A 460,317-nucleotide genomic window follows, 5' to 3' on the forward strand; every position below is an offset into this window, starting at 1 on the left:
AGGAGTGTTGGTGCACGCCTGTAATTCCAGCTACTCGGGAGGCTGAGGCATGAGAATTGCTTGAACCTGGGAGGCAGAGGTTGCAGTGAGCTGTTATCACGCCACTGCACTCCAGCCTGGGTGACAGAGTGAGACTCTGTCACAAAAAAAAAATAACAACAAATAAATAAATAAACAAACAAACTATGAAGATCTGTCTCTAGTGATGACCAAGTAAGCTCCTATCAAACCAATCCTCTTACAGAAAGTACTATAAACTCAAGACGAAGTCTTTTTAAAAAAGAAATTAACTGGCCAGGCGCAGTGGCTCACACCTACAATCCCAGCACTTTGGGAGGTTGAGACTGGGGGATTGTTTGAGCTCAGGAGTTCGAGACCAGCCTGGGCAACATGACAAGACCCCCGTCTCCACCAAAACTTAAAGATTAGCCAGGCATGGTGGCACGAGCCTGTGGTTCCAGTTACTTAGGAGGCTGAGGTGGGAGGATCGCTTGAGCCTGGGAAACAGAAGTTGCAGTGAGCCGAGACTATACCAGTGCACTCCAACTTGGGTGGTAGAGCAGGACCCTGTCTCAAGAAAAAAAGAAATAAAAATTCAACTACCTGAAGAATGACTCAAAAGAAGACAAATTCTAGAGGGAAATTGACACAGAAAAAGGAAACAGCTTCCCAGTATGTTAGTTTGCCAGGGCTTCCATAACAAAGCACCATGGGCTGTGTGGCTTAAACAACAGATATTTACTTTCTCACAGTTCTAGAGCCTGGAAGTCCAAGGACAAGGTGCCAGCAGGACTGGTTCCTTCTGAGGCCTCTCCCCTTGGTTTGTAGACAGCTGTCTTCTCCCTGCGTCCTCACCCTGTCTTTCCTCTGTACATGATATAGTGAGGAACCATTACTCAAAGAACAGCTAACTGCTCATGAGAAACAAGGCCAGAGGAGAGTGGAACAGTATCTTTTTTTTTTTTTTTTTTTTTTTTTGAGACAGAATTTCGCTTTGTTGCCCACGCTGGAGTGCATTGGCGCCATCTCAGGTCTCTGTCTCCCGGGTTCAAGTGATTCTCCTGCCTCAGCCTCCCGAGTAGCTGGGACTACAGGTGCCCACCACTACGTCTGGCTAATTTTTGTACTTTTAGTAGAGATGGAATTTGCACCATGTTGGCCAGGCTGGTCTTGAACTCCTGATCTCAGGTAATCTGCCCACCTCGGCCTCCCAAAGTGCAGGGATTACAAGCGTGAGCCACCGTGCCTGGCCTTAAGTATTAATTAACACTTTAATTAAAAGGCAAACATTATCAGTGTGGATTTCAGAACGCAAATCCCACTGTATGCTGTCCTCAGGAGTTCCCCTTCAGATGTAAAGACACAAGTGGGCTAAGGACCAGCAATGACGAAGGACACGAGTGGGCTAAGGACCAGCGGTGACAAAGGACACAAGTGGGCTAAGGACCAGCAGTGACGAAGGACACGAGTGGGCTAAGGACCAGCGGTGACGAAGGATACGAGTGGGCTAAGGACCAGTGGTGACGAAGGATACGCCATACAAATAATTAGCTTGAGACCGCTGGACTATCGGCTGTCCTAATCTTAGCAGACTTCAAGGCAGAGAATTAAGAGAAACAAAGACACATTTCATAATGTCTGAGGAAAAAACATCTGTTTTTCTCTACTCTTACAGAATGGTATGGAAACCAAACGGGGAGATTTCCCCCCACACCAACCAACCTCCAATGCTCCAGACACCAATGCAACGTCCTAAAACTCAGTCATGGCATTACTTGGAGCTAGTGGGACCCCATAGGTTGAGGGCTCAGTCCTGCAAGACTGCCCTCACTTCAGACACCAGTTTCAAGCAGTGGGTCCCCAAAGGAGTCCCACTTCTGTCCAGTGTAGCTACATATCAGGGATTCCCACGGACCCCTCTTCAGGTTTCATAGTTGGCCGACAGCTCACAGCACTCAGGGAAACACTTATGTTCACTGATTGATTATAAAGACTATGGATGAACTCTCAGAAATTTGCCGGTGCAGGAGTGCACCCCCACCAGCCCCACCCCCAGCATGTCGGGGTGCTCACCAGACCGGAAGCTCTCCAAACCTCCTAGTTGAGGATTTCACAGAGGTCTCGTCACGTGGGCGTCATCCGTGATGAGCTCCATCTCCAGCTCCCCCGGGGGATTGGAGCTGAGAGTTCCAGACTTCTCATGGCGGCTCCGTCTTTCCGGTGACCAGCCCCCCTCCCAGGGGCCACCAAGAGTCACCTCATTAGAACAAAAGGTGCTCTTATCACCCCAGAAATTCCAAGGAATTAGGGGTTCTGTGCCAGGAACTGGGGACAAAGACCAAATATATATTTCTTGTTATTTCACAATATTACATCTCAAATTAACTTGGCAAATGAGGCAGCACCGTGAAAACCCATGCCTTGGTCACTAGAAATGGAACCTGAAGGAAACCATGAGAGAGAAAGTGCAACTGTGTGTCTCCTAGACGGAGGTTGCTCCCTGATACAGTACAATTCAGCCCAGAGCCTTGAAACTTCTTGCTGGGAAACTTGCAACCTTATAGAAGATTTGCAAGAAAAGTACTAAGAATATCCAATCCTTTCCCGGATTCATCTAGTGCTAACATTTTGCCCTGTTTGCTTCAGCATTTATTTTGCTCTCCCATCTGATATATATATATATATAAAATGTGTAAATATCACATACATACAAAAGAATAAAATATCGTATATAAATATATATTTTCCCCTAAGTTATATATTTGAGCATAAATTGCATACATTGTGGCCTCTAAATACTTTTTTTAGCCTCTAAACATTTATCTTCTAAATATTTCAGTGTCTTTCCTAAAACCAAAGATATTCTCTAACATAACCACAGCACAGCTATCAATTTCAGTAAATTTAACATTGATAAAATATTTTTATTTTATCAGCCTGTGTTCCAGGTTCACCACAGACCCGTAATGTCCTTCAGTGTCCTCTTTCCCCAGCACAGGATCTATTCTAGGATCATAGATGGCTTTTAATTTTCTTGTTTTTTAATGCTCAGCCTTTCCGCCTTTGATGGCATCAATGCGGTGTTTGCTTTAATGATAATACAGGATGAGTTTATGGCACTGGAGCTATTCCTCTGGTGAGAAGAGAGCCAGAGTTAGGGGCTTCTAGGGTGCGGCAGGCACCCCCCCCACCAACTCTCTCCAACCCAGCAGAACACCAACCATCAACAGCTCCCACCTGTTATCCCTCCCCTAACTCTTTCTTGAATCCATTACAGGACCCTCAGGGCATACGGCCTGCAGTCACAAGGCGTGTATCTCGTCTCATGTGGGACAGCCTGTCCCTTGCTCCCACTTTCTGCCCACAGGTGTCAGAGGAAGGGAGAAAAAGAAAGAGGACTTTTGGGACCTCAAGACCTCCACCCCAGGCTTAGAGGAGGCAGGACTCAGCAATGCCATTCTTGATAGCCAAGGTATCCTGGATGTCAAAGCAAACAGAAAAATGGGCTCTGAGAACAGGAGACTCCTTCATGTTCTCCCGTCCTACAGCCACGTGTGCTCCCACCCTGACAAAGATTCGAGGAGTTCAGACTCCAATCCTCGGCTTATCTGAAACAGGCAGAGAGAACTGTGGGCGATCTGCCCGAGGAAAACATTCAAAGCCAGTTTTTAGGTGGTATTTAAGTTATTTCAGGCTATCTGAACTCTGGGCTAAACCCAGTTATTTCAGAATTTGAAAATCTTGAAAGGAACAATAGAAAGCCCTAGAGGCATTATAGATAATGGTAATAAAACATGAGTGACATTTTTAATTGCAAATTGCTCAAGATATAGCATCTTCAAAATGGGAATTGATCTAGCTGATACTATTTGCTTATGGTTGGTTCCAAATTGTATTCTGCCCCTGATGTTTTTCTGATGGAAAAATCAACATCTCTTTCAAAGATCGAATCTTGTGTTTTCCTTAATTCAGCATCTAAATGATTTGCCCCTTCCAGTGGGTGCTCTTCCTGTCTTTGTTCTCCAGCAGGCTTCCCTTTCTCTTCTGCAGCGCTGCTCGCGAGCAGTTTCTGTCAAGCCAGTGTTCAACGTTTGTCAATTACTCATGCAAATGAGCTCGGCTGCCAATCCAGAATTAGAAGAACTGGGTTTCCCTTTTTATTTTAAGATAGTGCTAGAATGCAGGGAAAACCAGCCGTGTCCATCAGAATGCTTTCAGCTGCAAGGGACAGAGAACCTCATGAGGGGAGCTGGGCCAGTCGGGAGAACAGGTCGCCTCGAGTCACAAGTCTGGGGGGAGTGCAGGTCTGGGGACCCCGAGGAATTCAGGGGCCACAGACACCACAATTCTTCCCTGTCTCTGCTGTAGAATCCAGCTCCCTCCCCGAAGGGGTGCGGCTGAGGAACTCAGACAGCAGATCAGCCCCACCACTCCCAGCTGCAGGACGAGCAAGGGCTTCATCTGCAGGTCCCGTCCCCTCCAGGGAGGATGGGGGATGACAGCCAATGCCCTCGGGTGTGCACCATGGCCAAGACACTGTCCCAACGCAGGCCGTTCTTTTGACGACCCTGCGAGTGTGCCCGATGACTGACTCCCGAGTTACAGAGGAAGAGCCAGGAGCACAGAGACGTCAGGAGCCGCCCAAGACCACGCAGCCCAGCAGCCAGGATCTGCTCTGCCTGGGCTTTGCACCGACAGCCTTCACCGTGCACCTCCTGGGCTTTGCACCGACACCAACAGCCTTCACCGTGCACCTCCTGGGCTTTGCACCGACAGCGTTCACTGTGCACCGGCTGGGCTTTGCACCGACAGCGTTCACTGTGCACCGGCTGGGCTTTGCACCGACAGCCTTCACTGTGCACCTCACGGGGTTGTCTGGGTCCCGGGGTTTGTATGAGTAACACGCAGGGCAGGCCCATGGCTATGCTATCCACTGCCAGCTACCAGTTTTCTGAGCACTATCCCACTTCTCTCCCGGTTCCCAGCTTGCCCCCATGTGACACCTGGAGGCCAAAGGCAAATCTGAGGCTGTGCATGACAAGGGCTCGAGTGGGACCTCCGCCCGCAGACAACCCCACCCTCCTGAGGCCCACGTCTGCTGCAGGGCAAGGCCCTGGCTTCCATCAGGTCCACGACAGGTAGGGCTCGCCGGGTCATTATTTCACCCCACAGCCCGACATGCTTCTGTCAGTGGATGGTATTTACTGCAGCGGGCAGCATCACCCTTACAAAGGTGGCAGAAACATGGGAGACGGGTGGGAGGAGGGCAGCAGAGCCACTGTCTGCTGCCATCGCCCGTGCGTGGCGGCTCTGCCACCTGGCAGCCAAAGCCATGCAAGATTCTTCAGGAAGAGCCCTTGGCCAAGGGGAGGAGTGGGCGCGGGAGCCCACAGAAGAGGCCAGGCAGGAGGGAAAGAGGAGGGCGAGGCCCGGGCCGTTCTCCTTCCCACTTTGGCGTTGGCAGACAGATCCGAGGACCTGCCGCCGGAGCAGCCTCCAGACCCCCGAGAAGAATTCCTCGGAGATTTTGCAAAACCAGAGTTTCCTTCACGCAGTGCCACTGTCAGAGGCGTTGGAACCAGGGCAACTCCATCTTGAGTGAGGGGTGGAAAATGAGGCTGGGCCTTGCTGGGCTGCATTCTTAGAAAGTCAGGCATTCCGAGCCTCTAGACGTTTACAGTTCAGGGAACAAATTAACAATGTTTACTAAACAGACCCAGACTTGGGAGTGTCCAGATATCCCCATATCTGGACCTGGAGAACAAAGGCATTCCTAATTTTGCTTTAAAATGAATAATATCTATTTTTGTAATTAAGAAAGTTAATCCCTTATCACAAACCCTTGTAGCACAGCACATCACATATACACAAGCATTTTCCCAGAGTGGACGCATTTCTCCTCTTACTTTCTGGAACATCCTTCTCTGTCTATGGAGCAGCTGCACTTTCACCACTTTGCTTTCTTAATAAACTTACTTTTACTTTGCCCTGTGGACTCGCCCTGAATTCTTTCTCGCACAAGGTCCGAGAACCCCTCTCTTGGGGTCTGGATCAGGACCCCTGTCCTGTAACATATTTCTGGCAACCACAGAAGGAACGATAGTGCAGAATCCCTGACCTGACGGCCACCTTCGGGTAGGTGGTGGGTCCTGTAACCCCCTGCCTGGCCCACTGGCCACCTCTACTGCAGGAGGCTTCAGCTGCCACCTCACAGCAGAAAACGTCTCGCTGTGGAAACGAGGCGGGTTCTGCAGGACCCAGGAAGATTTAATTTGATTGCAGGGGTGAAGAGAGAAAAGGCCAAAGCTGACTCTCTGGCACAGGACAGGCTTGGAGGGTGCCGAGGATGAGGTCGAACAGACGATCGCGTGTGCGCCTTGACCTTCCCTGTGCCCTTGCCCTGCCCTGCCCAGCACGGTCTGGCTGACACTCCGCGTAGACAGCAAATGAGGGTCTGAGTCTTCATGTCTTTCCCCTGGAGCTACGCGTCGCACCTAGGAAGCTTTCAAAGCAAACTGGCCGGGACCCCACCCCCCCGTTTCTGATTCCATCACCTGGGGTGTGGCCCTGTCATGGTGTTTCCGACAAGTTCCCAGGTGACGCCACGAAGCTGGCTGCAAAGCTCTGCTCTCGGCCTTTGTTTCACAGTTTGGAGTAGAAGCATCTCTGTGACTCAGTTAAGCACCGATTCAATGGCCCCCTATTTAGTACTTGGCATATTTTGTACTGGGCATGGGACTTGGTTATTGCGCCCCAGGTGATTACAGGGTACAGTCCGGGCTGAGAGCCACTGTTCCCGGGGGATACACACATCCAGCCCCTGCCAAGCAGGTGTTCCTGGTGGATCCGCCTCTTCCATTAAGTGTACTGTTAAAGGGAGGGATGATTTTTATAGAGAAAGGAGAATTTTGGAATTGCCAAGTCTCTTAGCTCAGTGTTCATGCCAGACCCTGCCCTGCTTTGACAGCCCTAGAGGGCCCCTCTTTCCTGTTCCCTTCGGCCTCTGTCCTTGTTTTGTTGCTGAATCAGCACAGCACGAAAGTGCTGTCAGATCAACTAGCATCTCCTCAATGCCATGGCCGTGTAAGTAGGCAGTGCTTCTGTCCCACCAGCCGCACGGCCACAGTAATCCAGTCACCCAGGACGGGAAGGGTGAGCGTAGCGTTGCTGCTGCCACCCTCAGTGGCCTCTCACGCCACATCCTGTGACTCGGCCCCCATAGTCCTCCCCTCCCAGTGCCCCATCTCGAAACGTAACTCATCTGCCTCTCAAGGGGCTAAAAATCTGATAAATTAATTTCCTTTAAGACATAATTGGATTGATAAAGCTCAATACAGTTACCATCTTAGAGATACCTCTATTCTGCTGGCCGTAGTACCTCCATGTTGAAAGCGTGAAGATTCTGTAGTGTACGTTGGGAGAGAATTCCCCACTGGTCTCTCACGTCACTGCGTGTCTGGCAGGCAAGGCACTAACTGCTTTTGTCCAAGGCTGTCTTTTCCGGAATGACTATATAGCAAACAGCCTTGAAAGATACAGATAGTTTATCTCTGGAGCAAAAGGGTGAGCATGTTTCCTGCCTATGATAAAAGATTTGTATCCTCTGAGCTCGCAGTTTCTCTCTGTAATGCACCTGCTCTATGTGGGGGCACCCACCTGTGCCCATCCACTCACCCCATGGCACTGGAAGACAAGAGGAACCACCATAAAGATGCAGATGCCCATGCTGCCTGCGCCAGGAATGACAGGCTTTTGTCTCTGACCTCGGAATCTCATGCCTCCTACAGCATCCGTGAAACTGGCAGGCTGATGTGTTAGCTCACAAGTGGTGAAATCTCAGTCTTTCACAGTTCCTGGCACTATGTTCATATGGTGGATGATTACACAGCTGTCAAAATGAATGCACTGCAGTGAGACACAACATGGTAAAACTTAGCAATGTAATAATTAGGCAAAAAGTAAGTCTAAAACCACTACAGAAAGCACAATACCACATCGGTAAAGTTAAGCACATCTATACTCACACACACTTTCTAGGAATACATATGAGTACAAAATTATTTTTTAAAAAGTGAAAGTAGGGGAGCAGGGACATGGGATTTAGGATGATGGCTACCTGGGGGTGAAGAGCCAGGGGACGGTGCGGGAGCATGGGATGAGGTGGAGTCGTGCGGTTTAAGGTAGGTTACGGCCAAAATCCTGGCTTTTGTTTGGGGTGGTGGGTTATAGATGCTCCGTCTACATTATCAAAATAAAACTAACAGCTCACTGTATTGGCCAATGATGAAACTGTGCTATGTGAAGCAAGGATTATTATTAATTTAGTTTGTTTACCTGAAAATAGTTAGATAGGGATGGGCAGATAAATAGATTAAATAAATAAATGCATGGATGAATAGACAGACGGATGGATACATAAACAACAGACAAAAAGCTTGGCCAAAAACCTCCTTCTTGAGGAAGTTTCTTACTCGGGAACTCTTATCCCTTCTTACCCTTCCTTAATCTAAAGATGAAATGAGACATCTCGTCGGGAATATTGGTTTAGAGGACTGAGTACCAATGCCACGTGGCAGCACTTTTTTTTTTTTTTTTTTGCATAAACACCTGTGATAGCAATTTCTTACATAGCAGAGCCCAGGGACATCCTTCCAGGCCACCAGTCCGGGCGTGGTGAACTTCGCTACATGTTCAGGGAGACCCAGCCCAGCATTGATGGAATTTCTAGAAAAACTCATCAGCTGACCTTTTGCCTGGCTCCCTGAAGTCCCAAAGAGGCTGAGGGACCCTGAGAACAACCGGAATTGTGGGTTTCTCCCTTTGGGTGCTCACGGGCCTGGCACAGCACGATAGGGAACGCAGGTGCCCGCCCACCCAGGCAGCAGTTCCAGGCCTGCACAGCCGTGCGCTCTGCACCCAGGGGATGCTCTTGGGATCTGGCCCGCATGGCGGGGTCCTCTGGCTCAGCTTGTTCCATGCCCCCAGAGCATGCGCTGCCTGTGCCAATGTCCCCTTAAAAGGGATGCCAGTTTACAGACTTTTCTAGGCCTCTAGTCTTGAGGTAAATCTTACAAGTCGATTTCCTTGAAAGACAGAATTGCTGTGGGTGAAGAAAGGCTTGTATGGCCTGAGCAAGGAATGAGGTGTGTAATTTAAAATTACTTCATGGCTGGCCAATGATGGCTCACGCCTGTAATCCCAACACTTCGGGAGCCTGAGGCAGGCAGATCACCTGAGGTCAGGAATTCAAGACCAGCCTGGGCAACATGGTGAATGAAGCCCCATCTGTACTAAAAATACAAAAATTAGCCAGGCAGGGTGGCCCATGCCTGTAATCCCAGCTACTCAGGAGGCTGAGGCAGAAGAATTGCTTAAACCCGGAATATGGAGGTTGCAGTGAGCCAAGATTGCACAACTGCACTCCAGCCTGGGTGACAGAGGAAGACTCTATTAAAAAATAAAATAAAATAAAATGAAATAAAATAAAATAAAATAAAATCAGTTCCTAGAAAATGAAATGTCAACCATTGAAATGTGGAGTTTGTGAGGCTACGCAGCCCAGTCCCTGGCTGGAGATTTGTGCTAATAAGCCTTGTGACCTCGGGCACAGCCCAGCTTTATCCCCTTCCCTGTCAGCCAGATGCAGAGGCGGCAGCCAGTCTCCCAGGCTGCTTCCAGTGCTGAGATGTCGTCATTCCTGCTTCCACACCACACCCTGGTCCTCACTGCAGGGGTCCGTTTCCCAGCCCCCCGAAAGAGGAATCGGAAGATAAAGATTCTATTTCAGGCGCGATGACTGCTCTCTGATCCCTTCTCCTACACAGCAATTGCACACAACTCCTTTGAGGTTGTTGTTTTTCATCCGTGGCCTTCAGTTCACGATGCCCATCACGCCCCCAGTCCAGGAGGATTCATTAGACACTGTCTGTGAGGGCTGACCTCATCAAAGGAAAGTGCTATACGAATCCGAGGCATAAAAAATAGAAGTGAAGCCAGAAGATGTTTAATCTCCAGGGTAAACGTTTCCTGTGCTGCTCAATAAACCGCATGTGTTCCAAGAGGAGCAGGCAACATAATGCAAAGAGGAGGACGGCGTCTACATGGGAATGAAAGCAGGCCAGCCCACCGGGTACTAGAAGAAAAGGCATCCCTGTGCTTAGAGGCCCACTGTTGACGAGAGGGCCTGTCCTGGGGCCCACCTACGCAGGAGGTGAGCAGCATCCCAGCGCATTGCTCGGCTTTTCCACGAGGTGTCAAGGCAACCCTCAGCAGGGGGCGCGCCCCACAATGGGAAGGCGGGCATGGGGCCCGAACATTTCCCTGGACCTTGGGCCAGCACTTCCTGCTGCCGAGTCCTGTCTTGGAGAGGAGGGCTGGCCGTGCACCTTTCAGTTCGCACGAAGGCCTGTGACGCCTTTGCCGCGTGAATTCCACCGAACCCCTCCCTGCCTGAGAGGTGTCGGAGCACCGTGGCCGAGAACCCAGATCCTGGAGCCTGGGTTCAAATCTCAGTTCTGTCACTTAATATTTCCCCCAATAGTTTGTTACGAAAAAATTTAAACACAGAAAAGCTTCCAGAATGGCTCAGTGAGCACCTCCGTGCCCACCGCCTGCCCACCACCCACTCCTACATGCTAGTAATGGACATTTTATCACATCTGCCCCATGTCCAATGCTCTGTCCATCAATCCATCTTGCTTTCATGTATTTCAAAGAAACTTTAGGCCAGGCAACCTTCCTATAAGGAAGGCCGAGGTGTTGGCCTCCCATGGCTGCTCCAGCAACGTCTCCAAACCAACTCTGCCCAAGAGCAACCAGTCGTGTGGATTCACTTTACAAGTAAGATGCCAGATTAAGGAGAAGGATTACAAATGGGGAGGAAAGTCAGGGATGGTCCCCGTGTGCCCGAGTGCTGTCACCGAACAGCAGCTGGCATCCATCATTCCGACGGCCACATCAGGGCCCTTCTGAGCACCAGGCAGGCGGCGTGTCCAGCACTCCCACACCCACCAACAGATGACTTGGAAAGCCTGAGCTTTTACTGAAACATCTGTACCAAGAAGCCATCCGCTAATAGTTTTCTTTGTCAGACTCTGTTTTCAATGTTTCATCATGAGCAACCTCAGCTTTAGACGAAATGTGGAGAAAAATAAGCCACTGCCCATACTTAACTATTTATTTATTTTTTATTTTATTTTACTTTTGCTGGGCCACTTCATGAGACCTCATGTGGTTCACCCTCAGCAACCTCAACATGTTTCTGAAAAACAAGGATGTTCTCCTGCACAAAGTACCATTCTTACACCTAAGAAAGTTAGTAACGATGCCTTAATACCATCTCCTACTGTGTCCAAATTCAGAACGTCCCCATTGTCCCCACGTGCCTCGTATCATAGAACCAGTCAAAGTTCATGCATTGTATTTTGTTTTTCTGTCTCTCTCACCTCTTTTTATTTTATTTTTTGAGACGTAGTCATACTCCGTTGCCCAGACTGGAGTGCAGTGGTGTGATCTTGGCTCACTGCAACCTCCGCCTCCTGGGTTCAAGCGATTCTCCTGCCTCAGCCTCCTGAGTAGCTGGGACTACAGGTGCCTGCCACCATGCTCAGCTAATTTTTTGTATTTTTAGTAGAGATGAAGTTTCACCATGTTGGCCGGGATGGTCTCGAACTCCTGACCTCAAGTGATCCGCCCACCTCAGCCCCCCAAAGTGCTGGGATTACAGGCATGAGCCGCTGAGCCTGGCCTCTGTTGCCTCTTTTAGTCTAGAATATCCTCCCAGATCCTTCTCTGCCTTTCTTTTCACAGTGCTGGCTTTCTGCAGAGGCCAGGCCAGTCTTCTTGTAGAAGGTCCAGTGTTCCAGGTCTATCTGATTTCTTCCTTGTTAGCCTTTATCTCATACCCTGTATTTCCTAGGTACTGAAAATCATCTGCTGGTTTTAATTCCTAGGGTTGGATACAAAAGCATGTTTTTCTTTTTATTTTTTAATATTTGAAAGTTTTTCTCTTTCCCGTTCAGGAGGAAATTCAGGTAAGGTTAGACAAGGAAAAAGAGCAGATAAATAGAAACATGGTTTATGAGGTAATTTGTCTGTTTTCAGAAGCTGAGACTCAAATTATCCCTCTAGTTTTCTTTAGGGTGTGCTTTCCCCTTATGGAAACAAGTGTGATCTCAGTTATCCCACCAAAAAGTATATTAAGGTTTAACTCAGGGCACAGACTGTGCGTTTCCCTCTGTGCAAATCAGCTGCTGGTTCTGGAGGAACAACAAGAAGAGTGATAAGCTCAACGCTGATTCCTGTAACTTTTCTACCTCACACAGGAGAGACTCATTGTTGTTCTTTTTTTTGAGATGGAGTCTCACTCTATCACCCAGGCTGGAGTGCGGTGGCGTGATCTCGGTTCACTGCGACCTCCGCCTCCCGGATTCAAGCGATTCTTCTGCCTCAACCTCCGGAGTAGCTGGGATTATGGCACCCACCACCACACCTGGCTAATTTTTGCATTTTCAGTAGAGACGGGGTTTCACCATGTTGACCAGGCTGGTCTCGAACTCCTGACCTTGTGATCCGCCTGCCTCAGCCTTCAAAGTGCTGGGACTACAGGTGTGAGCCACTGTACCTGGCCTGTTGTTCTTCTAGAATGATTCTGCTTTCTCGCTATTTTTTGACTTCTGGACCCTTAACACAACTGGAAAAGAACACGATCGGTAGGAGCTGAACATCTCCAGGGCTGAGAGGGCAGAGTGCAGTCATTTCCCAGGTCAGAGATTTTCCCTCACTGGGTTCCCATCAGTGAGAAAAATCGTTTATTTTATTTTATTTTATTTTATTTTATTTTATTTATTTATTTATTTGAGATGGAGTCTTGCTCTGTCACCCAGGCTGGAGTGCAGAGGTGCGATCTCAGCTCACTGCGACCTCCACCTCCCGGGTTCAAGCGATTCTCCTGCCCCAGCCTCTGGATAGCTGGGATTACAGGCGCCGCCACCACACTCGGCTAATTTTTGTATTTTTAGTAGAGATGGGGTTTCACCATGTTGGCCAGGCTGGTCTCGAACTCCTGACCTCAGGTGATCCACCCACCTCAGGTGATCCTCCCAAACTGTTGGTGGCGTGAGCCACCATACCTGGCCTAGAAAAATAATTTACTCTTTAAATTTGATTGGATTTTAACAAAAGTATGTTCATGCCTCCTGAATACATCTTCTATGAGAGCTGCATACAGACGTTTACCTGTTCATGAGAAACTTCAGTAAATTATTTAAATGTTGCTGTGCCCTCCCTGGATTGGACTCTGGAATTTGCCTTTCATTAACACACTACAGTCTGACGTGGGGCTAGAATGTAAACACTGTCTCTGCTTTAAAATAAGTGATCCTGCTTAAAATTAGCAAAATGGAACCCTGTTAGGCTGTGAAATTGAAGTGCCCAGCTGGACGTCAGGCAAGTACGGTCTCCCCGTTGCCTGACCGTCCACCAGTCTTCCTGGAGTGGTGGCCGCTGCGTCTGACCCTGACTCGGATGTGAGTTGACTCCGGAGCGTCCTGAGTTTGCCGGCTTCCTGTGCAGCACTAGCGTGAGACGGGCAAGCCGCCAGGGATGCGCCTGCAACAGATGCCCATTGGATGGAGTTTGTCTCCCAGCTTCCCTGCCCTGCTCCCAGAGTCTCCCGGACCCTAGGCCCTCACTGCCTGCGGCCACAGCCCTGAGCATGCATCAGCTTTTCCTCCCTGAGCTGTGCCAGGGCCCTGAGCCCACCTCGTACCCCTAGGATCCCATCCCTGTCCTCTGGCTTCAGGCTGGAAAGATGGCAGTGTCAGTGGCCCCCAAAAAGGCCATGTCCACTAGAAGCTGTGAATGTGACTTTATTTGGAAATAGGATCTTTGTGGGCCGGGCACGGTGGCTCACGCCTGTAATCCCAGCACTTTGGGAGGCCAAGGCAGGCGGATCACAAGATCAAGGGATCGAGACCATCCTGGCCAACATGGTGAAACCCCATCTCTACTAAAAATACAAAAATTAGCCAGGTGTGGTGGCGCGTGCCTGTAGTCCCAGCTACTTGGGAGGCTGAGGCAGGAGGATCACTTAAACCCGGGAGGTGGAGATTGCAGTGAGACGAGATCGTGCCACTGCACTCTAGCCTGGTGACAGAGCAAGACTCTGTCTCAAAAAAAAAAAAAAAAAAAAAAAAGGAAATAGAGTCTTTGTGGATGGAATCAAGTTAAAGTCACACTGTAGTAGAGTGAGCTCGGATGCAACCACTAGGGTCCTTAAAAGAAGGAAATTGGGCCAGGTGCAGTGCCTGTAATCCCAGCACTTTGGGAGGCCGATGCAGGTGGATCACCTCAGGTCAGGAGTTCAAGACCAGCCTGGCCAATGTGGTGAAACCCCGTCTCTACTAAAAATACAAAAATTAGCCTGGTGTGGTGGCAGGTGCCTGTGACCCCAGCTGCTGAGGAGGCTGAGGCACAAGAATGGCTCAAACCCAGGAAGCGGAGGTTGCAGTGAGCAGAGATGGAGCCACTGTACTCCAGCCTGGGCGACAGAGCAAGACTCCATATCAAAAAAGAAGAAGGAATTCTGAACACAGACACACACACACAGGGGAGACCAGCAAGTGATGATCAAGGCAGAGGCTGGAGCGATGTGTCCACCGGCCAGAGGACACCGAGGATGGCGAGGATGGCTGGCAGTCAGCAGGGGCTGGGAGAGGGGTGAAGGCTCTTCCCCAGAGCCTGCCAAGGGGGAATGGTTCTGCCCACACCTTGACCTTGGGCTTTCAGTCCCCAGAATGGTGAGAGAACGCACTTTTGTTGTGTACACTATACAGTGTGTGACACTTTGTTGTGGCAGTCCTAGGACACGAACACAGGAGGCGTCAGTGACTGGCCAGGGTGTCCTTTCGAAGAAGGTTTTAAAGCAGGGCAGTGTCTCAGCTCAGGAGGACACATCTAAAATAGTGAAGGCGTCGGACCAGCTACTCAGCAGGAAGAAATCGTATCTCAGAATGGAAGAGGAGAATTTGAGAAAACTGCTTTGATCTGCAGGTTTTGAAGGAACCTTGGGCATTTTGATGTCACTTTTCTGGGCAATTGTGCTCAAGGCGGCCATGTAGACATGGGAAGGCATAACTCTCTGTTTTTAAGCACTGCTGGTAACAGACACCCCTGATCAGACAACCTGATCGTTCCTCATCCCAGGCCTTGCCCTTTTCCCTGCTGAGGAGATGCTGGCCAGGGAAGAGGCGAATTCACTCAGTAATTCAGCAAAATAACTCGATGACTTTTTTTTTTTTTTTTTTTTTGAGATGGAGTCTCACTCTGTCACCCAGGCTGGAGTGCAATGGTGCCATCTCGACTCAATGCAACCTCCGCCACCTCCCAGGTTCAAGGGATTCTCTTGCCTCAGCCTCCTGAGTAGCTGGGACTACAGGAGCCCATCACCACACCTGGCTAATTTTTGTATTTTTAGTAGACACAGGGTTTCACCATGTTGGTCAGGCTAGTCTCAAACTCCTGACCTCAGGTGATCTGCCCACCTCGGCCTCCCAAAGTGCTTTAAAAAGGAAACATTCCCCTCTCCCCACTTTCATCTGGTTGTTCACATATTAATTCTGAGAAACACAGCCATTGCACTTTGATACTAGTTATTCCATTTCTTACAATCTTTAACCAATACTCTGACGAAGTGTTAATTTAAGAAGAATTTGCAAAGGAAGTAACCCTACTATGTTTTTTAAAAGGCAAACAAGAAAAGAGTGTGTGAAAGTGCCTCTTACTGTAACCTTCCCTGTAAGGGTAAGCCTTTGAAAATCACAGCCTAACAAACCTGAATTCTGCATCCGGAACTTCAGCTTTCTGTGGTGTGTGACCGTATAACACAAGCTGCATATTGTGGCGACCTACCAGTTTGAGTTGAATTAAATATTGAAAGCAAACTCCAGAAATATCTAAAAGGAAACACACCAGCAATATTGTATTGATTGTGCTAGGCTGCTTAATAATTAATTCCCTCACCTCGGTTTTTGAATGTCGTTCTGTTTATGCCTCAGTACCAAAAACAACTGAGAAAGGGGCCTTCATCTGCTATTGCAAAATCGGAGCAGGGTTCTGGTGGAGGGTGGGGGAGTAAAGAGAACGGGCCCTTTTTCGTGTGTCCACTTCGTAGGAACCCAGGCAAGAGCACCCAAGCAGACCTCTGCTTAAAGCAAAAACAGACCGAAGTTGTTTTCCCTTCAATAAACCTGCCAAATAGTCTAAATGGGTTTGTAAAGCAAGGGTGATGGTGAGGAGACGTGAACACATGGAGTCCAGGGCGGGCCAGGCAGGAGAAAGAGGGCCTCCTTCTGTTTTTCTAACCTTTGTTAGTTTCAGGTTTTAAGTACTGTAAGTATTCAAATTTGGGCTCCTTGTATGACCTGGTTTATGCAAGTAGAATGTAGAATACTATGTATCAGGCCAAAAGACCATGAAAGCAACATTTCCTTCATTCATTCTTGTTTTGTTTTGTTTTGAGACAGTCTCGCTCTGGCTCTGTCGCTCAGGCGGGAGTGCAGTGGCATGATCTCCGCTCACTGCAACCTCTGTCTCCCGGGTTCAAGCAATTCTCCCCTCTCAGCCTCCTGAGTAGCTGGGATTACAGGCATGCGCCACCACGCCTGGCTAATTTTTGTATTTTTAGTAGAGATAGGGTTTCACCATGTTAGACAGGCTGGTCTCGAACTCCTGACCTCACGTGATCCACCCGCCTGGGCCTCACAAAGTGCTGGGATTACAGGCGTGAGCCACCACGCCTGGCCCCATCCATTCATTCCTTCGTCCATTCAATCCATATTTCTCAAGCACCATCTCAGAGCCGAGCCCTGCACTGGGCCCTGGTGTGTGGGAAGTTCCGCACAGAGCTGCGCTGAGTCCGGTCCTTCCCGGGGCCGCCTCCCAGGCGATGCTGTCTCATCGGCGCACCTCGGAGGACACACTGGGTTCTCTTGGCTTCGTGCTGGGAGCCCCGTGATCTGATAACGGACATTGATAACTGGCGTAGGCACCCGAGACCCTACTTCACTAGCTGACATCGCTGGTCTAAAATTGGGCGCGTGCCCACTCACCCCGAGACCGCCCAGTTCCTGCATCTTGCTGCCATTCCACGAGAGGCCATTTGGTCTGGGGCAAGGCGGCCTCTGGGTAGCCAGCCTCCCCTTCAGCACAGCGTCTGCAAGCTGCAGAGATGCTCACTTCTCTCCCAAGGCAGGGTGGGGCCCTTGCCACGGTGGGACCCCTCCCATCTGACACTAAGAACTGCGGCGCTGGCTTGTTTCTCCTCTTGGCCCTTAACGTGCTGCGTCCCCATGGGCCTTCGGTTTGCCACCCAGGCACTAGACAGAGCCTGCCTTCGTTCTCCTTCCTCCACACCTGGAGGCCATACCCAGCCCTGGCCCCGGCCCAGCCCCCAGAAGCAGATCCAGTATCACACTCAGGACTGAGAAATGTTTACGGAAGAGTTAAGGGGCAGGGAACTCACTTGCTCTTCACGCAGCAGAAGGTAACCTGATTTCTCCTGGGCAGGTGTGTTCTCTCCTTTTGCTCGTCCCCACAGTCTCTATGTAAAGCACTGACCTCTCTCTCCCTCCTTGTGAACCATTCACCTCTGAGCTCAGCTTCCGGGCTCCATTCAGCCAAACAAAAGTCACGCTGACACTCAGGCCATCTGTGGTACTTCAAGGGTGCCCCTCAGTGGCCTCAGCCTCCGCACCCCTTCCCATCACAGGATGATGGAAATACTTTTTCAACTAGCAAAATATAAGCAAAAAGCCCAGGTGTGGTGGCTCTCGCCTGTAATCCCAGCACTTTGGGAGGGCAAGGCAGGCAGATCACGTGAGGTCAGGAGTTCGAGACCAGCCTGGCCAACATGGTGAAACCTTATCTCTATTAAAAATACAAAAATTAGCCAGGCATGGTGGCAGGTGCCTGTAATCCTAATTACCCTGGAGGCTGAGGCAGGAGAATGGCTTGAACCCGGGAGGTGGAGGTTGTAGTGAGCCAAGATTGGGCCACTACACTCCAGCCTGGGCAACAGAGAGGCTCCATCTCAATAATAATAATAATAATAATAATAATAAGAAGAAGAAGAAGAAGAAGAAGAAGAAGCAGCAGCAGCAAACAAAAATGTCCTGGCTGGAATGCTATTGCGAAGGAAACATGTTCTCCTTGACATGGCCAGGTGAGGCTTGTCCTATGATCTAGCCTTGTGACCTCGGGTCACTCAGTTTCCCCATCTATAAAAGGAAGGGGTTGGGCTCATAGTCTCGAGTTCTAACTGGATCTGGAGCAACCGGCAACCACGGTGGGGGAAGCGTCACTTACACAGAGAGATGCAATGGCTACCTCTTCCCAAACGGAGTCATGCAACCATCTTCGGACCTGTTAGCCGAACAGTCCTCATTCTCTGCACCGTCTGGTTGGAGATGTCTGGAAAGAGACTGAATTTCAGTTGTGTGCAGGTGCCATAAAGGGGCTCCTGCGCAGGTGGCTGCGGGGTTGCCATTCCGTCTCCATGCAGAGCACTGACTTTCACACTAACGATGTCAACTCACCGACAACCCTAGGTGATTCTCCAGAAGTTCACAGCCAGCTCTCTGTTCTCACCTCACGGAACCAATGCCCGTTCCCTTTTCCTCTAGCTCTGCCATTGTTCCTACCTAAGTGACCTGCTGGTCCATTGAGCTCCCTGCATTTTAATGGTGGTTTTTCTGTTTGCTTGAGAGTGGAGGTTGCAAGAGAAGGCTGGTGTACAGCTTAGCGGGAGACAAGACCAAGCCCGAATGCCACTGCTGTGCTAAAGCTTCCACACAGATCTTCTCTGGGCAAAGCCAAAACCTCATGCCTATCAAATAAGTCAAAAGAGGGTTCTCTACAAGCTTTGAAATGCAAGACTGATTCAAGGTGGAACTCAAAATTAACAATGACAACAGCTCCCCAAAGGACCCAGAGTCTCTATCTAAAGCCCTGGTGAGCTTGTCCAGTGCTCCAGAGCGTGAAAGCATGCAAAGCACTGCAGCGTGATCCCAGGCCCTATAAGCAAGAAAGGCGCTACCCTGGAGGGAGGAGCCGTGTGTTCATTCCCATTTTAAAGCAAGTAGAAGCCCAGGAAGGTAGAGTGATGTGCAGAAGAGAATCCTGTAGGTCAGAGAATGGAGGTGCTGGGTCACACGACAAACCCAGGCTTTACCCTGTGCTCTGCCCACTCCAAGGCCGGGGACTCAAACGTCATAAAACACGCATGCACTTCCCAGGGGCTCAGGGTAAACTGCGCACTCTTAGCAAACCTGATTTTAACACTTGTCAAGCAAATAAGGCCTTGAGAAAATTTAGAAGAGCAATGATTGGCATTTTGCCACTTAAAACCTTAAATGAACTCCCACTTTAAGATGTCAGCCTTTGAGGTTTATTATCATGCCGCCTCCTCCACGGGAAAGCTTCCCTGTTGCACTGAGGTCTCGGGCTTCACGTGCTGTACAAGAAAAGCACAGCTATTGTGCAAGGAGAATGAGAGGAGCAAAAACGAATATGAATCTGCTGCAAAATGCCCTCCTGATACTCATGTCTTATTCATGAATGTGCCTCATCAACATTGAGGCCACAAGGAAATGTGTACTATAAGTAGAAATTCTAGAGAAAGTGGTTAACTTAAATTTTCTTACTTTAACCAGCTCTTGTTGAATAATGCATAATATACTATACAAGATGCGTATCAAGTTTGACTTAGAAAATGAGAAAGTAAATTTACTGAAATAAGAAGGAGAGAAAAAAACTCCAAATTATTCAAGAACTTAAGATCTATAATAACAACAAAATATTACAAGTACAAAAAAAAAAAAAAAACTGACCAAGAGAAATTCCTCTCCTTAGTCATTTAGTCTACATGGAAAAAATCGTCGTCATTTATGGAGAACTTTATTTAATAAAATAGGCTTGCTGGGTGTAAAACACCCTCTTGTCCTTGGTTCCTGTCAACAAAACAAAAATCTAACTTCTGCCTAACACCAGATGCCTGGATCGCCTGCAGTTTCCCTTCCAGCTGTCTGATAACATTGAACAGATAAAATCCTTCTTTAAGAAACAGAGAACTTTTAAGAGTCTGGCAGGCCAAAGAAGTTCTGGTTCAAAAATTAAAGATCTGCAATTCTATTAGGACAAAAGGGAGCTTGGGAGCTCCCATGGGAAAGATTCCATGTCTAGTCTGCAGAGTATCAGGCCTTTGATGGGAAACTGGAACACTCAGCTCCATCTCCCCCGCCGGGAGACAGCCACGGACCGAGGTCACCTGCTTCTGCAGCTGTCATGGCCACTGGCAGGTCTCAGCAGCTCTCATGGCCCCTCCGTCCTGGGGTACCTGGGCATGAGAGGACAGGGACTCAGACTGGAAGAGATAGACGCCAATAGAAAAGAGTGTCAGATCCAAGTGACAGAGAGAGAGAGAGAAAAGAGCGCGACTCGCCAACACCAGCATACTGTGGGCCCTTTGTTGAACCCCAGATATCTGAGACAGACAGCTCTCAGTTAATTTAGAAAGTTCATTTTGCCAAAGTTAAGGATGAGTGCCTGTGACTCAGTCTCAGGAAGGCCTGAGATGTTCCCAAGGTGGTTGGGGGCACAGCTTGGTTTTATACATTTTAGGGAGACATAAGACATGAACCAACATGTGTGAGATATATGTTGGTTCTGTCCAGAAAGGCGATACAACTCGAAGCAGGCAGGGTCTTCCAGGTCATAGGCAGGTAAGAAACAAAAGGTTGCATTCTTTTGAGGCACTGATTAGCCTTTCCAAAGGAGGCGATCAGATGTGCATCTATCTCAGTGAGCGGAGGGCGGCTTTGAGTTCTGTCTGTCCTTTGTCCACAGGGAAACTCCTTATGACGGACGTATGTCACTTTTTTTTTTTTTTTAATCTTAGTAGCTTCCTTTTTAAGGAACAGATTGGGATGCAGCTTTGCCCTAAGCAGTTCCCAGCTTGACTCTTCCCTTTGGCTTTTGGGATGCCAAGATTTATTTTCTTTTCACACCTTTCAAGGCAATCCTGCTCTGTCTGCAGAGATGATAGAAAGCTGCACTCAAGCAGGACCCAGCCCCTTTCCATTACGGATGCAGAGAACTGAGACCCAACACAGTCCTGGACCCAGCCCCCTTGCATTACGAATTCAGAGAACTGAGGCCCAAGACAGTCTGTTGGCTGCAGAAGAGAAAGAAAACAAGAAAACCAGGAAGAGCAAGAAAAGGAGGAACAGGAAAGGGAGTTTATCAGTTTCAAATAACACTGTTTAAGAAGCAATTTTTAGCTCATTTTTATTTTATTAAGTTGAATGTTTTATGCTGAACCATATGAAATAGCCATTTTTGCTGGTAAAACTGGAGAATTTCAGTAGTTCCACTTGATATATCGTTGCTGGAAGTCAGTTCTGACTTGATGTATCGTTGGTGGGGGTCAGTTCTGACTTGATATATCGTTGGTGGGGGTCAGTTCCGACTTGATGTATCGTTGGTGGGGGTCAGTTCTGACTTGATATATCGTTGGTGGAAGTCAGTTCTGACTTGGACCCACATATTTAGACCTTCTGGGTCAGGAATTCACAGACGTTTTCAAATTACCAAATTCAGGAATGAAAGAGTGGAAGTGGATGGGCCGGGCGCGGTGGCTCACGCCTATAATCCCAGCACTTTGGGAGGCTGAGGCGGGCGGATCATGAGGTCAGGAGATCAAGACCATCCTGGCTAACATGGTGAAACCCTGCCTCTACTAAACACACACACACACACACACACACACACACACACACACAAATTAGCCGTGCGTGGTGGCGGGTGCCTGTAGTCCCAGCTACTAGAGAGGCTGAGGCAGGAGAATTACTTGAACCCGGGAGGCAGAGTTTCCCTCTGGGAACCGAGTGCAGGGAGCTGAGATTGTGTCACTGCACTCCAGCCAGGGCGACAGAGTGAGACTCCGTCTCAGAAAAGAAAAGAAAGAGTGGATGACACCATTGACCGACCAACAGAAACAGAAACAGAAAGGGATGATGAGGATTGCAAGGAGAACTGTGTGCCAGTAAAGTAGGTAACTAAGAGGAAAAGGAAATTTTTATAATAATGAAAGCTACTGAAACTAAGTCAAGAGAAATAGAAAATCTGAATACACCTATAACAAGTAAAGAGATGTAATTAGTAATTTTAAATTTTCCTACAAAGAAAAGCCCAGGTCCAGATAGAAGTAATACCAAAACTTCACAAACTCTTCCAAAAAATAGAACACTTCTAAGGAACACCTCCTAATTCATTGCATGAGGTCAGTATTACCCCGATACCAAAAGCAGGCTAAGACTGTGATCACAAGAAAACTACCTCAATGAATATAAATGCAGTTGGGCTTGGTGGCTCACGCCTGTAATCCCAGTACTTTGTGAGGCCGAGGTGAGTGGATTTTCTAAGGTCAGGAGTTCAAGACCAGCTTGGCCAACATGGTGAAACCCCGTCTCTACAAAAAATTGCACCACCTTATGAGAGAAGGATCACACCACTCAAAAGGGAGGACATAAGTGCCACAATACGATTCTTTATCTTTGACTCTACATTGCTTTAGTTCACCTTCATTATGACTTAAAACATATGTTAAGGGTTAGAGTTGATGGTATCTTTTTAGTTGTGTGTATTATTTATTGACCAGAGGTCTTCAGACATGGCTGAATCAAGATGTCCCCCTTGGGCTCTCTACTTGGGGATGCAGAGCAAGAATAATTTGGATTTTGGGAAAGGTAGGACTCAATCACAGACCCAGGATTCGTTTCTCCAAGATGTTTAGGTTATTAAAAAAGTGATTTGCAGGCCAAGTGCGGTGGCTAATGCCTGTAATCCCAGCACTTTGGGAGGCTGAGGTGAGCAGATTTCCTCAGGTCAGGAGTTTAAGACCAACCTAGCCAACATGGCAAAACCCCGTCTCTACTAAAAATACAAGAATTAGCCGGGTATTGTGGCAACACCTGTAATCCTAGCTACTGAGGAGGCTGAGGCAGAATAATCGCTTGAATCCAGGAGACAGAAGTTGCAATGAGCCAAGATGGCACCATTGCACTCTAGCCTGGGCGACAGAGTGAGACTCCATCTCAAAATAATAATAATAATAATAATGATAATGCGATTTGCTTTGCTTTTTCTTTTACACTGGCTAATTACAAGACACATTAAGAAGGCACTTGAGCACAATTTACTGGGGAATGAAGGAGAGGGAAGGCCGGAGGCAGACAGAGCTCTAGTGATGATCCTGTGGGTTGAGCCATGCAGTCTAGAGTGGCACGAGGGCGTGCACACGGGTGTCCTCTCCTGGCTTGCAATTCCACTGGCCTCGCACCCCTGCAAGGTGCTGTCCTCAAGATTATTAAAAATAGCAGTGCTGGGGGGCTGCAGGACCAAGGACCTGGATGTACTCATCATTCTGAATGGATTCTATATCCACTCTCTTCTCTGATTCATCCCCTTAGGAATGCCCTCAGCAAGTCAGGTGACTGAACTAGCTATCAAAGCACCTGTTAGTATAATTCTGACAGGAAATCTCTACAAAGATACAAACCCCTTTATAGCAATACAGGAGTCAGTGACAGCTACCACCTAGTAGTCTGTTAAGAAGACAGGGCTCTGCAAACTCAAGTTATCAAAACATAGGCTAAAATCACAGTAATCAAAACAGTCTGGTGTGGGTGTAGGAATAGGCAGACAGTCACTGGAATGGAATACAGTTTTAAAGTAAACCCAAAATACACATGTTCATTTAGTGTATGGCAGAAACATCATTTCAAATGAATGAAAATGATTTGGGTTGTTCAACAAATGACCTTGGGACAATCAGATCATCCCATATATCCAAATGAATACAAGGTGAAGCAGAATGTTGACATGAAACCATAGAAATGTTAGAAGAAAAGAGTACATCATTTTGAACTGGGGAAGACAAGGATGACTAAAAATCCAAAAATCAAAAAGAAAAAGATTGGTAAATGTGATTACAAAAACTTAATGTTTCAGCCCGGCGTGGTGCCTCACGCCTGTAATCCCAGCACTTTGGGAGGCAAAGGCAGGTGAATCACCTGAGGTTAGGAGTTTGAGACCAGCCTGACCAACATGGTGAAACCCCATCTCTACTAATAATAAAAAATTAACCGGGCATGGGGGCACGTGCCTGTAATCCCAGCTACTTGGGAGGCTGAGGCAGGAGAATCACTGGAACCTGGGAGGCGGAGGTTGCAGTGAGTCAAGACTGTGCTACTGCATTCCAGCCTGGGCAACAGAGTGAGACTCCGTCTCAAAAAAAAAAAAAAAAAAAAAAAAATTCTCATCAATTTCCTTGAACATTTCTCACAGTAACCCTATGAATTATTTCCACATTTGCATATTGATATGGGAAAACTCAAGATTTTAAGTGGTTTTACCAAAGTCTATTTATAATTGCAAGCTGGGAGAGGACAGGAAACACTGAGCTTCTGCCCTGGGCCTTAAGTGACTTCGGCCTCAGACCCGCCTGTCAGAGACTGGAGCCACAACAGAGACCGAGGGGAAGGAAGAGAAAAACCGGACCCGCGACATCCACTGCTGGTTGTGCAGCCCTTGTCACACAAACTGCCTTCTCTGAGCCTCACTTCTATCAGATAAAAATGGGAGAGACACTATCAGTCCTGTCTGGTAGGGCTCTTTTGAAATGATGTGCATGAGAGAACTTAATAATGAAAAAGTAAACATGAAGTACTTAAGCATTGTGCAAATGTCAGTTGTGATTCTAACCTTCCAGGTGTGACCTTGAATATATGTTGTGGTATTCAGGGTCACAGTGATGTGGCTCCATCGTCTGGGGTCAATACCTGGGGCTTTTATTTAGGACGTGGGACACACGTGTGGAGTTTAGGAGTGGAGGTTTAATAGGCAAAAGAAAAAGAAAGGAAAACAGTTCTCTCTCTACGGAGAGAGGGGACCTCCGAGAGGAAGAGACCTGCGGATACCCTGGATTTTAGAGTCAGGCTTGAGGAGGTGGTGTCTGATTTACATAGAGCTCACAGATTGGTGCAATCAGGTGTGACCTATACATAACCCTAACCCTAACCCGCCCCATCTTATCATGCAAAGGAACTTTCCCCTTGGCCGGGGCCATCTTGTCTGCTCCTGACTGTATGTGTGGCTGGCAGAGAAGGGAAGAGGGGACCGCCGTCTTGAACATGATTGGCACAACTGCCCTCATCTATCTGCAGCTGGATAGCACAGGCTGCTCTTTGTTAGAAAGGAAAATGATTTGGGGCTGATTTTCTTTTTGTTTTTTGAGACGGAGTCTTGCTCTGTCACCCAGGCTGGAGTGCAGTGGCGCGATCTCGGCTCACTGCAAGCTCCGCCTCCCAGGTTCCCGCCATTCTCCTGCCTCAGCCTCCCGAGTAGCTGGGACTACAGGCGCCGCCACCGCGCCCGGCTAATTTTTTGTATTTTTTAGTAGAGACGGGGTTTCACTGTATTAGCCATGATGGTCTCGAACTCCTGACCTTGTGATCCGCCCGTCTCGGCCTCCCAAAGTGCTGGGATTACAGGATTGAGCCACCGCGCCGGGCCTGATATTCATTAAAAGGAAAACCGTACCAAGGACTTCCATACCCTCACTATCTGCCTAATTTCTTCTTAACTCCTGTATCAACAGTAGACTGTGAAAAAATTAGTTTGTTTGAAACATTTTTCTAAAATCAAACAAAGGTTTTCTATACTAACTATAGTAAATTATTCTCGAAAAGACCCGAAAGCATCAATGTCAGTGGAAATCACTTATTTGTTTTCCTACGACCTACTGTATTTGGGGCTGCAGTGTGGGCTGCTTGATCCATTTAGCCAACAGCAGTTTTCCTTTATCCATCGGCAGTGAAATTATGCAGTTGTACTTTCTGCTTCTACCCACCCTAGCTTTATCTCAGATCCCGAGGTCAGATCGGCCACTGGGCTGGGGGTGTTTAGCAGTGATAAATAAATGCTTAGTAAACAAGGCACCCACACCAGACCCCCTGGCAGCAGGCATCTGTCTCCCAGGTTCTTTGCTTTATTCCACTGCTGTGGGATTCCCCCAAGGAAAAACATTCTCTCAGACGATTCTGACCTTTTCTTGTGGTGGTTCTTCTCCTCTCATCTCCTGTCCACCTAGAGCTAGGAGGGGTTTCAGCTGCAGGGATGTATCAGGTCCTCCTATGCTACTTAAAAAAAAAATAAAACAAAAAAAGCAGACTTTGGGAGACCGAGGTGGGTGGATCACCTGAGGTCTGGAGTTTGAGACCAGCCAGGCCAACATGGTGAAACCCTGTCTGTACTAAAAGTACAAAGAATTAGATTAGTTGGGTGTGGTAGCGGGCACCTGTAATCCCAGCCACTCAGGAGGCTGAGGCAGGAAAATCGCTTGAACCGGGAGGCGGAAGTTGCAGTGAGCCGAGATCGTGCCACTGCACTCCAGCCTGGGCAACAGAGCGAGACTCCGTCTCAAATAAATAAGTAAATAAAGCAGGACTCAGTTACAAATCTGAAAAGTGCTGGTGCTCTCAGACAACAGTGGAGGGAATTATCTCTCAATTCTCCTTTAAGGCAAAACATGTCGTGTCAAGGTGAGGAAGAGCAAATGTGTCTCCACTCAAAGGTGAACTTCAGAGCTGTCGGTGGCTGGGGCCCGGGCTGCTGCCTTCTCTGGACTCCCCTGTGAATGCTGTGAGGATTGTTCAGACAGAGATCACTGAACACCTACTAAGCGTCAGGCATCTTGAGGAGCACTTTCCACACCCGATTTCATCCCTGATAGCAGAGTCGCTGTGGGACTCAAGGTCATCGAATTCTCTTCATCACACAGACAAAGACATGGAGGGTGGAGATGGCCGAGGGTGGCTGTGGGCATCTTATCAGGAAGGAGTCTGCCTGGGACCCCAAGTGGGGCTCACACCCACACACATTTTCCATGCCTGGGACCCACACAAGGCACACAAACACACATATACACACACACACATATACACACACACACACACCCTCCACCCCATTCTTCTGCCTCCAGGATTCTGTCTGGGGCTGAGACCCAGGTCGTGGCCAGCACCAGGCATCCTCCTGAAGCAGCCAGTACAGAGGTCCAAGACAAGGCCCTGGGAACTCCTTCCCCGTGGGGCCTTCTTCCTGATGGAGCCCGTGGGGAGGAGGCCAGGATGGGACTCCCCCGCCTAAGGAGTCTGTCTGCCATGTGCATAGAGAGACCTGACACCAGAGTCACAAAGGACCCACCTTCCCCTTAACCCCAAACTGAGGGGTTCCCAGAAGGATGGGGCTTGTGGTGTTAAAACCAGGAATGTCCCGGGGAGGTGGGAGTGAGCCCAGAGCTCAGGCTTTTGCTGGAGCCCCCGAGTCGCAGGGCAGTGGCCTGGACTGTCTCACCAGCTGGAGGGACACTGCCACCTGCCAATGGCGGCACTGCCAATTTCCAGTCACCACAGTCAGCTAGGATTCATCCCACCCGCCTAGGGACTAGGCCTCAAACCCACATCATCTGGGGCGTCTGCAGCTGTCAGCGTCTCGGAATGTGCACCCGCAGGGCTCACATGCTGAGCGAACTTGGCTGTGTGATTACAGCCCCGGGCTTCTCTGTGAAGATTTAATTTCACTTGTTAAATAATTTACAGCTCTGGCAGGCAGAAGAAACTCTGAAGAAGTTTCGTTTGCAAATGCCAGTGTTTTCAGTTCAGCTTTTTCCCTCAAAACTCTGAGTTTGAAAGGATAAACTTAAAAAGGATACGTTTCCAGGCTTTCTTCTCCCTTCATTGAATGGTGTTTCTTCAGGTAGCTTGAGGAAATGGCTTGGAGTCAGCTGCCATTCACAATAAAGTGAAAATTAGACACAGCCATATTGGCAAGAACGAGAGAGAGACAGACAGAGAGGAAGGCAGGAAGAAAGGAAGGCACATAGAAACCCAAGTTTATTTATATGTGTGCATACACATGTGTAACCCTCTATCTAGTACATAACAGAAATATGGAGGGGACATTAGGACCCCTGTGAGACAGTGCACCAGTTTGAGATGATACACTGTGTACTTGGAAATAAGACAGAACATGCCATGAGTTGTATTTATGTGCCATTTTGTTTATTTGTTGTTGCTGTTTTTCCCTGTCAGCAGCAGAATATGTGATATCTTGTCTAAATGTGATTACGTCCACATGTGACAGGCCTAAGGGGAAATGTGGTGTTTCTAACCTGTCTCTCCCTCTTCGCTCCCCGCCCCACCTCCTGCTCCTCCCTGTCTCCCAGACCCTTCCCAGGCCTCTTAGGCAGGACGTGGTGGCCAGCAGAGGAAAATGGGAAAACAAGATTCCAGAACAGTCACTGCCAACTCTTTCAGACAAACGCATGTTTTCAATACCAGCTTCCCTATCTTGAAATAAATTCATACATATTATTTACCCTCACAGACAGTTTTTGAAAATCTCTGTAGTGCCCAGACTGAAAGAGAAAAGAGAAATCAAGATAAACTAAAGAAGATCAGAGGAATCCCCGAAGCTCTCTGGGGGCAGGGATGATCCTCCCTGGGGTCGGAAATTCCCAGGTAACTTGACTCTCCAAAAACTTAACTACTGGTAGCCTCCTGCTGACGGAAAGTCAATTAACACGTACTTTATATGTTATATGTGCTATATACTGTATCGTTATGATAAAGTAAGCTAGAGAAAAGAAAATGTTATTAAGAAACTCAGAAGAAACAGAAAATACACTCACAGGACTGTGCTGCACTTACGGATGCCGTAAGTTTACTTTCTTTATAAGATGAATCATTCATCTAAAATAGCGGCAACCACCACTGCAGACCTCAATCTATGGTACATACCAAGCATTTCCACTTTTTCCTGTTATGTCGTGACCTTTTTCTGCTTCTTGGGGGCACTTCCAGCATCACTAGTGGCACTTCGTGTGGGTCCTCCTCTCCCATGACTGCTGGCTGTAGGGACCACTGAGACGCTGATAAAGACCACTGAATGAGATGAAAGACAGGGCGGGGCTTTGGGCACCGGATCCACCTCCACATATCCTCACTGTTATTTAGAAGCCTCATGGAAGTATATTTCCCCAAGTAGCCTTGATTGCCATCTGCATTCAACTGTAAAATCAAGAATATCAAGGTAGGAAGGAGCCATAAACATCCTATTACCTGACTCTCCTAGGTTAAGACGCCTTCTGAGACATTCCCGCACAGCCGTCTGCCTGATACTGAATGTCTCTGCAGAAAAGAACTCAAGACCTGCCAGGCAGCCCATTCCATTTAACCTGCTTTGCCTATTAGAAAGTTCCTTCCTTCCTTCCTTGTTCCTTCCTTCCTTCCTTGTTCCTTCCTTCCTTCCTTCCTCCTTCCTTCCTTCCTTCCTTCCTTCCTTCCTTCCTTCCTTCCTTCCTCCCTCCCTCCCTTCCTCCCTCCCTCCCTCCCTCTCTTTCTTTGTAGTGAGAATGGGAAAGAGTAGAACAAGGAGCTGGATCTGTACCTGACTGTGAACAATCGAGATAACTCACCACCTTCAGACCAGCCTGAAAGTTCTTTCCTACAATGAGTCAAAACGTGCTCCAGAGTTCTGCCAATGACCCTCAAGCAAAACTTCTTTCTTTTTTTTTTTTTTTGGACCAGTGGGATGGCAACAGTGAGTTGAACTAATATTAACATGTCAGTTGGTTTCCTTAAAATTGGTTCAGTGTGTTCTCAACTTGGACGTGACAAAATTCCAGCGATGAGGCTCATCAGTGTCTCCAAGCCCTGGCGACGCTACCTAGGACACCCCGAGCCTGATTCTGATTGAGGCTGTGATTTGGCCTCTGCGGTGGGTGCACCATGGGAGAGGAAACCATCCCAACATCTGACTCAGGTCCGCGAGCCCATTCATACCTAGGAGATCACTGAAAGACAAAGTTTCCCAACCTCAACGCTACCCACATTCCAGACCAGATGGTCTCTGTTGTGGGGAACAGTCCTGTGTGTCACGAGACATTCGGCAGCATCCCTGGCCCCTGCCCGCCGGCTTCCAGAGCACACACTCTCTCCTCCCAGGTCACAAAGATCAAAAGTGTCCCAGATATTGCCAATGTCCCCTGGGGGATGAAGTCAGTCCCAGGTGAGAGCCACTGGTGTGGGCTGTGTACACGGCCTCCTTTGGTCTCCGTTTAGTGCCTTTAGTGATCCTTCTTAAAGAGAATATGCTACCTTGGATCTTAGCTGAACTTCTTAGGGGAGAGCCAGATATTGTTACACGGAGACCATGACATTTTTTTCATTACATAAGCAAAACTGACCAAGAAAAAATGCGTATTCTTTTTCGTCTATTTCAGTTAAGATTGCCCGTTGTGTTGTACATGGGCTTAGCTCCTATTTGTTTGGCTATCAGTATAGTAGTTCTACTATTTTTTTGTGATTTTTCTCAACCAACACAAGGACACCTTTGAAGCAGTAATAACGTCACAGTTTCCATTTGAAGCTTGAGGTTAGAGGACACTCAAAATCAGGTTTGATCAATAGCATAATAATGAAGATTAAAAAGTGATTTTTGGTTTCTTAGGAAGCTATTGGAACAATTTATCATAGCCAGTCAGGTAGTCAATACAAACAAGACTTACTGGAGAAAAATAATCACTAGCGTAGGTAATAAAAATTTAATTGATTTACATTTATTATTAAAAAATGAATGTATAATTTGTCAGAGTTAAATATTTATAGCTCCAGTTAAAAAAAATTGATCTGTATGTTTTGTACTTGTCAGCTAAATAGACAGGTATACTCAATGTTGTTTCAAATGATGCCAGAAAAACAGCTGCATGTGAGCTACTCTAATAGGTGATGGTGAAGGTTTTCTATTTTCCTAATTTTATTGTTGTTTTTAAATTTTAAACTTAAGTTGTACCTATATATATTTTCTTTTCATTTTATTTAAAAATAGCTTACTGTAAATTTAATGTGTGAGTGTTAAGTAGAGAGTTTAATTGTGTAGCCTTGGAACTGTGGCATTTCCACATGGAGGGAGAAGTTGGAGAATAACATTCATAATTAAAGAGTATTCCACATGCCAGGGAATTTCCTACAGTCACCTCACTTTCTGTACTATCCCATTTTACCAGAAGGAAACAAAGATTCAAAAAAAGTTAAGTAATTTGCCTTCAAAACCCATAGAGAACATCTACAACAAAACCAAGTGACAAACTATTTCCACAGGCCCCAAAATGTGAGCAGGTGGGGACAGTCACCAACTAAAAAGTCCTCCTAGTATCAGCATCTGTGTCCAAAACCAGGGGGCACCTCGCAGCCTCGAGAGTGGAGGAGGCCTCAGCAGCCGGGGTATGGCCTGAAAGGCAGCGCAGCACATGGAACAGAAGCACAAACCATCATGGGGGCTGCAGATTCTGATTTTACTAAGAGACTGCAGTTGGCCCTTGGTAAACTCTGGAGGGGCAAGGTGCCTGGACCCCATAAACAGTTGAAAGGTTCCTTCCCGAGCGGAGCTCTATTCTGGGGGAAAAGTGCTGAGATTGGAAGCAAATCAAGCAGGATAGAGACACTAAGAGCAAAGGAAAAGAAAGCCCAGACTACAGTGATGGAAAACAGAGGAGGCTCATCTCACAAAGTACGAGGTCATCTTTTCACTCACTTTGTGGACAACAGAAGTAACAGAAGATGGACCTCTCTGACAGCAAGTTAGATTACTTCAGTAAAATGAGCCAGTTCCTAGAAAAACAGAAACTACTAAAAGAGACTAAAAAATAAATGGAAAATCAAGTAGACTTACAACAAATAGAGGTTTAATTGGTAATTAAAACTTTTCTGCAAAGAAAAGCCCAGGCCCACATGGCTTAACTTGTAAATTCTACCAAACATTTGAAGAAGAATACTAAACCTTCACAAATTCTTTCAGAAAGAAAGAGAGAGAGAGAGAGACAGAGAGAGAGAAGGAAAGAAAGAAAGAAAGAAAGAAAGAAAGAAAGAAAGAAAGAAAGAAAGAAAGAAAGAAAGAAAGAAAAGAAAGAGAGAAAGAAAAAAAAAAAGAAGAGGAAGAAACACAATCTAACTCATCCCATGAGGTCAGTATCATCCTGACACCAAAACCAGACTGACTTGTAATCAAAGGAAGAGAAAACTACAGGCCAATATCCTCAATGAATATCATTGCAAAATCATCAAAAAAAATACTAGCAAACCAAATCCAGCAACATCGAAAAAAGATTATACGACACAGCCGAGTGGGATTTATCTCAAGAATGCAAGGGCGGTTCAATACACAAAAATCAATGTAACACAACACTTCCAAAGAGTACAGGACAAAAACCACGTGGTCATCTCAATAGGCACAGAAAAAGCATTTGAGAAAATCCAACACCCCTTCAGAATAAAGCACCTAAAAAGCTGGGAATAGAAGAGAACTTCCTCAGCCTGGCAAGGGGCATCTACAGAAAAGTCACAGTTACAAAGAAGAATCTGTGTGCTTTCCCTGTAGCTCAGGAGCAGAAGGAGGAGGTCTGCTCTCCTGTTTCTATTTAATGTTGTAATGGAGGCTCTAGATAAAAGTTAGTACAGAATAAGAAGAGAATGAAAGACAGAGAGAAAGAAAGGCAAGGTCTCCATGCTGGAAATGAAGAAGTGAAATTATTTCTGTCTGAAATTTCATAAGAACAATGCAGACCGAGGCAGGGTGGGCACAGTGCAAGTGGAGCAGGGTTGGCCAGGAGCTGGTAATGATGGATGCACTTTTCCTCTGATTTTTTATATGCTTAAAATTTTATGAAACCTTTGGCCAGGTTCAGTGGCTCAGACCTGTAATCCCAGCACTTTGGAAGGCCAAGGCAGATTACCTGAGGTCAGGAGTTCGAGATCAGCCTGGCCAACATGGCAAAACCCTGTCTCTACTAAAAACACAAAAATTAGCCCAGCATGGTGGTGCATAACACCTGTAATCCCTGCTACTTGGGAGACTGAGGCAGGAGAATCACTTGAACCTGGGAGGCAGATATTGCAGTGAGCTGAGATCATGCCACTGCACTCCAGTCTGGGTGACAGAGACTCTGTCTCAAAAAACAAAAACAAAATTTTATGTAACTTTTAAATAAAAGTTAATATTGGAAGATGTTTTTAAAGGAATAATACACATTCTCAGAAAACTCAGAGATTTCTAAATCAAAAGAGAAACCATGCCACCTTTTCCTTGGTTTTTTTTTTTTTTTTTTTTTTTTTTTTTGAGGCAGGTTAGCCCCAGTTCATGATTGCGGTCTAAAGCTATTGGCTAATTTTACACAAATCAGAACCCATTAACTTTTCATTTAATCCAAGTCTATCACAAAATATCTAGTCAAATATTTACTGATTTTATTTTATTAATAGGGAAAAACCCAACAGTCCGTGCTCATAACCAACAGGTATGTAGAGATGTAAGCTGTTTCAACTGTTTTCCCCGTCATTCTTCCTTACGGAACATAAATATTTCACAAATCCAGTCCCTCTCCTCTTCCCCTAATTAACCTGTAATTAACCCAATGAATTCTTTAAGAACTCGGTTCGATGTCACTCTCCTGGGGGTTGGCTTCCCAGCGCTTCCTGGCTGGGTCTCAAGCCTCTGCCACACGGAGGAGGCATAGGAAGTTCCGTCACTTTTCCCCAGTGTCTAACTCAGGGGGTTGCCGCATGCTCCTTTGTAAGATCAGGTGGCCGTGGTGGGTCTCCCTCACTGGCCTGTGTCTGTCCTTATTCGGCCAAGGGCTGTTCCTGGCACACACAGGACAGGGGATGAGCCTGGCAGGGCTGAGTGAGAAGATGTGAGAAGGGACAGATAAAGAGACAAACCAACTCAAATTGTTACTCGCCAATGCCTCGCCTGTCGTTATTGTACACCACACAATATACAAAAAGGAAGTTTCCATGTTTTTCAGTATCTTCTTAATACCTTTATAAAGTGCATCAAACTTAGCCATTTATTTATTTGGTTTATGATCCCTCTGTTTTTAATCTTTTAATATTTCTGTATACTTGATAGGATACTTCCCTTCGATCATTTTATACTTTTATCAAAGTAAAATTCTAGGCCAGGCACGATGACTCACACTTGTAATCCCAGCACTTTGGAAGGCTGACGCAGGCAGATCACCTAAGGTCAGGAGTTTGAGACCAGCCTGACCAACATGGTGAAACCCCATCTCTACTAAAAATACAAAAATTAGCCCAGCATGGTTGTGGGCACCTGTAATCCCAGCTACTCAGGAGGCTGAGGCAGGAGAATCTCTTGAACCCAGGAGGCAGAGGTTGAGGTGAGCCGAGATTGTGCCGTTGCACTGCAGCCTGGGTGACAGAGTGAGACTCTGTGTCAAAAAAAAAAAAAAAAAAAAAAAAGTAAAATTCTACTTGGCCAGAACCATTATTAGGTTGTTTTTCTTTTTTTAATGTCATGGTTTAATTAATTAATTTAATTGGCCCCTTCCAAAAGGAAGCTTATTAAAACATTTAATAGAACCTTAAAGAAAATCCTCACTTGTATTTATTTTGATAAATTGGTTCGAATTTAAGAAAGCCTCACTGAAGGTTGACTTTACTTACAGAATGTCAGTAGATTTACCAGGAAAACACTTGTACTGTCATGATGTGAGTGAACCCCAGAAGATGAAGATGCTTCATAATTAATGCCTCCAGCTCTTAACATATGCAGCCATCTGCACTCTCCCCTGAGCAGTCTGCCAGTTTGTTAATAATGCATTCACGTTTGTCTGTAGCCCATACGAGTTGTGTGACAGGAAGGATCAGAAAACACAATCCATTTCACCCAGTCTAAGTTGCCAGTCGGGTGTGGATAACAGGTCAGTTTATTATTAGCTGTAGTTTCAGGTGAGAGTGACATGACTCAAAATAATGTGACCAAACTAAGAGAAGAACATGTAATCATGTTGGCCCTCATACCGACAGTGCAGAGGCCAGCAGCCCAGTCCTGAGGATCCCAGCCTCCGTCCAGCTCCCCTTGCTTTGAAGACAACGCCACCACTTCCCGGCCCCCAGTGACCGGAGAGCGGATGGGGTCACCCTGGCTCCTGCCTGGGCGCCCTCGTTCTACCCCTGGCCTCTGCTGCATTTCCTGGGTAATTCACTCTCCATCTAGGCTGCTGTCAGAGAAGGCCCTGGTGCTGACATTGCCAAGTTTTTTCTTCTTTTCTTTCTTTCTTTTTTTCTGAGGCGGAGTCTCGCTCTGTCACCCAGGCTGGAGTATAGCGGCATGATCTCGGCTCACTGCAACCTCCGCCTCATGGGTTCAAGCGATTCTCCTGCTTCAGCCTCCCAAGTAACTGAGATTACAGGCACGCACCACCATGCCCAGCTAATTTTGTATTTTCAGTAGAGACGTGGTTCACCATGTTGGCCAGGCTGGTCTCGAACTCCTGACCTTAGGTGATCTGCCTGCCTCGGCCTCCCAAAGTGCTGGGATTACAGGTGTGAGCCACCGCGCCCGGCCCCCTCAATGTAGTCTTAGTAGATGAGCAGTCCTAGTTCCCAGATCAGATGGGAGAGCCGTAAGACCGGGTCCAAGTTGCCCTGTACTGTGAGGAAGAGCCGTGATTGTTCCACTGAGGCTTGAGACGACCTTGGAGGGGAGAGGGTTAGAGGGCAGGCCAAGGGTTGTCGGATCACAGTAGGAAGTGAAGTTGGCACAATTCCAGTTGCCATCAACTCCCTGCTGGCATGTGATCTGCATGCAGGTTGGAGCCATCAGAAACCAGAACCTTCTCTGAGAGAAAACAGGGAAAGCACCGAACACCCGTCTTGTTGACAGTGCTGTCCAGGGCTCGCTCCTGAAGAGGCTGTGAGATCCAGGGGTATGTGTGATCTTCTGGCTGGGGAGGTACCAAGGCCACAGACCCCGACCCCTGTGCAGAACCATGTACTCCCCGCCCAGGCTTGGTGCGCTGGAGGGAATGAAAATAAAGAACCTCTTAAAATTTAGTTGGAAAAATAATAAAATATCATTTTCCATAGTCAAACAGAATAGGATGAAATAACAGCAAACACTTCTCTGACACAGTTCCAAGAGCCTTGTGTATATGAATTCGTGCAATCCCATAGTCATCCAATGAGGCGAGGACTGTCATTGTCCCTGTTTCACAGACAATGGGCCGAGGGCTCCTCTAGCTTTCCCATGCCTCACAGCTGGTACGTGCAAACCCAGGGCTTGAGCCCCAGCAGTGTGGCTCGGGTCTGCTGCACTGACCCATGTCCAAGTTGTTATGTGCACAAGGGATGCTACAGACGTTTATGAGACACACACGGCGGTGGCTGTTATACATTATCACTGGGGAGCTGGATCCATCAGGGGTCCCAGTTACAAGCAACTGAAACGAATCATGGTATTGCTATTTTTTTTTTTTTTTTTTTGGAGGCAAGTCTCACTCTGTCTGTCGCACAGGCTGGAGTACAGTGCTGCGATCTCGGCTCACTGCTGCAACCTCCACCTCCTGCGTTAAAGCGATTCTCCTGCCTCAGCCTCCCGAGTAGCTGAGATTACAGGCACCTGCCACCGTGCCAGTCGATTTTTGTATTTTTAGTAGAGACAGGGTTTCATCATGTTGGCCAGGCTGGTCTCAAACTCCTGACCTCAGGTAATCTGCCCATCTTGGCCTCCCAAAGTGCTGGGATTACAGGTGTGAGCTACTGCACCTGGCTGAATCATGCTATCTTAGGAGTCAGAGGTAATTAACTGAAAGGATACAGGTGCTCACAGAATTGAAGGAGGCCAGAAAGCCAGGATTAGAAACGGCTCAGAAAATTACCAAGAGAGGTTGTGGGGCGGGAGCTGCAGCCAAGTCTGGCTGGGTCTGAGCTGCAAACGTTCCTTTGGGTCCCTGGTCCAAGAATAACTAACATCCGTGTGCTTTGGTCCAACACCACACACTGGCTGTCCCAGGGAACAGAAAGAGGAGCCTCTCTCCTCACATTCCTTGTAGTTAAAGACCAAACCTTGCCCGTTCCGCACCAAATGGTCCCCTCCCATATCAGGTGCCAAAGGGGGGTGCATAAGGAATAGCTGCTCACGTGAAGCAGTAAGGGGCGAGTGGCTGTTGGAATGATCCTCCGTCCGAGGCCATGCACAGTGGCACCTCCAGGAGGGAGAGCAAGGATGTAGCGGCAGGCATGGGTGCCTGCTGAGAAAGCTGGGAAAGCTGGAGGCCCAGAAACCATCCCGACATCCTCCAGCAGGCCTCACCAAGAGGAGGAACCTGAGGCCAGCCTCCACAGGTGGAGGGAACATGATACACAGTTGATGTGTTGGGGAAGCAGCTGGGGTGAACAGGGAAGGCATGGAAGACACCAAGAGATGTGTCCCAACGCCCCACAGCCTGGAGGCTCACATCTGCAACAGGGATGACTATCAGGGTCTGTAATCCCAGCACTTTGGGAGGCCAAGTGCTCACGGAACAGAAGCACAAACCAGCATGGGGGCTGCAAAAAACGGTGCTTTGCAAACAATGGTGGCGACGTGAACGTCCCTCCACTGAAGGAATTCACAAAAGCAGTGCAAGAGGCCATCATAGCATCAAAAAATTACAGTTCTACCACTCTCTCTAGCAGAGAAAGTGCTGGAAGACCACACCATGTGCCACAGGATACCTGTCTTTGTTTCTCTTTTTTTTTCAGATGGAGTCTTTCTTTCTCTCTCTCTTTTTTTTTTTTTGAGATGCAGTCTTCTTTCTTTCTTTCTTTCTTTCTTTCTTTCTTTCTTTCTTTCTTTCTTTCTTTCTTTCTCTTTCTTTCCTTTCTCTCTTTTTTCTGAGATGGAGTCTTTCTTCTTTCTTTCTTTCTTCCTTTCTTTCTTTCTCTTTCTCTATTTCCTTTCTCTCTCTCTCTCCTTTTTGAGATGAAGTTTCTTTCCCTTCCTTCCTTCCTCCCTCCCTCCCTCCCTCCCTTCCTTCCTTCCTTCCTCTTTTTTGAGACAGAGTCTTGCTCTGTCGCTCAGGCTGGAGTTCAGTGGCGCGATCTCGGCTCACTGCAACCTCTGCCTCCCAGGTTCAAGAGATTGTCCTGTCTCAGCCTCAGTAGCTGGGATTACAGGCACCCACCACCACGCCCAGCTAATTTTTGTATTTTTAGTAGAGATGAGGTTTCCCCACGTTGCCCAGGCTAGTCTCAAACTCCTGAGCTCCGGTGATCTGCCCACCTTAGCCTCCCAAAGTGCTGGGATTACAGGCATGAGCCATCACGCCCGGCCCCTGTATTAGTTTCTTTTTGCTGTACAGCAAATGATCCCAGGCTTAGGTGCTTAAAACCATACACATTTCTCACTCTTTGTTTCCATGGGTCAAAAGTCTGCATGTGACCAGCTAGGTCCTCTGACTGGGGCCTCACAAGGCTGAAGTCAAGGTGCTGCTGGGCCAGGTGCTCATCTGAAGGTCAAGGTCACCTTCCAAGCTTACTGGCTGTTGGCAGCATTCAGTTCCTCGTGCTTGTGGGACTGAGGCCCCTGTTTCCTGCTGCTGCCCGCTGGGACCTGCTCTCAGTTACTGGAGGCCCCTCTGCTCCCTCTCATGTGGCTCCCCGCAAAGCACGGCAGTTTGCTCCCTCAAGGCCAACAGGAGCACATCTCTGCAGCCTCGAATCTCTCTGACTTTCCCTATCTTGTATCCAGTTCCACCCAAGATAACCTTCCCTTTGACTAGCTCAAAGTTGACTGATTAGGGATCTTAATTCCACTGAAGAATTCCTTCATCTTTACAAGAGAATGTAACCTGATCAAGGGAGGGACATCAGGCTCTGTTCCCATCGAGGACAGGGGATTGCAATGGAGCCCCCCAGCATGGGGTGGGAATGTTGTGAGCCCTATCAGAACTGTGTCTCCTGAAGTCCTGGAGACAGAAGCGGCTCAGGAACGAGGGGAGCACTGTAGCGCTGAGTCTGGTGGATGAGGTGGAAGATGTTCCAGGGGGATGAGACAGCAATGCTGAGAAAGGAAGGAAATCTGGATGAATACGTAGAGGTTGGCCAGATTATGATGACCAGTTGGAGAAGTTTGTATTTCATACTATAAAAAGCAACCAAATCTAGTTAATATACCCTAAGTTGGGTAATAGGATCAGATTCTTTACAGTAAAGCTTACAAAAGTAAAATTATTTTGTAATTGTATTATAGCAAACAACAGGGTTTAAAAATGGTCCCTTAAAAATGAGCCTTAAAAATAAGCAGCCACTTAATACTCATTTGGGTCCAAAAGCCACAAAGCTATTGACATTTTCTTTATGCTGAGGAAGTCTTGGTGGTATCGATTCTCATACAGCAGAGATCAAGACGAACATCTTGTACCTCCTCTTCCCCACCTGCCTCTGAAGCAAACCCTGATCTGATGACATTGTCATGAGGCCTGCTCACCCTCAGCAGCTTCCTAGTGTGCCCTGGGTGTGGGCATCCAGTGCCAATAAATGGAGGAAAATGGGCAGACTGGGAACGGTGGGAGCAGGCGGGAGGAAAGGAAGTGGGGAGGGAGGGAGGGAGGCGGAGAAAGTCAGCTTAAGGGAAAAGTGGGACATCTGGTCACACCAGGGTTCAGGGAGTGGCAAGAGGTTCCGAGCCCTGCCCGCTACTGACCCGAGGCTCACACGGCCTCACCAGCCTCACATCAGTCACGGTTCTGAGTCCTCAGGAATAACAACAACTAAAAGAGTTAATTTTTTAAATTTTTTCCATTGTAATTTATATGGAATTCTGAACAATGGAAAATCAGAGCCCAAACAGGTGATAAAGAGGTTCATTAAGAGCCTTGCGAACCTGAGAGCACATTCAGAATCGCCCTCGCACTTACATCTGTGAAAGACACAAGCTCCGGCCAGTGTCCCGCAGACACTCCCACATCCCCCATCACACAATGTGATGTACTCACGGCGGCCGCAGGCCTGCTCCTCTGCTTCCCATCACTTCACCCATCCCGTTCAGCAGATGCTCCCCTTGAAGAGATGGAAAAAATGGGTGTTTAGGAAAGGCCTTGAAGATAGAAATGAATGCAAGTGCTGTTGTTATTAATAATATTTCAAAGTGGGCACACGGAACTCAATGACATTTTAATTTAATTTGATTAGATTAGTCGGGGGCAAAAGACTTTTTATTTTTATCTTCAAAGGCTGGAGGCACGTCAGGTACACAGACTGCAGCACGGTTTGCTCAGCGTGTTGGCTTCTGGCTGACGATGTGTGCCCAAAACCTTTCTCACGGCTTCTGAAAGTAGATCGAAGGGAGTGGAGCACTGTAGCCTCTCTGGTTGCAGAGACTCTCCAGGCATTTTCTTTTCATGTGAGATGTCACACTAACCCAAGTACGATAATTTTACTACTTCCTGCTAAGCTAGTCCAGAGACTGATCGTTTCTATCCAAAATTGGCAAGTCTCCCTTCCTTTATATTTCAGATTGAAGAACAGGAGAAAATTTTCAGAAAATGGTTTATAGTGGAAAGGTACTGGTTTAAACTTAACCTACTTGCTGTTTGAAACAAGTTATTTTAGTTAAAGTGAAATTCTCTATGTAAAATATCATTTTAAGAAATTTTCATAATGCATTTTGCTGTTTTAAAGTTTTGTATTTAGTAAAATGCAGAAAGTCTAATCCTTCTGAAGACTCCCTTATTACATCTCCTCACACACCCACTTGTACTCACACCCCCAATCCAAAGGTTCATGGGGATACTTTGTTATATAATTTTGTTGTCAATGTGATTCATAGGTTTTTGGTTTTGCTGTCTAGTTGCTCTGTTTTAATTTTGGGATTTAGAAAGATTAAACGCTATGCCACCACCACCTTTCACTTTGAACATTTTGAAGACAAATATTTCCTACTTGTGACTAACATACCCAGCCAAATTATCCATCACTATAAGGTCAGAAAAATATTTTAACTGTTGATGTTTCATGCACCCTTTCCCAGGAAGCTACTACAGAATACATTCTACTAAATTAAACAGATAAATCAAGGAGGAAGGCATCATGGAATGCAGAAAACAAGGGCTTATGAGAGAGGTAGAGGGAATTCCTGACACCTGTGAAGTGCAGCCTGAGTATAGAAGTATGCAGCAAGTTTAGAAAGTCATCATCAGATTGGGGCAGAATGCCAAAGGGTGACAGGAGGGATGTCTCCAGAAAATAAAAAACATATATAGAATGGCACTGACAAACATGAGTGTATGGCTGTGAACTAGTAGAAAGTATACAGAAAGCTAAGAAAATGAGGCTGGGCACAGTGGCTCATGCCTGTAATCCCAGCACTTTGGGAGGCTGAGGCAGGAGGATCACTTGAGGTCAGGAGTTCGAGACCAACCTGGCCAACATGGTGAAACCCCGTCTCTACAAAAAATACAAAAATTAGCTGGGCATGATGGTGGGCCCCTGTAATCCCAGCTACTCAGGAGGCCGAGGCAGGAGAATCACTTGAACCAGGGAGGCAGAGGTTGCAGTGAGCTGAGATGGCGCCACTGCACTCCAGCCTGGGCAACAAAGCGAGACTCTGTCTCAAAAAAGAAAGCTAAGAAAATGAAAGAGGGAGGCGATGATTATCTTCAAGGAAAAAGGGTCGTATAAGAAAGAAGATGCAGTGAAAATGCATGAACACAGGGGCGGCATGTAGCATGTAGCACATGCACTGACATGCAGTCATGTAATCTTGTTACCATCACAGGCAGGGATTGAATGGAGACCCGTGTAGCCTCTGCAGGCACACATGCAGGAGACAGAGTTAGAGGTAGGAGCATGAATGAGCTAAATATTTATCTTCCCATGTAACTGGTGCTGTTGAAATTTTCAAAATTATGCTATAAGCATATGATTTGGAAATATGGACACAATAAAGGTAGAGGAGCAAAGAGCTATGAGTGATTCTCTGCAGGGGATTCCAGAGTGGGCGATGGCAAGGACATCGGGTTATTCTTATGGCTGGGTAGCACTATTTTCTTTTAAAACTATGCAAATGTGGCCGGCCACATGGCTCATGCCTGTAATCCCAGCACTTTGAGAGGCCAAGGCGTGTGGATCACCTGAGGTCAGGAGTTCGAGACCAGCCTGACAACATGGTGAAGCCCTGTCTCTACTGAAAACACAACATTACCGGGTGTGGTGGTGCATGCCTGTAATCCCAGCTACTCGGGAGGCTGAGGCAGGAGAATCACTTAAACCCAGGAAGTAGAGATTGCAGTGAGCCGAGATCATGCCACTGCATTCTAGCCTGAGCGACACGGCAAGACTCCAATTAAAAAAAAAAAAAAGCAAGTGCATTTCTTTGGCTAACATTAAAGTTTTTACAAAGTTTCATTGTAATACAGAAAATAAACTCTTGGTGTACCCCTGTAGGATTACACAGAAGAAAACCAACCATTCAATGCCTTTCTTCTTCCATTCCCAATCAGAAGGTTATTTCTGACCCATTGAAATATTATCTACAAAGAAGATGAGAGCCTCCTGCAGCAGTCTCGAGTGGTCTGAGAGCTGAACCCAGGTTTGAGGCCTATCTCCAGGTGGTCCTGAATATCCGTACATCCCAGGACCTTGTTAGGATGAACTCACCAGAGGCGTCCTGGGTTACTCAATGCAGAGACTCTTACCCAGGGTGTCAGCCTCTGAAAGATACACGTGCCTGGGCCTCTTTCCTGAAGATGGACCCAGCAGGTCTGGAGGGAGGGCCCTGTGATGCACCCTGTGATAAGCCGCTGATCCGCGCTGCGTGGAACCTCAGCGGGGGTGTGAGCTATCAGGAACCTGCCGCTGGACTGCAGCGACCAGGAGAATACGGGTTCTGTGCATCCGACGGCGGGGACCAAGCAGAAAGGAAAAACCCTTGCTGAGCAGACTGTGCACTGGGCAGCCTGCCGGCCACTTTATACAGATTCTGTCATTCAGCTGGGGTCTCTCTGCTCCCTGATACTAACCACGCCCACCAGACCATCTTCCCTCCAGCTGGAGGAAGAGGTGGACCTGGACCCTGGACGAGGCGGGAAAAATCAGGGAGACCCAGCAGGATGGGTGAGAGGAGTGTGCTTGGGGAAGGTGGCCCCTAGTGCCTGGCCTCAGGCAAAGTCGTTTTCTGTGGATCCAAGAAGTAGGTGGCATGATTGTGCCCAGTTTACAGACAGGCAAGCAGGGGCCTCGGCAGGCTAAGGCATTGCTGCAGGATGCACCGTGCCTGCCCCTGACTGCAGAGCCGGTGTTTTCAATTCATTCGTTCCACCTTAGCAAGATGGGCCTTGGAGGGGAAGTGAGGGAGAAGCAGGTGTGTGCCAGAGACCAACGACACCCACTGTGGGTTCCAGCTGTCCTGCGGTGGGTCAGGCCAGCAGACTGCAGGGACGGGGCTGGGAATGGCCGTGATTAGGAGACTGGTGATCCAGCCACAAGCCTGTGGTGGCCTTGGGATCTAGCTGGCCCGGGGATGATTCCTGCCTTCACTGTCTTCAAGTAGTGGAATTTTGGATACTTAGGTTTCCTTATCAGAAAAACTGGAGCAGTGGAGCCCCGCACTCGTGCTGCCGTCTGTTTACAGAAGTACACAGGGGTGAGTGTGAGATTCCTGGCACATGGCCAGGTCTCCAGCCTCAGCTTCCATCTCCTCCTTAAAGTGATCCAAGCTGAAGCATGCACTGGTGCAGCCTGTATGACGACATTCAACGTGGTGAGGTTGTGAGCTGCCAACACAACCACGGCGGCATCAGAGTTTTTCTTCACGTGTGTCACTAAGGCAGAAACTGGTCTCATCGATGTTGTTTTGTTTTTGTTGTTGAGACAGGGTCTTGCTCTGTAGCCCAGGCTGGAGTGCAGTGGCACAATTACAGCTCACTGCAGCCCCAACCTTCTGGGCTCAGGTGATCCTCCCACCTCAGCCTGCTGCGTAGTGGGCACCAGAGGTGTGAGCCAACATGTCCAGCTAATTTTTTATTTTTTGTAGAGACCAGGGTCTTCCTATGCTGCCGAGGCTGGTTTCGAATTCCTGGGCTCAAGTGATCTGCCTGCCTTGGCCTTGCAAAGCACTGGGATTTCAGATGTGAGCTACCGTGCCTGGCTGTGTTTTCTTTTTTTTTTTTTCTTTTGAGATGGAGTCTCGCTCTGTTGCCCAGGCCAGATTGCAGTGGGGCGATCTTGGCTCACTGAAACCTCTGCCTCTCAGGTTCAAGACATTCTCGTGCCTCAGCCTCCTGAGGAACTGGGATTACAGGTACACGCTACCACACCCAGCTAAAATATATATATATTTGTACTTTTAGTAGAGACATGGTTTCACCATGTTGATCAGGCTGGTCTTGAACTCCTGATTGGTTTTCTTTTTTAAGAGCTTTCTTCTTCATGAGCTCTGTCTTCTGAAATGGAACTCAGAATAATTGAATATTAACATAAAAAGTTATCTCTGGTTCTGGAAACACTATTTTTTTCTTTTTCTTTTTTAAATTTTTAACCATTTTAAGTGCACGGTTCAGTGGCATGAAGTATCAGACATTCACACTGTGGTACAAGCACTGCCATCCATTCCAGGACTTTTATATCATCCCAAACTGAAACTCTGTCCCCATTAAATACTTACTGTCCAATCCTCCCTTACCCCAGCCCCTGTCAAGGGGCTTCTAGCCCCATTCTATCATACTTTCTGTCTCTATGGATTTTACCTTTCTGGGGACCTCATATCAGTGGAATCTTACAGTATTTGCCCCTTTAGGCTGGCTTCACTTAGTAGCATACAAAACCATTACATTTTTTACACACTTTTTTGGCTTTTTGAGCAGACTGAGCTAATTTCCAGTTGTCTAAGAATATTTAAGTATTCTTATAAGTTACAATAGCTGAAAAATATTTTAAGAGAAACCATTTTATCTTTCTGTTTGAAAAAGTGAAGGGGTGGCTGGGTGCGGTGCCTCACGCCTGTAATCCCAGCACTTTGGGAGGCTGAGGTGGGCGGATCATGAGGTCAGGAATTCGAGATCAGCCTGGCCAACATGGTGAAACCCTGTCTCTACTAAAAATACAAAAATTTGCCAGGCATGGAGGCGGGCGCCTATAATCCCAGCTACTCAGGAGGCTGAGGCAGGAGAATTGCTTGAACCTGGGAGGCGGAGGTTGCAATGAGCCGAGACCGCATCATTGCCCTCCAGCCTGGGGACACAGCAAGACTAAAGGGGTGAGTTTTCAGTTTTCTAGAAAATAAACAGTTTAGTTTTACCTTTAAAAGTAAAAAGTTTGGTTTTCATAAATTGAACATTCATTAAAGTGATGTTATGTAATATTCAAGCAACTTGCTTGAGCAAAGGTGCAAATTACTTTGACTAATGCTAAATTTCTAATTATCATCCACCTCTTATTTCAGATACCCTATCATCTTTACTTTGTTGGAGAGGAGCTGTAATAGTCTATGTTAAAGTTACTGTTCAGACAAAGGATTCCAACAAATTGCTTTCATTACTTTATTGGTAATTTTAAGCACTACGAGGAACTTAGTTGTTTTTTTCTGGAAGAAAACTGGAATTAAAATCATTGATCCTTTAGAGAAGTAGAACAAAGGAGAAGGGAGTGTATAAAATAAATAAGAAAAGAATTCTTAGCATACTTTCCTTTCCTATATTCTCACTGAGAAATAAAAAGTAAATGGGACATTGAGAAGCAAAATTAATCCTGATTAGGCTCGCTTTGGGACAAGCAATCACTCTGCATGATTACCCATTGTTAGGCGTGAAATGGAGCCGATGATCGCTCATTGCTGAGGAGAAAAGACCCGGAGACCCCGGCTCATCCAGTCTCGCTCCTGACCTGCATCTGAACACCTGAAGGAAGAAACTTTAAGAAAAAGACTTCAAGTGACAGAGGAGACAAAAGTCTCAAAGGTGCAGAATTCAAGAACGCATGGCGTCTCAGGATGGGTGTGAAAGTGACAAATAGGAGATCCCCTGACAGCTAAACCCAGGCACGTCCAGGAATCCCGGGATGCGGTGCAAGTTTTCACGGCAGAGCTCACACCAGCATTGTGTGGAAGATTAAATGTTGTTATGCTTTGAGATTGGCACTCATGCTATTCATTTTTTATTAAGAAGTACAATGAAATTTAATGTATTCCATTTTTGACACCAATGTAATAACCAAATTAAACTAGATTTTCAAAAATAATCAGAGGCCCTGCCCCCCGCAAACTCCTCCTGGGCCCGGGGAGATGTGGGTCCAGTCAGTGGCAACTCCATCTTGGGTGCTGATCCAGCATGCTGACTTCAGACCAGCGCCAGTCTCCTGAGCGCCTCCCAATTCCTATGTGATTTCCTGTCCCTAGTGTGTGACCATGTCAGCCTTGATGTGATTACACAGATTATGGGCCATGACACACCTACCACTCTGCCTGTCTTGCAAAGAGCACTTACACCTCTTCCCTAGGGCACAGAAGCCCTGGGTCTGGGGTGACAGGTACAGAGACCTCCCTATCCTCCAGCCACCCAAGACCATGCTTCTGTCTGTAAATTCCCCCAATAAAACACCCTTTACTAACAAATGGGATTGATCTGGCTTATTCCTTGGTTTCTCAGCTCCTTCGGCATTTGGGGGCCGTGTTGCATATGCGGCCCTTTCCTGGAACAGGAGACAATGTTCTACGTCACGTTCCAGGACAAATGACCTGGCAGAGCATGGCAGATGATCTCGGGGGCTCTTGAGCAGGACCTCACTCTCCACAGCTCTCCTTCACGGTGACAGGAGTCATGCGGGATGGATGGCCTTGCACGGGGCACTTTTCACTCTGCGAGTGCTCATGCCTTACGCTCTTCCTTTATTCTGTTAACGCTCATCAGCTAAAATAGCAGTTTATGTATAACTAATTCTTTTAGCATCTGTTGAGCACCACGCTATGCCTAAGGAGAGAGAGACTGATAACTGATGGTAATTGATCATCCAACCGGTTCACATTCAGGTGGGAGACAGACATTTAGATGAATGAATCTGAAACCTGCTATGCTGGGAGCTTTTTACAAAAGCTTGGATCCCACTCCAAACCAACTGAGTCAAAGTGTCTGGGAGAAATACTGCCTGGGGAAGTACTATTTTATTAGTAGTAGTATTTGAGACAGTCTCACTCTGTCACCCAGGCTGCAGTGCAGTGGCATGATCAGAACTCATTGCAGCCTCAGCCTCTTGGGCTCAAGCAATCCTCCTACCTCAGCTTCCTGAGTAGCTGGGACTACAGGTGTGGGCCACCATACCCAGCTAATTTTATTTTTTGTGTGTTTTTTTGTAGAGATGGGGTCTTGCTAGGTTGCTTAATCGTCCCACCTTGGCCTCTCAAAATGCTGGAAGTACAGTTGTGAGCCACCATGCCCAGCCTGGGGAAGTGCTATTGGTTAAAAAAAATTCCCTAAATGAGTTTAATCTATAACCAGGGTTTAGAAATACTGCTGTGGAAAAATAACTAAGCTTTACTAAGTGGTGCCATTAGGAATGCTAAGGGGGAGTGATTAATGATAACCAAGCCGAAACCCAGGCAGGTGTAGGGAGAGATGGCATCTGAGAGTGACTAAGAGGGGGCCAAACACGGGGTGGGGCAGAAGATTCCAGAACAAGGGACCAGGGAGGTTAGAGAATGGCCCATGAAGGGGCAAAAAGTGAAGTTTCTGCCATTGAAGAACTCTAGGGGCTGGGCGTGGTGGCTCACGCCTATAATCCCAGCACTTTGGGAGGCCGAGGCAGGTGGATCACCTGAGGTCAGGAGTTCAAGATCAGCCTGGGCAACATGGCAAAATCCCATCTCTATCAAAAATACAAAAATTAGCCAGGTGTGGTGGCGGGTGCCTGTAATCCCAGCTACTGGGGAGGCTGAGGCAGTAGAATCGCCTGAACCTGGGGAGCGGAGCTTGCATTGAGCTGAGATTGCACCATTGCTCTCCAGTCTGGGAGACAGAGCGAGACTCTGTCTCAAAAAAAAAAAAAAAAAAAAGAACTTTAGGACCAATCCCTGGGGAGATGGTCACCTACGTAATTCTGGACCTGTGGGGACAGCAACTCAAGAGACGCGTGGACAGCATGGGCCAATAACTTGGAGGAGCAAGGCTGTTTGCCCTCGGAGGCCCAGCTTGAGTCACTACCTTCAGGTAACAGCTCTTTCTAGCACCAAAATGACACTCATTAAAAATTCACACTTCCTGGTTCTGTGTCTACAGCAATAGCTCTGGCTTTAGGTTTGTCATTTTGGGTCTCCGTGCAATAATTCTTTTGAACTGTCTTTACAGGAAGACCTCATTTTTTTTGCCCCCACGCCCTTATTTCCCTCCAGTTTTTTTCACTTAAGGGCCAATGAATCCAAGATTTCTTTGGAAAGAAAGGCGGAGGGAGGAATGGAGGATGGGTGTTTATGAGTCTGTGTGTAGGTGAGGGTGTGGCCAGGGTGTCGCCTGAAGCACCCATTTGCAAACCCACAATTTCAAGTCTTGGGGTTGGCCTCCTAACTGTTACCTCCTCCTCATTCATTCTATCCCTCCAGCACTGTGAAGCAGCTGTGCTGGTAGTGGGTCAGGGGTAGGTCCTGGTTACCTGAGGCTAAGACAATTTCATTCACCTTGGACACTTACCAGTTTGGTGATGTGCACTGACCTCGGGCCTAAGCCCATCATCTCAGGGACTCTGCTATCCGTGCGATGGACTGGCCAGGAGTGGGCACATGACTTAGCTGGTCCATCATTGTGAAGTCTCTCTTGCTTGGATGTGAATGAAGAAACTTGGAGGCCGTAGAATTTTTGGCAGTCATTTCACTTTTGAACTCACTGTGATGGGCACCAACACATGACATTATTGTTTAGTCAGTCTATGGTAGATTATTTCCAAAGATAATCCCCCATAAATTCCCTGTATGATAATCTCTCATAAGGATTAGGAGGAGTTCTCATAATCCCTCATAAGGATCCCTGTCTGTACATGGGATCTTCCCATTAAGAAGTGAAATCTATGTCCTTATCTCTTGAATCTAGTGGCCTTGGAATTTATATTCACCAACAGAACAAGGTAGAAGTCATATTCTCGGACTTCCAAACCCAGGCCTTACAGGCTGTATAGTGTCCACATTGACCCTCCTGGGTTCCCATGTAAACACTCAGGCTAGACGATTGAATGATGAGAAGCCAGAGAGACAGACAGCAAGGCCAGCCTGTCCCCAGTGTTTTATCACCCCAGCTAAGATCCCAGCTATGTGATTAGAGCCACAGGAACCTTCCAGCCCCAGCTGAGCCCCCAGAAGAATGCAGCTGCAGGACAATCCCAGCCAACACCAGGTGGAGCAGAAGCACCATCTCGCCAATTCCACAGGGTCCTGAGAGATGGTAACCCACTCACTGTTGTTTCAGCTCCTGCACTCGCGGTCACTCATGACACAGCCAAAAATAACTGACTCACAGGGTGTCTTAGTCTGCTCAGGCTGCTGTAACAAAATCCTTTAGATGGCTATTCATACACACAGAAGTTTGCTTCCCACAGTTCTGAAGGCTGAGAAATCCAAGATCAAGGTCCCAGCAGATCTGGCATCTAAGAAAAGTTCTCTCCCTCATAGAAGGCCTCTTCTAAGCATCTTCATATGGCAGAAAGGGCAAGCAGCCTCCCAAAAACCTGTTTTAAAGGGCACTAATCCCATTCCTAATCACCTCCCAAGCCCCCCACCTCTTAATATTTGGGATTAGTGATTAGGTATCTGGGATTAGAGTTCCACATGTGAATTTGGGAGGACACTTTCAAACCATCGCATAGGGTGAGTTGGACTTTGTTTTTTAATAGTTCTGATTTTTTTTCCTTAGATTTACCACGAAGATGCTGACATGTGTTAGAAAATCCAGCTCATGTGGTTTAAATGAAGACATCTCTCATAGCAGGAAATTCCAGATGAGGGCAGCAGGATTTTGGTGAATTGTCTGATTGTGCTGAGGACTCCTGCTCTTCTCATCTTCCCAGGCCGCCAGAGTGAAGATGCTCTTCCGGCCACCTTCTCTCGTGGGTGCAAAGGGCTGTGGAGCACCAGGCATTGCATCCAGACAGGGAATGCAACATCCGCCAGGGAAAAAGGAGCATTTCCTGTTTATGTTCCTGTAGGAGTGAGAAAACCTTGGCCAGACAACCCCCAGCAGGCTTCCTGCTGGGACTCATTGACTTGAGCTTGTTTGAAGCCAATCGTTGGAAAGAGAAATGGAGCTACCAAGATTTTCTCAAAAGAGACAGAGTTTACCCTTAGCCACACAGAGGGTGGATACCTGAGCCAGCAAGGATAAAGAGGGCATGGCTGCTGCCCTGTAGTATTCGCTACAGAATGAAAAATAATTCGCATTTACCACTGAATAAAGCAGACACTCCTGACAGGCAGGCAGCCTTGATATAGTGCCTTATACAACCTCCGTTTGGGCCTCGACCCCAACCCCACAGTCAGTTTACAAGGTAGAAGCTTAGTCAAAATCCGGCTCCAGCAGTCAGAGTTCTTGCAGGAAACAAGGTGTTCTTGGGAGGGATTTGGAAGGGAGTTTGATGAAGGGACTGTTTGTTGCGGTGAGGTCATGGTTCAAGGATCCTTCAAAGGATGCTGCCATTTAGGGACCAGAAACAATGGCAGACAGACAACACGTTTCACCCTAAGAGGCTTGGGGGCGGGGATAAGTTCTGTTCGTAGAGCCTGGAGGAGTTATGCAATGGAACGGGCACCCGGGAAGAATCTTGGCCGCAGAGGTAAAGCAACACTGGAGGATGTAGGGGCAGGCGGGAAGGAGAGGGGAGGAGGCCCCTGCCTCTCTCCTACCTGGTCTGCAGCAGGTGCCCCTGTGGGGGAAGATCCACTGAGGGGGACCACCAGCTTCGGGAGCTCAGGGCAGGCTGGAGCAGGACAGGCTGGGATGGAAAATGGAGAATCGGTGATATGGACGACAAGAAATGGGAGCCGTTTACTGTTTAGTCACTACGATTACTGTTCACTAGTACTCATTTCTATTGGTCTAAAAGGAGGCTAACACCATTTCTTTTCCGCAAGCACTTGGGGGAACATTCATATTCAACTGCATTCCTAAGACCCAGACGGGGCAGCGCTCGCCACAGGCCACCAAAAGGTGTTGTCTGTCTGGTTTCATCAGTGATTATCTATGGCAGTAAGACAGGAAGTTGGAAACCAAGTATCTCAATTAAGTCACGGCTGGGTGGATTTAGAGAACAAAGTGCTTGTTACCCGGGCCAGGTCACCCGAGGGAAAACAGAGGCATTCTCTGGGATGGAAATGGTAGTGTTTGTGTGGCAAATACTCCTCAGCCCCGTTCAAAGGCAGCAGCATGAAGGACACGCCACGGGGAGCTGGAGACCAGGCGAAGCTGAACTCCTCGGTGGTTCACCAACCCCTCAGGCCACCTAAGTGTCTTCCGCTGTCGCAGCTTTGGGGCCAGAGGGCCAGAGGCCAGGCCCCGGGAGCCACCGGGTTTCGGAACCGGGGCAGCCACCTGCAGAGCAGGAAAAGCCGGCGGGTCGGCGGCGCCACGTTCCGGGGCGAAACCCAGCATCGGCTCAGATCTCCCACCCGGCCGGACTCCCGCTCTCTCCCCGCGGCCCCCTCCCACACTTCTACCTCGCCCCGCGATCTCACTGCCCCATCGAGGCTTCCGGGAGGAGGAGAAAAGTTTTCCGGCAGGAACCCGGGAAGGAAGCCCTGGGACCCTGGCTGAGACTCTGGGTTCCCCCAGTGCCGAGCCCCTTTCCCGCCGCGCCCCGCGCCTGCGCCCCGGGAGGCGGAAGCAACAGGGGTTCCTGCCCGCGGCCTCTGACCTCTGCCCTCTGCCCCCAGGGTCTGAGGGGCCCGGGCCGAGGCGTGAGGGGGCAGGGCTGGCGCGCGGGTGCGAGCGCGGGTGTGGGCGCGGGGCGGGCGGGGGCTGCGGCCGCGGGGCGCATGCTCACTGGCGCCGGTGACGTGCGCGCCGGGAGCAGGGGCAGGAGCCAGCGGGGCCCGGAGGCTCCAGAGGGCGGCGGGCCGGGGAGGAGGAGACTCGGGAGGAGGAGAGCGCAAGCTCCGCCGGGGCCGGAGTGCCTCAGTCGAGCCCAACCCAGCGGGCGGACAGACGGGGAGAGAGAAGGCGCCAGAGCTCGCGCGCGGCCCCGAGCAGCAGCCTCGCCGCCCGCGGAGCAGCCGCCGACGCGCGGGGCCGCGGACCCAGCATTCGCCGGCCGGGCCGGGCATGAGCGCGGAGGGGCCGCGGCCGCCCCCTGCACCGCCCGGCGCGCCCAGGCCGTGACCGGAGCAGGGGGCGCGGCCGCACTCGGACCCCGGAGCCCATGGGCGCGCCGAGCCGGGCGCGGGGGCGCTGAGCGGCGGAGCGGGAGCGGCCGGAGGAGCCATGGACTGCAGCCTCGTGCGGACGCTCGTGCACAGATACGTGAGTGCTCCCGGCGCGGGCTGGGGGACCCGGGTACCAGACAGACGCGGGGCGGCCCCGCAGCCCCGACCCTGTGGCCGGTCCAGCCCCGGGGTCCTGGGAGGGCTCCCATGCCCATGTCTGGGACGCTGACCGCCCCCGGGGCCAAGCGGGATGCTGGGGAGGGGCCTCGGAGTTGAGACCCTGGGGCTTCCGACGGGGTCTAGGTGGGCACAGCGCACGGCCCCCGCCTGAGGCCGCCACCTGCTCTCCTGCCGCGGCCGCCTCGCGCCCCCTTCCCGCCCGCAGCGCCCTGGGGGTTCCTCGGAGAGACTGGCTGGGGTTCGAGCCGTCCCGGCGGACCGGGCGCCCGGAGGGAGCCAACTTCGACCCCGCCGGGGCCCGGGTCCGGGGAGGAACCTTCAGATGCGGCTTCCGCGCAGCCGTGTCTGCGGGAAGATTAAGAGATTGGGAGGAAGCGTTACACTTCTGCAGAAAAAGCTAGCAACTGTGTTTGTTCTTTAACACCCCGGGGGATTCAGAAGCGGAGTTGGAATCTTTTTATTTTTTACCTTAAAGTAACCGATTAGATCAGAAGTCCAGGTCGTCTTGGGTTCCTCTGGAATCTGCCCCTTCAGTGATAAGCCAGTGAAGAGCTCAGGAGGGAAGACTCGGAAGGAGAAAAGTTGATTTTGTTTTACACCAGAGGAGGGGAAACCGGAATCCCTGGCGTTAGGTGTAAAAAGGGGTGTGTGGCCGGGCGCCGTGGCTCACGCCTGTAATCCCAGCACTTTGGGAGGCCGAGGCGGGCGGATCACGAGGTTAGGAGTTTGAGACCAGCCTGACCAACATGGTGAAACCCTGTCTCTACTAAAAAATACAAAAATTAGCCGGGCGTGGTGGTGGACGCCTGTGATCCCAGCTACTCAGGAGGCTGAGGCAGGAGAATCGCTTGAACCCGGGAGTCGGAGGTTGCAGCAGTGAGCCGAGATGGAGCCACTGCACTCCAACCTGGGTGACAGAGTGAGACTCCGTCTAAAAAAAAAAAAAAAGTGTATGTGTGTGTGTAGAAGAGGAAGAAAACTGTCCCAAGCACAGCGTTTCCTGCCACTGTCTTGCACAAGAGGCTTCATTGTTCCATAGAGGCTGGCGGTCAGTGGTCAGTCACAGGTTCGAGAAGTCGCATGCACCGGGTTTGGTACTAGAGAGGGCAGTATTATGGGAAATTTGTTCTTTCCTGGCATAGGAGTTACCTCAGGCAGCCTTTCATATTTATGAGCTTTCTTTAAATAGGAGACCTTGGCCAAAGATAGGTTTCTTTTCAGTGGAGGATGCCAGATCAATGCTTTCCCCCGGATTTATTCACTAACCAAAAACCTCGGAGAGTCAAGGGGACTTGAGTGCACCTTACATTGTTTCCTGATGCCGGGAAAGCCTTAGGAAGGTCAGCCTGCTTTACTTAAGTGGAGAGAACTCACCCCTGGTGATTCTGATGATTCCGATGCCAGATCTGGAAAGGCTTAGCTGCAGGAACCTTCGTGTTACCCCGTCACTGGTGCTCGAGCCCCCAATTCAAATCCTAATGTGAGTGGTAAACCTGTGTTTCACTGTGGTAAGATTATAGAAGACCCAATCACAGTGACTGTAGGTAACCTGCTGTGTGAGAGATGTGCTTTATTGGGCGGAAGCTTCTGTTCTCAGTTGTGTCGCTTAGAAATGTGGGTCCCTAGACAACTTATTTTCCTGCCTTGTTTCCTCCGAGGGAAATGGAAGAGGGAAGGGACTAACATTCACTTTACCTGTGCCCGCGGTGTTCCCAGTTCATTCCGTTCCCTTCTAACACTCAGTGTTAAAAAGTAGGGTCACGTTGTGGTGCTAATGTGCAGCCTCTTTCCATAGAAATGAGAGATGGATGGGCCAGCTCGGCCCACCCTGTGGAGAATCTCACCTTCCCAGCCAGTTCCTGACCCCTTCATCCTGGGAGGGGGACAGACAGACGTCCAATTTTGATGCTTTGACGCCCTTCCTTTCTCCAGGCCTTCAGCTGTTTTCTGTTATATAGATTTATATAAGTGCGTAGCTTACATTTTTAATTCCCTTTTGTTGGATTATTACGCCAGCGGCATCACATTTTCTCTTAATCTAAGGGGTAAATAATCTTTAGTGAACTTTTCCAGCATGTACGTTATTTGATAACATCTTGGGAATACAAGTTGTGGGATAGTATTATTTCTGTTTTTCTCATTCCGCATGTGTTTTTTGCAGTGTATTCGTCTGGCTACCTCACCCATATTTACACACAAAACCATTCATCTCTATAATTTTAAGTTCCTGTCTATGGTATTAAACTAATTCGACTTTTTCCAGAAACAGTCATGATCTGTTTTCTTGTTATTTCGTTATCATCCACTATGTGGGACTAAATTATATTTCCTCTTGCTACAGAAAAAGGAGTCTGGGATTGAATACTTATATTTCCTCATGGTTTCCTTACGTGACTTACTTTATAAAAAAGGATAGATAAACAGACCCTGCTCCCTCTTGGTGTTCATGTAGTCAATTCCTGGGACTAAGAAAGCTTTCCAGCTCCTTCTCATGTGTGAGGGTGGCTAAAAGATAAAGAAGTCCTTGGAAAACATTGCTGTAGGCATTTTATTGTGGGTTAACTTCAGAGAGAGAGAGCAGAGGCAAATGAGTGAGAGAACAGATGAACGATTAGGCCAGAGTACTCCACCCTGTGGGTTACCAGTTGTTTGGGTGTTTGGATGGACAGGAGCCATGCAGAGATATTTTGTATTTGTAAATGGGGCCATGTTTGTATACTACAAGGAGGTGCTTGTGTGTATGGGGTGCTGTATGCTCCATGGGGTAATGTACGTGCATGGGGGTTGCGGGGGAGAGCATGTGGTGCCGTGGGGTGGTGTATGTGCCGTGGGGTGGTGTATGTGCCGTGGGGGTGGTGTATGCACTATGGGGTGGTGTAGGTGCTGTGGGGGGCGTGGGGGTGGGGAGAGAGCCTGTGTGCCGGGAGTGGTGTATGTGCCATGTGTGCCATGGAGTAGCGTACATATTGTGGGGTAGTGTTTGTGCTGTGGGGTAGTGTATATTCCATGGGGTGGTGTATGTGCTGTGGGAGCCGCAGGGTAATGTGTGTGCCGTGGAGTGGCGTATGTACTGTGGAGTAGTGTATGTGCTGTGGGGTAGCATATGAGTCATGGGGTAGTGCCTGTGCCGTGAGGTAGTTTGACCTCCATGATGTAACACTTTATTTTTTATTATTTATTTATTTTATTTATTTGAGATGGAGTCTCGCTCTCTCCCAGGCTGGAGTGCAGTGGCCCGATCTCAGCTCACTACAACCTCCGCCTTCCAGGTTCAAGCGATTCTCCTGCCTCAGCCTCCGGAGTAGCTGGGACTACAGGCGTCCGCCATCACTCCCGGTTAATTTTTGTATTTTTAGTAGAGAAGGGGTTTCACCATATTGGCCAGGCTGGTCTCGAACTCCTGACCTTGTGATCCGCCCGCCTCAGCCTCCCAGAGTGCTGGGATTACAGGCGTGAGCCACTGTGCCCGGCCGATGTAACTTTAAAAGTACTTTTAGGCCAGGCACAGTGGCTCACACCTGTAATCCTAGCACTTTGGGAGGCCCAGGCGGGTGGATCACCTGATGTCAGGAGTTCAAGACCAACCTGGCCAACATGGTGAAGCCCCGTGTCTACTAAAAATACAGAAAATTAGCCAGGCATGATAGTGGGTGCCTGTAATCCCAGCTACTCAGAAGGCTGAGGCAGGAGAATTGCTTGAGCCCAGAAGGCGGAGGGTGCAGTGAGCTGAGATCACACCATTACACTCCAGCCTGGGTAAGAAGAGCAAATCTCATCTCAAATAAGAGTATTTTTTAACAGCAGGGATGGAGAGCTAGTTCCATTTCCTCTTCAGAGTTGTAAGGTGGGCACCACCAATTCAGGTAGTCTAAGTCCCGAGAGAAACCAGGGCAGCCTCAGCGGGTAGCTGACTTTCCTTAGATACTCTCTGGGCAGTGGCCTGAATGCTGAGTGGGAACCTCCCTGCCCTTCTTAGCCATGTGGCCTTGGGCAAGTGGCTCAATGCCTTCTGCCTCAGTTTTCTCCTCTGAGGGTCAGAGCAGTACTCATTGCATAGCTATTGTGAGGGCTGAGTGAGGTAATCTGGGTGGAGAGCCAAGAATGGGGAAGCGCTCAGTCCATTTCTCATGCCTGGCTGGTAACATAGCTGAGTCCCTGGGTAGGGGTGGCTGGGGAGAGAGCAAACCTATGGCCTGCCAGTTCTGTTGCTCAGCTACCCGTGGGTCCCAGCCTGCTGGCATTGTGGGTCCCAGGAGAGGCAAACCAGCACCCTGACACTGAGCACGGTGAGGAGCTCAGGTGGGATTCGGAAAGCTTTACAACGCTGTTGTAAAACGGCCCTGGATCTCTGTAAGACTGAGCATCCCGGCCTGGGCAGAACGCTTCACTCCCTTTTCGCTTCCATGTCTCCATGTAGGTAGAGCATTTGATTTTTCTTCAGAGTTTTGTGGGTCAAGAACTCAGTCTTGTTATGGTCTTACAATCTTTTTTCAATGATTCGGCCCAGATATTCCTTGTTAGTTTTGTTCTTTTGCCTGTCGAAGCTTCTGCATGTTTCTACCTTACCGTTCTTGCTGCTTAACATATTTCTAACTTTCCAAGATAGAAAACATTGAAAGATCTGAAGGCTTTCCTTGCTGACAGTAGATAATTACTTTCAACACAAACAGTTACAAGTTTTTTCTAAGAGAAAAATAAACATTTTTGCTTCCCAAGAACTTCAAGCAGTGCTATATTAGAGTGTGTTAAACCTTCTAGAAAGTCCAGCTGTTTATATGCATGCATACATGTCTGCTTCTTTATTTATTACCGAATGGTGTGTAATGTGAACATCAGTGTTCAACTGTGAGGTTGCCCCTTCTGAAAGACGGACTTATTTATTTAATTCAGTTATGCCAGCCCCTGTTTTAAAACTTCAGAAATGCCACATAATTTTGGAGTTTCTTTTCCTAATCCAGGATTAGATGATCCAGTGGGGCCTTGCTGTTGTCAGCTGCTGGAGTCTACACCACAGGAGCACTGAGTTAAGCTGCTTTAGCTGCCAAGGTCTTCAGGTATTTGAAATAAGTGAATCCTGAGGCATAGAATCCAAGACTAATAATCTGTCTCCAGCCGCGTGGTGGCAAAGCCTGTAGCACAGACTCATAAAGTGTTCATAATTAACAAATGTTGAACCAGGCAACTCATCCCATGAGTTCACCAAGCACCCTTCTTGTCTTCAGGGCCTCGTGTCTTCCACCTGGACGTTCTAAAGCCGTCTGCCTAGGTGCATAACTTCACCTTTGTGTCTACACAAAGGTTGAATCATTTCCATCGCTTTTTGGAGCCTTATTGAATATCTGCTTATTAGGAACAAGTGTCTTGAGGTGCTTTTATTTCTTGGCAGGGAGTGTATTTAATAACCTAGGGGAAAAATTATTAGGTTTGGCTATAGTCAGTTAAATTTCTAGGGATGAGAACACTGTACTCAGTTTACAATTGGTTAAAATTGCGTTGAATCCATGAACAAAAATACATAGTTGCTTAACTACACATGAAATCCTCTATTTACAGATGTATTAAACCTTGAAACCCACAATACAAATTGTTCTTTGGTGCTTGGAGCATATATTCAACAGAGACAAGGTTAATAAAAGATTCTCAAGTCCCAGACTTATAAATGTTTTTTTAACCAAGTTAAATGCCAGTAAAAGTGCTATTTATTTGCAATGAAAATCAATAGCAAGCAAGTTTTACAGCAATAGAAATTCAAGAAGATCAGATAATGGATGATTTTCTCTTTCACTTGGATATTATTATCTGAGAAAAACAAAATAGTACATCCCAGAGGCGAGGGGGTTAGGCGTGGGAGTCTGACAGACCCACATTCAAGTTCCGTCTGGGCTGCTGGCTGTGTGGCCTTGGCAAGTTGGTTGCCCGCTGTACGCTTGACGCCCCATCTGCCAGGTGGGGACTATGATGGTGCCCACCTGGTGGGTCTGTGCAGTGACGGACAAGTCACGGCGCTGGTGCGTGCTGGGTACTCAGTGCACCGGGCGTCTTTGTTGCGTGCGTGGATCTGCGGCTGCGTCGCGGTCCATGCTTCTGGGCTTCCTGAGGAGACTGCGTCTCACGTTGGGCTTTCCGGAACCCTCTCCCCACCCTCCTCTGCACGTGCAGAGTTGGTGACCTTGTCCTGCTCTCCCAGGGAGAGCGGTGGTCACTGGCGGGAACGCCCCCTGCCACGCCCAGGAGCCTTTCTGCCTCTGCCCTTGCCTCCTCCGCTGGGGTGAGTGACCCGTTCTGCCGAAGGCCAGTCCCGCGTGTGCTCAGACCCCATCTCGCTCCCTCTCTGAGTGACACCGTCTGCCCTGCTGCTCGCTGTCCTGCTGTTGGCACCATTTTAGACCCCACATTTCCCACCTGTCACCCTGCTCATTTTTTGACTTCCAGCTACCGTTTTTTTGTTTGTTTGTTTTGTTTTGTTTGTTTTTTGAGACGGAGTCTCGCTCTGTCTTCCAGGCTGGAGTGCAGTGGCGCGATCTCGGCTCACTACAAGCTCCGCCTCCCGGGTTTACGCCATTCTCCTGCCTCAGCCTCCCGAGTAGCTGGGACTACAGGCGCCGCCACCAGGCCCAGCTAATTGTTTTGTATTTTTAGTAGAGACGGGGTTTCACCGTGTTAGCCAGGATGGTCTCAATCTCCTGACCTCGTGATCCGCCCGTCGCCCACCTCAGTCTCCCAAAGTGCTGGGATTACAGGCATGAGCCACCGCACCCGGCCCCAGCTACCGTTTTTTTTAGCAGGTTGCCCCGTGTAGCTGACCAGTCCTTCTCCTGTCTCTTCTGTCTGCTGCCGGGGGTTCCCTTACCAAGGTCTCCATCATCCCCAGGCCCACCTCCCTCGGGCCCCTCTCTGCTCTTGCCCTCAACCTCAGCGACTCCGTGGGGCTTATGTGATCCCAGCTGCAGTTAGTGAGTGCCCCTGTGTGCTCAGAGACATGCCAGTGAGCCAGGCAGGACAGAGACCCAAGTCCCATCCCTCTGGGGCTCCGTTGGAATCTGGGGAGGCGAACAGGAAACCACCGCAGTCAGTGTTGGGGTGCAGCGCAGGCAAGGGTGCTGAGAAAAAGAGAGTGGGGTTGGGGGTAGTGCACGCGCAGGGTGGCGGGTGGATGAGGCGTGGGGGACTGTGTGTGTGCAGGGGGTGGCGGGGTGGACGACGTGAGGGCCTGGCCAGGTGGGTGCTTGCGTGTCCAGCCTGAGTGGCGGCCCGTGCCGCAGCCTCTGGGAGCCCTGGGGCCTTCCCTGGGCTGCTTCCTGGGGCCTCCTGCGGGCTGGCTGCCCCTCGGCCTTCCCCAGGGCCACACTGGGCTCCTGGTGGCCTGTGTTCCCTCTCCATCAACACCCTCGTCCCAGAAAGAGGCGTCCACTGCCTGCTACATGCCGCGCAGCCATGTTCATGTCCGTGTTCCAGCGTCTCCCGTGTGCCTGGAACATTCCTGGCACGGAAAAGCCACGCAGAAAACAGCTGCTGGGCCAACATGGAAGCCCCAGGTCATTAGTGTTAATCACAATGGTGAAGAGGTTGCCCTTGGCGATTCGGAAGGGAATTCAGGGAGAGCAGCCGCAGCACCCTGTCCCCGGAGCCTGGTGTCCAGAGCCAGAGTTCTCAGGGCCTCCTCATGGTTTTAAAACTATTTATATTTTATTTTTTATTTTTGAGAAAGAGTCTCGCTCCATTGCTCAGGCTGGAGTGCAGTGGCTTGATCTCGCCTCACTGCAACCTCTGCCTCCCAGGTGCAACCAATTCTTCTGCCTCAGACTCCTGAGTAGCTGGGATTTGTGCCACCATGCCCAGCTAATTTTGTGTGTGTGTGTGTGTGTGTGTGTGTATATATATATATATATATATATTTTTTTTTTTTGGTAGAGATGGGGTTTCACCATGTTGGCCAGGCTGGTCTTGAACTCGTGACCTCAGATGATCCGCCCACCTCCGCCCCCCAAATTGCTGGGATTGCAGACATGAGTCACTGGACCTGGCCCTAAAACTACTTTCATTTTAAAACTATGAGTTCTTAAGAACTAGACTCTGATCCCTGGAAACAATATACCAATCTCTGGTGTGCATGACGTTTGCTTTCCAGGCAGGTGTGTCCCAATTTTGTTAGATTCTCAAGGAGGCCCCTGCTCCTGCTAAAGTTAAGACTTCTGCCCTGGGACAGGCAGGTGACTGCTCCTCTGATGTGGCTGCATGGGCGCACTCAGCGGCCTCAACACAATTTGAGCTTCTTGCTAACATTTGAACACAGAGGACCACACATACATCCCCACATTTCCCCACGTTTTTGGAAGTCTCGTGACTCCTGGCCTGCTGGTTCCCTGAGGACCACTTCTGCTGGAGCGACAGCCACTTGGGGAGGGTCTGTACTCTCCACTGGCCTGAGTTGCTGGGCCCATCACTGCTGCATCAAAGCCTGAGACCACCCCACCGCACCCCGTCCCAAGGAGGACACAGACTTTTCTGGTTTGGTTGAGACTTGCAGAGCCTAAAGAAAACTGCTGGGTTGTTTTTGCAAGTTACCTAATGGTGCCTTACCTGCCACGTGCTTTTGTCCCGTGGCATATTTGTTTGTAATTCCCCATGGCTGTAATAGCAACAGAGCCGCAGAACTTTCTCCGTATTACATATCCTGAGAAGGAAGCCTTGGCAGCCGGACCTACAAGAGGGTTCTGTGGCTCACTCATGCAGGGATGCTGGGATATTAGGCTGGGAGTCCGGAGATGGAATTTTAGACTTTCTCTGCCACCTTTTACCTTGGTAACCAGGGCTGATGTGTGAACCCGTTGGGCAGATAAATCATTAGTTACCTCTTTAAAACCAATCTTTTTTTTTTTTTTTTTTTTCCTGAGACGGAGTCTCACTCTGTCGCACAGGCTGGAGTGCAGTGGCCGGATCTCAGCTCACTGCAAGCTCCACCTCCTGGGTTTACGCCATTCTCCTGCCTCAGCCTCCCAAGTAGCTGGGACTACAGGCACCCGCCACCTCGCACAGCTAGTTTTTTGTATTTTTAATTTTAATTTTTATTTATTTATTTATTTTTTTTGAGACGGAGTCTTGCTCTGTCGCCCGGGCTGGAGTGCAGTGACCGGATCTTGGCTCACTGCAAGCTCCGCCTCCCGGGTTCACGCCATTCTCCTGCCTCAGCCTCCTGAGTAGCTGGGATTACAGGCGCCCGCCACCTCGCCCGGCTAGTTTTTTGTATTTTTTAGTAGAGACGGGGTTTCACCGTGTTAGCCAGGATGGTCTCGAGCTTCTGACCTCGTGATCCTTCCGCCTCAGCCTCCCGAAGTGCTGGGATTACAGGCTTGAGCCACTGCGCCCGGCTAAACCAATCTTTTATTATATTTATTTGTTTATTTTTGAGACAAGGTCTCACCCTGTCACCCAGGCTGGAGTACAGTGGCACTATCTCGACTCAGTGCAACCTCCACCTCTTGGGTTCAAATAATTCTCGTGCCTCAGCCTCCCAAGTAGCTTGGATTACAGGCGCCTGCCACCACTCCTGGCTCATTTTCTTTTTTTTTTTTTTTTTTTTTTTTTGAGACGGAGTCTCGCTGTATCGCCCAGGCTGGAGTGCAGTGGCCGGATCTCAGCTCACTGCAAGCTCCGCCTCCCGGGTTTTTACGCCATTCTCCTGCCTCAGCCTCCCGAGTAGCTGGGACTACAGGCACCCGCCACCTCGCCCGGCTAGTTTTTTGTATTTTTTAGTAGAGACGGGGTTTCACCGTGTTAGCCAGGATGGTCTCGAACTCCTGACCTCGTGATCCGCCCGTCTCGGCCTCCCAAAGTGCTGGGATTACAGGCTTGAGCCACCGCGCCCGGCCCTGGCTCATTTTCTTAATTTGTATTTTTAGTAGAGACAGGGCTTTGCCATGTTGGCCAGGCTGGTCTCAAACTCCTGACCTCAAATGATCCACCCGCCTTGGCCTTCCAAAGTGCTGAGCCACCACACCTGATCTTTAAACCAGTCCTTTAAATATTGTTCTCCATTTTCAAAGCAGAGTGGGAAGAAACTGATTTTTCTATGAATAAAGATTGTGTAAGTCTTTCAAATGTGATTTGTGTTCCCATTCAGAAATTTGTTAGTGACATATTTTCACTTATTTTCAAGTGCCTTTCCTTATAGTTTTTCTGTCACTCAACTCAGATGAGTTAGTCATTCTCAAGGATAAAGACCACTTAGATGAATATACTTTCAAATTCTTACTCTGAATGTGTTTAAGTAACCACCCTCTACTCCTGTTTGGCAAAATGTTTCCCATTTTTCTGTGGTTTTTATTTTCTATTTTGTGGCTTTCAGAACCAGATGACTTCTTGGAAGGCATATTAAAAGTTTACAATTGAGACAATAAAATAAGTCACTTTTTCCTGGGAGATAGTATTATGTCACACATCATTTGGTATCAGAATTTCCCATGGCTGTGGCTGCAGAGTTGAAGGACATCGCTGGCTGCCCTTGGGGTTGGTGGTCCGTTGTGAACTCTGCACAGTACGGTGTGTGTGCCTTAAGTGCAAACATTTTAACAAAGACAGGTTGCCGCAGGCAAGAAGGGTTTTAACTACTTTAAGTTCATGTTACTGCTGCTGAGTTGAAAGCAGCACATTTCACAGATGGTGTCATTGGTGGAGGCCGAGCCTGCCAGCACCTGATCCGCGTGTGCTTTGGCCGGACGATGGTCTACACCGGGCCCCTGTGCAGCCTCCTGCCGGGGAGCCTGTGTCCCACCCGGCTCTGCTCTGAGCCATTCGTGTCGCCTCCAGAGGCAGCTGTGAAGTGGAACTCACGGCCTTTACTGTCTCTCCTGTCCTGGGTGGTGAGGATCAAATGAACCTTTATTAATGGACATGAAAATAACCTTGTCACTTCATACAGTGAAATTATACTTTGCATATGCTTTTCAATGGGATACATCGTGAAGTGCTGTAAAAATAGCTCAGGAAAGGGCTGCCAACTTTTGTCACATCTGATGTGACAAAGGTAATTTTTTTTTTTTTTGGCTTGGAAAGGGAACAAAAATAAGATCATTTTTCCTGGTTGGAAGATAAAAGATTTTAAAGAGAAGATTTGTTACATGTGAAAAAAACGATTTGATCAAAGGCATAATTTGATTTATGCCTTCGACAAGTTTGGAAATTACACGTTCAATAAAGATGTGAAGAGTGTGCAGCCTGGCAAGGCATCTCTGTCCTTAGTGTGCCCACATCCGATACAGGAAGGGCAGGAGAGGCTGGCATGAGAGGCACCCATGGTCCGTGCTGCGGGCACCTTCGGGAGGCAGCCTGGGACAGGCGGGGCCTGCTCCAGAGAGAGAAGGGGCTGCCGTCCAGCTTGTCTAGGGGGCCAGGTCCTTCCTGCCCCGAGGGTTGTATCCACAGCCCCTCTCCATCTTCACGGCAGCCCTGTGAAGAACCGTGCCATCCCGTGACAGGGCAGCCAGGTCTCATTGGCACTGGGTACTGAGGGTGGCGGGTGGGCGCAGGCCTTTCTGCCTGACTCTGACCTTGTTCTCCCTGGCATGATCTGCACCCTGTGAAGGGTGAGTGAACACCCTCCTGGCCCAGTTCAGCCCCAGGGTGTGCCTGTTGTCCTCACATCGTTAATTATCCATAGTGTCCCAGCTTAGACAGCAAGTTCCACGGCCACTCCACCCCGGGGTCGCGAACCCTGGGGTGGACTCTCGCCATGTGCCCCGTTCTGCTTGTCATGCGCCTCGCCCTGAGGAGCCTCCGGCTGCTTCAGGACTTGTCCCCATGCCACATGTCCAGGGCAGTTCTTCACTAGCATCCCCACTACCCCTGAATCTATCCCCACGTGTGTGGGCTTGGACCTACTTCTCCCACCCACGTATCTCTATCTCTGAGTAGTGAGACTTCGACGTTAGTGCTGTGGGGAGGAGGCTGGGCTTGGCTCAGCTGCTGAGGGATCAGCCGACCCACAAGTCGCTGCAGCCCTTTCAGGAGAATGTTGAGGGGCAGGAGTGGCCGGTGGCCACCTGAGAATGGGAGTGGCACCCGAATATGTGGAATACACAGAAATTTGAATCTACCTGTGGCCGTCTCCTTGGTCCTTTCTACCATGATTTCTCCGTGTCCCCTGCAACAGCGACCCATCCCAGCCAGGAGAGGAGAACTCTGGGAGGTTGTCTGGAAGTTATAGGTGCATTAAGTTTTGCTGCATGCTCATCGGTAAGACTCAGGCACAGCTGGTAACTTCCAGGCATCTCGGCAGTGTCTGGCGTTTGGCAGTCAAGCTGTGTTTAGTTTTGACTTAAAGAATAAAGGTTACAGAATACAGGAACAATCTTCTACCCTTTGAGGGAAAACTTCCCTAGTTCGCCTGACCTTTGAAATGCCGAGAATCCCAGAGATGATGAAGGAAGTGCCCAGAGGAAGATCTGGTCCACAGATCACTGAATATTCAGCACAGTGATTTTTTTTTCCTATAAAAAATTATCTGTCAGGGCCAGGCACGGTGGGCCACGCCTGTAATCGCAGCACTTTGGGAGGCTGAGGTGGGCAGGTCACGAGGTCAGGAGATAGAGACCATCCTGGCTAACATGGTGAAACCCTGGCTCTACTAAAAATACAATAAATTAGCCGGGCGCTGTGGCGGGCGCCTGTAGTCCCAGCTACTCAGGAGGCTGAGGCAGGAGAATGGCATGAACTGGGGAGGTGGAGCTTGCCGTGAGTGGAGATCACACCATTGCACTCCAGGCTGGGTGACAGAGCTGGACTTCGTCTCAAAAAAAAAAACACATTATCTGTCAACACATTTATAACCCCAGCAGTGGACCCAGGTGTGAGTCGGCTCCGCGTCACCCTTCTCGTCCGAGTGTTACCCCTGGCATTGTGCTTGTGTCTCGGCGTCCTGTGGACGGGGCCCATGGTCATCCAGCTGGTGGTTCATGAGTGCACACGTTCCTGAGGAGATAGATGGAGACAGGCGTTGCTAGTAGCAGTTCCTCCTCTTGTCACAGAGTGTACCAAAACTCTACAGCCTGGCGCAGTGGCTCACGCCTGTAATCCCAGCACTTTGGGAGGCCGAGGTGGGTGGATCACCTGAGGACAGGAGTTCAAGACCAGCCAACGTGGAGAAACCCTGTCTCTACTACAAATACAAAAATTAGCTGGGCGTTGTGTCAGGCACCTGTAATCCCAGCTACTCGGGAGGCTGAGGCAGGAGAATCATTTGAACCCGGGAGGCAGAGGTTGCAGTGAGCCGAGATCACGTCTTTGCATTCCAGCCTGGGCGACAGAGCGAGACTACATCTCAAAAAAAGAAAAAAAAGAAACCACTGTATGTACAGACACGGTAGCAACCACATGGAGGCCCCCTGCCCTGTCCCCGGCGTGTTCCAGTGGGAAGCAGAGCCTCGGAAGGCATGCACACGGGGTGTGTGGTGTTGTCTCCCTCTGCCCTCAGGCGGCCGGGCCTCCGGCCCCATGTGCCAGGGAGGGTTCTTGTGTTCTGCAGGCTCCTCGTCCCTTCTCTCTGCTGCGCTGTGCGTGCGTCTCTCTGGGTGGCCTCGGCTGGACCTTCTCTCTCTGTGAGGTGGGCTCATCTCTCAGGTCTTTCTTCGTCCTGCTGATATCTGTCCCCTCTCAGATCCACTCGGGTTCAAAAGCGACAACTAACCTCTTCCAACACGTGTGCATGAGAGCGAGGCGGCCAGAGGCGTGGGTCTGAGGGCTTTGCCTGAAGAACAGGCAGTGTGTGTGTGTGTGTGTGTGTGTGTGTGTGTGTGTGTGTCGCAGCGTCCCCGCCTCGGCGGCTCAGGGCCTTGCCATCTTCCAGCTTTTTCCCGGCGTCTCACCAGCAAAGTGAGTTTATGAAGTGAGAGTCATGTTAGCGTGCAGGCTTGATGATTGAAAAGGTAGATGCTAAGAATGTGACTACAGAATGAATACTTTTCATCATGAAAAACAGATATATTATTTACCACATGATTCTCTGAGATGCTTGTTGCTGAGGTTACAAACTTAAATGGTTTTATTGTTATTTAAGCACCTAGCAACTTAGCGTGGAGCTGAACAGGTACTGCGTGTGTCTCAGAGAGCTCAGCCGCTGTAACAGAATACCACAGGCTGCGTGGTTTACGCAACAGAAATTTATTTCTTGTAGCTCTTGAGGCTGGAAATCAGATCAGATGTCCGTATGATGAGGTCTGGTGAGGGGCCCTCCCTGGGGGGCAGGTGGCTGTGTCCTCCCAGAGGGAGAGAGAGAGCTCTCCCTCTTCCTCCTCTTAATCACACACCAATCCTGTCTGGTTGGGACACAGACCTCATGACCTCGTCTAATCTTGAGTACCTCCTAAAGGCCCAGTCTTCAGGTCCAATCACATTAGGGGTTAGGGCTTCAACAGATTTTCGAGGGGATCACAGTTCAGCCCACAGCAGTGTGCTGGTGACCGAGGCACTACTTAGGTGGCAAATATTCATACAGATGGGAAATGGCAAAGAAAACAGTCAGAAAAACACATTACGCCTTGTCTGTTGCTTTATGAAATAGATGACAGAAGCATGTTCCACGAAGTCTGGAAAGACACAGCATAATTACTTAGTGAGAATGGGTTATTTTTTAAGTTGTGGGACAAACTTAGGTAATTTGACCCTTCTTAGATGTAACAGACCGCAGTTCCCATGGTTGGATTGGATCTAAGGTTCTGTGTATTTGTATCTTCTTGTTGCTTTTTTTTTTTTTGCCCCTTTAGAAGGCTGGTGGTTGGTATTAAAACAATGCTATAACATATTGTTTTGGTTTTTGCATTGCAATCCAAACATGCAGCATCTGGCTTATTGACAAGACAGATGTTAGGGTTTACATCCCAATACGGGATTGGGCCTGTCTGCTCAGTAAACTCGGAGGCTACTGGATCATGATCTAGTTCTTCCAGTAAATGGAATTGCTTTTTGGAGCCCATACTCTGTTCACCTGCGTGTGTGGAGGATGACGTCTTACCTTTGGCAAAATTGGACCTGGCTAGTTGGAAGTTGTACTTGAAATGCAAGTTAGAACAGCAGGACACGTTGGTCCCTGCTCTGCAAGGCAGGGGAATTGCGGGACGGCTCCAGTGCCATGACACCCACACATCAGCCACCATGCGGGTTCCCAAGGCAAGCAGTGAGCTCCCAAGCCAGCTGTCGCCCAGCTTTCTGGGTTAGTGTCTTTTTGAATAATCAAAGGTCTTTAACCTCCATTAAGTACCTGCCCAGTTGTCATATGCACAACTCAGAGATGATCATAGATCGTGACTCCTCTCAGTCGGTAGTTAGGGTGGCCTCTGGTGATTGCTGAAAAAATTCTGGGTACTTTGCGCTCTCTTTGACAGAAAATGCAAGGCCAAGTGACTCCAGCACTCAGCGGAAACCATAAATGGTTTTCATGCTCTTGGGAGCCCAAGGCTGCAGTGGCTGCTCTGCCCCCGCATTGTCTTATCTGTAAATGTCTGTGGGAGACGAGGCTCTGACTGCGGAGCGCGTCTCAGGTTCATATCTGGGGCACGTGAGAGTCTGAGGTGGGCTGGGGGCGCCCCCCACTCTGTGCCTCTCAGTACAGGAGCAGCCCGCCCGAGTCTGAGGTGGGCTGGGGGCGTCCCCCACTCTGTGCCTGCCCAAGTGCAGAAACAGCCCGCCTGAGTCTGAGGTGGGCTGGGGGCGCCCCCACTCTGTGCCTCTCAGTGCAGGAGCAGCTCGCCTGAGTCTGAGGTGGGCTGGGGGCACCCCCCACTCTGTACCTCTCAGTGCAGGAACAGCTCGCCCATTTCCTTCATTCTTTCTGGCTTTGTTGCTCCCCATTGCCTGGGAAGGAAGCGGCTGCCTAAATAATTAAATAATCTCCTGCTTCAGAGAAAAGAGGATTTCCTCCAACCTATTTTCAGCAAAGGATTAGGGACAGTGAAGTCCTGCCAGTAGAATGCCATCTAGATTTTGGTGTGGTTTTCCAAGGTCTCAGACTGCCATGAAGACGTGGAAATGGCTTTCAGACCTCAGCGGGACCCCTGGTGTGGGGGATGGGAGGTTTGCAGGCGAACGGGACCACAGGTTCTCCTTCACTTTCCGAGAAAATGCCTCATACACATGTGGAATAACTGGCACCTCCACTTCTCTTTAGAAAGTGCAGTGAGGTGGCGTGATTTCACTCAGATAAATGGAGTCAAACCGTTAAAATATTAGGTAACCATCAAGTACACACGTGCTTTTTTTTTTCAGTAATAAACGACTTTGGTATAAATCTGAAAGCAACACACGTAAAAAGAAAGCTGGAGTGACTGTCATGGTGGCTGGCGTTTCCTTTTGTCCTCATTTCTGGTGTTATTTAACTCCTTTCACCATTTCTGTGATGTAACGTGGAAATAAAATGTGCAAGCCCTCGGCAGTGAGTGACAGGTAGAGAGGGAATCCCTGGGATTCTCATAGGGAAGGGTGTGTGATGTCCTCAGCACACGTCGGTGCTCAGCAGTTGATGTTCATCCCGCACGCATTGAGCGCCTGCTGTATGCGCTGAAGATTCTGTGGGGAGCAAGAGGCACAGGTGCCCCGGCTCTCCTGGAGACTGGGCAAGGGTGGAAAGCACATGGCATGTAGCACACAGGCTGTGGGGAGGCGCCAGGGAGAAAATGAGAAGGGAAGGGTGTCGGGGAGCGGGCACGGAGGACGGGAAGCTGGCAGAGGACAGTTCTAGGCAGAGGAAGCCCTGGGGCCTACTGACAAGGAGGCCGCCCCCAAAGAGGGATGAGCAGAGGCCTAGTCTGAGACCTAAGCAGGTGTCGACTGCCCCTTTAGTTTTCCTGCTCAAAATACAGAATATATGCGTTGTTTTTCAATAGTGTTTTAAGCTTGTTTAATAATATACGGCCAAAGGAGGAAAATGTTACATAGTAGGTAAATTTTGATGATTTTTAGCATTATAAAGATGTATTGCTTTATTGATTGAATGAATATGCAATAAATTGATTTATAGTTAATTTTTTTATTGTGGCAAAACACATAAACTTTACCATCTTATCCTTTATGAAGCGTACAGTTCCGTGGCGTTAAATGCACTCAGTGCTGTGCAGTCACCACCGCCATGTACTTCCAGATCTTTTTCATCATCCCAAATTGAAACTGATGGGGGCAATTTTAAGTAGTTTCTGCATCTGCTATTGTGTAGCTTGCTTTTTGGGCAACACTTTTTTTTTTCATCGGTGAAAAACATCTTAATGGGTGAAGAGAAGACATTGAAACAAAAGTGCCAGTTACATTTAAATGCGGAATGGACCGAGATAGGAGGATGATTTTTTTCTTTTAAATAATTGGCCATAGTAGGTTTCTTAGAAAGGTAAAAACTTGAATGTGAGGACTCATTTGCACTTGCTGTTTTGCTCAATATGCTGAGAGCGGCAAGAGAGGAGGATCTGGTGTTTCATCTTAGAGCAAATAATACTTGATAGTAAGAGACAGAAAGTCATAAGCGTGATGTTCGGCAGGCAGGACATTTAAATCATACAGCTCATAGTGATGTTCGCTGAACGGTGTTATATAGTTCCATGACTTTTTCCTAAGTGTGTTTGTAAGAAATTGGAACGAGGATATTTTCTGTGGCATTTTCTTCTAGGCGCTCAGTTCTGCTAATTGCTTGGTTTGCATAAGTGCTCTTTCCAGTTGGTCTGTAACATTTCTTTTACTATCTAAGAAATTATGAAGAAATAGATTAATTTGAAAATTACATCTGAGAGTATTTTCCTGTAAAATTGTTGGTTTTGTGAGAAACAATTCCTGTTATTTGTTCTCTGAATATGATATGAGGTTTTCTTATATTGAAATAATTCTTTGATTTCCTTAATTGCTGTGTTGCTTTCTAACAGATGGCATGGTTTCAAAAGCTGTTAGGTTGGTGCACATGTATTTGCGGTTTTTGCATTGTTGAAATTTGCCGTTTGATGTTGGAATATGTTCTTAAACCAATGTGGTTATGCCACACATCATTTTAATGTGCATTTCTCACTTTATTTTTTTGCGACTGACTTATTACTTGCCGTTTATTTTATATTTATTTTAGACTGTGGAAAAGATGTTGGACAAAAAGCAAAATCGAGTGATTTTCTTATTCGAGTTCAGAATGGGTCGTAAAGCGGTGGGGACAACTTGCAACATCAACACCGCATTGGGCCCAGGAGCCACTGGGAACTGCTAAACGAGCACACAGGGCAGTGGTAGGTCAAGAAGTTTTACAGGCCAGGCACAGTGGCTCATGCCTGTAATCCCAGCACTTTGGGAGGCTGAGGCGGGAGGATCACCTGAGATCAGGAGTTTGAGACCAGCCAGGCCAACATGGTGCAACCTCGTCTCTACCAAAAATATATAATTAGCCTGCTGTGGTGGCGCACACCTGTGATCCCAGCTACTTAGGAGGCTGAGACAGGAGACTCGCTTGAACCGGGGAGGCAGAGGTTGCAGTGAGCTGAGATTGCACCATTGCACTCCAGCCTGGGCAATAAGAGTGAAATTCTGTCTCAAAAAAAAAAAAAAAAGTTTTGCCAAGGAGACTAGAGCTTTGAAGATGAGGAGCGTAGTGGCCGCCTTCGGAAGTTGACAGTGACCAACTGAGAGCAGTCATTGAAGCTGATCCCTTTCAATTACACGAGAAGCTGCTGAAGAACTCAGCGTTGACCATTCCACAGTCGATCGGTATTTGACGCAAATTGAAAAGGTGGAAAAGCTCGGTAAGTGGGTGCCTCATGAGCTAAGCAAGAATCAAAAAAATTGTGATTTTGAAGTGTCATCTTCTCTTACTCTACATAAGAAAAACAAACCATTTCTTGATCAGATTGTGACGTGCTCCGAAAAGTGGATCTTATACGACAACTGGTGACAACCAGCTCAGTGGTTGGGCTGAGAAGAAGCTCCAAAGCACTTCCCAAAGCCAAACTTGCACCAAAAAAAAGTCATATCACTGTCTGGTGGTCTGCTGCCAGTCTGATCCACTACAGCTTTCTGAACCCCCAAGAAACCATTCCCTCTGAGAAGTACGCTCAGCAAATTGATGAGATGCTTTGAAAACTGCAACGCCTGCAGCCGGCATTGGTCAGCAGGAAGGGCCCAATTCTTCTCCACCACACCCGATCGCACGTCACACAACGAACGCTTCAAAAGTGGAAACTGGGCTGCGAAGTTTGGCCTCATCCGCCATGTTCACCTGACCTCTCACCAACCGACCACCACTTCTTCAAGCATCCCGACAACTTTTGGCAGGAAAGACGCTTCCACAACCAGCAGGATGCAGAAAATGCTTTCCAAGAGTTTGTCGAATCCCAAAGCATGAATGTTTATGCTACGGGAATAAACAAACTTATTTCTCATTGGCCAAAAAAAAAAAAATTATGTTGATTGTAACAGTTCCTATTTTGGTTAATAAAGACGTGTTTGAGCCTAGTTATAATGATTTAAAATTCACGGTCCGAAACCGCAATTACCTTTGCACCCTAAGTCCCCATATTATTAGTAAGAAACTTAATTGTAAAATGGAGTAATTATGTATTTTAGATCGTTAGACTCATTTAAAAACCACAAGTATAGCATGAAACTGACTAGAAACCCTTTTTGGCAGGCAATCTTTGCAGTTGACAGAAGAATAAAACTTAAAAGGAGTATTAATGGCTTTTCCTTAGCACCCCCACTCATGATTTTAGTTCATTAAAAAATGGGTTGACACTGATTTCTATCAACATGTCACCCTTGCAAACCTCAGAGTGACTGAGTCTGATGGACAGTCTCACGTGGCTTCCCTGGCTGTCACTCAGATGTGGCCCCTCCCTGTGGGCCGCACGTGGGCTGCGTGTGACCCTGTGAGTCTGTCCCGCCCCTGCCTGACAAGCCTGTAGCTTTGGTCGTCTTCCAGCGAGTGGCTCTCCCGCTTGTGTTTTGAACTCATGGAGTGGGGAGAGGGGGTTTGTGCAGAGAATCTAGGATGGTGTGCATCTGATTTTATTTTTTTAATGGGCCTGGCCAAGGAGGAGAGAGTGATTTGGTTCCTGTCTTGACTCGAAGACCCTCTGGGCCAGGCACGTCCTCCAGGGTAGACTCCAGGAGGGATGGGTGTGATGTGTCCATAGGGATCCAGGTGGGAAGGGGAGTGCCGGGAAGCAGGTCTGGGAGGGGGAATTGGGTGTCCCCAGCCAGCTCATCTCAGGGATCCATGTGGGACTCTTGGCCAGGCCTCTGTGCCCCTCCTGGCTGCATCTTCAGGACTAAGCTCTGATTTTTTAACTTACCCAAATTCCTTTCTAATGGGACTGGGGAGTCATGCCCTACAAATCATAAATTCCCATCAGATGGGTTTTATTGAACCCAGTATATCATGACTTACTTTCCAGTCTTGACTCTGGCAGAACAAGGAAGAAAATAAAAATGTTTTATCCCAAAATATATTTCCTCGTCATACTTTGAAATTGCCCTGCGAGGCCTCTTGTGGGAAAAATCCACATTCTATAGAGAATCCTTTTCCTGCTTTGTTTTCCTTCTTTCCTCTCCAGGTCCAGGAAATCATCAACTAAGAGCCAGGCACCCTTTTAAGTCCGATAAAAAACAATTTACAACCTGCCCTCTCTGAAGTCTGCTGAGAGCTTCCTCTGCACAATAAAGCTTGTTCTCCACAGTCCTTTATCTTAACCTGAACATTTCCTTTCTATCATCCCAGGTCTTCAGATAAACTCAACCAGAAGATGTTTAAATTTACCCGTAGCCTGGAAGCCGCTCGCTTTGAGTTGTCCTGCCTTTCTGAACCAAACCAATGTGTTTCTTAAGTGTATTTGATTGACGTCTCATGCCTCCCTAAAATGTGTAAAACCAAGCTACACCCCAACAACACTGGGCACATGTTCTCAGGACCTCCTGAGGGTTGTGTCACTCATATTTGTCTCAGAATAAATCTCTTCAGATATTTTACAGAGTTTGACTCTTGTTGTCAACAGTCTGCAAATAGGAGCTGCCCCCATGAGGGCATAGCCTGGGTGGGCCGTACCGCTCTCTGCTGCTGACCAGCCCCTGTCGGAGCTGATGCCGCCCACAACCCGTGGCTGAGAGCGGGTGTCTCAACAGCACAGGCCCTCTCCCTGCAGTGTGCCCTGGAGCTGGGAATCAGCCATGGTGAGGGCCTGGAAGTGCGTGACACCTGGGTGTCACACAGCCAGCCACTCTCAGCATCCACACTCCCTGAGGGTCCCGGGAGGCCGGCTGTGGTCGGGAATCATGAGTGTCATCACGTCATCCTCTCTTTGCAGACGTGTGTGTGACCGTGGTGTTTAAGTTGTGTCTGCGGCCTCGGGTCCTTTGGAAAGGCTCCTTCTCACAAAGAGTGCAGCGTGTTCGCAAAGCCAGCTCATGCCTCCAAATGTCAACTCAAAACCCAGTCAGCCCCTAAGCAAGTGGCCCTCACTGTGTGTGACTCGCAGAGTCAGCTTTTCCTGACAGGATGTGATGAAGCTCACATAACTAAAGTGTCAGGGCCGAGCCACTCTCCAGGAAACAAGCGCCCCAGGTTGTCCCTTCTCTACCACTGCCCCAGGTTGTCCCTGCTCTACCACTGCCCTGGAAGAGTTCTACCCACGAGGGCCCTCGGAGCCATCTCCATTAGAATTTTAACAGTAAGGAAGGAGCCTGCGGGAGAAGACAGAGCTCCAGAAGGTGGTTGAGGCCTCTGTGGTGGTCGGGCAGGCCCCGCGGGGCTGAGCTGCTGGGTTTTCCTGGGCCTGGGCTGCCCTTTGGTTCCAGGGAATAGTTGGAATACTCCCGGCAGAGCTGCTGTTTCATGGGGAGGGCGTTCACAGGTGGTACGCGTGGACGGTGAGAGGAAGTCCAGTTCCAGTCTTTGGCAAACACTGATGATAATGAAAATCATTTAAAAAATCGTAGCAGCACAGACAAGCCACAGTTCTGGTTGGTCCTCACCTCCTGTCACGGTCTCATCCCTGCAGGGAGAGAAGGTTCTGCTCCCTGGGGCTCTCCCAGCCCCATGTCATGTGATGGGACACTAGTCACAATGCAGGAGGCTTCGGACCAGAGGGCAGGGCCCCTGCCAGCCACCCGGAGCGACCCACCCACCGCTGTTTAAAGGAGAGACTCGGGTCTCAAAGCGCTGGGATCAGAGGTCACCAGAGGCTGCTGAAATCAGATGGGGGTGGAGGGCTGGCATGTTCGCATTTGCGGGGAGGAAGCAGGAGCCGCAGGGGACTCGTCCTGCGTGCTGACACTTTACCACGAGGCAGCCGGGCTGTGTGCGGCTCTTCCGACTTTTCATCATGCTTCCTGAGCCAGAGCCATTTAAAAAAAAATGTGCTGAAATTTTTTTTTTTTTTTTTTTGAGATGGAGTCTCGCTCTGTCGCCCAGGCTGGAGTGCAGTGGCCAGATCTCTGCTCACTGCAAGCTCCGCCTCCCGGGTTTACGCCATTCTCCTGCCTCAGCCTCCTGAGTAGCTGGGACTACAGGCGCCCACCACCTCGCCCGGCTAGTTTTTTGTATTTAGTAGAGACGGGGTTTCACCGTGTTGGCCAGGATGGTCTCGATCTCCTGACCTCGTGATCCGCCCACCTCGACCTCCCAAAGTGCTGGGATTACAGGCTTGAGCCACCACGCCCGGCCAAATGTGCTGAAATTTAAAAGGTAGTATTCACTCTAAAATTTTGTTGCTTAAAAAAGTGACTTGAAGTATTCAGCAGGAAAATTGTCCCAAATTACTTGTTAAAAATAAAAGCTCAGCCAGATGTGGTGATGCACACCTGTGATCCCAGCTACTTGAGAGGCCGAGGTGGGAGGATCAGATCGCTTGAGCCCAGGAGTTCGAAGCCAGCTTGGGCAACATAGCAAGACCCTGTCTCTAATATATACGTAAATAAAATAAAAGTTAAAAACTCAAAGGGGAAGCACCTGAGATCCAATTTTAAATCCACTTGATGAGAAGAAAAAAAAGGAAGCAGCTCAGGGACGTCACCATAAACAGGCACCGCATCCGCCAGGGGTCAGGGGTCAGGGGTCAGGGCTCTGGAACGGGAGGGGCTCTGCAGGGACGTCGCCGTCAACGGGCACCGCGCTGAGCCAGGGGTCAGGGCTTTGGACCGGGCGGGACTCTGTTTTGCTTCCATTTTTGAAGCCACTGGAAGTCCTGGCTGTTCAGAATTCCAGGCTTGAATTTCTAGAGAGTGTTCCCGGGACTGGGAGACAGCCGGGATGTGTGGAGTAAAAGGCAGTTCTTGGATTGCTGTGAACGAAGGGAAGCGAGGCTCCGCGTGCTCTCCCAGCCTCTCCGCCTTCTGAACACAGCCCGGGAGCCTGGATGACTCATTTTCTGGAGCACATAGATGTGGAGGGGGCGGAGGGGAGAGGCCTTAGTTAATTAACACTCCTGGGAATCTGGGGCTCCCTCTCCCAGCCCTGATGTCTGGGGAGCAACGTACTGAACCCAGAGTGAGGACAACTGGCTGCAGTGTCAGGGGCAGGACCTTTTATTGATGAGTTTAAAAAACAAAACAAAAGCTGCCAGGTGCCTCCTTCGCATGTTGGCTCCCACGTGTTTTTCCTGTTCTCCCTCCCCACCCTGAGTGGCACATTCTGCTTGAAAATAGCGCAGATGCAGTTTGCTTCCCGTGAAATGTGGCCAGTAGTTCCCCAGGAGTAAACAGTGTGATCGTGCCCACGGCGGGGGGGAGGAGCAGCTTAGTTAGGCACCCACCCCCACATACAAAGCGCTCCCTCCGTGGTTAGAATTTGCTGGGGCTAAGGGAGTCAGGGCTGGTTTTCTGCAGCCACCTTGGAGCCAGGTAGTGTCATTTAAATGGCTCTCAAAGCTCTACCTGGATCCGCACCGACCTTTATCCGAGCTCACGTGGGCCCCACAGTTTGGCTGATAGTGAGGGGCTGGGGGTGGGGGATAGTGAGGTGAGGGACAGCAACCCCTTCCTGTCCTTGTCTAGGCCTCTGAGCCAGGCTCGCAGGACAGGTTCCTCTCTACTGTGGGTGATGGTCCTGGCTGGTCAGCCAGCGTCCACGGCCCCTCGACTCCCCGCGCAGAGCCCCTCTCACTGGACCGGCGTCAGTGCGCCACGGAGACTGGAAACCTGTTTCCAAGGTGTGGCTCTACGGCTGGAGCAAAATCGGTTAGGTGAGGGCCGGTTCTGGTCAGGTGCCACCTCTGCCTTACGTCCACTGGAGAAAATAAAGGGGTTTGTCATGCCCTGTGGTTTGGGACTCGGGGCTCAGTGCAGGCCCGGGGAGGTGGTGTCTCTAGTGTTTGCTGAGCGCAAAGGGTGTGAAAGTGGGTAACACCTCAGAGGTGAGGGCTTTCTTTTTACAGCAGCCACACTGGAGCTCAGTGTCTGAGGAGACCTAGAGTGTGTGTTTAAATGTTTGAAAGAGACGTATCTGGTTAACGTGAGCAGAGGCTTGGAAATTTAGAGCACTCTCAACTGTATTTCGGTAGACTATGACGGTAGTTACACATCCATCCGTTTTAGCATTCTCAGAGTGTTCTAAAACTTGGAGGCCCGGGCGCGGTGGCTCACACCTGGAATCCCAGCACTTTGGGAGGCCGAGGCAGGCGGATCACAAGGTCAGGAGTTGGAGACCAGCCTGGCCAACATGGTGAAACCCCGTCTCTACTAAAAATACAAAAATTTGCTGGGCATGGTGGTAGGCGCCTGTAATCCCAGCTACTCGGGAGGCCGAGGCAGGAGAATTGCTTGAACCTGGGAGGCAGAGGTTGCAGTGAGCCAAGATTGCATCCTTGCACTTCAGCCTGGGCGACAGAGCAAGACTCCGTCTCTAAAAAAAGTAAATACATGGAGTTCACAAAGTGGCATGAATAATCATGAAACGAAGTGACTTTTCAAAGTCTAATGGTTCTCATACATACAAGAATTCATGTTATTAAACAAGTCTAAATAAAAAAATTGTGTACTGCATAAGTGACAGGTAATTTTGAAGTGTTTGTTAAAGTGCCGTCATAGCCGCCTGTGGAACAGGTCTCGGTGGGTGTCTGGTTCTCGTTTAATGCCACAGCTTCTGAGACTCCATTTATTTCAGGCAGAGTGGACATTTCACTCGCGGTTTAATTGGCAGGAAGATCACATTCTGGCCATTTAATCTTCTGATGACAGATAGCTAACTATTGATAAGGATAAAATGAAACCAGACATCGGTTTGCATGTGTCCAGTTGAGGGGAAAAAGGCCGAGGATGCTGTCAGGACACAGGCAGGCAACCTATGTAGGACAGGGAGGAGAGATTTAGAGGGTGTAGCTTCCATTCCTGGCCCCAGCCTCCCTTCCAATCCTCCCACCCTGGATCCCAGCCTCCCTTCCACTCCTCCCACCCCAGATCCCACGCCTCCCTTCCCACCCAGCTTCTTCTCCTGGCCCCAGCCTCCCTTCCACTCCTCCCACCCCTGATCTCAGCCTCCCTTCCACTCCTCCCACCCCTGATCCCAGCCTCCCTTCCACTCCTCCCATCCCTGATCCCAGCCTCCCTTCCACTCCTCCCACCCCTGATCCCAGCCTCCCTTCCACTCCTCCCACCCCGATCTCAGCCTCCCTTCCACTCCTCCCACCCCTGATCCCAGCCTCCCTTCCACTCCTCCCATCCCTGATCCCAGCCTCCCTTCCACTCCTCCCACCCCTGATCCCAGCCTCCCTTCCACTCCTCCCACCCCTGATCTCAGCCTCCCTTCCACTCCTCCCACCCCGATCTCAGCCTCCCTTCCACTCCTCCCACCCCTGATCCCAGCCTCCCTTCCACTCCTCCCATCCCTGATCCCAGCCTCCCTTCCACTCCTCCCACCCCTGATCCCAGCCTCCCTTCCACTCCTCCCACCCCAGATCCCACGCCTCCCTTCCCACCCAGCTTCCATTCCTTTCCCCAGCCTCCCTTCCACTCCTCCCACCCCTGATCCCAGCCTCCCTTCCACTCCCACCACCCCTGATCCCACACTTCCCTTCCACTCCTCCCACCCCCAATCCCAGCCTCCCTTACACTTCCCCTACCCCTGATCCCCCACCTCCCTTCCACTCCCCTCACCCCTGGTCCCGGCCTCCCTTCTACTCCTCCCACCTGGCTTCCATTCCTAGCCCCACGTTTCGCTTCCACTCCTCCCGGCTATCTTGCACCCCCACACCTGGCCCATCTCCCCATACCTGGCCCATCCCCCCACACCTGGCCGATCCCCCCCCACACCTGGCCGATCCCCCCCACACCTGGCCGATCCCCCCCTTCACCTGGCCGATCCCCCCCCCACCTGGCCGATCCCCCCCCACCTGGCCGATCCTCCCCACACCTGGCCGATTCCCCCCCCACCTGGCCGATCCTCCCTGCCTGGCTGATCCCCCCAACCTGGCCACACTGCCCCTCCTCCCCAAAGAGTTGCCCTTCTGTATTTATAGTTGATTAAAATCTTCCTTTCTCTGGGAATTCTTTACAGATTAATCTTCCAGAGACAACCCTAACCTGTGCCTTTTCAGCAGTTGTGCTGTTTTGCAGGACGAATTTGCACCTGTTTCTGTGTTGCTCTGTGAACATTCCCAAGTGGCTTTGGCTTGGAGCCCTGTTGCTTACACCTCTGGGGGCCGGGGAAGGTGTTTGCCGGAGAGAGACAGAGTGTGTGGCCTTGAGGGCACCTTCTCCTTAGAAATCCCCTTCCTTTCCCCTTCTCCCACTAAGGGCTCTCAGTGGGACGGCAGTGGCTGGGTGTGGAATTGGGTTTTGCTTTGCTTTATCTGCCCCACTCACGGAGAGCCCCCAAGTCCAGGATGGGCCCTGTCACTGGCTGAGACCTCAGAAGGAACCTGCTCTCACACTCTCCCCAGGAGATAAAGCTCTGGGCAGGCTGGCTGTGTGGGGGCCTGGGAGCGGCTCCCGCCTGGACTTTTGAGTATTGCAGAGGCTCGGAGCTCATTCTCAGCAGAGTTCCCTGTGGCCGCTCGTCTTTTGAGCGTGGTCCTCTGGCCTCCTGCAGATGTTAGGAGCCACAGCACCCTGCGGTAGACCTTTTGCCAGAGCTCCCATGAGAAGCCTCCACTGTGGTGGGGCCTGAGCAAGTCCATCGGCCCCAGGCATTCCCCGTCTGGTAGGAAGTGGGGGCTTTAGCAAGTCGCATCTCGTCTCTGCCCCTCCTGGTGAGCTCTGCTCTGACGGCTATGGGAACACCTGGGAAAGCCCATCTAGGTGCATGTGGCCTGGCGTCTCCCCAGATTCACTTCCCAGATTTTCACTTCACGTGGCCCAGATGCTCAGAAGGAACCACCAACCCAGTGGTGTGTGGTGGCTCTGGGGACCTGTGGGGGCCACTACCTTTAGTCTCCTGGCAGGCACCCTCTCTGGGTGTACCTCTGGCATACAGGAGCCAGGATGGAGGGGGCAAGGAGGCCTCTTTGGACTGGGGCGCTCACCACCTTCCACCATGCCGGTCTTCATGCAGGGCCAGAGCCTGGCTCGGGGCTGGGTTTGCACTGAGCCAGGTCCTCACTGCCACCCATGTCCATGGGGCCGGGCTGCTGGGGAGAGTGTGAGAGCAGGTTCCTTCTGAGGGCCCATCCTGGACTTGGGGGCTCTGTGTGAGTGGGGCAGTGGCAGCTCCTGCAGGGCCCAGGTGGGGTGTGGGTAGGTCAGGGAGTGTGCTGGCCTCCCAGCCTCCCTCAATTTCTGTGTTTCAAAGATGGCTATGTGCAAAATAAAGGTGAAATGATGGGGCAGTACTGGATCAGGTGGACACCCGGGAGCTGGAGGCCCGTGCACCTGCACTTTCCCTGGCACGGGCAGAGGCTCATGATGTCCACCCACAGACGCAGACCCACCGGCCTGCAGGGCTCACAGAGGCTGTTGTTGGCCCTGGTGACAAGGGGGGGGACACGAGCATGTTCTGAAAGTGGGGGGGAGGCTTCTGTTGTGACCTTGACTGGGAAGAGAAAGGGAAACCAGGAGGAGAGCAGACACGCTTTCGCCTTGAGGACGGCATTTGTTCAAGTGTAAAGAACCCAAGGATGGGGACAAAATTTAAAATGCAAATACGTTCTCATTTATTTGTAATAAAAGGCCGCTGGAAAGTAGGTGCAGGAGTGGCCCAAGTTAGCATAATACTTTTTCTGCTAATCGCATCCAACTTGTTTTTCTACTTTTATTTCAGAACGTGCCCCCACCCCCACCCCCTGCCAGCCCGGGCGATGCAGCAGCTCTCAGCCTCCTTGGCTGAGCTCCGTTACCTCCGAGCTGAGAGGGTTAGTCAAGAGGGCGTGTTGGAGTCCTTTGAAAACACGTTTTTAGAAAGCACCCTTTTAACAACTGAACATGGTTTGGTTGAAAATAAATATCCCCAGGTACTCTTGTGGTCCATGTTTATGATTTTGATGCTTCTGGTCTGAATGTACAATCTTCACATTGTACATTACAAACACTACTGTCAAGTTGATAGCTTTTCGTATTATTTGCTAATTCGTTGTCCACTTCTCTGCACTGCTTGTTAATCAGGTAAACCTGATAAACTGTCTAAACAGATGATGATATGGAATTGATTAAGTTATGGTGGTAGGTGACAAAACAGTACATGTTGTGTGATGCCATTCTGAAAACATTTCAAACACATACCTGTGCATTAGAAATGATTGCCACGTGGCCGGGTGCGGTGGCTCAGGCCTGTAACCCCAGCACTTTGGGAGACTGAGGCGGGTGGATCACGTGAGGTCAGGAGTTTGAGACCAGCCTGATCAACGTGGTGAAACCCCATCTCTACTAAAAATACAAAAATTAGCTGGGCGTGGTGGTGGCGGGCGCCTGTAATCCCAGCTACTCAGGAGGCCAAGGCAGGAAAAACACTTGAACCCGGGAGGCGGAGGTTGCAGTGAGCCAAGATTGCACCATGCACTCCAGCCTGAGTGACAAGAGGGAAACTCTATCTCAGTAAATAAATAAATGATAGCTACTGCCCCCTGCCCCCACCCCACCAAGATGTGAACAGAATTGTCTCTCCCCCATTGCTAATTTATCTTGCTTTTCCATAAAGAATACTCATTGCTTTTTACCGTTGGATAAAAAGCATAAAAGCTATAAATATTAAAAGCACCTGGATTTTTTTGAAGCTTTAACAATTTTAAATTTCTTTTCGATAACAGTGTTCAACACTGATTTTTGTTTGTGCTCATGAAATTTTGTTAGCCAGCCAAAACCGAGTGTTTCCGGTTAACAAACTTACAACTCTTCTGCCTGTTCCAAACACAGCCTAAGCAAGGAGACAACTGCGCTGCCTGCCGTGAGTTTCATGTGAGACCCCCCAGAGGGCAGCTGCCTCCGCTGGGGGTCCTCCCTCCGAGGGGTGTGCCGTGGGGATGGGAACCCGCAGAGGCGGCACCCAGCTACTTGCCACTTAGGTTCTTATAACTGCCCTCGAGAGATTATCACTGGGTCCTGGATCCCTGGGTTTGGAGTAAACACTTAGCAGTCAGACCAGGGTGGACTTGCAGGCTGCATTTTTTTGTTTTTTGTTTTTTTTTGAGACTGAGTTTCATTCTTGTCCCCCAGGCTGGAGTGCAGTAGCGCAATCTTGGCTCACTGCAACCTCCACCTCCCGGGTTCAAGCGATTCTCTTGCCTCAACTTTCTGAGTAGCTGGGATTACAGTTGCACACCACCACTGCCAGCTAATTTTTTTTTCTTTTGTATTTTTAGTAGAGATGAGGTTTTACCATGTTGGCCAGGCTGGTCTCGAACGTCTGACCTCAGGCTGTCCACCTGCCTTGGCCTCCCAAAGTGCCAGGATTATAGGCATGAGCCACTGCACCCGGCCTGCTTTTAAAATAGGACGTAGGGATTGAGGGAAGGGTTAGGATTTTGATATTGGCTTTAACATGAGAAGAGAAGATGCTGAAAGTCCAGCTTGTTTGAACTGTGTGTGTGACTTTGAATTGCGTCACATGCCTTCTCGGTGAACAGTTTGGGGGGCTCTCAGGACGCCCCGTGATGCCCAGGTGTGACTTTGAATTGCGTCACATGCCTTCTCGGTGAACAGTTTGGGGGGCTCTCAGGACGCCCCGTGATGCCCAGGTGTGACTTTGAATTGCGTCACATGCCTTCTCGGTGAACAGTTTGGGGGGCTCTCAGGACGCCCCGTGACACACAGATGTGACTTTGAATTGCGTCACATGCCTTCTCGGTGAACAGTTTGGGGGGCTCTCAGGACGCCCTGTGACGCGCATGCGGGAAGTTATAATGGTGTGTCTCAGGTGTGCAGAGAGGCAACACAAAAGCAAGTCAATAGAAAAAGACTCATGCCTTGCATGCTTTTTGTTATATTCGTACGTAATCTCTGTTCATGACTTTGTTTTGAAACACTTTTAAAATGTAAGATTAACTGGTAGGCTGTGGGAATAATCCCATTTGCCAAATCAAAATAATGTATCCTTGATTCCAACTGTCAGAAGACAAAATTACAAAACATTTAGTTATAGATCTGATTGGATTTTATTTACAGTTTCTTAACGGGGCAGCCTCCATTCTACATAATGAGAGTTCCCACTGGACAGTGACAGAACAGTAGGTTTTGTAAGGCGGAAGCAAGGAAACAGAGTAAGAAAAAAGCTGATGGTGAACTTCAGGTTACTTTAGGTTACTTCTTTGTAGAGGGTGAAGCAGAGGGGACTTTGTTACTTGCTGACTCGGGTCAGCGGCGTCTCCTGTTTTCGAGAAGAACTGGTCTGTTACTTCTTTAAAGTTCCGTTTTGGTGACGTGGCATTGAGCAGGGGCAACTCCATTCCTCTTTGGTCTGGTCTCTTGGGGCCTGTTGCTGGAGCTCAGTTCAAAACAGCCCCCCATAATTTAAAAAAAGTATTTCATTTCATTTCTGGAAGTTAAGCCTAAGAAAGTCACAGCCCAAGTGCCCACAATCATTTCAGAATGTTCCTTGCAGCAGTATTTGTTGTATCAATGAAAACATCTCAAGTCTGTTGGTAAGGGATTGATTGAATACATTATTGACCATTCTGTTAATGGAAAGACCAAAGTCTGTAAAATATTTTAAAGAGGTTTATTCTGAGCCTGTCTGAGTGACCGTGGGCTGGGGAAACAGAGTCTGAGAAGGTGTGCCTGAGGCTGTCAGGTCACAGTTTGGGTTTATATATTTTAGGGAGACAGGACTTACAGGCAAAGACATGAATCGGTACATGGAAGGTATACATTGGTTTAGCCCAGAAAGGTGGGATTTCTTGAAACAGGTGTCACAGGCCATCGGTGGGGTCGGCGATTCTTCAGTGTGCGATTGGTTAAAGCAGTAAAGCTTTATTTAAAGCCTGGAGCCAGTGGAAGGGAATGTTTCGATGAGGCAGCCCACACTCCATACACAGGGTCAGGGTTACCTGTGGGGTACGTTCACCTTCGTCTGCCGTGGCCCTGGCTCCTGTGAGCCTGGGTTGAGTTAAAGAGGTTGTGGAGACCAGGGCTTTTTCATGCAGATGAAGCCTCTGGGTGGAGTCTGTTTTATTTTTTTGAGACGGAGTCTCGCTCTGTCGCCAGGCTGGAGTGCAATGGCGCGATCTCAGCTCACTGCAACCTCTGCGTCCCAGGTTCAAGCGATTCTCCTGCCTCAGCCTCCTGAGTAGCTGGGACTACAGGCGTGCACCACTATGTCCAGCTAATTTTTGTATTTTTAGTGGAGATGGGGGGGTTTCACTATGTTGGCCAGGCTGGTCTTGATCTCTTAACCTTGTGATCCACCCGCCTTGGCCTCCCAAAGTGCTGGGATTAGTCTTTTGTGATCTCTATTTTGACATCAGTACCTAAACTCCAAATCAGCCTCCCTTGTGTCATGGCTGAGAATTCAGTTTTGAAGGTGCCTCTGGGGTTCCTTTGGCCAAGAGGGGTCTGTTCTGTTAGTGGGGGCCGAGCTGGAATTTGGCTCTTGACGTCAGAAGGGAAACCACAGGCCACAGTCCGCAGCCTCTGGGAGCTGCTGCCGCCAGCTGAGGGCTGCAGTTGCTGATCGGGAAAGGGTGTGTGTGAGGCCAGTCCTGTCGGGTCAGAAGTGGAAGGGTCTGGGTTGTAAATTAGAGTTAGGACAGGTCGGATTGCGCCTCTCATTAGGGAGTTTAGCAAGAGTGTTTTTTTCTTGTAGCCTTAGGAATTTAGGAAGTTGCCAGAACCCTCTGCCCTGTAGGCAACTTTTGTTTCCTTAGTGTTAGGGTCCATCTTAGTGAAGAAAACTGTTTGTTTTGATCTCTTAGATCACAGATGTTACGGAAAGAAGCAGGAAGGAAGGTTGGAAAGAGAAAACGTACCTTTGCTCACTAAGCATACAAGGGGCTTTGTTCTCTTGCCCGTGCATTTGGATATGTTGAGGGAAGCTGGGTGCTCCAGGCGGGGCCCAGAGGTGGTGTCACCCTGGCAGCACACCGCAGCGGTCACTGCTGAAGACACAAGAACAGCTTCCCGTGTTCTTGGACTTGACATCAAAGACAGAACGAGGATGTGGCCTGGGAACAAGGAATGTGGAAGCCAGCAGTGGGGAAGTGGGAGGGTCCCACAAGACAGCAGAAGGGCCTGGGTGAGTCCCGGGGTCAGTCGTGGGACGCTGGTGCTCCGTCTCCTCCACTGCTGGGCTTCCTGGGGTCATGAACCTCTCTCCTGCCCGCCTCTTCTCTTGGCCCCCAGTGAATGACGTTGCATATAATTGCTTTTTTAGAGTGTTAAGAAAAAGGCTGTTTCCCAAATTCAGATTAATATGAGCAAAAAGAAGGAGACCACATAGGAGCCAGGATGTGAGGGTGACCAGGAGGTTCACCAGGCCGTCAGCACCGCAGCTGCTAGAGGTGCAAAGCCCGGGCCGTGGCAGGCGAGGGGAGGCCGTGGCAGGCAAGGGGAGGCTGGCACACTGCCCACCATGGGAGCTGTTTGGGTTATTTTAACGTGGCAGGCGAGGGGAGGCCGTGGCAGGTGAGGGGAGGCCGTGGCAGGCGAGGGGAGGCCGGCACACCACCCACCATGGGAGCTGTTTGGGTTATTTTAACTTAAATATCCTGGGGCCATGTCACCTTGCCATCTGGATGACCCTACAGTTTACAAAAGCCAAACTCTGCATCAATGAAGAGTTAAACTCAGAATATTTGAAGAGATTTATTCTGAGCCAAATATAAGTGACCATGGCCTGTGACACAGCCCTCAGGAGGTCCTGAGAACATATGCCAAGGTGGTCGGGGCGCAGCTTGGTTTTATACATTTTAGGGAGACACGAGACATCAATCAGTGTACATTGGTTTTGCCCAGAAAGGCAGGACAACTCGAAGTGGGCTGGGGGGTGGGGGAGGGAGGAGGAGGAGAGGGGAGGAGGGCTGGGGGAGAGGGGAGGGGGAAAGGGGAGGAGGGCTGGGGGAGAGGGGAAGTGGGCTGGGGAGAGGGTTTCCAGGTTATAGGTAGATTTAAATTTTTTCTAATGGGCTGTTGGTTGAAAGACTTATCAGTAGAAAGAAATGCCTGGGTTGAGGTAAAGAGGTTGTGGAGACCAGGGCTTTATCCCACAGATGAAGCCTTTGGGTAGCAGGTTTCAGAGAGAATGAATAGATTGTAAATGTTTCTGGTCAGACTTAAGGTCTGTGCTGACGTGCATGCTGGTCAGCCTTTCCTGAATTCCAGAAGGGAGGAGGGGATGACGAGGCATCTCATCATCCCATCAGGGCCGGAAGCTGGTTTTCAGGATAACTTTGGAGTGCCCTTGGCGGAGAGGAGGGGTCCATTCAGATGGGTGGGGGCCCTTAGAATTTTATTTTTGGTATACATGTGTAAAATACTTTAGAAAGATTTATTCTGAGACAGTATGAGTGACTGTGGCTTGGGAAAACACAAGCCTGGGAAGCCTTGAGGAACTGGTCCAAGGTGGTCGGGCTAGTTGGATTTTATACATTTCAGGGAGGCAGGAGTTACAGGAAGGACGTAACTCAATGTGTGGGTGGTCGACGTGGCTCAGCCGGAAAGGCGGGATGTCTTGAACTAAAGTAGGCGGATTCAGAAATTCTTTACTTTTTTCTTTTTAAGTATTTTTTTCAGAGATTCTTTAATTAGCATTTGATTAAAGGAGCAAGGTTCTATCTAAAACTTGGAGTCAGCAGAAAGGAATGTTTAAGATAAGGAGGCCCTGTCGGAGTCAGCCACAGGGTCAGAGAGCCCTGTTGAGCAGGACTGACGGCCTGCAGGTGGGACTTAACCCTCATCTGGAATGGCCCTGGGCCCTGTTTATCATTTGGCATCTTAGTGCCGCAGAGTCTGTTTTTCTTCCTTCGGTCCTGTGAGCCTGGGTTGAGGTAAAGAGGTTGTGGAGACCGGGGCTTTATCACGCAGATGAAGCCTCTGGTAGCAGGTTTCTTTGGTGTCTTATTGCCACAGAGGTTCCCCCCCACCACTCTCGTCATTCAGGCTGGAGTGTGGTGGCGTGATCTCTGCTCACTGCAACCTCCGCCTTCCGGATTCAAGCTATTCTCCTGCTTCAGCCTCTTGAGTAGCTGGGATTATAGGCACACACCACCACACCTGACTAATTTTTGTATTTTTAGTAGAGACGGGGTTTCGCAGTGTCGGCCAGGTTGGTCTCAAACTCCTGACCTCAGGTGATCGGCCTGTCTTGTCCTCCCCAAGTGCTGGGATTACAGGCGTGAGCCACCGCGCCTGGCCAGAGTGTATTTTGCTCGTTTTATGATCTCTGTTTTGATGTTAATGCTGGTCAGTTGTGTCTAAACTCCAAAAGGGAGGGGGTAGAAGGAGGTGCCCCCTTCGCCCCCTTTGTCCCCGTCGCCGCCATCGCCCCATTCCGACTCTGCATGCCCTGAGTTCATGTGGACCCCACAGGTTACGGGCTCTGTCCCCCAAGACGGCGTGCTTCAGATGCAGCCATAAGTCTCAGGGGCCACCCACACTTCTGAGCGCCTGCCATAAACGTCAGGAAGGGCCCTGTGAGTCAGGGTTGACGATTTATTGGGAGGACTCGCGGAACTCAGGAGGTCACTGTGCTGAGGACGAGGGGCTTATGATACGTGGGAGCAATGCGAGGGGTCCACTGGTAGCCCCCTATCCCCATGGAGCTGTCATGTGGCCCTCCTCCCTCTTCCCTACTTCGGAACCGTGTGTGTGTGGCAGCCAGGAATCTGGTGCACCAGCGTTTCATCAGAGTCTCATCACTACACCGGGGTCTCACCACTGCACCGGGGTCTCATCACTGCACCGGGGTCTCATCACGCTATTGACCAAGAAATTGAGCTCAGTCTCCAGTGCCTCCCTTCTCCCCACAGGTCAGAGGTCAGGCTGGGGGTGGAAGCTGCAGCCCTGTCCTGGGGTGAGGCCGGCCCCCCCGGGAAGCTGTTTGGGGCCCACCTTGAGGCTCATCATTAGCATAAACTCAGGTGTGGTCCGCAGGGACTCTTGGTGAGCAACAGAAACACTCCTGTCATGTGGGAAGTTCCAAGGGTGCTGAAGCATGCTGGGCACTGGAACAGAGGCCAGGTGTGTTCCTCACTCCACTGCGGAGCCAGGGTCTGAGCTGAGCGTTTCTGTTTCCAGAGGTGATCTGCCTTCCTCTGCTCCAGCCACCCCTGCGGCCACGCCTGTGGTCCCATATGGGCTGGGCTGTAGCCTTGGACCTGGTCCCCAAGTCATTTTCTTCCTCCCTCAGGGTGGATTGTCTGTGGGCCCAGTGTGGGACCAACAGCTGATGGCCGACGCCTCTCTCTATAGGTTGCCGGCCATGTGTACCTGGGGGAAGACTTGAACTCCAGCCCTCCCTCAACCCTGTTCTGAGTCACAAGAGACACTGCACACCCCTCTTGTGGGAGCTGACTGAGGCTCGGGCTGGGCGCGAGGCAGTGGCAGGGGGGACAGACCGGTAAACGTGTGATCATGATATGATGTGGACCTCCCATGGCCAAGGTGAATCCCAAATGCTTTGGGAACAGAGTGACCAAAAGAAGACCCCTGGGGAGCGGATGAGATGCAGGCAGAGGCATCACCCCCTCCACTCCCTCTGTTCTCAGCCCTCACCAGCCCACTGCCCGGGCATGCACCAGCCTCCTTCGCCCCTATCGCCCAGCCCCTGCCACCTGGGTTTGTCACCGCTGCCTTCACTCATCCCTCCCCGCACCAGCCTGGAGTGACAGGCTGCATCTGCACGTGGCTGGCTCTACCTAGGTGCCCAAGAGTGACTGGCACAAGTGTGTGCTCCGTGTGCTTAATGCCTCTAACGACCAAGTGTGGGAAGCTGTTTTCGTGTGTAATAATGAAATAGCTCAGATGTAAGCAGAACGGGTGCAGCAGCCCTCCCATGGCCCAGCCAGTGAGTGTGTGGCTACAGCTGTGCCTGCGAAGTTGCCATCCCTGGAGCTCCTTGGACAGGAGAAGCTTCTATTTGTGGAGGATGATGGGGGACAACGTCCCTGAGGGTGGCCTGTTGGTTACAGGAGGCTGAGGTTTGGAACGGATCCTTGCATTCAGGTGAGGACGATAGAAATGGATGAAGGAGGCCAAGAGAGACTCAGGAACCCCTCCCTGGCAGCTGAGGTGATGAGGGTGCCCCTGAAGGATGCCCTCAGAGCAAGGTGCTGGGGAGGGGGCGGGAAGCCATGGTCCTGGGGCCTGCTCACTGCACCTCTGTGCCAAGCAAGGTTTGTGCTTTTAGTTTTCACTGACTCTGCTTCTGTAAATGCAGCTGGTGTCTAGGGAGTCACAATCGGTCCTTGAAAAGAGAAGGCTTCTCTGAAGGGAACAGTGTGTCCCAGGAGGTGAATGCTGGGGATGGGGCACAGCGTGCAGGGAGGGGGCCGAGGGGCATAGCGCGTGCAGGGAGAGGGGCCAGGGGCACAGTCTGCATGCAGAGAAGGCCTGGGGGGCACTGCTTGCATGCAGGGAGAGGAGCCAGGGGGAACCATGTGCGCACAGGGAGAGAGGCCAGGGGGCACAGTCTGTGTGCAGGGAGAGGGGCCGGAGGGTACAGTGTACATGTGGGGAGAGGGGCTGGGGGCACAGTCCGCGTGCAGGGAGAGGGGCCAGTGGGCACAGTCTGTGTGCAGGGAGAGGGGCCAGGGGCACAGTGTACATGTGGGGAGAGGGGCTGGGGGCACAGTCTGTGTGCAGGGAGAGGGGCCGGGGGCACAGTGTACATGTGGGGAGAGGGGCTGGGGGCACAGTCTGTGTGCAGGGAGAGGGGCCAGGGGCACAGTGTACATGTGGGGAGAGGGGCCGGGAGGCACAGTGTCCATGCGGGGAGAGGGGCTGGGGGCACAGTCTGCGTGCAGGGAGAGGGGCCAGGGGGCACAGTCTGTGTGCAGGGAGAGGGGCCAGGGGGCACAGTCTGTGTGCAGGGAGAGGGGCCGGAGGGCACAGTGTACATGTGGGGAGAGGGGCTGGGGGCACAGTCTACGTGCAGGGAGAGGGGCTGGGGGCACAGTCTGCGTGCAGGGAGAGGGGCCGGGGGGCACAGTGTACATGTGGGGAGAGGGGCTGGGGGCACAGTCTGCGTGCAGGGAGAGGGGCCAGGGGGCACAGTCTGCGTGCAGGGAGAGGGGCCAGGGGGCACAGTCTGCGTGCAGGGATAGGGACCAGTGGGCACAGTCTGTGTGCAGGGAGAGGGGCCGGGGGGGCACAGCATGCATGCAAAGAGAAGGCCCGGGGGGGCACTGCGTGCAGAGAGAGGGGCCATGGGGCACCATCTGTGTGCAGGGAGAAGGGCCGGGGGCAGATGATAGGTGCTGGGGGACAGGCCTAAAGGCAGTTGTACTTCTGAGAGCTTTTCCTGGCGGATTCCCAGATCTGTAAGTGAATGAGGTAAAGGAGCCCAAGGGGGCCATCGGGATGGCAGCTCCTCACCGTCTCCATCTGTGCTGCTGCCATGTCCTTTCTAATGCTGCAGCCAGGGGGTCCTGCAGATGCGGGGGGACAGAAAACAGAGCCAATCAAATGCCTGGCTTTGCAAACTGGAAAAAAAACGTCCATGACTTTTGCAATTTGAAGGGCTCACAGGAAAATTAGTGAAGAGTCTTATAAAATTATTGGATACAGTGCCTTAACCTGTAAACTTGAAGCTGAAGGTGTTTCTGCCATGAGAAAGGTACAAGCAGAATAAAAAATGCACGACTTAATGCTACTGTAGGTCCTCAGAATAAATAATTGTAAAGACATCTTCCTTGGGACATGGCTAAGAGGGAAAAATCTCATAGAAAACTTTGAGGACATTGCAAATTTTTTGTCTAATATGCAACTTTACAATTCTTGCTTAGCTTATGTGAATTTTTTACGATAACTTGGGGTTGTAGGTAATGGTAAATCTGAATGCTGCCTCTTCTTTTTTTTTTTTTTTTTAATTTTTTTTTGAGATAGAGTTTCGCTCTGTCGCCCAGGCTGGAGTGCAGCAGCACAATCTTGGCTCACTGCAGCCTCCACCTCCCAGGGTCAAGCGATTCTTCTGCCTCAGTCTCCCGAGTAGCTGGGATTACAGGCATGTGCCACCATGCCTGGCTAATTTTGTATTTTTAGTAGAGATGGGGTTTCACCATGTTGGCCAGGCTGGTCTCAAACTCCTGACCTCAGGTGATCTGCCTGCCTTGGCCTCACAAAGTGCTGGAATTACCGGCGTGAGCCACCATGCCCTACTGAATGCTGTTTCTAGTGATAACTTGCTGCTCTATTTTTAGCAAGTTTACTATATTTATTTACTTTATTCAACCAATAATTCCTGAGCATGCGCTATATAGGCAGGTTCTGGGAACACAGGAAACAAAGCAAACGACAGAAGAAAGAATTGGTCTTTCCCTGGCAGGAATTTCGCTATAGGCAGGTTCTGGGAACACAGGAAACAAAGCAAACGACAGAAGAAAGAATTGGTCTTTCCCTGGCAGGAATTTTAAATCTAGTGGGAACAGCAGTCTCGTTCCAAAAAAAAAAAAAAAAGCTGATAAGTGCCACAGGTGACCCTAGAAAACACCGCTCTTGTTCTTTGCACAAGAAGGAACCAGGCTGCCCAAGGTGGAGGGGCTTCACACACTGTGCGGGGTCCGCACAGGCCCCTTTTGGCAGGCAGAGGTAGTCCTTGCCCATTTTCTTGAGGGCTGGTGGCTGCCTGAGAAATTCACCTGACACCAGATTGAAATGCAAATCGGCTTTCATCTGTTTCTGGAGCTAAACTCTGGCTGCGTGCAGCCTGCCACGCCGCTCGGGGACTCTGGTGCTGGGCGAGGAACTCGGCTCCAGGTGCATCTTGTTAAAGGCTGACCCCCCCCCGCCCCCGCCACCCCCCACACCCATTTCTCACATGCATTTCGGAAGTGAATTCTCTGTGTAACTCAACTCAGAGTGAATGAGAGAGCGATACATGTAGGGTTCCAGCAAGGGCCATGTCTGGTGAGCAGGGGAAAAACACCCCTTCTTCCTAGACCAGGGCTGGCAACCTTTCTGTGAAAAGGGCAGATAGTGAATGTTGTAGGCTTATGGGTCTGTGAGGTCTGTGAACCTGCCCGCACCTGCCCACACTTGCCATCGTAGCAGGAAAATGGCCACAGAGAAAGTGGAATGAGTGAGTGTGGCTGGTGCCAGTTAACTTTATTTACAAAGCCAGTCACTGACCCTTAGCCAGATAACTGGACTGCTGGACCCAACAGGGAGGGGCCGTGAGACTGTGCAGCCTGCCTCCCTGTGTTACTGTATGTACCGCGTTGTCAGTGTCCATGCGTGGAGGGGCCGTGAGACTGTGCGGCCCACCTCCCTGTGTTACCTGTATGTACCATGTTGTCAGTGTCCATGCATGGAGGGGCCGTGAGACTGTGCGACCCACTTCCCTGTGTTACCTGTATGTACCATGTTGTCAGTGTCCATGCGTGGAGGGGCCGTGAGACTGTGCGGCCCACCTCCCTGGGTTACTGTATGTACTGCGTTGTCAGTGTCGACGTGTGGAGGGGCCGTGAGACTGTGGCCCGCCCTCCCTCTGTTACCTGTATGTACCACGTTGTCAGTGTCCACATGTGGAGGAGCTGTGAGACTGTGTGGCCCGCCTCCCTGTGTTACCTGTATGTACTGCGTTGTCAGTGTCCACGTGTGGAGGAGCTGTGAGACTGTGTGGCCCGCCTCCCTCTGTTACCTGTATGTACCGCGTTGTCAGTGTCCACATGTGGAGGAGCTGTGAGACTGTGTGGCCCGCCTCCCTGTGTTACCTGTATGTACCGCGTTGTCAGTGTCCACGTGTGGAGGAGCTGTGAGACTCTGTGGCCCGCCTACCTGTGTTACCTGTATGTACCACGTTGTCAGTGTCCACGCATGGAGGGGCCGTGAGACTGTGCAGCCCACCTCCTCGTGTTACCTGTATGTACCGCGTTGTCAGTGTCCACGCGTGGAGGGGCTGTGAGACTCTGTGGCCCGCCTCCCTGTGTTACCTGTATGTACCACGTGTCAGTGTCCACGCGTGGAGGGGCTGTGAGGCTCTGTGGCCTGCCTCCTTGTGTTACCTGTATGTACCACCTTATTAGTATCCACAGAGCTTTAACTACAAATATTTCATGGTCGCTTACCTCTGCTGTTCCTCTTCTCCTTGTCTACCTTGATATAGTTGTGGACTGATTGGATTTATTGAATGGATATACAAACAGTTCAAAATTCAAAGCTAAGAGAAGAATACACAGTGGCCGCTGCCCTGTGCTAGCAGCTCCCCTCCTGGGGGTGGCCCACTGCAAACTCCACCACGGCCCGTGGGCATGTGACAAGCAAATGCAGTGACTGGAGGCTTGACTAAAGCAGGTTTTCACATTGGCGACATTTAGGATGCTTGGTTTTTTAACACATTTAAAGAAAAGGCTTTGTTCTCTATTCAGAGTCCAGGATAGGATCCCGACATCTTAAGAATCTGAGTGACAAAATCAGTGAACCTGAGTGAAAATTTAGAATTGGTAGACACCTCTGTTAGCGTATCATCCCGGGTGCTCCTGGACGCAGGACTCCCCACACGTCTGGTTGGTGGTCCGCTCATCTCTGATTGAACCTGACCTTTTGACAGCCCACCCTGTTAATGATTGGATGCCGTTTTAATCACTCTACTACGTTTGCTTTCCTACCCCTGCGGTTTCTGTGGATTTATCCGACTCTGCCCAGGGAGGCAGCACAGTCCCCCGGCATTGTGGCCCGGAATATCTAATGCGTCCGAGTGTGGACGATGTCAGAAGGCACTGAGGCAGCACAGTCCCCCCACCTCGGCATTGTGGGCCCAGAATACCTAACTCATCCGAGTGTGAACAGTGTCAGAAGGCACTGCCGCAGCGCTCCTGCTATTTTTAGTGTCCTGCTATCTTTAGCTGATGGAGTCAGGCCACGGTGAGGCCAGCAGGCCGCTGAATCTCACGGAGGCTTCAGGAAGTTGTGATGCTGGCCCCTCAGCTTGCGGGAAACCTGCAAGGAAAAAACACGCAAACTGTTATTGTTGTCAGTGATGAATCTGGAAGCAAATGGGGAATGGTTGTTACTTTTAAATGGCTCCTGACAATGGTTTGGCCAAGGCTTAGATGTAAAAGTAATACTTACTTCTCCAACATCCAAAGCTTGAACTTCGGAAAATGGACAGCATAATTTTTAGTTATAGATTTGGGAGCTGGGAGGGTGCAGAGTCTCATTCTGTGTCCACGCTAAGTGCAGCTTCTGAAGGTGGTGGAGGGCGAGTTTCTTCATGGGAAATAAAACAGCCCATGGGAACCCTTTGCAGTGCCCCACATAGACCATGGATCGCGTGGGAGCCATGGGGCCAGGGGCCTGGAAGGGGGCACCCCGCAGTCACATGGTAAGTGCAACCTCAGAGGAGTCCAGTCTGCCAGGACACGGGCAGCCACAGAGTTTCTGTACTGGAGGTGATGCTGTTATCTTTATTTGCGTGGATCTGCAGCCTCGTGGAGGCCAGAGGACAGGCATTGATGAGGGAAGGTGAAGATGGCAAATTCCTGGCATGGAACAGTTTGTTCTCAAAGAGCCAGCTGAGCCCACAGCAGTTTTGTAATGTGGAAGCTCGTGGCTGGCGTGTGGTGTGATGATCTCCCCTGCTGATGTGTGAATAACTCCTGACACATCGCTGTTCTCTAGTAACACGGTGCTAGGCATGGGACACACAGCCGCTTCCCAGGAAACCTCGCGGCGTGAGCACCCGGTGCCTGCGCAGGTGCGGGAGGACGGGGCTCGCAGTGCGGGGTCTGTGCAGGGCCTCCTGGTGAAATTGCGCTCTCTGGACACACTGCTGGGTCCATCACGTGAGCCCAGCATGGCAGATCATATGTTTGTAAATGAACCTTAAAAGGTGAGGTTTTTAGGCTTTCAAATATTTGGGGGGAAAGGGTAGAAAACTGCCCCCAGGGGGCTTGAATGAATCAAGTCGCATTGCAGAGCAGGAAGGATTTTCAGAATTAGATGCCGCTGTGACAGCAGCAGGTTAGGGGCGGGGTGGGAGGAAGTGGGTCTTCGGGCAGCACTTTCTCTTGGGACAGGTGTTCTTTCCGTAGACAGTCTATTTATTTATTTTTTGAGACAGACTCTGGCTCAGTTGCCCAGGGTGGAGTGCAGTGGCACGATCCCTGCTCACTTGAACCTCCGCCTCCTGGGCTCACGCGATTCTCCTGCCTTAGCCTCCCGAGTAGCTGGGATTAAGGTGCCTGCCACCACGCCCGGATAATTTTTGTATTTGTAGCAGACACGGGGTTTCACCATGTTGGCCAGGCTGGTCTCGAACTCCTGATCTCCAGTGATCCACCCCCTTCAGCCACCAAAGCACACCAGTGATGCGCCTGCCTTGGCCTCCCAAGGTGCTGGGATTACAGGCGTGAGCTACTGCGCCCGGCCTCATATACAGTCTTTCTCAGATAAAACATGAAGGGTTAGCTTTATTACTAAACAGTTTAGCTTTATTACGGAAGAGAACAGAAATGCCATCTAAGCAGAAATAGAAACTGTCAGAACTCCTGCGATGACTACGCCACACACTTCATTCCCACTCCATTCCCAGCCAGGAGTCCACATTCCAGCCAGCTGAGGTTCTGTAGTTGATAATCAATTGCACAGCACTCACGAGTTTTCTGTTTTATTTATGAGTAAAGTTTTAAGTGTGACGACGTAAGTGAAAATTTGAGAGTGGGAATTGGATGTGCATGAACTCATTGCCTATCGATGGCCCAGCAGGTACTGCTGTCCCCAAGGAAGGTGTGGGAGGAGACAGTAGGTGTCACTCCTGTTCATGGCTGTCCCATGAAGCCTATCACGTCCTACCCTATGAGATCTATCACATCCTATCCTGTGAGACTTACAATGTCCTATGCTACAAACATATCATCCTATCCTTCAAAAAATGTCCCATCTTGCCCTCCAAGACTCTAGGAGCAGGTGCTTAAGTGCAGGTAAGGGCAAAGGCAGGTGAGGAAGGAAGCAGTGGCCCGAGGGGTGCGTGGGACAGTGTGAGTCCCAGGAGTGTGTGTGGGAAACCTACTAGATGGTGGAGAAATGGGGGCGGGTGGGGGCAGGTGGCCCAGGTTCCAGCATGGGAAGGTATGGTGTGCGGACACTGGCCTCCCCAGGTGAGACAGTGGCCTCCAGCGGCGTTCTGCGCACACCTGTATCTACAGTGTTGTGCAGTGAATAAAAGGCTCCGGCAGTGAGTTCGGTCCTGTTGGGAAGTTGGTCGGGGGTTTTAGGGACGTACATGGCAATAATTGCATCCCAAGCAGCTCCTCCATTCAGGGCCCCTGACAGTCTGGAGTCTGAGGAGCCACAGACGACCTTCTGGTTCATCCATTGTGCTCAGAGGTGGGAAACTTTAAACGTTTCTAAATTAAAACAAAGTCTGACTTACTGTAGAATAGAATGAAAACTTTGCACAGAAATGTAAGAATATATACAAAAACAAAAAGAAATAATGTGTTGTAATGGGTGATTAGAGGTCCTGGGCCAGTGAGTCTCTCTCTCCCCATCCTCTTCTTTCCCACTCCCTGCTTCCCCCTCTCTCCAGCTGCATCTCTCTCTCTCTGTCTCTCTCCAGCTCTCTCTCTCTCTCCGTCTGTCTCTCTCCATCTGTCTCTCGCCAGCTCCATCTCTCTCCATCTGTCTCTCTCCGTCTGTCTCTCGCCAGCTCCGTCTCTCTCCAGCTCCATCTCTCTCCAGCTCCGTCTCTCTCCAGCTCCATCTCTCTCCAGCTCCGTCTCTCTCCAGCTCCGTCTCTCTCCAGCTCCATCTCTCTCCTGCTCCGTCTCTCTCCAGCTCCGTCTCTCTCCAGCTCCGTCTCTCTCCAGCTCCATCTCTCTCCAGCTCCATCTCTCTCCTGCTCCATCTCTCTCCAGCTCCACCTCTCTCCAGCTCCATCTCTCTCCTGCTCCATCTCTCTACAGCTCCGTCTCTCTCCATCTGTCTCTCTCCTGCTCCATCTCTCTCCAGCTCCGTCTCTCTCCAGCTCCATCTCTCTCCAGCTCCGTCTCTCTCCAGCTCCGTCTCTCTCCTGCTCCATCTCTCTCCAGCTCCACCTCTCTCCTGCTCCATCTCTCTCCATCTGTCTCTCTCCATCTGTCTCTCTCCTGCTCCATCTCTCTCCAGCTCCGTCTCTCTCCAGCTCCATCTCTCTCCAGCTCCGTCTCTCTCCTGTTCCACCTCTCTCCAGCTCCATCTCTCTCCTGCTCCGTCTCTCTCCATCTGTCTCTCTCCTGCTCCATCTCTCTCCAGCTCCGTCTCTCTCCAGGTCCATCTCTCTCCATCTGTCTCTCTTCTGCTCCATCTCTCTCCAGGTCCATCTCTCTCCAGCTCCGTCTCTCTCCAGCTCCATCTCTCTCCAGCTCCATCTCTCTCCAGCTCCGTCTGTCTCCTGCTCCATCTCTCTCCAGCTCCATCTCTCTCCATCTGTCTCTCTCCTGCTCCATCTCTCTCCAGCTCCGTCTCTCTCCAGCTCCACCTCTCTCCAGCTCTGTCTTTCTACAGCTCCGTCTCTCTCCTGCTCCATCTCTCTCTCTCCAGCTCCATCTCTCTCCTGCTCCATCTCTCTCCAGCTCCGTCTCTCTCCATCTGTCTCTCTCCAGCTCCGTCTCTCTCCAGCTCCGTCTCTCTCCATCTGTCTCTCTCCAGCTCCATCTCTCTCCAGCTCCGTCTCTCTCCTGCTCCGTCTCTCTCCTGCTCCGCCCCTCTCCCCTGCTCCGCCCCTCTCCCCTGCTCCGCCCCTCTCTCCTGCTCCGCCCCTCTCTCCTGCTCCGCCTCTCTCCAGCTGCATCTCTCCCTATTTTCTCTTCTGGCCTTTGTGGTTAAACTTGAGAATAAAAAGCACTTACAAATTTATTTTATGACCATATCTGCCTCTAGTTTGTTCATTTGTTTATTTTGAGACAGAGTCTCGCTCTGTTGCCCAGGCTGGAGTGGAGTGGCGCTATCTCGCCTCACTGCAACCTCTGCCTCCCAGGTTCAAGCGATTCTCATGCCTCAGCCTCCCGAGTATCTGGGACTGCAGATGCACACCACCATGCCTGGCTAGTTTTTGTACTTTTGGTCGAGATGGGGTTTCGCCATGTTGGCCAGGCTGGTCTTGAACTCCTGACCTCAGGTGATCCACCTGCCTCAGCCTCCCAAGGTGCTGTGATTACAGGTGTGAGTCACTGCGCCCAGCCTCTGCCTGTAGTTTAATTAGTGCCTATGTTTTATTAGGTGGCAAGTGTTGAATTACAGTTTTGATTAAAACCCTTCTATTTTAGAGTTGGAGCAATAGACACAGGTTTACACGTTATTTATCTAAAAATTTCTGTACATGCTTTTCTTCTAAACATACATTTCATTGTTAAATTGGACATTAGAAGCATGATACATTTCTTAAAGAGTTAACTATACAGGCAAACACTATTAATGTTTAACAAGGTATCTGTTTTTCTTCTTGTCCATGCTTTTCCCCATAAAAGCAGAGAGGGGAAGTTGAGTATGGCTTGAGGGCACAGGGCGCGGGGTACAGCATCTCCGCTTTACTTAAAAATGAGCAGTGGGTGGAGGATTCAGGCGCAGTGAGCGTGCAGGGCACATACAGGATCCTACTGTGCAGATGCAGGATCTGCAGTGGGGACAGGATGAATCGAACTGTAGAGCTTGTTTGATGCAGAGATTCTTCTAGGCAGGAATGCGAAAGCTTCAGGTGTTAAGTTTCACTGCTCTTACTAATACTGGATATTAACAATTTAAAACACCTTTGACATATTTTCACTTGTATTTCATGTCTTTTGGTTAAGAGTTGAGCTGTTGAGCCTAGTTTTATTGTTGACTAGCTTTTTGCTGAAAAGCTAACAGGTTGAATGGTTTGTTAAATCTAGAATCTTCGAGGTAGGCCCACATTATCACATTAAACTCACAAGTGTGGATCACAAGTGAAGGAGTATTGCACAGAATTTTTTTCCTTTCCTTATAAAACGCATTAGTCTACGCAAAGAGAGACTACTTTAGGGGGAAAAAATCATATATTTAAAATATATTAACTCTACCCTATATTTATATATTTTGGTTTTTGTTTTGTCTAAGAGTTCAAGAAATTCCTTGCTGGCATTGTCCAAGTCGGTGGACAGCTGAATCTCATTTTTCTGACTCACTTCTGCGATTCTTACCTTCAGAACTGCTTGGATTATTTAGCAGTGGTTCTCTCTTTCCTTTTCTTTCCAGTTTTAAATTAGCAGTTCTGTTTCACTGATCGGTCATTTGTCAAGCAAATACTCATTGAGTTTCTATTAATACCATTAAACCAGGCCTTTGTGTCACTTAGTTATTGAGAAAATGATTTCATCTGGGTTAATGAGCTAAAAGGGCATGGGAGACAGTGAGCCACTAGGAGGCGGGAGACGGTGAGCCACCAGGAGACGGGACGTGGTGAGCCACCAGGAGACGGGACATGGTGAGCCACCAGGAGACGGGAGACGGTGAGCCACCAGGAGACGGGAGACGGTGAGCCACCAGGAGACGGGACATGGTGAGCTACCAGGAGACGGGAGACGGTGAGCCACCAGGAGACGGGAGACGGTGAGCCACCAGGAGAGTGGGTGCTCCTGAGCTTCACTAGCTGTGCTGCTTCCAGCTGATAATGAGTTTTTGTTTGAGAAACTAAGCCCTCTGGACGGGGCCTCACAGCAGAATGGACATGCAAGCTCAGCTGTTCCCCCTGCTTGGCTTTTAATTGGTGCTGGGATGAGGCACGTGCAGGGGGCGGTGAGGGGCAGGGAAAGATCCTTAAAATACTTGAGAAAAGGGCCTTTCCTGCAACTTGGTTAAGAAACCATTGCAATCACAATAATATTAGACTGAAAGAGGTTGGTCTTCATGGAATTTTAGTAACCCAGAGTTTAAGACAGGAGTGAAATTTCTTGTCTTTATTTCTAATTTGCAAACTGGAAAAGTGAGTCTGGGCAGAAATTGGGTTTCCAGTGCCTGTCAGTGACCTCAGCCATCAACCGCCATGGAACCACAGGCTGCCCGGACAGTCAAACCCTGACTGTATTGGACTCAAAAAGTAAATATCAGTGACAAATGCAGACTTAGAAAGTGTGACCCAATGCTTTCACACTCCTCTGTACTTTTCTTTTTCATAAATTAGTGGTTTTTAAAGTGAATAGCAATGTGAATATTTTTCTTTTTCAGTGATACAGTTTTCTCATCACCAGAAAGCTATCCTATACCCTGTACTTGGCTCACGTGCCCTCATGGCCGCACGTGGGGGGCATCATTGTGGCACCTGGTGGGGTGGCAGGTGCCTCCTCCCGAGGCAGCAACCCCAAAAGGTAAGCATGGTTCTGCCCATGCCCCCATTTCCAGCAGGCCATATCAGCGGTAGGACCATGGATACCGATTGGCGAGGGGGAGCGCCAGGAGACAGAGAAGACGGCTGCCCGCTGGGGCTTCTAGTCTCCCAGGAAGGGTTTGAAGTAGCTGACACAATTAAACATAAAAGAGGACTTAAAAAAAAGAAAAAAAGCCGAGAAAAATTTTAGCAGACGTCTGGGATGGATTTAGCTGTGCGTTTTCTGGCAGTGAAGGTAAAAAAGGAAACCTCCATCTGGGTCTAATAAAAGGCACTCCATAGATACACTGGGGAAAAGAAATTTTTTCATTCAAGGGAGAATTAATTATAGAAGGACACTGGGAAATCTAAATACCATAAACGGGTTTTGCTGACATTTCAAGAATGTTCAGATTGAGTTTTTATTTTTCCGTTAAATAAAAAGTTGGTTTCTTTGAGTGCCCCGAAAGCCTGGCATTGCATGGCAGCCCAGCAAGGCAGCCTTCTGCACGACTGATGGAGGCTGTTTCCTATTGCCTGAGCTCACACAAGCGCAGGAATTACAGAACCCACAGCAGTGATTTCTATGGGTTTATCAACAGAACTTCTTCTCAAAGCATTTCATTTGTATAAATTTATAAACTCCAAGTAACATTATTTAGTATGAATTCAGTGAAAAAGTAAGACTTTAGTGAACACAAAATCTGAAGCGAGAGGTTGTGATGCTTGCTGGAGTCGATCTGTTCATTTCCAGGCTCCGTTTTGGTTGCATTGCGTAGAAGAAACCTTCACTCGCGCAGGTAAGAAGTCCTAAGTGGTCACAGGGCTTAGAACCCTGCACCGTGCAACCTCAAATAGCTCCAGAACTTTGACAGAGGCATTACGGAGTTGAATTCACCAGCCATTGCGTGATTCGTCTAACATCGCTTACATTTCCAACATAAAGTTAAGCAGCGCACCAAACCTTTCGGCAGTCGCAAAGTGGGGCTCAGCACTAAGGAGCCCCTGAGTTTTCCGAGGTGCAGCCGTGAGCCCAACGGTCCGCGTGCTCCTCCATGCCTGTGTGTGCATGCTCTGGTGCCAGGCCACCTCCCGCACCTCCATCAGCGCATGCCCAGAGCCTGTGCAGGGCCTCCGTGTGCGCGTGCGCGTGCGCATGCCCAGAGCAGGTGCAGGGCCTCCTCCCGCGCCTTTTGTGTGCGCGTGCCCAGAGCAGGTGCAGAGCCCCTTTGACCTTGCTTAAGGGGCGCACTGATGTGGACCATGGTGCCAGGATGTGGGTTGTGAGGGGCAGCATGGACAGAGGGTGAGAACTCGAGCCCTGATCCAACCACAGTGTTTGAACTTGACTTACTTAGCACATGTTTTATCTTTGGTACGTTACCTGTTTTTTCTTAGCTTCAGTTTGCTTGTCTCTAAAACGGGGATTATATGGCACCTTCATGGGAGTTGCATGATAATCAATGAGAAACCCCTGTAGAGCTGCTAAATGGTGCCTGACACATAGGAACACACACACACACACACACCCCTCAGCTAACTTTATAGGAAAAGGTGTTATCACTATGTTTTCTGGGGTGGCCTGGAGCTTTCCTTCTGCGGTAGCATCTCAGCAACAAAGCGTTATCTTACATGTGCTTCACGTTCTAGAATATGAGGGGTCTGAGCCACTGATGCTGTTCAGCCAGGAGCACCGCGCAGGTGAAAGAGGAGAGCTGCTGATGCAGGTGAAAGAGAAGAGAACTGCTGATGAGAAGTCCTGATCTTTCTTCTCCCAGTTAAATTAAAATGTGTGTTTTTCCAGTGTGCCAGAATTATATTTATAATACAATTGTGCAGGTTTTCTATATTGAGTACGTTTTGGAAATCTGTCTGCTAGTGGCATACATCTAATGCACTGTCCATTTTAGGCAGAGATGACAGTAAACAAATATATTACTAAACTTACATTAAGACTAAAAATTAAACTAGATCAAAATTAAAAACTTTTGTGCTTCAAAGGACGCCGTTATGAAATTGAAAAGAAAATCCACAGGATGGGAGAGCGGATTGGCAGAGCACAGGTCTGGTCAGGTATTTGTATCCAGGGCAGCGTTGGAAGGCTGTGGAGCTGTTGGAACCCATATGTGCCTCTGGTGGGAGCATTCAAAACCATTTCAGAAAACTGTTTGGCAGTTTGCAGTAAATATATGCTCCCGGAAACAACCCAAATGTCTGTCAACAGTAGAAAAAGCAAAAATAAATCGTGAAATGTTCACATTAAATAAAATGAACAAACAACATGGGTGACTTTTGACAGCCTAAACAAGGAAAAGAAGCCAGACAGAAAGAGTATATTATAAGATTCATTGATGCGAGGTTCAAAGCTGGGCACTCCTGGGGGATGGAGGCAGAGGTCAAAGTGAATGAGACCTTGGTAGGTGGGAGGGCCTGCAGTCACAGAAGGGGCTTCTCAGATGCTGACGATGTTGTGTTTCTTGGTCCTGATGACACTGGTTACCCAAGTGGAGGCTGAGCCACACACCTAGGGCAGGTTAGGCACTTTGTGAGCAAGTTATCCTTTGGTGAAATATTCATTAAAACAGATCATGAGTCATGTAGCATTAAATATTACAGAGAAATATTTGTAATATATTTATTACAGGAGGGATGGGCTTCCAGGGGGGGTTGGCAAGGGCCAGCCGTGCTGAGCTGTCGTGGGCATAAAGACCTGAAGGAGAGGAGGAAAGGGGCTGGGCTGAGGAACGGCACGGGCAGGACTCACCTTGGCTGTGTCTGAGGAGCCGTGAGACAGGGAGGTCACCGAGGGCCTCGTCTAATTTCTTCTTTCATCTAAGTGGATGGAAACCTTGGAGGGTTTTGGGAAGAGCACGAAATGAGCGCGCTGTAAGGTTACATGGTCACTCTGGTTTGTATTGAGAATAACTGCAGCAGGCTCAGCAGGGGGCTCAGGTGGAAGCCATTCTGTGTCTTGGATTAACAAACACAGGTTTGCTGCCCATGCTACAGTGGTCAGCCTGGTTGTGTGCCTCCATAACTGGCCTCGCTGCTTTTTCATGGTGCAGGGAAATGCTGCTTCTGGAAGCCCATTCATAGTCTCCTTTGTAGCCTGGAATTGACCCTGGAAGAGTTCACAGGTCCTTTCCTTCAGCCGTTTTACTTTTTTCTGAACCCAAGCTGTGGTCTGAAACCCTCAATCCTCCCATTTCTGTTCGGCGCCAGCTTCCCAAAGCTCTGTTCCTTGGGATAAAATAACTCCAACTTGTGCCGGGCGCAGTGGCTCACGCCTGTGATCCTAGCACTTTGGGAGGCTGAGGCAGGCGGATCATTTGAGGTCAGAAGTTTGAGACCAGCCTGGCCAACACGGTGAAACCCTGTCTCTACTAAAAATACAAAAATTAGCCGGGTGTGTTGATGGGTGCCTGTAATCCCACCTACTTGGGAGGCTGAGGCAGGAGAATCACTTGCATCCAGGAAGCGGAGGTTGCAGTGAGTTGAGATCGCGCCACGGCACTCCAGGATGGATGACAAGAGTGAAATACCGTCTCAAACAAACAAACAAAAAAAAGGAAATAGCTTCAACTTAAAGTGTTAGCGACTCAGAAAAGTATGTGGCCCTCTGCTCGTGGAGCATTGAACGAACCTTAGATTATTGCCATAATTTGCAGCAAATAGGAAAAGAAATGTGAGCTGGGGACATTTTGCTTGTTTCTTCTCACCAAGGTAGTGTTTGCAGTTAAGCTGACTGGCTTTATGCAGTGCAGAGCTCCTTTAAATATCGTGGGACAGGTGGGTCTGCCAAGTGGGAGCTTTCTGTGCTGGCCCAAGGCCATGTGGCCCAATTCTAGCCTCTCTGACGCTGTTCTGCTGCCGGCATGCCCCCCACCCACCCGCCTCCACCTCTCCGCCTCCCCCAGGTCCCAGCCATCAGCCGCGTTGTTTCGATGACTGCTCCCACTGAGGCCGTTGGCTCACCGTGGGATGACTGCTCCCATCGAGCCATCGAGACCGTTTGGCTCGCCGTGGGATGATGGCTCCCATGGAGACTGTTTGGCTCACCGTGGGATGACGGCTCCCATCGAGGCCGTTTCTCCTGTCCTGCCCCTACAGAGCCTCCCTTCTTGTGTCCCACTGTGAGTCTAGGGGACCCATGCAGTTTTGGGGCCTGCTTGTATGTCTTCTTCCCCTAGTGAAACAGCAGATTCCTTCAGGTGGGAAGCGGCATCTCACCTGTCTCCCCTACTCCATGGAGCCTAGCAGAGGACTAAGTATACCGCAGATACTTAGAAGTTACTTTATTGAGTTGACTGCAGAAAACACAGGGGCGAGTCATGGTAACCTTGGATTAGGTGATCTTTTCTTAGATATGGTATAAAAAGCATAAGCAACCAAAGGAAAAGATAAATAAATTGGACTAGATCAAAATTAAAAACTTTTGTTCCTCAAAGGACACCATTACAAAAATGAAAAGAAAATTCACAGGATGGGAGAGGTGATTGGCAGAGCGTAGCTCTGGTCAAGCATGTGCATCCAGAAGACACAAAGAACTCTGTCAACTCATAACAAAATGATGCTCTAATCTAACCATGGGCAAAGGATTTTAATTGGTATTTTACCAAGGAATAATACAGAGGGCCAGCCAATGAATGAAAAGATGGTCAACATGGCTGGGCGCATGACCTGTAATCCTAGCACTATGGGAGGCCGAGACGGGCGGATCACGAGGTCAGGAGATCGAGACCATCCTGGCTAACACGGTGAAACCCCGTCTCTACTAAAAAATACAAAAAACTAGCCGGGGGAGGTGGCGGGCGCCTGTAGTCCCAGCTACTCGGGAGGCTGAGGCAGGAGAATGGCGTGAACCCGGGAGGCGGAGCTTGCAGTGAGCTGAGATCCGGCCACTGCACTCCAGCCTGGGCGACAGAGCGAGACTCTGTCTCAAAAAAAAAAAAAATTAAGAAAAAAAAAGATGGTCAACATTATTTGCATTTACTTACATTAGAGAAATACACATAAAAACTTTGTACTTCATACCCACTAAGAGGGGTGTAATAAAAAGGACAGACAATGAAGAGGTGTTGAGGAGGACGTGGAGGAGTTGGAAGTCTCGTGCATTGCTGGCGGGAATGTAAAATGGTGAAGAGACAGACAACGAAGAGGTGTTAAGGAGGATGCGGAGGAGTTGGAAGTCTCGTGCATTGCTGGTGGGAATGTAAAATGGTGAAGAGACAGACAATGAAGAGGTGTTGAGGAGGACGTGGAGGAGTTGGAAGTCTTGTGCGTTGCTGGTGGGAATGTAAAATGGTGAAGAGACCGACAATGAAGAGGTGTTGAGGAGGACGTGGAGGAGTTGGAAGTCTCGTGCATTGCTGGCAGGAATGTAAAATGGTGAAGAGACAGACAATGAAGAGGTGTTGAGGAGGACGTGGAGGAGTTGGAAGTCTCATGCGTTGCTGGTGGGAATGTAAAATGGTGAAGAGACAGACAACGAAGAGGTGTTGAGGAGGACGTGGAGGAGTTGGAAGTCTCATGCGTTGCTGGTGGGAATGTAAAATGGTGAAGAGACAGACAATGAAGAGGTGTTGAGGAGGACGTGGAGGAGTTGGAAGTCTTGTGCGTTGCTGGTGGGAATGTAAAATGGTGAAGAGACCGACAATGAAGAGGTGTTAAGGAGGATGTGGAGGAGTTGGAAGTCTCATGCGTTGCTGGTGGGAATGTAAAATGGTGAAGAGACAGACAACGAAGAGGTGTTAAGGAGGATGCGGAGGAGTTGGAAGTCTCGTGCATTGCTGGTGGGAATGTAAAATGGTGAAGAGACAGACAATGAAGAGGTGTTGAGGAGGACGTGGAGGAGTTGGAAGTCTTGTGCGTTGCTGGTGGGAATGTAAAATGGTGAAGAGACCGACAATGAAGAGGTGTTGAGGAGAACGTGGAGGAGTTGGAAGTCTCGTGCGTTGCTGGTGGAATGTAAAATGGTGAAGAGACAGACAATGAATAGGTGTTAAGGAGGACGTGGAGGAGTTGGAAGTCTCGTGCATTGCTGGCAGGAATGTAAAATGGTGAAGAGACAGACAATGAAGAGGTGTTAAGGAGGATGTGGAGGAGTTGGAAGTCTCATGCGTTGCTGGTGGAATGTAAAATGGTGAAGAGACAGACAATGAAGAGGTGTTGAGGAGGACGTGGAGGAGTTGGAAGTCTTGTGCGTTGCTGGTGGGAATGTAAAATGGTGAAGAGACCGACAATGAAGAGGTGTTAAGGAGGATGTGGAGGAGTTGGAAGTCTCATGCGTTGCTGGTGGGAATGTAAAATGGTGAAGAGACAGACAATGAAGAGGTGTTAAGGAGGATGTGGAGGAGTTGGAAGTCTCGTGCATTGCTGGCAGGAATGTAAAATGGTGAAGAGACAGACAATGAAGAGGTGTTGAGGAGGACGTGGAGGAGTTGGAAGTCTTGTGCGTTGCTGGTGGGAATGTAAAATGGTGAAGAGACAGACAATGAAGAGGTGTTAAGGAGGACGTGGAGGAGTTGGAAATCTCGTGCATTGCTGGTGGAATGTAAAATGGTGAAGCTGCTCTGGAAACACCTTGGCAATTCCTTGATGTACAGGAATATGAAGAGTTACCGATACACCCTGCAATTCCACGCCTCAGTATATCCTCAAAAGCTTTGAAGACATGCGTCCACACAGAAACTTTCACACAAATGTTCTTGTGTTCTTGGCAGCATTATTCATCGTAGCCAAAGAGTGGAAGCCTCTCATGCCCATCAGTAGATGAATGGATAAACAAAATGTGATTTATCCTTACCATGGAGTATTATCCAGCCGCAAAAAGGAACGAACTACTGATTTATGTACACCATGAATGAACTTTGAAAGCACGATGCTAAGTGAAGGAAGCTAGAAATAAAAGGCCACACATTGTATGATTCTATGTATGTGACATGTCCAGAACTGGCAAATTTGTAGGGACAGAAAGTAGATTAATGGTTGGCAGGGGCTGGGGGAGGGGATGTGGGAGTGACTGTGTGTGGGTCTTGTGCCTTCTTGGGGTGATGAAAATGCTCTAGAATTAGATGGTGGTGACGATTGTGCAACTCTGTAAATGAACTAAAAAAACGCTGAATTGTACATTGTAAAGGGTGAATTTTATAGCATGTGAATTCTCTGTGTGTGTGTGTGTGTGTGTGTGTGTATTATTATTATTATTTTTTGAGACAGAGTCTTGCTCTGTTGCCCAGGCTGGGGTGGAATGGTGCCATCTCGGCTTATTGCAACCTCCACCTGCCAGGTTCAAGTGATTCTCCTGCCTCAGCCTCCTGAGTAGCTGGGATTACAGGCATGTGCCACCACAGCTGGCTAATTTTGTATTTTTAGTAGAGATGGGGTTTCACCATGTTAGCCAGGCTGGTCTTGAACTCCTGACCTCAGGTGACCCACCCACTTCAGCCTCCCAAAGTGCTGGGATTCCAGGCGTGAGCCACTGTCCCAGCCTGAATCTTTCTTAAGTTATGTCTGGCCTTCGGCAGAAATAGCCACAAAGCCAAGGTAGGAACGTTTTACTCTTCAAGTGATGATGGCATCTGATAACCTTTTAGAAGGAGCTTTTAAAATGCAACATAGCCCAGGGCTCCAGAAAAAGACTTGCACGGAGAAGAGAGGGCTTTGTAGATCTCAGCAGACAAGGCGTGCTGCCCAGGGAGCTCGGTTTTCACTGTAACTGGGTTGCACTGTCGCCACTGGTCTCCTCCTCCCCACAGATCCCAAGGGAGGACTTCCTGTTGTGTAACATCCAGAGAAGCTTCTGGAAGCCTGGGGAGCTCTGGCTGTGCAGGAAAGATCCAGCCATTTTGTTGCGGGAGGTGCTTGCCATCACGCTCCCGTGTCGTTGACCCACCCACTTCCGCTGCTCACGTCATGCTGTGCTCAGCGCTATTCAGGGCAGAATTTCACTCATCAAAAATGGATTTGGGAGCATTTTAAAATAGTGCGTTTTCAGAATTTTTGTGGTTGAGAACCAAAGAAGGAAGGCATGGCACGGGTTTGAATCACTTACATGGGCTTTGCTTGTTTAGGTCAGTGTTTCTAGTACTTTATATTTCTAATATAAAGCCAAAGAAAGCCACAAAGAGATTTAAGGTGTGGGTGGAAGTGCTCTGTTTGCTATGTCTGTGTTCCTACAGAGCTTTATGTTTTTTGGGGAGGGTGGGGACTGGGGAGGTGAGGGACACGGAGCTCTAGTCAGGAGGGTTGGGCAGCCACACTGGGGGTGGAGAAGGTGGCCCGGTCCCTGTGGGGCTGTGGGGCAGGTGAACTCTCTGGGGGCCCCTGTCATGGTGGAGGGCAGAGAACACTGGTCCAGCACCATTTCCCTGGCCTGGTCTGCTCCAGGCTGCCTGTCACACCAGTGGTGGAGGGTGGAGGCACCAGCCAACTGGGGCAGGCTGTAGCCTCACTGTGGGCTAGAGACTCCGTCCCTGTGCTCATGTGGGACAGATGGGCTGCAGGGAGACCCGGGGCCCCATGCTCCTTAGTCCTTTGTTCCAGCCAAGCCGCCTCTCTCTCTGCCCATGTTCAGTGGATGCTGTTTTTGTTTGTGGCTCTCTCTGGACTGTTTTCCATCCGCCTCTGTGCATCAGGGGCTTTAATGTTTTACCAGGTATTTTGAGCCTCACAGTGACTATTCTGGGCCCAGGGGAGAAAAGGTGAAGTCCCGTTCCCCATAGAGTGCTCCCCTCCCTGTGGAAGTGTACTTCCCTTCCCCCAAAGATTGCTTCCCTCCCCCAGAGTGCTCCCCTTCCCCCATAGACTGCTCCCCTTCCCCATAGAGGAGTGCTCCCCTGCCCCACAGGGAAGTGCTCCCCCTCCCCACAGTGTGCTTTTCTCACGTGTCCTGAGTGTGGGTGGCATGGGGTGGTTTACGCATTGTCTGCAGGGAGCAGCCACCCCGAAGGCAAACGGGAGCACTAATTCCTGATCTAGATGGTGTCAGGTTGAAAGGAAGTTTTTGAAATAAGTGCAGGCTCATTTAGAGATGGCTGCTGCCTGGCCTGATGTTGCATGGGAAACAGCGTCGGAACCCTCGGGGGTCGGGGGGGGACGCCTCCTGTGGAAGGGGGTGCTGTGCTGTCCCCTCCCATGTCGAGTTGCACCTGAGACACTAGCATCTGTGCTGCTCAGCACGTGGGCCCCACGGAGGAGCCTCCGCAGGCGCTGGTCTCTGCGGGAGACTGGGGTGTGAGCACATGGTGTCACATCGTGTGTGGGGGAACTTAGGATAGGTGCTGTCTGATTTCGTAGTCTGGATATTCGAGTAAACTTGACGTTAGCATTAATTTCAGGCACTGGACGACCAAAAGTGAGAAAAGGGAAAACCTGAGAATTTGCTCAACTGTGTAAAAATGATGCCACTTCGGATAATTCTGCAAAGCTACCACTTATGCCAGCTACCCGTGGAGTGTAACATCGGCTTCCTGAGGCGCTCTCAGCCTGCTCCATTTTATTTCACTTAGATGGTATCCCCCGCATGTGATGGCCAGCCGTCGCCCTGTGCCTTCGCCCCGTGCGTCCCTGCAGTGTGGCTGAATCTCAGGGGACTCAGACACATGTGCTCAAACTGAAGGTCAGAAAGAACGTTTTCCATTCTGCCCCCTGATAATGACGAGACTTTCTGCAGATAGACACCTGTTTTTACTTATTGTGTACATGGGCAGGGGAGAGGAGGTCACTCAAGAATTTCCCAGAGGTCTGATAAACAGAACTCACCCCGTGAATCCAGTTAGGTTTTTAGTGTCAGTAGCATAGTGTAGGACAGCACATGTGCCGGCAGACCTGACCTGTGCAGAGGGTTCTATGGAGAGGCGAAGTCAGCAGCCTGCTGTGGCTTCTCTGGGGAAGATTCAGACTGGCAGACAGTTGTTCCAGTGCCCTCATCCTTGGTCTGCTTACTCCCTGTGATGAGCGCATGTGTTTTGTGAGATGTCTGCCACATGGGTGGGAACCGTGTATTTTCACTGTCGTGAAAAAATGTGGCTCTATTCAGTAGCATTGCTGGAAAATAGAATGGCCTGAGGGAGGTTTTTAAGGGTGTGATTATTAGGCAGATGTTGCAGGTTCCTGCTACAGCGTGACGACCCGTGCAAATGTAGGTTCCTGCTAGCATTGACGGCATAGGCAGGTGTTGTAGGTTCTTTCTAGGGTTGATGGCTGAGGCAGATGTAGGTTCCTTTGAGCTTAGGACTGTAACACAGTGGGCCTAAGTTCACCTATACAGCTTCAGGAAAAAAGGGTTGGTTGTTTATTTCCTGTGGTCTCAGCGTGTCCCTCCCTGGAATGTAATATAGACCCATCCACCATGCAGAGCTTCAGTTTGAATTTGGGGAGTTTGCCAAGAACTCTAACCAAGTCTGAAGGAACAAGGGGAGTCGTGCGTTTGTAAAGTATTTGGTTTTGATTGAACCAACAGTGCAAGTTACAGGTTAAGCCAGTTTTCAGGTGAGAATATTTCCTGCTGGTGTGGACGTGGTCATTTTAGTCATAATACTGTGACGGCAGAGCTGTGTCTCCGGCTGCGGTGGTGGCCACTTGCCTCTTTCAAGTAAGGAAGGCTTCCTCTTCGCGCGTTTGTCAGTGGTCAAGAAAGTTAAAACAAGAAGGCAGGAGAGTGTCGCTGTCCTCCCAGCACCCGGCTTGGGACGGTCTGGGAGGGTGTGATTGAGTGCAGTGTTCTGTGTGTTGGTGGATTTCTCTGGGTGGAGATTTCAGGGATGCTTATTTCTGTCCAGTCCATCTCAGACATGGAGAGCCTCCTAATCTCCACATTTGATGACATTTGATGACTCTCCCTGACAGCTTCTCATGTGAAAGCTGATAGCTGCTGGTGCCTCCCTCCCCAGCCCTCTGCTTGCCACCTGCCCTCGCAGGTGAGCCGCTGCGCCTCCCAGGCTCCTTGGCCTGCAGTCAGCTCTCGGTGCTGTGGAGGTGTTTTGCTTTTGCCAGGAAAGTGCATCCTCCACACCTTCCCTCCTGGTCAACTCTTAGTCACCCTGCTGGTGTGTAAATAGCAGAGTGCTCTGAACAGTGTTCCAAGTGTGTCCCAAGTGAAACCACTGTGGTTAGCCAACTCCAGTTCAAATCCCTTCCCTACTTCACGCAAGATATGTGAGCTCTCCAGCCTCAATTTCTTCAACCGGGAAGTGAAAATAACAGGGATATCCATTTCAAACGATGGTGAGTTTTAAATGTGATCATACATCTGGGAGTTTTAAAATAGTACGTGGCACATAGTAATTGATCAGTAAATGTGAGGATTTTACTGATGGGGTAATTGGGCACTGGATAGCTAAGACTTACTAGTTCTGAGATAAGTTAGTAGCGTAGTAATAATAACTATTACTATATTTATTTATTTATTTATTTTGAGACGGAGTCTCGCTCTGTCCCCCAAGCTGGGGTGCAGTGGCGTGATCTCGGCTCACTGCAAGCTCTGCCTCCTGGGTTCACGCCATTCTCCTGCCTCAGCCTCCCGAGTAGCTGGGACTATAGGCGCCCGCCACCTCGCCCGGCTCATTTTTTGTATTTTTAGTAGAGACGGGGTTTCACCGTGATCTCGATCTCCTGACCTTGTGATCCGCCCGCCTTGGCCTCCCAAAGTGCTGGGATTACAGGCGTGAGCCACCGCGCCCCGCCTATTACTGTTATTTGAGACGGAGTCTCATTCTGTTGCCGAGGCTGGAGTGCAGTCGTGTCATCTCGGCTTACTGCAACCTCCACCTCCCGGGTTCAAGCAATTCTCCTGCCACAGCCTCTCAAGTAGCTGGGATTACAGGTGCCTGCTACCACGCCTGGCTAATTTTTGTCTTTTTAGTAGAGACGGTTTCACCGTGTTGGCTAGGTTGATCTTGAACTCCTGACCTCAGATGATCCTCCCACCTTGGTCTCCCAAAGTACTGGGATTACAGGCGTGAGTCACCATGCCCAGCCCATAATTAGAATTAGAATGTAGCTATTTAAAATTTTATCCCAGTGTTTTAAAGTACATTTAGAGTATTATTACCACCCAAATAATCATTCATTCTTTTATTCAATTGATAATAATGGGAATGTTTAATGAGTGCTAAGCACTTACTGTGTACCCTAGTATGAAGAGAATAAAAGGATGCACAATAAATATACATCCCCTAATCAGAGACAGTTTTAAATTTTAGTTTATAATTTGTAGGTGTTCCTACTCACACCTTTATATTAGAATCATATGAGAATGAGTGAGGAAGGCCAAAAAAACAACAGGATCATCGAGAAGCATAAAACAAAAAGGTTAGGAGCTCTGAGAGGCAGGACCCAGGCTTGGTATTGTTCTGTTTTAAGTAATTTTCTAAAGTTTTGAATTGTAAAAAAAAAGCATGGCTGACCATCGCAGCCGTGTTAAGTGTAGAGTTCAGCAGTATTGAGCACTCCACATTGTCAGGCAGCAGAACTCTAGAAATTCTTCGTCTTGCAACGCTCAGCCTCTGTGCCGTTAAACTGGGCATCCCCACCTCCCCTCCCCCAGGCCCTGGTGACCACCGTTCTGCTTTCTCTGTGATTTTGACCCCTTTAGATATGTCATTTCAGTGGACTCATCCGTGTCTTGTCTTTTTGTGGTGGAATCACATTTTGTTGTGTTTATACACCACTTTTTTTTGTCCATTCAGCTGCAGATGGACTCTTGGGCGTCCCCCATAGGTTGTTGTGAATATTGCAGCAATGATCGTGTGCTGACGTCTCTTCCACATACTGAGTTCATTTCTTCTGGATGCGCACCCAGAGGCGGGACTGCAGGATCCCGTGCTGGGTCATACCTGTGTTTAATTCTCTGAGGAACCTCTCTGCTGTCTCCATAGCAGCCACGTCATTTCACACGCGCACCAGCAGTGCACAGGGTTCCAGTTCCCCACGTCCTCACCGGATAGCTGGGGTTCCAGTTCTCCATGTCCTCACCGGCACTTGGCGCTGTCTAGTTTTTTGGTAGCAGCCATCCTGCTCCGTGTAAGTGGTATCTCATTGTGGGGTTTTGTTGTTGTTGTCTTTTAGAGACTGCGTCTTGCTCTGTTACCCAGGCTGGAGTGCAGTGGCACGATCACAGCTCACTGCAGCTTCGACCTCCTGGGCTCAAGTGATCCTCCCACCTCAGTCTCCCCAGTAGCTGGGATCACAGGCATGCACCACCATGCCTGGCTAATTAAAAAAAAAAAAAAGACAACTTTTTTTGGAGGGGCAGGGTCTCATTAGGTTGCTCAGGCTGGTCTTGAACTCAAGTGATCCTCCTACGTTGGCCTCCCAGAGTGCTGGGATTACAGCTGTGAGCTACTGCACTGGCCTCATTGTGGTTTTAATCTGCATTTCTCATGACTAGTGATATGGAGCACTTTTCATCTCCTTATTAGACATTTGTACACCTTCTCGCTACAAATGTCTATTCAGGTTCTTTGCCTGTTTTAAAATTGGGTAATTAATGTTTTTTCTGTCATTGGCTTGCACTGGCATAGTTTTTTTTCCAACTTCCTAAGTGGTACTGATGTGTGGCCGGGGTGAAAACCTGTGGTCTAGGTGTGGAACAGGTAGAGCGACCCCAGGTCTGACCCCAGGTCTGACCGAGATGCTGAGTAGGAGCTGTAACATGCAGAGTGTTCAGAAGGTGGTGGGGATCGCCTGTCTGCTCCGAGGGATCAACTGTGTGAGGAGATGAGATGAGCACTGCACTTTTGAACGTGCAGACATCTCGCAATCAAATGGGGTCAGGATGTAGTGCTCAGGCGCAGCCTCAGGCCAGGGTGGATTCGAGAGCATAAGGGAAGGGACTCTTGCTGGGAAGTAGGTTTTGAAGGAGGTGGAGGCAAAACAGTCCCTGCTCCTCTCCACCTGCAGACTCAGCTTCCGTCACCGCAGCCTCCTGGAGCTCGGTGTCCACGGTAAGGACCTCCCTCAGTGTGTGGGCAACACATCTTCAGCCAGTGTGCCAAGAAACTGCAAAGGCAAAATAGTGTTTTTGGCAGTGTTTCAAAGACACAGAGAGTGCATTGTGTGCACATTCAATAGCCCTACTGTAGCTCTTTAGCAAATTACAAAAAGTGACACAGGGCCTGGTGCAGTGGCTCATGCCTGTAATCCCTGCACTTTGGGAGGCTGAGGCAGGCAGATCACTTGAGGTCAGGAGTTCAAGACCAGCCTGGCCAACATGAGGAAACCCCATCTCTATTAAAAATACAAAAATTAGCCAGGCATTGTGGTGCACACCTGTAATCCCAGCTACTCGGGAGGCTGAGGCAGGAGAATTGCTCGAACCTGGGAGGTGGAGGTTGCAGTGTTTCAAGATCACGCCGTTGTACTCCAGCCTGAGGGACAGAGTAAGACTCCGTCTCAACAAACAAAGTAAAGCAAAGGAACACAGGATTGTATGCAGAAAGGGTAAGGCAAAATTGAAGGGATGGGATGAATTTGAGCATCCCTCATCCCAAAATCCCAAATCCAAAATGCTCCAAAATCTGAAACTTTTCAAGCACCAGCATGATGCCACAAGTGGAAAATTCCATTCATAAGCTGTTGACACGAACTTTCATGCCTAAAATTATTTAAAATATTGTATAAAATTACCATCAGGCTATGTGTGTGAGGTGTGTGTGAAACACAAATGAATTTTGTGTTTAGATTTGGGTCTCATCCCAAGGTGTCTCATTATGCATATGCAAATATTCCAAAATCCAAAGCACATCTGTCCCAAGCATTTTGGATAAGGGCTACTCAAGCTGTATTTATAGATAGAAGCTAGAAGGCATTTATGGAACTCTCAAACCAAAATTATTACCTTCTAACTTTGATGACCGTGTAGTAGACATATTTATTCTGAGAAATGATCATAAATATGAGTGCATTTCTTTCATTTCTTTTTATTGAGATGGGGTCTTGCTCTGTTGTGCAGGCTGGAGAGCAATAGCATGATCTCAGCTTACTGCAGCCTCTGCCTCCTGGGCTCAAGCAATCCTCTTATCTCAGCCTCCAGAGTAGCTGAGACTGAAGGTATGTGCCACCACGCCCAGCCAATTTTTGTATTTTTTGTAGAGACAGGGTTCTGCTCTGTCACCCAGGCTAGTCTCAAACTCCTGGACTCATGTAATCGATTTACCTCAGCCTCCAAAAGTGCTGGGATGACAGGTGTGAGCCACCACGCCCGGCCTGAATGCAATTTTTACGTTATAGTCATTTGTGCTTCTTCCTGGTAATCCGAAATAAGCAATTGTGTTTTTTGCTAGCCAGCTACAGAGATAATGTAAAAAATGTTTTAAAACCATATTATTAAGCAGAAAATGGTGCTTGTAGATCGATATCTTCAATAGTTGCCCATTAAAATTTCAGTATGTGGTCGACTCTAACTACTGGAGGAGCTTCGAGGTCATGCCGACGTCCTTAACGCTCGCGTTTGTTAAAGACAGTCACTGCTGCCCTTTGTGGCCGTGTGCCTCACCTCTTCCACATCACGGAGCACACATGCACTGGGTCACGAGTGGGCCGGGCATCAGGGTGCCCACAGCTGGAGTGACCTACAGAGTCCAGCCCTGCTGGGGCCCCAGGGCTGGTGGCCGCAACGTCCCCAGCGGCCTCCCTGGCATGCCACAGCGTGAGGCCCTCTGCTCTGGTGGATGCCGTGGGCCACGGGTGCGCCTCCACCTCTGCCCAGTGCAGCCGGTCCAGCTCCCTAAGCCACCAGGCTCTGTGCCAAACTCAAGCAGCAGCCGAGTGGAGAGAGCTGCAATTTGTCATCCCTGGCCCCAGCCTTCTATTTCTGATGCCACACTTAAAAGAATAAGGCAAACTTTTATTTTGTAGCCTTCTAACTTTTATTTTAAAAGTCTTTCACTATCGAATGACTTTCCTGAATTAACTACATTCTCAAACATATTCCCAGCGTTGGTCAAAGGCTGAAGGAATTTTTTACGAAAGGTTGCATCTTGTTGAGTATTAAAAGTCCTACAGATAAAAATAACCAAAGGAGATTTACAGAAGTCGAAAAAGAAGAAAAGACTTTGGGGAAAGTACTGAACCTAGATATTAATCAGAGAAAGCTGGGAACATTGATTCCTAGGAAGGTGGATACTGTGTTAGGGAGAGAAAGGGAAGGAGAGTCTCTGTCCTCCCACGTGGGGACACGCGTGCTGAAGGATGTGGGCTTGAATCCCCCTTCAGCCTCGTGAATTTCTCAGTCTTCCAGTCCACTTTGCTCACTGGTGTTTTGTGCACTCGGTTTTCTTCTGGGGGCATGACAAGGCCTCCTTTAAGTTCGGGCAAGGGTGGAAGTGGAAGCTGCCTGGGAGAGATGACTTCCACCCTCTTCTGGGTTCTGTTGCTTCCCCCGGCCTTTTACAATTGTTATTGTAACCGCCGCCATCATGGTATTTTTATTTATCATTATCCTCTCCTTCATCGAACATTTATAGAGCAATTAATTCTGGGCCATTCTAACTTCATCGGTGTAATGTCATGCGGTACGATGGCATTACTGTTATTCCCACTTTATAGATGGGAATCGAGGCATCACACGTAGACAGTTGCCCATTGTGGAGGAGTTGAACCTGGGCGTGGGGCCGCAGGGTCTCTCTGCTGCCTGTGGGACAGCCGTTTTCTCACTGTTGTGAGCAGGCCTGTTCCTTTCCCAGCAAAATGAACACTGGTATAAGTGCGCCTTTGCGTCCTTCCGTGGACGTTTGTAGAGGTGGAGCTGCTGTGTCGAAAGGCATGTGTCTTGGGATTGTTCGTTTACTGCTAAATTGCTACAGTATGTTTTTCTTCCATGAGCAGCCTGCAAACATACCCCACCATTTGTTTATTGGACTGTTCATTTTTTCTCTTCGTTTGTGAGAGCTCTTCTTATATTAAAAAAATCCGCCCTCGCTGGGCGCAGTGTGGCTCACACCGGTATTCCCAGCATTTTGGGAGGCTGAGTCGGGTGGATTGTTTGAGGCCAGGAGTTTGAGACCAGCCTGGCCAACATGGTGAAACCCCATCTCTACTAAAAATACAAAAATTAGTGGATGTCGCTACGTGCACCTGTAATCCCAGCTACTAGGGAGGCTGAGGGGTGAGAATCACTTGAACCCGGAAGGTGTAGGTTGCAGTGAGCCGAGATCGCACCACTGCACTCCAGCCTGGGCGACAGAATAAGACCCTCTCTCAAAAAAAAAAAAAAACACCCAGACATTGGCCCTTTGACTAATACGTATACTGCAGATAATCCCCCCACCTTTTTTGGAGACAGGGTCTTACTCTGTCACCCAGGCTGGAGTGCAGTGCTGTGATCACACCTCACTGCGGCCTGGTTCCAGTGATTCTCTCGCCTCAGAGTGCTGGGACTACAGGCGTCAGCCACTATGCCTGGCCTCCCAAATTTTCATTTGTCTTTTGGCATTATGGCATACACGTATACACACGTGTGTTTGTGTGTGCGCATATGTGTGTAAATACACAAATACATATGTCATTGCATCTTTGTAAATAATGATGTGGCCAAATCGTTCATCTCTTCCTGACCCCTGGAGTGCCATATGCTTTTAAGGGACCACTTCCCTTTCCACAGGTAGAAGCCTTTCAGGAATTGGTCTAGTACTGGTCATTCATTTGTTAGGAAATTTAGGATGTTTCCTTTCTTAGGGCCTCTCACTGTAACCCTGTGTCTGACTATGTCAGAAGTGGTCTGCCTCATTCCAAGGTGGGCGGAAGTCTGGCAGCAGAGAAGCCACAGTAGTGATGGCGGCCGTGTCAGGTGGGGATGTGCATGGAGAAGAAAATGAGGCAGGATAGGGGGGCTCAGGGGGCCAGGAGGAGGGCAGCTGTTTTCTGTGCTGCAGTCAGGGAGGCCTCCTGCGAGGACGTGTTTGAGCACAGGAGTGACACACCACGACCTTACCGAAGCCTCCTGGATTCCCAAGGGTGGGGAGTACAGCTCAGGAGAATCCTCCCAGCGGGCACCCTGTGCCTGGCAAGTGCCCTGTGTGGAGCGGGCACCCCGTGCCTGGTGGGCGCCCCTGTGTGGAGCGGGCATCCCTGTGTGGAGCGGGCACCCCGTGCCTGGTGGGCGCCCCTGTGTGGAACAGGCATCCCTGTGTGGAGCAGGCACCCCGTGCCTGGTGGGCGCCCCTGTGTGGAACAGGCATCCCTGTGTGGAGTGGGCACCCCTGTGCCTGGTGGGCGCCCCTGTGTGGAACAGGCATCCCTGTGTGGAGCGGGCACCCTGTGCCTGGTGGGCGCCCCTGTGTGGAGCGGGCATCCCTGTGTGGAGTGGGCACCCCTGTGCCTGGTGGGCACCCCTGTGCAGAGTGGGCTGTGAGTGATGGGAGCTCCTCTCTGTGTCACCACCCCCAGCCTCCCGCCATCGTCTTCAGCACTGAATACGCCTCCATCTGACGGGTTGTGTATTTCTATGTGAGAAAATTAATGAGGGATTTTACTCAGAGATGTTCTGACCATACAAACTGAATTGCCCTCTCAATGGAACGAACCACACATTTCTACAAAAAAAAAATACCGTAATGTAGTTTAATAGCCTGGAGTAGCAGTAGAATGCCAAGAATTTACTTTCCATCACCGATAACCACAATGTCCTTGCTTGCCATCCTAAAATTGCTACAGAGGATGTAGTTGTTGTCAGTGTAGCATCGGGAATTTCCAGGAATGTCAGCCAGGACGCACCCACCTAGGAGTGGCTTCTGCCAAAGGAGCCGTGTCCTTCGGAGTTTGTGGAAGGACTGGCTGTGTATTTAATCACATGTGCTGCATGGTCTTCACATCCTGCCCACAGGTGAGTTAGCAGGCCGTGTTTTCATCTTTCACTCTACGTCTTGGGGCAGGAGGTAGAAGTCAGTGACATCAGGCCCAGGGTAAATAAGCCAGTGTTCTCAATGACATATACGGTGGCTTACGGTTACCCCGGCACGTACTTTTTTCTCTTACTCTGCCTCACAATCCCATCGTACCTGCGTGTTACGTGGACGGCGTGCACATGTCTGCACAGCTGCGTGATGTTCCCCTGTGGACCCCCCGGCCGCCCCCCATTATGGACAGCTGGTCTCCAGTCTTCTGCTTTTATAAATAGTGCTGCAGACGCCTTGTGAGTACATCAGTTATATTTCTGCGAGGGCGGCTTTGGGATCGCTTAGGAGAAGGGAGATTTCTGAGAGGAGGGGTGCGTTTGCAGTTTGCTGGTCAGTGCCGTAGGAGGGTGTCTGTTCTCTACTTACCTTGCCCGGCTGCCCAGCTTCTGGCCCTTCCTCCCGCTGCTGGATGAGACGCCGTGTCCCATTGTGGTTTATCTTGTGTTTGTCCTGCTAACAGGCAGGTTGAGAATCTTTTTATGTGTTTATTTGCTGTTCTTTTCTCTTTTTTAAAAAAGAACAGCTTGTTTATATCTTTTGCCCGTCTTTCATTTGGATTATATCTTTTTTTTGTCAGTATGAGGAGCTCTTTATATATTTCTTTATTCTTGATATTTTTGTGTGCCTGATGCTTGATATATTTATTATTAATAATAATGGAGCAATGATGTGAGTCACATAAAAAAGGGTAATGGAGACAATGATTCACAAGCCAAGAGACCTATAAATTATTTAACTGCAGTCAAACAGGCTTATGTTAGAGATGCTTTTTCCAAAATCCAATGTAGAGTTACTTAAATTTAAAAACATGCTGAGGAAGTAGAGAAAGAAGCCGTCTGTGTTCTTCCCGGGGCATCAATAGAGCTCATGATGTGGGCACAGCTGCCTCTGAAGCTGGTTCTGCCACACGCCTGGCATGGGCCGATCAAAGCCTTTGGCCAGGCAGCATCCCGGGCGTGGCGCTTTCACCGTGGTCCCCGGTGTTTCGGGATGGAGGTGGGGTCTGGCTTCACCCTCTTCAGCGCCTGGGGCCTTCATCCTGAGCTGCGGTTGGAGCCGTGGTCCCTGCTGCTGAGGTGTGAGAAAGGCCCGCGCTGGGGTCTGGGAAAGTCGTTTTCTCACAGAGGGCAGAGAAGGCCCTGGAATAACAGGGCCGGGTTCTCACTGGCGGGACCGTTCACCTCTGTCATCTGCCCTTCAGTGTCTCAGCCGATTCTTGGTCTTTGGAGACTTGGTCTCCAGTCCCACCTCTGCATGCCCCTGCATAACGCTCGCCATGTGTGGGGTGTATGAGTCTGCTCCTTGCGTTCACTGTAACCCGGGCATCCCTCCCAGTGGCCCTGTGAGGCAGGTGCCACCCCACAGCCGTGCTCTCCCACCGTGGAAACTGAGAACTGGGCTAATGCACCTGCCAAAGCTGCCTGCGTGGGAAGTGGTGCTTAGAGCCAGGCGGGGCTCACTGCAGCCACTGTGCTCCACGCTGCCCCCCGAGAGGCAGAACTTCCAGAGCGGGGCTCTCAGGCCACCTTCAGGGCCTCTTGGAGAGGTGGAGCCCCAGACTCCTGGGAAGCTGTTCCCCCACACTCTGTACTCCACTCACAGGTGGGCCCATCGCCTCCAAAGCCCGTGGGTCTCATTGGCGGGAATGCCTCACACTGCAGGGCACCTGGCCGCCAAGGGGCGTGTCACAAATGTGGGGGTGGGAGGGCTCCACCCTGCAAGCCTGCTCAGGAGTCCTGTCCGTGATCCACAATCCACCACCTGTCCATGGAGCCCCGGGAAGGCTGGCCCGGCCCCCCCGAAGGGCTTCCCCAGCCCTCCTAGGCGCCCTGCACTTGCCCCTCCCCAGCGTGTGTGCCTGACCTGCTGCGAGGTGGGTACAGAGCTCCTGCCTAGGGCTGCATGGCGAGGACCCGGGCTTTTTGGCCTCCGCAGTGCCAGCTGTGCCTTGGTAGCCAGGGCAGCCATTGTCAGTCCATGACTCGGAGGGCCACTGTGGGCCCATGAAAGGTGACCGAGGACGAGGAAATTGTACTTTCCGATCATTTTCACGTGTCCCCAGTTACTTTTCTTTTGATTTTTTTCAACCATTTAAGGACGTAAAAACATTCTCAATTCACGGACTGCACAGACAGGCTGCAGGCTGCACGCGGACTGGGAGCTGGTCTGTGGGCCCCCACTTCACAGGTCAGAGGTCACTAGGTTTTGGCTTCTTCTGCTGTCCATTGCACAGCCCTACCCTCTCTTCAGATCCTGGAACTCTGCCCAGCTTGGACAGTCTTTCTACACCAAGAGACTGGTTTTCGGCTTCTCATCTGCATCCCTTGTAGCAGTCATCCACATGGCGCTTGCCAGAGGATGGCCCCGAACTGCTTATGGAATCACTCCAGGTCCTCTCAGAGCCTCCGTTTCTTGCCTGTAAAACTGACACAAGAAGCACCTTCCCTGCAGGATTATGGCCAAGGTTAGCATTTGCCACTTCTGGCCGCCTCCCAAGCATTCAGAAATGGCAGCCAGGCTGTTACCGTTTTGGATTTTGTTGTTGGTTTTTAAAGCTGGGCTAGAAACGGATAGACTGTCCGTGTGTGCGGCTGCCGTGGGTTCTACGTCAGACACCCCCATGTGAGTGCCTGGAGGTGACCAGAACCATCCCTCGTGTGCAAGGCTGCAGACGTTATATAGTTAGTTTATGATAATAGAGGTCGTTGACTTGTCTCCATGGACTCTTTTCTCAACTTCCTTGTCAGCAAAACAGGTGAATACCTGCAGGGTTCACGTGAGGCTCAGATGTGACTGTCTACCTGAACCCGCTGCCCAGGGACACACGTTGCCTGGCTGTGGTGTGATGTTGACGTCACTCATGAACGCCCCTCATGTAAACCTAGAGTTGATGCCTGCCTTCAAACCCCAAAGCTTGCAAATATTCCATTTCCATCCTGGGAAAATTGTCCAGTATAGCTAAAGTGTTAATTTGCCTCCACCAAGGCGGCAGGCATGTATGTATTCATTCAGAAAACAGCAACTGAGCATCTATGTGTGTCAAGCTTTGTGCTAGAGACCTCACTCACTGAACTCCACCAGGGGCAAGGGATTTAAAAATGGACAAGCTATGGATCCTGCCTTCAAGGCCATTGGTCATGTGCATTGTCCAGAGCCTGGTAATTGTCAGTAACAGCTCCTAGAACCATTTCCAATTATGGAAACACCAATCAGAGCGGCTCCTAGAACCATCTCCAATCACGGATCATCACTCACAGTGGCTCCTAGAACCATCTCTAGTCACGGAAGCATCACTCAGAGCAGCTCCCAGAACCATTTCCAGTCATGGATCATCACTCACAGCAGCTCCTAGAACCATTTCCAATCACGGAAACACCAATCAGAGCAGCTCCCAGAATCATCTCCAATCATGGAACCATCACTCAGAGCGGCTCCCAGAACCATCTCCAGTCATGGAAGCATCACTCAGAGCAGCTCCTAGAACCATCTCCAATCACGGATCATCACTCACAGAGGCTCCTAGAACCATCTCCAATCACAGAATCATCACTCAGAGCAGCTCCCAGAACCATTTCCAGTCATGGAACCATCACTCAGAGTGGCTCCCAGAACCATCTCCAGTCACGGAACCCTCACTCAGAGTGGCTCCCAGAACCATCTCTAATCACGTAAGCATCACTCAGAGTGGCTCCAAGAACCATTTCCAGTCATGGAACCATCACTCAGAGTGGCTCCCAGAACCATCTCTAATCACTTAAGCATCACTCAGAGCGGCTCCTAGAACCATTTCCAGTCATGGAACCATCACTCAGAGTGGCTCCCAGAACCATCTCTAATCACGTAAGCATCACTCAGAGCGGCTCCTAGAACCATTTCCTGTCATGGAACCCTCACTCAGAGTGGCTCCCAGAACCATCTCCAGTCACGGAAGCATCACTCAGAGTGGCTCCAAGAACCATTTCCTGTCATGGAAGCATTACTTAGAGCAGCATAAATTTCTTAGAAACCTTGGTGTTGACATATGTTGATTATAAATGATATCCTTACAACATTAAACTACAAAGCCAAAACCAAAATACAAATTAAAATTTAGCCTATGAAACAGGTTAGAGTGCAGGCAGGGCCTATGATTCTGGCTGGCTGTGCAAATCGACCTCTGACCCCAAATAACTAAGGGTCATGTCTATCGTTGCGGTGCCTTCAGGAGAGGGGCAAGTGTTTTTCCTGGCAGTTCTTTCTCTCTAGACCCCGCAGTCCACCTTTCTCACCTGCGTGTTGGGCTTCAGGATCAGGGTCCCCGCCCGGTCCTGGAGAGGCTTCTGCATCTGCCTTCTGCCCAGAGCGTGTGTGCCTGTTGAGTCTGACCACTCACTGGGGCACTCTCTTGGCAACAGGGTCCCTGTCACCAGACCTTACCTCCCAGAGTCTAGCGGATGGCAGGGCGGGTAGGGGATGGCATGAAAAACAGCAGTCACGATTTCAGACCGGCTGGCGGCGGTTGAGCTCAGGTGGGCCTCACCTGGAGAACCTGGACGGGGTCAGAGGTGCTTCTCGGCTGGTGACCAAGCTTCCCAGACGCCTCTTTGCCTTTCTTCTGGGGCGCGGCCCTCTGCACCCCAGGGCAGCCTGTGTGGTGTCTGATGATTTCCACGGCAGCCAGAGCAGCTTGTGGCAGTTGATGGGGGGCCTGCTCCCAACACATCAGCTACATCTAGTAATTTGCTAGTTGAAATTGTTACATACCAGTTACATCGTTTACAAAATGATCATCTTTTAAGAATTAGGTTTATGTGGATTTATTCCACATCGATGTGAGCACCTACTGTGCATGAGATAGCATACTAAGTGCTTTTTATTTAGGCAAAAGATAGAAAGTTACTGCTGCCACGATCTGAAGTGGAGCTATCCAAGCTCATGGATTTAGGGAGTCCACCCTACAAGAACGGCCGCCTGTGACAGAAAGCAGGGGCGAGGGTCCGGGAACAGAGCCGTGCTCATGGCAAAACAAAGACGTGCTGTTTTTCTGGCTCTTGTGTTCTCTCCAGTGGTGAACAAACATAGGAAGCTTTCATCTTTAGAGTAAACAGAAATTCCAAACCCATTTCACGCAGCTTTTTCTAGAAGGCAATGTGTTTAATCCACTTGTTTTCCGAGTCTCTTACTGTCATCATGACTTCTCTTATGTGTGTGTTAATTACTGTCACAGGTATTTGCGAAAACTGCAAGGTCTATTCAGGTCAAGACTAGCTTCTCTCTTTTTTCACATTTTACTTGGTGTTTCCACAATGGGGCTATTATTTTTAGAGCCTTGCAGAGGAGAACTGATTTGAATCAGGAAAAGCGGGAGGTCCCCTCACGGAGGTGGACAGGACGCCCATTCCCTTCCCAGGCTGGCCTCCTCATCTCACCCCACGAGGGAAGGGCAAGGGGCACGGACCAGCAGGCCAGTTGTTCAGTGTTCAGGAATCTCAGGAGACACTGTTAAACATTAAATTATATAAACAATTAAGTTGTATTAAAAACAGAAGTCTTTAAAAATACCTACTCATAACGTCTTTCTTCCCGATTGCCTTGCTGTGTGTTTCGCCGCAGTCTGTGCTTCCGAGGATCGTGTGTGTGCGGCAGGAAGGCAAGGTTCTGGTGAGGGTGAGTGGCTGCACGTCTGCACGCCATGTTAGGGGAGCCAGGGGCCAGCGTGGTGGGGTTCCCAGAGAGCTGTTTCTGAACTTCCAGAAGCTTCCAGGGAGTCCATGCCACATGCATGAGTGCAGGACATATGCTACTCAGGTTCCATCCAAGTCTCAGCCTTTGTTTTTACACTAAAGACATTGTTGTTGTTGTTTTTGAGACGGAGTCTCGCTCTGTCGCCAGGCTGGAGTGCAGTGGCACGATCTCGGCTCATTGCAACCTCCACTTCCCAGGTTCAAGCAATTCTCCTGCCTCAGCCTCCCAACTAGCTGGGATTACAGGTGCCTGCCACCATGTCTGACTAATTTTTGTATTTTTAGTAGAGACAGGGTTTCACCATGTTGGCCAGGCTGGTCTTGAACTTCTGACCTCAGGTGATCCACCCACCCCTGCCTCCCAAAATGCTGGGATTATAGGCGTGAGCCACCATGCCCGGCCGCTAAAGACATTTGAAATAAGAAGAACGGGTCAGTAAACACTTCACTTTTTTTTTTTGAGACGGAGCCTTGCTCTGTCCCTAGGCTGGAGTGCAGTGGTGCGATCTCGGCTCACTGCAAGCTCCACCTCCCAGGTTCACGTCATTCTCCTGGCTCAACCTCCCAAGTAGCTGGGACTACAGGCACCTGCCACCACCCCCAGCTAATTTTTTTGTATTTTTAGTAGAGACGGGGGTTCATCGTGTTAGCCAGGATGGTCTTGATCTGCTGACCTCGTGATCTGCCTGTCTTGGCCTCCCAAAGTGCTGGGATTAGAGGCGTGAGCCACTGCGCCCGGCCCACATTTCTTAAATCCATCTTGCTAGCTCCTCTCGCACTTAAACACTCCAGCAACTAACATTTGTGAAGCATTTTTCAATTTTCATACACAGTTATATTATCTCAGAACGGTTCATTACCGTGGGGTGTGTGTGCTCTTCATAAATGCAAACTGACTCAGAAACAGCCGTCATCCAAAAAATTGGCTTTGGAATGTACAGTTTTGTATTCTTCATTTTGTACGTTACATTTTCAGTTAAGATTGAAAATCATTGAACCGATTCATTTAATAAAAAGTCGAGTGACATTTAGGTTTTGTTACTTCCATGGGTAAACACAACACCAAATGCTTCTCTTGTAAAAACAGCAGCGTGTGCAGGATATAGAAATTCATCCATTCCCCACGTGGTGTTCCCCTCTTATGCTGGGCGAGGGCTCAGACAGAGCTGAGCATTTGCTGCAGAAACACTGGTACCAGCAGTAAAGGATGGGCTTAGAGCAGGAGGATGCTGTGGGAGCTGGGGGCAACTCTAGGTGGATGAGGCCACATCCTGCAGCCCTCTGGAGAGATTTTCCCTGTTGCGTGCTGGGGTTTAAACCTGGATCTGTGTCACTCTGAAGCAGAGGCTCTCACCTGGGAGCAGTCTTGTTCCAGCCACCCAGAACACACTTGGCAGGGTCCGGAGACTTTTGACTGTCCTGACGGTGGGGGTTGCTCTGAAGACTTCCTGACCTGCGTGCTCTTTCAACAACAATGCGTGGACACATTTTTAACCTGAGCGATGTAACAAAGAAATTCAGTCAGCTGTGACGATGACTTTTCAGTTTTACATTAACAGTTCATTGAACTTTTACACCAATAAAACTTCTCTATCACCATGAAGGGCTTGGCAAATGTACTTTCATTTATTGATGCAGAAATTGGAAGTTGGTACTCTTTATCTTCTGCTCACTGTGTAAAGGATGTTTCTAGGATGATCTGGAAGGTTTTCAGTGCCTGTTTTGTAAACTTTTAATTTTTTTAATAGAAAAATTTTATTTTTTCCTATTTTGCCAAGGAGACAGAATGAAGTCAGTTCTGAAATGGCAAATTCTTCTGTTTACAAAATATTATAAACATTTTATAACCAGATAATCACGTGAAGTTTTGTAAATGCCCCTGGGTAGGTTATTTGCTTGGAGAACTATTGTGTCCTTCTTGGTAACAAGTTATGCATTTTTCATGTGAGTTGCTTTTCACTTTAAAAAAAAAAAGTGCCTACAACGGAAAACACAACCTTGTCCAGTCGATATGCTGAGCTAATTCCTGTCATCATTAACTGGATAGGAACCACAGGAAGCCGTCTGTCAATATGCCTTAGGGTGGCAGATGCAGCTTGAGGCTTAAAGGAGGATAAATAGAAAGACTTGACTGTGTTGGAAGAGTCGTGTGTCATCCCCGAGCCGGATTCCTTTTAACATTTTAAAAACAAAATGTGAGTCCTTTCATTTCTCAGTCTTCATGTAAGCAGTCTAGAAAGTGGGAATAAAAGTGACTTTTCTTGTTTTTCTCTAATTATTCAAAATTCATAGAAGTACAGTTGAGGAGGGGGCACCTCACTGTGAGTTTCATGCTTCCCTTCATCCCGTAGATCCTAACCAGAGGCTGCTGCGTCCTGGGTGCTGTGTGTATAGGGGCCCCTCTGAGTCCAGGGTGGGTGGCAGAGACGCATCCAGAAGCCCCCAGTAAGTTTAGCATCGCCCACTCGGCTGAGGATTCTGGAAGAAGAGTTCCTGGTGATTTCAGTAAAAAAGATGTTTTACATACCAGATAGAAACGTGCTCAAATGATATCCACATGATTTGGGTTGGTTTATTAAGTTGTTCTTTTAATGTTCTTTTTTAAAAAGATTTGATCTCAGTATAAACAAACTTGCCTAATTTTTTTCAGCTAGTTCACACAGACATTCAGTGTGCGTTCATAAGCTGGTCCTGTTCCCCTCTTCTTGCTCGAGGCTGGAAGGACTTCCCACGCACCAGGTCATGTTGGCGTAAATATAGTTACACTGTATTTTGTAAATATAGTTACCAGTGCAGTTGTTAACAGTTCTGCCAATAAATATTTATTGCTTTGATCTGCGTTTGATAATCAAACTGAGATTTAAAACACAGTGGCCCGGAAGGATCAAAGGTAATTGTAATGATGCTTTCCTTATTCCTTCAGCCCACAGGTCTTTTTTGATGTTGTTGGGAGGTGGAGTGGGGATGACGGCCCCTTCGCCACAGTTTCCCTTTCTGTAATTTCAGTTACTCGAGGTAACTGAGGTATGAAAATTTTAACAGGAAAATTCCAGAAATAAACAATTCCCAAGTTTTAACTTGTGCACCCTTCTGCGGAGCGTGGTGAAATCTGGCGCTGCCCGCTCGGTCCCACCTGGACTGAACCCTCCCTTCGTCCAACGTCTCCAGGCTGCGGACACTCCCTGCCCCCTTATGGCCTCTCGGTTGTCACATCCACGGTCCAGGGGTCATGGTGCTTGTGTTCAAGGAACCCTCATTTGACTTCATCATGGCCCCAAAGCACAAGAGCAGTGAGCCTGGTGAGGCGGGTACACATAAGAGAAGCGGGAAGGTGCTCCTTTAAGTTAAAAGTGAAAGTTCTCGACTTAATAAGGAAAAAGAAAATGGTACGCTCAGGTTGCCAAGATCTCCAGTCAGATGGAATGTTCTGTCTGTGAAACTGGGGACAGCATATTATTATAATTGTTCTGTTTTATTATTAGTTATTGCTAATCTCTTACTGTGCCTAAATTATAAATTAAACTTTATCAGGGGTGTGTGTTCATAGGGAAAACATCGTGTACATAGTGTTCGGTACTCTCTTGGTTTCAGGAATCCCCTGGGGTCTTGGAGGTACCCCTGAGGATAAGGGGGACATCATGTACATGGGGTTGGGTACTATCTGTGTCAGGAATCCCTGCAGGTCTTAGAGGTACCCCTGAGGATAAGCGGGATGCTGCACCCTCACCATTACACACCTTAGTCGGCCACTTGTCAGCAGGTGTGGCCCCGGCTGGAACGTTGTGGCTCATTCTAGCTGTGCTTTTAGAAAAGCCTTGAGATGCACCTGCATGGCCAGGTTGCACGGTGAACCTGCCGCAGGGGTGGGGCCTCCCCAGGGACATTTTGGCCAAACTGGCAGCAGCTGCCCCAGGCTTACAGGCTGAGAGAGGCACACTCACCTCCTCCCTGCTGGAGTCACCTTCCTGGCCCTGTAGGTGTTTGAGTTCGTGACCGTGATAGAAGATAGAAAGCAACAGGAAACACAGTCCCTATTATCAAGGCATTTTCACTAAGGTCATGGAGACGCGTGCTTATGAAGTGTATGTGTGTTTTAAGTGTGTGGGAAACCTTCACAGGGCAGCTAACTGCAGACCTCCCAGCGCCCTTCTCCTCTGCCCCAGCGCGGGGTGGGCTTCTGGGCCGGGTCCTGCTGGCCTCCTATCACAGAGAGGTTGGGATCTGTACTGCGGGACTGGCGTTTCTGCATCATTCCTGATGCCTGACGCTGAGATTAGGAAATGGGTCTTTGAAGCTAAGAAGCGGTTTCTGAGAGTATGAGCTGTGACCTGACAGGCCGCTGTTGGAAAGGCAACTGATGGCCAGGCCTTTGTGAGAACTGTCTCTATGGGCCTCCGAGACTGCCGTGCGCCTGATGGAACAAACGCTTGTTGACAGGAAGTGTCTTCAGTCCCAGCCGTGGTTCAGAGGAGACCACGATAAACTTCAGGATACTGCTCCATCATTTTCCTTACCTGAAGATAAAACTGGCTGCAGACGGGGTGTATTGGGTGTGACATAGGCCGGAAATGTGCGGGAGTGGTTCGTTGTTCTTCCCCTTAACTCCTGTGTCCTTGCGGTAAATTACATTGCTGTGAAGTCATGACCTCCAAACCCAGTTATGCTCAGCTAAGTTCCATGGAATAAAGATCATAAAACGTAAAACATCACAAGCAAAAGATGTCTCTTTACAAATGCCCACAGTATGGCGGGCAGCCCTCCAGGAGTGGCGTGGAGGCCGGGGCACTCAGTCACGTGTGTGCCGGGCACACAGCCCTTCCTCGCCGTGTGCGGCTCCTGAGCTCTGAGTGAGGCAGGCAGTGGCAGTGACCCATCCTTTTCTGGTAACTTCTTAGGGGCAAAGAATAAAACCATTCTTCAGTTCGCTCCATTTTATGCCTATAATTTCAAAAAGCATTTGACACACGCAGAAAAGTGCATCCTGGAGCAGCCCTGCATGGTGGCTGAGTGCCTGTGTCTGGGGAGTTGAGTATAAAGGTCTATCTTCGTGAGGATTTCTTTGCCTGCATGTCCTTACCACGCCTGATTATAGCAAATCCCAGGCACACGTTATAACAACAGCTATTACGTTGTAAACTGAAAACAAAATTCTAAGCCCCCAACCAACGGAATGGTCCTGCCTCTTGGCCACAGGGACCCCAAGGAAACGGGAAAGGCGAGTTAAGGCTCTGATGGGAAGAGGGACTCGGGCGGGCCTCATCCCACTCTCCTTTCTTTGGACCAGCAGTGACGTTAAACAGAGACCTGAGACGGACAAAACAAACTCTTTGTACCAGCAAGAGACCAGTTTTCCGCCTGAATCTAGTTACTCTTGCATGACAGATAGCAGACCCTGAGAGACATTATCTCACCTCCAAATACATTTCATTGACATCTTTTGAAATGGCCCCTCACAGCTGCCTCTTGTGGGGGAAATCTGCATTCTATAGAGAATCATCTTCCCTTTCCAGCTCTTTTCTGGAGAATCTGAACCCTTTTAAGCTCTAATAAGAGACACCGTCTCTTCTCTCCGAAGCCTGCTACCTGGAGGTGTCTTCTGCATGGTGGAAACTTGACTTCCACGACCTCCTTATCTTAACTTCGTGCTGACTTCAACTCTTCATGCCGAGTTTCGCTTTTTCAACCAGTCGCCAGTCAGGAAATCTTGGTATCCACCTGTGGTCTGGAGGCCCCACCACCCCCTGCTTGGAGATGCTGCACCTTCCTGGGCCGGACCAACGCCACCTTCCATGTGTTGGTTTAGGTCTTTGCCTGTCGCTTCTGTCTTCCTAAAATGTGTCAAATCAAGCTGTGCCCCAGCCACCTTGGGAACATGTTCTCAGGACCTCCTGGAGCCACGTCACAGGCCACAGTTTTAACTTTGGCAAAATAAACCCCTAAATTGATTGAGACCTGTTTCAGATACTTTTTGGTGTAAGCGTAAGTTGCGGAAAGAGATTACGTCTTTAGTTCGAAGTGTTATCAGGAATTGTTGTGGTCTTGGAAGTCACGGCTTACAGTAGCCCTCTTGCGCTGTCACCCCCCGTAAAAGCAGGAGTATCTGTGTGGGGTAACAGAACCCCAACCCCAGGCGTCCTGGCACAGTGGTGCCTCTGTGTTCACGGCGACATCGCTCCTGGACGCTTCACCTCTGATGTCTTCACCCTCAGTCCTGCCTGAATTATGCCTTCGTGGTCTCGCTGGCACAGCCTCCTCTGGGCAGGCCCCGCCTCTGTTCCCTTCCCTTCACTCCATCCGATTCGGCCCCGTTTCCTTGTCCACTCCACGTTCTTCTGAGCGTGTCTCTGGGACACAGTTAAGATGAAGGAGCGGCCTCTGAGTGAGGGAGAATGTACTGAAATCGCCCAAGTGAACTTCAGACACAGGAAGAAGCGTTCAGTCCATGTTCATGGTGAGAACGAATTATGGGTTTGTGAGAGACGTAAGAACCATTCAATCTGAAAACTAGATTCACTTTCAACAAAGTATCTCGGGTGCTAAATACTCCAGTTAGGTGTCGGGAAACGTCTCTGCGAGTGAAAGCGCCTGACTGACCGGAGCCTGCTCTAGTGGTTCTGAAGGATGTTCATGAACAATTCTCGGTGCGGAGCTTAGCAAACCAACAACACAGACGATTTTATGGAATGAACTCCTGTAAAGCAGCCGCTCCCCTCACGGCACAGAGCAGGCGTGACCGCCAGGGTCCTGCCCGTTCTGAAGCCGCAGCTTCCTTGCAGGCCGGTGTCCAGCACTGATCCTTGAGCTGACCACGGGCAGTTTTAGTTGGTAAGTGTGGATTCTTCGGATATAGTCGGGGTTGGATCCCCGGTCACAGGTTGTAGAAATTGACGCAGCATTTTCCGACATGCCCGCCTGCTTGAGGAAGGAATAGTGGTGGAGACCGGCTTCTTCTTCTTCAGACGAGGTGATCTCTGTCTCTCCGTGCAAGGTCATCCAGCCTGCCCTATTTTGTTGTTGTTTTTCTGTTTCGTCTTGTTTTAGGCTTTTAGCAGCTTGAAGCCATGGTTTTTCGTTTCTGTCTCTAGTAATAAGAGGAAGAGGGATGAGGAAGGGGCTTTACTGGCCCAACCTGAAACAGAAAGTAAGAACCCATAAATGTATTCTCTCCCTTGGACACCCCTGCTGGAGGGAGAAGCTCCTCACCCAGAGGCTGTCACGGGGCATTCCTGGGACCCTCTTTTTACCAGACTCTCCTCCCTGCAGAGCTGCATCCAGAAGGGGCATCCTGGCTGAATCTCTATTGCAGCCTCAGCTCAGCGACTGCCCCGGCAATGTCTTCTGGGGTTAGGGTCCTTGCAGGGCCGCTGTCACATGCTTGCATCCGTCTCCCTGGGCAGCCGGGAAGGGGAAGGGGGAGGGTTTCCCTCACCAGCTTCCGCCCACCCCCCAGGATGGGGCAGAGCACCTGAGGGAGCCCGCCTCTTCCCTCCACGTTCACTGTGCTGAAAGCTGAAGCAGGTGCCCAGTTCTGCAGGAAACAGGCTTTGAACATGGATTCCTGTGAGGAGGATGTGGGGGTGCCTGGGGCCCCTGTGGGAAGGTGAGGAGGGATGTGGGGGTATTAGGGGCCCCTGTGGGAAGGTGAGGAGGATATGGGGGTGTTGGAGGCCCCTGTGGAAAGGTGGGCAGGATGTGGGGGTGTTGGGCGCCCCTGTGGGAAGGTGAGGACGTGGGGATGTTGGGGGCCTCTGTGGGAAGGTGAGGAGGACGTGGGGGTGTTGGGGGGCCCCTGTGGGAAGGTGGGGAGGATGTGGGGGTGTGGGGGGCCCCTGTGGGAAGGTGGGGAGGATGTGAGGGTGTTGGGGGCCCCTGTGGGAAGGTGGGGAGGATGTGGGGTTGTTGGGGGCCCCTGTGGGAAGGTGGGGAGGACGTGGGGGTATTGGGGGCCCCTGTGGGAAGGTGGGGAGGATGTGGGGGTGTTGGGGGCCCCTGTGGGAAGGTGGGGAGGATGTGGGGGTATTAGGGGCCCCTGTGGGAAGGTGGGGAGGATGTGGGGGTGTTGGGGGCCCCTGTGGGAAGGTGGGGAGGATGTGGGGGTGCTGCTGGGAGCCTGGCTTTTTACCTAACCACAGAATATCTGTGACTGATCATCTGCACGTAACTGGCTTTTGAAACATGTGTGTGACTTTTCTCTTACTGTGAAGAGAGGACATTTTTCTGATATCCAGTCTCATAATAAAAAGTTGCCACCTTTACTTTCCCCACTTGGCCAATGAGATCAGTGTTCACACTGCAAACTCTGAAATCTCTCAGAGCGCAGGTCTAGGACTCCAGAGTGTGAGTGTACCTGTGGCAGTGGGTTTGACTTGAGGCTCATCCTTGTCACCTGCTCGGTGGCAGTGCCAGTGTGTGGACCCCCCCGCAGCACTTAGGTGTGGCTTGCGGACTTGTGATTTCGCTGCTGGGTGGGCAGCCCCGTCTGGCTCCTCACTTCCCCACCAAGCACTGGTCACAGAAATGCCCTTCTCTGGTCACTGCTCTCTGGCCTGGCTTGGTGGTGGCTTTGGTGGCAGTCCCGTCACCCCTGGGATCCATGTCCTCCTGTTTCTTTCCTTTCTCCTGAAGGTTTTCCAAGTGCCTGTTTGCTTCTGGGAATTCCCTCTATGCCTCCTCCTCCTTCCTCATAGCCGTCCTTCCTTTTATTCTGGCCTCCCAAGATGGCATGGAGCCTGGTCACTGTGATAAGTTACGCGGGACACAGAGGCAGCCCCAGGCGCCCGCCTCTACCTCCACCAGCAGTGTCTTCACTTCCACTTCTGCCCTCTGCGGCCTTTTCCTCTGTAGAGTTGGCGTCGGCCACTGGCTGTGGGGCAGCCTCAGCCTCTCCAGCAGACGCTGCACTGTCCCTTCGGTGGAGTCTCAGCTTCGGGGATCCAGGGTGCCTGCGGGATTGCAGGCAGCGCATTCGCAGACTGTCTCCAGCTGAACCGCCGTGGTGTCTGGAGTTGTTCTGTGTATGCTGTTATCCAATTTGCCTGTATTTTCACTAAACAGCAGGCTGTAATTACTGATTCGCAGTCCTGCAGTTGTCTTCATTAGATATATATTCAATATTTTGGAAATATGCCTACAATGCATTTGGAAGGTATATAATTTCTGCTTCTTAAAAGGTGACACGTATACTAACATGTTTGTTTGAATTGGAATTGGGATATGCCTGCTTAGTTTTCTGGCTAATTTATCCTTAGAAGGAGGGACTGAGTCGTGGGAAATAAACGTAGTGACCCCTCAGTGTTCCCATTGGGCTCACGGGTGACGCAGTGTTTTCTGGTGGCTTGGGAAGAGTCTGGAGGTCGGGTGCTGAGGCTCGAGCGTTTTTCCTGCCGGTTGGTTTCACCTAGTCCTCAGGGCGGAGTTGCTGCTCATCCTCATGCTGGGCCTGTTTTCTGATTCCTGGCGCTCTCTTGTCTTCACCTGCGGTTCACTTGCGAGGGGCAGTGGAGGCTGCACTGTGACGTTAGTAACGGGATGAGCCAGAGTGTATTGATAGGGAGGTGTTTGTGGTCGGGGGTGGAACTGCTTTGGGGGCAGGTTTGCAAGTCAGGAGACAGGAGCAATGATGGGGCCCCACGGACTGCCCCCCAGCTCCTCCCAGGCTCCTACCCTTCCCCACGCCCCGGCTTCCCCCACTTGCCTTTCTCTTCTTGACTCAGCCCCACTCACACCCCCAAGCGTGTGCCAGGACTGAGCTCCAAACCCGGCACAGGACCTCCCTGCCCTTCTCTCTGAGGCGCAAAGGTACAGCAGGTGCAGCACGGCCTCAGCCCCGGGGCTCCCGGGATGGTTGTCCTGGCCAGTGGCTCGCGACCCTCTGCCTGCTGCGTTTGGAGGTGAACTGAAGGAGCCCGTGACCTGGGTCCCTGGCAGCTGTGGCCTCTTTGCTGCGCTTCCTCTGGCCAGAGCCAAAACCAGGTTCTCTTCTGCACACTGGAGCAGGGACCTTGGCCTCAAGCTGTAATGCTGGAGTTTATAGTTCTCCCGGCTTCCCCAGAGCCGGCCCTTAGCTCAGTCATGTGAACCTCGTCACCACCCTGGTTTTCCAGGTGAGATGAGCCTCAGTTACAGGCAGAAACACGTGGCCGTGAGGAACGCACCGGCCTGAGTCTAAGAGGAAGCTGCTGATTTCTAGCACTGATTTGCAGAGGGATGGGTGAGCCTGCCCGGTGCCCTGTGATGAAGAGGTGTCTCTGTCCCAACAGTAGCACCGTGCAGGCACCGTGCTGAGGCCGGCTTCAGAGCCGCGAGGAAGCCAGGTCTGTCTGATTGCTTCCTTGCACGTTCCATGCCATCCCACGCGGCTGTAAACGGAAGCACACTAACCACAGCTGCTGCGGGTCAGAAACGTATTCCTGTCAAAAATGGAGGGTGAATTGCATGAAATCAGCGTTGTTTTTGCTTTTGCTGCATTTCATGAGTCCTGTGGAGTCCGTTCTAACAGTGCCCTCCTGATCCTTGGACGTGCTGTGGGCTCCAAGCGGTGCTTTGGTCGCTGGCTCTTTTCCTCTGTGTCTCCTGTGTCTGGACTCTTAGGAAGCTGGGTTTCTTCCTACTGCTGCAGACTATCAGAATTAGGCAATCCAGAGTAGGCCAAGAATGATTTGGGGTGAGAATTTATATCGTTATTTCAGTTCTGGACCCAGTAAACTATGGTCTAGGTTTGCTGGCATCCAGCATTTCCCAGGTTGACTGTGTTTCCAGATCAAAGGGATGTGCCTGTGCTTTTGTGGATCATTGTGACCCAAGTGATTTTATGTGAAAAATATTTTCATGGCAGGAAAATGCCATCGAGAGCTTTGAAAATACCTGAGATTTGTTTGGGGGAAAAAGAAGAAAAAAGGAAGGAGAGAAATCCAGTCATTACCGTGAGTGTGATGAGAGTGGAGAGAACCAGGGGCGCTTCTGATCCTGCCCCAGCAGATGCCAGTGGCTCGGACCAAGGAGGACAGAGGGACAGGCACGCCCACATGAAGCCTCACCCCAGACCCCAGACCCTGCTTGCATGCCGGGACAAAGGTGGGAGAGAACTGTGTGTCTCAGCACAGCGGTGGAAACGGGTCCACCTGCCGAGGGCTTGTTCGCAGTTTTTACACCCAAGCAAGCCCCGCATGCCCACCGGGGGTCCAGGGTGCTCCCGGGAGCCGCTGAGAGCCGGGCAGGCACAGGCGCCACGTGCCGCTTCCCTGGACTGCGAGGCGGCAGAGACAGCGAGTCAGGAGGAAGCCTATTTTTAGAAACGCCTAAGTGCCCACGATCTTCTGACCATCAAACAAGGAGCGCTGCTGTTTGAAGCTATAAACAGACAGCAGAACAAGAAGTTGCTGTGTCACTGGATACCTGTACGTTTGAAAACCGGCCATTAGGGGGAATGGCCGCTGTAAACATTGATCCAGTGACTGAGGCTGGCTGGTTTGCTTCTACTCTGCCCCCAGTGTCGTTCAGCTAATAGGTTTTGTTTGTCTCAGCTGAAACGTGAAACTTCCATTAGGGACTAACCCTGGCTAAAAGTGGTTTTCAACCTGTTTTTTAAAAATCTCCTTTGTCCCTGCATGCGTTCTAACCCCATTCTAACCTGACTCTGGCAGCCACAACGCAGACCCTAACAGAGTTGATGGTGAGGTTGGGGAAGGCGTGACCCACCGTGGAAGGTTGGTTATTTCGGGTAATCCGGCGATTTTCTGATTGAACGTTGAATTCGGAAACATCTTGCCCTTACTGAGGCAACAAGGGGAGGAAAGGCGTGCGCCAGACAGAGACACCTTGGAATCCCACCCAGCCTGGATGTGTCTGCTGGGTTCTGGGACGGGCGCAGGCGACTGTATCTGCCCTGGTGGGAGGAGTTGCCCCCTTGGTTAAACCCGGAGGACGCGGCTGCATGGTGCTTGCCCTCAGCTGTTTCTCTCTTCTTACTTTGGGAATAATCTCTTTTATTCTAGTTTCTCTGCTCTTAGGCATACTCCTTTGGAAACTTACTGGGCTCACTTTTACCCCTATGAGATGCTGTTTGTCATGAGTGGTGCAAGGTTAGAGATAACCGGGTCCACTTGCACTTGTGTCTTTCCGTAGTGTGAGGCTTTTGTTGACGTTATTTCAATCACAAAAGCCAGGAACTGCTGGTGCTTCCTGTCACTGGGTAGTCCCAGCAGCGGGCACCCAGGCTGAAGCCACTCCTCACATCGGTCAGTATTGAAAACCATAGTTACAGTATACCTAATCAATACATAAATGTTTTAAATACTCCGCAACAAACAAAGTAACATTTAATATCAAGAGAAAAAGGGAGATAGGAGGAAGGGTTAATGAACCAGTCAAGGGGGAGTGAAGCAGACACCAGGAGCCCTGGGCTGGGCGGGGTGGTCCGTGGTCTTGCGAGGAGGACTCAGATGGCAGAGCCTGCGGGGCAGATGCCAAGTTCTTATCACAAGTGACTGCAAGGCGGCAGCGGCTGAGGCAGAGTCCTCCCATGAGAACTGAGAGCAAGGGTGTGCTTTTTGTGTCCTTACCTGGTTGGATACTGTCTTTATTTTTTTGGTTTGTTTATTAAGCAAATCACCTTCTCTTTGTTGGCAAAATGCACTATGAAATGTAAAACAAAGTCTTTTTCTAAGCTGGAGTTTGTTATGTCAACAGTGATCTATATACTATATAAAAACTAAACTTTAAAAATGTTGCTTACACAAAAATTGAGAGAAGCCTGTTTGTACAGAAGATGAGCAGGTAGAAGGTTCCAGTGGTGAGGGGTGCTGACCTGGAGCGGCCGTGGTGGGGCTGTGTGGCTGGAAGCAGGGCCGTGAGCGGTGCTCAGCCTGTCGCGAGTGTATAGGAAGAGAGCTTTGTTGAAATATCACTTACATATCATAAAATGAGCCACTTAAACAATTTGATGATTTTTATTGTGTTTACCAAGCTACACAACATCACCACAATCTAATTTTAGACATTTTCATCACTCTCCAGTGAAACCCCGTCCCCAGTACCAGGTGCTCCCAAGCTGTGTCCCCAGCTCCCCTCCCCTCCCGCCCCAGCCCAGCCCTGGGCAGTTGCTAATCCATGTTCTGTCGCTGCAGATTTGCCCGTGTGGACACTTCTTGTGGGTGGAGTCAAGCAGCCTGGGGCTTTACGACTGGCTCTGCCGCTCGGCAGGGCTGCCCCGCATCTCCCTGGTGACTGAGGATGCTCTGCGTCCTCTCCTGGGCTTGCTGGTCGTTTGCAGGTCCCTAGAGAAGCTCCGCCTTGTCTTTCTGTTTTTGAGTTTGAATCGTTCTGTATATATTCCAGGTACAATCCCTAATCATATATGATTGGCATCCGATCACAGTGCTCCACGTAGGGAACCCAGGAACCCTGCGTGTGTCCACGTGGGCCGCACAGGGAAGGCCTGGCCCACGGTGGTCTGTGTCTGGGCGGAACTCGGGACCCTCCCAGGAACCCTGCGTGTGTGCACGTGGGCCGCACAGGGAAGGCCTGGCCCACAGTGGTCTGTGTCTGGGCAGAACTCTGGACCCTCCCAGAACCCCGAGGGCTGTGGCCTGTGAGGTGCTGCCCCAGGCTACGGCCTGTCCATCTCCCTCCCCGGAGGGTGCCATCTGGGTTCTGATGAGCTGTGGCACCTCCTGCCCTGCCCCACCATCGCCACCCCTAGAACAGAGTGCAGGCTGTAAACTGCTTAGTGGTGGCCTGGATTGGCCTGCAACAGTTTGCGTGGTGTTACCCAGCCCTTCTGTTTTCATGTATTTTAATTTATTTGCTGCTTAATCTAAGCAAAGGAAACGCCGCCCTCTCTCTGTACCGACCAAACCCACCATGCCTTTCTCTTCCCACGGGAGAATCTTGCTTTCCCGGGCTGTATGGGTCCTGAGCCAATGCCGGGCACTCCGCTGGTGACCAGGAGTCCTTGCCCACTCTCCCTGCCCTCTGAAAGAGCAAACGAAGGGAATCCTTGAACCTCTGGGAAGCTGTAGCCCTCTTGTAAACCTGCTGCCCTGCGGCGGATGGGGGTCCCAGGAAAGGCCCAGGGCTTTGTCTGCAGAAACAGCTTTTTTCCTGTGCTTTTTTGGGTAACTGGTCCTTCCTTAACACTGTCAATAGCAGCTGTGGTGCTGGGCTACATGCAGCCTGCAGCGGAACACGGTGTTTTTAGTTGCGGTGCCCTCTGTGTGGCAGCCACCAACGCTCCGCATGCGTGAGTGGTGATCTGCGTCTGTGGGTGACGTGCGTCACGGGGTGCGGAGAGACGCACCTGTGCAGGATTTCCACGCCACCTCCACCCTCCACCCCACCTCGTGCCTTCCAGGGAAGTCCTGCCTGTGCCTCTGCTGCCTTGGGAAGAGAAGGGGTCCCAGGGGAACTCACAGGGCGATGGAAGGCTGGAAGGCATCAAAGCCAGAGACTGCCTTCATGTGGGGACTAGGGGGTGGGGGCGTGCTTGAGCCCTGGCTGTGTGATTTGGAAGGCCTCCGCCATTCAGCTCGTCTTCCTCATTCTGTGCTAGACCAGCCCAGTGCCTCCAGGTCAGCCCATTTCAGTCCACCTTGCCGTCCCTGAAAAGAGGGAAAGGGACAAGCTACCCCTTCTCCGCCGCAGGCTCTCGATTAAAGTATTTCCCGAATCGCAGGGATCCTTTCCTCCCTCTCCTCCCAAGGGGAGAGAGGGCTGGCTCTGCACTTCCAGTCCCCTGGCCCATGCGACCTCCGCACACCTGGGCATGTGTCGGAGCAACAGGATGGGAAGGATCTGTTAATTTTCTGCCTGGGTTAGGACACCGCTGTGGTTTCTGGTAGTGGATTTGAAATTAGAGGAAGGGCTCTGCTTTTGCATTTCAGGACTCGCAGTGCCCAGGTTCACAGCGTTCATGGCAGCCTTTGGGAAGACCTGACGGGTTTTCTTCATTGCAAGTTAGATAACAGGTGCACCAGGAACCTCAGCTCCTCAAACGCAGTGCCTGCTGCCTCACTGCCTCCTGTCCATCTCTCAAGGAGAACTAGAAATCCCCTCCTGTGTCTGGAGGAGAGAGAACCTGGCTAAGCATTGTGGCCGAAGGAATCCCCTCCTGTGTCTGGAGGAGAGAGAACCTGGCTAAGCACTGCGGCTGAAGGTTGCAGCCTTCTAGGAAATGTCCCAATATAAAGGATAGACTGCAGGCTATTTTGATTTTACTCGTTTTTTAACAGAACTTTTATGAAAGAAAATTACTTGGGTCTAGTCTGGTGCTAGGATTTTTCTTTACTTGTAAAGTCAGCTGACACCTCCCAGGTTTCGTAAGTCATCTGGTCTAAACTGGAAGCCAGGTGTCTTACATCAAAGCTTCCGGTATCTCCAGTGGCAGAAATTAGAAGAGGGTGGTTGGGGACCATGTCTTCCTGGGTGACGCCCTTGAGAAGATGTCAAGCCTGGGCCCTGTTTATTGTGTTTGGAAAAATGGGAGATGATGGTACTTTAGAGGAACATAGATCCCATTCCAGCAACTATTTTAATCGGTACTCTCAGGGGAGGTTGAGATTCCAACTTACAAATTGCAAATGTGTGATGTGCTGCACCCACTCACAGAAGACGCGTACCAGATCACAGTTGCAGCTCATTTCGAGGTAAAGCAGCACTGAAAGACCGCAGAACCAGAGCAGGGGACCAGACAGAGCAGACGGGGAGGCTTCGCCTTCCTGTGTTTGCACGCACAGCCTGGACTACATGGTGACTGACAACGTATTTCTCATCCCAGGTCACAGTCTCAGAGTATGAGAGCCCTGGGTCTCTGGGTCAGGTCTGAATGAACGCTCTTTCCTTTGGGCCTCTTCCTATCACGGCCCTGTGTGTGTCAGACTGACGAAGCAACACACGTCTGCCGGCATCGGTGAAAAGCGTCGTTGGTGAGCGAGGCTGTGTGTGAGCAGCTCCTTCCACCTTCCCCTGTCATGGGAGCTGCAGAGTTGCAAGACCCTAGGGAATGGGGGTGTTGTTGTTTCGTGGGTCAGTGGCAAGGCCAGCAGGCTGCGGTGTGTGCCTCGGATGTGATGTCTGAGGGACTGCCAGTGGGTTGCCTGCAGGGGTCTTGCTTGCACTGGCTTAGAGAGCTAGCAGCGTTTGGTGTGACTCAGTTTATCGGTCTTTCCCTGCTTTGAGGCAGGCCCTTGATGTGCAGGTGAAGTACCCGTGGGCTGGCTGCGTAGCTTCTAGGTGTTTCTTCTTCCAGTGGGGTTGGCAGAGCATGGCATGAAGCCCTGCTGTGAAGATGCTGCCGACAGCGCCCCCTGTCTGCTGAAGGGCTCATCATCCGACTCCGCCTTAGCCCCATCCTCTTCCTTCCTACCACACAGCCAGAGGCATGGGATGCACACAGGCGGGCTTCCATCGGTGGGGGGGTGCTGACAGGAGGAGCCCCTCCCAGCAGCTTCAGGGTGCTTTTGGCTGAGCAGGTTGGGGCCTCGAGGACATCCCTCCTCTAAAGGGGTGTTAGGTAACTGCAGTTTTCTCCTCTCTTACTCACCCATTGCCAGGTTTTTTAAAAAGAATACTTTCAGATGACTTATATAAAACTCTGTATTTTAAGTTTATTTCTGTAAGAAAAAATTTGGTTGGTACAAATATAGCAAAAATGTTAACATTTGTGAAATCTGGGTGATTTATTTCCTTACTCCAGTTTTCTGCGTGTTTGAATTATTTCATAATGCCCCCCTCCACCTGTGAGTGGGCGTATCTGGAGGTGTCATCCTTCCTGAAGAGGGACAGTGGCTGAGCCATTTGTGGCCAGGGAACCCCAGCCCACACCTCCAGAGCCCTGGCGCAGGGCGGGCGCGCGCAACTTAGTTCATGACGACCTAGTTTCTGCCCCCAGTTCCAACTTAGGGCCAGCCAGAGAACAGCAAATACCCCCTCTCCCCTTGCCAGCCCCACAGGATGCCGCGCCTCCCAGGCGTTAGCCCATGCACCCCCCCCCCACCCCACCAGGCCCATGGCTGCCCTCCAAGGCCTCTTCCCTGGACTCCTTCCTGCCTTCCTGGCCTGACTGGAGTCCCTGGGAGCCTGTGGAGGCACCGACCTGCAGCTTGGAGTCCGTGGCCACTGCTGCTTGTTCCGGTGGCCGCCGTTTGTTTCCATGGGGATTCATGTTGACATCTGTTACTCATCCTAAAGTGAGCCTGTCTGCATGAAGGCACACCTCGGGGCTGCTGAGTCGGCCACATCCTTGGCAGTTCCCCACAGACCCTCTCGTGTGTCCTGTGTGTGATTAAAAGTGCAGGGCAGATGCCAGACCCTCCTTCCATCCCCAGACTGGGCACATTGGAGCCAGTTCCTCCATGCTGCCTGCTCCATCCTCTCCCTTGCCCTGTTCACTTCCACACTTCATTAACAGAGAACTGCGGGGAGGGTCACAGGGCCAGCGAGGCCAGTGCCACCCCTGTGCTGTGTGACACTGAACGCTTCCTAAACCATCTGGATAACTGATCGGGGGTGAGTTTGCACACGGCGCTCCGGCCTGTGTGGCGATGGTTCTGGGTTTGTCGTCATGCTCTGTCAAATGGGAAGCAATAGTAAATTCTATTTTATTTATTTATTTTTTTGAGACAGAGTCGCACTCTGTCGTCCAGACAGAAATGCAGTGGCACGATCCTGGCTCACTGCAACCTCCACCTCCCAGGTTCAAGCCATTCTCCCTGCCTCAGCCTCCCAAGTAGCTGGGACTACAGGCATGTGCCACCACTCCTGCCTAATTTTTGTATTTTTAGTAGAGACGAGGTTTCGCCGTATTGGCCAGGCTGGTCTTAAACCCCTGACCTCAGGTGATCCACCCACCTGGGCCTCCCAAAGTGCTGGGATGACAGGCGTGAGCCCCTGCGCCCGGCTGAGATGACCTGTCAGGTGACAGGCTCCAGCTCCTGGCCTGGGATTAATATCTGCCCACATGCTGTGGTGCACACTGAGAGTGTCGCATCGTAGATCTTCTGAAACGCGGCGTCTTGCCCCTGGAGCCTCTGCACTGTGGGTCTAGAGTTCATGCTCCCGTGGCAGTGGCCTCAGGGGCGTTTGCTCCTTGGGGAAATTTTCCTCAGTCACTGAACACAGGTGCTGGGCACCAGTCAGAAAGCCACACTGCCAGGCACTACCAAGCTTGGGCACTGGCACCTGTCAGAAAGCAACACCGCCAGGCACTACCAAGCTTGGGCACTGGCACCTGTCAGAAAGCAACACCGCCAGGCACTACCAAGCTTGGGCACTGGCACCTGTCAGAAAGCAACACTGCCAGGCATGTGCACAAAGACTGTGTGTTTTCAGGCAGCAGTGGATCAATCCCAAATGTCAAAACTATCTTTTAAAAAATAATTAAGATGGCACGGTGGCTGACACCTGTAATCCCAGCACTTTGGGAGGCCAAGGCGAGCGAATTGCCTGAGGCCAGGAGTTCAAGACCAGCCTGGCCAACATGGTGAAACCCCATCTCTACTAAAAATACAGAAATTAGCCAGGTGTGGTGTCTCATGCCTGTCATCCCAGCTACTTGGGAGGCTGAGGCAGGAGAATTGCTTGAACCTGGGAGGCGGAGGTTGCAGTGAGCTGAGATCACACTATTGCACTCCAGCCTGGGGGACAAGAGCGAGACTTTGTCTCAGAAAAAGAAAATAATAATAATAATAATTAAGGGAAGGAGCCCTGGAGGCTGCCCAGGTAGCTGCATTGTTGCGATTTGTGGTGACATTTTCTCTGACACTCCTATGCTACGTAGTTACAGCTGCCCCTCTGCGAAGCCCCCTCCCGCTGGAAGGTGGGTGGGAAGGCGGCCAGGACGCTGCACAGTGCTGTGTCCTGAGCACACATATTAGGAGAAGGGATGTGAGACTTCCTTCACCGTGGGCTCCATGCAGCCGGGAGGCCCTGCCGCCCCCTCCCCACGCGCTGCCCACACGCCGCTCACTGTTTCTTTCTCCTGCAACTCCAGATGTGGAATTCCTCTCGGAGGTCCTCTCATGGCACCCCGCATGGAGAGGCCTGGGCCTGGCCCGGAAGGAAGGCACAGCCCATGTGCGGGCACCTCTGTCTGAAAGGCACGCTGGGGTCCATTTTCCTGTTTTCCCAACCCTGTGGCACTCCTTCCTGTTCCTTCTTCTACAGTCTTCTGTGTGAGTCGTGGAAATGAGACAGATGGTCATGTTTAGCATCATACCACACATACCTTTTACAAAAATGTATTTTTTAGCGGCCAGGTGAGCAGCTGATGTGGTGGACAGAAAGCTCACCGGAGGCCCTGAGAGCCTCGAAGCCTCCACGTGCCTCTCATCAGTGTGTGAGGTGCAGTTGACGGAGGTTTGCTGAGCTGAGCGGCTCTGTGAGAGGAGGTGGTCGGGGCTAGCAGCTTTGAAAGCCCCCACACACTCCAGCTCCCATGCAGTTACGCTGTGTAAGAAATGGCAGCCGGGCCAAAACCTTGTAACTCTTTTCAGAGTTGGTAAAACACTGAGGTAGCTGGAAATACATTCTCATTTTAAGTTGAAGTAATTTGGGGGGCATGGTGGCATGCCTGCAATCTCAGTGCTTTGGGAAGCTGCACAGGGAGCACTGCCTGAGCCCAGGAGTTCAAGGCTACGGTGCACTCTAATTGTCCCTGTGAATGGCCACTGCAGTGAATAGCCACTGTGCTCCAGCCAGGACAGCACAGCAATACCCCATCTCTAAAAAAAAGTAATTATTTTTTAAAAGTAAATTGTTTTCACTTCTTCGGAGATTTTCAGGAAGAGCTTTATATCTAAATTTCTAGAATTTACACGGAAGACTGAAACAGAGAAGCAATTCTGACATCTAGGAATGACTTTTCCTGCTGGGTGCAGTGGCTTACGACTGTCATCCCAGCACTTTGGCAGGCTGAGGCGGGCGGATCACCTGAGGTCAGGAGTTCGAGGCCAGCCTGGCCAACACGGTGAAACACCATTTCTACTAAAAATACAAAATTAGCTGGACGTGGTGGTGCTTGCCTGTAATCCCAGCTACTAGGGAGGCTGAGGCAAGAGTATTGCTTAAACCTGGAAGTGCAGTTTGCAGTGAGCCGAGGTTTTGCCACTGCCCTCCAGCCTGGGTGATGAGAGCAAAACTCTGTCTCGTTAAAAAGAAAATATAACATTTTTACTGAGGTATATTTCACATACCTTAAAATCCTCCCTTTTAAAGCATGCAATCCGTTGGTTCCAACTGGAAAATATTCAGTCATGCACCCACCACCTCCCCCTAACCCAGAAGGTTTTCACCCGCCGGGCAGGGGCCATCAGCAACTACCACCACCCTCCAACCCAGAAGTTTTTCATCCCCTGGGCAGCCATTCGCCCAGCCCCCAACAGCCCCCCCACACCCCCGTCAGCCCCCGTCCCTGCGTTCACCTTTTCTGGGCATTTCATCAGAATGGACTCACAACACGGTGTTGCTTCACACGCGGGATGCTTTCTGGCCCCACGTGTGTTGGTGTGGGTGTCAGCGCTTCCTTCCCTTCCGTGTGTCCCTTCGTCAGTGGACGCGCATTTGGAGGCTGCCACCTTTGTCTTGCTTGAAGAGTGCAGCTGTGAACCTTCTCGCCGAATTTTTTGTGCCCCTCCTGGAGTTGCTCGAGATGTTTCCCTTGGTCAGTTTGTGTCCTCTGGTCAGTCCCATCAGCACAGGGTAGATTTTTACTTCAGCTGGAACTTGATGCCAGCCCTCCAGGGGACATGCCACGTGGCTTTCTGATGCCATTTGGACAATGGGTTGTTAATGAGTCGTTAGGAAACCTGCTACTTGACACAGACAGTTTGATGCCTGGTTTCAACTTTGCTTTGCTGATGGAAGCCTCTGGCTGTGGGGCTGACTGAGCTGTGTGGGAACAGAGAGAGGCTGGGGTCTCCATCCTCTTGCCCTGGAGAGCTTCCTGACTACCTGTGTCTTTACTCTGAATCCTGAAAAAAACCCTGTGTGGTGTGACCCCGTTTTTTGTTTGCTTGTTTGTTTGTTTGAGACGGAGCCTCGCTCTGTCATCCAAGCTGGAGAGCAGTGGAGCCATCTTGTCACTGCAGCCTCCACCTTGGGGTTCGAGCGATTCTCCTGCTTCAGCCTCCCGAGTAGCTAGGACTACAGGCGCCCCCATGCCCAGCTAATTTTTTCTTTTTTTTTTTTTTTTTTTTAAGTAGAGATGGAGTTTTACCATGTTAGCCAGGCTGGTCTTGAACTCCTGGCCTCAAGCGATCTGCCTGCCTCAGCTTCCCAAAGTGCTGGAATTACAGACATGAACCACTGTGCCTGGTGGGGACCCTGTTTTGTCTGTGCCGCCATTTATGCATAGCATGTCTGGCCCTGGGTTCAAGACTGGTGAGGTTCAAAAGTTACATGACTAGGGCTCCTGAATTTGTTTTTGTTGCTAACTGTACAGAGAACCAGAATCTTAGGGCTGGGAGGACCACGAAGGTTGGCCCTCCTAATCCCTTCATGTCGCTGCTGACGACATTTGACAGAGACACGTGGTGTGATGCAGCCACAGCCACAGAGCCAGTGAGCAGCAGGGACCGGGCGCCCCGTCCCCAGGCCGCCGTTTGGGATTGTGTCTACATCCTCTGGGGGTCCAGCATATTTTCGGCTCTGTTCCTTTTGGTCAGTTTAGTCTTCCTAGAATTTGAACATTTGTGGGCTGCTCTGTCTATGGAGTAGCCGTTCTTTTATTCGTTTAGTTTTGTAATAAACTTGCTTTCACTTTGAAAAAAAAAAAATGTGAACATTTGTGGAGAATGTAACACAAAGAGCTCCCTTTGGTTCGAAGTGTGAACCCGAAGAGACACTTAGGTTTCTGACCTTCCTGATGCCCTGGGTGAGGCCATCTAAGTGACCTCATGGCCTCAGGTCCTTTCCTGATCCAGTCTGGTATCTGTTAATGCTGACAAGGCTGTCAGGCAAGCAGCCCACTTGCCAGGCAAGGCCCACTGCATGTTGGCAGCTGATTTTGTGATGTCATGGCACAGACAAAAATAGTCATTCCTACTTGTGTCGGTTTAAACGCCACTACACTGTTGGGCTGTATTTGAGTTGTTTTTGATGTAATTATTTAACGATAAACGTCTGCTCGGCACTGTTGAGAATATGGAGTGGACTTCATGCATCCTGATCGTACCTCCATGAGACAGGGTCCCTTTGTTGCTGCCTGGAAGCGTCCAGGCAGCGTGAGCTCGCCGTGGCGTGGGCGATGCCACACGGCTCCAGGAAAGCGTTCAGCTTTCAGAGCCAGTGTCTGGGCTCATGGCCACTCCTGAAATTCATTTGCTGTCTTTGAAGCTTAGAAGAAAGTTTCTAGGATTTTTACTTTTGTATTAAAAGATACCTGTATGCTCTTCTCTCTTTTTCTGGTTCACTTATATTCTTATTCAGTGCAATTTCCTGATTCCACGAGAATGAGAAGCATCTGTTTGGCTGTGTTCTGAGAAAACAAAGGAGCCAGGGTCTTTTCTTAGCCTTTATAGGCAGCAGTTTATTTATGAAACTCTTAAGATGCTTTTAAAGTCCACATCCCTGCATCCCTTAGGTTTGTTGACTTCACCACAAAATAGAGGCAGCTGGGAAGACCCCCGTCAGGCAGGGAGACCCAGTCCCGAGGAGGAGGGCCTGTCCTTGTGGGGAGGGGCAGCCAGACTGTGGCGTGGTCAGGGCAGTGGGGCTGCGCTGCCCACCTGGCTTTGAGTCTAGGATGACAGTTACTGCATGGCCAGCAGGCTCGCGGGGAGGCCACAACCCAAGGTCGCACGGAGGAAAACTGCCTCTGGCTCATTTGAGGGTGGAGTGCTCCTCACTGGCCTGGTGGCTGCCTTGTGTACGTCTGTCCCCAGAAACGTGGAAGCCTCGGCTCCCCGTGGAAACGCTGGTTCATAGTCTCAGCCGAACATCTCTGAAAACACAGTTGGGGCACACGGGGACTGCTGTGATCTCTTGCCTTTATTTTACTTAGACTGTTCTGCAAAGCTGAGTCCTAATAAAAGAAATTGGAAGTGAATTACCTGCTGATGGACTTTATTACAGCAAATGTGTGGACATTCACACAGCTCCTGTCCGGGACGTCTGGGTGGGACGGTGTGGAAGGGCTTCCTCTGAAAGGACGTTAGAGGAGCAGAGGAGCTGATTACATAAACAAGACCAAAAACAGCCAGCGTGGGGTTTATAAACGAGAGCACCATGCAGACAGGGACTCCAGACTGTTCAGGCCTTGTCTGCCTTTTTTGGCTTTAAAAAACAAGAGTTCCCTGAAGCACCAAGGGGCAGCCCACACAGAGAGGAGTCGCCCCAAGCGTTCATAGGCAGCTGTGCTGGGCCAGACCCCTGGCCATGTTCTGTTCCTGTTGCCTCATTTCATGCTCCAGGACCCTGAGAAAGTGCTGGCATCCCCCTCATGGGTGAGAAGCCCAGTGGGAAACTGTCGCCGTGCCTGCGGCGAGGAGTGGCCCAGCAGCCAACGGTCAGCCCGTCGACGACAGTGCCCACTCGTCCTTCCCGTCACATCGCACCAGCGTTCCCTTCGCGGAGGAGGCTTCCGTCTCCTCTTCAGCTGTGTTTCTCATGCCCCAGAAAGGCTAGTGTCTTGCAGTTCCTTCAGAGAAGTGGGGTGTGGGACGAGAGCCACATGCTAAGGCCATGTATTCTGAGGCGGGCCCGGGGCCATGCACCAGGACCACGTATTCTGAGGCGGGCCCGGGGCCATGTGCCGGGACCACGTATTCTGAGGCGGGCCTGGGACCATGTGCTGGGACCGTGCATTCTGAGGTAGGCTGGGGCCATGGCCAGGGCTGCGTATTCAGATGTGGCATTTGGATTTCTCATTATGAGCTAAGGTATTTTTGTGGTTTTCGTGCTGACATCAAATGGCCCGCCTGAGTGTTGTTGAAATATTTCTTGTCAGAGCTGTTTCCTTGACTCCTCCAAATACAGTGTTCTGAGTAATACAGATGGTCAGGCCCAAGTCATCTTTGCAGGAGAGCCTTCCTGTTCCTGAGCAGACACCCGGAAGGGTTGAGTGACTCTTCTACATGTGCAAATGCAGGGCCGGTGACCCCACAGTGGGGCAAGAACCTGGAGTGTTCTTGGCTTTGCCCAGGAAAGAATTCAAGGGCAAGCAGGAGCAGGAGGGGGAAGAAAACAGCTTTATTGAAGAGGCAGGGCTACAGCTCCCTGACTGCCCTTGCAGAGCGGCACTGCCCTATAGGCAGAGAGGAGTAGCTCAGGGCAAGTTTAATTGCATGCAGATTAAGGGGTGGTTTATGCAGAAATTTCTAGAAGGATGTGACTTCCAGGCAATCAGGTCATTGCCATGGAAAGGGGCGGTGGCTCCTGGCTGTTGCCATGGCAATGCTAAACCGACAGGCACACGGCAGGCATGTCTTATGGAAAACTGCCTCTGCCCCAGCCCTGTTTTCACTAGTCCTCAATCTGGTCTGGTGTCCAAGCCCCACCCCTGGAGTCGAGTCCTGCCTTCTACCCCAATATCCTAGTTTTTCTTTCTTCTGCCATTAAAGACCTTTCCCAGCATCACTGTCTCTTCTGTTTTGGAAGCCTTACGATTTGGCCATGCATTCTGTTCTTATGTGCACGCCCTGAGCCGTTGCCACTGGCAGTCAGCTTTGGAGTTCACTGTGTGGCTCTCACAGGAGCGCACACCCTCCTGGTGCTCACCAGAAGACCTTGGCCCAGGAGGGCTGCGTAAGACAGGGTGGCTCGGTCCCGGGTGCTAGGGCCCAGGTCTCCCCGCAGCCCTGAGCAGTGCTGTCAGCAGCAGGTGCAAGTCTCTGTTCCGACGAACGTGCCTCAAGGCAACACTCTGGGCAAGAGCCTTTGATGCGGGTTCTGAGGCAGCGGCCTAACACCGCTCTCCTTTCTGCAGTGTGCAGGAGAAGAGAATTGGGTGGACAGCAGGACCATCTACGTGGGACACAGGGAGCCACCTCCGGGCGCAGAGGCCTACATCCCACAGAGATACCCAGACAACAGGATCGTCTCGTCCAAGGTAACTCGGGTCTGAGTGTCCACGATGTGTCTAAAAAGCAGTTGCCAGGGGGTGTTAGTGCTTCTCAGTTTCAAAGACCAGCTCTGCTCCTGGCCCTGCTGTCACGGCCACCAGCCACCCCTAGCAAAGGCTTCGGATCAGGACCTCACCAAGGGTGCCGCACTCTCCCTCCCGGTGACCACCCACAGAAGGCTTTCCACCTGGCCAGGGCTCACAGCGCAGTGTCTCCACTCTTGGGCAGCCGTGTCACAGAGGCAGCGCAGTTCTGAAGTCCAGGATCCAAACCCCACCCAGCTCCCACTTCTGAGGCGTCTGGCCATGTGCTTGTCGTGGGCCACCCTGGCCAGAGTCTCAGCACCGGTAAGGTAGAAACGATACCAGCCACCCTGGAGAAAGAGCCAACAAACGCAGGCCAGATGCAGAACCCGGGGAGGTCTTTGAGCTTGTTCAGGAGGTGCAGCCCAGGCAAGCGTAGGAAGCGTGAGCAGAGTGCCGCGGTCTAAACGGAGCATGTTTCTTTCCATGGACGGGAACGTGGAAGTGCACACACATTTCCCACGTTCAGAGAGTGACCTGGAAACGGATCTTAAGAATAGGGTGGAAATTTAGCTGCTGCCGTTAAACACGGGGTAAACTGTGCTTTCCAGATAATGTGGAACGCATGTGCCTGTGTTCAGACTCCATTTTATCTTCATTGTCCTTCAAAATGGATGCGCCAAACACAGGCACACGCATGGCCGAGCTGCACTCGGGGACGCATGTGGTGGCCCACAATTCACACGTGTGTCCTTACATGCAAACACACTTAATTCACCCTGGGCGTCCTGACGTGTAGACCCCTGTGGAGACCTACGTAATTCACACTGGGTGTCCTGACGTGTAAACCCCTGTGTAGACCTACTTAATTCACATCAGGTGTCCTGACGTATAGACTTCTGTGATAGACCTACTTAATCCACACCAGATGTCCTGACTTGTAGACCCCTGTGTAGACCTACTTAATCCACACCAGGTGTCCTGATGTATAGACTCCTGTGTAGACCTACTTAATTGACACCGGGCACCCTGATGTGTAGACTCCCTGTGGAGACCTTCTTAATTCACACCCAGTGTCCTGTCATGTAGACTCTTATGTAGACGCACTTAATTCACACTGGGTGTCCTGATGTGTAAACCCCGTGGAGACCTACTTAATTCACTCTTGGGTGACCGTGTCACAGAGTCCTGGTGTGTAGACTCCTGTGTAGACCTACTTAATTGACACCGGGTGTCCTGATGTATACACCCCTGTGTAGACCTACTTAATCCACACCAGGTTTCCTGATGTATAGATTCCTGTGTAGACCTACTTAATTCACACCAGGTGTCCTGACGTGTAGACTGCTGTGTAGACCTACTTAATTCACACCAGGCATCCTGACGTGTAGACCGCTGTGTAGACCTACTTAATTCACACCAGGTGTCGTGACGTGTAGACTTCTGTGTAGACCTACTTAATCCACACTGGGTGTCCTGATGTACAGACCCCTGTGTAGACCTACTTAAGTGACAACAGGCATCCTGACCTGTAGACCCCTGTGGAGACCTACTTAATTCACACCCAGCATCCTGACGTGTAGGCCCCTATGTAGACCTGCTTAATCCACACTGGTGTCCTGATGTATAGACCCCTGTGGTAGACCTGCTTCATTCACACCTGACGTCCCGACATGTAGACGCCTGTGGTAGACCTACTTAATTCACACCGGGCATCCTGACGTGTAGACCCCTATGTAGAGCTACTTAATTCACACCAGGTGTCCTGATGTATAGACCCCTGCAGTAGACCTACTTAATTCACATTGGGTGTCCTGATGTGTAGGCTCCTGTGTAGACCTACTTAATCTACAGCGGGTGTCCTGATGTGTAGACCCCTGTGGAGATCTGCTTAATCCACACCAGGTGTCCTGGTATGTAGACCCCTGTGGTTCTTAATTATTTACGTGCTCTTGAAGAGTTGCACATTTTTGAAGAATATTTTACAACAGAAAAGTTCACCTTTTTAAAGCATTTTTATGGGATTATTTAATTTGTAACTGTAGGATTACAAAAAAATTTTAATAGCTTTAACCTCTAGAAACAGTACATAGAAATGCTGAAAAACAATGTCCCAACCAGATAAGTGCTGTGGGTGGTTTCCCAGGCATGATTCATGGAAGGAGAAATATACTGATGAGAAATCACATCCAAAATATTGTCTCTGAGTGGTGATGTTCACATCCAAAATATTGTCTCTGAGTGGTGATGTTTATAAAGTTTTAAAGTCGGCGCAGTCTCAGGCGGAGCTCACTGGAGGTAGTTTCCGAGCTAGTGTGTACTTCACCCACCCTCCAGCCCAAAACGAATCCCAGATGTACTTCTTAGAACTCAGCCCACGTGGCCCAGAGGTACAGAGAGGCAGGGGGCACCCAGCTGTCCACATGTGGTGCCACTGTGGACTGGTAGGGCGGGATTCCAGGATCTGGGTGATGGGCGCGTGGAACCGTGGCCCCCCCGCACAGCGGGGCTCATCTGAGCCGGATGGGGGCTGTGAAGGCATCACCCAGCCCACCTCCTGGGAGCTGGCTTCTCCGTTCCTGGGGCAGAGCTCGTCCGACCGCCCGGCATGCCTGGTTCTCCCTGCAGATGAGGTGCCGTGTGGGGCCACAGGGAAGAAACCTGCAGATGAGGTGCGGTGTGGGGCCGCAGGGAAGAAACCTGCAGATGAGGTGCCGTGTGGGGCCGCAGGGAAGAAACCTGCAGATGAGGTGCCGTGTGGGGCCACAGGGAAGAAACCAGCAGCAGCAGCCGAGCTTGATCCAGGCATTGGAGGAGGGTCCTGGTCTCCCTGGCAGGGGCTGGCGGGAAACTGCTTCCTGTGATTGCCCGTGGCGGTTCTGGAGGAGATGACAGAGCACGGCGATTTCTGCCTCCCACTCCTGACGCCTTTGCTGTATCATTCAAGTTTTGTCATTTCCCTACTGTCTGTTTCGAACATCCCTGCAGGCAGTGGCTTCGGTGGCTTCACGCCTCCCGGCCCTGCTCCCAGGCTCTGCGCTACCCTCTCTCCCCCTCGGCTGGGCCCTTCCCCCCGCTCCGCTGCTCCCTGTGGAACTGGAGCCCCTTGAGGCCTCTTCGGTTTCTGATCCGGGAAGCCCTGCGGTGGCTGGGTTGTCAGGATGGGTTTTGTGGGCTTATTGCTGGTTTTCAGGGCCTTTTAGAAGCCGTAAGGCTCCTTCCTACCAGGAAGCCCTCACGCAGGAACACACAGACCGGGGTCAACAGGCTCTCAGCAGCGCCATCTGAGCGCAGGTGGAGGGCGCGGCGGGGCCAGGAGAGCACTTGGGCGCCTTTCATCGCAGCCTCTGAGGACAGAAGGGGGCTGTGCTCTCAAATCCACCCATGCATTGAGATCTTGGCTCTTCACAGAGGTGGGATTAGCAGCTTAGTCTCAGTTTCAAGTGGATGAGGTTGTGTAATTTCAGGGGAAAATTACGTCTGGCATAACCTCTTTTGCTAATAGAACTCAGGAAGGAAAGGCCCTCAGAAAGGCTGGAGTCTGGAATCTAGGCAGGTAGCTGGCCTGACAGTAACCTTGATCCAGATAAACCAAAGTGGAATTCTGGAGCCTGGACTTGAGGACTCATAACTGTTTTAATTTAACAGCTCAGGATGTGTGAAAAAATGCTGTCTAATTTGTAAAACATAAGTTTATGGCTGATTTTGGAGAATACAGTTGTGACAGTGTATCTGTGTTTTCCTGGGCTCGGGGAGGAAATGATTTCTACCTAAAAGAAAGAAATGCTAGTAGTTAAGACTTTTTAAGTACCACAGAAGCTTGCTCTCAGCAAGTTTGCTTTTATGAAATCAAAGGATGAAAGCGTTTGCCATGGAAGAAGTCGTAACGGGATGAAAACGCTGTCGGATTATTTTTAACTTCTCATCTGTTTGACGGAACTGCAGTTACTGGTGATCGGTGATTGATAGAATTCCGTTTCCTCTTGGGGAGAGACTTTGGGCAGTGTCAAAAACCCGCAATGACAGCCCAGCGTGCCCTGTTCCCTGGTTCTTGTGCTGTGCAGAGCTCCCCCAGGCCTGCATGCACTCCCCACGTGGGGAATCCTGAACTCCAGAAAGTGATGGATCACTGCATGCCTCCCTTTCCAGATTTGTACTTCAGGGCACAGAATTCACATGGTTCCCTGCTTTGCCCACAGGAGGCTACAGAATTAAATCTTGGCTTAGCCTATGCTGTCCCTCCATGCCTTCAAGAAAGCTGAATCCACTTCTGGTAATTGGGGAGGAAAACTTCCCTCTGCAATTCGTAGGTATAGCCAGTGTTTTCATGACTTATATTTGTATAAATGATTTCCGTGTTTTATTATATCATGTAACTTCTAAACACCCCTGTGAACCCTGAGGCTTAGAGCTCAGTCGTGCATCTGAGGCCACCGAAGAGGATAGACTAGTCCGTAAACCCTGCAGTCTGGCACTGGGCTTGGACTTCCTTCCGCAGAGCCTGGGACCCTTTTCTTTTTTTGTTTTGTTTTGTTTTTGTTTTTGTTTTTGTTTTGAGACAGTCTCTCTCTGCGCCCAGGCTGGAGTACAGTGCCATGATACTGGCTCACTGCAACCTCCACCTCCTGGTTCAAGTGATTCTCCTGCCTCAGCCTCCCGAGTAGCTGGAACTACGGGCGCCCACCACCACACCCAGCTGATTTTTATATTTTTAGCAGAGATAGGGTTTTGCCATTGTTGGCCAGGCTGGTCTTGAACTCCTGACCTCAGGTGATTTGCCCGCCTTCGCCTCCCGAAGTGCTGGATTTACAGGCGTGAGCCACCGCACCTGTCCAGAGGCACTTTTCTTAACAGCCCCTCTGGGTGCTCACGAATTTCCAGCATCAGTAATCCACCGTCCTGGCATAATTTTCTGTGTTTTGCATCTCTGCCTCCCAAACGAAAGAGTGACCTCATTTCCATGCGAGTGGCTTGTTGTCCCAAGCAGATGGGTGTTCGGTGTCCCCGTCGTTTTCAGGACTGTCAGGTGGGCCCTGCGGTGCTGGGGCCGTGTTCAGGTAAACACTAGCTGAGGCTTCAGACAGCTTTCAGGGGCTCCTGCGGGCGCCCGGGCTGCTGGCAGAGGACAGTGCCCGGGTTTGTCTCGTGGCCAGAGGCCAGAGGCAGGCTAGGTGAGGCCATGCTCTTCCCTGTCTGCACACAACACTGCTGGCGAGTAACACAAAACCAGAGACGGACTTCCCAAGGGACAGGAGGCAGGCAGAAGCGTGAGGCTCAGACATGAGTGAGACGTTCCAGCTCAGAGCCAGAATCAGAGCCAGGGCAGCTGTGGACTCTGGCTGTGGTGTCTGTCGTACAAGTGAGAAATGAAAAGAATGACTGTCCCGTGTCATTCAGCAAAATGCATGGTGTCTTTGGAGGTGAAGAGAGGTGCCGAGGGCCCCTCGGTTTTCCCAGATTTCCTGTAGGAGGAAAACCACTTGGTTTTGTGCTGTGGCTTTTTCATGCCAGGAGTTCCCAGGATTGAGGACATCCACTGATCGTATCACAGTTGAAGGGCCCAGCGTTACATTACATTGTGTTCCCAGGCAAATATTTGTATTTTTACAATTCAGCAACGATGAGCAAAGGATAACTGACCACCCTTGTCAGCTTTCTCGCTCCAATGTGTGGAATAAAATGCTCATTTTAGTTTATTTTATCCAGATGGTACTGCTATATCAGTGTAGTTATGACCATTTAAATGAGTTCATTGGGATTTCACTTTTCTTGTTAGATGTCACCAGGAATTAATAACCCTCCTTTTGACGATAGTAATGGTCAGCAGTAATAACTTACTCTGTGAAACGCAGAGATTACACAGTGTCATGGGGCTCGGCTGCAGCCCTCAGTGCCAGATAAGAATAAAGCAATTGAGGCCAGGTTCAGTGGCTCACACCTGTAATCCCAGGACTTTGGGAGGCCGAGGCGGGTTGATCACAAGGTCAGGAGTTCTAGACCAGCCTGGCCAAAATGGTGAAGCCCTGTCTCTACCAAAAAATACAAAAATTAGCTGGGCGTGGTGGCGGGTACCTGTAGTCTCAGCTACTCGGGAGGTTGAGGCAGGACAATCACTTGAACCTGGGAGGCAGAGGTTGCAGTGAGCTGAGATTGTGCCAACACACCCCAGCCTGGGTGACAGAGTAAGACCCTGTCTCAAGAAAAGAAAAGAATAAAGTAATCGTGCAGGTGGTTTCAAATTCCAAAGCTGTACAGTAACATTCAAATATGGCAAGTCCAGGCCAGGCACGGTGTCTCACGCCTGTAATTCCAGCACTTTGGGAGGCCGAGGCAGGTGGATCACCTGAAGTCAGGAGTTCAAGATCAGCCTGGGCAACATGGTGAAATCCTGTCTCTACTTAAAATACAAAAATTAGCCGGGCATCGTGGGGCACACCTGTAATCCCATCTACTCGGGAGGCTGAGGCATAGGAATCCCTTGAACCTGGGAGGTGGAGGTTGCAGTGAGCCGAGATGGCGCCACTGCACTCCAGCCTGGGTGACAGAGTGAGACTTCATCTCAAAAACAAAAAAAAATTATGGCAAGACCATGAGTTTGCACAGCCTTCCAGGCCTGATGGAAGTTGATCTGCATGTTCGGAAGGATTGCAGATCATATTTTATCTCATAAATATGACCAAAGCTTCCTCGTATAACACGGGAACTTTCAAAACCGTAGAGAGGAGCATTGTGAATCTCTGTGGCTCATCTCCACTGCCACGGTTCCCAGCCTGTGGCCAGCCTGTCGCACCTGCACCGTCACTTGAGTTCCAAGGGTCCTTTGGAAGAGATCCTGGACAGCATGAACTTTTCACCTGAAAGTACTTCAGTAAATGAAAGGTGGAATTTTAAGTAGACTCTTTTTTCATTAATGTGACTTTGTTACTGAGTGATGTATTATAGAAATTTGTGGAAATGTTTAATTATAATAAGTTTGTTGGCTTGGGTGCTGGAAAGTAAGACTGGCCTCACATGGGTGGGCTAAGCTATTTCTTTAATGTGTCCCTTTAAAAGTTAATGGACAGTAACTGACTTTTTCATTATGGCCCATTTGAGAGAAAATATATCTTTCTCAAATATTTAAAAAGACCGATCACATGTATAATGTTTGCCAAGTTGTATACACAAGAAAACTAGAGCTCAGAATCATTAAATAATTTGCTGAAGTTTACGTGGTTTTTAAATGGCAGGGCCAGGATCGAAGGTGGGGACTGACACTGACTCTGAAGTCTGTGTGTTTTGTAGTATGCTAAAGAGTAAATATTTCCAGAATTTCGTAGAGTACCTAAATTATCTTGAGGTGGGGTTAGCAAATTCTCAATTTGTAAAGGAAGAAAGTCCCTATACTTTTATTAGCAATCTGGAGTTTTTTTTGCTTTTTTGCTGAATGAGAAGCAAAAGGAATGAAGAGCCAGCCGTGTGTTCTCTACTCCGCCTCAGTTTGTGTGGCTACTTTTCCGTCCAGAGCTCTTGCCTCTTGGTTCTCGATTTGTTGCATTCACATGAAGAAAACCTAGTGTGGCAGGCAGAAGGATGGCCTCCCACAGAGGTCCACATCCTGATCCCCACAACCTCTGCCTGTGTCAGTGTCCGTGGCCAGGGAATCTCGATTGCCAAACAGCTGACACTAAAATAGGGAAGTGATTATAGAACTACTCACACGGGCCAAAAGTAACCACAGAGGCGCTCGTCAGTGGAAGAGGGAGGCAGAACAGAGACCGTTCGAGCCACAGCTGGCCTCAGAGGTTGAAGGGGACCAACGGATGCAGCCTCTGCAGGAACCAGGAAAAGGCAAGAAAAGTTTCTCCCGGGAGCCTCCAGGAAGGAACCAGCCCTGCTGATACTTCAGTTTTAACCCAGTGAAACACATTGCAAACTTCTGACCTCCAGAACAGTACGATAATACATTTGCATTATTTTAAGTCACAAAGTGGAATTTGTTATAGTAGCATAAGAAACTTATACACCTGGCCTACTTCGGGGATTTATAATACACACTGTACGGAGATTGACGCGGTGTCAAAGGACCCGTGACCTGAGACATGTCCATAGAATCATACACCTGCCCTAGCCACATCGGGGATTTATACAGACTGTACAGAGATTGACGTGGTGTCAAAGCACCTGAGAGCTTGAGACATGCCCACAGAATTATCCCCCTGGGTTAGCCATGTCAGGGATTTATAATACAGGCTGCACAGAGACTGACGTGTTGTGCAAAGGACCCGTGACCTTGAGACATGTCCGCAGAAACTTTCCAAACTGAAGAGCAAAGAGGAAAAAAGAATGAAGAAACAGAACTGTGGACAATTACAAAAGGTGAAGCAGGCCAGGCACGGTGGCCCATGCCTGTAATCCCAGCACTTTGGGAGGCTAAGGTGGGCAGATCACCTGAGGTCAGGAGTTTGAGACAAGCCTGGCCAACATGGTGAAACCTCGTCTTTACTGAAAATACAAAAAAAATTAAAAAAAAAATTAAAAATTAGCCAGGTGTGGTGGTGGGCACCTGTAATCCCAGCTACTTGGGAGACTGAGGCACAAGTATCCCTTGAACCCAGGAGGCAGAGGTTGCAGTGAGCCAAGATTGCACCACTGCACTCCACCCTGGGCAGCAAGAGTGAAAACGCCATCTCAAAAAAAAAAAAAAAAAAGGTGAAACATATATGCATAATGAAAAAAACAAAAGAAGAGAGAAGTATCTTCAGTAAAAGTGGCCAAGATGTTTCCAAAATTACAGATGCCAAACTACAGATAAAGTAAGCTCAGAGATAAATACAAAAGCAGAATAAATTTTTTAAAAAGGGTACACCTAGACATATCACATTTAAATTACAGAAAATTAGACTCAGAAAAAATCTTCGAAGAAGCCAGAGGAAAAGAACATTTTACCTGCTGAGAAACAAGGGTAAGAATTACATCAAACTTTCTTCTAGAACCCATCTAAGGAAGAAAAGAATAATGTAAAATATTTAAAGTGTTGCAAGAAAAAGCCACCAACCCAGAATTCTGTATCTCATAAAATTATCCTTCATACATGAAGGAGAAATAAAGACTTTTTCAGACAAACAAAAATTGAGGAAATTCATTGCCAGTAGACCTCCCTTGCAAGAAATGTTAAAAGAAGTTCTTCAGAAAGAAGGAAAATTATATAGGTCAGAAATTCAGGTCTACTTAGGAAAAGAACAGAGCATTAAAGTGTGAGTTTTTTTGTGCTGTTACAACAGAATACCACAGACTAGGTAATTTATACAGAAGAGACATTGATTTCCCCACAGTTCTAGAGTCTGGGAAGTCCAAGATCAAGACACTGGCAGACCACAGTAGAATTAAACTAGAAATAAATAAATCACAAAGTTAACTGGAAAATCCCAAAGTATTTGGAGATTAAACAAAACACTACTAAATAACACATAAATCAAAGAAGTCTCAAGAGGCATAAAAATATTTTAAGCTAAACAAAAATTAAAATATAACTTACCAAATCTTGTGGGATGCAGGAAAAGTAGTGCTTAGAGGGAAATTTATAGTATTGACTACGCAGATTAGAAAAGAAGAAAGATCCAAAATCAACAAGCTTCAACATTAGGAAACTTAAACTGATAAACATTAGAACAGAAATTAAATTGAAAACAGGAAATCAGAAAAAAACATCAAAAGCTGGTTCTTTGAAAAAAAATCAGTAAAATCGATAAATCTTTAGCCAGGCTAAACAAGGGGAAAAGAAGAGAGACACAAATTCCAAACATCAGAAATGAAAAAGGGGCATCACTACGGGTGACATAGCTAATAAAAAGATTAAAAGGAATATTATGAACAGCCCTACACCCATAAACTTGATAACTTACATAAAATTGACCAGTTTCTTGAAAAACACTGTCTACCAAAACTCAAACAAGGAGAAAGAAAATCTGGGTGGGCCTACATCAATTAAAGAAATGGAATAAATAATTAATAATCTTCTAAAACGGAAAGCACAAGGCTCAGATGTTTTCACTGGTGAATTCTATCAAACATTTCAGGGAAAAAAAAAAATCAATTTTCTACAATATCTTCCAGGTAATAGAAGCAGAAGGAACACTTTCTAATTCATTCTATGAGGCCAGCGTTACCCTAAAACCAAAACCAGAAAAAGATATTACCGGAAAGACGATATCACAGACCAGTATTTCTCATGAACATAGAAGCAGCGATTCTCGATAAAATATTAGCAAATCGAATTCAACAATGTATAAAAAGAACTATACACCCTTGTAGCAGGGCGAGCCACAGACACAACCTCTCAGACACTGAGTTGTAGAAGGAAGGGCTTTATTCAGCTGGGAGCATCGGCAAGCTACTGCCTTAAAATCCGAGCTCCCCGAGTGCACAACTTCTGTCCCTTTTTTTTGGTACAGAGTCTCGCTGGAGTGCAGCGGCCAGATCTCAGCTCACTGCAAGCTCCGCCTCCCGGGTTCCCGCCATTCTCCTGCCTCAGCCTCCAGAGTAGCTGGGACTACAGGCGCCCGCCACCTCGCCGGGCTAATTTTTGATATTTTTTAGTAGAGACAGGGTTTCACCGTGTTAGCCAGGATGGTCTCGATCTCCTGACCTCGTGATCTGCCCATCTCAGCTTCCCAAAGTGCTGGGATTACAGGCTTGAGCCACCACGCACGGCTTCTGTCCCTTTTAAGGGCTCATAACACTAAAGATTTCACATGCAAGGGTCGCGATTGATGTGAGCAAGCAGGGGGTACGTGACAGGGGCGGCATGCACCAGTGGTCAGAGTGAAACAGAACAGGGCAGGGAGTTTCACAGTGTTCTTCTATACAATGTCTGGAATCTATGAATAACATCGATTTCTAAGTCATGAGTTGATTTTTAACTACTGGGTTTAGGCCAGGCAGGCCCAGGCCTGGTTTCAGGCCTGGCGCTGGGCTGCCAGTCTTTGGTTTTCCTTCCTTGTTTTTTTCTTAAAACAGGTACTGAGTATAAAACAATATGAAACACTATGAGAGGGTCTCTCTCTTTCCTCATCATGACCAAGTGGGTTTATCCTAGGTATGCAAGGCTAATCCAACATTTGAAAATCGACTAATATAGCCCATAATATTTACAGGCTAAAAAAGAAAACTTACATGATTTTTTCAATAGGTGCAGTAAAATAATTTGACAAAGTTCAGTACCCGCTGACGTATTGCAGCAAACTAAGAACAGAGGGGAATTTCCTCAGCTTCGTAAAGAGCATCTACAAAATGTCCTGTAGCTAACATCATATTTAATGGTGAAAAACTAGATGATTTCACCCTAGACTGGAAAAATGGCAAGGAATCCCTCATCACTGTTCCTATTCAGCATTGTACTGGAAATCCTAGCTAATACAGTAAGAGTAGAAATGGGAATTAAAGGCGTACAGATTGGGAAGGAAGGAATAAGACTATCTTTGTTCACAAGTGATATGATTGCCCATGCAGAAAATCCCAGAGAACCAACAATAACAAGAAAACTTCTGGATGTTAGAGGCGATTATAGCATGGTTGCAGGATTCAAAAATTAGTCACTTTCGTATACACCAGCAATGAATAGTTGGAATTTGAAATTTAAAACTCAACACTATTTACATTTATCCCCCACCCGCCAAATTACATAGGTGTAAATCTAACAGGATACGTACAGGGTCTAGGTAAGGAAAACGACAAAACTGTAGTGAAATCAAAGAAGATTTAAGTCAATGGAGAGATGTTCCATCTTCATGGAGGGGAAAACTCCATGTTTTTTAGATGTCAGTTCTTCCCACTTTGACCTGTAGATTCAATACAATCCTAATCAAATTCCCAGCAAGTTACTTTGTAGCTACCAACAAACTGATTCTACATTTATGTGGAAAGGCAAAAGACCCAGAATAGCCTCGCAGTATTGAAGAACCAAGTTGGAGAACTGACACTAGCCAACTTTAGGACTTACTGTAAAACTGTAGTAATCCAGACAGTGTGGTGTTGCTGTAAGAATAGACAAATAGATCAATGAAACATCATAGAGAGCCTGGGAGTTGACCTACCTAGTAAATCCACCCAGATAGTCAACCCGTCCACCCAGATAGTCAACCCATCCACCCAGAGAGTCAGCCTGTCCACCCAGAGAGTCAGCCCGTCCACCCAGAGAGTCAACCCATCCACCCAGATAGTCAACCCATCTTTGACAGAGGAGCAAAGGCAATTCAGGGCAGACAGAAAAGCACTATTTCTTTTCAACAGATAGTTCTAGAAAAATGACATGAAAAAAAAAAAAAAAAACAGCAACTGTGACTATAGACGGTGATCATACACAGTTCAAGAAAATTAACTCAAAATGAGTCATAGACCTAAATGTAAAATGTATAACAATGAAACTCATAGAAATGTAGGAGAAAGTCTAGGTGACCTTGGGTTTGGCAACAAATTTTTGGATATAACACCAGAAACACTCTTCATGAAAGGAAAATTGGTAAGTTGGACTTTATGAAGATTAAAAACTTATGCTTTGCAAAATACAGTTAAGAGAATTAAAATATGAGCCACTGACTGGGAGAAGAGATTTGCAAAACACATATCTGATAAAAACCTGGCATCAAGCAACACATGGAAAATAAGGGTGTTTGGATGGGTAGGGCGGGATGAGCTAGGGAGGACCTGGAAAGTTAGTTTCTTTTTTAAAACACTAGAGACTCTCCTGGAGCACCCCTTGCCCTTTTCATTACAGTCAACCTGAGAAGGGAACTGAAAATACGGCCATAGTTGTCATGAACTTGGGGGAACCACTACTCGGTTTTTACCCTCATTAAGGAACTTTGTTATGAAAGATAAAATCACTTTGTAAATGTGAATTAGAGTAGAAAATGGAAATTCCTTATATACTCTCTAAGTCACGGAAACTTGAGGCAGAGAAGTTTTAAAAGACACGTGGATTTCCTCTGAAATATTTATAAACAGCAAATTCAGAATATGTTAGTTAGTTCAGGACCATACCAGGCTTTAGTTGTTACATTGAATTGCAAATAACTTATGTTCATGAGCCTGGAATTCAAGAAGTTCTTGGTGTGAGAATTTGACAACTACTTCTGGCTTCCCGGAGCCAGAACCCACCTGGGAATGGGGTTTTGAAGTAAGCACCGTTGAAGAGACACAGACGGCAGGGGCCACAGCGCAGGCTGGGAGACTTCCCTCAGGTTTCGGTAGACTGTCTTCATTATGGCATAAAAACATGTCAGATGAAATTTTAGAAACTATTTCCAAACTCAGTGAAGGTTTGTGACATCTGGGACATTGTTTTCAACACAGAAGTTGAATGAAACTGCTACAGAGGCAAAATGAGAAGTGTGGAGAGGAGAGACTGTGGTGACTGGGCATTCCCCCTCCTTCCTCTCCTTCCCCTCCTTCCCCTCCTTCCCTCCTCCCCCTCCCTCCCCTCCCTGCCCTCCTTCCCCTCCTTCCCCTTCCTCTCCTCCCTGCCCTCCTTCCCCTCCTTCCCTTCCCTCCCCTCCCTGCCCTCCTTCCTTCCTTTTCCTTCTTCCTTCCCCTCCTTCCTCTCCTTCCCCTCCTTTTCCTCCTTCCTTTTCCTCCTTCTCCTCCTTCCTTCTCCTCTTTCCCCTCTTTCCCTCCTTCCTCCCTCTCCTCCTTCCCCTCCTTCCCCTCCCTCTCCTCCTTCCCCTCCTTCCCCTCCCTCTCCTCCTTCCCCTCCTTCCCCTCCTTCCCCTCCCTCCCCTCCCTGCCCTCCTACCCCTCCTTCCCCTCCCTGCCCTCCTTCCCTTCCTTTTCCTTCTTCCTTCCCCTCCTTCCTCTCCTTCCCCTCCTTTTCTTCCTTTCTTCCCCTCCTTTTCCTCCTTCCTTCTCCTCTTTCCCCTCCTTCCCTCCTTCCCCCCCTGCCCTCCTTACCCTCCTTTTCCTCCTTTCTTCCCCTCCTTCCCTCCTTCCCCTCCTTCCCTCCTTCACTTCACTTCCCCGACATCCCCTCCCTGCCCTCCTTCGCTTCCTTTTCCTCTCCTTCCCCCTGAGGCCTCAAAGCCCTTGTGCCTGGGCTGTGGACAAGAAACACCTCTGCCTCAGAAGCCACCTGGAGCTGGGTGAAGGCTTCCATTCAGCTCGCTGTCATCACCCGTCATGCTGTCACTCAGAGGAGAGATCATGCAGAAATTACTGAAGTAAAATGCTAATGTGTTGAGTTAATGATCACAGGTTTACATTTTATAAAAGACATCTCAATAATCAAACTGTTGTTGAGCTACCTTGCATTTTATCTTGAATTCTCTGGAGTTAGGTATTTACATACGTGTTTCAGAGTACACACTTTGTTTCAGCTGTCTTAGCTGTCAACAAACACTCTAAATTATGAATTACGAGTTTTATATCTAAAGCTAAACATTTTGTACTGTAAAATCCAGTGCTACTTACTATGCCTAGAGTAACACTATGAGAGTAAAATCTGATCTAAATGATGGATGTTTGTTTTTCTTTTATGCAGTACACATTTTGGAACTTTATACCCAAGAATTTATTTGAACAATTCAGAAGAGTAGCCAACTTTTATTTCCTTATCATATTTCTGGTGCAGGTAAGGCCGGTCATTGTTTTCCATCTCATCAAATATAAATCTAAATAAGTGACATTTTATTCTCAGGTAACTGCCACACGGCTAATGAAAGCGCAAGGGCGTGGTGCCCCTCACCTAAGATTCATTTATTTATTTTCTTAAGGAAGGACAAAACGTGTTGGTTCTGTGAGATCCACACAAGCTAAATTAGCACACACAACGCCACTTTGGGTTTAAGTTGGTGACTGCCTTTCCTGCCGCTTTCCTTCTAGTACCAGAGGGGAAGTCAGAGCTTTGTTATCTTTTGGACAAGTTCACAGCCAAGCTATGCATTGTTCCACTTACTTTACTCTTCATAAATGTGTGTGGATGTTCTAAAGAAAATCCAGGCCAGGCGCAGTGGCTCACACCTGTAATCCCAGCACTCAGGGAGGATCATGAGGTCAAGAGATAGGGACCATCCTGACCAACATGGCGAAACCCCATCTCTACTAAAAATACAAAAATTAGCTGGGCGTGGTGGCGCGCGCCTGTAGTCCCAGATCTTCGGGAGACTGAGGTAGGAGAATCACTTGGACCTAGGAGTGGGAGGTTGCAGTGAGCCGAGATCGTGCCTCTACGTTCCAGCCTGGAGACAGAGCAAGACTCTGTCTCAAAAAAAAAAAAAAAAAAAAAGAAAAGAAAAGAAAAAGAAAAAGAAAATCCGAAGACAGTGCACATGGAAAGAGAGTTTAAAGAAAAAAGAGGGAAAAAATGTCTTGGGGTATGAGTTAGGGAGCAGTGTGCCAGGTGTGTTTTAAGAACAGCCCTCTAATTTTTCTAAATCCTACAAAATGCTATTGAAGGACTTTTAAAATTTTTCCAACAGTATTCAAATCATGTAATTAAAATGTAACACTGAAGCCGAGGGATGAATTAACACAAGGCGTGCCCTGACTTCAGACTGTGTCTGCCACTCCCCGTGGTTTCCTTGAGCATGTTCCTTAATTTAAAAAAGGTACCCTCATTTTGGCAGTCAGTGAAATAGGATGACTGACTTGCTGTCTCCCGTGGTGGGCAGAGTCAGGTGCCAGCAAAGGGTTTAAATAAGGCAAAGCGAATGGGAAGTGCTGGCTCAGGGCAAACTAACCTGCCTAAAGTCGGTCATTTGCATTTTTGAAGATGATTTTACAATTCTGTCTTTCTGCAGTTGATTATTGATACACCCACAAGTCCAGTGACAAGTGGACTTCCACTCTTCTTCGTCATTACTGTCACGGCTATCAAACAGGTAAGCATTTTACAGACGAAAAAGAAGCAAGTCGCCATCTTTGCCATGCGAATTGCCTTTCATTCAAAGCAAGGTAATTGGTTTGTTTCAGCTAGTTCATGGAAAATTCAACCAAGTTCTAGAAATTCATTTTTATAACTGTGTTGATACTTGAAGCAAAATAAGAGGTGTTATGTCATTTTGTTGCTATTCTGTCACCATGTGAATTTGAGAAGAAATCTATGATTTTCACATCCCAGATCACCCAGGGATGATCTGATTCAGATGAGTCACTTAACCTTTCCGCATGCTTGACTGTCTTGACCGCCTCAGAACATGATGTTTATGGACTCCGGCACATGGGGTGGTGTTTCTTGTTGGTTTGTTTGTTTGTTTTTCCTTCATAGCCCTGGTAAATAAAGCCAGTGACTAACATGGAGAAGAATACATCTCAGTTTTTCTCTCCATGTATCCATTTTATCACCCCCAGATTCCCCGAGCACATGTTCAGTCACTCCCCATTTTCTCCTCCCCGTCCCTGGCGGAGACACGTTTCTGTCACCGTAGAGTTGCCCGTTCTAAACATTTCATGCTCACAGCTCATGTGCGGTGTTTTGTGACTCGCTCTGTCACTTAGACGATGTTTTCAACATTTCTCCGCATCTGAGCAGGCGTCAGCGCTTCATTCCATCTGATGAATGAGTCACGGTCCGCTGCGCACACCCCACAGTGTGTGTATGGCTTCCTCTGTGAATGGACATTTGGGGTGTTTCCGCTTTTTGGCTGCTCTGAATCATGCTGCTGAGCACATTTGTGTTTCACACCCACCAGATCGGCTTTCAGATGTGCAAGTCTGGAGAGGGCGTGGCGAGGCAGGCACCACAGGCACCCGGCAGGAGCGTGGCGGAGCACAGCAGGTGGCAACATCTGACACAGGCAGAGATGTGGACACACAGGGGCCGGTGCAGATGATAAACATGCAGCTGTGTAGTCAGTACATGGGGCCTATGTGTCTTCACTAGGCCAGAGCCGGCCGTGCCTACCGGGATACATGGACTGGGATGTTCATGGTGGCCGTCATTGGTTAGCAGAGGACTCGGGCAGCCCAGGGTCCCCCGTAAGGAAATGGGCAGCTCCTCTGCGGGGCAGGGCAGGACACAGCACAGTAGCCAAGACGAACTGCGCTGCCTGGAAAACAATATGAGGGAAACTCTCGCTTCCCAAGGACTCGCTGCCCATGACTCAGGCAGTTTAGCCCCTACCTGGGATAAGGCCTCACTTCGTGTTGGTGGCTCTTGCACACTTCGACTTTAAGCAAGAGGACAGGTTTTCTGATCAACTTCACAAGGAAATGGTGCTGAAGGAAATGATGTTACTCGGGCCTAAAGTCGCAGTTTCCAGGAACCCATCTTGGAGATTAGGTGAGGGCGTCCCATGCTGTCTGTGACACATATGTGTGGTAGGAGCAGAGGCTGCAAACGGGAAGGAGACCCCTGAGCCCCTCGAGGGGAGCAGAGAGAAGGGGCTGAGGCTCTGTGGCTCTGTCCTTTCCAGCCTGGCCCCGGCCCCGGCCCCGGGAGGCAGGCACAGCACTGTTCTTCAGCGTCCTCTGCTCTGCATTTGTTAAAGATTCCATCCCTCCTGGGACCCCACTGAGCAGGAAACTCCTGAGGACTCCAGGAGCGTCCTGGAGGAGGGGAGAGGAGAGGAGAGGAGAGGAGAGCGTGGAGTAGGGAGGGCGGCTCTGAAGATGCATCTGGGCCAGGGAGGCAGCAGCTGGGGAGCCTGAGCCCCCGTGGATGCAGAGGCCGCTTCTCTACACTGTGCAGACCATGGCCCCAGACAACATGCGGTGTCCTCGGCCCGGCTGCGTCCCCTCCCTGGCTGTGTCCCCTCTCATCGGCCTGGCTGTATCCCTTCCCTGGCTATGTCCCTTCCCATCCCAGGGCAGTGGGCGGGTGTTGTTGGGGGTGTTAAGAGGGGTCAGGGCAAGATGGTGAATGAACAGAGTTGCAGGTCTGGGCCCCATCACCAGCACCCCTGCCCCTGGCCGGAGGGGTCTCTTTCTCTCCCGTGTGTCTTGCTACCCAGCCTTCACTCTGGGGATGACCTCGCTTGCCCCACTGCTGGTCTGGACCTGTGTGTGCCAGAGTGTCCCCGCCCCCTCGGCCTTCCCCCACTACTGACCTCCTTGTCCCTCTTCCTCAGGAACGGCATCTCTGTCCGCAGCCGCGACTTTCCCAAACAGCCTCCCACACGCTGGCTCCAGCAGGGACGTTTGTGCTGGGGTCCCCACGCTCCCGGCCCCTCCTCGCTTGCCTTAGAAAGCCCCCTGCACTCACAGAGGCCTCCCTGATTTTCTCTTAGGTTCCCACCTCTCTTTTCACACCATTTCCCCGGTGTCTCACCTGGGCACTGACGGGCATCTCACTGCACCTGGCTCTGCCACTGCCATCGCCCAGGTCCTGGTAGAGCAGCCTTTCCCTGTGGCACCCAGCCACCCCTGCTGTGTGCAGGGCCCCTCCGATCAGCCGGTCACATGCATGCGCCTTCACGTGTCCCTCTGGTTCCAGCCAGGCTGGCCAGTGGGCAGTGCCAGCCCCTGGGGGTTCCCTCACCACTGGGCATTCCTGGGCAACCTCCTCTTTGGTGTCTTTCCGCAGCCTGGGCACTGGGCTTCTCGGGGGTGCTGGGTGTCTCTCACCTGCATTGAACTTGCAGTTACTTCTGTTTCTTCCCCACCGATCCTGAGAGCAGCAGTGCTGGGGACAAGGTCTTTTGTCTGTGGGACCCTGGTGCCTGGCACTTACTGAGCATGCAGTTGGTGCTAAATAAGTGTGTTTAATGAACCCAGGAATCATCTACCCACTGCCACCTTCCAGGAAGACTGTTCTTCAATTTCCCCAGAAAGAGTATTTCAGCGATTTGGGAGAAATCTCTGAAAAGCAATCAGATGCCACAGTGTCACACTAGTGGTCACGGCTGGAGAAAGCTCTGCATGTTTGGATATCCATGCGTCCCAGGCTTCTTAATTCTCCAGAAGCTGGAGGTTTTGGGTTCCTTGTTAATGTTCCCTTTGGAAAAGACTCCAGTCACAGGGCCACTGATGCCGCCACATGGCCCATAGGGAGGAGGCCCCCAGTGAGCCTCCTGCCCCACAGGCTCTCTCAACATACGTGCAGCGGACCCTTGGCATAGGCTTCCTGCCGCCATCCTGCATGGTTGTGTGTCTCAGCGTACGTGCAGTGAGCCCGTGGCACAGGCTTCGTGCTGCCATCCTGCCTGGTTGTGTGTTGTGTGTGGCAGAGCTGTGTTCCCAGTCGTGGCCCTCATTAGATGCGTTGGACGCCTGTAGGCCCCTGGTGTGCAGTCTCTCACATGCTGGGGGTTGTTACTGAGGATGGCATTCTCCATCCTTATCTAAGGCACCTGCATCCGGCAACGCCAAACACAAAGGCATGTTCGTCATCCCAGGAATTGTCTGCATGCTGCATCTCCTATTGTTGCTGCTTTCAAGATACCACCTGACTGTCCAAGCAGAGGGTGTGCCTTGGTAGTTGGAATTGGAGTGCAGGTGTCTGCGCCTGTCAAAGGCATGCAGATCTGGCAGCACGGCGGGGGTCAGGGTTAGCTCGGGCTGCTTTTCCAGCAGGATGCTTGCGCGTGCACAGGAGTCACGATGCGATGTTTCCCACGTGGGTTACCCAGACGCAGAAATGCACGGAGAACCCTAAGGCTGCTGCAGGTGTCGCAGAGTGAGCCGGCGGTTCACCGAGAGTCTGGGCTGCCAGATCTCGTAACAGTCAGTTTTTAATGAAAGAGAAGAATGGCCAGTGAGGGCTTTTCCAAGCAGAAGATTGACACTCAGCGGGTGGAAATGTGCCTGGCCCCACTGGAGTCTTGAGGGCTTTTCGGTGTGGATGTGAAGAAACTGGAAGGCTTGCTCGTCATTTCATTCAGACACTACTTTTTTAGGAATTTATCCTAAGGCCATGTCATGAATAGGCACAAAAAGTACGGTTATATAGTACTTATACAGACTTCGATGGGCATCTTTATCCAACGTCTTTGCACTTCTACAACTGCAGACATTTAAAGCAGCTCGCATTGCCATGGGAATATGCCAATGCTCTGTTGAGGATACAAAGAATAGTGTGTGTAATGCATCCTGATTTTGAAAAAATACACCCCCACAGACTTGGATTATGCTTAGACATAATTAAACGCAAGCCTTCTGTCTCTCCTCCCTTTCTCCTCCTTCCCTCTGTCTCTGCTTCCTCTCTCCCTTCTTTGCGTCCTTTTTTTAGGGTTATGAAGACTGGCTTCGACATAAAGCGGACAATGCCATGAACCAGTGTCCTGTTCATTTCATTCAGCACGGCAAGCTCGTTCGGAAACAAAGTCGAAAGCTGCGAGTAAGTGACACCCGACACATTTACCCTGGTGAAGTCCAGTAACAGTTTAAAAAATAAGTTTTACCCAGGTGCGGTGGCTCACGCCTCCAGTCGCAGCTATTCAGGAGGCTGAGGAGGGAGGATCGCTGAGCCTGGGAGTCGGAGGCCACTCAGCAGGCTTCACCGTGCCTGTGAATAGCCACTGCTCTCCAGCCTGGGCAACCAAGAAAGACCCTGTCTCTCAAAACATTTTTAAAATACAAATAATTTTTTTTTAAGTTTTTATTTTCTTTGGCAAAACAGACAAAAAAAAATGGCAAAAAGATAATGTGTTTTATTGGGTACAGGCCCAAGCTCCCTACTACGTTTTTTTTTTTTTTACCTTTAATTTTTGTTTGTTTATCTCTTTTTAGAGCAGTTTCAGGTTCACAGCAGAATTGAGTGGGTGTACCCACTGCCCCTTCGCCCAACACACACACGCACACACACACACCACAGCCTCCCCTCTGCCAGCATCCCACACCAGGATTGGTGGAATTTAAAATCATTATGGGAACACATGAACCAATCAAGGCAAGGAAAGGTTGGAAACACCGTTTCTAAAATTTGTGTTAGAATAAAGTATAATAAAATCATATCAATATAAACTCGACTAGGTGGAAATTTATGAAAATTGGAGCAGAATACCTCATTGAAGATTGCATTTTTTAAAAATGTATTTATTTATTTTTTTAGAGACAGAGTTTTGCTGTGTCACCCAGGCTGGAGTGCAGTGGTACAACCTCAGCTCACTGCAACCTCCACCCCCGGGTTCAAGCGATTCTTCTGTCTCAGCCTCCCCAGTAGCTGGGATTACAGGCGCCTGCCACCACGCCCGGCTAATTTTTGCATTTTTAGTAGAGACGGGGTCTTAACAAAATGTTGGCCAGGCTGGTCTCGATCTCCTGACCTCGTGATCCTCCCACCTTGGCCTCCCAAAGTGCTGGGATTACAGGCATGAGCCACCGCACCCGGCCAAAAAATTTATTTTTTGTTGATATATAATAGTTGTACATAGTTGGGGGTCCATGTGATATTTTGATGCCCGCACACCAATGTTTAATGATGAAGTTGGGTTAACTGGGATGTCCATCACCTCAAACATTGATTGTTTCTTTGTGTTGGGATTATTACAGTTCTTCTTGAAGGCTGCATTTTAAATCTGTTTCAAATGAATTATTCATGTAACTAATAGCTCAATATATTTTAAAATATGTGTTTAAATTATTTAAATGAGATATTTTCAAACTTGTACTAGTCATTTGGAAGCACCTGTATAGGTAGAAACCATGAGTGTGGTTTTTCACGTTTGTGTCGAGGTAGCGGTCAGCAGCCTGCTCCAGTCCCCCATCTGAGGTGGATCTAGGTGCCAGGCCCACGCCGGCCCCTTCCTGCCCCCGCTGGTCCTCGTGCACCCTGCCTGGCTCTTGCCAACTCCCACGCCTCCCTCCCTCCTGCAGCCCCACTGCTTCGCCTGGCTGTTTTCTCTGCCGAGGCTTAGGAGGTTTGGTGAGGGAGGCAGGGAGCACCCCACTGGGTCCCGTGCATGTGGAGAGCCAGATGCGTTCCAGAAGCCTGGAGGAAGGAGGACCTCCAAGCAGCCCTGCCAGCCTGGGCTCAGTGAGCTTCTCCGGACAAGGCCGCAGCCCCTCCCTGTCCAGTGGGATGGGACCTCGGAGGCGTTCAGAGGCCCTTCAGAGGAGCTGGCATCCACCACTAGCCCCCTGCCTCACCTTGCTCTCACTGTTCTGTGTATCACACACATCACCAAATGTACTTATAAGCGTTTAAACATTTTCACTTGGCCGGGCGCGGTGGCTCAAGCCTGTAATCCCAGCACTTTGGGAGGCCGAGACGAGCGGATCACGAGGTCAAGAGATCGAGACCATCCTGGCTAACACAGTGAAACCCCGTCTCTACTAAAAAATACAAAAAACTAGCCGGGCGAGGTGGCGGGCGCCTGTAGTCCCAGCTACTCAGGAGGCTGAGGCAGGAGAATGGCGTAAACCCAGGAGGCGGAGCTTGCAGTGAGCGGAGATCCGGCCACTGCACTCCAGCCCAGGCGACAGAGCGAGACTCCGTCTCAAAAACAAAAAAACAAAACAAAAAAAAAAAACACATTTTCACTTATAAATGTGCTATTCTGGTATTTAAATGCTTCTGAGACAGCTTTTTCCATCAGTGAGTTCAGGTGAGTGAGGTTTCCCTAGGGGTCAGGGGTTCACAGAGCAGATGGCCCCGGCCTGGGGAACAGCCACGAACTCCATGCCTGTGTCAGCAGGCGTCCGGTTCCAGGCCTTCAACGCCATTTCCTTTAATGATTATATTTCCCTTGCAAAGCCTTTCATACTTGTAGCTAAACATCTTTCTTAAAAAATAGACCTAAACAGTGTTTGCCCGCAGAAAATTGAATTTTTAATGCATCGGTCTCCTGTGAGAAATGCCTTCTTGTATCCTGTGTGTTGTAACTGAGAGGATGCTAAACAGGCTACTCAGGACAAGAAAGAAAAGATCAGGCTTTTCCTGCAACGGCAGACATCTGGCTTCCATTCGTCGTAATGGCTCAGGCCTTTGAGGGTACTAGAGCGTCCTAGAAAAGCATTCCTTTAATTAGTTTTTCTTTTTTAATTAAACTTTTTATTTCAAGGTAATTACAGAGTCACATGCAGTTGTAAGAAATAAAACAGAGGCATCCTGTGTTCCCTTTGCCCTGATGTGTTGCCCAGCTCGAAGATTTTGTCATTTCAAGGATGTGGTATAAAGAGAATCCTGCAGCCTGGGACCCTTTGGGGTTGTCTGTTTTCAGGCAGTCTAATTCCCTCGGGATTCACGAAGTCCGTGCACCAGCCCTTGCTTCCCTTGTCTTGCTAAGGAGCATTCCGTGATGTGGGCATATACCGCAGTTTCACCACGCACAAGCTGAAGGGCTGTTCGACCTTTCTAGTTTAGGGCTGTTATCAAGAAAGCTGCTATGAGTATTTGTGTGCAGGTTTTCTTGTGAATTTAGTTTTCATTTCTTTGACATAAAAGCTCAAGAGTTCGGCCGGGCTCGGTGGCTCAAGCCTGTAATCCCAGCACTTTGGGAGGCCGAGACGGGCGGATCACGAGGTCAAGAGATCGAGACCATCCTGGATAATACGGTGAAACCCCATCTCTACTAAAAAATACAAAAAAAACCTAGCCGGGCAAGGTGGCGGGCGCCTGTAGTCCCAGCTACTTGGGAGGCTGAGGCTGGAGAATGGCGTAAGCCCGGGAGGCGGAGCTTGCAGTGAGCTGAGATCCGGCCACTGCACTCCAGCCTGGGCTACAGAGCGAGACTCCGTCTCAAAAAAAAAAAAAAAAAAAAAGCTGAAGAGTTCAATTGCTGGGTCATCTAGCATATCTACGTTTGGTTTTGAAAGGAACTGCCAAACCGTTTTCCAGCATGGCTATCCCATTTCATTCCCACCCACAACATTGCCAGCATCTTCCCCAGCCCTGGGTGTTACTGCTGTTCCTGATGTCTCGGTGCAGCTTAAACGTGTCCCCAATGGCTCTGTGGGACATCTTTTCGCGCTTGTTTGACATCTGTGTATCCTCGTCAGTAAAAACAACTCTTCATGTCCTGGCCGGGCGCGGTGGCTCACGCCTGTAATCCCAGCACTTTGGGAGGCCGAGGCGGGCGGATCACGAGGTCAGGAGATTGAGACCATCCTGGCTGACACGGTGAAACCCCGTCTCTACTAAAAGTACAAAAAATCAGCCGGCGTGGTGGCAGGCACCTGTAGTCCCAGCTACTCGGGAGGCTGAGGCAGGAGAATGGCATGAACCCGGGAGGCAGAGCTTGTAGTGAACCGAGATCGCGCCACTGCACTCCAGCCTGGGTGACAGAGCGAGACTCCGTCTCAAAAAAATAAAATAAAACAAAAATAAGTAACTGTTCATGTCTTTTACCCATTTTTCTAGCTGGATTATTTGAGCTTTTTACTGTTACATGTTGAGAGGTCATATAGTCTAGATAGTCAGGCATATGATTTTGAACACTCAGCAGGATATTTCACAAAGCCAACATTTTTAACTTTGTTCAAGTCCAATTTCTTGATTTTTTTTTCTTTTTTTAAAATTATTATTTCTTTTGAGACAGAGTCTTGCTCTTGTTGCCCAGGCTGGAGTGCAATGGCGTCATCTCGGCCCACTGCCACCTCCACCTCCCAGGTTCAAGCTATTCTCCTGCCTCAGCCTCCCAAGTAACTGGGATTACAGGTGTATACCACCATGCTTGTCTAATTTTTTAGTGTTAGTAGAGATGGCATTTCATCATTTTGCCCAGGCTGGTCTCGAACTCCTGGCCTTGAGTGATCTGCCTGCCTCGGCCTCCCAAAGTGCTGGGATTACAGGAGTGAGCCACTGCGCCCAGCCGAGTTGTTTTTTTTTTTTTTTTTCTTTTGCAGACTTTACATTCAGTGACCTGAATGAAGCATTCTTTGCCTGGTCCTGAGACCCAAAGACTTTCTCCCATGTTTCTTTCTAAGTGTTATAGTTTCATGTTTTACATTTTAGTTCATGATCAATTTTGAGATGATTTTTGTATAAGGTGTGAGGTTTCAGTCAGGTTTGTTTATGTCCTTATTTAGCCTGTGGCTGTCCGATCGCCCCTGCACCAGGGGTTGGCCGGTTGTCCCTCCTCCACGGAGTGGCCCTTGCCTTCTGTCATGATCAGTTAAACACATTTGCGTGGGTCTGTTTCTGGTTCCCTGGTCTGTCCCATTGGTCTCCGTCCCCATGCCCCACCAATCCCACACCGCTGGTCACTGTAGCTATCTCAGAAGCCCCGTATCAGGGATACGGATTCATTCCTTCTCAGTCTTCTTTTTCAAGGTTGTTTTAGCTAATCTAGAGCCTGTGCCTTCCCATGTAAATTTTACAATTAGTTCATTTATGTCTCTAAGCATCCTTGCTGGGATTTCCATAGGGATTTTACTAAACCCATAGGTCCATTTGGGAAGAGTAACCTCTGCTTTTAAAGTCTCACAAATTCGCGGTGTGCTATGACCATCACGTAGTGGTACAGAGAACTCTGTTTGCAGTGTAGACAGAAGCATGGTGACGCCTCGATCCTGGCATGCCTCCTGAGTGGCAGTGAAACTGGCTGGAGCCCTGCAGCCACTCACTTGAGGGTTCTGATGATCGTTCACCCTTCAGACACACAGCCAAGATCTGCAATGCCTTCCTTACCCTCCAGACACACAGCCCAGGCCACTGCGATGCCTTCCAGACCCTCCAGACACACAGCCCAGGCCACTGCGATGCCTTCCTCACCCTCCAGACACACAGCCCAGGCCACTGCGATGCCTTCCTCACCCTCCAGACACACAGCCCAGGCCACTGCGATGCCTTCCTCACCCTCCAGACACACAGCCCAAACCACTGAGATACCTTCCTCCCTGATGAAGTAAAATGGATACAGATACAAACTAGACCATAACCTTTCATTAAAAACCCACATGATGAACTTTCTGTGATTGATTTTTACATTAGTTTTTGAAACGTTGTTGCCACTTTTACTTTATTTGTCCTCATGCTTTGATGATCTGGGCAGTGCCTTGGTTCTGTTGATGGGGAAACTCTCAGAACTCAAGGACCTGGTTCATAAAATGCCTAGATTTAGATCAGAGTTTCTCCCAGGAGTACTTCCCACTTGGCCACGCTCATGGAACACTCCAACTCGTCTTCGTTGGTCTGAATCAAAGACAACCTTGTTACAGGCATTTGTCTGTGTTTTTGCTGCGGAATATTCAATCGTGCTATACTTTGCTACTTCTTTGATCTGCAGTTAGAACATTGAAACCTGACCTGGTCTTTCCTTGGTCCCAGCAGAATGTCTGGCAAGAGTCTTTTCCTGGAACCACGTCCACATCCCCGTATCTACCTGTGACTAGATGAGCAGCTTGAGGGAAGCAGTCCCACACGACGGGCGAGCTTTCACGGAGGGACTTTCCATTGACCGTCCTTTCTGCTTTGTCCTGTAGGTTGGGGACATTGTCATGGTCAAGGAGGATGAGACCTTTCCCTGTGACTTGATCTTCCTTTCCAGCAACCGGGGAGACGGGACGTGCCACGTCACCACCGCCAGCTTGGACGGAGAATCCAGCCATAAAGTAAGGGCCCTTTCCGTTAGACTCCAGGGCAGGGTCTTCCTGTCGTGCTTCAGACTATGCCTGTGTGGCCACAGAAACATCCTGTTTGAAAAGTCAGCGTTTTCGGTGTGTACAATGAAAACCTAGGGAGTTATGCCAGCCAAGTTTTTCCTCACTTTTCCTTCCTCCTATTTTCCACTTTCTTCTTTTTCCTTTTTCAAAATAAATTGTATTGTGTATATTTGAGGCATATATTATGATGTTATAAGATACATATTTTTATAGAAAAATTGTTATTCGAGTTCAACAAATTAACACATCCACATCTCACATGGTTTCCCACTCTCTTCCCTGGCACCCGTGCAGGAACAGCCATAACCTACTCGATGCGGCAAAACTCTGAGCCCAACATGCTCTTGTCCAGTCAGTGCAGCAAAAACCCAGAGCCCAACACACTCTTGTCAGCTCTAGTCCTCATGTTGTACGTTGGGTCTTTAGATGGTTCATCCTAAATATTTCTACCTTGTGTTCTTTGACTTACACCTCCCCATTTCTTTCCCACTTTTTCTTTCCACTCTCAATGTCTGTAACAACCAATCACCTCAGGTTAACAGAAATAACTTCAGTGTTAGCCTGTGTCAGTTAGCTAATGTGTCAAATTCAGGATTTAATGAATAGATTGTTGGAATTTTAAGAATTTTCTTTCTACTAGTTAAAATTAATGTGAAAACTGGCCTAGAATTATGTGATAAGTCACACACAATTCTAGATTTTGCCTGTTACTTCACTGAGTGTCATTTTTGTGAATGTAATCAGGATTTTAATCAAGATTTTCTGAAATTACTACATAAGTAATTTCCCGCACTCAGTATAAAATTCTGCACAGGCAGTTGATGCTGCAAGAATTTTAATTGTCAATCATAAGAGAAAAGATACAGCACCATTAATTTTAAGATTCTTATTATTTAAAAAATCTGGAAGTTTCTAAGGAGTTTATGAAAGTGAGCATAGCTCAGTGGATTCAGCTAAGTCATGAACTCACAAAAGTGCAACTCTAAAATGGTATTTAGGTAATGCCTGTGGGTATAAGCCATTTCTACTATGAGATAGAGACATTTTCTTTACGAAATCACTGAAGGATATGCTAGTCTTTCATAGATAATTCATGATATGTATCAGGAATTGAAAAACCTGTGGACTTTTTTCAGTTAAATTTGCTTTCACATTTTCTGTGTAGCATATCCCAGAGAATGAACACACTAACATAATAGGTTGTCAGCAGCTTCTGGGGGGTTGGAATCCCTGGATGATTCAGGTATTCATTGTAAGCGGCTGCTGGTCCCTCTGGAACCTGGGAGGAGGTTAAGGTTCCGTCCACCCAGAGACCATGTGAGCCCTTCACACTCTGCAGCCAGTGGCTGTCTTTGCACCCCTTCCCTGCAGACTGTGGCTGGTCAGGCTCAGACGAGTCCCAGCCATGCTAGGGAACAAATGCTATGGGCCTCCAGATGTACCATGTTTGTCCAGATGAAATGTTGTAGCAGTTGTGGAAGATGTTAAAATAGCTAGTGCACTTTGACCTTTTGTGGCTTTGCAGTTTGTATTATGGTTTTGTGTTCTCTAATGTCATTTTTGTGCATTTTGTTTAGCTTAAGGGACTGGAATTATTTGAGCTCTTTCCTTAAAAGCAGAGTAGGGGTGTGGGAAGGGTACAGCCGACTTCTACTGGGATCCTGTGGGGCTCACATGACTGCACAGGCTTGTTCACTTATCTGGATTCTTCGCATCTGTGAAATGGGGACAGCCCTATCTCCCAGGGGCTCTTGTGAGGATATAGTTAGAGAATTCCCACTGAATTTAGAAAGTAAGCGCCCCCTGATTTGTGCCCTTGGTGATGGAGCGGCGATCATTTACCCCCGACCCCCATTTGTGTGCTTGGTGACGCAGCGGTGACCGTTTGTGTGCTTGGTGACACAGCGGTGACCGTGTCCCTCTGATTTGTGCATTTGGTGATGGTGCAGTGATGTTTCTCTTGTTTGTTCTGACTCCTTCTGTGTTTTATTTGTCCAATACTCTTCCACTAGAAAGAAACACCGGAAGGGATTCAGAGATGCTGTTGCCTCTTCCCAGATCCCTGGGCACAAGTTTCTCCTCTCTCCTCCCAAGGCAGGGCCAGTGCAGCCCTCATGCCCACCTCAGGTCTGCCCTCAGCCCCCTGCTCGTGCTCACAGATGCTACTGAGGTCACCAGGCCTCAAAATGTGCTCTGAGACCAGCAGCATTAGCATCACTGGGCACCATCTTAGAAGTGCAGTTCTCAGCTCTCCCTAGCCCCGCTGCATCAGAAACTCTGGGGCCGAACCCAGGAATCAGGGGCTTCAGAAGCTCTGGGTAAAACTGACGCACACGCAGGCTTGAGGCGTCTCCTGGCCCAGGCCACGTGAACAGTTAAGTAGAAGGCATTTCACCCAACAGCGACGGGCACAGGCAGGTTGTTGCCAGGTAGTGAAAATGAAGTGAAGTGATCCCGTGACCACTGCCCGTAAACAACAGGGCATTCTGTAAAAGCAAAGGGATATTTCAGGTCTTGGATTTGTTTCTTAATTAATAGCTACTGGCTACTGCTTTGACAGATAAATCAGTGTCCACACTTGAAGAATTCGAGCATTGCTGTCTGTCCTGTTAGTTGTAAGTTGAGGACACTGGGTAAGAATGGAAGGATTAGAATTTTCTGGCACCTAATAGATGCAGGAATAACAGTAGTACCTTATCTTCCTGTAACTGTTGAACGTGTACAAACTCATAGGGTCAGCCAGGCTTTGTAATCACTTGGTTGGAGGCAGCAGTGTCTGGGTTTGTGTTGACCATTTTGGCGGTGAGCTCACACGTCTTGCGCATTTGTAGACGCATTACGCGGTCCAGGACACCAAGGGCTTCCACACGGAGGAGGATATCGGCGGACTTCACGCCACCATCGAGTGTGAGCAGCCCCAGCCCGACCTCTACAAGTAAGCAGGGGCTTCGGGTTCTTTAGAAACGGATTTTATGCCCTCAGCATTGCTCTTGCTTTTCACCCCAGGTAGTCCAGCCATCTAGTGGTTTGGAGAGAATGTAAATCACTGCTTAAAGATTAAGACTGAGTCAAAAATACATCGCTTATTTATTCTCATAGACTTGTACCACTCAGATTTGTAGCTTTTTATACAAATATTTGAAGTGACTTAATGGAACTATATTTGTGGGGGAAAAAAAGAATAAGTTTTCTTTATTTTGTGAAAGACATCTGTCAACTGTGGGTTAAGGAAAATCACTGAAGCCATGGGCTGATCCGAACAGAAAGGATGACAAGGGAAGGGGCTGGACCGGAGCTGGTTTAGCTGCACGTGGAGCAGGCTGGGTGAAGACGCGCTGCTCACAGCGGCCTCTGGAGACAGGAAGGCGGGCAGGCCAGGCGCGCATTTCCGGGGGGCTGCTGGGCGCATCCCATCAGTAACGTGGCTTTTCTGTCACCAGGTTTGTGGGCCGCATCAACGTTTACAGTGACCTGAACGACCCCGTGGTGAGGTGAGTGCCTCTGCAGATGCCTTGGCCATGGTCATCGCCCTTGGTGCATTAGAAATGCATTCTTTGACAGACGAGGGTTTCTACGCAGCTGCTCCAGTGGATTTGGAAGGTGGAGCTCCACTTTCGCATGGGGCCAGGCTCCACTCTTGTCTCTGGTTTGTCTCAGGCACACATCTGTGAATGTTGACACGTTAGTGATGCTCATGAAACAAGTGTTCGCCCAAGACTCTGCCCAGAGGGTCGTCTCACAGGCCGGGAGGCGTCAGGGTCCCATGGAACAGTTTCATAGTGAAGGGCAGAGTACAGCTTCCCTGTGAGAAATGCCCTCTCATGATTCGGGTACTGATTTGTCTTCAGATGTGAAGTTGAAAGACTTCTAATTTTGAGGCCGTTTTGGGGAGTCTGTTCATCCACTTACCATCATTACTGGGGTGCATTACTGGCTCAAGGCCTATGTGAGGCTCACACCTACCTGAGAAGGTGGAATTGGTAACTGGGACAAGTCCGGGGGCAGCTCACAGTCGGCGGCTCTGCCTTCCCGTTCACCAGCATGGACTCAGGGGCAGTCACACCGCATACCCACAAGGAAACAGCGACCCTCAGACACCTCATCTATGGCCCCGAGGCAGCCTCAGCTGAGAGCCAGCCTGTGCTGAGCCCAGCTCCGGGCAGCGCCCAGCTCCCAGGCCTGGGGATGTTTTCTCTGACATTATTTCAAGATCTAGCATTTGTTGCTGATGAAATATTTGAATGTCATAGTTGAGGGAATTGGCTTTCACTAGGTTTTAAAGTTGCATCTTCTTCATAAACTCCACTTGTTAGGGAAATGATTTTTCTTCCATTGTAAGCACTCTCCAAGTTGTTGATGTCTCTGTAGGTACAGCATTGAGTGTTAAACAACACATCTCCCAAACACAGAAAGACACTCACCGGGAAACTATTGCAAAGTGAATAGTTCCTGAAATGCACGTCCCTGGGGCTTAGCTCCTTGTAAGTCTCCTGGAGTTACTGTTTTAAGAAAACCATGTGTGCACTTCTTATTCTTAGCATGTGTTTGTCATCGTTACCCATCAGCAGGCTGGGAGGTGCTTTTGAGAATTGATAGTGGCTATGCCTTGGTTTGCCTAAATATATACTGTTCTAAAGGTAAATTCCTTCTTACCTTGGAGAAATAACTTGTATTTCTGTGTGCCATGAGAATTAATTTGTATTTGAATGAGTAAACAGACTTGGGTTTATTCATATTCCCTATGGGATGAATCCAAAATAGTAAAAATTGCAGGCTTTTTATCTTTATAGTTAGACTAAGTTTATTGCTGAGCAACTTGGGATGATAATTGCTAATGTATTTTGCATTTTGATACTAACTCTAGTTTCACTTTTATTTTATTTTATTTATTTTATTAGAGAGAGAGTCTCGCTCTACTCCAGTCTGTCACCAGTCTGGAGTACAGTGGCACTATCTCAGCTCACTGCAGCCTCCGCCTCCCAGGTTCAAGCAATTCTTCTGCCTCAGCTTCCCAAGTAGCTGGGATTACAGCCGTGTGCCACCATGCCCAACTAATTTTTGTAATTTTTAGTAGAGACGGGGTTTTGCCATGTTGCCCAAGCTAGTCTCAAAACTTCTGGCCTCAGGTGATCCACCCACCTTGGCCTCCCAGAGTACTGGGATTATGGCATGAGCCACCCACTGTACCTGGCCTAGTTTCACTTTTAAATATTTATGCTATTCAATGGACTTTTAATATTTAGATTATTGAAGATGTTTGTAAATTTGTGATGTGGACAGTTAAGAATTACACACCCAAATTCTCAATCCATCCAGAGTGACGTTTCTTCTTCCTTCTGTCCTAACTAGAAGCAAAGTACTTTTCCAAGTAAATTATTTTTACACTTCCCTGAGTCAGCTTTTTTAAAAAGCTGTTTGTTTTCATAAACACTTGACAGGAATTATTATAAGTGTGTTGCAAACAGAAGCTGACAATCCTTATAACACAACCAGACAACCCATATGCAGCCTGGGAGCTCCATCTTTAGTGACTGCCGGGCGAGGCGGTGCGTGGAGCCCTCAGCCACAGCCAGGGGCAGACACCTCTCCCTCTGGGCAGCTCCACTCTGCCTGTCTTCAGCCGGATGCAGTTCTGAGGTCTGTCGACCAGATATACTCCATGCATTTTACGTTCGTAATATTCAGTAGGTTCTTAACTTTCCGTGATAGAAGGACAGTAAATACAATGACAAATGGAAAGCAAACTTCAGCAAACACTTTTGACCCTTTACCCTCCGAAGCAATCCTTTGGATGTTGCCAATAGCAAAAATTTTAAATTTGAATCTTGCTGCCTATTTCTCCTTTACTACTTAGGAAATGAGAAGAGATTATTTTTCCATCAGCAGGGAACCCTGTTATATCAAGATATAAGCCCCTGGTGGCAGAGACCCCGCTGCTGCTCACCGTGGCTTCAGTGCGCGGAGCGGGGCTTGTTCCTCCATGTGTGAGATTTTTACGTTCTTTGGCTATTACTTGTTTTCCCCCAAAGTAGCCATGCATGGACTGTCCCTGATTTATAGGTCCTCCCATTCCGAGGAGCTTTGCAGCGTGGCGACCAGTGTTTCTAATGGCCAGATAGAGTGTCAGCCTTTGTCTCTAGGAGTAAGACTGTGCCACATGGGACTCCCCGAATCTCACTGAGGGTGTAATAGAAACGATTGAGGCTGGACATGGGGATGGCCAACTGTAATCTCAGCACTTTGGGAGGCCAAAGCACACGGATCACCTGAGCCCAGGAGGTCAAGGCTGCAATGAGCTGTGATCGTGCCCCCACCCTAGGTGACAGAGTGAGACCCTGTCTCAAAAAAAAAAAAAAAAAAAAAGAAAAAGGAAACAGTTGACGGTTGAGTAACTTTTATTTTATTTCACATCCACCCCTCTTTAGCCTTTCCAGAACATTCTGGGACCTTCCAGTGCAGCTGTTCTCAACCTGAGGCTTGTTAGGAGAGGGCTGCTGGGCCCCACCCCAGGGTTTCAGGTTCTCACGGCTTCGGACGATCTTCCTGACTAGTATGATGTTCCTGACTGGCTGCAGGTGCTGCTGACGGCACTAGTGGGGCCACCGCAGGGACCCCTGCTCTAGAGGTCTCTGGGGAGTGTTGCTGAGGCTGTCGGGCGCAGCTCAGTGGGTCTGGGCGGGGCCTGAGGTCCTGCGTTCCACAAGCACTGCCAGGAGGCCCTTGCCACTACTCCTGGAGCCATGTGTTCGTCCCCCGCAAAGATAAGACTGCATGTGTTCACATGCACCTGGATTGACTTAATCATCTGAATATAAGCAAACCGCCGTGTACGCCATCTCCTCGGAAAATGAGATCTGCTGAGCAAACGAGCGGGTTTCGCATCTGCATCTTGCCCCCACCCTGCCCGTTTGCCTTCGTGTCTGTGTCATTTCTGATGATCGTGTCTTTACAGGCCCTTAGGATCGGAAAACTTGCTGCTGAGAGGAGCTACACTGAAGAACACCGAGAAAATCTTTGGTAAATATTTAATTAATTATTCACCATTGCCTGTAACATCAACGATGCATGAAGCAATGTTAAAACCCGCCGCAGAACGCTGAGAGCGTTTCTTGGCGCCTTGAGGTGCTGGAGGCTTTCTGGCCGCGCAAGTTCCGTCCCACTGAGATTCGGATCAGTGAGTAAGTGCGGTCCTGAGGCAGCAGCGTCAGAGATTACGGCTTACGGATTAAGGCCTCTAGTTTTGGGTTCAGAAACAGAAAGTTGCATCCCTGAAGGAATTTATGAAATTTAGTTGTGCGGGAAATTTCTTTCATGTCTGCATTTCTTGGCTAGGATCTCCCATTTCTTGTAGGTTATCGTCTGTTTTAGTCGAGGTAACTTTTGTGTGCCCCACTGTCAGAAAATGCTGTGCAGCTGTCCCTCAGTGTCCTTGGGGGACTGGTTCCAGGACGCCTGCAGATGTCAAAATCCATGGATGCCAAGGCCCCTATTAGCATGTAGCGTACGCATGTCCACCCCTGTAGCTCACATCACCTTAGATCACTTCTAATACCTGGCACAGTGTGAACGCTAGGCACGTAGTTACGCTCTACTGTTTTTATCATCTGTATTTTGTATCATTGTATTATTTTTATTGGGGATTTTTTTCACATCTTTTCCATCCCCAGTTGGTAGAACCTGCAGATTTAGAACTCGTGGATATGGCGGGCCCGGTGTATATTAAGACGGGAACTCTTGAAAAATGAAGCATAGATTGCTTCCTACGCATGAAGAAAGGCCTTTATCCTAAGGAATCAAGTGCTAGTGTTACGTGACTATGGACACTAGTTTGTGAAATTAAAAATAGGATTCACTTTACCCAAGAATTGGTTTTCCCCGCAGCTGTGTGTAACTCACCATAAGGCAAGACACCCTTGTGCCTTGGTCGTCACGCTCGCTTTTCCTCTCCATGTAGGTGTGGCTATTTACACGGGCATGGAAACCAAGATGGCATTAAATTACCAATCGAAATCCCAGAAGCGATCTGCCGTGGAAAAGTAAGGCTCCCCGCCCCGTTGCTGGACGCGCGTGATGGAAATAGCTTCCTCTTGGCCTTATTGGAGGTTCCTTTACCAATATACAGCATCTTAGTAACTGCAGAGCTGACCATTCAGAGGGACTTTCTTATTTTGTGGTGAGGTGGACGGCCACACCCCTCCTTCCTGCGCTTTCTAACGCCTGATACCAGGTTCATGGCAGGTCCAGTGTCCAACAGCTCCTCCCACCATTTCATGAAAAACTCCAAATGGGCTTAGTTTTAACTCTCGAATTTGGTCGAAACCATGCATTCTCTGCTATGGTTTTACGAAGAGCGAACAGAGTCATCTTTTCATTAAAGTCCTGATGATAAATACGTCAGGATGGTAGCTGGATTTGTACTGGAAAAGAAAGGCTTCTTCCTGAGATCTGCTAAAACCTTAGTTAAGGATCTGTGCTTTTCCTGTACTGAGGACACTTCCTTTCAGAGTTACTTACTTTTCCTTGCCCTCCTTTTCTCCCTCCCTCTCTTCCTTCCTCTTTCCTTTCCCTTTCCTTTCCTTCCTTCCTTTACAGTGGTGGTTAGTCACTAAGTTTTGAACTAATTTGTTGATGCTTAATGGTAGAAATTGATTTCTGGATGTTCTTTTCAACGACGGAAGTCCAGAGAGTGCAGAAGCATTGTCCACAGTGTGCAGTGTGGCTGTGAGCAGCCCTCTCTCTCTCCTGCTTGTGGCACTTTTCCCCCTCTTGGCTCTTACCTTTGGCCTCTAGGAGTATGTGCCAGGGACCATGGCATGGGCACAGGTACAGAGGACCCACCATGGTGCGTTGAGGGCAAACGCATCACCGTGCCGTTCCTGTTCTGTTTCTTCAAAGTGCAGAGCTCATTTCCTCGGGGACCAGTGATCACCTCTGTCCTTTTGTTTTAGATCAATGAATGCGTTCCTCATCGTGTACCTCTGCATTCTGATCAGCAAAGCCCTGATAAACACTGTGCTGAAATACGTGTGGCAGAGCGAGCCCTTTCGGGATGAGCCGTGGTATAATCAGAAAACGGAGTCGGAAAGACAGAGGAATCTGGTATGGACAATCACTGCCCTTGTATGATCCGAGGTGACCTGTGGGCCATTATTACGAAAATGTGGTGCAAGAAGAAAGATGAGAGTGAATTTACTGTAGGCAAAAAGCAGCCTTGATTGATTCAATCTCTGTGATAGATACATTCACTGAAATTTAAAGTCTCAGTGGACACCAGCTGCTCCTGCCTTCTTTGGATCTGGAAAGGTAGAGGTTCCCACAGTGAAATCATCAGGACGGTGCCTTAAATACTTGCACTGTGTCCTTTGTTTAGAGGGTGCTGAGTAAATGCTTGTTAATGATTATGAGATAAATGGCACATATTTGTGGTAAATACTTGGAAAAAAGGTCTACTCCCAGTCCAGAGCAGGGCTGTGTGCAAACCCAGACCCTGTCCACTGAGCCTAGAGCGGGGCCGTATGCAAACCCAGACTTGTGTTGACTGAGCCTAGAGCAGAGCTGTATTCAAACCCAGATCCTGTCCACTGAGCCTAGAGCAGGGCCGTGTACAAACCCAGACTTGTGTTGACTGAGCCTAGAGCAGAGCCGTATGCAAACCCAGATCCTGTCCACTGAGCCTAGAGCAGGGCCGTGTGCAAACCCAGACTTGTGTTGACTGAGCCTAGAGCAGAGCCATATGCAAACCCAGATCCTGTCCACTGAGCCTAGAGCAGGGCCGTGTGCAAACCCAGACCCGTGTCCCCTCCGTCCAGAGCGGGGCTATCTGCATCATCTGTCCCTCCCACAAAACTAACATGACCCCACAGATCAGGATAAAAATATACTGAAAAGTCATTTCACCAGGCTTAGTTTTTACATCTGTAGGTTATTACTAAGTAAGTTTGATTGTAAGAGACTCAAAGAGATCCTGTGAATATGCGGAAGTAAAATTGCCGCAGGTGTCTGGTGGACATATCTCCTGTCACCGGCACGTGTTTGTCTTAACTCGTGATTTAATCTCTACTTGCTGGCAGGGCAGCCCTGCAGCTCAGCCCCTGGACCCGGCGGGTCCTGGTGCAGAGACCAGGTGACCCAATGGCTGCCCCCCACCCATCGTCCTTGTCTTTGGACTCTGAAATCTTGTATTTAGTAGTAGCACTCGTATAACTTATGTCTAAGCCTGAGGTGTTAGAGCAGCGTGCTGGAGCCCTGCTGTCCCTCCTGGTGGAGGCGCTGACCCGCACCTTCTGCTCTCGCAGTTCCTCAGGGCGTTCACGGACTTCCTGGCCTTCATGGTCCTCTTTAACTACATCATCCCCGTGTCCATGTACGTCACGGTCGAGATGCAGAAGTTCCTCGGCTCTTACTTCATCACCTGGGATGAGGACATGTTTGATGAGGAGACTGGCGAGGGGCCTCTGGTGAACACATCGGACCTCAACGAAGAGCTGGGACAGGTTGGTGTCTCCTGCGTCCTCTGCTGTGATTTATTGGCTTCTGGGTGAGTCTGCTTCACGTGCCTCAGGTCCTATGCCTGTCGTCTGAGCGTGGCTGTCCCTGGAGCTGGGGTAAGATGGCAGCAGGGTTGTTTTGAACCCTATGTATGAAACAATCAGCAGGGCTGTTATATTGTTATATTTACAACAGATGCAGAATTACAGAATTACAATACCTGCACTCGCCGACTCCTGGAAACTCATCTGGAGCTTCCTGGGCAGAACCCTTTCTGGGTGCAGATGTGAATCAAGGCTGGTGGGTAAAAGTGGCTTTGCCAGCCTTGCACTCTGCTTCTGCACCTGATATTCAAGTCTCATAGCAAGCTTTAAAGATGAGTAAGCCAGACTTTCAGTGACTTGGTTGATTGCAGAGAGTTCAGACGCCTCCGTTCAGATCCTGCTGCTGCGTGATGGCTGCGGGAGCTTGGGCTTCACTGCCACACCTCGAGTCTCAATCTGTGAAATGGGGATGATAACAGATGCTGGCCTTACAGGATTGGGGTGTTGATGAAATGAGATCATGGACACAAGGTGCACAGCGCAGAGTCTGGTGCGACCGCCGCCCTGCCGCCGCACCACCGGGAGGCACACACTAGGCCTGCTGGCTTGGGAAGGGAGCTAGGGAAAGACTCATTCCCTGGGTGTCCCCAGCCTAAAGCGGTGATCTTCCCTCCTTCCCAGCCTTAACGTTGCAGAGTGCAGGGTTGCCAGAGCAGGTACCGGGAAAGGGTAATTGGTCTTTTCAGAAGAAATAGAAAGTGATTTTGAGGGGTATTTTAGCAAACAAGGCTACTTTATAGACCGGTAGCTGAAATCTCCATCTCCCTCCCAGATGACAGCCTGTAAATAGACTTTGACTCCGGCAGATACAGAGGCCTCTGTCTGCCTCCTGTGAGGAAGGTGGACAAACGGAAGGATCATGTTTTGCGTTTGATGAGTTTCAATTTTCAGTGTGTTCGTCCAGCATGTCCCATACTCCTCACAGTGGTGTGTTCTCTCAGTCAGCAATGTGCAGATGCTGATTTAGTTGCTCTGTAGTCAGGTGCTTTTACCTAGGAATATTCTATCTCCTTTTCAACAATAGATGGTACATTTTGTGAGCTTCTGATAAATTCATTGGGAAAGAACTTTTTTCTGTAGCAAGGAAAGTGCCCAGCAGTGTTGAGTGCGGCAGATTTCTTCTCTGCCCTCCTCCTTCTGTCTGTCTGGAGTCCAGCAAAACAGAATATGATTTCTGTCATTCTTTCCTGACCAAAACCAGGCTCCAGCCTGGAGGCTGACCTCCCTGGACACAGAGAAGTGTGTACTGTTGCTCACGGGGGACACACTGAGGTCAAGACAGGTGGACAAGCCCAAAAGGCAGGTTCATCTGACCGCAGCTCCGTGGGTAAACGCCCGTGCCCACCGTCGATGTGCAGTATGATAACACAACTTCTTTTGCATGTGAAATAGAGATTCATCCACCACTCAAGTGTCTGTCTACGACGAAAACAACCATCTCCCATGGAGATCCTGTGCCAGAAGTGCTTTGTGCACCTTCTCTGTGTCCTGTGTGTACTTTGTGCACCTTCTCTGTGTCCTGTGTGTACTCTGTGTACCTTCTCTGTGTCCTGTGTGCTCAGTGCCATTGCCTCTGTCCCGTGGAGATCCTGTGCCCAGCACTTTGTGCACCTTCTCTGTGTCCTGTGTGCTCAGTGCCATTGCCCTGTTTCTCAGACGAGAAACCGAGTCAGGAGCAGACAGTGCCCTATTCTACCAGGCAGTGTTGCCTGCCGAGCACGAGTGCCTTGGAACACACATCCTGCCTCAGGCCGAGTTGAGCAGGCAGGCATGCATTGCAGTGAGGGCCGTCTTTTGTTCTGGGAGCTGAGGGTGATGGCAGCATTGACCAGCACCGGGTTTAGGGTTGACTGTCCCACCACCAGAAAAGAAAATTGCAGGCCAGGACCCCAATGAACAAAGTTGTAAAAATCCTCAGCAAAACACTAGCAAACCAATTCAGCAGCACACAAAAGGATCATGCACCACCTGTGAGATGCAAGGGTGGCTCGATGTGTGTGCAAATCAGTAAGTGTGGTGCATTACGTCAGCAAAATGAAGGACAAAACCGTATGATTATCCGTGATACAGAAAAGGCATTCAACAAAATTCAGCATCCTTTCATGATAACATCTCTCAACAAATTAGGTGTAGAGGAATGTACCTCAGTACAATAAAGGCCATAGATGAGAAACCCACAGCTGGCATTGGAGAAAAGCTGAAAGCTTGTCTTCACACACAATGGAGAAAAGGTGAAAGCTTTTCCTCTAAGATTAGAAAGAAGACAAGGCTGGCCACATTCACCCCTTCTGTTCAGCATAGCGCTGGAAGCTCTAGCCAGAGTAATGAGGCAAGAAAAAGAAATAAAAGGCATTCGTATAGGAAAGGAAGAAGTGAAATTGTTTGCTGATGACACAATCTTATATATAGAAAAGCCTAAAGATGCCACCAAAAAGCTTTTAGAACTAATCAACAAATTTGCTAAATTTGCAGGATACAAAATCACCCCAAAGTCAGTAGTGAGTCTATATACCAAACAACAAACTATTTGAAAAAGAAATCAAAGACTTTCACAAACTTGTTTAATATTAACAAAGCAAACAATCTTATCTCCTTGTCCTGAGCTAACAGAACTGACTGGATTTGTGTCCAGAGATTTCAAGCTTTTGTTTCCACGTTCTTGAAACTGGGATAATAACACGGTTGATGCATTCGTCAGTTGAAGATTAAATGAGGCGCTGCCCAGTGGCTGGACACTGAGTGGATAAGAACAACAAATGTTAAGCTCAACAGGAGGATAACCCAAAACCTCTTAACATTTGTTGTTTCGTTCTTATCCATTTTACCTTTTTAAAAATGTTTTTAGGGCCGGGCGTGGTGGCTCACGCCTGTAATCCCAGCACTTTGGGAGGCCGGGGTGGGTGGATCGCTTGAGGTCAGGAGTTCAACACCAGCCTGGCCAACATGGAGAAACCCCATCTCTACTAAAATTACAGAAATTAGCCAGGCGTGGTGGCACGTGCCTGTAATCCCAGCTACTTGGGAGGCTAAGGCAGGAGAATTGCTTGAACCTGGGAAGCGGAGGTTGCAGTGAGCCGAGATCACACCACTGCACTCCAGCTTGGGCGACAGGGTGAGACTCCATCTCAAAAAAATAAATAAAAATAAAATTACTTTTGAAATTGAATAAGAGTTTATTCTAAGTTACTTCAAAATCCTGTGTAAGAAGTGTACACAGGTTGAATATCCATTGTCCAAAAGTGCTTGGGAAAGAGGCATCCTCATGGGCACGCCCGAACTCAGTCTCGAGATACTGCCGCTGTTCCAGAATTCCCACCTTCAGTTATTCACGATAAACGTGTGACCCGTGAGCTTATCTAAAATCAGAGGTTAAGACGGGTTGTATCTTTAACACATATCACAATTTTCTCCGAGGTTTGTTTTGTCCTCATTCGCTTGAATTTTACCTTCTCAACCTTACATGGCATTGTGGGTTTTGACCTCCGAGACTTTAGATAGAGTAAGTTCGTCCTCTCCGTAGCCTTGGTTTTTATTGTTGTTAAGTACGGTTCGGGATGACCCACTCACACTCTGTCTTCCCAAACAAATGGAGCCCTGGCCCCACCCGTGTCTCCTTCCGGGGAATGTGACTGTGAGACCACACTCTGTTTTGTCTGTTTTGCTCCCAACCCAGAGAAGGTGCCCCAAGGCCTCCCCACCCGTCCTGAATTGCACCTGCCAGGACTGCTGGGTCCTGCTGGATGCTGGGAAGAAGGATGGGGCGGGAGTGTGGCTTGGCCCGGTGAGGGGGTCTGTCTGGGGGAAAACCTTTAGCAATCCACCGCCTATTCAAGTCGCAGTGGGAGCTGGGGAGGAAACAGCCGCTGAGTGTCTGGCTCGGAGACGCGCGGGCCTCCCTCAGAGCGTCCTGACTTGCTGTGCCCTGCCCGCAGGTGGAGTACATCTTCACGGACAAGACCGGCACCCTCACGGAGAACAACATGGAGTTCAAGGAGTGCTGCATCGAAGGCCACGTCTATGTGCCCCATGTCATCTGCAACGGGCAGGTCCTCCCAGAGTCCTCAGGAATCGACATGATTGACTCGTCCCCCAGCGTCAACGGGAGGGTAGGTGACAGCCTCCACGCTGTCCAAGTGTGTGAGTGAGTGGGCGGCTGTGCGTGCATGTTGAGTCCACCCCTTTTCACTTGAGTGTCCAGGAAAATCCAGCTCCTCTCTGTGGACTTCAGTGGGAGGGATGGTCAGGAAGTGCGATGTGTGCGGTGTCCCATTAGGACACATCTGCTCGGTGATACCCATGTTAGAATTGGTTCTGAAAACCGTAGAAGCAGGGCAAACACACATGCATGCACCCAGACACCGTGTGCACAGACACGCACGCACACTCACACGCAGACACGTACTCATACGCTCCCTGACACCGTGTGCACACGCAGACACACACTCTCCCTGAGCCCCGTGTGCACACGCTTACACACACACATACTCATGCCTAGACACCGTGTGCACACACAGACACATACAAATGCACACACTCCCTGACACCATGTGTACACATGCTTACACATAGACACACACACCCAGACACCATGTGCACACACTGCACACACGCTCACACGCGGACACACACACATACTCTCACGCATGCCCAGAAACCGTATGCACACACAGACACACTCACGTGCAGACACACACACATGCACTCTCACACACACCCCGAGTGCAGTGGCTCCAGATCTCAGCATCTCTGGGCAGGACTGGGGTCCCAGGCCGACGCCATTCCTGAATTTTCCCACACACAGGGCAGCCTTGGGGATCAGGTTCCAGCTGGCTGTGGCCCTGAGCACATCTCTTCACCTTCCTGAATGCTGATTCTGCAGCTGCAGGCGCAGGATAATAGCTCCTGCTTCTTAGGGGGTTTCAGGGTGAACGTTACGATGTGAGTCAACAGCAGGAGTGCCACGGTCATGTCTAGTCTAACACGCTTCGGTTAGGAGCATGTCACCATCGCGCAGGCACCGGGGCGGAGGCACAGCCAGGGTCCAGCATGTTTGTGGTTGTCTGTGTTCGCGGCCCCGTGTGACTCAGTCTCCCTTCCCGGACGCTCATGGTGGTTTGCCATTTCCGAGTGCACGTGAAGCCTCTGGTTTCTAAACATGTCGGAGCTGAAGAACACACGCCTGTTTCAGTCTTCATCACCCGTCAATTTCAGTTACCACGGAGCGCTTGAGAATGATGGAAAGCCGTAATTCCATCCCACCGTATAACCCCTCACCGCCCGCAAGCTGCCTTCGTGGCTGCGGGAACCAAACCCCACTTCGTGTTTTCTGTCTGTGCCTGTTTCCCTCTATCTTCAGTGGATGCATAGTGATTTGTGGGTTCTGGGAACTGCTTTTTTATAGGAGCGCGAGGAGCTGTTTTTCCGGGCCCTCTGTCTCTGCCACACCGTCCAGGTGAAAGATGATGACAGCGTGGACGGCCCCAGGAAGTCTCCAGATGGGGGGAAATCCTGTGTGTACATCTCATCCTCGCCCGACGAGGTGGCGCTGGTCGAAGGTGTCCAGAGGTGCGTCTCGGGCCGAGGGTCTGCCTGGGTTTCCTGATGTGACTCAGCCCCACCCCGGCCCCAGTCAGGGACTTGCATCTGGAGGCGTCCTCGGCCCCACCCCGTGCCCTGCACACTGAGCTCTGCTGCCTTTGCGCCCAGGTTCTGGGGACCCCGTCCCTGTATGAGCCCCTCCCACTGTGATAAGCAGCGTCTGGTCCCCAGCGCATGAGTCTTCAGCTCTGACTTTTCGTGGCTGGCTTTTCCTCCTGAGGTCTGCAGTAAGTTAGAGGTCATTCCAAATAACCACAGGCTTTGAAATGTGGAAACAATCCTTCCTTTAACACAAATATCCCTCCTGCATCTCAGAAAACTGAAGCCAGAGGCCCAGCAGCCTTCCCAGAGCCACAGCCTGGGTGGGGCAGAGAGGAGCTGGTGCACAACCTCTCACCGCCCAGCTTTTAAGCAAACGCTTGGAAAAATACTTGAGGCATTCCAGATACGTGGATAATTTCAACTCAGGGAAGCCGTTTTCAAATCCACCCAGCTCATGACTTCTGTAATACCGAATCTCCCCTCTCCAAAAACAATAAAGGGACACTGCCTTCAGGGACTGAGTGTGGTGAGAATCATGTTAGCGCTTCTCCCCTCATTACAGCCATGTTTTTGTCGCCGCTAAACTGATGCGTTTTCTCCGTGCAATTTGAACAGCACAGATACGTCTGCAGTATCACTGGGGCCCTTCGTCCATGCGTAAACCCACACATGCATAGGTGAGGCTTCCTGGAGCTGGGTTTCTCTCTTCTTGGAACACAAGTGCCCAGGAATGCCACTGCCTTCATCACAGGTGTTAGAAGTGAAGGCAGGCTGCCCTGTCCGCCTTTGAGACTTCTCCCCGCCCTGAAGCTTTTCCTCCAGCCGCTGCTCCCACCTGGGCTGGCCAGCGGCCTCCACTCCCATCCCCCTGGTGCTGCGATGATGGCCGCAGCTGTGCTGGGAAGCACGTCTTTCTCCCGGGTCCTCTGCTGGCCTCTCACATCCCAAAGCCATGCTCTGTCTCTGCCATCCCAGCGGCTCCCACAAGGCCGTGAAGGTCGCTGACCCTCAGGCATGCAGGAGGAGGCATTGCACAGATGGGTGCACCCACGTGCTGGCTGAAGGCCTGCGCTGGGCCTTGGTTCCCCGTCGTGACTCAAGGGGCTTGGTCTGGGGGTCACAGCCTCTCAGAGACCCTCTCCCTCTGGCATCGTGTTCTCTGCTCACCAGCAACAACAGAGCCCACGAATCAGTGAGCAAAGGTGTCATCGAAGCAAGGATTGCAGGCCATGTGCCTGCCACTCTCTGCTGGAGAACAATTAATACTGACAAGAAAGTGCCTCACTGCTGTGTACCAGGGAGGGCTGGGTTGGGTAGAAATTCTGTTGCTCTTGGAAGATTTTTTGAGATGGTAAATAAGTTCGTAATGATAATTTCCTAACTTTATAATGCAGTTTATAATCTCTGTTTAACTGAAAGTGTTTCTTTTTTGAAAAGAACGCTTTACCAAAATACAAAGCAAATAGTGCAAGAGGAACATCAGTATCTCAGATTCACCCTGAGGTTTCCCTTTGCATTGCAGACTTGGCTTTACCTACCTGAGGCTGAAGGACAATTACATGGAGGTATTAAACAGGGAGAACCACGTCGAAAGGTATGTGCAACTCGCCCTCAGATGTGAAGGGAGTAAAGAATAAAGAATGTTCTTTATAAGGTTCTGTATTTGAGGGAAAAGACAAGTTCTCTATGTTCTCCCGCAATTCGCTTCCTCTCCTTCCCAGTGACACCCCAGGAATGTTACCAGATGTTCTGGAGAAGTGCTGGACCGTTAGAGAAGGGCTTGGGTTCAGCCACAGGGCTGCTTCCCCGGATGGTTTTTCTGAGATCTGACTCAATAAGCGTAAATGTGCGGTCACCGTTCCAGCAAAGACACAAGATCTGGTGGTGACGACCTCAAAACACCTGGATTTTAAAATTTCATTCTTAGGGAAAATAAACTCCCCAGTGGAAGGGAAAGGACAAACCCCTTGATTCGGCAGGGGCTCCTGGGCCCTCCGCTGGCACCAGCTGTGCCCTCCCCACAGCTCCCTGGGCTTTCCGAGGTCTGGAGTGACCTGGGCCCTCCGCTGGCACCAGCTGTGCCCTCCCCACAGCTCCCTGGGCTTTCCGAGGTCTGGAGTGACCTGGGCCCTCCGCTGGCACTAGCTGTGCCCTCCCCACAGCTCCCTGGGCTTCCCGGGGTCTGGAGTGACCCGGGCCCTCCACTGGCACTGGCTGTGCCCTCCTTACAGCGCCCTGGGCTTCCCGGGCTCCAGGGTGACCCGGGCCCTCCACTGGCACCGGCTGTGCCCTCCCCACAGCGCCCTGGGCTTCCTGGGGGCCGCAAGTCACCATTGTTGAGGCTCCGGGTTTGCAGCCGTGGAGGCGGTGAGATCGTGGACTAGATGAGAGCCCCCGTCGGGGCTCTGCCGAGGAACCCCTGGCTCCGAACTGGGCTGGCACTGTGGCCAGAGCCCCTCCTCAGCTTCCCACTGAGTCCAAGGCCCTGAGGAGACTGAGGGGCGGCAGCAGGGGCTCCCAAACACTTCCGACGCTCCAGACGCCACACAGGTTTTCTGAGTCTTCCGGTAACAGGATGGCACCAGGCAAAACGCCAGTGTCCTTTGCTTTTTCTATGGTTCTGATCTCTTAGGGTAACACCGGTTCATTGGCAAGGATCCGAGCTCTGACACAACTTTGAGTCTGTTCAGCAATGTTTAGGGAGGGAGTCGGTGCATAGGGAGCGTAGCCTGCTTGACAGAATGTGAGCCCATGCCCTGGGTCGGGTGGGGATGTGTTGAGGAGCTGGTGCCACAGGTGCCACGGGGCCCAGACTCTGCCTCACTGGTACACCCACCGTGTCCTTCAAATCCAGGCCTCTCAGGGCGTCTGTGTGAGGACAGCTCTCACCCAGCAGCCCTCGTGTGTCCCCTGAGGAGGGGCCAGGGTTGCCCCAGCCATTCTGCTGCGGAGAGCTTCGTAGCTACCAGATGGAATCGCGTGAGGACCCACGTGGACGGTGTGACCCTCTGCGTTTCTCTTTCAGGTTTGAATTGCTGGAAATTTTAAGTTTTGACTCAGTTAGAAGGAGAATGAGTGTAATTGTAAAATCCGCTACAGGTAAAATTTCTTTTTCTTTTATTAAGTTATACATGGTGGTGGTGTTTTATTCTGATGACTAAATTCTACAGGACCTTTAAGGATTTAGCGTTTAAGAATGATTTGTTCTTTTTTAAAAGAGTATAGACAGATCCTCTCAAAATGCTATATTTTTATTTTTAAAAAGTGAAACATTTCTGAAATGCTGAGGAGGGAGTCCTGGGCTAAACACCCGGCACCCTTGCTCTGTCCATCTTTTAGTGTCGAGCTGGGGCCACTTTACTGTTGAAAATTGCTTAACTGCATTTGTGAGTGTTTCCCTGCCCATCCCTTCCCCCACCCGCTTTTTTCCATGCAGAAGTAAATGACATAAAATGTTTTTAAATAACCACTTTCAAGGAAAAGGTAGTGTGGGTTTGCAAACGTATCTGTAATAATGTTCAAAATTGCAAAGTGAGCTTTGTTGATTGGCGGTTGCCGTAACAGTGTGTCTGTGAGAACAGCACACTCGGTTTGTGCTCCGGAAAGCTGGGGTGAGCAGTGGCGGGGCGCAGTCAGGGCCCTGTGGCTGCCGTGATGTTTTGGTGACCCGCACGGGTGGGCACTCTCCTGGTCCCCCCACTCTGACCTGTGGCTGCCCCTGTCCCGGACAATTCCCTCTCCAGTCCAGGTGGACACGTCTGTGGTCCCCTGACCTCCCTGTGAGGGACCCTCCCAGGCACTTTGCATCCCCCATGCACAGGCGGACAACCTCGTCTCCCCCCACTCTCACCAGGTCACGTGGGACATGACATGTGCCACAGGCCACTCAACATCGCAGCCCCTCAGGCTCCCACCCACAGTGCTGAGGCTCGAAGGGGCGGGCGCCCCTGGCTCTTTGCCCTGGACAGGCAGGGCCCATGGGCTCCATCTGCAGGGGCCACCCCTTTGCGTGGCCATTGCTTCCTAAGAGCTCCCACCCGCCGGTGCTGAGCTTCTCCCAGCGTCCCCTCTGAGGCTCTCACCCACCTTCATCGCCAGACTGTCCCTAAGTGTCCCCAGAGGGCACTGCCCGCACCCCCCACAGTGGCCTCATTCCCTGCTGCCTGCGGTGCTTTCCCATAGGAAGGGCCTTTCACCCATCTGTCCTTTCCACGGACGGCTCAGGAAGCCTCTCCCGGCCCTCAGCCCCACAGCCGCATGCGGGACGTTGCCCTGTGGTGGGGCCGTCCGTCCGTCCGTCTGCGGCCACTGGCAGCCCACACGCATCCCGAACGCAGAACCGATGCTCTTCTCAGCAACACGCTCACGTCATGCCGCCCTCCACCGAGTGCTCCCAAATCCTGTGCCCTTGAGAGCCCAGCGTCGGAGCGGGGCTTTGTCGAGAGCTGTGGGATCTCACTCTTCATTGTTTCCTAAAACCAGACAATCCCAGGCTGCATTTAGCTCTTTGGAAAGATGCCTGGCAGACAACCAAACAGCCGCTCCCTGGAACCAGACAGACTCCAGGCTGGAGAGCTTCGTGCCGCGTTTTCCTAAGACGTGCCGAGTTTCATTTTAGCACAGAGTAGATGGAGGAGGGCCTTCATCAGTGCCGTCAGGCTCGCTTCTGATCAGGACCCTGGTGCCTCACTTTCTAAGCCCCGGAAGGAGCTGTGGGGGGCGGTGTGGCTCTCAGTGACGCCCTGTGAGTCATAGCAGCTCTGGGGTGGGCAGTAGCCTCAGGAGGGTGCCGTTGCTGCTCTGGGGGCTGCCACCTGCCTCCGCCGGTTCCTTAGACACAGTCCTGCTGCATCACCTCTGAGACACGCCGTCGAATGTGGGATGAATCCGGGCTCCACAGTGAGACGTCCACTGATGGTCACAGGATGAGGAACCGTCTGTGTGTGAATGTTGCCAGGACTCCCGTGAAGACCTTCTGCCAGCTGGACCGTGGGATCAGCAGGACGGGGTCTGAGAACAGGTTCGGATGCGTGAGACCTGTGTGTGTCGGAGCCCTTCCCCCTGGCTCAGATGAGGCGCGGTCCTGAGAATCTCAGCCACTTGGAGTTATCTGGGATAAACACATCCTGGGTAGGAAGTTCCTGGTCCAACCCATCACACGGTTTTCCCTGTAGAAGTCGAATCTAGCTGTTGAGCCGTGGCTGGAACATGCTGCCCGTGACTTGCGGGGCTGACCACAGTGCCCAAGAAGGCAAGCATCAGCCACCCTGGAGCTGCCCCTGCCACGTGCTCGGCCGCCCCTGCCACGCGCTCGGCCGCCCCTGCCTCACACTCAAAGGGTCTTTGCTGCATCCTGAATGCCTGAGACCTCGGGGCTCAATGTTGTGGGCTACGCCGCAGAATCTTTGTAAATAACTTCTGTTACCATCAAAAGGCTGAAGAGCTACTGGATCACTTGAAGAATCCAGGTTGGAGGCATTTGTGCCATGAGAATATCCCCATCCGCATAGGGACGCTTGTGGGCCTCCTAGGGCCTCTCCGAGGAACTGAGAGCTTGCAGGAGAGACTGCCCTGCTGTCTGAAGCCAGCCACTCGGCAGTTACTTTGAAGAGAAGCTTGAATATGTAATTAAGCAAGGTGTTCTGTAAGTGGTGATCCTCCCTGGAGAGGCACACTAATTGCACTGGAGTTCTGCCTGCTGGGCGGGGCGACCCGGCAGCCAGCTCACAGCCCGTGTTTCCCCCTGGGCTCAGCCCTGCGTGGGGGTGCGGCTGTCGGAGCCGGATCTCAGTGCTGGGGGGCCGGGCAGCCCCAACAGGGGCCTCCCATTTTCGGATGTCTGTACCTCAGTCATGTGCTTTCCTGGGATTCTCCGCAGTGGAATTTTGAGGGAGGACTTGGAAGTCACAGGCTACTCGGCTGCATCAGGCATTCCCTTTCAAAGGGAGATGTGAAGTCTTTCTCTTTGGGGGGATCCTGCGGACGCTCACTGCACCCCAGGTGAGATGCACGCAGTCCATGGAACACCAACTTGAAAGAAGAAAGGGAGAGGACGTAAGCATATTCATCTATGAAAAAGAAAAGCAGAAAAGACGAAAGAGAAGAAGGAAAGTCCTAACCGTGCACCCTCCTAGAGCTCCTCTGGGAGCAGCTTCCTTGGTGCTGTTTTCCAGCCATTTCGGGGACATTGGCTGTCATGCCTGGCTTTCCATGTCCTTGAGCTCGTCTGTGAGACACAGTGAGAGACCCCCCCACCATGGGCTCAAACTGAGGTTCTGTAGCCCTTTCTCTTCTCCAAATGGCACTAAGCCCTTCTTGGTCCTGGAGGGGACAGCCACCAACCACGGCTGCACCTGCGACACAGCCCAGCTGTCTTGGGGACAGGATCCTGTGTGTTCGGTCGCGGCACCTGCGTGTGCACGGCTCTGCAAAGCAGCTGCAAAACACGGTCTTCTGTTGCTCGTTGTAGATTAACTTTTGCTCTGTCCTCTGGGTTTTTTTGTTCCAAGGCTGTTCCTGACCAACTCTTCAGGCTGAAGGTGTCCTGTGTCTCACAGCAGAATTCACAAGCTGAGACAGTGGGAAAGTTAAGCCATTCACATGCTCTTGGCATGAGTTGTGAGCCATGAAACATGAATTTTCTAGTAAAAAATGTGCTGCTGTTCAAGAATGCATCATTATGTCATCTGGACCATAGTTATTCTAAACTGCATCTGATGACACCACAGCATTGGCTGGAAACCGTGGGAGTCGGGAAACGGCTCCGACATCAGCTGGGTGGTTTAACCCCTGGGCCCTGCTTTTCTGTGCTAAGCAACTGAGACTCCGTGGTCACACCTGTGCAGTTCTGCAGGGGCCCTCTGGGTTCCAGCTCTCAGCCTCAGCGTGCTCACTCCCCTGTCCCCACCATCCCCCACCTGCTCACTCTCCCATCCCCTCCAGCCTCAGCCTCCCCACCCTCCCGTCCCCTCCATCCCCCACCTGCTCACTCTTCCATCCCCTCCATCCCCCACCTGCTCACTCTCCCATCCCCTCCAGCCTCAGCCTCCCCACTCTCCCGTCCCCTCCATCCCCCACCTGCTCACTCTCCCATGCCCTCCAGTCTCAGCCTCCGTCCTCTCCTGTCCCCTCCAGCCTCAGCCTCCCCACTCTCTTGTGCCCTCTGTCCCCCACCTGCTCACTCTCCCATCCCCTCCAGCCTCAGCCTCCCCACTCTCCCGTCCCCTCCATCCCCCACCTGCTCACTCTCCCATGCCCTCCAGTCTCAGCCTCCGTCCTCTCCCGTCCCCTCCAGCCTCAGCCTCCCCACTCTCTTGTGCCCTCTGTCCCCCACCTGCTCACTGTCCCGTGCCCTCCAGCCTCAGCCTCCTCCAGCCTCAGCCTCCTCCAGCCTCAGCCTCTGTCCTCTCCCATGCCCTCCAGCCTTTGCTCAGCACTGGTTTGCTCCATGTATTGGCAACACCCGCATCACCAGGTGCCATCCTCTCTGGCTGCAGGTTGGCAGTCACCTCAGCCACATGAGCGTCAGGTGTAGCCGTGTTCCCACGGCTTCCCTGTCGGTGTCTCAGGAGTTAGCGCCTCCTGGGATCCGGGAAGGAAGGCAACGTGGACCCGTTCCTACTCCTGAGTCCTCGTCCAAACTCCAGGCCTTGGATCCAGGTCGTCAGCCCAGGAGCGTCCCCTCCCCACGTCCCTCCCACCACCCCCGTGGGGACCACTGCCTGCCCACCCTGGGGCCCTCTGGATTTGGTCCCTGATAGACTTCCCGAGGGACCTCAGTGTCTAGGGGTCGCAGAGCGCTCTCTGCGCCACCAGGAGCTGGGCATGGAGCTTCCTAAGCGTGCTGCTCAGGCTGCTGTGGTGCTTCTCCCACCCTGCTGTCGCCAAGATGGAGTACCGTGGCGTTTCCCTGCACCCAGGCACAAACCAGCCGCCTGGCAGAGTGCCACGTGGCTTCACAGACCAGGGGATGCTTCAGGGGCAAAGGGGGCTCTGTGTGTCGGGAGCAGGTCACATCACGGCAGAGCTGTCATGGCCTTTGCTGCGTGCTGCAGTGCCTGAAAGAGAAACTCGCTTTATCCGAGGCCTGAGAAGCCCGCGTTCACGGCACAAGTATGTCCACAGCAGTCGCAATGTTACGAGAGGCGTGGGAAAAAATGATGCAACATTTCCTGTGACTCTTCCAAGTTCGGGGGTGTCCCGGCGGCCTCGCTCTGCGTGAGGACACATGGCTCTCCGAAGGGGATTTGTGTTCACCTTCCAGCATTTCAGAAACCATGACCCCCTTTCGGTCACCCCAGCCCCCGTCCCGAGGGCGTTTTATCCCCTTTCGTGTCTTTCCTAGAGAAAACAGAGGCCTGGAGCCAAGTTCTTTTCCTGGTTCCCCGCCTTTCCTGTGAGATGTCTAGGGTTGTAGGAATAAAACGAGGCTTTGGAGGTAATCTGTAGGTTTTATTTTTTCCTGACTGTAACATGTTAACTGGTCCATTAAAATCTTCTTTAAAAAGGTTTCCACACCGCTATCCCGGTTGTTGGTTTTTTAATAATGGCATAATTTTAAAAATAATCTAGTCTTCCCCATATTGTGATTAAACTCCTCGTTTTTCTCATTTTGTAGGAGAAATTTATCTGTTTTGCAAAGGAGCAGATTCTTCAATATTCCCCCGAGTGATAGAAGGCAAAGTTGACCAGATCCGAGCCAGAGTGGAGCGGAACGCAGTGGTGAGAGCCGGGCTGGGGAGGGCCTCGTGGCGGTCAGCGCCCCTGTTGTCAGGAAGGAATTCCATTTGCCACAAGTTCCTGGCTGGGAATGGCGCATTGTATCCCCTGGGAATGTTCAGAAATCAGCTGGGCCAGATGCAGACAGACGGGCAACTTCGGCTGACATCTACCCCGAGGGGCCTCCAATGCCCAGCCAGGCCCCAGCCTTGCGCAGGGTTTTATTTCGGGGTGGGTGCGAGGTTGGTTGATTGATGTTAGCACGTTTGTGGTCCTTGTGTTGGAGCAAAAAGGTCTTTGTCTTGACGTTTCTAGTGATTTGCTTCAAAACAAGTCAGTGCTTTCGTTTTCTGTTGTGACATCACCTGTTCGGGTTTCTTTCCCCATCTGGGTCTTAAGCCTGTACGATAAGGTTTCTTTCCACCACTTCTTGTGTAGCATTGCCCAGCGGCCTGCACACCTGAGCTTGCCACTCTGCGGGTCTGGCTTTCTCTCTTTGGGGCTGCTGCAGTAGGGGGATGGCCTGAGTGTCTCTCACAGCAGGGCCTCCCCTCCCTGTCAGACATGTGGATGGGGGTGGACACACTCTCTCCCATCAGACGCCCTAACACAGGGCGACACGTGGCTGGGTGACGCGTGGTGGGGCGACATGTGGCTGGGTGGACGCGCTCCCTCCCGTCAGACGCCCTAACACTGGGTGACGCGTGGCTGGGTGATGCGTGCCTGGGTGACGCGTGCCTGGGTGGACGCGCTCCCTCCCGTCAGACGCCCTAACATTGGGCGACGCATGGCTAGGTGACGCTTGGCTGGGTAGATGCGCTCCCTCTGCTCTCCACATGGCTGCTTTGTCCCACGGCGTCTGCACCCTTCTCCCGATGCCACCCTGGGGTCTTCTCCCTCACTCCAGCCCAGGGCAGCCCCTTGTCTCACACCGTCTTCATCTTTTCATGAGAAGGAAACAGTGACTGACAGGCTCTCCTCCCAGAGGTCCAAAATGACGCTGGCCGGAATGGCTATGCACTGGGAACAAGACTTCCAAGGCTGGCTCAGCACCAAGGAAGGCTGACCAAGGGAACCTCGTACTAGAGGCCATAGTGCTCAGCGCTGCCTTCACTTACCATTTATGAATAAAGCAGCCTTTGTCCTCACTGTCAGTCTCAACGCTTGATTACTGCAGATGTCAGAGCGTTAAGAATTCCTGCTGATGGACAGGAGCCCTTTCACGTGTGAGCCTGTGCTTGCAGCAGCCAGAGCGGCTCTGAACTTCGTGGAATGCTGTCAATGTGCAGATCATTCACCTTTAAGTTGCTGTTAAAACAACAACTAGCATTACAAAGTAGCTGCCTTGGAACCAACAGGAATCCATAAATCAGCAGCAGGTTTAGGATTGTTGAACTTCTCCGAGCGGGATCTGCAATAGCACTGACTTCCTCCAGCCACAGAGTTGCGGCATGAAAGCCGAGCAGGTTCCTCTGAGTAGCACAAGCATCCTTCACATGGATTATGTGAATTGTGATGATTTTAAAGTCCATTTGCTGCTTGTTTCAAAAAGCCTTCTTGAGATGTAATTGCCATACATTCATCTATACACATTTAAAACGCGACAGCAGCAAGGGCGTTGACACACGAATGCACACGGAAGCGTTGCCTGTTGGGACGGGGACGCTTCCCTCACCCCAGAGACTGTCTCGCGCCCTCATATTCTCTTCCCTGCCAACTCCCACTCACTGCAGACCACCGCTCCACTCGCCATCACTACAGACTCGTGCCCACCTTCTGGAGCTTCCTATCAGCAGAATCACAAAAGGTGGCTGTTTCATCCAGCGTCTTTCACTCCCGTAACTGCTGAGACTCGGCCATGTGGGCCTGTTCATTTCTGTTGTGATGAACAGCAGCACTCATTCGGTTGCCAAGTGCTAGCGGTACTAGTCCAAGTGCTGGGCACTAGCGGTACTAACCAGTCCAGTTGTCAGGTGCTAGTGATAACTAATCAGTCCAGTTGCCAGGCACTAGCAGTACTAACCAGTCCAGTTGCCGGCACTAGCGGTACTAACCAGTCCAGTTGCCGGCACTAGCAGTACTAGTTCATTTGCCGAGCACTTGCAGTACTGGTTTTTTCTACAGATGGGCCAGTTTCTTGATTCTCCCGCCTGTTGGCGGACATGGATTGTTTCCAGTTGGGACTGTTGCAGAAGCAGCTGCTGGAGGTCGCCTGCTCTGCGTGTCTGGGGCTGGGCCGATATGACCTTTTCTCCTGGGGACCCTGCTGTCACAGCGTCTGCATTTCTCTGTCCACAGCTTCCCTTTTCTGGCTGCTTTTGAGGTGTTTCGTGATGGGATGCCTTTGTGGAGTGATGTTGTGTTTCTTTGCTCAGCAGTCTTGAGCATCTTGGATCTGTGGAGTTTCATCAAGTTAAAAATTTTCAGCAATTATTCTACAGATATTTTTCTTCCCCGCTCCATTTCAACAGTTCCAGTGACCCATATACTCGACTCCCGAACGTTCTCATTGCTTACGAAGGCTTTTCCCTTGAAGTTTTTCCACATGTTGTTAGAGACAGTTTCTGTTGCCACGTCACGAGTCTTTTCCATGCAGCGTCTAACCTGTCAGCGCCCCATGCAGGACACCCCTCCCCTCAGATGTCGGAGTTTTCATGTCTAGAAATCCCGCCAGCGTGTTTTGTATCCTCATTCCCCTGCTTAACATGGGGCGTGTGTGATCCAGTGGCGGTGACTGTTTAAATCCTCCTTGCTAACGGCACTCCTGCTGCCAGCTCTGGGCCAGCCACAGCGGTTGCACAGTCCCCTTGTTTGGGGCAGGAACGGTGCCCCTGCATGCTGGTGGCCTGTGAGCTTTGTTGGATTCTGGGTATCGTGGTCCTCCTGGAGATCTTGAATCTTGTTCTGGGGTGCAGCTGAGTTCCTGGGAACTCCTTTCTGTTCCTTTCAGGCCACGCCTTCATGATGTTCAGTAGACCCACAGCAGTGCCTGCCCCGGGTGGTGCTCCCCAACCTGCCAGGCCCCGAGCGCTGTGCCTGGCGAGTGGCCGTGCCTCCTGGCAGCAGGCTGTCCCACCCTCCTCCTAATGGCTTGTTCCTGGCTTCCAGGAGCTTCCTCACAACTGCAGGTGCCAGAGGGGCCATCCACAGCCTCTGGCATCCACTCATCCTGGGAATTCTGATGCTTGTTTCCTTGACGCCAAGGTCTGCCCTGTAACTCAGGGAATTGACCGGCTCCGGCTTCGTTCCCCTGCCCGAGCCTCGGCTTGGAAGCTCTCTAGGTAGTGAGCTGGGTCTGGGTAGTGAGCTGGGCACTTGCAGGGCCCCCTCGGTTGGCAGCATTTTATTTTGAAATAATTACAGATTTAGGAGAAGTGACAATAAATAAAGAGACAGTCCAGAGGGGCCTGTGTGTCCTTCGAGTCCAGTTGATTTCTCCTTTCAGTGGTTGTGCTTGCTGTCAGCGCACGTCGAGGAAAACGCTGTGAAATCCAAGATGATGAAGATTGGCCGCTGCTGTGTGTTTTTCTATAGGTTTTCTAGTTTTAGCTCTTAAATTTAGGAGTGTAGTCCTTGTTTGGCTAATTTTTGCATCTTTCATAAAGGGAGGGTCCTACTTGATGCCCCTGTGTATGGTTATCCAGTTTTCCTGTCACCGTTTGGTGAAGACTTTCCTCTCCCACTGAGTGATCCTGACACCCTTGCTGAAAAGCATTTGACCACTTACCTGGAGGTTTATTTCTGGGCTGTCTGTTCCATCTCATTCTCTCTACATCTGTCTTTATCCCAGTTCCCGCTGTTTTGATTACTGTCAGTTTCTAGCAGGCTTTGAAACCAGGATATGTGAGTCTTTCAAATTTGTTCTTCTTTTATAAAATGGTTTGGCTATTCTGAGATTTAATAGGAATTTTAGGATGGGCTTTTTCATTTGTGCAGAAAATGCCACTGGGGGCCAGGTACGGTGGCTCATACTTGTAATTCCAGCACTTTGGGAGGCTGAGGCAGAGGGATCACTTGAGGCCAGAAGTTTGAGACCAGCCCGGGAAACATAGCAAAACCCTGTCTCTACAAAACATACACAAGGAAAATCAGCCAGGGGTGGTGGCACACATCTGTGGTCCTAGCCACCAGGCAGGATGAGGTAGAAGGATTGCTTGAGCACAGAAGTTTAAAGCAGCAGTGAGCCATGATGGCACCACTGCATGTTACGGTGGGTAACTGAGTAAGACCCTGTCTCAAAAAAAAAGAAACGGAGGGAGGGTGGGAGGGAGGAGCCATTGGGATGTTGATAGGGATTTCGTTTATCAGTAGATCACTTTGGGTAGCATTGTCATCTTAACAATATTAAGTCTTCCAATCCATGAACATGGGATATCTTTCCATTTATTTAGGTATTTTATAATTTATTTCAGCAAACTTTGGTATTTTTCAGTCTCGAGTCTTTCACCTCTTTGGTTAAATTTATTCCTAAGTATTTTACTCTTGTTGATGTGATTATAAGTGAATTTTTTTTTAATTTCCTTTTCAGATTTTTCATTGGTAGTGTATAGAAATGCCACTAGTTTTCATGTGTTGACTTTGTACCATGTGTCTTTGCTGAATTCAGTTAGTAGGGGGGGCACATTCTTCATGGTCTTCTAGATATGGGATCGTGTCGTCTGCAAATGGGCCTTAGAAAGACATTCTTTCTAATGTGGAAACTTTCTTTTTCTCTTCATAGCCTGATCCTCTCACTAGAGCGTCTAATACTCTGTTGAATAGAAGTGGCAAAAGCGGGCATCCCTGTCTTGTTCCTGATCCTGGAAAAGCTTTCAGTCCTTCACCATGGAGGGTGATGTGAGCTTAGGTTTTTCTTTCTTCTTTTTTTTTTTTTTTTTTTTTTTTTTTGAGACAGAGTTTTGCTCTTGTTGCCCAGGCTGGAGTGCAATGGCCCAATCTCGGCTCACTGCAACCTCTGTCTCCTGGGTTTAAGCAATTCTTTTGCCTCAGCCTCCTGAGTAGCTGGGATTACAGGCATGCACCACCACACCTGGCTAATTTTTGTATTTTTAATAGACACGGGGTTTCACCACACTGGCCGAGCTGGTCTTGAATTCCTGACCTCAGGTGATCCGCCCACCTCGGCCTCCCAAAGTGCTGGGATTACAGGCGTGAACCACTGCACTCTGCTGGGTTTTTCACTTAAGTGGTTTTTACCACAATGAGGAGGTTTCTTCTCTACCCAGTTTATTAAGTGATTTTATCACCAAAAGGGGCTGGATTTTTTTCAGATGCCTTTTCTGCATCAGTTGAGATGATCATATGGGATTTTCCCTTTCATTCTATTAATGTCATATATTGCGTTGACTTTCATATGCTGACTCACTTTTGCATTCCTGGAATAAACCCCACTTGGTTGTGGTGTAGGATCCTTTCAATGTGCCATTGGATTCAGTTTGCTAATATTTTGTTGAGGATATTTGCATCTATATTTCTAAGGGATATTGTTCTGCAGTTTTCTTGTAGTGTATTTATCTGGCTTTGTTTTATGTGCTGTGTCCAGGGTTTTTGTAGCACTTAGCAGGAGGAATAGAGAAAAGTATTTCTGTTCTGTGTTACCACAAGAGAAAGTCCTTGATTGACTTTTAAAAGCAGAAACATTTATTTCCAAAAGCTTCTGCTTACCACTCACAGCATCCTAAGTTCTGGGGCCACTCTGGGTTATTATCCTATAAAACCATTTTCTTGTTATGCAGTTTTTCCGGTTTCAGACTGAAGCTGTATATCTTGTATGTTTTATTGCCCCTTAGGAAAAGTCAGAGAATTCGTTCTGCAATTCGCATTTATGACTCCAATCTGTAACTTGGTGACCAGGTGCACAAAAGGTCTAATGTCAACCACTTACTTATTCAGCAAAAGTTGTTGGGTTTGGGCTGTGTGCTAGGGATTCAGTGATGAAGTCAGACACAGCGCCCACAGCCAGAGAACCCAGTGCCTAACAATAGAGGCAAACCCATGAGCAGAAAGCTGCAAGGTCGTGTGCTCAGCAGAAGGTGAGGCTGGGGTGGCTGAGCAGTGTTTATTCAGTGCTGCTTTCCTCTGAGACAGGTCCACTGGCTTCTCACTTATTCTTGACCAGGAGACAATATCTGGAGGATGGGAAGGAAGTAGTTCAAGAGTGTTCCTAGTGAACAGGACTCAGGCACACATAGACCCTGTCTTGTGTTCTCACTTCTTCAACTCCCCCTTTCCCCTTCTGGCTTTTGAGAGCTCAAGGGCCATGAGAGCCATTGACCCAGTGGCAATTCTGTCCTTCACATGAATTAAGAGGTCTGAAACTGGTGATAAATACGAGCCTTCCCTGAGAGTTAGGGGACGCTTCATCTAATGGAAAACATTGATTAAACTCTTAAAAACCAGCATTCTCCCAGATTTTAAAATGGGTATTTGGGAGGATTATGGTTCTTTTACTGTCATCAGGGCTGGGGCTGAAGGAGCAGGGAAAAGGGAAGGGAAACACCCTAGATCATCGGTAAACCTCTGTGAGGGTCGCCCTCAGCAGCCTTGACTGACGGAATGAAGAGGTTCATCTGTGAACCACCTCCTTGTGGCCGCTTCAGCCTCTGCCCCCCCTTCCTTGTGTCTTGCTGGTGGCGGCTGCATCCTCTCTGTGTGGTGACATCCAGAATCATGATCACAGTAAAGAATTTGTGATTCTTAATTTCTTATGTTCCCATGCAACCAATGATTTTTAATAAATAACCTGGCAGGTTTCCTTCATTGTGAAAGAACAACCACCTTACAAACTTCCTGCATAAAACATGGTTACTTTAGAAATATCACTTGATATTACCCGTAAAATTACAAATGATTGGCCGGGCGTGGTGGCTCAAGCCTGTAATCCCAGCACTTTGGGAGGCCGAGACGGGCGGATCATGAGGTCAGGAGATCAAGACCATCCTGGCTAACCCGGTGAAACCCCGTCTCTACTAAAAAATACAAAAATCTAGCCGGGCGAGGTGGCGGGCGCCTGTAGTCCCAGCTACTCGGGAGGCTGAGGCAGGAGAATGGCGTGAACCCGGGAGGTGGAGCTTGCAGTGAGCTGAGATCCGGCCACTGCACTCCAGCCTGGGCGACAGAGCGAAACTCCGCCTCAAAAAAAAAAAAAAAAAAATTACAAATGATTATCCTTAAAAAAAGGTTCAATTTACCTCTGCATTTGTCAAAGTAAAGGAATGAAGTTTATCTTTTGGTAGATGACCCTGATTTCTGTTACTGATTTCCAGGCTTTCTAGTCTGTGATCCATATGCTGTGATCCATAATGATTCTTTATATTTAATGTGGACTTAAATAATTCACTTGTTAATGACTTACTCCTTTCGAGAGTTGGTTGAGTTATAATCTTTCTTTGTTTACTTAGTACTGTAAGTTTCGAAAGGGTTACAATTCCTGGGTTAGTTACTCTAATGAGAGAAGGGATACTGGGAAGGCCATGGAGCGTAATATTTCAGCAAGTGACACCTTGAATTTGTGCTAAACGCTGCGTTGTATTCTGCAGGAGGGGCTCCGAACTTTGTGTGTTGCTTACAAGAGGCTGATCCAAGAAGAATATGAAGGCATTTGTAAACTGCTGCAGGCTGCTAAAGTGGCCCTTCAAGATCGAGAGAAAAAGTTAGCCGAAGCCTATGAGCAAATAGAGAAAGATCTGATTCTGCTTGGTGCCACGGCTGTTGAGGACCGGTAAAGTAAACACATGCACCCCGTCCTGAGAGACAAACTAGGATGCAGGCCGACGGCCCAGGGTGTGTGAGGGCGAGTGGAAGGGAGGGAGGCCGGCCGCACAGCCAACGGGGCGTGTTTGCTGCCCAGGGAGAGGCGAGGTGTCTTGCTACATGCTAGAGTCATGTCAGGAAGGTCATGCCTGTGGGATATTTTGTTATCCGTGAATAAGATGCCTGAAAGCACACTTTCCCAGGAAGTAGTGAAAATAGCTTTTTCATATCATGAACAGGCAAGACAGAAGGAAGGACTCTTACAAATTCTTTTTTTTTTTTTAAGGGATGGCATCTTGCCATGTTGCCCAGGCTGGAGTGCAGTGACACCATCACAGCTCACTGCAGCCTCAAACTCCCAGGTTCAAGCTGTCCTCCCTTCTCAGCCTCCTGAGTAGCTAGAACTTCAAGCACATACCACCATGCCTGGCTAATTTTTCATATTTTTTGTAGAGATAGGATTTCACTGTGTTGCCCAGGCTAGTCTCAAGCTCCTGGCCTCAAGCAGTCCTCCCACCTCAGCCTCTGAAAGTGCTGGAATTGCAGGCATGAGCGGTCATGACTGGCTGTAGTTAGTCTTTAGAATGGAATCAACAACTCTGTTCCTAAACTTGTTGCTAGTTCTTTCCAAATACTGTTATTACTTCTTAGATCATTACATATTCAATGTGTTATTATTTGAAAAAACTTAAAATAATGAAGTAGAAAATTAAACTAATCATCATCATAACCAGCAAAATTACCAATTACAGATTTTCAGGTACCTCTAAGGCGAGAGTTGCCAGTGTGCCCCAGCTCCACAATGGGGACTGAAAGTTGTTTGAGGCCGAGGCCACTAAGAAACAGTCGTCAGGTCCACATGGCACCTTCAGAGCTGAGTGAAAGGCATGGATTTCAGTGGTTTGTAGGAATGGAGGAGAGAAAATAAATAAATGCTCCAATTGATGAGAATGAAGCAGAAACTTCAGGAAATTTACTAGGAGTTTATCTCCTAGAAGTTAGAAGCATCAAGTTTGAAAATCTTTAAGATCCATTTCGGTCCAAAACTGAAATCCTCATCACTAACCCTGCATTTTCTGAGTGTGTTGAACAAATATTCCCCGAGTTCTCGATCTGAATGGAGTATTAGGTGAAGTGGGAAGTTTTGTTTGGTGGTTTTGTGTTTTGTTTTGAAGTCACACTCCCCCGTTCAGTCCGGAGTAAGCGCACGGAGCACCGTGTAAAGAACACGCCTTGCACACAGGAAGGCTTCAGAGCGCAGGGCCACGACTGCCGAAAGGCTTTGTTGCTGGTGCTGCTGGGAGGTGGGGCCTTGCTGTCATGGCCAGCCACTCACCTGCTGTCTGTCCAGGAGAAGAGGGGTGTCCGTAGGATGGTCTTTGCCTGGGGAGCAGCTGGGTCGATCTTCAGAGGCCATGGTGGAGGAGGGTGGGGATGCCTCCAGCAGAGCAGATGGGACAGAGCCCCCGGAGCAGGGGGCAGGTTTGACTTGACTGGATTGGGAATGTAGAAAAGGGGAGAGTTAATGCCTGGTGGCGGGGGCGGGGGGTCTCAGTGGCTTTGAAGTGATGAGACTTGCTTATAAATTATTTCCTTAAAATCTCCAGTCAGCAAGTGCAAAACATCTCTGAGCTGCAGCTTCCTTTTGAATCGAGTTATAGGGCCAGGCCCAGTGGAGCACGCTTGTAAACAGGGCCAGGCCCAGTGCAGCACGCTCGTAAACAGGGCCAGGCCCGGTGCAGCACGCTCGTAAACAGGGCCAGGCCCGGTGCAGCACGCTCGTAAACAGGGCCAGGCCCGGTGCAGCACGCTCATAAACAGGGCCAGGCCTGGTGCAGCACGCTTGTAATCCCTGCACTTTGGGAGGCTGATGCTGGAGGATTGATTGAGGCCAGGAGTTTGAGCCCAGCCTGGGCAACATAGTGAGATCACATCTCTTGAATTTTTTTTTTAAATTAATCAGACGTGGTAGCAGTCACCTGTTGTCCTAGCTACTTGGGAGGCTGAGGAGGGAGGATCACTTGAGCCCAGGAGTTGGAGGCTGCAGTGAGCTGAGATCATACCACTGTACCCTAGCCTGGGCAACATAACAAGACGTTCTCTTGCTGTCGTGCGCGCTCTCTCTCTCTCTCTCTCTCTCTCTCTATATATATATATATATATATATATGCACACACATATATATACACATACGTACACACACACATAAAATTAGAGGCGTTTTTTCCATCTATAGAGTACTATGATTGTCTGATCTTGAGACTTTTAGCTAGGAACTTCTTCCCAGAAAACCAGATCATTCCAGTTAGAATTTAAATCCTTTCCTTTCATGCTTTCCGGAAGCATAACATGTTCCTTCACACGAAAGTAAAGTCTAAAACCTAGAAAAAATGCAGGCCCCGAAGTGAGGCAAACGTGGTTTTGACCCCAGATCTTCCAAGGAGAGGGAAGTGGCCTGACCGGTGTCAGAAGAGCTGCTTATCCCCAGATACCTTCTGTAGCATCTGCAGGCTTTGGGTTTTCCGTATGTAAAATGGGTGTGATGCTAATGTCCTTACTCATGACATCGTGGTGAGCATGAGAGATTGCACATAGGAAGTGTCACATGGGCCTGGCACGTGGCAAGCCCATGATACCTGTTGGCCATAGACTCACTAGTATCATTCTCAGTATTTTATTTTATTTAGAGGTACCTGGACCCCAAGTGGGTTCTAAGTGACAAACTTAGAACAGTTTATACAAAACAAAAGATAATGAATGTTCCTGACCACCTTGAGTCCAGATCCCATCTCTCCGTGGTTCAGACACTTTTGGTGGTGGCTATAATTTCCTAAAACCCTCCCCAGGTAGTGAGTCCCAGCTACACAGAAAACTGCCAGGCTTGTCAGACGTCAGTGACACCAGACAGCGCTTTCCATCGCAAATGTTTGATCCATGTTTATCTCTCTGCTGTTATGAGTGTTTCACTGTGAAACACTAATTCAGACCTTCAGAAGCCGCTTCAGGTGCTTTGTGGTAAGACCATGAACCACAGCATGGCACGTTTTGATTTTGAGGGGCTACAATATTTTGTCAGCTTTGCAAGTTTCTGCAGTTCCTTATTTGGATTTCCTGGGTCAGCACTGACTTTTCTCTGTGTTGTGTTTGGTTTTGCCTCCCTCAGGCTGCAGGAGAAAGCTGCTGACACCATCGAGGCGCTGCAAAAGGCCGGGATCAAGGTCTGGGTTCTCACAGGAGACAAGATGGAGACGGCCGCAGCCACGTGCTATGCCTGCAAGCTCTTCCGCAGGAACACGCAGCTGCTGGAGCTGACCACCAAGAGGATCGAGGAGCAGAGCCTGCACGACGTCCTGTTCGAGCTGAGCAAGACGGTCCTGCGCCACAGCGGGAGCCTGACCAGAGACAACCTCTCAGGGTAGGCAGCGCGTCCCCGCCCCCACCCCCACTCCCTCAGAAGGGGCTTCAGACCCAATGGCCTTCACCTGCAAGTGGGGGAACCGCATTGTCCTTACTGGGAATTTGGTTCTCCCCTGGGACATTAATGCCAGCTTCTTACGGGTCCGGTGAACACTGAGAACAAGACGGGATGTTTTTTCTAGCAGTTGTGACGTGTCTTTTTCACATACGTGTGTGTATGTTCATCTTCAGACTGCCGGGTAACAGATGCAAAATGACATAATTGATAAAATATTTTGAGTGGGATAATTCTCATCTGCTTCTGAGACTTAGGGGCTCTGCTGCAGGCACCTTCAAACATCTGCTGGCGGAAGTGGAGATATTAATAATGCGTGGTTGTTCGTCTAAGACAAAGCAGTACATGCCCAAGAGTTGTTTTTTTCCCAAGAATATTCAGTAGTTTATTCAGATACATTTTATCGATTTTATCGATGCTGTCCTTACTGGTGTTAGATGCATTATCTGAGGTTAGATTTTATTTGAATCATTTCAGTTTCATTCATGTACATAAAGCAAAAGCAGCTCTCTAATTTACACAAATGTTAAGTTATTCATAAATAGCACAGATAATTCCCTCTACCTGATCTGCAATCTGCAGAACTCCTTTTAGGGATTAGAGGTGTTCCTTGTTTGTTTTTTGTGTTTTGTTTTTGAGATGGAGCCTCACTCTGTCGCCCAGGCTGGAGTGCAGTGGCGTGATCTTGGCTCACTGCAACCTCTGCCTCCCAGGTCCAAACAATTCTCCTGCCTCAGCCTCCCAAGTAGATGGGATTAAAAGCGCTTACCACCACACCCGGCTAATTTTTGTATTTTTAATAGAGATGGGGTTTCACCATGTTGGCCAGGCTGGTCTTGAACTCCTGACCTCAGGTGATCCGCCTGCCTCAGCCTCCCAAAGTGCTGGGATTACAGGCGTGAGCCATGGCATCCAGCCTCCTTGTCATTTTGAAACCCAGCAAAGAGGAGATTATGACCACGTTCTTTCCAACTTAGGTCATCCAGGCAGAAACCCAAGGACTTAGCTATACAGATAAAGACTGTGACCAAGCAGGTTGAGAATAAAGACTGACCAAGATCTTAGACTGCAAGATGAACGCCTTCCTGTTGTTTCAAAAGTACAGGGATTTAACGAGTCCACAAAGACAGTGTGCACTTGCTTTACCTAAAATAGGAATGTTTCACTAAAATACACTCTTAAATGTTGACAAAGGTGTTTCATTCAATACTATAAAGATTGTATTGATTAGAAACACTGGTTTCTTAATCCCATGGATTTGTAGCATCTGTCGACATCCAAAGAAATACGGAGTCTTCTAAAATCTCTAGATCTAGTGATTGAGCGTCTTTCTGACTCACGTCCTCTAACAGACTCTCAGCAGATATACAGGACTATGGCTTGATTATCGACGGAGCTGCGCTGTCTCTCATAATGAAGCCTCGCGAAGACGGGAGTTCCAGCAACTACAGGGAGCTCTTCCTGGAAATCTGCCGGAGCTGCAGCGCGGTGCTCTGCTGCCGCATGGCACCCTTGCAGAAGGCCCAGGTGCTGCCCGCCCGTCCTCGATAGCTGGTGGTCGGGGTGTCCGAAACACTGGAAACCTTCCGTTAGGTCTCACCACCGTGGATTGTTAAAAAGCCTAGCAGGGTACCGCCTGTTAAAAAGAGAAGTAACCATGGTAGAGATTTAAAACACAGATCTCGTTTTGCTTGTTGGGCCAGGCTCAGTGATTAGTGGGTGTTGACCAGTCTGACGTGTGACCCTTCCAGATGTAGCGGCCAGGACAGCTGCCCTGGCTGACTTCTGTTAAAAAAAAAAAAGCTGCCTCAGTCACTCCTGAGAATCTACACTAAAGGTTTAGGGGAAGGGAGCTGACATTATTGAGCACCTAGTGTGTGCCTCCTACAGACAAAGTGTGTGCTTTTAGCCTCAAACTAACCCTTTCAGGCGAATGAGGGCACCAGCTTTACAAATTGGAATAATTTGCCCAAAAGGCTGCAGTTGGGAAATGCCGCGAGGATTCAGCTTGTCTTGTCCATCAAACTCCAAACGTCTCACGCGCCCATGTTCTTGTGGGAAACACACACCGAAGTTTTTTTCTTTAAACACTTTTAAAAGCACTATGGAATATACGTGTAAACATGGATGTCTTTCTGATATCAGGAAGCCTAGAAAAGTTCCACCTTCGTTATACCACATTTTAGACACGATACGTCAATTTCTCTTGAACTGTTCATGAGTAAATCCATAACTGGTCAGAGCAACCCAGTGTTTAAGGTAAAAAACGTCTCACACAAACTCTGGAAACCAAGGAGGTGAAGAGTTGAGAGTTTGTGCCCGTGGGTGCATTAATCTTTCAATTTCCAAAAACACGGAGCCGGGGTCCTCAGGACGACAAGCTGAGCCTCAAGCATTGACAGACCTTCCATGTGGGGAAGACGGTGTGATGTTCTCCTCTCCCTCACATGTGTAACTGCACATGAACCTTACAGGATTACTTCCCAAACAGAACAGCAACTCAGGGTTTGCCATTTGCTCTTCATGTATTCCATAGTACTTTTTTAAGTTCTCAACTGGCTTTTGAAACGTTTCATACAAATTAACGTGTTTCAATTTCCTATCTTGAAACACGAAGGCACCCACACGTTTCCCCCATCTCTTCAGTCTTATATCTTGAACTGTTACATTTAGGCACATATGTGGGGGGAGAAAAGAAATTGACTAAAAACTTGGAAATTATTTTTACATAAAATTGTCATATTTGATTTTGCACATTACAAATTTGAAAATTAAAATAGCATTAGGAATAGTTTAGTTTTAGAAATAGATGCTTTATACCAAATAGTTTGAAATACCTTGGAATAGTGATGTCCTCTAACAGAATCCAGGGTTCACATTTGCCCCTGTATATTTAAATATATTTTCCCAGTATTTACACATTTTTCCATATATTTAAATAGATGAATATAACAATAACCACAAACTACTTCATATATCTCACGTCTGTACCGCCAAAGTTTGTCTACCAGCCTTTTCCAGCCCACGTCATTTTAATCATACTTCATTTCTTTTACTTTATTTTGTTTTGTTTTCAGTATGAAAAAAAGTTTTATCCTATATGGAGAAAACAGAATGTCGTAAATTAGCTCAAGTAGATAATTTTTTTATTTGCCTAGGCTAACTTTACATCTTCATTATTTCTGCCTAGTGAATGAATAACCTGTTCAGAAGTGGAACAGTGAAGATAAACGCTGCCTTTCTTTCTTTTGCAGATTGTTAAATTAATCAAATTTTCAAAAGAGCACCCAATCACGTTAGCAGTTGGCGACGGCGCAAACGATGTCAGCATGATTCTGGAAGCGCATGTGGGCATAGGTGAGCTTCATCCTTGCTGCCGGCACGTCCTGGTGGCCAGGTCACCCCTCCGCTAGACAGAGGCCCATGGCAGCATGCAGGACACCCCCGTCATCACCCTCGTGTGTGACCAGGAAGGCTCGTGATGATGGTTTCATCCATTCTTCTCCCCGTCCCTGCCCTGTGCGTGGTGTGTGGAAAGCATTTCCTCAGCTCCTTCACCTCCGTCTTCTAGGTGTCATCGGCAAGGAAGGCCGCCAGGCTGCCAGGAACAGCGACTATGCAATCCCAAAGTTTAAGCATTTGAAGAAGATGCTGCTTGTTCACGGGCATTTTTATTACATTAGGATATCTGAGCTCGTGCAGTACTTCTTTTATAAGGTAGGCAGATCGCCGCTCCCCCTCACAATTTCAGCAGCAGATCACGCACAGGCTGGCACGACCCTTGTCTGAACCACTCGATGGCACAAGAGGTCATTGATCTCTAGGTAGCAGCAACTGTCAGGAAGGGTGAATCTGGTTGCAGTCATCTCCCGATTAGCTGTGGCTTTGCTTTTTACAGTTTCCATTACCTACAGTCAACCCAGGCCCAAAAATATCAAATGGAAAATTGCAGAAATAAACGGTTTCTAAGTTTTAAATTGCATGCCATTCCGAGCAGCATAATGAAGCCTCATGCCGTCCTGCTCTGTCCTTCCTGGGATGTGGCTTGTCCCTTCGTCTGGTGTGCCGATGCTGTGTGTTCACTGCCTGCCCCTCAGTCCCTCTGTAGCTCTCTTGGTGACCAGGTTGACAGATCACAAGAAGAAGAACGGTGAATACGACCCGATAATATATTTTAAGAGGAGGAGGGAGAGACCAAATTCGTGTACCTTTGATTATGGTGTATTATTATAGTTATTCTATGTTTTGTTGTTACTCTCTTACTGCGCCTACTTTATAAATAAAACTTTGTCATGGGTGTGTATGTGTAGGAACACACATACCCGTCTACAGTGTAGACAGGGTTCAGGACCTTCCGCAGATTCTTCATCCTCCCTGGGTCTGGGAATGTACCCCCGAGGATGAGGAGGCCCTGCTGTGCCACGGGAGACCCCCAGTCTTTTTCTCCCCTCCACAGACTTGAGTGTGGAACTAATGAGAACCTTTCAGGTGGAAGTGTTTGAGGAACGGTATTTTAGAATTCCTTATTCACTGTGCAGTTCGATTCTTTCCTGTTTATACTGATATCTGCATTGCCTTCTTGTTTCTCTTGGAGCTGACAAATTTCCCCTGTACGTTGTCTGTCCTCAGAGTGGCCAGAATATGGTCACATGTGCATTTCAGTTGCCCCTGAAATAAGAGAAGACTTTCTAGAACCCTTTAGTGCTATTCTCCCACACTCTGGGCACACGTGGATCCCTCCGCCCACGTGGGACAGGCCACGTTGGAAGTAGTGGCTGCTTCCCTCTGCCCCATCACTGAACTAACAGCTCTGCCTTGCCTTTCAGAATGTCTGCTTCATCTTCCCTCAGTTTTTATACCAGTTCTTCTGTGGGTTCTCACAACAGGTCAGTCCTAGGGTCTTCAGGGACAGGCCGTCTGAGCCTTCTTTTCCTTCCCCCAGTGGGTGGCTGCCATGGGGAGAGGAGACTTGGGAATGAGCAGCACTCCCCGGCGTTGCGAGGAAGCCAGGGTGCCCAGCAGCAGACGGGGGTGAAAGGTCAGGTGTGGGGTGGGGGCCACGATGCTGAGGAGTTGCCGTCCTGGAGGCCGCTTATTCCGTGTCTTCTGAAACTGCTATGGCCCTGAGATGAGGGCTAATGATGATGTGGTCTCCCCAGGGCCCAGCAGTGCCTAGCTGCAAGAATTAACACCACTGCAAGAATTAACTCCAACTCGAGGTCCTTGTGGACATGGGCCACCCCGGTGCCTGGCACATTAACGTGTGCAGTGTGCCCAGAGGGGAAGAAGACAGTTCCCATCCAGGAGGGGTGCAGGACTCCCCAGGCACCTGCCCTAGATGGACACCTCCTTCTGTCACTTGTGTGCTCAGTGGTTGGTGGGCCAACTGCCTTCATTGGAAGTGACTGGGACCACAGTCACTGAAGCTTGAAGATGGCAATCAGAATTGCAAATGTTTTCTGTGACTTTTTTCCTTTTTTTTTTTTTTTTCTTGAAGTTTTTGCTGATAGAATGGGATGAGTCAGTGTTAGGCTTTTTGCCAGCTGTGGCTTTCATCCTGAAATCACAGTTGATCTCACAGACCCTAGTTTATATCGTTAAGCTTTGAAAAGTGCTCTGGTCTTTCTAGGCATTTCAGAAAGAAAATATATTTAATCAAAAGATCCAAAAAGTTTGTAACAATGCACTGAGGCGCCACTTCCTTGTGACTTTCCTCTTACAGACTTTGTACGACACCGCGTATCTGACCCTCTACAACATCAGCTTCACCTCCCTCCCCATCCTCCTGTACAGCCTCATGGAGCAGCATATTGGCATCGATGTGCTTAAGAGAGACCCGACCCTGTACAGGTACCATCCTCCACACAGCCTCTCCTGAGAGCACAGAGAATAACTAAGCAGCGCTCTGGCAGTTCTTCCAGTAGCCCCTGGCAGACCCCAGTTAAGGGCCAGAAACATTCAGCATCTACTGATACTCTTGCTTGGTCAGGAGCTTCTTTAAACTGGAAGCAACATAGTTCAAATGGAGACTCTTTAAGCCTTGCTGGATGGTTTACGCTGCATTTGGAACATCTGTGTGGAGCCAGTTTGCACTTTCCTGTGCTTTCTGACAGTCCTAAGGGAGCCGGGGTACCAGCGTCTTCCTCATTGTGACTCCGGGGAGTCTGTGGCCTAAGTTATCCTTTAAAACCATGTGTGTTCCATTCAGTGAGAAAAAAGAAAAATTAACAGCTCTGCTTTCAGGGTGTCTTTTCTCCCAAAAAGTTATTTTTTTTAATAATATGGAAGAGGTATTTTTCTGCTATTTCAGAAATGCCCCCCAAGGTCTCTGGCAGATTCAGTATGTTACTGTTTTCCATGGTCTTTTAAATTTTATTAGTCCATTTTCATCCTGCTGTTAAGACATACCTGAGACTGGGTAATTTATGAAGGAAGGAGGTTGAGCAGACTCACAGTTCCACATGGCTGGGGAGAGGCCTCACAGTCATGGCGGAAGGTGAATGGGGAGCAAAGTCACATCTTACATGGTGGCAGACAAGACGGCGTGTGCAGGGGAACTTTCCTTTATAAAACCATCAGATCTCGTGAGACTTAGACACTATCACGAGAGCGACATGGGGAAAATACCGCCCCTGTGACTCAATCACCTCCCACCAGGTCCCTCCTACAACAGGTGGGGGTCATGGGAGCTACAATTCAAGATGAGATTTAGGTGGGGACACAGCCAAACCCTATCATAAATTAAAATTTTATTTTTCAGATAATTTTACATCCATATGCAGTTGTAAGAAATAATAGATTCCGGCCGGGCGCAGTGGCTCACGCCTGTAATCCTAGCACTTTGGGAGGCCGAGACGGGCGGATCACGAGGTCAGGAGATCAAGACCATCCTGGCTAACACGGTGAAACCCCATCTCTACTAAAAATACAAAAAATTACCCGGGCGTGGTGACGGGCGCCTGTAGTCCCAGCTACTCAGGAGGCTGAGGCAGGAAAATGCCGTGAACCTGGGAGGCGGAGCTTGCAGTGAGCTGAGATCTGGCCACTTGCACTCTAGCCTGGGTGACAGAGCGAGACTCCGTCTCAAAAAAAAAAAAAAAGAAAGAATAGATTCCGTGAACCCTGATCCCATGTCTCTCAGTGGTGACATGCAAGAAACTGCAGTCCAGCATCACATCCAATGTGTTGATGTTGATGCCATTCTCCCATTCCCTTATTCAGATCACGCAGCTTTCCCTGTGTTCATGTACGTGTGTGTACATGACACCTGTCTGTGTGTGTTCAGTTGTGTGCAATCTCCTCACATGCGTGGTTCCTGCATCTACCACCCCAGCCAAGACCACACACTTCCCTGTCCAGGATGCTGCAGGAATCCGTGCATCAGCCTCGCTGCCCTCATCAGAATATTTAGCCATTCTATGGGATCTTGATGGCTTGGACCCAAAAATAATCACCATAGGTGATTAAGGACAATGATAAAAAATTTGTTGTACGTCTTTAATAATTGGGAATAAATCTGAGAAAACGAGAGAAGATATACTGTTCTAGACATGTATCCAGAAGGAATCCTGCAAATTCTATCTTATTGAACAGGCGTAAGGTGTCACGTCAGGCGTAAGGTGTCACGTCAGGTGTAAGGTGTCACAAGCTCGGTGAATGTCAGGTGTGTGCCTTGTGTTCCGTGTTCGTTACTTTCAGAAGCAGCAGCGCATGGCTTGCATCTCTTTGCCTGTGATGATATTGCAGTGAATATGAGAGAGAAAGAATCTAAGCAAAAGTTAGCCAAGGACATGAATGGGTAGTAAAATACTGGTTGTGATGGACATGCCGCATTTGTGGCCAGAGCACAAACCTCGTGTTTACTGGCCACACACATCTTATCCCATGAAGGCAACGTCCAGGGATGGCCACCCCGGAGCCTGGGGGCGGCGCCGAGCCCCAGTTCTCGAGGACACACGCTGTGCACTTTTCTCCTCACAGGGACGTCGCCAAGAACGCGCTGCTGCGCTGGCGTGTGTTCATCTACTGGACGCTCCTGGGACTGTTTGACGCGCTGGTGTTCTTCTTTGGTGCTTATTTCATGTTTGAAAATACAACTGTGACGAGCAATGGGCAGGTCAGTACGGAGCTTGAGCGCGCTGACTCAGCTGCTCGGGAATAAACCCTCCCAAGCCCGTGTGATGATTTTGTCAAAGCAGTAATTCAGTGCAGCCCGTGCAGCTTCCCAGCGGGTCGATCACCACATGCACGTCGCTCCGGGTCGCATTACCTGAGTGCTCAGTGTCACTGGAAGGAAATGTCCTACTGAGGTTTTTTGTTTTTCGTTTTTTGTTTTGTTGTTGTTGTTGAGACAGAGTCTCGCTCTGTCACCCAGGCTGGAGTGCAGTGGCGCGATCTCGGCTCACTGCAAGCTCCGCGTCCTGGGTTCACGCCATTCTCCTGCCTCAGCCTCCCGAGTAGCTGGGACTACAGGCACCCGCCGCCTCGCCCGGCTAATTCTTTTGTATTTTTGGTAGAGATGAGGTTTCACCGTGTTAGCCAGGATGGTCTCCATCTCCTGACCTCGTGATCCACCCGCCTCGGCCTCCCAAAGTGCTGGGATTACAGGCGTGAGCCACCCTGCCCGGCTGGCCTGCTGAGGTTTTCAGACTTTATCCCTGTAGCTTACAGTTCACCATCAGCTCATTACTTAGTGGTAGAATTACACAATTTAGACATTGCGTTGTTTTTGGTTTTTTTTTTTTTTTTGAAACGGAGTCTCGCTCTGTTGCCCAGGCTGGAGTGCAGTGGCGCGATCTTGGCTCACTGCTAGCTCTGCCTCCCAGGTTCACGCCATTCTCCTGCCTCAGCCTCCCAAGTAGCTGGGAGTACAGGCACCCGCCACCACACCCGGCTAATTTTTTTGTATTTTTAGTAGAGACGGGGTTTCACCGTGCTAGCCAGGATGGTCTCGATCTCCTGACCTCATGATCCACCCATCTTGGCCTCTCAAAGTGCTGGGATTACAGGCATGAGCCACCACACCCGGCCTAGACATTGCATTTTTAATATGAGAATGAATTCCACGTTGAGCCCGTGTTAGATTTCCCCGAGCACCGTACTTAAGTTTGCTTCTTTTGCAATGAACAGATTTGTAGTTTTCTAGTGAACATTCACTCTCTGGTTGGTTGCCTAATCCCTGGGGGTTTGTTTTATTTGTATCTTGCTTTTTTCTTTTTGCCACTGGCTTCCCTTCCCACCCTCAGATAATGACTACCAACACACACGTGGTAAGACAATCGTGGGTTTGTCGTTTCTCTGTGTTTTTGGAGTGCTTTACAAATGAAATATTTCTCGAAAATATTTTCAAACGTGACTTCCTGTGTGCTTTGTCGGTGGAAACGCTGTTAGCCGCTGCTGCTGCCCCACGCACCCCGGAGCTAGCTCTATGTTAGAAGGGGTGTGTGCCTCCTGACACACATCCTTGCTGTGTTCCCTCGGTTTCCATGTCAGGGTGGCCCATTGAGTCAGGGATGTTTTCTGAATTGACTGGATTGATGGGAGCTTCCCTCGACTTTAAATTAAAGGCAGCACAGGCGTGTGTGGGAGGCCTGGTGGGGCCTTGTGCTATCTGAGAGAGCCGCGCCAGCCGCTGAGTATATGTCAGAGACCATCCCTGCTTAAAGGCCGCAGGTATTTAGCCACACAAGCAAACACCAGCACTGACCTCGGAGAAAGTCTCTCTTCAGCAGCCCCTTCTGGGTGACTTCTAAACAGAAATCGGCTTCGTTCCCGGTTTAGCCTGACCTCTTTCTCCATGTGTGTTTGTCCCTCAGACTGCTGGGTTCAAACACAGACGTCCCGCTGCGTGTCCTGTGCACTGTCTACCTGCTTTAGTCGTTTTCACTTCTCATTACTAAACTCTGCTGTTATCCTTCGTCATCACTTAAATCCGTTTTTACCAGATCGATCTTGAGAATACATTCAAATGTTATTTCACTGTTTTAAAAGCTTTAGGTTTTTTGGAATTTATTCTTTGTCTTAGTTTATTTTAATTGAATAATTCCCGAATGCCACCAGGCCATGAATGTCATCATGTTGATTCTTTTGTATCTTTTATGAGATTTTCCTCCGGGTCGGGCTTACGTAAGCATCTTGTGTAGCCCTTAAACAGAACTAAGACGTAGTGTCCTGAGCTCTGAGACTCCAGGCTCCTGGCAGCCTGCTGTGGCGATAGCAAGCCCCCTTTTTCCCGCATTTGATTTTCCATTTTCTCTCACAAATGTCGTCCTAGTTCACTACAACCACCCTTCTCAGCGGGACGTTCAGATCACGTGAAAGCTGAGGAAAGAGAAGTTCGGACAGATCAGACACCCTGTGCAGGGTCAGTTCCCAAGGGGCAGGGCCTGGGTCACACACAGACGTCCAGCATCAGACTTCATGGTGTTGCCTGGTGCGGCCTCTGGGTTGTTGTAATTCTGAATTTCAGCATGAATGTGAAGGTGCCTCCCAAGAGCCCCCAGAGATGGACTTCAGGGGCGAGGACACGGGTGCCACTGTCCTAGGAGGGCTGCTGGCTGTGCTCCTAAATGAGGTGCTGGCAGTGCAATGCCAGGGGCTTCCTGGCAGGGACTCTGCAGCATCTCCACCTTGTTGGACCCCTGGAACCCTGACGTGTGCCTGGTCAGCTGTACCTGGTGGTCAGTGGGCACTGTGGCTCCGCTGCCTTTCCTGGAATCTGAGGGTTTCTACTAGCTCCTGTTTCCTAGTCTCTTCTGGCTGTACCCTGTAGCCCCCGGCTACATCCTGGAAGGTACCCTGAGCCCCCACGGAACCCACACTTACCCCCAGCGTGATGCCAGCACTCAGGGAACTTGGGGGCAGTCCTAGCGGCTGACAGCCCTCTTGGTCCTTGCATAGCAATTTGAGGTTGGGGTGCTCACCCCTGAGAATTTCCCCTTCCAACCAGGATACTCCCAACAGGGTTACAGTCCAGAGGCCCTCTGGGATTGGTGGTTCACGGGCGAGAGCTACTTTGTTTTAAAGAACTAAATTATTCTAAAGGAATGTCTGTAGATCCTGTGTGGCATGGGAGGAGCAATAGAATTACGGACGTCTTTTTCAGAAGTTCACCAGTGGAGCATTTTCTGCACTGACATCGTAAGCCATAGTAACTTCTCATTTTGATGCCACAAATGAGATGCGAAGACAACAGTTACTTGTTGAACAGCAGGATATTCCTAGGTGAACAGTTAAAAGCTTGGAATGTGCTTTGATAGACTTTGATACGTAAAACACAGAACAGAAAAAGGAGGTTCGCGTGTACCCGAGTTTGCATTACGGATTTTTAAATGCCAGCTGTGTGGGAATTTCTGTGCTCAGTTTGAGACATTGGGACCGACGTTCGTTGTGACCGAGAGCGTTGAGCAGGACCAGTGTCAAGAGCGGGCAGAAAGTTGCAGACAGACAGGCTCTGAGCCCATCACCGCGCCAGGGAACTGGTGGTGGGAGAGGCAGCCGGGAAACGGGGACGTCCTGCCATGCTCTGGGGGGCTGCTGCATCTTCTGTTATGTGATAATAAGAAAATTCAGTGCTTATATCTTTGGGGTTTGAAGTGTTGGCACGCAAGAAAAATGAGGTGTATTTTCTAAAGCTCTTGATTTGAAAGAGAAAAAAAGTACATAAAAATGAGATGACTTGGGCTGTTTTCCCCAAACAGATATTTGGAAACTGGACATTTGGGACACTGGTATTCACTGTGATGGTGTTCACAGTCACACTAAAGGTAAGTGGTCTCATGCTCATGTTCCTCCCCCAGCCACAGTGAACCCCTGCAGGGTAGGCCTCACCCGCTCGAGCTCTCTGAATTGTAACTCCGTACCCAGGCTGGAAGCCCCTCTGCACCCAGCCCAGGCCGGCTCCTGGGGCACCCCTGGGCATCCTCATCTTGCTGTTTAGACAAGTAATGCACAGATTCAGTACACCCCACCACCCGGCGTGCAGACCCCAGAGCGACACCAAAGGTAACCTCGGGAGTGAGCTGCTGCTTCGTGAAAGAATTCAGAAAGAATTCAGGCTAGAATTCTTTTCAGCGGCAGGTAGCCCTCCCCGCCAGCGCCATCAAAATACATTTGAATTGAAACAAATTAATGTATTTTGGAAAATTTTACTCTTTTTAAAGTCCAGTGAAGTTCTGTACAGACTGTATCATTATGAAATCTCAAAACCTATCAGACTGAGTCTTAAAAAGTGATCCCGAAACATTCCTAAGGTGATTTTCTTAGATAGTGATATAAACAACACCTGACTCTAAAGTAACTTTCTGGCCAGGCACAGTGGCTCACGCCTGTAATCCCAGCACTGTGGGAGGCCAAGGCAGGTGGATCACCTGAGGTCAGCAGTTCAAGATCAGCCTGGCCAACATGCCAAAACCCCTTCTGTACTAAAAACACAAAAAGTAGCTGGACGTGGTGGCACACGCCTGTAATCCCAGCTACTTGGGAGGCTGAGGCAGGAGAATCACTTGAACCTGGGAGGTGGAGGTTGCAGTGAGCAGAGATCACACCACTGCACTCCAGCCTAGGCGACAGAGGGAGACTCTGTCTCAAAAAAATTTTTTTAAAATAACTTTCTTCAGTAGTGACATAAAGAACACCTTAATCTGAATGACTTTCTTCGGTGGTGATATAAACAACACCTTGGTCTGTGGCCCCCATGCCGCCATCTGGGAAATGCATCCATGGCTCCCTTCCCCGGGACCCGGGGCTCTGGCGTCCCCACGTTCTTCCCCTCCACGGGCAGTGTGAGGTGTGCCTTTGTCTTCCTGAGCATTTTTGTGCGGGCATTGGGTCGTCACTGCTGGGTCTGTGTTTGGTTTAGTCTTTCATCAGCCCCTGGCTCTCTGTCCTGTCCGTCACGATCATTCTGACTGCTCAGGTGACACGGTTAACTGCCCTTTTTTTCTTTTTAGCTTGCGTTAGACACACACTACTGGACTTGGATCAACCATTTTGTCATCTGGGGGTCGCTGCTGTTCTACGTCGTCTTTTCGCTCCTCTGGGGAGGAGTGATCTGGTAAATATCTATAAGTAGCTGATAATCTGATAAATATCGCGTGATTGTTATTACCTTAATAGTCCTGCACTATTTTTTTATCAAGGGTTGAAGACACATTTTCCGTGCAGCCTCATTGGTTGGGGCCAGTGTTTGTTGAACACCTGCTGTGTGCTGGGCGTCATGTGGGGTCCTGGGATACAGACACGGGGGAGTCCCTGCTCCTGTGACTTGCACCCTCAGGGGAGAGAGACACTAACTGATAACAGCTTGTGATGAGTTATACGGAGGAACAGACCAGGGTTCTACACCAGCGGACCTATGTCAGATTAAAAGGCCAGAGATGACTTCTCAGAAAGTCATCTGAAACCTGGAAGAAGAACACCATCAGCACAGCAAGTCCCAGCTGGTAACTGCCTCCCACAGCGAAGCACCCGCCAGGCTTTCGACAGGTCCTGTCTCACTCTATCCTCACGCCCCACAGCAAGATGGGGCCCAGGCATGGTGGGGCTGGACCTTGCCCACAGCAGCCTGACTCCTGGGGGAGCCTCTGGTTCGGGGGAGCAGCAGCAGGCACACTGTCCCAGATGGGAGGAGGTCCTCAGTGAGTGGGAGCCATGGCCAGCGGACAGGGCGCGGACCAGGCTGCAGAGCAGGCAGGGTGGCCTCCTGGACCGCCGGCCGTGAGGATCCTGGCTTGAGGCTGTCATGGTCAGTCAAGTCACTGGAGGGCTGTGGGCAGAGCACAGCAGAGCTGGGTGGCGCTTTAAAAGACCCCACGGTGGCTGCATGTTGAGTTGGTGAGAACGATGTAGGCAGGGTGGTCAGAGACTGTTGCTGTAAGCCAGGAAACTACGCAGCGTGGTGGGCCCAGGACCAGGTCCCAATCTCAGCCCTAGCACAGCAGCCTCTGCCACAGCTATCTGCAGACCTGGGGTCAGTCGCCGGCCTAGGGAAAGCCGGCGACCTTCTCGGGATCCCTCGGGGCCCCTGACCTGGGCGGGATTCTCAGCTCAGGAAGTGTCCCTCCCAATTACCTCGTTCAGCCAGCGGCCCCTGGTGGCCCCAGGATGCATTACACAGTCCCAGAGATGAGAGCCGAGCTTCGAGGATTTCAGTCACCCTGCCAGCCCCAGAGAACCCTGCTTGGCTCTAGAGAGCCCAGCCCAGCTCTGGAGAGCCCGGCGATTCTAGCAGTCCTGAAGGCCGTGGCTCTGTAAGAGGAAGATTCCATCCCAAAACCTCTCTGACCAGCTCCTGGGCTTTGGAACCAAGGAGCCACAGCCATCAGCCTCGGTAGAACCATGGCCTCCACATTGTTTCCTAAAACATTGACCCCGTGTCTCTGATGTGCTGGGTGCCCACTATGTCACCACCACTTGGTGATGAGACCCCATCCTCCTGCCCACCACCAGCACCTCGTGGGTGCCTCCAGCCCCGTCCCAGGCCTGCCAGGAGCTCCACGTCCCTCCCGTTACCCACCACGCCCTGCTCCCGTTTCCCTCCTGTTGTCCACACGCCAGTGTCACTGTGCTTCCTGGAGGTGGGGCCCTGTCTCTGTGTCTCTACCACCGTCCATAGTGCCTGGGATGTGAAAGGCAATCAGGAAACTACCGGAAGGCATGTATAGACGTGGACCTGTGGACTCAGGCTGGCTGCGGGTCACCAGTCCCTGCATCCTTGCCAGCCTCCCTCATGGAGCTGACACAGACATCTTTGAGTTACCCTTTTTCTTGGGGGAGAAGTCATTGCTTGCTCTGTATTGACGACCGGTGCTCGGCACATCCTTCCCATCCGAGACTTCAAGATAGAAAAACATCCCTATTTCAATCCCTTTTTTTTTGCTTCTGTGAAACTGAACTTCAGAGACTTCTGTGTTCCCTTTGAGATGACTTCATAGAATTCCTTCTCCCGTTCCTGTTACCCCAGCATTACCGGGAGGTTCAGCGTTCATTTTTTATATGATAAACTCAGAGAAGGCTCCGTGGCTTGCCAAGCGACTCTCACTGACAAAAATGTGAACTCCCGGAACAAACGCCCTCTCCAGCGCAGAGAGAGGCCGGCCCCAGGGAGCACATGCCTCACCAGCGGCTTCTCTTCCCTGCCCCTCAGGCCATTCCTCAACTACCAGAGGATGTACTACGTGTTCATCCAGATGCTGTCCAGCGGGCCCGCCTGGCTGGCCATCGTGCTGCTGGTGACCATCAGCCTCCTTCCCGACGTCCTCAAGAAAGTCCTGTGCCGGCAGCTGTGGCCAACAGCAACAGAGAGAGTCCAGGTACGGAGCGTCCCCAGCCGGGGCAGGGGTGCTTCAGGGCCCTGGCCTCAGGACTAGGAAATGACCACTTTGAAAGATAGTGTGAAAGGTTTGGATTTCATAAAACGTGATCAGTTCACGTGTCAGTACTGAGTTTCTTAATGACACGTGATTTTAAACATGAGGTAAATTTGAGATGACTGATGTTTAATTTTATGTTTCAACCTAAACATTCGATTAAACAGTAACCTGAAATAAGACACAAATAAGAGAAAAAAGACTAATACAAAAGGCAAATTATTTCATGTAAATACAACCCTGTTTTAAAATTAATCATTACTTTAAAAGGTTAAATTACATAATTTTTAAGGCTGGTAAATTTGGCTGGAAACGGTAGCATCTGTATCAGAAAATGCTGGTATTGGTGGAGCTGCTTATTTTCCACATTCCCAAGTTTTAGCCACAAGCAGAATTCTGGGTCTGGGGAAGACATGACGATACCGAGTGCCCCCTCAGGTGCAGAGGGTTCGGCAGGTGTGAGGACTTGGCCTCCGGCCCCCCATCCTTCTCAGCAGCTGGGCTCTGACTTCAAGCTCAACCCCAAGTCAGAGGCGGTGACCACATCCCCTACTCTGCTGCTTTACCAGGAAGCCTGCCTGTCCTCGGAGGGCCGCTGCACCTGTCACAGTCCCTCGGGACTCTATTAACAATGCGGGTTTTCAAGTTTCATCCCTGAAATTTCTAATCACTCCGTGAGGTGGGGCCCTGGACTGGGCAGTGCTGAAGCCCGGTGGGGAAACGAGGGGTGGGAGACCCCCGGCAGTTGCCACTCCTTCAGGGTGTGAGGCCGCCCAGGATGGACACAGCGGTGCAGTTGGGAGGAAGACGGGAAGCGAGGGGGCCCGGGGCCCCAGCCCTGACTCACTCATGCAGCTCAGACACTTGGGGGCTGGCTCCCAGCAGTGCTGCCATGCTGGGAGGGAAAACAGGTCACCATTCCTTAAGGGGCGCAGCCCCACCCACCACCCACCTCTAACAATCAGAATGGGACCCTGGCTTGAGAGCTTTCTTGGGACATTGGTGCCGATTTAAAATGTTGAAACCAATGCCGCCAGTTCCCGGCACTCCCTCCTTCATGCCTCCTGCCACAGTTTGTAAAAAAGAGCGAGCAAAACTTGTGGTGAAGAGACCCCCACTCAGTGTAGTGAAAATGTCCACACACAGCTCCACTGACTCGGGGACCACAGGCAGGAGAAACACAGCAGAACCTGCATGTCAGCTGCTGTGTGCAGGGAGGGGGGCCAGTGGGAGCAGGAGCCAGGGCCCAGGTCGAGACTCCACGGCCCCCAGTGCTTCAGGGGAAACTCGTTGCCGCCAGGCAGCCACTGCCCGGCCCTGCTTGTGGCCCGAGAAGCAGCTGTCCAGTGGTACTTTTCTCTAAGCACGGTCCTTGGTTCCTGAGCCCTTTAGCCGTGCAGTTGCACAGCAGGCACACGTGTTCATGACAGGGCTCTGTGCATGAAACACGTGTTCATAACCACATCCCATACATGGGGACATGGCAGACACGCATGTCACAAGGACACAAGGCACAGAGGAGACAGCAGGGCTGTGGGTCTGACCCTGAGAGAGAACAGGTCCAGCTTGAGGGTGTTTCCTGGGCCCCCAGCTGTGGCCACAGTGATGTGGCTTGAGATTTACGAGAGTCTCGGCCCCACCTGGCCCCTGGGTGCGTGTAGCTGCAGAGGTGCCTGGTCAGAGATGCCTGAGCAGGCAGGAGTTGAACTCGGGGGGTCAGGAGGGCCTGTCCCCGCAGGAGTCTGGGCTCTTCCGTGACAGTGTGCATGCAGCCTCGAGTCGGGGCTGCCGAGGGCCACGCCCCCAGATGCGTGTGCCCACAGGCCCTCTGCTCTGCGGCACATCTCTAGGATGGGAGGGTCTCGGGGCACTTTGAGAATGCCAGTGAGGACCCTCCCCGTCCCCGCCTTTGTTCAGAAGCCCCTGTTTTGCTGTGGGTCTCTTGAGTCCCACAAAAGCCTCGGCAACCCTTATGAACAGCCACACAGTGGGACCTGCAGAAGGCATAAAGCAGGGAGTGGGAGGGGCTGGCGGGTCATGGCGGGGGGCACCAGTGTCCACCTAGAGTGGCCAGAAGAACGTGCACATGGTGGCGAGCCTCTGACTAACTCAGCTCTGTCTGTTGTTTCTCTTTCCTTCCTGTTTCCTTCCATCTTCCGACCACTTTGCCTAAATCCCTACACCTTGTTCACACACCCCTCTGTGCGTGGCCGCTGACCTCGGAACTCAGACTAAGAGCCAGTGCCTTTCTGTCGAGCAGTCAACCATCTTTATGCTTTCTCAGACTTCCAGCAGCCTGAGTTTCTGATGGAACAAGGTGATGCTCCTCTGCCTTCCGCACGCTTGGGATGGTAGACACGGGGCAGCAGAGCCATGCCTGTCACCAGAGCCCCCAGTCCACGTGCTCCGACGCAGTGTCCGCCAGGCACTGGGCACGGCAGCCCCACATCAGGAAGCCCCACCACCTACTTACACCTTCACATGCACAGACTGATCGTGAGCTGTGCTTTCCATCAGTCACAGTTAACCAGGGTTTCTCCCTCAGCGTCCAGGCAGCCTCAGAACCCACCTGTGAGGGTTCAGACACAGCTGACAGCACAGAGCCGGCCACATGATCCCTCACACAGGTGTCAGAGAGGTTCCTATGCAGGAATCCTAAGCAGGAAGGTATGAGAGTTTGCAATTCACAGGTCATCCAGGCCCTGAGCTCACATACCCTTCCCTCCGCAGCCTGTAGAGTGTGGATCCTCCCTCACGCACCCACTTCTGTGCCCATTCTGCAGCTGGAAAGACTGACGACAGCTAGGATAACACGGTTTGCTCAGGACCCACGCACATTTCAGAAAAGGGGAGCCAGGCTGAGCCACACAGCTAGAGACAAAGGGGACAGAAGTGTTTGGTGTCAGATGTTCGACCAAATTCTCTTTTTACTGTTTTTTGAATGAAGACCTCTTTGAAAGCTTTCTGTTAATAACATGCTTTAAAAATGACGGCCCTGGCCTTTCTGGGCAGTGTAGAGGTGTTCACATGCCGTTTTCCTGCGGTGGCATCTGTGGTCAGAGCCGAGATTGCAGGGGCCTGCGTGCCGTCCTGAGGCCGCGTTCTGTCTTCCAGCCGTGTGCTCCGGCACCAAATCCCGCGTTCACGCGTGCCTCCAAATTAATGGTGCTCTGAAAATGCACGTTTGGCATTTTACTGTTTTACCAAATGCAGCCTAGAAAAATGCCCAGAGCAGAAAGGGCTTTTTTTCCCTTTAATAACATCATCTTCTATATATTTTAAACACCATTTTTAACTGACAAAATGGTCCTTTTTTAAGTCCAAGCAATTAATAGGAATCAAAATTTTTCTAATTTAGTGTCATCAGAATTTGTTAGATTAAATTGCAGAATTTCATCTCACCATTTCTATACTTGAAAACATTAGGGAAGAAATTATTAGGAACACTTTAATAACTCATAGGAGGTCCTTAAGAAACTAATTAAATCATGCCGACTCTAGGCTAAAAATATGCATTCTAACTATTGATGTAGTTTGTTGAGAGCTGATTTGCCTCTGAACATGTGCAGAAGCTGAGCCCGGCTGTGTAGAGACGGTGGCACAGAGGTTCGTTCTCCTGCTGCCTGCGAGGCCTCGGGCCCTGGCGTGACCCCCGCAGACAGGGCCGTGTCCGCACCTGAACACAAAGCGCCTGCAGCCAGCACGTGCCCGGCACACACAGGAACACACCGTGGTGCTGAGACCACCTGCATTCTGCAAAACTTTGGAGGAGTAAACATGTCACTAGTCCTCACATGGGGCATATTTTACTTCCAGTGGATGGTTTTCTTTTCATCTGTTCCTATGGAAAAGAAAAGCATCACAGGCCTGACGTATATATATGTGCGATTCGCACACATATGTCTGTGCTGGCATCTCCGCGTATCTGCATGCAGTTCGCCTCTCCATCCCTGTCCCAGGGAAGGGTGGCAGCCTCATCCTTTGTTTCCTGCTGCTCCTCACCTGGGCGTTTGCCCATTTGGACCTGCAGTTCTGCAATTCCAAGCCCGCAGTTCTTCAGCTCCCGCGCTTCCCTTATTCCTTGAATAAGGCTGGGCTACGAGATCTCAGTGGAGCACTGTGAGCACGTTGGCCTCAGGACACTCTGCAGGGCCCTGGCAGAGCAGCTCCTGAGGCTCGCTGTCTGCCATGGAAGTGGGTGTGTGACTGAACATGTGGCTCCAGGATTCCAGAGGTGCCCAGTGGACCTTCCAGCTGAGGGACCTGGGACCCTCTGCCTCCCACAGGTGCCGTGGCCCGTCCCTGAGCCTGTCACTGTCTCTCAGTTCTGGGCTTGGGCTCCTCATGGGAGCGGCCCTGCTGGGACAGTGTTTTCCCAAGACGCCCCTGAGCCCTTGCCCTGGCCGCTCCGTGACACCCCACGCGGACTCCCACAGAGGCTCAGTGCCTCTTCCTGCTGGGGTCCCACGGATGGTGCTGGCGGAGGCCAGAGCGCTCCTGGTGCTCGTGGGCCCTGGCTCAGCAGCCCCACGTGGCCCACGTTGCTCAGTGTCTTTCCTCGCCTTGCAGAGGGGCGTGAAGCACAAGGCTCCAGTCCAGGCCGCACAGAGCAGCGACGGGCCCCTCCTGAAGGACCTCCTACGGCGGCCAAGGCGCAGTTAGCTCCACGCTAGGTAACTGCGGCTGCTGCGTGCCGCCCGTGTGCTGTGACTGTCAGACCTGTTTTTCCTCCAAAGTTTTGCTGTGCTGTGCTGTGCTGTCTTTGATAACAAAGGTTCACGGTGAAAAAGAGCAGCTCTCTTTACACACACATGCATTTGCTGTCCCAGGTAAGTAACATGCCTGAGGGCAAGCCGACCACACATGGAACATGCTATGCACACCCACACACGTGCACACACTCCCCACACACAGCACGCAGCCTGACCGGGCCCAGCTTCATCAGATACAGGCTCACGGTCCTGGTCCCTGGGGGAAACGGCTTCACCTAGGCCTCTCAGGAAGGAGCCTGCTTTGAAATCAAACGTGGATATTGCGTGGTTTGTGTGGAACTGGGGCCCAGGCAAGTGTGAGTGCAGGTCTTCTGTGTGCCAGCCGGAGCACGTAGCTTGTCGCCTCTCTGACAGACATGGAGGCTGTGAAGACGCCTGCTCCTGCCAGCATTTCCGGCACTGGAAATGCTGGTCTAAAAGTGGGCTGGTCTAAAAGTGGGCTGACCTGGGGACGGCCCCCCGTCAGACAGATGCGTGCTGCCAGCCTCCTGCCGCTCCCCTCGCTGGTCAGACCTGCAGGGCCCTTGCACGTCCGGGGCCCCAGTGGGCTGTCAGAAGCCATGTGGGCCCCATCCATGTGGTGACACCCAAGGCAACATGCCAACAGGATGCAAACTGAGCATGTCCAGTACTCCATCAGTGCAGTCCCTGTGGGGTGGGGCCTGTCCTCTCTGGGGCAGTGAGTTCGCCTTTTGTTCGAGGGTCTCTGGGTACCAGTATAGCGTTCGAGCTCTCACTGCACAGGAAGCCAGCTATCAGGAGGAAGCTCGTAGGTTTCCCGTCCATGGCCTGTATCCCTGGGGTCCCTGGGTTCTTCCCTGGGATGGTGGGACAGGGGGACGGTCACTGTTGTTACTGAAAAGGAGAGGCACTCGTTCCTAGACAGAGACCCCTTGCCTCTGTATGGCTTCTCCAGTGGGGTGGATCCTGCCCAGCCTGCCCTCAGGACGAGGCCGTGTCCTGAGCTGAGTCTAGCAGTTCCTGCAGGAGGCGATGGTAGTGAGTGCATCCCAGAGTGGCCCAGGTCACCCCAAGCAGCCCCGTGGGGATCCCTGAGACTGACCATGTGTCTCGTTCTCTCAGCAGAATGGGTGCGCACAGCCTCGGGACCGCGACTCAGAATTCACCCCTCTTGCCTCTCTGCAGAGCCCAGGCTACCAGAGCACCTGTCCCTCGGCCGCCTGGTACAGCTCCCACTCTCAGCAGGTGATGCTCGCGGCCTGGAAGGGGAAGGTGTCCGTGGAGCCCCCACCCACCCTCAGCGGTTCCCGTCACCACTGCAGTTCCAGCCCGAGTCACAGCTGCCCTGGGACCCGTGTGCAGATGCTTGTGTGATGGATGGTCCTAAGCCTGTGGAGACCGCACATGCCTCTCCTGGCCCCCAGGAGCCAAGGAGGGGGTCACAGGCCTTGCCCTCGAGTGTGGCACGCTGGCCGCCTGGACCCAGCGCTGCAGTTGTTGAGCCACACCGGTCCCCCCGGGCATTCGGCTCGACTCAGAAGGGACATCCTGCTGGCGCACCCTGTGCGCTGTCATGCAGAGGCCATTCCCCCAGATCCGTGTCTTCACCCACCTACCATCATCGGCCTTTGCTGTCGCTGGGAGAGAAGAGCCATCCAGGCCCCCGGGGTGGCCATGTGTGGACACCTGTTGCTGTTCCTGCTCGCCCGGCCGCCACTCGTGCCCTCCATAGGGTGAGGTGGAGCTGTGGCGGCACGTCCTTTCCTCAGCAACCCTCCAATCCTCATGCTGTGGGAAAGGCCGGGTCACTCGGATACCATCATCCCTGCGGGGATGCACAGCCCTGTTCATCTGGGAGCAGCTTCCCTGTGGTTAAGTCTAAGCCTGCCTGCTCTGTGTGTCAGGGCTGGCTGAGTTTCGGTCTCCTCATCATCGCCTCGTGCAGAAAGCAGTGCCATGTGGGAGGACAAGGCCACGCCAGTGGCTTCCAGCCCTGCAGCACAAGTGCCAGGATGTCCATCGGCCACTCACCAGAGCATGGAGCCGTCAGTCCACTGCTACAGGAGAATGTTGATTTCGTGGGTGCGAGGGCCAGGAGACAGATACTTGACTATGATGGGCAGACATCCTCTGTCCCCGTGGAACGGTCACCATCAAGGTGGTGGTGGTGCCCCAGAACCTGTCTCGGGCTGATGGGGGCGGCCCACAGGACAGGGGTGGATCCCAGAAGGCAGCACTGCACCTCCACCCGCCTCCCACACTGCACCTCCGCCCGCCTCCCACACTGCACCTCCGCCCGCCTCCCACACTGCACCTCCGCCCACCAGGCTCTGCGTCCCCTTGTCCCCACATCCCCACGTCCCCACGCAGGGCTCTCCTTCGTCTTAGGATTCTGTCCAGCGCTGCTCTGGGTGGGTTAGCAACCCAAGGGCTGCTGTGATACAAAGTCCCTGTTGCTCTCTGTACTAGCGTTTCTATTTCTAGAAATAATCTTTGACGTAGCCTTAATGGTCCTTAAAGAAGACATTTCATTGTGAGATTCGGTACTGCTGCCTTTCAGGAAAGTACCAGACGCTGGAGGAGGAGCCGGCCCTCACGCCCACCCAGAGCCACACCGCCAGACGGGCTCCGGCAGGCGAAACCCAGAGGGTGTTTCCGAGGTGCTCGACAGTAGGTGTTTTTGGAAGCTCAAATTTCACCATTTGATTGTATAATCTTTTACCTATACAATATTTATTTGAACTAAAGGATAAATCGGCGGTAAGAACAGTGAACACAGTGGTTGAGATAAACTAAGGTGACAAATAAACACCACACCAAAGATGAGGGTAGTGAGCAACTGGCTTGAGCAGACAGAACGGGGAGGACTCCACCGTGTCCCGAGGTCCTCGTGCAGCTGCCCTGGCTTGGCAGCCCTGCCCACGCTACCCCCGCAAACAATGGTGTGTGCATTTTTACAGCCCTTTTTAAGAACCCAATATGGGCATAAATGTAATACCTGTATGGGGGGCAGATTCTCTGTATGTTCAGTTAACAAATTATTTGTAATGTATTTTTTTAGAAATCTTAAAATTGCCTTTGCACTGAAGTATTTTCATAGCTGTTTATATATCTTTTATTCATTTATTTAACATATTGTCTAATTTTTAAAATAGGTTTATAAAGCTTTCATTTTTAAGTTTATGTAATTTTGGCCACTTTACATTTAGATTCTGGTGAGAGTTTTGACTGAATGTTCAATCTCTGATGAATGTGAATTTTCAGATTTGATTTTATTCTCTACACACACCTCTTCCTTTCTTGGTATTTCTGGTGGCAGTGATTAGTTAAACAGCATATTTAAGGTACGATAATTTGCTATACTTTTTCTTTACAATTTGTTGCAATTTCCTCTGCTTTCTGTGTTTCATTGTTAATTTCCATCCTTCAGCCTTAAAAACAGAAGATTCTCCCATGAAGGTTTAGTAAGCTGGGTCCCAGCTCTGCCTGTGTGGAGACAGTCGCCATGTACCTCTGACAACAAGTCTTAGTGTGAAAGTCACTAAACTTTTACACACACCCAAACGTCTTTTAAAAAATTGCTTGGGAAATTATTAAATGAATGTACCTGATCATTTGAAATCGACAAGGGGCACGAGATAAAAACTAAAAGGATGAGAAGACTCAATGAATGACGTCACAGGGTCTTCACACAATTTTCCACCTCACAGTAGTTAGTATTTACTTGCCTTAAACTAACTTTGAAGCAAGTAATGTCAACTTTGAGCACTTTGTCGAGTTTTGAAAATCTTGTTTGCTGCTGCACAGGTTAATAAATTATCAATTTGTAATTCAGCATGTTGGTCAGAGACACAGTTGCTGATTCACACCCAGTCCCTGCCACAGACGGTCTCAGACACCCACGGTGGGCCTGCTGCATGTGTGTCCCGGGCTTTTGGCTCCACATTCACTCATAGCCATGTCCACTTGCAGGCTTGCACACGGGAACACACACATACATATGTACATGTACATACCACAAACATGCAAGCTCCCGCACACATGTATGCACACATGTACACAAGTGTGAGCTCCTACACACGCACGTGTATGTACACCAAAGCATGTGTGACATACATGTAGTACATGCACGTGTACACATACCACAGATGTGTGCACACTCCTGCACACAATGCATGTGCACATACCATGAATGGTGTAAGTTCCTACACACGGATGTGATACATGCATGTACATGTAAGCACACATGTACAGGCTCCTACAGGCTTGCTCTCACACGTGTGTATGCACACCAGAAAGACGTATGAGGTTCTACACCTGTACACATGCATACACACACATGCACATGTACATTCACTACAAACACATGCAGGCTCCTGCACACGTGAGCACACATGCACATGTACACACCCTAAGCATGCACAGGCTCCTACACACGAATATGCACACATGCACATGTACACACCCCAAACACGCACAGGCTCCTACATACATGCACATGCATGTGTACACCACAGACATGAGTTCCCAGACGTAAACACGTGCGTGCACCATACACACGTGAGCTCCCACACATGTACACACCACAAACGTGCAGGCTCCCGCACACGTGAATACATACATGCATGTATACACACGTGCCACAAGCAAGTGCACACTGTCCTGGTGTCCTGCACTGCATCCTGCCTCCTTCCTGAGGGCCCCTGTGAGGGGCCTCTGGCCGGGCATGGGAAGATGGGGCTCGTAGCCCAGACCTCCCTGGGACGAAGAGTCCCCCTCCTGGCAGAATGTCTAGGCTTTGCAGAGCGGGCCCGGGGTGAGATCGCAGCTTCACTTACACCAGCTGCTCTGTGAGCAGCACTTGGTGCCCTGGACAAGGTCCTTTCCCCTTCAGGGAGGTCCAGCCCCACAAGCTGAAACCTCCCCTTGGATCAGCCCTATACCAGGTGGCCACAGCAGGGCCGGCCACACCCACGACGCACCTCATCCCTGCACACGTCAGGGAGCACGGCCGGTCTTCTGCCACGAGCCAGCTGGGAAGGGCCGCGGCCTCCTAAAGCCCCAGTCAACCCGGCCTGTGTCGGAGCAGACGGGGCGAACAAGCAGGCCACACCGCCTCGAGGGAGGAGGCCAGATGCGGCAGCTTCTCCAACAGGGTGACCATCCGCTCGGCTTGCTGAGCGTTTAAACAAATGTTTAGACAGGCTGTTGTGACTTCTCTGAGTTGAGCCTTGGCCAGGGGTCTGGTGCCGTAGCAGGAAACCTCCAGCCTTGTTCTTCAAACCACTCAGCTTATGTGTTTTGCACTGACTAGTATTGAATAATGCAGCCACTTTTATTTAATGTTAATATTATTTATTTGGCAGCTCAGTGTCTAACAGCTTGATATGCAGGTCCTTGTATCCTACATTTCTTTAGGAAGTTACCCATTTGTAACTTTAGAAACAGGAAAAATGTCAGTTGGCAAATGCAATCTTTTTTTTTTTTTAAGCTAAAGGTGGGTGAACTGGAATGAAAATCTTTCTGATATTGTGTCTATAAGCAGCTTTGATGGGGATGTGTTAGAAGTGTCATGAAAGTGTGATTCTACTTTTGCAGAAAAAATCTAAAGATCAATTTATATAGCTTTATTTTTTACTTTATCAAAGTATACAGAATTTTAATATGCATATATTGTGTCTGACTTAAAATTATAATGTCTGTGTTACCATTTAAAATGTCTATTCATTAGGTAATGTAGTAAAAGAAGGTCTTCAAAAATGTATTTAATATGAATGGTATCCATAGCTGTCATCATCATAAATACTGGAGTTTATTTTTAAATTATTAAACATAGTAGGTGCATTTAACATAAATCAAGCCTCCACACAGTAACATTTAACTGATAATTCATTAATCTGCTTTGAAAAGTTAAAATATAAATTAAACCAAATCTAACATTTCTGTAAAGTTTATTTTGTATGCTCCTGTTTTTAACTTTTATTTCTGTAGATAAACTGACTTGATAATATTATATTGGACTTTTCTCTAGATTATCTAAGCAGGAGACCTGAATCTGCTCGCAATAAAGAATAAAAATCTGCTTCAGTTTCGTTATAAAGAAAATCACACAAGTGGTGTGTACATTTTCTGCTGTTAGAAACTGTACAGTCAGAACACTTCTGCAGCGTGCTTCTGTGTGGGATGAAGGTGACAAGCCCAGTGTGGGTGGTGTGGGCCCTCGGCCGCCACCCCCTGCAGGGATACCAGGTGTGCCAGGTGCAGGGCCCTGGTGCTGACCCTCCTGGACTCCAGAGCCTGCACAGGTTGAGAAACTCAGGACTGGGTTTCCCAACCTTCTGGTCCATCCCCACCAGGAGCTCCTCCCTGACCTCTGCCAAGCCCCCGCCTGCCACCTCATTCTTGGGGTCTAGGTGCCCCCTTTCCATCCCAATTCTCCCTCTTGACCAAACCCCAGGCTCCTTCAGGCCCTTCAGCCTCCTGAGCTCTGTTGACTGAACCCAACCTTTCCCACTCTGAAGTAGATGGCATTTCTCTGCCCCCGGCCACTCCCAGCCCTGGCAGAATTCTGAGTGCTGCCACGGAGCCCCTGGAATGCCCCCTGGCCCAGAGGCCGTGGCCTCGTCCCAACCCTGACCTCTCTTGAGTCCCCACCCGGCCTGGCCGTGTCATACTCTACAGTTTTGTGTCTTGTCTGGAAACACCAACTTCAAAAACAAATTGCCACCAGAGTCCAACTGCTGGGATCCCGGCTCCATTGGGGTGAAATCCAGAGCATCCCTGGCGGCTGGTGCCTGAGTCCCACCTGGCCACATCTCCTCTCCCTGCTCAGCCACTGCTTCCCACGGAGTCTCAGCTCAGGGCCACCTGGGAAACACCCCGGGGGGGGACAGCGGGGTCCCGGCTCGCAGGCTGGAATTCTAAACACGGGACTTTTGCTGGCTCCTGAACGCCACAAAGTCACGGGCTACTTTTCACAGGCAGCACACAGGCAGCACTCCAAAGGCATCTGTGGGGTGAATGAACCTACAGCCGCCCTGGATTCTCTCTGAAATGCCTTCCTCTCGTTCCCTGGTTTCTCCGAAATGCTTTCCTCTCATTCTTCGGCTTCTCAGCATCTTCATGTGGGCTTATCTTTACCTTTCCATACTCCAGGTGTCCTTGGGGTATCCTCAGGTGTCCTCAGGGCATCCTCAGGTGTCCCCAGGGTGTTCTGGCATCCACCAGCCCGCCCAGGGCATCCGTTGCTCCCCCACATCAACTGAGGGCTGTTCCATGCCAGCCTCGTTCTCTCACCTGGGACAGGATTGCTGGGAGGGCTCGGGGGGATGGGGGAAGGCCGGCCAAGCCCAGAAGGGCTGGAGGGAGAGCGAGGCCAGCATAAAATGGCCCTCAGCTCATGTGGAACCACAGATGCTGGCTTGGGGCCGCCTCCAGGCTCTGACAGGTAGACTGGTTTGTTCGGGTGTCCTCCGGTGTCCCAGCAAAGGGGACATTCCAGCAGCACCTGGGGCTGAGAGAGATGGAGAAGGAGGGTGGAGCCCGGAGAAGAAATAAAAGTTGGAATCAAAAGTTGTTTGCTAGGAGAAGAAGAGCCATGTCCCTGTCTCAAACGCGTGGGTGAAATACGTGTTTCCTGTGAGCACACTGCTGAGGCTCGTCTGTGCACTAACCCCTGGGTCTCCCTGGGTGTGGAAGCACCGCCCCGTCCTCTGCCTGCATCTCCTCTGGGCGCTCTCCACGTGGCGCTGGGGTCAGAGCCTGCCCCACTGACCTCCTTTTAGCTTGGTCCCCTCTATAAAGACCCCGTCTCCAGCCAAGGTCACGTTCTGAGGCACTGGGAGTTAGCACTCCAACATCTCTCTTCGGAAGCCACGATTCAACCCCCAACACTCTGTTCTGAGGGGCCATGGAAACGCCTCGTCCGGCTTCGGGGCAGTCACACCTGGGAGCAGCCGAGGTGGCCTGCAGGGCAGTGGCCTGCCGGGTGGATCCGGGCCTGCACGGAGGTGGGGTGGGGTTGGAGGGGTGTTTAGGGCCATGGCTGCTCTTCGGATGACAACCTGGAACCCACCAGGGGAGCTCGCTTGCCATTGGTCCGAGTGGTTCAACCTGGGTGACTGCAGTCGACTGCGTCCCCAACCCGCAAAGGCATCCAGGAAGCCACCCGGGGCCCCTGCTCAGGGCAGGGCAGAGCCAGACACACGGCAACAGGCGAGCGGCGCCACAGAGGATGAGCCGAGGCAGCATGCACGAACGTAGGGCTAAAATCAGTGGCTCACTCATCTCACATGGCTTCCTGACTTCTTAAGACATCAGTGTTTAAGAGAAGAGCAGGCCGCGGCGGGCAGGTGACCCCTCACTGTCACCCCAGGGGGAGGGGCGGGCCGTGGTGGCCGGGCGACCTCTCGCCGTCTCTGTGGTGGCATCACTGTCTTCCTGCCAGCCAAGTCGGCCAAGTCATCGGAGCAGCAGGAGAGTCTCAACAGAGACCCTCCGGGACCCTCCCAGCCCGGCTCAGCTCTTGTTTCTCACCTTGTTTTAGCAAAATTCTCCCCAAAAGGTGGCGATACTTGTTGGCTCTGTCTCCGTACACACCCACATCTGCCTCCCGCTCCTTGGACAGCTCCCGGGCCCTTGTGGGATGGCTGGGTCCTGTCTGGCTCTGCTTCCCAGCGGGCACTGGCGCAGGCCACTGCCCCACCTACCCTCCTGGTCTGCGTTCTTTGCCTTCACAGCATGAATCTCACCCCGATTTGAGGCTGTGTCTGTGTTCATTAACCCATTTTCTGTCTATTTTTACTGAGACGTAAAGTCCAAGAATTGAGAAACTTTGCCTTGCTCCGGGCCGAGCCCTGCGTCCAGCACAGGGTGTGGGGTGCAGGAAGGACTCAGTGACTGTGGGGCTGGCTAGACACAGACGCAGGGCCCCTGCCTGGCTTAGCTTCCCAGTGAGGGATTCCAGGTGCTGGGTGCCAGTTTCGGGCTGTAGCCAGTCAGACCACCCTGGCCAGAGGTTTCAGGACAAGGACTGGCAGGAAGCCCTCCCTGTACAGCTGGAGCCCGTGAGGCAGAGCCGGATGGCACCTGGGCACTGAGAAGCCAAGACCTCGGCGCCTTCATTCTGGAGGAGGGGTTGAGGGAGGGACAGTACCACTGTCTTGTCTAGGCAGGGTTTGTGCAGATTTGAGAGCTGGAAGAGGCCAGGGTAGGCCTGTCCTGCTCCCTCCAGCCGCCCCGAACTCCAGAAAGGCCAGGCCTGAGTCTGCCTGCAACGTATTCAACACAGAAGGACAGATTCCGAGACAAACCAGGGTGGCTACAGGTTTACGAGGGGGCCCTGTGGTCTTTTCTCTGTAGGTGGGAGGACACTGTCACCGCCTTCCTCGGCTGTGTAAGGCGAGCGAAAAGGTGTCTTCCCCCTGAGATATGGTCACTCCTTTTCTTTCCCTTACGGACATCTTTGTGGGAGCTATGCTTTCACATAAAGCATTTAATCTCCAATGGTAAAGTTTCCAACACTAAGTGGAGAAATTGGAACAATTTGGAAGCAGATGAACCCTCCTAAACTGCTTATAGGACACAGTGACCACACGGAGATGCCCTGGAAGGATTCCACCCTTTGGGGTCACAGGCACGGGCACCACGGCTTCCCAGGTGCTTGATACCTGAGCTCGCTGTGTCGCACGACTTACGTGGAATCCACAGACGCAGGCCGTACTCCCATCCAAGTGCAGAGCCCAGACACGTGTGCGGAGTCTGTGGGTGTGCTACCGTGTGGCGTCCATCCTGCTTTCCCCTGCAGCCTCAGCTCCTACTGGATCTGCTGGCTGGTAGGCGGTGACGCCCTGATGGGAGTTGTCCCTGAGGTCTCTGCTCCTCCTGCTGCGCTCGCAGGGAAACCTGTTTGTGACGTCATCTCCTTGTGCCCCACTGGGCTTTGAGGCTGTGAAAGCTGGTGGAGCACAAAGGCCTTGCCTGGCCCTAACAAGCTCGGCCCCAGCAGGACACCGCGGGCAGCCTGTGATGCGCTGCTCTGGGGCTTTGTCCTCCGCTGAATTAATTTCCTCTTGAATTGCCTCAACTTTAGAATGCGCCCTAGCCTTTTCTGAAGGCACACACATCTTGGGGTTTTGTCCTCTGTATTTTTGCTGCATTGGTTTACTGTGTGCCAAGGCGGAAAGCTTTCATGGAGAAGACGTTCTGGCTTCTTGTCTGTCTGTCTGTGTCCCCCGAGGGCTGCGGGCCAGCTCCATGCCCATCCACGGTGTGCAGGCAGAGGCATCTTTCAGGATAGCAGGTGGAAATCCCTGCTTCCGGGCAAAGTCCGTTCCAGGGTGGTGCCCACTGTCCACGTACCTGTGGGTTTGGGCCTGCACCCTGCACAGATGTGTGGAGCAGGCTCGTGGCTGGCTGGGGTCACTGCCTGTCCCCTCCTTTTCCACAGCTGTGGTGCCATCCGCTTGCACGTCCTGCAGGAGATCCTCAGGGCGGGTTCCCACAGGCAGCCTCCCTTTGGACTTTTATTGCTCGATTAAATGATATTTAATTCAGCCTGTCTGACAGTCTGACAGAATGTGCCGTGTTACCAGAGGGTCTTTGATGCCGTTGTGAGAAAGGGGGCGTTGGTCTCCAAATAAAAAAAAACAACAAAAAACAGGTAAGAAACACCATGTGATCCTACTCTGACATTTTTAACTGGAACCTGTGAGAAGGAAAGCCTGTTCTGGTCCGACTCTCAAAGCTCCTGAATGCATTGCTAGTGACAAGCCCTTCCTGTCTCCGGGGCTAATTATGTGAAGAAATGTTACTGGGTTGAGGGAGCTCCCTTGGGTTTAATTTCCTGTCCCTCTCAAATCATCCCTCCTCCTTCCCTGAGCCCAGCCTCGCCTTTTCCTGCCCATGCTGGCAGGTTCTGGCCTTTCCTGGACCCCTCTCCTGCCCCCTGCACAGGTCTCTGCAGGGCTTCTGCACGCTGGGGAGGGCGGGTTCCCCAGTGGAGACACTCCCTGCGGGTCTGAGTGGAGCCCGGGGTCCCTGCACGGTCACCGATGCTGCTGCTCCAGGGAACGGACTTGCAGGAGCAAGGATCCAGTACCCGACACACGTGTGCTCCCCCAGGAGAAATTCTGCAGCCAGGCGTGGTCCACACACCCTCCTTCCGGTCCACGCACCCTCCTCCCGGTCCACGCACCCTCCTCCCGGTCCACTCACCCTCCTCCCGGTCCACGCACCCTCCTCCCGGTCCATGCACCCTCCTCCCCGAACTCAGTCTGTGTATCACATGCCTGTCCTCAGTGTTCTCACCTCAGGTGGGCACAGAGCGGTGGACTGCACTTCCCACTGCCTGCTTGGTTAATGTTTATCTCCCTCTTGCCAGAGCTTTGTTTTCATTTCATTCAAACAGGTTTGCTCTTTTTACCCACTAAATAGAGACGTTTTAAAGCTCCAACTGCAAGTGCTAAAGTCTGTAGCTGGGTCTGCATCTTCCATGATTTTACCTTTTTATGTCACTTCACTTTTTTTTTTTTTTTAAGTTATCAGTAAGTTTCCACTGAACCTTGGAAGACACAAGAATTAAATGGTAGGGTCTTTTATAGTTATTTATTTATTTATTTTTGCAAACAACTTCTGCCGCACTGTTAGGTACCACAGTAAGGCCGCGCTGGCAGAGGCCAGTGTCCTGTGCTGTGACCCACAGACCAGTGGCTCCTTACTCACTCCAATACTGAGGAGTGAGGTGGGTTCTTGTCCCTTTTTACCCTAGGACCTAAATATGGGGTCCTGATTTCTGCTGCTAACCTAGTTAACTGGTAATCTGTCTTTGGTACGCTGGGAGCTCTGTGTGCACTAACCTGTGGGCCCCAGGACGCTCTGGGACGGCTGCACAGACGAGAACACAGGCCAGGAGGGTTTGTTAGTGACTTATCTGATGTCACAGGCTGGTCAGCTCAGCTGGGCCACATTCCAGTGGCCCCAGCCCTGTCCCACGTGCCCCCCGGCTTTCTCCTGGGAAGCTGCAGGGAAGGGTCCAGCTAGGGCGATCTCCCTGTGGGGCTTCAGAGTGGACACAACTTCCCTGCCAGGGGGCTCGGATCCAGGGGGGCAGGTGGGCCCCGTTTTACAGGTGAGCCCAAGGAAGTGAGTCCTGGGCCCCAGAAGACCACCGACCCGTCCCCTTGTCCAGCCCTCTCCCCTCTGGGCAGGGCCGAGGGTGACCCCAGGTGGCAGGAACTGCACCCCTTAGGCACGACCCCGCCCCGCTGCCCCGCAGTCGCCCCCACGCCCCCCACCCCCCATCACATCCCCACCCCGTCGCCCCCTCCCCCGTCTCGGGCACAGCGGGGAGGGGTAGGAAGAGGGGGAAGTGTGAGGAGAGCAAAGGGTGGGGAGAGGGGGAGAGGGGGAGAGGGGGAGAGGGGGAGAGGGGGAAAGGGGGAGAAGGGGAGAAGGGGAGAGGGGAGAGGGGAGAGGGGAGAGGGGAGAGGGGAGAGGGGAGAGGGGAGAGGGGAGAGGGGAGAGGGGGAGGCTCTTCCCATAGCCCCGCCTCGCCGCCCTTCCCCCGCCGCTCTGGGCTCTGGCCCCCGCCCCGCCCCGCCCCGCCCCGCCCCGCCCCGCCCCGCCCCGCCCCGCCCCGCCCCGCCCCGCCCCGCCCCCGGGCCCCTCTCCGCCCCTCCCCCTCCCCAGCCCTCCGCGCGCCCCGCCCCGCCCCGCCCCGCCCCTTCTCCCTCCCTGCCCAGTATCCGCGCGGCCCCGGGAGGAGGCGTCAGGACGCGCGGACACCTGCGAGGCGCGGAGCTCGGCGGACGCGGGAGGGCAGCACCACGGGCGGCAGGTGCGCGCGGGGCGGGTCCTGGAGGGGACGCGGGGGTGACGGGAGGGGGCGCGGGGCGGAGCCGGGCAGGACGCGTTGCGGTCGCTCCCGGAGCGGGGCCGTCTCCCCCGCGCCCCCCTCAGCCCGGCTGGGGACAGGCGCTGGGACCCGGCTCGCGGTCAGGGCGGCCCCGGATCGGCCCCCGCGGCCGCTGCCCAGTGTCCTGCGCTGGGAACTTCGAGGCGCCTGGGGTGCTCGGAATGGCCGTGGAGGAGCCCCCGCGAGTGTCCAGGCGCCCAGGCCCCCTCCGCATTGTCACGGGGGGCCTCACGCCCCGGCAGGTGTCAACGCCTGGACGGGCTTCTGCCGACGTTCCCTTGGGCACCTCGTAGGGCCACCCTGGGAGCTGTGCCCACCCCTTCCTGCCAGAGCGACGGGGGCCGGTGTTCAGGAGGGCGCCCAGGGACAGGGCTGGAAGGAAGGGTAGCTTGGGGTCAGGCTGGGGTCGAGCCCACATCTGGGGGCTGGGGACAGGCTGGGGAATGTTTTTAGGTAATCTGGAGCGGAGGGTAGCCTGGGGTCGGGTCCACACCTGCATCTTTCATCTGCCTGCTTGTCCCGGGCCAGGGTCCCCTTGGCCACAGATCCCCAAGCGGACAGCGGGAAGGCCGTGGACCGCGGGCTGGGCAGACTCCTCCTAGGAGCCCTTTTGACCTGGCTTGGTTGCGCTGGGCCCTCTGTGGCTCTTCTCCCAGCTGCGGGCCCCTGGCCTGGCTTCAGAGCCTTATATAGGATCCTGCCGGAGGGTTGGGCCAGAGGGGGCTCCGGAGCCCAGGCGGGCTCGCTACCTGGAAACTCCCGCCCAGGGGCGTGGCCCGCATGACCCTCGCAGAGCCGGGACCTTGAAGGGGTTAAGGTGGCCCGGGCCGCCCAGGCAGGATGTGCCGGCATGGCTGTGGGAGGCCCCAGGATGTGTAGCCACGGGGACCGGCACGGCTGGCCACAAAAATAGAAGTGAGGTCCCCAGGGCTGCAGGCTGCAGAGTGTCGGTGTGGCCCCTCCCTGGCAGGCAGGAGACCCACATGGCCAGGTGGGTGCTGGATGCTGGGACTGAGGAGGAGCCCCTAGCCCTGGGGGGTTCCTAACATGCAAACTGTGGATCGAGGAGTCCGGGGCTGGTCGTGAGAGCGGAATGTACACCCAGGCATTGCCTGAGTTCTGCAACCTCCATGGGTAGCTGGGGGGACAGGACACCGGGAGCCTGCAGAGCCCTCAGCCCTGGGGGGGGGGGGGCAGTGAGGACTCTGGGGCCAGCTGGCAGCTAGGTGGGCAGGAGATGGGGGTTTTAAGGCTCCCTCAGGACTCTCCTTCAGCCCTTCCCCATCCTGTGGGGCCAGCCCCGCCCTCCCAGGTCCCAACTTCACCAGACTGTGCAGAGGTCCCAGTGTCCCCGATTTCACCAGGCTGTGCAGGGGTCCCAGCGTCCATGGCTCAAACTTCCACATTGGGTTTCCCCAAGAACCCCCACACCGTCTGTGAAATGAGGGAAGCCCCTTCCCTGGGGGCCTCACAGAATTGCTGTGAAACCTGAGATTGTGGGAAACTGCTGGAATCCGTGAAGGGTCTGCAAAGTTAGGTGAGCTTAGGAATCTGCAGGCTTTGACAGGGACCCCGTGGCCTGCCTCCCCCATCGCTGTGCTTACCTCAGGACCTGCAGGCACAGCCAGGTGCAGAGGGGAAGGGGCACAGTCATCACCTCACCAAGGTGATTGGATTTGCTGCAAGATGAAAGGGCTGTGTGCAGCTTCACATCTGTCCTCTGGAATTCAGGTCTCTCCACCGCCCTCCGAGGCCCCCTCCTGAGGTTTCCCTTTCACTGGTCCCGGACTGGGTGGTCCCAGTCTGCTCTGCTGTGGAGATGCACCCTTGCTCACATCGAGGACCCCAGGGAAGACTTTGGTTGGAATCTGAACGTTTATCTTGGAAAGGCAGCCTCTTGGTGACCCAAGGTCCCTTCAGAAGAGAGGCACCCCGGTCTTTACAGCCACATAATTTGCGTTTGTAATGTGGTGGGAGAAGGCCTGGGATTGACAGAGGGCATGGAGGAGATGAGTGGTGTAGATAGACTGGCCGAGAACACCACCGGTTGGCAGCCTTTTGTCACCAGTTGAGATGATTTGGGATCATTTTCGGAGGCTCCCGGAGCAGCCACGGTTAGCACTGTGACCAGAAGGATGGAGTTGTCAGGTTCTGGGTGCAGCCCAGCTTTCTGTTCCGCCCACCCCGCTTCACTGTCTGCACTGGCTCCCAAGGACGCTGCGAGACTCTCATGTGGCAGGTGCACGGCTCTGGGCTGCATCTTGGTGACAGGAGCCCCCTGGCATCCCAATGCTGGTTCCTGGGCCCCACCACAGACCTTCCCACCTCACAGAGGGGACAGGGGCCTGCATCTTCAGCAGGTACTCAGTGATGTTTCTAGGCTCCAACTTGAGTCACCAATGGATTCCCTGTGGAGGGTCCTTCAGAGGACAGCAGGGCACTGGTCAGGGGCATGCTGGCTGAGAGCCCACCCTGAGAGGAGGCCAGGCCAGTGGAGCACAGGGCCCCAGCTTGGAGTGCAGGTGGCAGAGTCTTTAGCGCATGGCCAGCTGGAAGCAGCAGTGGCGCTTTGAGAATTTCAAGTCTTGTCCAGAGGCCTTGGTAACCCCTCACTCACAGGCCTGTTCATGGCAACCCCCTCTTTGGGAAAACTACATCATGAGGGTCACTCCTGGCTTCCTAAAGTGAAGCTCTCTGAGCTTTCAGCCCATGGTAGGATACGGGACACTGTATGGCCACGGAGAAGCTTTCGGACATCTGTGAGGGCCACCATGGTGAACACGGTGGTCAGGAGCCCAGCATGAACTGGACTCAGTGGAGCATCGGGGCTGCCCCGGCCGGCTCTGCGGGGTTCCCAGGAAGCCCACTCCTCGTCCCCAAGCATGCCCAGGATCTCCTCGGAGCCCTGAAGGGTCGTCACAGCAGGGACAATGATGGCTCAAGCGGCCACTGGAACCAGAGCTGGGAAGCTGTGGGACGTCCCAGATGAAATGTAGGATGTAAGGCACTGTTGGGGGCCATGCAGCTCCACCTGTTGAGAAAGTGAAGAGCATTACTGACACTTCCATCATGATGTAAGGAAATCAAAGCAAATCTAGTCAGAAAGTGATGCCGTGGAGACCAGAGAGGGTAACCGTGTTTTCTTCGCAGTCTCCATCTTCACTTTTCATTCATTAGAGAAATAGCAGAAAGAAAGCAGGAACACCCGTGGGGACAGGCCGGCTTCTGTGCCCAGGTGGGCAGACTAGAGTGGCAGGTGGAGCCGGGGCGAGGGCGGCGCTGACTGGCAGTGGGGACCGGAGTGAGGGCCACAGTCAGGGGTGTCGGCCCAGCATCCGCTCTGTGCCAAGGCCTAGCTGGCCTCTCACCCTGCAGCGGCAGAGACAGCCCCGGAGGTGCCCTGTGGCCCATCCAGCCTCAGCTCCAGCCCGAGCCGCAGCCCTGACCCCGCCCTGACCCTGGCCCCCGCCCCAGCTCCGGGCCATGGCTTTGCAGCCTTCACTCTTTAGGGAAGCTCTCCCAGCTCCGCCTATCCTGGGGCCGCCGCCCCCCCCCCCCCCACACCACGTTATTATTAATACTGGCTATTTGGAGTTGACGCAGTGTCGTGAGTGGCAGCTGTGCGGTGGTGGCGAGGACCTTCCTATCTTTAGGGCCCAGCGCCTGGGATGGGATACACCGTGTGGCCACGAGCTCACTGCTTCCCATATGCCTGGCCCAAGTAATGTCCGTCCAGTCCTCAGCGGCTTTCCCCAGCATGGGCAGGTGCTCCACGGCCTCTGATCCTCTCCGTGCACCACCCAGGCTGGGTACGGGGCATGAGGTGGGCGCATGTTTGTTTTGTTTGCTTGGAGCCTGTGTGCAGAGGAGGCTGCCTGCCCCCTGGGGGTGTCCACACTGCTGCTGAGTAAAGGAACCACCCCTGTGAACCGAGCTCGGCAGGTGCTGGAACTGAGTCGAGGTCCAGCCTTTCACCAGTAGCCACTCACAGCCTCCCTCAGGCCCACCCTGCCAGACGCGGCAGCAGCAGGGGTACCGCCCACGGCCATCCAGGCGCTGCTCCTCCTGCCCCAGCATCCTTCACTCCCCCGTGGTGCCCCCACCCCGGGGACCCTCAGCACTAGCCTCCCCTCCTCCATTTGCTATTCCGCTGCTTGTGTCACTTCACCAGCTATTCAGGCTAGAAGCCCAAACAGCCTGCCTGCCCCCTAAGTCCGTGAGTCCCCAGCTGCCGCCATCTCCAGACTCTTCTTGTCCATCACACCCCTGCCTCCCGCTTCCCTCTTCGGGATCCCTCCCCATCGGTCAGCGTCAGCTGCTCTCAGGCCCTGTGTGCCGCTCTTGGCCCTGAGCTTCTGCCCCATCCCTGTCTGACTTCTCGACACCTGCTTCGGGCCCTGCACCCACCACCACCCCACCCTGTGCCCCCCCCAGGGAGCACCAGGCAGGGCCCCCTCCCCCCATGCCGGGTCTGCCCCTACTTGGTGGTGGCTGCTGAACCTGTGCACACTCCCTGGGATCTGAGCTTCTCGGGGGGCAGGAGCTGCCCTGACGTTTGTGTCCTCGGCAGATGCAGTAGGTGCATCATAAACTTGGACTGAGCCGTGTTGACTTGGTTCTTCCGTGCTGCTGGGCCGAGTTCTAGCCGCCCATGACTGTATCCGCATCTGTAGACGGATTTAATTCTGTGTGTGTGTGCATGAGGCACCTCGCTCAGCCCAGGACCACAAAGCCCAGGGGGCCCAGGCCTCTCAGTCCAGCCTTCGGCCTTCACTGCTGACCGGCTTCTCGGGGCTTTGCACAGGGGAAAGCAGAAACTCCAAGGGCAGTGGCACCCGTTGGGTGCCCTGTGGTCAGGCTGGTCTTGGGATTTTGAAGAGAACAGACATGAACAGCACTGCGTCTGGCTTTGTCATCCATTCTCTCAGGGCAGGAAAGTCTGTTTTCTTGCCCTCAGGAAAACCCACTGCTGGAGAAATAGCAGTTTCCAGACGCTGTCTACCCAAGTAGCTTGCGGTTAACTCCGACGTCCTTTGCCACGTGAGAGCTGTTGTCCGAGGCAGCTGGAGGAGTGAGATCCTAGAGGAAAGAAGAACCTCTAAGCAGGGTCCACACCGGCCCAAAGACTCCTGGCCCCAGGTATCCTCACACAACACCCAGGGGTCCTCAGGACCCCGGAGCTGACCTGCACCTGCTGCGGGAGAGGACGGCCTGGACCTGCCCTGTGGAGGGAGGGATCGCTGTGCCCCTTTCTCCACCACGTCAGTGTGAAGGGCCGCACGTGCCGTCTGCAGCCTTCACTGGGTAAAAGTGAAGGTCCCTCACCTGGATCTTTGCCACCGTATCTTGAGCTCAGGTGGTTAGGAATACTTGGAGAGTCTTGCCTCATAGTGGAGAGAAACAGCAGAACAGCCTCTTGGGTTGGTTTCAGGATGGCGAGCACGTGGTCCTCATGCTTGGTGTCTGCAGAGCCCGGCTTGGGGACGCGATTGCAGCCAGGGACGTAAACACGACCGCACACACCTGGCCTTTCATTTTCCCTTTTGGAGGTTTCAGATCACGATCAGCCTGCTCATGTTTGAAATTCTCTGAGCAGAATTTGGAAGAAAAAAAAGGGCAAAATAGCATTTTGTTTTGTTTTTTATAACAAGGGACACTTTTCTTCCTACTTTTTATTCATTGAAATTAGATTTAAGCAACCAGAAAATAAGCCTTTAGACCTGCACCGGGTCGTCCTCAGGTCTGTGCCCCCCAGACTTTTCTGCAGAGATGAAGCAGGTGCCCAGACAAGGTGGTGAGCACAGCTGGGTCCTAGTGCCAGCCACTGAGGGTGGGCATGAGACGCACAGGCAGCCTCATGGTAGGCTCTGTGAGTCAGTTGGAGAACACGCCACACGTGAGCAAAAGACATGCACGAGAAACCACACAGGAGGCCGGGCGCGGTGGCTCAAGCCTGTAATCCCGGCACTTTGGGAGGCCGAGGTGGGCGGATCACGAGGTCAGGAGATCGAGACCATCCTGGCTAACACGGTGAAACCCCGTCTCTACTAAAAAATACAAAAAATTAGCCGGGCGCGGTGGTGGCGCCTGTAGTCCCACCTACTCGGGAGGCTGAGGCAGGAGAATGGTGTAAACCCGGGAGGCGGAGCTTGCAGTGAGCGGAGATCTGGCCACTGCACTCCAGCCTGGGCTATAGAGCGAGACTCTGTCTCAAAAAACAAAACAAAACAAAACAAAACAAAAACAAAAAAACCACACAGGAGCCGGGACGTGTACCAAGTTCTGAACAGTAGCAGCAAAGGGATGAGTTGAACACCGAGGGGTGAGTGTGGGGTGGTCTGGAAGGCCCGTGCCTTGATGAACACCGAGGGATGAGTGCATTTGTAGGGTGGGAGTCAAGGCTGTGGAGCTTGTGTGTTGGGGGAAGAGGCGGGGGTGGAGAAGCACAGCCTCTCCTGTGAGGGGCGTGGGTGTGGCCCTGGCGTCCCGGAGTGTTTGAGACCTGGACTGTGGGTTGGCAATGGGTATCACCCTGTCCTGGGCAGGCTTTGTCGTCCTTCGGGGGCCCCACGTGGTGGGGCAGTGGTTCTCGTGACGGTCCTGCTCTCCAGGGCTGGGCGTTGGTGTTTGCAAAGCTCCCTGGAGACTGACAGCAGCGGCCCTGAGAGCGCCTGTGGGGTTGTTTGGGCACTTGCAGGTCTGACCTGAGGGATGGGGAGGGGGTTTAACTGAAGACAGTGAAAGGGGGAGATGTCCCAGCAGGGCCTCTGAGCCACTGGAGCAGGGATTTCAGGTTGGAGGGAGGCAGGCGGCCCCTTCCCAGGGAAATGCTAGGGCAGGAGGGATTTCCCCAGGGAACTGAGGCCCGGGCAGCAGCAGAACTGGGTGACAGGACGCAGTGTGAGCGCTGGCGTGGAAAGCAACGTCCCTGTTGGAGCTGCCGATACCGTTTATTTTTTATTTTAGTTTAGTTTATTTGAGATGGAGTTTTACTGTTGTTGCCCAGGCTGGAGTGCAGTGGTACAATCTCGGCTCACTGCAACCTCTGCCTCCTGGGTTTAAGTGATTCTCGTCCCTCAGCCTCCTGAGTAACTGGGGTGACAGGCACCTGCCACCACACCCGGCTAATTTTTGTATTTTTAATAGAGACGGGGTTTCGCCATGTTGGCCAGGCTGGTCTCGAACTCCTGACCTGAGGTGATTCGCCCGCGTCAGCCTCCCAAAGTGCTGGGATTACAGGCATGAGCCACAATACAGTTTATTTAAGTAAACCATTGCCGTCGTTATTCCTAGGGAAGGGGTCCTGCAGGTGGGATGCCAACAGTGGGAAGCAGGAGTGAGCCATAAATGTGCTGAAAGACAGCATGGCGAGGCACCGCAGGTCCGCACCTGGGAGGGAAGGGCTGCCGGCACGTGCCTCAGAGGCACCGCAGCTCCGCACCTGGGAGGGAAGGGCTGCCGGCACGTGCCTCAGAGGCTTCGGTTTGAAATGCAGCTACTAGTTTTCTCTTTACGTCTAAGATTCTTCCCAAAAACTTCACGTAAGTTTCTTTGCCAAATTTTCAGTGAGCAATTATGCTTTAAAGTTTCTGGAACTCGGAGGACATTCTCTATGTAGGGGATTTAGAAATGTTTTTAGGTAATCCGAATAAGCAGTCAGCAGTGATTTTGAAAGTTTGCCAGTTCGGTGAATTAAATACTGAAACCTGGGGAACTAGGGACTTCTGTGTCTTCGAAACAGGAGTCTCAATGTCAAGGGGGAAAACCTCGGTTATTGTTTTTTCCTTTTCTTCAGCAAGCAGAAGTCAATAATATGTTTTGCTCCTGCAACCCTTGATTCTGTGTCAGTGTTATAGAAGAAGGTTCCTTGTGTAAGTGAACCCTGACACAGTCGAAATTGACTGGAGAAGAACGAATTTAGTTTCAAACATACTATCTTCATTGCAGAATAAATACCACTGAAGGCTGTAACTAGTTATTTCGGTTTTGTTCAAAGCAACAGTTCTTAAGTTGTTCTGCAGCCTGACCTCATTGTCCTTTTAAAACCTTCTTTCTGCAGCCTCATGTTTGACTGTTGGAGATTCATCCTGTGCAAGAGACCTGCAAGCAACAGTTACTCTTCCCCACAACGGCCCAATGAGGCCAAAAAGGAGGAAACGGATCACCAAATTGATGTGTCTGACGTCATCAGGCTTGTTCAAGACACACCAGAGACCACGGCCGTGGCCACAGGTAGGCGCCGGGTGCTGCGGCCTCGTTTGTTTTTGCGGGTCTCACCACTGATTGGACCTGCGCTGTTCTTTGCTATTCTGGTCCTTTTAGAGACTGACAAGGTTTAGATCCTGGGAATGTGTGACCCCCCCAGGTGGCAGGCTGTGGGAGGGGCTCTGAATGGGTTCACATGGCTTTTACCTGCCCAGGTCCAAGTTGAGATGACTTGTCTCAAGATGTGTGGTCATCGATTTGACTTGGCACTGGTTATCTAAGTGAGTATTTTAAAATGAGTTTGGCTCCAGTTAGAGATCATGAGAAATGTCTGTGTTCCAAATAAAGCACAGTGTACCTGAAGGGAACAATTTGTAGGCTTTGCTTCCTTCTTTAGAAACAAAAGAGCTGTTGTTTGAGTTTGTGTGTTTTCATATTAACATGGCAAAGCCTCAGCTGGTCTCCAGACCAGTGGCCCTGCCTGGGCATCTGGAATTGGCTCCCCTCCGAGGTGAGAGCCGGGCAGGCCTGGGGTGTGAGTGGCCTCTCTGAGCTCAGGCTGACCTCCTGATGCAGGCCAGGCAACGCTTCTCTCTCCAGCCCCTGCCCATCTGAATGCTCTGCATATATTTTCTAACCTGAGCAAGGGGCTGAGTTCTCTGTTCCTAGTTTTGCCTGCATAATTATTTGTTGCCGTTTCTTCCCAAACTGATTCCAAAAGTCAAGTTTTCACTGGACAAAGCCAGTGTGGGCACTCACCACCCACCGAGGGCAGGCATGGATTTGGTGGCCGGGTGCTGGCTGGCATTGCAAAATCCGTCCTGTGGCTGGACGGGACGTGCAGGTTTCCAGCACCAATGGGGTGGCCACTGAGCTGAGAAGGGATTTTGATAATTCTGCTACCTGCTCTAAATCCGGCGCTTTCCGGGGCCTTGTCCTAAGCTGGCATCTGTGCTGATTCGTGTGGAGTCTTGGGAGTTCCTGGGTCAAGGCATCATTCTGAGACTTTCGTGTTCTGAGTCCATCCTGTCCCCATCCCACGGCCGCTGCCCTGAGGGCTGGTGCCCGGGGATTCCGTCCTGGTTCGTGTCTTCAGGTGAGAACCGCCCTGGCCCTGTCTTCAGAGTCAGCTCTGTGTGTCTGCTGCTGTAGAGAGAGATTCCACCTGGTGACTGCCGCGTGTCTGTGGTTCCCTGGCCCAGCGGTTCTGGGCCACAACTCTGCAGACTCTTGCACTGGAAACACAGGCTGTTCGTTTAGAGCTGGCTGACTGGGGGTTGCGTTTCGGTGTGGTCACCCCAGCCAGGGGATGTGCTTAGTTTTGCGGGATTAAGAATTTGATTTCCGTCACTTCCCTTGTCAGTGACTGTCACGAATGAGAGACTGAAGACTGAGCCTCTCGGGACCTCGCACGGATTGAGAACCAGGTGCTCTCATTATTCCCTGGCACACCGCCTGCTTCTCTGGGATGTACACACCCGAGAAACCCCGTGAGCCAGGAGGCAGCTACTTCCTACAAGAGCGAAGCGGGGGGCTGTCAGGACAGTGCCGCACACAGCTTAGCTGTCCTGCAGGGGGCTTCAGAAGAGGGCGGGAGTGAGGGGCTACTTAGCGCCTGCAGACAGCTGGCTGCCCTGACCTCTGTGACTGGAAGGTTGTCGAGTCTTCCCGTGCTCAGCTTGGCTGTGAATTAACTGCCCGTGGCTGCTCAGAACCTGGCTGTGGTCAGCACTGGTGCCTTTCTCTGAGCGCCCAAGCCTCATGTGGCCCAGCTCTGGGGACTGAGGGAGCTGGCAGCGGTTAGGGTTAGAAGTTAGGGGTAGGGGTAGGTGTTAGGGGTAGGGATAGTGTTTGGGGTAAGGCAGGTTTAGGACTAGGGTTAGGGAACCCTCACAACTGACCCAAGTGCTCCTATTATTTCTCAATGTACCGAGCTCTCCCAGGCTCAGGAGTGTGTTGGGGTCCACTGTGCACCGGCCATGGAACAGAGACTGAGCCCACGCTCCGGCTTTGTTCCTGCCCCTGCCGTCCCTGCAAGCTCGGGCGGGTCGAGAAGCCTTGCACTGTGGACAGCCATAGTAGCAGCCAGGCAGCTGCTGTGAGGAGCCCAGATGTGTGGCTGGTCAGAGCACCCCCCCAGCAAGCCGTGGCTCTTAATCATGTCACATCTGACTCCTTCCCCCCCTAACTCGCAAAACCTCTCTGATCCCTGAGTCCTGGAGGCCCAGGGCTGGCTTTACCAATAAAGCCCTTTAGGCAGCTTCCCTCTAACCCTGGACTCCAGGGGATTGGACAATAATCTGCTTAGAGTTCTGAGCCGTGAAGCCCTTCTGGCTGTCCTTGTCTCGTCTGCTCTGTGGAGAGAGAAGCGTGCTGTGTGGACTGTGGCCTGCGGGAGAACCACACTCGGCTCTCAGGCCCTGCCTGCACCACACCTGCTCTGTCTCCAGGTCACCTGGGCCTTGGCAATGTCCTAGCCCAGCTGGCTGGAGACCCTTGGTGTTGATGAAACCTGTTTGTATCAGAACAATTTTGAAATTAGTAATAGGTTTTTTTTTGTCATAAAATAGACACCCATGAAATTTACCGTTTTAACTACTGTTACGTGTAGAGTTCCCTGGTATTATATATTTAACACTGTTGTACAGCCATCACCAGCGTCCGTCTTCAGAACTTTTTCATCTTCTCTGAAACTCTGTCCCCATTAAACATTCACTCCCATTCCCCCTGTTGGAAATAACAGTTCGGTGTTGCAAAGAAAACAAGCACTTAAATAAAGGATTTCACAACAAGGCAAATTTACTTCTGCAGAAGGGTGCTGCTCAGTCTTCTGGTCACTGCAAGAGCACACAGGACAAAGCAGGGAAGGGATTTTTATCCCTAATGCGGTCAGTCCCCGCTGCTGCATCCGGTCCCCATTGGCTGGAGTCAGACCACACAATCTAAGCTGATCCCGACTGGCTACTTCACACAGAGCAGGGGTGGGGGCTACAGCGGTGGGAGGAGCAGTTTCAGAACTAAGGGCACCAAATAAGGAATAGATGTGGGTTGTTACACATTGGGAACAGATGTGGGTTACAGATTGGGAACCGCAGGAAGGTCGTTAACCTTAACTAGGGGCAAGGAGGCAAGGAAGTTAGGCTTTGAACGTAGAGGACAAAGAACGAGGGAGTTCAACAAGTGGAACCTTTGAAGAGGAACTCACTGTGTCCAACACCCCTGCCCCCAGCCCGACACCCACCACCCTACTTTCTTTCTCTATGAAATTGACGACTCTAGGGACCTCATGTAACAGGAGGTTATTGCACTGGGCATAACGTTCTGAGGTTCATCTGTGTTGTACCGTGTGACACAATTTCCTTTGTTTTTAAGACTGAGTAATAGTCCACGGTGTGGGTGGACCACATCTGTTTCTTCACTCATTCATCAGTGGATGTTTGGGTCACAGCCGCCTCTGCTATTGTGAATAACGCTCCTGTGAACACGGTTTGCAAATACCGGTGTGGGCGCCTGCTTTCAGGCCTTGGGGTTGCCTCCCTGGAAGTGGAATTGCTGAATCCTACAAGTACTTGCTTTGAAACCATGATAGAAGGTGATTCCCCTGGTTCTACCTTTGTTTTCCTGCTGGGCGAGGAACAGCGTCCCGTCCAACTTCCACGTTCTCAGTCAACAGACACTTGTCTTTGAGAAGGTCACAGGAGGCCTGGGCCCTGCTGGGTAAACATTGACGAGCTTATTTTCCAGCTCACTCGGTGCCGTCTGAAGCTGTTCTGTTGGCTCTTGCTTTCCTTCAGGTTTCTTCATTTCAGCTCCGTGACAGTGTTCCACTGCATTGTTTCAGTGACTCTGTGATTAACTGTTTCACAGTCAGCTATGGGAGGCCCTCTAATCTGAGGGGACACTCTGCAGACAGGCCTCTCAGGGCTCCTGCCTGAGCCTGCAGCGTTTTGTAAGCTGACTCACCCCACTGAAGGTCAGCTGTCACAGGTGAGCTGCAGGATTCGCAGGTGAACGGGAAAGGCATAAGCTCCCTGGGGCTTCTGGAGCTCACCCTGCGCACGGCCTGTCTCGTTGAGAACAGCAAGTGCCCGCAGGAACGTGCACACACGCGTATATGTACACACATGCACACATGGTGCATTTCCATGGGGTGCGTGTAGAGCTTGCCTGGCTCTCCTCTCCCTGGCAGTGCTTTCCTATCAAAACACCAGCGCCCGCTCCAGCGTGAGTGCGTGGCCTTGCTCTTCAGTGGTGTGTAATGCGTTCTGGCTCTGGTGGGCCAGGTGAGAGCAGAGGCCTGGGAACATGCTGTTCAACCTCTTTGGAAGAACCTCTATCATCTTAGAATTGAGGGTGAGAGAGCAGGAGGATTCACGCACAACTTCCTTGTACAGCAGAGGTGAGGGGGCCCCCCGGCACAGGCGAGCACCTCTAGCTCTAGGGTGGCTTGCGGGCTTCCTGTTAGAAACTCCATCTATCCCCGTTGGTCAGTGGTGTCTTTGAAGATGCCAGTGACTTTTGTCCCAGCAAACCTTTGAGCATCACAGTGTTCAGGTGCTGGCAAAGCTTTGTGGATAAAAGAACAAGTGGAAGACACAGGGTGAAAGGACAGCAGCACAGAAACAGAAACAGACACGTTTGCCGCATTGGGTGGAGTCATGACGTTGCTGTTGCTATGTCAGAAGCCTTGGAGCGTGGATGAGTCTATGGCTGGACCTGACACTTCCATGCTTTATGGTAGGAGATTGCACAGGATTCTGAGGAGGGACCTTGTCTCCACCTGGGGGCAGGCGGGAGGGTTGGGAAGCACTTCGGGAAGGACCAAGACTCGCCCCCGCCTTGAGAAGGGATGGGGCTGCCGCATTCAGATATGAGTCTCACGGAGGGGTTTGCAGAGACAATCAGCTGGAACTGAAAATGTACTTTGGGCCGGGCGCGGTGGCTCAAGCCTGTAATCCCAGCACTTTGGGAGGCCGAGACGGGCGGATCACGAGGTCAGGAGATCGAGACCATCCTGGCTAACACGGTGAAACCCCGTCTCTACTAAAAAAATACAAAAATTAGCCGGGCGCAGTGGCGGGCACCTGTAGTCCCAGCTACTCAGGAGGCTGAGGCAGGAGAATGGCGTGAACCCGGGAGGCAGAGCTTGCAGTGAGCAGAGATCCAGCCACTGCACTCCAGCCTGGGGGACAGAGTGAGACTCCGTCTCAAAAAAAAAAAAAAAAAAAAAAAAAAAAAAAAAAAAAAAGAAAATGTACTTTGGGGAAGGGGAAAATGATCACAGGAAACAGATGCTTGGAAGAAAAGTGGCTTTTTGGCTATCCGCAGTGTTCCTGGCATGGGCCATAGTCGCGGCTTGGTGGAGAACCCTCGGTGTTCCTGGCATGGGTCATAGTCATGGCTTGGTGGAGAATCCTCGGTATTTGTGGCGTGGGTCATAGTCGGTGTTCCTGGCATGGGTCATAGTCATGGCTTGGTGGAGAATCCTCAGTATTTGTGGCGTGGGTCATAGTCGTGGCTTGGTGGAGGATCCGCAGTGCTCCTGGCATGGGTCATAGTCACGACTTGGTGGAGAATGGCTGAATCCTGGTGGCTGTGGCCTTTGCAGAGGCTATAGTTGTGCATTCGTGAATCTGACAGGGGAGGATGTGTTTCTTCACATCTTCAGGCTCCTTCTGTGGTTGGGCGCTAGCTATTGTATGCTGATAGGCTGGTTTCTCTTGAACCACAGAAGATGTTCTTTAATAATTTGGTAGACTCTGGACTTGAAACTTTCTGGTTCTTCATGCAGTTCTCAAAGCTCATGATTTTCCTGGGAGATTCATTGCTTTTTCCTTGCATGCCATTTAGTGTTGCAGAAAACAGCTCTGAGAAAAGGCAATCTCAGCAGCACACCGGGTTAAAGAACAGTGCCTGTCGGGAGGATGGGCACCCGCCGCTCGCTCCATGCATCTTTTCTTTGTAGTTCTGTGAGTCTCGAGTGAGATGGCCTCTGAAGATGAACATGTTGTTTGTGGAAATGGCACTTGCAGTGTGGCTGTCAATGATTAACTTCTCGTTTTCAACCTTTCCTGATTCCTCAGCATCTTTTCTACTTGGACTTTGTGTATTACTCAGGAAGCTGGCAGGAATTCCTCATTTTTTAAAGGACATATGTTCAGTGCATATGAACCTCCAGACATTTGGGAATGAGTTGTGTTACTGGTTAATGTTGGAAGCATGACTGGTATCTGCTCGTGTCCAATGCCAAGGGTGTGGGCAGCTTCCCAAGGCCAGGTGAGATGCTGGCATGGGGGCACAGGTGCTCTGACTCACCAGGGCTCTCGTGTTAGGGGGATGGAGTGGACCACCACCCCATTTGCACAGGGGTCTCCTGGTCTCCCGAGCGCCCTCTGATTCAAGGTTGCCTAAATGGACTGTTCTGAAAGCAATTGGCTGGAGTATTTTTCATCTTTTAATTAAAACGAATGTGACATATTACCTGAAGCCAGGAATAACTGTTCTGAGCTGCTGGAGAGACTCCTCAGGTGAACGGAAGGTGTCTGAAGACAGCAGGCAGCTTCTCTCCCACGAGCCCCTTCTCAGAGCCAGAGCAGCTTCTGCACGCCCCGGAGCACACGTGATTCTGTGAGTGTATCAGAAAGTTAGGGGTTTTCTGCCTAACTGCGTGCTCGACAATATGTGCTCTATGATTAACGTCGGATTTCTCCTCTGAAGAAAGTGTGTTTGACATTACAGAATCAAAGGCGAGCATCACTAGTCACTAGCATGTCAGACACAAACACCAGGCTTGTGGGTTTTGTTTGTTTTTGTTTTTGTTGTTTTTTTTTTAGACAGAGTCTCGCCCTGTCGCACAGGGTGGAGTACAGTGGTGTGATCTTGCAACCCCCGCCTCCTGGGTTCAAGCAATTCTCCTGCCTCAGTCTCCTGAGTAGCTGGGACTACAGGTGCACGCCACCGCACCTGGCTAATTTTTGTATTTTTAGTAGAGACAGGGTTTCACCATGTTGGCCAGGATGGGCTCAATCTCCTAACCTCGTGATCCGCCTACCTCAGCCTCCCGAAATGCTGGGGTTACGGGTGTTAACCACCACGCCCGGCCCATGCTTATGCTTATTCACGCTGCTCTCAGCTTTGCCGAGGGGATGATCTGGGGAGGGGGATTCACTTGTTTGAACTGTTCCCACTGCAAAGAAATTCTCTCCCTCCCGCTTGCCTTGTCCACTTCTGGGTTAAGATTCTGCCCATCTGTCTGGAATGGGCAAAAACACTGCCTGTTTCCGAGGAAGCCCCGTAACCAACCTCTCCCCAGATGTCTAATCCCTTGCTTGCGATTCCAGCAGAGGGCTCAGCATCTCGTCCACAGCCAGCCAGTGTCCTGCCAGTCTCAGGAGGCACTTGGCAGCGTGAGGCACTTGGCAGCGTGAGTATGTCCTTCGCCCCTGTGTCTACAGACCCGGCCTCCCCACCCAGCATGGATTGAAGCTGGGCTAAGGCGTTGATCCCAATGGGCTGTCTTCAGGGGTTTGGGACAGGCCTGACCCTTCACCCCAGCGTTCTGTGCAAACGTCTTCATCAGGAGTGCACTTGGGAGGTCCTACACTAGCACAGAGGTGCGCAGCTAATGGATCTGTCAACTCGAATGCAGGTAGTGCTCAGTGGCGTTTGGAGGAGAGTCTAGTAACCAAGAGGATGAATCCCTTTGAAGGATCTGATGGAAACAAGAAATGAAGAGGGTATTTTGTCTTGTTTTGTTTTGTTTGTTTGTTTTATGAGACAGAGTCTTGCTCTGTTGCCCAGGCTGGATGGAATGCAGTGGTGCAATCTCAGCTCACTGTGGCCTCTGCCTCCTGGGTTTCAGCGATTCTCCTGCCTCAGCCTCCCAAGTAGCTGGGATTACAGGCATGCACTGCCACACCCAGCTAATTTTTGTCTTTTTAGTAGAGATGGGGTTTCACCATGTTGGCCAGGCTGGTTTCGAACTCCTGACCTCAAGTGATCCTCCTGCCTCTGCCTCCCAAAATGCTGGGATTACAGGCGTGAGCCACGGTGCCTGACCAAGAAATGAAGAGATTTTACTACCTGAACCTTACAACTGTACCTGAGAAATCACCAAGAAGACTGACCAGCAAATGAAAACCTGGAAAAAAAAATTGCAACAAAGGATAGGTGTTTATCTGCGTATCCGTCTTACAGAGCAGTGAAAAGGAGGCACGTGTTCATAGAAAGTGAATATAAAGCTTGCACAGAAATAGTCTGACCTGTTCAGTCTAAAGAAATGTAATACTGACCACAAGGTCTCTTTCTCTTTCCATTTTTATGGCCAAAAATTCCAAGCCTGCAGGTAGGAATTCCATTCCTTATCGATATACTGGAAACAATTGATGTGAGTAAAAGTCTTCAAATATTTTTAGTTTTCAGTCAGCAATGTTCACTTCTAAGAATTTAAACGAAGAGAATGATAAAAATACTGTCAGAAACATTCATGAACAAAGGTGATCATCACAGCTGTTATTTATAATTATGAACACTTGCAGGAAAGCAAAATTACAGCAGTAGGGTTTTGGAAATGATTTAGTTGTTGAGATCGTAATTCTCCCTGGTACATGTTACACTATAATAAGTGAAATTGCCAGTTATAAAAACGATACACAGTCTTCAATTTTGTAAACACCAAATATGTGCAGTTTTGTAAAAGACTTAAGATATACACCTAAATATGAATGTTTTTCATCATCCATGTGCCATTTGTTCTTTTTGTTTTTCTGCACGTGGAAACCTTTTTATCTCTCTTATCTGTCAGAATAAATGTTTCTTACAACAGGAAATTAGACTGAAAACCAGTAGGCATGAGGGGGGCTCGGGCTTCCTGCTCCCCCACCGCACCCCCTGTTCTTGCTGCTGATGCCGGTGGAGAGCTCTTCTCGCCCTCACCTTCCTGGGGGCTGTCTCGCAGGGACTGTGCCCCTGGTGACCTGAAGGGTGTTAATTACCTAACACTTATCAAAGGGAAAGTATTTCGTGGGAGAATTCGTCTGGAATTCTGCTGGAGGCATCTTGGAGAAACAGCTGCGTGTAAATAAAGCCATATTCACAACGCAGGCCAGGGGGCCCAGCACTATCCCAGAATCTGGGGAGTGGGGGCGGGGCGGGGGTGCGGCTGCCTCTCTCACCCCTGCCCTGGGACCTGGCCGCTCTTTGGTGTCAACTGGTGCAGTGCGTGGTGATGGGGCTGGCATTGAACCCCTGCAGGTCTTTGGGAGCTTGTCCTGGCGGCGAGTGGTTAATGCCAAGGCCCCCTGAGGAGCCTAAGCCCATTATTTTCCAAACCAGGTCAGTGACTCCAGAAGACCCAGAAGCCGGGTCTGGTCCGAGGGGATGGCCAGAGGGAGCCCGTTTGCAATGTCCCACAGTCAGGATGGGTCTGGCTGGCTGGTCCCCGTGTCTAAACATGTAGCCTTGGGTCCCAGGGTCTGTCTGCAGCTCCGCCTAGCACCATCCATGCAGGGTATAGATCCAGACACTCTCCTGCCTCGTGTCTGCTCGGCGCAGCTGCTCGTCCTGGGCGCCCACCAGGTTCTTCTCTCCCAGCGTGGCCACCCTGTTGGCCGTGGGTCCTGCCTGCTGCAGGCTCCTCTGGGAATGGCCCAGCCACCGTGCTCCTCTGACACCCTCCCTCACTTCCAGAGACCTGGGCCCCAGCCTCACCCAAGCCCCGGCTGTGGTCACCTGGGCTGCAGGCGTCCTCTCGGGTGTCTCAGCGGTGGACCCGGCGCCTCCTTCTGTCTTCGTCTCCTTCCCAGAGGCCGAGTGGGCGGCGGGCCTGCGCCAGCCCTTCCTCACAGAATACCTAGAACCTCAAACAGATGCACCGAGCAACGATTTCTTACATCTTCCTCTCTTCCAACTTCCTTCCTTCTAGGAACAAATGTGATCTTTGATCACTGGGTTTTCCCCTAAACGTTACTGAGCTGTGCCGTCAGAATTCAGACTTCAGGTACCTCAAGGAAACGAGGTTCTGTTTAGCAGCAGAGAAGAGAAAGGTTCCATGCAGGCTAAGTGGCTAATCCGCCAAGAATAGGAATGAGATGGATGTACTTTGAATCCTTTTTAAAAAGAAAAAGCAATGTCTTCATTGAGTAAGTTCTACCCCACCCTTGCCAAGAGTCACGTGGCCCATGTCCCTTGTTCTGTGAAGTTTCCCATCTGCAGGCCCAGCAGTGTCAGTTAATGTGTGTCTCTGCCCCGTGTTTAGTTTATTCAGAACCTGAACCAGCTCCGGGACGGCACCTTTCTCTTCAGGCAATTTCAGAGTGGTGCTCTCCATCTTGGGAGTGGGTGATCTCTGGGTGTGAGTGTCCGGGGACGTCAGTAGCCAGGGGTCATTGATGCTTAGATCTATTAATTAAATTTTTTTTTTTTTTTTTTTTTGAGATAGAGCCTCGCTCTGTCACCCAGGCTGGAGTGCAGTGGTGCAATCTCAGCCCACTTCAACCACTGTCTCCTGGGTTCAAGCAGTTCTCCTGCCTCAGCCTCCCGAGTAGCTGGGATTACAGGCACGCGCCACCACATCTGGCTAATTTTTGTATTTTTAGTAGAGATGAGGTTTCACCATGTTGGCCAAGCTGGTCTCGAACTCCTGACCTCTGGTGATTCACCCGCCTCAGCTTCCCAAAGTGCTGAGATACAGGTGTGTGAGCCACTGCGCCTGGCCAATTTATTCTTAAGAATTGCAAATGTTCTCATTCTGTCATTTCTTTTTTTTATTTGCTGGAAGTCAGCTAATAAATATCCCCATGTATATTTTATATCCTTCTTTTTTTTATATAAATGGCTTGTGTCTGTGTCTCTGTGTGGCTGTGTGTGTGTGTCTGTATGTATGGGGTGTGTCTGTGGTGTATCTCTGTGTCTGTATGGGGTGTATCTGTGTGTGATTGTGTGTATCTCTGTGTCTGAGAGGCTGATGTCCATGTCTGATGGTCACTCCAGCCTGAGAATGGTGAGCTGCTCTCTCAGTGCAGACTTTCGTCACTTGCGTCTTATACGTGAGTTTGAGCTGCTTCTCATTTATGTTTTTATCTTTGTTTGCCCACATTTTAGCTGGGTTGCTAATCTTTTAATGTTTTCTCTGCGCTTTTTATAAATTAAGGAGTTTAGCTGTAGTGATTTGATTTGAAAGTATTTTTTCTCAAATCGTCATTGTCTTGACTTTCCTTTTTTTTTTCTTTTGCCACTTCAAATATGTAGTTGAATCTCAGTATTTGGGGGCTTCTGGTTTTTGAGTTGTAGTTTAAAAGGTCTTCTTATACTGAGGTTATAAAGGAATTCACCCATTGTTTTACTAGTATTTTATTTCCCTTTAAACCTTTGACCCACTTGGATTGGTTTTGTTGTATGGCGTCAAGTATGGATCGAAATTTGCTTTGCTGACCTGATGATCCTAACACTGTTTATTAAAATCTCCATGTTGACTGGGTGCGGTAGCTCAAGCCTGTAATCCCAGCACTTTGGGAGGCCGAGGCAGGTGGATCACAAGGTCAGATCGAGACCATCCTGGCTGGCACAGTGAAATCCTGTCTCTACTAAAAATACCAAAAATTAGCCAGGCATGGTGGCGGGCACCTATAGTTCCAGCTACTCAGGAGGCTGAGGCAGGAGAATCGCTTGAACTCGGGAAGCGGAGGTTGCGGTGAGCTGAGATGGTGCCACTGCACTCCAGCTTGATTACAGAACAAGACTCTGTCTCAAAAAAAAAAAAAAAAAAAAAAATCCATGCTCACTACACCCATCAGCAGTGCCACCGTTAAAATGATTGAATTTTCATCCATGTTTGAGTCTGTTTCTGGACTCCCTGTTCTGTCTCGGTTCTGCTTGCCTTCCATTTTCTGGCTCCCGCTTCTTTAATTACTGGGGCTGGTAGTCTCGTTTCATTGCTGTCCTTGGTAAGGGCTTCCCTGGACACTCTTGCTAGTGTGAACCTTTTCCTATGAACCAAAGTTCATGTTATCTAATTACATGATCGCATGAACAAATCTGCAGATTATCATGGTTTTCCTTCTTGTCAATTTTTGAGCTTCCCATCTCATCACCTGAGTGGATTGTCCAGTATCTCCTAGACGTGATTAAATAGTAATGATGATGTTCAGGTTTGGTGACCCTGCCTTCTGTAATATCCCTATACAATATTATAATGGCCTTTAGGCTGAGATGAGTACTTTTTAAATTTTTTTAAAAAATTAAAAACAGACCGGGCTCGGTGGCTCACATCTCTAATCCCAGCACTTTGGGAGGCTGAGGCAGGTGGATCACGAGGTCAGGAGATTGAGACCATCCTGGCTAACATGGTGAAACCCTGTCTCTACTAAAAAAAATTAAAAAAAATAAAAAATAAAATAAAAAATTAGCTGGGCATGATGGCGGGCACGTGTATTCCCAGCTACTTAGGAGACTGAGGCAGGAGAATGGTGTGAACCCGGGAGGCAGAAGTTGCAGTGAGCTGAGATTGCACCACTGTACTCCAGCCTGGGGGACAGGGTGAGACTCCGTCTCAAAAAAGAAAAAAAAAAAATTAAGAACAATTTTCCTCATATTTATTGAGTTATAATGAATGGATAACTATCGTCTGTATTTAAAGTGTATCACGTGGTATTTGGATGTATGTTTGCAAAGAAGTAAAGGCCACAGTCAAGGTAATTAGCATGTCCATCACCTCACATGGGTACTGTTTGTGTGTGTGGTGAGAACACTTAAGATCTACCCTTAGCCAGTTCCAGATACACAATACGTTATTGTTAGCTACAGTCACTAGGCTGATCATTACACCCCAGAGCTCATTCATGAGATGGGCACTTTAGTGTGTGTAAGATCACATTCGACCACCCACCAATGTCCTTCTTGAGTGTTTTAAAAATCAAGAATAAATGTTTAATTTAACAAATGTTTATTCAATATCTGTGGAGATAATCTTCACATTTTTATTTAGGCATGACATTATGAGGCATTACGTTAATGAATATTCCCATATTTAATCCCCTGCAACATTCTTGCTGTGTTCCTGGCATAAAGCCCACCAGTCATGAAGTCACCCTTGGGATATAATGCTGGATTATATTGGATGTTCGTCCTTTCCTTCCTGCCTTCCTGCTTTCCTGCCTTCCTGCCTGCCTTCCTTCCTTCCTGTCTTCCTTCCTTCCTTCCTTCCTGTCTTCCTTCCTGCCTTCCTGCCTGCCTTCCTTCCTTCCTGTCTTCCTTCCTGCCTTCCTTCCTTCCTGTCTTCCTTCCTGCCTCCCTCCCTGCCTCCCTCCCCTCCCCTCCCCTCCCCTCCCCTTCCTTCTTTCTAGTTTGATATTTGTACATAATATATTCTGCGTCGACTAAGAGTCAAGCTCTGTAAAATATTTAAAGAGGTTTATTCTGAGCCGAATATGAGTAACCAAAGCCTGTAACACAGCCCCAGGTCCTGAGAACATGTGCCCAGGGTACTTGGGTCACAGCTTGATTTTATACATCTTAGGGGAACAGAAGTTACAGGCAGACTTCAGTCGGTAAATGTAAGGTATACATTGGTTCTGTCCAGAAAGGTAGGACAATTCGGGTCGGGGGAGTGGCCTTCCAGGTCATAGGTGGATTCAAAGATTTCCTGATTGGCAATTGGTTGAAAGACTTAAGTTACTACCTAAAGAGCTGGAATCGGTAGAGAGGAGTGACTGGGTTAAGATAAGGTTCTTACATAGAAAGACACCAAAGTTCTCACTATGCAGAGGAAGCCCCCAGGTAGCAGCAATAGATGGTAAATGTCTCCAGTCAGAGCTAAAAGCCAAGCCAGTCTCTCAGTTCATCTCTCGTGGATCAGGAAAGGACCTGGAGAGGGAAAGGGGTTCTCTACGGAATGTAGATTTCCCCACCAGAGAGAGCTTTGCTGGGCCATTTCAAAACATGTCGAAGAAATGTATTTTGGGGTCAAATACTTTACTTTCTTTCAGGGTCTGCTGTCTGTCATGTGATGCTGTCCTAGCATCTGTTGGAATTTGGTGTCTTATTGCTATAAAGAGTTTGGGTCAGTCTTAAGGTCTGGCTCTGTGTTAATGTTGATGCTGGTCAGCTTTAAGCTGTACCTGAATTCCAAAGGGAGGAGGGAATACCAAGGCCTGTGTGACCCCCTCCCTCTGGTCAGGGCCTGAACTGGTCTTTCAGGTTTCTGTGGGTTCCCCTTGGCCAAGAGCAGGGTCCATTCGGTCTGTTGTGGGGCTTAGGATTTTATTTCTGGTTCACACCTGGAAATCTTTCCATGTCCTTTACTTAGATTGACCATACTTTTTGTATTTCAGATGTGACATAGTTCAATTACCTACTTGACAATCCTTTTTTCTAATAGACCTAAATTTTCAGAGAACAGTTTTAAGTTAACAGGAAAGTTACGATAATGACACTGGGCGTCCTGCACACCCCACATGTTTCCTAATTATTAACACCTCACATGTTTACGATACACTTGTTACAGTTGATGAAGCGGTATGGATACATCATCATTTAATAAAGCCTGTGTTCAGGTTTCTGTAGTTTTTACCAGAGTCCCCTTTCTGTACAGGCTTCTGTAGTTTTCGCCAGGGTCCTCTTTCTGTTCAGGTTTCTGTAGTTTTCACCGGGGTCCTCTTTCTGTTCAGGTTTCCGTAGTTTTCACCGGGGTCCTCTTTCTGTTCGGGTTTCCGTAGTTTTCACTGGAGTCCCTGGAGTCCCCTTTCTGTACAGACTTCTGTAGTTTTCACCGGGGTCCTCTTTGTTAGGTCCGTTTGCCTGGGACTGTTTCTTAAGACTTTCCTCAGTGAGCTGGAAGCTTTGAGGAGTGCTGGTCAGGTGTCTGCAGGATGCCTCTCTCTGTTGGAATTTGGTGTTGCTCTTCCATTAGACTGGGGTTATGAGTTTTTGGGAGAAACGCCACAGAGGTGGAGTCCCTTCTCCCCACACTGCGTCAGGATGCCCACTGTCCCCATGGTGCTGCCCGGATGGCCTGGCGAGGCCGTGCGCCTCAAGGCTCCGCACCTGGAGATGCTCTTCCCTTCCCATGGGAGAGACATCACCATGTGCAGCCCACGCCTGAGGAGTGGGGGAATAGATACCATTTTACTTAAGACTCTGTACACGGATACTTATAGGTGAGATTAATCTGTAATATTCCTGCTATTTGGTCTCTGTTTAGAATCAATGTTCCATTCTCTTCATAAAAAGAATTTGGAAGTTGTTCACTTCTTATGCCCAGGGTGTAAAATGCCGTTGGAGTTATCCATTCCGTCTAGGTTTGGTGGAATCCCCCTTCCAAGCCCCCTGGGTCTGATGCTTTTGGAGGGAGCCACTCATCAACAGCTTTCTTTCCTCCATGAAAGTGGAGCTGTTAGGTGCGATGTATGTGCCCTGCGAGTCACCGCTTACCTGGGGTTTCACACTTCACTACACAGGTATGTGAAGCGATTGCATGTCACTGTGAAGCTTCTCTGATTCCAAGGTGACTTTTCCCTTTCATTTCCTGTTTTAAGTATTTGTCCTTTCTCTCTTTTTTCCTTGATTAGGTTAGCGAATAGTTTATCTATTTATCGTTTTTGTTCCTAGAAACCGTTTTCAAAATGTAGTTCTACGGATTTTCCAATTTCTGATTCATTGATTTGTGCTTTTGCCTCTACTTCTTGTCCTTTCTTTCTTCAGAAAACCTTCTGAGCTCCTGTTTGACTCACTGGTGTTTCATCAGTCTTTGGGGAGGTGGTAGGATGAGGCTCCGCATCTCAGTGCTATCCCGTGCCTCACTCGTGAAGTCCTCTCCCTTCTCACCCAGCGTCACACCCTGACGCCTTCACTCCCGTGCCCACTGACTTCCTTGCACCAGCACCCTGGTGAGCTCCACACCTGCACTGGGGTCTGTAGGTGGCTGTCACGTGTGCCGAGCATAGCTCAGTACAGCTGCATGAAGCGTTCCACCGGGCAGACGGCGTTGATCCTCCAGGCCCTGAGCCGCAGTGGTCCTCGGGTGGTCCTCAGGGCCACTCCCTGAGCAACCAGCTCATGCCTTTCTTCTCCCCTCGCCCCCAAGGCCTCTTCCCCATCCTCACGTGTAATGGGTGGCCTGGATTCCTGCTTGATGGAGCTGAACCAGTTGGAAGAGCGTCCCTGCCTGTCCCCTACCTGTCCCTGAACCTCTGCTCTGCACCACACCCCTGCCTCCCTGCCGGGCCTCTGAGGGTCCTGCATGCTCTCCCCACACTGGTCCGTGTCCCCGTCCCTCTTCCCACTCCAGGGCAGTCATCCTCCCTCATCGTTAGGTCTGAGTTCTCCCCGGACTCCCGTCAACTCAAAGGTGCTGTCGTTTCTCCTGTTCTAAACCTGCCTGATCTCCCCATCTGTACTCGGCCCCGCGGCGATCTCACAGTCCCCTGGCTTGTGACCCACCTGAGTGTGATAACTCCTGGTCCACAGCTCCAGTCCAGACCCCTCCCCTGGGCACCGTGCCGCCCTGCCTCTGCAGAGCCTCCACCCGGTGTCCCACAGGTCTCCCAGAGCCGCGCCACCCACTGCAGTTCCAGCCACCTTCGTTCACTGCACCTGTCCGTCCAGTTCCTTCGGCCAGAAGCCCCATCGTCCTCATCTGTGTTTTCACTCATGCCTGTGTCTGACTTCCCGGGAAATCCTTTTGGCTGTGCCTCCAGAACAGATCCAGAATCCAGCCAGGCTACCGCCCTGTCTCCCACCTTGAGGTCGTGCTGCCTCTGTGCCCGTCCCTCCCCACCGCGGTCTCGCAAAACAGCAAGCGGTGACCTTTCTTGAAGGTGGGTGCAGATGCTTCTCTACTGAAATCCTCAGTTCGGCAGGGTTAGCACAGCGCCCTCCGGGTGGCCCACCTGGCCCTTCGTGCCTTCCTTCCTCCCTCTGGGTGGGACCCTCTCCTGAGAGACCTCCAAAGTCACCGCGGTTCCCCCTGACGTTCTTCCAGGCCCTCCTTGGCATCTTCCTGTTTGACTCTGACCTGGAGGTGCTGCCACTGGATTGGTAGTTTGTGTTTGTAGGTTTCATTTCATAATGTGATTTTCCCTTCTCTTGTTTGCTGCGGGGGTTTTCCTTACTAAGGGTGAAGACTCACCAGAAAGCTGGCTTCCAGGCCCTCTGGACTCTGACCTAACCTCACCTGCCCACCCCCCTACTCCTGGCCGGCTCGCGTCCCCAGGTGAGCTCAGTCCATTCCGGACACCTTCAGGGCTGAGCCCACCATCCCATACCACTTCCTGGTCTGTTTGGAAGTCCCCTGAGACTTTATATCTTTTTGCATAACTTGCTACTTTTTCTAACTGGTGCGTAATTATTTGAGTATTTGTCTTCACGTAGTTGAGTTTACTTCTTGAAGGCGGGACTTGTCTCTGAGTCATTGTGCTGTCTTCATAATTCCTAGCAATCGCAAATTAAGGGAACGCACTGTGTCCGGGAAGCCGTCTGCGGAGGAGGAATTGAAGCTCCAAGCGCATATTAGGGATAAGAAGAGTCCCTGGAGACAGCACTGACAGTCCCATCGAGGGGAGAACCGTTACTATCCTAAGGCTGGGGAATGGGATCACAGGAACGTCACCAGAACGTCACTTTGGGCAGCCAGCTTGGTGGGAGTTCCGTGTTGGGGAACTCCAGTAGACCGGGAGGGAGAGCAGGAGTAACTGACACAGTTCACCTCCGCGTGGGGTTTCCCACACCTCGGCAAGTTGAGCGTGGAGGCCCTTGTCCTTGGTGGGTGGCATGTGGAGACAATGTCCACTGGGGAGAGAGTAGGGAGAGGACCACACCCGGGAAGGCCAGTTTGAAAAACCCAGGCCTGGGGGATGCAGCCTGGGGGATGCAGGGGCGTGGGGTGTCTCCGAAGTCGGCTGCCTTGGAAGATTCCAGTGATGAACAGAGGCAGAGCTGGTGTCTGTCACTCAGCTGGTGGCATTTCCTGCTTTTGTCTCCTGGGAGGTGCTGTGGATATAAACATTATATGCAGAGCAGCAGTGCTTTCTGGTTCAGGATGCAGCATTTTAATTCACTTAGCGAAAGTGGACCGGAGAGTCGTTTTGGTAAGAAACCTGACTGAAGCATCGGCCCGGACTTTCACGAGCGGGGACCCCATTTTCCCGGTGCAGGAGCTGAGGCCCCTTTGGATTACACGGATTCTCAGGGTGCCCCATCCCCTGTGTCCCCACCTGTGGGCTCTGCCCCTGTGCTCCCCCGACACGCACCTCCCTCCACTGTACATGGCCCTGGACTTGCCGACAGAGGCGCTGTTGAAAGGCTGTCAGACCTCCACGCTTGTGCCTGTGGTCTGTGGTCCCCCGTGCCTCCCTTACTATTCCTTCATTCTCTTTCCTTGTGCATAGCGACAATTTCTTTAATTCAAATTCATTACAAGATATAAAACCACATAATATAACTTTTAGTTTTTGGATATTTTTTCAATTATATATTCTAAAAAAAGACTATCAGGTAAGAATTTGCAATTTTTATAATATTTAAATGAAATTTTTCTTTCAAAAATGTTAGGAATCACTGTTTTGTTTTAAAAAATGCCTGGAAACACCTTGAAAAAATAGAAAGCACATAAAGCATGCAAATTCTGAGAGTAATTGTTATTAAATGAGTGTTTTTCCCATGACTTTGTATTTGAAGTCTTTTCTTAGCTAGTGTAACATTTGTTCTTAATACTTACTAGACAGATTTTTTAGTTACACTCTGGATAACAGTATTCATTATTCATTCATTTTATCGGTACCATCTGTAACTCCAAAATGCATTTTTTTTTATTAAACTAAGTAGACCATGAAATGTATTTGAGATGCAATATCAGATTTTTTCATCCTTTGAAGGACCCCAAAACCAGTGTAATTTCTCTTCCCTCAAATATCAAGGCATGGTTGAATTATGCATGTTTCAGATTTCTCTTACCTTCTTTACTTACAGTAGAGAAGCACCCCTCCTCCATGAAATCAGTGACCTCCTGCATTAGAGGCACCCCTCCTCCGTGAAATCAGTGATCTCCTGCATTTGGAGTGACTGTCAGGTTTCCCTAATCTCGAGCTGTGCTTGTCCCTCCCACAGTCTGGAGTTTTTCTGGGTCTCAAGTTAGAAGCAGGAAGGTACCCATGCTACCTGGAGAGTTAGGTGTCTAAGGGAGAGAATCTGGCAGACAAGCCCGTGTTACTTGGCTGAGCTGCAGAGTGAAGAGCTCGCATATGGGTGCGTTGGTGGGGAGGCGGGAAGGGGCGTGTGTCTGTAGAGTACAGTTTTAGTTTTCCCTAACGGAAAACATAGAGTTTTTGTTGTTTGTAGTTGGTACAAAATGCAGAAGAAAACTGCATTTGAAAACAGCTATGAAGAGCGATGTCTGTGTTGCTGCTGGCTTGTGTGTGTGTGTGCGCGCACGCGTGTGTGTGATCAGTTTTCTGATATTCGTGGGGCACGTGTGCCTGTTGAGCTGAGCTGGGTTCCTGAGATGTGGTTAAATGCAGAAAGACTAGAATTTACCATCTGTTGAGACCAGATGTCTGTGGATGGCCAGTGACCTCAGAACACAGGACAGGATGGGCAAATGCCCTGCACATTGTACGGTGCCGCCCTGCTGTTGACCGGCTGCTCTGAAGCTGGAGGGGAGCAGTTAGTCAGCAGTAACCCAGTCAGGTTGTGGGCGGGTGCCGGGGGAGGGCTTGCAGGCAGAGTCAGGTTGTGCCAGTGGTGGCCGGGCAGGGGGGGCTTGCAGGGAGGACCGGACCGAGCTCTTCCAGGTGGACAGGATTCAGAAGGTGGAGAGGAGGAAGAGCCCCACAAGCTGAGGGCACAGATTGGCTCACAAAGAGCAGTGCAGCCACTCACTCTGTACAAGAGACACTCCTGAAAGAAACAGCCATGGCCGGGCGCAGTGGCTCACGCCTGTAATCGTAGCACTTTGGGAGGCCGAGGCAGGTGGATCACGAGGTCAGGAGACTGAGACCATCCTGGCTAACACGGTGAAACCCCGTCTCTACTAAAAAAAAAACCCAAAAACTTAGCCGGGCACAGTGGCAGGCGCCTGTCGTCCCAGCTACTCAGGAGGCTGAGGCAGGAGAATGGTGTGAACCCAGGAGGCGGAACTTGCAGTGAGCCGAGATGGCGCCACTGCACTCCAGCGTGGGCGACAGAGTGAGACTCTGTCTCAAAAAAATAAATAAATAAATAAAAATAAAAATAAAATACGGCCAGAAGAAGTTAAAATAGAAGGATGAATAAGGCAGGATGGTCAAACCAAGTTAGAAAACAGAGATTGCAAGTTTGATGCCTAACATCGTAGAATTCAGAGCAAAAGTCTTGAAGGATAAAGACGCCTCCACTGATAAAGTCTGAGATTTGCAGCGAGGCTGTACACACTGCTTATCTGTAAGCATCCAATAGTACAGAAATAATTTTAATAAATCAGAGTCTATAGGATTTGTATGGAAAACGATCAGGAACCGAATGACCTCCCACCTCCTAGTCTAAGATAGATCAAGTACAAGAAAATTCTGTCAAGACACAGAACCCCTGAGGGAAGTCCTGTAGATTCTGTCAACTTGCAAACACTGCTGCAAAATAAACCTTCCTGTTAGATACACGAGACACAATTTCTAGAAAACTGATTGTATTTTGGATGACATAGACACCCTCAAATTCCCAGGGATGTAAATAATACAGGAACATTGTCATAGACATTAATAACAAAATCAAAAGGCCCCTTTGCTGGAAAAGAAACAAAACAAAAGGTGCCACTAAGCCACTTTTGAGTTGGAGGCCGTGCCGACTAAAATGGAAGAGTTTCTTAAAAGCACAACACACAACGCACTGAATCTATGAAATATGGCCGGGGAGGTTGTCAGGAAGATTCTATCAATACGTGCATCAGTAAAAATATAAAAAGGATGCAAATACCTACATAAAAATGGTAGAAAGAGAACAGTAAAACAAACCAAAAAAGTAGATAAAAGCAGAAAATAATGATAGAAATAATAAAAATAATAAATCCAAAAGCTGTTTTGAAAGAGACACGTGAGGCCCCAGCTCGCAGTGAATGGAGGAAAAGCCCAGAGCTGGAAATGCGGGGCGGGGGCAGCCCCTGCCAGAGGACACTTTATACAATAGTCACCTTTGTACAGCCAAATCTCAATACATTTGAAAGCACAGAAGAAACAGTTTTTCAGAAAATTACAGCTTTCCAAAATTGATCCTGATAGAGCCAAAGTCCCCTAGAATAAATGGGGAAAGGAAAACATTCTTCCCCGAAAGAGCACCAAGCAGATTATTCTACATGGAACGTCTTCCAGATCTCTAAAGTTCATACAATTTCAGTGCAACTTAAACTGCTTTGCGAGGTTTTGTTTTTCTGTCCTCTAATGTCACTTTATGTAGTGATTTCAAGATTTCAACATTGATCCCCAAACCTGGCAACATGGTAGTTTGGTAAAAATAAACTATGGACTAATCTCATTTCTCAACATTGAAGTAAAAATCTTAAAGCATGCACAACACATAAAAAAAAAAAAAAAGAAAAAAAATCGACCAGGCGCGGTGGCTCACGCCTGTAATCCTAGCACTTTGGGAGACGGAGGCAGGCAGATTGCCTGAGCTCAGGAGTTCGAGACCAGCCTGGGTTACACGGTGAAACCCTGTCTCTACTAAAATACAAAAGAAATTAGCCGGGCGTGGTGGCGCATGCCTGTAGTCCCAACTACCTGGGAGGCCGAGGCAGGAGAATTGCTTGAACCTGGGAGTTGGAGCTTGCAGTGAGCTGAGATCATGCCCCTGCATTCCAGCCTGGGCGACAGAGTGAGACTCCATCTCTACAAACAAACAAACAAAAACCATCGTGACAATTAGGGGTTTATTCAAGGGATGCAAAGATGGTTAACATTGGAATCCATTAATGCACAGAGAGAAATCATGTAAGTTTCACAGATGTAGAAAAAGCCCTTGACACATGAGGTGCTTCTTTATGGTAAAAGAAATCCAGTCACATAGGAATTGGCGGATGCTTTTTTCTGTAACCTTTTATTTTAGCAATTTCAGATGTACAGAACAATGGCAAGGGTAGCACAGAGAATTCTCGCATATAAGACACTCAGATTCCTTATGTTTCACCACGTTTGGCCTTTCTTCTCTCTCATGTGTGCGTATTACACAAATATACATTATTATTTTCTAGGTGTCGGAGAGTACATGACAGACAGGCTACCCTTTTATCCCCATGAACTTCAGTGTTTGCTTCTTAACAAATATATTTATTCACTTATAAAACTAGAATATAATTCTCCAAGTTGTTTTTTGCCATTACTTTGAATGGCAAAAACCACAATTACCTTTGCACCAACCTAATAGGTAATTAACTTCAATACACACTCTTCTCTAATCACTGCTGTTTTGTATGTAGATCCAGAGTCTATGAGTTGTCGCCCTAAATGTTCTTTAAAGCAAAAGAAAATTCTGGAGCATGAGACTTTGGAGCAGGAGCTGCATTCAGTTGTCCTGCGTCTTATCTTCCTTCACTCTGGAGCAGCCCGTTCGTATTTCTTTGTTTCATGACATCGCCACTTTGGAGCTGGCAGGCCAGTTATGTTGTAGAACATTCCTAAACTGGGGTTTGTCTAATGTTTATTGTTAAATCCAGGAGTTGCATTTTTGGCCCAGAAATGCTGATGTGTTCTTCCCAGAGCGTCCTATCAGGAAGCATGAGAGGCCGGTTTATCCCGTTACGGGTGGTGGTAAATTTGACGACATGGTTAAGAAGGGAGAGCTTCCGTAACATGACCTAAAAATACGCACACACATTATCCCCAAAGCCAGCATCCTACTCAGCAGGAAATGCTGGAAGCTCTGCCACCGAAGCCAAGAACAAAGTGAAGCTCCCCGCGACTCCCCACAATGTGTCATCATTAGAGTGCTCCCCACACAACTGGGCTACAGAGACAGCACAGACACGGGAGTTTACCTTTTCCTTTTCATTACCTCTACTTTCAGTTTCTCTGTATGCCGTTGTTATATTTCTGGAAAACCCAAAAGAATCATTGGATAAAATGCTACAAAAAATAAGAGCATTAATACATTTTATACCCTGCTGCTTAACATGTAGAAATCATATGTAGGCACAAAAACCAAGAAGAAGATCTAATGGGAGAGATAATATTTATAGTAGCAAAAATAAAGTACCTCGGTTTTTAGCATTCTCATTTAATAAATGCTGATATGAGGAAAACTATAACATACTCCTGAGACACAGAAGACCTGAACACATGGAACGGTGTGTGATATCTTTAGATAGGGAAGCTCCACATGACAAAGACGTCAGTTCTCCCTGAATTAATGCACACACTTGAGGAGCCCCAATAAACACATCATCTCTCTCTTTCCTCAGGGTGCTAGACAAGTTGATTATAAAACCCACTTAGAGAAACAAACATGAACACCTAAGAAAACCCTGGAGAGTGTCAGAGGGGAATGGGCTGCCCAGACGTTAAAATTTTCTGTAAGGCCTCTAATGAAAGTGGTGTGGGTCCTGGCATAAGAACAAGGACAGGTGGATGGAACAGAATAGAAATCCAGAAATAAATCAGGCTGCACGGGGAAGATCTCTGTAGCTCAAGACAGCATATAAACTTCGTGCTGGAAAAGACGAACTTGGTTATCAATGGTGTTGTGACAACTGGATAGCCTCATGGAAAAAAGATGAAAGGTCCTCTTCACACCCTGCACCTGGATAAGTACCAGATGGACGTGTAATTTAAATGTGAAAAGTGAATCCAATAGGCATATCCAATAAGCATATGAGAATGTAGTTGGCATCACGATTCAAGGGCAACAGAATGGTACGTTAAAACCACAATAGGGTACCACGCTACATCCACCAGAGTGGCTAAAATTAAAGACTGGTGATTCCAAGTGGTTGGTGCAGAAGTGGGATACCAGTGCTCACATTTTCTGGTGGAAGGCATAGTGCTGTGCCCACTTTGGAAAACGCGGACAGGGTCTAAAGCTAAGCATGTGCCTGCCCTCCGATTCCACCCTAAGTGTGCCCTAAAAAGGAAGGGGTGCTTCTGTATGTGGAGGGAAGTGGATGTTCAGAGCAACTGGATCCCCAGGAGCCCCACGCTGGGTACCCTAACCTCTAGGAGCTTAAGAGAAAACAGGTTAAATAAAGGGCATCAGAGTCATACCCCACAAAGCTGCACGAGAAGAAATAAACCACTACAGCATACCTGCAGCTCAGACATCAATCTCAAGATCAGGCAAAACGAGCTTCTCAGGTAGTGGTCATAGTATTAATGGCTGCTACCTCTTGGGAAATATTGGTTGGGAAGGGGCCAGGAAGCCTCCTGGGGTCCTATAAATATTCTTTAGCTGAGCTGGGCAGTGGTCACTGGATACATACCTTTGATAATGATATACTGCTCCATGCATGTTCCTATATCTAGTAAAGGAATCTTAACATAAAGCAAAACCACACAAGAAAGCATTGGGTTGATTACATTAAATGTATTTTGAACTTTGCATGAGAAGAAAACAAGAAGCAAAGTAAAAAGTCATGTGATAGACTGGAAAAAATATAAATATTGGCAATTGTCAAAATGAAAGGTCGCTATTTAATATATAGTTTCTAAAGTAAAGAATAGCATAACTTTTATCTCTATAGAAAAAAAAATCTAGAAGTATCAACCAACAGTTCACAGAAAAAGAAATGCATCACAGTAGCCAAGACATGGGACTAATCGCAGATGAGTGGATAAACAGAACGTGGTCCATATCCACAGCGGAGGGCAGTACGGCCTGGTCTATATACACATCGGGGTGCTGCACGGCCTGGTCTATATGCACAGCGGAGTGCTGCACGGCCTGGTCTATATGCACGGCGGAGTGCTGCTTGACGTGGTCTATATAAACAGCATATTGCAGTATGGCCTGATCTACATATACTGCGGAGTGCTGCGCGGCCTGGTCTACATGCACACTACGGCCTATTCTAAGTCCACAGCTGGGTGCTGCGCCGCCTGGTCTACGTGCACGGGGAGTGCTGCGCCCCCTGGTCTACGTGCACCGGGAGTGCTGCACCAGCTGGTCTATGTGCACAGCGGGGTGCTGCGCCGCCTGGTCTACATGCACGGGGAGTGCTGCGTTGCCTGGTCTATGTGCACAGCCGGGTGCTGCGTTGTCTGGTCTATGTGCACAGCGGGGTGCTGCGTTGCCTGGTCTATGTGCACAGCCGGGTGCTGCGTTGCCTGGTCTATGTGCACAGCCGGGTGCTGCGTTGCCTGGTCTATGTGCACAGCCGGGTGCTGCGTTGCCTGGTCTATGTGGACAGCCGGGTGCTGCGTTGCCTGGTCTATGTGCACAGCCGGGTGCTGCGTTGTCTGGTCTATGTGGACAGCCGGGTGCTGCGTTGTCTGGTCTATGTGGACAGCGGGGTGCTGCGCCGTCTGGTCTACGTGCGCAGTGAGTGCTGTGTGGCTTGGTCTATATACACAGTGGAGTGCTGTATAGCCTTGGAAAAGGATGAAACCCTATCATTTGTGACAACATATGTGAACCCAAAGGACATTCTGTTAAGTGAAATATGCCAGGCACAGAAAGACAAATCCTGCATGAGCTCGCTTACATGAGCACTTGAAGACAGGGGAACTCGTAGGAGCAGAGTGGTGGTTGCCTGGAGCAGGTGTGGGGTGCGCCGGGAAGATGTTGGTCAGGGATGATTGTACAGTATGGTGATCATAACTAGTGAATTTCTGAAATTGCCAAGAGTAGATTTAAGTGTTCTCACCACTAAGAAGTAAGCATGTGAGTTAAGACATGTGCTAATTAGCTCGATTTAGCCTTTCTACTGTGCATACGTACTTCAAAACATCATGTTGTACGCTATAAATAAACAGTTTTTGTCAGTTTAAAAGAAAAAAAGATGCTAAATCACACTTACAGAGAAATATGAATTAAAAGCACACTGACATACTGCCTCTCGCTAATCAGAAGTTTAGCTGGAGAAGTGGGGAGGGCTGAGCTCTCCCGTGGCATGGCTGCCACAAATGGCATGACTTCATCATGCGAACTTGCAGTATCTAGCGAGGTCTTAGACATATTTGCCTTTTGACCAGCAATTCCACTTCTATGAATCTGTCCCAAAAGTACTCTGGCAGAAATAGAGTTATTTGCAATTTTTAAAATAGTCTTCTAGTCTTGAGTTTGAATTGGCAGCATCTGTATAAGTCCAGTGTCTTTTATCTTAAAATGCATGGTTTTTAGATCTGTCCATGGAAAAAACTGAACACAGAGAGCCCAGTTGTGGTCTCTCCATGTCATTCCCACCGAGGGAATCTGGAGGTCTTTGGAGAAATGACCAGATCTGGGGGAAAATGTGCCCACCGAGCCTACAACATCTTGTTCTACCAGCAAGCACAAGACTAAAAGGTAATTAATGACTCTTTATAAAGCATAAACACAATACAATCAGTTCCACAGCCTCTGATCAGGAAGCTGCTGGCATCGCAGAAGGCGAGTTGGACATTAGCACCTCCCTTGGGGAAGTGCTCTTGCCAAAAAAGTAAAAGTAAAAGCTGAACCAGAATCTGACCAGGCATCTAGATGTTAACTATCAATTTATAGAAAATACCAGGAACAGAGGTACATGATAAACACCTCCGAGGCGGCGTAATTGACAAAACCCAGATCATGTGAAGCTCCACACAACAAATGACCTGGTTTCTCCAACAACAACAAAAAAATTGGAAAGAAAAAAGAATCAGCAGGAAAACCTGTCTATCAAAAGACTCAGGAAATAGCGGCGCATTGCAGTCTGTGGACTGGATGAGATTTTGATCCTAGTTCAAACAAAATGTGTCTAGAAAACACAGAGAAAAAAATAACAGGAGAAATTTTAACACTGGCTAGATATTTAATTCTGAATAATTATTAATTGTATTGTGGCTGTGGAAGTGATTGTATTGTGTTTATGTGTTATAAAAAGTCATTACCTTTTAGGAATATTTGCTGGACTCTGTATGTGTGACAGTTCTGTGCCACCTGGGGTTGGCCTTGGATTGACAGTGGTGGGCAGCCATTGCTGGGGATGAAGGTGAAACACGGCCGGCCGTGCACCAATATTGTTGCAGTCATTGCACTGTTTCTGATGTTTTTGACTTGTTTGAAATTTCTGTGATTTAAAGAAAACTTTCTATAATGTAAGTTGAGTGGTAGACACTGCCCTACCTGCTTGGTTCCTCAGTTTCCTAAGCACTGCCATGGTCTTTTTTCCTCACAGTCATAATTAATTCTGCGTGCGAATGTGCCTAGTTATAATCCTTGGAAATGTGCACAGAGCCTATTTCTGTCCAGCCATGCCAGCAGTTACTGTGACTTGCAAAGACGCTGTCTAAATGGAAAGAAACTATGTCCATATCTTTCAAATAAATATGGTGCTTTTTTCCTCCCCCTACATCCAAAAAAGTCATGATGACTCTCTACTCCTAGTGTTTGTTTCATAGGAGCATTGGCATTGTTAGTGTCTGTGAATAGCTGGAGTGTGCACTCTGAAACTTTAATTTGCCTGTTGTATGGGACACACACAGGACTAAGAGACACATGTAAAATGCATGTGGTCTTGGCACGGGGAAAGGACCATATGTTTTTTAAACACAGTCTCTGGCAGCTCTGAAACACTTCCCTGCAGGGGAGATGAATGTGCGTGCTCCTCAGACCCTCCTTGAGAGGACTTCCCGCCCGAAGGCCTTTTCTGGCCATATATGTGGATGAGGGTCTGCGCCTCCTCCCGGCTGACAGCCTGTGGCATCTGCAGTGGGGCTGTCTGTGGCTGGCACCTGTGGACACAGAACCAGGAGACACAAGCCAGCCTTTACTGGAGCATGCTAGAGCCAGGATGTGCCTCTCACCTGAGCTGTTCGGTGTGCGGATGACAGAGGTTCAGAATCCTGGCTGTGTCTTCTGGGGTCTCCCAGCGGGGAGGGAGTGGTACTCAGTGTTTCCACATCCCTTTCTCCTGCCTGCACAGGGAGCTCCAGCTGTTGGCTCATTTTTCCTTTTCCTGCCATGGAGAAACCAGGGATTTACCTGATCAGTTTTACATCAGTTCCATAAATGGCCACTGGGTTTCTCTGTTCAAAGGGGTATTTGCTGTTTATTCCTGGATTCGTGGTTGCCCTTAATGTGAATCTCTTCCCCCAATTCCTGCACAGCTGCAGCAACGCTGCGGTTTGTTCAGCTTTGTGGCTGCAGGATGCTGTCACAGTTTGGTCTTGTTGGCACACTGCCACTTAGAGGCCAGGAAATGGGATAAAGCCATTTATCTTTTATTGGGATGGGAGCCTGCCCTTTCCACCTTCTCTTAAATGCATTAGTAAAACCACTTGGGAAAAACAACAGGGAGTTCATTTGAAACTCATTTCCAGGTTAACTCTTCACAATCCTGATGAAATCTGTGAAGTGCGTAGAGTCTGCCCCTGCCCTCGGGCCCCTCCACAGCCAGTGTCAGAATCAACAGGTGGACAGAGCTCCAGACCCTGGCCCCTTACCGCTGGCCACAGCATCCTGAGCACCCTGCCCAGAACCTCCGGCCTCGGGTTCCTCTTCTGCAGAAAGCAGATGATGATGCCCGCATCACGGACGGCATGGTGGGAACGGCAGAGTGACCACAAACTGGGGAAGCGACTTGGGACGGTCACTGTGGCTGAGTTAGCAGTGGGCTTCTTGTTGCTTTCTTCTGTTTGTGGCGATCCTTTCTTTCCCAGGTAACCCCTGTTTTGTGACATTCATTCTTCCCATTTGTCACTGAAAGTCGTTGCTGGTCTATATACACAGCATAGCGCTGTTCTAATAAAAACCAGCGTTCTAATAAAAACCAGTGCCAGAAAAGATGCTCAGAATCGTTCGTCATTAGAGAGTTACATATGCCCCTACACAGCTGTTAGAGCGGCGGCTTCTACAAAAACTCATGACACCTGGTACTGGCGAGGACACAGGGCATGGGGAGCCCTCGTTCGCTGGGATGGAGTGGAGGGAGTGGGGAAGACAGTATGGCTGTTACTTCTGAAGCTAAATGCACTCTTACCATATGGTCCAGTGATCTTGCTTCTTCGTGTTTACCCAAACTAGTTGAAAACTTATGTCCACACAAAAACCTGCACATAAGTGTTTGTAGGAGCTTTACTCACAAGCACTAAAATCTGGAAGCATCCAGTATGTCCTTCGATAGGTGAATAAGCAAACTGTGGTCCATCCACATGATGGAATATTATTCAGCAGGGAAAAGAAATGGGCTAAGTCATGAAGAGACATAGAGGAAACTCAGATGCTTATTGCTAAGAGGAAGAAGCCAATCTGAAAAGGCCACAGACTGTATGATTCCAACTCTGTGATATTCTGGAAAAGGCAAAACTATGGAGACAGTGACAAGATTCATAGTTGCTGAGAGGAGAGAGGGGTGAGTAGGTGGAGCTCTGGGGATTTTAAGGCAGTGAAACTACCCTATATGATACCATGTATTTGTCAAAACCCATAAAAATGCACAGCACGGAGTAAATCTTAATACCTGCAAATTTAAAAATCATTTAGGACATGCCTGTAATCCCAGCAGTGTGGGAGGCTGAGGTGGGCAGATCACTTGAGGTCAGGAGTTCATGACCAAACCTGGCCAACGTGGTGAAACACCGTCTCTACTAAAAATACAAAAATGAGCCGGGCGTGGTGGAGTGTACCTGTAATCCCAGCTACTCAGGAGGCTGAGGCAAGAGAATTGCTTGAACCCAGGAGGCAGGGGTTGGAGCGAGCTGAGATCGCGCCATTGCACTCCAGCCCAGGTGACAGAGTGAGACTCCATCTCAAATAAATAAATAGCAAAAATCATTTAGGTCAGAGGGGTCCCAGGAAGGAATGCAGACCAAGACATGAGAGCCAACCTGTGCTGACGGATGCATGAAACCACCTCACGGAAGGAGAGGAACAGGGTGCTGACCTGTGTGACTCGGCAGGAGTGGGGTCTGTGAAACTAGAGGCAAAGGAAGCCACACAAACGCCCCAGACTCCACATAATTACATCATTTCCCATAGATACAGGTCCGCAGTGCTGACACTGCCCTGCCTGAAGCTAAAACTGAGCGATTAGGTGAGCGGCTGTCCGCAGTGGGAGCTGCTTTCTCACTGTTCCAGGAGAGGCTACAGATGAGCAAGGAGGAGTTGAGAACCACCCGTGTTGTAGCAGCAGGTGTGCGGCGTCAGTGTGAACTCACACTTAGCTTAGTGCAGATACAGGTGGTGACATACACTGTGCACACCCCATAGCACACACGTGCCTCTCCTCGCCCTGACAGCTGAGAGGGCCTGGAAGCAGCAGCACCCAGTGTCCACGAGCGCCCCCCGATGGTCAGATCGTGGTTCCTAATTCCATTCTTCAGTAAAAGCAACTTTGGGCTTCTTAGAGAAACCACCGATTCTAGGATGGGGGCAGGAAATAGGCAAGATGAGACTGGATCATCTTACAGTGCCAGAAAGGAAGGAGCAAAACAAACAAAACAAAACCCAAAGCCACATGCATGGGGGCAGGCCAGAGGGACGCGGGAACCACCGAACACTCCCTACAGCCAAAGCAGAACAATTTGAGCAGCAAGGTCAAGTCGCATTGTATTATAACCCCAAGAAGGAGATGAAGAAGCCTGAGTCCACACTGATATAAATGATTGAATAGATATTAATACATGACCAGAGAGAAGAGATGTCTCCCCTGCAGAAGAATTCCCCATCCTTCATGTAGATGAGTTGCCGTCAAGGAGGGGAGCTCAGATCCCGACTTCCTGAGCGTGGGATGCGCACAGCTGTGTGGTTCCAAAGAGTTCAAGATGGAAAGAGAGAGAAAGAGTAACTTCCCAGCAGAGGACCTGACGACCTCAGCCAGGCGATCGAGGTCAGCACCAATGGTGACCAGGTATGTGGACGCATATGCCCTGGGTAAGGCGCGACCAGGATGCCACTTTACCTCTGTGTTCCTCCTCCCCAAGCATATCCTCTCCACTCCAATCACGAGAAAGATGTCGGACTCCAGCAGAGGCTTCCAGTATACCTGACCAATAGCCCTCAAAACTGTCAAAGTCATCAAAAACAAGGGAACTCTGAGAAGCTGTCACAGCAAAGAGCCAAAGGAGGCAGGAGGACTGAATCCTAGAACAGAAAAATGTATTAGGCAAAAACTGTGAAAACCTGAATAAACTGTGCATAGTTAATAATAATGCACCAATATTGGCTCATTAATTGCGACAAAGGCACCATAAGCTTAAGATATGAATATTGGAGGACACTGGGGGAGGGTGTGTGGTAGCCCTGTTCTATGTCAGTTTTGCTGTAAATCTAAAGCTGTTCTAAACAAAGCTAAACAGAGTTAAACAAAGTTACTTTAAAAAGAAGCATCTCAGTACCGTCAGTGGGCCTCTGTGGCCCTTCATAGGTATTTGTATTTTAGCAAAAGAGAAATAAACGACTTTGGCTGAGCACGTGGCTCACACCTGTAATCCTAGCACTTTGGGAGGCCAACGCGGGTGGATCATCTGAGGTCAGGAGTTGAACACCAGCCTGCTTTCAACATGGTGAAACCCTGTCTCTACTAAAAATACAAAAATTAGCCTGGTGTGGTGACGCACGCCTGTAATCCCAGCTACTCAGGAGGCTGAGACAGAATTGCTTGAATGCAGGAGGTGGAGATTTAAGTGAGGCAAGATTGTGCCACTGCTCTCCAGCCTGGGTGACAGAGCAAGGCTCCATCTCAAATAAGGAAGGAAGGAAGGAAGGAAGGAAGGAAGGAAGGAAGGAAGGAAGGAAGGAAGGAAGGAAGGAAGGAAGGAAGGAAGGAAGGAGGGAGGGAGGGAGGGAGGGAGGGAGGGAGGGAGGGAGGGAGGGAGGGAGGGAGGGAGGGAGGGAGGGAGGGAGGAAGGAAAGAAGGAAGGAGGGAAGGAAGGAAGGAACAATTTTAACCACAAGCTGAGGAGCAGGTGTGCTGAGCCCAGAGCCTTCTGGGAGACCCACAGCCTCCTGGAGGTCCAGGCCCTGGCCCTGCAGGAGTTGGCTCCAGCTGTGTGTCTGATCCGACGGGACTTTCAGAGATGCCCAGGCTGCCGTCTCCTTGGGCTCTGTGTTCAGGGAGGTCTGTGTGGTTGGAATTCCGGAGGTTCCTCTGCCAGTCGTTCCTCCTACCAGGAGCTCCCGTGGAAGCTGTGCTCCAGGAATACTGAGGTCTGTTCTGTCACCAGCCCTGTGTCTGCTCTCCCAGCCCTGGCTCTAGCAAGAGGCTTGACAGCCCTGCGGGTCAGGACCAACCAGATCCAGCCTCGTGCCGCCTCCCAAGCCCGAGTGCTGGGACCGTGCGCTGATGGAGAATAGGAGAGGCCCCAGGATGGCCCTGGCCAGGCTGCAGATTCAGAAAGCGGGGTCTGGGATCTCGGTATTTTTCTTCTAATATGTGAGCAGGTGTTTTCATTATTTCAACACAAATATTTCTAGTAGTGCACAAAATGGAATATGTTGATGTTAACTCTTCATCCTCATGACAACCCTGCGAGGCGTGCCCGAGTCTTATTAACCCATTTCATAGATAGCAGAAATCGTCACGCAGCTGGCCCTTGTCCATCGGTCAGCAAAGAGCAGGCAGGAGAACCCAAGGCCATGTCCCTGATGGCTCTGCCCTGCAGCCCCTGTGGCAGGCCCAGAGGATACGTTTCTAACAGATGTCTGCAGGAGGAAAGGCCACTCAGCAGGCATAGCCTGGGTTTCTGTTGGGCAGTCTGTGTCCAGTGCTGATGCCATCTGCAGGTACTGACCTCCTCCTGAGCTCTGCCCCCTAGTAAATAAATAGAAATCAAAATTCTCATTTTGCTCATTTCATAAAACTTCATCCAGCCTTTTGCCCATTCATTTATTTGCTCACTGGGTTCCTGGCTTTTAAGGTATAAGGAATCCATGTCTTAACCCTGTTTCCCACCAGGGGCTGGGATCTGGCCATTCACTTGTGCATCCACCTCGCTGGCAGGGACCCTGGTGGCAGATGCATGGAAGCCCCCTGCTCGCCACAGGCATGTGACTGTCACTATATGCAGCATGCCCCTGAGGCCCCCAGCAGCCTGCAGGGCACACGTCCTCCCCACTGTAGCAACAGGAAGCCCAGTCCACAGCGGGGAGGCTCAGCACGGTCTCCAGAGGGATCTGCCCTGAGTCAGGCATGTGGTCTGCACATCTTTATCCAGTGCCTGTGAGGGGATTGCCACGGGGCCAGGGAAGGGGCTGGCAGGGCGAGCTAGAACAGGGCCTTAAACCGCGCTGTGCCTCAGCACCCTCCAGGCTTGTGCACCTCAGTTCCCTGGGCCCCACGTCCAAAGTCTCTGCTTCCAGAGGTCTGGCGTGGGCTCCGAGTGTGCAGAGTTCCAGGGGATGCTGCCGCCGCTGCTGCTGCTGGTCTGGAGACCCCACTTTGAGAACCACCGGTTGGGACCCCGACTCTGTCTCTGGCTGTGCTGCCCGTTCTCAGCCGCCCAGTTGCAGGCAGATGCTGTCACCGTGACTTGGGGTAAGAGGTCACCCGCTGGGGCTGCACGCTGGGGCTGCGCGCTGGGGCTGCGTGCTGGGGCGGCCCTTCCACGGGCAGGTGGAAAGTTGGAGGCCACTGGGCACTGCCTGGCACTGCTGGCGTCCCGGAGACACTTCAGACACCCCACGTTACAAACAGGCCAGCCTTTCCCCATGGGCGCCCCCGCCATTCCCTGCAATGCTTGGGCCAGAGGCATTAATGGAGTCATTTGAAGCTTGACTTTGCTTTCTGGTCCTGGACACGTTAGTGTTCATGTTCCCCAACAAATAAATACTTTAGAAAAGGTAATACGATCACATTACAAGATTGAAATCCAGCAAGGTGGTTGAATTGTGTCCCCTTAAAATTTATATGTTGAAGCCAACCCCAGTCCCTCAAAATGTGTTAGGGTCACTGCAAATGTATGTAATCACAGATGGCCCTCAACTTACAGTGGTTGGATTTAATTTTTTGACATTATGATGGTTCAAAAGCAATGTGCATTCACTAGAAACCATACCTCAAATACCCATACAATCATTCTGTTTTGCACTTTCAGTACAGTATTCAATACATTACATTACATGAGATATTCCATACTTTTTTTTTTTTTTTTTTTGAGATGGAGTCTTGCTCTTGTCACCCAGACTGGAGTGCAGTGGCGTGATCTCTGCTCACTTCAGCCTCTGCCTCCCTGATTCCAGCAGTTCTCCTGCTCAGCCTCCTGGGTAGCTGGGATTATGGGCACGGGTCACCACGCCTGGCTAATTTTGTATTTTTATGTTTTTTTTTTTTTTTTTTTTTTTTTTTTTTTTTTTTTTTTGAGACGGAGTCTCGCTGTGTCGCCCAGGCTGGAGTGCAGTGGCGCGATCTCGGCTCACTGCAAGCTCCGCCTCCTGGGTTTACGCCATTCTCCCGCCTCAGCCTCCGAGTAGCTGGGATTACAGGCGCCCGCCACCATGCCCGGCTAGTTTTTTGTATTTTTAGTAGAGACGGGGTTTCATCATGTTAGCCAGGATGGTCTCGATCTCCTGACCTCGTGATCCGCCCGCCTCAGCCTCCCAAAGTGCTGGGATTACAGGCATGAGCCACCGCGCCCGGCCTAATTTTGTATTTTTAGTAGAGATGGGATTTCATCATGTTGGCCAGGCTGGTCTCGAACTCCTGACCTCAGGTGATCCACTTGCCTCGGCCTCCCACCAAGTGCTAGGATTACAGGAGTGAGCCACTGCATCAGCCCCGTACTTCATTTTAAGACAGGCTTTCTGTGAGATGATTTTGGCCAACCGTAGGCTAATGTGAGTGTTCTGAGTTGAGATAACTGGGCTGAGCTGTGATGTTTGGTAGGTCGAGTGTATTCAGTGCATTTTCTACTTATGATACTTTCAGTGTACACTGGGTTTATGAGACATACCCCATCATACGTTGGGGAGCATCTGTAGTTAAGATGAGGTCATGCAGGAGTGGGGGTTGCCTAGTCCAATATGACTAGTATCCTTATAGAAGGAGGAAATCTGGACACAGGCACAGGGAAAAGGCCACGTGACGATGGAGGCCAAGATGGGGGTGATGCGACCACAAGCAAAGGAGCGCCAGGGATCAGGAGCAACTAGCAGAAGCTGGGAGAGGCCTGGAACCGATCCTTCCCTCACAGCCTCAGGAGGACCCAGGCCTTGGTCGGGCATGGTGGCTCTTGCCTGTAGTCCCAGCACTTTGGGAGACCAAGGTGGGTGGATCACCTAAAGTAAGGAATTCGAGACCAGCCTGGCCAACATGGCAAAACCCCATCTCTACTAAAAATACAAAAATTAGCTGGGTGCAATGGCATGCACCTGTGATTCCAGCTGCTTGAGAGGCTGAGACAGGAGAATCACTTGAACCCGGGAGGCAGAGGTTGCAGTGAGCCAAGATCATGCCACTGCACTGCACTCCAGCCTGGGCAACAGAGTGAGACTCTGTCTCAAAAGAAAAAAAAAAAAAAAAAAAAAAAAACAAGAAGGACCCAGTCCTGCCGACACCTTGACCTTCAACTTCCAGCCTCCAGAGCAGAGAGAACAAATTTACTATTTTTTATGCCACCCAGTCTATGGTGCTTTGGTCCTGCAGCCCAGGAATAAACACAGTTTTCCTAATCAGCCTCTGCCATTTAATGCAGTTAGTGAGCTTTGGGTGAAAGCCTTTGATCTAATGCTGGTTATTTGGGAAGAGATGTTTTGTGGGGAAGAAAAGAAGGAGGTGACAAGGAGTGTGATTTATTCACTGGCAGCAGAAAATTCAGGGATGTCTTAACAAGTTTATTTACCTCAAACTGCTGGTAAAAGATTTTTCCCTAATCTGGAAATAATCTGAAATGTTTTACAGTATGCTCCCAAACATTTATAATTCAGGTTATATTAGGAAATTGTTTCCTAGGACATGTCTTTTCATAACAATGGAGTGTAGATACCATCATCTCTGATGTAAAACGCTGTAGAATTTGCATATAACCTACGTGCATTCCCTCGTAGACTTTAAATCAGCTCCAGGTTACTTATAATACCTAATACAATGTAAATGCTGTGAAATAGTTTTTACACTGTATTGTTTGAGACATAGTCATGAAAAAAAGTCTGTCTATGCTCAGTATAGATGCAATAGAATATTTCAATCTGCAGTAGATTGAATCTGCAAATCCAAACCTCACAGATATGACTGTTCTCAGTCACTGTAAAGTACAATAATTTTACTTAAAATGATTGTTTATGTATGTATGTATTTATTTTTGAGACAAGAGTCTCACTCTGTTGCCCAGAGTGGAGTGCAGTGGCTCCATCTTGGCTCACTGCAACCTCTGCCTCTTAGACTCAAGCTATTCTCCTGCATCAGCCTCCCTAGTAGCTGCAATTACAGGCACCTGCCACCATGCCCAGCTAATTTTTTGTATTTTTAGTAGAGATGGGGTTTCACCATATTGGCCAGGCTGATCTCAAACTCCTGACCTCAAGTGATCCGCCCACCTCAGCCTCCCAAAGTGCTGGGATGATTACTTTTTTTTTTTTTTTTTTTTTTGAGATGGAATCTCGCTCTGTCGCCCAGGCTGGAGTGCAGTGGCGTGATCTCAGCTCACTGCAAATTCCGCCTCCTGGGTTCACGCCATTCTCCTGCCCCAGCCTCCCAAGTAGCTGGGACTGCAGGCGCCCGCCACCATGCCCAGCTAATTTTTTTTTTTTTTTTTTGTATTTTTAGTAAAGATGGGGTTTCACCGTGTTAGCCAGGATGGTCTCGATCTTACCTCGTGATCTGCCCGCCTCAGCCTCCCAAAGTGCTGGGATTACAGGCGTGAGCCACCACCCCCGGCCTGATTACATATTTTTTAAACTCCAGTTTTGAAATTATAGTATGGAAGATGTTATCTTCACTTCAAAAGAAATCTAGGACATGTTCTTAATACATTGTTTAGAAGCCTTAGGTAAAGCCGATGGTAAATTATTTTGTGAACAAAAGTTCTTTGAAAAGGAGTTTGGAGGAAAGAGACTTTATTCCAGTGAACGGTTTACAAACCTGGGAGCTGCAGCCTTTGGTGTGAAAGAAAGTGTATTTCAGAGAACGCAGGGAGGGTTTGGGTTTTATAGTGATGGGTCCTGCCCAGGTCCCATTCAGGTCCATTTATGCACATGAAGGATTCAAATTTGGTTAGTTCTGATTGATTGATACCGCTAAGCCCTGGTTGGGTGATGCAGCTGAGCCCTGATTAGCCAAGGCAGAGGGGCACTGATGGCTGGTTCATGTGAGTTCTGAGGGGGTTAGTTCAGGTGAACTGTGATTGGTTGGTTCAGGTGAGCACTGAGTGGCTGGTTCAGGTGAGCTCTGAAAGTCTGGAAGTTGACTAGAGGTGCGGGTTCTGGGGGGGCTCAGAGCATGTGGCCTGTTGTCGTCAAGCAGCCTCTTGGGGCTGTTGTAAACAGGCCCAGCTGGGCACTCAGGGTGGGCTCTTTCGGGTCGACATTTGTTCACAGTTTGTTTCATTGTGAAATGAAGGAACTGCAGGAATGTGACTGCGGCGGCATCGACGGCAGATCTGGGAACTGAAACTGGGGTATTAAGAGGCTTTTTCTTTTGTTTTGTTTTTTAAACCAAAATGGTCGATTTGAAAATTGAACACATTTTTGGTCTCAGTTGTATCATGCTGATGTCAACTATTTAATATAAAAGACCTGGCTTTTGCGTGGCCTATGTAACAACCAACATTTGGGCGCTACCAGGGCAAGGCTGTGGGGAGCACACATTCCCTAACCCAGCTCCCACAACCACCGAGGCAGGTGCTGTGGCCAGGCAGGAAGGCTGGGGCAACTTGGAGGGCCATGGAGGGCAGTAGGGCCAGTGCAGGGAGTGGGGAGGTCTTGGGTTGGAGGTAGCGACCTCCTGGCTTGCCATGCAGGGACCAGACAGGTTCTTCCAGCTTCAGAGTGAACCGGACGTGTGGGCTGAGTTCTCAGGGCTGGATGACAGCTGCCCCAAGTCCTTCTTGCACGAGGACAGGAAGAGCTATGAACATGTAAATAACATGAAATACAAGCAGTGTAGCTTTTTAAGAAAGGAACGTTATTCACAGAGAAGAAAAAAATGTCACGCTTGGGTTTCAGTGTCCAGATACAACCGATAGTTCACCTTCATCTGTGACACTTCATGGAACAACACATGAAGAATTTTGTTTTATAGTCTGAGGAAAGAAAGGTCAAAAGGTCTCCTTGGCATTTGAGGGCCTCCGGCAGGTTTCTCAGCCTCCACATGGTGGACATCTGGGGCTGGGTGGCTCTTGGTTTGGGGTCCCCAGCCTGTGCAGTGTGAGGTCTCAGCAGCATCCCTGGACCCTACCCACTCCATGCCAGGACCTTTCCTCAGTGGCAACACCAGTATTATCTCCAGAAATTGCCCAGTGCATGCCCCCACTGCCCCCGCACCAGGGGACAAAGTTGTCTCTTGGTTATCAACCTCTGGTCTCTAATAAGAGAAATAAAAATTCAACCACAAACATACTATCCAGAGATGTCTTGTATTGCTGGATGCGTGGACCCCGTGTCTGCCTGGCTGTCAGTCACCTGAAGATCCACTGATGCTAACTCTGTACCTGGACACTTTGAGTTAAATGGAAAGCATCTTATGGATGCAGCAGAGGGAGAAACACCCTTCTTGGTATCAAAAGTGCTAGGCAAGTCAGGTTCAGTGGCTCACGCCTGTAATCCCAGCACATTGGCAGGCCAAGGTGGGCAGATCACCTGAGGTCAGGAGTTTGAGACCAGCCTGGCCAACATGATGAAACCTCATCTCTACTAAACATGCAAAAAATTAGCTGGGCACGGTGGCATGCCTGTAATCCCAGCTATGTGGGAGGGTGAGGCAGGAGATCGCTTGAACTCAGGAGGCGGAGGTTGCAGTGAGCTGAGATCGTGCCACTGCATTGCAGCCTGGGAGACATAGTGAGACTCCGTCTCAAAAAAAAAAAAAAAAAAAAAAAAAAAAAGTGCTCTAGGCAGGTGCAGAGCGTGCTTACAGGGGATACTTGTAGCTGGGGCTGGTGATTGGGTCAGAGGCCTTCTTCAGGGCAGTTTATCAAGTTTTTATACAACAGGGGGTTGGGGGGCATCTGTATCATTAAGTCGGTCTCTCTATAATGTTGAGGTGTATCAGTTTCCTTACGCAAGAATTTCGTTTCTCATTGTTTTCATAATAAATATTTTGTCTTTAAAAACATCTTGACACTTTTTCACGTAAATCTGTGTTTTATGATAAGTAATTTATAACTGGTTTATTTTGACACCGCCAGAAACTCTAGTTGTTCATTTCACTGTCTCATCTGTCTGGAGACAGGGAGTTTCATGAATGCATCTCCAGTGCCAGCATGGGGAAGGTGCCCAGGCTTTGAATGGAACTGAATGCAGAGTTCCGGGGGCGCCGGGCAAGCCAGATGGCTTGTGGGCAGTCACTTCCTGCGGTCCACTGGGGCGGGGAAGGCCCTGAGGTGCTGCCGGCTGTGTACTGCCTGGCCCAGCTCCCTGCTCACTGCCTATGTGGGTCACCTCTCAGTGGGTTTCAGGGACATGGCAAAATAGACAGCTTCCATTTTGACTTTGAAACCTCGTGTGCCAACACTTGAATATGAATCTTTTCTTATGTATACATGTACATTTAAATCAGTTTTTGCAGTTAGAATATATTGTTTTGCAGTCAATCTTCTGTATAGCTTTATGTGTATTACTATAAACATAAATGTAGCTACAAAAATGGCATAACGTATTCACTAGGCACATATTTGTATATGTATGCCAAATATCAATGGTTCATTTCATGAGCACTTAAAAGAACCACATCTTCATGGGCTTGCTCTGTAGTTACTTAGCTGCCTATGCAGACCCCAGCATTTGGGTGGTGTGTGATTTAGAAGGCCGTCAGCACCTTTCTTTGCTCTGAGGTCATGATCTCTGAGCCCACCCTCCTCCTTGCACAGTCCCTGGAGAGGACTGCCTGGGAGCATGAAGCCCAGAGTGACTGAATCAGACATATGGACTCTGGATGTGAAATCCGCCTAGCAGCCCCGCTGTGTCTGGCACCACCATAGGGTGCATATTTTCACCATTGTTTCTGCAGGGTCAGAGTGGCCATCATGGTTATCACATAAAAATGTAACCTACAAAAATTCAGGTCATCAGCCCATAATGCCACTTTGTTTTATCTTGGTGGTGTCTTGGTTTGCTTTAGAAACATGGTTCCTGGGATGTGTCCCATTCACAAAGCCCAGGGTACAGGTCTGTGTGGTGTGTGTGGTGGCACTCCGGAAGCCCATAAGCCATGTATACATATATATGTATATTTCATATTATACATATTTCATATTATATATAATTCAAATATTATATCAAAATATGTATTCGAATATATTATATAATTTCTATTTGAATTCTATTTGAAATAAAATTCCTAGTACATTTCCTTTAGGTATAAAAGGAAAATAACTTATAGTAAAATGTAAATCTGTTAGTATTGAGCACACTCTGTGTGTGGAGCATCCTGAGTGAACACAGGTGTAGGCGGGCACAGGTGTGGATGTCAGGTGATTGAGTTCACAAATAGCTTTGATGTGGTCATGGAGTTTTCTGAAACTGCAAAACCTCTGGATAAAGTTCCTAAAACCATGGTCCACCTGTTTGATTTACACAATAATTTATTCTAAGAAAATCTAGTCTAGTTTTAAATTAGTAAAAAATTTTCTGTCTAGTTACGTGTTAAATGAAGTGAATGAGTTCAGATGCAGGTAACCAAGTTTTGCCTGTGGGTGCAGGGACATTTCTTGATGTGGTTCTGCTCCCCTGTTGTGGGTGACGTAAAGTTCTCTCCACCCACCTGGTAGGCCTGGCCATGTCCTAAGTCCTTCTCCGCACCATCCCGCACGTGCCAGCAGAGGGTGCTGTTGGGCAGGAAAGGCGGGACAGCACTCTCCTGAGCTGCTGTTCTGTTTTCACTTCTGTATTTAGGGTTGACATGTGTCCAAAGGATATGATGTGTGAAGATGATGGGGACATTTTGGAATGCCATTTGGAAGAAACAGAAGTGCAGAGCCAGGAAGGTGCTCAGAGAGGCCTGAGAGATTTCTAGCAAAACCCTGGCAAGCTTTGAGGTGCAGGCTCCCAGAAACATAGCTGCAAGGAGCATCCAGCCTAGGGCTCATGCAGACGTGACTTAAAGAATCGCAGGTGACCACCCTTGGGAGGCCCATGTCCTCGCCATGTTTCTCAGTGGGCTTCTGACTGGTTTGCAGGGAAAGTCTATGAGGGGAATTCATTCAAAAAGCCCCACTGTCATTGTCCACGAGGGGCTGGTGGATGTCTGCAGATTATCTGGTCCAACATTCACTTTATTTTTAATAACAGCTTCATTTAGGCATAGGTCACACCATAACAATTCACCATACAGTGTGTACAGTTGAATGGTTTGGACATATTCACAGAGTTGCACAGTGATCTCCACTATCTAATTTTAGAATATTTTCATCACCCCAAAAGCAAACCCATACTGATTAGCAGTTGCTCCCCATCCCCGCTTCTCTCCAATTCCTTGTAACCACGAATCTACTTTCTGTTGCTATGGCCACCCATCCTGGACATGTCATGTAAATGGGATCATATGACTTGTGGCCTTCTGTGTCTGGCTGCCTTCCCTCAGCAGTTTTCAAGGTTCACCCATGTTGTAGCATGAATCAGTACCTCCTTCCTTCTTATGGCTGCCTGATAGTCCCTTGTCTGGATAGAGCATACTTCATCCGTTCATCAGCTGTTGGACATTTGGATTGTTTCTGCTGTTGGCCATTGTGAATACTGCTGCTGTGAACATTCACGTATAAGTTTTAATGCGGATATACGTTTTCATTTCTTTTAAGTATATATGTAAAAGTGGAATCGCCTGGTCATACGGTAACTCTATGTTTAACTTTTTTTTTTTTTTAGTCTCAATCTGTCACCCAGGCTGGAGTGCAGTGGTGTGATCTTGGCTCACTGCAACCTCCACCTCCCAGGCTCAAGCAATTCTCCTGCCTCAGCCTCCCAAGTAGCTGGGACTACAGGTGTGCAGCACCAGACCCTGCTACTTTTCGTATTTTTAGTAGAGAAAGGGTTCCATGTGCCCAGGCTGGTCTCAAACTCCTGGACTCAAGCGATCCTCCAGCCTCGACCTCCCAAAGTGCTGGGATTATGGGCATGAGCCACCGCGCCTGGCCTTTGTTTAATTCTGTAAGGAACTGACTGTCTTTCACAGCAGCTGCACTGTTCTGTGTTCCCAGCAGCCATGTGGGAGGGTTCTGCTTTCTCCACATCCTCCCCAACACCTATTCTTACCTGTCTTTTCTGTCTTTTATGCTAGTCTCCCAGTGCAGGTGAAGCGTATCTCATTGTGGTTTTGATTTACGTTTCCCTTACAACTAATGATGTTGACCATCTTTTCACATGCTTATTGGTCATTTTATATCGTCTTTAAGGAAGTGTTTATTCATATGTGAATGCGGTTGTTTTTTTTATTGTTGAGTTGTGAGAGTTCTTAATGTGTTTTGCAGGCAAATCGCTCAGATTTACAAACATTCTCCCAGTTGTGTTGGTTGTATTCACTTTCTTGATGGTGTTTTATAAAACATAAAAGTTTTACATTGTGATGAAGTTTAATTGATCTATTGTTGTTGTTGTTGTTTTGTTGTTGTTGTGCTTCTTGTGTGCTAAGAAGCCATCACCTAATCGAAGACTACAAGGACTTCCTCCTGTGTCTCCTCCAAGGATTTCGGTGGTGCTCCCTCGGGCTCATGGGGGTCCGCGGTTCCTTCTGAGTTTCCTGAGGGCCGGGGCGGCTCGGGGGTGGGGGCGCAGCGCGTCCGCACCTTTGGTCCCCGCCGGCGCTGCCGGGACAGACGAGCGGAGGAGGAATATGTATTTAGGGCTCATTGGATCTTCTATTGGGCAAAACCGTTTGCTTGTTCTATTATTTAAACACAGTGTTTGGAGCCCTCGGCTAAGTCAGGGCAAGGATACTGCGGGCCTTGCTTCGCGGGCTTCGCGCGCGGCCTTCGTGCATCCCGGGCTGCTCCGGTGCTCGCCGCCGCCTGCGTGGGCCCCGGGCTTTCGCACCGGGGAAGGCCTCGCCTCCCTGCGCAGCCTGAGTTCAGGTGGGGCGGCCACGCCTGTGTCCGCGGCTCCGGTGCCGAGTCCCGACGCCATGCGCCCCACTCCCGAGGCTGTGGTTTGCGGGTGGCGGTCGAGCTCTAGGGCCCCCGGCTGGAGTTGGCCGCAGAGCCCAGGCGCGGGGAGGGCGGCGGCTCCCACCTCTAGGTTCCCGGCTCCGCGCCGCAGGGGTGAGCGCCCAACATGCCCAACAGAGGGCGCCGGCGCCCGGGAGAGGCGCGGCCTTGGTTGCAGGGGCCGGGGCGCGGCGGCTCCGGCTTTGAGAGACGGGCCGCTTTTCCCCGCGTGGTGCCTTCCAGGCATCCCGCGCCTGCAACACCGCAGCCGGAGCCGGGGCTCTGCGCCTCCCAAGGAGGAGGCCCCGTGCAGGCGCCCAGGGCCTGGGGTCAGGGGCTTGGGGGCGGAGGAGGCGCGGGGGCGGGACCCTGCCGGCCAGTCCGGTACCCGGGGGCAGACGGGGAAGGCGGGAGCGCTCGCAGTTCCCTCCTGGGGGGACCACACCGCCGGGAGCCCGAGCAGTCTGCGGTGGCCCGGCTCGGGCAGGCGGAGATCTGGGAGCATTTTCTGGAAGCCTCCACAGGCTTCTGGCGGACAGGAAGGACCCGGCGGGAGGCGCAGCAGGCGGGGTGAGGGGATCCCCGTGGCAGCCGGGACAGCGCGGCCCGAGAACTGAGGAGAACTGAGAGGGAGACGCTCCCGGGCCTCTCAGACCAGCATTGAGGAGCTGAGCCCTGCGGGCCAGGGGTTCACAGAGGGTCCCGGGCTGTGAGGGGAGGGTCCCGGGTGAGGGGAGGGTCCCGGGTGAGGGGAGGGTCCCGGGTGAGGGGAGGGTCCCGGGCTGTGAGGGGAGGGTCCCGGTCGTGAGGGGAGGGTCCTGGGTGAGGGGAGGGTCCCAGGCCGTGAGGGGAGGGTCCCAGGTGAGGGGAGGGTCCCAGGTGAGGGGAGGGTCCTGGGTGAGGGGAGGATCCGGTTGTGAGGGGAGGGTCAGGGGTGAGGGGAGTGTCCCGGGTGAGGGGAGGGTCCCGGGTGAGGAGAGGGTCCCGGGTCGTGAGGGGAGGATCTGGGTCGTGAGGGGAGGATCTGGGTCGTGAGGGGAGGATCCGGGTCGTGAGGGGAGGGTACCGGGTGAGGGGACAGTCCGGGGTGAAGGGAGGGTCCCGGGCCGTGAGGGAGGGTCCTGGGCTGTGAGGGGTGGGTCCTGGGTGAGGGGAGGGTCCCGGACCGTGATGGGAGGGGAAGATCCTAGGCCGTTAGGGGAGGGTCCTGGACTATGAAAAGGGGCTCCTGGGCTGTGAGGGGAGGGTCCCTGGCTGTGAGGGAGGGTCCCGGGTGAAGAGCAAGCTCGTGAGGCGCATTTACTGGGAATCCATTGCTCTGGCCCCGTCATGAGTGGGGTTCGCAGACTGAGCCAATCCCTACAACGCATGTGTGCCCTGGTGTCTGGGGGCAGCACAGACGTTGTGACTGCGCCATCTCGCCTGGGTGAACACCTGGGTCTCTCCGTGGAGTTAGGGGATGCCGCCTGCTCAAGAGCTGTGTTCCTAGTATGCGTGTCAGAAAAGCCATGCACCACCAGTGCTAAGCCACAGAAGAGCTGTCAATCTGTCAGTCCTGTCCTGCCAACCCTGAACGTCTGAAACAGCCAGGGAATCAGCGTCGTAGGGAAGCCCCTCCACCCTGCTTGCCTGGGCTTTCTCTGCAAGCTCTGTGCAGAAGGGAACAGGATCTGCCTGATGCCACCACTGTGGGCCCAGCGTTCATGGTGTCCTCATGGAAGCTTCGAAATCACTTTATATTAGTCCTGGCTCTTAAGAAAATCTATGTAATGCCAATTAGGCACTACTACTTCTTTTTTTTTTTTTTTTCTATAAAACATTTGAGGAAGATGGTGCAGGGTGGGCCCTGAAGGGAGTGGTGTCCTGCCTGGAGCTGCTGTTTAAGCTCACTCTTGGTGCTCTATATACATATCTGCCATTGCAGTGTCATACAGAATGTTCCATCGCCTTTTTGATTTTAAAAAGTGCTTATCACTTAGGGGAGTTTTGGGGCAGTGCAACTATTCTGTATGATCCATGACATTATGCACTTCTCAAGACCGAAAAAAAACTGCATAACAGGAAGCGTGAACCCTCAAGTAAATGATACGCTTTAGTTAATAATGATGTATCAAATTGTAATGTATGGGCCACCAATGCAAGAAGTTATAATAACTGTGGGAGGAAGCGGGGCGGAGGGGGAGTATATGAGGACTCCCTGTACTTTCTGCTCAATTTTTCTGTAAAACCCAAAACTGCTCTAAAATATAAAGTCTATTAATGTTTTCTAAAGTGCTTATATAAAGAAATTATTTTGATTCACTATCTTTGGGACCTTTTTTCATGAAATTTGTTTAAAGTAGTGACTGCTTTGCAGTGATGGCTCCATTCTTCTGGGATGCCTTTTTGACCTTGAGCAGCAGTTCCTGCCCTACTGAGCAGGAAGACGCAGTGAGTGGAAGGCAGGCCTGGATGCTCACATGGCCTCATGCACTGGTCTGTGAAATGGGATGGCATCTTGTATCATGGCAGTTCTGTCTAGTGGGAGAATGATAAAGTGTGCCTGGCACAGTGTGTACCTTCAGTAAGTGAGGTTGTCAAAAGCAATAATTGGGTTGGCACTGACATTCATCATAAATGTACAGAAGTAACATGTAGATGGTGAATTGATGAGGAGGGGCCCATGGAGAGATGGGTTTGTGCTGTGTACTTTACTCTTCTAATTTTCTTGTTCTCTTTGGGACTGTCCCTGTGGCTTCCATTTGGCTTCAGACAGGTGAGGAGCTGCTGCGTGTTCAGACCGGAAACCTGAGCTCATCAGCACACAAGCCCGGGCTCTTCTGGGGTATCATGTTTTGAGAAGATTTCTCTTTGAAATTTTAAACTCTCTTCCATTTGTATTTGTTGAAATTCTAGAGCTTTTGATAAATCATGCTAAAATGTTTAAATCACTTTTTGCTTTATCATCTTTTTATTTGAAAAGTCAAAATTTATGTAGGAAGCATCATTTTGCCACCCTGCCAAAGTATTCTAACTAAAACTATCCAAGATCCTTCAAGAAATACGTATGACTAACGATAATGTTTCTCCCTTTCTGATAAAAAAAGAAACTATAGTAACTTTAATCCCTAAATAAATAAAACACATGTGGTTGTGACCCACATGGGATCATCACTAGCTAGATACCTGTGAGTTAACATATTGCTTTGTTCAATTTTTGAAACCTATATTGAAGTACATGCCTTACTATAGGAAATTAAGCATTGTACAAATGGGCTGGAAGTGGGAACTACAAAGACAAATCGGGGTTGTATTCCAGAGGGCTCAGAGGGACTTAGAGTTCTGTGTCTGCTGATCCAGCCCCCTTGAGACTTTGCTGTGATGAAAATGGGTGTCACAGATGAGGTTTCCTCAAGGTCATTGTTTTCCTCTTATGTGGTGAAGCTGACACCTAACACTCCTTGTTGTCTTAGGACTTCCCTTTGAATGAATTCAGGTAGAGAACCTGAATAAAGGGTGTATTAGGACTCATAGTCAGAAGAGGCACTGCGAGGACGCATATCTCATGGCTTTACTTTAGAAACTAACCCGCAAAAGACTTCATCCCAGGAAGGTGGAACAGATGTACTTTTTCTTGCTCTTTTCAAGAGTAAAACAAAGAACCCTGGACTCAATGTAGGAAACACCCAAGGACAATTCTGAAAGTGGTAGGAGGAGGCAGAACAGTCACCGGCCTCAGGACCCAGGGAGCAGTGGCAGGATGGTGAGTTCCCAGGGCTTCTTTTGGTCTCCTGTGTCCTAGATGCAGGGCTTGTCTACTGTGGTGCGTTTGTACTGCTATAACAAAACATCACAGACTGGGTAATTCATTAAAATTTATTTCCCCATGGTTCTCAAGGCTGAGAAGTCCAAGATCAAGGAGCTGGCATCACAGGGTGGAAGGCAGGAGGGCCAGTAAAGCCTCTGTTCCAGAGGAGCCTTTGGCCTAACCACCTACCAAAGACCCTGCCTGTTCACAGCATTGGCTATTAGGTTTCAACCTGTGATTTTTGAGGGGACACATTCAAGCCATAGCATTCCACCCCCAGCTCCCCAAAATACATGTTCTTTTCACATGCAAAATACATTTATTCCATCCCAATACCCCAAAAGTCTTAGCTTATTCCAACGCCAATTCAAAAATGTAAATTCCAGATTCTCCTCTAAATAAGGTATGAGTGAGACTTAAGGCACAATTCATCCGAGGCATCTTCCTCTCCAGCCGTGGGCCTGTGAAACTGCACAAGTTCTGGGCTTCCACAGTACAATGGTGCGACAGGCATAGGACAGACATTCCCCTTCCAAAAGGAAAAATAGGCAAGAGGGAGTAACAGGCCCCAAGTAAGTCCAAAACTCAATAAGGCAAACAACATTAAACTTGAGGCTGCCAAATCATCTTTGACTCCATGCCCCACCTTCTGGACACCCTGGGTTGGGGTTGGGCACCCCAGCTCTCAGGCAGCCCTGCCCCCATGGGTTGCTGGCTCAGTTCACCTCAGCAGTTCTCCCAGGCTGGGGCTACACACTGGTGGCTCGGTAGGTCTGGAGTCTCAGGGGTGGCCCTACCTCCACAGCTGCACTAGGCATTGCCCTGGTGGAGACTCTCTGTGGTGGCTCTGTCCCTGCAACAAGACTCTGCCGGGGCACCCAGGCTATCCACAGCATACTTTGAAATCTAGGTGGAGGAGAAAGTCATGCCCCCACAGCTCTTGTACTCTTTGTGCCTGCAAAATTAATACCACGTGGACTCTGCCAAGGATCACTGCTTGCATCCTCTGGACACCTGAGCTATAGCTGTGTGACCAAGGAATGCTGTGCCAGAATGTGGAGAATAGAGACCTCAGATGGCTGTGGGCAGTGAGGTTGCATGGGTGTCCTGGGCTTCTCTCCCTAAACTGTTCTGTGCTGTGTTGGGCATGGCAGCCCTGAAGATCTCCGAAATGCCCTTGGGGTCATTATTTCATAATCTTTATGAATAACACCAGGCTTCCTTCTATCCATGCTAATCTCCTTATGGAACTAGGCCACACCGTTGGTTTTCTTCCCTAAATACTCTTTGTTGTTCTTTACATGTCCAAGCTGAGAATTTTCAGATCTTTATATTCTGCTTCCCTTTTAATTATAAATTTTGTCCTTAAATAATTTTCTGTTCTCAAATTTTACCATAAACAGTTAAGGAAAACTATTCTGAATACTTTTCTCCTTAGAGATTTCTTCTGCCAAATCATCACTCTTAAACTCTGCCTTCCACAAAGTCCTAGAACATGGGCACAATTCAGTCAAGTTTTTTACCACTTTGTAACAAGGAATATGAAAATACAGCATATCAAAATTTATGGAACACAGCTAAAGCGGTACTGAGAGGGGAATTTTTAGCACTAAAATGCATGCATTAGAAAATAGGAAAAGTCTCAAATCAATCTCAGCTTCTACCTCAAGAGCCTCTTTTCTACCTCTCTAGAAAATGAAGAGCAAAATAAACCCAAAGAAAAAGCAGAAGGAAGGAAATAACTGAAATCAAGGAAATAAAACACAGAAAAGTGGCTGGGTGTGGTGGCTCATGCCTGCAATCTCAGCACTTTGGGAGGCCAAGGTGGGTGGATCACCTGAGGTCAGGAGTTCAAGACCAGCCTGACCAATATGGTGAAACCCCGTTTCTACTAAAAATACAAAAATTAGCCAGGCATGGTGGCATGCACCTGTAGTCCCAGCTACTCATGAGGCACAGGAGAATTGCCTGAACCTGGGAAGTGGAGGTTGCAGTGAGCCAAGATTGTGCTACTGCACTCCAGCCTGGGTGACAGAGCGAGACTCCCCAGAGGTATCACTGCAGACTCTGCAGACATCAAAAGGATAATAAGGGGGGAAACTACAAACATCTGTATACACATCAATTTGACAACTTAGACTACTTTCTGAAAAAGCACAAACTACCATAACTCACCCAACAGGAAGTAGATCATTGAATAGCCCTATAGCTATTAAATACATCGAATTAGCAATTTCAAAAAAGAAATCTTCAGGCCCAGATGGTTTTTCTAAAGAATTCTACCAAACATTTAAAAAACTAACACCAATTCTACGCAATCTTTTCCAAAAAATAGAGGAGGAGGCAATACTTCTCAGTCATCTCATGAAGCCAGTATTACATTGACACCAAAACCAGACAAAAACACGAAAGAAAACTACTGACCAATATCTCTCATGAATATAACACAAAAGCCAATAACAAAATATTAGTAAATATATTTAAGCAATAGGTAAAAAGATTTATCCACCATGACCAAGTTTGGGTTTATACTAAGGATGCAAAGCTGGATCAATATTTGAAAATGAATCAGTGTAATCTATCGTATTAATAAACTAATGGAGAAAAATCATATAATCATGTCAACCAGTGCAGAAAAAGTATTTGACAAAATTTAACACACATTCATGATTAAAACAAAACAAAGCAAAACAAAACTCTAGGACAGATAGGAGTAGAGGGGGACCATCTTACTTATTAATGGCTACCTACAAAAAATACCCACAACTAACATGACACTAAATGGTGAAAACTGTATACTTTCTCCATAATATCAGGTACAAGGTAAGGTTGTCTGCCTTCATTGCTCTTACTCGACATTGTACTGGAAGTTCTAGCTAGTGTAATGAATCAAGAAAAGGAAATAAAAAGCATATGGATTGGAACAAAATAATTAAAACAGTCTCTAATTACAGATGGCATGATCATCTGATTATAAAATCCCAAGGATTCTACAAAAAAACAAAACAAATAAAAAAAAACTCCTAAAGCTAGCAAGTTCAAAAAGATTGCAAGATACAAAATAAACATAGAAAAGTCAATTGTCTTTCTTTATATAGCATAAATACCAAAATTATGGACACCAAAATTAAAAATACAATACCATTTAAAATTACCAAAAAAAACAAAAACAAAAAACACACACTTAAGTGTAAATTCAGCCAAACATGTACAAGACTTTTGTGCTGGAAACTGCATGATGCTGATGAGAGAAAAAGAGAAATCAAGGGAGATCTAAATGCGTGGAGAGGCATACCACATTCAAGGATTGGAAGACAAAATATACTAAAGATGTTTTCCTCAAACAGATGAACAGAATTCTTATCAAAATCCCAACATAATTTATTTTTGTAGATATAGTCAAGATTATCCTAAAATTTGTATGGAAAGTCAGAGGAGCTAGAATACCTAAATCAATCTTGGAAAAGGAGAATAAGGTGAGAGGAATAATTTTACCCAATCCCAGGACTTATTATTGCCACAGTAATCAGGGTAGTGTGGTCCTGGGCAGACTGAAAGATAATAGAACAGAACAGAGAACTCAGAAGCAGACCCACACAAATATGCCCAACTGATTTTTGACAAAGATGCAAAATCAATTCAGTGGAAGAAAGATAGTCTTTTCAACAAATAGTGCTGGAGTAATTTGATGTCCACAGGGAGACAAAAGAAGCATGAGCTAAGTTTTACATCTTAGAATTACAAGTTCTAACAATAAATTACAAATTTAAACATGAAATATAAAACTATAAAAGTTTTAGGGAAAAAATATAGTAGACAACATTTAGGACCTAAAGCTGAACAAAGAGGTCTTAGATTTGATGCCAAAAGCATGATCCATAAAAGGCAAAATTGATAGATGAGACCTTACCAACATTGAAAACTTATGCTCTGTGAAAGAACCAGTGAAGTGGATGAAAAGACGAGCTACAGACTGACGGAAATATGTGCAAACCACATAGCTGATACAGGATGAAGAAATCTCAAAGCTCGCCAGTAGAAAAACAAACAATACGCTTAGAAAATGGGCAACAGACATAGAGACGTTCCACCAAAGATGCCACAGTGATGGCAGAAGAGCCACGGAAAGGTGTCAGTCAATAGCAGCCAGTGGAGAAGTGCAAGGCCTGGGTACCACTGCACACCCTCAGGAGAGCTAAGATAAAAGACAGTGCCCACTTGGAATGCTGGCAAGGATGTGGCTAAACTGGGTGACTCATAAGTTGCTGGTGGGAATGTAAAATAGTATAGCCACTTTGGAAAACAATTTAGCAGTTTCTTTTAAAACACAATACGCGGCCGGGCGCGGTGGCTCAAGCCTGTAATCTCAGCACTTTGGGAGGCCGAGACGGGTGGATCACGAGGTCAGGAGATCAAGACCATCCTGACTAACACGGTGAAACCCCGTCTGTACTAAAAAATACAAAAATCTAGCCGGGCGAGGTGACGGGCGCCTGTAGTCCCAGCTACTCGGGAGGCTGAGGCAGGAGAATGGCATAAACCCAGGAGGCGGAGCTGGCAGTGAGCTGAGATCCGGCCACTGCACTCCAGCCAGGCGACAGCCTCCGTCTCAAATTTAAAAAATAAAAATAAATAAAAAATAAAAATAAATAAAACACAATACGCAACTCTCATATGACCCAGCAATTACACTCCTGGGAATTTATCCCAGAGAAATCAAAATTTATGTTCACATAAATACAGGCATATGAATGTTTATATTGTTTGTCATAGTCAAAAACTGGAAAGAACCCAAATGTCTTTTGGTGGGTGAAACGTTAAATTGCACGTCCGCACCGTGAACTATTGATACCTGTGACAACCCGAATGAACTCTCCAGAGAATTATGCTGAGTGGAAAGGCCAATTCCAAAAGGTTACTGTCTGATTCCCTTTACATGACATTCTTGAAATGGCAAAAGTGTAGCTGTGGAGAATGGTTCGGGGGTTGCAGGGGGTCGACAAGGGGTGGTCTGGGAGGAATGTGGGTGTGTCCAGGAGGGGTCACAAGAGGGTCCTGTGGGTGGAGGCAGTCCAGGTCTGGCTGCATCCATGTCAGTATGCTGGCTGCAGTCATGTGCTATAGTTTGACAGGATGCTACCCCTGCAGGAAAACGGTACACAAGGTCTCCGTTTACTGTTTCTCACAACTGCATGTGAACCTACAGTTATCTAAACAAGAAAAATCAGTTCACACCTATTCACTCTCTGTCAACAAACCCACATATACGCACTGCATGCCGAGGGCTTTACCAGTACGTAGAATCATGTGAAGTGGGAAGAGGGAAAAGGGCTTTCCTTCTAGGGAACTATGACCTTGACTGACTTAAAATCAATATTTGCTTCAGATTTGCAGGTCCAGATCTAAAAGTTTAAATTAGATGTCAGGGTAGGTTAATTCAATTTCAGTGACCTTGGTGTTGAGCCTTTGAAACACTGCCTCCCAGTTAAGGCTTGAATAAATAACAGTTCTCAGGTTGAATCAGGTGTGTTCAAATACGCAGAGCCGGGCAGAGGGAGGTGGAAGGCAACAGGCTACACTGTGCCTCGGGCTCCCTCCTGCTCTCCGTGAGCCTGGACTGAAGCCTCCTCTGGTTCAGGTTCAGAGACCTTACAGCCCCACCTCTCCCTCCAGCCAGGTGGGTGTGGGTGGCCCAGGGGTGCCTCAAGTGGCAGGTTTGTTTTCTGGGGATCCCAGTGTGATTGTGAACTTCCTACCTCACGATTTCCTACCAACCACCTCCTTCTAAAGGAGAGGTGAGGAGGAATCTCCGTTTTCTTCAAATGCTTGGGTCTCCCACAGACCAGTCACCGGATCCTCTTGGCAAAATGAAGACCCCAAGTGTTTAGAATCTGAGTAACTTTGCCTTCCTTCTCCTTATCTTTTCAATAGTCTGTGGATTGTTTGGGGCATATCTGGTGGGGAGAATCTGAAAGTTGAAAATAAGCGATCAAATGAAGGGTAAATGCATTACTATTAGTAAATTTCTAAACAGGGCAATGAATGCCAGCTAACTAGAAACTGGCATCTCCCCACCATTTGCTGTTTGGGACTGAAGTCATGTGGAGCAGGAACATAGCATCGGTTGCGTCAGCACTCAGGCGCCACTGTGCTGAAGCTCCCAAAACCTGGCGTTTTATGGTCCCAGGGTGTCCATTGTTCCAGCTTCCTCTCCACCAAAATGTCACAGCCACTGGCCAAAGACACGGGGTGCCCCGTGTGATCAGCCACAAAGCAGGCGACACTAAATGCCCATTTTGGGAATGGACTGTTTATACGGGGGGCGGTTGGTTCTCAGAAGGTCTAAATGGGATGGGCCCGAGGACTGCTGCTTCTGGGGGATCCTCTGTCCTGCGGACTGGACTTGGGCCCCATTCCTCCTGGAGAGAGCGAAATGGCCTCTGTTTACTTCAAGAGTTAAGTAAATACAGGCTTCCCTTGCTTGGAGCCCCGTTTTGGAATCAGTATTTTTACTTGGTGTATTTTTGGTGAACTGGAAGGTACATTTCCAGGTCTGCTTTTCTGTAGGAATGTGGGGAAGCGCTGGCCATCTGACAACTGTGTCAGCCTTGGCGTCCTCCTCCTCCAGCCCCTGTGGACAAAGGGTGGGTGGGGTTGCCTGGCCCCCTTCTCACTGAAGGAGCTCCCAGGGGAACATGGTCCAGACAACAGCACAGCTGCGAGGACGGGCTCCTCGGTGAGAGGTGGTCACTGGTGCTGAATTGACATGGTGTCCACCCCCCTCTCAAAAACCAGCTAACAGGTGTGCATGGAGCCACAGGTCTGCCAAGGGTGGTGGGAGCTCGAAGACCACAGTGCCTGCTCTGTTCCACGTAATTTACTTCTGCGGAGGCAGGAGCAAAGGTCAGGCAGAAAGCAGGGGTGGGAAAGATCCCGCCTGCAGACTTCGCCTGTGGCCGGTGGTTCTAGGGGCCTGGGCAGGAGACCAGTTCAGTCTATGTTGTGTCTGCCCCCTGGCTGACCTGGGTTCCCAGCCACCTGAGGCCAGGCCTGCCTTGGTCCTGCGTCAGAGCCCTCCCTGCCCAGGGGAAGCATAGACCTGGGGCTGAGCCTGACCCCAGCCAGACCCCAGCCTGACAGGAGCGTTCAGCCACCTGGGAGGGGCTAGGTCAGAGGGCAAAGGCTGGGAGGACGAGGAGGCTGCTAGGGCCCCGCCTGTGAGTACTCGCTGCCTCACTTCTCCTCCCCCTGCATGCTTCCAGGTCGCATATGAGTGTCTAGGTTGGGAAAAGGGTCTCTGCGTGGTCGACTTCCTTGCAAGAACTGTCTGCTGGGAGAACGCTGTGGCATGCTGGGCTTGGCTTGTGCACTGCTACCCTCGGAATGTCGTTTTATTTGTTGATCTTGTGCCTGATGTTGCGAAGTGAGGTGAGGCCGTTGTGGAATGTGCACTCATCCTGGGACTTGCTACACATTTCTCTTGTCACCTGAGGAGAGGGGAGGTGGCCTGGAGCCTGGGGCCTGCTCTGTCTCCCCGGAACTCCTGTTTCCGGGCCTCACACAAAACCCCATGAGAAGAGTAAGTGTGCCCAGCTTTGCCCACGAAGCACTGTCCTGGGCTTTCTCACCTGAGCCTTCTCACCTGTCCATACTCCTCCTCCCTGCTCCAGGACACCTCCTGGGGCTGGAAAGTGGCCGAGGCCACTACCCTTTCCTGAAACCCCGAGGAGGCAGCATCCCCGGCTCCTGCCAGCTGCATCTTGACGTGCTGTTGACGCTCTGCTTCTCACTGCAATGTGGAGGACCCATGGTTATTTTCACTCCCTCCTCATTTAACTTCACCATCCCTCGGACTTCGTGGAGTCCACAGGGTGAAACCAGAGGAGGGTTTGCCTGGAATGACTGCTTTGCTTGGAGCGAGCCTCCCTCTGTGCCGTGGCCCTCAGTGGGCTCTTCCCACCGGGCTCTGACTGGCTCCTGAGGGGGGATGGGTGGGCTCAGGGTGTTTTCAGCCCCAGTGGCTCTAACCTGCCCCGTGGTGGAGAACAGCTGCTCCAGGACCCCGGGGTGCTTTTTGTGTTCTTTATGGAGCTTGGCACGTTGCTGTGTAAATAGCAGGTACTCCTAGTTGCTGCTTTGTTGTGAAAAGAGAAAAGCATCCCTAATATCTAGAGCTGTGTGTGCTACATCTTCCTGCTGTCATCTGTGGGGCAAGCCCAGCATCTGGGGGGCCTGCGGGAGCCATGGGAACTCATGCTGTTTAGGGTGAGTTGGTCATGACAGCTGTGGCTGCCGGTTCCCGCTACGGTGGAATTCAGCAGCCACAGTTTAATGTAGATGGTGTGCCATTGGTGACATGGATGCTTGCATGCGTCAGACCTCCGGAGCTCTGCTGAGTGATGGGCAAAATGGCCAGGACCCTGGTCCCAGGCATAGCCTCTCAGGGGACTCAGGGACCCGAGGGAAAGCTGTCAGATGCAGCAGGAGAGGAGTGAGGGGCTTCGTGAGATGGGGACCCCGTCCCATTGCTCAGTGCTGGGTCCCCAGCGTGAAGTGTCTCACACAGAGGAGGCCTCACATGTCCCAAACCTGCATCAAAGCAGGATGAGTGGAACCCAACCCTCTGTCCTGGGTCTCTTAGGCAGTAGCCAGAGGCTCCCAGCAGCCCCTCAGGAAGCACCAGCAAACGGAGACATGGGAGCTGCACCTGACGTCTCTGATGGGGTGTGGCTGTTTCCATGGCCCATTTTTGCATTCAGGTTCTGATTCTCTGAACAATGTGACATTGGCTGATATTTATTTAATGCTCACCACATGCCAGGTTACTGTTCAAATCAATTATATGAATTTAATCCTCAAAATAACCCACAAGGTGGGGACTTTGTGATCCTGTTTTACAGATGGGGCTACTGAGGCAGAGAGATTGAGTAACTCCCTCAGAGTCAACCCCTGATAACTAGGATTGGAACCCAGGCAGGTGACTCTGGGACCCAAACTCTGAACCCCTTTGCCTTAAGGCAGACTGTGCTGGAGGCTGTTTCCATTCCCCAAAAGAGCCCCTGCGCTCAGTGTCTTGCGAGCTTTGAGTGTGGAAGCTAGGATCGAGGGCTTGTCTGCTGTCGGAGAGTGGCCACCTACACACATCCTGAATGTGGGTGCCTTTAAGATACAGATACCCAGGAAATCCCCAGGAACGTTGGAGAATAAACGTCAGCTCAGGTTGCCAGCGTTTAGACGCTGCATTTAGTCCCAGAGGATGGATGCCACACCCAGGGGCCAGAGGCAGTCTTCCCTCTGGCTTTTCATTTGGTTTCCTTTCAGTGTTTGAAATGTGGAAATCAAGCCTGGATGTCAGAGTATTGATTTAGTTTTCTTTTTTCCCAGGAGGCATGATTAACAAAGAGCCAAAATGGCAAACTGCGGGGAGGCCGTGGCGTGGGCTGTGCCTCGAGAGCCGTGCTTGTGGGGCTGGCCAGGGAGGGCATCTCTGGTCCACAGAGGCTGGTCTGTGCTGCAAAGCCTGGGCGCAGGCACAGGGATGACGGGAGGGTCCTGGAGTCAAGGGAGCAGCTAAATATCAATGCAGCAGCTTCTTTTTGCCAGAGGTCCAGGTTGGAAAAAAAAAAGTTACACCTTTTAAAAAATATCATACTTAGGCCGGGCACGGTGGCTCAAGCCTGTAATCCCAGCACTTTGGGAGGCCGAGGTGGGCGGATCACGAGGTCAGGAGATCGAGACCATCTGGCTAACACGGTGAAACCCTGTCTCTACTAAAAAAATACAAAAAAATCTAGCCGGGCGAGGTAGTGGGCGCCTGTAGTCCCAGCTACTCAGGAGGCTGAGGCAGGAGAATGGCGTAAACCCGGGAGGCGGAGCTTACAGTGAGTTGAGATCCGGCCACTGCACTCCAGCCTGGGTGATAGAGCGAGACTCCGTCTCAAAAAAGAAAAAAAAATCATACTTAAAACCTGCATTTGTTCTATACCCCGATCATCTTTTTAGAGCCAAAACATCAAGAAATATGGCCTGAAAAAGGCTCATGAAAATTCCATTCCGAGAATTAAGTGGTAATGACACTCTGAAACCTCACTGTTTAAAGAGATCCACTGATAGTATAACAGGACCCCTGATATAGTTATAAAATTCATTGTTAAAATCGGGTAATGTTTGCAAGCGTCTGGCCCACAGATATGAGGAGCCAGTCTTCAGAGGACGCTGGAGGACGGTGCACAGCTCCCTGCCAGCGGCTGCAGCTCTCATGCTGCTGGGACAGTGGCCAGATGCAGACCTGTGTGGTGCAGCGTCTGCTGCTGCTGCGGTGAGGGTGGCCACATAGGTGACGCCCTGCCAGGCGCATCCAGGCCCAGCCTCGCAGTTGTCCACTTTGAGGCCAGGTCTCCTGGGAATGCAGGCCTGTTGTCTACAATCTCACACTCCTTAAACTCCCCTGACCAGGACACACGACAAGGTTTTCCTATCAAACTTTACATGCATTTCCTAGGACATCTCCGGATTTCATCAGCTCCGAGTAGACCAAGCCTTTGTCCTTACACCCGGGAAGGCATTCGATACCCAGATCTGGTCACATTCTGCCTGTTGGTGCGTGTGTTAGAAGCACGTGTGTGTTTCCGCCCACCTCATGGCTGCGAGGAGCAGTGGCTACTGCGTGTTGTTCTTGTGATGGCTTTGTGATTTTGTGTGCAAAGCCTTGTTTACAGGCCGCCCCCGAGAGCAAAGGATAATGGTGCATTATCTATTAACGTGACCCTGGAGAGCTCTAATTGAACTGCACAAATGGAAGAATGCTCTCCCCACCAGCCCCTGCTGCTCTCAGACAGTACACTCAGCTCAGCAGGGGCTGCTCTTACAAATGCCGTCGCAGCACAGGTGGTCAAGGCTCGGCATTTTCTGGGGCCCCCGGTTTCCTTTTAGAGGACGCAGTATTTTCAGAAATGGAGTTCGCGTGTGTACTCATCAGTCAGCAGCAGTCAGCTGTGATGTCTCCGAACTGTAGAGGCTTTGGACTTTTTGGCCCACTTTCTACATAGAACGATGGAGATTTAGGATCTTACCGCCCTAGTTTAATCTCGTTTTGCAGATGAGGGGCCGAGGTCCCGGAGTCCTGAGCCACACGAGCTGGACTTCCACTCTGGGCTCCACGCCGCGCTTCCACTCTGGGCTCCACGCCGCGCTTCCACTCTGGGCTCCATGCCGCGCTTCCTCGCCAGATAGACGTGGCCAGTCGTGCCGTTTCAAGGTCTTATTCCAGTCAGGTTTTTGTTTGATTGATTTCTTTGTTCATGAAGTAGAATGTGATTTATGTATTACATATATTTCTGTGTGTGTTTTTATTACAATATCTCATTTTCATGGGCTTTTGTAACTTAAGTTACCGCTAACCTGTGACCCTTGTGGTCTCTCCTTCCACCACGTGTATCCTGATGTCGGGATTCTGCTTCGGTGGATGACTTTTGTGAAGTTAATTAATACACATTTCACTTAGAATAATGCTTTGAGCAACTCAAAGAAAGTGAATTTAATTTTATCACTTAGTTTTTATTTTATACTTAAAGAGCTCTATTTGACTTATTCAGATTTTTGCCATCAATGTTGTATATACACAAAGGGAAGCTAAGCAAAGTAACTTGGTTAGATTTTCCTAACATTTCTTCACATTCAGCATCCAGCTCTTCTGACTCCCTTTAACTGGGACGTTCCCCAGCCATCACCGTCAGTCTTCCTCAGATGCCAGTTTGTAGATGTATTTCTCTTTCCTTGATGCCTCATGTGGCAACAAATAAAGACTTGAAGCTCTTCCTGGGCTCTCGAGACCAGGCCTGCCGCATTCTCAGAGACGCAGAACCTTAGGAGATACGTGGACGTGCGTGGTGCGTCTGCGTGCGCTGTGTCGTGGGCTGGCTCACGCAGTTGTGCGGCTGGCATGTCTGACCTCAGCAGTGCAGACACCGGCTGGAGACTCGGGCGTGATTTCCGTGTGACAGTCTGTAGGCAGGCAGGTGTCTGCTTCTCCAGGGGACCCTGTCCTGTTCTCTTAAGGCCATGCAGGGATTGAATGAGGCCCAGCCCACTGTGGAGGGGCACATGCTCCCCGCGGAGCCAGCTGACTGCAGGTGTTAATCAGCCACACCCACCCGAGGCCTGCACAGCCCCCGGCGAGGGTCGGACTGGGTGGCTGGGCTGGGGCCTCAGCAGACTGACCCCTGACCCACCCGAGACCAGGCTCCATCCTGACCCACCTTCCTCATTTCTGTGAAATGCATCATTCCTTCCTGGCCACCTGCCCGGCGCACGCCCAGGCTGACCGCAGGACCATTTGCTCTTTCCTAGGGTTTGTTACTTCCCGTGCCTTCATTACCCCTGGGGCCTCTCCTCACACGGCTCCTCAGGCCTGGAACGCCCCTAGCCCCGCTTACGTGTGGGATACGTGTGCCAGGCACCTCCTGGTGGGATTCCAGGTTCTGCCCTGGGGCTAAGAGCACCTGGAGGCTCAAGGTGACTTTGAGACCCTCTCGCGCAGGGTCTGGATGGATCGTGGGAGAGCCATGAGTAGAGCAGCTGCCGTGGAAGCAAAGCCAGGGCGGGAGGACGGCTGCACCTCCACCCACAGAGCACCAGGGTCCTGCAGGAAAAGCAGAGGTCTCCTGTGGCCGCTATGCCTCTTCCAGAAACTTCCTTACGCACAGAACGAGCGTCGCATCCCGAATGACTGGCAGTAGTATTGTGGATAAATGTTAACCTGGAGGTTTTTATCTGAAAAGTTCTAGTTTAATTTTTAAAGTCTTGTTTTTACCAATTCTGCTTGTTCAAGACATACCTTATGCTTTTTCCCTCTAGTTTTTCTTTTAGAAAGAATTTAATGAATTGTGCTGGGATCACCCTCGTAACGTTCTCCCTCACCACCCCCTGCCTCCGAGTCTCTCCACTCCGGCCCCAGCAGTTGGCGTGTCAGTTATATTTATATTATACATCCTGCCATCTGGAGCTCTCATCGAGAATTTCTCGGACATGGTGTGACTTCAGTGGGTCCTTTGTTTCAGAACAAGTGTGTTCTCCTTACTCTCTGGCACGGCCTCGGTATTTAGGGGTTTCCTCTCTCTGGGAAGCTGTTCCTTCTCGAGAACATAGTGTGCTTTGTTCCTCCAGTGAGGGAGGTGGGTCATCCTGGGGGGAAAACTGCCGGCAGCTCACAGAACAATAGGACAGAGGATACTGTCCACGGCTGTCTAGGTCTGAGCTGTTCAAAGGTATTCTCTGCGTTTCCACGGGTTTCAGCTCTAGGTTAGATTTTCTCCCTGTTAGAGGGAACAGCTCATCCCCCGGCATCGACAGAGGGGAGTATCTGTTGGCAAGCGGGATGTCGAAACCCAAAAGCGAATTATTGGCAGCCCACGTGCAGCACACGCCCACGGCAACCAAGCTGCACGGTGGCCTGGCGTGGTGTGTCCACAGCAGCAACTGCTGGAAACCAAGTTTAGAATATCTGGAGTGCACACAGGCTCACGAGGCTTTCTGAATGCTCGTGCATGTCTCCGTCGTGGGAGATGCGCAGTAGACACATGGAAGCCTGTTCTGTCTGTGACGGCAGCAGCCCCTCCTGCAGGTGTGGAGAAGGCCCTCTGTCCTCACGCGTCGGGCTGCGGCCGAGGTGTCTGCGTCACCAAGGTCCCTCAGTAACTTCAGGGCAGAGGCCTTCTGTCCCGGACGCCTGCCCTCAGGGGCTGTGTCTTAGTCTGTTTTCTGCTGCTGTAACAGAGTATCACAGATTGGGTAGTTTACACACAATGGAAGTTTATTTGGCTCATGGTCCTAGAGGCTTGGAAGCCCCAGATTGAGGAGCTGCATCTGGTGAGGGCCCCTGAGCTGTGTCTTCCCAAGCGACGGCATCACCTGGCGAGACAGCAGAGAGGGCAAGAGAGCAGAGAGCCCGAGAGGGGACCCAGCTTGCTCTCAGAACTAAAACAGCACTTGTCCAGTCACAAGGGCAGGGTCCTCAGACCTGGTCACTTCTTCTTAGGCCCCACGTCCCAACACGGCGGCATTGGGGGTGAGGTTTCCCACACGTGACCTTTGGGGGACACATTAAACCCCAGCAGACTGCCTTGTCCCCTGATTATTTTGGTTGTTTCATTGAAACGTGGGTGTGATGGATGCTGGAGTTTCTCTCCCAGGCGGCGGCATAGGCCGTCATTCTGGGAAGGGAGGCTTTGGGGTTTCAGTGTCCAGGACTGTGTCAGTTTCCTATTGCAATTGACAGATCGCCGCAAACAGTGGCTAACCACACACATTCATGGTCTATAGCTCTGGAGGCCAGAAGTTCTAACACCAAGGTGTGAGCAGGGCCAGTGCCTTCTGGAGGCTCCAGGGAGAATCCTTTCCTTGCCCTCTCCAGCCCCAGGTGCTGCCTGCATTCCTGGGCTCATGGCCGCACTACCCAGACCCCTGCATCCATCCTCACATCTCCTCCCTGCCTGAGCCTCCCGCTGCCCTGCTGGAAGGACCCTGGGATGACCCTGGATCTCCTGGATAGTCCAGGGTGACCTCCCCAGGTCAAGGTCACTGACTTAATGCTACCTGCAAGGCCCTTTTGCCACATAAGGTGACATTCACAAGCACCAAGGATCAGGTTGTGAGCATTTTGGGGGCTATAACTCGGCCAACCCCAGTGGCTCTCTATGGTGGGTGGGGGCTTGGGTTGCACTGTGAATGACTGCGGACTGTGCCGCAGCTCAGGTAGGGACCCCGAGAGGCCTCCAGTGTTGGGCTGCAGCGACCAGGCATCGAAGCACACACTTCTGGGGATGTTAGGGTCCTCCCTGCCCCTCCCTCTTCCCATGCATTCCTACCAAGGGGAGTCTGCTATGCCTCCACGTTGCACCTGTTCTCCAGGTGTGTCCACATGAGCACACGGCAGAGCCCTGAAGACTTCTGAAGATGCAGGCTGCTAAGCCTTCTGCGTAAACCACGGCTTAAAATAATACAAAACGTGATGAAGTGACTCTGCTATTATTTTATTGTAATTATAATAAAATACACCTAGGCACTAATTTGAAAGTGTCGAGTGATCTTTGCAGGTATTCACTGCTTTGTACTTGGACAAGCATTTGCCTTCCCATGAGCAGTCTTCTGCCTCGGGGCTCAGTTGGCCCTTCGAGGAGATGCCTGGTTCCCCAGTCACCTGGGCAATCGTGCAGCATGGGTGGGGGACAGGGCCTCAAGTCTTCCTCTAAAATCTGAGGAGCTCTGATTCCTCCTCAGGGAACATGGTCGGGCCTGGTGGGACTGGGCCTGCCATTCGCTTCCTGCTGCTGGGGGCTTGGTGTGGGGTCCGAGGCCCAGGCCAGCGCCCATCCCTCCTGAGGCCCTTCCTGCCATGGCCTGGCCGGGACCTGTGGCCTTCCTTCCCCTATCTGTGGTCACACATACAGCTGGGCTGTTAAGGGCATCCCCACTGTTACTTCCTGGGAGCTGTGGTCATCCTCAGTGAGCCCCTCTGTCCTTCTAGTTCAGGTCTTTCCAGAAGGTGCTTCCTGTGACACTGAGTCCTCGCCCCAGCCCAGGAGAGGCCATTGATGGATGGCCTGCTGGGATACAGAATCAGAGGGGCCTCCTGCTTTGCTGTGACCATGAGAGACCGCTCATTCACCCTCATCCTTGCCCTCCCGCTGTGCTCCTCACTCACCTACCTCCTCCAGTTTCTGCCCTGTGCCAGCTTCTCCGTTGCACAGCGAGGGTACATGCACACACACATGCACACACAAACACGCTCACACACGGGCTCACACCCAGGCACACACACATCCATGCACAGACATGTGCACACACGCACACACACACTTTCATGCAGACATGCTGACACCTGTGCATGCACAGATGCACACACACGCATGCACAAACATGTTCACACACGTACACACGCATGCACAGTCACGCTCACACATGCACACACACTTGCATGTAGACATGCTCACATGTGTAGGCACGGATGCTCACACACATGCATGCACACACACAGGCACATGCACATACACACATGTACACACAGACATGCTCACACACATGCACACACACATACAAACACACATGTGGACTTACCGTCTAGTGAGGCAGTGCTGTCTCCTCAGAGGCCTGCATGTGCGGGTGGGTTGCGGTCCCCGTGTGGTGTCGGCCAGGCCTGCTGTGCTGTGAGGAGCCGGCCATGGGGGTGGGCCTCACCTCTAGCTGACCCAGTTGGTGGCCACATCCCTGGTGCCCAGGCCTGGTCCCTGGCCAGTGCAGCCTTCACACCTGACAGCACGGACAGACCCTTCTTGCCTAGACCGCAGCAATGAGGCACTCCCTCTCCTTCAGCTTGGGGCTGCTGGGCAAAGCACAGGCCTAGCTCTGGAGAAAAACCCCTGAAGGCCCCAGTGAAGGCCCCAGCTGCTGAGCTGTTCTCCCAAGACCCCCCCAGGCTCTGGGAGGGAAGGCCCCACCTCTACCCAGAGAGGGTATGAGGAAGGAGCCTGCTCTGTGCACAGGCTCTGCCTCTTTCTCCAGGGTATAGGTGGGAGGGGAATCCCCCAGGGAGCCAATGCCTTCAACACACAGTAGTTTGCTGAACCCAGAGTCTAGGCATCTTTGCCTTCATTTTTGGCTCTTCCAAGAAGAATCCCATTGGTACCCACTTCTCACCAAGCACCTGGCCTGTCCCGAGGCGGGGTGTGCTTCGCCTCTCTGAGCAGCTAAAAGATGTTTGAAGGGGTGAGTGAGAACCTGTCTGGCCCTGGAGCTCTGGGAGGTGGACGAAGGCGTTCTGGAATATTTCAGCTGGTGCCAGATCTGTCATGGCAGCCTTCTCTCATGCCTGACTCAGTTCTGCCCTGGGCACAGACATCCCCTCTGAAAGGGCCCGTAGCTCCCACCTGCCTCTGCCGCTCTCAGCAGGGAATGCCGCTGTCTTTCCACGTCCTCCTGCCAACCTGGGGCCCAGGCACGTCTCGTGGAATCTAAAGTTGCTTTTGAAGGAATTCTTTCTCTACGCGGCGGATTCCTGCTCCTCGTCCAACAGGGTCTGAGCACGCTCCTCCTCGCCAGGATTCTGGGGCCTCTGGCATCAGAGCAGGGCGAGGGCCACTGAGCCTCCACAGCTCCTCAGAGCTCTGCTCAGGACTCCACAGCAGGGCATGGCTAGGAGGGAATGACTTGTGTGGGGACCGGGATAGGCACCAGGTGGATCCTCAGGTCGGTCAGCAAGGACCCTCAGGGGGTCCCCAGGGCCACTCACCTCCCTGCACCCGTGTCTGCAGCCAGTCGTGCGTGTGGCTGCTCCGCAGCCTGTCTTGGTCCCTTTCCTGCTATCGTGGGTAGAATTGTGTCCCTGAAAAGATGTGTTGAGTTCTGACCCCCAGTGTCTGTGGGTGTGGCCTCGTGGAGGTGGGGCCGCTGCCTCTGCAGATGCATGAGCTCAGATGGAGTTGCCCTGGAGTAGGAACCATAATCCAGCCACTGGTGTCCATGGAAGATGGGGAGAGACACGGGGAGACAGGCTTGCAGCTGGGTCGGGCCACAGTCAAGGGTGCTGGCTCCCCAGAAGCTGGCAGAGGCAGGGCGGCTCCTCCACTGGCTCCGGTGTGCACGGCCACACCAACCACCCGCGTGCTCCAGGCCCCAGGGATTCCACCCCAGGGACGCAGGGGACTCACAGAGGCTTGGCCTGCAGCCCCCACTGGAAGGGTTGTGAGTGGGGATCTGACACATTCAATGTAACTGGGAGAGGTTGGGTTAACCGGGCTGCCTGGGAGGAGACGGCGTCCACTTGCAGTGCACCTCAGCACAGGGTTGCGGGGGGCGGAGGGTCCCAGCTGGGGCAGTGCATAGCCCACGATGGCCCCTGCCCACGGCGGCGACTCTTGAGATTCCCTTGAGGCGGCCCCGGCGCCCCGGGTTCTACAGTTGCCCACGTTGATGTCAAGCTTTGAGTTGTGGTTCTTGCCTCAGGAGCAGCTCTCCCCACCATGCAGGCAAATGGTCTCTAGTTAAAGTGAGTTTGCCTTTTGTTTTTTAACCAAATAAACCCATCCGAGCAGTACCCAGGCTGCCCCCAGGATGGCGTGAGCCCATCATGATGCTCCCTGTGACAGGGACCCCCTGCCAAGGAACAAGGTGCAGAATCCCACAGCGCCCTGTGTCTGCTCGCGTGGATGCATGTTACCATAACGTGCACATATAAAAATCATATACGGATTTCAGAAACTTTAAAATAGCCATACCCTTTGGCCTGTACCTCTACTTGTAGGAAATTAACCCAGAGAAACAATCAGATGTGAGATAAGGATTTGCCTGTGTGTTTCTTTGCCAGTGTTTATGACAGCCAAGAATCACTAGAAAACCTGATTAAAATTTGAAACACACATCCCAGGAAATACTCACCCAGCTACTTAAAATCATGCAGACGAGTAGCATCATGAAAAAATGTTTGAGTGAAAAATTTGTTACAAAGAATATACATTGCTGTTATAATTTTGTATAAAAAGGCATCAGAAGGATAAAAAGACCTCTAGGTGATGCTGTTAAAGTGTATTTTATTTTTATTTTCTGTATTTTCCAAAGTGAATGCAATGATTTTATAGTCAGACAAAAATACATATTAAGTTACTTGTTTTATGCATCAAAATGTAATGGTCATTTGTGTGTGAGAACTTTAGATGATGGAGTCCAGGTCAGCAATCCTGCCAGATTTTATCCCCAAAAGACCATCTCCTCACTAACTGTCCTTATCAACTGATTCTGCATTTATAGTTTATGTTAATGTGAATTCCAGACTTCCTTGCCCTGCAAAGGTACAAAAAAGTCAGAAGTCCAGCAGCTCCTCCTCTTCCTTCCTCTCCCGCCCCTCCCCTCCCTGTCCCCCACTTCAGAAGTGCAGTCCTTCAGTCGTCCGTGTGTGGACCAGGACCTGCTCACTGCTGGGACACAGGGACCTGTTCACACGTCACACTGGCCCCCGAGGGGGAGGTGCCAGCTTGTGCCCTCCCGTCACCGCATGGAGGCCATCACATACCCAGGTGCCATGTCACCTCTGCTGCAGCGTGAGCTCTGGGCGGGCAGGAGCCACCAGCCTTGCTCAGTGCTGCACCTCAGAGCCAGCCCTGGTTGTCCGGAATCGAGGGTTCGTTTCCAGATTTCTGGGGCCACAGCTTCAGTGCATCCCTGACATGCTGGGTGTTATCCTGCCGGGTTCTCCCAGTCACGATGAGCTTGTGAATTTCCTCACAGTCCTTTTCCAGTCTCCACCCTCTCTGATTCCCTCCCAAGACGTGGAGTGAGGCTGTGCAGAAAACACCTATGCCTTCCCTTCTGTGGCCGGGGCCACTGTGCCCCTCCATAGCCCTGCTCTCCTAGCCTTGGGGTTGGCTCTGGGAGCCTGGCCCTGCCTGCTCCAGCTCCCAATTCTCACATCCGCTTTGTGGCTGATCATCCAGAAAGGTCGGTCGGTCGCTATGAGGTTGTTTGGTATCCAGGTGTCGTGTTACCTTCAACCTCCCTGGGAGAGAGGCCGAGCCAGGGATGGAAAGAAAGCCGTCCCTTGGGACACACGGCTTGGGACCTTACCTAAGTGTCCTGGGTCTATCTGCCGGGAACTTTGTGGATGCCATTCCCCTTGCAACACTACAGACACCACAGGTCTGCATCTTTGTGCCTCTGTGTGGCCTGGGGCAAGTCGCTGAACCTCTCTGCATATTCTGTAAAATGCTAAAAACGGTGCCTTTTCCCAGCTCTCTGTGAAGACCAATAGTTTAGTGTGGGGAGCATCTGGCAGGTGCCTGGAGTGCCCAGTGCTCCCTAATGCCAGGTGTAATGGTGACAGTCGTTCTTTAGGCAAGAGTTAAATGATTTTTATGGAAAGATGGCATCATTTGTGCTATAATTTAAGGCAGAATAAAGACTTGACAGAGCTAGAGAGAAAGAACGACTTAGTTTAACAAATCAGCTCCTGAAATTGTGGGTGTTGGAAGGTCCAGAATCCGCAGGCCAGGGGCAGCCGGGGACTGGGAAGAGTTGAGTTGCAGTCCAGGCCGTCTGGGGGCAGAGCTCCCTCTTCCTCAGGGAACCTCTGTCTTTTTTTTTTTTTTTTTTTTGAGACGGAGTCTCGCTCTGTCGCCCAGGCTGGAGTGCAGTGGCCGGATCTCAGCTCACTGCAAGCTCCGCCTCCCGGGTTCACGCCATTCTCCTGCCTCAGCCTCCCGAGTAGCTGGGACTACAGGCGCCCGCCACCTCGCCCGGCTAGTTTTTTGTATTTTTTTTTAGTAGAGACGGGGTTTCATCGTGTTAGCCAGGATGGTCTCGATCTCCTGAACTCGTGATCCACCCGTCTCGGCCTCCCAAAGTGCTGGGATTACAGGCTTGAGCCACCGCGCCCGGCCGAACCTCTGTCTTTTTCTCTCAAGGCCCTTGATGGATTGGGTGAGGCCCACCCACATTATGTCACACGCTTTACTCAGTCTACTGACATAAGTGCCAATCTCATCTAAACATAGCTTCACAGAGACATCTAACCTAGCATTTGACCCAATATCTGGGCACGGTGGCCCAGCCAAGTTGACAAGTAATAAAGTCAATGGCCACAGAGACCAAGGGTCTCCACCCTGGTACCCCAACATGACATGTGCCAGCTAGAGGATGCTGGCCAGGGGACAGAGTGGATGGCACAGGGTTGAGGAAAGAAGCCAATAGCATGTGTGGAAATGTCCAAGGGGTGAAGAGGGAGATCAGAGAAGCGGGATGGGCCAGAGAGTGTGGCCTTTTCCTTTCATCTTGCTTTTAAGATGCAACAGATTTCAGCAGTGGTTCTCAAAACGTGGACCAGCACATTCAACATCCCAGGGAATTTTGCTAGAAATGCACAGCCTCAGGCCCCATCCCAGACCTCCTGGATCAGCAAGGAGCCATCAGAGCCCAGCGATGTGAGCTTAACAAGCCCTTGGTAGATCCTGATACAGCCCAAGGCTGGGTAGGCTGGAGGGCACCTGCCTGGCACTGGGAGAAGAGGGCAAGTGCTCAGGGAGTGTGGCCTGGGGCCGTGTGGGATGAGGACCAGGGAGAGTGTTTTGCCTTAGACTAGTGGAAAGGGCAGGGCCTGCATTTCAGGACCCTTCTGCCTGATGACAGGCTTTCCCTGAAGCTGGAGGGGTAGGGTTGGGGTGGGGGGTGGGCGACGGGGAGTGGTGAAGGTTCCCTGAACTGACAGGGAATGAGTTAGGAGCAGACCCATTTGAGGGCACCCATTTGAGACCATGTATAGACAGGAGGTAGCAATTGTGCAGTCGTAGGCACAGTGGGGTTGCTTCAGCTCTGGGCAGCCCAGGGGATGCTTGTCCACACAGGGAGAGGCTCCCATCCACACCGAGGCCTTTCCAGAGTCCTCCTTTCACTGGACTCCAAAGAGATTCTATAGAACCAAGTGAAACTGCTGATACTCAATACGTTTCTCATGTTAAGCAAAAACAAAAACAAAGCAGCCATTTCTTACAGATTTACTCAGTACTTTCTATCTGTGGTTGTTGTACTTCTTATTCTGTAATTATTTTTTATTATGAATTATTTATTTCCAGATCTGTCTGGCCTATCCAGACCTGTGGGAGCTATAAGGGGAAGTACTGTGTCACCTTCATTTTTTTATCCCTTTGGCCTCGCTCCGTGCCTGAAAGGTCACCACACTGGAACGTCCAGGCGCACATGTGCCACTGGACACCGGGATGTTGGGGGACTCACATGTTGCTGGATGCTGGAATAGTGCGCGCATGCTCTGTTGGACACTGAACTACCGGTGCATTGTTGCCGGATGCTGGAATAGTGTACGCATGCTCTGTTGGACACTGAACTACCGGTGCATTGTTGCCGGATACTGGAATGGTGCGCGCATGCTCTGTTGGACACTGGAATGCTGGTGCATTGTTGCCGGATACTAGAATGTGCGCGCATGCTCTGTTGGACACTGGACTACCGGTGCATTGTTGCCGGATACAGGAATGGTGCGCGCATGCTCTGTTGGACACTGGAATGCTGGTGCATTGTTGCCGGATACTGGAATGGTGTGCACATGCTCTGTTGGACACTGGACTACTGGTGCATTGTTGCCGGATGCTGGAATGGTGTGCGCGTGCTCTGTTGGACACTGGAATGCTGGTGCATTGTTGCCGGATACTAGAATGTGCGCGCATGCTCTGTTGGACACTGGAATGCTGGTGCATTGTTGCCGGATACTAGAATGTGCGCGCATGCTCTGTTGGACACTGGACTACCGGTGCATTGTTGCCGGATACAGGAATGGTGCGCGCATGCTCTGTTGGACACTGGAATGCTGGTGCATTGTTGCCGGATACTGGAATGGTGCGCGCATGCTCTGTTGGACACTGGACTACCGGTGCATTGTTGCCGGATGCTGGAATGGTGCGCGCATGCTCTGTTGGACACTGGAATGCTGGTGCATTGTTGCCGGATACTGGAATGGTGCGCGCATGCTCTGTTGGACACTGGACTACCGGTGCATTGTTGCTGGAAGCTGGAATGGTGCGCGCATGCTCTGTTGGACACTGGACTGCTGGTGCATGTGCACATGTTATTGGCACGAGCTGTAGTTCAAACTTCAGCCATTTGATGCTTGAATTCCCAAACCATTCATGGAAAAGGGTACTACTTCCTGCTGGAATTCTCTATCTTTTTTTTAACCGATTGGGGAGTGGGGTTGGGGGGGGTGGTCTTGCTACATTGCCCAGGCTCAAACTTCTGAACTCAAATGATCCTCCTGCCTCTGCCTCTGCTTCTGCCTCGGCCTCCGGAGTAGCTGGGACTACAGGCCTGAAATACCGTTTCTTTTTTTTTGTTTGTTTGTTTGTTTTTTTGAGACGGAGTCTCGCTCTGCTGCCCAGGCTGGAGTACAGTGGCCGGATCTCAGCTCACTGCAAGCTCTGCCTCCCGGGTTACGCCATTCTCCTGCCTCAGCCTCCCGAGTAGCTGGGACTACAGGCGCCCGCCACCGCGCCCGGCTAATTTTTTGTATTTTTAGTAGAGACGGGGTTTCACCGTGATAGCCAGGATGGTCTTGATCTCCTGACCTCGTGATCCGCCCGTCTCGGCCTCCCAAAGTGCTGGGATTACAGGCTTGAGCCACCGCGCCCGGCCAAAATACCGTTTCTTTAAGGAAGGGTATGTTACCGGTAATACCAAACCACAAAAGGATAGCCGCGGTTTTGGGTGAGGAGAGCTCAGAGTTTCTTGCACATGGCCCTGTGGTGGCGGCCATGGCCCTGCATAGACACGAGCTGGAGTCTGCAGGTGGCAGCCAGGACGCTGCGGGTGTCAAGTGCACATTGTGGCCTGGTGCCAACCATGGTGGTGAGGGTGGAGAGCCCCGTGCGTGCAGCGCGCTCTTCCTGCACCGGGTCCTGCGACCTTGGGCAGGCGATGCCCCTGCGGGAAGGGGCTGGTCCATCTCCGGCCAGCCACGGACCCACGCATGGACCCAGCGACCCACGGACTTGCTCACCTGGGCGCGGCGCGGATGGCATGCGGCCACGCGGAGGGGGCGCGCTCGGCTGCTGCGGCCTCTGCAGCTTCTGCACCTGCCGCGGGGCGGCCGGAGGTAAAGGGAGACGGCGGCCAGGCGCGGCCCCGCGGAGGCAGCTGCACTCGCTCAGTCTACTCGCGGCTCCGCGCGGCTGCCCGCAAACCGGGAGAGTGTGGAGACCCGGAACCGGGGGGAGGGGCGGGGGCACTTGTGCGGCACCCGCGGGGCTCCCAGAGGACCTCGGCGGTGACACGAATTTCTAGGTGACCTGTGTGGTACACTCACAGGGCTCCCAGGTGACCGCGGCGGTGACCCGCGGGGCTGCCAGGTGACCTCGGCGGTGACCCGCGGGGCTCCCAGGTGACCGCGGCGGTGACCCGGGGGCTCCCAGGTGACCGCGGCGGTGACCCGCGAAGCTGCCAGGTGACCTCCGCGGTGACCCGCGGGGCTGCCAGGTGACCTCGGTGGTGCACCCACAAGACTCCCAGGTGACCCACGGTGGTGACACGCCGGGGCGGGCGCGCGCCGCTTCCGCTTCCGCCGAGCCGCCCCCCGCCCCCCGCGGCGCAGCGCGCGCCCCCCTCCCGGTGGCGCGGAACCAATCCCGGGCAGGGAGGCGGCGGCTCCAGGCTGAAAGCGCTGCCGTGGCCCCCTCCCCGCCTCCGCCGCGCCCCCTCCCCACTCGCACGGCCCCACCCGCAGGCGCCCCCCGTGCGGAGGAAGCGGATCTGCCAGCATCATTTCTGTTGTGTCGGAGGATGAGGTTTTGGCTGAGGACTGAAGAGATGGCCCTGGAAGAAATGGTGCAGAGATTAAATGCGGTTTCCAAGCACACGGGTAGGAGGAGCTCTGGCCGTCAGTGATCGGTGCTTAAGCTTGACATCATGGGCTGAATTGTGGGGAAATGCGTCTGATTTTTGTAAGCCGCCCGCGTGTTCCTTTCTAGCGGTGGTAGCCGAGACATGGGGGGCACTGGTTGGTAGCTGGTGTGTTTTCAGAGGCTGTCGGCGATCGCGTGCTGCCCCGAATAGTTAAAATGACGGCACGTTGGTGTCACGGGCTCTCTCAGGGATGCTGGGTCTGCATGCGGAGCCATTTGTGTGTCTGAAATCTGCCCATCAACCTGCCCGTCCGCAGCCCTCGCAATGGAGAATGCACAAGTGCTTTCGAATTGAGAATGATCTGAGCCAAGGGCTTTCAGAGCTTGGGGTTTCAGAGCCAGGGGTGGGGATGGTGAAGCTACCTGGAAGCTCATTTTGAGGAGGAAAAAACCTGGACCAATCAGGTGGTTCTTTTCTTCATTAAATGCAATTTAAACCTCAGACAAATGTGTGAGACGGTATGGGTAAAGAGTGGACTGGAGGTTCATTTTCAGTATGAATCGAAATATTATTTCAAATAAGCTTTGAAGAGCAGTTCAGATCGATTATTTTAGGTGTAAGCAGAGACTGGGCTGACAGCTTGCATCTGGCCCTGGCTTTCAGGCGGTGGCATCTGAGTTCTCAGGCTGTGTTATGCAGAAGGGAGAGGCATCCTTAACTAGTTTTCCTTGAAGTGAAGAGGAAATAATGATATATCATTAAAAGTAAGTTGCCAAGTGTTTTGCCTGATGTTGCCATATGTTATGTCATATATGCCATTACTAGTTGTCTAACTAGTACTTGCCTGGGAGATTAAAATGTCGGTTGCTTGGTTTGGGTGTGGTTCTCTGTCTTTCTCTACCCACCCCGATGGATTTTGAGAGCGAACCAATGATTAAATCAGCATAAGCACCATTGTATGGGTTGGTCTAATCAAGATGTTTTTAATGGGGGTTTTGTGATCAAAGCTGCTAGGCTTATTGTATATGGGTCGAAAGAAAACAAAACCATTTTCATGCCGTCTGCTCTCTGATTCTTAGACTATCAGCTCTCTTTTTCTGAAGCTTGAGTGGAGCTTTTCCGTGCAGGGTTTGCAGGGTTTGAGTACGGTGAAGGGCTGTGTGGATGCCAGGTTCACAGGGAGGCTTCCGATCGGCTGCGGGGGTGGAGGAGAAAGCACCTCCTTGCCCTGCGTGCCTCTGCGTGCGGCTGGATGTCAGAATCACAGAGTGGGAACCGCTCCAGAGGGTGATGTCATTCCCCAGATTTTTAGGGATTGGGGTTTCTTCATGAGCTCCGAGAGACACATGCGCATTTTTAATTGTAAAAAGGCCGTCTCAGAAGAGCAGCGGTGACACTGGCCGCTCACTGAATGTCCTGCGAGCCAGGCTCTCAGTGTGGGCTGTCTCATCTGGAACAGGCAGTAAGATGTGCGTCCTCTCACACATCTGCGTTACTGATAATTGCATGCTTCACCAGGACTTTCAAATCCAGCTTACCAGGTATCTTCGGTTATGAGCACCCTGCAGTGTGTAGTTAGGGGAGGTGACCCTGCGCCACACTCCACTTACCGCCCGTTAACACTGGCCTCTTCCTTCAGCACAAACCCACTTTCTGCTCACGCTGTGTGTAAGGTACCACTCAGTGGAGGCAAGTTATTAGGTTGAGAGGCTGTGAAACCATCATGAGGGGGGTTTGTGGTGCAATATTGACATGACGCTACCACAGGGTGTAGGGGTGTGTGGTGCACATTCTCTGGTAGGGGTGAAGGTCAAGGTAAACCTGATCCCCACCTCGGGTTTAAATTCCAAGCACTTCCTCAGGAGACTTCCCCACCTGCAGCCAAACACCTTTCAGCTCGAGGTCATGGAGCTGCTTCTCCTTCGGGGATCATGCTAGGGTCCGTGCCAGGTAAGAGCTGATGGCAACAGGACACTGATGTGGCAGCTGGCGTAGGTCCTCAGGACAGTGGTGGGGCTGGGTCACAGCTGAGGGATTGCGTACAGCGGCTGGCCTTAGAGCAGCTGCCTCATTCAGCTGCACAGAGCCTCACCCTCTATAGATTCACTCCAAGCACACAGGCATTTTATCTTTGCTGCTGTCCAGGACATGCTGCTGCTGTGTTTTAATTTCAGATTTATGCATTTCTTCTGTCACCTAGAACCTTCATTATCTAGGCTAATCTGCATGTAAAGGAGGATAATGTGTGCTGTCCATATGGTCTGTGAATCTGTAGCCTTTGACCTTGAGAACTGACATTTTATATACTCTTCTAAACCTGATCTTTAGTAACAAGGCCAGGGGCACTTTCCAGTGGCAACTTCCCCTTGACCCCCCTTCTATGTGCTAGGGCTCGTTTTCATCTGTTTTTGTTTTCTCTTTGGAATTTTAGTAATTGGTGAAAAGGTAGAAGACATTCGAGGGAGCAATGCTATGGATCTAGTTGATTTAAGCATTTGATGAAACAGAACAGTGGTCCTCCAACTAGAGCATGTATCTGCATCACCTGGGGGGCTTGTTAAAGCACAGGCTGCTGGGCCCACCCTCAGAGTTTCTGATTCAGTAAGTCTGGGATAGGGTCTGAGAATTGACATTTTTTAAGTTCTTGATGAAGTCCTTCAGGAATCAAACTTGGGGAACTGCTGTAGTAGAAAAATCTTTAAACCTAGCCCCACCTTTTCCATTAGTTGATCTCATACTAACTCTTGTCACAGACAGATGATGATAAATGGGTAATGCATGGATAAATGAGTGGATGGATGGATGGATGGATGGGTAGATGGGTGGGTGGGTGGATGGATGGGTTGGTGGATGAATGTAGGGTGGATGAGTGGATGTGTAGGTGGATGGATGGATGGATGGATGATGCCTACATAAGGAAGCTTCCATAGAAACCCAAAGGACTGGGCTCGGGCAGCTGCCCGAGGCTGAGTGCAAGGAAGTTCCTGGAGGGTGGCGCCCTGGGTGGGCTTGGAAGTGTCATGCCCTCCCGCGTGCCTCACCCTGTGCCGCTCTTCACCTGTATCCTTTGTGACGTCCTTTATATTAAACCAGAAAATGTAACTAAGTGCTTCCCCAAGTTCTGTGAGCTGCTCCCGCAAGTTAACCCAACCCAAGGAGGGGTCGTGGGACCCCTGATGTGTAGCCAGCTGGGCAGAGGCACAGGTCACAACTGGGGCCTGTGGTTGGCATGGGAAGTGGGAGGTCTGAGCCCTCACCCTGCTGGTCTGACGCTGTCTCCAGGTAGAAGGAGTCAGAATTGAACTGGGTCACCTGCCTGGCATCTGCTGCAGAATTGATTGGTGCAGAACTGATTGGTTGCCTGTGGTGCAGAGAGACCCCACACACTTCTTGGTGTCTGGGGGCCATGGAAGTCTTCTGTGTTGACTGTTGCAGGGTGAGAGCAGAGAAAAACAGTTTGTTCCCCTCAGTCATGAAGCCTCCAAGTTGCACCAAGGTTGTGAGAAGCTCACCTGAAGCAAAATCGCGGTGGTCGATTTTGGAAAAAGGAAACATAGGAAGTAGACTTGCCTCGTTCTCTGATACTCCCGGCCAGCAAACCCTCAAGATGGGTGTCCCCGCGCCCGCGGGGTATCTGCCTGCCGTGGCATGGAGCCCTCTCTCTCTCATGGCCACGTGACACACAGCTGAGGATGGCACCGTGACAGTGTTTGTGTTATGGGATTGAGAAGCCCTTGGAGTGTGCGAGGCTGGTGTGTCCCTGAAACGGCAGGCTGGTGGCTTCCACAGCAGGATCTTGGTCTGCTGGGGCTCCGGTAACACAGTGCCGCAGGCTGGTGGCTTCAACAGCGGATGTCCATCTTCTCACAGTCCTGGAGGCTGGGAGTCCAAGGTCAAAATGTCACAGGGCTGATTCGTCCTAGGGCCTCTCTCCTTGGCGTGTAGATGTCATTTGTCCCTGTGTCCTCACATGGTCGTCCCTGTGTGCGCGTGTCTTAATCTCCTCTTCTTAAAAGGACACCAGCCCTGTTGGGTTAGGGCCCATCCTAGTGACCTCATTTCAATTTAATGAACTGTGTAAAGCTCTTGTCTACAAATGCAGTCACACTCTGAGGTGCTGGGGGTCAGGATGTCAATGTATGAGTTTGGGGACAATCGGCCCGTGACAGGCAGACACGTGTGGGCTGCAGACCCTAGATGGCGGGTGGTGTGGGTGACAGGGTTCTGGGTGCAAGTGAAGGCCAAACTGACGGAGCTTGTGAGTAAAGGAAGAGTGGGGTGTCGCCCTCCCTGAGCGAAAGCTGTGGCCGCCTCCTGTCCTTAAGCTCTTCCTGGGAAGGGGCCTGTGGCCTGAGCGGTGGGCTGGGGGACACAGCAGCACGGAGGGGCTTTCGGGGATGAGGGAGCGTCTCAGGACCACCACACAGGCACAGCTGTCCGGATACCCCAGTTTCAGGTCTCAGAGGAAAAACTCTGGGGGGATGCGCCCAGGAGGCAGGGGGCGCGCATTTCTGTGTGGAATTGAAGACCTCTCAGTGGAGAAGGTGCGGCTCCCTGGCAAAATGCCACCTGCTCATCAGCCCGCCCAGCAGTTTCCGACGGATGCCTTAGCACTCCCCTCTCATGCCCCTGCCTTTGGCCTCAGTGACTGGCGTCTCCTCAAGGAGCCGTGATTTCTTTGTCGGTTTTTTTTTTTTTTTTTTTTTGGAGACGGAGTCTCGCTCTGTCACCCAGGCTGGAGTGCAGTGGCGTGATCTTGGCTCACTGCAAGCTCCGCCTCCCGGGTTCCCGCCATTCTCCTGCCTCAGCCTCCCGAGTAGCTGGGACTACAGGCGCCGCCACCTCGCCCGGCTAGTTTTTTGTATTTTTTAGTAGAGACGGGGTTTCACCGTGTTAGTCAGGATGGTCTCGATCTCCTGACCTCGTGATCCGCCCGTCTCGGCCTCCCAAAGTGCTGGGATTACAGGCTTGAGCCACCGCGCCCGGCACTTTGTCCGTTTTTTAAATGTGTTGAGGCCCTTTAGAAGGAAAACCATGCAGCCAAATGAGGTAGACGTCTGTGCAGGTTGCTCTTTTGTAACATGAAATTTAGGTCTCCAATTAGATGAGTGTGACTATAAAGTATGGAAACATTTTTAAAGAACAATTAGCTTTCCTGGGATGTTGTGTTATGGATCTTGTTACTAGGGATTCAGGAGCGGGTTTCTGAGATTTCAGCGGAGAGAGGCTTGTGAGGAAACAGTGAGTTTTTTGAGCATCCTTGGCATCCCATGTTGCCAGCCTTCTGTGATCTGACGCCACAGCTCAGTGCGTCCCGAGAGCTCCTAAGAATGCAGCGCTCGGGCCTCCTAGCTGGGTGAGTCCGACGCCCTCCGTGTGAAGGCGGCACGAGCACGGCCCCACGTGTGGAACTGGAGGCAGACTGATGAGCTCCCAGGGATTTCAGTTCCAGCCTGCTCTGAGGACGGTGGGGGCTGACCCTGTGTTTGCTTGGAGCGCCCTTCAGGGAGACCTGTGGCTCCAGGGGCTGGCGCTGAGTGACCGCAAGTCAGGTCTCAGGAGTGAGCAATGCCGGGCAGCACCTGAGAAGGGGACACCTGTGAGGTTCGTTCCGAGTTTCGTGGGGACTTGTGTTGGCCACCGCCTCCTGAGTTGCTGGCCCCTTTTCACACACTTTTGCCTTGGGATAGTGGCCGCCTTCCAGTGTCTTCCCGATCTCCCTCCTCAAAGCCACTCCTGACTCTTCCACTGCCCCCTCTGACCTCAGCCCCTACTGTTTCATCAGCTCCTGTCCTGGCACTTCCTCACCTGGTGCCTCATCGCCTGGCACTTCCTTACCTGGCGTTTCATCCTCACCTGCTACTCCACATCCCCTGCTGGCTGCCTCCTCCCTTAGTCTTATGTTTAGAGTTCCCTGCATTTGGCATTCCCTAAGGGTAAGACCACCTTCTACAGTGGTGCGAACTCCCCGTCAGAACTAGGGGCGCCGGGTCCACAAAGGCCCCCGGGCATGGCTAACCTCTGAGTCCGCAAAGCGTCTCACATGGCTGACCGCCAGGTCTGCAGGGGCCCCCGGCGTGGCCATCCTCCGAGTCCACGAAGTCCCCGGCGTGGCCAACCTCATTGGACGAGTTTGCTTGGACCTTTGCGCCCCTGGCATGCTGCTGTTCTGGTGCTTTTCGTACGCTTGGCCCCTTGGGTATGGAAGACACACGGATTTTAGGGATTCTATTCATTTTGCAGACGTTCTGGGGAGCACATTTGTTGATCATTGATACCAGCTGAATACCAGAGGGTGCACTCCAGAATTAGGACTTTAGGGACTAGTAAATATGAGGGAAGCCGGCTCGGGAGACCTGCTTTCGCTGTAATAAAGAATGAGGCACAAGCATCACAATCAGAAGTTCTCCCAGCTTCAGCTGCCCGTGAACGGCATGCTGTGTCTGATAAACACATTTTCATGAGTAGAGAATACTTTTAACAGACCCTAGGGTCTATTGATTCATAATTTAACCAAATACAGTTTCTGGAGCCAAGTTAGTTCTGCAGCCTAAGTATGGAAAGCTCGGCTGCTTTGTCTGTGTGTTTCGCTTCCTCCGCCACCCACGACGTGCAGGCAGCACTCTCAACGTAGCCCCTTCTTTCACCAGAACTATCGTCTCCGCATCAGCTCGCGTCACCGTCCGTAGAGTTGGAAGGATACTACTGTAAGTAGTATTTTCACACTTCTACCTTTCAGATTAACTCAGAATGTGTCTGGTCACATTCATTTTATAACTCTGGGTGTGGAGAAATTAGCATCTCTTATGCCTTTCAGAATGTTTACAAGCTAACTGCCCTTGTCTGATACACACACAAAAATGGAGCTGCCTACATTGGAATTCTAGCGAAGTAGTGAAGTTAGAACGTCTAATGCCTTGTGGTCATACGTGGATAAGATGTGGGATGAGGCTTTGCACCTTGTGAGATTAGCGGGGCCCACTGTGAAGAAGGGTTGCGTTGACTATTAGGTTAAAATCCTGGTGCTGGACCCGTGACCTGTGAGGTCAAATCGGACGCACAGGCCTCCCGGGCAGCGGAAAACCCAGAGGCAAGGACCTGGTCCGCCAGGGCTGGTACTGAGAGGTTGGGGTCACCCAGTCTGACAGTGAGGGGCTTCCCAGTGCTGCTGTCACTGCCCTGTTGGGGCTGCATGGGGAAGTCATTGGTCTCCACACAGCTCTGCCATCTGTGACTGTGAATGTGACTGTGTGGTGCCTCGGTTTCCTCATCTGCAAAATGGACTCAGGAGAGCACCTACCTGCTAGGGTTGATGTGACGATCAAATGAGTTAAATGAGTTAAATCTGCATGAAAAACACTTAGAAGCACCCGGCAGACAAGAGGCTCTGGGGAACTGTTTGCTGTTAGGGTCACTTGTGCACGTGGTTAGTGCAGGCAGGTGCTGGCCATGAGCTCCTGTGCACAGCAGGGAGCCGCTGCCATGGTCATCCTCACATACAGTCAGGTGTGTGACCACAATGATGATCCCAGTAATGAAGTATGTGGGGATTTTCCAGGTAAATGAGAAGGAAAAGGAAGGTTCTGAGAGGAAGGGTCTGTGGTTGACCTCATTACGGTCACATGGTGATAGAGGTGACATCTGTGGTCACTATTCTCACAGATGCCCAAGGTCACAGAGAGCACGAGCCCGGGCTTCAGCACACAGCACTTTGCAGGCCGCTCTGCCATAGCGAGCTGCTGTCCTCCCTTCCTCCCTCCCCCACCCCAGGAGCCTTTGTCCAGCATAGGTCCCAGGAGATACCCAGTGCTGAGAAGAAACCGAACCTTTGGGAGGAGACACTCAAGAAAACTTAACACTTGTGAGTTTGAAAATACAAAAGAGCCTATTGTTCCTCCTAAATTATGGGATTGGCTGGCGTTTGCATCTAAATTAGGCTCTCAGCAAATGTTCTGTTTTTTGTTTTTTGTGGTTTTTTTTGCTTTACTCCATTATTAATAATGTTAAAGAAATGAGACAAATCTCCAAAGCATGAAAACCAATTTCTCAGCGTTAGTCCTAACACACAATTGTGCTACTTAATTCCCTAAAGGAAAGAACTAGTATTAAGTTTCATTAATGACATTTTTGGCAATCTGTTAAGGATGGTGAGGTAATGCCCCAAACAAGACTTCGTTTTTGTAAGAATGCCTTATCTCTTAAAATGGAACTTGTCATGGACATTGAAGAGAAGGATTCCAGCTGGAACACCTGTTAAACGCTGCACAGGGGACCACACGCGGCTCCGGGCTCGGTCTTCAGGTCTGTCATGGGGCGGCAGGGCTGGGGTGGAGGGCAGTGTGTGATGCTCAGGCCGGGAGCAGCACTGGGTCACCTGCACCTCTGAGGCCAAGCTGTGTGGCCTTTCCGGCCATTCACCAAAGGTGCCTCCGCCAGACCAGAGCCACGACCTTCCCTGGTGGGTCCCGGGCTGGGACTGAAGGAGAGGAGGGGTTGCTCGGTGAGTGGCCTCTCAGACACCAAGACAGGAAGACGACGGAGCCGTGAGGAGTCACACACCAAACCTGACGCACAGGCCCCCGGGGCAGTGGGAAACCCAGAGGCAAAGACTGGTCCGGCAGGGCTGGCGCAGGGGGGTTGGGGTCGCCCAGTCTGACAGTGAGGGGCTTCCCAGCGCTGCTGTCACTGCCCTGTGGGGGCTGCGTGGGGAAGTCACTGGTCTCCACAAGCATGCTCTGTCCTTCCCTGCACCCCACGCTTTACCGAGAGAGAGGAAACAAGACACCTCCGTCTGTGCCTCACCCCCGGTGCGCACGGCAGCTCCCACCCGCATCAGCCCAGGAGCGCCGAATTTTATTTTATTTTATTTCATTCATTTATTTATTTATTTATTTATTTATTTATTTTATTTTATTTTATTTTGAGACAGAGTCTCTCTTTGTCGCCCAGGCTGGAGTGCGGTGGCGCAATCTCGGCTCACTGCAAGCTCCGCGTCCTGGGTTCATGCTGTTCTCCTGCTTCAGCCTCGGAGTAGCTGGGACTACAGGTGCCGCCACCACGCCCGGCTAATTTTTTGTATTTTTAGTAGAGACGGGGTTTCACCGTGTTAGCTAGGATGGTCTCGATCTCCTGACCTCATGATCCACCTGCCTCGGCCTCCCAAAGTGCTGGGATTCCAGGCGTGAGCCACCACGCCCGGCCAGTGTTGAATTTTAAATCACCCAACAGCTCATTTAAGACCTGCCCTAAACAACTCCCTACTCCACGACTAATGGAGTGGTTAATGTAAAACTCTTTTCCTGCCAGAAATGATACCATTTATTGATATGGATTTCTTAACAGTAGCTTGGGGCCACATTGTGTGAAATAGACTCCCGGGGTTCACAAAAGTCAACCCGCTTCTCAGGGGCCCAGCCATTCTGGAGCCTCCCTGAGGCCAAGCAGTGGGGTGACAGGAAGAACTCGGATCTCACGTGGGTTTTTTGTGTTTTCTCATGGGGGGGCTACCAAGGAGCTTAGGGAGGAAGCGGCCCCCGCCAGCCGGGAGAGGACAGCTGGGTGTTCACGATGGTTGCTGAACCCAAAGCTTGTACGCGCCACATATGAGAAGAAATGAGCCGATCGTGAGCGAGCTTCCTATCTCAGGACTGATTTTTGAAAAATGGTTTTAATTAGTAACATCTTTAAAACATATTTAGATGTTTAGGACGTTGAATGATGAACGGGTGTGCACATCCGACCTGCTCAGCTGCAAGTGGCCCTGCCATTCCAATTTCTGTGACTTTCCTCAGCACCTTAACCACGCACAGGGAAGGAAAGGCAGAGAGAGAGGTTTGGTGCTGACCCCAGAGCCGACCCTGATGGCTCCTGTGCCCACCGCTCCCTGCTTCCGTGAATACAAAGCCTGTTCTGCGTCTGTCCTTGTGGATGGAACCAGCATTTAGGGCTTGATTTCCTGGTTATTCAAAGAGGCCCTTGGAGGATCACCTTAGGTCAGGAGTTGGAGACCAGCCTGGCCAACATGGTGAAACCCGGTCTCTACTAAAAGTACAAAAATTAGTCGGGCATGGTAGCAGGCATCTGTAATCCCAGCTACTTGGGAGGCTGAGGCATGAGAATCGCTTGAACCCAGGAGGTGGAGGTTGCAGTGAGCTGGGATCATGCCACTGCACTCCAGCCTGAGGGATAGAGCAAGACTCTGTCTCTAAACAAACAAACAAACAAACACAACCAAAGAGGCCTGAGCTCTGGAAACACCACGCGAACTGCGCCATCTGGTTCCCCATTTTCATGTGAGTCAGGTTAGGGCTTACCTGTCCTGGGCTCGCACACAAGCCCCTAACAAAACGGGGCTCGTGGTCTCTGCTCCTGGGTGGCTGAGACATTGAGCCTCTCACCCTGTTTTCCTCTGTAGCTGTTTTGGGGGATGCAGCACAGAGAACAAGCTTCCGGCCGCTTCAGGGGGCGGCGGCCTTGGGACCATCTTGTTGCATCTGGGTGGTGGGTGTGGAAGGCAGGAGGGGGATGGTGTGTGGGGCTCTGTCTTTCCTGGCAGTAGCCGGCTCTCAACACCTGTAGCTCTCAGAGGAGCAAACCCAGCACATAACACTTTGAACAGAATCACCGTATTTGTGGAGGCTAATTGGACTCCAAGGTGCCACCTCTCCAGAGGCTAATGGGACACCAAGGTGCCACTCTCCGGGCGTGGAAGCAGCCTTTCCCTCTGACGTCCCCGATGCCAGTGGGGGACACAGGAGGCGGGACCCTCCAGCCATTCTGTGAGTGCCTGTGCTGGGTGTCCCCGATGCCAGTGGGGGGCACAGGAGGCAGAGGCCCTCCAGCCGTTCTGTGAGTGCCTGTGCAGGGTGTCCCCGATGCCAGTGGGGGACACAGGAGGCAGGACCCTCCAGCCGTTCTGTGAGTGCCTGTGCTGGGTGTCCCCGATGCCAGTGGGGGGCACAGGAGGCAGAGGCCCTCCAGCCGTTCTGTGAGTGCCTGTGCAGGGTGTCCCCGATGCCAGTGGGGGACACAGGAGGTGGGACCCTCCAGCCGTTCTGTGAGTGCCTGTGCAGGGTGTCCCCGATGCCAGTGGGGGGCACAGGAGGCGGGACCCTCCAGCCGTTCTGTGGGGGGGACACAGGAGGCGGGACCCTCCAGCCGTTCTGTGGGGGGGACACAGGAGGCGGGACCCTCCAGCCGTTCTGTGAGGGTCTGTGCAGGGTATCCCCGATGCCAGTGGGGGACACAGGAGGCGGGACCCTCCAGCCGTTCTGTGGGGGGGACACAGGAGGCGGGACCCTCCAGCCGTTCTGTGAGTGCCTGTGCAGGGTGTCCCTGATGCCAGTGGGGGGCACAGGAGGCGGGACCCTCCAGCTGTTCTGTGAGTGCCTGTGCAGGGGGTCCCCGATGCCAGTGGGGGGCACAGGAGGCGGGACCCTCCAGCCGTTCTGTGAGTGCCTGTGCAGGGTGTCCCTGCTGCCAGTGGGGGGCACAGGAGGCGGGACCCTCCAGCCGTTCTGTGGGGGGACACAGGAGGCGGGACCCTCCAGCCGTTCTGTGGGGGGCACAGGAGGCGGGACCCTCCAGCCGTTCTGTGAGTGCCTGTGCAGGGTGTCCCCGATGCCAGTGGGGGACACAGGAGGCGGGACCCTCCAGCCGTTCTGTGAGTGCCTGTGCAGGGTGTCCCCGATGCCAGTGGGGGACACAGGAGGTGGGACCCTCCAGCCGTTCTGTGGCGGGGACACAGGAGGCGGGACCCTCCAGCCGTTCTGTGGGGGGGACACAGGAGGCGGGACCCTCCAGCCGTTCTGTGAGGGTCTGTGCAGGGTGTCCCCGATGCCAGTGGGGGGCACAGGAGGCGGGACCCTCCAGCCGTTCTGTGGGGGACACAGGAGGCGGGACCCTCCAGCCGTTCTGTGGGGGGGACACAGGAGGCGGGACCCTCCAGCCGTTCTGTGGGGGGCACAGGAGGCGGGACCCTCCAGCCGTTCTGTGGGGGGGACACAGGAGGCGGGACCCTCCAGCCGTTCTGTGGGGGGCACAGGAGGCGGGACCCTCCAGCCGTTCTGTGGGGGGCACAGGAGGCGGGACCCTCCAGCCGTTCTGTGAGTGCCTGTGCAGGGTGTCCCCGATGCCAGTGGGGGGCACAGGAGGCAGGACCCTCCAGCCGTTCTGTGGGGGGCACAGGAGGCGGGACCCTCCAGCCGTTCTGTGAGTGCCTGTGCAGGGTGTCCCCGATGCCAGTGGGGGACACAGGAGGCGGGACCCTCCAGCCGTTCTGTGAGTGCCTGTGCAGGGTGGCGCGACGGGTGTGCACTCAGTAAACGATGTTGAATAAATGCATTCTTTGGCTGCAAACCAGATGCATGCTGTAATCACGTTGGTTCCCAGAAGGGCACATGTGGTGCTTGGGACAGTGTGTGGCTTTCACAAACAGGCCTGAGCTCCAGCCCCACCACCTTCTCTTCCTGTGGCCTGAAGCATAGACTAATAAGAGTTAAAATGGCATTAGGCTATTTGCATGGCCTTGCACATCAGCTGTGAGGCCTGGAGCCCTGGGTGTGCTCAGCATGGTGCCCAGTGACTCTGAGACCCTGAGGCTGGCACGTCACCTCGGGGGCCATTGGGAGCCCTGGACGCTGTCACCTCCCCACTTTGGAAGCAACCATTGGGCAGAGGGTGGGAGCTGCTGGCTTGGGACCGGCTCAACACCTCTTGGGGAAAAGTATCTCCGGCCACTCAAAGCAGCCTCATCACTTCCTCCCTTGAGGAGCTCGGCAGCAGACGGGGTCACAGGCGTGGAACTTCCCACTTTGTTTCAGGACAGCCAGCAGCACGTCCCTCCCTTCCTCTGGGTTTGTAGTTGTTTGTTTGAACTTGAGACTTCCTGAGGCCTGGAAGGTGTTTTTGGCTTGCTCCATAAGGCAAGGGGTCCAGCCCACACAGGCCCCCCCGCCCTGTCCGAGGAAGGAAAGGCCCAGAACTTGTACACAGCGGGGCAGGCGCAGCAGCCGGGTCTCTCGGCACCACGGCATTGTCTGCCTGCTCTTCCCGGCGTGCAGGGCGGTGGTGGCTCGGGCCAGGCTCCAGGAGGCCAGGCCTGGGGCGAGGACGGCTGAGGGCTCCGGGAGGCCAGGTGCTCTGAGGAGGTGGCTCAACCCTCTTGGGTTCTTTCTTGTGACTTGGTGAAGCCCAGAGTCATCAGAGTCCTGAGCACCTGCCTCTCATGACCACGCAGCACCCATCCGGCTTTTAGCTGTCCCCGCAGAGACCCGAAGGCTGTGTCTCCAGCATCAGGGGTCGCCTGTGGTCCCTGCGTGAAGAACCAGAGCTGTGTCCGCTTTGTAGCAGCCTTCGTGACAGGGCAGCTCGATGGCCGAGAAGGGAGCATCCCGGGGGACCCTGCGGCGGCTGTGGTCGCTGCCCAGGAGGCGCCGGGGAACTGCAGGGCGCTCGAGGCCAGGTGAGATGCAACAGGGTCGCGAGGCATGGGGGCAGGTGCGGTGTCCCCTCTGCAGGTGTCCTCTTAGTGGGCAGGCACCTCCCTAGGGTATTTCTCTCCCCACTTGACCAGCAAAACCTGTGCAGCTTGGAGACTTTTTAAAAAGGTGGAGATGACTGCTAGGCGTCCCGCTCCAGGTCTGTGGGTCCAATTTTCTTTGTTCGTCTCGGGGTCGGCCCCATCCTGCAGTTCTGGAACCTGGGCTTAGGAATTTCTGCTCCGATTGGAAAGACGAGCGGACTCGAAGTGAGGGAAGCGGCGGTGGCGGGTTTAATGAGGCTCCCCTGGGCACACAAGGTCTGTGGGCAGCTGGGTGTCCTTTGCGTCACAAGAGATGTGTTTTGGGGGGATGAGGGCACAGAGCTGTTGCAGACACGGCCCAGGCCAGGTGGACCAACAATGCAGGCTCGAAGTGCCACACACAGAGGAGCTCAGGCTGCCCAGGCCCCTCTCAGCCATTCAGGAACAGCCGGAACAGCCCGATGGCACAGCCTAAACTCTCACAAGTCACAACCAGTGCTTTTATTAACTTCAGAGGAGCAAGGGCATTCTGCTGGCTTGAGGGAGAAAGGAACTTTTCTGATTTCCGCTCCCTCCTGCCCTTTCCTCCGTCTGGCGACCTGGAACCGCGGCGGGCTGTGGAACATGGGACAGAAGTTGGCTGGAGCCAGCCCCCTGCCCTGCTTTGACCTGGCTCCCCATGGGGTTTGGGAGCGTTTCTTTCAGGGATGGGCAGGCGGCGGCCGGGCATTGGCAGGCGAGCGTCAGGGAGAGGAAAGGGAGGCAGTGCACACATCCAGATGGTGCCTGACTGCCCTGGGACCGAGCGGCTCTGGCCAGGAGGGGCACCACGCACAGGACAGCCTCTCAGGCTGCCGCCTTTCCCTTTCCCCCGCCTTGGGCATGGACAGAGCCTGTCACACTGAGGAGGACTGTGTCACCTGCTGCCGGTCAGCTAAGTGTACGCTGTGTGTGTGCAAGTACCCCAGGGCCACAATAACAGATCCCAGCCTCCCTCCGAGTCCACTGACATCCACCCCAGCACGGTGCGAGGGAGGCAGCCAGGAGCCGTGCATGAATCCCGCACACGCCAGGGTGGCCGGCGCTCCATTCACGCCCCACCACCCTCTGAAAGCTGAAGTCATAAGACCCTGGACATGAGCACAGCGGGGGCTTGGAGACGGGGACCCTGAGACATCCCCTTCCTGTGCACTGGGGACCCTGAGGTGTCCCCTTCCTGTGCACTGGGGACCCTGAGATGTCCCTTCCTGTGCCTGAGAACCCCTGAGACATCTCCTCACTGTACATAGGGACCCCCGAGATGTCTCCACACTGCACGGGGTACCACCCTGTTCCTTGTGGGAGCAGGAGAACGCAGGAGCCACAGTGAACTGAACTTGTCCCCGTAGCTTTCACAGCAACAGGGGCCCCTCTGCGGTGGCAGCAGTGGGAGACAAGGCGATGAGTGTCATCTGCTGTGAGTTCTGTGGTGCTCTGGTCCCCTGTGAGGACACTGTCAACAACATTCACACTCACTGAGCCACGTCCTGCCCTTGGCTGGAATGTGAGGGCGGTGAGGCACCCCCATCCCGTAAGGAAGTGTGCACCGAGCCCTGGTCCCATGACATCTGAGTGGAGCGGCCCCCACGGCACAGATCACCTGGGTATAGTGAGAGGTAGACCTTGGGTCCCTGGGCCTGTGAGCCTGAGACAGGGTGACCACCAGCTCCCGGCAGGGTCCACACCCCGAGGCACAGGCAGGGGGACGCACGGCCTCTGTGTGGGGCCTTCTCCTCCAGGCTGGGCGGTGCGGGTGCAGCTCAGAGCCCAGTGCCCTCTGCCTCCCATTGCCTGGGCTGCCAGCGTGACCTGCCCGGCATGGGTGCCTGGGGACTGAGCCTTGTCCGGCCCCCTCCCAGCCCTGGCTGTCTCCCTCGGCAGGAGCTCGGCACCGCACAGGTTTTCTTCCCAGGTTGTGTGTCTCTGATTGGAAGGTGGAGGAGTCACAGACACCCCTTTGTGTCTCCAGGTCTGGACTGGGCAGGCCCCTGCCGGGGCTGGGGGAACATGCTCAACTCGCGTTGCACCTGAAGGTTGTGGGGAACCAGGCCCGGAGTGCAGCGGTGGAGGCCATGTCTGAGGGGTCAGGCGGGGGGGCCCCAGCAGAAAGCATGGGGCCGACGAGGGGTACCAAGGGACAAGAGCTCAGGAGCTTTGGAAAGAGGTCTAGGGGCCTAGTGGGCTCCAAGAAGGGCAGAGAAGCCCCATGTGCTTCTAGTAATAGGGGCTGTGCCCACCTCATGAAGGGGATTTCTGGGCTGGGGCCGAACGCACAGGATGTGGAGGGGTAGGAAGGGTAGGTGATGGAGGATTTTTCCAAGATGTTGGCCATGCAGTGGAGAGGAGTGGACGCTGGGCCAGGGGTGGCCGCATCCATGAGGCCTGGAGCCTGCGGATTGCAGGAAACCACAGAGTGGTGGCAGCAGGGGACCCGGGGATGGAGTGAGTCCCGGCTCTGTGGTGGGCGGCCAGGGGCGTCTCCCCAAGGCTCTGCCCTCTCTGTCCATCAGGTGGGAGGTGCGGCAGACGGGGAGTCTGGGGGGCCTCCTGCAGAGGAGGGTGTGTGCCACGGAAGGCTGCTGAGCCCTCATTGTGTCTGGTAGGAGCAGGTGTCACAGCTGTGCCGAGGCCTGCCCTCGTGTGCTGTGGGAGGGGAGAGGCATAGTTGCGGGGAGCTGGGCAGGGGCCATGCTGTGGACCCTCAGGACAGGGTGAGCTGTCCCAGCAGTGGCTGAGCCTATGCTGCATAAGGGGCTTGGCGTGATGTCTGCGATCGTGTCTGTGGTTGGAAGTGACGTCTGGGCTGGAACTGACATCCAGTTGGAGCCGTGACAAAGGACAGGATGATCAGGGAAATTGCAGAGAACAAGGGCAAGGATGGAAGCTTGAGGGGCGCTGTGGTGTGGAGGGGGTGCGGTTGGAAGAACCCTCAGGAGCTGGGCTGGGGCTGGGGCGCAGCTCGTCCCCGAGTCCGTGGTGGTGACTCTAAGGAGGCGCTGGTTCCGGTGAGGAGGTTGGGGAAAGCACTTCCTGATGCCTTTGGGCGTGCAAAGTGGTGGGGGCAGCCAGGCCGGTTCAGTGCAAGGCCGGAGGTGAGGTTCAGGTGCGGCCCACAGGCTGTGGCAGGGACGCAGCACTCAGCAGGTACCTCAGGGTTTGTTGGAGGTGAGGGGGTAGCAGGGCCCCTCACACAGGTCTAGGGTTGCAGGTTCATGGCAGCTGGGTAGGGACGGGAAGCTCCAGTAAGATCCACCATGGGATTTTTCACCAGAAACTCCTAGAAGTTAATTCTGTGTCGTGAGAATAAAAAAGTTAAGATGCCTTTGGCTTCCCATCTGCTGGGGAGCGTGCCCAGTGGCACGGCGGAAACCCAGGCCGGACCTCACAATTGCAGGATGAGCCTCCTCCCTTCTGTCTGGCAGGCGGCCTTCTCTGGGCATTGCCCTGCACCTCGACGGGCCCAGCGGGGCTTGAGTCAAGCTCCGTAAATGCAGCGCCCGACATCTGAGGGCCACCACGCTGCGGGTTCCCATCTCCGCAGCCCGTAGCACTGGGCAAGGCAGAGCCTTAGGCGGAGACAGGGAGCCGGGAGGAGCATTGGATGCCTGTGGCCTCTTTACAGCTCCGTGGCCTGCCTTATCTTGCCGGCTCTGCCCTTGGTAATCAGGATGTGAGGCGGGTGACGGACACTTGAGTGCTCGTGACATATTGTGGCCCTGGGGAAATGTGGCGTCTGCAGCCTCCTGGGCCTTCCCTTCTGCCTGGCTCCCTCCTCCTCCACCCGTCCACCTGTGTGCCTGGGCCAGGCTGGCTTCTGCATCTCTGTGGACAGCCCTCTCCCCGCGCTGCCGCTGTTTTCCTTGGGTTTAGCACTGACCCAGGCTGGCTTCTGCATCTCTGTGGACAGCCCTCTCCCCGCGCTGCCGCTGTTTTCCTTGGGTTGAGCACTGAACAAAGCCCCTTTGGGTTAGGAGGCAGGCGGACCTCCACCCCACATGAAGGAGCAGCCTCCGCTGCCCGGAGGAGACGGTGCTGGCAGAAAATGTAGCCGCGGGTGGCGACTTTCTGATAACCAAGAGGGGATGTTGTCCTTTTACTGAGTGGAGGTCAGGGCCGGTGCTGAGGTTGTCCGCCTCCCCTCTGTCCTGCACGGCCTGGTGGGGAGATACCACCACATTGCATAGACAGCAGCACCCTCACCGGGCGCCACATCTCCCGGGGTCCACCTGTGCTGCTCTGCCCTGGGATATTCGGAGCTGAGTTCCAATTAAGCCAAGGAAAACAGATTGTTTTACTTAGAATTTAGAAATTCTCCTTTTTTTTTTTCTTTTTTTTCCGAGATGGAGTCTCACTCTGTCACCCAGGCTGGAGTACAGTGGCGTGATCTTGGCTCACTGCAACCCTGCCTTCTGGGTTCAAGTGATTCTCCTGCCTCAGCCTCCCGAGTAGCTGGAATCACAGGTGTATGCCACCACACCTGGCTAATTTTTTTTTTCGTATTTTTAGTAGAGATGGAGTTTCGCCATGTTGGCCAGGCTGATCTTGAACTCCTGACCTCATGTGATCCACCCACCTCAGCCTCCCAAAGTGCTAGAATTACAGGCGTGAGCCACCGCGCCTGGCCTAGAAATTCTCTTGATAAAACGTGTGCAAGATTGGCACAGGAAGTTTTAAACAGAATCAGCATTCACCGTAAGAAGCAGATAAATACATTTGAGGCACCCGGGGTGAGTGATCTCAGCTAAACTCCCCTTTAAGCTTCCTGGTAGTGCGTGCAAAAAGGAAAACATTTGGATCTAAGATCATGCACAAAGAAAAGCTGTTCTTCTGGGAGGAACCAATTTCTCCGCGATCGCACTCGGCTCCCTCGAGGGAAAGCTGGAAGGGGAGAGGGCATCAGGATTCGGGTGCCGGTGTCTCTGTGCAGCTCATCCTCCGTCAGAGCCCCCTCTGCTTCTGTCCATCCCTCAAATTGCCAGTCGTGTCAGCATCTGGGGCTGTGATCAGATGGAGGAAGACTGGTAAGCAGTCACCTCCAACAGGACTCTCTGGCTCAGTCTCCCCAGGAATATGCTGCTCCCCAGGCACAATGGAAAATCTGCTGCGTGTCATCTTCCGGCTGCCTGTTTAAAGCAAGGGAGGCCACACCCCCAGCGGGGGCGCCTGGACCCAAGGTGAGAATAGCTCAGGTTTGTGCCTTTTTCCGCAAGTCCCTCTCGGGCGGGCGCAGTGTGTCTCCTGGACCTGTGTGTAAACATCAGGGCGGACCAGGAATCGGCCTCCAGAAGGGTAATTACCTGGTGTACTCCGTCCCAGGTAGTGGGTAAAGTGAAAGTAAAAAGCCAACTGGTCCCTTATGCAGATTTTAGGGGACAAAGTTCAGCATAGAAAGGTCCTGTTACAAGGAGAGGGTTGTGGGAGCCCAGGGCAGCACGCGTCCTCCCTGGCATCTGATCCTCGCCATGGGGGACGGAAAGCCTGTCCGGATTTCCGTGGCGGAAATGAAAAGCTACTACCTGTATTCTGAGTGGTGCTCCTGGCTGCTGTCCATGGCTGAGGGTGAGTCTCCTGGTTCCCCGTGAGTCCCTCGCATGTGGTGTGCTCAGAGCAGTCGAGGTGGCCTCTGGGTGAGGCGGCGTGGAGGTGCCCTCTGTGGATGCCCCATGCTCCACAGGGCACATGCAGTCTGTGTCCCCTGTGGAATCTGCAGTAGCTCAGGGAGTGGGGCCAAGGAGCAAATGAGCTTTTCACCCTAAAGTTATCCTTTGACCCTAATTTATGTCACAGCTACCAAAACCAAGTAAGCTCCCTTTGTCTGGCAAGCCTAAGCCTCACACCACTGTGCAAACAGCTGGGGGCTCAGCCTGCACCAGGCTGCCCCATGTCCTGAGAGCTCTGATGTCCAGCAGCCACGGCTGCAGGTGCAGGACAAAGCCGAGGCCATGACCGAACGCTTTGCCGTCCCCTTGACCATGGGACACCTGGTGATATGCCTGAGGATTGGCCCTGGCACACTGAAGCCCAGTTTATGCAGAGCTGCCCGCAGTCAGCTGTGCAGGGAGCTGTGAGTCCTGGCCACTCTTCCCGTCCCATGGTCAGTGAGCCCCCAGGGCCACGCGTGGGGCTGAGCAGGTCTCCTGCCTCAGAAGGCATTTCCTTCATTCAACCTTGAAATCCAGAAAATGCCCTGGAATGAGGGAGGCCTCGCCCCTTCACTGGCTGAATGCCATCTGTGTGTCTGCCTGGCATGACCTGCGGTCGGGGTCTGATCCTGGCTGTGAAGACACAGTCTCCATGAGGATAGGGCCGCAGATAGATGCTGTGTGGTGGTTTCCCGGGGCCCAGAGTGCTAAGTCCTTGTCCTCAGAGTCGCAGCTCTGCTGTTTATCAAACTGCATCCACCCTCTTCTGAACTCACCCGTTCTGCAGATGAGGAGAGTTGGAAGGTCACAGAGAGAAATGCTGAGTATCACAGGGTTGTCAGAGCGTCCCGCGGACGGTGCGGGAGGACGCAGCAGGAGCTTAGTAGACGGCAGCACCACCACCCATTCACACCTGGGCTCCCCCAAACCTCCCACCTCCCCACGGTCCCGCTGCCCTCGGAGGACCCACCGCGCAGGGGAGTTTAGGACAGTGGCGGCACTCCCGGGAGACCACAGGCATGTCTCTGAGGACAGCGGTCTCCTGGGCCCGCTGGTTAGGACAGAAACGCAGGAGCCACGCAGAGCTCTCTGTGACACTGGGGACCCCCTGAGGGAGGGAAGCCCCATCAGAGGGTCTGCTGGGCGGGGCCTGCCTGCCTGTGGGTGGACACTGGGCTGAGGGTGCCAACCCCGCCACGGGGCCTCAGTCCTGCTGCAGCCAGGTCTGCGCTGCGCCCCCACTCCCCTGCCCGCCTCACAGACCGGGGTGAGCTCCCCCAACAGCGGAGTGTACACTGCACTCTACCAGGGCCATCTAGGGTCTCTCAGGACTGTGGGGATGCCACAATGGATGGACAATATGCAGTTACATTTGACAAGAAAACGAGCCGGCGTCCTGCCTAAGGCTCCAGTGAGGCTTCAGGTGGGACTGGGAGCCAGCGCCAGAGCTGGAGCATGAGGTCACAGGGCCACAGCCACCCTGGGCTGCCGCGTTTCCATCTCGGTGGGTCCTGTCACGCAGATGGCACCCGGTGAACTCAGTCAGTGGAGTTGCCTTTCCCTGACGCCATCCTTTCACCTGGCTGCAGGGCCGCAGACAGCAAGGGCCGCAGGGCCGCTGCAGCTTGTTCAGGTTCAGGTTGATGGGGTCCCAGAAGGCATCTCCTTCACCTGCCCCTTCCAGTGCTTTTCCAAAATTTTGTTGTCTGCAGCCACATAGAGGGTGGTGTGGGCCTGGAGCACCTTCAGCCCCAGTTGGGGGCGGGGACCTTGTGGACGCAGCCCAGGGCTCATTGTCTGCCCCCTGATCTGCCCAGCACAAGTTCAGCACCAGCACCCATTTGTCTTTTTCCTCTCTTGCTTTTCACTCACTGCTCAGACTCCCCTCCTCAGACAAATTAAAACCACGTCAGAGTGGCCTAGCAGGGGAAGCAGAGCTGGCCTTCTGCAGCCTCACACTTGAGTCCTGGAGTTCAGAGATTTTAGCTGCTCTGCCCAAAACGGTCTAGCAGACTAAGGAGGGGGCCGGGTGTGAGGTCTCGGCCTGCGCTGCACATGACGTTTCACTTCCATGGTGGTGGCAGAGGAACGGAAGTCCTCTGTGCTGTGGCTTGCTGGTCTTTGTGCGGTGGTGAGAGAGTTGGCCGCTGGGCTCCCTCGCCCCCATCCCTGTCCAGGGCCCGGAAGGGGCCAGTGTGTGTCTGGAAAGTGCGAAGTCCGGCAGGGGTGTGGGAAGTACCCACAGGCACCATGGCTGTGGGCAGACACAGGTGGGATCGTCCCCCTCGTCACAGGAGACCTGTGAGAGAAATGACCAGAACGGACCCTGCCCAGCCCATGAGGGGACAGCCTCGCCCAAGCAACACACACCCATTGTCACAGTTGCTTGGAATCCTGCTGTATATTTTTGTTCTTCAGAGACGGGGAACGGGGCTGGGCATCAGAAGACTGCTCTGAATACACAGTGTGTTTAGAAGAAAGTCACGGGGTCGGGCTGCGGAGCGAGGAAGCCTCCTTCTGAAGGTGCACAGGCCACTCGTCTTGGGGCTGAGACCAGGAGTTTGCACCAATCCGAAGGAAGGCAACGGCATCTGTGGCAGCGCACGTGCACCCACCGTGTGTGGTGGCGCGGCTGCCTCTGCCCGGGATGCACGATGCTCTCTGTGGTCATCGTCTACTGCGTTTTTTTTTGTTTGTTTGTTTTGTTTTTAATTCTACATGGTGAACCGAAAAGGTTGTTAAGCACCTTTGGGGTCCAGCCCTGCCATGATAAGAACGTATTGCTAAAAGAGCGGAAAGCAAAGTTGTGGGGAAGGCCAGCACTTGCCTGGTGTGCGGAGCAGGGCCTGGGCACATGAGCCTTTCCCTGCAAAGCTGGTGTCTGCGTGTGCGCAGGTGTGGTGCATTTTAATCCTCGGCAGCTCTGTGTGGCCTGGAGGGACGCGTCTGTGCTGAGCAGGGGATGGAGCTGCCACACCCGAGTCCTCCCTGAGCTCTTAGACTCTATGCGAGTTCAGTGATGTTTTCTTTTTTAATTTGCCAATCTCTTAAACCAGCAGTCCCCAACCTTTCTGGCACCAGGGACCAGTTTCATGGAAGATAACTTTTCCACGGACCAGGGGTAGGGATGGTTTCAGGGTGAAGCTGTTCTACCTCAGATCATCAGGCATTAGATTCTCATAAGAAGCCCACAGCCTAGATCCCTCGAATGCACAGTTCACGGTAGGGTTCGCTCCTAGGAGAATCAAACGCCGCTGCTGATCTGACAGGAGGTGGAGCTCAGGCAGTCCTCACTCACCCGCCGCTCACCTCCTGCTCACCCCCTGCTCACTCACCCACCACTCACCTCCTGCTCTGTGGCCCGACCAGTACCGATCTGTGACCCAGGGCTTGGAGATCCCTGTGTTAAACCATTCAGATTTGTGGGAACCTTGTCTTTCCTTAAAGCGCAGGAACTACCGTGAAGTTCCTACCCTTCGTCACTTTCTTATGTTTAAAGGACCCCTGGAACTTACAGAATGTGGCGGCTACACCAGGTCCAGCCACATCGTAGGATATTTGTTCCAAACCCTGCAGTGTCAGGTAAGTTCGGGGACAGGAGACCACTTTGTCTTCATCCCAGAGAAGTCTGTTTTTTCAAGGACAAAGTAAAGAGTGTGCTAAGCAAACCCAATGCAAGTGCTTATCCCAAATACGGTGCCTTAAGAAGTGTGACGTAATAAACCACCCGGTGGCCGAGGCAGGGAGCAGTGGCTGGCGGAGACCCTCACACAGGTTCGTCAGAATCACGTGGAGAGGTCTCTTGCAAGGAGAAAGCAAGGAGACCTTTGCTTTCCACGATTGCCAAGAGGAGTTCAGAGAACTTTCCGCGACTTCTATGGACAGGCACGAATTTTCAGAAAACAAAACTGTTTTCTGTGTGGAGCTAAGAACAAATGAATTAGCAGAAGATGACAGCGGCCCAAGGGGTGCTTTTCTACATCCCTTCCCTCTTCACTTACTTGGGAAGTGTGTGCCCAGCATCTGCTCTGTGCCAGGCCAGGCCCAATGCTGTAGGGAAAGCAAAGAATCAGCCCCTGTTCTCTAAACAACGGGCAGGGATGACCTGGGGTAAGGAGAACTGGCGTGCTTATCAGCTTTGAGGAGAGCGCAGCTGGCTGCACGCACTCCCGAAAACCCGCCGCCGCCTCCCCTGAGCCGCCACCCCCGCAGCCATGTGACAGTAAACTAGGTCTGTGCTGGCACATCGTTGCCACAGAGACAAAAACAAAGAAAGCCTGCTCGGCCTCCGCCACCTGGCTCTGCACCTGGGGCTCTGCACCTGCGTCCAGCTGCTCTGTGGGGCCTGCAGGAGGGGACGGGACGGGAGCTTTCCTTCCAGGAAGCAGAGCCTCAGCTGAACCTGAGTGTGGCCATGACACTGCCCTCACCGAGGCTCTCTGCGAAATCCAGCCGCCTGCTACCTGCTTCTATTAACTTTGTACACGTTGTGTGGGACTTGATTTGCTGTGTTTTGGGGGGCATCTCCCGGGACCTGATTCGCTGTGTTTTGGGGGCATCTCCCAGGACCTGATTTGCTGTGTTTTGGGGGGCGTCTCCCAGAACCTGATTCACTATGTTTTGGGGGGCATCTCCCAGGAGCTGATTTGCTGCATTTTGGGGGTGTCTCCCAGGACCTGATTTGCTGTGTTTTGGGGGGTATCTCACAGGACCTGATTTGCTATGTTTTGGGGGGGTGTCTCCCAGGACCTGATTCACTGTGTTTTGGGGGTTATCTCTCAGGATACGAATACCTTTCAGACACATTCTCCAGTTACAGTACTCATTCCACAAGGAAATAACAGCAGATTTTTAAAGTGTGACTTCTTTAGAACATTGGAAATTTTATTAGAAGTTGCTAAGTATTTCAAAAATCTATCAGAAGTTTGCAAATGATTCGATAAAAGAAGACCCTCAAGATGGCAGCTCAGGATGCACTGAAATTTGCTTTTTTTGAGAGTATTTGGCGTTTGCTGTTTGTGACCCAATTTTCATGCTCTGCAGCAGACTGTGCTCCCTGGCCGGGAAAGGGGGCCATTTGCTCAGAGCCAGGAGCCCTTCCCTGCAGGCTAAGTTACCGGAAGTCATGTCTGGCAGGGCCGGATTTGGCTGGTTCTGGTCTCAACCACAGCCGACTCCACAGGGCTTGGTCTATGTGGTATTCAGCCCATAAGAACAATTTCTTGTTAAAAGCACCTGTCTTACCCTCCCTAGTGATCTCACTGTATTTAAAATATTTATTTAAACAAGGCAAGTATTCCCTTTTTATTACAGGTTGAGTGCCCCAATTGGAAAATCCAAAATACTCCAAAACCTGAAACTTTTGAGCTCCGACATGACGTCACAGGTGGAAAATCCATACCTGACCCCACAATAGGTCACAGTCAAAACTTATTTCATGCACAAAATTAAAATGTTATATAAAATTACCTTCAAGCTACATGTATGAGGTGTGTGTGAAACATAAATGAATTTCGTGTCTAGACTCGGGTCACATACCAAATGTCTCATTATGTATATGCAAATAGTCCAAACTCTGAAAAAAATCCAAAATCCGAAACATTTCTGGCCTTAAGCATTTCGGATACAGGATACCCAGCCTGTAGGAGATACTTGGCCATGTTTAGTGGGAGCCAATGGATGTGTATTTGAGAATCTGCCTAAACCTACACCGTGCTTCCTGATGCCATGAGGCCCAGTTGGAATTTGCCCTACTTCCCCATCTCAGGGAGGGCAGTAGGCAGGGAAGCTGTGTTCCTGTGGGGAGAGCCACCGCCTGCCCAGGGCGCTCCAGACGTTCCTGCCGTGCATCTGTGGTGGCCACTTCTCATCCTCAGGGCTGCACGTCTGTTCCTTGGGAGTGGATTAGGGAAATAAGTGTGGCCCGTAGGGAGTTGAGTTTGAAGCAGTGAGCTGGGCCCACTGAATAATGACGTGGAAGCTTCTTAGCCCAGTCTCGTTTTTGTGAAATGGATACCGAATATTCTAGGTGGGGAAAGGTGGAACTTGGCACTTACATAACTTACCCTTCTCCCCTTAGTGTTTCATAGCCAATCATTTTTATTGCATTAGGCCTCCTATACTGTACATCTACAGAACATCGGAAACACTGAAAAGTCCACCTCAGTTCTGGCTTTAAAAGCACTGACTTTCCCATTTTATTTGAGCTGGGAACAGAAGAAAACACTTCTCAGCGATGTGTGTTCATCTTGTAAGGGTGTCAACACTGAGGTCAGACCCTGGTGCAAACCCCAAGATACTTACAGTGGCAGTCCTGGCTCAGTCTCTGCCAAATGTGTGCAGGGCATCAGGCATGAGTCCATGGGCCGCCGGGGTGAGGAGAAGCTCCCGCCTCTGCAGCAAGGTGGCTTTTAAGCCAGAGGTTACGACGCGCTCTGCTGCCGAGGGAGAGGTGGTGTGGGGCAAGGGGAGGCCACAGAGAGGCTGGGGACAGAGGCTGGGGGAGGATCTGGTGGTGATGGAGACAGGGATGGCACAGCCCCGGTAAAGCCACGTAATACCTTCTTGTGAACATGGCGGCAGGGGAGCGCTGGGCATGCAACATGGACATGGCGGGTATTCCAGGATGCCCCAGGGCAGAGGCTCAGGGGGGCAGTGTGGGCTGACCTGAGGGGTCTGGTGTCAACACCGGGTCAGGAATTTGACTGTTAACCACAGAGACCGCCAGCAGGGTTTTCAGCAGAGATGTGAAATGAGACTCCGCTTTCGCACGGAAATCAGTGAGCAGGCGGCAGTCGGGAGGGACTGCATGGAAACAAGTGGCTTAGGACCATCCTAGTCGTTCAGACGTCGGATGAGGCTCCAGGATCGGAACCACAGAAGTGGCAGTGGGAGGGGAGGGGGAGAGTGCCTGGAGAGAGGTTTCAGGGCAGGAGGGACGGGGCTTAGGGATGTTTCTTGGAGAGAAGAAGCAAGAGGTCATCGTCAATGGGCCAACAATGTCGGGTTTGGAATTTGGGGTGGACGGTGGTGCCATCGGTCAAGACAGACTTCAGAGGGAGTGGTTAGGTGATCGCGTCCCATTTCAGAACCGGAAGTGGCTGTGTGAGCTGGGAATGGGGTTCTGAGTGAGGATGACACGACAGATACCTTGGAGATCTGCCTCCAGTTAAGAGACATGTTTGCCTCCTGGGTAGGATTTTCCCCTCCCTTAGATCGGGAGGCGAAGAAAGACAGCGAGGAGATCCACAGCTCGATTTCCTTTCAAATGAAAGGCACAATCATAACAGCCGCAAACACACCTTCATTTTAAAGAGAGCAGAGGAGGGGTGGGGTGGGAGGGCAGTACCCAGGACAGGGTCCCAGCAGACCCTCCGCCTTCGTCTTTTTCCTGATTTAAAAAAGCACCTTCATGCCGGCCGGTGGGGGGGGGGGGGGCGCGTGGGACACCAAGCTGACATCACCATCTGTGTCGATGCCTCGGGCAGGGGCGTGGCCGCCGGCGGGGCGGGGCGCATGGGACGCCAAGCTGACGTCACCGTCTGTGCCCGTGTCTCAGACAAGGTTGTGGCTGCCCGCGGAGCGGGGCGCGGCGCCTGGGACGCCAACCTGACGTCACTGTCTGTGCTGGTGTCTCGGGCAGGGCCTGGCATGGCTGCCAGCGGGGCACGGCGCGTGGGACACCAACATGACGTCACTGTGTCGTTGTCTGGGGCAGGGGCTGGCCTGGCTGCCTGTGGGGCGGGGTAGGGTGTGTGCGACGCCAACATGACGTCACTGTGCTGGTGTCTCGGGCAGGGCCTGGCATGGCTGCCGGCGGGGCACGGCGCGTGGGACGCCAACATGACGTCACTGTGCCGGTGTCTCGGGCAGGGCCTGGTGTGGCTGCCTGCGGGGCGGGGCGGGGGGTGTGCGGCGCCAACATGATGTCACTGTCTGCGCTGGTGTCTCGGGCAGGGCGTGGCTGCCTGCGGGGCGGGGCGGGGGGTGCGCGACGCCAACATGACGTCACTGTGTGTGCCGGTGTCTCGGGCAGGGGCGTGGCTGCCTGCGGGGCGGGGCGGGGGGGTGCGCGACGCCAACATGACGTCACTGTGTGTGCCGGTGTCTCGGGCAGGGGCGTGGCTGCCGGCGGGGCGGGGGGGTGCGCGACGCCAACATGACGTCACTGTGTGTGCCGGTGTCTCGGGCAGGGGCGTGGCTGCCTGCGGGGCGGGGCGGGGGGTGCGTGACGCCAACATGACGTCACTGTGTGTGCCGGTGTCTCGGGCAGGGGCGTGGCTGCCTGCGGGGCGGGGCGGGGGGTGTGCGACGCCAACATGACGTCACTGTGTGTGCCGGTGTCTCGGGCAGGGTAGGGGAGTTCCTCGTGAATATCTGAGTTGAGTTTGTAAAAGTGTGTGAGTGGAGAAAATATTGGTGAAAATATTTTCAGACATTTGGATTCCCGTTTGGTGAGCTTTCTCGTTTCTTCCCGCTGGTCAGGGATGTGGTTGCTTGAACAGCTGGGCTCGGTGACCAATGTGCCCAGAGCCGGGAAGCCTGCGGTGAGGCCGCGCGATGTCCTTCATCCCGGGGAGTAAATCAAGCCCCGAGGGTGGTGCATCCTCCCGGGCACACGCTCTCCTGCCTGGGGTCGCCGCCGCGGGCAGGACATCTGGGTCCCCCAAGCCGTCCCATCTGCGCTGGTCGGGTGAGTGAGTCGGAAAGGCCGAGGTTGGGGGCTGTGGAGCTGGGCTGGGCTCAAACCCAGGCTTGCGCTTCCCCTGTGAGCCCAGGCAGCCCTCGACCTGTGTGTGGCTCGGTTTTACCGCCCAGAAAGGGGGAACAATGGCAGCGTCCGTGTGTGCTGGGCTGTGGGGACCTCCCCAGGTTCTGCTCCTGGACAGGCCCCGGGGCGCTTCCTTCCATCCCCTCCTCTCCTGTCACCTTTCTGCACGTGGTGCCGCATCCTCTGACCTATGTGGCGCTCACGTGTGTGTGCCCCTTCTGTGTTCTCTTCTCCAGGATGCAGCTGTTTGGTGGCACACCGCTGTGTGGAGGCACTGTGCCTGTGCCCCAGGCTCAGCTCGTTTTACAGACTCGCTCACGTAGGATCAGGGTGTCTAGTGACTCTGAGGGCACGGAGCTCGTGTTAACCAGCAGAATGGGGACGTAGACGGGGGCTCAATCTCAAGCCCGTCCACCTCCTGAACACACCTGTTTGCTGAGCATATGATTAAGAGAAAGAAAGAGGGTCTGTTTGAGAGCTTAGGGCAGCACCCAGTATACCGTCAGCACTAAGCTGTGTGAGAGCTTAAGGCAGCATCTGGTATACAGTTGGTACTCAGTACATGTTGGTACTGTAGCTGCTATCCTTGATGCTGCTGGGTGCCAGTGTCTCGGGGCTGCCACTTCTGCCTCAGGAGAGCAGAGGGGAGCTGGCGACTGAGGTGGGGTCGGTGGCAGGGTGAGCCTGCGGTGTTGCAGCTCCAAGGCCTGCTGGCCTGAAGAGTTACCCCTGGGCTGTGCCCCGCGTGGGACTGTGCAGGATGCAGGGAGGAGTGTGGCTTCTGGGGGTGGAGGTTGGGGGCGGCTGGCATCCTGTCACTGAACCCTCCTTTCGTAGGAATGGGGGGATGAGTGGGAGAGCAGATGGGGCCTCAGCTGTTCCTGCCCTCTCCCCTGGACTCTTCTCCTCTCCCTGTGGCATCAGAAGGGTGGGATCTGACCTCCCAGGTGAGTGGGCAGGCATGGCCTGGAAGCCAGTTCAGTCCTAGGCACACCCACAGGAACCGACATCCCCGTGCTAAGCAGCACCTGGGGGCCACCAGGAGTGATGCCAGGTGCAGCCTTTACATTCAGCTGAAGCACAGTACAGCCGTGCCCTCACCCCGTACCAGACTGGCCTTCACCAGATCCCAGCCTGGCGTTTTCTCCCCACATAGTCCCGAGTTTCCCTCCCAGGGCCCCATTTAGAGACCTCCCAGTTTCTGTAAGCCACCAGACTCATGCAGTCTCCAAGGCTGGCCCAGCCCGCGTCGTCATCTAAGGACATCCTGTATCACAAAGGTAAATGACGTTTAAAATGTAGGCCAGGCTTGGCGGCATGCACCTGTAATCCCAGGAAACTAAGGCAGGAGGACCGCTTGAGCCCTGGAGATCAGGGCTGCAGTGAGATCGCACCATTCCCCTCCAGCCTGGGTGACAGAGCGAGACCTTGCCTAGAAAAAAATGAAGAAAAGGTGTTGACTTTAGAGAGTTTTCAACAAAAGAGTGGAAATGTTTCTGGTCCCTGCATCCAGCCAGCCGTGGTGACCCCGACACTCCAGGATGGGCCGTCCTGCCCTGGGCTGTGTGTGCAGCGGGGCTGGGACGGGCCAGGCTCGACCTATACTGTGATTTTCCACCCAGAAGATGGCGAATGTTTCGCACCACGTGGGGAAATGGTGTTCCAGAGTGTGCAGCGCCCTTCAGAGGCCCTGCATCTCCATCTTTTCTCCACGGCATCCTGCAACCGTGCTCCTCAGGTGTTCCCCACAGACCCGGGAATGCCCTTCTCGGATGCACCCCATGGTCCCGAGACTGTCCTCCTCAAATGGGTTCATAGCCCAGAATGGCATCCAAGCTGCTGGTGAGCCCTGTGGGTGGAGACCTGGTGCCACCCTCATCTCTCCTGAGTCCTGATGGTTGGCAGTGCTGCCCACAGCATCCAGACGGGGGCTGTGTTGTGTCATCTGTGCCTGTGCACAGCCGAGCCCCTGCCTGGGATCCTCAGCTGCTTTCTCTGCCATTGCCACCCCCATGAAACTCCTGCACAGATCTGGACGCGCCCTGGCAGCCGCTGGGCCGGTCCCGCCCTCGCTCTCTCAGGTGTGGCCAGGCAGCTGCAGGAGCTGGGCCTGGGCAGGTGCTGCTGCCAGCCCCAGGCCTCCCTCGCCTGCACGGCCCTCCCAGCTGAGCGGCTGCTTCCCATGAACCGGGGGAATCTGAGATCATCTCGTCCTCATGTCTCCGTCTGGGGAGAGCAACTTCCCAGCTCAGCGGCAGACCCAGAGCCCCAAATTCCCATCAAGAGCCTCAGGTGAGTCTTGAGACCAAGACCACTGTGGGTCCGGCCCAGGAAAACATGCTGCCCTCTCTCAGCTGCTCTGAACCCAGGCAGCAGGTGCCGTCGGCGCTTCCAGGTTTGTGATGGGGGTGCTGCTGACGCCCCTGCGCAGGGTGGGGGCCGAGGAGCTGGCAGGCAGACCCTCGGAGCAGTGTTACACAGGCAGCTCCTGCAGATAGCTGTGTAGACGTCCCTGTCACCCGTAGCCAGGACCCGTGCATTTACAGCAGAGTGGGGGGCATGGACGTCGCTGACCCCTGCCCCGCGTCCACTGTCCCTTCAGCCCCAGCCAGCTGGTGAGCCGCACCCTCTGCGTCTGCTGCTACAGGGTGTTTTATTTGACTTAAGGTTTAGCTGTTTGCTTTGTGCAGCGGGTCCCACCCCACAGCCTCATGGCTCCAGACAGGGCTGACCAGGTTTGTAAGATGAAATTGTCCATCCGGGAGGAGGAGAAAGCAACCGCCCGTCCAGGTCGGCCACTCCACCCTCATCCGTCACACCTGGTGCCGTCACCCCCACAGCTCCTGGGGGTGGGAAGCGACCGTCACACCTGGTGCCGTCACCCCCACAGCTCCTGGGGGTGGGAAGCGACCGTCACACCTGGTGCCGTCACCCCCACAGCTCCTGGGGGTGGGAAGCGATGGGTCGAGTTCCTGCTGGACACGGGCCCCAGGCCCCTCGGGCGTCCCCAAGGTGCAGGGCCCAGCGTGGTGAGGCTCATTGTTCAGATCTGCCGATCTGGGGCTGGCGTGTCTGGTTTCCTCTCCAGGCAGGGGGCACCTTCCTGTTTAGCTGATCCCGACAGGGCAGGAATGGGCTCTTGGCCAAGGTGCTGGGCCTGCCCGCAGCAGCGGCTCCCTGAAGCTGGCGCGTCAGCTCTGTGGCCTGCATGAACCCATGTGTGTGGGGCCTTTGTGTTGCATTTCAGTGAGGGCCCCGGGGTCCACTGGGCACCTGCTGGGCTCAAACTGCAGTGTTTGGGCCACTTTCCATCCTGTGTTCCGAACCCCCACACACAGCACAGCTCCTAGACTTGGTCATTCATGTAATTTCTAGCTACATTTGTAAAGCACACACACACAAATAAAAGGTAAGGGCCAAATAAAGCATGAAGTCTCCTCACTGCTGTTCTTGGGAAGGCAAAACTTAAATGTGTAAAAAAGTTGGAAAGCAGCACACAAAAGACAACAACTAGAAACCCAGGGCGCTGGCGTGTCGGGGAAGGGGGAACTCAGAGCCAGGCCAAGCGTGAGGAGGCTGCGAGCCATAGGCCTGGCCGGGGCTGTTGGGGAGGCTACGAGCCATAGGCCTGGCCGGGGCTGTTGGGGAAATGGGCTTCGGACATTTCTGGAGGGTTCCGGAGGGTCCTGGAGGCCTCACCAAGGAGGCCAGGTGATTGATTACGTTATTCATGGAGCTGACTGGGCTCCCAGGGTGGGTCTGAAATCACACCAAAGGGAAGCCTGCAAGAAATCACAAGAAACGTGCGTTCCTGGGGGATGGGATGGCCGTGTGTCCGAAATGTGCATTCCTGGGGGACGGGATGGCCGTGTGTCCGAAATGTGCGTTCCTGGGGGACGGGATGACTCTGTATCTGAAGTGTATGTTCCTGGGGGACGGGATGGCCATGTGTCCGAAATGTGCGTTCCTGGGGGACGGGATGGCCGTGTGTCCGAAATGTGCGTTCCTGGGGGACGGGATGGCCGTGTGTCCGAAATGTGCGTTCCTGGGGGACGGGATGGCCGTGTGTCCGAAATGTGCGTTCCTGGGGGACGGGATGGCTGTGTGTCCGACATGTGCGTTCCTGGGGAACAGTCGTGTGTCTGGCATCGACTCGGCCTGGACCTGGCTTCTCTACTGCGCTGCCGATCCCGGGTGTGGGGTCGATTCTGTCTTATGCTGGATGGAGGCCTCTGCTGTGGGTGTGGTTTCATGTGCACTGTCTCTGGCTGAAGGTCCAGGTGCCTGGAACAGCTTTTGTGATTTGGAAACTGGACAGAAACCAGCCTGAGGCCACGCGAGCTCCCACGGCTCTTGGAGGAAAGCTGTTTCCCGTCTCCAGCCCCCGCCAGAGAAGCTGCAGGGACGCCTTTGGCCTTGACTTGGTCAGCAGGGAGCTGGAAGGGTCAAGAGCTGTGGGTGGGGAGCCCTTAGTCTCCTGGACTACGCGAGAAACGGTGGGTGAGCAGCTGCAGCCACAGCGATGAGCCCGGGATGGTTTCCCATGTGTGGTTCGGGTCACGTATTCCAGCCTCTGATGGGTGTTACTGTGATCATCCGCAGCACCCCCACGGACACAGAGCAGGGCCAGCCCTCCCTGGAACAGGGCCATCATGAGCCAGTCCCTCCTAAAGATGGCCAGGTCCTCCCTGGCTTGGGGCCAGACCGCCTGGGTCTGCCCTGTGGTGACTGTGGCGTGGCCCCCTTGCTTGTTGAGCAAATCGGTGAGAATCCACCGTGTACCCTGAAGGCACATGGCCTTTGCCCACCAGAAACTTCAGCGTGACAAGACATCGGGGGCCGGGGGAGACGCACAGAAGAGGGAGCAGCTGATTTCTCGAAGTCCTTGCATCTGTACCAGGGGCCCCTCCTTCCCCACACGGCGCCCTCTCCTTAGAGGACAGCCTCTGGCACCGTTCACTGTCCCTCTGTTTCAAAACTGAGGCCTGTCTGTGAGAGCCTCCTGTTCAGAACACAGTCCTCTTTTTCGGCTGATATTTGGTCACTCCATCTGCATCGGCCGCTGTGCGGCTGCCTGAGACATCCCAGCCCTCCGTGTCCTCCAGTGCTGGGACCACTGAGGGAGGAGGTGGGCCTCGGGCCTCAGGAGTCTCTGCAGGCCTTGAGCACATGGTGGGAGAGGGGTTGTTTGGTACGTGTGTCCCAAGGCTGATGCCTCTGGGCGTGCTTTGCTGTTGGGGGTTGGAAGCTGGAGGTGAGGACGCGTTGGACTGTGCTCAGCTGTAGGAGGACCCACTGTGTGGCACTGTGATGTGCTCCTATGCCCCTGCCGGCTGGTGATGTAGGAGTTGTGCCTGCAAAACATGCTTCGGACGTTAGAGTCGGCCGGGAATGAAGACGCCGGCGTGCCCCAGAGTGGAGGCAGGGCTGAGGCGTGGGTGGTGAGTGGACTGGGAATGAAGATGCCGCCTGGCCCCAGAGCAGAGGCAGGGCTGGGGCGTGGGTGGTGAGTGGACTGGGAATGAAGATGCCGCCTGGCCCCAGAGCAGAGGCAGGGCTGAGGTGCGGGTGGCAGGTGCATCAGCTGGTGCCATGGTGACAGAGTGAGGGGCCATGACGCGGTGGCCTCCCCCGGGGCTCGTGTTCCGGGGAGAGCTTATCTGGGATGCGTTCTGACGGCAGAAGGTAGGAACACGAGAGATCCCAGACGCGGGAGGTCTGGGTCAATGTGCAGAGCCCACACTCGCTGTGGCTCGGGGGCAGCCCACACCATGGGCACCAGCCAGCCCCAGGTCCAAGCTTACAGGGAAGGACAGCTGGGCTGGGAAGACATAAATAATCATGGTGTATGTCACAGCCCCTCGGCGGGCGTGAGTGCTGCAGAGGGGCTTACAGAAGTGACGTTCCTGCCCCAGGGATGAGGCTGACTCTCAGAGAACCCAGGTATGGAGGAAGCAGTGGCCCCTCTTAGGCGTCCCTCCTCTAGGTGTGCACAGGGTGCCCAGCAGGAAGGGTGAGGTTCTAGACTTAGCTTTGGTGCTTGTCAGTGCGATCGTGGCCACAAGAAAAGCATCCATGGCTGATGTTCCCAGAGGCAGGGCCTGGTGAAGCTGCACTTTCCCCTCCAGCAAGCGTTTGGACGTGAGGGAGCCCAGGTTTCCAGAGGCAGGAGCCAGGTGTCTGGCATTCGGGATCAGCCAACCCCAGAGGCCGGTGTTCCCAGCGGGAGAAGCTGAAGCCTGGAGGGCCGGCTGTGCTGTGCTGGACACATGCAGGGCAGGGGTCAGTGCAGGTGTGAGGCTCTGCAGAGAGAGGCGCCAGAAGAGGCCAGGGCCAGCAGGGACAGGGCAGGCCGGGGTCCCACCAAAATCCAGCGTCCCTCCCAGTCCTTCTTGGCTCAGGCTGACTCCAGGACTGGGTACATTCTCAGAAGATGTGCGTGGGTCCCCTTAGCTTCTTGGGTTTTTCTGCTCAAACTCTGGGCCTGGACGAGTGGTCTCAGGTCACCTGGGAGCTCGTCGGGGACAGAACCTGAGTTTGAACGAGCTCTCTGTGGGACTCCCACCCAGGGAAGCAGTTGGAGTCCCCCCGGGACTGCCAGTTTTCAAGTGTCGTATTTAAGTATCCCCCTCTGGGCCCTGGAAAAGTAGAGAGGCAGCCAGGAGCCTGCCTTCTGTGTTCTCGGTGCAGGGGTGTTCTGAGAACAGCCCCTGCTCACACAGCTTTAAAAGGAACTCAGTGACCACGGACGGACGAGAACAGGAGATGCAGCTGCCTCCCGGGCGCTCGAAGGCTCAACTCCCCATGGGCATGTGTTGCCAGGGCAGAAGGCTTGGCCGCCTCGGTCAGCATACTCTCTGGACAGCTCATTCCTGCCAGCCCAGGTCGCTGCAGCTCTGGGGCTGGCTCAGGGGTTGGGGACCTCGGCCCAGGTCCCCATAGCCGTGGGGCTGCCTCAGGGGACGGATCTCTGCTAAGCATGGCCCCCGCCAGCCCAGGCCCCTGCCACTCAGTGGATGGGACTTTGGCAGAGCATGGGGCCCCTGCAGGGAGGGTCTAGACAAGCAACACCAGGAACCTGAAGCCTCCCGGGCAGGGGCTCAGCTGTCGCCAGGACTGCAACAGTTAAGCTGCCTGCAGCGGGATAAGTGAGCCGATGCTGCTCCTTAATCAGGGACATCAAATCGGAGGCCCTGGGAGGAGCAGCCGGCCGGCTGCCCTGCAGAGGCCAGGTCTGCGCAGCAAGCCCAGGAAGGTGTGGCGTCCCTGCTCTGCGGCCAAGATGGTGCTGGTGCTGCGCCGTCCTTTGTGTGCCCGGGAAGGGCGTTCCAGGAGCCGGGTCGGGGGCTCCTGACTCGCATTGGGCAGCATGACGGTGAGCCGGCTGTCACTGCTGTGCCGGGACCTCTGGGCGCTGTGGCTGCTGCTGAAGGCTGGCGCAGGTGCGTGGGGCACGGGTGGGTCCTCGCCTCCCCGGAAGGTGTTATGGGGCGACTGTGTGGGGACATGGGACCGGGGCGGACGTTCTGGACCCAGCGCTATCCTCGGAGGCTGCTGGGGCAGGAGCCTGGGGCTGGGGGATGCCGGGGATGGATGTTGGGACAGGTGCCTCCAAGACGGGAGGAGCCCTGCTCCTTGGCAGGGAAGGTGTGCACAGGCCTTGCCGGATGGATGGTTTAGGGCCATGGCCCTGGGGTCCCTGGTGAGCACTGGGGCCGCCTGTGCCCTTGGCCTGTGAGGGACCATCTGTGCTGGTCCCGGAAGGCTGGGATCACCTTTCCACTGGCTCCTTTGTTCGAGGCTTCTCATAGACAGGCTGTGTGGACAAATGACGGCAGCGCCCACGTCTGGCTGGTGGAGAGGCTGTAGCTCCTCGGAGGAGGAGACACCCGGCCACTGCTGTCCCCACAGCGGGGCCACCTGTGGTGCCAGGCGTGACAAGCTGCCCTCTCTAGGCAAATGAGACTTGGGAGGCCCCTGGCCGAGCCTGTGGACCCAGCTGGGCAGCCTCTGTGGTCTTAGGTTTGGGTGCGTTTGGTCTGGTCGGGGCTCAGGGGCTGCTGGTCCACACTGGCCCCGTCCTGACAACTGGAGCTTTGGGGCAAGGTCCTTGGAGAAGGGGCCACGTGGGGAGGAAACAGCCTGGGTTTTGTTGATGCTTTTCTAAGAATGGAGTACTCGTTTTCAAGAGATTTGTCCTAATTATATTTTCCAGTGGGTACTTACGCCAACTATTGATGAATAATTGATAAAATAAGCATCTTTGTGAATTTTATTGAATCAGACCTTAACTACCAATGGCAATGAATAAACATCTAAAGTTTCCAATTTTAAAATAACTGGCTGGGCCAGTAGTTCACGCCTGTAATCCTGGCACTTTGGGAGGCTGAGGCTGGGAGATCGCTTGAGCCCAGGAGTTTGAGACCAGCCTGGGCAACATAGCAAGACCTCATATCTGAAAAAAAAAATTAATAAGCTGGGTGTGGTGGTGTGTGCCTATAGTCCCAGCCACTTGGGAGGCTGAGAGGGGAGAATCATTTGATCCCAGGAGGTCAAGGCTGCAATAAGATTTGTTTGCACAACTGTACTCCAGCCTGGGTGAGGGCATGAGTAGGTACAGGTGGCTGCCCGGGGTTATGGGGTTGGCTCTGGGGCACCGTGGAAGGTTCTGGTGTGAGCAGGGGCAGGTCGTTGCTTTAAGGGAGGTTATGTCCCCTGGGTGCACCCCGGTTCCGCACCCCTGATGCCCCGGCCATCCCATCCTGCAGTTCCCTCCTGAAGGACCAGGCAAAGCCAGGACCACTGTGGACAAGAGGAGAAATCATCCTTCTGAGCCCTGACGGTTCCTTGACCAGCCCCGGGACCTGGCCCAGGCTTTGTTTTAGTGTCTCACATCCTCTCAGGGTGCATTGAGGGAGAAGCATTGTCGGTGCCAGCGTCAGCCGGGGTCAGCCTGGCCTGCGTTCCTCACTGCCCCTCCTCGCTCCTGCAGAGGCCTAGGGACCTTTAAGGAACTTGCCATACGTGGGTGACTTTTCTCAGAAGGTAAAATGCAGGGCAGGGCAAGCCCTACTGGCCTCGGAGGTCCGTCCTCGGGCCCAGAAGGGGCCAGTTGGGGGAGGCAGAAGGCCGGAGACACTTGGACTCCACAGAGAGGTCACCGTGGTACAGTCAGGACTGTTGTTTTTAATTTTAAAGGAAAGAATTCATTACGATGACCGTTTTTGTTCACCTTTAGGCATTTTTAACATGTGTTCCAGGCAGACCAGGCTGTGGCCCTTCCCTCGTGGCCAGTGCAGGTCACGCCTCCCCCCGGCCCAGTGAGTGGGGAGGTTTGGCTCTGGTGTGACCCTCCAGGACACAGGTGTCCTCGGGGAGCCGGTCCCTGCTGCATACAGGCCACCCGGGGTCACTCGGCAGAGGAGGACAGGGCACCGCCTTGTAGAGAAGCATCCCTCTGCCCATCAGCGGGCAGCCACAGTTGGTGGTCCTCTTCACTTCGGCCTGTTGTTGAGCCCACCTCCCACCTGCACAGCACCCTGTGCTGTAGCCAAGACCACCTCCTCTGTGGACCTCAGTCTGCAGCCGCCGCTCCATGCAGCTGGGGCCCTGGATGGCCCCCATGGTGCAGTGCTGGGGTTTCCTGTGGGTGCCTGTAGCCTCCCTAACGTAACTGGTGGCAGGAAGATCCCCGTGGGTCTGTTCACCAGGTGGGGGCAGCCATCGCCAAAGCCATCTGCCAGCATCACCGGCTGAATTGCAGCCGTGGTCCTACAAGGAAGCCTTGTCCCAGCCTTACAGAGAAGGAGGCAGCCCAGAGTCACAGCTCAGGGAGGGTGTGTTCGGGGTGAGGTCTGTGCTGCCGCGGGGCCAGTGAGTGTCTGTCCCGTGGCAGCTGCTGGCCACGTGTGGGTGGTGATGACACCAGGCACGGATGGACCACGCATGTGTTGAGATGCTGTGTGGGCTTCACGTTGGTGCCCGTTTCTCTCTGGATCTTATGAAGACGGGTTTGTGGAGGCACAGCGGCCCGTGCATGCTGTTGGTGGGCATGTAAATTGGTGCAGGTATTACGGAAAACTGTGTGGGGTATGGAGGTTCCTCGAGAAATTAAAAAGAGCGCTGTCGCTGGAGCCAGGCGTCCCCACTGTGGGTGGGTATCGGGAAAGGAGTAGGCGTACTGAAGAGCTGCCTGCCCTCCGGAGCTCACCAGCCCAGACGTGGAATCGACACCAGTGCCCGTTAGTGGATGGGCGCTTGAAGACGATGTGGCGCACGCACAACGGAGCACTGTTCGGTTTTTGCAAAAAAGGAAATCCTGTTATTTAAGACAACACAGTTGAGCCTGGAGGACAGTGCTGAGCAAAATCAGCCACAGGCAAAACCACGGCCTGCTGAGTAAAATCACTGCAGGCACAGAGAGGCAAAGCCACGGCCCCACGCATGTGGGGTGTCAGAGACGCCAACAAGCACAGTGGCCACTGGGGGCTGGGGTGGGGAAGCCTGGGGTGATGCTGGCCAGAGGACACAGAGTTCCTGTTGTGCCAAAAGAGTGAAGTCTGGGGGTCTGTTCATGGTGGGCATGGGCTGTTCATGGTGACTGACTGTGGGCTGTTCATGGTGACTGACTGTGGGCTGTTCATGGTGACTGACTGTGGGCTGTTCATGGTGACTGACTGTGGTCTGTTCATGGTGGGCATGGGCTGTTCATGGTGACTGACTGTGGTCTGTTCATGGTGGGCATGGGCTGTTCATGGTGACTGACTGTGGTCTGTTTGTGGTGGCCATGGTCTGTTTATGGTGGGCATGGGCTGTTCATGGTGACTGACTGTGGGCTGTTCATGGTGACTGACTGTGGGCTGTTCATGGTGGGCATGGGCTGTTCATGGTGACTGACTGTGGGCTGTTCATGGTGACTGACTGTGGGCTGTTCATGGTGACTGACTGTGGGCTGTTCATGGTGGGCATGGGCTGTTCATGGTGACTGACTGTGGGCTGTTCATGGTGACTGACTGTGGGCTGTTCATGGTGACTGACTGTGGGCTGTTCATGGTGGGCATGGGCTGTTCATGGTGACTGACTGTGGGCTGTTCATGGTGACTGACTGTGGGCTGTTCATGGTGACTGACTGTGGGCTGTTCATGGTGGGCATGGGCTGTTCATGGTGACTGACTGTGGGCTGTTCATGGTGACTGACTGTGGGCTGTTCATGGTGACTGACTGTGGGCTGTTCATGGTGGGCATGGGCTGTTCATGGTGACTGACTGTGGGCTGTTCATGGTGACTGACTGCGGTCTGTTTGTGGTGGCTGTGGTTGGTTTATGATGGCTGTGATCTGTTCATGGTGGTCATGGTGGTCTGTTTGTGGTGGTCATGGTCAGTTCATGGTGGCTGTGGTTGGTTCGTGGTGGATGTGGTTGGTTTGTGGTGTCCATGATCAGTTTGTGGTAGCTGTGGCCTGTTTGTGGTTAGTCCGTGGTGACTGTGGGCTGTTCACAGTGGCTGTGGTTGGTTTATGGTGGCCGTGGTCAGTTCATGGTGGCCGTGATCTGTTCAAGGTGGCCATGGTCTGTTTGTGGTGACTGTGGTTAACACTGTATTTGTACCTGAGGTTTGCTGGGAGTGGGTGTTGAGTATTCTAACTGCAAAAAGAAATGGCAGCTGTGGGAGGTGACAGTCACCAGTGAGTTTGGTGGTGGCTGTGGTTTCACAATGTGAACTATATCAAAAGAGCATGTGTGCACCTTAAATATATATAATTATTTTTCTCAATATAGCTGGAAAAAATAGCCAGAAGCCAGCAGCTCAGCAGGTGAGGAGCCAGCCAGCGGCTCCGTTCACAACACCCTGCACAGTGAACAGAGCTGAGTGAATGGGGCTGCTTAGCGAAAATCACTGGGCCCGAAGCTCCCGGATGGCTCCAACATGTCCCGTGACTCTGGGCAGCTCCTGTGCAATGGGAGGCTGTGCCCTGCCATGTCCCCGCCTTCTTGCCCACAGGCCTGCCCTGTCCCAGCTGCTGGGGTCTCACCCACCCATCAGCCTGGAAACAGACGCATGTTGGCACCCTCCCAGGCCTCTGTGAGAGCCTCTCCGTAGCCTCGCTGTTGAGCCCGTGGCAGTGAAGGTCCCAGGCGCTGGAGCACATGGCATGGGCTCGGTCCTGGCACTGCCCGCCCTGCAGGCCTGGGCTGCTCACAGATGAGCCTGACCTTGAATTCCCCGTCTTTCAAACGAGGATGAGGCTTCCTGCTCCCTAGGTCCTTGCGAGGACTCACTCTGTGCACTGGTGCCAGGAGTGAGTCGGAACCTGTCTTTCTGGCCTGGTCCTCCCCCAGGAGCACAGGGTGGTCCTCCTCTGAATCCTGAGGGGTCCCCTGGCATGCCCTTGCTCCCTGGAACCCCAATCATTCCAGGTGCAGCTGCTGGTGCGACCCCTTCTGCGGACAGGGGTCTGTGTGAGGGCTCAGCTGCCTCCGAACAGGACGGGTGCTGGAAGACGGTGGCTGGGAGAGCAGGTGCACCCTGGACGGCCTCCAGGAGAGAAAGGGAGAGATGTATGCATCTCAGTGGGGGATGGCGGGAGACCCTAAGGTGTTCAAGACCCTCGGGTCTGGGCCCTGTGGAAATGCTCCCTGTGGCGCCCCCAGCCCCGCCCACTCAGCAGTCGCCTGAGAACGCCCTGAGCATGTGCCCAGGAGGCGGGGTATGGGGAGTCCATGGAGCCGTGGGTACTGTGCAGCAGGTGGAGCTGTGACCGGAGGTGGCGGAGCTGGCAGCCAGCCTGGCCTTCAGGGGAGAGGGTGGCAGGGCCAGGGTCTCTGAACTCTGGAAGGATCTGTGTTCCTCGTCCTGAAACCCGGCCTCCTGTGTCCCTCAGACAGTGACTTTCAGTCACTTTGGTCTCTGCTCCCTCTGCCCCATGATTTTTTAAGTTGTTCTAGCTCAGAAGCCACTGCATGGATGGTGTGACTACCCCTAGCCAGGGCACGAGTGCAGCCGGGGCACGAATGCAGCCAGGGCACGAGTGCAGCCAGGGCACGAATGCAGCCAGAGCACAAGTGCAGCCGGGGCACGAATGCATCCGGGGCACGAGTGCAGCCAGATCCAGGCCCCGTGCAGAGCCCGCCAGGTGTGGGGTGGATGCCGAGGCCCACCTGGCTGAAACTGCACTCAGGCCATTTTTCTGATACCAGGAAACGTTCATAAAAATGCTGGTGAGCAGGCAAGTGCCCTCCCTGATGACAGACCCTCCTGGTGCCCCTGGCTCAGACGATGTGACCTTGAGAACAACCCCCGCGTCGGCGTCACCTGGGAGCCTCACCTCGAGACCTCTGCATCATGGTTCTGAAATCACTTGAGTGGGCCGTGGCCACTGTGGGGCAGAGAGATAGGAAATACCTGCCAGAAGATCAAATTGCAATCCGTGTGATTTAAAGATCTCACTGGGCTGTGCTGGCAGTTCTAGAGTGGGGAGCACTTCATTCCGTGAACTAGAATAAGAGCTCCAGTGAAACACAGCTGGCTGTGCGGCCAGGGCTGAAGAAAGCAGAAACCGAGCAAACGCGGTTCGGTGGCCTCAGTCACTGTCCTTTGGAAGCTTGGGGAGTCAGCGGGAGAATTGATCGACTGGCCACTTTAGGCGGCTCTGTGTCGTAAGGATTAGTTTCACGTTAGGTGATTGCCGGACTTACATCAAGCTTGAAGAAGCAGAAGGTCTCTGCACACGTGTGTGGCCCAGGCCAAGAGCTGTCACGTGACTAAGTTTGTGCTCAGAAGGTCTCTGCACACGCGTGTGGCCCAGGCCAAGAGCTGTCACTTGACTAAGTTTGTGCTCAGAAAGTCTCTGCACACGCGTGTGGCCCAGGCCAAGAGCTGTCACGTGACTAAGTTTGTGCTCAGAAGGTCTCTGCACACATGTGTGGCCCAGGCCAAGAGCTGTCACGTGACTAAGTTTGTGCTTAAATGGGTTTTTAGTATGTGTATCTTTTTTTCCTTTCTTTTATTCTTTTTTTTTTTTTTTTTTTTTTTTTTGAGATGGAGTCTCACTCTGTTGCCCAGGCTGGAGTGCAGTGGCACAATCTCAGCTCACAGCAACATCTGCCTACCAGGTTCAACTGATTCTCCAGCCTCAGCCCCCTGAGTACCTGGGACTACAGGCACCTGCCACCATGCCCAGCTAATTTTTGTATCTTTAGTAGGGAGGGGGTTTCACGATGGTGACCAGGCTGCTCTTGAACTCCTGACCTTGGTGATTTGCCCACCTTGGCCTCCCAGAGTGTTGGGATTACAGGTGTGAGCCACTGTGCCCAGACAAGTATGTATATCTTTTTGACAGTGTGAAGAATTTATTTAGGCTTGACCGTTTTAAAGCACCGTAATGAATGTATAATTAAGTTATGGTAAAGCCTTAACCCTTTGCTACAGGGAAATGGTAATGCTGTGAGTGGCCGTGTCTTCGCCCCCCCATGGACTTCAGCAGTCACCCTTGTAGGAGTCCCACCTCTGCGGGCAGCTCAGAACCTCCACGTTTTTATATTTAATTTAAAATGATTAAAGTCACTGCCATAACTCATGGAATTAGGTCTTTTTAAAATCTAAGCAAACTGTCTTCGAGACAGAAAAGGTTGGGTAGTTCTTCATCTGTTTGAAGTGGTGCTTTCTGGATGGGCTGCATTCTAAGAATGTATCAAAAATGGAAATTCTGGCCACCATTTTGATTGCCCTTTTACATATTAAACAAGTTGAGAACAAGAACAACAAAGAAGGACCTCCGTGACCATGCTGAGGAAGACAGAGCCTGGCCTGGTTGGAAGATTGGCCTCTCCTCTGTCTCCTGTTTTCTCCAAGGTCCGATAACAACCCTTGGTGAGCGTGGGGACTTCATTTTGATTTTCAGTCTGGTCTGTTGGGGTCTAGGCAGGAGCTTGGTCCCAAACAACACACCCATGTGTGCTGAGGACACGCTCCAGGGGATTCTCGCGTCCGCGTGCATCAGAGAACCCAGGGCTTGCGGGTGAGGCAGCGTGGAGAGGGCGGCTCTGGAGACGACCCCCAGAGGAGATTGACCAAGTGCGGGACGTGTGTGTCCTCCCTACCCGAGGCATAAACCGTCTCGCTCCAAAGGGCGTCCGGAGGGTTCTGCAGGGTGGCTGTGCGCTGACTCCTGCACCCCACGTGGGAGTCCGCCGGCTCCTGGCCCTTGCCGGTTGGTTTTGTGGGTCTGAGATGACACCCCTGTGGTCAGGGCGGTGTTTCCCGATCACCACTTCTGTTGACCATCTTTTCTGGCCGGGCCTTTTATTTTAAAATGTGTAAAGGTTAAGCCTTCTGAGATCAGAGAAAGATTATTTAGTGAGCCATGTGACTGCGTATGTGACATAAAATATTTACACCTAACCCACTAGCAAATGGCTCGTTAAAAATATTTGAGATTTAATGTAAGAGATAATTCTGCCAACCACGTCAGGATAAACCTTGAGCATCGGGAATGCAAAATCAAACAGATCCTTCAACACACATCACAAACAGAGGTGTGGACGCCCCTTTTGTCCCAATAGCAGGGGTGGGGCGCTGGCCCCGGGGTGTCCTGGTTCTCCTCCCTGACCCACACGGTGTCAGGAGCTTGTCTGGAGGGGACGGGGATGCTGGCCTCCTGGGGTGTCCTTGTCTGAAGCCTGTGGTTCAGGCCTTCTCCTCACTGAATTTAGGTTTTGTTCGGATTTTGCGGCCTGCCTTTCTTACTGCCCTGCTCTGCAGCCCTGCCCTTCCTGGCTTTGGAGATCCTCATGATGGGCTTGGGGAAGGCCTCTGGCCGGGCGGTCTGGTGACGTGATCCCATCTGACGCTCAGCCTCGGACTTTGAAAAGGCGCGACTGTCCTGTCTGATGGGCAGGATGCAGAAGCCTCTGGGAGTGGGCTTGTTGCCAGAATAAATAAAAGGAGACAATTGGCAAAAGATGGACTGGGCCCCACGGCCCCAGGCTGCTATGTGGAGAACCTTGTCCTCTCCTCTGCCCACGGTCACCAGTGAGCACCAGGGATGGGCTTTCCTCCCTCACCTGGGCCTCTTCCTGCTGCCAGGAGCTGCCTTGCTGCCTCCGCCTGTGACAGTCCACTCCCCACACCCACCGTGAGAGGGTGCCAGGGCCCCACCCAGCTCCACCTGTGACGGTGTACCCCACCCCCACCCCCACCGTGAGAGGGTTTCCAGGGCCCCCCCTGGCTCCCATCCCCGTCTCCTGTGTTCTCTGCTGCTTGCGAGGTCACCTGGGCTGGAAAGGGTGCCCGGGATGCTGCTCAGACGTCTTGGCTGCCCTCCCACCCCCACTCCCCACCCCCCACTCCCAGTTTTCAGGATGAAATTGCCATCAAATAAAGCAAGTTTTTGAGTCAGCTTGCAAGAGGAAGGAAGTTTGCTTCAGTCGTCTCGTTTTGTTGGAACAAAGAGATCTAAATATAGACACATGGCTCCCCTCCCTGGACTGTCTTTGCCGGGACCCTGTTTCTGTGAGGAAAACTCGGTGGGGGGGTTCACCTGTGTATCAGGTGAACCAAGGGCACCTCTGCCCTTCCCACCCTTGGGAAATCTCACCACGTCGGCCCCATAGTGGCCAGAAGAGATCGGCCCTCTCAGATGGGGCTACTGTGGTCGGTGCTGGGAACGGGCAGGGGCAGGCCTGGCCACTCCCTCGTTGGCCCCACCTGCTGCCTCTGCCCACACAGCAGGGGAATGCACGGGGCAATTTCTGCCCATACGGCAGGGAATGGACGGGGCAACCTCTGCCCAGCCTCAGACGTGAGGCCCTAACTCTCCCCTCTTAGACCCGCCGTGGGGTCATCATGGGGTCATCACTGGGGACTTGGTTGGGGTGGGGCTGGGGAGGGAGCTGGGCCTTGGGTGGCGAAGACAGGTTAGGGGCCCACCACCTCCCAGACATCCGACAGCACGGAGCCCCACGGAGGCCACGCTCGCCTGCCTGCGTCTCCTCCAGGGACCTGTCTCCTGAACCGAGTGGCCACCATTGTTCCGTGCACTTCTTAGTCTTGTGGCTGCAAAATGAAGTAGATTGGAACTTTTATAGAAATTATGATCATAAAGGGCAGATTTTCCCATCATTCTTGAGTGGGTTCAAAAAACCAAGAAGAATGAAAACTCACACACGTAAATGGAAGAACACCTAGCGCTCTGAATATCCCAGGGCCCCGCCTGCAGAAGACTCCATGAAGAATGGGAGGTTAACGCTCTGCTGTGGGTCAGAGAGCGTCACAGGCCTTTTCAGGTTCACAGAGTGGCCGGTGACCACTTCAGGTGTTGTGATATGTTAGAGTTTATTTGTATGAGCTTAGCTGTGTGCAGTTTCTGATTACGCACATGGGGAACCCTGCTTTTCAAACCCAGAATGAGGTCTAAGGACAATATTTAGAGTTTGTCCTGGCCCAAAGAGTCCAGAGGCACTGGGGGCTGCCAGCAGGTGGACACTGCAGTGCGAATGGCGGACAGGTGGTGTGGATGGTGGACAGGCGGTGTGGACGGTAGGCGGTGTGGACAGTGGGCACTGCAGTGCGGATGGTGGACAGGCAGTGTGGATGGTGGACACTGCGATGCGGGTAGTGGACAGGCGGTGTGGACGGTGGACACTGTGATGCAGATGGTGGACACCGCGATGCGGATGTTGGACAGGCGGTGTGGACAGTGGACACAGCAGTGTGGATGGTGGACAGGCAGTGTGGACGGTGGACACTGCGATATGGATAGTGGACACCGCGATGCGGATGGTGGACAGGCGGTGTGGACGGTGGACACTGCGATGCAGACGATGGACAGGCGGTGTGGACGGTGGATAAGCAATGTGGACGGTGGACAATGTGGACAGTGGACACTGCAATGCAGATGGTGGCCAGGCGGTGTGGATGGTGGATAGGCAATGTGGACGATGGACAATGTGGACAGTGGACACTGCGATGCGGAAGGTGGACAGGTGGTGTGGACGGTGAACAGGTGGTGTGGACGGTGGATACTGCAGTGCGGATGGTGCACAGGTGTTGCTTTGCCCCCCACGGGCCTGTGATGCCAGAAAGTAGGAACCCGCCTGTGAGGGGTTGGGGCCTTGGCGTTGGATTCCACAGGATGCTCTGGGAAGGCACCCCCTCCCTTCCTCTGCTATGTTAGCAGGAGCAGCTGCTGGGCCAGGCGCTGTGGTGAGGGTGGGGAACCCCAGGCATGGTCCCTGCAGCCTTGAGTGGGGGTTTGCAGGCACCCGTGGAGGGTGCAGGCTGCCGTGAGGGCCCCTGCCTGGTGGGGAGGTGGAGAAAGGCCTCTCTGGGGTGGCATCTTGATAGGAAATTGAGTGGGGTCAGACTGGCCACAAGAGGAGCGGCTGAGCAAGGGCCCCAGGCCCGGACCTCACCCTTCCAAGGACCTGAGCGTGTGGCAGCCCCTGGAGGGGTGGATGAGGAGCCTACAGTGGACAGCCTGTCCCAGAGGCAGCTTCACACCCACACGTACCATGGAGGGACGGCGGGCGGTGTCTGTCCGTCTCTAACACATGGGAAAGACATTTGCTGTCAGCAAGGCCCCAGGGCAGGCGCCGGTAAGGTCCAGAGCCACGTCAGGAACGCCTGAGCTCGTAGGGAACAGGCCAGGCCAAACATGCCACCTCTCAGAGCTGCCAGAACAGCGTTTGGGAGTCATGGTGGAAGTGTCCACATCGATGCCTGACTCTTGCGGTCGACGCCCGACTCTCGCGGTCGATGCCTCTGAAAGTTGAGGTGCGGAGAGGGAGCCACAGACATGGGCCAGTGCCTCCCCGTTTGTGGCCCCAGTGAGCCTGGGCCGCCAGCATCCGCGGCCATCACCGATCTTGGCACCCCCCTGTCCAAGCCGTCCCCCCCGTGATGAACCTGCCAGCTCACAGTATCCACGATCTTTTTGTGTAGCCCCCAGAATTTCTAAAACTCCAGGGAGACCTTCCCCTGTGACCCTTTCCATGTCAGCGATGCGCTTCTCTTGGGGTTAGCAGGTGTTGGATTTGAGGACGGTGCCTCCTGACTTCCTCTCTGAGGCTACAGTCGCTCCTGGCAAGAGAGAAAAACTTACTGTAAAATCTGAACGTCCAACTGCGCAGTCTAGGCTGCCGTCGGCTGCACCAGACGCACGTTCCAGAGAGGTGTGCGCCAGTGGAAGTCACCTTGCCAGGAGCATAAAAAAGTATTTCGTGCTTTACTGCTTGACTGTTTCTTTATCCCACAAAAGAAGCCATTGCTGACACATGGTTGCATGCTGGGAACGGGTCTGTGCTCTGAACTCTCCCTGCAAGGCTCTGCAGAAGGACCCTGACATCTGCTTGGCTCTGGCAGGCCCCGTGACACCGTGGTCCCGCCACTTCCTCACCAGCACCAGGGTTGTCTCTGGCTCCGAGGCAAAGCAGTCCTGTAGCCGGCAGGGCCGCAGCCAACACGGCCCAGGAGGGGCCCCTGTGTGTTCCACTGCGTCCCGTGTTTACACTTGTTTGTCTGCAAGACTGGAAGAGCAGGATTTAAGTCTGATGCCAGGTAGATATTATCTTGTGGCCTCCGCTGGGAATTTCCAGGTACAAACACTTCTGTCCCATATCTTTAGGCTGTTAGTGGCCTGGGTCCTCAGGTGTGGAAGAATTGAATGTTTAAGCCATTCTCAGGTCATCAGCGTGAGTCCTGTGTCTTTCAGAGAGAAATTGTGTGGATGTTCAAGATTGCAAATGTAGCTATATGATGAGCGTGCTGGCCAGAAATCGTGTCTGCTCTGTGGTCAGTGGTCAGTGTCCCCGAGGCATAGTAGCCCGGCAGCCACTCTGTGGCACAGAACACCAGCCTGTCAGTCCGCACAGCTTTCCCTGGAGGGTCTTGCTGGCCTCGTGCTCCCAGCTGGTGCTGGCTCCATGCTCCCGGCTGATGCTGACCCTGTGCCTCCAGCTGGTGCTGGCCTAGTGCTCCCCCTGTGTTCACGGCTGGTGCTGGCCCTGTGCTCCCGCTGTGTTCACGGCTGGTGCTGGCCCTGTGCTCCCGCTGTGTTCACGGCTGGTGCTGGCCCTGTGATCCCGCTGTGTTCACGGCTGGTGCTGGCCCTGTGCTCCCGCTGTGTTCACGGCTGGTGCTGGCCCTGTGCTCCCCCTGTGTTCACGGCTGGTGCTGGCCCTTGAGCACGGCTGGTGCTGTGCTCTTGACTGGTGCTGACCCCGTGCTCCCTGTACTCACAGTCAGTGCTGGCCCTGTGCTGCTGGCTGTTGCTGGCATAGTGCTCCTGGCGGGTGCTGGCCCCATGCTCCCGGCTGGTGCTGGCTCTGTGCTCCCCCATGCTCCTGGCCGGTGCTGGCCCCATGCTCCCCCGTGCTCCCAGCTGATGCTGGCCTAGTGCTCCCCCCATGCTCCCGGCTGGTGCTGGCCTGGTGGCCGCAGGTGCTTCAGTGCGTCCAGACCCATCTGGAATCTGCTGGGTGGGGGGATGGGTGCGGAGTTGACTCTGCTCTTGCCATCCTGCCTCATTTGTGTCCAGCTAATGGCAAGGCCAGGGATGTGGTACAGACCCCCAAGGGTCCCGTGTGTGCAGAGGCAGTGGCCCATTCCGTGGTCAGGTTTTCCTCATGGGCCATAAGTTACTGCACCTGCAACAGGCCGGCAGGGGTCACCTGAACATCTTCCCTGATGTGGGTGGAACTCAGACCAAAGTGTATTTATCCCAGGACCAGGACCAAGCCCTTTCCTGCTGCTCCCCTGCCTCCCCTCTGCCCAGGTCTCTCTCTTTGTCCCTCCCTCTCTCTCTGTCTGTCAGTCCTTCTCTCTGAACCTCTTATACCACACTTTCAAAATCAATGGTGAATCATTCAGCACACAGCTTTTGTGCGCTGAGAAACAAAGGCCTCCACGTATTGGAAACTGAAAAGCCTTTTTCCAGCCACGTGACCCGCTCCCGTAGGTGCCTGTGGATGTGCCGCTCCGCCTGGGATCGGGTGGGCGCTCGCAGGGTGAGGCAGCGTCCTGGGGCTGACGCGTGCTGTCTGCTCTTTCCGTGCAGATGAAATCATGCACCAGGACATTGTCCCGCTCTGTGCTGCCGACATCCAGGACCAGCTGAAGAAGCGCTTTGCTTACCTGTCCGGTGAGTTCCAGAAGCCGGGACGGGGTGGAGAGGGAGGGGTCCGGGGCCGGGTGTGGGCTGAGCAGTCGCCACGGCCTGGTCATTCACTGCCTTGAGTCTGACCTGTGACCTGGAGGCTCTCCCCATCTCTGTGAAGTGGGCAGCTCCATGCCAGTTGGCACACGGCCACTGGGAGGAGGTGGGCAGAGGAGGGTCAGGGGGACGTGGCCTGGGCACCCCTGACGGCGGCCTCCAGGGACAGATGGAGTGGGGCGTGGGTGGCCGAGCCCATGGGCCTCAGTGACCCGCAATTCCTGCTGCATCTGGGCACCTCCCAGGCCACGCCTCTGTCCAGTGTGGCCTCCAGCCCTGCGTCTGGCACACCTCTGGAGGTGGTGCCTGCAGACTTAGGGACATAGTGGGGCTCCCAGCCCCCCGTGTGGGTGCAGCAAGGGCACCTGCAGTGACCCCGAGCTGTGCAGACACCGTTCTTATGTGAACAAATCTGCCCAACAGGACCCATCAGAAAAAATACATGCAAATGTGTGCCCTCCCTGGGACATAAGGGTGCCCTGATGCCGAGGGCGCAATGCTCTCAGGAGCTCAGCCTCTGCCCCTCTGCATTCTCATTAGCAGCCCAGCCCCCAATCCATGGCTGGCATGGTGGGGCCTCCATCCCGCACCGCCACCTCCAGAGCCAGCCCACACCCCAGGCCGGGCCTTGGGGTCTGAGGGAGGCTGACTGCCAGGGGCCGAGGTGTAGCTGGCGAGTTTTACGAGACCAAAATCAAAGAGACAGCAACATGATGGCCAGAGGAGGAGAGCTGTCCAGGGACTCGGTCCTGCTTTCCATGGCGGAGAGGCCCAGGAGGAGGAAGGATAGAAAGCAGGGGGTCTCTGGAGAACTGAAAACTCCCAGGGGACAAGGGCTCCAATCCCCCTGCGTTGGAGACCAGGTGTGGTGATGACTCAGGAGAGGCGCCGTGGTTTCTGCCGGTTCCTCCTGCGTCCCCAGCCTCTCCCCGCCCCTTTCACGACTCCCAAGAGGCTCACACAGCTTTGCCACCAGGAGGGCCCTGACCTGGGCCTCCAGCCTTGACCTTCCTCAAGTTGCCAGGCAGTGCCCCCACCCCAGTGGTGCCTGGGAGGGCAGAGTCCTGGGACGGCCCCAGCCACCCACCTTTTCTCAGTTGTTCCTCAGACGCCGGCCCAGGAGCTCTGTGAGGGGATTTTGTAGATGAATTTAAGGCCCCAAATCAGCAACTTTAAGATCTTCCTTGGTGGGCCTGACCCAGTCGGCTAAGCCCTTAAAAGAGATGGGGCTCTTCCTGGCATGAGAGATTCCAGGTGCAGGGAGGATTTGACACAAGGGGGTTCTCTGTGTGGCCCTGAAGGAAGCAGAGGCCGCCTGAGCAGGAGAAGAGCCACCCCACGGGCAGCCGCCAGGACCCTGGGGCCTCAACACTGCAGCTGGGAGCAGAGCTCTGCTAAGCCCCTGGGGGAGCTGGAGAGCCTGGGCTCGGAGAGGATCACAGCCCGGCAACCCCTCCACGTGGGCCCAGAGACCCTGAGCAGAGACCCACAAGCTGATAAGTGCCTGAGCGTCAGTGATCTTGGGAACCACACCGAAGCCTCCGTGGGCTCCTCTCTCTCCTGGAATATAAGCCAGAGTCCCCTGTGGCACCACTGCCCCCAGCTTGTCTCCTGCCCACGCCCTGGAGGCACCTCGGGGCCTTTGCACAGGCGGCGCTCTCCATGCAGCGAATTTTTTCCCCGGGCTTGTGGCTGGCCTGTCCCCTCAGGTCCTTGCTCAGAGGCATGCCCTTGGCCATGCCCTGTCCCTCCTCACCTGCTCTTTGCTCCGCCCCCCCTCGTTATATGACCTCACATCCTCCTGTGTGTGGTGTGGGTCCCTCCTGAGGGCTGGGCTTGCTCACAGCTGCCTCCCGGCTCCTAGAGGTGCACCCAGCCTCAGAGCCACGTACTGAGGGCTCAGCCATGGGCCCGTCTGGGGTGGGCCCCCGGGCACACCACACTGTTCTCGGGATCCAGGTCGTAGCACCAGTACCGTGTCTGAGACGGATCGGTGTCGGCTGGAGCTTCTCCTGCAGATGTGCGGATTTGGATGAAGTCTGTGGCAGCCTCGTGTCTGAGACGGATCAGTGTCAGCTGGAGCTTCTGCAGATGTGTGCGGATTTGGATGAAGTCTGTGGCAGCCTCAATTCTGTAGGTCTCCAATCACCCCATCCCCTCCTCACCGTATTCAGCACGGCTGCGTCCTGAGGCTGTGCCTGCACTCCGGGTTCCTGCCATGAAGCCGCCTTCTGTGTCCTCATGACAAAGGCCGTGCACTGGGGAACTGAAACATCCGGGGTGCGTCTTTCAGGTTCCCTGGGGTGTGCCCCTTCCGGAGGCTCCTTCGGGGGCACAGGTGTTCCTTGGTGTCCCTTGGTGTCTTCATGCAGCCACCTCACCTGCACGTCGACGTCTCCTCTTCTGCCTCAAAACCCCTCTACCTTTCTCCCAGGACACCCGTCATGAGATTCAGGGCCCACCGTATAATCCATTATGGTCTCATCTTGAAAACTTTGTTACCTCTGCTGCAAGGACTTTTCCAACTGAAGTCACGTTCACAGGCTCCTGGGACAGGGAGTGGATGTACCTTTCAGGGGCCGCCTTGGACTCGGTAAATCTGACTCAGAGGTTTGCTGTCTTGACAGCTGCCCCCAAGCGGGGCTCCCCTCCTGCCCCAGCATCACCCACAGGACTCGCTCTCCCTGTCTCACTCCACCCGAAGGAAACACAGACTCCCCCGCCAGCCACTCCTGCACACGGACCACGGTGGTGCTGGGGCCCAGCTGGGTGAGACCCTTCATTGCGACTGGAGCCCACAGGTTGACGCCCCAGCCTGTTCTGTGGACTTTGGCTGAATTCGCTCGTCTCTGGGTGCCTAGAATGGCCTCCTTGAAGTGCCAGAGCAAAAAACTAGATGTCAGGAAGGAACGGCTCCAAATTTTCCTTTTCAAGAGGAGACTGCATTTCTTTCCACTTGCGCTGCTGATTTCCCCTCCCTGCAGACGTCCGCGCCAGCCCTGCGCTGTGTGCTGTGGAGCCAGGACTGCCCCTGTGACCTGTGTGGTCCCCTCTCTTCCGCCTCCATTATCTGTGGATGCACAGGTGCCACACAGAGCCCTACAGCTCTGTCCAGGTCCTGAACCCAAGTGAGGCAGGTTTTGAAAGGCGGCCAAGTGAGGGATGCCTACACCTCGGGGGCTCCACACCCCTGTACGTTGCTGCCCAAAGTCAGAACGAACTGTGGAAATCACACCTGGACTGTGGGTCTGTCACCCACAGACAGCAGCTCCCGGTTCAGCCTGCGTCCCTCGTCATCCACGCCCTCTACTCGCAGTGATGTCTACCCCAAAAGCACTTCGCTTAACCCTGAAGCTGTGAGACCTGCCACCCTACTGTCCCCTCTAGTTTTCTGAGGTTTGAGGAAGAAGGAATTGGGTGTAAAATCAGGAAATATCCTGCATGTAAATTCTTGATTATTCTTGTCCTTCGGGGCAGAGCTGCCTCCCACGAGTCAGACGTTTGACTGACTCTTGCTGAAGGATGAGGGTTGCAGGGGGCGCATGGGTGCCCCGGACCCACAGGCAATGGTGCGTCCCCTGGTGTGGTGGTCGGAGCAGGCCCCGAGGAGGTCGTGGGCTCAGAACTCAGTCCTTGTGTCATCTTACAAAAGATGTTTCAACTTGCCGACCGTCAGCAAGAGCTAAAAACAGGGCAGGAGAATTTACCACTGAGGAACTTATGATCTGAAGTGAAAAACGCTGAGAACAGACTTGCCACGGGTGAAAACCACAAAGCCGAAATGGAGGCCGTGTCTGGAACGCAGAGGTCGCCTGCACTGCGTGTCTCACGCCCTGCCGCGGACGGCGGCCCCCTTCCACTGCCCAGCAGCTCTTGGGAATCTCGTTTTGCTTTTGCAGGAATGTGGCATGGTCAGAGGCAGCCATCAGCTGTCTGGGGACCTGGATTTGACAGGATTGTTCCATCCCACGTCCAGGCAGCCCCAGGTGTGTGGAGACGGGGCAGACAGGAGACCCTCCCCCTGGCCTGTGCTGTCTTCCCGGGAAGAACACTGGAGACTTTCGTCTCTTCTTTCCTCACCTTCCCCAAACGCTTGCTGCACAAGCCCCCTCCTGCCTTGCCCCTTCTCCCACCCCATTTCGGTTGGTCCCAGCGTACATCTCATCCTAAGGAGTAAGTGTGCAGCTGAACCGCAGTTCTCAGGTGAGCTGCAGGACTCCAGCGTGGCACCTGCCTGGGCAGTCCTGAGAGAGGGATTCGAAGTGGGGAAGGACCCGGAGTCTTCCCAGCACATGGTCTGAGGCTCCAGCCACCAAGTCCCAAGCTCAGTCTACGCTCACCACGACCTGACGGCTGCTCCAACCTGTGGGGACCGATCCGATCCTGCACTCTCTGAGGCCAACAGCTTTTTGACACCCAGGCTTCAGCCACAGACAGACAGACGTTCCCTGCCCGGGGGGCGTTGCCCTTGCTGGAGAGAAACAGAAATGGACAGAGGGTCACTGGGGTGGCCCTGGGTGTTCTGCGGAGAATCAAAGTCGTGAGATGGAGACAGGAATCCCGTTAGGTTTGTGCGGAGCCGCATGTGGTCCTTTCTGGACCTGTTTCAAGGAATCCAATGGTTGCACGACCTCAAACCAGTTGCTGTGGGATAAATGTTTGTGTCCCTCCAAATTCAGATGTCGAAACCCTAACCCCGGAGGTGGTGTTTGGGAAGGCGAGGCCTTTGCGGGGAGATTAGATCATGAAGGTGGAGCGCCCAGGTGTGATCAGTGCCTTTGCAAGGGGCTGAAGAAACCAGATCTCCTTCTGCAGTGAGGCCATGCCTCAGGGAGACCTCTGTGAATGCGGAAGCCGCTGTCACCAGACACCAGGTCTGTGGGTGCCTTGATCTTGGACTTACCTGGCCAGAGCTGTGAGATAAATTTCTGTTGCTTGGGCCTCCCGGTCTGTGGTGGTTTGTTATGGCCGCCCAGACAGACCAACAACCGACCTGTGTGAAAATGTGAGTCATAAAGGGGTGGTGTTGACAGTGAGTCACTGCCGTAAACGAGTGGTGTTGACAAAGGCATCTTGTCCAGGTAGGAGCTCCGTGTGGCTAAGTAGTGTCCAGTTTCAGAAAGTGATGCCTTCTTGATGTCATCTTCACACTGACAGGAGTTTTTCTTTAGTTCTTATTTTAAGACTTTTCTACCCGATAGTTAGCATACAGATATCACAGTAGATTAACCACATGAATGCTTTCATTCCTAAGCAGCTCATGTGGGCGAGTTTCTAAAGCCATGTTTGGGCCGATGCATCACACAAGGGGGAGTCCCTAAGATGCATCATGTTCATGGAGAAAACGAAGCAGGACACACGTGTGAGTCATCACACCCTTGGTCACCCGGCTTGGCCATCACACAGGCCTCCTGCCCAGGATGTGTGTGCGTGTGTATCTACCTGTGTGTCTCAGCTCAGGCTGCTTGCTCTGACAAAGCCCCTAGACTGGGTGGTTTAAGCCACAGGAGTTTATTTCTCTTGGTTCAGGGCAGGAAGTCCCGGATGAAGGCACCGGCAGATGTGCTGCCTGGTGAGGGCTCACTTCCTGATTGACAGACTGCCGCCTTCTCACTGTCCTCACGTGGCCAGGCGAGCAGGGCAAGCCCACAGAATCCCATTCACGGGAGCCCCACTCCCACAGCCTCCTCACCTCCCACAGGCCCCACCTCCCAGCACTGTCCGCCTGGGGTTAGCATTTCAACACATGAATTCAGGGGAAGACAAATGTCCATCCGTAACAGTGTATATGTGTAGATGTGTGTGTGTAGATGTGTGTATGTGTAGTGGGTGTGTATGTGCATGTGTAGCTGTGTATGTGTAGATGTGTGTATGTATAGTGTGTATATGTGTGTATGTATAGATATGTGTATGTGTAGATGTGTATATGTGTAGTATATGTGCATGTGTAGCTGTGTATGTGTAGATGTATGTGTAATGTGTATATGTGTGTATGTGTAGTGTGTGCATGTGTAGATGTATGTGCAGATGTGTATGTATAGATGTGTGTATGTGTAGATGTATGTGTAGTGTGTGTGCGTATGCATGTGTAGCTGTGTATATGTAGATGTGTAGTGTGTAGATGTATGTGTAGATGTGTGTATGTAGTGTGTGCGTGTGCATGTGTAGCTGTGTGTATGTGTAGATGTGTGTAGATGTATGTGTAGTGTGTGTGCATGTGCATACGTAGCTGTGTATGTGTAGATGTGTGTATGTGTAGTGTGTATATGTGTGTACATGTGCATGTGTAGCTGTGTGTAGATGTGTAGCGTGTATGCATGTGCATGTGTAGCTGGGTATCTGTGTATGGTAGCTGTGTATGTGTGTGTAGCTGTGTATGTGTGTATCCATGTGTGTATGTGTAGGTGTGTGTGTACATGTGTGTACATATACATACATGCATATGTGTGTGGCTGTGTATACATGTGTGTGTAGGTGTGTGTCTAGCTGTATGTGTAGCTATGTATCTGTGTATAGCTGTGTATGTATGTGTGTCTGTGTTTATAGGTAGCTGTGTGTGTAGCTGTGTGTACATGTGTATATGTGCATGTATGGGTGTATAGGTAGCTGTGTGTAGCTGTGTGTGTGTGTTTGTGTAGCTGTGTGTGTATTAAACTGAGTGTGTATCTCACATTAAAGCAAGATCCCATAGGAGCCATAGTTCGTTCTGGGACGGGGATGAGAGGGAGTTGCAGCTGCCTTCCGCCCCTAGCGAGTGGGTGCAGGCCCAGTTGCTTGGGTGTGAGAGCTCACGTGCAGGTGTGACAGGTCTCAGCTAGGACAGTGGTTCTTGGACGTGGGTGGGGACCGGAGGCTGTCCCTGGTGCCGTGTGGCAGGGTGCTGTTCTGAACCACAGAGGAGCTTCGGAGCCCTCTGTCCTCTGCGGCATTCAGCCGGCCTCCAGTTACTAGGCCGGGTGCAGATGCAGAAGTAGAGCTTGTTCTTGGTGCCATTGGCCCTGCAGGTTCCTGGCACTGCCCACCTTGGTGGGGATGGTTTCTCCAGAGAGGGACTCTGCCCCCAACTCTGTGTCCAGCAGTGTTTGGCTGCCTCGTAACCTGCAGGTACAGGAGCTTTGGTGCCTGCTTTTCAATCTCAGTGGACAGGCTGGGATTTCCACGCTTGACTTGGGAAGAAAGAACAGGGTCTTTGCTTTCCTTTGAGGCTGCAGCACAGAGAGTTCGGAGATACCCAGGGTAGCAGCAGCTTGAGACCAGCACCAGCAACCAGCTGAACCAGGCTGTGCGGTCCAGGTCAGGCCCCCGGGCGATTTCAGCTCTGGAGTCACCTAGTCCCCATCCTCTCCCCTGGGCAGCTGGAGGCTGCCTTTAATGGCGACGGAAAAGTTGCCACGTGCTCCTGATCATTGTGGTAGGTACTGCGTGAAGCTGAGACATGCGTGAGCCACATCCCAGGGGGCTTTGAGCCCCCTCCGCGGCGGTGGCTGAGGGAAGGCGTGTCACACTCGCTCAGGAGGACACGGGGCCGCAGTGTTCACTCAGAGGCCTCTTACCATTGGGTTCGAGGAATTTTCCGAGAGGAAGTGAGAATTAACAATGATGAAAGGTTTGTGGGTGAGTGACAGGCCTGTTCTGTTGAGGACTGCATGGGACATTGTGCGCTGCCAGAGATGGGGGCAGAGGTCAAGAGCCCTCGAGGGCTGGGAGAGTTTGGAGGGCAAAAGTCATCAGAGCACAGCGAGGCCAGACCCAGCAGCCGCCTTCCCATTTGGGGGCTTCATTAGAACCCAGCATCGCAGGGACTGAGCTGTCCTAGGTGAAGGGGAGGCCATCACGGTGCGTGGACGCCCCTCGGCTCAGCCCTCTAAGAGGCTCGGCAGCTGGGATGGGCTCGAGGCATGAGCCCTCAGAGGAGGTTAGGAAGGAGCTAGGGAGAAAAGATACGTTTGTGTGACGTGCTGGCTGAAGTGAGAACAGTCGTGTCAGATAATGAGTCATGTCCCGTTGAGGGGTGCTGACAAGGGCTGGACAGGCTCTCGGGAGGAGGCCACAGAGCTCCGTACTGAGGAGACACCCACAGGGAACCTCACGGGCCCGGTGTCCCAGGATCACTGGGTGGTAAAAGCTGCCCTGCCTGGCGTCCTGGCGTGGCTGGGCTTGGCCAAGACCCAGAAGCAGAACTTCCGGAAGCCAGAGGCGGTGGCTGTAGGGGGCGCGAGGTGGCAGCTATGGGGGGCACAAGGCGGCGGTGGACTGTCACTGTTAAGAGACAAAGCTGTGGTTGTCGCAGGCTTTGTGCACCCTGGGTCTTCTCTGTGAGGACATGGATGAGGGATGGCGAACTCACCATTATCCGTTTGCCATAAAAAGCTACCCTAGACTTTGTTTGCTTGAAACAGCCCTATTTTACGGATTTATTCTTCATTTAGTGGCTCAGCCAGGCAGTTCTTCACTCCACGGGGCACTGACTGGGTCCTTCACTCAGCTGTGTCCTCGTGCGGGGTGGGCTGGAAGGTCCTGGGGGCTGCCGTCCCGCACCCCCACCTCCCTGCCCTTTCACAAAGCCCGCCCTCAGCCCTCGGTGCTGGGCCTCAGAGCAGGTGGACGCTGGGTGGTGGAAACACCTCTCTGATGACCGTGGGGCATGAGAGGGCAGCTGCAGTGCCCTGAGTCCCAACCTCACTTCCGCCGAGTCCTGTGGGCAAAACAGGTCGCAAGGCCGGACCCTGGTTCGGGGGAGAGAAATGGATTCCGTCCGGCCAAGGCGGCGAGGCAAGGTCAGTGGCTGGCTCCAGCAGGCAGACCTGGAGCCCGGCCTGTGGGACTCCAAAGTCAGTGTTCAAATGGAGCCCTTTGAAACTGAATTGCTTAAAAGGCGGCAACGTCAGAGAAGCTGGATGATACCCACCAACAGCACAGTTAGGCAGGTTATTAGGGCACATGCGATGTGGAATATTATGCGATATTTAAAATAATGGTTACATTGTTTAAAAGCATGGAAACAGTTTGTTCTCGGGGTTAGGAAGGAGGCAGGAGACAAGCTTCTCCATCCAGTATCATCTCAACAAGGTTAAAAAAGCCCAGAGAAAAAGGCTTGGAAGGAAACACACTGAATTGTCACGGTAGCTGTCCCATATCTTGGTGGCCAAGATAACGGGTAATTGTCTAAATTCACATCACTTTTGTGTACTTTCCAAACATTTTCTTCAAGCAGCACACATTTCTTTCAAATAAAAATTATGTAACGATGAACAACATGCCTCAGTTTTAACTGAAACACTGGGTGCTGATGGAAACGGGCCAACATCCATGGAGCCCTCGGGGGCCGTGGAGCCCTCGGCTAAGTGTCTGCCTCTGGTCTCTCCCCAGGTGGGCGGGGGCAGGACGGAAGCCCGGTCATCACCTTCCCTGACTACCCGGCCTTCAGTGAGATTCCGGACAAGGAGTTCCAGAATGTCATGACCTACCTCACCAGCATCCCCAGGTGCGTACGCTCAGAGCCCGGCAGACACTGGTTCGGCGCAGAGTCTGAGGTTTCACCATCGTGGGGTCCCCGCAACTATGGGATGAAGCAGAGTCTCTGTGAGATTTCCACGTCGTGGGGTCCCTGTGAATGTGGGTCGGGGCAGAGCCCCCCATGATTGTGGGGCAGGGCAGAGTCTCTGAGGTTTCACCAGGGTGGGGTCCCCATGACTGCGGGATGAATTAGGGTCTGTGGGAGCCACCGTTGCGTTCCCCGTGGCTTTGCTGAGGGGTTAGAGCTTTGTCAGCATCATGGCTCTGAGGAGCTCAGGAGTCTGCCTCAGAGCTGATCTGGGGTCCGAATCCAGCCTTTCCACTCCAAGCTGCTGTTCTTTCCTGTGTTACCACCCGGAGGCTCAGTTGCTCAGCAGTCGGGATCTGGCTTAGCCCGGGCACTGCTTTTCTCCCACGTGAACTGTCACTGCGTGTGCCTGTTTGATCAGCAGAGCTCTGGTGCAAGGGTTCTGTGTTCTTAATGCCGTGGAGGCCGTCTGCACGGGGCCGGAGGCTCATGGGAGCAGAGCCCGTCCGCGTGGCCTCTCTGCGGTGTGGTCAGGTCCTGGGGGCGTGGCCGCCTCCTGCCCTTTCCAGGAGAGAACTGACCCCAGAGGTACCAGAAAATCGGGTTAGCAAAAATGGTTCCCTCAGGCTGCAGCTTTTTTGTTCCAGGCATAGCCGGGTCCCCGTCCTCTGTAAAGGTAGGGAGTCCAGTTCTGTGTCTCCCCAGCAGCCGGCGGGAGAGCAGCGTCAGGCCGGTGAGCTGCAGGCTGACTTCGGGGGGGCACCACGGGGGTCTCGCATCTGCTGCGGTCACCCCAGCCACCAGGAAGATGCTACACACCAGGCAGTGTAGCTGCTGCTTCCATTTGGGGTATAGTGAACCACACACCAAGTAAAAACAGAAATATCCTTAAATGTGGCATCTGTATCCCTCACATTACATAAGGTGGCAAAACAGAGGAGATGTTTAACCATCAGTGTGAAAGTGCGGCTGCGGCCATTATCGTGAAGGTTCTCCTTCAATTCTTCAGTCTTTAAAGACAACAGCGCACTGGGCCTGGTAACTGAGAGCTCAGCACATCGGCCTGACCTGGAAAACAGCACATAGATCCCCTGATAAATGTCACATAACCACCAGTTGGCAGCAGCCAGCCTCTGCGGTAATGCCTTGAGGAGAGGGAGAGCGGTGGGCACCTCTGTCCACTTGGCGGGTTGAGGTGGGAGCTGGCGGAGCAGGAGCTTGTGAGCCTGTCAGGGCAGGACGCCTTGGAGGGCAGAAAGAAGGGGGTTCGTGGCCAGCTGTGGTCAAAGGCCTGGACATGGCAGTGTCCTGGTAACCCCAAATCACTGTGTGTTGGGTTTGTGGTTCTGACCTCGGTCTCTTGTCTTTTGTGAGAATCTTGTACCCACCATGCGCGAGGCTCTGCTGGCTGAGCTGAGTGCACGGAGGAGGGGCTGGGTCTCGGGCCAAGTGGCCGAGTTCCCTGAGGGCTGATGGGACCGGCTTGGTGGGGCAAGGCTGCGATGCTGCAGATGGTTTCCACACTTTCCTCCTTGGTTCTCAGTTGCACTGTGGCAGGAAGGCAGTTATTAAGCCCATGTTATAGATGAGGCTTAATAACAGGGTGATGGCTGGAGAAAGTGGATGGCTGGGCAGGGGAGCGCCCGAAGGCTCAGACCCATGGCCATACCCCGAGGACAGGGCTCCAGGTGTGCTATGGCCAGAGGGGTGTCCTTGGAAAGGGCGGTGATCTCCAAGCCTCTAGGCCTGTGTCTGTCACCTGCACAGGAGGAAGGGCCTGTGCCCCAGGGGATGGCCGGCCTGGCAGGTACATCCGCCCCCTGATGGCGCCTCCCGGCGTGGGGCTAAATGAGATTCTGTGGTGTCCACACTGAATGCTGACTGGTCAGACTCATTCTCAGAAGTCAGGGCTGTTGTCAGTGCTTGCTACTTGGAGCCATGAGCTGGGGGGGTCTCCTGTTTGTTGAACCTTCCTGTCTCTTTTGTCTTAGAAACTTCATGGAGTCCCTTAGCTACCCACACCCCTTTTCTTGAGATTTTCTAGCATCTGCAGTTCTCAGAGGCCACCCATAAAGACCATAAGAGTGTGGTACGCGGCACGTGTTCATATGTGCACACCGCTGTTTATCCGATGTTCTGGAACCTTCCACAGCCCCCTTGCCGCTGCCCCACTTCTCTGTCTGCTTCTTCTCCTGAGACCCAGGAATCTCAGATGCGTCCAGACTCCCGCAGGACGAGACCCACTCAGCCATCGCTGTAGATTGTGCATCTGTGAGCCGCACAGCCTGGTCTGGCTGAAGGTGGCTGGAGCACAGGCCCAGTCCCCGCTGTGGACACGCAGGCCCCGGGATCCCCAGAGGCAGCTCCATGGATCTCCACTGTTCGCCTGTGTATGGAAACTCAGGTTTTCTGGTCACACTTAGATTATAAAAAGTGGAAGAGGCGTTTTATATCACCAAATGGTCTAAGTCAGATCCTGGAAATGCCAGCTTCGTTCAGCCCTGAGCAGCACTGCTGAGCGTGGAGCTGTTTCCCCCACCGGACTCAGTGTGGGTGTCTGAGTGTGCGGGGTGAGTGTGTGGTGTGTGTTGTGTGAACATGTGTGTTTGTGTGGTGTGGTGTGTGTGTAATGTGAGCCTGTGGTGTGTGGGGGGTGTGTAGTATGTGTGGGGTGTGTGTGGGGTGAGTGGGGTGTGTGTAGGATGAGTGTGGGGTGAGTGTGGGGTGTGTGGAGTGTGTGTGAGTGTACGTGTGCATTCTATCCACGTTTCCTTCCCTGTGTGGTGTGTATGTAATGTGAACATGCGGCGTGTGTGGGGTGAGTGTGGGGTGTGTGTGGCATGTGTGGGGTGTGTGGAGTATGTGTGGAGTATGTGGGGTGTGTGGCGTGTGTGGGGTGTGTGGTGTGTGTGGAGTATGTGTGGAGTATGTGGGGTGTGTGGCGTATGTGTGGAGTATGTGGGGTGTGTGGCGTGTGTGGAGTATGTGGGGTGTGTGGCGTGTGTGGAGTGTGTGGGGTGTGTGTGGCATGTGTGGGGTGTGTGGTGTGTGTGGAGTATGTGTGGAGTATGTGGGGTGTGTGGCGTGTGTGGAGTATGTGGGGTGTGTGGCGTGTGTGGAGTGTGTGGTGTGTGTGGAGTATGTGTGGAGTATGTGGGGTGTGTGGAGTATGTGTGGAGTATGTGGGGTGTGTGGCGTGTGTGGAGTATGTGGGGTGTGTGGCGTGTGTGGAGTATGTGGAGTATGTGTGGAGTATGTGGGGTGTGTGGCGTGTGTGGAGTGTGTGGTGTGTGTGGAGTATGTGTGGAGTATGTGGGGTGTGTGGCGTGTGTGGAGTATGTGGAGTATGTGTGGAGTATGTGGGGTGTGTGGCGTGTGTGGAGTATGTGGGGTGTGTGGCGTGTGTGGAGTGTGTGGTGTGTGTGGAGTATGTGGGGTGTGTGTGGCATGTGTGGGGTGTGTGGTGTGTGTGGAGTATGTGTGGAGTATGTGGGGTGTGTGGCGTGTGTGGAGTATGTGGGGTGTGTGTGGAGTATGTGGAGTATGTGTGGAGTATGTGGGGTGTGTGGCGTGTGTGGAGTATGTGGGGTGTGTGGAGTATGTGTGGAGTATGTGGGGTGTGTGTGGCATGTGTGGGGTGTGTGGTGTGTGTGGAGTATGTGGGGTGTGTGGAGTATGTGTGGAGTATGTGGGGTGTGTGGCGTGTGTGGAGTATGTGGGGTGTGTGGCGTGTGTGGAGTGTGTGGTGTGTGTGGAGTATGTGTGGAGTATGTGGGGTGTGTGGCGTGTGTGGAGTATGTGGGGTGTGTGGCGTGTGTGGAGTGTGTGGTGTGTGTGGAGTATGTGTGGAGTATGTGGGGTGTGTGGAGTATGTGTGGAGTATGTGGGGTGTGTGGCGTGTGTGGAGTATGTGGGGTGTGTGTGGCATGTGTGGGGTGTGTGGTGTGTGTGGAGTATGTGTGGAGTATGTGGGGTGTGTGGAGTATGTGTGGAGTATGTGGGGTGTGTGGCGTGTGTGGAGTATGTGGGGTATGTGGAGTATGTGTGGGGTGTGTGGTGTGTGTGGAGTATGTGTGGAGTATGTGGGGTGTGTGGCGTGTGGAGTGTGTGGGGTGTGTGGAGTATGTGTGGAGTGTGTGGTGTGTGTGGAGTATGTGGGGTGTGTGTGGCATGTGTGGGGTGTGTGGTGTGTGTGGAGTATGTGTGGAGTATGTGGGGTGTGTGGCGTGTGTGGAGTGTGTGGTGTGTGTGGAGTATGTGTGGAGTATGTGGTGTGTGTGGAGTATGTGTGGAGTATGTGGGGTGTGTGGCGTGTGTGGAGTATGTGGGGTGTGTGGCATGTGTGGAGTGTGTGGTGTGTGTGGAGTATGTGGGGTGTGTGTGGCATGTGTGGGGTGTGTGGTGTGTGTGGAGTATGTGTGGAGTATGTGGGGTGTGTGGCGTGTGTGGAGTGTGTGGTGTGTGTGGAGTATGTGTGGAGTATGTGGTGTGTGTGGAGTATGTGTGGAGTATGTGGGGTGTGTGGCGTGTGTGGAGTATGTGGGGTGTGTGGCATGTGTGGAGTGTGTGGTGTGTGTGGAGTATGTGGGGTGTGTGTGGCATGTGTGGGGTGTGTGGTGTGTGTGGAGTATGTGTGGAGTATGTGGGGTGTGTGGCGTGTGTGGAGTGTGTGGTGTGTGTGGAGTATGTGTGGAGTATGTGGTGTGTGTGGAGTATGTGTGGAGTATGTGGGGTGTGTGGCGTGTGTGGAGTATGTGGGGTGTGTGGCGTGTGTGGAGTGTGTGGTGTGTGTGGAGTATGTGTGGAGTATGTGGGGTGTGTTGCGTGTGTGGAGTGTGTGGTGTGTGTGGAGTATGTGGGGTGTGTGTGGCATGTGTGGGGTGTGTGGTGTGTGTGTAGTGTGAGCATGCGGCGTGTGTGGGGTGAGTGTGTGGTGTGTGGCGTGTGTGGACTGTGGCGTGTGTGTGGGGTGTGTGTGAGCGCGAGTGTACACGTGCATTCCACCCACGTTTCCTTTCTTCCCGGGTAGGTCTCGTCAGTGTCAGACCCAACGCTCCCTTTCTCTCTGGAAATAAAACTCTTTGATAGCAAAACCCAACCCGTGTGAATTTGGGAGGACACACGTGTGCCCTGATCAGAAGGACCACAGAAGGGAAGCGGCGGGCCTGTAAGAGCCACCTGTCCCCTGGCTGTCCCGGCGTCCTAGGGCGCAGCAGCCGCGGCAGCTCCCTGGATTTCTGTGAGCACGGGGGCCACAGGCGTGCTGTGCGGACCCTTTGTCTCCAGGGTGTTGCCACTGAGCGTGTCCTTCCTGAAAGAGTGGACAGTTCTTGACACATTTCTAAGGGAAATCTTCTTCCTAAGGGCATCTAAGGGATGCCTTCTTGAGAAGTGCAGAGTGTGTTAAAAACGTGGGGGTCAAGCACGCCCTCTGCAGATAAAACCAGGGTCTCCACAAGCCTTGCAGGTGCAGCTTGGCGGAGGGGACCATCCCAGAGGAAGTCTCTGCATCCCTGGCGAGCAAAATTGCCAGGCTAGTGACAAGGAGGAGACCTGCCCGCGGCCCCCTGAGGGTGCTGTGCCCCAGGAAGTGCCCTCTGCAGGGACCCTCTTCCCGAGGTGGGGGCGGGGCTGCCTTCTGCTGGAGACGCAGAGCATTGCGGCTCGGTCCTGGGCCATCCCCCGGAGACAGGGAGGGCGGGGAGCTTGGACCTTGCCTTCCAGGAGAAGGTGGGCGAGACCCTGGCACTGGCACAGGCCGTTCCCCAGCAGGCAGTTTGCAGACAGCTGCACAGCCAGCACGTTCTTTCAGTGGGAAGAAGTGAAATTGACCAGGCCTGTTCTTTCGAATGTCAATGCAAATTAAATGGACAAATCTCTCCTGAAGGCTGCTTTTAAGGGGTTTCACCTGTTACATTCTAAACCCAGCATCACTTCCATCAATTTAGAAAGAATGTTGTATCCTAACTGTAACTTTCCTTCTGTTTTCATATGCAAATGCCAGGTGTCCTCATTCAAGTACTACATCTGACTATACTCATCATTTTTGAAATATTAGACTGAAATAGACAGGTTTGCCCCGAATGGTTTGGGACACCTGTTAATAGAAATCAAGTTCTTGAGCCTTGGAAAGACGACTCACCTGGGCAAAGGGGGAGACCTCATGCTTTGCCGACTCAGGTGTCTGCCGATGCCCGATGTAGACCCTCCGTGTTGGGGATATCGGGCTTTGGGCTCTCACATTTGTCAGAGGGCAGATTCGGATCTCCAAAAACCCTATAGCCTTTCCTGTTCCTAATGGTGCTCAATTTAACCAACATCGGCCAGGCCTTGGTAGACGCCAAGGTCTCAGAGAGGCGATAGAGACCAGTGACAAGCAGATTCCAGACCCTGTATGGCCCCCTTAGAGCCACGTGGGCTGGGGAGGAGGTGCAAAGGTAGATGCGTCAGACCTGTGTGTCCAGGCACTGCTTGCTGAGAAGTCTCAGTGGTCAGTGCATACTGGGAACACAACAGCAAATAAACAGAGAAAATTGTGGTGCTGAGACAATACGTCAGCTATGGAGGGCTCACAGGGCAGCGGGGTTGTGGGAAAAACAAAGTGAGAAAGACAAAAAGAGAGAGAGAGACAGACAGTGAGAGACAGACAGTGAGAGACAGAGAGAGAGATAGACAGAGACAGGGAGACAGAGTGAGAGACAGAGACAGAAAGAGACAGAGACAAAGAGACACAGAGTGACAGAGATAGAGAAACAGAGACAGACAGAGATAGAGACAGAGACAGAGAGATAGAGACAAGGAGAGACAAAGAAAGAAAGAGACAGAGGAAGAGACAGAGAGAAAGAGAGAGAATCAGAGAAAGAGACAGACAGAGACAGGGAGAGACAGAAATAAAGAGAGCATGAAGGAAGCGGAGGGCGGGGGCGGCACCATCACCATGGACAAAGAACTTAATGTAAACTGGGAAGCACTCGTCACAGAGATACCAGGAGGGAGCCAGCCTGAGTTGGGGGGACAGTCACAGAGACCCCAGGAGGGAGCCAGTGGCATCTCTGGGGGCAGCGAAGGCACCAGGGGGCAGGACAGAGTGCTGGGGAGTCGGGGGCTGTAGGGACAGAGTCCGGGAGGTGAGACAGGGTCTGTGGAGCCTTTTCTGAGGGGCTGTGTTTTCTGTGACGTGGGTGCCAAGGAGTTCATGACCTGCTAGAATGCAGGGTGGAGGCAGGAGCTGGGAGATGGGGAGGAGGGTGGCAGCCCTCAGAGAAGGTGCGAGGTGGGGAGCTTGGGGCTTGGGAGGAGCAGTGTGGAAGGAGTTCACTGAAGCTGATGATGATGCTTATTTTCCCTGGGCCTGGCTCAAAGCTCCCAGTTCCTTGGAGGTAGGGACTCCATCTACCAGCCAGCTTGCCAGGACAGAGGTCATGTTCAGCCCATAAGAGGCATGTACACATACGGATGCACACGTGCACCCACACAGGCTTGCACATGCCACACACACACACAGATACACACAGCTGTGCGGGCAGTCACACACAGACACAGACACACACATGTACAGATGCACACACGCACCCACACAGGCTTGCACATGCCACACACACAGATACACACAGGCATGCGGGCACTCACACAGACACCCACACACGTACAGATGCACACAAGCACACACATGCTCACAAGCACGGACATGCACACACCACACATGGCCCCACCCGCAGCATTGGGGATTACAATTCAACATGAGGCTTGAGCAGGGACAAGTATCCAAACTCTATGTCACACACACACACACAGACATGCAGGTACTTGTGCACTTACACAGATGTTCATGTGTATAACCCCCACACACACACACACATATGCAGGTGCATGCATACCCCCCACAGACCTGCACATGTACACACCACATGCATGCACAGTTTGGACCGTATGGGGAGGGTGCGTGTGGGACGGAACAGAAACACGAATGTAATCGTTAGGCTCCCAGGAAAGAGGAGAGTCCTCCTATCTCGCTGATTCTAAGATGAGCAGCTGGAGCCAGCTCAGTTTGTCGTCCCCCTGCGGTGACCTGAGCACCCTGTCCTGCTCTGTGAGCTGGAGGGCAGCTGGACCCCAGCCCTTGGAAGGGCCCCGCTTCTCGCTGTGGGTTTGATTTCCTATTGAACTTTGAATTGGCTTTTGAATATAAGGACAGGAAGTGTCTGTGAGCATGCGTGAGTGTGCTAAACAATTTAATATGTGTGCATTAAAAGTGAAGCTTCCGCTTCGCCTCCTGCTCCCCCACAGCTAACTGTGGAGCTGCATTGGGGTGCCCCCCAGGCTGTTCATCCGCGTGTGGTGGGACAGCACAGGACATGCCGCCTCGCAGCTGTTCTGTTCAGCGGTGTGCCGTGGTGCCCTTCTACCTTGGCGCCATTTGCCGCTGCCTTTCATTTTATATATATATAAATATATATATATGTTTTATATATATATATGTTTTGAGACAGTGTCTTGCTCTGTCACCCAGGCTGGAGTGCAGTGGCAGGATCTCAGCTCACTGCCGCCTCAACCTCCTGGGCCCAGGGTTCCTCCTGCCTCAGTCTCCTGAGTAGCTGGGACTGCAGGCATGAGCCACCAGCAATTTGGGTATTTTCTATAGAAATGGAGTCTCGCCGTGTTGCCCAGGCTGATCTTGAATTCTTCGGTTCGAGTCATCTACCCACCCTCGCCTCTGAAGTGCTGGGATTACAGGCGTGAGCCACTGCACCCAGCTGTGCCTTAAGGCTTCCTGGCCCCTGTGATGTAAGCGGACCCGGTGTGCTCACTTGGGCTGGCCCCTGTGATGAGTGGACCCCGTGATGTGAGTGGATCCCCGTGTGCTCACTTGGGCCTGTTTACGAGCATTTCGTGGTCCCCACTGTTTCCCTGTTAGGGTCACTGCTGTAAAGAGTCACCCGCCCTGGGTTTGGCTGGTTTCTGTGTTCTGTCTGTGAAATTGTGTCCTGTTTCTAGCAGTTCTCAGATGCTCCAGCCGGGTGATTCCCGTCCCCACCCCCACCCTCACCCCAACGGAGTTGGCAGTTTCTGGGCTGCCCTTGTCTGCCATCTCTGGCTGGCCTGAGGCTGTGCCGGCCCCGGTCGCCCTGCACGGTCTGAAGCCCCATGTGGAAGCTCTGCCACCCACAGCCAGCCTCGTTAGGAGGAACCAGGAGACACGCGCGGCCCCGGTATCTGCGCACTGCCCTGGGTGGGAAGCCACTTCTCGGGTGTGTTTCCCGTCTCCACAGCAGCATTTTCTTCATGGAGTCTGCTGCTTCCGAGCACTGGGGACACGTCCCAGAGGCCCTGCCATGCCTTCCTCCGGGTCCTGCACGCACCGCGGTGACCACCTCCCCTGAGGCCCTCTCCCCGCGCCCTCCCAAAGCACGTTCTCCAGGCCCTTTTCTGTTACTGCTGTTGAATTCACCCGCTTCTGACCACCTGTGGCCATTTAAATGTAAAATGAAAGCTAAATAAAATTTAAAATCCAGCCCATGGCAGGCAGGGCTGCCCCCTTTTTTTTTTTTTTTTTTTTTTGGGAGATGAGTCTGGCTCTGTTGCCCAGGCTGGAGTGCAGTGACCTGATCTCGGCTCACTGCAGCCTCAACCTCCCCAGCTCAGGTGATCCTCCCACCTCAGCCTCCCGAGTAGCTGGGATGAAGGCGCATACCACCACACCCGGATAATTTTTGTATTTTTTGTAGAGATGGGGTTTCACCATGTTGCCCAGGTTGATCTCGAACTCCTGGGCTCGTGATCCACCCGCCTCGGCCTCCCAAAGTGCTGGGATTATAGGCGTGAGCTACCGCGCCGGGTCAGGCAGCCTCATTGTTGTTCACACATGACCAATGGCTGCTTGTAGGGCTGTGTGCTGGTTATGCTGCTCTGTCTTGGAGGAGGAGCGAGAGCCCTCACCTTCGCCCTTGCCCTGGTCTCGCCCTCGCCCTCGCCCTTTCCCTGGTCTCACCCTCGCCCTCGCCCTTGCCCTGGTCTCACCAGCATGAGCAGAAAGACGAGACCCGGGGTTGCAGTGTCTGTGCTCAGGGTCCAGGACACAGCTCAGGGCCAACCTTCCTTGGGGAGTGACAGTCCCGGGAGGTTAAGGGTTGCGGTGGCCACAGAGCCACAGATCTGAGGTGGGGAAGACCTGCCTGAGGCAAGGCAGGCCCGCCGTCCGGGGTGGCTGGCGTCAGGGTGGGCGCCCTGATAGCGAAGGACCCATGGCGCCCACACCGGAGGGCGGGAGGAGGAACAGCATGGCCCCCGTGAAGCCCCTCGAGGAAGGGTTCCTGTCCCACGTGCAGCACCCCCGGGGCAGACCTCACCATTCCCGACAGGAACATTTGCGATATTCACTTCCAACCACACGAGGGCGCAGTTGGGCAACAGCAGCTATTGGAAAAATGTTGAAACTGGGGCGGCTTCTCTGGGTGACTCTGACGCTCGCATTGCTTCACGATTAATTTTTGTGTCCTGCTTAGATAAAATCATATCTAATAAAATATGTGCAAGGCTTCTAAGCAGAAAACTGCAAAATGTTACTGAAAGAAATTACAGTAGCATGAATAAATGGAAGAATATTTTAGTTCACAGATTAGAAAACAATTAGTATTATAACAATGTTAATTGTCTCTAAGTAAACATATAGATCGAATGCAATTGCCAGATAGAATTCCAGCAGGTTTTTCTTTATTTAGGTATGAACATTGGCAGGCTGCCTTTACCTTTTATATGAAAATGCAAGGGGTGAGGAATAGTCAACCCAACTTTGAAGAAAAAAGTTGGAAGCTGGCCGGGCGCGGTGTCTCAAGCCTGTAATCCCAGCACTTTGGGAGGCCAAGACGAGTGGATCACGAGGTCAGGAGATCGAGACCATCCTGGCTAACCCGGTGAAACCCCGTCTCTACTAAAAAATACAAAAAACTAGCCAGGTGAGGTGGTGGGCGCCTGTAGTCCCAGCTACTTGGGAGGCTGAGGCAGGAGAATGGCGTAAACCCAGGAGGCAGAGCTTGCAGTGAGCTAAGATCCGGCCACTGCACTCCAGCCTGGGAGACAGAGCAAGACTCCGTCTCAAAAAAAAAAAAAAAAGTTGGAAGCTGATCCTGCCAAATATTAAGGCATTATTAAAGTGACAGTGATTAACACAGATGTTGTAAACAGAAGAACAGCAGTACAGAATATCTAATCCAGACAGACCACATATCTACAGTCTCTCGATTTATTTCTTAAGTGATACGGTAGCATGGAAGGGGATGGACGTCCCCAGTAAGAGGAGTGGATGTGATTGGCTGTCCATGTGGGAAATTATGAATGCTGATACCTGCCTCACACCATATACAAAAGTTAATTCCAGATAGATCACGGGTGTAAATGTGAACTCTAAAGTAATATAGTCTTTGTTCTCGACAAACATGGGAAAACGCCTATCTCAGAGTAAGAAAAGATTTCTTACACAAGGTTTAAAAGGCAGTTATCAAAAAAGCAATTATCAGAAAGGAAAAGGTCAGTAAGTTGGGCTACATTAAAGTTAAGTTACTCTTTTCATCAAAATGCACCATGAAAAGATTGACATGGAAAGCCACAGTATGGAAGCAGATGTTTGCAATGTGCACATCCAATAAGAAACTTGTTTCTAGCTTATACAGAGAACTGCACACCAACAAGAAAAAAGAGAACCTAGCAGAAAAACAACCAAAAGATGTGAACAGGCATTTCATAAAAGAGGATAGCCGCTAAACACAGAAGGCTTCCTGCCTCTAGGAAATGCAAATTAAAGCCATACCAGGACACCACTCTGCACCCACAAGAATGGCTAAAATTCTACAGACAGACAGTATCCACTGCTGACAAAACCATGGAGCAACCAGAAGTCACTTGCATTTCTGGCAGGTGTGTATTTGTCCACATCTACATAATTACAGCAATTCCTAAGAATATGTCCAACAGGAGTGTGTATTGTGTGCACCAGAAGACATGTATAAGAATGATCAGTCTTATATTCAGTTTAGCCCCAAACTAGAAACAACCCAAATGTCCATTAAGAGTAGAATTTTTTAGTAAATCATATTTCATCATATATGTATACCATAACCCAGCAACAAGAAGGAACAAACATCCTACCGCAACAACGAACAAGCACCCTACCACAACAACGAACAAGCACCCTACCACAACAACGAACAAGCACCCTACCGCAACAACGAACAAGCACCCTACCGCAACAACGAACAAGCACCCTACCGCAACAACGAACAAGCACCCTACCGCAACAACGAACAAGCACCCTACCGCAACAACGAACAAGCACCCTACCGCAACAACGAAGCACCCTACCGCAACAACGAACAAACACCCTACCGCAACAACGAACAAACACCCTACCGCAACAACGAACAAACACCCTACCGCAACAACGAACAAACACCCTACCGCAACAACGAACAAGCACCCTACCGCAACAACGAAGCACCCTACCGCAACAACGAACAAACACCCTACCGCAACAACGAAGCACCCTACCGCAACAACGAACAAACACCCTACCGCAACAACGAACAAACACCCTACCGCAACAACGAACAAACACCCTACCGCAACAACGAACAAACACCCTACCGCAACAACGAACAAACACCCTACCGCAACAACGAACAAACACCCTACCGCAACAACGAACAAGCACCCTACCGCAACAACGAACAAGCACCCTACTGCAACAACGAAGCACCCTACCGCAACAACGAACAAACACCCTACCGCAACAACAAACAAGCACCCTACCGCAACAACGAACAAGCACCCTACCGCAACAATGAACAAGCAAACACTCCACTGCAACAACGTGGATGAATCCCACAATGTTGAAAGAAGCCAGACACCAAAAAAGCACATATTGTATATTTTTATTCGGACAAAATTCAATGGCAGGCAAAACTAACGTATGGTGACAGGAGTCGGGTGGGGCACCCTGGATGGTGGGAACAGCCTCTCAGTCTGGGCACTCACTGCCATCACTCACACTCTGTACTTCTGCATAATGTGCATTATAACTGGACAAAGTATTCACGTAAAGAATGGTGTCCTCCAGGGAAAAGAACTTAGGTGCCACCTACTGTATCCCAGATGGGCCGAGGTAACTGAGTCGCACTGTGCAGGGAGGGCCTTCCTGTGCGTTTGTTTTGCTTTTCCTGAGGACTCGGCCACCCTGCTGTGCAGGGACCTTTCTCCCAGCCTCCTCTTCCTGTCTTGGGTGCGGGTTGACGTTTGAGCAGCAGACACCAAGGGTCCCCTTCCTCCCGCCCAGGCCTCCCGTCCCCTCAGCCTCTCCTAGCCACAAACTGTTGATTCCTAAGTTCCGCCGCCCTCTGCAAGCGCTGCTCCTCCCGTGCCCTGGCCTCCGCCTGCCCCCGCCCTGGGAGAAAGCATCCTCCTTGCCCCCACCATGTCCACACAGCAGAGGCAGGTGGACAGGCACTGGGGGAACCTGGCGCCGGGGCCTCCCCGCCCCACTGGCAGGGAGGAGCCAACTGCTGCGTCCAGACCATCCCTCATGCGCTGCTCCTGTCCAGTGAGCTGTGGTCGCACCCGCAGGCCAGCGGGCTGTCTGCCCGCGTGGGTGGGGAACCATGGGGCTCCCAAGGTCGTGAGCCCTGAGCAGTTTGGGTCTCTGTCACAGAAGACGCAGCCAGTTGGAACATTCCTGAGACTGTTTATGAGACCTCTGGGCCTTTTTTGTTTATTTGGGCCAAAAGTGAGCTCATTGGCTTCAAACTCAGCTGTTGGGCGACTGGCCAGGGCAGCCCCTCCAAGGCCAACTGCTGCGGGGTTGGCGGCCGATGGAGCGTCTGGGGCCGTGTTCGTGCCCTGGGTGCGAGGGAGCATCTAGGGGCCGTGTTCGTGCCCTGGGTGCGAGGGAGCGTCTAGGGGCCGTGTTCCTGCCCTGGGTGCGAGGGAGCGTCTAGGGGCCGTGTTCGTGCCCTGGGTGCGAGGGAGCGTCTAGGGGCCGTGTTCGTGCCCTGGGTGCGAGGGAGCATCTAGGGGCCGTGTTCGTGCCCTGGGTGCGAGGGAGCGTCTAGGGGCTGTGTTCGTGCCCTGGTGCGAGGGACATTCCTGGGGTGGCTGCCAGCTGGAGTTATTCTACCCCAACGCCTCCGGCACCATCACCTTCATCCGTCTGGGGACTCTGGGGACCATTTCCTGCTGACACTGGGCAGGAGCCACACCACCCTCTCCCTCAGGCCCAGGAAGCCACAGATGTGGGCGTAGATCCGAGCTCCGTGAGCCCTGGGTCCTCACTCCTGTGAGCAGATCCAGGTCCTGCCTTACGGTTTTGGGCAGTGCAGCCTCGGGAATGCCGTGGGCTGCAGGGGATCCTGTGGCCCTGCCCGCGTGGCCACAGTCAGTGTGGGTAGAGGAGGTGCTAGGGGCTCTTTACAGCCTCACGCCAGAGGCTTTTTTAGTCCAGGCTTTGCACCTTCTGAGTCAGTGTTCCTGAAATGTGGCAGGAGAGGAGACACGGGGCTGAGGGGGCGTGAATGAGCGTCCACCTGGGCCCTGCGTAGGGGGCAAGGTCGTGGCGGGAGGCTGTGCAGAGCAGGAGGCTGAGTGCTGGTGTGTAGGCATCTGGGGTGGGGTCCTTGCTTGGTGGGAACATTAGGAGGCCGCCAGGGTGGATGTGGCCTTTGGGGCAGCACACATGGTGTCTGAGCCAGATTCCCCTGTCTCTGCTCACAGCTGTGTGACTTTGGGCAGGTGACTAAAGCTCTCTGTGCCTGGAGAGGATCATAGCACAGCCTCATGGGACGGTCGCTGGAGCCTGATGAATAGCTGTGGGGCTGTTGGCACAGTGCCTGGTCCAGAGCAGCCCTGGAGGACAAGTCCCTCTCCCTGAAGAAGCGTATGCTTCCCGCCCGCACCCCGTTCCCGCACACGCGCCCTGTGCCCGCACCCCGTTCCCGCGTGTGCCCTGTGCCCGCACCCACGATGGTGAGCACGGCCGGGGCAGGAGGAACCAGCGCTGTCAGCCTGCCCAGGCCCCACACCTTCCGCAGCTGAGCAACGGTGACTGCCCCGTTACCACCACTTGGAAACCAGTCCGTCCTTCTCATCGAGAAACGGATTTTCTACTCTGCCTTTTTTCAGTCTAATAAATTTAAAACACCTTGTATTTCACTTGCAATTTTGACTTCTAAAAAATGTTTTCGTTGTTGGTAACTGGTTTCTCATTGAAAACAGATGCCTATTTGTGATGCTGGTGTTCTGTTACAATGTAACCCAAAGATTTAAACGTAGAGTGAGTGGAAGCCCCACACGGGCAGGCCGGGCGGCATCCAGTGGCGACGGGAGCACATGGCGCCTTTCTGGTGGCTGCATCGTCAGCCTGCACTGCCGGGTGTGAGACAGACGCGCACCTAACGGCGTGAGAAGCCAGATGTGGGAGGCACCGGGCACTGTGGGCGTGAGGCAGGAACTTGGCTGCCTGTAGGGCAGAAGCTCCACGGCTATAACTGGATGTGTTTGGGTCACAGGGGTCTGGGGGGTGCGTCCTGGCTATAACTGGATGTGTTTGGGTCAAAGGAGTCTGGGGAGTGCGTCCTGGCTATAACTGGATGTGTTTGGGTCACAGGGGTCTGGGGGTGCGTCCTGGCTATAACTGGATGTGTTTGGGTCACCGAAGTCTTGGGGGTGTGCGTTCTGCATCCAGCAGCTCTCACACAGCAGTCGTGGTCCCCGTTGCTGGTCCGGCCTGTTGTGGAGTAGCGAGGACATTCATGGGCGGACACAGAGGCTGAGATTCCACCCCAGTCAGAGCTCTATTCCAGGGGAAAGGGGAGAAACTGAGTCAGGCTTTGTTCTGCAAAACAGTGACGCCGCTCAGCCAGCGTGGCGGGCTGCAGCACACTCAGTGGCTTCATTTCACTCTCACGGTAACCCCTGGGGGTGGATTCTACGATGACCCTCGTTTTTACAGAAAAGGAAGCAGAGATGGTTCACAGCTGAGCCACCTGTCCAGGGCGACGCCTTTGTGGAGCCCGCCAGTGTCGCAGAGGCGGTGAGCCCCTCCCGCCCAACACACAGCCCTTGGCAGGGGCTCCTCAGCAAACCCTGCAGGTGGGTGGCGTGGGGTGTTTCTCGCGAGCATCACCCGCTTCAGGACTTGGAAGCACTTGACTGGGTTCGCTGGGCTGAGGATTATGTGCTCAGTGGAAATCAATCATTCTGGGCTCTTCTCCTTCCCTCTAGGAGGAGTGGGACCCGGAGAGCTCCGGGACCAGCTTCCTGGCTTGGAGTCCAAAGGCAGCTCTGAGCACACGCGGGTCAGGAGGGAGGGGAGCTGGGCTCTGCCTCTGTGGCCTGGCGCATCCAAGGTCCCTTTGTGGAAAAGGCACGTGTAGCACCTGTTACTGGAGGATAACCTTTCACTCTGTGCCTCCCCCAAGGGAGCACGCAGGTCTACACGGAAGTACCCACTGTGTCTCACAGTTCAGAAAAAGTCATCAAAGTGCTCAGACTCAAGAAGTAAATAAGGAAATATGAAAACATAACTTTCTTTCTTTTTTTGAGACAGTCTTGCTCTGTTGCCCAGGCTGGAGTGCAGTGGCACCATCACAGCTCACTGCAGCCTCAAACTCCTGGGCTAAGCAGTCCTCCCACCTCGGCCTCCCAAGTAGCTGGGACCACAGGCACATGCCACCACACTCAGCCAATCTTTGTATTTTCGTAGAGACAAGGTCTCATCATGTTGCCAGACTGATCTCAAACTCCTGGGCTCCAGTAATCCACCCACCTTAGCCTCCCAAAGTGCTGGGATTGCAGACGTGAACCACCATGCCCAGCTGAAAATATAACTTTAAAAAAATCTTAGCTCCATAAGAACTAAGCCAGATCAGAAGACGAATTCTGTCTGTGGCCGCCACAGCTGTGAAATGGAGTTGCTGACTCCCCGTGCTCGTGCACAGGCCTAGTGGCCACTGCAGAAGCTGCTTTGAATGAAAGCTAGTGTTTGTTCGTGCACTCACCCAGAAGGTTTCTGCCATTATTGAATCAAATTACCCCTCACGTGAGGCGTTTTTCACGGCCAGATGCAGACAGGGACACAGACGCAGCAGCACACAGCACACACGCACGTTCGGGGGCCACTGCCTCGCCTTCATGTCTTGGGAGTTGCTGTTTCTGTCTTTAAATTGGAGCATCAGAAGGATCTGAGACATCCGCCATAAATCCCTGGTTTGTTAATGATGCTCGCAGCGAGCAGCGCACGCCCACAGACTGCATAATTTATCTGTGTCCTGCAGAATTCTGATTTTCATGTAAACCCAAGACATGTTCAGAGACTTGGAAATTAGCGATTCCAGCCCCTGCCTTAGGCGTGCCCGTGTGATTGTTTCTGCCGTGGATTGGCTGGTGGTAGCAGCTGCTGGCATCACGCAATTGGCTTGGCTGCAGAGTGAGCCCGCGGAAGAGGGCTCTCCGCACCTACTCTGTGACTCAGGCTCCTGCCGCCAGGCTCAGCCGAGGACGGAGGCTGTCGTTATACAACGCACGAGTGCGGTCTCTGTCACAGATGTGGCTGTCGCAGGGAGTGCTGCCTCCTCTCCCGTTTCCAGCAGATGCTTGGGAACCTTCGGAAGTCTTGGAGATTTTCTCCCAGCACCATAGCAATGCCACCACGAGCGAATCCTTAACGTGGACCAGCACGGGCACCTCAGATGCCAGGACCGGCGTGATGTATGCGCCATAAGACTGTTTTGGAGGGTTTAGCCAGCTGGTCGCCCAGGAAAGGAAGATGACTCGGTTCTTAGTGTGGAATAGCAAATGACTACGCTCGGGAGGGGTGGTTCTGCCTGAATCTGTGAATCGAGGTGGTTGGTGTTAGGCTGAGAAATAAGAACACATCGGAAGTGTGTGCCCTTCCATAGATAAGGAGGTTCTGGGACTGTGGGGATGGGGCTGCCGGGGCCCCCGTGTGCTGTGCCTCTCGCCTGGTGTTGCAGAAATGGCATCATGAGTATGGGGGATCGCCCTCCCAGGAGGTTTTCCGAGGGGTTTCCTGGGCAGCCGGCTTCCCACCTGCACACGTTAACGGCAGCGTCTCTTCCTCACTGCAGCCTGCAGGACGCTGGCATCGGATTCATCCTGGTGATAGACCGGCGGCGGGACAAATGGACCTCCGTGAAGGCGTCCGTCCTGCGCATCGCAGTAAGTGCTTCCCGGGGCTCTGCCCCACGCCCAGCCCCTCCCTGGGCTGGGTGACCGCATGGTGCTCTTCCTCTGCGTCTGCCGCAGTTCCTGCTTTGTGCTGAGTGGGACAGAGCCCAGGGGAGGCTGGCGCCAAGGTCCTCCTGCTCGAGCTCCCGAGGTGCTGGTGCCTGTGTGTGTTTTCCCAGACGGGGGACTCTCAGGGAGCCTCGTGTGACTTGAAAACAATTTCCCCAGACAGGGCAGCCCATGTGTTTCCGAACATGGAGTCTGAGATGCTCGGGATGAGTACACCCTCCCTCTTACACAAAGCACAGCAGTACTGACCAGGCTGGAAGGGGGCTGTGTGCAGGGACGCTCTGGGCTAGAAGTCTGAAGTGGTACTGCAGAGCTTTTCTAAGTGATTTTCTCCTTTCTAAATCGGGCCATCTATCTTTAGCTGCGACACTGAATGGGCCGCCACCGCCTCCCTTCCCCAGTAACCCAGCCTCGCACGTAGCCACCCTCCTTTCCAAGGACTTTCCCTTGGCGTCCGAGAGTCCGCCTGCAGGTTCTGCGTGCTGCCTTCCACAGCAGAAGAGGAGCCGCGTTTGCTGTTGGTTTTAACCCAGAGTAATCATTTAAGAGGGAAGAGATTAAGTCAGCAGAAGCCCCCAAATCTTATTTTTGTCGGTAGCTCCCACCCGTATGCACGACCCCGGCGTGGAGCGTTCCTCACCCATGCTCGCTCTCCCCGCCTGTCAGTCCAAGTTTCATTGTAGCCAAAGGACCAAAAAAGTCTGTCTGTCCCAGGAGGTGACCCAGAGCCTGGGTCCGGCACCGGCATCTTCGCACGCCCGCCACAGCCCGTCCCTCCCAGGCTCTGGGACCCTGGGTCCTCAGCTGTGGTGGCACAGCTGCTCCAAGCCTTCCCCAGCACCAAACCCCAGTGAAGTCAGATTCTCCTGGCCTCTCCTCGGTCCTGCGTTCAGACCGTCTTTGGGTTCCCCGGCCTCTCGGTGGCTGCTGGTGCGCCAAGGTTCTGGGTATAGTGAAAGAAGTCATTCCTTTCCCTGCACGTTGCCTCCTTCCTTCATCTTTTACAAGAATTAGAGGCCCCATATCTGTTCCAATGCCCACAACCTTCATCATTTTGGTGCAAGCCTGTCGCTGAGTCACTGGTTCTCACCTAAGTCTTTGGGATGAGGCATCTCCTTGTACCCGCACGGCCCCCCTTTGCCCCTCACCATGGCTGATCCCCGTTCCTGACCCTGCCTCAAGCTGGCACACACCGCCTATGGCATCGTTATCTGAAATAATTCAAAACACTTCAGGATGCTTCCAAAAAAGTAGACGTGTATAGAATCAGTCTTTCTTTGTTTTAACACTGCATTCGTTTGATTTTGCATCACTATGAAGACATACTTGAGCTGGGTAATTGATAAAGAAAGAGGTGTAATTGGCTCACAGTTCTGCAGACTGCACAGGCTTAGCACCTGCATCTTCTCAGCTTCTGGGGAGGCCTCAGGGAGCTTCTAGTCGTGGCGGAAGGCAGTGGGGAGCCGGCATCACATGGTGAAAGAGGGAGCAAGAGAGAAGGGGGAGGTCCCAGACTTTTGAACAGCCAGATCTCGAGTGAATTTACTGAGCGAGAACTCACCCGTCACCAGGGGGATGGCGCCGAGCCATTCATGAGGGGTCACCCCCGTGACTTAATCACCTCCTGCCAGGCCCCACCTCCAGCACCGGGAATCACATTTCAACATGAGATTTGGAGGTGACAAAAGTCCCATCCATGTCAAGCATCCCCAGAAATGTAGCAAGTTCTTTAGATGAGCCATCACCAGCTAATAGCAACGTGTCCCTTTCGTTATTGTACATTTTAAATGAGTTTGCACGTGAAGTCATAGGCAATTCTAAAAAATCGTAAGAACCCACGGGGTCAGACACACATGGACGGACAACAGATACTCTTGGGAGGCACACATCAGTCCTGAGCAGGTCCCACAATGTTCCCAGCAAGTACGTCATCGTTTAAAGAACAGACAACACCGTTACAGCCACATCTTTCACACTTATCTGCCGCTGATATAAACCATTGGGATGACTCTTAGCAAGACGTGGGTGTTAGGAGTCAGCCTCTCTGCCAGGGCACTTGCAGGTGTCAGGACGCACCTGGGTGCCCTCCATGCCCATGGGGTCCAGGCACCTGCATCTTTGCACACCCACCACAGCATGTCCCTCACACGGCTCCCGAGCCAGCGTCCCTTTGCCCGAACTCCGACTCTGCTCCTTCCTCTCAGAGGCCACGCCTCACTACGTGTGCCCCAGCGTCTCTGCTCACACCTCACTATGTGTGCTCTGGCCCCTCTGTTCACACCTCAGTACGTGTGCCCCGGCCCCTCTGCTCACACCTCACTATGTGTGCTCTGGCCCCTCTGTTCATGCCTCACTACGTGTGCCCCGGCCCCTCTCCTCACTCCTCACTACGTGTGCCCCGGCCCCTCTGCTCACTCCTCACTACGTGTGCTCTGGCCCCTCTGTTCATGCCTCACTACGTGTGCCCCGGCCCCTCTGCTCTTGCATCACCACGTGTGTCTCTCAGATAAATCAGTCACTCCCGGGTTAGGTGACAAGAGCTTCCCCATATGCGAGGCTACTTTTTAAGAAATACAAAAATCGTTTTCTAAAAGCAAAATATTTCTGCGAGGTCAGCCTACAGGATAGTGAAGTAGCCCCCAGCAGACTCGTGATTTAGGTGTTGATCTTCAGCTGCCGAGTGTCCTGTTCCGCTCCCCGAGTGTGTGATCGGATGAATTTCTGAAGCAGATTGACTCATCTTGAAAGCTCTGTCTTGTGAACATCATCACTGCTCCAGTGCCCGCAGCCTTCATTGTTTGGTGCCAGCCTGTCCGTGAGCTGCTGGTTCTCACCTAAGTCTTTGGGATGAGGCATCTCCTTGCATCCCCACGGCCCCCCTCTGCCCCTCACCGCGGCCGATCCCCCTTCCTGACCCTGCCTCAACCTGGCACACACCGCCAGCTTAGTGTTTGAGGTTTTATTTTTGCATTGATTCTTATACCATAAAAATACGGCTTTTTCTGTCCTTCTTCCTTTAATTCTCAGAGTTCACTGACACTGGTTTGGAAGTAACAGAAGCCAGCATTTTCCAGCAAAATCACCCAGAATTATCTCTGAACGCCGTCTTTCTTGTACGAAAATTTATAGTTGTATTAATACACAGACTCTGTTTGTATAGTCAGCAGGCACTGAGGCTTTTCTCTGTCCCGGGCACTGCCCAGGCATCACGGATGTGAGGGAGGAAATGAACAAGGCTCACCACCAGCTGGGCGAGGACAGTTGAGGGGAATCACAATGGGGTCACAGGCAGGGGTGGCAGGGAGCAGCTGGGAGGGCGGCTGAGCCGTGGGAAGGGGGCACAGTCAGGCCCCACATGCCAGGCCCCATCCACCTGGGCTCTGACCCCGGAGAGGGCGTCTTCCTGTCCCCAGGCCCCTGCTGCCTGGAGCCGGGCCGCCTCCAGGAGGGTTTGGGGCATGAGCAACCAACAGGAGACAATGATGGTGGACGTTGGATGGGCCAGCAGACACAGAGCTCAGAACCGTGGTTTCATGAAGGAGAAGTGGGCCACAAGGCCAAGGAGGCAGGAGGTTGGGGGGTGGGCGGTGATGGCACTGTCATAGGAGCTGGTTGTGCACGAACTGAGACTCGGAGGGTCGCTGGGCAAGGGAGCGAGGGCAGCTGCGGACCCAGCGAAGCCCAGGTGCTGGGCAGACCAGGAGAGACACGGGTCTCTGCAGTGGGGAAGGGATGGGTGGTGGGGCTGGGAGGAGGCCCCAGGCTCTGTCCATGGGCCACTCAGTTCCTGGAGAGGGCAGACCAAGGATGACCCCTTGGGCATCTTGGTTCAGTTTTTTGGAGATGGTGCAGTTGACCTGACGTGGGTGCACCAAGTAGTGCCTGCAGGGGGCACCTGGACACCACCCCCTGGGCTCCAGGCCTCAACGGCGAGCTTTGACTGGCCTAGGCTTCCGCCTAAAGTGGCTTTGGGAAAACCAGCACTTAGCAACAGCCTAGGCCAGCCGAGCCCTCAAGCAGGTTTCCAAACAGACACAGGCTCCAGCTGCCTGACCCTACCAGGGTGCCCAGCTCACGGTGCTGCGGGTGCCACAAAGCAAGCCCGTGGCAGAGACTTTACCTCCAAGCGCTTGGCCACTGAGGGAGACGCAGCACTTACATAATGTGCCGTGATCTGGACTATTTTTAGCCACCATATGTGCTGTCTTAAGAGCTGAGCTTTCCCTAATTTGGGGTGTTCTTTTTTCTTTTTTGGATGCCTTCAGCATGGCTTGGAATAGAAAAATAAGACATTGGAAGAGCCAAAATCCAGTGTTCCTAAAACCAGGCTCCCTGTGCCTCCATCCAGAGCAAGGCCTGTGTGATGCTGAGGGCGTGTGGGAGCAGGATCTGTTCACCGCTACCCACCCGGGGGCTCACGCACCCAACAACAGCAGAAGGACGAGGCCCTCCTCCGAGAACTCACACGTCTCTTCTCCCTTAGTTGTTCGGTCCTCAGATAGAAGCATCTTTTGTAAAATGCTGTTGCAAAATCTAACCCTCTTCCACTGTACCATATGTGTGCGTGTGTGTGATATGTGTGAGTGTGCATGTGTGTGCGTGTATGTGAGTGTGCGTGTGTGTGTGTGCTGGTGTGAGTGTGTGTGTGCGTGTGTGCTGGTGTGTGAGTGCGTGTGTGCCAGTGTGTGAGTGTGTGTGTGCTGGTGTGAGTGTGTGTGTGTGCGCGCTCACGTTTTGGGATTTTGTAATAGAGTGTATACATGTTTAGAGCTATAGCCTAAGTCAAACTAAATCTAGATCCTCAAGTGGGTGGCTGGAGAAAGTGAATCTGATTTTTAGACTACATGGGGCCAGAACTGTTTTTCCTGTGACGCCGGTGCAGTCTGTGTGTGCAGGAAAGGTAGAAAACGAGGTGTCTGAGGGACCTCGGATTTCCAGGTTGTCCAGCAGATTTTTCACGTTGGCAAAGTATGATTGTACGCGGCCCTGCGACCAGATTCCTCTCCTTTGCCAGCTTCTGGGGCTCTGCGGAGGAGCTGATCGTGGGGGCAGTGGCGGTGGGGGCAGTGGAGGCGGGGACGGGGTGGGGGGCGGTGGGAGCAGTGCTAACTCCAGGAGGACTTCCCGGCGGAGGTGATGCTTGATGAGAACCTGACGGGAGGAGGAGTTGTCCAAATGGAGCGGGCGAGGAGCTTCCCCTGGGAACACAAAGCAGCCCTGGGGTCAGGGCCTAGAGTGCTGGCTGTCGAGGGAGAAAGGACCAGGTCTGTGTGCCCCTCTCTGAAGAGGCGAGACTGTCCCCCAGGGCAGGGAACTGAAATGTGCGCTACATAACCGTGGCTACTCGGTGGTGTGGGGGACCCAGCTCTTCCCAGTGTGGCTGAGCTTTCTCCAAACACGGCTGCTGAGTGCAGCAAGCACCTGCCCCGGTGAGCACAGTCCCGCCGCGGTGGACAGAAGGAGACCAGGACCTGCAGGGTGTCTCCTACGCACCAGCTGCTGTAGCGAATGCATTCGGCGCACCCTGTGCGTTCATCAACCCCCGATTATAGGTGGAGGAGCTGGGCTTTGGGGCAGTAGGGAACCGGCCGATGGGGTGGGGCGGCCCTGGGGGCGGCCTGGGCCTTTCTGTCTTAGCTGTCTTAGTCCAGGTCTGAAACCCGAGCTCTCTCCCTGCTCCGGGGGTCCCAGGGCCGTGGTGGTGGGTGGTGCAGGTTCATGCAGAGTATTGCAGGGGTAGGCAGCCCGTACCCCGTGAGGCTTCCATGATGCTGAGAGCGACTGTCCTTCATCCGAAGGTTCACTCCTCTCACCTACGCGAGGATTTAACAGGCTTGAGATACCTAGCAAGGGTGGGAGATCCAGAGGCCCCCAGCCCTTCTTCACTGTGTATTTCCGGAATGTGGAATCCGAGGGTCCAGTAACAGCAGCACGAGCCACACTGCTTCTCTCTCTAAAGACCTCAGAGGTGATGCAGTTAATAATGAGGTTGTCTTAGTCCAGGTCTGCTGCTTATATGTCAGGGCATCTGGAACTGGGCACTTCACAACGAAAAAGAATTCACGCCTTACAGTTGAGGGCCACATCTGGTGAGATTCCTCTTGCTGGTGGGTCCCGAGGCGGTGCAGGGCCTCACCTGGCGAGGGGAGAGGGAGCCAGCGCGGGGCTGCCTCTCCTGCTTATAAAACCACCAGGTCCCCACCGCCCCCCCCACGACAGCCCGTTAATCCGTGAATCCATGAATGGATGAATCTATTCATGAGGGTGGGGCCGTCCTGACCCAGTCGCCTCTGAAAGGTACAGCCTCTCAAAGCTGCCATGAGTCTCGAAGTTTCGTAGGGACGAACATTCCAACCACACCAAATGTTTATTTCAGAATTGCTGAAAGAATCTATTTTAAATGTTCTCAGCACAGAAAAATGGTGAGTGGGTGAGGTGACAGATCGGTTAATTGACTTGATTTAATCACTCCACTGAGGATACCTGTAGCAAACATCACTGGGTGCCCCATAAGTAGATACCATCATGATTGGTCAGTTAAACATAAACTTTTTTAAAAAAAAGATAAACAGAGAAAAAGAGCTCTGAGACCCAGGCTCACTCAGCGGCTTTTTCTCCCAGAGAAGAGGAAGGATCCTGCCTGGGCTCCCTGGGACCAGGTGCCTCGTGAGGCTCCGTGTGGGGCCGTGGACCCTGCAGGTCACGCCGGCTTCCCTGACTGATGACCCAGAGCCAGGCCTTGCCGGTGAGGGGCCAGGGACTGTGTGCTGAGGCTTCTCCAGTCCTGCTCTTCACTACCTTTGATGCCTGGAGCGAGAGTATTTGCCTGGTTTATTTTTTCAGCTTAGAGCTCATGGCACGGAGTCAGAGCCCTGCATTCTGGTGGCTCAGGCGTTTGAGTGAAGGTTGGATCAGGAGGGAGGGGAGATGCCGCTGCCCCACGCGTGGAGGGGAAGAGCTGTGAGCTGCAGCAGCCACGTGTCGTCTTCCTCTCAACTTTCAGTTCAGAAAAGTTTCAGACCTACAGAAAACTCTGGAGTCTCACAGTGAACAATCTTCAGCTGTGGTCATTAACAAAGTGCCCGTTCGTGTGTGTGTGTGTGTATGTGTGTGTGTACAGAAACACACAGACACATCACACACACACAGACATAGACACAGACGTACACACATCACACAGACATCACAGATACAAAACACATCACATAGAACACACACAGACACACACATATATATACACATATATCCACACATACATCACATAAACACACACACATCACACACACACACATACACCCAGAAACATACATCACACAGACACAGAGACACACATCACACACACACACACACACACACATATACACACATCACATAAACACAGACACACACACGTTTTGCTGGTGAGAGCTGGCTCTGCCATCGCGTCTGTTCCTCCCGGATTACTGACATGGTGTGTCCTGAGAGGAGCCACCCCCCACGTAACCACAGGCCACATAACCATGGGCCGCATAACCACAGGCCATGTAACCACAGGCGGGTCAGCATTGCGGCAACACTACGCTCTGGTCACCCACACGTGGGGCTTTTTCCACATGCCCTGTCATGTCCTTCCTATATTTTGTTAAAATCCAGGTCCACATTGGCTATCCACCCTTCTCGGTCGTCTCTAATAAATCCAGGTCCAGTGAAGGACGGCGTCCACGTCAGCTGTCCACCCTTCTTGGTCGTCTCTAATAAATCCAGGTCCAGTGAAGGACGGCGTCCACGTCAGCTGTCCACCCTTCTTGGTCGTCTCTAATAAATCCAGGTCCAGTGAAGGACGGCGTCCACGTCAGCTGTCCACCCTTCTCGGTCATCTCTAATCCACCCAGTTGTTGGTTTTTGTTTTGCTTTCTGTCTTTTATGAGATTGAGATTTGCAAAGGGTTGAAGCCAGTTGCTTTGTGGAATATCCTTTCGTCTAGTTTCCTTGTAATTAGGTTCCACATGGTCCTTTGGGGCGGGAATCCTGGTGGGTGAGCTTCTGGGGCAGCCCGTGGAGGCCCAGGATGTCCATGTGTCCCGCGATTGGGGCAGTCTCGTGTGCTCAGACGGCCAAGGAGGCGTCCGAATTTCTCCAGGAGAAGGTGCCTCTCCTCTTGGTCATCCGTGGGTGGTGTGTGGTGATGCTCAGGACAGGGCGAAGGTCCCGTGGCTGAGGTGTCCACTGACCGTTTCTGCCTGAATGGGTGGTTCTGTGGTGGTTGCCACAGGGCTGTGTTTTTGAGGGGAGTGGCAGGTGCCTGGCGTCTGCATCCTCACCTGCCTGGGAGCCTCCCTCCATTTCTTACTCCATCACCTCCTGTGTCCCTGCAGCTGTGTCTCCAGTGATCTTTCCTCTACTCTCCACCTCTGCAGGGTGAGGTTTTGCACTGATTGCAAAGTAAACATGCACGCCCCTTCAGGGTCCTGGTCCTTAGGGAGCCGGTTAACAAGTTGACCAGAAAAACAACTGAATACTCCTCAGCTCTTGATGTGAGCTCGGTTCACATGGCTCCGAATCCGTGAGATGCAACCAACGCTGGGCAGAACCTTGGCAGAATTTTGCTGGCGTCTGCTGAGAAGCTGGGGGGAGGTTCTGGGGGTTGGCTTGAGCTGTGGCGTGAGTGTGGGAGAGACGGCAAGCTCCCTCCCATCAATCAATCAACAGACTGTCCTGTTTTCATAGTAGTCCCCGCCCAAATGTCATTCGAGTCCAATCTCAGGATCCAGAATGTACGCCTGTTCTCCAGGTCTGCTTCCTGTGAAATTCGTGGAGACTATTGTACATTCTGGAGTGGGAGTGCGATTGGAAGTGCGTGTGCAGATTCTCCCTGTATTTTCTCCCAGGCTTTCTAGAGGAACATTTGCTAGGGGACCAGTCTCCAGACGGCCGCGCTGTGGTTTAGGATTGGTCTTAGGAGTGATGGCCTCACGCACACAGCAGCAGCCATCCCGAGCACTCACATCCGAACGTCCACGGGAACGGGGTCCATGCCCATTGCTTTCCTCACCCGGTCCAGCATCTCTGATTCCGGCTCCAAAGTTTTCTTCATCTGTTAACGCTGAGACACAAACAGACTTTCAAATGCACATTTTTATGTAAACTTGTGTTTGTTTTTTGGCTACTGTCAGACAAGTAATTGGTGAGGTTTCAGCTGCTCTGAAATTAAATATATAATGTCAAGCTGGATAAGTGTGGCTTGGAGCAGACCTTAAGGAAGGTGATTTTAACTTGGGGAGGGTTTTTCAAACAGAGTTCCCCAAAGTACCCAGTTCTACAGAGTTCCCAGCGTGTCCTGTGGGCTTTAGCTGCATTGGTAAATATATGCAGTGATTATTTTCTGAGTCTCTAAGAATATTAACTCAGAAACCAGTGAACTCTTTTTCTATCTCCAGACTACAATGCTGTGGTCATCACACATATCTGTTCCTAAGTTCATCCAGGTCAGCCCAGAAAAAGCAATATTGTTTTCCTATTACATAGAAACTTATTATACTCTTAGGATTACTTTATTGTTGAGTAATTTACAAAAAGACTTGACCTGACAGCCTCCATCCTAAATTCTTCATCCAGTTACCATTTATACTTACCCCCATCTTTTAAAATAAAGTTTTTATTGTAGACCTTTCTCCAGCTTTTAGTACAAATAGCTCCAATTTAGAGAACATTTAATTTGCTATTGTATTTATTCAGAGTATGTGTTTGTACGTCATTAGCACCTTCTCACTCAGTTAGGGTCTTCCAATTTATTCTATGTAATGTAATGATCCAATAACTTAAAATACGAAACACTAAAACCGAGCCAAGGAAGAGGGGGTCGTGTTTAACGTTGGCAGAGCCTCCAGGAGCCAGCCTTGCTGCCGAGTGCGCTTTGCTCCCAGAGGCTTTAGGGGCAGATGAGCTGCACCTGCTGGAGACATGGACCCCTCCCCCACACACCCGGCTTCATCTCTGAGCTTCAGGCTCTCAGCCTGTCCTTAAAGATCCAGGTGATAAAAGTGACAGTGAAATGTGGAAGAGCATGATTCATTGCACCTCCAGAAAAACAGTGGTTTTCCGTAAGTAGTCGTGGCCAATTTCACAGCAGTGTGAAGGTTTTCCAGTCTGCTCGTTGCGGAGACACAGAATCTGCCCTGGGGCATCCCACTCTTTGGGGCTTGCTTCTCGAAGGAGAGCTGCCCAGGCGTCCCGTCCACCAGGATCGCGCTCCCCACAGATGCTCAGCTCACGATTCCCTGCTTGTAATTCAGCCTGTCCGTCACAGCATCTCACCCACGCGTGCGCCCTGCAGAAGGCGAACGGCCGTGGCCTTAGTCTACATCCAGGCGTCGTGTGAAACAGTGGGGCAGAGAGGGCTCAGATGCAGGGCCCCTCCAGAGCACTTCCCTGAGGGCCGCAGGTGAAGGGAATGGATGTGGAGGGCAGCGGAGGCAGGACGGTCCCCCGAGAGCCATCAGCCTCCCCTCCCTCATCCACTCCACAGCAGACACCTGCAGAGCACCTGCCGAGTGTGCCGGCCACTGAGGGCCATGGTCCCTGCCCTCCTCACGCAATGCAGATGAAGCAGAGGTCTCCATGGGAGGGGCCCTGTGGGAAAGGTGTGCAGTGTTCAGCCAGCGACAGGACATTGTCCACCTACCCTGGACAGGGAGGGCAGCTGCCCAGTGACTGAGCCCTTAGTTTATGCACGTGGTGCGGGGGCACATCTCTGGTTTTGATTCCTACAAGGCAGTCAGGTGACCTGAAATGCAGCTCATGGTTCATGTTTGGGTGCTGAGTGTTTCGGCACTGAGTGTTTGGGTGCTGAGTGTTTAGGTGCTGTGTGTTTGGGTGCTGAGTGGTTGGGTGCTGAGTGGTCACTGAGTGTTTGGGTGCTGAGTGTTTAGGTGCTGTGTGTTTAGGTGCTGTGTGTTTGGGTGCTGAGTGTTTAGGTGCTGTGTGTGTGGGTGCTGGGTGTTTGGGTGCTGAGTGGGCACTGAGTGTTTGGGTGCTGAGTGGGTGCTGAGTGTTTAGGTGCTGTGTGTTTGGGTGCTGGGTGTTTGGGTGCTGAGTGTTTTGGCACTGAGTGTTTGGGTGCTGGGTGTTTGGGTGCTGAGTGGGTGCTGAGTGTTTAGGTGCTGTGTGTTTGGGTGCTGAGTGTTTAGGTGCTGTGTGTGTGGGTGCTGAGTGTTTGGGCACTGAGTGGGCACTGAGTGGTTTGGCGCTGAGTGGGTGCTGAGTGGGTGCTGAGTGTTTGGGTATTGAGTGTTTCAGCACTGAGTCTTTGGGTGCTGACTGTTTTGGCATTAGGTGCTGTGGGTTTGGGCACTGAGTGTTTAGGTGCTGTGTGTTTGGACACTGAGTGTTGGGTGCTGTTTGGGCGCTGTGTGTTTGGGTGCTGTGTGTTTAGGTGCTGTCTGGGTGCTGAGTGGGCACTGTATGGGCGCTGAGTGGGTGCTGAGTGGGCACTGAGTGGATGCTGAGTGCTTAGGTGCTGTGTGTTTGGGTGCTGTGTGTTTGGGTGCTGAGTGGGCGCTGTTTGGGCGCTGAGTGGGTGCTGAGTGGGCACTGAGTGGGTGCTGAGTGTTTGGGCACTGAGTGGGTGCTGAGTGTTTAGGTGCTGTGTGTTTGGGCGCTGGGTATTTGGGCACTGAGTGGGTGCTGAGTGTTTGGGTACTGAGTGTCTTGGTGCTGTTTGGGTGCTGAGTGTGTGAGTGCTGAAGTTTGGGCGCTGAGGACAGATTTGTCAAGGTCTAGGATCCCACAACTGTGGAAAAGGCGTTGTATAATCCTGAGTGAGGTCCCAGCTGCTTATGTTGTAATCCCAGAGCTGGGTTAGAACTTGGGGTGCGCAATCTAGAATTCCCGCCTGAGACCATGTGGTCAGCAGTAGAGATGAACCCAGGTGTCCCTGCAGCTAGCGTGGCCGGAGGGCCCAGCCTTGACTCACACCCCACGCGTCTCCTGACTTCAGACCCTCCCCCAGCTTCCTGATCTCAGGGCCCTCTTCTCATCATCCTTGCTAGACCAGCCTGGACATTCAAGTGTGGCCAGGGCAGTGCCCAGTCAGGACATCCTGATGAGGTAGTCACTCCTCCTCCAGTCCTTGCTGCTATATTCCCTTCGGGCTTTAGGGCAATGCCATTCTTTTCTATATGTCGTATTTTAGGTGCATTTAACTTAGTTATCCAGAAATCAAACTCAGTTGCTTCACAGTTTCTTTTTTGGTGATGGGATCTCCCTGGATTTCAGCATCTGGACTTAACTTGGCGTCGAGAGCAGCTGTCACTGCACGTCTATCATCGTGGCTTTTGAGCGCTTCCTTGGTGCAGGTGCCCACTGAACGCCACGCATGCCTTGGTCCATTTCATCTTCGAAAGGGTGTCACGAGTAGGCACTGCTGCTCTCCCCACTTTCCCAGTGGAGACGCTGAGACACAGAGAAGGGGAGTGACCTGACGCTTTGTAGGAGGCAGAGTTGGTTTCCAAATAAATTCATGTAACTGTGTCCAAGGCCATGTGTATGCACCAGGACCCAAGATTATTTTTATTTTTGTAGGTAACACGCATATGTGTCTATGTGGCTTTTATAAAATTTGACAAGTGTCTTGGTTTCCTGGGACCTTGTAACAAAGTAACCACAGACTGGCCGCTGGAGGCACAGAAGCGTGTTCCCTCCCAGCCCTGGAGGCGGGATCTGAGCTCAGGTGTGGCCGGGTCGGCTCCTTCCGAGCTACGAGGCCAGAGGCTACGGGGAGCATCTCTCTGCCCCAGGCCTCTCTCCAGCTTCTCGCCTGGCTGCCTCCCGGGTGTCCCTGGGTGTGGAAGCACCGCCCCGACCTCCACCAGCATCTTCTCTGGGCGCTGTCCACGCCTTGCTGGGATCAGGGCCCGCCCTAATGACCTCGTTTTCGCTTGGTTACCTCTGTAAAGACCCCGTCGCCAACCAAGGTCATGTTCGGAGGCACTGGGAGTTAGACTTCAACATAATAACTTGGGGGGGACGCAGTTCAGCCCCTAACAACTGTTGTAAGCTTTTGACTTTTCCATGTGTAAGCAGCATAACGTTCTACCAAGGCACGTGGTTCTTCTTTTCCTTTAGAAAAGGGTGATGCCTCTCACAGAGGCCAGCATCTCTACCGTGTTTATCTCGGTGTAAACCTGCCGCTTTGAGGATGTCTGGCCCACGAACTGTGCCTCCCTGGTCAGCCCAGTGTGCAGGCACCGCGCGAGGGGGGCCGCTGTCCGCAGAGCGCGCTACAGGCTCTTGTCTCTTGCCCTCTCTCGCAGGCATCTTTCCCGGCAAACCTGCAGCTCGTCCTTGTGCTTCGCCCGACGGGTTTTTTCCAAAGGACTCTCTCCGACATCGCTTTCAAATTCAATAGAGATGACTTTAAGATGAAGGTGCCGGTAAGTTCCGCCCCCCTCCCCCCACCATCCTGCGGGAGCAGAACGGAACTAATTGCCGTCCTGGCTCGTCTGTGATCATCAAAATCCTCGAGGAGCTGACTTCAGGGCCACGTGGTCAACAAAACCCTGTAGGACCTGGTGGGAAGCTGCACTTCTTCAACGCTGTCAGAGGCCGTGCAATCCTTTCTTCCTCCGCCCCAGCCCCCACCCCACCGGGGGTACACAGAGCATCAATCTCAGACAGGTCACTGTGTGGGCGTCCCATCAGGACGTGGGTCACGCGACATTCCTACCCCCAGGAAAACTGTAGAACTCGGGACCCTAAGGACTGACAGTCCCCCCAGCCCACCTGCGAGGAGCTCAGCCCAGGCCCTGCCTGCACCCCAGGGATGAGAGAAGGGCTGGGGAGGGGGCTGTAAGCGTCCCTGGACCTGGGAGGGAGCACCCACTGCTGACAGGGATGGGCCAGACCTGTCCTGGAGCAGCCAACGGGGTGACCCCTGCCCCATCGCCACCACATAGCGCGGCACAGGGCAGCATCTCCCAGCACTGCCCACTGAGAAAGCACCTTCTGCCCTGATCCGCTGTCCTTTAAAGAATGAAGGCTTCACAAAGTCTCTTGTAGCCTGTGGAGCCCGGTCACCAGCCCCAGCTGTGTCAGCTCCCCCTGAGAGCCCTGGTCAGCTGACTTGGCAAGCTCACATCTTCTCTGCCACAAAGAACAGAGACATATGGGCCAGCGCCAGGCACCTGAGAGCCCCCCACGGCACCAGCCAGATGCTGCTGGAAGCCAGGGAATCTGGGGTGCAGGTCGCTCACTGTGAAGCTACTCCCTGTGCCCTGGGAATCAGGTGGCACAAACCCTCCCTCCCCACCCTCATTGTGCTACAACCTCAATGCCAAACATGCAAGAGCCCTTCTCTGACAGGGAAGAAAACGGCCTGGGGCCTTCCCCCGTGTACTGCCCCCTTCTACTCCCCTCCCCCTCCCCCCTTTTTCCCCTCCCCCTCCTCCTCCCTTTCCCCCTCCTCTCCCCCTGCCCAAGACAGCCCTGGGGGCCACAAGGCCCCATCCGCTCTGCCCACCCCCATGCAGTCCGCTCCAGGTGTCGCCGGTGACCCTGGTGCCTGGTCTGGAGCAGTGACTGCAGGTGCAGGGCGGTCTGCATGGCACCCCATGGGGCTGTGTGCCATCGTGCTTTGGTGGCCCCAGAACCACCTCCTTCCAAGCCATTGGGAAACTGTGCATGCACTATTTTTTGTAGCCTTGGAGAAGCCTTAGTTTCTGAACCGTCCATTCCCTAGAGACACCAGTGACAAACCCGTGCAGAGCAGGGACTCGCGGGCAGTGGGAGGCTCGTGTCCTGACACCAGGACGAGCTAGGCATTGTGTGTGCAGCTCAGCGCCCCGCGGACGGCACCTCTTGCAGCGGCGTGTGCGTGTTATGGTGCTTAAGATAGAACTCCGTGTGCCCTCCTTCCCTCCTATTTGGCAGGCACTGCACAGTAGCCATAGGCTTGGTGACCACAGATGTGTCACGGGGAGCAAGGCCGACCTCACGGGTCATCCATACCACAGGCTCCCCTGCACAGCGGCTCCACAGGAAGCCACCAGAATGGGTTTCACAAAATCAGCAGCATCTTCAAACTCACAGCCCCGCTTAGATAATTCTTGAAGCCACAGAGCGGATGATGTGAAGGTGCAGTTGTTGACACGTGTGTATCCGTGTTTCAGTGCTGGCTGCTGAACTCAGCCCTAGAAAGGAGAATTAGGGAGAACAGTGGCCCCGGCACGTCTGCTGCCACGGCTGTCTGGCACAGTCACCCCCAGTTGAGAGTCCCCACTCTAGACTGATCGGTATTTAATAATACATCATGTGGTGTCGAATAACCCGAGCTAAACCTCGGGAGACCCATTTTGTGGTCCCGTCTGACAGCTTGCAAAGCCAAGCCTAGATTTTATCCAAACCCACGGATGGAGTGGCCTCAAAAAGGGCAAGAGAAAGGCAGAGAAACGAAGACAAGGCACATGGAGCTTATGCGGCCGCCACAAGCACAGGTTTCCCGCGTAACCATGACGGTGCGGGAACTGCCAGCCTCTCCCGGTCCGGCCTCGGCGCTGGGGTGTGGGTTTCAGCTGGTGTCTGCGGTGACCGCGGGGTGTTCTCGGCAGGAACAGGGATACAAATGAGCATCTTTCCCATCAGAGCGCTGTCTGATGATGTTGCTGGAGGAGGTGTAAACGCCTGTTGCGTGTCCGTGGCCGTCACAGGCCATTCTGCGTTGGGTTTTGTGCACCTCCGACGGCGTCATTGGCTCCTCGCCGTGGTGTGATCAGCTCAGGCACAACATGCCCATTTACGGAGGAGGCAGCCGAGACACAGAGAGTGGGCGGTTGGCCTGCGGGCGGCTGGGACCCACACCCGGGTCCACACAGGTCCGAAGCCAGGCACCCCTGTCCACACAGCCACCCGCAATGTCCAGGCACCCTCGTCCACACAGCTGCCCACAGCATCCAGGCACCCCCATCTGCACAGGCACCAACAGCGTCCAGGCATCCCCGTCCGCTCAGCCACCCACAGCGTCCAGGCACCCCTGTCCACACAGCTGCCCACCATGTCCAGGTGCCCCCATCCACACAGCCACCTGCAATGTCCAGGTGCCCCCATCCACACAGCCGCCCACAGCGTCCAGATGCCCCCATCTGCACAGTCACTCACAGCGTCCAGATGCCCCCATCTGCACAGTCACTCACAGCATCCAGATGCCCCCATCCACACGGCCGCCCGCAGTGTCCAGATGCCCCCATCCACACGGCCGCCTGCAATGTCTAGGTGCCCCCATCCGCACAGCCACCCACAGTGTCCAGATGCCCCCATCCACACGGCCGCCCGCAGTGTCCAGATGCCCCCATCCACATGGCCGCCCGCAGCGTCCAGGCAGACGTGGTCCCCTCTGTGCTGCTGTGTGTTCTGCTGATGGGGTAGCTCTTTCGGGAGCCAACAATAATCCCAAACGCCACCACCCACTCCCTTTCTCCTCCAGGTCATAATGCTGAGCTCCGTACCAGACTTACACGGTTACATCGATAAGTCGCAGCTGACCGAGGACCTGGGTGGGACCCTGGACTATTGCCACTCCCGGTGGCTGTGCCAGCGCACGGTGAGCCGCGTCGGGGCCGGTGGGGGACGGGGCTGGCTGCTACCAGCTCAAGCACCTCCACGGAATTGCTCTCGCGTCACAGCACGGCCTTTTCCAAAAACGTGTTCACATTAACAGTCATTTTCTTTCCCAAGAATGAGGAGATGGTCTCGGTGGACCTTAGTCATTGTAAAGAAGTAACATGAGTAACAAGTTTGGGAGTGGCTTTCTCTGGGCTTGGAGACCAAAAAAAAAAAACTCTTGCGTTGTGGTTTGCAACACTCACTGCTCTCGACAGGGAGAGGCAGCACAGGCACAGGCGACTCTAGGTGACGGGCACATGTGTAGAGTGGCCTGGTATGTTTCTTAAGAGGTCAAGGAGGGCAGGATGCTGTGGGAAGGTGTTCACTGTCCTCGCATTAGCTAACCTTGCCTGATGGGTCTGCGCGGGAACGGTTTCCACCGGTGTCTGCTTTCAGGGCAGCAGGAGGTGGGTGCAGCGCACAAGGCGTGCAATTGTGTTTTCTCTGTCTCCAAGGCCATCGAAAGTTTCGCCCTCATGGTGAAGCAGACGGCTCAGATGCTGCAGTCCTTCGGGACCGAGCTGGCCGAAACAGAGCTGCCCAATGACGTCCAGTCGACGAGCTCAGTGCTGTGTGCACACACAAAGAAGAAGGACAAGGCGAAGGTATGTGGGGGCGCTCCGATTGGAAGCTGCAGGGGCTCCAGTCAGAAGCTGCGGGGGGTCTTCCGTCCCCGCGGGAGTTCGTGTTGGCAGCACGTGAAACCAAGAAGTCAGCAGGCTTGAGATGCCTTTTGATGGCAATTAGCTGGGCAACTTCTCCGATGAGGACGGAATAAAAGCAGCATAAATGAACCCTGTAGCATGCTAGCTGCGGCTGCCATTATGGCGTTGGGTCAGCCATTGGCCCTGGGCGGCCGTGGCTTCAGGAGTGGGACCGGGGGCGGCTCTCCTCTCAGGAGCACCTTTGGCTGTGTCTGTGCAGGGAGCTCCCGAATAGACTGCTCTGTTGCTGCTGGGTGTGACCAAGACAGGATGTCTGTGCCGCTTTCTCATGCCGAGCAGGCGATGAAGTGATGGTTGGAGTTCTGTTCGCAGAAAACTCCCAGTGCTCACGTGTCCACAGCCCTTGCTGAGACAAATGTATTCTGAGGAGCACTTGCTCCCTGCTGTTCTGCCCCTGGCTTTGCAGCAACGGTGGCCCAGGGCCATGACCTGCTGGTGTGTCCCTGAGGACTGTGCCTCTGTGCTCACCCGGCCACTCCACCGTGAGGACACTGTGAGGACCAGGAGCAGGCACCATGAGAAAGCCTGGTCTCCTGGTCTCCGGGTCTCCTGGTCTCCGGGTCTCCGGGTCTCCTGGTCTCCTGGTCTCCGGGTCTCCTGGTTTCCTGGTCTCCGGGTCTCCTGGTCTCCGGGTCTCCTGGTCTCCTGTTCTCCAGGTCTCCAGGTCTCCTGGTCTCCTGGTCTCCGGGTCTCCTGGTCTCCTGTTCTCCAGGTCTCCGGATCTCCTGGTCTCCTGGTCTCCGGGTCTCCTGGTCTCCTGTTCTCCAGGTCTCCGGGTCTCCTGGTCTCCTGGTCTCCTGGTCTCCGGGTCTCCTGGTCTCCGGGTCTCCTGGTCTCCTGTTCTCCAGGTCTCCGGGTCTCCTGGTCTCCGGGTCTCCGGGTCTCCTGGTCTCCGGGTCACCTGGTCTCCGGGTCTCCTGGTCTCCTGGTCTCCGGGTCTCCTGGTCTCCGGGTCTCCAGGTCTCCGGGTCTCCTGGTCTCCTGGTCTCCAGGTCTCCTGGTCTCCTGGTCTCCGGGTCTCCTGGTCTCCGGGTCTCCTGTTCTCCAGGTCTCCGGGTCTCCTGGTCTCCTGGTCTCCGGGTCTCCTGGTCTCCTGTTCTCCGGGTCTCCGGGTCTCCTGGTCTCCGGGTCTCCTGGTCTCCTGTTCTCCAGGTCTCCGGGTCTCCTGGTCTCCTGGTCTCCAGGTCTCCTGGTCTCCGGGTCTCCGGGTCTCCTGTTCTCCAGGTCTCCGGGTCTCCTGGTCTCCGGGTCTCCGGGTCTCCTGGTCTCCGGGTCTCCGGGTCTCCGGGTCTCTGGGTCTCCTGGTCTCCGGGTCTCCGGGTCACCTGGTCTCCGGGTCTCCGGGTCTCCGGGTCTCCTGGTCTCCTGGTCTCCGGGTCTCCGGGTCTCCGGGTCTCCTGGTCTCCGGGTCTCCTGGTCTCCTGGTCTCCGGGTCTCCTGGTCTCCGGGTCTCCGGGTCTCCGGGTCTCCAGGTCACCTGGTCTCCTGGTCACTTGGTCTCCTGGTCTCCAGGTCTCCTGGTCTCCTGGTCTCTGGGTCTCCTGGTCTCCTGATCTCTGGGTCTCCGGGTCTCCTGGTTGTCTGGTCTCCGGGTCTCCTGGTCTCCTGGTCTCTGGGTCTCCTGGTCTCCTGGTCTCTGGGTCTCCGGGTCTCCTGGTCTCCTGGTCTCTGGGTCTCTTGGTCTCCTGGTTTCCTAGTTACCTGGTCTCCGGGTCTCCTGGTCTCCTGGTCTCCTAGTTACCTGGTCTCCGGGTCTCCTGGTCTCCTGGTTGTCTGGTCTCCTGGTCTCCTGGTTGCCTGATCTCCTGGTCTCCTGGTTACCTGGTGTCTCTGGGTCTCCGGTGACTCTCACCATAACCCGTTGCCCTGAGTGACCTGTAATGGCAATTCTGCCCCGGGGCACACAGGAGTGAGGGAGTCCCCCACATCAGCCTGCCCTGCCCGCACAACCCCACAGAAGAGACTGGAAAGACTCGGGAGTCGGGGGTTGACCCCCTCCTCAGTCCCCGCCGCCTCAAGAGCAAGGCCCCACAAGGCCTCACCACTGGCCTGCGCTGAGCGCCTGGATGGGGCCGGGGTGCGAGGCTGCGTTCTCTCCACAGGAGGATTTGAGGCTGGCACTGAAAGAGGGGCACAGCGTTCTGGAGAGCCTCGGGGAGCTGCAGGCTGAGGGCTCAGAGCCCGGCGTGAACCAGGACCAGCTCGACAACCAGGCCACCGTGCAGAGGTGAGGCCCGGCCGCCTTCCTGCCCTTGTGCTGTCCGAGTCCAGGGAAGGATCCTCTCAGGCACACAGCCTCTCCAAAAGGAAGAGGCCACGGAAATGGCAAGCCACGTGGCAGGCAGCCCCACTCCTGGCCGGGGCCAGCACAGCAGCCAGCCTCCAGGCCTCTGTGTGGACCTGGCTCCTCCTGCTGAAATGCGTTTCTCCTGAACCCCATGGAAAGTCGCTGTTCTAGGGACAATTTCCTAGAGCAAACGCCCTTTTGCAGGCATGAAGGAGACGTTAGGGGAAGCAGAGGCCTTAGACGTGGGGCTGCTGCGTTCCGAGCGGGGCTTCCACGGACAGGGAGAAAGCTTGGGGTTCTCCTCGCTGCAGCTAGTGTTTCTTACTTTCATTGTAAAAGTGTGATTCTCATATTCCTCCCTTGGGCTTCCAGCTTTATAGCAGCACGGGGTAGGGCATTTGTGTGGCTGGCATGGTGCTCTAGGATGTCCAGAACTCCCTGAGCCCCCACACAACCCCCCAGAACTCCCCGAGCCTCACCCAGCCCATCCTCCCAAGACTCCCCAAGCCTCCCCTGTCCCATCGTCGCTGGCGGGTGCTATCAGCCTCTCCCCCCAGCTGAGGAGCAGGGCCCAGACAGCTGGACAGCGGCTTGTCTGGCAGGGCCGTGCGGGGCGCACCCAGGCCTAGACCGAGCTGTTCCTTTTGACTCTCAGCTGCCGTTGACTCCCACGCAGCGTGGCCCACACCCTGAGCTGCCTTCTGTGCCAGGGACACGCCAGAGGCCCCGGGGACTGAAGGGCACATCCTTGAGGGCTCCTCGTAGATGGGGTGCGTGGTCCACAAGGCAGAGGTTGGAGCACAGCCCATGAGGGTCGGCCTTGCCCTGGCGGGTGTCGGACACCTTGTCAGCTTCCCAAAGACTCAGTTTCCTCATCTGTAAAGTGAAGCTGATCCGTGCACACGCCTGGCAGGGTGGGCGTGGGGCTGACTGGGTGGTGCACAGCTGGAGTCCCAGCTACTCGGAGGCAGAGGTTGCAGTGAGCCGAGATTGCACTACTGCACCCAGCCCAGGTGATAGAACCAGACCCTATCTCAAAAAATAAATTAAAAAAAAAGTTTTTGGCCGGGCGCGGTGGCTCACGCCTGTAATCCCAGCACTTTGGGAGGCTGAGGCAGGCAGATCACAAGGTCAGGAGATCGAGACCATCCTGGCTAACACGGTGAAACCCCGTCTTTACTAAAAATACAAAAAATTAGCCGGGTGTGGTGGTGGGCGCCTGTAGTCCCAGCTACTCAGGAGGCTGAGGCAGGAGAATGGCGCGAACCTGGGAGGCGGAGCTTGCAGTGAGCTGAGATCGCGCCACTGCACTCCAGCCTGGGCAACAGAGCAAGGCTCCGGCTCAAAAAATAAAAAAAAGTTTTTAAATTTTTAAAAATAAAAATGAAATGAACAGACTCGGCAGTGCAGCCTCGTCGCAGTGACCTAGAGGGAGAGAAGCAGGAAGGAAAGCACACAGCCCCTGATGCTTTCTCCAGGGCCTCCCTCCCTTGCTGACACCCTGAGTGCCTACGTCCGTAGATCCCAGGTTTGGGTGCAGGGAGTGAGTGCAGGCCAGGATCTCAGGAAGGCCCGGGGTGGAGTGAGCCTTGGGGTCGCTAGAACTCCCACTGTGCTCCACGTTGTGTGGGGCACCCTGGGTCACGCAGACAGTCAGCTCCTCCTCTCTCCCAGGCTCCTGGCCCAGCTGAACGAAACCGAGGCTGCCTTCGATGAGTTCTGGGCAAAGCATCAGCAGAAACTGGAGCAGTGCCTGCAGCTTCGGCACTTCGAGCAGGGCTTCCGGGAGGTGAGTGGCCCTGGGTGGAGCCGGCAGCTGCCCTGATGCCCATGGGGCCTCCTGTGCCTGTGCCCTGGTCCCAGTGCCAGGAGCTGAGCCGTGCCACGCGGTTGACTTCGGCTTAATGCAGAAAAGTCTCCACTTGCCAGGTGGAGCCTGTGAGATTAAGTGGGGCTGAGCCTTGAAATGCACCGTTGATGACTGCGTCATTGTATAGAAAGGTGATTGAAAATCGGCTCACTGCGATGCACTTACACCTGCATTATTTGTAAATTAGCAGGAAGCCTTTGCTCTCCCTTCACAGTCATTTGCATGCCCTTTTATTCAACATGCGTGTGTGATGTCCCTGCTATGTGCCACACTGTAGGACAGTGTCACAGCCATGAGGTGCACGTCGACACGTCCAGTGCAGCCAGACCCAGACGTCTCCTGCCTGCGGCCCCTCATGAGAGACTCACCCATGTCTCCCGCAGCCCACCCCTCCTCAGCCCCCAGCAACTGCTCATCTGTTCCCATGGCTGTACTTTTGCCATTTCAAGAATGTGATGTCAATGAGTCCCACAGAATGTCACTCTCGGGATTGGCTTTGGTGCTCGGCACAGCTCTCTGCAGACCCCCAGGTGCCGGTGGCTCACTCATTGTGTTCCATGGTGTGGACGGACCACAGTTCTTTCAATCATTCACCGTTGAAGGGTATCTGGGTTGTTTCCGGGTTTGAGTGTTACAGATAAAGCTGTTACAAACATTCATGTACTGATGTTGGTGTAAATGTCAGTTCTCATTTCTTTGGCCTAAATGCCCAGAATGTAATTGCAGGGTTATATGGTAGTTGCATGTTTTGTTTAAGAAAGTGCCAAACGGTTCTCAGTGTATGAGCGACTAGCTGCCTCCCCTTTTCCCCAGCATGTGGTGGTGTAATGACTCTTTATATTATGCTCACATCCTGATGCGTGTGCCGTGGAATCTCACGGTGGTTTTCCGCTGCGTTTCCCCAGTGCTGATGGCACTAAACACCTTTCCGTGTGCTTCTTTGCCATTCGCATATCCTCTTCGGTAAAATGCCTTATTTCTGTTGCCTGTTTTCTAACTGGATTGTTTGGTTTTGTGTTTTTGTTTTACTGTTACATTTTGAAAATTCGTTATATACTACAGATACTAGTTCTTTGTCACACATGTAGTTTTGCGAATATTTTCTCCTGGTCTGTAACTTGTCTTTTCATCCTCTTCACAGGCATTTCACACAGCCAAAGCATTTAATTTCAATGAACTCCAACTTGTCAATTTCTCCTTTTAAGGATTATACTTTTGGTCCTCGATTCCAAGTATATTCCGCTAAGCTTTTTTCCCCCAGAATTTCATAGTTTTATATTGAAGTCTATGACCTATTTTGAGTTAATTTTTGTATAAGGTATGAGAATTAGATCATGATTTGTTTCACCTCTGGATGTTCAATTGCTGTAGCACCGTTTGTTGAAAAGGCTCTTTCTTCCACTGGATTTCTTTTCCACCATTGTCAAAACTCTAGGCACATTTATGTGGGTCTGGTCTGGAGACTCTATTCAATTACATTTATCTACATGCCTGTTCCTCTGTCCATACCACACGGTCTTAATTACTGCAACTATATAATGTCTTGAAATCAAGTACACTCATTCTTCCCTCTGTTTTCTTTTTCAAAATTGTGTTAGCCTCTAGTTCTTTTGCCATTTCATGCCAATTTTAAAATTATCTTGTCTACATATACAAAAACCAGTTTCCTGGGGTTTTCATAGTAGTTGTGTTAAACCTGTATTTTGAGGAAGATCAGTGTCTTTACTGTGTTGAGTCTTCTAGTCAACAAACATGGTATTCTCAACGCTTGTTTTGATTTCTTTCATCAGTGTCAAGCAGTTCTCAGCACACAAGTTCAGTACGTATTTTGTTTGACTTACCTTTAATATTCCATTTAAAGAAGTCATCACAGTATTATATTTTTAATTTTGGTATTTATGTATGCATTGCTGCATATAGAAATACGATTGATTTTTGTATATTTATCTTGTCTCCTGCGACCCTGCTGAGCACACTTATTGTAGATGGTTTTTTGTAAAGTCCTTGAAATTTTCCATAGAGACCATCATGTCATGTGTAAATAAGGACAGTTTGGTTTCTTCCTTTTTGAAGATATGCCTTTTATTCTACCTCCCAACACCCTGCCCCACTGCATACTGCACCAGCTAGAGCTTCCACCATTTGATAAGAGTGGTGAGACTGGACATCTCTGCCTTGTCCCCAACCTTAGGGGGAAGGCGTTTAGTTTTTCACTATCGGGTATAATGTTAGTTGTAGGATTTTTGTAGATGCTCAATAAAACTATCTGGGCCTAGAGATTTCTTTGGGAGACTTTTAAAATTATGAATTCAGTGTCCTTAATAGTTACACAGCTATTGAAACTATCTGTTTCACAATGAGATATAGTAGTGTGTTTTTCAAGGCAATGTGTAGGGTTGTTTATAGTATTTTTTTAAATCTTTTTGATGTCTGCAGGGTCTGTAGTGATATTCCCAGTTTCGTTTCTGATATTTGTAATTTGCATCTTCTTTCTTTTTTTCTTTGTCAATCTAGATTGAGATGTGTCCCTCCTCATCTTTCCAAAGAACCAGTTCTTTGTTTCATTAGTTTTTTCTGTTGTTTTTCTGTTCTCAACTTAATTGATTTCTGGCCTTACCTTTATTATTTCTATGGATTGCTTTGATGGGAACTTACACTCTTTATTTGAGACTATTCCTCTTTTCTAACAAGCATATTTAATAAGAACGCTATAAATTTCCCTCTCATCACTGATTTAGCTGTGTTCCACAAATTTTGATGTATTGTATTTTCTTTTTCATTTAGTCCAGTTTTTTTTTTTTTTCCCAATTTCCTTTGGAACTTTCTCTTTGACCCATCAATTATTTAAATGTATGTTGTTTGGCTTCCAGTGTTCAGAGATTTTCCTGTTGTCTTTCCATTCTTGATTTCAAGTTTGATTCATTGTGATCAGAGAACATCCTCTTCTGTATGATTTCAGTTCTTATAAATGTGCTGAGATTTGTTTTATGGGCCAAGAATATGGTCTTTTTTTATATATGTTCCTTGCCTGAAAAGAATGTATATTCTACTGTTGTTAGGTGAACTTTTATAAATATCAGTTAGATTCTGTTGGTTGATGGTATTGAGTTCTTCTATGTCCGAGCTGGTTTCTGAGAGGTGGCAGTGGCTATGGGTAACATGGAAGGAAGTGTCAGACTTCAGCTGTGCCAGATGCAGGGGTTCAGGGATGGACAAGAATCCTGCCTTCCTGGCCTTCAGCCCCAGGCCATCTGAACTACAATCTCTTTGGCACTGGGATGTCTGCGTACACACCCGTTCTCAGGATTATTTCCAATAACAAAAATTAAAATCTTTTGTTTTTAGCCGGGCGCGGTGGCTTACGCCTGTAATCCCAGCACTTTGGGAGGCCGAGGCGGGCGGATCACAAGGTCAGGAGATCGAGACCACGGTGAAACCCCGTCTCTACTAAAAAAAAAAAAAATACAAAAAATTAGCCGGGCGCAGTGGTGGGCGCCTGTAGTCCCAGCTACTCAGGAGGCTGAGCCAGGAGAATGGCGGGAACCCGGGAGGCGGAGCTTGCAGTGAGCCGAGATCAAGCCGCTGCACTCCAGCCTGGGCGACAGAGCGAGACTCCGTCTCTTTTTTTTTTTTTTTGAGACGGAGTCTCGCTCTGTCACCCAGGCTGGAGTGCCGTGGCCGGATCTCCACTCACTGCAAGCTCCGCCTCCCAGGTTTACGCCATTCTCCTGCCTCAGCCTCCTGAGTAGCTGGGACTACAGGCGCCCGCCACCTCACCCAGCTAGTTTTTTGTATTTTTTAGTAGAGATGGGGTTTCACTGTGTTAGCCAGGATGGTCTCGATCTCCTGACCTCGTGATCCACCCGTCTCGGCCTCCCAAAGTGCTGGGATTACAGGCTTGAGCCACCGCGCCCGGCGAGACTCCATCTCAAAAGAAAAAAAATCTTTTGTTTTTAAAGGAGTAAGCAGTTATATGTTTTAAAAATCAGGCCAGGCATGGTGGCTCACGCCTGTAATTCCAGCACTGCGGGAGGCCGAGGCAGGTGGATCACCTGTGGTCAGGAGTTCAAGACCAACTTGGCCAACATGGTGAAACCCCATCTCTACCAAAAATGCAAAAACTAGCTGGGCGTGGCAGCTGGCGCCTGTAATCCCAGCTACTTGGGAGGTTGAGGCAGGAAAATCACTTGAACCAGAGAGGCAGAGGTTGCAGTGAGCCAAGATCATACCATTGCACTCCAGCCTGGGCAACAAGAACAAAACTCCGTCTCAATAAATAAATAAATAAATAAATAAATAAATAAATAAATACACATCATTTCTATGACACCTGTTGTCTTCCTGACAACAGCAGAAATTGTAGACATTAGAAGTTAGTAGCAAGCTAGAAGGGACTGAGTTACATAACTCTCCACGCCTGGGATCCAGTAGGAAAGCCGTCAATTCCAGTGTCCACATTGCTGCTGGCTTTCGGCTCCCAGAGCCCTTGTCCTTGTGTGATCTCATCTTCTCCTCATGCTGTTTTCAGGCGTGTGGTTGATAAACGGAGGCACACCCAGGCCGCAGAGAAATAAGTGTCCTGCCAGTGAGGTCACTGGTGGGTACCCAGAGGCCCCACGGTCCCCACTTGATTGGTGACCACTCGGGGCTGACTTTGCACCTGCCTGACTGTGGTCCCTGCTTCATTGATGACCACTTGGCCCGATTTTGAGTTCTGTCACTTCCCTGATCTGGAGCGGGTTCTCTCTGTTCAGGTGAGGGAGACGCTCCCCTGAGATGGGCCCTCCTCTGTTCCAGGTCAAAGCCATCTTGGACGCAGTGTGCCAGAAGATAGCAACCTTCACGGACATTGGCAACAGTCTGGCGCATGTGGAGCACCTGCTGAGGGACCTGGCCAGCTTCGAGGAGAAATCGGGCGTAAGGCGGGGTCCCGGCTGGGGCGGCGGGAGAGTGTGAGCAGCAGCATCAAGTACTGCTCAGGAAGGCGCAGGAATGGGCCTCCCGCCAGCGGAGAACGGGCCCCCACAGCCCCTAGGGGTCGTCTACAGGGGGTGGGGGCTGCTGCCTGTGCACTTCCCCTCCCGCACCTCACCCACAGCACGTGGCCCTGCCCGGCCTCCTGTGGGTCAGCTCCCTGCAGACGGGCAATGCCCTTTGCTGGGACCACCACAGCCCCCAGAAGCACTTGCCACAGAACAGCTCCGGGCGTTAGGCAGCATCTCAGTCATCCACAGCAGTAAACAAAGAAAGCAAGACACACGTGTGCCCCGGGACACACATCCCGTACAGCGAGGCACCGTCTGCCTCGAACAGACAGAGACCTGAGCTGGTCCTCTGGGTGGCCGTCTGCAGGTGTCTGTGGAGAGGGCCCGGGCCCTGTCTCTGGATGGCGAGCAGCTCATCGAGAACAAGCACTACGCCGTAGACTCCATCCGCCCCAAGTGCCAGGAGCTCCGGCACCTCTGCGACCAGTTCTCTGAAGAGATCGTGAGGAGGAGGGGGCAGCTCAGCAAGTCCCTGGAGCTGCACCGCCGCCTGGAGACGGTAGGCCGAGCCGGACCTACACCCCAGCTGTGAAACCAGCCTCTTCCTCCCGCCTCCACCACCGGCTGACCCTTGTCATGGGGAGGGCAGCTCCTTGGCTGGAAAACGTCCTTCCTTTCTGGTCTTGCTGGCCTAGCGGGTCTTCTTCTAGAATTCATTTGCACAGTTTGATTTCTTTTTTTTTTTTTGGCTCACTGCAACTTCTGGTTCCTGGGCTCAAGGGATCCTCCCACCTCAGCCCCCAAGTAGCTGAGACCATAGGTGCATGCCACCGTAGCCAACTAATTCTTATATTTGTGTGTGTGTGTGTGTGATAGAGATGGGGTCTCACTATGTTGCCCAGGCTGGTCTCGAACTCCTGGGCTCAGGTGATCCTCCCACCTTCACCTCTCAAAGTGCTGGGATTACAGGTGTGAGCCACCCTGCCCAGCCCATAATGATTTCTTTAAAAGATCCAGAAGCTTAAGGCCTGGTTGATCCTACTGCACTTTCCCTGCCTCTCTGGGCCCCACCCTGGGTAATTCACTGGCCTTGTCCAGCACTGTGTCCCCTCAGGGTGCTTTGGACAGGGTGGCGGGAGCATGAGGAGTTGGTGGTCCGGGATCTGTTGGGAGGACGCCCCAGCAGCGTGTGCCTGGACAGGGTGGTGCGCTCACCCTCTCATGGCGTCCTGCCCTTGGCAATGCTCTGTGTTTCCAGTCCCTGAAGTGGTGTGATGAAGGGATTTACCTGCTGGCCTCACAACCTGTGGACAAGTGCCAGTCCCAGGACGGCGCGGAGGCTGCCCTCCAGGAAATCGAGAAGTTTTTGGAGACCAGTGCAGAAAATAAGATCCAGGAGCTCAACACAATTTACAAGGAATACGAATCCATCCTCAACCAAGACCTCATGGTAATGCTGACTCGGGCTCTCCATTTGCAGCTCGCTGTCCCTAGCAGTGGAGCATTGCTCTGTGGGGAGTTTTAAAGAATCATTTAATGAATTATTTTTATTTATTTATTTTTTGAGACAGAGTCTCACTCTTGTTGCCCAGGCTGGAGTGCAGTGGCACGATCTTGGCTCATTGCAATCTCCACCTCCCACGTTCAAGTGATTCTCCTGCCTCAGCCTCCTGAGTAGCTGGGATTACAGGCACGCACCACCACGCCCAGCTAATTTTTGTATTTTTAGTAGAGACGGGGTTTCTCCATGTTGGCCAGGCTGGTCTCAAACTCCTGACCTCAGGTGATCCACCCACCTGGGCCTCCCAAAGTGCTGGGATGACAGGTGTGAGCCACCATGCCCGGCCCATTTAATGAATTACTCCCAAATAACAGGCATTTGAGAGAAACACACAGTTGGGAGGTCGATCTGAATTTTCCTGTCAACACAGAAGTAGTTTCCACGCCAACCCTGCGAGGTTGCCACCCCATCTCTGCTGGCAGACTTCGTGGCGTGGGCGTGTTCTTCAGGAAGGGCCTGGCCCTGGGACCTGGTGATGCCCTTGAGACCAGGCTCCTCCTAAGCCCTCCACATGCCTGGGAAAGGCCGCAGGCCCCTCCCTCGCATGGAGCTGCCCTTTCCCAAGACCGGGGTCCCATCCCGTGGGTGGGCTGCATCCCCTTCACCGTCCATAGCAGCCAGGGCTGGACGCAGCCGCGCTGCACTGACAGACCCAGCATGGAGAACACTGAAGGTGGGGGTTGGGCGTGCCCTGGCACATTCTGCGCGTGATCGTGTATTTTTAATGACGCCGACGCGTGCCAGGCACCTCACTGAGCATGTGGTTTCAGGAGCACGTGCGAAAGGTCTTCCAGAAGCAGGCGAGCATGGAGGAGGTGTTCCACCGCAGGCAGGCCAGCCTGAAGAAGCTGGCGGCCAGGCAGACGCGGCCCGTGCAGCCAGTGGCCCCCAGACCCGAGGCACTGGCAAAGTCACCCTGCCCCTCCCCAGGTCTGTGTGGCTACCCCGTGCCCCAGGTGCTGTGGGACCCTCGGGGCAGCCCCGGGCGTTGAGAGCTTGGAACATCTGAGGCAGCCACCTGCAAAAGCCGTCTCCGCACGCCTCCTCCCCTTCCACCTCCGGACCCCCATTCAGGGCCTGAGGGCCGGCTCCTGCCACCCCTCACCCATGTTTATAAATGGAGTTTTGTCAGGACCCGGCCACACACATCTTGTAGGCATTGTTTGTGGCTGCTTTTCCACGAGGCTGGCAGGGTTCCGTGGTCTCAGTGAAGCCCACGTGGCCCAAAACTGAAAACGCAGAGTTCCCACGGAGGAACCACCTCCGGCTTTCCCAGCTCCAGCCTCTCTGCAGTCTGTCCTTTCCCAGTGCTATTGCCAAACAATGTTCCTCACACGTGGCCCAGACTCTGGGCTCCCGGACCCCTGAAGAGCCACGTCCACGCACCTCAGTCCGGCCCACATTGCCGGTCCCAAACCTGCCCTCTCCGCCAAGCTGGGTGCCGCCCCATTTCCCAGAGACTTTCCTGCCACCTCCGTGTCTCAAAACGAACCCTCTTCCCATCCTTGCTGGTTTCTCACACACGAACCCACGAGGCGAGTTGCCACCCCAGCTTTGGTGAAAGTCAACTGTGAATCTCGGGGGCCCTGGTTGGCCAGGCTCTTGCCTTCCTGTACTGGGTCCCAGGCGACTTTATTTTCTGCCTGTTGGGAGTTCTCCCAGGCCGGAGCCCACAGGCACTGTGTCCCCATGGGCTGTGGGAACATGGGGTGACTCAGGGCAGTGAGACCTCGTGGTCCTCCCCCTTCTGACACCACTGCCTATGGCCTCAGAGGCCAAGTCCTGCCATCTCCTTGGGGCCTTTTCCCGCTGGGCGCACGTCCCCTCTCCAGAGCGTCAGGGGGGACTTCATGCCCCACTCCCCTTCTTCCTAACAGGCATTCGGCGAGGCTCGGAGAACTCCAGCTCCGAGGGCGGTGCGCTGCGGAGAGGGCCCTACCGGAGGGCCAAGGTGAGGCTTGCCCATGACAACCCCGCCGTCCACACCTTCCTCCTTGGTTCACGCCAGGCCTGGTTCTCCCCGTGGCCCCCTCCCAGGCGCGGCCCAGCTGCCTGGCCAGCTCCCCATCGTGGGAGCTCAGCCCTGTCCCCATATGGGAACCAGTGGGCTCTGGCCTTGAGAGTTGGCCCTTGAGGCTGTGTCCCGCCTTTCAGACCTGACACTGTTCTTCTCCCCAGAGTGAGATGAGTGAGAGCCGGCAGGGCCGCGGCTCCGCAGGGGAGGAGGAGGAGAGCCTGGCCATCCTGCGCAGGTAGGTGCGCTGCCCTTCTGGCCTCACAGGGGCCTCCGACCACAGCCTGAACCACCAGGTGCCGTCAGGCACTCAAGTGGACGCCTCACAGATAGAAGGCTGGTGTAGAAGTCATTGTGGTTCTTACTTTTGCACCAACCGATACCCAGAGGGCCTCCCGTGGCTCGAGTGCGTGTCCTGGTCCCCACCACATGAAGCACACACATCGCACACGCACCACTGGGGGGATTCGGGAGGGAAGAGAGGGCGATGGCTGAATGCAAGAGTGAAGGGGCATCTCCACCCCAGCGAGAGCCTCCACCCTCCACTGCCATTCACAGGAGACACCACTCAAAGGCCCAACCAGTGCCGGCCACAGCAGCAGCCACCAGCCGCTCAGGGCTCAGTGCGGCAGGCAGTGGTGCCAGGCAGCTGGTGTGGGGGACGGCATCGTCTCCAGCCCTCCGCTTCCTCTGGGATTCCTGGACCCTCAAATTCAGGGAGTGTTGTGCAAACAAAAGCAGTTCCCTTTCTTGGCTTCCTTCGCCTTCAAGAACGAGCTCACTGATGCAGAGCCAGGGAGTGCAGGTCCCCGGAGCAGAACCGGGAAGGAGCCCAACACCCGTGAGGCACAGGCTCCCTCCCAGAGGCCCTCGAGGAACAGCAGGAGCCCCTTTGACCATCAAAACTCCAAAATCAGGGAAGAAGAAAAGGCTCTTCCTGACGTGCTGACAAGCAGGTGTCCGCAGGCGGCGTCCAAGTGACGCTGCGGGGTTAGGAGATGGAGCAAAATTAGGAATTACAGTAAACCGAACTTGGTGTGAAAGCTCAGTCTGTCACTTCCAGCTTCTGATGGAAGCTGGTGAAGCAGGATGGGGGGAAGGGGGAGTTGCCAAGAAGCTTCCAGGCAGATGATTGTCCAGAGGAGGGTCCAGGCAGGCTCCATAAGATTGGACAGAGGAGGGTCCAGGCAGAGGAATGTCCACACAGAGGAAGGTCCAGGCAGGGGAGCATCCACACAAAAGAGGGTCCAGGTAGAAGGGCGTCTGCATGGAGGAGGGTCCAGGCAGAGGGGCGTCCACACGGAGGAGGGTCCAGGCAGAGGGGCGTCCACACGGAGGAGGGTCCAGGCAGAGGGGCGTCCACACGGAGGAGGGTCCAGGCTGAGGGGCGTCCACACGGAGGAGCAGCAAGTGCTCAGCCCTAAGATGCAGAAGGAGTGGCCCTCGGCCGGCAGTTCCCGGGTTGTGAGAGGGAGTCCCGAGCCCTCTTGCTCCCCACTCCTCTCTCCTGTGCCAAGATGGGGGCCTCTGTGTGCCGACCGCTTGTTTTGGAATGAACTTGCTGAATAACCTCAACCCAGGACCAGCCCCCTGGCTCCAGTTTCTGTGCATCACATAAGCAGCTGGGGCCGTAGGCTGCTGAAAGACGCTCACACCAGCAACAAGACCTGCACGGCCAGCTTGTGCACCCTCCCCTTCTGGATCCAGTGCGGCGGGTGGTGGGCCACTCCCTAGACAACCACTGCCCACCTGCTGGGGGTGAGGGTGTGGGCAGGGGGCAGCTCTGGCGATGCCAGGCCCCCGCCCTGGCCACACGGGCCCACACATACCCACCACGAGGAAGGCTCAGGGAGGCCGGGCAGCGGGCGGGTGTCGTCTTGGCAGAAGAGACTGGGGTGGATTCTAGGAATGGATCCTAGGGGTGGGATGACTCGCCCATGAGCATGAGGAACTGAGCTCGTTTTGAGCAGGTGGGACCCAGAAGCCCAGGAGGCGGGGTGGGGAATCCTCCTACCCGGAGTGTGTGCCCGGCCAGGGCAAGACAGCGATGGCCCGTCTGGGAACCAGGTAGAGTCCAGCCGCCATCTGCAGGGTCTGAGGCTGTGAGCTGGGAGGGGAGCCCCAGTGAGCGTCCGGCCCATGGGCTTTGGGTTGACGCCAGTTCCCTCTCGCTGGGCAGGCCATCATTCTAGGTGGCACCTGAGACTGCGGAGCAGACCATTCCTGCCCTCCCAGTGCTAACTTTTTTGCTCTCCACATGACCTGCCTCCAGGCACGTGATGAGCGAGCTCCTGGACACAGAACGGGCCTACGTGGAGGAGCTGCTGTGCGTCCTAGAGGTGAGGCTGGACTCGGGGAGGGCCGACCACCACGTGGACTCACCTGCACTACCTGGTGGGGCTTCCTCTGACAACTGCTGCTCGGAGCAGCGCTGCTGTCCACCAAATGCACGTGAAAGAGCGTCCACAGCAGCCTGGTCACAGCAGCCCCAGACGGGGAGCCCCTCAGGGCCTATCAGCAAGACACGGACCAGGCAGCTCAGGGGGTCCACACGGGGGACAAATGTAGTAACAAGAAAGTGGAGCTGACACACAACAGATGCACGAACCACACACAGATTGTCGCAAACACAGGCCACAGGGTGCATGCGGTTCCCAGCACAGAGCACTCCAGGGCAAGCAAAACGGGTTTGGGGTGGGAGGCAGATTAGGGGTGACCTTGGCAGTGGGCTGTTGCTTGGGTGAGCTTGATGTGAGTGGTGGTCACCTGAGTGTAGACAGGTGTCTGATTCACCCAGTGTGCTCAGGTGGTGATCACCTGAGTGTAGACAGTGAGTGTGCAGAGGTGGTGATCACCTGAGTGTAGACAGTGAGTGTGCAGAGGTGGTGATCACCTGAGTGTAGACAGTGAGTGTGCAGAGGTGGTGATCACCTGAGTGTAGACAGTGAGTGTGCAGAGGTGGTGATCACCTGAGTGTAGACAGTGAGTGTGCAGAGGTGGTGATCACCTGAGTGTAGACAGTGAGTGTGCAGAGGTGGTGATCACCTGAGTGTAGACAGTGAGTGTGCACAGGTGGTGATCACCTGAGTGTAGACAGTGTGCAGAGGTGGTGATCACCTGAGTGTAGACAGTGAGTGTGCACAGGTGGTGATCACCTGAGTGTAGACAGTGAGTGTGCACAGGTGGTGATCACCTGAGTGTAGACAGTGTGCAGAGGTGGTGATCACCTGAGTGTAGACAGTGAGTGTGCAGAGGTGGTGATCACCTGAGTGTAGACAGTGAGTGTGCAGAGGTGGTGGTCACCTGAGTGTAGATAGAAGATTTGCACCCTCTGTTTCAGTTACAGCTGAATCATAAAAGGTTTAAAGCGAGAAGGGTAAAACCTTCACCCCTTTCCCCAAATTAGTGCTGTTCATAATACTTTTGCTTTGGTGGATGCCTGTCCAGATAACTGTCTTAGAAATCACCTGAGAATAAAGCAGAAGGGACGGTCTGGCCCACAGATGAGCCTGATGCTGTGGTGGGCTGCAGCCCAGGACCCCCGCTGACCTCTGCTGTGTCCCTGCAGGGCTATGCCGCGGAGATGGATAACCCACTGATGGCTCACCTCCTGTCAACAGGCCTTCACAACAAGAAGGATGTTTTGTTTGGAAACATGGAGGAAATCTATCACTTCCACAACAGGTGGGCCCTTCCCCTCGACACAGCCACGCACCCATGATCTCTCGCGGCTAATGATGCTGGCTTCAGGGGGCTGGAACGGGGGGTGCGAGCCATGCCTGACTGGGAAGGGGTGCCCAAGGGGTGGACTCAGAGGCACAGGCATGAGTCTGGGTACATGGGGCCATCTCTGAGTGCCCACGTGGCACCGTGCCTGGTGGCTTGCGCCCAGGCAGCCGAGTTGTAAGTGAGCTACCAGCCGTGAGGAGAGGGCTCTGAGCTCCCCGAGTGCACCATTTTGTGGTGCAGGAAATGGGACCTGCCCACCCCTCATCCCCTCCTCATCGTGCTGGGCAAGTGGAAGCTGGAACCCGCTCCCAGGTGTGTATTCAGCCCTTTGGAGGTCACGAAGGCCACACTACATGGCAAGTCCTGTTTTGTTCCCAAGCTCTTGAAAAGGACGGCAAACTAGGCATTCTCTACTCGTCACGGGGGCTGCTTGTCCCCCGAGCGACCCGTGGCCTCTCCAGTGCGGGTGGTGTGTCTGGCCCCTTGTTCTCCACTCCTCTGAGCGGTTTGGCTGCTTTAACACAGTTGTGGAGAGCTCATGGGAAGGTGGAGGGTGGGCATGCAGTGCGGAGTGCCAGGGAGGCTGCAGTGGACGGCCCCTGCTGCGTGTCCTGGAGGGAGCCCATGTGAGTGGCTCCTGCGTGGCTATGTGCATGGGGACCAGCGTACCCCACTGGCCATGGGAATCGCCAGTGCTTGGGTCGTGGTTCTGACACCTGCTTCTTGCCCCCTGCCGTGATCGTCACCTCACCTGCCACTTACGAGGAGGCAGCAGGTCCGCAGTTGACCACCAAGAAGCCTTCCACGTCCACGGAGATTGGGCAGAACCTCAGTGTCCCTTAGTATCTGTCCTCACGGCCCCCCGGGTCTCGGCCAGTCCTGCACACAGGGGTCCCCACAGCTTTAAGCTTAGTGCTCATGCCCCGAATCCGTCCCCCAGACGGTTTTCCCCTCTGGCCAGACTTCCTCCAGGGGATAGATGTAAGTCAGAAACGAAAGGGAAACAGCCCAGGAGCCTGGGGATGGCGCTGCCTGGGGCCAGACTCAGGGTGTGTCTGCAGAGAACCCACAGACCCATGGCCAGTTATGGGGGCGGCGCCTCCAGGGCCCTGAAGGGTCCCATCTCTGTCTTTGCCTGTAGCCCTGTGAGCCACGTGTGTGCTGAGGGAAAAGCAGCTCTCTCCAACTTCTGTGTGCAGCCAAGGCCAGAAATATGAGACTCAGCCTGGGGCTGCACCTGCTGGCACCTGAGAGCTTGGTGCTCAGGACAGGTGTGGCTGCCACGTCCCCAAGTCATGCAGGGTGTTGTTGCCACATACAGAGCAAGGCATAAAAGGCTTCTGAGAAATGATGTCTGTCCATTTGTCACCGATGCCACGTGACTCGCCTGTCTCTCTTACTACTTAAAAACCTTCCTTGTCTAGGATATTCCTCAGGGAGCTGGAAAACTACACTGACTGCCCCGAACTGGTTGGAAGATGCTTTCTGGAGAGGGTATGTGGTGCTTTGATGTATATTTTGTCACAGCTTCTCAAAATTACTGAATAATGGCTTCAGATTCTACTGCAAGTTCCCATTCTAACCAACAGAAATCACAGAATGCCAATGTTTTCAATTTGGCTGAGATAAAATGATGCTCCTGTACCCCAGAACCTCCTGAATCTCCAGAACTTCCTGTACCCCAGAACCTCCTGTGCCCCCAGAACCTCCTGTACCCCAGAACCTCCTGTACCCCAGAACCTCCTGAATCTCTAGAACTTCCTGTACCCCAGAACCTCCTGTGCCCCCAGAACCTCCTGTACCCCAGAACCTCCTGTGCCCCCAGAACCTCATGAACCCCAGAACCTCCTATATCCCAGAACCTCCTATATCCCAGAACCTCCTGTGCCCCAGAACCTCCTGTACCCCAGAACCTCCTGAACCCTCAGAACCTCCTGTGCCCCCAGAACCTCCTATATCCCAGAACCTCCTGTGCCCCAGAACCTCCTGTACCCCAGAACCTCCTGTGCCCCCAGAACCTCCTGTACCCCAGAACCTCCTGTACCCCAGAACCTCCTGAACCCTCAGAACCTCCTGTGCCCCCAGAACCTCCTATATCCCAGAACCTCCTGTGCCCCAGAACCTCCTGTACCCCAGAACCTCATGAACCCCAGAACCTCCTGTGCCCCCAGAACCTCCTGTGCCCCCAGAACCTCCTGTACCCCAGAACCTCCTGAACCCCCAGAACCTCATGAACCCCCAGAACCTCCAGAGCCCCCAGAACCTCCTGTGCCCCTATAACCTCATTAACCCCAGAACCTCCTGTGCTTCAGAACCTCCTGTACCCCCAGAACCTCCTGAACCCCAGAATCTCAACCCCCAGAACCTCCTGTACCCCAGAACCTGCTGAACCCCCATAACCTCCTGTGCCCCCAGAACCTCCTGAGCCCCCAGAACCTCCTGGGCCCCCAGAACCTCCTGTACACCCAGAACCTCCTGTACACCCAGAACCTCCTGTACCCCAGAACCTCCTGAACCCCCAGAACCTCCTGTGCCCCAGAACCTCCTGAACCCCCAGAACCTCCTGTACCCCCAGAACCTCCTGAACCCCCAGAACCTCCTGTGCCCCAGAATCTCAACCCCCAGAACCTCCTGTACCCCAGAACCTGCTGAACCCCCATAACCTCCTGTGCCCCCAGAACCTCCTGAACCCCCAGAACCTCATGTACCCCCAGAACCTCCTGTACCCCCAGAACCTGCTGAACCCCCAGAACCTCCTGAACCCCCAGAACCTCCAGTGCCTCCAGAACCTCCTGAACCCCCAGAACCTCCTGTACCCCAGAACCTCCTGTGCCCCAGAATCTCCTAAACCCCCAGAACCTCCTGTACCCAGAACCTCCTGAACCCCCAGAACCTCCTGTACCCCAGAACCTCCTAAGCCCCCAGAACCTCCTGTACCCCAGAACCTCCTGAACTCCCAGAACCTTCTGTGCCCCCAGAACCTCCAGTGCCCCAGAACCTCCTAAACCCCAGAACCTCCAGAGCCCCCAGAATCTCATGAACCCCCAGAACCTCCTGTGCCCCTATAACCTCATTAACCCCAGAACCTCCTGTGCCTCAGAACCTCCTGAACCCCCAGAACCTCCTGTGCCCTTAGAAACTTCTGAGCCCTGTGCCCTAAAACCTTTTGTGCCCCTAGAACCATCTGTGCTCTAGAGGCACCCGGGAGCACTTACACTTCACAGTGGGGCTGGGGTCTGTTTTTTGCTGAATAACAGGTAATTTATAAAACTGCCAGAGAAAATGCTAGTTCTGTTATATAAACAAACCACACCATAAACGGCCTTCTAAGAATGGCTGCGGTGGAACCCCGTCTGCACTCCACGCCTGTGCTCTGGGAAGTCAGTGGGAACAGGGAGCCCCGTGAATGGAGGGCAGGCCCCCCAGCGGAGCCCGGGAGCCAGTGCCGGCCCTCGGAAGCTGTGAGGCGAGCAGCAGTGCCTCGCGGGGCTGGGAAGACGCTGTGTGATGCGGTGCCTGTCCCTTGGTGCAGATGGAGGATTTCCAGATCTACGAGAAGTACTGTCAGAACAAGCCCCGCTCCGAGAGCCTGTGGAGACAGTGCTCCGACTGCCCGTTCTTCCAGGTTTGTCCCCGGACCTTCCTTCAGAACGTTACCCCCTTTCCTAGCCGACTCCTGCGGAATAATGAAAATTGTGCAAACCAAAGGCTCTGGCTTGGTTCCAGGAATGCCAGAGGAAGCTGGACCACAAGCTGAGCCTGGATTCCTACCTGCTGAAGCCGGTGCAGAGAATCACCAAGTACCAGCTGCTGCTCAAGGTGGGCTCCGCGGCGACCGTGGCCCGGCCTCCCCAGGCACCCGCTGGCCAGGTCTCTGTGCCACCCTGGGGCCCCGTCCCCATCGCGTCCTGCCCCTCCCAGGCCAAGGGCACCTCCTCCAAGCCTGTGCTGAGGCTGGGATGCCTTTCGAGGTCCTACTATGCGCCGCTGTTAGGGGTGCTGAGGACGCAGGTGAGCAGACGAGTCCCTGTCCCCGTGGGTTTCCACACAGCCCGGCCTGCACGAGATTCTGTGTGATGTGCTGACCCGTCCCTCCAGGGGGGAACCGTGCCTGGATTATCTGGCACACAGCAGGGATGTGGGGTGGCCTAGGCTGGGGATTCCAGCTATGAGTGTGCTACGTGGGCCCCTCTAACCTTCAGGCAGGGAACTGCAGCTCCGTGCCTTTGGCCAGGGTTAGGGTGGCAAGAGGAAACTCCCCAGAAACTCCCCGGGGAGCAGGTGCGAGGGGTTTGCACCTGGGCATCAGGGTGGCAGGAGGGAGCTCCCCGGGGAGCAGGTGCCAAGGGTCTGCACCTGGCAGGGGCTCTGCCCCCTCCACAGCACCACTCAGTCTGTCCTGGCTGCAGGAGGGAGGGCAGAGCACTCCCTACAGACCAGGGGAGGGTGAGCAGCGTCCCTGCCTCATGCCAAGCTCCTGAGGGGTCTGTTCTGGGGGAGCCAGAGCTCTGCGTGTCCTGACAGTTGGTTCACCCCATGCACCTCAGGAAATGCTGAAATACAGCAAGAACTGCGAGGGGGCTGAGGACCTGCAGGAGGCGCTGAGCTCCATCCTGGGCATCCTGAAGGCCGTGAATGACTCCATGCACCTCATTGCCATCACCGGCTATGACGTAAGGCGCCCAGAGGCCCAGCCTTCCCCACCACCTCCGCGGAATATGCCAGGCCAGCAACTTGGCGGCCTCCCTGCACACTCCCCACACTTTGGTGTGAATGTGCAGGTTCTGAGCAGGAGGTCTGGGGTGGTCCCTAGATGAACCCACTCCCAGGCCCCACAGCTGGGTCCACAGACCCCACTGGGCTCTCTGGGGCGTGGAGAAAATCAGGGAGCGTCCCCTGCTTGGAGGGCGCACATCTCCAGCAGGAATGCAGCTCAGACCTCCCTCCTTGTCTTCTCCTGGGGAGGAGGCGTGGCTCGGAGCAGACGTGACGTCTGTTTCCTGGGCTACGATTTGCAGGCTGGTGACTTACAGCAAGTAGCCCCCGAAGGCAGATATCACTTTCCCCACAGAGCCCCACATCAGGTCAGCTTGTTCATCTTTTGCCCCCCGCTTTATGTCCCCCCAGCCTCATTCCCAGGTTTTGTTTGTTTGTTTGTTTTAGGTAATAGAGTTGATTAATTGCAGCAATTTTTGGTTTGTGAGATAACTGAGTGTAAATCAGAGGCCCTGAGGCTTCCCCTAGTGTTGACATCCAGCACAGGTGCCACACCGGCCACACGTGGTGAACCGGCGCCAATGCTGATTTCTGACTGAGGGCTGTTCCCCTCGGAGCTCACTCTGGGTGCTGCGCGTTCTGCGGTCTGGACAGGCGTGTGGCGTCCTGCACCCAGTGCTAGAGCATCACACAGAGCAGCTTCACTGTCCCAGAAGCCCACGTGCCCCACCGGTCCCTCCCTCCTCCCCCAGCCCCTGGCACCCGCTGACCCGTCACGGTCTCCATGAGCTGGCCTTTCCCGGGACGCCCTGCAGCGGGAATCCCACCATGGGTGCGCTTTGCAAAACGGCTGCTTTCACTCAGTGATGTGCTCCCATGGCCCTAGGCCCATCCCATTCTGAACACGCCCTGCTTTCACTCGGTGATGTGCTCCCGTGGCCCCATGCCCATCCCGTTCCTAACACGCCCCTGCTGTCGCACATTTAGGGGAATCTCGGCGACCTGGGCAAGCTGCTGATGCAGGGCTCGTTCAGCGTCTGGACCGACCACAAGAGGGGCCACACCAAGGTGAAGGAGCTGGCCAGGTTCAAGCCCATGCAGCGGCACCTGTTCCTGCACGAGAAGGCGGTGCTCTTCTGTAAGAAGCGGGAGGAGAACGGGGAGGGGTACGAGAAAGCCCCCTCCTACAGCTACAAGCAGTCCTTAAACGTAAGTCCACAGCAGGTCCACAGGAGCACGCTTCTGGCCACAGACCCCGATGGGGGGAAATCTGTAACTGGGTCCCTGTTGCCACAGACCTTAGTCTGAGGCGGCCACGCTGACACCCAGCTCTCAACCTTAGGTATGGGGGTGGGGGATTCTGCCATTCTTAGCCCCCGTCCCCAAAGTATTTCCATCGCTTCGTGCCTGCACCAACACCTTTTTAAAACAAGGCTGTGGGTCCGCTGTGGGCGCGAACCCCGTCTCCGCTCTCTGCTGGCAGATGGCTGCCGTCGGCATTACGGAGAACGTGAAGGGAGATGCTAAGAAGTTCGAGATCTGGTACAACGCGCGTGAGGAGGTCTACATTGTCCAGGTGGGCCACCCACCCTGCCCCTGGCCTCTTCCACATTGCCATGAACCGTTTCTCACGGGAACCAGTGCTAGAATCTGCCATGAAGTTGCATTGAGGCCAGGAGCAGCCGCTGTGCACTTCAGGGTCCTGCCCTGGGCTGTCTTCACCCTGAGCTGGACCCAGGATGAAATGTGGGGAAAAGTACACATCAGAGGGGGTGCTGCGAGGAAATGGGCTTGTCCTCCCCAGGGGAGCTCGTGCGTCCCTGGACAGTGCAAGTGTGCGGACACATCCAGCACACAGGGCCGATTCTCACGGTGGAGAGGGTGCTGTGCCCTGAGTGCCAGACACAGCTCTTCAGTCAGTCCCGTGCGTGGGGCGCAGAGGGTCCCACAGCCCGGGGCCAGCCCGCGGCGCTTCCCTCGTCTCCCATCACACGCAGCTCTCTGACCTTTGACTCCTAAGATTATCCTTGGATGTTCTGAGAGTGAAACCAAAGTGTGTTTTCTCGGGGGCTTGAGTACTCACCTCCTGGCGTTTCTTTTGGGGAAACAGGCACCAACTCCTGAGATTAAGGCTGCGTGGGTGAATGAAATTCGGAAAGTGCTGACCAGCCAGCTGCAGGCTTGTCGAGGTGAGGCTGTCTTCAAGCGATCGTTTTCCTGTAGCTTCCTCTCCAGGTGCATTTTTACATGTGTTCAAAGCAACCGCACAGTCCCTGTGTGTGCAAAGCACCTTGGCGCCGAAGCAAAGACGCTCATTCATGTGGCTTGTCTGCTCCCTCCTCGCAGAAGCCAGCCAGCACCGGGCACTGGAGCAGTCGCAGAGCCTGCCCCTGCCGGCCCCGACCAGCACCAGGTGAGGACAGACACGCTGCCACAGGCCTGCGTTTCTGGAGCACTCCGAGTGGGGGATTTGCACACCAGGGTCCTCGGCCTCTGTCAGTGGGACCTCATGATTATTGGGGTTTCCTTGAGGCCCCTGGTGTTGATGTGCTCATGGGTCAGTCCCAGAGGGTGCACTTCCCAGATGTGTGCCTCCGGCAATGCCCGCCGCTCTCCAGCTCTTCCCGGGCCGGGCTGTTTCACGGCATGGCAGTGTCCAGATCACGGCCACACCCCAGCATTCCTGATCCTGAGACACTGGGTGCCCAGTGGGGACCTGGCGCTGATGGCCCAGCACATGTGTGGGCACAGTTCAGACTCCAACCCTGCCTGTGGCTTCATCGTGTCTCTTCTGCCCTTGTTTTTTCTTTATTTTATTCATCACTTATTTTTTTCACTTGATCCTGTTTCTTATATAAGCTTCCTTTAATCATTCATGAAACAGGACACAGACACAGCCTAAAAAATAATCCGTAGAACAGTAGTTTTCAAAAAGAAGCACCCCCTGCCAATCCCCGCCCCCGCCGAGAGAACAAACCTCCTACTTTGGAGTGAGTAGGGTGGGCGCCTGCTCTCCTCCAGCCCGTCCAGGTTTAACTCAGAAACACGTGCAGGAGGCCGGGCGCGGTGGCTCAAGCCTGTAATCCCAGCACTTTGGGAGGCCGAGACGGGTGGATCACGAGGTCAGGAGATCGAGACCATCCTGGCTAACACGGTGAAACCCCGTCTCTACTAAAAAATACAAAAAATTAGCCGGGCGAGGTGGCGGCGCCTGTAGTCCCAGCTACTCGGGAGGCTGAGGCAGGAGAATGGCGGGAACCCGGGAGGCGGAGCTTGCAGTGAGCTGAGATCCGGACACTGCACTCCAGCCTGGGCGACAGAGCGAGACTCCGTCTCAAAAAAAAAACCAGAAACACGTGCAGGAGATGCTGCTTTAGGATCAGGCTGGGAGCTCAGAGATAGCTGAATGCCTCAGGTCCTCAGCGCATTTTGAAAAACTAACCAGACAACACAGTTTCTTTTTTGATTTGTCTGATGTCATCAGTCCCTCGAGAGGAAACTCAAGGAACCTCAAAAAGCTGGAAGAAAGGAAAACAGACCCCCTGAGCCTGGAGGGATATGTCAGCTCAGCAGCACTGCCAAAGCCCCCCGAAAAGGGCAAAGGTGGGTGTGTGCAGGGACCAGGCCTCACACGGAGCTGCTCACGGAGTGCTCACTGTGTCACGCGCTTCCTGCAGCGTGAAGGTTTGCAGAGTGTTCAGGGCCCCTTGCTCCCCCCTTAACAGAGCCCTAGGACCTCACAGAAGAGCCCCTCCCTCTCCGTTGCTCTGCACCCCTGTGTCAACAAGGTCAGCCCCAGAAACAGCCCCGGCCCAGACCCAGCGTGCAACCCGGAGCCGCCCTGGGCCCTCCCCACAGCAGCTGGACCCGCCTCCGCACCGGGTTGCGATGCCCTCTGCATAGTTTCTTTCTCTTCCTTCATAGATGACACGGTCACTAGCTCTGCCTCAGAAAGCTCTGCGCTTTCCAGAAAGCGCTTTACCCTGCAGGGCTTTGCTAACCTCAAAGGTCAGAAAGGTAAAAGTAGCACCTGCCCGAAACCCACCCTCACCGTGGTGGCATCTGTCATGCATCGTGTGTGACCATTCGTGCCTCCTTCATCACAAGGGCGGCCACGCAAAAGCGTTTCTTTCCACCCAGTCACGTATTCACTGACGCTGTGTCTCACACACAGACACCCAGAGTTATCTTTTAGGGGTGGCTTTCCTTTGGAAAAATGAAGGCGAGCTTTTCAAATGGAGGCTCGCTCAGAAACGGGAGCTGTACTTGGCTTTCCAGGCCCCCCTCCTACCTCTCCCTGCACCCCAACCCCCGCCTTCTCCCGCCTTCTCAGGTGAGTTCCCTGCAGGGTGCTGACCTTTCCGGCTGTGACAGAGGCCGCTCAGCCATCTTCTGGGGCATCCGCTTGTGAACAGGGCTGACGGGACCCTTGAGACAGAGACGTCTAACGCCCTGCTCACCTGCGAGAGCTCCGTGCTGGGAAATACATGGCGGGGGGATGGGCCCAGGAGGCCCAGGAGGCCCTGGAAGCCGGCCTTGCGTGCAGGCAGCTCTTCTGGGTGGACAAGGGCTCTTTCCAGAGAATTAGGAGTGTTTTCCAATTTATAAAAATGCTTTTAAGTTGGCCTGAAACTTGAAACAAACGAACGAACAACAGATTCTGGTGCTGCAAACTCTGCTAGCGCAGAACTAAGAAAACATCCCTAGAGACGGCCCCTGAAAGGACGCCTCTGAGTGCCGCAGCCCCCACTCCCACGCCCCTCCCGGCCCCTCCTTCACCGCGCGGCCCCTCAGCTCCCTGCATTTTGCTCACAGAAGCTCCTTTCTCATCAGTGGAAAGGGGCCACAACGTGGGTGTCCCCTCCTGGCACAAGCGTGGGTCAGCCTCCTCGCCGCCTCCCTCCATCCCTCACGCTCTCTCTCCAGTTGTATTTCTGCCTCCTCCTCCTCTCTGCTGTGCCTCACTCTCTCTCTCCGGTTGTATTTCTGCCTCCTCCTCCTCTTGCAGCTTCTCCTACCAGTCCTGACAAAAAAGCCAAGCGGCACGAAGTAAAGAGCGACCCGACTCCTTTTGGTTTGCGAGGTAGAGTGGCACCCTCGGGCACGGCACCCGCTCTGCGTCGGCAGGAAGCGCGGCCCAGCTGCTGTCGGGTGGCCGTCAAGGCCACCTAAGGGGGAAGCTCATGTGGGTCTCTATGCTCCAGAGGCAGACACGTGGTTGTGTTCAGTGTGTGATGCTCTGGCGACAGGTCCTTGAGGACAGCACGCCTCTCAGCTGACTCCTCACAGCAGGTCTGTCCGGAGCCTGTGGGACTGCCCACCCCGTCAGTGGCTGCCGGCCATGGCTGCTGCGCTGGTCACCCAGCCGTGCTGGTGGAGCTGGGTGGGGTCTCACTGCCCAGTGGCTGCTGTCGGCTATAGAGCACCCCGTTCCCCACCCTTCCCTGCAGCACAGTTTGCCCCGACACTTCCTGCTGGGAACACAGAGCAACTGGCGGCCGAGCCAGACCCTCCTTTCCTGGGGCCGGCAAGGCCGAGCTCCCTGTGGAACCTGACCTCTCTTTGTTTCCTGCTTCCCTTACATTCTGAGGGTGAAAACTGCCCTGAGAAGTCCAGAGACCTCCCCTGACCTGTTGAGGACCCTCAAGTGCAGGGAGGGGGCCTCATGTTTGCAATCTTCTTGAGTTTTCAAATAATTTGCAAAGGTTCCCAGGGGTGTAAGCAGAACCAGCCTCCCCATCCCGCCCGCCTCCAGAGCCTCCTCACGTGACACTGCCAGCCCCACAGAGCCAGGCGGAAGCTGTGGCCACCCTGGGCGTGAGTTCAGAGGCAGGGACTGGCCCGGCGTTCCTGACCGTCTTGCCTGCAAGTGGGTGGACGCCCGGCTCGCTGCTTCGAGGCCACAGGAGGCCCCAGGAGCTTGGGAGAAGGGAGCCGTTTCCCCATTGACAGTCTCCTGGGAGAGGCTACTCTTGTCTGTTAAGCCTTCTCTGCTTGTGACCTGCAGCCGGCAGAGCCGGTCCCTGGTGGAGAAGGTGGGCCGGGCTGGCCCTGTGGGCCAAACGCCGCTTCTGCTGTACTTTGGCCAAGCTCAGCCTCCACTTCCGTCTCGTCCGTGAATGAGACGGTGCAGCCTGGCAGGGTCTCTAGGAAGCCAGTGTGGTGTTGAAGCTGGGCCACTGCCCATGGGTCATTCTGCCATAGTCGGTGGCAATGAGCCCAGGTGATCCTGGGGGGCCTGGGGCGCTGCCCAGCGCCCGCTCCCCGAGCCCTGCGGGTGGTGACTCCACCGAGCCAAGGCCAATGGCTGTTGTACAGAAAACAGAGGGTACCGTCCTGGCCATCACCCAGCCTCCTGCCTTCACACAGAACTCCCCATCTCCTGGGGCAGTGCCACTGGCCTGGCCTGTGGCTGCCCGCTCCCAGGCGCTGCCGTTCCCATCACGGTCAGACCTCTCCATTTTGCTGCTGGCCTCCCCCGCGCCCTATTCCAACACAGCGCTCTTGACGGCCCGCAGAGAGGCTCTGGGGAGCACTAAGCGCCCACGGCCAGGGCAGCTCAAGAATTCCTTTGTGTGTCTGGTGGCACCGGGGCAGAGCCACCTGGGTATCACCCTGCACAGCCCGGCCTCGCTGCCCCGTGGAGAGGTTCGTGTGTGAGGTCCTACCCGGGCCACGCTGGCTCCTCTGCACACAGCAGCCACCCTTTTTTTGTTCTGACTGTCCTCAATCAGATTTTTGGTTCTGTCTGGCCAGAGGCCCCAGGTGTGGTCCCTCAGAGTGACTGGGGGCCTGGACGGGGAGGGCATGCTGGCAGCCAGACCCCACAGGCCAGTCCCTGCTGCTGTAGAGGAGGCAGCTGGGCCCCCATCCTGTGCTGTGTCTCAGCCTCCCTTGCTGGGAGCAGCTGCAGGTACACTCAGGAGGCCACGCTGCAGGTCCGCAACCGGAAAATCACAGTCCTCAATTCTCACACAGATGCAGGCCTGGTGTGCTGCCTGGAAGGCTCAGCTACCTCTAGCTGTGACCCCAAGAAGGCAAAGCACTCGGGTGGAGTGGAGGGAGCAGCGCCATGCTCTGCTGGCTGACGGTGGTGCCCAGGCCCAGCTCCCTTCTCTACACAGACAGCAGAGGCCTGCTTAGCACCGGCTTTTCCTTGCCAGTGCAGACACTGTCAGCTGTTGGAACTGGCCTGCAAGACAGCTTGCCGTGGCCGCTTTGCAGGCACAGGGCACACAGGCATTCGTGCACGCAGCTCCTCTGTCCGTCCCATGCCCCGCACCCTCCATCGCAAGGAAGCATTTGCTTCCAGTGACACCAAATAGGATTTGGAACCAGTTTGTGCCCAAACTCAAATCCCGTTAGCATCTGCCTGTTTCCCTGGAGGGCGTGTGTCCTGCCTTGGTGCATTTGGCACCAGGTGGGATGCGCTGGGCCTGCTGCCCGGTTGCTGCCTTTGCGTGTTTATTCAGCCGCGAGGGCATCTCCCATCTCCCCCACATGGGAAAGGCAGGTGCCGTCCTCTGGGCCCCTGGCAGGAGGAACATTGGGTGGCGGCGGGGGGGACATGTGTGGTCCCAAGTCTGGAAGAAACTCCTTCCCCTTCTCCCGCTTGGAGCTGCGTGGCCAGTGGGAGTCCATCTCCGCCACGGCACGTGCGTGGCCTCAGCCTTCTGGTTCGGTGCCGCTGTGCCAGGGGCTACTCTCTTGCCAGTGGGGACCATAGCCCTCGGTATCCCATAGATCAAGGGCGTCGGGCCCTCTCAGTGAGCCTCAGTTGTTGCTTTTAGAAACTGCTTCCCGGTTCAGTCTGCTAGGTCTGCTAGGTGTTGAACATGACCGTGGCACTCACTGAAAACACCTGCCCTGGGGGGCATCTGTGGCAGGAAGGCCGTTTCCCTCCTGGCTGAGGGGCACTGCCCTGCCTGACAAGGGCGTGGCTTCCCCAGGGCCTGGGGATTGAGGTCTCCCACAGGGTAGCCCAGCAACTAGAAGCAGATGCTCTCAAACCCTGAAACGTGCCAGGCATTCTGGAAGTCTGTAGGGGTGTCCTGCTCAGCTCTTTATGAACCCAGGAAGATGACAGGCTGTGTTGGGGGCCCACGGTGCACATCTCAGGGGGTCTGTGGGACTTAGATGACCCCACCTCAGATGGATGCAGACAGCAGCTCATCACCAGGGGGTCCCTCACAAGTTCTGTCTCCCTCAGGTTGGAGCAAAACTTCCCACTCACTGGAGGCACCTGAGGACGACGGGGGCTGGTCAAGTGCAGAAGAGCAGATTAACTCGTCCGACGCCGAGGAGGACGGCGGGCTGGGTCTCAAGAAGCTGGTAACCGAGGCCTCCCTGCGGGCACTTGGGATGGGGGCTGCCCTCCGGGGATTGGGGTGCTTCTGGCAGGTCCCCCCAGGCCTGGGTCTTGTGGCGTAGCCCCAGCTCCTCCTAACCCTGGAAGGTCCACCCGGGCCTGGGTCTTAGGGGCAGCCCCAGCTCCTCCTAACCCTGGAAGGTCCACCCGGGCCTGGGTCTTGTGGCATAGCCCCAGCTCCTCCTAACCCTGGAAGGTCCACCCGGGCCTGGGTCTTAGGGGCAGCCCCAGCTCCTCCTAACTCTCTGTGGAAGGTCTACCTGGGCCTGGGTCTTAGGACACAGCCCCAGCTCCTCCTAGCTCCTCTATCTCAGTGGCACTTTGTGTTTCTGGGTTAATTTCCAGGTGCCCACCCAGCCTCCTGTAGAGCCCACTCATGGGTCCACCTTCCTCAGAGGAGAGTCCCCACCCCACTACCCTTTATGTCATAGAATGCTGAGCCTTCCGAACTATACACACAACTCTCTCTCATTTTGTAAGAAAATGGAACTGCTAAGCATTTGAAACAACATTCATTGTTAATGTCAGAAGCAAGAAAAAGCTGCCATGTGTTAATCATTCCAGTGAGGGTTATACCAAGAAGTGTCTGTTGCACCTTCTGTGCTGTGCCTGGTCCACGCACCAAGGCTGGAGGTGCAAAGGGAACAGGTCCCGGAGGCTCTGGAAGGGCAGAGAAGCCAGGCATGGAAGGGTAGGGAGGGCCCTCAGGGCCGCCGGCCTCTCCCACAGAGACAGCACAAAGGAAGGCCTAGGTGTGAGAACAGATGGGGACACAGAGGCGGAGGCCACGTGGCAGGAGGGGAAACAGGCTGGTGGACCAGGGTACACGGGGCCTGGAGAGAGATTTGGATCTCATTCTTTGGATGATCCTGGAGCGTGGGGAGTGATCCTGGCTACTCTGGGCACCACAGGGGCAGGAGCCAGTACAGGCCACTGGGTGAGGGCAGGCAGCCCAGTCACCGTCCTCCTGCTCCAGGCCCTGCAGCCAGCAGCAGCCCTCCTCAGCCCACCGCACACAGCACCAGGAGGCTGTGAATCTCCCCACTCTGTAGGAACAGCTGCCGCTTCACGGTTCCCCATTCCCCAGCGGAACGTGTTCCATGACATCTGTGCAGCCTCTGCTGTGTGCCAGGCACAGTTCTAGGCCCTGGAGACAAAGTGGAAACAGCACAGACAGGAACCTCCGCTCTCAGCGAGGAGAGAAGAGGAGTGAGGCTTGGGGAGGTTGGGCAGGACAGCTGCGGGGGGAGAAGGAGGGCAGAGGAGGGGCGAGTCGGGGAGTGCCAAGGAAGACCTCAGCAAAGCAGCATGGAAATAAGACCCGAAGGCAGGGAAGTGCCCTCCGGGAGGCGGGTATGCAGGTGCAGAGGCCCTGGGGCTGAGAGCTCTGTGTGGAGACCAGCGTGAGGCTGGAGCAACTGGGCCCAAGGACAGATTCACAGACACTTTCCTTCCCCTCTGAGGTGGTCATGACCTGCGGCGTAGCCGCCTCCTGAGGCTGGAGCCCTTCCCCTGAGCCGGCCATGGCCAGGAGCTCCCACGGGGCAGGGCGCTAAGGACCAGCTGTCCGCCTGGCTGCTGTGGGGCTGATGCTGCCCGTGCCCCTGCCCGTCTCCCACCAGGTTCCGGGTAAATACACGGTCGTGGCGGACCATGAGAAGGGAGGCCCTGACGCGCTGGTCGTGAGGAGCGGGGACGTGGTGGAGCTGGTGCAGCAGGGCGACGAGGGCCTTTGGTAAGACCCCGTGCTCACCCTCGGACTGCCCCGCATGTGGCCACTGCTGACCCTCGCCCTTTGCAGGTACGTCAGGGACCCAACCACTGGCAAGGAGGGCTGGGTGCCGGCCAGCAGCCTGTCCGTCCAGCTCGGCCCGTCCGGCTCGGCCCAGTGCCTGAGCAGCTCAGGTAAGGCCCACGTGCCCCGAGCCCACCCGTGACACTGCCAAGGGCCCGTGTGCGAGGAAGCTGCTCCGCGTGTGTCCGGGAGAGCAGACGCCGAAGCCTGTCCCCGCCTCATCTCCCCGCAGAGTCGAGCCCGGGGTCGGCCGTGCTGAGCAACTCGTCCAGCTGCAGCGAGGGCGGCCAGGCCCCCTTCTCCGACCTGCAGGGGTAGCGCCGCGCAGTGTGGGCGCAGGAGACCCGCACGCTGTCTGGGGCTGCCACTGCGAGGGCTGGCGCGGCGTGGGGAGGGCGCAGTGCCCCCGGACGTCCCGAGGAAGGGGCACCTCACCGCCCCGACCCAGAGCGCCTGGCCGTGCGGGCTGCAGAGGACCCCTCCGGGGCAGAGGCTGGTTCCACGGAAGACCCCGGCCCGCTGGGGCTTCCTCGGAGACTCCAGAGCCCACAGAGGACGGGCCACAGGGAACAACCCCGGGCGGGAGGCGTCGGGCAGCGGCATCTCCTGGCTCCACCCTGCTGCTTCTGCCTCCGGACGGTGCTTTCAGGGGACGAGCAGACCACGGTGGAGCTGCTTCGGCAGAAATGGATGATTGACAATGGCCTAAGGAGAGGGGGGTGCGGGGACTGTATCTTTTACAAGTTTTAGGATTTTTTTTAAGCAGGGATCAATCCCATGGCCATTTTTTGTGGTACTTTGGCCTCAATTCTTTACCAGGAATCACTGTGTTTACATGAAATGACAATTTGATACTGTATTTGATAGAAAACTATTTTTTGTTACCGGGGTTTACATAGAAGCACGCTGTTTATACCATTAAATGACTTTGGGGGACTCTCCAGTGGGAACGGATGCCACTCCCTGAAGCTCCCTGGTCACAGGTGGGTGAAAACGTGTCCCTGGGTGACATCAGGTGGTGTCTGCACCACCAAAAGCAGTTAGAAGCCAAGGAGATTCCTTTACCTACCTAGGGTTCATTTTCAAAAGAAAATTTAAACTATAATTTAAACAATTAACCTTCTTTTCTACAAAAAAAAAAAAAATGCAGGGACTTGATTTTTTTAAAGAGCTTCACTGAATTAGGATATTTTTATTGCTTTTAAAGAAAATACAAAGATGCAGTTTCTGCAGGGTGTCACGTGGACCAGTGCTGCTGACCATAGCTCAGAGAGCCCTGCCCCTGCCTCACTGCACGGCAGCCTCCTCGGAGGCCGCACCTCCACTCCCCTCGCCACGCACCCCCTGCCTCCCACCCAGGTCCGCCTGCCACCTGGTGACCCCCTTGAGTACAGAAGTGTAAGTGGGGAGAGTATTTTATTCAAGTCACAGCAGAACTGGAAAGAAAACCTCTCCTGTTTTACCCTTCTTGTGTTTCAGAAACAGATTCTGTTCTTTTAAAGCCTTTTCGGTGTCTAGTCTGCAGATGTTTTTGTATGTGTGCACCTCTGACCATGTGTGTACGTGTGTGTCTTGCTGGAGAGGACATATTCGCTGTCCCTGTGCTGCTGGACGTGCCGCCTCACAGCCTCACGGGTCCCAGCCCCAGCCCAGTGGAGGCGGGCGTGACTGCATTCCCCTCACACTTCCCTCCGCGTGGCTTGCAGCCGTCACTGGCCAGACCTCCAGGGTGTGGAATCAAACGGGAAACGTGCAGAGACTCGGTAGCTTTTCCTCTGATGTGTAAGTTATTTGGAACGTGCTGTGTCCTGCGATGTCCCTGATGTACTGTGCAGGCGCGGTGCCTCCGTCTCATCGCGCAGCTGAGCACCCTTGTGTGACCCTCCCCATAAAGGCACTTTACAGCTTCATGTTTCATCCACTGTCACTTTTTTTTAAACTGCTGATGTAAATGGAATTTTAAAAGCAGAGTTCTTTATTGTATGGATGAAGTTTGAATAAATATCAGCAACTCCTGCCATCTGCCTTTGTCTGTCAAGACACACAACATCTTAGCGGTCAGGGTTTCCAGGGCTGCGGTGCGCCGTGCTTGCACATGGCAAGTCATTGTTGGGACGGAAAAGAAGCCTGCAGTGAGCAGGGCCCAGGGTGCGGCTCAGGCACCAAGCAACCCCTTTGCTTTCTTCTGTCAGACAGTGATGATGACAAAACAGTAACAAGGTTGTGCGTGTCGGAAACGCAAAGGCAGCAGAGGAAGCGTAGAGGAACCATTACAGAATCACAATGCAGCCAATACGCTCCAGACCAAAAAAAGGAGCATAAAGAGAGGGTATTGATCCAGTAGAAGAAGGGAAGGGTGGAGAAAGGGGACAGCATGGTGAACAGGAAACAACATATGACGGAAGAGACAGCCCAGATGTGTCTGACTCACAACAGACATGATCATCTTACGCTGGCCTCCTGGAAGAGCCTCAGATGAGATGTGACAAGTCACTGCTTAGAGACCATCAAGCAAAATTATATAAAGATTGAAGATTTAAAATAAAAGAAGACCAGACAAACACCATAAGAAAGCTGATGTAGCAGTATCGACATGAAATGGAATTCCGGACAGTTAAACAACTGACTGTAAAGCTCAAAACACAGCATAGTTGGCAGTCGGGGTGAGATGTTGACTGTCACGAAAAGTGATGCCTGTTTGTCCCTAAGCAGAGAAATCTGTGTTATTTTCCAGCACACGTGGAGCACAAGCAAAATATTTACAAAACACTGGCAAGATCATGGAAACAGTGTTTGGCAATTTAAAAGCTTGTTTCTAACTCATGGGATGTGGGGAGTCGTCTCCCTAGAACTGGACCGAGTGCGCAGAACTACGTGAGGAAACAGCCATGGCCAGCTCAGATCGGCGTCGACAGCTTAGTGGTGTCCGATTTTATACATGACAAAATAAACGACTTAACCATTTAAGCCAAAAAATAAGACCAGCGTAACCCAAAGAGAGTATTTAAATACTTCTGTCAATTAGGACAATTGAGAAAAGAGAATAACAAAATCAAAAGTAAAACTCAAACTTTGTACCTGAAAAATCCAATAAAACTGACTAATTTATAGAAAAGACATTCCATATCAAATAAAAATTTTTAAATATGAGCGAGCCATTATGAACACCTTTCTGCCAATATATTTGAAAACAGAGAAATAGGATTTAATTGTTATAACTGGGTCAAGAAGAAATAAAATACTTGGGTTGATGAATAACAATTACAGAAATTGCATTGCAGTAAAAAAAAAAAAAAAAAAAAAAAAAAAATTGACCCCAAACAGATACCAGACCTAGGCGATTTTATAAGCATACAAAAATATTTATAAAAACTATTTAAGGGCCGGGTGCGGTGGCTCAAGCCTGTAATCCCAGCACTTTGTGGGGCTGAGACTGGCAGATCACGAGGTCAGGAGATCGAGACCATCCTGGCTAACATGGTGAAACCCCGTTTCTACTAAAAAAAAAATACAGCCGGGCGCGGTGGCTCAAGTCTGTAATCCCAGCACTTTGGGAGGCCGAGACGGGTGGATCACGAGGTCAGGAGATCGAGACCATCCTGGCTAACACGGTGAAACCCCGTCTCTACTAAAAAATACAAAAAACTAGCTGGGCGAGGTGGCGGGCGCCTGTAGTCCCAGCTACACGGGAGGCTGAGGCAGGAGAATGGCGTAAACCTGGGAGGCGGAGCTTGCAGTGAGCTGAGACCCGGCCACTGCACTCCAGCCCTGGCGACAGAGCAAGACTCTGTCTCAAAAAAAAAAAAAAAAAAAAAATACAAATACTTAGCCGGGCGAGGTGGCAGGCGCCTGTAGTCCCAGCTACTCGGGAGGCTGAGGCAGGAGAATGGGGTGAACCCGGGAGGCGGAGCTTGCAGTGAGCTGAGATCCGGCCACTGCACTCCAGCCTGGGCGACAGAGCGAGACTCCGTCTCAAAAAAAAAGAAAAAAAAAAAAAAAACTATTTAAAAGAATATAACGAGAAAGCAACTCAATAAAGTTATGAATCAAGTTTAACCTTGGTACCCAAACCTGACAAAGATTATGTAAGAAAAAATCAGCTGGGCCAGGTGGCTCACACGTATACTTCCAGCACTTTGGGAGGCCAAGGTGGGAGAATTGTCTGAGACCAGGAGTTTGAGACCAGCCTGGGCAACATTGCAAGACCCCATCTCTACATGAAATTTCAAAATTAACCAGGCATGGTGGCGCGCACCTGTAGTCCTAGCGACTTGGGAAGCTGAGACCTTACAAGTGAGCCCAGGAGTCCAAGGCTGCAGTGCAGTGAGCTATGATGATCACACCACTGCACTCCAGGCTGGGCAACAGAGCAAGACCCTGTCTCTCAAAATCAACCAAACAAAAAGATAATGTAAGAAAAAATAAAATTGGCCGGGCGCGGTGGCTCAAGCCTGTAATCCCAGCACTTTGGGAGGCCGAGACGGGCGGATCACGAGGTCAGGAGATCGAGACCATCCTGGCTAACACGGTGAAACCCCGTCTCTACTAAAAAATACAAAAAACTAGCCGGGCGCGGTGGCGGGCGCCTGTAGTCCCAACTACTCGGGAGGCTGAGGCAGGAGAATGGCATGAACCCGGGAGGCGGAGCTTGCAGTGAGCTGAGATCCGGCCACTGCACTCCAGCCTGGGCGGCAGAGCGAGACTCCATCTCAAAAAAAAAAGAAAAGAAAAAGAAAAAAGAAAATTATGAAGATGAATGCAAAAATTCCAAATGAAATATAATTAAATAAAACCCAATTGTATGTTATAAGTAAAAGTAATACATTCTAAGCAAGTAAATTTATCCCAGGAATGCAAGGGGTAGTATGTTAATATGGCTATAATTTGCCGTATTAACAAAGTAAAGGGGAAAATCACCATCTTAACAAATGCAAAACAGTAATTCAATTTTCATTCAACATGTACTTGTCATGTTAGGCCAACTAGGAGTAGAAGAAAATTTCTTTAACTAAAGTATATCTAACAAAATCTTTACAGCAAATTATTTTTTGTTTTTATTTTTTATTTAAAAAAAATTTTTTTTTTAGACATAGTCTCACTCTGTTGCCCAGGCTGGAGTACGGTGGCGCGATCTCGGCTCACTGCAAGGTCTGCCTCCCGGATTCACACCATTCTCCTGCCTCAGCCTCCTGAGGAGCTGGGACTACAGGCGCCCGCCACCACGCCCGGCTAATTTTTTATATTTTTGGTAGAGACGGGGTTTCACTGCGTTAGCCAGGATGGTCTTGATCTCCTGACCTCATGATCTGCCGCCTCGGCCTCCCAAAGTGCTGGGATTACAGGTGTGAGCCACTGCGCCCGGCTGCAGCAAAAATTTTAAGTACTGAAATCCTTTAGAACCATCCCCATTGGCAGCAGAACTGAACAGGGACCCCACTACTCTCCAGTGCGATTTAGCGGCCGTAGTAGTGATTACCACAACAAAGAAAAAGGAAACAAGGCCCGTGCGGTGGCTCAGGCCTGTAATTCCAGCACTTTGGGAGGCCGAGGCGGCAGATCATGAGGTCAGGAGATCAAGACCATCCTGGCTAACATGGAAAAGCCCCATCTCTATTAAAATACAAAATCAGCCAGGCGTGGTGACGCATGCCTGTAATCCCAGCTACTCAGGCGGCTGAGGCGGGAGAATCGCCTGATCCCAGGAGGCAGGGATTGCCATGAGCCGAGATCTAGCCATTGCACTCCAGCCTGGGCAACAAGAGTGAAACTCCATCTCAAAAAAAAAAAAGAAAAAGGAAACAAGGCATGCTAATTGAAAAATAACTTTTCATATCTAGAAAATCCAGGTGAATTCATAAACTATTGAAACCAAGAAGCCCACAAGATCACCCCACAAAAAGTTATATTCCTAGCAATGACAATACTATTTTAACAGCAACCTAAATGCTAAAATAAATGTAACAAAGGTTTTGGACAAAATCATGAAACATGATAGAAGGTCATAAAAGAAGGCCTAAATGGGAGATTTTTATGGACGGGACAATTCAGTATCACCAAAGTGTTAACTCTCCCCCAAGTTAATCGGTGTATTTAATCAAAATCCCAACAGAATTATTTGTGGAGTTAGGAAATTGATTGTAATAAACATAGAAGATAAAGGTCTGAGGATAGCCATGGCGATTCGGGGAGCAGAGGCAGGAGGGGGAGGGCTCACCTACCAGGCGTCTGGATAGATCATAAACCTGCCATCAGTCATGACAAGGAGTGGAGCAGAATTCGGATTCCCAGGCAGGGATGTGTGCAAGGACCTGGCTTGTCCTGGGGCTGGTCAATCTTTGGCACGGAATGGCCTCTTCAGGAACCGGTGTTATTGGGACAGCTGCCTTTCCATGTGGATGATGGCATAAAAGTAGCACCCCCCAAACTTAAGATTAAAACATTAAGATTATTATGAGGAAAGGAAAGGAAATTTTAAATATCATAAGATTATTATGAGGAATATAGAATATTCTTATTGCCTAGGGCAAGAGTAGATTTCTTACAAAAGACAAGCTGCACTTTAAGAGATGGACAAAAAGAAAAGATGGACAATCTGATCACATCCCATGGTGAACTTCTCTCCACGCTAAGACCCCAGACAAGGATAAAAAGTAGGACCAAGGTCCAGAGAAGAAAACAAATTCTGCTCAAAATCATAACTGTTCAACGTTGCATACATTCTCTCTCTTCAACTGAAAGTTGTTTAGCATCCTGTAGCACTGGAGTGACTCCCGGCCGGCCGGAGGGCTCAGCTGCCTCCAGCTGTGGCCCCAAGAAGGCAAAGCACCCGGTGGGGAGGAGGGAGCAGCCCCGGCTCTGATGACTGACAGTGGTGCCCAGGCCCAGCTCCCTTCTCTACACAGACAACAGAGGCCCGCTTAGCACAGGCTTTTCCTTGCCAGTGCAGACACCGTCAGCCAGTAGAATTGACCTGCAAGACAGCTTGCCATGGCGGCTTCACGGGCACAGGGCACACAGGCATTCGTGCACGCAGCTTCTCTGTCCTCCCATGCCCTGCACCCTCTGTAGCAAGGAAACGCTTGCTTCTAGCGGCACCAAATAGATTTGGAACCAGTTTGTGCCCAAGCTCAAATCCCGTTAGCGTCTGCCTGTTTCCCTGGCATGCATGCGTCCTGCCGAGATGCATCTGGCACCAGGTGGGATGTGCTCACAGGTTCTCAAAATGACAACACATAGCAGTTTCCCTGGATGTTTGTTAAATACTATTCCTGGGACCTACCCAGAGATTCCAATTCCTTACGGGTGTGGAAGAGCCTGGAAATGGCATGTGTGGTGTGTGGCATGTGTATAGGGGTGCGTTTATGTGGTGTGTCTTTGGGGTATGAGTGTGGTATGTGTATAGCATGAGTTTGGGTTGTGTGGGTGTGGCGTGTGTATGGTGGGTGTGAGTGTGGTATGTGTATAGCGTGAGTTTGGGTTGTGTGGGTGTGGCGTGTGTATGGCGTGAGTTTGGGTTGTGTGAGTGTGGTGTGTGTATGGCGTGAGTTTGGGTTGTGTGAGTGTGGTGTGTGTATGGCGTGAGTTTGGGTTGTGTGAGTGTGGTGTGTGTATGGCGTGAGTTTGGGTTGTGTGAGTGTGGTGTGTGTATGGCGTGAGTTTGGGTTGTGTGAGTGTGGTGTGTGTATGGCGTGAGTTTGGGTTGTGTGAGTGTGGCGTGCGTATGGCGTGAGTTTGGGTTGTGTGAGTGTGGCGTGCGTATGGCGTGAGTTTGGGTTGTGTGAGTGTGGCGTGTGTATGGCGTGAGTTTGGGTTGTGTGAGTGTGGCGTGTGTATGGCGTGAGTTTGGGTTGTGTGAGTGTGGCATGTGTATGGTGGGTGTGAGTGTGGCGTGTGTATGGCGTGAGTTTGGGTTGTGTGAGTGTGGTGTGCGTATGGCGTGAGTTTGGGTTGTGTGAGTGTGGCGTGCGTATGGCGTGAGTTTGGGTTGTGTGAGTGTGGCGTGCGTATGGCGTGAGTTTGGGTTGTGTGAGTGTGGCGTGCGTATGGCGTGAGTTTGGGTTGTGTGAGTGTGGCGTGTGTATGGCGTGAGTTTGGGTTGTGTGAGTGTGGCGTGTGTATGGTGGGTGTGAGAGTGGTGTGTGTATGGCGTGAGTTTGGGTTGTGTGAGTGTGGTGTGTGTATGGCGTGAGTTTGGGTTGTGTGAGTGTGGCGTGTGTATGGTGGGTGTGAGAGTGGTGTGTGTATGGCATGAGTTTGGGTTGTGTGAGTGTGGCGTGTGTATGGTGGGTGTGAGAGTGGTGTGTGTATGGTGTGAGTTTGGGTTGCGTGAGTGTGGCGTGTATGGCGTGAGTTTGGGTTGCGTGAGTGTGGCGTGTGTATGGCGTGAGTTTGGGTTGTGTGAGTGTGGCGTGTGTATGGTGGGTGTGAGTGTGGCGTGTGTATGGCGTGAGTTTGGGTTGCGTGAGTGTGGCGTGTGTATGGCGTGAGTTTGGGTTGCGTGAGTGTGGCGTGTGTATGGCGTGAGTTTGGGTTGCGTGAGTGTGGTGTGTGTGTATGGCGTGAGTTTGGGTTGTGTGAGTGTGGCGTGTGTATGGTGGGTGTGAGTGTGGCGTGTATGGCGTGAGTTTGGGTTGTGTGAGTGTGGCGTGTGTATGGCGTGAGTTTGGGTTGCGTGAGTGTGGCGTGCGTATGGCGTGAGTTTGGGTTGCGTGAGTGTGGCGTGCGTATGGCGTGAGTTTGGGTTGCGTGAGTGTGGCGTGCGTATGGCGTGAGTTTGGGTTGCGTGAGTGTGGCGTGTGTATGGCGTGAGTTTGGGTTGTGTGAGTGTGGCGTGTGTATGGCGTGAGTTTGGGTTGCGTGAGTGTGGCGTGTGTATGGCGTGAGTTTGGGTTGTGTGAGTGTGGCGTGTATGGCGTGAGTTTGGGTTGTGTGAGTGTGGTGTGTGTATGGCGTGAGTTTGGGTTGTGTGAGTGTGGTGTGTGTATGGCGTGAGTTTGGGTTGTGTGAGTGTGGTGTGTGTATGGTGTGAGTTTGGGTTGTGTGAGTGTGGTGTGTATATGGTGGGTGTGAGTGTGGCGTGTGTATGGTGGGTGTGAGTGTGGCGTGTGTATGGTGGGTGTGAGAGTGGTGTGTGTATGGCGTGAGTTTGGGTTGTGTGAGTGTGGCGTGTATGGCGTGAGTTTGGGTTGTGTGGGTGTGGCGTGTGTATGGTGGGTGTGAGTG

General features: G+C 52.0%; 2 protein-coding genes, 2 long non-coding RNA genes and 1 pseudogene across 30 annotated transcripts; 4 read left to right on the forward strand and 1 right to left on the reverse strand.

Moving 5' to 3' along the window:
* Positions 1-38,019: 38,019 nt before the first annotated feature.
* LOC103214822 (uncharacterized) lies at positions 38,020-48,669 on the reverse strand. 2 transcript variants are annotated; one of them, XR_489827.3, is made up of 3 exons: positions 48,629-48,669; positions 39,953-40,016; positions 38,020-39,018 (listed from the first exon to the last, which is right to left on the reverse strand). It is a non-coding gene; the product is annotated as an uncharacterized lncRNA (long non-coding RNA). The 2 variants fall into 2 exon arrangements; XR_012092633.1 differs by lacking the exon at positions 48,629-48,669 and having other exon boundaries at positions 39,953-42,278.
* Positions 42,390-46,010, forward strand: LOC103214884 (ATP11A upstream neighbor lncRNA). Its single transcript, XR_012092694.1, has 3 exons — positions 42,390-42,868; positions 43,005-43,146; positions 45,397-46,010. It is a non-coding gene; the product is annotated as an ATP11A upstream neighbor lncRNA (long non-coding RNA).
* Positions 48,670-51,989: 3,320 nt separating the features above from the next.
* Positions 51,990-238,855, forward strand: ATP11A (ATPase phospholipid transporting 11A). Of its 9 annotated transcripts, none has more exons than XM_038007909.2 (30): positions 51,990-52,438; positions 149,866-149,988; positions 164,537-164,626; positions 165,795-165,875; positions 170,162-170,269; positions 176,296-176,424; positions 179,307-179,410; positions 179,916-179,966; positions 183,428-183,492; positions 184,430-184,511; positions 185,424-185,574; positions 186,771-186,968; positions 191,000-191,173; positions 192,469-192,632; positions 194,230-194,301; positions 195,733-195,806; positions 201,325-201,428; positions 208,964-209,145; positions 212,341-212,592; positions 214,002-214,176; positions 215,904-216,006; positions 216,221-216,366; positions 217,476-217,535; positions 218,372-218,499; positions 220,630-220,765; positions 224,349-224,414; positions 225,600-225,703; positions 227,795-227,960; positions 230,248-230,334; positions 233,936-234,039. In XM_038007909.2, exons 1-29 carry the CDS (start codon positions 52,400-52,402, stop codon positions 230,323-230,325), a joined length of 3,405 nt encoding a protein of 1,134 aa, XP_037863837.1. In that variant the 5' UTR covers positions 51,990-52,399; the 3' UTR covers positions 230,326-230,334; positions 233,936-234,039. The 9 variants fall into 9 exon arrangements, with proteins under 9 accessions (XP_037863837.1, XP_037863835.1, XP_007959133.1 ...); XM_038007907.2 differs by lacking the exon at positions 230,248-230,334 and adding an exon at positions 232,587-232,690 and having other exon boundaries at positions 233,936-234,009; XM_007960942.3 differs by having other exon boundaries at positions 233,876-233,982.
* Positions 238,856-245,523: 6,668 nt separating this feature from the next.
* Positions 245,524-452,263, forward strand: MCF2L (MCF.2 cell line derived transforming sequence like). 18 transcript variants are annotated; one of them, XM_007960954.3, is made up of 33 exons: positions 245,524-245,585; positions 253,723-253,895; positions 374,417-374,500; positions 383,942-384,056; positions 402,245-402,335; positions 415,703-415,822; positions 418,867-418,983; positions 419,501-419,650; positions 421,873-421,997; positions 423,732-423,846; positions 428,725-428,844; positions 429,280-429,471; positions 430,171-430,362; positions 431,244-431,403; positions 432,351-432,424; positions 432,652-432,725; positions 434,760-434,826; positions 436,056-436,171; positions 437,641-437,710; positions 439,749-439,841; positions 439,943-440,035; positions 440,764-440,889; positions 441,920-442,141; positions 442,416-442,508; positions 443,043-443,121; positions 443,279-443,345; positions 444,417-444,535; positions 444,857-444,949; positions 445,941-446,015; positions 449,142-449,263; positions 450,923-451,035; positions 451,102-451,205; positions 451,328-452,263. In XM_007960954.3, exons 2-33 carry the CDS (start codon positions 253,727-253,729, stop codon positions 451,411-451,413), a joined length of 3,636 nt encoding a protein of 1,211 aa, XP_007959145.2. In that variant the 5' UTR covers positions 245,524-245,585; positions 253,723-253,726; the 3' UTR covers positions 451,414-452,263. The 18 variants fall into 18 exon arrangements, with proteins under 18 accessions (XP_007959145.2, XP_072870614.1, XP_072870616.1 ...); XM_073014513.1 differs by lacking the exon at positions 444,857-444,949 and having other exon boundaries at positions 245,525-245,585; XM_073014515.1 differs by lacking the exons at positions 444,857-444,949; positions 445,941-446,015 and having other exon boundaries at positions 245,528-245,585.
* LOC103214829 (uncharacterized) lies at positions 338,861-341,502 on the forward strand (annotated as a pseudogene).
* Positions 452,264-460,317: the final 8,054 nt, after the last annotated feature.

Source organism: Chlorocebus sabaeus, chromosome 3 (genome assembly GCF_047675955.1).
Source record: "Chlorocebus sabaeus isolate Y175 chromosome 3, mChlSab1.0.hap1, whole genome shotgun sequence".
Classification (NCBI taxonomy): domain Eukaryota; kingdom Metazoa; phylum Chordata; class Mammalia; order Primates; family Cercopithecidae; genus Chlorocebus; species Chlorocebus sabaeus.

What these genes read in the sequence shown, in the direction of transcription:
- MCF2L (XM_073014511.1), top strand. Translation starts at nt 324,285, where the DNA reads ATGGCCCTGTGGTGGCGGCCATGGCCCTGCATAGACACGAGCTGGAGT. An exon ending in TCGAGCAGGGCTTCCGGGAG is followed by an intron (nt 423,847 to 428,724) that starts GTGAGTGGCCCT and finishes CCTCTGTTCCAG; the next exon opens with GTCAAAGCCATCTTGGACGC. An exon ending in AGTACCAGCTGCTGCTCAAG is followed by an intron (nt 440,036 to 440,763) that starts GTGGGCTCCGCG and finishes CATGCACCTCAG; the next exon opens with GAAATGCTGAAATACAGCAA.
- ATP11A (XM_007960940.3), top strand. Translation starts at nt 52,400, where the DNA reads ATGGACTGCAGCCTCGTGCGGACGCTCGTGCACAGATAC. An exon ending in GGACGCTCGTGCACAGATAC is followed by an intron (nt 52,439 to 149,865) that starts GTGAGTGCTCCC and finishes TCCTTTCTGCAG; the next exon opens with TGTGCAGGAGAAGAGAATTG. An exon ending in CTGTCACGGCTATCAAACAG is followed by an intron (nt 165,876 to 170,161) that starts GTAAGCATTTTA and finishes TCCTTTTTTTAG; the next exon opens with GGTTATGAAGACTGGCTTCG.